General features: G+C 40.3%; 1 protein-coding gene across 10 annotated transcripts; it reads left to right on the top strand.

Annotated features, from left to right (window-relative positions):
* Window positions 1-151,228: 151,228 nt before the first annotated feature.
* On the top strand, window positions 151,229-564,212 carry ARID1B (AT-rich interaction domain 1B). Of its 10 annotated transcripts, none has more exons than XM_087425097.1 (22): window positions 151,229-152,888; window positions 200,844-201,038; window positions 275,367-275,516; window positions 304,455-304,565; window positions 395,664-395,705; window positions 443,942-444,185; window positions 471,285-471,374; window positions 491,506-491,685; window positions 505,305-505,632; window positions 507,412-507,540; window positions 523,344-523,489; window positions 530,457-530,548; window positions 531,281-531,439; window positions 537,182-537,391; window positions 540,155-540,359; window positions 546,000-546,138; window positions 546,397-546,569; window positions 551,734-551,884; window positions 554,404-554,500; window positions 555,945-556,728; window positions 558,753-558,883; window positions 561,081-564,212. In XM_087425097.1, exons 1-22 carry the CDS (start codon window positions 151,284-151,286, stop codon window positions 562,803-562,805), a joined length of 7,086 nt encoding a protein of 2,361 aa, XP_087281223.1. In that variant the 5' UTR covers window positions 151,229-151,283; the 3' UTR covers window positions 562,806-564,212. The 10 variants fall into 10 exon arrangements, with proteins under 10 accessions (XP_087281223.1, XP_087281222.1, XP_087281221.1 ...); XM_087425096.1 differs by having other exon boundaries at window positions 151,231-152,888; window positions 530,439-530,548; window positions 537,185-537,391; XM_087425095.1 differs by having other exon boundaries at window positions 151,232-152,888; window positions 530,439-530,548.
* Window positions 564,213-576,716: the final 12,504 nt, after the last annotated feature.

The following is a 576,716-nucleotide window of genomic DNA, read 5'->3' as shown; positions in this document are numbered from 1 at the left end:
ACAGACATAAAGATACACAGAGAAAAGCTTCAACTTGAACTTCTTCTGCCCTTTAAAGATTGAGTCAGATGGACAGTCATTAAAAAAAAAAAAGGTTAAAGCCAGTTGTATTTTTGTGAATGTAAGCACAATTAGTGATATCATCTCTTGGTACTCACTACATGTTCCGGCTAAAATGGAGCTAAGAACACCCTGTCCTTTCCACACAGGTCGTTAATGGTCTGGAAGAAGCGATGGACCAGGGCCTAGACTACATGTGACAGTTTATAGCCTATATTTTCCAGTGTCTTTCTTACAGTTGTTCTCTTGAACTTTCTAGAGAAGCAGAAAGTCTAAACCATGACTTATTTTCTTAGCCTTTTACCTTCTTCTTCACTTAACTTAAGGCCCATTGACATGGCTTTTTATTTGTATCCTTCCTCTCAAAAAATACTTGCCCTTTATAGTCAACAATATTGTATCATAAACTTCAGATTTGCTAAGAGACTAGATCTTAATTGTTCCCACCACAAAAAAGAAATAATAATTACATAACATGACAGAGGTGTTAGCTAACGCTACAGTGGTAATCATATTGCAATATATAAATGTAACAAATCAACATGTTGTATACCTTAAACTCACTCAATGTTATATGTCAACTATATTTCAATTTAAAAAAATACTTGTTTTCACAAAGAATCCAACACTCCCTCCCTTCAATACCAGTAACCCAAGCCACAGTTGTTCCATTCCCAAAATATCATATTGGGTGAAACATTGTGAACAAAGAGATCTAGGATGATACTGTTCATATTGCTTAACCCAGTGCTACAGAAGAAACAATGAAGACTGTCTTTCTGTTTTTCCACTCTAGCCTGTAGCTTTCATCCTCAATGTCATCTCATGGTCCAGAATGGCTGCTGGACCTCCAGCCATCATTTCTATATGGAAATGCTAAAAGGACCTCTCCCAGCTGAGTCAGCTCTCCTTAAGTAGCCTTCCTGGAAGTTCCTTACAACTTTATATATGTTTCAGATATATTTTTTGGTCAAAACTTGGCTACATGATCAGATCTTACTACAAGGGAAACCAGACAGTCTAGCATTTATTTTATGGTAGAGAAGATAGGCCCCAAGCTAACATCTGTGCTAATCTTGCTCTATTTTGTATGTGGGTCACCACCACAGCATGGCTTGATGAGCAGTGTGTGGGTCTGCACCCAGGATCTGAACCTGTGAACCCCGGGCCACTGAACTTAACCATTATGCCACCAGGACAGCCCCTAATCTGGCATTTTTAGTGAATACATTGTTACCACAAGTAAAATTAGGATTCTGCTTTTAAGAAAGAAGGGAAAATTGGATATTGGGAAATAACTCATTAAATCATTTTTTATACAGAGCTTAAATGAAATATTTTCATTTCTTCAACAAATGTTTCTTGAATATCAACTCTGTGCCAGCTCTCTTCTGCAGGGTCTGCGTCTGGGCCTCAGGGAACCCTCACATCCCGACCCTGACAGACCTGGCCATGTAGGCTATTCCCAGCTGCCCTGTGTTGGTGATATGCCTCAGGCAGTGGCAGCCACATCACACACCTCAGTCTTCTCTTGGTAGACATTCAGTTTCTATGTCCCCAAACTCCAGAGGACACGTGTCAAGCCCTCCAAGTGATTCTCCTGAAGCACTGCCCAACGGAGCTTGAGGTGTGGGGAAGTACCCTCATGGCAGGTTGGGGACGAGAGAGGACACAGCACACTGATGTTCTCCCCAGAGAATTCTTCACTATCAGCCTTTGGCCTCTGGTGGCTTTGAACTGTATTTTCCAGAATTCTCTTCCCTGTATGGTTCTGGGCTAGGATTGGCCACAGGACACAAGCTGCTCAAGATGTAGAGGGTAGAAGTGAAGCCGCAGCCTTTGTTTGTACGTCCTGGAGGTGCTCCAGCTGCTTGCACGCACCACGTGCTGATCTGCTGTCTCCCTAGTTGCCGTGGGGTGACACCCACACGTGCAGCTCCTCCAGTTCCCATGAGATCCCCATTGGCTTCTCCAAGTCCTGGGCTGAGTGGGCGTGCTGCTCCGTGGCAGAGGGTGCCAACACTTACTGCGGCCCACCCACAGCATTGAGTTGGAGCTCAACTTCAGTTTGCCTTCGCAGGTTTCAGCTGTCCTTGGGGGTCCCAGTTCAACCTCATGGTCTCATCTTCTCTTGGTTCTTGTCCGCATCCACACTCTTCCCATTGCCGGTCCAGCTGATCTTCCACAACTTCAGGCCCAACTGCAGATACAGAGCAAGAGTGAGCAGCCGCTGCTCCACCAGCTCCCACCGCTCCATAACATCCAGCCTGTAATACACCCCCACTGTACATCACGCACAGCAGCTCTGCTTCTCTGAACGAACCCTGACCAAGACACCTGCCAATGAATTTCCACTCCTTTGATGTAGCTTGAAGCAGGTGGGCAATGAGCCAATGCTGGCAGGACCTGTATTTTCACACTCCCTTTTGCAAGTCCTACCTTTGCAAGGCCATCTAGCACCTCACTCTAGATTGTGATTGCTCATAGCAACTAATGTTTCTTCTCAGGCTTGGGAGCTTCAACTGAAACTCAGAGGTGGGAAGAACTGTGTTTAACCTTCTATCATGTGATAATTGATAGATGATAGATTAGATTAGATTAGATTTAGATTGATAGATACATAGAAAGAACTTAAAAAGTAAATAGCCTGGAGCTTCTCTATCATACTGTCCTGAGAACTCAGGCCATGGGGCTATCTAAGAAATCAAAGAGAATAATGATGAGATCCTCACCACTACAAACTCCCTTGGTTCAGATTTTATCATTGGAAATATGAGACAAACACACTTTATACTAGTCTCCCCATTACATTGAGAAATATAATATTCAGTATAAAAATGTTCCAAACATGATAAAAACTAGACTATTGGTAGAGAACACGATACAGTCTATACAGAAACTGACATATAATAATACCTGAAATTTACACAATGTTATAAGCCAATATGACCTTAATAAAATAATATTTTTTAAAAAGTTCCAAACATGATTCTATTAAACTTTAAATATTATTTTTAATTTTTAAAAAATGGAATTGATGGGGCCAACTGGTGGCATAGAGGTTAAGTTCGTGCACTCTGCTTCAGCGGTCCAGGGTTCACAGGTTTGGATCCTGTGTGTGGACCTACGCAGCACTTATCAAGCCATGCTGCAGCGGGATCCCATATAAAGTAGAGGAAGACAGGTACGGATGTCAGCCCAGGGCCAATCTTCCTCAGCAAAAAGAGGAGGATTGCAACAGATGTTAGCTCAGGGCTAATCTTCCTCACAAAAAAAAAAAAAAATGGAATTCATACTTGGAATGTTGTTTCTTACCAATATGTTAGCATTTAGATATTTACCTTACTCAAAAAATCATTTGTTTAATGAACATAAGCACTTTTATAGACAACAAAATGATTGCATTTTCTTTTGGGGGGATTTTGCTGTTTAATTTTATATATCAATTTAATTTTATTTTAAATAAATAAGAGGCTCATAGTATATGAGTACATGAAATACTACTTGTTTTGGAAATTAAGTAAACATTTAAAGATTATCTTGACAAAAGCATATGCCCAATAGAGCAGCATTTCCCTAGTTGGATTTTATAGAATGGAATACCAAAAAAGTGTTACTTAAAATAATAAAGAATACTTTTTTGATCAAGTAGATTTGGAATCCACTGGGTTAAAAAATTTTTCAAATTGATTTATTTACCCAAAACTCGTCAGTGAGTTTTGTATGCTGGCATGCTTAAACTCACCAGAAAGAGGTATAAGAAGCAAGATTTTCCAAATTTATTTGCCAATGGAACTTTTTGTGGTAAAATATTTTGAGGAACTAGCATACTAAGGAACACACTTTGGGAAAATGCCACGGGAAAGTTATAAAATATCTCAAAATAACTGACAACTTTAAAATATATTTGTATATATGTTATATATACAAGTTTCAAGTTACATACTGACTATATGTCTTGACTATGTTTTATTAAAATCACTATTTTATCATGACATCTCCATATTATTACTCCAGTCATATGCAATAATGACAGTACCAAACCACATTCTAAGATCAAACATAAATAACTAATTTGGGGAATTTCACTTCTCATAACACAGTAGTTTGCACAGAGTTGACTGACAATAATATGATCTTGCACTTAATTTACTCAATTATTTCTTTCTAGCCCAAATGACATTATAAGATAGGGATTCAATGCTGACATGTAAGAAACAATAGTGATAATTCTAGTTCTAGCATAAGATGGAATAAACAACTTGAAAATCCCCTTGCTAAAAAATGTTTTCAAATTCAGATAAAGTATAGCAAATATCTTGTAAAATGCATAGCTGAACTTATAATAAAGTAAAAGAACACCCCAAGGGCTAAAAATGAACTGAGAATTAGAAATCAGAAAGTTAAGGCCACGTATGTTGGAGAAACAGTTGCTCCAACCAAACCAAGAGTCTTAAGTTATAATGTTTCACAGGCATAGACAATGAGACCTTGGCCCCAACAAGACTGGGAGTTAGAGCTGAGACCTCCGAATGAAGCCAAGACTTTCAAATGACTACATTCTCAGTAAAAGGATGAATCAGGGGGAAAAGATCCATCCACCATCCCAGAGAAACATCAAGAAAGCTTTTAATTATTGACCTGAGCTTTGGCTGGAAAAAGACTATCCTGAGAATTTGCAAGAATGGACCTGCTCTCACTCCAATTTTTGATTTAAATTTACAACCTCATGTGGTCCAGAAACCTTCATGCCAAGAAATTAAGACAAAAATGTTTCCAAAATGCTAATATCCTTAAGGATTGGCAGAAGCAAACTCAAAACTACTCAGAAGGGGTGCATCCTAAATTCCGGCCACAGAGAAACTGATGAAGATAACCCTAGTGAAGACATGTGCATAACCTAGAATTTAAAGATACACGAGGAAATAATGCACCATGAAGGGAAAAGGTCAACAAACACAAAAAGCAGCATAATTAATCCCGCAAGAACTTTAGATGATAGAACAATTAGACTCTATGAATGAGGATATTTAAAATCATTGCTCATAAAAGAGGAAAACAAAGACATAAAAACAAGAAACTATAAAAAATAACAGACATTTGAAAAACTATCCAAATGGAGCTTCTAGAAATGAAGACTATAGTCATTTTGATTTAAAACTTAATGGATAGATGAGATATCAAATTAGACACAGCTGAAGAAGGGAATTGATGAATTAGAAGATATTTCTGTGAAAATTACTCAGAATGAATCCAGACAGATAAAGAAATGGAAAATATTTTAATTTGAGAAACACTGAGGATAAAGTGAGAAGATCCAAAAAACTCCTACAAGAAGGTACAGAGAGAGAGAATACAAAAGTGAAGAGGCAATACTTTCAGAATTGAAGAAAGACAGGAATTCCATAATTCAGGAATAACTTCAAATATAAAACATGATAAATAAAAGTAAAGCCACATTTAACAAGTTGTAGAGACAAACTGCAAAATTCAAAAGACAAAGAAAAATTTGTATGAAGCATGGAGAAAACACAGATATCCCACAAAGGAACAGCAATTAAGTTGACAACAGACTTCTCAATTATAATAACAGAACCCACAAAACAATGGAAAAATTTTTCAAAGTGCTAAGAGAAAAAAGTCATCTTAGAATTCAAAACCTAGCCAAACCATAATTGAAGAATGAGGACAAATAAAGACATTTTCAGACAAACTAAGACAGACAGGTTTTTATTAGCAAAACTTCACTTAAAAAAACACAACTAAAGTATTACTTCAGTAAGGAAAAAAATTGAACATAGAAGGAAAGATTGAGATACAAGAAAGTTGAGCAAAAAAATGAGTATGTGTATATTTATAAAGAAGCTTTGACTAGTATAAAGCAATGATAATGACATATAGGAGTGAAATAAGGTAAAACTAAAATATTGAACGTAAATATCATGAAAGATGAAGGGGTAGTTAAAGTTAAAACAGTCTAATGTATTAGTCAAGTGTTAAGCTATTTGTCAGGAAGTGTGGAAATATAATGCTTAACTCAACATGAATATGAAGTATTATATTACACTTTTAGGGAAACCAGTAAAAGCATAGGAATAGGATGGATAACTTCCAAAGAAATTCACATTTAGGGAGGAAGAAAATAAAGAAAACTAAATTAACTAATAAAGAGGAAGATAGGAAAGTTAAAGCAAAGACAGAGTAAGTAAATTGTAAAAGAAAATCTGTCGTCCTCCTAGATGTAGATAAGAGAAGAAAAGCTAAAAGAAAGATTCTCAGGTCACTTTTTAAATATCAAAATCTGGCTATATGTTTTTATAGGAGATATGCTTAAAACATAGTATTACGGGGGCCAGCCCGGCGGCACAGCGGTTGAGTGCGCATGCTCCGCTGCGGCAGCCCGGGGTTCGCAGGTTCCGATCCCAGGCACACACTGATGCACTGCTTGCTAAGCCATGCTGTGGCGGTGTCCCATATAAGGTAGAGTAGGATGGGCACGGATGTTAGACCAGGGCCAATCTTCCTCAAGAAAAAAGGGGAGGATTGGCATCAGATGTTAGCTCAGGGCTGGTCCTCCTCACAAAAAAAAAAAAAAACATAGTATTACAGAAAGGTTAGAAATATAAGAATAGAGAAAAGATATACCAGAAAAACACAAACCAAATGAAAACTGATATCGCTACATAAAATGAGACAAAACAAACTTTAAGTCAAAATGCATTAGCAGGGGAAAAGATGTTCACTCTATAGTGATAAAGGAAAATTTTACCAGGAGATATTATAATTTTAAACTATACTGATTTAATAACACAGTTTCAAAATATATAGAATTATTAGAATCATAATAAGAAACAGAGCCTCAAAATATATAGAATTATTAGAATTATAAGGAGAAACAGACTAATTCACAAACATCATGGGAGATTCTAGCACACGTCTCAATGTTTGATAGATTGAGATGAATAAAAAATAGAAAGGATAGAGAAGATCTTTATAGAAGGATGGAGAAGAAGGATAGAGAACAACACAATTATGAAGAAAAAAAAATATATATATATGTATTTCTGAATCCTCAGATTAGGAATATACATTATTTCCCAATACATAAAAACCATTTTATTTAAATCATGGTAATGGGTAATTGTCATGGACTACAAATTTGTGTCCCCCCAAAATTCATACGTTGAAACCCTAGCCCCCAATGTGATGGTATGTGGATATGAGGTCTGTGCGAGGTAAATAGCTTTAGATGAGGTCATAAGGGTGGCACCCATGATGGGATTAGTGTCCTTATAAGAAGGGGAAGAGACCAGAGCCTTTTCTTTCCCTGCCATGCGTGGACACAGCAAGAAGGCAGCCATTTGCAAACCAGGAAGAGAGTTCTCACCAGACGCCGAATCTGCTGGCACCTTGATCTTGGACTGCCAGCCTCCAGAACTGTGAGAAATAACTGTTTGCTGTTTAGGTCCCCAGTCTATGGCATTTGTTATAGCAGCCGGAGCTGACTAAGACAGTCATATAACTAAGACATAAATGCATTGGGATTTTGAGGTACTCTTCTCACTCCAAACAGCATTTGTCAGACTTTTATTAGAAGCATCATGTTCTACTCAGGATACCCAATTAGAGATGAGGCATGAGAATGCTGGAGGGGCTACAGTAAAGGAATAAAGGATGCTTGAAAGTTTTAGAAAGTGACTACTCAAATTCAAACCTGTGGCCATGAGCTCATACAGACTTTTTTATTAAATGGGCTGAGATGATCATTTATTTACACTACAGAAAGAGATAACAGGATATCGTAAGGGTTTTCTCAGGAGTGATTTTCAATGAAGTAAGCTCAAATAAAGGGGAGAAGAATTTAAAGTAAGGATACAGACAGGTCTCTCAGAAGCCAAGAAAACATGTACAGTCAGAATTCACGGTGTCCTTGGGAACCAGGCCACTCTCTCCACCTCTCAGAGGCCACATGGCTTTCATCCACTTGTCTGTGTGCCTGCTCCATTCTCCTCTCCCTGCAGTCCAGCTTCGTACGTGCACCCATCGGCCTGCCAGGGCCCCAAGACAGCCCCTCCAGACGCTAAGTCTACCAGACGCTAAGTCTACGTGGCCTGCACACTAGCAGCAGTCTCTCTCATTTCCATAATTTCTAATTACAGGAAAGAGCCAAGCCATACAAGACCCAAGTCTCCAGACAGCATGGAGCCAGGGCCCTACTACCCCTGCCCAATCATCCAGGGCCAGAAGAAGTGGTGGATTCTAACGGGACGTGGCCACTTAGAGCAGAGACGTCCTCATTGAACTACCCTAGGCCTTGAGTACAGACAAGCCCTGCCATTTGCTTCTCTGGAAAATTGAAAGAGTGATCCTTCTGGAGAACTTTGAATACATTGGAGTCCAAGGCACTCAAATTATTCTTGAATGTCCTCTGGAAATGATACCTAGCCTTGGCTCGCACGATACTCTATGTGTTCGCTTTAGGTTTCCTGTTACCTCTTGGAATATCCACTTCATCTTAGGAAATCCCTGTAGAAAGGAATGAAGCACGTTTGTGTTTTGTTGTGTTTATTTTAATCAAGTTCAGGTGCCATCCAGGCAGTTTTCTCTTCCACTGTATAGAGACCCAGGATTTACCAACACACATAATCCAAAGTAGAGCTGGTGTCTTCAGCACGAGGTTGCGTTGCTCCACTGTAGCCATCTGTTCTGCAGACATAGTGCTGCCTGGTTGACACAGTAGCCCCTTGCTCTGGGCTGCTGGGAGAACATCACCAACATGTTAGTCCTACTGCAATGCTACATTTCTACAAGGAAATAAAATACCATTCCCTGGTGGGAACGTTAAAGCTCAGTAAGAGAACTTAACCCACCGCACAGAATTAGTGATGAGAGAATCCTAAGCTCCTAATTCCCAGTCTCGTGTGAGAAACAGAAAACCCACAGCCCAACGATGGGAACTCTCCAGGCGCAATCCCAGAATCACCTGTTTCTCATTATCCCTGTTTGTGTGATGAGTTACTGATTAAGGGCAGAATCAGGAGAGCAGCACCAGGAGAAAGCAGAAAGAATGAATTTTCTTTTTCTTCAAAGGGCCTGGAGGGTGCTTGGGGCCAGTCCTGCGGGGACCCCAGCGAAGGCAGTCGCAATTCATCTTGTCCCCGCTTTGCTGATAAGCGAGCCTGGCTTAGAGGTGTCTCTGTACAGCATTAGCCAGAACAGGGCTCACTTGGGCCTTGGGTTATTGGTCACGGAAATCCCTCCAAGAGGTTTTTTTGCATGTCAGGTCTCTGATGGCTGAGAAGAGTTAAGGGAGCACAGTGGGAAAAGAGAGCCGGAGGCTTAGTACAAATTCACTGGGGCTTTGGGGCATCAGTCCTCTACAGTGGGAAACCTGACCTAACACCAGCCTGTGTTGGCCCCCTTCCAGAGAGGGTTTATTACCAAAAGCAGCAGAAGGGCCACTTTCTAACACAGCTCATCTATAACCCAGCCCTGCCCGGGGACCCTGAGGTCAGTGATGTGACAATCCCTGAGCAAGGGCGTGGCTGAAGTGCCACTTGCTTTTCCATGAGAAAGACCCTCCTTAGAGTCAGCAGTTTTGACTATGACTTTGTTTCTACTGTTCTATTCCTAGAACTTGTCATTGTGAGGGTTTTTTCCTCCAAAATAAATGGATCAAACTATACGCAGCATTATATCAAGTGAAATCCATTGACCTTTCCAATTTTTTTTTCTAGGAACAGCTAGCCAGGAGGGTCAGTAAAAGCGCCCTGAGACTCTTCCATCTTGTGGTCCCACCATACCTTTTATACTTATTAGCTGTGGGACCTAGGGAAAGTTATTTAATTTATGTAAGCCTGTTTCCCCATCTGTAATACAAGGATAACATTATCCATCTCCTGGTTGTAAAGATTAAATGAGAAAATGTAACCATTTGGCAATCACCAAGGTAATAATTGTTTCAACCAAAGAGTCATCAACAGATGCTAAAATTAGTGGCTCAAAGTATAACAAACAGGATATTTACATAGTCTCAAAGAATCTACCCAGGAGATACTTATTAAATACAAAGTGAAAAACAGTAGCTTTACAGAGAAGAAACAGGCAGACACCACCCTTGTCAAGGGACCAAAGGCTATAGCATCACGGGTAATGAGATAGATGTACATCACATGCCTCCTGATAAACAGGATTGAGAAGAACACAAGAGCACAACCGCCCTGCCAAAATTACAAAATTGCATAATCTGAGTCTAATCATGTGGAAACACCAGACTCTAATCAAGAGATGGACTACAAAATAACTGTCCTGTATTCTCCAAAAATATCCAAGTTATAGAAGTAGGCAGAATAATGGCCCTTTCCCAAATAGCTGGAACCCATGAATAGGTTACCTTGCACGGAAGAAAAGTCTTTCTAGATGTGGAGGTTATCCTGGATTATCTGGATGGGTCCAACCTAATCACGTGAGACCTTAAAGCAGAAACCTGCCTATCCCAGTTGTGGTCAGAGATGTGACAATGAAAGAAGCATCAGAGAGATGCAACCATTTGAAAAGGACTCAACCCAACTGGCTGTGGCTAGCTTTAAAGAGGGAGGAAAGGGCCACACATCAAGGAATGCAAGTGGCATCTAGAAGCTGGAAAAGGCAAGAAAAGAAATTATCCCATAGAGCCTCCAGAAAGGAACACAGCCCTGCTAACACCTTGATTTTAGCCCAGTGAGACCATGTCAGATTCTGACCCACACGACTGTAAGATAATACACCTGTGTTGTTAAAGCCACTAATTTTATGGTACACTGTTATAGCAGCAGTGGAAAACTAATACAGTCATGAAAGAAAAGAAAGAATGAGGAACTGGTGCAGCTTAAAGGGAACTAAAGAGACATGACAATTACATGCAATGTGCAATCCTGGATTGGATCCGGGACCAAAAATAGGGTAGTAGTTGGCCAATTGAAAACCCTGAGTGAGAGCTGTAGTATAGATAGTATTACTGTATCAGTGTTAATTTTCTGATTTGGGTCATTGTGCTAGTCATGGAAGAGAATGATCTTGTTTTAGGAAATCCACACTGAATTATTTCGAGTTAAAATATCTGCAACTTATTATCAAGTGTTTCAGAAAAAAATATATATGTGTGTATACAGAGAGAGAAAGAGAGAAGTGTGGTAAAATGCTAGCATTTGGTGATTCTGTGTTGTGAAGAGTATACAGAATTTCTTTGTACCATTATAGCTTTTTTATACGTCTGAAATTTTTCGAAGAAATTTGAAATACTGAAAACGTGAAAAATAACATATTGCCCTGCCTGGCACTCAGCATATTTTCAGTGAATCTAGACTTTTGTTATTCTTCCTGGTTCTAGCATCAGTTCCCCCCTCGTCCATGGCAGAAGAGAATCAGGGGGTGCAGTGGTTGGGAGGAAAGACCCTGGAGCCACGCTGGGTTTGAATTCCAGCTTGCTACTTACCAGATGTGTGACTTGGGACAAGGCACTTGACCACTCTGGCCTTCAGTTTTCTCATCTATAAAAAGGGGTAACATCTACACCAAGGTTGTGAGGCTTAAATGAATGATGTATGTAAAGTACATAGAATAGTCCTAGGCAAGTAATAAGCTCTACATACATTAGGCTGCCACATAGTGGGGTCTGAGAGGGTACCAGAAAGACTGTTGTCTAAACAATCATCTAAAGACTCTCCAACCTGCTGGTGGGGTTCTACCATTAGAGTTTATCATTCCAGCTTGGGGTTTATTTATTGCCTAAAGTCACTGAGTCTTACCCATCATCTAGAGATTGGTACGTAGATAGATCTGCCAGAGCTTTTACCAGTAGCTTATCTCTGTGATAACAGAAAGGCAGCACAAAGGGACCAATCCTAAGGAGTATGTCTCACTCCAAGGAGGAGAATAACACTGAAAAGGTAAATGCCAGGACAAAAGATAAACTGATTACTATAAATCCATTCAATTTTGTTATCTGAGAGCATAACACTCAGAGAAGATGGCATACAAAGGAACCAGAATCAGAACTCACATCAGACCTCTCAACAGCAACATCAAATTCAAAAAGATGACGGAGTAACACTTAAAATATTGAAAGAAAAGAACTTTGAACCTATTATGTTATAGTCATCTGGATTGCCTTTCAATTGTAAAGCTATAAAATAAGTATTCTTAGAAATACACCACCACAAAGATTTGCCACAAAAAGATCCATATTGAAAATTTTGGGACAAAGAACTTAAATATGAAAAGAAATAAGACCAAGAGAGCCTGCAAAAAGTATGGAGAAAAGGAATAATCAAAGTTTATTGTTGTCTTAAATATTTTTAATTAAATAAAGGCTGGGGCTAAATAAAAGAAAAAAGGCAATATGTCCATAACAAAAAAAGAAAATCCTAGCCAATATTTTCATGAGTAGTCTTTTAACATAAGAATATAGACGTTGATTGATTTAAGAAACCAATAGGGACAAATAAACAGGAATATGATCTTAAACATCAGAACAAAAATAGAATGAAAAATCCTTACGGTGCAGAAGAAACTTTAACCCATCGAATGGAAAATAGGAAGAGAAAAATATAGGAAAACATATGGAAAATATAAGCTAGCAGAAATAAACCTTATTATGGTCATAATTACATTAAATCTAAATGAGTTAAAGTACTGAATAAAGAAGACAGTCTTGCCAATTTAAAAATCTAAGGTCTAACTATCTATTGCCTCCATTGACATGCTTAAAACAAAAAGTCACAGAAAGGTTGATAGTAAAATGATCTTCCCTTATGGCTTTGAGTAAACTATACATATCACGCCTATTTTAAACTTTTGGTCCATCTGTTGTAACGATTCTACTTCAGATGGTCATATGTAGCCCAGATTTATGAGGTGTTCTATTCCTCAGGTATCTAGTCATCTTGACTTGTGAGTCCACGTTTCCTGGAAATATCAGCTACTCCGTGGGGTGATTTATGGGCGTAGGGGGAGCAGGGAGTGGTAGTGGCCACAGGCAGGCCCATCTGGGTGGAAGTAGACACAGCCCAGGAGAGAGCCCCAGGCACCAAAGAAGCACATGTGTCACCTGTTTTCTGCCACTCCCTGGGCAAGTCTTCAGGTTAGGACTTCACTTGCAAACATCAAGGAAGAGCCTGGGGAGAATGTGACTTCCCTGTGTCTGTATCTCGCACCCAGCCACACAGTGGAATCATGTGGTATGCTTTTAAAAATCCTAAGGCTTTGGTCACACACCTAAAGATTCCGATTGGTTTATCAGTGTAGGAAGACTTGTGGGAGATGGGTTTGTAAAGCTCCCTGGTGGTTCCAAAGGGCAGCCAAGATTGAAAGCCATCAGCATGGGTGTAATCTACCAGTCCTGAGGGTATAGAGAAGCAACTGGCCCAAGGTGAATGCCTGAGGTCACTCCACACAGGTGTCCATCAAGTTCTCTCCCAGCAGAAGTCAAGCCCTGTCCTTCTAACACCTGCATCTACTGTCTGGACTGGTTTTCAGTTAAAGGACTGGGAATGATTGTCCCAAAGTCACATGTGTCCCAAAGTCACACTTATCATATCCTCTCCCTGATGTCTCCAGCCATGCCCCACCCCAGCCTAAGAAACACTCACACCAATAGTCTCCCTCAAGGTTTTCTCTTGTTTGGGTTTTGTTTTTATTTTCTAGTTTTTGTCATTGTTGTTGTTTAGTTCCTGGACTCCACGTTCTCCTGTAGTTTCTCCAGAGTTGACTTTGGTGAAAGGAGCCAGCAGCCCATGTTAGTTTGCCACCTGGCAAAATCCCAAAGCCTGAAGGCCAAGAGGTTGTTTGCCTGTGTGCTTTTTTTTTTTTTTTTTAAAGACAAACCCAAGGAGAGGGAAAACTGCTGGAAAGCAGAACTATGAGAAAGAACTGCCCTAGCAGACCTGAAAATACCAAATGCTAAGCTAATAGTGGGGACAGCTGAGAATCTGTGAGATTTACACTGCAGACACCTTAAAAGGCTCAGAATTTGGCAACAACAGTGACCTCTAGAACTGGGGAGGAAAGGAGAAGCGACTGAAATCCACAGGTCTGGGTGAGAGCTGTTTGAGAAGCAGTTAGAGCCCTAGATCCCCTCCCCAGAGTATACAGATGAGCAGCAGTCCCTCAGCCATTCTGGTGGCACACAGAGGCTCATTCTCCAGAGAGGAGCAAACAGAGTCTGGATTGGAGGTGGAGCAGCACCGTCGAGGACCCGGGCACTGTATCAAACCACAGGGATTAAGTGAGCATGTACAAACTCAATGTTGCAAGCCGGGAGTGCCAGCCCACTTCCCCCCCTCAACTCCCAGAAATCCAAAGCCACACCTCTATTCTCCAGGCAAGAGACTAGCAGCTTTCTCTCTGAGGAGTCTGATCAGCCCAAGCGGAATGATCTAGACTCTGATTCCAGGTTCCCTAACAAACAGCCCGCCTAGGTCATCCTACAGTGAAGCTCAAAGTTGACAAGCCTCACCCAAGCACCTTTGCAGTCCTCACTGTCAATCACGATCAGACAAGCCAGGATGACAAGACAGCCAAGGAAAGTTTCTAATACAGAAGATGGAGACCAAAGTAAACAGGAGACAGCAGCTTGAAGGAAACAAACAAACAAATGCAGAGAGAAGAAACTTTTAAAAATATAACTATCACTCATATGCTCAGAGAAATAAGAAAAGATATTGCATCCAAGGCATAATAATAGGTTTCTATTCATTTTTTAAAAGGAGGGAGAGGGAATTAAGACCAAAGAAAATTTAGGAATTAAAACCCATGACAGCAAACAATAGCTTCAAAAAGAATAAAATACTTTGGAGTTTTATTTTATTTATTATAGAATTCTTTGGAGACAGAAGATTTGTACACTGAAATCTATAAAACACTGATGAAAGAAATTTAAAAAGACATGAGTAAATGGAAACACATCCCATGTTCATGGATTGGAAGACTGAAGATTGTTAAGATGTACAGACGGTAAGATATACATCTACCTAAATTGATGTATAGATTCATCGCAATCTGTATCAAAACCCCAACAGCGTTTTTTTTAGAAATAGAAACACCTATCCTGAAATTCATATGGAATCTCAAGGGACCCAGAATGGCCAAAACAATGTTGAAAAAGAAGAACAAAGTTGGAGGAGTCACACTTCTTAATTTCAAAACTTACTACAAAGTTACAGTAATTACAACAGTGTGGTACTGGCAGCAGGACAAACACATAGACCAACGGAATAGAGGAGAGAGCCCAGAAGCAAACCCTCACATATAAAGTCAACTGATTTTCAACACGGGTGCCAAGACCATTCAACAGGGGAAGGACAGTTTTTTCAACAAATTGTGCTGGGAAAACTGGTTATCCACATGCAAAAGAACAAAGTTGAACCCTTACCTAAAATCATGCATAAAATTTATTCAAATACAGATCAAAGACCTAAAGTTAAGAGCTTTATAAAAACTGTAAAACTCTTAGAGGAAACCACAGGGAAATCCTCATGGCATTGGATTTCGCAGTGATTTCTTGGATATGACACCAAAACCATAGGCGACAAAAGAAAAAAAATCGATAAACTGGATGTCATCAAAATTAAAAACTTTTGTTCATCAAGGGATACTATTAACAGAGAAAAAAGCAACCTACAGAATAGGAGAAGATATTTGTAAATCATATATCTGGTAAGAGGTTAATATCCAGAATACATCAAGAACTCCTAAAACTCAACAACTATAAAATAACCAACTCAAAAATGGGCAAAGGATTTAATAGACATTTCTCCAAAGAAGATATACAAATGGCCAATAAGCACATGGTGTTCAACATCATTAGTCATTAGGGAAATGCAAATCAAAACCACAATGAGATACCACTTCACGCCCATTAGGATGGCTACTATTTTTTTTTTTTAATGGAAAATAACAAGTGTTGGTGAAGATGCGGAGAAATTAAAAACCTTGTGCATTGCCAGTGGGAATGTAAAATAGTTCAGCCACTGTGGAAAACAGTTTTATGCTTCCTCAAAAAGTTAAACGTAGAATTACCATACAATTCAACAATTCCAATCTTAGGTACATACCCAGAAGAATTGAAAGCAGGGACTCAAGCAGATAATTGTACAGAATGTTCACAGCAGCATTATTCACAATAGCCAACAGGTGAAAACCCAAACGTTTGTCAACAGATGAATGGATAAATGTGGTATATACATACAATGGAATATTATTCAGTCATAAAAAAGAATGAAATTAGGATACATGCTGCAACATAGATGAACCTTGAAAATGTTATGCTAAGTGAAATAAGCCAGACAACAAAAGAATACCTATACGCTAGGTATAGAGTAAGCAAACACATAGAGACAGAAAGTAGAACTGTGGTTACCAGGGGCTGGGGGGAGGGGGAAATGAGGAGTTATTGTTTAATGGGTACAGAGTTTCTGTCTGGGATGATGAAAAAGTTCTGGAAATAAATAGTGGTGATGATTGTACAACATTGTAAGTGTACTTAATGCCATTGAGTTCTACACTTGAAAATGGTTAAAATGGTAAATTTTCTGTTACATATATTTTACCACAATACAAATAAATAAATAAATAAAATCATGACAGAAACAAAAATACTCCATAGAAGACTGACAGATAAAATCAAAGAAATAACCAAGAAAACAGAGCAAAAGAACAAAGAGATAGAAAATAGGCAAGAAAAAAATAAGAAAAATGAGAATCGGTACAGAAGGTCAATATCCAAACAAAGGAATTCCAGAAAAAAGAGAATGGGAAAAATGGTGTGGAGAGGGGGTGGATTTCCAATGAAATCTTTCAAGAAAATGTCCCTAAATTGAAGGACATGAATTTCTATATTGAAAGAATCCACCAGATACCCAGTACACTGGCTATAACTAGACCACACCAAGGATTATCACTGTGAAAGTTCAAAACCGAGAGGTGAGAGGATCAAGGAAGTGAGCAAGCCGGGTACTGAATCTCCTTGGACTCACCAGAATGATGACAAGGTTGATGGAGAGGAGGAGGGGCTGCAGGATCCCATGTTCTGTTCCAGTGCCTAGCGAGTGCCTGATACAGAGGAGGCAGTCAGCAGATCTCTCTCTGCTGAATGCATGAATGGACCAATGAATGATACATGCCAGGAGGCACATCAGAGCTCATTAGCCTTCACAGAAGGAGAGATTACGAACATGAGGAGGATGGGTCATCTCGATAAACATTTTGAGTGACATCCAAAATGGTTCCTGAGTGACGGGTAGAATTTCAACAAGCACAGACTGGGCAGCAATATGAATAGAGGCAGCATGGGCCAAAACAGAAGCAATTCTGGGGGCCCTAATCAGCCCAGAATGGCTGGAGTGGAGGGAGGAGAGCAGTGGGAGACATAGCTGGACAGCTGGCTTGGAGGTGATGGAGCAGAGAGACTTCAGCCTAGGTACCTGGGCGTATGCCAGTCCCCTAGGCTGCTCTGAGCAGGAGCAAGGCAAGGATCCCCAGATCCTACCCAACTTCCTCAGATTCCAGATTTCAGTATCCTGCCTTTCCTGACCATATGTGCGTGTGCATGAACCTGTGTGTGTGTGTGTTTAATGACTAGGAATTCAGTGCCACCTTGAGCAGATTGCTGAGTCAAGCACCATGCACGGATTCCTGTGAGTAATACATGATCCTTGCCCTCAAGATAGTCTAGTGAAGAAGAGAGGCATCCTTTTCAGTAGTTGAAGACAATAAACCGGAGCTGGGAGGAGGTGGAGAGCTGAAACGGAACTCATCTGTCTCACATTCTCAAGACGAAACATGTGAGTAACAGCTCAGCATCCTTGGCACAGAAGATGTTAGGGACACTGATTCCTAGTAGCAGAAAACAAACTGGCTGCACTAGAAAAAGATCGCTTGCTTGTAAATCCCTTAGCAGTATTGGAACTGCGCAGTGTATCATTCCTGGCTTCTGTTTTAAGATATTCCCTAAACTGGAAATAAAAGCGGGGGCTCTCCCCTCACCTTCCAGCCAAGGGACTAAATATTTTGTCTTTTGCATCCCACTTTGCAGAGCTCAGCACTCCGAAAGTGTTCATTATGTGATAAACTCTGGGCGTTTCTGAAAATATGGACAGAACATAAACAATCTCAGGCCGTATATTGAGCTGAAGATACTGCAGCCTCTTCACTGTAAGAGATCAATCACAATCTATTAGTTTAACAATTCCCATCCCATCAAAACTAAAAGATAAAAAGATTTTACATGACTAATGAGTTGCTCCGCTCCACTGGGTCGTAATCTGCCTTTTAAAGTGTCTATATTCACAAGTGTAGGGTAAACTGAACTTCATTGGTGTTATTGTTACTGACTTTCTGGTAATTAATGGGAATTTTTCAAATTGTCTGAATCTCTATTTAAATGATTTATATAATGGACCTTCAGAGTTGCTGTTACAATCTATCACACTGTAATGAAGTAACTTAGGTGTGTTTATTACCAATTGATAGCGAATATGGCAGACTAGAGGTGATAAAACTTTTTTCCTCCTGGTTTCGTTACAGTTGTAACAGTCTGTGATTGGAATAAACAGGACACATCTCAACACATGAGACATTTGTAGTGTGAAGCCACAGATATTTTATTTGGGGCACTGGCCAGTCCCCCGTGATTTATGACGTGATTTCATTACAAATTGCTATAAGGACAACAATCACTCACCACGAGGTATTGTGCATTTACTCATAAATTTTCAGGAATGAGACAGCGTGTGTGCCAAGAATGATAGAATACTGTTTACTTTACCCTCCTCCAACTCTCTTAAAACAAAAAAATGTTTTAGGAAATGGGGTTTAGGAGTCCAGCCTGAGAAAAAGTGAGTAATACGGGCTAGCACGTGCGAATCTTAGGTGTAAGGAGACATCCACCACCTCTGCTTAACTTTGAATAAAAGAGGGGGAACAGTATTCATCCCGTCTCTCCATCAATATGGCAGGAAATCTACAGTAATGGAGCAGAGTTCTCGCAGAAATATAAGCTCCCCTAGGGTTAAGACCAAGACTTATTCAAATTTTTTATTCCCTAGGTCTATTGAGTTCAGTGACTGGCAAACGGTAATTGCTCAATAAACTATTTGAGTTAAGCTATATAAGAGTTTAAGTTGTGAAATATATATTTGAAAAATAAAATCAATGTCCAAGAAATCTTTATTTGAAAGGTTCATGCAAGAGGGAGGTCTTTTGCAATTACAAGATATTTGTAATATGATTTGAGGTCTTGAGCATAATACCATTTTGTGTTCATCTTTTAATTATCTTTCACGTTTCTTAAATATTGTAAATATGGAAAATGATTTTGTTTTTTTTTTAGCTGAGGAAGATTGGCCCTGAGCTAACATCTGTGCCAATCTTCCTCTATTTTGTATGTGGGTCGCTGCCACAGCATGGCCGCTGATGAGTGGTGTAGGTCCACACGCATGAACCAAACATGGGCTGCCAAAATGGAGAATGCCAAACTTAACTACTAGGCCACTGGGCTGGCCCAAAATGATAATTTTTTTATCTGACCCATTTTCACAGAACATAAAGGAAATAACCTTTTTAAATCAAAGAATGTGATGATTAACAAATACAGGTATTTCCTAATTTGGCAAGCTCAGTGTATGAAGGTAGGGATTTTTCTAGATATATGGGTGTTCTTTATACCAATATTTCTATATTTGTGCATTTGAAAGTTTTATAATAAAAAATGTTTTAAGTTAGAACAATTTAGTTTTACTAGTTGATCGTGTTACACAGAGATTCACCCAGGATTGTAAGATCCTCAAAGCATATTTTTTTCATCGAAGCATTAAATTCCTTACAATATATTCTTGCCTTTTGGGTTCATTTGTTTTCTTTCATCCAAAGTATTTTAAAAGTTCTTTTATCAAGGCTTCAGATTTAATTTCTCTTTATCTTTGTATGTCTGAAAACATCACTTTTTTTCCTTATCACATTTATTTAGGAAAAATTTGCATACAACAAACTGCATCCGTTTAGATGAGCTTCATTAGATGTAAATATTCATAACACCCCCACCACAATCAAGATACATTTACATCATTCCCAAAAACTTGTGCCCCTTTGCAGTCCATACTCCCCTCTACCCTAGCCCCAGATAACTACAGATCTGCATCATATCACTATAGATTATTTTACAGTTTATATAAATAGAAAAATACAGTACCTACTCTTTTGTATCTGACTTCTTTCATCCAGCCTGATTTAAAGATTTATCCATGTCGCTGTATGTTTCATAGTTTGTTCCTTTTTACTGCTGAGTAATATTCCACACACTGGATATACCACATATTGTTTATCTATCTACCAGTTGATGGATATTTTGGGTTATTTCCAGGTTTCGGCTATTGTGATTAAAGCTGCTATGAACATTTTTGTATAAATATTAGTACGGACATGTGTTTTCATTTCTTTGGAGTAAATACCTAAGAGTGGAATGCCTGGATCACCCAGTAACTATATGTTTAAATTTGTTAAGAAATTGCCAAACAGATTTCCAGAGTGGTTGTACCATTTTATATTCTCAATGGCAGTTCATGAGAGTTCTACTTGCTCTACATCCTTGCCAACACTTGGTATTGTCAATCTTTTTAATTCTAGCTCTTTTATGGGTAAATAGTGGTCTCCCATCAGGGTTTTTTGTTTGTTTTTTGTTTTCGCATTTCCCTGATGGCTGATCATAATAAGCATCTTTTCATGTGTTTATTGGCCATTCATTTATCTTCTTTTGAAAAGTGTTCAAATATTTTTTCTATTTTATATTGGGTTGTTTGTCTTTTTACTATTGAATTATAGGAGCTCTTTACATATTGTGGCTACAAACCCTTCGTCAGATATATATGTAGCAAATATTTTCTTCCATTCTCTAGCTTTTCTTTTTCTTAATGGTATCCTTTGGAGAGCAAAAGTTTTTAATTTTGATGAAGTTAAATATAAATTTAACTGATAACAGTTTTTTTCTTTTATGTTCATGCTTATTTGTGTCCTATTTCCGAAATTTTTGTCTTTCCTAAGGTCAAAAAGATTTTCTCCTATGTTTTCTTCTAGCTTTATAGTTTTCGTTTTTCTGTTTTGTTTTGTTTGTGTTTTAGTTTTTTTGTATTTTACACTTATTCTGAAATGATGATTTAGGCTGGTGTAGAAATCTAGCTTGGCAGTTGTTTTCTCTCAGCATTTTTAAGACATTATTCCATCATCTGGTATCTTATGTTCCTGATGAAAAATCTGCTATCAGTCTGACTGCTGTCCCTTTGTAAGTAATCTGTATTTCTCTCTGATACCATTTTTTTTTTTTTTTTTTTTTTGCTGAGGAAGATTTGCCCTGAGCTAACATCTGTGCCAGTCTTCCTCTATTTTGTATGTGGGTCACCACCACAGCATGGCCACCAAGGAGTGATTTAGGTCTGTGCCTGGGAATCAAATGCGGTCTGCTGAAGTGAAGCATGCCGAACTTAACCACTAGGCCACAGGCCAGCCCTCTCTGATAACTTTTATTAATATATTCTTGACATTCTGCAGTTTCACTATGATGTATCCAGGTGTGAGATTTTTGCTCTCCTTAACAATTAAGATGCCCTTTTCACACCAAGATTCACGTCTACCTTTAATTCTAGAAAATTCTTAGCCCTTATCTTTTTCAAATATTGTTTCTCTCCCATTCTTGCTATAGTCTTTTAAGAATATCTATTAGGAACAACTTATAATTTCCCAATTTACCCTCCATGTGCCTCATAAGTTTCCTTTCACATTTCATCTTTCTTTATCTCTCAATGCTGCATTCCAGGTAACTTGCAAAGTTCTAGCTTCCATCTCACTTTCTTCAACTATACCCAGTTCAATATTTCACTTATAGGGGTTCCATTTTTACTTCAATGACTACATTTTTCATTTCCAAGATTTCTGACTCTTCTTTATTTCATCCATCTATTCTTGAAGTAATTGCCTATTTAATTCATGTTTGACAGTTGTTGGTTTATCTCATTAAAGATTGTAAATGTATTTATTTTAAAGTAATTTTCAGATTCCTCTATTATTTATAGTTTCCCAAACTATTATTTATAGTTTCCCATTTATAGTACGGGTTCTTCCGATTTTGTTTGAGAATTTGTACTGCGTGGTAGTTGCCTACCTAACAGCCATTCCCTCCCTACCTCTTTGCTAATAAAACTCAGTTTTATCTTGAGTAGCAATGTGTCCAGCTGATAGATCTGATTGATCTAAGTCAGTTGTGACTTATTTGTTTCCCTTTGCTAGACATTCAGTCTCCCGGCCTCCCCTGGAGCCAAGAGAGGCCACATGACCCAGTTCTGCCTAACAAGATATAATGCAGATTCTGCTTTGGAGCTTCTGAGAAAACAGAAATTGTGATATCTGGAGCAGCAGCAGCCATGTGACAATCATGAGGCAACAAACAACAAACTCAGCAGAGAGGAGAAAGAGAGAGCTTGGATCCTTGATGGCATTGTTGAGCTGCTAGACTATCCCAAGAGCGCCTGCCTCCAGTTCTTGTTATTAAGAAAAGTAATAAACATCTCTATGGTTTAGGGTGCAATTACTTACTGCTAAAGTCATTCCAAACCAGCAGAGGAGGCTTTTCACCTCCCCATGGTGGTGGAATGCCTCAGCCTAGCTCCTAGGAGATCTGCAGCTCAGAAACACAGCCTCACCATGCTGAGTCTTCCTGGTTCCCCACCCCAAGCCAGGACAGAACTTGGTCCACCTCCCAGCTGTGCTAGTGCCTTCCTTCCGCCCTCTGCCAAAGGTGAGCAGCTTGCTACCTGCTGAAACTCCAGGTGAGTTGTTAGGAATTTTCCCAGCTTCCAGTCACAGCCATGGAAGCACATTCTCAGCACTGGCTTCAAGACAGGAGCCTCAAGCAAGACTCACCACCCCCCACCCCTGATCCCCTCCCACTTTGAAATCCTTGATCCCAAATTCAGTTCCTTCAGCCCCACCACCCACAGGCCTCCAGGTTCAGCCAACCTCACTGCTTTGGGACTCTGCTCCCCGCTGGTCCTGGGAGGTTTGCCTCCCTTCCTTCGGCACAGCTCTGGGGTTCTAACTTTTGTTTATAAGTCGTTCCTAATTCCTGTGTGTGTGGAACAGAAGAGAAGTTTCCAAATCTACTCACTTTGACATCTTGCCTGAAGTCCATCCCAACGCACTTGTTAATTGTTGTACTGTTGTATTTGGGATTCTGACAAATAGGCTTTCTCTTCTAAAAATATGGAAACGCAAAAAAAAATAAAAATCAACATTAACCCACTGCAACTGTTAACATTTCAATACGTTTCTTTATAGTCTTTTTTCTATGCATGTTTATAAACATATTTTTTTATAAGATTGTGGGACTAATGTAATGCACAGGGTTATAACTTGCTTTTTTTCATTTAATGTATTATATGGGCACTTTCCTATGTCTTTATATATATAATGTTTATAAAATATATAAATACATAACATTTATTAAATATATAAAATATATAAGTAATATTCTATTATGTATGTCTGTATATCATGTGTATCATAGAGAGCTATAATAATTTCCCTACTCCTCCATTAAGGATATTTTGTTGTTTTTAATTTGTAGCTACTATACATAATGTTGCATCATAAATATTTCAATATTTCCTTAGGATAAAGTCCTAGAAACAAGATTACTGAGACAAAAGATATGAACATTTTAAAAATATATATATATTGCCAAAGCTCTCTCCCAACAAATGTTCATCCTCTCAAGCTCTGAGTGTAATATTATTTAAACTTGCCAATTTGATAGATAAAAAAGTCTCAGTGTTCTCTTAATTTACATTTCTTTGATACTCATAAGTTTGAACATTTTTCATATGTTAATTAGCCATTTGTCTTTCCTTCCAGCGCATTTTAAATAAGATTGTATTTACTTACAACTTTGCAAAAACAGTTATTTCACAAATCAAATCAAAATACCTAATTATGCTCAGTAAGTGTATAAACCAGCCTCGGAAAAGTCCATGTTGATGTCTGTCTTATAATGGATATCTCTCTTATGCAGGTTGAAATGTCATCTTCATTGTACTTCAAGTCCAAATTACAATTGGGCTTGGTCTTTAGGTAATTCAAAGTCAAGGGTGTAGGAGTGGAGAGAAGTCATGTATACAAAAAACAAGTGGCCAAATTACATATATATGGAAATATATATATCAATACAGATATATTTATTATATGTGTATATTTATATACAAATAATCTTTATATATAAACCACAAGTGTAGATGATTTTTGATCTGTAAACTTCAATATAATTATATATTTCCATCATCTCTGGTCACGTGCAAACTTGTTTTGAAATCCATTAAAACTTGCAATTGATATGCCCATTTGAAAATTTCACCAGCCACCATTTTGTCTTATAAACCACAAATCAAACCTACTACTGTGTCTTATAAAGAGCTTTTAAAAACAAACGCTATGTGGTTGATTTAAAAGAGTCAGCATTTCGTACTCACGATGATAAAGCAATAGGCATTAAACAGTGTTTATAGAAACTGAAATGCTAAGTATTCAGGGAGGTTATTGGGGAAATGAGTCCAAATGTAGGTAGATTTTAGGTGGTGTTGAGGAGATGGGGCCCTCTTCTGAGGAGAGGAGCAAGAAAGGCCTTATGTCCAGAAAGACAGTAAAGGGGGACGGTTACATGTAAGGGCTTTGGAGACCCCAGGGTTCAAATCCTGGCTCTGCCAGGCACTGGGCATAACCTTGCACACAGTACTAGAACTTTCTGCAGTAACCACCTCACGCTTTTACTTCCAGGATTTAATAGCATGCATAAAGCAACTTGCCCCATGTCCAGCATATGGTAGGTGCTCAATAGTTGTAGCTCTCATTATTATTGCAATGGCAATGTATGACACACAGTAAGCTCGTGGGGAAATGTGCTGGGGATGCTGCGGAGCAGATGAGCAAGGTCCAGGGCCCCAGGAGGGCAATTGGCTGGGGGCCGTGGTGGGAAGAGCTTTAGAGTTGAGTCCCGTCAAGGTTCGCGGGGCATGACATGATAAAAACAAATCACGAGACTCTCCCATCACTGTAATGAAAACAGCCTGCCGGGAAGTGTTTTACTGCATAATGAAAAATCACCTGGCACCGAGCAGGGGACCGTGACCTCACAGGATAAACAGGACCCAGCTCCAGGTGGGAAGCCAAACTCAGCCTGCAGCAAACCACTGCAGAACCAGGGTCACTTTGCTAAGATGTGTCTTTTATGGTGACTAATCAGGTTTGAGGTAGGTTGCTGGGTAGAGACAGGAAATAATAATCATGTACCAAGCGCTCAGACCAGGGCAGTTACATTTCTGGATTTGGTCCTACGCTTATTACAAATAATTAAGCATCATTGTCTCTATATCTGATGGGGGCACTGGCTTCTCAGATGATGCATTTCTACCTGATGGCACCAGTCGATTGCTGCAGCATTTCCAAATTTCAAGACATCTTGTTTCTCTCAAATTTTGTTTAGTAGGCTTATGAGGACCACACACGAGTCTACTTAAGAAGTGCCCAGAGGAACTCTTAAAATTAAAACACCTCCAACTCTACTGGTTTTTAGAACTCTATGACACTTCCCCAGGTAAGCAGAGAAATCCCACTTGTAAACCCCCACCCAAGTCTGCTAAACAAAGATTTGCCACATTCAGGTGAAAGTGTTGTATTAACTCAGAGTTAGGGAAAATGCTGTACCAGGTTCTGTTGGCTTACTGTTTGAAATGATTTTTAATTCTCTTCCTTCTTCTTCTAATCTGCTCCTTTCTGCTTTTGCACACATCAAAATGCATAAACTTTCATATTATTGGGCCCATTTTTTTCTTTTTTTCTTGCTTGTAGGAAGATCATCCCTGAGCTAACATCCGTGCCAGTCTTCCTCTATTTTGTATGTGGGATGCTTCCGCAGCATGGCTGATGAGCAGAGTAGGTCTGTACCTGGGACCTGAACCCACAAACCCAGGCCACCAAAGTGGAGCTGAGGAACTTGAGCCATGGGGCCAGCCTGGTGGGCCCATTTCTTAACATACCTCTTCTAAAGCTGTCTTTAGTCAAAAACACATACATGCCTTCAGCCAAGGATCCAGACCCAGCCCAAACCCCAAGGTCTACCTTAGTCAGAGAACAGGTAAACCCAGAAAGTTCCAGCATGCCCGCACGTGATGGGGAAGGAAATGGCGTGGAGGGAGCTGGCCCAGAACCAGGCAGGAGAGGCTGAGTCCACAGGCACTGGGGTCAGGACAGGAACCTGGGCGCTGAGGCACCGATTGGGTCTCCGTTATCAGGCACAGGGCTGTAATTTGAGGACCAAGGACACGGCGAGACCAGGTCTCCTCAGCAGACCAAAAGGACTGATTCAGAGCTGAATGCAGGGCCGAAGCTGCAACTTCCAGGTTTAGCGAGTTGGACGCTAGAACAGACACCAGGCAGTGGCTCCATGTCCAAGTCAGGCCTGATGTCTGCAGGTTGCACGGTCCACACTGAAGTGCTCCCTCTGACGGGGCCCAGCATCCACCAGGTCGGATGAAGCACGGTCGGGGGGAGCTGAGTAAACGAGGCCCCAAAGCCTAGGAACCAGGGATTTCCTGAGGACCCTTCCTCTGCCAGAGCAGGCGTCTTTGCCAGAGGGAGAGGGTGTGGAGGGCTGGGGGGAAACCTGGGAGCGTTCATAGGGCACCAGCTGGGGCGGTGGGAGAGCAGGTCTGTCCGAGCCACAGGATTTCAGAGGTGATGGACACTCCGGACCTCCCAGACCTCTCCTGGGGCTCCGGACGAGCAAGAAACACATCAGCAGCGTGGTAGGACACAACACACGATGGGAGGTGAAGCGGAGAGTGAGTAACCCCCAAGAACATCCAGGCTTGATGGTGGACCGGACCATAAAACTCACTTGAGCGACCTGCTCTTGATTTCCTTCCTAAAGCTGTCTACACCTGGCAAGAATGGTGCTAAATCACATGTTTCCGGCGCCTGTTCCTTAGCTGGATCATAGTTGCTGTTAGCCCACCCTTAGTCATCGCATCCTCTCCGCCCTCCACAGCGGGTGAGGATACACAAACTCCTGCTCAATGCTGCTTTCTTATCTGGCTCTTCATTCTTCTCTACTCTTGACTCAACGACCATTTGCAGCTAGACTTTTTACTTAGATGGATGAGGACCACTGTTTGTTCGGATACCGAACAAACGGCTTTGACTGTACAAAACTCGCATCCAAGCTTTCAACTAAAGTTAGATTCAACTTGTATGTTGGCTCTTAAGATTTTGACAAGTTGGCCGCCTTCGCCTGAGCTTCTCTCTCTGCAAATACGAGGTCTATTGGAAGTCTGGAGTTGTCACGTTTCTCCCCTGGGCAATCAACTGTACAATCACAGTGAACTCTTGCTATTGCCATTACTCTGACTCTGGGGACACAGACACCAGATAACTCTGCCGAATGAAAAAACAGAAGAAAAAGACTCATAACTTAAGAAGTGGCCAGGGTTTCAAGTGTGGCCTTCAGGAGCCCAGGACAGCTGAGCCACTCACATCTCAAACGCTTGGGTCTGAAAAGAGACATAATGAATATTAGCGTTATCAGCAAAAGCGCTGTCGCCAACTCTGTTTTCATATTCCTCAACTAAATTCCTTTGAAAATGAAAGTAAAAATATAGCGATACTTCTCGTCATTTCCTCCAGACCTTGGAGTCTGGATTGAAGAAAATCTGCTGATTCTGCTGCTCCTCACAGAAGTGCCGTGGGGGCGAGGAGAGGGAGCTGTTGCATCTGGGGCTGGTGTGGGTCCTAATAGCCGAGCTTTCGATATTTTCTTTCAAACTTGCCTTTTTGCTGCTGCAGCTGGGCCCGTCTGTTTTCAGCACTAATGGGCTGTGATGGGGTGTCAGGGGAAGTGAACAATCAATGCTTGGAAAAAAGAAGGGTGGGGGTGGGGGGGCCCATCACTGCTGACATGGCCGGGAACGGAAGTACAATGGCCTTCTTGCCTAGAAAAATAGACAAGAAATTCTGTGCCGTGTTTTGCTTTTAAGATTAGTATAGATTTTTATCCTTTGATGACTGGGCTGTCTGCTCTTCTCCATTTTAAGCTTGCCTATCCAAAACATATATTCTTGCTTTTAAGTAACCACTTTCCAATATAGTTAGAATTGTAATTCACGGTGTGGGTTGTAGTTATTTTCTTGCAGGAAGATAAAGCAAGAGAGGGAAATGTCAGCTGAAACAGAGGCATGAAAGAAATGGTATGAAATGGCTGGGGCTACCTCGCGAAGTAGACCTCGTCTAGGAAAAACTCTTTTGGCCCCACTGTTGTGTGACATGAGAATGCCATTACAGTAACACTCAGTGTGATGATGCTAATGTGAAAAACATCAGTGGCTGACTGCAGGTCGCACCCAGGGCTAGAAATCTCATTGAAAATGCTTTTTTACTAATAATTCAGGAGAACCCTATTATGACAGTGCTGTCAGAATGCAAAAATAATATTTGCATCACAGGTTGTTTCATTCAAGTCATACATCAAGGGTAGATGTGGGAAATGATTTGATCAACAATCAAACGTAATATAATGTATAATAGCAAAGCACTTTCCAAACGAGGGTTTACTGTCCTTATCTGTGTGAATTATATTTATGCCAAGAATCCCAAAGTGGTTACCAAGTGAAAATATTCCAAGCTGACTTTTTCGACACACGAGTTCCTGAGAAGTTTTCTGTGATTCAGAGTAAAACGCAGAGTCACCTCCTGATATATTCACTTTGTAAATCCAATTCCACCTCGCTCAGGTTTTCTCAAAGCAAAGTCCGTCTGTATTTATCTTTCTTTTTAAAATTGAAAAACTGAGTTACAGGGGAAAATGTGGACAGAAAGTGTCTAAAGCTGTAGGGAAATGAAAAGAAGCTTTGCAAGTCCCATATCCCTGTCTGAACGGTGTTTTCTTCCTTCTCCACACTTCACAATCTTAGCCCAATTATTACTCTCAATTTCAGCCTTTCTGTAGTATCAGGATCTTAATAAACATATAGTATTTTAATAATCAGAGGGAAATAACACAAGTTTAATATTTAAAAAAAAAAATCATCAGGTCGGCCCCGTGGCATAGTCATCAAGTTCGTTGTGCTCCGCTTCAGTGGCCCAGGTTCACAGGTTTGGATCCCAGGTGCGGACCTACGCTGCTCGTCAGCCATGCTGTGGTGGCAACCCACATACAAAATACAGGAAGACTGGCAGAGATGTTAGCTCAGGGACAATCTTCCTCAGGAAAAAAAATAGTCCACCAGGAAGATGGAGTAAACGTACCTTTCCTGTTACTCCCACTAACTAAAGTTAAAAACCCTGGACAACAGTGTGTGTATATTTTTTTTAATTTTTATTTATATACAAATCAAACATTAGAAGACTCTGAAAAGTGAAGAGAAGGAGGCAGGCCAACTAGGGACCTTGGTACTTGAGGATCTGCATAGTGGTGAGTTCCCCGGGTTTTCCTTTGGTCTCATATCCCAGGCTTGGAACTGGAGAAGCTGGTGACCCTGAAATACCAATAGGTACAGACAAAAAAAGTCCCAATGAAAGCACAGATTCTCTAACCAAAAGACCAGGAAAGGGGCAGCTTAGCAAGACAGAAAACATTTGGACGATAAGTGCTCTACTCCAGCCAACACCACATAAAAAACTGGCCCCACCCAACCAGCAAAGGTGGAGTGGGAGCCTAGACTTCCACCCTGGTGAGGCTGTAATGAGGAACCCCAACACCCCCAAGAGGTAGTATCAGAGAAGACCAAATAAGGAGTCAAGACATTCATCCCCATCAGTTGACAATCAAGCCCACTCACCCACCCCATGTCTGTCCATTGGTGTCAGTGGAGACCATATGGGGAGCCAGAACACCCACCACCATCCAACAGCATTGAGGCAATGCCCCCCCCTTCCCCTGCCACAGCAGTGACAAAGAAAGCCAGCAAAAACAGAAGGTTTAAAGAAGATTCAGCATCTCATAGCATAATACGAAAATGTCCAGTTTCAAGCGAAAATAACTCATCATCCCAAAAGCCAGGATGATCTCAAACTGAATGAAAACAGACAATCAATAGATGCCAACGAAAGGTGACAGAGATGTCAGAATTATCTGACAATGATTTTAAAGCAGTCACAATAAAGTGCTTCAACAAGCAATTATAATCATGCTTGAAACAAATGAAAAAATAGACAGCCTTAATAAAGATAACGAAGGAATAAAGAAATAAATTTAACAGCTTAAATGAAATGGATCACTTCCTCAAAAAATACAAACTGCTACAATGCACCCAATATTAAGTGATAATTTGAATAGCCCTATAACTATGCAGGAAATTGGATTCATAATTTTTTAATTCCGCAAAAAGAAATCTCAGATGGTTTCACTGGAGAACTGCACTAAACATTTAAATAAGAATTAACACCAATTTTACGTAATCTCTTCCAGAAAATAGAAGAGGAAGGAACACTTCCCAATTTATTTTATGAAACTACTATTACCCTAAAACCAAAATGAGAAAAAGACAGTACAAAAAGAGAAAACTACAGACGAACCTCCTTCATGAATATAGATGCAAAAATCCTTAACAAAATGTTAGCAAATAGAATTCAGCAATATATAAAAAAATTTATACACCACGACCTAGTGGGGTTTATCCTAGGAATGCAAGGCTGGTTCAATGTTCAAAAATCAATCAATGTAATCCACCATATTAACAAACTAAAGAAGAAAAGTCCAGTAACCTTGTCAGTCGATGCAGAAGCAGCATTTGAAAAAACTCCACACTTGTTCATGATAAAAAAAACTTTTAGGAAACAAATCCTACTTATTCTTCTATGACCAATTCCTCTCCTCCATTTACTGGTATGATCTTGGGCAAATCTCTTAATCTCTCTAAGCTTCAGTTTCCTCATCTGAAAAAAATGGGATGATGATACCAACTCACTGGGTTGCTGGGTGAATTATTATTATATATACTAATTATTAGTAATTAGACAAAAGCATGATTGTTGAACAATGGTCTATGGAATCCCTTCTTTCCTGGTTTTGTACACTCTGAGCATCAGAACTTAGCCTGCAAAGTTGGGTAAGACCCTCTTAGTTCAAGTATCTACCTACCACAATACCTCTTTAATTCAGAAATTATAAATGGCACAAAAACATAAATTGTGGATGAATAAAGTGAAAATAAAATGAGTATCATGTACATTTTACTGTTCAGTTAATTTAGGCAATGTTATATACAACAAACTGGAGTGGTTTCTAATGATGCTCTGGTATAAACTTCTAATCACTCCTCAATAAGGGATTGTTGAAAACCTTTAACCAAGATAGGTAATATTAATAATAATAATAACAATGACAATAATAAAGGAGTCTCTTCTGGCCTGGTCCATATTTCCCTTTCCCTTGCATTTTCCAAATTCTGCTAATCTTCTAGTTCCTTTCCCATGTCAGGTTGTTTAGGGATAGGCTCTTCATTATCTCATTGCCCTTATTCCTTTTTGCAGAAAATTCTTGGTTTTTGCAGATGTGCCGGCTATAGGTATACTTAAATACTGATTAACAATGCTACCTCTGCACAGCCTGGGCTGTCCTTCAATACACATCACACAAATGCCTACCTGTTATTACTTATTGACGCAAGACGGCTTCCCTCTCGTCTGGTTTTTGGTTCTCCAGGCCTGCTCTGGACCCTCAGTGCTCAGACTTCTGGTCCACCATCTCTATGCTCTGCCCCTGGCTTCTCCACAACAGTGCAGCCTGAGGAGGAGCTGATTCTGCAGCTTTGGCAGGAAAAGAAACTTTATTTGGGGGGGTCCAAGCTAAACATGGATTCCACCGTCCTGACTGAACAGCAACATCTATATCTTTCCATTTTGTGTATTATAATTAGATGTCTTCCCTAGTTGCAGGAGTTCAGAAGATTTACTATTTAGTCATTTTGCAAACCATAGATGCTCAAAAAATATTGAATGAATAAATAAATATCTATTGGCACCACAGGCCAAGCCGACCTGAAAGGACATACACATACACACATACACAATCCAAATACATGAAAATGCCAGATAAACTATTTTTTTAATGCATAGCCAAATGCAACAGCAAGGAAAGGAAGTCCCCAGATGTCAGAAATGAAGAGCAACTCAAAGAAAAAGGAGTATGGGGGTGCTGATGCCAAACAGATGACAGGGGTATTGTAAACAGATACAGGCTAGTAGTCTGGGGACTCGAGTTTTAATGCCTGCACAGGGACAGGAGACAAAACCTTAGACCCATGCAAGGCAGGGAGCAGAAACTAACCTCCTGTATAAAACTGGGAGCCATGAGGCTCTCCCTGGACTGGGACACTGAATTTAGAAACTGAGAGCATTGGCTTAGGGATTCAACAAGGAAGATTGCCATTAGCTTAGGGCAATCAGTAGAAAAAGTCACCCATAGGAAGTTGGACCCAGGGTACCTTCTGTACAAATCTGCACTATGTGAGAGAATGGTGAGAGAATCCCAACTGAGAAATTAATACAAACACTGGTACAGTAATTCCATTTCTTGGTATTTATGCTAAAGCATTGAAAACTGGGTCTCAAAGAGATATTTGTACACCCATGCTCATGGCAGCATTATTCAAAATAGCCAAAACGTGGAAGCAACCCGAATGTCCATCAATGGATGAATAGATAAACAAAATGTGGTATATACACCCAAAGAATATTATTCAGCATTAAAAAGGAAGGAAATTCTGACACATGTTACAATAGGGATGAACTTGAAGGACATTATGCTAAGTGAAATAAACCAATCACAAAAAAACAAATACTGTATGATTCCACTTATATGAGGTCTCTAGAGTAGTCAAACTCATAGAAACAGAAAATAGAGCGGTAGTTGCCAGGGGCTGGGGGGAGGGAAAATGGGGATTGTTTAATGGGCATAGAGTTTCAGTTTTGCAAAATGAAAGAGTCCCAGAGATTGGTAGGACAACAATGTAAATATACTTAACACAACTGAACTGTACACTTAAAAATGGTTAAATTGGTAAATTTTATGTTATGTGTATCTTACCACAATTAAAAATTGGAAAAAAAAAAAAACTGGTACAGAACCACTGAAACCCTTTAGGCCCAAGCAGGGCAGTGGAAAACAAAACCATGTAGATGAGAGCACAATCGGGAACCTGTGTCACCCCAGAGAACAACCCCTTGTTGAAGATGAGCTCACACTCAGAGATGACAAACACGGGGAAACGCATCACCGCGGAATAGTGAGCAGAGGCAGCGAATGGAAAAAATTGTTCTCCAAGAGATATAGACAATAGAATAATCTGAAAGATTGAAAAGTGAATATTCCTACCAAAGATATAAAAGATTGTTGATAAACCGTAATAAAAGAACAGAAAAGTAAGGAGGTTGGGGGAGAGGAAAGGAAGAGGCAGCATTAAAACAAAAACTGAATAGGAATTCTAGAAAGAAACAAATATACTGTCATTATAATTTTCTAAAAAAAATCATTGGATGGATTAAACACTGGTCTAATTGATACTGCTACTAATTATTGTTCTAATCCAGAACAAGGAAAAACGCAACATGCTTTATTCAGACTTGAACTTTTAACCAGCCAACTGCATGATTTATGCGCCATGATACAATACTCACTCTATAGCCAGAAACAAAATAATATCTAGCATCCCTCAAGTTCATTCTCAAATAGTCAAACTTTGGGTCATGTACTGTTCTAAGCCTGACAGTTATGAATAAGACAGACAAGGTCCTTCCTCTTCTGGTTTTTGTATTCTCATCATTTGTTGTCTAGAAGACAATAAATAGGCATAAATATCATCATTTCAGATATTCGATAAGTATAATGAAAACATTAGTACAGACCAATAACAGAGACAGTAATGGGGAGTGTCAGAGTGGCCACCTTAGGCTGGGTGTTCAGAAAAGGCCTCTCTAAACAGGTGGCATTTAAGCTGAGCTTGGATGAGAAGGTACCAACCAAGCCAAGATTTGGGAGAAGAGCAATCCAAGGACAAGAAGAATCAAGGACCAAGGCTCTGAGACAAGAAAGGAGCAAAAGCCTTTGGACTATCATTAAGGATATACATAAACAGAAAGAAAGGCTAATGATGTTTCCCATCAAACACAGCAGATAAGATGCCATGGTACAGATACACCCAGTCACTTGCATTGCCAGATCGCTGTTGGTTCCCTTCAAGTTCAAGTGGTAACTGAGTTCTCAGATACAGTCTGTTTTGGAGAATCAAAGCCAGGCCCTGAGCCTCAGCCAGAATTATACTGCCAGGGGCGGACATAGAAATATATTCTCTCGGAAGTCCACAAGTGACTTTTATCCTTCATGTTGCCCCTGTCTGAGTGAGCAAATGATTTGAGTGCATCCTGTATCCTAGACAGCTGAGACCCCTCAAGCTCTATCCATTTTCTAAAGCAGAGGTGGCAACCTTTTTCTGTAAAGGGTCAGATAGTAAATAGTTCAGGCTTTGAAGTTCATACCGTCTCTCTTGCAACTGCTCAACTCTGCCATTGTAGCAAGAAAGCAGCCAAAGATAACACGTAAATGAATGAGTGTGGCTGTGTTCTAATAACACTGCATTTATAAAAATGGGCAGTACTTTGCCAATCCCCATTATAAAACAATGGTCTCCAAAGTGGGTTGAACCCAAGATGAGCCTTGTGGTGTGGAAAAAAGTATCAGGACTTTTGTTTATGTTTTTTATCACCAAAAAAAGCCAGAAAGAAATTAATCTATTCATATTTAATATACAGTTGCCCTTGTCTGATGCAATGTCAGAGCATAAGAGGTCACATGTGGTGTGGAGGGAACTGTAAGGAAAGAAGGGGTGTCCCAAAATGCAGCAGTGTTGTCACTGGATACTCACTCTTTCATTTCCTTTCAGTGTACTGTAATACATTACAGTTTGTATATAACACTCACAATACAGGCAGTGGCTCAAAATATTTCAACAGAGATACCTCAGATTGAAGACAATACCAATAACACAAGCACAAATAAATAAAACAAAAATAGCAAAACCAACACTTCTCCAACTCCTAGTATGAACATTCATTAGTCACACATAAGACAGAAACAATGAAAAGTTAATCATATCTGAAGAGTAGTGCACAAAAATATTCAAATATATATTACTCATCCATTGCCATGTAACAAATCACCCCAAAACTTGGTAACATAGAACAATAATAAAAATTTAGCATCTCACACAGTTTCTATTGGTCAGAAATTTGGGTGCAGTTTATCTGGGTGATTCTGGCTTAGGGTGTCACATGAGGTTGTAGTCAAGATGGGGCCAGGGCTAAAGTCATCTGAAGGTTTGATTGGGGCTGGAGGATCTACTTCCTAGATGGCTCACACTTGGCTGGCAAGTTAGTGCTGGCTGTTGAGAAGAGGTCTCAACCGCTCACCAAGTGGACCCCTCTATTAGGCTGTTTGAGTCTCCTCACAATATGGCAGCTGGTTCCCCCTAGACTGAGTAATCCCAGAGTACAAAGCAAAAGTGGCAAAATCCATTATGGCCTAGCCTCAAAAGTCACACACCATCACTTCCACCAAATTCTTTTGGTCACATAAACCAATGCTGATGTGCCATGGGAGGGGACTGAACAGATTTGAATCACTGAGGGCCACCTTGGATGCTGGCTACTACAGTTCACCCTCTGACCCCTAATGATTTACATCCCTCCTACATGCAAAATACACTCACTCCCTCTCAAGTGCCCCAAAAGTCTCATCTTATCACAGCCTCAACTCAAAATCTAGAATCTCATCATTTATATTGGGTCCAGGTGCAAAAGAGACTCCACAAAGGCAAACGAACTTTACCCGCATGATCTTTTTTGGTTTTGAGATATTTTAACAAGAGCAAAATTGATTTATACCGTTATATTCATTTGGGTTCTCCAGAGAAACAGAAGCATTAGGAGATACTTACCTAAAGAGATTTATTATAAGGAACTTGCTCATGTGATTACGGAGGCTGAGAAGTTCCAGCATCTGCCATCTGCAAGCTGGCGACCCAGGAAAGCCAGTGGTATAAGCTCCAGTCCAAGCCCAAAGGCCTGAGAACTAGGAGAGTCAATGGGTAAGCCCCAGTCTGAGGGCAGGAGAAGACCAATGTCACAGCTTAATCAGTCAGGGAGAGAGAGCGAATTCTCCCTTACCCCACCTTTTGCTCTATTCAGACCGCCAACTATTTTGATGAGGCCCACCCACATTGGGAAGGGCAATCTGCTTTACTTGGTCTACCAATTCAAATGTTTTTTCTTTTTTCAGCTTTGAAGTATAAGTGACAAATAAAATTGTAAGATATTTAAAGTGTACAACATGATTTGATATATTGTGAAAGGATTATACAATATATAATGTGAAAAGAAAGATACATTGTGAAAGGATTCTCTCCATTGAGTTCATTAACACATACATCATCTCACATATTTACCTTTCTTTCTTTCTCTGTTTTTTCTTCTTTTTTTTGGTGAAAACATTTAAGCTCTACTCTCTTAGCACATTTCAATTATACAATACAGTGTTATCAACTGTAGTTGCCACGTTATACATTAGATTCTCAGACCTTATTCATCTTATAACTGAAAGTTTATACCCTCTTACCAACCTCTCCCTTTTCCCCCACCCAGTTGAAATGTCAATATCATCCAGAAACACTCTCACAGACACACTGAAAATAATGTTTAACCAAATATCTGAGTACTCCATGTCCCCGTCAAGTTCAAACATAAAATTAACCAACATGACCACTAAAATAAGATAAAATAAATTTATGTTTAAAATATTATTTATTTCATGTTTCTCCTCCCTTTAGTTTGTATTTTTGTGTATGTTTCATGATATGCACAATATAATTATGAATAAGTATGTGTGTGTGTATATATGTCTATATATCACATACATGTACCTTGTGTGCTCACACATTCTTTTTAATAGAGGCATGGAATCAAAAAAAAGTTTGGAGACTACTGGTCTGAAGACCCTAAAAGTGAAAGAAAGTGCTTTCCCATTCTTAGCGTCTATTTTCAGTAATCATTTGTCGTGGTTGGTAAATAATATCAAAATATAATTACCAGCTTGACTGCCTTACGAGAAGTGGCAGAAAATGACGTGGTTTTGAGGGGAAGTAAATGTAAAAATCACACGAAGCAAGAAAAGTTGGTAGCTGTGGCAAGGATTTAGCCTGTTGTTGAATATGAACAGAATATTTAGAATCAAGGACCAATTTCCCCTTTAAAAAGCCAGTAAATAGGGGCCGGCCTGGTGGCGTAGCTGTTAAGTTTGTGCGCTCCTCCTCAGTGGCACAGGGTTCGCTGCTTCAGATCCTGGGCATGGACATAAGCACCACTTATCAAGCCATGCTGTAGCAGCCTCCCACATATAAAGTAGAGGAAGATGGGCACAGATGTTAGCCCAGGGCCAATCTTCCTCAGCAAAAAGAGGAGGATTGGCAACAGATGTTAGCTCAGGGCTGATCTTCCTCACAAAAAAAAAAAAAAAGCCAGTAAATATATGATCCATGTAAAGACTAAAGCAATGAATACTTAAGAAAAATACCTAGGGAAGATTTTAAAGGGGGAAAAGTTTGTCCTTTTCTGTAAAAATTGTGTTGTATTTTTAAAAGGGGGGGATGGTAGAGATTTGGTAGGAAGGAAGGGCGAGAGGGAAGGAGAGACATTATCAACACCTACCAATATTAGCTACTTACTCACAATATTTTACTCTCTTCTCCCTTTGGGACTGCGTGTCATTGAAATTTTCTGTTTACAGAACCGAACACCATAAGAACAAGCACACTGCAATCCTTTGCCAGTAGGGCCCTCCACTGCAGGGGCTCAACCCAACATCTAGATCTAGTCATCATAGACACACCAACAACCCTATTCTCTGGCTATAATTAATAAGACAAGAAATAACAAGTGTTGGAGAGGATGTGGAGAAAAGGGAACCCTCATACACTGCTGGTGGGAGTGCAAACTGGTGCAGCCACTATGGAAAACAGTACGGAGATTTATGATCCAGCTATTCCACTATTAGGTATTTATCCAAAGAACATGAAATCAATAATTCAAAAAAATATATGCACTCCCATGTTCACTGCAGCATTATTCACTATAGCCAAGATGTGGAAGCAACCCAAGTGTCCCTCAACTGATGATTGGATAAAGAAGATGTGGTATATATATACAATGGAATACTACTCAGCCATAAAAAAAAGACAAAGTCGTACCATTTGCAACAACATGGATGGGCCTGGAGGGTATTATGTTAAGTGAAATAAGTCAGACAGAGAAAGACAAATACTGCACGATTTCACTCATATGTGGAAGATAAACAAACAAACACATAGATAAGGAGAACAGATTGGTAGTTACCAGAGGGGGAGGGGTTGGGGGAGGGCAAAAGGGGTAAAGGGGCACTTATGTATGGTGACGGATAAAAACTAGACTATTGGTGGTGAACACGATGCAGACTATACAGAAACTGATACATAATAATGTATGGCTGAAATTTACACAATGTTATAAGCCAATATGACCTCAATAAAATAATTTTTTAAAAAAAGAACCCTCTTCTCACGAACCCATTTGTACCTACTTAGCCATTGTGGACCGATACAGAATGTCCCAACCAAATTGTTCCTCCAAGGGCCATCTAACTGTAGCCTGGACCCTTCCACACACAGCTAATTGTGTATGTATTTATAGTGTACTTGGTACAGTAAGTAATGTAAGTTACATGTGAGCACCAACATGTCTGTGTAATTAAAAGATGTCTTAGTTAAATAACTATTATTAAGAATCACAGTGTAGGCCATAAGTAACATCTACCATTTATTAAGCCTTTGTTTGGAGCCAAACACTCTGCATACATGATTTTCATACATTACGTCATTTCATGCTCACAGCAATCCTAGGAGGTAGATATGCCTACTATTCCCCATTTTACAGAAGGGAAAACCAAGGCTTGAGTAATCTGCCACAGTCCAAATCAGTGGCAGAGGCAGAGTTTGACCTCAGAGACTGCCCTCTCAAACACTAGACCAGTAGTTCTCAAATGTTGGTGAGTATAAGAATCACAGGACGGGGCCGACCTGGTGGCACAGCGGTTAAGTGCCCACACTCCACTGCGGCAGCCAGGGATTCACAGGTTCGGATCCCGGGCATGCACTGATGCACCACTTGTCAAGCCATGCTGTGGCGGCGTCCCATATAAAGTAAAGGAAGATGGGCAAGGATGTTAGCCCAGGGCGAATCTTCCTCAGCAAAAAGGAGGATTGGCATCAGATGTTAGCTCAGAGCTGATCTTCCTCACCAAAAAAAGAATCACAAGAAATATTGCTTAAAACACAGCTTCCTAGACCCTACCCCAAAGATGCTGACTCAACAGGCCGAGGTATGCCCTAAGAATCTGATTTTTCATAAAAGCCCCCAGATGATGCTAATTTGGGTAGTTGGTAGCTTTCTGGGACACACACTATACTGTATCATAAGACATCTCTTAAATCTGTGATCTACTAGTGTAACTAAACAAAAACTACCTCTTAGAGGTTGGGGATTACTTCATAAATAACTATCCTCTCCAATATTATGAATTAAGGGAGAAGCATACACACATACACACACGTTCAAACTTACAAAACTGAAAAACCATAGGTTATGATTTGCATCTCAAAATTAATTTTCAGTTTACAAAAAGACCCTCTGTAGTGAGAAATTTCCAAAACAACGTGCCACACAGCACCGCCCATAAATTGGACAAAACTGGCCACTAAAACTGAAAAAAAAAAAAAATTAATGGCAGAATGCATAGAAAAACACTTAGGCCAGTGAATATAATTTCAACCATTTTAATTTTGTCTCCCATATATTTTTCTTAAACATCTGGTGCTTGCACCACTCATCTGCTCTTGAGGGAGAGTTGACAACAAAGCAAATAAATACGTACCAAAAATTACTAAAGAAAATACTCAGAAAGAACCAATCACGTCACATTTGGTAGCCTGATCTTTTTTGAGGATTTTATGCTTGTGATTTTATATTGTAATGATGCGGCATAGTCATACCTCCTGCTGATAAAGTTGTCCCTGGCTCACATGGTATTTCAGGATACGTCTCCTTATCATGGGTTTGTTTTGGAAGAGCATCAAGACTTCCAGGTAGGCAGCCTTCTGAATAAGTTTGTGAACAACTGGCCTAGCTCTCTTTAAACATGATTTTATTTACACCATTTCAATTATATACTCTTCTGAAACACATTTATTATGTAAGATAGTAGGTGAAAGAAAGCCCTTTTCTCATTGTTAGTTAAAATTGTTGTTCTTGTAGTTATTTTCCTATTGCAGAGCAGTAGTGCTGAGACCCGGGAAGGCCGCACCCCTGAGAGAAGTGGACAGGAATCCTGAAGGAGAGCTCATGCGTTGGGCTGCTGTTCGCCATCACCTCTGCTCTGCAGAACACGGACATCTCAGCACAGAAAGGGCAGTCAGTGGGACGAGCCCAGGGGGGCATGCTGGAAACAACGCCAGACCTCTGCTCGCTGCCGTTGGCAGAGCGAATGGAATGTAAAGAGGCTCCAGGGATGACTAAATGCAGATTCTAGTTGGGAGTTAAGAAACTGAGCGTCCCTTCTGGATAGAGTCGATTTTAACCACCAACTATGAGTCAAGCAAAATAGTCAGCGCAAGGAAATGGCTCAGGAGCGAAGAGTAGACTTTGAGTGGAAGGATGCAGCTTGAAGAGGGCAAAGGAGGCGTGTGGCAGATGAGAGCAGGGCTGAAAAAAGCCCAAGATGATCTCCTCCAGGAGCCCAGAGATGGGCGGTACCCAAGAACAGCCTGCCACGCTACCCACCCAGTGGAGGTGCAATCTCTCTAAGGCCCTGTTCACCAACTCACCCTTGGTGCCACCAACCACCTTGTCCTGGGGACAGTTTCTATATGGCGATGGAGATGGCTGGTCCCTTGGAGCCATGGCGCCCACTCCACTTCCATTCTCTTGGAGCTCTTTGTGTGTGCTAAACTCTACCTTCTCCTCCCATATGGGCAAATTACAAACCTGTCCTCGTCTTTCCCACTCTGTGCACCCCAGACCAACATGTCCAGAAAGATGCTGAGTAGTTTGGATGGGCTTTCAGATGCCTTGACTCGACTAAGCCCGTAGGTCCGAGCCCACGTTCACCTCCAAGAACACCTGAAAAAGCAACCTATCTACAAATGGAAATGGCCACAGAACAAACGGAGAGCATGGGGCTGAGAGGACGCTAATGCAGGTTGGGTCAGATGCGAGTTGGTCAAACAGAGGAAGGAAGCCTTCCCAAGAAGCATCAGCTTGAACTGACAAAAGACAACAGACAAGTGTTTGAGGCAAGGTTCTGGAGGGAGAAGGGAGCTGAGAGAGGCTGTCCCACGCTCAGGCTTCCATAGATTTATGCCCTCCGCTGTTCAGCCAGGACTGCACTACCAGGTAATGAGTGAACTTTATTAAACTGTGTTGGAGCAAGTATTTGCAAAAGTCTTCAAAGTGTTCAATTTCACGTGTGCCAATTTCCTCTTTATTGTAGTATTGTGGTGGTGGTTATGATGACCGTAATTCCTCACTTAAAGTAAGAATGGCTAACATATCTTGAACACTTTCCATGTGCCACACACCGTGCTAAGATCCACATACATTATTTCACTTAATTCTCACATCAACCCAACATGGTAGGCACTGCTATCTCTCTTTTACAGATAAGGAAGCTGATGCCAAGAAAAATAAAGTAACTTGCACTAATTCAGAAGAAGTGGCAGTCTGGAGCCATCCAGCACAGCCAATTAGTCCTAGGGAGCCCAGTGGCCAGTAAGGGGCTTAGATGCAGCCCTCTTTTATAGTACAGCATAAGCAGTATATATAAAAATGCCCCTCAAATCACAGAGAGGTTTAGATCATGCTCATGGAAATTATTCAAGAAAACAGGTGATTAAAACATTTTAGAAAGATTGCTATTCAAAATGATGAAAACAGACTAAATTTGGGTGCTCAAAGAAGTGGAGTCTAGTCAGCTGGAAAATGTAGTTATGTGTAACAGCTCATCCCTGATGATGCTGGATAAATGAAGTGGTACCATATTAGTAAGAGCAGTGGAAGGAGCCGCATGAAGGCAATTAATAATATTAGTCAAGCTGCAATGGTTGGGCAGATTGTTGCAGGAGAGAAGGGAGAATTAGAGAAACATTTGGGAAGTCATCTGTCTATGAAATAGCTTCAGAGAGACTTGGCCAACGCAAGCCCATCCCACCCCTTCCCACTACCATCACCGATTGCTCAGAGCATAATGCTGTTTCCAGGTAACACACTTATTTCTTACAACAAACACTCGGCTATTCTCTTCTCATTTTGAACCCCCTGCCTCTGGGTTCTTCTGTACTTTGGTACGGGCAGCATCAGAGAATATATATGTTGCTGCAGCCCTTGTGTGCAGTACAAGGCTATCGTGAAAGCAAACGGATTCTCCTTGTCTGGTGTATTGATGCCGTGCAGCAGAAAGCCAATAAGTGCATGACCTTGTTCCACACACAAATACGTTCTTTTAACCGGCTTTTCCTCTAAGGCAGCAAGTCTGCACTGGTAGGAAGAACAGAATGAATTTTCCTTTTAAGAAACGTGCAAGACAGTACTTGCTTTTTCCAGCCTTTTTTTTTTTTTTTTTGCCTTTTATTTTCTCAGTTTCATAAAATATATTTGTAAAAGCGTACCCCTTTTTGCACATAATGATATTAGCAAAGCCATCTTGCTGAAGAGTCTTCCTCCCAGGGCTGTTCATTTGATCCTATCTGGTGCTGGAAATGGACCCCAGCCACAGAGAGTCACACCAACTCAGATTCTTATCAGTTACATCAGAAACACCGCCTGTGTTCTTATCTGACCTCTTGAATATACTAGACACGTGGATATATGGATGGACAGAAAGACAAATAATGAGATGCTACAGGTCAATAATTGCTTTCAAACCAATGCTATAATTAAGAAAGCATGGGTTTGATTTTCTTGCTCCTGCATAACTCTTGTTTGGGGCTGTGCAAAGTTAAGACTGATTTATACCACAGCACACCATGAATAAAGCTTTTGCAGTAGAGAAGTGTAGCCACAAATGTTGTGGTTCATTTACATATATATTACTAGGTACTTAGCTTACATGTGACTGCCCCTATGGAGTACGTGGGATCTAGCATCTCAATATTCTACACTTACCAGACACCCACTATGTGCCAGGCACTGTGCTAGGTGCTGGGCATTCAAAGATGGATAAAAAATGAAAAAGAAAAATCAAAAAGAGCTTGCAACTCAAGAGGCAGTGCCACACAATGAGGATTAATCAACGCCATTTTTTAAAGCTGTTTGAACACCGTTCTGTGTTTCAAACTGAAACCCACCCCTTTCTCCCTCCACCCATGAATCAGTCAAGAACAAAAGGAAATGATTCTGAATTTTTTCCTTTATTTCCAAGCACCTTGGGAAGAGCCAGGCATGGAGCCAAAAAGGAGGAGGATTTTGCTAAGGAAAAACACCACCCTGTTTGGGTCTGATGAAAAAAAAGAAAGAAGCAACTGTACCATGTATTGAGGCTCAAATGATGTATATAGGAAAAGAGTGTTTATATGGATAACTGCCATGGGCAAAACAGCAGATCTAATCAAAAGCACTACACACGTGGATGTCCCTGGCCTCTGGGAGAAGGAAACTCTTACAATGCTGGGTTTCTAAGTTTTTCTTCTTCAATTCAGCACAGGGTAGATAGCCTTACAATGCATAAAATAATCCTCACAGCCACCCTGTCCTCCAAAAAAAAAAAAAGAAAAAGAAGCTTCATCACGAAGACAAATCATTAATTCCAAATTAATTCCAAACTAATAAAATTCCCTTATCTCCATCGCACAGGTGAGTTGTGGTGTGAATATCCATGCAGTTCCATATACATGAGCTGCCAGGAATTGTCATGCTATCCTCTCTCCCTTCCTAGGAGCCCAGGAACGGAGTCTTGGCTTTGGGAGACAAGAAGGCTAAGATAAATTATCCTCCCATCTTCTTTCTACCCACCTCCGCCATGCCCCACTTTTGTTTCCCGTCCAAGAGACTGATCATACGGTGACAAACCCACTTTAGGAATAAGCAGTAACGAGGAGGCCGCTGCAGCTCTCGCCCTCTAGAGGGCGCTGTATCCTCCAGACGCAGGACGCCTAACCAAGGTCACCTGCGCGGTGCCAGTTCTCCTACATCCATTTCTTGCAAAGTCTAAACATCGAACAGGCCTGAACAGGCAGGAATGGGAGAGCGAGCTGTGCGAGGAGGCAGGGCCTGGCGCGCACACAGGCCGAGAGAGGAGAGGCGCTTTCCCAGGTCGTGCTTCTGGTGGCAGAAGATGATTGTGCTAATTGGCTCCAAGTTCTGCCCTGTGTGATGGGAAACAATAGAACAGACACCAAGGCAAAACAAGAAGGCGGGAGGGGGAGAACCTACGTTATTAAAGACAGTCCTGCCCAGGAAGAATTCTGGGTATTCGCACGGCAGATAAAAGATTCCGAATCCACCAGGAAACTTCTTTCCTAGACTCCAAATGGACGCATTTAAAAACAGATCCAGACTCAACTATTTCCCACATCTCCCTTGACTATCCCCCAAATAATCCGGCAGCAATGGCTAATAATCATTGTGCACCGTGCTAAGTGTTTACATGGATCACCTCATTCACTTCTTCCAGTGCCCCTCTGGCATAGGTGCTATTCCACCCCACTTACAGATGAGGAAACAGAGGCTTGGGGTCAAAACTTACCCAAGGTAGCCCAGCCAGCAATATCAGAGCTGGGATTTGCACCCAGCTGATCTGACTCCAGGGTCCACATCCCTAACTACTATGCTCATTGGCCACTAAATGCCTCTGGAAACAGCCAGAAAAACTTAATAGCCTTCTAAACCCAAATACTAAAATCCAACTTGGTTGAACTCCATCAGCCCTACCAAGATGGTAGCCTGATGATGTCCACAATTGTCTATTCTTTCTTATTTAGCAGATGCCAAAGGGCATGGAATATAGAAAAGAAATTAGGCTTGTGTGAAAAATTAGTGAAACCGCTATTAGAAAAATAAAATATGTAAGTTAAGGCTAGGAAATCAGTCTTCTAAAATTGTACTAAGACTCAACATTCAGGATATTCCATAGATTTTCAAACCAATTTGAGCCCACTGCAGACTATGAGAACCCACCCAGGTTGGGTCCACCTCTTCTCATGAAGGCACACTCAGCTTCCCCCTACCCCGTCTTCCCGAATCCCTCGACGACTCCAGTCTCATCTCTCTGGTCTGAATCTGGTTCACCACCCTCCCTCATGAATCTCCTTCACTCCTTCCCTCTTCAACTGGACAGTTCAATATATCCTGGACAGTTCATCTGCCCTGCTTTCAGCCTCTTCTATTCTGCTCACAAAACCTGTGCTACCCTCTCATCTTAATAAATACAATCAATTAGTGCATAAAAAATTTACGACCTTTCTTTTCCCCATGCTCCTCTTTGTAACAAGGTTTACAAAATTTGTTCAGCCGTAAGAGTCACCTGGCCCTTGTTAATTATACAGATTCCCAGGCACTTTCCCCTAGATATTGACTTAGCAGGTCCTGGACAAGGCAAAGGAATCTGTGTGATGGGGCAAATTTGGGAAACACCCCCTCAAGCTCTCCCTTCTGTGTCTGTACACAGTGAACACGTGGGCTACGATCACTGCCTGCTTCCTCATCTCCCACTCACTCTTAAGCATATTGCAAAGCTCCCACCCTAACAAACTTCTCTCCTGTGGGTATTTTGTAATGTGACAACATAGCCACATTGAACTACAAGTCCCAGAATTTCCTAACCTGTGTGGTTCCAGGTGAGGTCTGGCCACTCAGAAATCCGCATCAGATTTGTAGGGCGGAAGTGAAGCACAGGGCTTATGCTCTGATGGAGGTCGGTGGAGGGCCCAAGACCCACTGGCTCAGTGTGTTGACATGGGGTGCACTCGGGCCCACAGCTCCTCCTCCTGCAGGATCTCCTCCTTTAGCTTCTCTGATTCCTTTGCCAACCACATGTGCAGTTTCATGGCAAAGGACACTGGCTTCTGTAGGTCAACTGTGTCATCGAGGTTAGAGGTGGTAAGAGACAGACACAGGTTACAGTTTGTCCTTGTGGGTTTAGTTTGTCGTCACAGGTTCCAGTTTGTCCTCAATTCTCCCTTCTCATATCTAATCTTTCTTCCCAACTTCTGGCCCCCACTGGACACAGAGGCAACAGGCTTCCATAGACTTCTCCATGTGGTCCAATTGCTATAAGAAATCCCATGTGTGTGGCACTCACAGCGGTTCTGCCTCTCTGATGGAACCCTATTTGATGTAGACATTGGTACTGGAAGTGGTTCCAGGGGAATAGAACCTTAAGGATGGGTTCTTTGACTTGGAACTGGTTTATGTAGAATTGGTTCTCTGATCTTATTAAAGACATTAATGGCCCTGTCACCAGTGGCAAAGGGGACACTGGTAGCCTGTGGCATGCAATGGCAAAATATTCACTAAATTGTCACCTGTAACACCTGTTATCAAGTGTCTTGAATACAGGCTTTACGTGATAAAGCAGTTGCTCCTATAATAGATTTTAGTGCAAATAAAGTGTATAATGGAGTTGGTTGCTTTTAAATGTGCTAGAGAACTTAGCAAAAGAAAATGATAAATTTGGGGTCTCTAATTCCCTGTTTGAGGTCTGAAGAAAGAACCACAAAACTTCTAGGACTGCTGTAAAGGAGCTCTTGTCTTCTGTAGCCAGGAAAACCCAAGTCCAATCCTAAGGATTGCTGAATCACAAAGTAAATTGAATTCACAACCTTGAAGGATCTTATGTTACAATCATAAAATCTCTTATGTTTAATTATGCTAAAATTATTATGTATATTTTACCACAACAAAAAATTTGGAAACAAAAAACTGCTTAATCAAATGGGTGCCTCTTCAAACTATGATTCTCAAACTTTTTGAATCAGAGGAAACTTTTTTAACATTATGAATCTCACCCCTCACCTTCCTGCCAACACACATAGAAACACATGATGGCAGTTGTACTTTTAGTGTCTTTTGAAGGAGAAAAAAAATAAGGAAAGATAATATAAAAGAGAAAAGAATATCAGGGCATTGATTGGGACCCTGAAAACTTGAGATAGTTTCTGCCAAACTTATTTGTCAATGGAAGCAGCCCTTGCTCCTTGTCTGAGTTTTCTCTTTCTGAGTGCCTGAGGAGCTACAATGGTCTCCAGTGAGGCAGTTGTCTTACAGCGAATTGCTGATTCTCCCAGGACCTACCCATACACCTCTCATTGCTTCTAGACCTATGACCAGACTCAAGTCCTAAGAAAAGTGTTTAGGAATGAATCCTACAGGTTTTGGATCAGGGAAGGACATTATTGGATTGGGCCAAACTCTACTCGGTGCACTGAGTAGAGATCCTGGATTCAATGTGCTAACTCAAGCAGCTGGGAGTGGCTCTAAGAGTTGTGTCATCGGTTTCCTGAAACACAGAAGCAAAAGTGGCCTATACTGAATGAAGTTGAAATGCCAGAACTTCCTTAGTAAACTCTAAAAGAAGATATCCAGAGGCGATGGGGGATCAGAATTGTAGAGTGGACTTATTATATAAGACCTGTTCAACTCCTTCCCCATTATGCCTGTCAGGAGGGTTCAGGGGCCCTCCCTTCACTAAGGCTGTGAGAAAGGAATTAAAGAGGAGAGCCCTGGCATCTTCGAAGAGCTCTGTGGTGGCTCTTCTCTGCGAGCCAAGAATGACAATGGGAACTGCTGCCATCAAACTACCAAATTCCTTGGGGATAAGGAGGCCTGGAGTAGCAGGATGCAGAGACGAGGTTGGCCAGGTCACCATAATGGGCAGGAGAGCCAAACCAGTAATCAGAATGGTTTGAACCATCGAATATTTGGCCTTGACTAGTTGATCTTAGTATCTGTAGAACTGAACTAGATGTACTACCTACTAGATCTGGTGACAAGAAGACTGACTTGAATCATCACAATAAGAGTGGCCCCTCAACTGTTTCCTAGATTTGAGCTAGTTCACCAACCCAGAGCCCCTTGAGTGAGGGTAGGCTGGTTCTCCTTGAGAAAGGTCCCAGCTACACAGCTAATAATTGGGTGATACATCTTGCGAAAGTCTGCTGCAGCTCCTAATTGCCAAAATGCATGACTGTGGACTACAGCATTTGACACCATGGACCACCTTCCCCTGGAAACTTCCAATCCTTGGCACCTCTAGCACTGTACACTTCTGGTCTTTCTGCTGCAACTCTGACTCTTTCCCAGATTCTTCTTCCTAATGCCTAAATGTGAGCATCCCTACATTTCTATCTTGGTCCCTTTTCTCTTCTCATTTCCTAAAACACTTACTTCATTAGTACCAAATACCTATATCTCCTCCACGTAGAGACTCCAAACTTCTCTCTGCAGTCCCAACTTTTTCTCTGTGCATCATCCCTGCTTAGCGATTAGCTAAACATCAAACTCTGGATGTACTATTGCCATCTCAAAATCATTCTATATCTGCTGTGGACTGAAGACTTGTGTCCCCCCAAAACTCATATGTTGAAGCCCTAACCCCCAATACGATGGTATTAGGAGGTAGGGCCTTGGGAGATAATTAGGTCATGAGGGTGGAGCCCTCATGAATGGGGTTAGTGCCCTTATAAAAAGGACCCCAAAGAGCTCTGTTGCCCTCTTTCCACCACGTGAGGATACAATGAGAAGCTGCTAGTCTGCAACCTGGCAGAGGGTTCTCACCAGATCCCCACCATGCTGGCACCCTGATCTTGGACTTCCAGCCTCCAGAACTGTGAGACATAAATTTCTGTTGTTTGCAAGCCACCCAGTCTGTGGTATTTTGTTATAGCAGCCCAAACTGACTAAGACAATATCATTTTCCCTTCTGTTTCCCTATCAATAATACCATCATCTTCCTGTCAATCAGACTTGAAACATCAGGCCTCCTTGACTCCACCTCTCTCCTCCCCTCCCACAGCTAATCAGTCACAAAATACTAGCAATTTTATTTGCACAGTCTCATCTTTCTATTACTAGAAACACAACCCAAGCTCAAATCCGTGTTATCACTGGAGGACATATAACAGCATTTCACTTCCATTCTTTCTCCTAACCGTTCAGCCTACTCTTCTTAATGCACGTTGTGGTGTGGCGTGTGCAGTTCCACTATTCAAAAACCCTACATGATTCCTACTTGCCTACAAAATAAAGTCCCAGCTTCAGAATTTAGTGTGTTTGCCTTTTGTTAACAGGGCCTCAACCTTCATTTTTCACAGCATGACATTTTCAGGTCTTTTACGTAACCAGTATTCCGACCACACTCTACCATTCCCTGAATATGACCCACACACTCCCACTTCCACATCTTCATTCACAACATTCCCTCTGGCTGCCATGCCTTCTTCACCTCCACCTGCTCAGTTGTCCCAGAAATACTATTGAACATCTCCCTCATGTAAGGCCATGTGCCTATCAGGCATTATTCTTCCCTTGGGTAGTGTAGAATCTAGCCTGTTGAAATCCTGTGAATTCTACAAGGCTAGTCCATATGCCACCACCTCCATAGACTCCTCCTTGGTCTCCTAGCCAAGGTGACCGCCTGCCCATTTCACTGTTTACCTCGCTCATGGTATTTACCAAGCCATGCTAGTCATTCATCCCTCGGGGCCTCTGTAATTGCTGTGCCCTCTGCCCAGACTCCACGTGGCCAAATCCCTCACTTCCTTCAGTCTCTGCTCAAATGTCACATTCCTCAGAGAGTCTTCTCTAGCCACTCTACCTAAAATATCCTCCAATCTTGACCCTACTTTATTTTTCTTCCTTCAAATTCTCCACGCTTTGTGTGTGTGTGTGTGTGTGTGTGTGTGTGTAGTTTTTTGTTTGTGTAGTGTGCGTGTGTGTCTCCCCCAGTGAGCTATAAGCTCTATATCCTAGAACTGTCCTCTAGAAACAGCATTCGCCTTTCCCTAATCTTCCCTCTTAACCTCACAAAGACTACACAACTATGAAATTGTAGTTTATATGTTCTCTGAGCCAGATCAAATTTTTAGACAGGGCTTTCTCTCCCCAATAATTATATCCACAAGCAGAAAGGGAGAGAGACATGCATTTATGCTCTGCTGTCCAGCTCATTGCTTTTGAATTTTTCTTTCTGGTTTTATCTAAAACCACCACTGCCCTCTCCCCAAGCTTAGCAGAGTAAGAGCTTGATAAATGTCTCTTGAATGAATCCCTCTCCCCAAGAAACAGCCTCTTGTATATCTTGTCCACTGCTCAGTATCCTCCAGGTGGTCTGAAACATTGATGGGACTAACCACTGACCACAGTTCTCTTTTAGGCCAGCTGTCTTCAGTGGGGACCACCACAGTCCCTTCCCACAGAATAGCCAAGGGACCCAGGAGCTGCACAAGCAAGAGAGCGATAGAAGCAGGAACAAAGATGCTCAATCCCATGTCTGCCTGGCTTCAAGACAGAGCCACCCCTTGGTGTCCCATTAGCTCTAGAAGGAAAGAACACTGGGAGGGGGCTCCCGCACCTCCCTGGACTCTCCAGAGAGTTTATCCTTTCGTTTTGTGTGCCGCTTGGAGTCAGCATTTTTTAACCATCACCGACTGGATAAGAGGGCTGTTGGAGCTTCAGTTGTCCCAGGTGGCAGTGACAGTGCACTCTTCCACGATGTGTCTGTCTGAGAACAGTAGATTGGTCACAAAAGTGAATTGTCCATTCACTTTTGGCATGACTGTGAGCACCCAGCAGAAAAAGGAAGCCTTGACTTCTCTAACGCAATGGTATGGCCCTTACTGAAAGGCCAAACTCAGACAGCCCTCTGGTGAAGGGGAAAATGCACCCCAGCCTGGCACTCCTGGGACACCCACAGCAGAGCATGTCAAGACAAGGACTCTGCACTAAGGCTTTCCATGAAACAACAAAGCCAGGATAATTCCCTTTTGTGACCCTGCAGCATCAATCATTTTCAACCCCTTTATTCGTGGTCCATCAGAAGGCTCCTTGTTATGTATCTGTGGTCTCCATGACATGTGGGTCCCTATGGTACACACCTCTGTAGCTTCCTCACCAGGTTTCTCATCAGCCAGTAGATCCCTTCCACTTCTCTAATATTTGATCTGAATCTATGACTTAATTATCTAGCCTTGATTAATTTAATTCACCACACAATCAGGCCAACTGAAAATTGCCAACCCAAAGAAGTTCCTTGCAGCTCCTCTGATGTGTTTCTGAAGGGAATAACAGCCTGTCGCTTTCAAACACGTCACTTGAGTTCTCTGAACCTGGCTTCCCTCTTGAATAAAATGAGGGAGGTAGATGAGCTGGTGGCTCTAACCCTGTCTGCATATTAGAATCATCTGGGGAGCTTGTAAACCAATCATGGGGCCTGGGCCTCTCCTTCCCAGACCAATTAAGTTAGAATCTGGGGGGAGGGGTGGAGGCCAAAGCCCTATATTCTTTAAAAGCTCCCCAGGGGATCCTAATGTGCAGTCAACGTTGGGAAACAACCACCAGATTTGATGATCCTTTGGATCACTGTAGCACCAACCTCACCTCACTCTGCAAGGGCCCCACGTTGCACCATGAACAGCTGCTGTTTGAGTGACTGGGTGTTGAGAAGCATCTCGAACAATGGCCTGCTCTGGAGTGAAAAGAAGCCCCAAGCTTGTTAACCCACCCAGTGGTGTCTTATGTCCAAAGTAAAAAGTTCAGTTACGATCAAAATGGCCTCCTCAGAGGCTTAATGTGTCCATTAAGGAACACAAGATTGGAGGTCTTCAGGATTTTCCTGGACCTTCACCTCGCCAAGCAATGCCCAGGAGAGATGGTCATCGACCTATCGTGTGAGGCAGCCCTGCCTTTTACAGACCACCTCACGCCCTCACTGCAAGGGCTACCTTAATCCCACCTCTCCTTAGTGCCCTCTCTCCCTGATCTCTCTCATTCATTCATTCAACAAATATCTATTAAGAACCTACCAATTCATGGAGGCACTGTGCTAGGCCCTGACGATACATTTGTAAACAGAAACAGACAAAAAAGAAAGGAGAGCAGGTGGGAGTGATGACACAAGACAGGAGAAGTAGAGGTGGGTTAAGTTGAAATAATACAAAGAGGGTCAGGCTAGGCCTCATTGACAATGTGAAATCTGCACAAAAACTTGAATGACGTCACCTTTTCCTCTCCATGCTGTTCTGCGGCTCTGTTCCACGCTGGATTCTATACGGCCTCGTATTGATGTTATTTCATGTGTTAGTCATTTCCTCTATCAAATTTTCCAAATCTACTCAGCACAGAGCATAGTAGACACTGAGTAAAAAACTCTTCAAGGTGGAGGAAAAAAGGCAGAAATAAGGCTAGAACGAGTGTCTTGTCTTATTATCTGTAATACAATCCATTCCTGTCTCATGCACACCCTGGAGGTTTGGGGTTCCACTTTTAGATCAAATGGGCTTAATTTCATAAAATCATAGCATTTCAGAATAGAAAGAGACCTTACAAATCATCTCACCCAAATCTTTTATTTCATAGGCGAGAAGCCTCTGGCCTGAAAGTCTGGGATTCTCCCAAGTGGGCGAGTAGCAGACATTCCCCCCAAAGGTCACACTGTGGCTGAATGAGCTGTCACTGTCACTTAGGAGCACCACGGGCTGCAGCATCAGCCAGGGTCACCCCTCACCCACTCGGTGACTACTTAAAACAAACGCTGACCCACAATGCCATGGTGGACACAGGGGCAGCACAGACTTCTCCAGCACTCACGCGCCTGACTCCACCGTGCTGGCTTCAGCACCAGAGCTCCCTTCCAATTCCCTTCAAATCCAGAAATTTGGCCAAATCAATTTATAGAGCAGTTTTTCAATGTGCTGTGTTTTTCTGTAATGAACCTGCCTGTACCTTGGCTTCTGTCTCAAAGAAAATGTAGACAGGAACCATTGCTTTAAATGAGCCGTGAATTTATAATAAAACTGAAATCTACCATAGTCTTTTCAATCTTTGACAACCTATGGTCCCTCTGATAAGCACAAAATCACACACTCCTTGAGTGGTCATTAAAACTGCAAAAGAAACAACAAACCACGGCTAAACGCAAAACAGTAATTTTTTAAATGCATTTTTATCTTGAAAGATGCTTTAACTTAAAAATCATATCATATTAATATGAACACTAAGTCTGCTTGCTTACTTGCTCCCTAGCTTGTTTAGGAGGAAATAGTCAGTTTTTTTTTTCATTTTCCAAATGAAAAAAAAACATAATATTGACAGTGCTTTTCCGAAACGACACAAGGTCTTATTATTAGGTGTTAACAGGAGAAGGCAAAGCTATATTTTAAACTATGATGACCTAAGAGTTAAATGATGCCAGAAAACCTAGCAGTTTTGAAAATGAGCACACGGCTTGGAAACGGGCGTCATATTTTTAATTCAGATAATAGGGGCGCTTGGCAGGGACAGCTTTGCCAAGTCTGCATGATTTGACTCTACCATCACGAGTTCTGAAACCTCAACCTAATTCTCAAGATTAGTGAGATCTTAGGGTCTGTCCTCAGCACCACCCGTGAGCAGAGCAGAAGAAAGATGAATGGAAACCGAGTACCATGTGTATAGCCTTAAAAGAGAAAAGGTTTATGTGTCTGCAGTCTGCCAGAGGCTTATAATAGAACCTCAAATAACAGCCACGCAGGGAAATAGGCAGAGGACTATAGTTTCACCTCCTGGAGGAAGAAATCCTGATATTGTCAAGCAGTGAGAAAAATAAAAAATTGAAAATGGTACTAACAAGAATGTTGGACTGAATGGCAGACTGTATTATACTTTGTTGTCCTTTGTATTCAAAGATAATGTGCCTGACGGTGATTGTTCCCCTAAGCCTTAGAATGTGGCTTAAATACCAATGGGAAACCTAAGAATCTTTTCCATGCGCCATAAATTGTTCCATGGTTTGCTGCTGCCCTGTCACTATTTGTTGCTCTGCGGCTTAGATGCATGGTTAACCTGAAGCCTTTGGTCCAAGGGGAGTGAGCTCGTGTCTTCCTGCCCACAGTGGGATGATCGGCTCATGGCTGTGGTTTAACAGAAGTTGATGCTACAAAGAATAGCTCGAGAAGCCACTCTTACTATAGGAGGGTCATACCTTTTTTTTCCCCAATAATCCAGGGAACAGTGGAGCATGATAATGATGATAAAAGGGCATTGAGTAGAGAGCATCTAGTCCCACAGCTCTGCCCAATGAGGTGCTGAGCTTCAGAGAATAGAGTCCCCGGCCACAGCTGCCATTTGTCAAGCACTATAACAGATTTACATACATTATCTGATTTAATTCTCACAACAATCATGCCACATAAGGATTATAATCTTCACTTACAGATGAGGACACTGAGGGCCGGAACAATTAAGTTATTAGTCGAGGATCAAAAATTAATGAGGAGGGGCAGGCCCAGTGGCATAGTGGTTAAGTTTGCGTGCTCCACTTCAGTGGCCCAGGGTTCACAGGTTCGGATCCCAGCTACAGACCTACACACCGCTCATCAAGCCATGCTGTGGTGGCATCTCACATGTAAAATGGAGGAAGATTGGCACAGATGTTATCTCAGGGCCAATTTCCCTCACCAAAAAAAAAAAGAAAGAAAAAGAAAAACTAATGAGCAGGACTTCCAGTTTCCAGTCTGGCATATAAGGAGCTTACAGTCACCACCCTGTCCTAACAAGTACGAAGCTGAACAAACTGAAAAATCAACAATTCTTCTTAGACCCATCAAAGAAATGAGGTCACATGGCAAACCACTGCCCCCAAAGTTGGAGAGGCTGACAAGCAAATACAGAGAATCACAACTTACTGCAGGAGACACCGTGAGCAGAAACCACCACAGAAACCAGAGCCAGGGTAGGAAAACCTGGACTGTAATTGATGAATTGCTGGAGGCTCAAAGTGGACAAATTTCAAAGTTATAAACTCCAAGGGGACCCAATCATAAGGGGAAACCCACACTTTTGTGAGTTTTACCTCCAGGACCTCAACCATATCTTCATAGTGAGTATCAGAGAAAAATCCCCTTGTGCTTTCACCAGGAAGAGGGCGAAAGAAACCATTTTGAAATACACCAGACCATTCTGTTCTTCTTAACAAGGCTTGTCTTCAGGGGTAGCTATTTTACCAGAGCCTAACCAACTTGGGGGAAGGGAAATAGCTAACTCTATCTCACTCAAGCCTTCCAAGTGGGAGAAAGGAAATACCCAATCCAGGCTTCTCTAGCCATCCTGTCCCACTTAAGAAGGGAAAAATACTGAGACACACTGTTGAAGTTCACAGTCCAGGGGCACAGGCTCACCGAAAAAAAAAAAAATGAGATCTATAGAACACTTCCCCTCCCCCTACATCATATGAACACATTCTTAAATTCCTATTTACTGCATTCCTTTTACCCAATATATCATGTCCTGCTTTCAACAAAAAATTACAAGGCATACTAAAAGGCAAAAAACACAGTTTGAATAAATTGAACAAGCATCGGAACCAGCCAGATACGGCAGGAATGTTGAAATTATCAGACCAATAGTCTTTTTTGTTTTTTTTGTTTGTTTGTTTCTTTGTTTGTTTGTTTCTGGTGAGGAAGATTGGCCTTGAGCTAACACCTGTGCCAATCTTCCTCTATTTTATATGTGGGCCACCACCACAGCACAGCTTGATGAGGGGTGTGCAGGTCCGTGTCCAGGATTTGAACCTGCAAACCCCAGGCCACTGAAGCAGAGTGCACAAACTTAACCACTATGCCACCAGCCCGGCCCCTAGACCAACAGTTTTTTAAAGTACGATTAATATGCTAAGGGGTTTAATGGAAAATGTAGACAACATGAAAGAACAGATGGAGAATGTAAGCGGAGAAATGGAAATTCTAAGAAAGAATCAAAAAGAAATGCTAGAGATCAAAAACGCTGTAACGAAAATGAAGCATGCCTTTGGATGGGCTCATTAGTAGAGTGGACATGGCTGAGGAAAGAATTACTGAACTTGAGGATATGACAGTAGAAACTGAAAAGCAAAAAGAAAAGGCTGAATAAAGACAGAATCGAACATTCAAAAACTGTGGGACAATTACAAAAGGTGTAACATATGTATAATGAGAATATCATAAAGAGAAGAAAGAGAGAAACAGAAGCAATATTTCAAGCAACAATGACTGAAAATTTCCCCAAATTAATGTCAGATGCCAAACCACAGATCCAGGAATCTCAACAACACCAAGCAGGATAAATGCCAAAAACAAAAACAAACAAACAAACAAAAAACCACTACACCTAGGCACTTTATATTCAAAGTTCATAAAATCAAAGATAAAGAAAAACCTTGAATAAAACTCAAGGAAGCAAACATCTTACCTACAGAGGACCAAAGATAAGAATTATATCCAACTTCTCATCAGAAACCATGCAAGCCAGAAGGGAATTGGAGTGAAATATTTAAAATGTTAAGAAAAAAAATCCCACCAATCTAGAATTCCATACTCTATGAAATTATCCTTCAGAAGTGAAGAAGAAATAAAGACTTTCTCAGACAAACAAAACTGAGGAAAATTGTTGCCAGTAGACCTGCCTTGCAAGAAATGTTAAAAGAAGTTCTTCAAAGAGAAGGAAAATGATATAGGTCAGAAACTGAGATCTACATAAACAAAGGAAGAGCACTGGAGAATGAATGAGTGAAGGTAAAACAAAAACTTTGATTTTTCTTATTTTTAGTTGATCTGACAGATGCCAGTTTGCTCAAAATAATAGCAATAATGTACTAGATTATATATGCTTATGAATAAGTGAAATGAATGATAGCAATGATACATGAGATGAGAGGGAGGAATTGGGAATATTTTGTTATTATAAAGTATTTGCACTACCCATGAAGTGGTATAGTGTTATCTGAAAGTGGACTTGGCGGGGCCGGCCCAGTGGCACAAGCGGTTGAGTGTGTGCGCTCCACTGCGGCAGCCCGGGGTTCACTGGTTCGGATCCCGGGCATGCACTGACACACTGCTTGGCAAGCCAAGCTGTGGCGGTGTCCCATATAAAGTGGAGGAAAATGGGCACGGATGTTAGCACAGGGCCAGTCTTCCTCAGCAAAAAAAGAGGAAGATTGGCATGGATATTAGCTCAGGGCTGATTCTTCCTCACTCAAAATTAATAAATAAATAAACAAACTCTGAGGAATGAAATCAAAGAACTAAATAAATGGAGAGATATTCCATGTTCATGGATAGGAAGATTCAATATTTTCAAGGTGTCAGTTCTTTCAAACTTGATCTATAGATTCAATGCAATCTCAATCAAAATCCCAGCAATTTAATTTGTGGATATTGGCAATCTGATTCTAAAATTTATATGGAGAGGCAAAAGATCTAAAATAGATGGGGCCAGCCCAGTGGCACAAGCGGTTGGGTGCACGTGCTTCACTGAGGCGCCCTGGGGTTCACCGGTTCGGATCCTGGGCGTGCACCGATGCACTGCTTGTTGAGCCATGCTGTGGCGGCATCCCATATAAAGTGGAGGAAGATGGGCACGGATGTTAGCCCAGGGCCAGTCTTCCTCAGCAAAAAGAGGAGGATTGGCAGATGTTAGCACAGGGCCGATCTTCCTCACAAAAAAAAAAAAGATCTAAAATAGCCAACAGAGTATTGAAAGAGAAGAACAAAGTTGGAGGACTGACACTATCTGGCTTCAAGACATACTATAAAGCTACAGTAATCAAGACAGTGTGATATTTGTGAAAGAAGAGACAAATAGATCGATGGAAAAGAATAGAATCCAGAAATAAACCCACACAAATATAGTCAACTGATCTTTGACAAAGGAGCAAAGGCAATACAACGGCGCAAAGGTAGTCTCTTTAACAAATGGCGCTGAAACAACTCGACATCCACATGCAAAACAAAATGAATCTAGACACAGACTTTACACTCTTCACAAAAAATAATTCAAAATGGATCACAGACCTAAATTTAAAATGCAAAAACTATAAAATTATTAGAAGATAATATAGGAGAAAACTTAGATGGCCTTGGATATGGCATTGACTTTTTAGATACAACACCAAAGACAGGATCCATGAAAGAAATAATTCATAAGCTGGATTTCATTAAATTAAAAACTTCTGCTCTATAAAAGACAATGTCAAGAGAACAAGAAAACAAGCCACATTTGCAAAAGACACATCTGATAAAAGGCTGAACCAAAATATACAAAGAACACTTAAAACTCAACAATATGAAAATGAACAACCTAACTAATGAGCAAAAGATCTGAACAGACACCTCGCCAAAGAAGATATACAGATGCCAAGTAAGTATATGAAAAGAGCTCCATGTCACATGTCATCAAGGAAGTGCATATTAAAACAACAATGAGATACCACTACACACCTATTAGAATGGCCAAAATCCAAAACACTGACAACACTCAATGCTGGGGAGAGTGTGGAGCTCACGCTGGTGGGAATGCAAAATTGTATGGCCACTTTGGAAGACAGTTTGGCAGTTTCTAACAAAACTAAACATACTCTTACCATACCATCTACCAATTATGCTCCTTGCTATTTACCCAAATGCAGTGAAACACGTCCTCATAAAAACCCAAACATGGATGTTTACAGCAGCTTTATGCATAATTGCCAAAACTTGAAAGCAATTAACATATCTTTCAGTTGATGAATGGATAAACTGTGGTACATCCAGACAATGGAATATTATTCAGCACTAAAAAGAAATGAGCCCTGAAAAGAAATGCATATTACTAAGTGAAAGATGCCAATCAGAAAAGGCTATATACTGTATGATTCCAACTATATGACATTCTGGAAAAACCAAAACTATGGAGACAGTAAAAAAATTAGTGGTTGCCAGAGGAGTGGTAAGGAGGAGAGAAGGATAAACAGGCAGAGCACAGAGGATTTTTAGGGCAGTGAAACTACTCTGTATCATACTATAATGGTGGAAACATATCATTATACATTTGTCAAAGCCCGTAGAACGTACACCACCAAGAGTGAACCCCAATGTAAACTATGGACTTTGGGTGATAATGGTGTGTAAATGTAGCTTCGTCAATTGTAACAAATGTACCACTATGATGCGAGGTGTGGAGAGTGGGGGAGGTTGCGCATGTGAAGGGACAAGGAGTATATGGGAAATCTCTGTACTTTTTGCTCAGTTTTGCTGTGAACCTAAAACTGCTCTAAAAAATAAAGTTTTTTAATTTTTTAATTTAATTAAACTTAATCAATCAAATTTTAAATGGATTGATTTTAATTTAGTTAATTTTTAATTAATATATGCTAGAGCTAGGGCTGGCCCAGTGTCACAAGTGGTTGAGTGCACGCGCTCCGCTGCAGTGGCCTGGGGTTCGCCGGTTCAGATCCTGGGGGCGCACCGATGCACTGCTTGTCAAGCCATGCTGTGGTGGCGTCACATATAAAGTAGAGGAAGATGGGCATGGATGTTAGCCCAGGGCCAGTCTGCCTCAGCAAAAAAGGGGAGGATTGGCATTGGATGTTAGCTCAGGGCTGGTCCTCCTCACTAAATAAATAAATAAATAAATAAATAAATAAATAAATAAATAAATAAATAAATGCTAGAGCTAGAATTTGATTTCAGGTAAATCTAACTGTAAAACGTTTGCTTAATTTGGTAGTGCCAACAGGCCTCCAAGATTGAAGTAGCAGCTCCCGAGCAACTGAACGTGCCCTGTAGCACTCCAAGTTTCTTTGGTCCTGTCTTTTTAAGGTTTCCCAGTTTTGACTTCACCTTCAACAGCCAAGGGAATCACACTGTCACTGAAGCCACACAGTGAGGAGCTGTGCTACTACAAACAGGCAAAATCATTTAGTCACACTAATCCATACCAAATTCTAATTTATCAGTCATCTATTGCTGTCTGGCAAACCACCCTAAAATCTAGTGGCTCGAAACAACAACAATTTATTATTTCTCGTGATTCTGTGGGTTGGCCAGGCAGGTCATCTGCTGCTCTCACTTGGGCCGACTCCTACAACCATATTCATTGGTGGACCAGCTGGGGCCCGGGCTCAGCTGAGGTGGCTGAGATAGCTGAGCCTCTCTCTTTCTCTCATGGTCGTTTATGCTTGGCTTTTCCACAGGAAGGTGATCTCAGATAGCCAAGACAACAAAAGCGGAGGCTCCAAGGCTCCTTAAGCCCTTGCTTCAGAGGTTGTACCTTGTCACTGCTGCTATATTCCATTGGTCAGAGCAAGTCATAAGGCCAGCCCGTATTCACAGAGTGAGGAAATAGACCTCTTGATGGGAGGAGCAGCAAAGTCACATCACAAAAAGACATGAGGACCATTATTGTACATCTTGCTGTACCACGGTCTTCCCTTTGGCCCCAGTGATTCATGTCTCCTTCCCATGCAAAATCCCCAAAGTCTCATCCAATCCCAGCATCAGGCTCAGAGCCCATGATCTCATGCAGATAAAATCCAAACACATGATGCTACTTATGTGCAGCTCTTTGTTGTGGCTTCTCTTCATCTAGAGATCTGTGAACTAAAAAGACAATTATATACCCCAAATACCCCATATACAATGGAAAAAGAGGAATAAAATAACTGCAGTAGATACTCCCATTTAAAAAAAGGGAGGCATAGAGGCACAGAAACATCATTGGTCTATAACAATTCTGAAATCAAGCTGGGCACATGTTTCGGGGCTCCTCTTCTAGGAACAAGGAATGATCCTTTATTGGGGACCAGTTGTGCTCCCTAGCAGTGGTTCCCTCAATTACTGTTCTCCCTAGCCCTTGGCTCTGCCCCAGACTCGTGGCTTTACCTTCTGAAACACCTTTCCTTTATCACAAAAAATGGTCCATGTTTGCAGCTAAGAAGCTTTCTCCATCTTCTCTCTGCCCATAGAAAGTTGGGAGCCCAGAAGCCTCTTCTTCATTTTGAATTTCAATCCAAGCTGACAGTGCTCTCATAAATACAATACTCTCAAAAAACTTTGTGGGTTTCCTATAAATTTTAGTGTTTCTATCCATGCCCAAAAGGCACATCCATAACTCCTTTTAAGACATACCTCTCTCTGCTTTAGACATGTCGAGTTGCTATGGGATAATGCCCTTAGGATTCTTAGAAACTATTTCTTCCAGCTGAGAGGGTTATGGGTACCTCCTTAAATTTTTCTGAAGTCTTAACAAAGATCTTATGGCCACACCCTTGATTCAGTGTTTACCTTGAGGCCACTTCTTATTTTGAGAGTCTTCTGCTGACTGGAAACACTAGAAATGTGAAATAGTTTTATTTTCTAACTAAAAAGTCCTGGCTATTTCATATTCCCTGCAAATTCTAATTATAAACTAAACATTTCATTCTTTGGTTCATTTCTCTCTTCCCAAGTCAAAAAAAAAAAAAAAAAGTTACAAAATTTTGCCTTGGCCAAGTTCCCAAGTTCACGAGGCACATCTTCTACCTTTTAGCTACTGTGACATCAGCTTCCCCATCATACAACATGGGTCGCCCCTCCAGCAGCAGTTTTCTCACAGCTCCTCCCATTTGAACAAACTCCTCGCTGCCCTTTCAGCCTCCACCCACCACCCAGTCCCAAAGCCAATGCCACATGCTCCAGGCTTTTGCTGCAATTGCACCCACTGCCAGATACCAATTTCTGTATCAGTTATTGATTACTGCACAACAAAACACTCCAAAACGTAGTGGTTTCAAACAGCCACATTTTAGTATTTCTCATGATTCTGTGGATTGGCTGCGGAGTTCTCCTGCTGGTCTTTCCTGGGCTACAATCAGCTGGCAGTTTGGGTGGGCTCACCCGGGCCTCTCTCCAGAAGGTCTTTCATCCTGGGCTTATTCACAGCATGGTAGTCTCGGGATTACGAGATAGCAAAAGTGGAGGCTGCAAAGCTTCTAGAAACCTAGTCTCAGAAGACACCCAGTGTCACTTCTGGCATATTCTATTGGTCAAACCAAGTCACAAGGCCCGTCCATAGTCAAAGGATGGAAAAATGTACTCCCCATCTTGACTGAAGGAGCAGCAAAGGAACATGAATACAATGAAGGATAATTTATTAGGGGCTATTATTATAACAATCTGCCACATAATATATATTATTATGTATGGAAATATGTGAATATATGCACATGTGCATGTGTACTTTATTATATCTGAATTTGGAATCAAGATATTTGCTTTACTACTTTATTTAGATAACTGTAGTTGAGTCCTAATACTTTATGATAGCCAGCTAGTGAATGGCCTATAGTATATTTGGCAAAAGTAATGAATTCTTAGTGATCTGAGATTTGCCTAGAGCTCCTGGCAATAAAATGTTTCCTGTGAAGTAAAATGATACTGCTAAGGAATTTTTGTGGAAATTATAGGGTTTATGGATTAGCAAAGTGAGAATTAATGAGGTTCCTCTGTCTTTAATGCAGCCTAAGAACTGGAATTCCTATAAAGAAATTAGTTCTAAGAGTGAAAACCTTTTTCAAATCATTCTGGCAAAGATGACATCATACTGAAAGCAAAAAGCTGTAAATGCCTAAATTTTGCCATTATGGAGATTATTTTTATTGCAATGGATAATTTTTACTAATTAAATTTTTACATGGATAACTTGGCAATAAAATTATTTATAATCTAAGTGTGTGTCTATAATCTTACTGTATAATATACTTTTTACAAAGGTTTGGAACACTAAGCTACAGTTTCCTATCTTTATTTCTCAGAGTCACTTTTACTATTTAAATTAAGAAATTTTTATACATTAGAGTATAAAGTGTTATTTCTCACATATTTGTGAGTGAGATAAAATGTTATTTTTACTATCTTCAGAAATGTGTAAAATGAGTGATTATAAAAATACATCATAATATCAATCATCTTCTTTCATACATTAAAGGAGCTGATAAGCAACTTGTGCTGAGAAATATTGAATAAGATTGTTTTAGCTCAAGGACATTTAATTTTACATATAGAAGGAAGATCCAATCAAATTAGATGAGATAGAATCTCATGACTTAATTTGCAGTACTATTATGCCACCCTAATTGTTCAATAGTCTTTATCAAGCTAAAAGTCTTGACCCCATGGATGATAACTTGAGACACATTGATATAGCCAGCTTCAGAATATTACGCATTCATGGAAAATTAAAAATCTGTGTGCAGAACCCTTAAATGTATTAAAAATTTCAGTAATTCATCTTGTAAAATCTTTCTCCAGCACCATTTTAAGTCTGACAGTCATTCTGCCAAAAAGCTTAAAATGTAAAATGATTGTATGAGGTACCTAGAGTTAAATTCATAGAGATAAAGTAGAATAGGATTTTCCAGGGGATGGAGGAAGGAGAGAATGGGGAGTTACTGGAGACAGATGGTGGTGATGGTTGCACAACAATGTGAAATGTTCTTAATGCCACTGAACCGTACACTAAAAATGGCTAAAATGGTAAATCTTATGTTATATATATATTTCACCACAATAAAAAAAATTAAAATAATGTAACTACAAAATGAGTATGAACACCTCAGAATGTTTGTAGGTACAAAAGAAAGCCACTAATATTACAGAACATAATCAACATCAACAATGACATTAAGGTACAACAATCATAAAAGTAGAAGAAAATAATCACTTTTCGAAAATGGCAGCCACTACCGTTAATTCAGGTGCAACTCAAGAGAAGCCATTGCTGGGAAACATAAGTCAAAGTGAGCACATTTAGTCTGAAAAACAGCTCATAACTTAAAAGATGACTGAGTGATGTCTTACATTAATCACTGTTCAAAATTTTTTTTTTTTAGTGTCAAGACTAGCTTAAGCATCTCCACTTCTAGATGTCTTTACAGATTCCAGGGCAAAATTAGTAACCTCCACACAACATCTCAAATAGTTGCAATTCCAATCTGCCTTCTAAATACACTTTCCCGTGTCCCAACATTCACCTGCCTGAGTCCCAGCCATTTTTCTAGGTCAGACTCTCTGAGGCTTCCCCCTCGTCTATTCTCTGATTGCTGTCCTGGGAGTTTTCAAAATCACTCCAGTTTCTCTATGAGGGTTTATCTGATTACCTGCGGGTCTTTCCAACAAGCCTGGAAGCTGTTGGAAGGCTACGACTGTGTCTTGCTCATCTGGGTATCCCCAGCCATACGTGTCTGGCCCACAATAGATAGGTAATATATGTGCGTTGCACGAATGAATGAATGAAGAATTAAATGAATGGTTCACCCTTTATTAGCTTATGAAAAGGGCCGCATTTCAAGAGCCAGGCTCAATCCCCAAGACACTGATCTGGAGACCTGACCATCTGACGGGAATGCAGCATGATAAGCCCCCGTGGAGAGGATGCAAACCAAGCCAGAGATGGCAGCGAGGGGTGGGGTGCAACTTTGGCCAGCACCTTATGAGAAGATATTACACTTCCCAACTGGTGCGTTCCAGAAAGCAATTTCCGTTCCAGCAGGTTTTTGTAACTGTCGCACTCAGAATACAATTTTTGAAGGAGCTGTGAAGAGCCGTGAGGAGTAGTAGCTGATCCGTTTGCTCCTGAGAAATCTCTTTCACCAGGCTCATTATGTGTATGTACACACACATATATCAACCAGATCAAAAAAGCTTTGTGCGGTGTTTTTTAAATCAATTTAAAGATTTTATAGTAAATGTAAGAAAAAACACAAACATTAAGTTGTACTTTACTTATTTGTGAGCCTCAATTGATTTCCTGCCGACGCCTCCCCTTCTCTCGTACTCTTTTTGGGTAGAATTACTCGTGATGGAAGAGGAGCCTCTGGTGACTACCGTAGCCCTGGGAAGTGAAGCGCCTGGTAGATGCAGGAGGTTTCAGAGAAAAGGGGGTCATCCCCAAGCTGTATTCCTTCCACAAAAAAAAAAAAAAACTGTTTACTCTCGACCAACAACCAAGGGGCACAGACTATGTTACACAAGGGAAGATGTATATTCCCAAGTGATCATTCAGTATTATAAATACTAAAATAAATAAAATAAGATGCTAGATCTGCTCATTTTGGTGGCTCCTAAACTGGTAGAAATTTGTCCTCCTGAACTCTAATATTTTGAAAATCCCAGGAAAGGTAGAACTACACCAGAATGAAGCTGAAGAAAAAAAATTTCTCTATGAGCAAAGGCCAGCTCAAACCCTAGATAGCTTTTCCCCCTCCTAAGCACGTTATAGAAAATAAACAATATTTTTATTTAACAACAGATGGTTCAACACTCATTGCTATGCCAGGACCTAGCAGTGCATAAATGGCTTCTCCTTCTTGGAAAAAGCATCTTCTCTTCCCGGTTGGACTCTGAGCTCCCGGAGGAAAGGCCTTACAAAATTCTGCATCTTTGTGTTGCCAGCACTCAGCTTGCTAGCCATAAGGACTAAGGGGATTTGGGGTGCTGAAGAGTAACCCAGGGTCAAGAAGGGACAAGGAAGAGGCCGCCAAGTAGCTAGCTTATTTCACTTATGTTTATTCAACAAAGAGGTTTAGTATCTACTTTAAAATTAAGATATTGATAAAAAGCTAGCATTTGCTCATTTTATATATTTATTATTTATTATCTCTCACAGTTCTGTGGGTTGACCAAGCTCAGCTGGGCACTTCTTGCTTGGGGTCTTTCACACAATTACAGTTAGCTGGAGTCATCAAGGTTCAACAGAACTGGGCATCCAAGCTGGCTCATTCACTTGGCTGCCAGTTGATGTTATCTGTGGGCTGGGAGTTCATTGCTAGGAGCAATTGCACACTATCAGGCTGCACACTACAGGTATCCTGGCCTACACTTACTTCTGGAAGAATGCAGCTGGGTCCTGAAAGGGAGTGTCCCAAGAGAGAACATCCCAAGAGACCCAGCCAAAGAACATGGAAGATGACATGAGTGGAGCCATATTAAAATAGAGCCAGAGCAGTCATTTCAGAGGAATCGTCTTGCACATCTTATTTTCTTTATCTTCTAAACTGGACCAAACCACCAACATTCCAAGAATGTGAGGACAAGAATATCCTGTTTGTAAGGACTGATGAAACTGGACTTTGCTGATGACCAAATTGCTAACCAATCAATGAAGTACACGTCAAGCCTTTTGCCTGATGACCAAATCTCAGGCCAATCTATGAAGTACAACCTAGCCTTACCTCACCTAGCACCAGTGAACTCTTCTTTAATACAACTTACCTCATCTTCTTCCCTTTTACCCATAAAAACCCTGAGCCCCTCTCCTGTAATTGGGACACTATTTGGGTTTCTACCTGCATCTGTGCTCCCCGAATTGCAATTCTTTGATCCCACATAAACGCTGTGCCTCTTAAACTGGTTTCTGTTTTTGTAGGTTGGCAAGAAACACAAGATTCTTATGATATGGCCTTGAAAGTCATAAACAGTCACTTCAGATGCAGCCCAGATTCCAGGCAGAGACTACACAAGAGTGTGAATAAAGGAGGCATGGCCTCAGCTCAGGGGCCTCTTCAGAGAAGGAAAACATTTATATATATCTCCAGACACATCACAGTGTGCTTCACATATGTTATTTCATTCACAAAAGCCCTGACAGGTAGCTATAAGCATCCTTCATCTTACAGATGAAGGACCTGAAGCTCAGAGATGCAAAGTCACTTGTCTGAAGTTACCCAGCAATAATTTCTCTCTGAATGGATCTCAGAGTGTGATTTCCAGTATTAATCGGCAGCACTCTCAATCAGCTCTTTCTACTACTTCCGATATGCAAGGTTTTGTTCTCAGGAGCACCGCTGGAAATACGAATGAGAAAGGAGATAAATGCCCTTCCTCCAAGGATTTTATAATCTAGTAGAGCCAGAAAATATTGAGGTAAGAGGAGTTGTTGCTGAACAAGGAAATCTCAATTTCGACAGATGCTGCTTTATCCAAACTACCGAAATTAAATATTGGGAATATCCAAGTGAAATTACCCTGAAAAACCTCTTTGCTCCTTTCTATGTTATTCAGAGAGATTTTAAAAAGGCAAGAATAAGGAAAACTGCAGTAACGGGTGAGGACTAGAATGCAGGAGCCCATGGAGGAGCCTCTAAAAGAATATTGAAAGGAAGGTTCCATCACCATCGCTGTCTGCACTCCCTCACAATAACGAAGGAACTTTGTTAAACGTGTAAACATTGACATGCTATTGATTCTTCTCCAAGAGGCCATGCAGATGGGGTGCACACTTGTGTTTTTGTGTTAAAAAGTGGGATTAAAGGCCCTTTTCCCTTTCCCACTGTAGTAGGTAAACAGCCATATAACCCTCAACCGTTTTTATCACACGGTTGATCACCTTTTCTACCTACATGGCAATAATTTTCCACTCTGTAATCCAATCAATACGCTATCTACCACTAACTCCCCTCCCAACCCTTCTCTTCACAAACATACCAGATGTTTTTTTATATAACAACTTTTTAAAAGTTTCAGACAATTTAAGTCTGCGGTATCTTTCAAAGCTATTAGTTCAGTTTTTGATTTAAAAAAAAAAATCAAGTATATGTTCTTGCCTTCAACTGTTAAAAGCCCGAGAGTTTAGTTTTAAGAACTTCAGTCTGAGTACACCTTATTTGTCCCCTTGTGTCTCGCTACTGCAGCCCCTAGGTGTTTTGTATAATGCATGAGTGAACCCCGCTTAGAAATAGAAATGCATTTTCAATAAGTATTTATTATGTTGTTCTGCGCATACAGCTTTAAATTTGCCCGCTGTAGCTTGAAGCATTACACAAACTGTTGGTCTGCTGACTGCCTCTCTGGCAGCAACACACACAGAAAATAGATTGCTAAGGGTTTTTTCCCCTCCTCCCCCTCTCCTCTCCTCTCTCTTTTTTTTTTTTTTTAAACCAGTCGTGAACATTTTTTAATCTTGTGGCATTTTTAATCAACACGTATTTCCTTCCAGGACCTATGATCCTCTATTGATTCCCATTAAAATGGTTTTCCTTTCTGGGCCCCCTCTGCTGATCGAATTTCAGATCAGCCACAGGATATGCAACTAACCTTCCGGCACTGCTGAACCCAGCCGAGCGAGGGGGATCAAAAGGCTCCCTGCATTCATTAAACATTCCCATCGCCCGGGCCGGAGCTCTAATGGAAGCTATCTCTTGGCATGGCCTTTTTTTTTTCTCCTTCTTTTTGTCTTTCCCCCCACCTCCAAAAAATGTTTTTTGCCTTTGATCGCCGGGGAGGGAGGGGAGAGCATGAGAACAAAAGAGCCCTATCTTTTTCCCCCGGGCTGACGTCAGTTTGATTTTACTGACAACTAGTCGAGCGTGTGGAGCAGTTGGAAGCGGCCCCTGGCCCGCCCCCGCCCCCACACCTTCCACTTTGGGGAGAAAACAAGACTTTTTGCGGCTCCGGAGGCGCGCCCTGAAAATGGCCCGCGCGGTGCCCTCCCGCCCGTCGGCAAAGGGCATCCGAGGCTTATTTGTGGGGCACGGTCTTTACTGGGGCGGAAAACACGCGGCGGGGGAGGAGCGGGCGGGCGGGGAGAGCCAGGAATGTTCCTTCCCGGCCGCGGGGAGAGGACGCGGGCGGGGGAAATGTTCCCCGGCGGCGCGGGGCGCGCGGGTCCGGGGCCCGGGCGGCTCCAGGCGGGGCGGCGGCGCGAGGGTTCCGGGCGCGCGGGGCCGGGACGCAGGGCGCCGCCACCCCGCGAGCGCGCGTGCGCAGCGCTGCCCCCACGCCCCGGCCGCCGCGGCCTCGGCGGCGCCAGCTCCCTGCTCGGCGAGCGCGGCGGCGGGCGGGCCGCAAAACCCGGGCTGGAGCGGCGCGCGGACGGGGTCGCGGCGGCCGCGGGAAGCGCTGGAGCAGGGGGCAGAAGGCGGCCGGAGTGGGCGCAGCCCGTGCGAATTCCCGGTCAGGCCTCGGGGGAGATGCGTGCTATTAGGGCACAGCCCGTCCTCCAGTTGCCAGGAGCCTGAAGATCTTTAACCGACTCACACCATTTTTGGAAAAGTCATATTTTCCAGGCTTTCGTGAAGGAGTCATTACTTCTAGTCTAAATCTGGAGGGGAATGTGCATCCATTTCAGGGGAGAGAGAAAGATGTGAAAAGTAGACTGATTCCGAGAAATGTGGGGGATGGGGTTGGACCTGGGCCTGGGGTCCACCACCTGAGATATCTGTTCATTCAGGTGAGGCGTGGCGGGTGCTTACTGTCGACTAAGTACCGCGGCAGATTCGGCCGGGATCAAAAGGCGAATTGAAGAGATGGATCGCTTACTTGACTTTACTGAGGGAAAACACGCATCAGTAAGTCAACCAGTGCTGGCCGGGCCATGTTATTCCCGTGGAGCCCTGCACCTACACCCACTTTAGCATTTACCATGCTGGGTTGAAATTATGTGTCTGCCTATCTCCCCAGGGGCTGAAGATTCCTAGAGAGTGGATACCAAGGCTTCTTCCTTGTATCTGCCCAGCTCTTCAGGCGCTGAATAAATGTTTTCCTAAGTGGGTGCATATTGAAGGTAAAGGGCCGTGAAGCACAGAAGAAAGAACAATTATTTTTGGCTAGGAAGGGGGTCAGAGAAGCTTCCTGAAAGAGCAGGCTTTTGAGCTGGACTCTGAAGACCAACCACAGATGACAGCAAAGGCCATTCCAGGCTGAGAGAACAACGCGAGCAGAGGAGGGGATGTGCAGTGGGTGAGAGTGTGGTGCAGCTGAGCAGGGGGTACTTAGAAACAGGAAGCTGGGAGGCTAGAGCTTGAACAGGGTGAATGTCTTGCCATAGAGGTAACAGCCAGGAAAAACACAAAACATTTTAATGGTTCTAGAATATAGACATGCGAATATAAAATAAAATATGCAGTATGGATATACAAAAAAAAAAAACAGAAAGAAAACAAAAGGCAAAAGAAGAATAATAAGGAGAATAGTTTATAGGGGAATTTCAGAAAAATTATCTGAAACCAGAAAGAAATGTCAAGGAAAACCCCTGGCTTGATACTCTGGGAACAAAAACATTTTAATAGCATTTGAGGGGGGTCTCTATGGTTAAGGGAGAGAAAAGTGGTAACAATGGAACGAATGTTTTGAGTAAAAATCTTTGACCATTACAGTGTTTCTCATCAGTGAAGGCATGAATTGGTTAAGAAAAATTGGAAAAGCTGTTAGACATCACTATTAAGAAAGAAATGGAATTCAAAACAAAGGAACAGTGATACCTTGAAAACAAGATAAATGTTCATCAATGTTTATCACAATGTTCCAACTCAATTGTGGCACAGTCAATAGAATATTATGCAGCCATTAAAAATGAAATATATGTATTGGAAAGATGTTCATGACATATTGTTATGTGAAGAAGCAAGTTACAAGTCAGCATGTCTAGAAGGACATGTCTAAAATGTTAGCAGTAGTTCTCTGTAAATGTTTTGGTTATTACTCATTTTTTACTTCCTCCTTCAAACCTGTAAGTATCGTCTGAATTTTAATAATGAGCAATTATTACCTTTCTTAATTAGAAAATAAATAAACATGATTAAATAAAGTTTTAATCCTTTTTTTAAAAAGTGTATATGGTTCTTTTATTGTGAAACTGAAGTGACTTCTGTGGCATTGGAAATCCTTGTGGCAAATGAAAAGACAGTCTCCAGAGTCAGGCTGACTTCAGGGCTGCACGAGGCACCATCTGGCTCAAGCTATTTCAAGGCCTTTCTGGGCTCAATAACTTTATCTGTAAAATGAAAATAATAATAGTATCTACCTAACAGGTTTGCAGTGAGGATGGAAAATAATATCTGTAAAATGCTTAGCACCACACCTGGCCCTCAGGAGGTGCTCAGCAAGTGGAAGCATTCATGGGGGGATAGAACACAGGCCTGAGAGAATACCTTTCTTATCAGATCCTTCCTCTGCCGCTGTGGTAGTCATTAGAGCTGCCTAAATATTCCTCCTCTCCATCCCAGATGGTAAAATTGTACTTCCCTGGCCATCTGAAGTTAGGGGTGGCCATGGGCAGGCTCTGACCAACAAAATGAACAGAAGGAACATGTGACACCAGTGAGTACTTGGCCACATTCTCTTTTTCCATCTGCCATGACAATTCCCAGGTAGTGGCCACTCCGTCTGCCCAAATCCCAGACTGAGGAGAAGCAGGGCCTCCAGGGCCCCTCCACAGAGTTGTAACCTGAGTGAGGAATAAACCTTTGTTGTTGCAAGCCACTGAGATGTGGGGGCTGTTTGTTACAAAGCATAATTTAACTTGTGCTGACTGACACAGCCACTTACTCGTTTTGTGATCTTGGGAAAGTTACTTAACCTCTTCAGGTTTCCATTCTTCCCTTGTAAAATGTAGATGTTAATATTCCCACTCCATAGGTTGGTGGATAAAACGAGTTAATGTCTCAAGTGCTTGGCTCAGTGCCCAGCACCTGGTAAATACAAGTGAAACAATAGGGACTATTATAATCTCACCACACGGTCTGATTTTCCCCATCTATTAAATGGGAGCAGGCATCAGTGTGGAGGGGATCAGCAGCTGCTTGCACGTTCTTTCTACCATTGGATATGCTTTTGCTGCAGCCGTATAAATAAAGATACTTACACATGAATGAGAGATGGCAGAGTCAATTAGGTAAGAAAACTCACTCAAATATTATTGATAATCTCCTTTTCCTCCTTGGAAGAAATGCCAAATGATAAGTTCTAGTAGAGTCTGCAGCCACACAGCCAGTAGGATATGTCTCTACCATGACAACCAAGAGAGCCCTCTGGGGGGTTAAGAACACAGGAAGGTTCCAACCACCCTCAGGGTCATAGATAGAGGGTTACTCATGTGAATGAGTTTTGGAGAGACGACTATAAGGATAGTGACTGCCAATTTCTTTTAGTATAAAACTAGTTTCTTATCCTGTCAGAGTCTTAAAAACACAGTGGTCTATAATATGAGAAAGAGAGTTGTGTGTCTGGGTTGTTCTAATGTTCAGTGTGCCTCCCTGCTTAGACTGCAGAGTGGGGAGAGCATGTGGCCATAAAAAATCTGATTTTCAGGGCATAGGAAAGCTTTGTTTCCATTGCTACATAATCAGGAAGGCTCACAATTATGACAGAAAATGAACAGTCCTCGGAGGGTGTTTGGGCATGACGCCAGACACCTCAGGGAATCCAGAAGGAGCGTGAAGAGGGCCTCTTCTCCCCAGTGGGGCTCAGCAGGGGGTATTGACACCTTCCCAATTTGGAAAGGGATGTAAGCCCAGTGAAATTCTCTAGCAACGCACAATGGAGCCTCTATTACCTGGACTGCAGTTACTCAAGGCTAATGTGAAATGAGGCACTCAGAAAACCTCTTCACTACCTCTAAGAAAGGGCAGCGTGCAACAAGAGTAATGAGCAATGAACGGTCATATCTCTACACGTGCGGGGTACTTTGTAGTTAACCGAGTGTTTCCCACACATTTACTCATTTCGTTCTTACAATGAAAGGATCAGCCAGGCAATGGAGAAACGTTGCCCCTATTGTCCCTCTACTTGACTAACTGAAAGACGCAGAGTCTTTGTAGACTTGAAGTATTCCACCAAACAGAAGGCGGTGTCAGGAGGGGAGGAAGGGGAGGGTGTTAGCTCTGGGACTTGGCAGCCCATCTGAAATGAAGAGCATCAAGCAGTTGGTGCACAATTTAACCATAATATAGGCATGCAATTTCTCTTTCCATCACAACCAACCAGCAGCGCCCCTCCATTTCCAACGCCATTATACCAATCCACGAATTAAGGATGACACCCTTGGATTGCTTCCTGCCTCCTAGCTCTGCACACAGCCTCCCATCCTCCATATGGACGCCCAATTCATCTTCCTGCATCACTTTCATTAGGTACTTGCTCACACAAAAATCTCCAGTACCTAAGGATAAGCTCCTAGGCCCATAAACACAGGTCCTCAGTGGGCTGGTCCCACGCTACCAACTCTTTAGTTTCATCAGAAGTCCATTCCCAAGTTCTTCCACCCTGGCTGGAAGGCCTTTCCTTCTCACCACAAATCAAAATTCTACCCAGAAGGCCCGCTGATGTCATATGCTCCATGAAAATGTCATCAACACCTCCAGCTGACAAAAGTTTTTCCACATCCCTGAATTACAGTAGGTTTTCTACAGTTCAGCACAGTCATCTTCAAAGTAGATGCATTTATTCCTCGGGAGCTGACTAAGGCTTTCCAAAGGGGCCCATGACAAGGATATTTTGAGGGAAAGCAACCTGCAGATCTTCAAATTCCAGGCCTGCTTTTTGTTAAACACCCCCGCCTCCCTTTCACAAGGGCTCCTCCCCCACTTTTCAAAAGAAAGGTGCCCCTCTGACTCATTCCCAACCTTACTGGGGTGCATTGGTCTGGGGTTTAAAAAACCCTCCTGGGCACCAAATAAAGGAAAAATTGAAAATCTTGGCGTAGGTGTGGGGGAGGTGGATGGCTCTAAGGAAGGTATATTAGTTCGCTAGGGCTGCTGTAACAAAATACGACGGACAGGAGGCTTAAACCACAGAAATTTACTGCCTCACAGTTCTGGAGGTTAGAAATTCAAAGTCAAGGTCCGGGCAGTGTTGGTTCCTTCCGAGGGCTGTGAGGGAGAATCTGTTCCAGGCCTCTCTTCTTAGCTTGTAGATGGCAGGCTCCTCCCAGTGTCTTCACATCCTCTTCCCTCTGTGGGTGTCTGTCTCCGTGTCCAAATTTCCCCTTTTTATAAGGACACCAGTCATAGTGGATTAGAGTCCACCCTAATGACCTCATCTTAACTAACTATATCTGCAATGACATTATTTCCAAATAAGGTCACATTCAGACGTACTGGGGGTTAGAATTCCAACATATGAATGGGGGGTGGGGGTGGGTAGGGGCACAACTTGACCCGTAATAGACTGAGTAACAAATTCTTTGCAAGTCTGGTGGTTTCCAATACCTTGCTTTCCACAAAATTGAAGGAGGAAATAATGAATTTTCAGCTGACAGATCATTAAAACTAATATTCAATAATGGATTACCATGTGATTTGGGGAAAATAAGTCAGAAGGAGTTCCCAAAATTGAAGGACATTTTTAGAACAAAACTCTTTCCATTCTCATCTCTTTATTTATAAGAACGAGGATTTTTCATCTCTAAAAAATACAAAAATAGAAATAGAATGGATGGTAAACACTATGTCATTCTAGCAACAAGTAATATTTATCCACAATACATATAATGTTTGAAAAAGGGACAGCATCATCAGTCTTATTAAGAAATGCAAATTGCCAATAAAACTTTACTTTTTATGTTAGCATTTATCAAAATGTTCTATTCATTTAGGTTATTTTGATCAATTGTATAATACTAGTAATTTTAATGATAACTCAATCCAGGAAACACTTAGATCCTGTGGTCACAGGAATTTTAAAGTGTATACATTTTAATTTTTATACATATGTTTGATAAATAAAAGTATGATGGGATACTTAGTAAAAGATGTTCAATCATACATATATTACATTAGCATAAAATTCTGAAGGGGAAGTGAAATGGAAATAACATTTCAAAGAGAAAACAGAACAATATACAATTTTGCTTGCTAAATATGGGCTTGCTTATATATTTCTTAAATGGATGATGGTGGGTAACAGTTACAGGATTTAGATTCCATTTGGATACATTTAAAACAATGATGGAACAGTTCTATTTTAAAATGTCAATATTTACAATATGCTGGAAATTATATTCTTTGTAAATATTTCAATTCATGATAAAATTATAAACATCAATTCTTAAATGTGCAAAGAAGAGCATAGTTTTCTAAGCTATTTTAGGGTCCTTGAGCAAAACCTTTAAAGATTGATTCAGTATACGGTGCCAAATTTTGTAATGTTCTTTAGGTGTCTGGGTGTCGTAGGGGATATTCAGAATGTGGTCTGCTGTAGCTCCCTGTCAATCCAGGGAAATTACCTGAGTTTATGTCTTGACCTAGTGTTGTCAATATTTCCACCCACAAATGGAATGGTGGAATTGGATGCATGCTGCCAATCTTTGATTCTTTCTGAGAAACAGCATGGTGGCACGAAAAGTGTGTGGTCTTAAAGCCACAATGAGATACCACTTCACACCCATTAGGATGGCTATTATCCAAAAGGAGAAGAGAAGTGTTGGTGAGAATGCAGAGAAATCGGAACCCTTGTACAATGCTGGTGGGAATGTAAAATGGTGCAACCACTGTGGAAAACAGTATGGCAGTATCTCAAAAAATTAAAAATAGAATAGCCATATAATCCTGCAATTCCATTTCTGGGTATATACCCAAAAGAATTGAGAGCAGGATTCAAACTGATATTTGTACACCAATGTTCATAGCATTATTCACAATAGCCAAAAGGTGGAAGCAACCCATATGCCATCAACAGAAGACTAGATAAACAAAATGTGGTATATATATACAATGGAGTATTATTTAGCCTTAAAAAAGATGGAAATTCTGACACGTGCTACAACATGGATGAACCTTGAAAACATTATGCTAAGTGAAATAAGCCAGCCACAAAAGGACAAATACTGTATGATTCCACTTATATGAGGGACCTAGAATAGTCAAATTCATAGAAACAGAAAGTAGAAGGATGTTTTCCAGGGGCTTGAGGGACAGAAAAATGAGGAGTTATTGTTTAATACCATTCCTGTGTTTAATAATAATATTATGGTTGTATTATGTTGTTGTTTAATGGGTACAGAGCTTCAGTTTTGCAAGATGAAAAAGTTCTAGGGATGGATGGTGGTGATCGTTACACAAGCATATAAATGTACTTAATGCCACTGAACTGTACACTTAAAAATGGTTAAATTGGGGGTTCGCTTGGTGGCATAGTGGTTAAGTTCATGCGCTCCACTTCGGCGGCCAGGGGTTCTCAAGTTTGGATCCCAGGCACAGACCTACATACCACTCATCAAGCCATACTGTGGAGGGGACCCACATACAAAGTGGAAGAAGATTGGCACAGATGTTGGTTCAGGGACAATCTTTCTCAGCAAAGAAAAAAAAAGGTTAAAATGATAAATTTTATGTATATTTTACCACAATTTTTTTTAAGTACGTGGTCTTTGGACTCAGAGAGACCTAAGTTCAAATCCAACATCTGCTAGGTATGTGACCTTGAACAGATTATTAACTTCCCTGACTTTCAGAAAGGACATAAAAATGCTAACTTGGAGGATTGTTATGAGAATTAAAACAGAAACAAATCTGTAGGGGATGCTGGGATGTGCCACCCAGATGCCCCCTTCAGGACAGAGGTGTCATTGCCCGGCGGCGGGGGTGTTGACTGCTGGTGGCCCACAGCCAAGACCCTCTTCAGACATCGGCTCCCAAGAGAGCTGCCTCACCCAATTTTGTAGCCCCTCTGGGGAGACAGCAGCTGGTTGGTGCCAGCTTACAAGGTCCAGCCCTTTGCCTCAATTTGGGAAAACTCTGAAGTGTCCTCCTAACCCCATAGCCTCCAGCAGGATCAGCTGAGGTCTCTGCTGAAGTAACACACACTCTCCCTCCCACTACCCAGTCCTGCTTCTCCCACTTTCTTATAGCTGTGAGAGAGTCTTTCCTGCCTGCAGATCTCCATCTCAGAGACCGTTTCCAGGTAACTCTCCCCTGCTCAAAATTTCCTGAGAGCTTCCATTGTCCTCAAAGTGAAACCTGAAATGCTTATCATTTCCCACAAGGCCCTACGTGGCTTAGTCATTTGCCTGTCTCCTGCTTCTTCTGTCCCCTCCCCCACCTCACCCCATCCCAGCCACACGGCACCTTGAGTATGCCACGCTCATCTCACCTGGCGCCTGTACACTTGCAATTCTCTCTGCCTGGGACACTCATCCTTCCAGCTGTGCATAGTTCACTCCGTCCCTCTAGGTCATATCTTCAGAGAGGGCTGCCCTAAAATACCCACTACGTACACGGAATCCCGCTCTATCTCTTTACCCTGATTTGCTGTTCTTTATCATTTATCATTACCTGAAATGATACTATATACTCACTTGCTTATGAGCCCTAGAATGTAGGTTCCCCAAAGGCAGGGACTCCCTCCTCCTTCTGGCCTGTGGTATTCCCAGCAACTAGAATGCCTGGCACATAATAGGCATTCAAGAAACATTTGGGGAGAGAATTCATGAATTAGAGATAATGTACCCCCACCACATAACTCAGGGAATAGCATAAGTCAAGGGCGCAACAGATGGCACATATTATTATTTTATTATATTTCTTGTCCGTCCATCTCAGACAGTGAATGTCAGACAAGGTTCTTCTCTTGAATCCCTTTTTATAGTGTTAGGCACAAAGTCACTCAATAAATAAATACTTTTTAACTGGATTTGACTTGTTCTAAAGCCAATGGTGAGAGAGAGAACTGAGATTATTTTTGTCCAAGCTGGCTGGCTGTTTCTATTTCATTTGAATGGCCAAGATTCTATCACATCACATCAGGTCTCTATTAAAATTAATTATGATCAGACTCCATCCATGGCTTCCCAGGGAGAGGAGACAGAGGCTTCCCCTGAAGTCGTTCATTCTTGGACAAAGGGTTACTCTGAGGCTCTATGTGACATTTCTTCACTCTAATCATGAACTATTTTAAATATTATTCAATAATCTTTCAGAAACTACACAAAGGGAGGTAATAGATGTGATCTCTGCCCCCAAATCACTTAAAATCCCAGCTTGTCGGAGCAGAAGAGAGAAGAGAGGCCCCATTATTTTTCACCTGTTCCTACCCTGTTCCCATCACCTTCTGCAATTTCCCTTCTGCTGTGCTCTGATCCCCTCAAGGTCTGACGGGAAAGTACCGCCTGGCATTCCTATCTGTTTGACATCCCATGTTCTTGGCTGCATAATGACATGCCTTTTATGAATTAGATGGCACACAGTATCTCCTGCTGTGCTATATTCAGGAAGCGGTGAATACACATGTCCAATTTAAATGCCCTGTTTCCTTACTAGACAGTCATCATGTATCCTGTGTACCATGAAAGAAGCCTTCTGAACGCACCATAGAAGTTGGTGATGATCCTTGGCTCTTCTTCCTTTTTCTGCAGATACAAGAAAACCTAAGAAAGGGAAGCCACGTCCTCACCACTAAGAGTGCATACAAATGGAGGGAAGGACAACAACAGTGCTGTGCCAGGCACCGTGTTGGGGAAATCCACATCCATTTTGTCATTTAACCCACACCACCACACTCTGAGGTAGGTGGTGTTATTCTCAATTTATAGATGAGGAAAGAGGTTAGAGAGATTAAGTAATGTACGTTGGGTCAACCAGATGATAAGCCAGCATTTGAACTAAGCTTTATCTGATTCCAAAATCTCTTCTAAGACTATGCTACACTGCCGTGTGCACCTGGGCTGGTTACTTACTCCCTTGGGCCCAAGCTTGGTTATCCTCCTTAATAGCTCCCACTCTACCATGGATCCTATGGAAAAAAAAAACTATAAAAGCTTGCCCTAGGGCCGGCGCCATGGCGTAATGGTTAAGTTCGGCATGCTCCACTTTGTTGGCCTGGGTTCCCGGGTTCAGATCCCAGGCACGGACCTACACCACTTGTCAGCTATGCTGTGGTAGCGACCCACATACAAAATAGGGGGAGATTGGCACAGATGCTAGCTCAGAGCTAATCTTCCTCAGCAAAAAAAAAAAAAAAAAATGTTGGGGGGGGCAGCCCGGTGGCATAGCGGTTAAGTGTGCGAGCTCCGCTTTGGAACCCCAGGGTTCTCAAGTTTGGATCTCAGGCGCGCACCGAGGCACCGTTTGTCAAGCCATGCAGTGGCAGTGTCCCATATAAAGTAGAAGAAGATGGGCATGGATGTTAGCCCAGGGCCAATCTTCCTCACAAAAAAAATAAATAAAGAAAAGAGAAAGTTGCCCTCGCAGATTAAAAATATTACAAAGCTACAATAATTAAAACAGAATGGTGAGCAGTGACACAGTAGAGTTCAGAAATAAACTCAGGCACAGGATAAGGGGAGCATTTCAAATCACTTCAAATGCAAGAAAAATGGATTATTCTATAAATGATATGGGGAAACCTGGTTAGTAAAGCAGTTAGTAGGTGCCCGAGAAGTGTTTATCATTTGCACATCGTGTAATTAAATAAGATAACACATGTTGTCCTGCTCCCATGGTGACTGCTGAGAAAAGGGATTCAGGATCATTTTTTGAGTTCCAGACTTTTAAAGTCTCTGGCCTATACAGCACTCTGATCTGAATTCCTCACACAGTCTCCTACAATACTTGCAATTTACAAAGTGTTGTCACTACCTTGTTAGTGCAGGGCAGGTGGCTATTATTCCGCTGTCTATATAAGGCCACTGAGCCTTAGCGAGGTTAAGTTAGCAGCTGGCGTAATGTGTGAAACTTACACACTGGGCTTCCTGATTCCTTGTGTTGCTGTCTTATTACTATTCGACTCTATATATAGTCTCTCCCCACCCCTGCCCTGACATTCACACCCACACATTTAAACAACGGAAAACAAATAACCTCCCTATATTAACATGAGCACAATAACTATGTTAATTTCTCTGTATTCCCATTCAGTCTTTGTCCATAGCATACACATTTTACATAATTGCACTCATAGTTTAATTACAATTTAGTGGCCCATTTTTCCACTTAACATTGTATCCTAAGTCCCCAATGCTGTTTACAGGTTTGTAGCAAATGATGGATGTGTATCTTTACTGTCTCTTACACGCTTTTCTTCTTGAAAGTCATCCATGTAAATCTCCATCTCTAATCCAATGGCTCTTAAATGAATTTCTTTCACATGAGTAAGTGTGTGTGGTTGTGTTCCTCTTTGCAGACGGCCATTTATCTCACTTCCCCCAATGAGAAGTCTTGTTTCTTTTCCCAATCAATGGGTAACTTTACAGGTAGTGTTTGGTTTCCTCTGCTTTCAAAATTTCTCTCCCTTGGGTGAATATTCAGGAATCACCTTCTGCACGCTTTGGCCCCGGTGTAAAAAGCAGAAGGGGGCATCTGTTGCCTTCTCGGAGTTTATGACCACTGCATTCCTGTTAAGGATTCACTCCTACTCCTTTTTTAACCTGTGGCTTCCCAATTTAGCTTCCCCAAGACAGTCATCACTAAAACCATGATTCACCCCCATGGTTTCCTCTCTGGCCAGGGAGAAATTTCAAACTGAACATTTTCATCACCGTTAGGAATACAGTATGATTCATGGAGAACAGACTCTGCTTAGAGTATTAAATAAGTCATTGGTTTCAGTCATCCACACTGTATGTTAAAAAAGAGAAACATTTTGCATACGGAATGTTCTATTCTCCTCATCTCAGGAGATGAAAATGGCCTCATGGAAACGTACCCTGACTTGACTGATCTCTGTTTGGAAACAAGTATATAAAGAAAGACATGGGAAAGATACATTTTTAGTAGGTGCCTGTCCTAAGTGCTCCATAAGGTTGGGTTCAGTCTACTTAAATTAAGGAGTTATGAGGTCTTAACAAGGCAGTACTCACATAGGCTGTCAAACTCCTATTGAATGTCTGCACCCAACTCTATTCCAACTCTGAAGGGTGTTCCAGTCCCTGCTCTCAAGAGGTTGATTCTCTACACCATGTTGTCTGGCAGACAAATGCACTGGCAAAACCTGCCAAAAGAGGGTGATATAATTAGAGGGTTGTGATATTTTTGCAAAAGATTGGCTTTGATTAGGGTTAGAACTGTGAAGGGCTTATGCTTAATTAAAATGGAGATGATAAAGCCACAGAATAATAATAACGCTAATAAGAAGTGAGAAAGATGCTATTATGATTTGGTTTTGCTTTTAGACATCTAATTGTAAAACATTTGTGCAAGAGGACGGGTAAGAATTGGGTTTTTTCTAAGAATGTGTTTTGTCTGTCAACAAATGCAACTATTTTCTTTTTCACCATTGAGGAGCCTTTCCTGGGGAAAAAAGTCCTAAATCCGGAACAAAGAAGGAAATGTATGATTTAGTACATCCCAGATTGGTTGTAACTTTTCATGACTCAGCTAAGATGGGTTAGGAATGGCCAAACATGTTTGAATATGATGCTTTTGTGAGGCATGGGCATTGCCAATAGCTGAAAGTTATGGTAGCTGTGATTCTGTAGGGGTAGAGCAGCCTCGACCTGAGAAAAATGTGATACTATAGTAACAAGCCAAATTGCTGGCACTGTCAGTAGCTGTGATTTCGCTTTATTGATTGTCTCCTGTGAAACATGAGGCTCTTTATTTGAATCATTTGTATAGGTGTCATATTGGGTTAATTGCAAAGCAATTGGATTTAATAATAATATAATGGTGTATCCATGTACATCGATTCCCAGAATTGTGAGATGTGAATTGCACTTGATCATGAGGTTGTGCGTCCCAACGCTAGGGGATGAGAAAGTCCCAAGCTAATCGCGTAAATTTAAGCTGCCCAGGGTGAGCTTTAACTTATATGCCAGTTTGGATTGTTATTGCAAATACTTTATAGGCCTGGAACATGACTGGTTATAAACAAGATGCCCTTGAACTTGATTATTTTAAAAAGCATAGCTAAAAGTATACCTTTATGTTGAGTTAACAGCATGCCATTAAGATCAGTACCAGTGTAAACACAGAGAATGAAGGCTTTCTATTGGCCGTGCTTTCTTGCAGATTTTCGTAGTTGCTGAAATGATTTCACTCTTAGCTGAGCTGCATTGTCTTCATTAGTCCACTGAGTAAGCAACACAAAAAAGGTGAGTCCCAAAGTGGACAGAAATTCCCTAAAAAGCAAGGACACATACCAAATAAACAAGTCAATGACCAAATTCATTATTTCATAACAACTAAAGAAACAACATAGTTATATATTTGCATAATTATTTTTATATTTAAAATTGGTCCATATTTTCCACTCTTCCAGTTGAAGGATGAAGCAGGGAAAAAAACAGATTTTATGAGAAAATTTCACATCTATATGATGAAGAAAAAATTCAAGACAAATCTGAGTAGGAAAATTCAAGAGGTTTTAGAGAAAAGAAAAAAGAGGAGGAGGAGGAGGAGGAATAGAATGAGAAAAGATGAGCTAGAAAATGAGAATATTGAGTAACAGGGTAAATATTTCTGGCACTCAATAAATGTTTTGAATCAAGGACTTGATTAACCAAGCTAAAAAAAAAGTTGTAGAAAAAAGTTAGCAATACATCAAAGTGTATTGCCTAGATGGCTGTCTTTGATGCATCTGAAAAGGAGCGACACAGCCAGCACTGATGGCCCAGTGATTAAAGTTCAGCACACTCCGCTTTGGTGTCCAGGTTCACTTCCCAGGCTCGGAACCACATCACTCCTCGGTCAGTAGCCATGCTGTGGCAGCAGCTCACATAGAAGAACTAGATGGACCTATAACTAGAATATACAACTATGCACTGGGGCTTTGGGGAGGAAAAATATAAAATAAAATAGGAGCATTCTTAAAAACACAACATTCTTTGTTTAGATCAAATTTTGCTACTTGAATTTACGCTAAAATATTGTCCTCACCAGTTATATTTACTTTGTCCATCATTTTAACTAGCACAATTGCTGTAGCATTTTCTTAATATCTTCTGACTTCATGGTCAAATTGGAGAGGCCACTGGGAGAAACACTGACTTCTACAATTCATCTAAAGCCAGAATGTAAAATCATTCACCAAAACTCAGATCCTTCTCATTTTCCGTCCTCTTGGTGAAGCTGACTTTCTCCCCAACTCAAAGACAATTTGAGGGGTACTCAATCAAAACAAAACTACATATACTTAGTAAGCATATTTGTCTAAGATGTTAGCTATGTTTATTAGTTCCCTGCAGGTTGATCTTTTTATGAGCACAGACCAACAGCTGCAACTTGGTTTTTAAACGTTTTTCAGAAACGTGTTTGAATGAATGTGTTAATGGCTGAGATTGAGGCCTGGTTTAAACGCTAATGAATTATGTGACCATGTGTTCAGAGCTGCTCTGGGCCGCAGTTGACAGCTGAATCAACTGAGAGGAACAGCAGTGACAGGAGACGAGAAAAGAAGCCACTTTTATCTCTACAGATCTTTATTCGAACTTGGTACGAATGTAGTGATAATGCTGCAGATTTAGGAGGAATATAGGAACCTAGGAAATTGTAAAAGGGAGGCCTAAGTGGGATTAGACATACTACTGAGAAGAAAACTTTATATTTATGAATAATGTTAAGTGCATGGTATTTTCTAGTATAATGAGGACAACAGGACTCAGGATCCTTCTGTGGTGCAGACAGTCCCATCTCTTTGGCCTCATAATTACACGGTGTAGATGCCAGACATTGGATTTTCTTAATTAAAGCGAGACTCTTGTGAAGTGGAAATCATAAAATGAAGAGATTTAAATAAGAATCAACAAAAGAAAAACAACATTAAAACAAGGAATCTCACCTTAGTATTCAAACTTTTACATAGCTCCTCATAAACAACTCCTGTTGTATAAAAAAGTACCACGTTTCTTTAAACTATTACAATGAAATTTGGATCCAAGACCCAAGAAAAGTTAAAAATGATGAAATACTCTTCTCTTTCTAAGGAGATTCTTCCTCTGAATGGATTAATGTTATTTACATTTTATCTATTCTATAGGCATCTTTTTCTTTTTTCATAAGCATTTCACTAGTAGCCTGGAAAAACAAAATATTGGAAATCCGATTTGCTTTTAGTACCATCTACTCTGTTCGAGTCCCACCCTCCCTTTTTCTACCTTATTTCTACTGCTTCGCCATTATAATGGCAGTCTCACCAGACTGCTCTGGTCTCCAAAACCTGTGCAGGGTGCCCCAGCGGCAGACACTGGCTAAGAAATGGGGCTGGGGAGGTGCTGGGGGGAGAGAGGAGGGTTGCAAAATGTGGCTACGGTAAACGTCAAGGAAATGGTGCTCAGGCTCTCTCTTAAGCTTGAGTTTCTATCTTATAAAAGATTTGCAATTTTTATCCTGTCACAGAACAAATGGAACCACGACTATTGTTTCACAATCTATGCAGCCGATGGCACGTACTGACTGCGTGTTTCTTGTTCTATTACATTTCCAACGGTTGCAAACATTTCTCCCTCTGGGACGTCGGTATCATAGTGGTTTCCTGATGGGGGCTGGGGGTGTGGAGGACCTTAGAACGTGGAGAGAGAGCCGGCGATTGGATGGTGGAAGATGACGCATCCTTGCTGCTCCACCCACCCCGTTCCGTGCTCTGATTAAGCGCTGACCTACTTGCCTCATTGCTCAGCCGTCTCCTATTTCACTCCATGCACTTGTTCACGTCCACACTGACCATATTTCAAACCCCAAAGTGGGGCACCTGCTCAACCAATTATGACCATATTTGCAGGACTGTGGTTATATTTGAAATCAAAACTATCTCAGAAGATCTAGAACGTGAAGTGGTCATATTCACTGCATTTCTTCCTGTCCATCCATCTATAAAAATCTACCCCATTTTCTAGGGATTCATCTAAGCGCTCCTCCTTCGGCACTTGAACTATTCCAGTGTAGTGTGACTCTCCTTCTGGACTAATAGTTTGAACAATGTTGTCTTACATTTATTATAATGTGGACTTACATCTATTGAATGTATTGTAACATTGTGTTATAACCTCATCCCTGCTATTTTTTTTTATGATGTAAAATAACCCACTCATCTGTTACTTTGATAAAAACATACAAGAGGGAAGTTTGTTTTTAAGCATGCAACATGTATGCTACATATACAAAGGTATACCTTGGAGATATTGCAGGTTCAGTTCCAGACCACTGCAATCAAGTGAATATTGAAATAAAGTGTCACACAAATTTTGTGGTTTCCCAGCACATGTAAAAGTTATGTTTAGACTATACTGTAGTCTATAAAGTGTGCAGTAGCATTATGTCTAAAAAAACAATGTACAGACCTTAATTAAAAAATTACTTTATTGGGGCCGGCCTGGTGGCGTAGTGGTTGAGTTTGCACACTCCGTTTTGGTGGTCTGGGGTTCTCGGGTTCAGATCCTGGGCATGGACCTACGCACTGCTTGTCAAGCCATGCTGTGGCAGCATCCCACATATAAAGTAGAGGAAGATGGGTGTGGATGTTAGCCCAGGGCCAGTCTTCCTCAGCAAAAAGTGGAGGATTGGCAACAGATGTTAGCTCAGAGCTAATCTTCGTCACCAAAAAAACAAAAACAATTTTATTGCTAAAAAATGCTAACCATCATCTGAGACTTCAGCAAGTCGTGATCTTTTCGCTGGTAAAGAGTCTTGTAAAAAACACAATATCTGTGAAGTGCAATAAAACGAAGTATGCCTGTATACACGTATATGCTATAGCATTAGAAAATGGAATTAACATTTCTTCTTTCATGTTTTGCATAAATGTTTGCCATCATTTAAGCACTATTTAACCTGGCATGTTCTAGCGTTGAAGTTTTTTATTTTCTAAGGCTATGTTTATAAACCACTTTGCCTACTCCATTGGCCCTTCAAAGGAGACACATCTATAATCAATTTATTTAAGCAATTAAAGATGAAGGCATATGAGAGTTCCCTTCTCTCCACATCCTCTCCAACACATGTTGTTTCCTGTCTTGTTAATTATAGCCATTCTGACGGGCGTGAGGTGATATCTCATTGTAGTTTTGATTTGCATTTCCCTGATAGTTAGTGATTTTGAACATCTTTTCATGTGTCTGTTGGCCATCTGTATATCTTCTTTGGTGAAATGTCTGTTCAGGTCTTTTGCCCATTTTTTAATTGGGTTGGTAGTTTTTTTTGTTGTTGAGATGCATGAGTTCTTTATATATTTTGGAGATTAAGCCCTTATCAGAAGTATGGTTTGCAAATATCTTCTCCCAATTGTTAGGTTGTCTTTTCGTTTTGTTGATGGTTTCCTTTGCTGTGCAGAAGCTTTTTAGTTTGATGTAGTCCCATTTGTTTATTTTTTCTGTTGTTTCTCTTGCCCGGTCAGACGTGGTGTTTGAAAAGATGTTGCTAAGACCGATGTTGAAGAGCGTACTGCCTATGTTTTCTTCTAGATGTTTCATAGTTTCAGGTCTTACATTCAAGTCTTTAATCCATTTGGAGTTAATTTTTGTGTATGGTGTAAGGTAAGGGTCTACTTTCATTTTTTTGCATATGGCTATACACTGCTGGTGGGAGTGCAAACTGGTGCAGCCACTATGGAAAACAGTATGGAGATTCCTCAAAAAATCAAGCATAGAACTACCAAAGGATCCAGCTATTCCACTGTATTTATCCAAAGAACTTGAAAACACCAATTTGTAAAGGCACATGCACCCCTGTGTTCATTGCAGCGTTATTCACAATAGCCAAGACTTGGAAGCAACCTAAGTGCCCATCAAGGGACGAATGGATAAAGAAGCTGTGGTATATATACACAATGGAATACTACTCAGCCATAAGAAACGATGAAATCCAGCCATTTGTGACAACATGGATGGACATTGAGGGTATAATGCAAAGTGAAATAAGTCAGAGGGAGAAGGTCAAATACCATATGATTTCCTTCATTAAGTAGTAGATAATAACAACAATAAACAAACACATAGGGACAGAGATTGGATTGGTGGTTACCAGAGGGGAAGGGGGGAGGGAGGAGGGTGAAAGGGATAATTCGGTACATGTGTGTGGTGATGGGTTGTAATTAGTATTTTGGTGGTGAACATGATGTAATCTATGCAGAAATAGAAGTACAGTGATGTACACCTGAAATTTTTAAAATGTCATAAACCAATGTTACTGCAATAAGCAAAAAATTAAAAAAAAAAAAAAAAACGTAACCCCAGCAAAAAAATAAATAAATAAAAAATAAAGATGAAGGCATAGATTGGGGATGACCTACCTAAAGATCCTCCGTGACAAGTCTTAAAACTCTCAAGCCTAGACAGGAACATCAGTATGACACCTATAGGTGTGCCACTCTATAGACACAATTATATTGCCTTATAATTGACGTCTTGTATTTTCTTGTCCCCTTGTTTACTATCTTGCTTTCTAATAGAATTATGCCACTTTGGAATTTGAAAGGATCAAATATCGTGCCTCCTTTCCACTACTGCTGCTATCTAGAATGTCTATTGACATTTTCTACACCTACTCAACTGGTCTTTGCTTGAACAAATAAAGTGAACATAACCTTTCTAATATTGAAGCTCATGTTGTCAGAAAGTTTATTCTTATAGTGAACCAAAATTTGATTCATTTCCTCTAACTTCGAAACTTTGGTCCTAGATATGCTTTCTGAAGGAAGAAAAAATAAGTCCACTCCTGGTGCCAGCCCTGTGGCATAGTGGTTAAGTTCACGCACTCCACTTCAGCAGCCTAGGGTTCAAAGGTTCAGATCCTGGACATGGACCGACGCACCACACATCAAGCCATGCTTTGGTGGCATCCCATACACAAAATAGAGGAAGATGGGCACAGATGTCAGCTGAGAGCTAATCTTCCTCAGCAAAAGGAGGAGGATTGGCAATGGATGTTAGCTCAGAGCCAGTCTTCCTCACAAAAAAATAATAAATAAATCCACTCGCACTTTTCCATGAAAGCCCTTCATAAAAGTATAGCTTTTTAGCTTGTTCAACATGAGAACTCTCTTCTTGAAGTCAAAAATAATTCTTCCAATGGTTCTTCCCGGCATTTCAACCCCCTTCTCCTTCATTCATTTAATCAACTTTTACTGAAGATCTACTATGTTTAAAGCATCCTGCTGCATGCTGTCTATATAATGATGAGCAAAAACAGACATGGCTCTTGTTCTCATGGATCTCAGAGTTAAGACAGGGAAGAGAGACATTCATCACATAATCACTTTAATGGATTGATAAATTAAAAGCTCAGGTGAGTACCTTGAAGGAAAAGAATACCATTCTATGCAAGCATATGACAAAGGAAGCTGACCTAGTCTGGGGCTCCAGGGAGGGTTTCTCTGAGGAGGTGATGACTGAGCTGAGACATGAAGAAATCATGGAATTAAGGGCGGAAAGGAGGACAGACAAAAGAATAGATAGAGGAATCAGTATGTTCAAGGACCCTGAAAAGAGAGGGTGCATGGCATGTTCAAAGAATGAAAGAACAGTGTGGTTAGAGTAGAAACAATGAGGGGCAGAAAGTGAGAAGTAAAGATGGAGAGAGCAACAGAAAGAACATCACCAGGAGACTTGTAGGCCTGGTCAGGGTTTTGGATTTTAGCCTCAAAACAATTGGAAGTCAATGAAGGGTGTGGTAAATTGTATTCCTGGTCACCAAATACTCTGGCATCACTTCCTTCATCGTTTCTCCCTGTGGGAAGACTGTGCATCCCTCCCTTTGAACTCCAAAGAGATTCTGTGACCTGCTTTGGCCAGTGAAATGTGGGCAGCAGTGATGTGTGTCCCTTCCAGGCAGAAGCTTCAAGAGCCAGCATGTGGATCACACTTTCTCTTTGGTCCTGATCATTGCTACCGTGACCAGCAATGTTCCACATAGAGGCTGCTCTGTCAGCTTGAATTCCATAGTGAAGTTTCCAAGGAGCAAAGCCACAGATATGCTGTGCGTGAGCAATAAGCTGCTGTTGCCTAAAGCTAATGAGATTTCTGGAGTTGTTTGTTACTATGTATTACCTAACTTCTTCTGATAGATACAAAGGATTTCATGGGGCCTGAACAAACATGACCAAAATTGTGTTTCGAAAACATAAGTAACTACTACTCAGAAAGTAGATTGAAAAGAAACCAAAGTAGATTCTGGAAAACAAGTTAGGCAGTTACATGAATCCAAGTAAGGGATGATGGTAAATTCAACAACAGTGAACACAGAGATACAAAGATGTAGATATTGCCCAAAGCTATTCAGGACGTAAAATTTTCAGGGCTTGGTGATAGATTTGGATCCTTGGTGGGAGAGGGGGATGGAGAAATGGCGGTATCGGGGATAATGCCTAAGTTTCTGGCTAGGTTTCAAATGGACACTGGTGACTTATGATGAAATGGGTAAAATCAGACAATGGAAAAGATCATGAGGTTAACTTAGAACATATTGAATCTGAAGCTCCTTCAAGGCAGCCAAATGATGTTGAGTTGGCTACAGGTCTGGAACTCAAAGTAAAGGTCAGGTTAGTGATACAAATTTAGGAATCACTGTCATATAGACGGTAACCATGGGTAGCAATGAGTTTGCTAGGTGGAGATAAATAGTAAAAAAAGAGAGAGAGCGATTTTAGGACTAAATGTTAAGACGCTCCAAAATTTAACATCTGGGTGACAAACTTACTCTTATTAAGAAAGATTAGCCAGAGAAGAAGGAAGAGAATATGGTGTCTCAGAAGCCAAAAGAAAAGAGTGTTTTTCAAAACGGAGGGAGTGATTAAGTGTCAAGACTGCTCAGAACTCAAGAAAGATGAGGACCAAGAAATCTCCATTGGGTTTAGCAGCATGAAGGTCATCGGAGGCCTTTGCCAAAGCTGGTTGTGACCAGAATGAGGAGGCAGAAGTCCAGCTGGTGTGGTGCCACACACAATCCTCCACTGTCCCTGCTGACTGTCACACAGGGACAAGAGTGAGGCAAGGTCGGGCGCTCCGTGCATGGCATCCCCATGGGAGCATCAATCTCTATGTGCAAGTCCTGCTGACGGGGGCTCACAAACATTCACTAACAAGTTCCCTGTGTACACACAATAGCATGTCCTGTCCCCTTTGTCCACCCTCTGCAGAGGTTAAGCAAAAAATTATAGCTCCACATCATGATAAAACCATTATTTAACATCATTTTGTGGGTATTTAGGAAAACTGGATTAACTACAGATGCCATGATATTCACTTATAAAACCAAACAAACTCCCAAAAAGTTTATTCACGTTAATTTAATCTAATTCAAAGAAGGTACCAAAAACCACATGCAATTAAAAAAAAAAACTTTCCACTGATTTAAAGATATATATATTCTTACTTTTAAATTAGAATAGTTTTTTTGCAGGGAGGGGATTGAAGAAAGAAGCCTTTCTTATTTTCCTTAATTTCTGGTTCAGATTGCTCTTAAAAATATTGTGACTACATATTTCTAGCTTATTCATTTATGAAATAATCTGATTCCTTTTGTCTTTTTACAAAATTCTTTGTAGTTGGAATCCCTCTTTTGAACTGTCTCTCAGACGTGGCCTTTTCTTTCTCTCCCACTTCCACACCTTACGCCTCTGGTCTCTGCCCTCTGTCTAATTCTTTTTGCACAAGCACCTGCCTGCCAGAATCCTATTTCTAAAATCCTGTTTTAATCATTTCTCTGCCCTTTCAGGAACTTACAATGGCTCCCTATTCCCCATCACAGGAAATGTAAAGTTCTCTACTTAAAACACAGGACTTGCCATAATCTGTCCCCACTTGACCCATTTGATTGTTGTCACTACTCCCCAAAATATAGCTTCCACTTCCCTCAGGCAAGCACCAGAACCACCTCCCACACTCCTATCTGCCTTTCCTCTCTGCTTTGGTACCCGCCTTCCCTTTACATGAAATGCCCTCTGCTCATCCTTTCACACAACCAAATCTCACCCATCTTTTGAGGCCCTGTAGGAAAAATCTGCATGTAGAAGTTGCTTACTTTCTTTAAGAAAATTGCCAGTAAAAAACTAATTTTATGGAGATTTTACTCTGCGGAGCTCATTCCATGAATTATCTCATTAACTGCTCAGAATAGTCCTTTGAGATAGGAACCGTCTTGCAGATGATGAAACTAAGGATGAAGTCCATCTATGGAAAGCGCCTAGCACAGTGCCTACCTGTAATAAGGACTCCATAAATGTTGACTGTCATTATGCTTACTAGAGAGATCTAGCAATTCTCCCAGGTCACACAGCAGTAAATGAAAGAGCTAGAATTCAAACTCTGGCTTCAGAGCCCACTCTTTTGCCTTGATAAGAGCAGCAATGTTCTGTTGCACTGTTACTACCTTGCCAAGCTTTCTCAACTATGACAGTCAACAATGATGTCTGTGGTCCGAATGCCTTTGCAGTTGCAGTGTCTGTACTATTCTGTTTTGCACTTGATGGCTGTCTTACTTGGACTTTTACTTTTTCTTTAGTGTATGTCTTATCTCAAGTTGCCCTAGAGTGAAGACTAGTGGTGTGCTGATAAATGTTTAACAACCAGCTCTCAAAGAGGGGAGGGCCTGATCCATAGTATTTGCTGATTTCAGTCATATAAATACTCCCATCATGGTCAGTTTCAAGACACCAAAGCCAAGTCAACCAACTCATAAAATTCCTGAAATTTTAACAATCAGCTCTTGCAAGTTGGTGCAAGCTGGGTACACAGCACACCACTGGTACTAAAGATTAGATGTTATACTGTATTCTCTTGTCTTTCTTAGTGCCAAGCCTAGTGCTGAGCAAATAGGATGCTGACCACATATCTGGAGCTTCTGGTTCAAGGGTGCTAATTGCCTATAACCATTTACTTAGCCCACTTCACAAAATCCCATCAAGGCGATGATACACAAAAACTAATGCTTCCATAAGAGTGCTTAAACAAGAAAAGGTGCCTACAGCCAATTAGAAAACTTGACAAATTTATGAAAGAGCAGAAAGCAGATGGACTCCTATTGATGGATAAGCCAAAGGAAACCACAAATTTAAACCAACACCAGTGACGGCTGCTGTGGAGATGGAAGCCATTCTGCCCAGGGAGACTCTAGGCTCAGCAGGTATGGAGAGCTTAAGCAGACAGGGGAGCAAACAATCAGGGTAATTAATTAAAGGCTGAGGAATAGCTGAGCCAGTCTGCCACCTCCCTCTTCTACATATTTTGAGCATTGTGTCCCCAGCTACAGGTCTCAGAACTTCTTTCTAAACAAAGTGCAGTGTTTCTCTGGGAAGGACCCCCAGTGTGGAATTTGAGGCTGGACAAAGAGAGCAGAGCCTGCACTAACTCTGAACTTCCGAATGGACTCAGAGGGAAAAAATAGGTACAGCTTTAGCAGTCCCACTAACATCCATTCTGTTCACCACTGTAGGTGCTCAGTATCTGTTCAGTGAATGAATGAACCTTCTAGCTTGTGGACAAATGAATGACTTTTTAAGCAACATGACAGCATAACAAAATGCATAGAAATTCTGGATTATACAAAACAGTAAAAATGTGTTTTAGCAGCCACACTGGAGAGGAGAGGGAGGAAACCTCCAAGTGGCACGAATGAAGAGAAGCATCAAAGGCGAGGTGTTCAGCACAAGCAGTGCAGCCCACCTGCTTTTCAGCTGGGGGTGACCATGGGATGCAGCTCTAGCCACCAAGACGTAACCAGAAGTGGGCTAGGGATTTCTGGGAAAGTTTGGTTTGCCTGATCTGGGGCCATCCCTTCCCCCTTGTTGTTTCCTTCTCTCTTTTCCTACCTGGACCATGGCTGTGAGGCTGGAAGTGAAATAGCCAGCTTGTCACCATGAAACAAGAAGAAGGATAAAAGCCACTCCTTGAGGATGGAGGGGCAGGAAAATATAGTGAGCTTGAGGAAAAGTATTTCTTCCCTCCCCTGCCTACTTCTGACCTTCTTGTTATGTTAGAAAAAGAAAAGCCTTCCAAGTTAGGCCACTATAGTAAAGTTTGGTTGCATCCCTAAATGATATATTGTATGTCTGGGAACTTGGATGGGAGAAAAACACCTTTGAGAAATGGAAATTCCAGGCGTGAGATACATGTGTGTGTTGGGTCTGAATTTATACTACTTGCTTGACTCAAGAATCCTAAGTGGAGAAATTAAATTAAATAAAAAATCCAGCCAGGATATTTGAAAGCTCTAGAGCCCTAGCAGGAAAAATATGCACTCACTCCATGCAAACACTTTCACATCTCCTAGGAAGGAAAAAAAATTAAAGATAAGCACACAGTCAAAAATTACAAGGTTCAAGGCCAGCCCGGTGGCATAGTGGTTGGGTTCCTGTGCTCCACTTCGGCAGCCCAGAGTTCGCAGGTTCAGATCCTGGGCGTGGACATATGCACCGCTTATCAAGCCATGCTGTGGTGGGGTCCCATATAAAGTAGAGGAAGATGGGCATGGATGTTAAGCCCATGGCCAGTCTTCCTCAGCAAAAAAGAGGAGGATTGGCAACAGATGTTAGCTAAGGGCTACTCTCCCTCACACACACACAAAAAAATTACAAGGTTCATGAAGGCATAAGCTACAATGAGGTAAGTCAACAGGTACAGCAGAGGGAAGAATCAGCACTCAAAGAACTACATATAAAAGAACACTCTGAAATAACTATAACATGACGAAAGATATAAACAAAAGCATAGAAACCATAATGAAAGAAGACAATATAAAAACAGAAAAACAACTTTGAAAAAGAACCAAATTGAGTCTCTATAAATGAAAAACATAGTCACTGAAATTAAAAAGTCAATGAAGAGGGTAATGAATAGATAAAACAAAAATGAAGAAAGAATCCATAAACCAGAAGATAGATTTGAGGAAATTTCTCAGAAGGCAGGACAGAGAAACTATGAAATTGTACATAAGAGCTATGGAAAATAGATGGAGAAGTTTCAATACATATATATCAAGTAGAAATTCCAGATAGAACAAAGGGCAGAGAAAGGGAGGAAGAGACAATATTTAGGAAAATAACCTCTGAGAATTTTTCCAAACTAAAGTAAAACATAAATGAGTCAGATTTCAGAAGCGTGCAAATGCCCCAGCAGTATAATTTTTAAAATTCATGATTTGATACACTATGGTGAAACTTCAGAATGTCAATGATAAGCAGAAAAATCTTGAGTAACCAAAGCAGATGTCCTAAAAACAAAAAGTAAAAAATACCCAATTAGGCCATCATCAGATTTGTCATCAGTCACCATAGATGCCTGTGGGAAATGAATGGCACCTTTATGCTGCTCAGAAAATAATTCTGATCCTAGAATTCTATACCCAGCTAAATTTTTCTTTCAGACTGAAAGTGAAATCGACATTTCAAACCAACAGAGATTGAAGGTTTACCACTCAATGACCCTTCCTAAAAGATCTAAGCTAGGGTTTATTTCGCTAAGAAAAATAATTGAATCTGGAAGGAAGAAGTGGAGGGAAAAACATAACAGGGGGTAAAGAAATTATAAACATACTGTCAAAATTAAATAATGATTTACTGTAAATAATAAACACTGATGACTACTTTGAGAGGACTTTAAAAATGACATAACACTAAGATACCAGTCAACAATAACAGGAGACATTGCAAAGGAAGATCTGAGTTAAAGAGTCCTAAGGTCCTGTATTAGTTCAGAGGAGAACAGAGATATTGATTAAGTCTACATTCTGTTAAGAATTTCTAAGAATAAACAGTAAAGGAATAGAAATATAATTTCCAAACCAAAAGAAGAGAAAAGAAGAAAATTAAAAGAAAAAAAGAACTTGAGAGATTGACAATCCAATTGAAGGCAGGAAATGAGGGGGGATGGAAAAAACCCCAGAAATACAAAATCTAAGTAAATTTTACATAGAAAATCTAAAAACATAATGTTGAGTGGTACATATACGAATATAAATGTATATTTTAAAACATGAATCAATATAAAATATAGTTAATGGACAGATATATGAAGAAAAAAATATGAGTAGGAAAGATAGTTACTAATTTCAAAATAGTGGCTACCTCTGGAAGGGAAGAGAGGAAATTGGAATTGAAAATAGGTACAAAAGGGCTTCAACATACCTTCACATGTTTTTTTCTGTACTGTGAAACGAAAAAAAAGAAAGAAAAAAAAATAATGAGCCATTCAATCCAAGAATAATTCTGCACAAACAAGTAACACAAGAAAACTGCCCCCTCAACAAAAAAATAGTATAGACTAATGGATATAGTGTGAATGAGTAGGAAATAAGACCTTGAAGGATGATGATTCCATAACAGTTTTGTCTTCAGTTCCTAGTACTGACATTAGCATTCTAAGTGCAGAGGTTCCTGGGAGAGAAAATGGATTTAATTTGCAAAAGAAAAGATTGCTGGGGCTGTCCCCATGGCTGTAGTGCTTAAGTTTGCACACTCTGCTTTGGCGGCCCAGGTTTTCCAGTTTGGATCCTGGGCGCAGACCTACCCCACTAGTCAGCCACGCTGTAGCAGCAGCTCATGTACAAAACAGAGGAAGATTGGCACAGATGTTAGCTCAGGGTGAATCTTCCTTACCATTAAAAAAAAAGGAAGAAAGAAAGAAAAGATTGCTATTAGAGTGAAGAAAGGATTATGTGACTCTAAGGATTTTTTAACATTTCATAGAAGTTAGTATATATAGGTTAGAAGAGTCTTGTTTCTTTAAAATATTTACAAATAAGAATAACCTGATTGTCTTTCTGAAGGTAAAATGGCACATGAGATCACTGGCTCCCCAATGCGCTGGTATACAAACACCTGGGGTGGGGGGAACCTGCAAATCGGGAAAGCCCCCTCGGGAGGCTTCCAATTCGAGAAGTCTCAAGCTGACAAGCTTCCTCCACCATCTGCTGCTGGCCATAATTCTGAAGAGAAGGAGGAAAAGAAGGAAGAGGAGGAGGGGGAGGAGGAGGAAGAAGAGGAGGAGGGGGAGGAGGAGGAAGAAGAGGAGGAGGGGGAGGAGGAGGGGGAGGAGGAGGGGGAGGAGGAGAAGGGAGAGGAGGAGGAGGGGAGGGGGAGGGGGAGGAGGAGGAGGGGGAGGGGGAGGAGGAGGAGGAGGGGGAAGGGAAGGGAAGGGGAGATAAGATGTAAAACTGGGTAAACCACTCACCTACTTTTACCTACTTATTCCCTGTTTCTCACTAAGCAAAGGGTCAGATGCAAAGAGAAATGGAATAAATTTCATATGTGACAGCTTTCTACATTTCCCCTTCCCACAGTTTTCCAGGTAGTTGGCCTCCCTTACCTGGGCCAGAGTCAAGATAAAGAGGGATGTAACTACATCTCTTCCGATTCTAGCTGGCTGTGGGGACAGTATCATGGGAAAATGTGCTCATGGTTTTTATTGTGAAGTTTATGGCAGCTAAAAATGTAGCCTATGTTCTTTTGTCTTTTCTCAAAGCGATGACAAAGATTTTTACCCAGACACCAAGACCACTAAACACGATCTCCTAGGCCAGTCCAGCAGACCCTCACTGACTGCAGGAGGGTCCCATGAATACTTTGAGGACTACAAGACGACACGATCTCTGCCACTCCAGCCAGAAGGATGATTCTGAAATGTCATTTTCCCCCCAATTCTCTTTTTCACTGAGGTAAAATGTACATATTTTAAATACACAACTCTATTCATTCTGATGAAACTATACACCCATCCCAATCAAAATACAGTGTAAAGTCATTTTTAAAGGAAACATTATCTGGATAGACCCACTAGCAGTGAAACACAATAACTTCTATTTCCAAATCTTGCATTTGCAATCTTAGAAATAGCATCCAATGAGATACAGTGTAGTAAAGAGTACACATTTTACCCCATCTATAAGAATAGTTCTATTTTCCATAGTCATTTAGATAAGAAACAGAAAATGCTATAAATCACTGTAAAGTGATCTGTACTTTCAAGTACAAATCTTAACATTTGTACCCTGAAAAGTGATTAATCATACTTTATTTTCTTTTCAAATTTTCTTATACAGCCTCATGAATAAGCTGATACACCTTATCTTCTGTCCTATCTGAAAAATCTGGATTAACAGCCTAGGCTGCATTCCATTCTAGCAGCAGGGGTACATATAGCTACAAATAGCTCTCTTTAAATCAAAGGAAAATAACAACAAACACAAGAACACCTTACTCTGAAGTTCCTTTATTTTGGTTTAAACCTCTCTTAACAGGCTCTTTTCAAGTCTTTGGAGCATTATTAAATGATCCTACTATTGATTTTCCGTGCTTACACCTGGTGAAAATGGAGTGAGTTCAAGCAGTAATGACTGAAGTCCACTCACTGTGTAAGGGCAGGTACAAAGGCAGAGGAAGTACCTTGAGCTCATTCCTACAACCACCCCCATAACTTAGCTTTCAACGCCTGGAAATAGGACAGGTGGGAAATAGGACACGGAATTCAACTCATCTCTCTTGCTTAAATATAGCACTGCTGCTATTCCTGTTACTTATCTTGGGAAATTTTATAAGTCCTGGTATATTTTGCTATTCAGCATAAAGCTGTATGCTTCATTTCCACCTTTGAAATCTAAATTTCCAAGTAATCACGTTTAGGAAAGCATTCCATATTTTCAGCTTCATTCTCCATGGACCGTTTATTTGTGATCCTGTGCCATTGAGTAACTAGAGGTTACAATAAGAATTTGGCAGGCCAGTTTCCACCTTAAAAAGAAAAGCTCTTAAGACAAACAAACCAATTTTTTAAATGGGTAAAAGAAATGAACAGGCGTTTTACATAAGAGGGGGAAAAAAAGAATGGTCTCAGAAATTCAACCTCATAAATAATCAGGAAAATGCAAATTAAAACCACAATGAGACACCATTTCACACCCCATCAAATTAGCAAAAATTTGTAGTCTGACAATACCAAGTGTTGATGACAATGTAAAACCACAGAAATGCTCATACAAATTGGTGAGAGGGAGGAGGAGTCTAAATGGGTAAAGATGTTGAAAAACAATTTGTATTTAGTAAAGTTGATGTGCATACCCTACATCCTAGCTACCCTAGTCTTAAGCACTATATATATATATATATAAAATGGACTGTATGTTGGGTGATAGCAAATTAGTGTTAATTTTCTTACATGTGGTAATTATGAAGTATTTAGGAGCAAAATGTCAAAACATCTACAACTTCAAAATTGTTCGGGGAAAAAAGATACGGAGAGGCACGGCCTGGTGGTGTATGAAGAGTATCAAAAAAAATTAAAATAAATTAAAGGCTTTTATTTTATCCTTAAACATTTTAGCCGCTCCAGCAACAAGAGGACTGGTTAAGCCACTAAAACTACCACGAAGACGGCAAAGGAAAAAGTGTTTTGATTTACAACCATTTTGTACTTCGTCACAGCGCTAGTTGTAAGAGCAAGAAATTTCTAATTATCTAAATGTTTAACAGGTGAACAGCTTATATAAACCAAAGAATATTCCTAAATAAACTAATTTGCAGCCATTAAAATCATGTTTTTAAACAAATATTAGTGACATAGTGAAAATGCTCATTATACAATAATGACTTTAAATATAAATAACTTTAAATATAAATATACGTACATACACATATATTCATGTGTGTATATGTATGTATATGTATTTATATGTATACATATATAATATACATGTACTTAAATACATATATATCACAGAAGAATAAACCTGGAAAACTAAAAAACTAAAAACCAAAAAAAAATTTTTTTTAAGTTAAAAGTGGGTTTCTTTGGATGAAGAGATGGGGAATGATTTTTCCTTTTTTTTTTTTTATCTGTAATCTGTGTTTTCTTACATTTCTACAGTGAAAATGTAAACCTGGTGACTCTGGAGAGCAGTTAAGTAGCATCTAATAAAGTCACAGATTGTATATAGTATTTACAATCCTGAAACACTTCCACTCCTGGGTGAAAGCCTTCACATGTGCACAAGGAGACATACAAGAAGGTTCATAGCAACAGTGTTTATGATGGAGAAAGAGTAGCAACAGCCTACATCCACCAACAGAAGCGTGGATGTCTACACAGCGGATGTCTAGGCAGCAGTTAACAGGAAGGAAGCAGAAAATATAATCACAAAAACATAATGGAGTGTGATACACCTGAAAATTGCAGAAATGGAAATGCAGTATGATACTGTTTACATAAAGATTAAAAACATGCAAAATAAAACTATATAATGTATTGTTTTTGTGTATACACATATGTAGGAAAAAAATATTTTTAATGCATGGGAATGATAAACACCAAATGCAGGGTAAAGGTTATCTGTGGGAGGAGATTAGGAAGAGGGATGGATGCAGTGGTGGAGAGACTTTAAGAACACCTGTAATGCTTTATCTCCTGGACTGAGTAGGAGAGTACAGATGTTTGTTGCACAATTCTCCGTGGTTTTTTTGTATGCTTGAAATGTTTCACAATACCATAGTACTCATAATGAAATAAAAATTAAAAAAATAAGTGTATCTCTAGAAATGTAATAAATTGAAGGTGCCATCATGAACAAACGTTTAAAATATTTTTACATCTTGGGGGACGGCCCGTGGTTTAGAGCTTGGGTGCTGGAGGTCCGCTACTGGCGGCCAGGGTTCGGATCCCAGGCGCACACCAATGCACCGCTTGTAGGGCCATGCTGGGGCGGTGTCCCACATACAGCAACTAGAAAGGATGTGCAACTATGACATAGATCTACTGGGGCCTTGGGGAGAAAAAGGGAAAAATATATATATTTTTACATCTTTATTTTTGGCAAAAACAAGATTTCCACACCAGAAGATTTAACTTTGGCAAAAACAGAAATGATTTTTAATAAGCATACTTTATTATTATTATCCAACTTTGTTTAAAACCCAATGGTAGAAAAATGAAAACATATGCCCTCTTGCCCTAAAATACACATATTTAAAAGAACGGGGGTACAGAAAGGCATTGAAGCTGTAAAAAGTAGTAGTCACTTTATTCTTCCAGCATATTCTAAATTTAGGGGGAAATCGAAGGCTCAGTGCAGCCCCTGGGTGACCAAGCCATGCTTCCAGCCTTGATGAGGCCCATCATCCCAATCCTGGCAACTTTGTCGGGGGCAGAATTACACATTTGCACATGGTTACACAGTGTCGTCAGTGAAACAGATTTCAACTAGCTTTAAAGGAAGGAAAAGAAAACATGCGGTGCATTCCATATTTTCCCTTAAGTATATTGTACCTTCAAGTCATGCTGCATTTTGCATTCCCCAGAGCTCCAAAATGCTATTTAAGCTGTGCACATAAATCACGTCCTCCCTGGTGAAACACAGCTGTCTCCTCCAGGAGAAATAAGGGGCGACCGGTCCCAAGCGGCTACACCCTGGGGTGAGGTCCCAGCTCAGCCAGAATCAAAGGCAGGTGATCTTAAGGGACCCACATTCTGTCTCGAAGGCTGGAAAGTTTGGGGAAATTCTCATCTTTCCTGTTACCCATCCACCACAATCTTTGGGTTAAAAACTCGCATTTTAAAAACTGGGAAATTCGACCCCCTGGCCGCATGATCTCAGCAGTTCAAGCGTGTGGGAAATGTACGGTTACAAGAGCGGAAAGGATCATCAAAAGGGAGGATTGACGGAGAAACTCCAAGAGTGACGCTGGAAGAGGTTACAAACTCCAGAAATTAATAAAGATACAAATGGAAGGGGTGGTATGCTCCTAGTAAAAAGACTTTCCTTCTACCAAAGAATCCACCGTGGGTTCCTGTAACTCACAGACGCCACTTGATTGACGGCAACTTTGTTTACACACCACACACCCTAGGGGAGACGCCGGCCTGCGTTCTAGACGCTTCCTCTGGAGAGGAGCGGGCCTGCGAGGGGAGGCGGGGCGGGGCGGGGCCCTGCGCCTGGGAAGGCGGGTCCCTGTGGCTGTACCTCAGCCCTCCCCGCCCATCACCGCTCTCCAGGCCCGAGGAGGCTCAGGGAGGACTGGAACCGGTTGTGGGGTCAGCCTACCCAAGGATTTGGCAGACGAGGACCGGGCGATACTCGGGATGGGTCTGTGGAAACACCCAGCATCTGCCTGGCACGTCTGAGGGCCTCCATACAAGTGCACTATTTCTGCATTGCTAATATGGACCTCTAAGGAGCATAGGTAATTTCCGAACCCAAATCCTGTTCCCCACCCCCAACACACACACACACACACACACACACACACACACACACACGATAGGAATTGCTAAGAGATGTCCCTGCTTTTTAAGGAAAATGCTTAGTAGCCGAATCCAGCGGGAAGAAATCATCCGGAGGCAGCCCGTGCTCCAGGCCCTCCCTGGGGAGAGGGGAGAGGTCGGCCTGTGGAAAAGCCTGGAAGCTTCGACTTCCCAGGGTGAGGGAGAGAAGTCCACCTCACCTTTGGCTAGGCCCCAAATCGCTCCTTCCTTTTGGGCCTGGCTTTCCCTGTCACTAAAAGGGCTACATGTAACTCCATGGCTTTCTGTTGAATCAAAGGGAGGTCTTAGTTTCAGAATTAAATTCATCACCTTCTATGACAAGACACCATCCTAGGCACTTCCACAAAAATTAACTCCCTGCGTCTTCAGCATCTGAATGGGGTTGCTATTAATATCTGTCTAGTTAGATAAGGAAAAAGGGCTTAGCTATTTGTATCAAGTCCTACAGACTAGCTATTTAAACTCCGAGTTTCAGTACTCTGTAAATTAGAAGTGACTTCACCCTTGAGCTGTTATTTTTCTCTCCAACCGTTTCTCACAAGCCATTTTCATTTCCTGCTCCTCTCTCCCGCTTCCTTCTGCTCCCTTCTCCACACAGTCCCTTTTTTCTAGACTCTGGCAGGCTGGAGAGAAGGGAGGATTCAAAGGCTGTAAGCCGGGGAAATCCTATCCATCAAAAACGGTCCAGCTCAGAGCGGGTTCTGCTCCTCTTGCCAAATTAGTATGGTAGGAGAACCAGCTGGGTCAGGTCTGGACACGCTCTTCTGTTCTGCGGCTCACAGAATTTTTTTGTCACCTTAACTTCAGTGCTCTTTGGTGCCCCTGAAGGCAAGTAGCACACTTGAATCGTAAAGCTTCGTAGGAGTTGAGTTCAAAGTTTTATTTTCTACTTTTAAAGCCCTCGATACATTAGGGCAAAGGTGGTTTGAATCCAGCCTCCTGCCCTGGCGTTCCTCTGGGATTATTAACGTTGGCTAAGTAATCTGCTCTTGAGAAACAAGGTGTAACAGAGACCTGGGTGGAGGGATCTGGGGGTGGTTTGTGGAACTTTCTCCTCCTCTGTGGCATATGCCAGAGTCTCTCTGGAACAATCCTGCAAGCTTGCCACCAGAGCCACGAGGTGTCGACCTGCCTTTGTTATGCAAGAAACTGAACACAGTGTATTCTTGGCTAGCACACGAACGAGGAAAGGGGTCAATATGAATTCTGGGCTGCAGGTTTGGGACTCTTGTTCCCCCTGCTCCTAGCCTTATCTCCACCCCAATCATCTTTAGACGCCTAGCTAGCTAATATTCAAAGAGAAGTAATGCTTCAGAGCCCTACCGCTAACTTGAGTCCTTAGGATTAAAGTGATGTAATACAGTCAAAAGGAACAGTCTGCACAAATCTAAGTTGATCCTAAAGAAAGCAGTTAATTCTAACTGTTCTCTGTTTCCCTTATCTTTATGTGGAATCATATTTTGTCCTAGCTCTCTAGTGTTTTTACATTTCCAGCAAAATAGTTGTTTCTTTCTAAGACTCTTTTAAAAATTATGATGTCAGGGATAGTCAGCAATTCCTGGTTTTTCTCTGAGCCTGTCTACCTGCAAGTCAACTGCTGCTGTAGCAACTAACATGAGTTTGAATCCCGGCTACAGAGGTGCCATTTGGTATAATTTTCCAGGTGATGCTGACTGTGTGCCCAGGGAGAACTCAGAGACCCTGGGACGTGTATGTATGTTGAGACAGGACAGAAACTTGGAGCAGCAGAAGGAACGTGGCTGAAGGTGGCTTCGTTCCAAACCCCTGGGATGCCCTCACAATCACACCAAAGTCCTGTTTTGGAAGATCTGCCCCCCCAAATCAGGTTCCCAACAATAACAATGACAAAAGTAGGTGGGTGTGGGAACTGTGGGAGGATCAGCCCCCAATGGAATGAGCTTGTGGATTTCTAGTACCTTCCTTTTGAATAGAGTGGAACATGGGGGAAAAAACAGAGGCTGTCTTGCAGGAAGAAAACAGAAAGAGAAAGTGAACCACTTATTAGAGATGAAGGAAATCTTTCTCCCTCTGCTGTTCGGTGATCTAAACCTACTGGAAGTGAGACCCAAGAGATGTACAAGCCCAAATTGATGATTGTATCGTGCTGTCAGCTCCATGGGGTTTGAAAAAAGCTGAGAAATGACTCCATTCCTCCTGACTCTGCAGGACATTCTCCAATGACCTGCATGGTGACACCAGCTGCTTCTCCCCCTCCTGTTATTTGCTAGTGGGTGTTCTGCATAGAGGAAAGGACCCCTTTCTACTTTATTCCAATATAGTGGTCATTTTTATAGCACTTTATCTCAGTGGTCCCCAAAGCATTTTACAGAGGAATCTAAATCCATCTATTATTATAGGAAAAATACAGACTTTCAGGGAACTGAAATGAGAAAATCCTTTGGCTGAAATAATTTATCCTTTATTTCACAACGTCTCTCAGTAGCATAGAACCTTTCTGGGTGGTAAATAGATTCAAAGTCATAGGGAAAATGACCCAAAGATTGTATTTTGTTTTATCTCTTTTGTTATGCTCTCTGAGTCAATTTAGAAAGTATATTCAAAGTGGGAAAGTCTTTTACTTACACCCTTGTAGATCAACATTGACATGCGTCCTTAAAAAATACAATGAAAAACTAACTCTTAATCACTTAAATCATGGTGCAAAAAAGAATCTGTTATAATCAGCAGACCAAGGGATCATTCACAGAAGAAGAGATAGATGAATTGGACTGAAGGGGAAGTATGGGGGATTAATTTAAGTTACTGATTATTCCTTTTCTCAAAATTCTTTTGGCAAAGATTGTTACACCAAATATCTATCAGTTTTATGAAGATAAAACTATCAAACTTGTTTCGTTAAACACTCTCCCTTCTCTTACAACTGTCTAAACAGGATTTTCCCATTTAGCAGCCCATCCATCCAGAGTTATGATTATGCTGTGATTTAGGAGACCCCTTGTATCAAATATTAATATTTGTATAGTTATTAAAGTATTTGATAATTTGTACAGGGACTCTAAAATTAAATATACCATGTCATTTATAGTCTTTTGTAAGACTTTTTGTAAGACTATAAATGAAAAATTATTTTCTAACCTTGGGTTTTGCTGGAACAACTTGTAAGATGACATATTTTAAGTGGTATGTACAGTCAGCCCATGGGGTCCATATTCACAGATTCGACCAACTGTAGGTTGAAAGGCCTACAATGGTTGTGTCTATACTGAACATGTACAGACTTTTTTCTTGTCATTTTTCCCTGAACAATACAGTATAACAACTATTTACATAGCATTTACATTATACTAGGTATTATAAGTAATCTAGAGATGATTTAAGTGTACAGGAGGATGTGCGTAGGTTATATGCAAATACTGCGGCCATTTTATGTAAGCGACTTGAGCATCCACAGATTTGGGTGTCTGCAGGGGTCCTGGAACCAAACCCCCTCAGATACCCAGGGACCACTGGATAATAAGGACACACTTTTTAAAAGTGCAGCATTTAAGCAAAATCTTTTGTATTTTATGGTGCAGTGGTTTTCAGACTGCATTAATCCAAGGACTCTTTTCCAAACAGAGCATTAAATAGAAGCCAAATAAATCAAGTAGATAAAAACAGAGGTGTTGAGGGGGCAGTGGAGGAACAGATTTTAGTCCTTTCAATGCTCTCAAGGGCCACAAAAGCACCTTTGAGGAAAACCGAGGCTCTAGGAAGTGTGAAAGCTGGTGTAGTATTGTAAGATTTATTAAAAAGAAAGTAAATAAAAGGCATTGTTTGAATGACATACCTCTCCTTGCAACTGTATGTATGTATGTGTTTGAGTGTGTGTTTGTGAAATATCATTCAATTAATATCCGGTTCCTATCTTTATCATTCTTACTCTCCAGCTGCAAGTTTTATGGCATTTTATGATAATGCAAATGGGTTCTGTCTAGGAGTTTCAAATTCGAACTTTTTTTTATCTTAACAGTACAGAAAAGGCCAGAGAGCACGTTAGGCCAAAATACCTGTGATCTCAATGAAATTATTTAGATAAAAATTTCTGTTTTGTAGAATAACCGTAGCATCTCAAGACAAAATTGTCAGATTATGATCAGACCTTTAGAGACTATTTCATCCAAACTCCCTGATTTTTTTTCAGTTGAGAACACTGAGGTCCTAGAAGTTGAAGGACTTCATCAATGTTACAGGGGTGCATTCCAGACCCGAACACAATTCTCTTGCCCCCGAATCACTTGTTTTTTCTATGTATTACACAGTACAAATTAATATGAAATTTTTACCACTTGGAAGTATCAAAATTAGCTATTGACTGAAATTGGTTGACTATTTCTACATTTGTTTAGATTCATCCAGTCTGGTTCGAGTTTCAGTCATAAGCAAGAAACACAGCTTGGGGGCCAGCCCCGTGGCGCAAGCGGTTAAGTGCGCACGCTCCGCTGCGGCGGCCCGGGGTTCGCCAGTTCGGATCCCGGGCGCACACCAACACACTGCTTGGCAAGCCATGCTGTGACGGTGTCCCATATAAAGTGGAGGAAGGTGGGCACGGATGTTAGCCCAGGGCCAGTCTTCCTCAGCAAAAGAAAAAGGAGGAGGATTGGCAGATGTTAGCACAGGGCTGATCTCCTCACCAAAAAAAAAAAAAAAGAAACACAGCTTGTGTTAGATGGAAAATCATGGAAGCATCCTTAAGCGACACATGTCACCTGCAAAAGGATTTCAGGTAGAGAAATATGTGCAGGTACAGGTACACACAGCATTCATGCCTTCTTTGGAAAGCAGAGGTCGCATATAAGCATATACAGAGACTAATTAGTGAATGAGGCTGAGATGGGAAGGCTGAAACTTCAATTTAGAAGAGTCTGATCTTTTCCACCTTTGGGAACTCCTTTCATACCTGACTCCTTGAGCAGAAAGTAGGGAGAGATTTTCACAGAGACTGACTTTCTCATAGACCCAGAGCTTTTAAATCTTGGGGCTGGATGCAAAGGACTTCAGTTTTGGCCTGTCTTGTGTATATATTATCAAAATAAGGGAAGTTTGTGGGGTTTTTAACTAGCCTAAGAGTATTTGTGCATATGCCACATACATTTTCAAATTACATAATTGGACACTTTATTTATAAGTCACGTTTCTTTAAACATGTTTTTCTCTGCTTCAGGCTAAGTTGGAATTGTTTGTTTAAGTTCCTTTTGAGCTTTTAAGAGAAATACTAGAGAAGGATTTGCTATGAACCAAATTAATACACTAGTTTCCATTTTTGGATTTTTTGGCAGCTTTGTTTCTGCTGGGGAATATTAGCTCCTGTAATGTTAGTCGTTGTGTGCCTAATTGTATACACAATTATATTACATGTGTTTCAATATTTGTAAATGCGAGTGATTTTGGAGCGAACAACCACCGCAGGCTTCCGTGAGGCAGCCAGATCAGGAGGCGGGTCTGTAGTTGAGGTCGCTCAGCCAAGTTCATCGACAGCATCCTGCAGTGAGTCTCCGCTTGGGGGCTGACCTGTTGCTTAGTAGAGGTTGGCAAACAGAGGACACCCATCCTTGTAAAACCATCTGGGGTACTTGGGGCAGTGATGATGTTTGTTATCCAGTTTACTGTGATTACATTATCCAGGATGGCCTTGATTTTTATGTTATATGATCTCTGCAGCATTCAGAGTTTCCCAGGATAAAGCTAGAAGGAAAAAGAAAAAGTATTTATTATATATTACACAATACCTGCTCACCCTACCTTACAGGATTGGTGTGAAGAGCAAAGAAATTGGAAACTGGTAAGGGACATTGCAAACTGTGAAGAAATATTCGCATCTGTTGATATAGATACATGTGTGAATTACATTTCAGCACTGAGGAAAGATGAAAAGTTTAGATGACCCCTTGGACCCACTCCTGTGAAAACATATGACCCTTACTGGTTCTTTTCTTTAACAGCTTTATAGAAGTATAATTTACATACCATAAAATCCACTCATGGTAAGTATACAACTTACTGATTTTCAGTAAATGTATGCAGTTGAGCAGCCATCACTAGAATTCAGTTTTAGGACATTTCATGACCCCAGAAATTCCCTCATGCCCATTTGTAGTTAATCCCTTTTCTTACCCTCTGCGCTGAGAAATCACTGATATGCTTATTGTCTCTATAAATTTGCCTTTTCTGGACATTTTCATATAAATGGAGCCATACAAATATAGCCTTTTGCATCAGGCTTCTTTCATTTACCATATGTTTTTGAGAATCATCCATGTTGTAACATGTATCAGTACCTGGTACCTTTTTATTGCTTAATAGTGTTCCATTGTATGAGTATACCACATTTTCTTTATCCATTCATCAGCTGATGGACGTGTGGGTTCTTTCAAGTTTGGGGCTATTATACATAATACTGCTATGAATATTCACATACATATCTTTGTTTGGACATATGTTTTCATTTCTCTTAAATAGATTCCCAGGAGTGAATTGTTGGGTTTTATGGTAAGTTTATGTTTAACTTTTTAGGAAAATGCCAATCTGTTAACCAAAGCTTGTTATCCAAAGCTGTATCATTTTATATCAGCAGTGTATGAGGGTTCCAGTTTCTCTACATTCTCATGAACACCTGATATTGTCTGTCTTTTTTATTAGAGCCATCCTAATGAGTGTGTAGCAATATCTCATTGTGTTTTGGATTTGCATTTCCCTGTTGACTAATGATAAGCATCTTTTCATGTGCTTATTAGCCATTGGTATATCTTCTTTGTCGAAATGTCTATTCAAATCTTTTGCCCATTTTTAAAAACTGGGTTGATTGCCTTATTATTGAGTTGGACACTACTTGTTTTTTACCATTAATTACCACTTCACCTTACAATGACTTGTGGCTCTCGTATTCTGTTGCCTTCCACTGTTACTAAACTTCTATACTGTTATTTAACTTTTAATGTGAATACATTTTCTTTCTCCTAACTTGATTTTTAAAAATTTTTATTGAGGGCCAGCCCCGTGGCTTAGCGGTTAAGTGCTCGCGCTCCGCTGCTGGCGGCCCGGGTTCGGATCCCGGGCGCGCACCGACACACTGCTTCCCCAGTCATGCTGAGGCCGCGTCCCACATACAGCAACTAGAAGGATGGGCAGCTATGACATACAACTATCTACTGGGGCTTTGGGGGAAAATAAATAAATAAATAAAAATAAAAAAATAAAAAAAAAAGAAAATATTTAAAAAAAAATTTTTATTGAGGTATAATTGACATATAACATTATCTTAGTTTCAGATGTACAATATAATGATTATTTGTATATATTGTGGAATGATCACTACAATAAGTCTAGTGAACATCCATCACCATACCTAGTTACAAATTTTTTTCCTTATGATGAATACTTTTAAGATTTACTCTCTTAGCAACTTTCAAATATGCAATGCAGTATTATTAATTACAGTCACCATGCTGTACATTACATTATATCCCCATGACTTATTTATTTTATAACTGGAAGCTTGTACCTTTTGACCCCCTTCACCCATTTCACTCCACCCCCCTCACCCCCCATTCCCTGCCTCTGGCAACTACCACCAATCTGTTCTCTGTATTTATGAGCTTGTTTTCTTCTTTTTTTTTAGATTCCACATATAAGGGAGACCGTACAGTATTTGTCTTTCTCTTCTGACTTATTTCACTTAACATAATGCCCTCAAGGTCCATCCTTGTTGTCACAAATGACAAGATTTCCTTCTTTTTTATGGCTGAATAATATTCCATTGTGCATATATACCACATTTTTTTATCTGTTTATTCATCAATGGACACTTTCTCCAAACTTGATTTTTAAACTCTCTCAAGAAGACTTTGACTTTATTTATTTTTTTATAAATCAGGCCTAGCAAAATACTCTGAAAATAACACATCCTCAATAAACTTTTGTTACATAAATGATAAAAAGCTCATTGTCTTTATGTAAATACTGTCAACACACCTGGCATCATAATTTAGTAAGTCACATTAAATTTTGTTTATTTTATACATCAGAGGTTTCAGTTTAAAAATCATTGTCAAAAGGAAGGAGTGCTTCAGAGTATAAACTTGGACAAACAAATTTAATTATCAGAGAAAAATTAAAAGAGATTCTGAGGAAACATTAATGTTTTATGGTAATTAATATGTTTAAATAAATAAAATAATTTTATAAAATATAAAATAAAATAATTCACATTTTTAGGCATTATATTTTTTCTGCAGATGTCCCTGAGTGCCTTAACAAAAACAGCAAAAACATAATTAATTACAAATGAGCAACTCTCTCAAGTGTACCCACGAATAAGTCTAAAGCAAACCAAACACCTCACCTATTCTGAGTACTCTGGACCCCAAATAAAAGATGTCAAATTACAAATATAAACTTTGGTATGTATAAGCCTGAATGTAAAAGAAAAGCAACTTCCCCTATAACTAGTAAATAACAGGAAAAAAAAAAACTTTTGAGCCTTGCCTGGAAGGATGCCAAAGATATACACTTGAGAATATTTTAAGGTAATTAGCATTTTTGTCTCTGTGTCAGTAAAAATAGGCTTTTGCCTGCTACTAATTTTCTTTGGGTTAGTGAGACCATTGTATGAATGAAGGGCTGTTCAAGGCCATTTATATTGTGCAAACAGAGGCACAAATTAGAGAGGGCATGTTAATAAGGAGAGGGGCTTATGAGTGCTCAATTATGAGCCGGAACCTGTTTCTATTTTAGGGGGATAGAAAACACATCAATCTTGCTTTTAGAATATTTTCAATTAAAATGAACTGCACATGGCACACGAAGAACCAGCAAAGGCTTGCAGCCATGTGGATTTTGAATAATTCTTACATACCATCTTAGTATCAGAACTGATACACGGATAATGGGCTGAAATATAATTTGAGATCCCAGAAGACCGAGGTCCCTGAGCTGCATAAGAAATTCTAAAGGAAAAGAAATATAAAACTGGACCATCTGTTTCCCTTTTCAGCAGGCAATCTTTGGAGTAGAATATTTGGAGGAAGATGCTGTTTAAAACCTGAGTAGGGATGAAATATAGTACATGTACTCACAACGTATCATTAACTTCCTCTCTCCTAAGCATCAATAGCATCTGCAAGCCTAGTTCTGGATGTTAAAAACAAAACACAACGTTAGAGCACAGAGCACTCACTTCTCCCCACACAGGAGTGAGTAGATTACTTTTTGGCCCTAGCCAGTGCCTCCTGCCTAATTGGAGTGAGCAAAGAACAGCCTGCACTCTGCACAGGCAAGTGTTTGGGGAATCTAATTGTAGTTTGTATAGGCAACTATATACATAAGCCCAGTTTGCCCCTGCTTTAGCCACTACTTTCAACTGTTTCATATCGGGGTTTTTTTTTTTTTTTTTTTTAGATGACGAAGATTTGCCCTGAGCTGACATCTGTTACCAGTTTTCCTCTATTTTGTACGTGGGTCCCAGCCACAGCATGGCTGCTGATGAGTGATGTAGGTCCATGCCTGGAAATCAAACCCAGGCCGCCAAAGCGGAGTGTGCCAAACTTAACCACTAGGCCATGGGGCCAGCCCCTCATATCTGTTTTTTATGTGTGTTTATGAAAACATTTCAAGATATCGTCCCCAAAGCTACCTTTTCCCCCATGTAAAATACTTATCTTAGAATTATAGCTAACCAGGTAGCCAGTGTTCACAGAATGTTCATAGTGTGGAAAAGCACTAAACAAAACAGTGAAGGGTGACAGGAATGAACACCTTTGGTCTCAGAGAAGAGAAACCACTAGCCCCCAGTGCTATTCAATGAGCCCAATGCAGAACTTCTGCACACCGTGATTGCACTGGAGTTTTGGCCTTTCCTTTTCAGGTGATGCTAGTCCTCTCTTTGAAACCCTTGTAACTAGTAAGTCTGAAGTGCCATTTAAAGAAAAAGGAAAGCAAAGAAATGAGCTATGGGAAGCCACGGTGAGTCATTTATCAATGTATCCTTTCTTGAGCTCCTTGGGGTCATAGGCTTCAGGGTGATGGGATCATAGGCTTTATTTTGACTTTGTCTATTATAGCCGTAAAGCTTTCTTCAAGGGAGGTACATAGGGTTCGTACTTAACCATCTCATAGTGTTCTGTTAGGAGCAGGGAAACCAGGATATGGGTTTATTTTTTTCTAAAAACCCATATGTTTTATGAGATAAAACAAAACAAAAAACATATATAGCACATACTTCTGACATTAGAGAACAGTTTTAGGGGACTTTTTTACGTTGTATATATCAAGAAGTTATTCTGCCATTCAAAGATCCATAGTAGCCTCTTACCACAGAAGTTAGCACAGTAATAGTGTTATAGATGTCAGTTACTCACAGTCTATCATCTAAGCTCATCTGATACTTCCATCTCTAAATTCATTCCCGTGTTGCATTTCTCGTTTACACCTGAATATCTGCTGTTGGCTGCACAGGAGAGCTGTCCCTTTGGCATATTATCTAGTGCTCCTTTCTTGGTGAACAATTTCAACACAATAAAGTTGTACCATGAACGCTTGTTGCTCATGAGTCTTCTGTTGGAAATGGAAAGGCATAGACTGCCCTAATATTAAAGTCTTGGCTTTTCTGGAAAAATGCAACAATTGTTTAAACACAATCTAAACATTTTCAGCTTTCACATTTTTCTTTGTATCAAACATTGTAAAGCATTGGTTTATTTTTTTTAACAGTAATATATGGTATGGTGCTAACTCCGGCACTAGTAGGAAAACATGTTGGTTCAGAGCATGGATTCAAGAGTCAGACTGCTAGGGTGGGAGTCCGGAGATGCCATTTGTAGGCTGTGTGATCTTGGACAGGCTTATTGACCTCTCTGTGCCTGTCTCCGCATCAGTAACACTGGGATGATAATAGTACCTATTTCATAGAGTTGAAGTGGGGATTAAATGAGATGGTTCTGGTAAAGCACTTAGAATAGTGCCTGGCACTTAGTGGGTATGCAGTAAGTATTGGTTTATTACATTGTTGAATGTCTTTATCATCCTCCATTTTTTTTTTTTTTTATGAGGAAGATCAGCCCTGAGCTAACATCTGTGCTAATCCTCTTCTTTTTGCTGAGGAAGACCAGCTCTGAGCTAACATCTATTGCCAATCCTCCTCCTTTTTCTTTTCCCCCAAAGCCCCAGTAGATAGTTGTATGTCATAGTTGCACATCCTTCTAGTTGCTGTATGTGGGAAGCGGCCTCAGCATGGCTGGAGAAGCGGTGCGTCTGTGCATGCCGGGATCCAAACCCAGGCCGCCAGTAGCGGAGCATGTGCCCTTAACCGCTAAGCCATGGGGCCGGCCCCATCCTACAATTTTTATTCTTGCCTTTTTCCATGAATGTGCAGCCACTTCCCTTAACTCAAAAGAATTTAAAATGGTAGAATCTGGGGCAGTGTGTCACGATGTTTGATAAATATGTGGGTTTGGGGGCGCTTTCCGTGTCCCACAAATAATACTAGAATATAATTCACGCTTTCCCCATATCTGTGAGGACAACTTTGCCTTTCAGTCTGAAATAACTATGATTCTTTCTTTGCCCATTGTCCTGCTAAAAGCTCATTTTTGGTTCTAGATAAAATACATAAAAACAGTTTGTCTAGATGTGTATATGTGAAAAATGTCCTTAAAATTTCTGTTTACATCACTGCTTTATTAATAATTCTTATATGTTATTAAATGTAGAAAGAGCTTTAAAATGACTTTGATAATTTACCCCAACATATGCAAGGCTTTACCAGTTTTCCAAGTGTAATAAATGTAGGCATAGAGAAAAAGACAAAGAGCTCATTTTGTACATATCCAAACTGATGCCTGAGGTTTCAGCCCAGACCTGGAATTCATTGTCAGCATTTGGCATTTATCCACAACCAGCGGAACCACTATTAGTAGGCCTGTTTTCTTTACTCAGAACATAATTTGGTACTGTCAAGTCAGTCTGGCTACAATTGAATGGAATTTTTTGTTCTTGAAAGGTTTTTTTTTTCTTTTTCACATTTCATTTATATACTGTCTCTAGTGAGGTCAAATTCCCCTGTAAATATTATCTAATTTATTCTCATAACATCTCTAAGAGATAGGGTACATTTGTCTTTATTATTAGCATCTGGTGTTATATGAGATTCACATTTACTTTGTTGGGAATCACTGGGAATAAATCTCATGTAGACACTAATGGAAAATATAATAGGAGATAAATACAGGTATGTTTGCAAATGAAGATATTTTCCCACCTTTGAAATCTGTTGACTGAAAAGATAAAAAGTGAAACAACTTATGATGATTGAATAGTAGTAAAAAGCAGCATTTAATCTAAATCTCTCCTTCCCGTGATTACCGCATGCTAAATATTACTCAATACTAGAGAGTCTGCTGATGAGCTCTGTAAATGTTTTCCAATAAAATTAAGTAGATTAGGTTTGGAAAGAGAATGTTAATGTTTCCAAGGCTTTTAAAGAATCTTCTTTAAAAATTTTTCTCAAAATTACAATGTAAGACTATGTCACAGTGTCATCTGTCCCAGCAGAGTGAATGCCATGGTTTTCATGTGGATAGAATAGGCAGAGGCAACCATCGTGTTGGAGAAGTTCTTGTCATCTGTGGTCCTTTATTGTTGATTCTCTTCATGTATTTTGCCTGCTGCATTGTTTTGGTTGTCAAAGTTTGTTAGGGAGACAAGACTAAGATCATCCTACCTGATGGTCGCAGATTGAGTTGACATGACGTACCATGAGGTGAGTCTAATTGCTGTTAATATTGGAAGGATGAATAATCCTGTTAAAAAGAAAAACAGTTATAAAAAAATAAATAAGAAGAGGCAAGTCTAGATTACATGAAAGAAAGACAGCTTGATGAGGGGAAACCCATTAACCTGAAAGGAAACAGTTCTTTGCTTCCAATTTAGTAGTTATGAGCAAGACCGCATTTATACTAAATCAAAATGGAAACAATTTTTCTGATTTATTTATAGACTTAAATATTAGGTTTTCTTATATGTGGAAAAAGGGACCCTACTGTGATTCCTAATTGTTAATTGAATATCAAAATGCCTTGTTAAGTAGGTTTATAGGAAAACCTTCATCTTGTTCTTTAGGTATTTTTAATGAGTCAAAAAAGATAACTCTGTATTAGGTGGAAAGCACGATATTCTAAACTAGTGCTTCTCAAACTCGAATGCGCATATGCATCCCCTGGGGGTCTTGATAAATTGCAGATTCTGATTCAGTAGCTGTGGGGTGGGACCCGAGAGGCTGCACTGGAGAAGCCCCCAGGAGATGCCCATGCTGCTGATTCAGGACAGCGCTTGGAGAAGGCAGGCTCCAAACAACTCTTTTAAAAAGAAATCTGCACAAATACAGTGTAACTTGCCTTGTCATCATTTCAGGAAATTGAATGGCGTTGGGATAACAAAACCCAAGCCACTTGCTTTGCAAATGGAAATGGAGAGAATGAGCCAATTTAAAGCTTCAAGGACTCTTTGAAGGACATCTTGAACTACTGGTAAGGTTCAAGCTGTAATGGAACAGTCTGGAGAGGCAGAAAGTCTTCCGGTTCCTGTTGGAGCTTCATTCATAGCCTCCTTCAATGCTTCCCTTCTTTGTGGTCCTAGTTATTAGATGGCTGTAGGAAACATGGAAATATTCTGTCCATACAATAGACTTCACTACTTGAATTCATGATGCCTTAATAAGAGAGAGCATTATCCTTCTCCTTCCTCATCTTCCCACAAACCAAATTGTTAAATGAGAACGCTGAACACTGCAAGGATCTTACAGCGAGTGCGGTTCACCCATTCAGTCTGTGCCCAGGACACACTGTTTATTGGTGGTGACATACTGGTAAGATTATCTGACACCCCCCAGCATGAAGTCTGGTGTTGTGGGCTCTTGAATTCATTAATCTTAATCAAACCCCAGATAGCTAAATAGAGGGAGAACATCGAGTTACTTTGAATAATTGAGAGTGCATTTGAGTCAGGAGAGCTTTAAATGGAGAAAAAGGGTTTCAGAAACTTGACTGCATGTTAAATATTCTGAATTTTGGGTGATCACAAACTATCATTTATTACTTATTCAGTAAGTATGTAGGAAAAACAGATGGTAGGGAAGTGAATTATAGCTATATGGACAGTACATGCCTGTCTTAATCTACTCAGGCTGCTGTAACGAAGTACCATAGACTGGGTGGCCTAAACAACAGACATTTATTTCTCGGTTCTGGAGGCTGGGAAGTCCAAGATCAAGGCACTGGTGGATTCAGTTCATGGCGAGAGTCTTCTCCCTGGTTTACTGATGGTTGCCTTCTCCTTGTGTCCTCAAATGGCTGAGAGAAAGTGCTCTTTCTCTGTTCCTCTTCTTAAAAAGCTACCAATCCCATCATGAGGGCCCCACCCTGTGACCTCTTCTAACTCTAATCACCTCCCACAGGCCCCATCTCCAAAGACCATCACATTGGGATGGAGCTTCAACATGTGAACTTAGGGGGATGCATAGAAGTGTATTAAAGGCCAATGAAGATATCAGGGACTTTGTAATTATAGTACAAGCACAAAGGTGAAGACCTCTTTCTTGCTTTTCAACTTATAATTCTATATATTTTTTACATTTGTTGTCTCTAAAACCACAAGTCTATATGTATAGCCCACTGATATCAAGTCTGGAAATAAGGTCCCTGATGATTCTTTCATCACATTATTGAAGGTTATTTATTCTAAAATTAATTTATTCCCCTACAATATAACCTTTTAAAAAATATGATGAATTTACTGACTAATAACTTACACAATCCTCCTCTATGAAGACAAATCTAGTGTGTTGGAAAAAATATCTACACTTTCTAGTATACACAATTAGAAAGCAAACATGGTGGACAAATATGTTATGAAGACTCCCTTCCTACTACAAGTTCATGGAAGTGATGGATAAATGAAACAACAAACGAAACCAAAGCCAAAGCAGTAAATACAAGCTGATGCTGCAGGGACCTGTGGAGGTTTTGGTCCTGGATAAAGGTCTTGGGGGATGAGGGTGGGCAGGGGAGGAGGCAGAGCCAGGGACAGGAGATGAGGCCTTAGGCCCACTGGGCAGGGAAGCTGAGGCCAGTCCCCTGCAGTAAGCCTAGAGCCTCAGAAGGAGAGCTAGCAAAACTCCTCAAGGGCCTGTGGAAGGAGCAAGGAAGTTTGCTGTTATTGAGCCCAGAGTGGGCACAGGCCAGAGAAAGGACCTCATCTGAGAGAAACTGACCCCAGCTAGGGCCACATATCGAGAGGTCTGAATTTATAGCATTTGCTTAGAAAGCTAACCCTAAGTCCTTTTTCTTGGAATAGACTCTCTGAGCCAATAAATTAACATAAGAAGAGGCCCAGTGCCTTGAAACCTCTAGGAATCTGATGGAAGCAAATGCAAAAGCACTCTGTGAGGTCGCTTTCACAACCTGGGGATCAGAAGCTGTGTTAGTCTGCTAGGGCTGCTGTAGCAAAATGCCACAGACTGGGTGGCTTAAGCAATGGAATTTATTTTCTCACAGTTCTGGAGGCTGGAAGTCCAAGATCAAGGTGTTGACGGGTTTGGTTTCTCCTGAGGCCTCTCTCCTCAGCTTGTGGACAGCTGCCTTCTCACTGTGTCCTCACATGGCCTTTATTTTGTGTGTGCATCTTTGGTGTCTCTTCCACTTCTCATAAGGACACTAGTCATATGGGACTAGAGCCCCACCCTCATGACCTCATTTAATGTTAATTGTCTCTTTAAAGGCCCTATGTCCAAATACACTCACAATGGAGGTTACAGCATCAATGTATGAATTTGGGGGAGGAATGACACAATTCAGTCCATAACAGAAACCTCTCTCTGAAAAACAACTGAACACACTGAAGATGAATTCACAACAACAACAACAACATGTTATAAAGTACACAAGGAATGTTACCATAAAGGAGACTTATCAGAAGGAAAAATCAAGAGAATTAGCACCAGAAAAACTACAGATAATGAAACAAAATCAAAGGTACTCTAAAATAAATAAAATGAGTAAAGAGATTTTTAAAAAGAATTGAAAACATAATGAAACAATAGGACACCATGGAAATAAAGAATAGACAAATTTGAAAAGAAACAAGTAGAATGTCTAGAAATGGAAATTATAGTCATTAAAATCTCACTGGATAGGTTAAATAGCATATTAGACACATCTAAAGAGAAAATTAACAAATTGGAAGGTATATATGAGGAAATCACCTAGAATGAAGCACAGAGAGACAGAGATGGAACAGCTGAGTGGTTCAGAGATGTGGAAGGTAGAATGAGAAGGTCCAACATACATTTAACGTGTCTCAGGGAGACATAGGGAGAGAGTAGAAAATGGGAGAGATGCAATATTCGAAAATAAAATCAATGAGAATTTTTCTATAATGGAATACAAGAGTCTAAAAATTGAAGAACCCTGATTCCCAAGCAGGAAAAACAAAAATAAGTATATATCTAGTTTGAGAAAAATGCAACAATTCCAATGTTTCCCACAAAGAAAATCTCAATAAATAACAAAAAATTGGCTTCATATAGAATGTATTCTCTGATTATAATGCAGTAAAATTAGAAATTAAAAACAAAATAATAGCTGCTAGGAAAATGGAAATGATCATAGTATCAATGTAAAGGGTCTGAAAAACACAAACTATATTAAAACATAAATTGAGTCTTTTTAACTGTTTCATCACCTCTATATATGGAAACAAATTTTTAAGGTATTTGGTATGTATAGTTGTACCTGATTATTTATAATTCTGGTTTCATAAGCAAATATTTTTCCTTTGCCGCATGGCTATCCCTGAGACTATTTTGTTAGTTTCTGTCTGATCTTGATGCCAGAGGATTATATTTTGTTGGTACTTTACAAAATGCTTTCACATACACCCTATCCTCATCTTTCTCCCTCTTGGTGATATAAATCAGAGATGCATTTGTGACATCTTTAACTAGTATGCAAATCACTTACCAATATGTGAATGAACAAATATTGCTGAAGTCAGAAATTTCTTGCCAAGTGATTTACTTTCTTTCACAGCATATAGAGACATCATTCAAGCATGATCAGTGAGTACAGCCTTACAGTGGAAAATTACTGACATTAAGGATTGAGGAGCTTGAAGACAGCATTCTCGCACTAATATTAAATATTAGATACATGTGATAATAGATTTGTTGTTTAATTGATTTAAGAAAAGAACAGTCTGAATAGCCCTAAAATATTTGATAATAGAGCAGAGACAATGTAGATAGAAAAACTTATTTTTCCTTTAAAATCTGACTATGAAAATTAAAGACTTTTCAGAATTTATAACATTTTTTGTAAAAAGAATTTTTCTTGATTGACTTTAAAAACATGATAATTTTGACTTTAGTTTCCCTGAAGACCTAAAATTCTATTGAAGATTATGTTCATATAATTTCTTTAATGAATCACCCACAGAGGTCTGCTGTGGGAGGGTTTCATCTCTGAGTGTGTGTGTAGTGAATTCTGGTTGCCATTCCAGATAGGCAGGCTGCTGTGTCTTGAGAAATGTTGCATAGGCCCAGTAGCAACCCCAGGTGCAATCAAATGGCAAAGCATTTGACAAATAATTCTCCGGGTTATTTTGTGTTCTTGATGTATGTTGTTACTGACATACACATTGGCGTAGACAGTTACTGTCCTTTTCGCCTTTGCTGAGTTGACTGTTTCTACCTGGAGCCAACTTTGACATAAACCCTTTCTATTCACTGGCTTCCATAAGAAATCTAACCAGTCCAATATCCCCAAAGATTTACTAAAGATTTGTGGTACCATCATGAGATGTTACATCCCATACTGTGCAAACTTGCACCCCTCAACCCCACAGAATGTCTCTTACCCCATTCCTGCCCCCGGGTCCCCAGCCATCAGGACTCACCTATGAGGATACACTATCCAGCACAGCCTCGATTGGAGACTTGCTCCATCCTCCTTCCCCAGGATTTTCTTTTTTTTTTTCAGGATTTTCTTCAAGGTAAACTTGCTTGCCACCTCCCCCCAGCCCTGCCTATTAAGCAGGGTAATTCAGTCATCAAACTCAAGTTCCCTAGTTTATCCCAGAACCCAGTAAACTGATGGCCCTCCGGCTACAAGAATTTATCCTCCGAGAGCAATGAGGCTTACAGCCAAAAAGAATCCTTTTACATATAAAAGTAGATTCTTTATTAAACCAGCAGTACTTGCATTTTTTCCTAATAACTATCTTCTTCTTATGAATAAATTAAAATGTAGTATGGAGTAATTTTTAAAGAAATACAATCATCTAACAACATATTGGTTACATTCCCACAATTATTATTAGCATACTTTAACTAAAATTTGAATTTATTTTGGAGTAAACAGAAACTTATGGGTTAAAACCCCTTGGACTTGGGGCTTCTGAGCAGTTTCAAAGATCACTGAATACCTAAGGCTTTTACAGAGTCCAGATAGCCCTTGACTCAGATTTTAAATGTTTTTAATTCAGTTCTTATCCAAATTAATCTCCATTGGTGTTTCTTTGATTTAATGAATGGAAAGGTAATCTGTGGGCCGAAAGTCTGCCCGTCTTGTGATATGTCTTTTTTCTTTTTCTTCGTCAAAAACAAAATACACTGATCTCATTTGCCCAAACAACAAAAAAAAGGAAAAATAAATATTAATAAAATAGCATAATATTTTGTAATAAATATACTTTAAAATATTAAATAATGTTTCAAATAACCCTTACTTCATCTGTATTTAAAAATAAACTAAAAATGTTAACCTACCAACATATTTTCTCTACTACCCTTTAATTATATCAGATTTTTTTTTTTTTTTGGTGAGGAAACTTGTCCCTGAGCTAACATCTGTGCCAATCTTCCTCTATTTTGTATATGGGATGCCACCACAGCATGGCTTGATGAGTGGTGTGTATGTCTGCACCCAGGATCTGAACCCACGAACCCCACGCTGCTGAAATGGAGCACGGGAACTTAACCACTACACCACTGGACCAGCCCCTAATTATATCAGATTTTAATTTAGTCACTTCATTATTATGCCTGCAATTTTATAGACTTTTTTAGTCTGAAGAATAAAGTATTTCTTAAAGTTAGTTAATTTTTAAAAATAAACCATTGAGCATCTAAAATTTGGAACCTGACACAATGGTTTGTAAACATAGTTACTTACATATAAAATCCTAGAATCATAAGTTCACAGAATTTTAGGGGTTAGATCATAGAATTATATGATTCTCAGAGATTTAGGAAAATTAAAGAGTTTCATTTTACATAAATCAGCCTTTAGTATTTAGACTACTTCATCCAGCATCATTGTTCCTAATTTTTCAGAGATAAAGAGCATTAGTTAAGTCAAGTAAGGTTAAAACACAGCTGCTGATAAACTGTATGTCCAGTGATCTGAGTCTTTGACAATGGCCTTTCTTTAAAATTGTCTATGGAATCTAACAGTGATTAACTTTTAAGTCAAGCCTTATTTCCCTCAAAAAATAAAAAATTTCAGAAAATATGTGAGATAATTTGGGAAAGAGAGTATGGATTAAGAGAGGGAGTTTGGAAGAGCAAATTGTGATAGAAATGCTGAAGAAAAAATTTGGCAAAGTAATTAAAGACAAAGTTCTGAGCAAGGCTTGAAATACTCATGAATGTTCCATGCCTTATATTCTTCATTTATTTTATTCTAAAAATTTCATGAGACATGAAGATGGTTATCACCATTCTTGACTTTTCATTGTTCTTTCCTAATTTTTCCTTCTTTCCAAAACATATATCTATCTTTGAGGAAATGACTATGTATGAAAGTTACATCAAACAACTATCTTAAGATGAAATCAAATAGAAAAATGCACTTTCTTTGGAAAATTGATTAAATCAAGCTTCCCTAGTAATAGAAATAAATAATTTTAAATCAAACTCACCCTGGATAAACGGTCTACTGGTAAAAGTAGAGATATCTTTTAAAAGTAGAATGTTTGTTACATTCTTGGAAAAACATTTTTAATAGTATGACAAGGTGTTAATTTCCTTAATATCCAAATGTTCTTACATATCAGTAAAAAGGTAAGCAAGTCACTTTAAAAACAATAGATAAACAGTTTGCAGGGGAAAAAAACTGATTGATAAACATACACAAAGTTCAAGCTCGGTTATAATTAAAGATATGAAAACTTCTAAAATTGAGAAGTGAATTTTCCTCTTTCATATTGCTAGGGATGAAAATATTTGTCGTGGGCCTGGAAATCCACAGGTGCCATCAGTAGGAGTGTAAATTGATACAACCCTTTTAGAGAGCAATTTGGCAGGGTGTATTAAACTTTAACATCTAAATTTTACTTTTAAATTTAAATAACACACCTTTTGATCTTCCCATTGCATTTGAAAATTTACCCTATAGCTTTTTACAGCATGAACAAGAATAATTATTGCCACATTATTTATAAACAGCCAAAAACCAGCTTAAGTTCCATCAATAAGGATGTGGTTCTCTTACATGTTATGGCACATCTCTGCTTACAGGCTGATGTTTAAAGGAAGGAAACAGAGCTATACATGCTGCTAGAAAGAAGTCCAAGAAAAATTGTTTTGTGCAATAAAAGCAAGTTAGGGAACATATATAATATAATCCCATTTGTCTAAAATAAATAAATATTTTATGTATATGCTCTGGAAAAACCACTGGGAATTGGGAGAGTGAGAAATATCTTTCCTTTGTACGTTATTCTGTCTCATACCACTTCTTTTATTTTCTTTCCTTTTTGGTTTTGTTGTTGTTTTTCTGTTTTGTTTATTTCTTTGTTTGCTGGTTGGTTGCCAGGAGCATGCATTATTTTTATAAAAGTGTATAGCTAATGGTGGAAGTCATTTTTGCCTATATTAAATATTTTGTTTCAATGTCTCTAAATCTTCTGGGAACTACAACGTGGGCTTTTTCCAAGAACAGGAGCAGGATTGGGAATATTATCAGTCCCTATTTTTCTTTCTCCCTCCTGTCATCCCCTGGTGGAGAGACTCTTCTGTAATAGCTGACTGAAGAGATAAAGGTGCCTCCAAGGTCAGAAGAAGATGTTTAGAGATAAGCACCAGGTCTGAGGGGAAAGTGGGCTTTAAAAACAAAAGTTAAATGTGCTTTTATAAAAAACCTATACTTACATACACACTTTTTCATCTCCTCTCCTACTGTCTCATTTAGCAGCTGTTAATTACAAGTAAGAGAAAGTGGAGAGGAATTAAATGCACAAAAGGAAGCACATATTTCGAAGCTCTCTTTTGTAGGATAGATCCAATTCCAAACGACTCTTCCAACGCTAAATAGCAGCAACAATAACCCCCAAGTATTTTGCTTCACGTAGACGTTGGTTATATGTTGGAAAAAAAAAATATTCATGCCACGGGAGAGTGACTTTTGTGGACTAAAAGCAACTGAGATACACTGAGAAATGCTTATTTCAGTGAGATTTTTCTGCTATTGGACTCAATGCCCTGAGAAAAACAACCAGAAGGAGAGAAGTATGTTGTCCTAATACCTGTTTTATTTATTCCTCTTATTTTCCCAGTTGATCAAATTTTCTGGCAAACTCCTTTGTAGAATTTATCTTGGTGGGCAGTACCCTGGTTGAAGCTGCTTTTCAATAAGGAAGAGGATGGATTAATCTGCCCTCTTCCTAATTGCTTTGTGAAGCCTTCATTTCTCCCTAATCTCACTGTAGTTTCTTAAGAAATGAGGCACTTACATATCCCAAGGGGGTAAATGGAGATTTCTGCTGCAGAGAGTAATGTAGAGAGTTTGCTGCATTAATCATTGAATAACATCAATCACACATCCAACAGTTAAATTTCTGTTGAGCAAAGTACAGAAGTACCTGGGGAATGTCTCCCTCTTTGTAAGTGGTGTCATTAGACGTCTGTCGTGAAGGTCTTGTAAAAATAGATTTGGGGATGCAAAGTCCTTTTAATGCTAACACAATGCTAGGCACATAATGAGTAATATTCTATAAAAATTATTGAGAAAATTTCAAAATAATTTATTGTACCAGTTCCCTAAACAGACTGTTAATTACCTTCTTGCTCCAAACTGTGTGCACATTGCAGCAAGAGTTATCTTCCTTAAGCACCATTCTGATTTTTCAGACCCATTTTCAGAAACTATAATAGGCCCAAATTTTTGCTCATGTAAAACCCATGTTGCTGATCCATGTTGAAAGGTTTTTCTAAAAATTGGTTCCCTTCTCCTAAATTTCCCTTATAAAAAATTATTGTACATTCATATGATCTTTGCTAGCCTAGAACACATGTGAATCCGCCTCATAATTTGTTTTATCCAGTCCAAATGCTACTTCTGCCGTCTGCAATGCCTTTCACCCTCTCCTTTGCCATTCCAGATCAATCTCATTCTGCTCTCGTTGCCATTTCTCATTCCAGCCAGCTTTGCAGAATACAAGTACAGAGCAGTGTATTTACAATAATAAAGTTACAAGGAGTTCTATTTCTGTTTTACATGACTTTGTGTCAACTCAGTGCAGTCTTAATTATCTTTAGTGAAATATAAGCACATTGGAGGCAAAGGCTGGTTTTACTTCTTTCTGACTTTCACCAAAATGATTAATATTTACAAGAGACTTTATGACCTAGTTAATTTAAAGGGTCTGATAACGTCTCAGAAAAAGATCAAAGTGACTTCATTTGAAAAGAAAAAGAAATATATTGATGGGTCATATCAATATCATATTGATGAATCAATAATAAAAAAAGTCAAATATTTGCAAATTGAATTAAAACTACAAGAAATTCAAATAAAAGCCCCAACTGTGGTAGATCCATGTTTTTTGTTGTTTTGTTAGAACATTAAGAGAAAGCGTTCTAAAATTAATCTTGAGAAAGTTTTAAAAAATGTCTTAGGGAGGATATACCATATCAGTTATTATACAAGTATTTAAAAGCTAAAATAATCAAAGCTATGACACTGGTAGAGAAATAGATATAGAGATCAACAGAACATAACTGAGAGTTTTTAAATGATCCATGTACATAAGGAGAATTTAGTTCCTCCTAGAGATAGCATTTTGTATCAGCGGATAAGGATGACTTATTCAATAAAGGTTGAATTCTTTGATTAACCACTTGGAAAAATAAAAATTTGGATCCCTATCATATAAAAAAATAAATACCAGATGGATTAACAATTTCAAAGTAAGTCAAATAAAAACAAAACAGCACATAAAAGTACTGGTGGATATTATAGGCAAACATTTCTATAATTTGTAAGAAGAGAGGACTTTCTAAAAATGATACCAAAGACAGAAAACAAAAGGAAGAGAAATCCTTATAAAGTTTTAAAATCCTGTGTAAAAATACCATAAACAACGTTTAACAACAATGAACTGACTGAAGAAAATATTTATATGTTAAGATAGACAAAGGATTAAATACTCAATATATAAAGAGTCTTTTAACATCAATAAGAAAAAGAATGCCTTGATAGAAAAATGAGCAAAGAACTTAAAAAAGCATCATATAAAACAAATAAGCACAGGGGCCGGCCCGGTGGCGTAGCAGTTAAGTTCCCGCGCTCCACTTTGGCGGCCCCAGATTCGCGGGTTCGGATCCTGGGTGCGGACCGACGCGCCACTTATCAAGCCATGCTGTGGCAGCGTCCCATATAAAGTACAGGAAGATGGGCATGGATGTTAGCCCAGGGCCGATCTACCTCAGCAAGAAGAGGAGGATTGGCAACGGATGTTAGCTCAGGGTTAATCTTCCTCACACACACAAACAAAAAACACAAATAGCAAACAAATTTTTTAAAATATTTAACCATCCTAGTAATCAAAAGAAGTGCAATCATATTTTTGGCCTATCTGATTGGCAAAGATTGGAAAGAATGATACCTAGTGTTGGAATGGATATGGAAAAACGGATCCCTTTTATACATTGCTGGTGGAAGAGTAAAGTTGTACAATCTTATGGAGTAAAATTTGGCAATACTTCTCAAAAGCCTTTAAAAGGATGTATCCCATGACTTACACATTCTATTAGAAGAAGTAGGGAACTATAGGCATACAGGAATGCTTATAGCAGCTGATCCTTTCAGCAAAATATGTGGGAAAACATGTGTTATCCAGGAAAATCCCAAATAATAATAAGGTAGGCTTAAATAAGGTAGAAACTTATTTTCCTATCCTGTAAATAAAGTCCTGAGATAAGCAATCCATAACTAATATTGCATCTGCGTGATCAATAGTGACTCAGGTTCTTTCTATCTTGTGACTTCAGTCTCTTCAACATGAGAATTCTACGTTGTGGTCCAAGATAGTTATTTGATCTCCAGGCACCTCATCCATACACATAGGAAGTAGTGTATGAAGATACATTTGGAAGATATGAAGGAAGAAAGGCACAGTTCTTCTCTTTAAGGATATTTCCTGGAAGCTGAACATGACACCTCATTTTGGTCACATGGCCACACCTAACTGCAAAGGACACTGGGAAATAGGCGTTTATTCTAAACAGCACCTGCCAGCTGAAAACTAGGAGTCTTGTTACTAAGGAAGAAGGGAGGAAGGGATATCAGGGGACAACCTGCAGTCTCTGCCACATAACCAAATGTTGACTCATAAATGGTTCAACAACAAGTATATTATGGTACATTCAGATAAATACTGTATAATTGTTAAAATGGTGAGATGGATCTATAGTTTTTAACATGGAAAGAGATACACAATCTATTAGTAAATGACAAAAACAGCTCATGAAATTGTTTTCATAGTGTGATCCTATCATCTCTCACTTATCTATCTAGTTGCCTTTTCATATATTTTATTTATCATCTATCTACCTATCCATCTATCTATCTTACCTATTTATCCTGAAGTGCTTTTTAGTTTCTAGAATGATAGAATGGCTAAGTTATTTTGTTGGTTTTTAAATTTCTGACTAAATTGCCTTGTGATATGAAGTATGCTCTGCATGAAATGAATAATTTGGTATTTGTTGTGACTGGATTGTGGTCGCTCTGGTGATTATCTGTTTTCTCTAATTATTGGGGTCAGGATTCTGTATATGCCCATTAGAAGAAGCTTATTGATTGTGTTGTTCAAGTCATTGTATACTTCCTAATTATTTGTCTTCTTTCTATTTCAGTTCCTGAGAGATGTATGTTAAAAATATCCATCATGACTGTGGGATTTAACAATTCTTTTAGTATATATATATACCATTATTTGTCTTTATATATTTTTGAGGCTATGTTTTTGGGTGCATACAAGTTCAGGATTATTATATTTTCTTGGTAGCTGTTCTTTTTATCATTAAATAATGGCTCTTTTTATACCTAATATTATTGCCTTAAATTCTATTTCAGCTAGTTAATATTGCTTTTATATCTTTATTTGTTAGTATTTACATGGAATATTTTTTTCCATAGTTTTACTTCAAATTTTGGGGGTCATTGTCTTTTATGCTTGCAAAGGGCACACAGATGGAATTTGTATTTCAATTCAGATAAGCTCTGTTTTTTAACAGGTGTGTTTAATGTTTATTAGGATTGCTGATAGTTGGATTTATTTCTACCATCTTATTTTATATTCTCTATTTACCCATATTTTTTTCTTACTATTTGGTTTTTTTTCTGCTTTGTATTGGATTGATTGAGTTTATTCCATTTTCCCCCCTCCAGTGTTTTTGGAAGATACATATTCTATTTCTTTTAGAGGTTACTCTTAAATTTTGAATATGGCACACTCGACTTAAGAAAGACTAAAGTCAATCAATAGCTCTGTTCTCTTTTCTCTCATGTTATCATTGTCTAGTTTATTAGTCTCACTTGTTTTTTTAAAATCTCCCTAAATTAGCCTTTATTATTAGGGTATCCCATACATAGCACTTGTGTTCCTCTCTGGAATTTAGAACCAATACAGAGAAAGAAAAGGAGTGAGGAGAGACAGAAATAAGAGATTGAAAATCCACATATAATACTAGGTTTATTTCAGATAAAGCTGTTGGGAGAAAGTGATTTTAGATCTGCGGCCAGATGGGCTTGCTGATACTTTATTCCTGAATTAGATGGACTTAGACCCAACGGCACAGTGAGACAACAGCAAGTCTCCTTAATAAGGCTGGTTGTTCACCACCTGGACACAAGCAGACCAGAATATTCCTTCTCTGGGGGCAGGCAGATCTGAAGGAGAGAGACTAGCAAGGGCTGAGCAAGCATGATGAGGTCTTCCTCCTAAACTTTCCAATCCTTCTGCCTTTAGGTGGAATGGTTAAGGGAGCAGAGAGGAGTTAAAGGGTTCTTTATATCACTGTGGAGATTGGAGTAGAACTTCTCTCCTTTCTATGGACATCTGAGTGGGAAGTAATTGTTCCTCTAACAATTATTGTTATTATTGCTGTTCGTGTTAATGTTGTTTTCTGTAGTCCCTGTTTACTGCTGATTTACCATGAAGCTAATGTTTCAGCTTCAGGGCTCCTGACCTGATGGGCCCTCCCACAGCTCCAACACCAGGAGGAAGCAGCAGCCCCACGAGAGCTGGAGGAGTGGAGTCCTCCTAGCCTGGAGGTCTTTCTTCTCACCCTGGTGGTAGTCTTGGAGGTTCAGGAGCTGGGGGCGGGCGTTGGGCACCAGTCCCCAGTGACAACCTCCACTCCATGGACCCCGTGGAGCATCGGCATCTTCCCCGAGGAGAAGAATCTGACTGAGACACTGCCCTACTCCCAACTCAGTGAGGGCCATGTGCATGGCTTCATGGTCACCCTGGCACACCCCACTGCTCAGAACTGCCCTGGCAGGGCAGGGAGAGGGAAGGATACTGGGTGGGGTGAAACCCAGCTGACCTTGACAAGCTTGCTGTGAAATCAAAGGGCTGGAGTAATCTCAAGACGCCCCCCCATTACCAACAACGAATGTGGGGCTAAAATAAACTTTTCTAAACTATGAATGATTTTTTTTAAAAAGAACAAATTTTGACCAACTGTGTTAGAAGACTGATCTATCTTTCTCCTTCTTTATATAGGATGATATTTAAAAGTCATTATCATCTTAAGAGGTGAGTAAAAAGTAGGCAGCCAAAAAATGTAGGGAATAAAATGTATGATAGAGGAGATATATCTATTATAATAAAAATAGTTAAAGATTGTATCACATTCCTGCGTTTTGTGAGGTTCTGTAATATTTACAATTGAAATTTTTATTTGTTGTGATTTCTATTTTCATACTAAAGAAATGTAAGCTTTTGTACCTAACTTTCTATTAATAGTTTGGTATTCTTTTCTTAAAAAGGGTTCCCCAAATTATGAAAACTTTAAGTCTCACAAACCGTGGATCCATCCCTGTTTTTTCAGTTTTACGAAAATGTTTGCCAATTTCTTTGCTTACCCTTGCTCCTTGTTTCTCACATCTTTTTTCTGGGTAATTTTCCTCCTTAATCAAGTACATCTTTTAGTAGTGCTTCCAGGGAAGGTCTGTTAATGGTAAACTCTGATAGGGTCATTATTTAGCCCTCACTCTTGAATGAAACCTAACCGGGGGAAGAATTCTATTCAGGATTTTTTCCCCTTTCAGCACTGAGTTGCTATTTCACTTCTGGAGTTTGTCATTGTTGCAGAAAAATGTACTTTTCCCCTTGAGGACAATCTGTCTTTTCTCCCTCTCTCTTTTCTCTCTGTCTTTTGTGCTCTGCAGTTTCACTCTCATTTATCTAGCTTTGAATTTGTTTTTATTTAACCTGCAAGGGCCAAGGTGTACTACAATCTGAGGACTAATGCCCTTTTTCAATCCTGGAAGAGGGTCATTCTTTGGTTCTCTATCTTTTAAATTGTTTTTAATAAATCCTGAGCAGATACAAAGTAATATCTTAAAAATATATGTAAGGTATAAAGAATAATGGAAAAAAACAAAAAAGAATAATAGTACAACACTTATGTACTCACCATTGAATGTCGGAAAAGAACAAAGAGAGAAACGCCTGTACTTTTGCATTCCCCTGTGCACCAACCCCTACAACCGCACCTACTTCCTCTACTTTCAGAGGCCACTGTTATTCTAAACTTAGTATTTATCATTTCTTTGTAGTTTCACAAGGAAAATATATTGTTATGCATGTTTTTAAATGTTATGTCAGTGGACTAATGCTGTATATGTTCTTCTTCAATTTACTTTTTCTGCTCAAAATGATGTTCCTGAAATTCTATCATGTCATTGAGTATAGCTATAATTTATCCCTACTCATCACTGTATAGTATTCCGTCACTCACGTTTTATCCATTCTGCTGTCAATGGACATTGGCTTGTTCCTAGTTTTTTACTATTAGGCATAGTGCTGCTTTAAGCATTTTCATAAATGCCTTCTGGAACAGGATAGTTTCTCTAGACTTTATATCTAGGAGTAGAATTGCTAGGTCATAGAGTTTGGGTGTCTCAGTACTATATAGGAGATTGCCTTGCTCCATGTCCCTGCCAGTGTGTGATGGTTTCAGACTTTAATATTTGCCAATTTTGTGGCTATGTCATGGTACTTCATAGTAGAATTAGTTTGTTTTTTTCTGATTGGTAATGAAGTTGAGTGACATTTTATATGTTTATTGGCCATTTATGTTTTCTTTTCCATAAAATGCTTGTGTAATTCTTTTGACTCTTTTTTTAAGTTGGTTTTATTGCCTTTTTCTTATTGATGTATAAAAATTTTTTACATTTTCAGGATACTAATCCCTTGACAATTATATGTTTAGCAAATATCTTCTCCCAGTCTGTGGCTGGTCATTTCATTCTCATTATGGTGTCTTTTGTTAAATGGATATTGTTATTTTGACTGTAGCTAAATTTGTCCATTTTTCCTCTGTGGTTTTCAATTTTTGTTTCTTGTTTAAGAAAATGTTTATATTTCTGAGGTTATAAAAGTGTTCTCCTATATTGACTTCTAAAATTTTTATAGTTTTGCATTTCACATATAGCTCATTAATTCACCTAGAGTTGATTTTTGTATTTGATGTGATGAAGGGGTGTGAGTTCTTATTATCTTATGTATCTTATCAGTGTTTTTGTATGTATATATTCTTATCTACCATCTCTCTTGTTATACAAAAGATATATTGTGGCATGCAAGAAAATGGTATTCTGAGATAAATTATAGCCTTAATTCTTAAAGTCTGAAAATTAACTAGCTACGTTTCCAAATTCGAAAGTTAAAGAAATAATAGCAGAAAAACTGCAAAGGAAGCAGAAAAACACTATAAAGATAAGAGTAAAAACCAATTAAATAACCATCATATAAATAACAGATAAATTAAACAGAAATCATATTAAATAATAGAAAGGCTCAAGGTAAAATATTGTTCTTTGAAAAGTAACAAAATAGATAAACTGTGATGAGCCTACTCAAGAAAAAGAGAAAAGGCACAAATCAATATTAAATTGATAAAGGAGTCATAAGTTCAGATGCAACAGAGATTAAAAAGATAAATGCTTTTACTTAACTTTGTGCTAATAAAACTGAAAATTTAGAAGAAAACATGCAAATTTCCAGAAAAATATATATTGATTTTGCATCTAGCTAAACTCTCTTATTACTTCTAATAATTTCTCTGTGGGTAATTATAAGTTTTCTACATAAGACAACCATACAATACGTGAATTGAAACACTATTTTTCTTCCTCTGTTATCTCTTTGAACGTCTACAACCTTCTTTCTGGAATGCCTATTAGAAGTATATTGGAACTTCTCATTCCATCTTCCATGTCTCATAACTTCTCTTTCATATTTCCATTTTCTTATCTCTGTGTTGCATTATGGGTGATTTATTCAGATCTGCTTTTCAGTTGACTATTTTACATGATGATTTAACTATTCACTGAGTTTTTAATTTGAATGAATTGATCTTTTATTTCCAGGAGTCCAATTTGGTCCTATTTCAAATCTGCTTATTCTCTGCTCATATTTCCCTTTTGTTCCATTATTATTTCAGTTCTTTCTTTTATCTCTTTATTCATTTTAAACATAGTAATGTTTATAGTCACTTTCAGAGTGTCCAGTTATCTATAGTTCTTTGGTACTAATTTTGTTGATTATTGAGTTATTTGATTCATCCTCATTTCCTCATATGGCTTGTAATTTTTTATTGTGAGCTCATCTTAAGCAGTGATGGTCTTTTCTGTGGGAGTCCTGTGTATCCTAGATTATGGGTGTGCCACTATAGTGTGGATTTACATTTGCTTCTGCAAGGGTCCCAGAGTTTTCGTGGGACTTGATCAAATTTATCTTTTCTCGCCCAATTTTTTGTTAGTATATTAGCTGAGAATTCTCATGCTATAAGGCCAGTATAAAATTAAATCTTACACTCAGCCTTAGGGCTTTAATTTCTCAGAAGAGATGTTTCTTTTTCCTTCATACTCAGAGCCTTGAATATTGCAAGATTTCTTGCTGGAGTTATCTTTTGGTGTCATTTTTATGTACTAAGCAGTTTTGCATGAGCCTCTCCTTAATTCAACCTCTTAATTCCAGATATTCATCTTGAGTGGACCCAAGCCCATGTCTTTTTTTTTTTTTTTTTTTTTTGGTGGGGGAGATTGGCCATGAGCTAACATCCATTGCCCGTTGGCCCTGAGCTAACTTCTGTGCCCATCTTCCTCTACTTTATATGTGGGACGCCTGCCACAGCATGGCTTGATGAGCAGTGCAAAGGTCCGCGCCTGGAATCTGAACGTGCAAACCCTGGGCCGCTGAAGTGGAGTGCGTGAGCTTAACCACTATGCCACCAGGCCAGCCCCACTATGTCTTTTGTCTCCCTGTGAGGTTTACACCCCAATCCCCATTCTCAAGGTGCTGGTTTTATCAGCCTGACCTTAGAGCTCTAGCCACCAGTGGATTTCCCTTTCCTCCTTCTTGGCTCAATGATCTACTTTTAAAAACACAATTTATTTGTGTATTAGTAATTTATTTTATTTTACGATATTTTATCCAAAGTATCTATGTGTTTATTGCAGGAGGGTACCTGAATGAGTCTCCCATGTTGCTAGTACCAGAAGTTGTAGAAAAAGTCTTGATTTACCCAAATTTAGATCTGCATTTAAATAAATATTCCCCATTGAGTGGGATTATAGGTGATTTTAATTTTCTATTAATGCCTAACTTTTATTATTTGGACTTTATACAATGAATATGTAATATTTTTCTTATTTGTAAATATTATAAAATGATTTCAATTTTGAATAGAAAGTTTAGTGAAAACTAGATTAGGGTATCATATTATCATATAGTTCAGAAAATATTTTACTCTCAACTATCTATGTTAAGCAGGGGGAGAAGTAACACAAAGTTCTAAAATTATTTTATGTTTAACTTTAGAATGCATTACAATGAAATGTTACTAAATCAGACTAAATGAGGAAAATGAACCTAAGTCAGTCTAAAGCCTGAATATTTGTAATGCTTTTTTCTTTCTTCAAGTAAATGAAATAAATGAAGCAACAAATGGTGGCAATTAGGAAAAATTCTATATTCTATAATAAATATTTACAAATAAAAAATAAATATAATAAGCAAATATATACTTCTAAATAGAAAAATATTTCCCACCTCCCATCTCTACTCAATCCTTGTATTTATTAGTTACTATTAAGTTCAAATATCCTTGAGATTGTTGGACTGATAATTTTTTGAATGTCCATGGTTTCAATTTCCTAATGATATTTGTGTATCTTTGTTTCTGGGTATATCTGGGGATGTGGGATGTGTCTTGGGGTGTGAGCGTGTGTATGTGTGTTTGAGGAGACTGTTAGGGGTGTGGGGGGCGTCTGTGCCTAGTGATTTTTAATTCTCCTTTGCTTTTTCAGTGAATACATTTACTTTTAGCCTTGTCCCTATTCAAATGATCATTAATTCTAAATTATTGAGGATCAAATAATGTTTTTCTATAAATGATTTGCCAATATGTATGTACTGAATTTTTTTTAATTCAACAGTTTTTAAAAATCTAATTCTAAAGTGGGAAGAACATAGAAAATATTCCCCACAAATGTCACACCAAAACATCACCCAGTATATTATCTGAACATCTCCCACATGGTCCCTGCTTTCTTCAGAAAGCCTTTACAATAAATTTTATTAAAACAAATTTTGTATAGAACAAAAGATTGCCAGTGTAACAAAATGTGTAAGACAGTTTCTCACAATGAATTTTCAATGGAATATACACATCTCTTTTCTAGATGTTATAGCTTTCTAAGATCTTAGAAGAAACATTTTAGTTTTTCTTATAGAAAGAAAGAAGGGGGAGAAAAGGAAGGAGGAAAGGGAATGAGAGAAGGAAGAATAAAACCTACTAACGTCTTATCAAATATAAATATATTTCTTTATACATCTAGCATTTCCCATTCCAAATTATTGGTAGTACCGAGTTAGGAGAATGGTTCCTATATTGTGGTTTGTGTGTGCATGAAAGGGCTAACTACAGTAGACTCAAACAGCCTACCTGTGTCTGACCCTGAAATTTGACCCAACTATTGAGCTGGGCAGAAACTACAGAACCGAATTCAGCCCAGGAAATTGGGAGAGATGCAGCAGTTCAGGCTTCACCTGGGATCTGGAGAGCATGGCCCCTGGCCATGGGACTTCCCTAAAATGTGGACTAGCTGGAGACTCCTTCAGTTTAGAATCAGACATACCTGTCTCCAATCCCAGATTTTCCAGTTACTGGTTGCATGAGTTTAAGCCAGTTATTTTACTTCACATTTTTTCAGAATCCTTATCCATATACCTACCTCATGAGATCTTCGTGAAGATCAAATGAGAGGATGCGTGTCGAGCCCTCTGCACCATGCCCTGTCACACAGCAAGCACTCACCTGCTGTTAGATGTCACTGTTCTTACAGTTACTCTAGTACTTCTGGTAAGCAGTGGGCATCAGGGGGTGTTTAGGAAGGAGGAAGCTGAAATTTGCAATCCAGGCAGGCACAAAGCATCAAATGCCATTGTCAGCGGGTCCCAAGGCCACTGACTCCAGAGCCAGCCGAGGGCGGAAGACTAAAACTGCCACAGTGGTAGGAGGAAAGAAGAGCCCCAGCTCAGATGGATGGAGAAACAGGGAGGATTCAGTGGCTGAGAGCCAATCCCAGGAAACAAGACAAGGATGTGGTGAGCAAAGCTGGGCAAAATGAAGGCTAATCTCAGCTACAAGGCACAGCATAGCCTTGGAGGACCAGCAGCAAAGGGGAATGAGTGTCCAGTCTAAAGCATCTGGCTATAGCTTTGAAATCTACCTCACCCCACCCCACTGCAATTAGTTGATAACTGGTCCTTGAACCAGAGGGAGCTAAACCCACTGGAGAAGATGAATGGAATTTTTTCAGCTTTAGTTTTGTTTATTTTTGAACATGTATTTATGATTCAAAAGTCAAAACTATATAGAAAGATATACAGGAAGTCTTGCTTCCGCTGTCCTCTCCATTCCATTCTCCTCCATCCCTATAGATAACCACTCCCTACAAATAGTTATCCTTTCAGTGTTTCTTCTTACAAATATAAACAAATATGTGTACATATTCTTACTCACCCTACCTGTTACACAAAAGATAGCACACTGTATACACCTTGTTTGTTTGTTTTTGTTTGTTTTTTGGTGAGGAAGATCGGCCCTGAGCTACCATCAGTGCCAATCCTCCTCTATTTTGTATATGGGATGCTGCCACAGCATGGCTTAATGAGCAGTGCGTAGGTCCGTGCCCAGGATCCCAACCCTCAAACCCTGGGCTGCTGAAGCGGAGCATGCGAACCTAACCTATACATTGCTGGGCCGTTTTTTTTTTCCTTGACAATATATCTTGTAGATTTCTCCACATCAAGATAGAAATCTGTGTTCTATTTTATGGCTGCATAGTACTCCACTGTATGGATGTACCATAATTATTTTGAACAAAGTCTCTACTATTGCTGAACACTTGGGTTGTTTCTAATCTTTTGCTGTTACAAACAATGTCACAAGGCATGACCCTGGACATATATCATTTGTACTTTTACAAGGTATCAATAAGATAGATTCTCAGAAGTGCAGTGGTTGGGTTAAAAGGTAAGTTCATTGATAATTTTGTTCGTTATTATCAAATCTTTCAAAAGAGCTGCTGCATTTTTCACTAACACTAACAATATATGAGCACACCTGTTGCCCCACAGCCTCACCAACAGAGCATGTTGTCAGACTTTTAGATTGTTGCCAAGCTGGTGGGAAGGTTTTAATTTTGAAGTCTATTTTTTTTTTTTTTAGAAAATTATAATTTTTTGTTTATTGCAGTAACATTGGTTTATAACATTGTATAAATGTCAGGTGTACATCATTATACTTCTATTTCTGCATAGATTACATCATGTTCACCACTCAAATACTAGTTACAACCCATCACCACACACATGCCGAATTATCCCTTTCACCCTCCTCCCTCCCCCCTTCCCCTCTGGTAACCACCAATCCAATCTCTGTCTCTATGTGTTTGTTTATTGTTGTTATTATCTACTACTTAATGAAGGAAATCATACGGTATTTGACCTTCTCCTTCTGACTTATTTCACTTTGCATTATACCCTCAATGTCCATCCATGTTGTCACAAATGGCTGGATTTCATCGTTTCTTATGGCTGAGTAGTATTCCATTGTGTATATATACCACAGCTTCTTTATCCATTCGTCCCTTGATGGGCACTTAGGTTGCTAATGAAAGGTGAATTATATTTTTATAAGTATAACGAATAAAAGTGACTTTTTAGTAGCAATTAACATACATGTTAATAGTAATTAACATAATAAGTAATGTTTTATTATTTGGAATGGTCATTCTTCCTTCTTTTCTTTTGCCCTCTAAATACCATAGCCCCAAATATTTTGTGTTTAGTTACATAGACTTAGTTATGTATTCCAAACCCTGAAGCATTCTGGATATGATGAATTAGAATGGCTGGTGTAGGTAAGAAAGATGAAGAATTTAAAATCCTGACTGATGTCTTGGGTCCTGAACACTGCATGGACTTCTCCCTCCCCTTGGGTCGCCCTGGCTCCTGGTCACCCACCAGACCCTGCATACAGGCACGTGCTGGGTCCCCCATAACATCACGCTGACCTGGCCTTGACTGAACAACATCTCCCTGTCAACTCTCTCACCGCCAGCAGTCCTCTGGCTGCCACCTCACAAATATTACCTACAACAGGTGGGATGCGATGGAAGGAATTTTTAAAGACTTGCATGACGTGCAATTAGCAGACTAAGAACAAGAACACCATGAGAGTTGTCACACAGAGGCCCCAGCCAGAGTGACTGAGGTCTGAGGAGAAGTGGCTCAGGTTATTTTCAATAAATTGTGTGTGTGTGTGTGTGTGTGTGAGGAAGATTGTCCCTGAGCTAACATTTGTGCCCATCTTCCTCTATTTTGTATGTGGCTCGCCACCACAGCATGGCTTGATGAGCGGTGTGTAGGTCCCCACCCAGGATCCGAACCCACGAACCCCAGGCCGCCAAAGCAGAGTGCGCAAACTTAACTACTATGCCATTGGGCCAGCCCCTCAATAAATTTTATTTTCAATAAGTGTTAATATAGAAAGATGTGTCTTCTTCTATATCATTTGTACTCAGATCATTAAAGATGGCTTTGAGTAAACCACTGGAGGAGGCATATGGGTTTTTATGAACATAGAGGACATTCTCGGTGCTCACTGCTAGAGCAGATGACAGTGTTGAGTCCTGGGTCTGCTGAAACTCCCGCCTCTCTACCCTGGGGAGAACGCTCTCATTCTCTGCAAGGCGCCTGCTGCTGAACTTTAGCCACCTTCACTGTGAAATTTTCACATGGAGGCCACCAGAAGCCCAATGAACACTTTCCTGAGAATATTAACTATATACATATTTCCCCAAAACTTTTAAATTTAAAACTTTCAAAACAAAGAAATTAAATCAGATCCTGACAGACTAACACAATGCCAAGATGCATGTCACATAAAAGCTAGCATCTTATACTTGAATGAAAAAAAAATTAGAAGTTAAACCAAAGTGTCTAGAAGATACACCTCAACTTCGGTGTGATTAGCCTAATTGTGGATCAATCATGTTAATTTTACTTTTTTGTAGTACAAAGAAATATTGAATATCTGTACCTAATAATTTTAATAATCTTGAGCTCTTTGGAAGTATATTGAGAAAGATTTTGCAATGCTATATTTTAGTTATAGCACCTTTTAAAAACATCATAAGTCTATAGGGTGGCCACCAAGTCTTTTTCATGCTAGTTAACAGTTATATGTGTGTTCCTCTCTACAAAAATCTTATTTCCCCCATGTTGTTCCAGACATCCGAAACATCTGAAACATCCATCCAGCTGAAAATCATTGAGGCATCCATTGTAGATGTTTCTAGGTCTTTGACTCTTGCTACGTGGAGTGGAGAACTTTTCTTTCCTAATATCCCAAGGCAAAATTGCCCATTTGTTAAGTAGAGATCTTGGGGAGGTCATGCTGTGGAATGTTCTGTAGCTCCAAGAGCAGAATGTTGATGCACTGCCTTGTTGCAGGAGGGAAGTTGTCTCAGTTTCTCATTCCTGCACCAACCACCACTAGGTGTGCTCAGATGAGCAGAGTAGCTGGCACTTGTCTTGCAATAATATGGTTCTGACAGGCGATCTTCTGAAATCGCTGCCCATATCCTGACATGAGAAGAATTCTGCTCAATTTCCTTAGAATAACGGATCGATTACTAAGGACACATTCTCATGCATGGGGGCTATTCAGGAAGTGTCATAAGAGCTCAAATACATCAGTCACATTGGTATTATGCCCAGGGAAAGGGGATGTTCCCCTATTATTGCTCTGACTGGTTTCAGAGGTCATTCATTCATTCAACAAACACTAATGGGGGGGGGCGGCCAGGTGGCCTAGCGGTTAAGTGTGCGCGCTCCGCTACTGGCGGCCCAGGTTCAGATCCCGGGCACGCACCGATGCACCACTTCTCCGGCCATGCTGAGGCCGCGTCCCACATCCGTCTAGTTGCAATGGGCAACTAGAAGGATGTGCAACTATGACATACAACTATCTACTGGGGCTTTGGGGGAAAAAAAGAGGAGGATTGGCAATAGATGTTAGCTCAGAGCCAGTCTTCTTCAACAAAAATAGGTGGATTAGCACGGATGTTAGCTCAGGGCTGATCTTCCTCACACACACACGCACACACACACACACACACAAACACTAATGGAGGATGTGGTCCTACGTTAGGCTCTGGATATACAGAAATGTGGGGTGTCCTCCTGGACAACTCCGTCTAGGGGTGGAGACATAAACATTCAAAAATATTTACAACATAATATAATAAGGGCTAACATGGTGATGTCCACAAGTTGGTTTTATAGCTCAGAGGTGACTATTCCACCGTATATATGGGAACTGTGATCAAGAAGGCTTCACCAAAGGAGTGATATTTGAGCTGAATTTTGAAAGATAGTAGCTTTTAACCAGCCAGTGGGAAAGAGCACAGAAAGCAGCAAATGTTCAGGCAGAGAGGTATGAGAGAGCCTGGTGGGGCAAGGAATAAGAAATGAAATTCACCAGAGATGACATCACAGAGCCGGCGAGTGGTGAGCCAGACTTGGGAGGAAGTATCTGGACGTTCAGGGGAATGATGTGGTGGACATTCAGGGGAATGACGCACACAAAGGCGCAGGGAGAGGAACCAGTGTATCAGGGCAGAGAGGACGCCACTTTGACCAGGGCAGGGCTGTCCCCAGGGTCACCATGGCGAGCTGGCTGGCCACAGGTAAGTGGGCCCTGAAAGAAAAGGAACAGGGGCACCCTCAGGGTGGGGGTGCCGGTGGCTACGAGGAAAAGAGGTTGGTGAAGGAAAAAGAGAAAGCATAGAAGAAGCTTCAGGCTAGAATAGTCTCGGGAAATTCAGAGGAAGAGAAAAATAATTCTGCAACTTAAAGAGCCACGAGAGTAACCACCAACTGGTTGATTTGCCTCCTTTTGTAGATAAGGAAGTTGAGTCTCTGCCACTACGTGCTTCTTTCAGGTCAAAGACTCTGTCATGTGTCCTGAAACTCCCATCCCACCCACACCCCTGTCTTTTCATTCCTACTTGGTTCTTAGAAGGGCTTAGATGATCTAAGTAGACCTCCGATCCCGGCTTTAATAAGCAGAAGTAGAATGAAAATCACCGAACACCTTGATTCAGATTTCAATATATATTTCCAAAAGACTGAAGCAGAAGAAAGCCATGAAAAGACTAGGGAAAAAAAAGTGATTAGCAACCATAGATGAAAATTTTTCAGTGGCCAGGTGAGGTTACAAATCAGAATATGGCAGGGATGAAGATATAAAATAAAGGTGGGGGGATCAACTGTCCAGGGAATTTATCCATGGAAGGTCAGCAAGAAAGGTTATTCTAAAGTTTTGACCTTGAACTTAACATTTTTATGACTTCCATGAATTATTTCACACTAGTAAGATGGTCTAGCCTAGTTAATGATAAATGTATCAAAGGATAAATTGCAATTTGCAACATTGTGCTTTCCAGACCCAGTGAGGTTTCTAGTAACAATGTGTCTGGCTGTCTCCAGAAGTCTCTCTGTTAGTCTTCTCCCCTCCCTCCCTCTTCTTCTCCCCCTTCTCCTTCCCTTCCAGTTTCTTTCTTTCTTCTTTGTCTTCTTCTCCACAGCACCCAGCCTGGATGAGGCAAATTCTCAACTCTGTGCACCCAGCCATCCTTGTTGTTGCAGCCAAAGGGACCTACATGGCCCCAGACAGCACGGTGGGGGTTCGAAGGCCCAGGGCCAGCAGTTCCCTTTACTTTTCCCTTCCCTCTGATCTTAACACCAGCATTTTGTTGTGTAGATGATTCACTGTGCTTCATTAGCACCCCCAAAGTAAAAATGCCTTACATCGTCCACTGTCCTATCTAGCCACAACATCATGGAATAAACTTTGGCCTGGAAAATCGCCCCCCTACTGCATCCCCTTCCCTCCTCCTCTCCCAGGTCAGTGCCTAGCTTGATCTACCAAGGGTGAACTGTAACATGGTGGTGACAAATCCTGGGATTCCACCCTTTAAGAAATGGGTTGAGGATCCACAAGCCTGAACTGTTAGGATGGAAAGAATAACTTTTTCAGTATATAGGTATGTTTTTGTTTTGTTTTGGAGGGAAAGATTCGCCCTGAGCTAACATCTATTGCCAATCTTCCTCTTTTATTTTTCTTATTTTTTTCCTCCCCCAAGCCCCAGTGCATGGTTGTATATTCTAGTTGTAAGTCCTTTGAGTTCTTCTATGTGAGCCGCTGCCACAGCATGGCAACTGACAGACTGACAGGTGGTGTGGTTCAGAGACCAGGAACCCAACCTGGGCTGCTGACGTGGTGAGAGCACTGAACTTTAACCACTAGGCCATCAGAGCTGGCTCTCTAGGGATGTTTTCCTTTTCATACTTTGAGCCCATTCATATGTAGGACTGTTTCTGAGGAGATGTTGTGCAGTAAACAGGATTTATCCCTGGTGTCACAGCCTCCCCATTCACTGCACTCACTCCTGCATCATCCCATCTTCTCGCTCATCCTCATTTCCTCTTCTTCTGTGTCAAAGCAGGCCTTCAGGAATGGATCCAAAATATATTCATAATAAGGTGTAAATGACTGATTAAAGCTTAAGGTATTACTCATGAGAAGCATATTTGTATTTTGACAGGGCTCAAACCCTTTAGAGGAAGGACTAAATCAATAAATCTCTAATGGAGAAATTTTAATGAGGCAGCAGGAGAAATGTTTGGGGTTGAGTGGAGCATACCTGGTTTTCCTGAAGTCACACGACAGACCCCTGTTCTATTTAGAAATAAAATACAAACACACATACAACCTACTTACTTATTTAATTCCAGGCAATACGGTAAATGCTTTACATATATTCTCTCATTTAATTCTTAACAAAAAAGAAATCATATGAAGTAGATATTTAGTGTTTCACATACATCTTGCTACACAACAAGGTTAAGTAAATTGCCAAAACTTGTACAGCCCATAAATGTGGAACTAGGATGAGACTCCAACTTCTTTCTACAGAACGGGAAGCCCCCAGAGGTAATACTCTTTTCATGTGGCGGGAAGCAGTTTTCCTGTTTGCCTCCTGGGTTGCTTAGTTAAGAAACATACCGAGCTTTAAAACTCTTTTCTCATAAGTCATCTTAAAAAGCCCCCTTAATCATCTTTGTTTTTCTGTGATCTCCCCAGTTTGTGTATGTCATCCTCGTAATGATGTGCCCCAAATGAAACAGAGTGGCCTGGTCTATTTTCATTTCTCAGCCTATGCAGGATATAAAAAATAAACAGCATATGGTGAAAAGTTAATGAGATTGAAAAAAATAAGTTCACTTAAAATAATCCACAGGCTTTTCTACATGTGTTCTTGGTCTGGTTTCAAAAACCACGGGCGTTTTACTATGCTTTAGAAAAAGGTGAATATTTGCATTGTTTCTGTTGGGGTCAGTGGGAAACCAATCTCATCACATCGGCGCTAATAATCATGTTGTTTATAAACAAATGCCACTATAAACTAGGACAGACCAAGACTTACTGTGCTGTGCTCGAGCATTAAAGATATTCACAGCAACACTGCAACGCTCTCTCCAGTTACAGATCTCATGCCACACGATGCTCCTTTAGCCAAAAAGAGTGAAGAAGCCTTACCTAGAGAGGCAGATGGGAAAGCAGATAGTTTCTTAGATGAGTAGCCCTCTGAACATAGCTTAGAACTTATATTACCATAATAGGTAGACCTGACCTTTTAAGAAAAACTTTCTACACCTTCAAAGCAAATAAAAAAAGAAGTTAAGAATCCTGTCTTTATTTAAACGAGTAGCCACACAAAAAGTTATTGTTGCTTGGGGCCAGCCCGGTGGCGTAGCAGTTAAGTTCACACTCTGATTTGGTGGCCCGGGATTCGTGGGTTCGGATCCCAGGCCCCCACCGACGCACCACTTGTCAAGTCATGCTGTGGTGGTGTCCCATATAAAGTAGAGGAAGATGGGCATGGATGTTAGCCCAGGGCCAGTCTTCCTCAGCAAATAGAGGAGGATGGGCAACGAATGTTAGCTCAGGGCTAGTCCTCCTCTCACACACACACACACAAAGTTATTGTTGCTTAAGTGCCATCAGTTCTCTGCATTGAAAGAAACAATTAATTTGAAAACGCATGTAAACAATTCTATTTGCACGTTTGTGTTGTCACAAAGTTCTCGAGACAATTAAGTGCTAAGAGCCCGCTGTGGGTCCAGGATTATTCTGAGCCTTGTGGAAGATATAAGAGAAATTGAAGATAGGAACTTTGTCCTTAAGGAATTGATAATCCAGCTAGAGAGATGGAAGGTCTTTAATAAAATAAAGAACAGCATCAAATAGTTCCTTTGTGCTAGGCACTGTGCTCACAGCTTTGCAGGGATAATTTCATTTAATCCTCAGAAGCCCAGTGAAGTAGGTACTGTTATTTTCTGTGTTTTATACAGGGGTAAATCAAAGCTTGAGAGGTTTACTGAACTCTCAAAGGGTTGTTGTGAGAATTATATGAGAAATATATAATACACTATAATGCACTATATCAGTTAGGTTTAGATTTTGTTTCCCACTAAAAAAAAAAAAAAAAAAAAAAATTCAAAACAAAGCAGAGCAGGGGCCAGCCTGGTGGCGTAGTGGTTAAGTTCGCATGCTCCACTTTGGCGGCCCGGGGTTCGTGGGTTCGCGTCCCGGGCGTGGACCTACACACTGCTCATCAAGCCATGCTGTGGCGGCAAACCACATACAAAATAGAGGAAAAATGGCACAGATGTTAGCCCAGGGACAATCTTCCTCAAGCAAAAAAAGGGGAGGATTGGCAACAGATATTAGCTCAGGGCCAATCTTCCTCATACACACAGAAAAACAGGGCAAAAAAAATCAGTAGCTTAAACAGGAGTTTATTTTTCTCTCTCATAAACCTAGTCTGGAGGTGGATAGTAACAGAGCCAGCACTGCAGCTTCCCTTGAACACATGGACACACATGTCTCCAAGGGATCTGGGAAATGCAGACTTTTTTTTTTTTTTTTTTTTTTTACAGGTGATTATGTGCCCAGTTAAAAACTGGGGCTTCTATACTAAAGGTGAGGAGAACAGATGCTGGGTTAGGCAACTTGCTTCTCTGCCATATGTATGCAAAGTGCCTGGCACAGGATAAATACTATAAATGTTAAGTAATAATAGCCAAGCAGCCTAGAAGTGGCTTGGTTTATTGATTAAATACAACTAATTTCTGTCTGAGGTTTTCCCCTTTCTACACTTACACCTTATCCCTAAATAGGTAAGTGAGGAGGGACGGTGTGCTAGGTGCTCCAAACACTGCCCCCTGGGAGCATCCACTTGCAGAGATTGCCTCTCCTGTTCCTCCTCCAGACCTGCGAGGTGGTTTGCCCCAAGGTTTGCACCTGTGGAAAGGTGGCAGAAAGCCAAGTCATGACGCAAAACAAGGATACTGCCCAGGCTCGGGCATTTCCCAAGCTAGGCTTCTGCTTTCTTCTCATGTACCTTTCAGGGTCTGCAAATGATAGCTGTGGCCTCTGGCAAATGGCCAAGGAGCAGAGCAGCCACACAGTGTAACTCCAGGGGACAAGCAGTCACACTGGACAGAGGCGTCCTCTAGATCAATGACAACAAGCATGGCACCCCAATACTGTGCAAACAGGAGGTCCTGGGAAGGGGGGCTGGTTGTAATTCACGGATTGGGTGTCGACTCATTTGCTTCATTTGTTTCAAAAAGTTTTCCATGTATCGTCTCAATGTCACAAATTCCTAGATAAGAGAAGAGGCTCTCAGGCCACAAAATATTTGCACTGTATGGATTTGAGGAGTTGCCCTCAGCTTCTTAAAACTTCTAAGCTGTCTTTAGGTCTAAGATTCTATTATGAGTAGAGTTGTCTTATCAGAGCAGTGGTGGTGGGGGTAGGGGGGGGAGAGTGATATAGAGAAAACTGAGTGGGATAGATGGATAGGGTGGGGTGGACTGGATGGTAGGGATAAATGCTGGTGATTCCAGCTGCTTCCTACCTTGGTTTGGGCCAGGAAGGGGTGGGGCGGAAAAACAAGTGGGAGGTAAGACCTTTATCCTTCCATTTCCTCATCCCCATATCTAACCTATGACCAAGTCCTTCTGTGTTATCTCCTCACCATCTCTCCCATGGAGGGCCACTGCAAGCATGCACGGTACTTTGTGCAAAATAGAAAAAGACACCTCATCCTCCAGAGGACTCAATCCTGTGCCAGGACTCAACCAGGCTCTGGCTGAACTGCAGCCCCCACTCATCTCCTTGATTGGGAGCCATTGAGCAGTGAACGATCCACACATTCTTAAGTGGTGGACTCTCTGGAGTCAGTCCACTCATCTCCATCCCCATGGGCCCTCCTGCCCCCATCCAACTCTCTCATCTCTCGCTTGGACTATGCTCCATCATGACAGACAACTGGGAGAGCCATTTACAAAGAGTCTCAAACTTAGACTTTGGTGTTGTTGCCAAGTAAGGTTATACATTTAGTCCTAGAGATACAATGACTAGATGAAAAGATGCTCATTGTATTATTTGTTTTTCAACTTGTGATCTATTAACAAGGACCACACAGCCTGTAGGGCACTACGAATTAATTAAAATAAATAAATCTTAGAGTTATTCTGTGAAAAGCACACTTGTATTTTTGAGGCCAAATATGCTTTTTAAAACGTAAACATTAAAATAAACCAATTTTTATGCTCTTCTTTTATTATTTCTTAATATCATAATATACTAGGAGCCTCAACAAAGGAAGGTGCCCTGGGATCTGATCCCCATTCTAACTTGCATCTGCCCTGGCTCTACGTCTCTTCCCAGCAGCCAGAGGATTCTGTGACAACCCAGATCTGATCATGTCAGCCCCCTGCTTAAGGGCTGCGGCTACTTCACACCACTCTTGTAACACAAGCCTGAGTGAACTGGGCCGTGGGGTCCAGCATGGAGGCCCCCATCTCCGCAGCAGCTCCAGGCACACCTGCCCCAATGGCCTCCTGCTGTCTAGGATGCCCTTTCTCTTCTTTCTCTGGTTGATGTCTCCTCACTTTTCAGTTCTCAGCCCAAATCACATTTCCTCGGGGAAGCCTTCCCTCAGGCCCCAGCCTACGTCAGGCTTCCTCGTTTATTCCCCTTGTAGAACTGTGTATCTTTCCTTCAGGGCATGTTATCTCTGTGCAATTATCCACTTATCAGTGCGGTCATTGGATTAATGTCTAGCAGGTACACTCCAGGAGGAAGTTCCTTGTTTTCTTTCTGTTTCTCACTTCAGTGGTCGCAGAGCCTAGCACAGGCCCAGCAATTATTTGTGAATGAATGGATGGGGTTGAGCCACGAGGCCATCTCCCTAGCTGCTCCCGGTGGGTTATGCTTTGGGAAGGAAAACTTTCACTGAGTGGTCCTTGAGAAAGCAGGTCACCAGCAACACAGAGTTGTGCAGCTTGAAAGGGGACATCTGAGAGTCAGAGAAGATGCTGGGAATAGCCCACTGAATTTTAAGTCCTATAGGAACACGTCACAATGTGGAAATTTCCTTTAAGTTAGGGAGAGGAAAAAATTATTTATGCTTAACAACTCGGGCATTTTTAGAGAAACACATTGATAAGCAAATTCTCAATGAAATTACAATGTCACTTTGTGTAAGAAAAGCATATAACCCAGTCCTTCGGCCTTTACCAGAACAATCAGACGACTGCCAATAGTTTACCCATAAAGGACCCACTGATTCTCCTCATGAATTAGGGGCAAGGCAACTGAATATGAGCGAGGTGAAATAAAAATCATGAATGCACATCAACGCACGTGAGTTACTGTTGTTTGGGATTTATTGTGCTCGAAAGTAGTCTTATTTTAGGAGTTTGTGTGTACTAGGAAGCAATTAATCACATATGAGAAGGACCCAAAAGCCCTCAGATAAGTCACTGAAATCTTTCCAGAAAATTGAAGTGATTAGCCCTCCAAATGACTTCCCCTTGTATTCTTGATGATTATAAAATGACCTCAAAAATGCTCCCTTCCCAAGTGTTTATTTATAAGGAACTGGAGTAACCTATAAAGTGCCTTTAAGCAGCAGGTTATCAGTCATAGAAGACATATAGATGATTATATGACATGATATAATGACATGATATAATCATATAATGATTTTACATCATGATATATTCTTCTTTTCAAAGAAGGAGAGAATACTGAAATACACCAGTAGGTGCTCAATAGATGATTTGGAAGATGGCAAAATGAATCCGGATAATACTGGGAACAAAATGAAAGAAATGCCATTGAACACACATTTGTCTAAAAGTTCTAGGAAATTTCTAAACTAGGCTCTAATAAAAACATTTATCACACATCACTCAAAATGTGGACAGTCCAGCATAAGATAAAAAGTACAATGTTCTGAAATGTAATAAGGCGTTTCCTTATTTATTTCATTGGTGTTACTATGTTTCTAGGGACTTTGGAGAGAAATTGTAGCAGCCTAATGTTCAATATGGCTTAAGGTTCTGGAAGTCCAGCTCCAGCAGTGGTGGGTTCCCAGTGTCACATCAGAGCCAGGCCAGACTTGAGGATTAGGGCGAGGTGCCCGGCCAATGGCAGCCAACGGGGCACAGCTGCAGGGGATGCTGTTGGGTGGGGAAGTCAGGGCTTGTTTTTTTGTGTGTGTGAGGAAAGTCAGCCCTGAACTAACATCTGTTGCCAATCCTCCTTTTTTTGCTGAGGAAGATTGGCCCTGGGCTAACATGCGTGCCCATCTTCCTCTGCGTTATATGGGATGCTGCCACAGCATGGCTTGATAAGCGGTGCCTATGTCCATGTCCGGGATCCGAACCTGCAAACCCAGGCCACCAAAGCGGAGCTCGAACTTAACTGCTACGCCACCTGGCCAGCCCCAGAGCTTGTTTCTTTACTGGCCAAGTCCTCCGTGACATTTCAGGGCAGCCCTGAGTGTGTTTTAGGATAATTATTTCTCTCTCCTATTGAGGACAAGACCAAGCTAATATTTATCTTTTTTATTCTCAGGGCATGTCACAAAGTAGATTCTAGATAAATCTGTTGAATGAATAAGTGTAGTTTATCCCCATCCAGGTTTATTATCCCCACTATAATACTCTTAGTAAGTATAATAGTGCTACATTGGTCAGGGTTCCCAAATATATTTAAATTATTTTTTGCCCAGATTTTTTTCAATCTTATCTAATTGTTTTGCATCCTAAGCTTACGGGCCACTGTTAATTTGCATTGTTGTTTCAAATCAAATGCTATATGCCCTATCTTGCTTTTACTCAGTTATTCACTGCTAACGTCTAAATCGGAGAAGTGAAAAGGACAATTGTTTAGTGCTTTTTAAAGTCCCTGACCAAGATCAGTAGGGAAATCCCATTAGCTCCATTCATTGCATTTCTCATAAATCTAAAAGGAAAGCAAGTGTCCAAAGCGTTATTCTTTAATAGTTCTTATTTGTAAAACCTTGACAGGGCTTTATTCTAAATTGCTTCCAAATTACGGAAAGAATACTGAGAAAATATGATGGGTAGTGAATCGTGCTAGTTTCAGTTATCGAATAAATAACCAGAACAGTCAAAAGGGGACTAATCTGAAAGCAAATAGTATGATGGGCCATGATGAGGCAAAAAGAACAGAGCTGTGGCATTCTTAAACTACTATCTGGCTCAATCCTCTTTAAGTGGGCAAGTTGAAGAGGCTTTTATTCAGCACCCTAAAACTTATTCAAAAGGAGCAGTATTTGAATATTAATTTTTCATATAGTTAAAAAAAACCCACCAAAACCCTTTTGTAGCCAAAAAGGGATGTTTAACAAAATAATGGGTAATCCTCTGGCTAAACATGAGGGCGTGGGGCACCCCGTGGGTGGGAGGTTGGCTGTAGCCTAGTGCAGCCACTCGGCAGCTTTCGGGCATCCACCTGCGAAGCTGCCTTGTGGCTGGAGTAACTTACTAAAGTTGTCATTATGGTTTGAAATTTAGGCAAGAGGTGTAGAAATAAGGAATTCATTAACAAAAATGAACATGGTGGTTTCTAGTACCTTATATTATCCAAAAAACAATAGTGTAGAATTGCCATATAGGATAATCAAGGCAAGTGACACAACAGAAAGGATCATCTATAGTTCAAATTGTGCTTTTGTGAAATGTGAACCTATTTCCTCACTTTCTAAACAGACCCCTGGCCGATTGCCGTTTTGTTTATTAAGTCCTGGATTTTCAACGCGAACTCTAAGAGGCTTTTATTTTGTTTTCCTAAGAAGGTGTATTTGAAAAGTACAAGCTGAATAAATCAGATCCCACTACTTATCTTCAGCAAGATGCTTTAAAAAAGGTATTTGAGCATTCTCTGTGGTTTAAAAGACAAAACCCAGTCCTGCTGGCTTTGTGTTGTGCTTTTCTTACAGACTGCAGTGCCTTCTGTCTGTTTTAGGGTGTGGCACCTGCCATCCGGGAGGAGAAGCTGGCATGTGTCGCCTTTTATAGCAGATTGATTTCATTGTGCTGAGGGCCTCTACTTCATAGCCTCTTGGTTCCAATCTTCTAGTTGACTTGCAGAAGCAAATGGAATTAAAAGAGATTTCAACTTATATCCTTACTTTTTTTTTTTTAGTTTCATGATTTACCCACATAAAAAAATATTTTTAAGAAACGGGCCAGAGCTGAACTTGGTGACTCATTTTCCCTTTTAGGATTAACTGTGAATATAAGCCACCAAATATGGCTACACTTGTATGAATTGACTTTGATATATTTTACCAGTGAGAAAAAATATACTTTTATGATTGTATGTATATATTTAGTTTGACTATAAGTGTCTAAAAGCACAAATATGTAATTGGTTTTAGAATACATGTATATACACACATACACAAAACAGACGTATTTATATTTGCATATGAAAAACTTTAAAAATTCAACTTATGTGCTGTAATGCATATAATTAGTATGGGTTTGAATATATAAAGGGAGAAAATGTCAAAAAGGTACACTAACAAAGATGTAGTATTCTCTTGGCAAAAACTGATGAATGATTTGGCATGAATTCATCTTACAGTTCTGTTATTCTCTCTTACACATGATGCTATAACCCGTTTCTCAGTTGTTTGCATAGAATTCAATTTGTTGTTTCTACACTCTATAAGGACTCCTGGGTGATTCCCCTGATTTCTCCTTCCCCCCAGTTAGTCCCCAGTTTTTCCCATCTATCCTTTTCTATTTAGTCATGTAACATACCTGCATTTGGTCAAGCAAACAAAAATAACCACTGCAGTTGAAATCAACCAAAAGAGCCTTCCTGCAAAGCTTAAGAATGAAATTATTTTAGAAAACTACATTCTACCAAAATCATACATATTATTTCAGCTACAGTGACCTCTTGAAAGCTCTGGTTTCAAAGCCTTTCTCTGGATGAAAACTGAGTCCACACTAGTACAACTGAGCCATTGCTTAGGTTAAGAAGTCCTGCTAGTAAAGATAATTGAAAATGTTCCTAGGTGATGAATCTCCAATAATAAAAACACTTAAAACATCATAATGTGATAAAACAATAGTCTTTTGAAAAGAACAAAGTATGAAACATTTCTGCTCTAGGATTAGATTTGACTGATATTATTGAGCTTATGTTTATTAAATATAGCATGTATTTGTTTTAGTTTTGTTTCACATTGCTTAGATATGAACTCACATCAAGAGGGTTAATTGTGAGCATTAACTTCTGAAATATGATGAAAGGTGTCATACGGATTTATGAAGATATGAGATAAACCTTAGCTGTCGCTATTATGGCACCAAGAGTTCCATCTCCATGTGCAAGTGCTTGGGAGCATAACACACCGCTCTACATACTTGAGGACTTCCCTTTAGCCAGAGAACAGACATGTGCATTGTATGCTCCTTTGGGAATACTTTGAGTTTTCATTGATAAGCCTACACACACATAAAGTGCCTTTAAAAAGTTATATCAACATTATTTTTGGGGCAGGTGCAATCGTACGCATGTATTGAGTACCTGCTGTGTACAGGGCACAGCGCGCCTTGAAGGCGGCTGGCTAACCTTCTCTTAAACTCTCCCTTAATTTTGCAGTTTGAAGAAGTTGTGGGAATTACGAGGACGGCCCGCCATCAAGGCAGCGAGGCTCCCATTCCGAAAAATTACATAACTCCTGGGCGAGGCAGCGATCTTCTGCCCAGATCGCCCAAATATTTTCTTTCTCCGGCGGCTCCTCGGAACCTTCGAGGCCGACCGGCAACTTTGTTCCCCAGCCCTTCTCCCTCTTTTGTCTGCTCGTCAGACTCGTTTTCCACCTCTGCATCGTGGCTTTCCGACGTGAAAACAAACACGCGAACGCCGGGTTGGCAAGGAGACGCAGGCACGAGGGGAAGGTGCAGCCTCCCGGCGCCCCACGCCGCCGCGCCCCGGGCGCCCGCCGGGCCGGCCCGAGCCCCCGACCCGGGGCCGCCGGGGCCCGCGAGCCTGCGCCGGGGCGGGCGGCGGCGGCCCGGGCCGAGTCCAGTCCGCGTTTTGCGAGTGCACCCGAGTCATCAGAGAGAAGTGGATAATAGTTGCTCGGCTCGCTCGGCTCCCTCTCCTGCCATGCTGGGCCCGGGAGGCTCCGGCGGGCGTGTATTTCCCCAGATCCGGGGCAGAGAGGGAAAAAGTTGCATTTAAACCTGAACTCAAAACTTTCACCATGAAATCCCCCCGCGGGAACGGGCCCAGACCGTAAGGCGTGACTCCCGATCCGGCTCCGGCGGGGCCTGCGGAGGGGGAGGGGGCGCGCTCGCTTCCCGTCGGGGCGCGTGGATGCGCACAGGAGGGGCCGCCGCCTAAAAAGTGGGTTTTATTGTCTCCCCCCGCCCCCCGCCCGGCCTGGCCACGCCGCGGCGATCATGGCCGCGCGGGCAGCAGCGGCGGCGGCGGCGCGGGCGCGGGCGGGCAGCGGCGATCGGCGGGCGCCCCCGGGCCGCGGCCGGCGCCCGGGGCCCGGGACCTGGAGGCGGGGGCGCGCGGCGCGGCGGCGGCGGCGGCGGCACCGGGCCCCATGCTGGGGGGCGGCGGCGACGGCGGCGGCCTGAATAGTGTGCACCACCACCCCCTGCACCCCCGTCATGAACTGAACATGGCCCATAACGCGAGCGCGCCGGCCGCCGCCGCCAGCACCAACAGCGCCAAGAGCGGCGGCTCCGAGGCGGCTCTCAAGGAGGCTGGAAGCGCCGCCGCGCTGTCCTCCTCCTCCTCCTCCTCCGCGGCGGCGTCCTCTTCCTCCTCGGCGGGCCCGGGCTCGGCCATGGAGACGGGGCTGCTCCCCAACCACAAACTGAAAACCGTTGGCGAAGCCCCCGCCGCACAGCACCACCACCACCACCATGCCCACCACCACCACCACCATGCCCACCACCTCCACCACCACCACCACGCACTACAGCAGCAGCTAAACCAGTTCCAGCAGCAGCAGCAGCAGCAACAGCAACAGCAGCAGCAGCAGCAGCAACATCCCATTTCCAACAACAGCAGCCTCGGCGGCGCGGGCGGCGGCGCGGCTCAGCCCGGTCCCGACATGGAGCAGCCGCAACATGGAGGCGCCAAGGACAGTGCCGCGGGCAGCCAGGCCGACCCCCCGGGCCAGCCTCTGCTGAGCAAGCCGGGCGACGAGGACGACGCGCCGCCCAAGATGGGGGAGCCGGCGGGCGGCCGCTACGAGCACCCGGGCCTGGGCGCCCTGGGCGCGCAGCAGCCGCCGGTCGCCGTGCCCGGGGGCGGCGGCGGCGGCGGCCCGGCGGCCGTCCCGGAGTTTAACAATTACTATGGCAGCGCTGCCCCTGCTAGCGGCGGCCCCGGCGGCCGCGCTGGGCCTTGCTTTGATCAACATGGCGGACAACAAAGCCCCGGGATGGGGATGATGCACTCCGCCTCAGCCGCCGCCGGGGCCCCCAACAGCATGGACCCCCTGCAGAACTCCCACGAAGGGTACCCCAACAGCCAGTACAACCATTATCCGGGCTACAGCCGGCCCAGCGCGGGCAGCGGCGGCGGCGGCGGCGGCGGAGGAGGAGGAGGCAGCGGAGGAGGAGGAGGAGGAGGAGGAGGAGGAGCAGCAGGAGCGGGAGCTGTGGCGGCGGCGGCCGCGGCGGCGGCAGCAGCAGCAGCGGGAGGCGGCGGCGGCGGCGGCTATGGGGGCTCGTCCTCGGGGTACGGGGTGCTGAGCTCCCCCCGGCAGCAGGGCGGCGGCATGATGATGGGCCCCGGGGGCGGCGGGGCCGCGAGCCTCAGCAAGGCGGCCGCCGGCGCGGCGGCGGCGGCGGGGGGCTTCCAGCGCTTCGCCGGGCAGAACCAGCACCCGTCGGGGGCCACCCCGACCCTCAACCAGCTGCTCACCTCGCCCAGCCCCATGATGAGGAGCTACGGCGGCAGCTACCCCGACTACAGCAGCCCCAGCGCGCCGCCGCCGCCGCCGCCGTCGCAGCCCCAGTCCCAGGCGGCGGCGGGGGCGGCGGCGGGCGGCCAGCAGGCGGCCGCGGGCATGGGCTTGGGCAAGGACATGGGCGCCCAGTACGCCGCTGCCAGCCCGGCCTGGGCGGCCGCGCAACAAAGGAGCCACCCGGCGATGAGCCCCGGCACCCCCGGCCCGACCATGGGCAGATCGCAGGTAACCCCCGCGCCGGCCGGGCCTGCTTCCGCCGCGGCGGCCTGGGCGCGCGCCGCGAGCCCTAGTTTCTTTCTTTCCGCGTACTTTTTCCGCGTCCTCTGCCGGGGGAGGCGGGGGCGAGGCGCCCAAAGCCATCTTAACTCGCGGCTGCCTCCCTCGGAGGCCGGGGAGCGCACGATGTCCGGGCGCGCGGCCGGGGGACCCCGGGGCCTGGGAGGGGGTCTCGCCGCGGGCCGGGCCGGGCGCCGGGGTTCCCGGTGGCCGAGCAGCCGCGCCTCGCCACCCCGGCCCAGGCGCGGGGCCCGCGTGCGGGAGTCGGGGACGGCGCGGCGCTTTTGTAACCGAATAGGCGCTCCCGGCCGGTGCGGGCTGGACGGAGATATTGACCAGGTCTTCCCGGTTAGCGCCAACAATAAGCTGGAACTGGGAAAAGAAGGGGGAACTTTGTCCTCCCTCCGGCCCCACTGCGTTCCCTGTTAGCTTACAAGGTGGAGGCAGGCAAAATAGGTTAGCTTTGTGGCCTCCGAGGATGTTTTCCGTAGTTCTGCCCAGCCATGCCGAGACATTCGATGCGGGGCTTTGAGTTTGACGGTTCGGTAGCAAAAATGAGACCCGCATTTACGACGATGTGGAGGGAAAATATTCTAAAATATAGCTATTCGTTCCTAAGAAGAGCCAGGAAATCCATTATTTGGCCCAGGCTGCTTGAAAGGAGTCACCTTCAACAGAGAGGCTGTGTTCAAGGAACACATTCCGGTTAAATTGAACTTATTTTGATCATGGACGAGGCACACTTTTTATTCAGCAAGTCCAGGAAAATAGCAGAGCAGTGAAAATGGATCTTTTGGGATCGGATTTATTTGGATTTTCTTGAATTTGCTGTCACCCGAGTCCTACAGCGTTATTAGGAAGTGTCCTGCGCTCTTGCTGTTTCTTGCTCGTAGGCTGAGCCTAAAGACTGACTTGATCTCCTTTGCAAGGTTTGGAATTTGAATTGTGGAGGTAAACTGGCTGTAATAGTCTCCAGACAGCAGCCTCCGAGTTGACATCTAATCTGCCATCTGATTGGCTCCCCTCTCACCATTGGGCATTTAGCACTGCTGATGTAAATAGAAGTGCTGAGGAGTACAGTCACAAAAATTCTTGCCACAAATAATAACTGAGCTCTATTACAAGCAGATGTAAGGTTGAATATTATTTAAAGCTTAAGTTATTATGAATCATAGTTATTAATAAGAGGATTAAATACATAAAAACATTACGCTGGTGTCCAGGATTGGGCATTTAACAAAATTCAGGCCTTTGACAATCTTGAGATGGACGTTGCATATAGCACGGACTTTAACTGTAGGGTGAGGATATGGCAATTGAAAAATAATTAAACAAGAATTTTACCAATTTTTGGATTTGTAAAGCTTTTATAAAAGTACTCTTCACAGATTAAACTATGAAAAATTTTGAATTATGTTAGCGCATGTAGTTTAATATAAAATTAAAAGTTATAACATTAAGAATTTCAAGATTCTGATATGCAGCAGTGTCTTTCAGTTATATTTCATTAGCTTTATAACAAGATTGGAGCTATATTTCCAGTAATTGGTGTGTTAACAATTCGGACCGTTTTAAGATGTTTGTGGATGAAGAGCTTTAGTTAGAGTTGACATTATATTTAAAAAACGTGACATGAGGAAACTATATAATGATTTTGGCAGACAACAATTAGTTAAAAGGGAAAAAGTGGATATTCTTGTGAAATACTAAAAATCATTTTATATTTGCTTCTGATTTGGAGAATACAGAAATGCCCCAGGAATCTTTTTTTTTTTTCCTTGATTATTTTGTTAGATTAGGTAATGTGAGCCTTATTTGAGCTGCTTACACAGTGTATTAGGGAAACTTGCATGCAAGTTGTGCTGGGTGTGTGTCTTCCAAATAATTTTTCTTTCATAGGCATCTTAATGCTATGAAAGTTTTTAAAATTCTCATCTGTTACAAAGGAATAACAGTGGTTGTAATATATATTTTTACACAGCTCGTTTATTTTAGGAAGGTGTATTTTAATAAAAATCATATCTTAGAGGAGAGACTTATCAGAGTGATTGCAGGACTTAATTTAACAGATAATCATGTGAATCCCAGGCTGAGGACGTTAGTGTCCACTGCTTTCAAATCTTCAGTTAGGGGAGTTGTACTTTTAATAATAATATATTTCCTATTCTTGATAGAAAACTTGCGATTTCAATTTTTACTTTTGATTTGCACAATTAAAACATAGAAACCTTGTGTAAATAAACCCATGTAATTAATTTTAAAAAGATTTGTTTTGTCAGCTTGCTTTTAAAGGGACAGTTTAAAATTCACATCTTTGTAAGCTAGAAAGGAGGGACGACAGAGGCAGCTGTAGGTCTGTGTTACTTTAGAGTATTATTTCTTAATGGTACCAATCATTTTAAGTATTTTGTTTTCTTGGAATGAGAGTGAATCCATTATGTCCTCAGTGTGACCCTTGGGAATAGCTTTTTTATTTTTGATGGGGAAGAAAAATGACGGGCATATGACCTAGATTCACAGATTTCTTTTAGGTACCTTATCGGATAACATGTGGAATGTGTCTTTTTTATATTTTTTCTTTTTGGAAGGCTGGTGTTATTTAGTATTTGTAATGATAATTATACTAAGAAACAGTCATTTGTCCAAAATATTAAATTACTACATAAGTATAGGTCATAAAATACTATTAAATCACGTTGTTAAATGATGAAATGTTCTTGTGGCTTTTAACACGTTTAGTTTCATTTTTGATTTTAGGAATGGTTTATATTGGGTGGCAGATGTTTTTGTAATTGAGAACAAAACATATGCATATATTGTAGCGGGAGGGTCTTTTTAAAAAGTGAAATAAGCCATTTTGCGATATAGTTTGTTTTGGGTTTTTGTGAGATAAAGTATTCAGATAGAGCAGTTTCAAAAGAAATACTGAGGTCTGCTCACATTACTAAGGTTTTATGATGTCCACATTGGTGCTGAATTCCATTAATGCTGTTTTAACTTTAGTTTTATAAAATACAATATAATGTAATTTTAAAAACAGCCTTATTTACCATTAAAAGAAAAGTGATTAGCTGGCTTACAAAGCAGGAAGTTACAGTCTGATCACCTTAAAATTGGTATAAGATGCATTTTAGCTTAACATCACTCCCCACTTCCCCTCCCCATGAAATCGTACCCTATCGGAGATTTTAAATCTTGTAAAGAAATTTTTGTGTCTTAAATTGATCTATTTGCCGAGGTGTGGCTGGCTGGCTGCTCTGCCGTCAGAAGAGGTAGAGTTGGCATCTGTGGTTCACAAAAAAGGCCTATTATTTAAAAAACAAGGAAAATGTAACAGAAACATCTATCCAGTTTTCTGTTTTCCTAGGTTATCTGGGGTGAAATTATGCATGCCTGAAAACTGTTTTCATTGGGGATCCCAACTTCTGTGTACTTATTTTGACAATTTGTTTTTTGTTCATGGCACCTGCTCTTTTAAGTCAGCTATCACTTAAATTTACGTTTATAGTAACACAAAATCGATAACTATGTTCCAGGGAGCGACGTATTCTTACCTTGGGTCTATAATGATAAACCCTAGTCCCTCTTTTTTCTTTGCTTTTGTTTTTTATCTACATTTAGGAATGGATTTTTGGCAAGGGTTTTTATACTTGTTCCATTTTCCCCAGTGTCATATTGTATCAGAAGTGTGTTATGGATATGGAAATAATCCAGGTCACACTTAGACACTTTTACTAATGTACCTACCCTCTAAATATCGTGGTCCTTCATTAGGATTGAGAGAATAACATCTTCAGGCTGGTATAAAAATAGTATTAATTCCAGTTTGAGAACTGATTTTAAAAATGTAAGACAATGTAGAGAAGACTCTTAGTATAAACTCATTAGGTAGTTTTATTAGACACAGACGCATTTTGAAGAAAACAGGTGTAATAGAATGGGCAAGTTGTCAGTTCTATTTCTTATGAATGGACTTTATTACTTTATAATTTGGGGCAAAGTGTATCTAAAAAAAATGACTTCTGAAATAGGAACTCACTTATTTCCACAGGATAAATACCAATATGACAGGCAAACCGAAAAGATGATCATTTCATTTATTTAACCCTGTCCTCTCCTAGGAAGAGAGTGGTTTGATTTAAAATTTGTTGGGGTCTATGAAATTTTGCTACTTATTTTGAAGACTGATTTGGAGATGCAGATTTTGGATGTATTGGCCTGAACTGTGTTAGCTTTTTGCCTAGTGTCCTAAATCTGGAGGCTGTTCAATTACTCTGCACTAGACAGACACTGCTCAGTTAATGGACCTGTGTGCTTTGATCCATATTTGAGGAATGGAACTAATATTTCATCATGTCACTTACATTTTGGGCTGTGTGTAGATTAGTAAATTTGAGGCTTTTATTTATGTTTGAGAGAACTGTTGTGTGTTACTTAAAACAACAGATTTGTGGAGGCTCAAAATGAATATTAATAACACTCAAATTCCATTAATTATTTTTTTGCAAGGTTTAGATTTTCAAAATGGATGTTACAAAATTTTTATAATGCTGTTTATACTTTAGGGCCCATCCACGTCCGAGGCCTTTCTGGAATTGGGTAATTTTTGGTCGCATGCCTTTTTAGAGGTATTCTTTCTTTCTCAGAAGATTCACACAGATTCTCAGTGGATATGTAAAGTAGACCTGCACACTTGCTGTGTATGCATGCTTGAGGTTGAGGAATCCCAGGTCCTGGTTCCCTGTGGGGTGAAGGAGAAGTACCAGGCAAAACTGCACATCCACCAGGGATATATTTGTATATCATATATTATACAATTTTGCTTTTTGCAGTTTGGAGGACATTTATACAAGACTAAGTGGCCCTTTTGGTTTAATTGGGTGGTTGAATTAATTTTGATCTAACAACTTGGTATACTTTAGTGACTTTTTCTTTTAGAAATTTGATGAAAAGAAAATGATTTAGGTATCATTACCTATGTATTATTAAGTATCCACTTGTTTTGCCTTCTGCTACCATTGGAATGAATGGAATTATTGGTACTCATCTGTAGTTTTACCTTAACAATTCACGCTAATTGAGTGACTGAGTGAATTTATCAAAGTAAAATATGTGTTTCCAGCAAACATGTTCTATTTTCAAAGTCTTTAACTTGGAGTAATTCTAAGAAAACTATTTCCTTAGAATTACTTATTTGGATAGGATCCAATAGGCAGTTTTTAAACCCACTTCTGAATGGATCAATGCCAGGAATATTAGAAGGCTACTGAATTTGACAGATGAACTAATGATGAAATTAATTTGTTTCTTGAATGATATTTATTGCTAGGAAAGAGACTAAAGCCCTCAAATCTTAAGCATATCCGGTTTACCAACAAACACTCTTAGGTAGATGGTAGCAGAATCTGGAATAGATCTGTCACAGCAAGACAGTCCTTTTGAATTGAACTAGCTTTGGCCTCTGCTCAGCGTCTTCTGTAGGATGCACTTCTCAGTGTCTTGTTTGGGCCTCGAAGAAAGATGAAACTTGAGAACCAGACAAGAAGTCATTCCTTATTAGATGACTCTCGAAGGGAAGCCATATTTGATGAAATCCAGAAGAAAATCCTAGACCACATTTTTTTATATGAGATGCTAAAAAAATTATGTATATATTTTTTATTGTGATAAAATATACATAACCTGAAATTTATCATTTGACCCATTTTTAGGTGTACAGTTCAGTGGCATTAAGTACATTCACGTTGTTGTGCAACCATCACCCACCCCATCCATTTCCAGAACTTTTTCATCTTCCCAAATTGAAATAAAAAATATATTTTTCTTCCCTTTCTTCATGTCAGATTTTAAAATTGCTAGTTATTAATGTGTATGGTAAGCAAAATAATCTTATTTTATAACTGTTGATCTTGCCTCTTCATAGTGTATTAGTAAATTCTTCCTCAAATGTTCCATGGGAACACTAACGGTTTTTGTTTTTTAGTTTTTAATCCATCACTTCCTCCCAATTCTAGCTTTTGGGTAATCTTCCCAGGTTTTGTCTGTCTGGAAATGTGTATCGTGTAGATTAGTTGTTTCATTGTCAGTTATATCATTAAAAGTTTAAAAGAAGCTTTGTGAAGCCCTTTTGGGATACTTTGTTAGATAATAGGATATGGAAATGAACAGTTAGCATCATCATTTTCCCCTTTACTTACTTACAACATCTTTTACATAGTTTGCCTCTTTTTTAAATGATTGGTGCTATCTTTCTACTATGTGAAAATCATTTATAATGATCATTTTTTTCTATTGGTGTTTTAAGTTTTGGGGCATCCTACCCTCCCAGCCCAGAGCAAACAACCAACACACGGGATGCTGTGTCCTTTTTCATCATGTTCTTTGTCCCAAATTTGTGCTTCCTCCCTCATGTCTTTAATTTGTAGTCCTCTGCAAAACTGCAGAAATTTGTTGTATGTGGAAAATTTCCTAAATTAAGATGATAGGCCTTTTAATTAAATTTTAGAGGCAGCTGCTAAGGGATCCTTCTTAGATACCGGTAAGTCTTTGTTGTAAACAGGTTTTTTTTGGTGTACAACGTTGGAATTGTATTTTAGCTGCTATTGATGCTGATACGTAGTCGCATCTTTATATCATCAGTTATGTACTTTAACACAGGATGCCACCGAGGGCACAGAGAAAATGAACTGTGATTTAAGAGCTGGAATGGGGAACCAACAGTTAATTTCTTAAGATGTAAACATTTAGCCTTTGTGTATGCCATGAGGTGTGTGTTAGATAAATATCTTCTCCAGACCATCAATTGGCAAATATTTATTGAGCACCCATTTTCTTCATCAGCCCTGTGCCAGACACAGATGGTAGCCAGGGTCTGGGTATCGCTTCTGCTCCTGTGTGCAGTTCAGGCAGAGACCTACTGCCAGTGCCTGCCCCCACTGTACCTGGGCTTGGTATTTTTGGCATTGTGGACTTCCAACTGGCTCATTTAAACCAAGTGCAAATAGCAACCACGTGGGTCAGCTGTCTGTTGCCCTGCTTTTTTTGGGTAGGGGAGTGGATTTTGGCCAAACAAATAATTGTAGATTGTTGTGATATAGTGGATGGGAGCTGGTGACTCTTTTCCATTTCTACCAATCAATTGCTGGCTTTGTGCCAGAGCAAAATATAGATCCACTACAGAGAATAATAACCAAAAGAAGGAAAATAGAATCACTTTGAAATTTATATGGAATGGTCCTTTTTCTTTTTCTCAGTTTTCTCCATTATACTGGCTCTTGGGAAAAAAGTTAAAACAGTCTGCTCAGATTTAGGAAGATACTTAGATTGCTGGCGTATTTTTGGTAACTGTTTAGATAATGTATGCTGGCTGAGGAGTAAATTCAGCTACTGCTCCTGGGTCCTGAAATAAACCTTTCAGAAAGCGAGGCATTGATGATTAGTGGAGGCTGTTCCAGAATTCTTAGTATCTCCTGTTTCTTTTTGTGATGAGCGTCTTAGAAGTTAAACCATTCACCATAATTCAGAGCCTTATTTTGAAATGATTGGTAATTCTAAAATTCGTCTAGAATTTGACGTCTAATATCTGAAATTTTAAGAAGCAAATTTTAAGATTCAGTGACTCTCTCTCTATATATATATCAAGCTATAAACCCATTTTAATATCCTTTAAATTTTCTGCTTCCAGTTTGTATTTTTTTAATAGTAAATTTGCTTTACCCAATGAATTATAAATGACCTTGGAAATAGAAATGTAAAACATTGCTACTGCTGAGCAAGTATCTTTCTGAAGAAGCAGACATGTTTCTAAAGGAACTGGTATGCTTCTTGTATAATAGTTTATTTCTGTGATTATGAGGATTTATGAGAGAGTATGAAGGTATTGCGAGGCATCCTGATATAATGGAGAGATCGTGGGCTTGCAGTTGGGCAGACCTTGATTCATTTGTAGGCTTCAGAGCCCATTGTCCCTGAGATGCTTCAGGTGCTCAGTTTCCTTATCTGGAATGTCGCCTGCTGGGTGGGGTCACCACCGAGGTCATCACGGTAAATCCTGTGGCATCTTCTGTGGCACCTCTTCCTTCCCCACCGGTGGGGAAGGGGGCACCTGGGTTCTTGTTCTCTGCCTGGCCCTGCTGTGCTTCAGGGTGTGGTGGAGGACAAGCCCCTGCCTCCATCAATTAGGTGACCCCTAGTCTCTCCCAGCTGCAAAATTCTTTGCTGCTTTGAATTAAAAAAGAATAAAATAAAGTGCCTAATCAGCTATGCACCACTGAACATCTTATTAAACTACACTAGATCCCAGACATGTTTAGTGATTATAAACTGAGACCTGTGCAAATACACAGATTTTGCAAATTCCACTGTAATTTCCCTCACAAAATGTAGTTTTGTACCGATTGGGACTCTTGGAAACAGTTCCATGAACGGGTTTTGGTTTACCAATAGAGCCTACGGGGGACCGATGTCATTGGCTCCAAGGCGCTGCCCCATTCAGTCTCCCATCCTTAATATTCATTAGTAAATTCTGTTCTCTGGCCACGAGTCATTCCTTTCTTCTACCTCTTAGACCTTTTCACTTTCATGATCTGCAAAAATGACTGGCTTTTTAGGGGAAGTGCCTTTTGCAAAGGAACGAAGTTTCAAAAATATAAAACCAGGCTTCTTTGAGACTCTGGGTGGTGGACTTTGGTCTCTCATTAGTTAAGTAACTTCCCTATCTGCTTCGCCTTCACTAGATGTGTGATTCAGATTGGGTCCTTAGCAAGATTATAATTTACATATCATGGAGATTTAGGGCTGCTCGAATAGTCAAAATAGGGAGTGTCAAATCTGAGAATGCTCCAATATGTAGAGAAGAACAGTTTTTTTTTTTTTAATGCTGAGATTTATATAAGTATCAGGGACAAAATTTAATTCTATTATGAACAAATACTTACTGAGCACCACTTGGTGCTTAAGATACAAAGAGTAAATATAACAGGGAAAATAATTTTCCCTGGTGAATTATCCGACTCCTGGTGTTTCACAAAGTGGAAATTAAAATGAATGGCTACATTACTCTTCTGCAATTCTCTGCAGAAAGACTATATCCCTCAGAGTGCATCATCTAAGAACTATTTGAAGAGTAGTTGATAGTGTATCCAAACCCAACATTTCCTGACTAGTGTACTGTACATTTCCGATATCAGTTGCAAGGAAATCTGTTCAGTCAGGGTTTCCCTGTTTCCTGTGGAAGGTCAGTGTACTTGAAGATTGTTCTTAGGTGCTATGACATTGATGAGAAAGTGATCTGAACTTGGTTTTTGTTTTAAATATCATATAGTGATTTTCCCACTAAAGAAATGACTTTTTAGTATCATTAGCATAAGGGATTTAAAATTCTGTTCATTTACCTGCACTGTATTGAAATTCGTTCTACGTCAGGGCTTTGTGACCATAGGTTTGTGTCATTGTAGCAAGAGCCGGGGCATCAGGCAGATGTCTGTGGAGAGCCTACTGTGTGCCAAGACCTGGTCGACAGTAGAAGTTAACCAAGTGAAGAGGCGTGGGGATGGGAGCAGGGCCAAGGGCAGGGGCCAAAGGCGTGCCGGTTAGAGAACCTGCAAGATGGGACATTTACCACCTGTGTGACCTCAGGCAGGTTATTCACCTCTCTGAGGTTTGTAGTTCCCTCATTTCTAAAGAGATGGGAGAGAATACTTAACTCATGAGACTGTTGTGAGAAGTAGACTGGGTAAAGAAGTGATATACTACCTGACAAAGAAAGGGAGGGACGTTTTCATGAAGTCACAAAGAATTGTACTGTCTCATGGGTAAGGAATTAAAATGAGATACATGTGGTTCTGTATTGGTTAATTTAACAGCCTGTTAGTCTTTCTTCTCAGAACGAATAGGTTAATACTTGAAGCTTATTTCTAATCCAGACAGTTTCAGTTTTTTATTGCCTAATATATCTTTACCTTGCCAAGAGTTTAGGAAAAGTAAGTTTTGGAGCAATTGATCACATTTCTGAAATGTCTGCTGTAGTTTTCCAATTTTTTTTTTACAGTCATATATTTTTTTAACTGATAAGGAAAAATAAATTCAGAAGATTGGTCATTGGAACATTTAATTTCACCACCAACAAACGTTTAGTGACCTTGGTGTAGGGGCACTGTACCAGATAAAAAGATACCCGGAGAATGTTTGACAATTGTTAGACATTGTGTTGTTCATTGTTCAGCATAGAGGAATATCCTTAGATTAACAAGTGAATATTGGTGATTAAAATAAATAAGATAGTTTGGGGGATATTTTTATTTTCTTTACTATTCCATTAATAAGAAATATGGATTGGATAACTCTGTCCTCTTAAGCAATCTAAATTTTGAGTTGAAGGAAATTGGTGGTAGGCAGACAATTTGCAAATTGGTGAAATGGATCTTTGCTTCTAATTAATTTTCTCCATGTATTCCATAAGTAGTTGATTATTGTTAACTGTTGAAAAGTTTTAAAAATTGTAGTCAACGTTTGTTATGATTTTGCTGGGTTTGAAAATCTTCCCTTTCCCGAGTCTTGGTGCCATGTCCCTTTAATTTCGTTTGGCTGGATAGAGAAAACACTCAAGAAGGTGCTATGCTAACAGCAGGCAGAGTCGTGCTCTGGAAGTCTTGGTTCTCCCCTTGGTTTCTCACCTGGTATCTATTACACGTGGCAAGACTTCTCCTTCCTCCTCCATTAAGACGTTTGTCACAAGTATGAGCGCTTGAAAGCAGTAGTGTTTTCCTCTTATTCAACAATTAATTAGTGAAGATAGGACGTGAAAAGCAATTTTGTGTTTTGTCTTTTATTGTGCATTAAGTTCCTATAATTTTCCATATTGCTATATTATTAATGAGGAGAGAGAAGAATGGAGAAGATGAATTTTATTTAAGGCAGTTATATTCTTCGGATAACTTAAAGGAACGTGCTTTTTTAGTCTCAGTACCGTTTCCTGGTGTTTCATGGTTCTTTGAAAAACTAAGGCAAAGAAGTTGTAATCAGCTGTTAAGATATTTGAGCCAACTGGTTGTCAATATGCTGAAGTTTTATTCTTGGTTCATCTAGAAATTTCATATCGATGCATTTTAGGAAGAGGGAGGTGTACTAGCATGGCTAAGCTGGTAAGGTTGAAATCTGGATTTGATTTGCATATGTGGTATTTCTTAGGGACTCGCAAAGTCTCGCACATGAAATAAACTAGGTAGTGTGTGCGGTGTCACATGATCAAAATATTTTTCCCCTTGCTGCTGCCAGAAGCTATCTATTGCTTTTCAACAGTCTTACTTGTTGGGCATCATGCCAAGATGTTTAAGACAACCCCTTACGTGAGCTGTTCCATTCTTAACCTCTTTGACTGAAGTACCGTGACCTTCACATATGTAGATTAGCCATGTGCTCTGTGAATTGAAACTTGCTGCCTCAGGAAGAAAGGGTTTTTCTTTTTATTCCACTGGGAATTTGACAGCCATTCATCCCTGACCTGGGCAGAGGTAATGCAAGGAAATTGGATTCAAACGGAACGCGGACACATAACACAGGGCGGCAGGCGAGCTTTCTGCCTTGTCGAGGATGAAAATATTCCGTGGTGAGGATAATGTGCTGATGTGAAGGATCTGAAAAGCAACAGATACGGAGAGAGAGAGAGACGGATAAATGTCGGAGTTTTGGAACAACATCCTTTTAAAAAAGGAAATCGTCATTATGGGCATTTCTAATTAATTTTGACTCTACTCTTTCTCTTCCTTTCAAACTGAAATCTTTGAAATCTTGTTTGAATTTTTGTTTCTTAATACTACTTGAGAATTAAACAATTTTAATATTGTAGGCAAGGACGGGCTTAAATACATTTTAATTTAGACTTTCAAAAGTAGAAGTCATTAGAAAGTCGGAGAGATGGATATATCACCCGTATCTGAGACAATCAGCATGTTTCTTTGTCTTCGCACTATAAAATTTTAAAGTAAATTGATACTTATAGAGATGGCTTTACTCATGTGAGAGTTCTTACTCAGTTCTGTAATGATTAATAAAAGTAAGTAAAAAGCAGTGAAGTTTTGGATTTTTATTAGACAAAACTAGTTTTAAAGAATGTTTACCTTTGCTTTGTAGTAAACATACCTGAAATTAAAGTAAGATTCAGTGTAAATAATAGTCATGACACTAGATTAGGTTGATGTGACAGAGTATTCAGAGGAAAGTTCTCATTATAAGAATAATGGGTCTGAAGTGGTACTCCAACTAGTTTCTTAGCAAAAGGAGGGGATGGTTAGGGCAGTGTGAGATTTATGAGTGCTTTTGTGTGGCTTTCAGAGCCGAGCCTTTCCTGTGTACATTAGGGCTTATGAAATATTATGGGTCAGAGCATCCGTTATGGGCTCTGTGGGAGGCCTTGTTGATACCTAGCTCCTTCTGTGGGGTGCAGAAGAGGAAGTCTGTATGGGGAACGTGCTTAATGGATACAGTGGGCTAAGAGGGAAGCAAAATTATCCCTTGACTTGAGGAAGACTTGTTTCCTTTTCATATGAAGGTTAACAGAAAAATCAGGAAAAGTGTCTGGTCGTGATCCTGCAGAATGTGGGGCCTTTCATAGATTTCTGTTAACACGACAGACATAAGGAGTGACAGTCCGTAGGTGGCAGGACTCATGTCTTACCAGCGTCTTTATGTGCAGTTGGGGAGAAGGAACAGCCAGTATGTCCACAAAATTAGATTAATGCTGGGGTGGAGGTGGGGGGAGCGGCTTGCACCTGAGAAGACAGGGAGTCATTCTGTGATTAGAGGAGGAGCAAGGCCGGCACAGGGTTCAAGGCAGAGTGGCCCTCCTGAGAGAGCTGCCAGCTGGGCTCAGACGAGTCGGGAAAATTGTCAAGGTGGTGGTGCATCAGCAGCCAAACCTTGAATGACTTTTTTTTTAAAGGGTGGCCTGTATAAGGCTGTTATGTGGGGACACACGAAATTGGCCTTGCATTCTAGTCAGATGTGATCCGTAAAACTCTTAGGAACACGCTGCTTTCCATGTGTGGCCTCTCAAATACAGAAATACAGGTTCAGAGAAAGATTGGGCATCAAGTTCCTATAATTTTCCATATTGCTATATTATTATTATTATTTTATTTTTTGGCTGAGGAAAATTAACCCTGAGCTAACATCTTTGCCAGTCTTCCTCTATTTTGTATGTGGGTCACTGCCACAGCATGGCTGCCAACGAGTCGCGTAGGTCTGCACCTGGGAATGGAATCCAGGTGGCTGAAGCAGAGCACGCTGAACTTAACTACTAGGCCACGGGGCCAGCTCATATTGCTGTATCATTAATGAGGAGATACTCTCCTCATTCTTCTGAGGCGAAGAGAGAAGAATGGCGAAGATGAGTTTTGTTTAAGACAGTTGTATTCAGATAACTGAAAGGAATGTGCTTTTTTAGTCGAAATACCCTTTCCTGGTGTTTCACGGTTCTTTGAAAACTAATTCAAAGAAGTTGTAATCAGCTGTTAAGATAGTTGAGTCCTGGGGCCGGCCCCATGGCTTAGCGGTTAAGTGCGCACGCTCCACTGCTGGTGGCCTGGGTTCGGATCCCGGGCGCACACCAACACACTGCTTCTCTGGCCATGCTGAGGCCGTGTCCCACATAGGCAACTGGAAGGATGTGCACCTATGACATACAACTATCTACTGGGGCTTTGGGGAGAAAAAGGGAACAAAAGGAGGAGGATTGGCAATAGATGTTAGCTCAGGGCCAGTCTTCCTCAGCAAAAAGAGGAGGATTGGCATGGATGTTAGCTCAGGGCTGATATTCCTCACACACACACACACAAAAGGATAGTTGAGCCCTAAATAATAGTGATATGATAAAAGCAACAACAGTAATAATAGCTTCTGTTATTGAGCACCTACTGTGCATGCTGGGCACATTGCGTGTATTAACTGCAACTCTTTCAACAGTCTTTCAAGGCAGACTCCCTGTTTTATAGACAAGTAAACGTTGTTCAGTACCCAGGATGGGCTGATGCTAAAGCCTACGTTCTCCACCAAAGGAGTGGTTCTCAAACCTGTTGCCCATCGGAATCACCCAGGGAGGCAGACAAGGTGCCCAAGCCCCTCTGCCCAGGGATTTGGATGCTCTCCGGCTCTGGAATGGCCTGGACACCCACCTTTCTGCCTTCCACAGAGGCCATTGATGAGCTAGAGGTGAAGTTTAAATAAACAGACTTTTTTGTTACTGTTAAGACGTGTAGGATTACGTTCGTATAATTGAGAAGCGTTTAGTGTATTTTGGCTCCATGGTCATGCCAGACAAAGGAGAGGAAAGACTCTGTGCTCCAAGGGTGTGAAGGTGGCTATTGGATTTTTCTGATAGTGTCACTGAACATTAATTTACATCCGCCTGTCAGGGGAACTCTGTCCCGCGATCCGGGTCACTGCTCTGAGTTATCAAGGGATGCTGTGAAATAGTCTGTTGATGTTGAAAGAGGAGCATAGATTCTCTTCTGTCTGGAGTTATATACGTGTGGCTGTGGCTGAAGTTTCTGGGATGGGGATGCGATGGACCAGCATCTAGAACAGTGTCTACTACATAGTACATGCTTAATAAATAGTTTTGGATGAGAGAATGGATGAATGGACTGGACAGTGTCTCAAGGTCACTTGGTGTTACGAGTCCAGAAATCTCTAAGTCCAAGAGAGTATGAAGAAAGAACAAGGGAAGGGAGGGCAGGTGACAGCCAGGGACAGAAGATTGGAGAGAAGGGAGATACAGGTAGCCAGCAGAGAGAATTTTAGAGTAAAAAACCACCCAGATAAAATTTAATGCTCATTCTGTGCGTACTGTGGTCGTGAAAGTTGTAAGACAAGCCCCCAAATTAGCACATCAGTATGATCAAGATGTTAATGCGTGGTGAAAAGAACACATGTAAGGCAGGAAAATCCTCCAGTTCTTTGGTGAGGTCATTTCGTGACATAGAGTTATGATTATTTCTGTCTTTGCTGTTGCCACATGGCCATGCTGGAGCCGGATTCAGTGGTGTTGGGAAGATATTAAAGGCACTCAGTGGACCCGGTCAATGTTCCTTACCTTGCTGGGGAACTTCTAGGCTGGCCAGGGCGAAGGATATTGGGATGGGTCCTGAGACACTTTCAGCCCTTCTCTTCCTAATTACGTCTGATGGTAAGGTACAGTACTGGGAAATTTCCCCTTTATGTCGCCAACTATTCTTGTCTTTTAAAATTTGTCAATAAAACCAAATCTCACAGCTTTAAAAAAAATCAGTTTGGCTCATAACCTTGTCTTAGACAAGCGATTAAGTTAAATTCCTCTTAACCAATGCTGCAGAAGTTTGAGTGGTAGGGGAGATCACAGGACTGGCTCTGCTCATGTCTGTTTCCCAGGTTTTCACCTGGTTTCCTCACCTTTTGCTTGGTCCTAAATTGAAGGCTGAGAATATTCCCAAATGATGTACCTCCATAAGGCTGTTTTTAGCTTAGAATTAGATGAAGCTTTTCCTCTCTCTTATTTCCTATTTTCTAATGATATTTGATTTTGTTTTATTATTTATAATAATATTTCACGACTAAAATAATCATGGATTTATAGTTTTGGAAGTTAATGCTACTACACCTAACCCATCTCAAGCAAATGAATTAGTCTATTTTTGGGAACCCACAGGAAGAAAAAAATAAAACCGGTAACCTGTTTTTTAGGCTGTTGCCACGTGTCACAGGCATGTCCTTTTCTCTAAGGTGGGACCTTTAATTTTGTTTGGTTCTTCAAGCTTATGGAGGGAATGGGCATCTGCAGTGTCCTAGCAGCCACATTTTATCTTGTTCATTATGATAAAAGGTATCTTTTACCTAGAAAGCTAACACCTGTCTACCTGTGTTAGTCCTTTCAGAGAATTTCTGTAGTAATGTGTCATTCGTCCAACGCTGTGATTTTCAACAGTGCAATCTTAACATTCTGTAACAGCTGAGAAAGCCGTAAGACAATAACTGTCACGGGGCTCAGGAACTTAACTCTGGCGGGGAAGAATAAAGTCATTCCCTCCTTTTTCAGGCATAGATGATAGTTATTTGGTTCTCCGTGGTAACTTTCCTTTTTGCCATATTATAGGTACAAAGTGGAGAAGTTAGTGGGCAGCAGGATAGAAGTGCAGGGCTCGTAGAAGCAGACAGGTGAGATGTGGCAAATTCTGCCAAGCCACAGGGAGGAAGCCCGCTGTGCTGGCTAGTCCCCTGTGACCTTCTGAGGGAATCAGGTGAGAAGCAGGCCAAGCCTCACACGCCTTGGACACCAGTCTGGCAGCAGAAACACTGAATATAGTAATATGGGGACATTTTCAGGGTTACCTTCCATACCTCAAAGATGCTGGCAAAGAAGAGTGAGAAGCCAGGGTTGGGGGTGGTAGGTGTCAGAACTAAATTGATTGCCAGATACTGTGCTACTTTATGTGCACATACTTGACTCATTCAGCAAATAGCTGTTGATATCTGTTCAGATACTGATATCTGTTCAGCAGCTACTGTGTGACAGATACTTCTAGGTGCTGGGGATACTGCAGTGAATAAAACTCAGGCCCTGCTTTCATAAGGCTTACCTTTCAGGTGAAATTGAATCCCAGAGGTAGCAGAGCCACCCGTCCACATGGCAGTGGTACCCTTTATAGTAGGGATGAACAGCAGCACACTGGAAGTCAAAAGAATTGAACACTTTCAAAAATTGGTTATTTAGTAATGAGGCCATATATGAATATGTAATAAAAATCAATTTGTAAAGGAACTATCATGGTTATTTCTGTAGTCTTACAAATGCTCAGCGCGCACCTCGGTGTCACAGGACAGTGATCACACGCAGCATTGGCACTGTCACTGGTTGAAATGGCAAATGGCAGCCCCAATCCCGCCCTCATTTCCTTTAAGCTGAGAGGAAGAGGTGGTGCAGACACCGAGTTCTTGATCCGACTCCACAGGGAGGAATCATATGGTATTGTGACTTTCTGAAGGTGTTCAGTTGCTTTTGAATCATCCCGTATATTTAGTAACAGGCTGTGGTTTTGAACGTGTTGGGTTTGAGATGTGTTCCAAACAGCTAAATGGAGATGCTCGTAGGCACCTAGCAAATAGGGATGTGGAGTTGAAGAGAGTGGTTTGGGCCCAGTACATAATGTGGGTTCTCAGCGGGAAGTGTCGGCTGAGAGTGAAGTTCGTGAGGTTGCCCTTGGGAGTGTGTGTGGGGAGAAGGGAGGAGTGCTGAGGACTTTTAGGGAGCACGGACAGTTAAGGAGTGAAAAAGGAGCCAGCCAAGGAGCCGGAAAAGGAGATGGAAAACGTGGGGATATTTCTGCACAAGCCGTGGAGGACAGAGGTTTCTGGAAGAAAGACGTGCACAGCTGTGGTAAGTCCTGAAGAATGGTCAGGTAGGCGTGGGAGGTGACATCTTGGTCACTTGGTCCTTGATGACCTTTAGAAGAGCTATCAGGAGGGAGGCAAGCTGCAGTAGGCTGAGGAGTGATAGGAAATGAGAAAGACTTCGAGATGGTTGAAAGAGAAGTGGGACTTAAAAAAATTTTTTTAATTTAACTGGAAGAGGGGCTAGTGAAGTCGAGTTTGCTCTGCTCGGTGCTCCCTGAATGTCAGTTGCCCTTTTAACTCTCCCAGTGGCCCGGGCGCTGCTTGGGCAGGGACAGGAGGGGGCCTTTCTCTTCCTCGTGTGCCCAGTGCCTGATGCAGTGTCTCGCACTTGGCGGGACTCAGTGTATACTTGTTGAGGGGCCTCGTGTGTTATATGAGGTCTTGGATTTAATCCTTGCTATATTCCTGTGTGCCAGGTTTCCTATCCCCGTTTCATAGATTCTAAGGTGGCGGAGGACCAGAAGGACACCTATGCTCTGACTAAGGCCATAACTGATGGCCCCTGGAGTCAAACCTGAGTCAAGTTAACTGCAAAGCCCGCGCTGCCCTTTGTCTTTGTTAGGGGTCGAGGATCTTCCCCTAGATTTGTAGGCTGAGGGGCAGAAGCCGTATATATATATTTTTTTATTGATGTCATAATAGTTTATAACATGGTGAAATTTTAGTTGTACATTATTGTTTGTCAGTCACCATATAAATGCATCCTTGCACCCTTTGTGCCCACCCCCCCACCTCCCTTCCCCCTGGTAACCACCAAACAGTTCTCTCTGTCCGTGTGTTCGTTTATCTTCCACATGTGAGTGAAATCATGTGGTGTTTGTCTTTCTCTTTCTGGCTTACTTCACTTAACATAATACCCTACAGGCCCATCCATGTTGTTGCAAATGGGATGATTTTGTCTTTTTTTATGGCTGAGTAGTATTCCATTGTATATATATACCACATCTTTTTGATCCAGTCATTAGTTGAGGGACACTTAGATTGCTTCCGCTTCTTGGCTATAGTGAATAATGCTGTGATGAACATAGGGGTGCATAGGCCTCTTTGGATTGTTGATTTCAGGTTCTTTGGATAAAATCCCAGTAGTAGGATAGCTGGATCATAACGTATTTGTATTTTTAATTTTTTGAGGAATATCCATACTGTTTTCCATAGAGGCTGCGCCAGTTTGCATTCCCACCAGCTGTGAATGAGGGAAGAAGCTACATTTTTATAAAGGTCATTTGCAAACATTTCCAGAAAATAAGTTTTGTAATATATTGAACTACCAATATATTTTAGGTGCTTGTGATACCCTCGGTGAACTGGGCTGTGAACACGAAGTCTTGAGTCAGCTGGTCTGATGGAGTGTCTGGAGGGACTTCTTAAAACAGAGATATTGCATTCGGGGAATTAGCTTTGGTCATTGCCACCTCTGTGGCATTAATCTCAGGCTAAGGCAGTGGTCATTGGGAGTGGAAGTTGTTACACATTTTCTCATTATCCCCTCTGAAAACTCGTGTTTGAGAGCTGGCATTCAGGATCCGCCACTAAAAATTCTGAAGCAGTTTGCTGTGTGTATAAGTTACTCTTTGATGTTAAAATTGTTAATGTAAGACAAATGTGTGATTTTTACCCTGTATTTATAGTGAAACCATTCTTTAAATTACAACTCACATGCACATCCCCTTTCGAGTGATACAGATTATAGGTCACATTCCCTCATGGTACCTGGAACCTCAAAGGGAAATCACTTGTTTTTCCATTGTGCTGAAATATTAAATATTGAATAATTAGTAATATAAAATACTTTATTGAACAGTTACTAAGTGTCAAGCACTGTGCTAAGAACCATATATGCATTATCTATGAAGGGGATACTATTATTGTACCCATTTTACAAATGAGTGAACAAAGGTACAATCTAGGTAAGCCTAAGGCACATTCTAGGCGGTGGCATAGGTACAGTGTGAACCCAGGCATCCTGACTCCATTGCCTTCTCAGATGTTGTACTGTACTTTCTCTCTGTAGTGACTGGCATGAGTAGAGTTAGACGAGTCATCTGAATTTATGTTGCGGAAGTATCATCATAATAGCATTTTTTTTCTTGCTTGCCTGTATTTACATCATTTGATATTCTAGAAGGATATTGGGAAAGTTGATGAAGAAAGATACCCACTTCCCATAGATGGGATGTCATTTGGTAGAGAGATATAGAAAATAGAATCTTCTAAGAAGGCACACCGTAGGTGGTATGCCCCCTAGCCAGCAGGTGTGACTAGAGGAGAGTCATTTCCTTCTTCTCAGTGTCCGAGGAGACATGGTTCTGAGGTGCCCGCTGGGACCACCTACTTCCTCGTGGCAAACATTTTCATCATAGGTGTTCCTTCTGCCCCACCAGTCAGGAGCATGTCAAGGGGATCTTTGTACTGGGTTTAGTTTTCATTGCCGTTCCCCCTTCCTAGAGAGAAAAGTCAGCATCATACATACTGTGACTGAAGGATCTTTTTCCAGCAGAATGCCTTTTTAGCATTAAAAGTACTCTCTAGAACTGCTCTGTCCAGTATGGTAGCCACTAGCCACATGTGGCTGTTCAAATTCAAGTTAATTAATATTAAAAATTCAGTTCTGCAGTTGTACTAGCCATGTTTTAAATGCTTAAAAGCACAAATACAGCGCAGAATAGAACGTTCTCATCATTGCAGAAAGTTTTACTGGACAGTGCTGCCCTAGGGACTCCGGTTGCATCTTGTAATTTTTAGAACAGTTTAAACATACGATTACTGTGCACTGCTCTTAGTGCAAAACGTGGGCTACTTGAATTTTGGATGGCTATAAATAGGATAGATCCTGACTAATCATTATTTTTGAAACTGTTTTTGTTATCAAAAGGACAAATGTGATGATCCAGAATTAAAAAATAAATGAAAAAACCCAATAAAACAATTTTATGAGAATTTTTTCCTCTGGAGTGTTCTGTCCAGGCTTCTGCTGTGTCATCTGAGGGTTATAGGAACAGGGAGGGCATCTGCGTTGTTCATTTTTAATGGGAGAGAAGCTGCTGCTGCTGTTTGGAACCAAGCACGCGGGAGGCTGTTTCACTTGATTTTGTTTTATATGCACTGAAAATAAATGTAAGACTGGTGAAGTGTTTTTTCCCTTTGCAACGTTGGAAGGAAAATACTTGATTTCTATCTGTGTCGCAGTTTGAACTTTAACCAGTAGCCTGGTAGTTGGAATAGGTTATGCGTTTTGCTGTGGAAAAAAATCGAATTGCTTTCTCAAGGTTGGCTAAAATGTTTTAACTCTTCATAGCAAATGAGGCGTGCAGCAAATTGTCCAAAGGATGGAGACAAAATTATTGCGGTACTGAATGTTGAGGTAGCTGGGGATGTTCTCCCGAACGTGTGAGCCGAGCAGATAAATGTGTAAACGGCACCTTGCTCCTTTTCTCCTGCCCAGTTTCTCACGGCTCCTCTTCGCTGGAGGAGCTAAAGCTATGTGTCAGAAAAATCACAGCCCTTCTGAGAGTGTTAGATTATAGTGTTGCTATGAGGAATAATTAAGAAGTGCTATAGGCTATGGATTAGAAGAAATAAACTTCCTGTTTGCAAACATTTTGCTTCACATCATCATTAGATGAAGCAAAAATAAATTTTTAGTGTTTCTGAAAAGCTTGATGACGTGTCAAGTGTGTCGGTGGTTTGTTACGCTCCTATACTTCTCTCTCCATTCAGTGCGCACCATTCCACTCAGAATAATACCCTTTTTAGGATTTAGGACTTTAGGATTTAGTTGTTTGAATAATAATGCTTGAAGTGAAAGATAATGAAGTCTTTAAATCATGGACTTGTTACTTATAAAATACCAAATGTTAATTTAAGGAATGGCTAGAGGTTTAATAGGTGGCATTTTATATTTTTGGCTACTCCTCCTTCGCTTTTCATTTTGAAGCTTCTCTTTAGGTTCTTAGAATTTAGATACAGCAAATAGAAGGTTACAGCTCTCCTAGCCCACTGGGGCTTTTAGTTTCAAACATAGATCATAGAGCGGCGAAAATAGATGTGCCATACAGGGTGTGAGGCAAGAAGTAGTAAATAAATAAAGATTATGCACGGGCCTTGTTTTCCTGTGGCTAAGTTATTTTTTATATTTCTAAGTATTTCTAGCATCATATAAGCAAAGGGGTATATGAATATATCTGTACATGTACGTTCATGAGTGTGTGTCCTATGCGTATTTATGTGTGTGTGTACGTATTTCGTATAACTACAGTATGGAAAACAGAGAAAAGCATAATGCTATCACCCTCATACCTCTGGTATTACTTTTGCATCCTTCCATCTGCTTGTGACCTCTGATGGGTGTGTATGTGAGTAGAACCACTGTTTTCATCTTTTTTTTTTTTTACTTACTGCTATAGGGAGAGGTATATGTAAGGAATATAATAAATTGATTAAACAGCTTCCAAGCAACCATGTTTCCTTTTCATTGGACTGACTTATTGGACTGACTCCAGTATGCAGAGGTGATCGAGTTTTTTTGGGTATGATTTTCTGCATTTATTAAGCCTTTTGATGAAGATTTAAGAGCCAGCATTTTATTTATGGAATGTAGTCACCGTTTATAAATTTATGTAATAGAAATGCTATAGAAATAGAAATAGAATAGAAATGTATATTATGGAAATACGCTATAATAGAAATAGAAACAAGAAATGTATATTTCTTGTGAGTTTCACATATAGAGGAGTAATGGGTCTTGCAAAGATTGTAGTAGATGCTACTTGCCTTTTTAAGAGGGAACCAAAATATTTTTCTCTCCCTTCCTTTTGATTTACTCTTCATCTTTGATCTAGCTAGCTAGCTGTCTTCTATCTGTCTGTCTGTCTTCTATCATCTTCACCCACCTGTGTGCATATCTGTCTCATATCTACCTAGACTTTTCTTAGCTTTTGTTTTTGCATTTATTTATGATTCCCCACCTCCCCCCCAAGTGATTTCTCCGTTTCCTTTCACGGTATGCTCTTTTCTTGCTTTCATTTTGTCTTTTTCTTTTTTTTCCTTTTCCTTTTCTTGATCCAGCTCTTCCTGTCCCTACTCAGCTACTCACACTGAGTAGATCAGTTTATAAGCTTCAAATTCCATATCCTGCCCTGAGTGGGCATTCATAGAAAGTTTTTCCTGTGTGTCTGTTGTTACCTTTTGCCAGTGTGTGTGTATTGAACATTTGGCTCTTTTTATCTCTTCCTGTCCCTGGTTTTTTCCCTCCTAAAACTGTAAATTTTAGATTAGGCAGTCTTACTACTTGCCAGGATTTATAAAAAGACATGTAATTAGAACGCGAGTTTAACAAATGCAAACATCTTGCTCGAGTTCTGTAATTTATTCACTGGCCTCTGGCTGTTTAAATTGCTTATTATAACTATATATTTGTTTGCTTGTATTACTCAGGCTGGAACAGACCTCCCTCAACTTGCCCTGAATTTCTCTGTGTCTCAGATGCTTGATGCTTTTTCTGGGGTGTGGGCTTGGCTCCTTGGATTTGAATCCTAAGGCAGATTTAGCATAAACACTTGACTGTCACCTGCCTCTTGCTGGGCAGTATGCTTGGTGAGGAGGGAGGAGACAGAGTATTCCAGTGAGCCAGGCATTCAGTTTGAATCCCCAGCTCTGCCACTTATTATTTGTAAAATGGCGATAATTAAAGTACTGAAGTGCTGTGTTGTTTGAGGATTAAATGAGGTGGTATATGTAAAGCATATAGAAAGCGTTTTCTAAGAGTTGGCTGTTGTTGTTACCATCGCCATTATTGAGGAAACAGGTTTACACTTTATCCAAGGGCAGGGGTTGGTTTGCCTGTAGGAATATTCTCTCTGCTCTTAGAGCTCCTATCAGAAAAATTTTTTTGTACCCAAAGGCCACCTTTGCTTTTGTTTTCTTTCTTTTGCATACTTGGATGGAAGAAAAAAATAGGAAAAAGAATCACATACATTTTGCAACTTTGAAACCTGTGATGTGATTGTTTTCCAGATAGAAAGCTCATTCCTAATTTATATAATGGCCACTTTGCCTCCATCACGTTCACTAAATTAGGTTCAGTGCTGGGCCCCCAAATCTTATCTGTAAACCTTGTTGAGCCTCTGTGTCTTTATCAGTAAAATTAGGGATTAAGTGAGCTGCTGTGAGGGTCCACTGCCAAGGTCCTCAATAAATGATGAACTCACGTACAGCACATTTAAACAAACCTTTAAAGTGTTTAAAAAACAAAGGCTTACGGTCTTCCAAAAGTGCTTTTAGTTCCTGAAGTTGGGACACTGTGCCTTAATATGCCACCCAGTTGAAGAGCAGGTCTGTCGATGGCTTTCATAATTTCATCAGAGCTACTTGGTGGTATTCCTGCTCTCCACTTATCCTTTCTTCTAAAAATACATTTCACATAAAAATACCTTCCAGAGGCTTTTTTTGCGTCATATTTTCAACCAAAGTTTAAATGTGGATTGTTTCATTTCACTTAGTAATAATAACTTTGCAGGTTATTCAATAATTTCCAAAGTGCTTTTTTAAAATCTAGTTCTCACAATAATCTTGTGCAGTTTGCTTACTGTCCCTGTTTTATATACAGGAAAACTGAAACACAGTGACTTGGTTAAGGACACAGCTTGGATTCAAACCACATTTTTGTGCCCCAAATCTGAGCTTTTGCCCTGCGCACTGTTGCTGCACTGTGTTACAGTAATTCTTCAATTTATAGACGCGTGAAGCATTTAGATCAGGGGTGGGCAAACTTTTCCTGTAAAGGGCCAGATAGGAAATATTTCAGGCTTTATGGGCATGGTCTTTGTTTCAGTTTATGAACTCTGCTGATGTAGCACTAAAGTAGCCATAGCCAGTCTGTGAATGATGGGGGAGGCTGTGTGCCCATATGTCGCTATGGATGCTGACATGTGAATTTCATGTGATTTTTACATGTTGTGAAATATTCTTCTTCTTTTCATTTTTTTCCAACTATTTAAAAATGTGAAAAGCATTCTTAGCACACTGGTCCTATATGAACAGGTGCTGTACTGGATTTGGCCTATGGGCCGTGGTTTGCCAACCCCTGGTTTAGACCATAATATGGACAGGATTCACTTTTCCATTTTAGGTTCCATCCAGATCTTTCACCTTCCCCTCAATTAGCCATCTTTATTTACACAACTCTATTCTCTGGGATCTTGGCTCAAGTAGCTAGGAGGATTTCTGCTCTTTGGGACGAGACTGGGGTCCAGAGGGAGTAAATGGATTGCCCAGGATTGGAAATCCCATTAGCAATAGAGCTTGCGCATGTTAAACCAGGCTTCTTGATTCTCCATACAGTGGTCTATTTTGTTTTATTTTTTACTGACTATGATTTAATTGTGTTTCTTCATGTTCTAGGTACTCGCTCAATTCCTTAATTTTTCCCCCAAAGTTTTGAGTTTTAGTCTGAAGATTTTTCTTAATTACAGAAGCATAGTACACAAATAGATTCTTATATAAAAGACTCAAACACTGAAAAAACATGTGCATTGAATATTTAAATTCCCCTTTACTGCTTCCACTTCCCAGAAGTATACGCTCTTAAGTTAAATATATTTTTTCTAATCTGTTTTTTCTTTAAAAATACTGCATATGAACATATAAATCATATAAACATAAACATCCACATATAAGATCATACTATATATATTCTTTGGCCTTTTTCCCCAGTGAAGCCTCTCTTGGACACATCACAGTGGTCCTGTGTTTGTCCTTTGGGTAATTTTGTGTGTGGGGGTGGGGGGAGAGGTTCCCTTATTGTTGTCTGAGTGGTCACTGAACAGTTGAAATAAACATAATGTCGTTTCTGCTGTGGACCCCTGAATCATTTTGGAATGTCATTGTCTTCTGAGGCCAGGAGGATTTGCCTGGGAGGATCATGACGGGGTCCTTAGGCATGAGCCCTTTTCTGACATCCTCAGATGCAGTCCTAGGCTCCTGTGTCTCTGCGTGCCATTCGTAACACAGTTTCTTGCAAGGAGTCTGTTATAGAAGTGCAGCCTCTTCCTCGCTAAGATGCATTACCTTTGATGCCTTAACCCTGTTGTATCCCAAGACTGGGGCAGAGGGAGACATTTCAAAGTAATCGAATTCAGTAATTGAAATTTCAAAAGTAATTCAGAGAAGGTGAGAGCATTTCCTATTTGGAAAGCATCGCTGGATTTTTTTTTTCCTTAAGTTATTTTCATTGTATCTGGTTAACTTCAGAAATAAGAATGAGGAGAACAGAAAGGAGAGCATGGGGTGGTCTAATGTAGATCTTGAAATACTTGGAAGTTCTCATTCTTTTTTAGTTATGGTACTAAATAGATATCCCACTCAAATGTAGGGCATAACTTTGTAATTAAAATCTCTTGAAAGAAGGGAGCCTTCCTTGTATTCTTGGCAGCCCATCATGTGGTGTTCTTGTGAGCGTGGGCTCCAGCCAAAATCGACCGTGAACCAGAACAGCCCTGCTACGAAAGTCAGGATACTGGTCATTCTCTTACAGTCCGCATACCACAGGTTTCCTTGCAATCATCCCTTTTTCCCTTTCATTCTCTTTCATACCTACATTTTTTTCAGTTTAGCTGAAATTTTAAAAAAAAGTTTTGTTTTTTTTTATCTCCCCGAAGCCCCAGTGCGTGGTTGTATATCCTAGTTGTAAGTCCTTCTAGTTCTTCTATGTGAGCCGCTGCCACAGCATGGCTAATGACAGGCGAGTGGTGGGGTTCCACGCCCGCCCGGGCCGCCAAAGCAGTTAGTGCCGAACTTTAACACTAGGCCATCAGGGCTGGCTCCAAAAAAAAAGTTTTAAGTATGCTAAGTCTCCATATTTAAGAACTCTTTTCTAATCTCTATGCAAATATGAAAATTGAAAATAAAAACATTTGTATTGCTTTTTAATAAGGATTTATTCATTAGTCATGAAAATTGTTTATTTATTGATCTGGTTTTAAAATATAAATGAATATCCTGATCTCTTCTGCTCTTATTTTTGCTTGATGAAAGGAAAGAAACATTTTTTAAAAAAATAAACATTTAGAGGCACTAACATCTGATTAAAAACAGTGTTATGGGTTTTTATTTCATTGGACTTTGGGGAGAAATATCTTCAAGTTTGTACATAGGAGTTTGTTTTATCTGTGACTCTAAAGTTAATCAAAGTCACATGGCTGGGCAAATCTCTGAAATATTACTTTTTGGAGATTTTTATTCATTGTGTCTGGTTTATTCAATTGATTTGCTGTTATTCTTTTAAAAGTAAATCATCAGTAACCTAATCTAATGAAGCATTGGCCATCTTATTCTTGGCCTCCTATACGTTAATAAGCTTGGTGCTTATTCTGTGCATCAAGCTGTCGCATAAAGGCTCTGTGTTTGGGCTCTGGATGATGAACGGCTTCATGCCATTACTGACCTCCTGACTGTAAAGAAATCGGCACATGAGACCCACAGTGAGTCTTTTGGTCTTTGCTTCAGATGCTTTCTGAAAGATGTGGTCGTTTTGTGCACAGGATGTTATCATGGGGCATTGACATTTTCCTGATCTTGAAACCTATGTATAAATTCAGCTGCCTTTCTCTTTCAAAAGAAATTTTATAGTTGTGAAATTTTAGCCCTATTTTAATTTTGAAATCCAGATGAAACATCATCCCTGGAGTGTTCCTTCACTGTTGCAGTATAATCTTTTCATATGATACCTCATTTAGTTGGAAACAAATTCGTAACTATGCATGCTTAAAGGAAGCAATTTAATAAACAGGATTTTAGAGAAACCTAATCAGAATTGTAAAATGATACGGGCAAATCAGCTGCATTCTACAGAATTACTGGGCTGGATGTAGCTTTTAGATAAATAGATAATGTGGGCAAATCTGAGGCTTCTGTACCACTGTTGTCAAGAGCATTTAAAAATTTGCCTTTCTCATCTATGACATACAGCTATCTACTGGGGCTTTGGGGGAAAATAAATAAATAAATAAATAAAAATTTGCCTTTCTCACTTAAAAAAAAAAAAAGAGAGGAGGGGAACTCCCTTTTCTGTTAAGTTTATTGGTTCATTCAAAAATGATTCAGAAATATCTTTCTCAGATCACTTGGGCTGAGGCCAACCAGACAATGGAGCTGGCTATCGCAGTGACATGGTCTCTCAAATTAGGTTCAGCAGGCTGGGCAAGGCCAGCTGTTTGGAGAGGGTAGGGTGTATTATGTGGTCAGGTAGCATGAAAAAGGCAAAGAGACGCAGCCCGAAACTTGAGGATTTAAGCAGTCATCTGGAAAACCTTTATGGCTAGTAGCCAAGGAATAGGATTCTGGAGTGAGGTGAAGGCTGGTGGGTGACACGGGCTCTACCTCGTAGACCTTAGGCCTTTACATATGAGGGATAGGCAATGAGAAGTGAACAGCTCCTATTTTAAATCATTTATATCCCTTGTCAGCATATATGCATGACTATTAAGTAGTTGCCATTAGTTTTAACCACCAATTTTCAACTCACAATTTTGTACACATTTTCTTATGTTGGTGTCATTGCTAGTATTTCTGTTTTTTGAGTTAGACTTTTTAGGTTGACCTTTCAAGCATATTTTAATTGTCATATTTATTCAATCTGCAGACATATATTGTGCTAGGTTCTGGATATAAAAATGGGAGTACCCACTTGCAAACTATTCTGTTTCATAGATAAGGAAATTCAGGCCCAGAGAAGTTGAGTAACTTGCCTCATCTCAGGTCCTTTAGCTGGTGAACTAGAACTGGATTCCTGCTCCTGTTCTTTCTCTATGACAGTGTGAGGGATGTTTTCTTTTATCTTTGTAACCTATCTTGCTGTTTAACTTGGCCTCTGCTGTTGAGACAAGCAAACAGAAAATTGGAACCAGACCTTCTAAATATTATATTAGAGGTTTCCTCAAAGGTCTCTGAGGCCACAGAAGAGGTGTGTTTTATTCTATCTGGTGATTTCAAGACAAATGTGACAGGGAAGGTGATCCTTGAGTCAGGTTTGAAGGATGGGTAGGAGTTTGCCCAGAAGTGGGCAAACTGTACCTTCAGGGACAGGATGTTTTAAGGCTTCCTCTCAGTGAATGTGTTGAAGCGCCGGCACCTATACTTGGAGCAGCAATCTGCTTGTACGTGGGAGTGGGGAGGAGCTATGTGGAAAGCGTATTATTTTTACCAAGTTGTGAATTAGGTTTTTTTTGCTGCATAACAAATTGAGTGGCTTAAACCAACATACGTTTATTATCTCTGAGTTTCTGTGGGTCAGGAGTCCAGGCACAACTTAGCTGTGCCCTCCGTCCAGAGTCCCAGAGGCTACAACCAAGGAGTCAGCTGGGCTGCATTCTCATCTGGAGGCTGGACTAGGGAAGGCTCCCTCAGACGATTGGTGGCTGTATCATAGCAGCTTGCTTCTTCAGTGCCACCATCAAAGAGAGAGTCCCTGTTACTGGGAGTCTCTAACTTTTGGGAAGGCCTGGACCTTCTTTTAAAGGGCTCACATGATTATGTCAGGCCCATCCAGGACACTCTCTGATTTGATTAGCTCAGAGTCTACTGATTAGGAACTTTAATTACATCTGCAAAATGCATTCATCTTTGCTGTATTCTCTGGAGTAGATGCAAGTCACAGGTCCTGCCCATCCTCAAGAGGAGGGGATTGCACAAAGGAATGGATACCAGGGGGCAAGAATCCCAGGGATCCCTCTTAGAATTCAGATTATATATTACAATTCAATAAAAATAACAGTGGTGTGTCTTAGTCTTCTCCGGCTGCTGTAATAAAATACCGTAGACCAGGTGGCTTAAACAACAGAAATTTACTTCTCACAGTTCTGGAATTCTGATTTCCAAGATCAAGCTGCCAGCAAGGTAGGTTTCATTCTGAGGTCTCTTCTCTTGGCTTGCACACCTTTTTGTGTGCTCACTTGTGCTCCTCTGTGTGTGTGCAGGGAGAGAGAGAAAACGCCCTGGTCTCTCATCTTATTATAAGGACATCAGACCTATCAAATTGGGGCCCACGTTTATGACCTCATTTAACCTTTATTTAACCTGCTTAAGGGCCCTATCTCCAAATACAGTCACACTGGGGGTTAGGGCTTCAACATATGAATTGGGACACAATTCAGGTTAAGAGTCTTCTCTTCACAGCTTGTTCCTCTCAAGGGATGTTAATTGGAGTGGCTTGGAGGGGAACCCCGTGGCTATTATAGGCTTCTTGCCCAAGGAGCACCAGTCAGACCTGGGAAAATCCTGATTCTATCTTCCTGTAGTGTGCCCTTGGGCAAGTTACCTAGTCTAGGAGATGATCTCCTTCAACTAAACACAGTGGTTTGTAGTATTAACTACTCTGCAGGACTTTTGTTAGGATTGGTCGTGTCATTTGTAAAGCACTAGCACAGTGCTCGGCTCATAGTAGGCACTCATTAAATAGTGGCTGTTATTATTATATTTGTGCCTTGATAGTTCTGTGTGTCTTCACTTTTTATTATCCGTCTTAAATGCTATGAATCCTTCCGTTTCTTCCAACTAGAAGTTGTGACCTTCAGCTGAACTCTCATAGGACTTAATTCTCCTCTCTCCTGGCGTTTAACAAACTTATTTATAGCTTGTATTATTTAAATATGTCTCTTATTTCCTCTGTTATCATGTATGTTTCTTTTTTTTTTTTTTTGTGAGGAAGATTGGCCCTGCGCTAACATCTGCCAATCCTCCTCTTTTTTGCTGAGGAAGACTGGCCCTGAACTAACATCCGTGCCCATCTTCCTCCACTTTATATGGGACGCCGCCACAGCATGGCTTGCCAAGCGGTGTGTCGGTGCGCGCCTGGGATCCAAACCAGCAAACCCCGGGCCGCCGCAGTGGAGCGCGCGCACTTAGCCGCTGCGCCACCGGGCCGGCCCCTCATGGATGTTTCTTAAAGTCAAGGACCATCTTACACATCTGCTTATCCTTCATGGTGCCTTGCACATTAATATTTGTTTAGTTTACACAATGTGGGGTGAATGAATGGATATGTCCTCTGACTAACTTGTTTCCTCTTTTATCTGAATCTTTGTTTCTTAACCTTTTCTATCTTGTGCCTCCTTTTGATAAACATAGACTTCCTCACACCTCTTCCACCATTCAGATGTATCCTCCCCGAAGACCGGGCCTCCCCACCTCCCTTGAAAAGACAGAAGCTAGACTTTTCTTGCAAATCCTCAACAATTGAGATTATTTTATCAAGCTCTACTTTCATATGGTATGTTATAAATACAGTCCTTTCCCCGCTTTTCCAAATGTAAAATTATAATCCTGAATATGCATTTTCACCTGTACCCTGATGCCAGCCCCTGTTCCTGTTTACATAGCATCCCTCCTTTTTCACCTCTGAGAATTACTGCTCTGAACCATTTCTTTTTTTTTTTTTGAAAGATTTTATTTATTTATTTATTTTCCCCCCAAAGCCCCGGTAGATAGTTGTATGTTATAGCTGCACATCCTTCTAGTTGCTGTATGTGGGACAGGGCCTCAGCATGGCCGGAGAAGTGTGCGCCTGGGATCCGAACCTGGGCCGCCAGCAGCGGAGCGCACGCACTTAACCGCTAAGCCACGGGGCCGGCCCTGCTCTGAACCATTTCTGATGTGCTGTAGAATCCTGTCGTGGGTGGTAGTGATGCTAGCATTAAATGTTTAGGTGAAGTCTCCACCCCCGGTGCACATGTATAAGAGAATTCTCTGTATTCCCTTTATTCGGTTCTTTCGTAATGAAAGGTGTTCAGTTGATAGGCATTTGAATTTGTGAACGCTATTTTCCAAAACAGTTACAGTGTGTGTAGCTTAAGGAGTGATCCTAGGCATTCATTGCTTTCACAATGCCTTTCTTTCCAGAACTTAAAGCGCTTTGTAGACGTTCGCTAATCCACACTTAGGGCATCCCTGGGAGCCAAGTAAAAATTGGAGATGTTGCTCTTATTCTGCTGGCGAGTAGAATGTGCCCAAGAGGTCAAGGAGGGGCCAGGGCTTGTTCTGGAAAGACTTTGCCTTTATGTTCTCTAACCATGAATTTGTCATGTTAGCCTGCAATGTGGGCGTGGGCACAATGTCCCAATTAGCTCTCTTTACCAAGCCAGCAAACAAAACACCCTTGGTCACAAGATAATAGAGCAAATTTATGAGGTGATCTTTCTTTTTAAAGGAAATCTGTGGCTGTACATAGGAATCAAAATTCAGTGTAGTGAAAGGAAGGTAAATTACATCTGGTCTCTAGAGGAGGCCTCTTTTGCGTTCACAGTGACCCATTTAATAGAGGCTTTATTTGGAATTGGATTACATTGAATGGGGATTGTTTTAAACATGTCCCCCTCTATATATACTATGGAAATTATTTTATGCTTTTGAAAACAGCTTCATGTGGTCAGCCGTGCTTTTATGGAATGTTGAGGCTATGGGAAATGCAACTGTGTGTTGGGAGGGGGCAAGATTTAGGGGCTTTTGCAGAATTGGTCATCCTTTCTGAAAAGGCAAATTTTTTTTTAATTTTATTTATTTATTTTCCACCAAAGCCCCAGTAGATAGTTGTATGTCATAGCTGCACATCCTTCTAGTTACTGTATGTGGGACGCGGCCTCAGCATGGCCGGAGAAGCAGTGTGTCGGTGCGCGCCCGGGATCCCAACCTGGGCCGCCAGCAGCAGAGCGCGCGCACTTAACCCGCTAAGCCACGGGGCCGGCCCTGAAAAGGCAAATTAATGGTAAAGAAAAAAATAGAATCTTGGACTGGTTTGATGCTTACATGGGTCCATTTGAAAATGTGAAGATTAGGTAATGTGATCTCACTTTTAATGATGATAACTTTAAAAAATTTCCTTTCTTCCCTTCTTCTGTACTCATCCTTTTCTTTTATGCAAAAGATACTTTTTAGCCTAATTTTTGTTAATTGATTGTGATGACAGTTTTTAGGTGAAGACTCATCAGTTACCAACAGACTATTAAATGTGAAATAGTGAGCAATAAATTAAATATAAAAAGTGTGTATCTAACAATAATAGATACTAAAATATTTTTGAAAGACTGAATGAATGTAGGCTTATGTGTGTTTTGGGTGTGCTTAAAATGGATATATTTTGGTATCAGTCATAAACTCCTAAAATTGCTGGTTATGCCTCTTTTATTAGAAAGTGGAAGAAAGGAAGAGTGTGGGAAATTGAACTGGTTAGCAGTAGGCAAGTAGTCTGCCAGTCTACTACAGGGCTGCTCTTTTATCTTGAGATATCTGTCTATCTCAAGATATACATTTTGTAACGTAGGTTAAAATTTAACTCTAGTGGTGAATTCGTGCTTTTGCATTCTAGTTATTATTTTAAGACAGTAAAAATCCTTCATGCCCCGAACCCTAGATTTGAATGTTAATTGATTTAGCAGAAGGGTGTTGATAGTGTGATTCGCATGAAACGCTTCCAGCTTTCTCTCAGGCTGAAGGGTAAGATAGCTTCCTTGGTTTTTCTCCTTTATCCCTTTCACCCCTCACCCGTTTTTAAAATAGCAGTGCTCTTCAGACTGGCAGGATTTCGTGTTGTGACACCCTCCTCAGAAGTTATGACAGCAGGGTAATGACAGCCACTGCCTCCTGAGAATCAATCAGGCAATTAATTTTGTAAATGAAATGCTGATTATACAAAGCTTCACATGAGAGGCCCAGTGATTAAAATCAATTTAACAAATTGTTTCAGGTGGGACTTGATTAATAATTTGCCATAAATGCTAAGGATATATGACCAGCATACCTTGTTGTTACTCTCACTACCCAGCTATATATAAAAATGCCTTGTTGCTCTGATTACCCAACTAGATATAAAAATCGACAGGTAAGCTAAGCACTGTGTTATCTTCTCACAACTGGGAGAGAAGCCATATGCACAAGTGCACACACACACAATCCTTCACTCTCTAGTTGAGATAGATCTAGCCAACAAAGAAAACGGAATGTGTTACTACATTTTTGTATCATCCTAGTTTATATTTTCCTGTGTTTTACTTAAAAAAAAAAAAACAGCACACTTGAGGCTGGCCCAGTGGTATAGTGGTTAAGTTCTCACGCTCAGCTTCAGCGGCTGGGGGTTCGCAGGTTTGGATTCTGGGCAGACCTACACACTGCTTGTCAAGCCATGCTGTGGCAGTGTCCCACACACAAAATAGAGGAAGATTGGCACAGATGTTAGCTCAGGGACAATCTTCACCACCAAAAAAACTTGCTCAGACAGGTTTGGGTACAACCAAGTTAAACAGGTCTTTTTTTCTTTGTAGGACTTTTTAGATTTTTCTTATGCTAACATATATTATGAATCTTAGAGAGTGGCATGTGCTTTATAAACATATTCCATTCTTAATTACAGTAACAGCTTTAAACACAGTTTGGGAAATGATATTTTAAGAATATTAGAAATAGTGATATTATAGCATGGAATTAAAAAATGCCAGCGTTTGGAGCGTTTTAATTTGAATCCAGGAGAAGTTGCATGTGGAGCAGGAGACACAGCAGGATGTCTTTCTCACCTTCATACACCAGACATTTAGTAAGTGCCTGTTACAAGCCAGAGTTTGGATCAGGTTGCGTAGATTTCATGACTTATAATTGACACATCTAGGAAGGTAGCACCATATTGTTTAGGAGAGGATGGCTTGGAGAGGCAAAGGTTAAGGTACTGTGCTTGAGTTTCTTTTATTTTGGTTTTTGATTAATGAAATAATAGCAACAACGTTTGTCCACTCTCTATGAGAAGTTGGGGCTGTAAGGAGAGTTAGGATAAAAGTTGAACGTCTATTAAATAAGAGAGTCGCAGTATATGGTGGGAGCCCCGAGAAGGCAGACTGTTTTATCCATGGTACTTTGCAGGGTTAGGACGAGTTTCTTCAGTTTACAGGTAGCCAAAGGTTTGTGGGGTACAAGGGCATTCTAGAAGGGGGGTGCCTTAGGGCATCGGCATGGGGGTATGCAAAAGGGCCGCCATGTTCAGTGTGGGCTGAGACTTGACAGGTGGCAGGGGTGTCACCTGAAGGTGAGCCTTGGATATTTGGATGTTGAACTTGTGGGTTTTGAACTCTTTAGACCTTTTTATGGTCCTCTCCCTACCTGTTGACCCTCAGGACAGTTTATTGTCAAGATTTCTCGTCTTAACCAGAGGAGGAGAAATATCTCTAAGGGCCCACGTTCCGTTTGCTATTACCATGACAATTGGAAGGTCCAGCACCAAGGAGGAGGGATGGTTCTAGAATGATAGAATGCTAGAACAGGAAGGACTGTAAGAGGTCATCTCTCTACCCCTCACTGTGCGTGTGAGGAGTCGTGGGGCTCAGAGGAGTGAAATTGCCCAGGAGTAGTAACCTCCAGCGCTTAACTGAGTGCTTCCTGTGCACTGGGCCCTGTTCTGAGTATTTTGTGTGTGCTGTGTTGTTAATACTTAGAACAGTGCTGTGAGGTCGGTACTGTTATTATCCTGACTTTTCAGAGGAGGAAGCTGAAGTTCAGAGAATTTACATGATCTGCCTGAGATCGCACAGTAAGTGGCGAGCTGGGGTGCGGGCCAGGCAGCCTTAACTCCAGGGTCCGTGTACTTGACCTCGCTGCCCTGTACCGAAGCTTCCTGAGGTCGTGTGGCTGGATAGTGGGAGAGGTAGGCCCTAAGGGCCCCACGTGCCATCGCAAGCACTTAAACTGTTCATTCGCTGAGGGTATCTGAACCCTCTACTTCTCCAACCGAGGCTTTGTCAACCACAGTTTTGGGATATTTGTACTGAGATTTAAAAAATCCTGGGTATGTTTTCATTTGGGTAGTTGCTTTCCTTATTTTAAACCAGAGAACCTGACCTGCCCTCGAGGCACTGCTAGGGGCCAGGTCTGTTTACATCCTTCATAGGGAGGAGGAGGGTGCAGGGTCACACAGGAAAAGTGGCGATTATAAACAAGTCAGGGAGAGTTCTGGGCTGAAAGATGGCACATTTCACATCTTGAAGGGCTGATTTGAGATCTTTTAAAAAGCACAGTGAAAAACTCATTAGCTTCATTACATCTTGAGGGTTGAGGGTGATAACCTGAAAAGATGATTCGTGGGAAAGAGTCTCTACCAGAGCAGGGTTTTAACTCGGAAGATCTTTTTTTTTTTTAATTAAAAAAAATTTTTGTGGAATCGAAGCTTCCTAGGAATTTTTTTAAAAACGTATTTAAAAATATATATTCAATATGTGTTTTGCCAACTGCAGTACTTTTAGGAAGAAGACTGTAACCTCCACCCTCTTCCCCAGTTATGCCTTATCACGTGCACTGCTTTTTTCTGTCTCTGCTCTCTCTCCTAGTTTTTTGACTCTTCTAGTTCTTCGTGTTTCTTTTCCCCTATTTTCCTCCCCACACCACCCCCGCCCTTAGGTTTTAAGCCTGCGGGAGGCCCATGGGCCTCGTGGTCTGGGGTGGCTCTCGGTCCTGAGGAGCTGCAGACCCCCCTGCAGACGTGAGGGAGTGATTATTAGTTTTCAGTTATCCTTGTTCTGTGTTTTTGCCCTTTTTTTTAGCTTTTTTTTTTGAAATAATTTCAAATTTATAGGAAAGTCGCAAGAATAGTGCAGAGAAATCCCATATACCTTGTACTCTGATACATCAAGTTTTAACATCTTGCTGCATTTACTTTATCTGTTTATCTACTCACCTACCTACCTGTCTGTCGTGTATTTTCTCAGAATCCTACATCCTGCCCCTTTACTCCTTAGTGTTTTCCGGGAACAAGGTTACTCTTTCCCATCGCTCAGTGCATTATCACTGTCAGGATGTTTAACTTCGAGGCGGTACTTGAACCTCCAGTCTATATTCTGATTTTGTCCACTGCCCTAACAGCATCTGTATAGTGATCCTCTTTCCTTCAGCGTGGGATCGGCCTAGGCCTTATGTATTGCTTTCAGGTGCCGTGCCTTTTTCAGTCTATAAGATTTGACTGTATATTAGTCATGTTACCTTTTTTGTCTTTGAACAGTCACATTACAGTGTGCGTCGGTGTATGCTTTCACTTCATGATGGCTCTGATAAAGCAGATCTTTAATGGGGCTGTGTCTCTGAAAAGCGTCTTTCCACCAGGGCCTGAAGCCTGTGTATCAGCACAGCAGGCCCTCTATTTCCAGGGATAGGTGAGGCAAGTGGTAACGTTCATAATATTTTTACTGGCATTTTCTTGAATGCAACTTTAAACTTGTTAATTTTAAAAAATTAATAAAATAGTTTGAAAGAGGTGTGATGGCAACCATGGAGATTGCTGGGGACTTCAGTAAGTTCCCTGTTGGTCTTGAGGGTACCACTCTGATACGTCTTAGGGATTGTTATCCATGCAGATCACACACCAGCAGCTTTGGAATGAGTGTGTCTTTGAGGGAGGTATTATCTTCACTTGAAAGATGGGACAGCTGAGGCTCAGAGCACTGGAATAATTTACCCAACATTTCATGGCTGGTCAGAAGCAGGAGACCGCTATGAACCCAGGTCCACTCGATGTCAGACATTATACTCTTTCCGTTGTACTAGAGATAGCAGATTGGTTTCTGCTTGTTTGCAAAATCTGATAATTGGTAGTGGCTGCCTGCAACTCCACAAGGTGAAAGGTTCAGAGGCTCACTGGATTTCAGGAAAACGAATGCTAGGATTGATTAGCAATGTCTGTCTTCTGCACATTGGTGGAGGGATGCAGGTTTTTGTGATTATTATTAATAGTGATTATTCTGGAATATACCTCCATGTAATAATGATGATGATAAAATCTATCCCTATTAGAAGCCTGTTATGTGCCAAGAACTTGACTATATTATCTCCAATTCTATAACAACTCTAGAGTGATAGAGGTCGTGTTCTTGGTGTACAGATGAGTTACCTTAGATGCAGAGAAGTTAAGTGGTGACCCTCAGCATCACACAGCTAAAAGGTGGTGGGGCTGAAATCTGACATATTCTCACAAAAGCTTCCTTTATTGATCTAAATCTGTCTTTATATGGGAAATATACCATATTATTCCTCTTCCTTAAACAAGAGCCTGCTACTAGGTTGTCAGTAGTGACACATGAATGTGAACAATATTGCACTCTTAGAGATCTAAATTTTAGAAATTGTTTTACAGTTTTACAGTTTTTTTGGCTGGTGAGAATAACAAATCTCAGGGCACATAGAAATATATTCCATTACTATTTTGATATTCCTTTTAGATCTAATTTACTTTTGAAATAAAAAAATATATACTTGAGTTTGTTCATAAAATTATTACATTTGCTAAATTAAATTTAAAAGTACAGTTCAGTCAGACAATAATTTACTCACTGAATTGACTTACAAGCTGCTGAGCTTGGGGGATTAGGCAAATACTAGGTTTTGCCAATTTATAAAAATCAGGCAACAACTAGAGAACCAAAACAGTCTTATTTTCTGGACTTATTCTGTGGTACCTAGACGATAGCTATAAATGGATTTAATGTTTGTCTTCTCCAATTCTCCTCCTGTTCCTGTGGAACAGTCTAGGTGGGGAGACAGACATTTATCAAGTAGTCACACAAATAAATATTCTTGTAGACTTTGATGAGTGCTCTGAAGGGAAAGCACAGGGGTCCTTTTCTGAGAGGATCCTGGCTCATTCTGGTGTTCAGGGAGGGCATCTCTGAGGACAGGACAGTAGCACTGTGTTCTGCTGGAGAGCAGAGCTCCTTCTATGTGGAGGGAAAGTACGTGGTTTCTTTAGAGTCCCACGGAGGCCAGTCTGGTCCGAGGGGGAGATTTCCTGCTGGCAGCAGTGGTGGGTCCAGCTGCCCGGACTTGCTGAGGGGTAGGCTGTGGTGGAGAGGGAGAGGATGGAGTCAGGGTGCCTCCCTGGACTCTCACTTGTACATCTGGATGAGGGGTGTCTTTCACTGAGATCAGAAACAGGTGGGGAGGATCCTAGGCATCCAGGCAGGAATGTTGGGTGTCAGTTGGGTAGAGAGCCCTGGGGCTCAGAGAAACCAGCCATGGGAGACACACTGGGGGACACAGGCCTAAGGAGGTAATGGAAGCTGTGACTTCTATGAACTTGTGGAAGGTCAAGCTTTGCCTGCAATGATGCACGATTCTTTACCTCTTGTACCTATTGGCATCTAGAGGCCTGCATTCTAGTTAGAGCTCTACTGTTTAATTGGCCACGTGTTATGGAAGTCACTGCTTTTTCTATTCAACAAATGTTAATCATACCAGGCATGGTACCAAGTGCTAGGTATGCAAAGATGAGTAAGACAAAATTTCCACCTTTAACTAATGTTGGGGAGACAAGAAAAAAAATAGATTGAATTATTGAGTGATTTTGCTCTGACTTCAATTCACTAATTTATTAAGAGGAAAAGAAAAAAGATTTGGGAAGCTCTTACTGTGTGATAAATCCTGTAATACCTCATTTAATCCCCCAGCAGCACAAGAGGTGAACATGACTGCACTCTGTTAAATGTGAGCCTGAGTTTACGTAGCTAATGAGCAGTACAGGCAGGATTCACATCCAGTTTTGTCTGTGTCTAACCCCCTGGCTTTCCCTATACCCTTTTGTCTTGAATTCTAAGTGTTTTTGTAAACTTTGGACTATTTATTTTATATATTAGAAAAGATGGAGGAATTTGAAGTGGGCAAGAGGTCGTCACCCAAAGGCAGGTATGGACTTGGGCTGCATTATGAGCATAGTGAGTAAATTGGAAGAGTGCTGTGGACCAGGGGAAGGGATTGTCCTAAGGGTTCTAATGAAGACCTTCCTCCAAGAATGCTGATGCCTGGATTTATGTCAGTCCTTATGAATGGCACTAGTGGTTAGCCCAAGGCTCTGTCCTCTGCCTTGACCTCTTCAGTATTTTTATCAGTGACGTGGATGAAGACATGAATGAAATAGCTGCTGATTTAACTGGTGGTTGATGTCAAGATTGGAAATGCAGTCAGTGTGTTAGATGTCAGGCTAGAACGGTGCCTAGAAATAAGCAAAATGAAAATAAGCAGAGGTAAAGACAAACCTCTGCCACTAGAATGAACTAACCAGCTATATAATGGGAGATGGGGGAGGTGGGGTTTAATCACAGCTGATGGGAGGGGGCTGCCAAAGGAGCCCAGAGAGCTGAGGCCGCATTAGCGCCAATGAGGGACAGAAAAAAGGAAGCAAGTTCCTTCCCATAATACCTTTAGTGTTAAGAGGACTAAGATTTGGCATATTTTGATTAGAAAAGGGAAATAGATATAGCTATCATCAAATATTCTGCAAAAGGACCATGGTAAAACCCATGGATGTAAATTACAAGGAACAGATTTTTGTTACATAGGAGGAGGAAATTCATAACATTCATGGTTGTAGACACTTTCAGGGGATTCATACATCCGTCGTGTGTGGGCCAGTGAGGTTCTTTTCGGTTCTAAGATTCTGTGTTTTGTTGCTGAGTCCTTTATGAGGGTGTCTTAAGAATTGTGATCAGGGGCCGGCCTGGTGGCGTAGCGGTTAAGTTCGCATGTTCCGCTTCGGCAGCCCGGGGTTCACCGGTTCAGATCCTGTGCACCGACCTACTCACTGCTCATTGAGCCGTGCTGAGGCGGCATCCCACATAGAAGAGCTACAACTCTACAACTATGATACACAGCTATGCGCTCGGGCTTTGGGGAAAAAAAAAGAAAAAGAGGAAGATTGGCAACAGATGGTAGCATAAGGCCAATCTTGCTCAAAGAAAGGGAATTGTGATCAAATGAAAATGTATTAAAGTGCTTTGGAAATACATGGTAGATGTTGGTCATTATGGGATAATGCAGGTCCGGAGGGTCTTTGGATGGGTTTTAAGAGAATATTCCATGAACCTCTGACGCTATATGCTAAATTTGGGATTATATACGTCATGGATGTATTTTTTTTTTTGAGTATCCCTAGGAGTTAATCACAGTTTCTAATTATTTTCATTGGTAGTTTATGGAGTTACTTTATACATAGGTAATAACATTAATGTTTTATGGCTAATCTTAATAATTCTGAAAAATAAAAATCCAGCGGTATTTTAGATTTGGGAGAAAATTTAAAATGTAATCAGGAAAAAATATTTGTCTTCTTCTGTTTAATGATAATGTACATGTGGAAAACAAACACTTCTTTATTTAAAATTACATATCAAAACATTTATTTCAGATGAAAAGTACAGAAATAAAAATTACCTATAATCCCATTTTTACAAAAATCTTTTCTCATCTCCTTGCCCTCTTCCTTCAAATTTTATTCCATGGTTCCACAAAAATATATTCTCTGTATATTCTTGTAACTTGTTCTCTGTAACTTGCCTTAAGGAAACCAAAACCAATAATATTGACAATGGTTATCTTTCCAAGTCAGTATATGAGTATTTTGGTCCCCCCTGCCCCTACTGCCACACTGGGAATGGCATCATGGTTAGAGAGCACCAATAATTTGATGAGTCTTGGAGCCAGCAACGAAACAGCCTTTTCTCCCTTAATACCTTAGAATTCCACTTCTTGATCTTTCTTATACCGTTGTAGAATGTGGCAAATATTCCTGTATTGATAAAAGAAGAACTTACAGAGTGTTGATACCCAAATTTGAAGTTCCAGTGTTTTAGTTCAAGTCTTAGTAAACAGGTACTATTTTGTCATTTGTACAAGTAAAAGACAAAATGGTTTTAGATGCTGGGCAGCATCCTTTTCTACCTCAGTGTCATGGTCTTACACAGATGCGCAATGCAGTAGAAGGAACTGTGGCCCTGAGTCAGGAAATTTGTGTTCTAGTCTCAGCTCTGTACTAACTAGTAGTGCAACCCTGGGCAAGTCCCCACAACTCCCAGCCCCGTGATGTCATTTGAGGCCAGGGAGTTTCTTTGATAATTGGATTCTGTGGTAGTGATGACAGTGGTAACTGAGAATCTTGGTATTTTCTGGCTTGAAGAGGAATATGCACGCTTTATGAAATGAGGGAAGAGTCTCTAGTGTCCTGCTCCTATTTTAATGCCGTTAGGAGAACTTGACTACGAACGTCGCATCATATATTGTCATGGACTTTACCTGTGTCTTCTGTGTATGTACAGAAGCGATGCAGAAATTGGTTAGTGATTTTTCCTTTTCGTTTTCAAGAACATTTTACTGTATATGTGATCAGTCATCATTCCCAAGGAGGTACTGAGTCACAACAGTCGTCTAAGTCATTTGTGCTGGATGCTAAGTGAGACATAAAAAAGTGCAAAGCATGGGCATTGCCATTTTAGTCTACTTAGGAGGTAAGAAAAACACATGAAAAATGAAAAAATCATACAAGAGTTAAATAATAATACAAGACAGCTCAGAAGTCTGTTACTAGCAGCATAGGAGAGATTCTGGGCAGATCCCATGGATAGTCAGTGTTCCTGGGGTGCAGGGAAGGGGGGAAGCTCTGCAGTCCTTGAACCTGGACTCGAGTAAGCTTGGTTTTAGACAAACAGAGAGGGATCAGGAGCGTCCTAGGAATGAGGACTAGCAGCTCTTCCCTGCTTGTCTGTGCTGTAAATGGGAGTGTGGGTGCGGGGACGGAGGAGGACGAATGCGGGACAGCTGTGTCCCAACCACCCCCACTCCACAGAAAGCCATAGTCATGTTTGCAGCATGCCTGGGAACAAAAACAGAGGCACGTAGGGTTATATTTAGACATCATCACAGAAAAGCAGACATAGATTGCTTCACGTACAACAGCTGCTGCTTACAGGTCACGATGGCCAGCTCTGATCATCATCAGCCTGGTTTTCGCGTAGCTGTAATTCATGCACATCACTCTTAAACATTTGATGTTGTTTTGTATGTGCTTTTCCGTCTCTGTCTCTTCCGCTGTGCTGATGTGTTATGGCTCGTTCGCACATTCTATAATGGTTGAATAGTTGGGTTGTTTCAGTTTTCTTCTTTGAACAATTAGTAAGTGGCTCTGAGGTCCTTTATAGTTCTCACTAATTTGATTTTCACAATAATTGTGCTGTAGGTATTATTTCTCCCGTTGAATGAGTAAGAAAACTAAGAAATAAGCAGTGTATTCAGGGTCACACAGTGGTGGGAAGTGGTGGGATGAGGGTGTGGACCCACTCTGAACCCAGAGCCCATGCGTCCCGCTGGACCATGCTGGCTCCCTGCAGTGTTAGAAATCTTGTAGCTGCAGACCCATTTGGATCAATAGCACCCCTGCCCCATTTGAGAGAGAGTGTTCGAGTTGGAACAAGATATAATTTTCAAAGCTTTCGTTTAAAGCTTATTGTCATATTATCCTTCAGAAAGAGTTTTATCACTACTTTATACCTACTAGTTCAAATACTCATTTACTCACATTGGGTGTCATTATTTTTGCCATTTTGTAGGTGATGGAATATTACTTCAAAAGTTTTCTTTAGTTACTGGTAAAATAGAACATTTTCCCAAATAATGATTCAAAAGGGGAAGAGTTTCTTTCTTTCTCTGAACTCTTGTTTAATCCAGATATATTGATATGATTATAGATCAAGATGTGATAGTTTCTTTCTGTGGGTTTTTGCAATGCGTTTCTTCGATTTGTGGTTTAAGGAATTAGGCTGAAAAAATTGTGAAATATTATATTCCTAAAGAAACTACTAATAAACTATCTCCTTAACTTGATGCTTAGGAGTAAATACAATTACACAGATATCTTTCTTATAAATACATGTGCAGGCATACTCTGAAAGAGTGGTACTGAAGGAGTGTCTAAGTATAAAAAGCATCAAGTATATCTAAAGTGTACTAAAAGTGTAGAACCAAAAGTGTGTTGTTCTTTAACTTGGATAATCTTTAAAAAGATATTGGATTCTCAGGCCAGCCTCTGAAAACCTCTTTAACCTATAGTACAGCCTTAACTGTGCTACCAAATGTACCTAGAATCTACATTCAAATATGTGTATTTTTATTTTGGTGAGGAAGATTGGCCCTGAGCTAACATCTGTTGCCAGTCTCCCTCTTTTTGCTTGAGGAAGATTGTCCCTAAGCTAACGTCTGTGCCCATCTTCTTCTATTTTATATGTAGGATGCCACCACAGCATGGCTTGACAAGTGGTGCATAGGTCCGCACCTAGGATCCGAACCTGTGAACCCTGGGCTGCTGAAGTGGAGTGTGAACTTAACCACTATGCCATCGGGCCGGCCCCTCAAATATATATTTTAAAAATATACATTGTACTCCTTATTTAGTAGTTGTGGGGATGGGAAACCTGAGGCTTTTAGAGACGTAGGCAGGCATCAGTGGCAGCTTCCTACAAGGAGATCCGAAAGAGAGAGAGAGAGGGAGGGAGGGAGGGCGCTCGTGCATGTGTGCGTGTGTGTGATGTACAACTCATATGTACATATATATCCAAAAGCTTATATGAATCAGGGGGAGTTACAAGAAAGGGTTATCAACTAATAAAACTGCATTAGAATCTGAGTAACTACACCTAGACTAGTTATGTTGGGAGCTCTTTGAAAATGGGAGGTACATGTTGTAGCTTTCAAAGCACTTGTTAAATTTTATGGAATTGAAGCCCCAACGGCAGCAGTTGGGGAATGACATCTAGAAAGGAAAAACATGTTTGTAGTAACATGTTTAGAGAAGTATCTGAGGGCTGTTCTTAGTGTGGATCATGTCTCTGATACAGCATAAATTTTATGTGAGAAATGAAAATGGTGATACTCTGGAGTTTATCAATAGAAGGATAGATGATAAACATAAAATTGTTGCAGGTTAGATGTGAATATGAGAAGCAACTTGGCCTTGATGTCTTTTGGAAAAGTCTTAGGTTTGATTTGGTCTTTGGTCTCTTTAAGGAGATTGTAGTAAAAAGCAGGGGATGGGATTCTGCACTTGTACATATTTAGTGTTAAAAATAGCAAGAGTACACAGCGGGGTGAATTTGGATTGTGGATGAATATTTAATAAGAGGCCATAAGGAGAGAAGGTTAAAATTAAACAATTTGCACTGTATAAGTATCTGTTTTCATATCTGAAGTCTCACTGAAAGGTATTTGATGCATTTTGAGAGGTACAGATAATCTGTATTTCACGCTTTCGATTTTCAGAAATCTCAGGGTTAAGCTAACATTTTTGACATGGGTGCAAATTAACTGAATTTTAAGTAGGACTGTCAGAGTTTATGGCACTGATGAGACAGATAATAAAAAACAATTTTAGTCACTGATAAGATGAATTTGCTGCACTGTTATCTATAACATTAAAATATAGACATTCCAATCATTTTCCCATTTTAAATTTCTGCTTTAATTAAGCCAGTTTTGGTCGTGCACTATTTAAAGTGAAATAAGTAGACCTTTGCTATGCCTTGGCTAATCCAGATTGAATGTGGAGATAGGGCTGCCTCAGGGCCCCGTATTGGAAATTTACCCTGAAATCTGATTTATTCAGCCTCTCTGTGAGCCCTTAATTCGCTCTGCGGATTCTGAAATCACCAGCTCAGCCTAATTTTCACACTTCCATGGAAAGTTTTATTTTATCTTTTGAAAGAAAGTGTGGAAAATAATTACATTTTGTTTTTCTTAGGCATAAATTCTAATTTAAATCATTCTGGGAAAACAATTCTTGGTCCTCGATTTTGTATTGCAACATAGCAGCCTATATGTTTGTATGTTGAACTGTGAAGTCAGCACAGGTTGTGTAACATGGGTGTATTGTTTGAGCAATTTCTGTCATTGTAAGTGCAAAATTTTTCTTGACTGGTGAAAGTAGCACAGTTAAAATTCCATGAAATTGTGAATTCTGAGCAGAACTGTTTGGCCTACACATATTTTCATTCAGGTGAGATTGGTTCCTGGCAGATTCCTCTGAATCCCACAGGACTAGGCTTCCCTATAGGAAGGCTTTGTGAAAACCCCTCACAGACCCGATGAGATGGTCCTTCCTCACGGTGCCTTGTATGTCCGGTTAGCCTGCCTACTGCATTGCACTGTAATCTCCGTTAAGCCTGTCCCCTTCAGTGAATTGTTCATTTCTCCAGGATAGCCACTGATGCTGGTTCATTTTTCTGCCTCTAGTACCTGGCACAGTGCACACAGTAGTTACTTAGTAAATGTGGTGAATGGATTAATCAAGTCATTAAAATGAACGCCAGGGTAACCCTCAGAGGGAAGAAGAGCAAAGGCCACCTGCAGTCTTGGAGTGGGGTATAGGTGGGAGGGAGGACTGGCAGCTCTTGGAGCTTCCTCAGCTAGGGTTTTGGGGCTAAACTCTGGCTTCCCCTCACCTGCCATTCATGCCTCAGTTCCCTGTCTTCCAGTTTCTGCCCTCCCCTCTGTGATGAGACCGCCCTGGCCAAACTCAGCCGTTACCTCCTAGTCATCAAGGATAGCAGAAGCTTTTAGCCCTCACCTGTCGCACACCTGGGCTGCACTTGGCATGCCTGTTTTGTTGCTACGCATGACTCCCTTCCTTCCGTAACACGACTCCCTTCCTTCCGTAACACCATCCTCACTAGAATCTCTAACTACAGTTTCTGACCATTGTTTTGGCTTCTTTGTGTGCTCCTTCCCCCCCTTTCCCTTAAGTGGTGATATTTTCTAGAGTTTTGTCCTCTACCCGTTGTGCTCTTTTCATATATTCTTCCTGGATAAAATTCTTGAGTTTTTACATCCTTCTTATTGATTAATTCATCCAGTATTTATTGAACATTTTCTTATGTGCCAAGTGCATTATTTGACTTATGTCCTGAAGATATAATAGTGAGTAAAACAGAAAAATCGCTGCCCTCCAGGAGCATATAGTATCCTCTCCGTGCTGACGCCCCTATTTATTATTCTAGGTCAGACCTTACTCCCCGAGCTGCAAACTCGTTGTGTATCTTCCTTCTGGATAGTTTCCCCTGGATTTCCTATAGGGACCTCAAATTTAATAGAAATCTGCAGGCTCCCCCTGACTCCCCGACTCTGGGGAGAGGGTTGATCTGCTTCTGTCCCTGCACACTCATCTCAGTTGGTGTCTCATCGTCTAAGCCACCCTTGACTCCTGTCTTCCGTCAGTCACTCAGTCTCCGAGTTGCGCTGCATTTCCATCCTGTGAATTGAATCTGGGCTTTCTTTCTGCCACCGCTGCTACCAGTGGAGGACCTCAGCTCACCTGCTGCTGCGCCAGCCCCCCTGGCCCCAGTCAGCTGCCCGAGGGCCGTCCTTCCGGAGGCGGATCTGACTCAAGCTCTCTGTGAAAAGCACCCAGCAGTTCATCCCCGGGAAACAATCTGAAATCTTTACAATGACATACAAGGCGCTCGCATGTGCTGGCCTCTGCCTGCTTTAGCTTCCCTGCAAATTCCTGCTTCATGTGGCTCTAAACGACTTATGTTTCCTCATGCACACGGGCAGCTCATCTCCCTTGAGCCTGTACTTTATGCTGTCTCTTCTACTCTAGGCCCTCCCCACCTTGAGCCTGGCTTCTTCCCATTTATCCTGCTAATCATTAAGCCTACGCGAGAGTCCCCGTGTGCTTTCCTCAGTGTGAGCGTAGAGTCTGGCATACAGTAGGGGTCAGTTTAAGAAGGAAGGAAGGACGGACGGACGGATCTGTTGGATGAGTGCTGCAGGCCTTTGAAGCGCCGTGGCAAGGGACTTCCCCACTGCTGCTTTGGTCCTTTGAAGCACCCAGGGCATGAGAGCCCGGTGGAGGCCCCAGGCTGGCTCTCCCGAATGGCCTTGGCCCTGAGGCCCGTGGGCTGACTCACCAAGCCAAAAATAAGACTCAAAGTCTAGCTTTGAACTGGTTGTGTTTGGTGAGATGCTTACTTACACGGGGACGGTGGCTTGTGACTCATAGTCTGGGTGCTTATTCATGCGCACTAGCGATGTTTGAAAATTTTTACCCTAGACATTCTATATTATCTAAAATCTATCCTTTCACTTTCTAATGAGCACTCAGATGCATTAACGTTTGATCAGGACTTGCAGACTCAGGTCTAAAATAAAGTAGATGTTCTAAGAATGCTTTGAAGTCAGAAAGGGTTGCTAACCACTCAGTATACGTTGTCTTTATTACTGGTAAGTTAAAAGGAGCTGGGTGAGATTAACTATCATGCTTATTTCCTATATGCATAATAGAATTTCAGATGCAAATGTTTTTTCTCTGCTTAGGATGCAAAATCTTTCCTTATATTATTTACTCCAGACCCCTCTTGTTAAAACCTTCCTGAAAGTAAAAAATAAAATGTCTTGTATACATTTAGGTTTTTTTTTTTTTTTTTAATGTTCTGGGTTTTTATTTGCCAGGTCATTGTTTTTTTTTAATTGTGATATAATTGACAGATAACATTGTTAGTTTCAGGTGTCCATAATGATTTGCTATTTGTATATATTGCATGTTTTAATATTTTCAGAAGGATAGTTGTGTTTTTAATTTATATGGTAGCATAACAGAATTTCTGCCTGTGTAAAATATAATGATTTAATAAACCTCTCTCTCGGTTTATTTCTTCACAGAGCAGCCCAATGGATCCCATGGTGATGAAGAGACCTCAGCTGTATGGAATGGGCAGTAACCCTCATTCTCAGCCGCAGCAGAGCAGCCCTTACCCAGGAGGTGCCTACGGCCCCCCAGGCCCGCAGCGGTATCCAATCAGCATCCAGGGTCGGACCCCAGGGGCCATGGGAGGGATGCAGTACCCACAGCAGCAGGTTTGTGCTAGTTTTTACTCCTCTTTCCTCCAAATTGATGATAGTTTTGTGTTGGTGTTTTACTGTCTACCTAAGATTGGTATTGAGAGAATTAGGGGGCATTTTTCTGATATTCTGCTTTTAATTTTCATAGTTTCTTGAAGTAATCACAGGTGCAACTTCTTTCTTTTAAAAAAGGAAAAGTGATCTTAGAACAAAGTGGACAAAATACCTGTTTGGTGGAAGGCCCGTATTAGCAGCTGAATTTGAAAGATGGACCGTGTCATCATTTTGCAGCAAATTATATAGATCTAAGCCTCGAAGTGAACTTGGCTTTCTTATATTTCTGATGTCAGACTGTGTCAGATTTTGAGCTGTGAGTAGACTTCTTAAGGTGAAGTTTCAAGTTATTGAAAGATCTTTCCCATGAAGATGGCATCAACTTAAAAAAAAAAATCTAGTCTCCCAAAAAGTTACTTTGCTTGTATTTCTTAAAACATTATTTCTTCTGTACCTTTTGAAAAAGGTTTCTGTATTTCATATAAGAGGATTTGATGTGTGTCTGTTTTCTTAGATTTTGATGAGTTTTGAGTTTTTACTTAAAACAAAGAAGACTTTTCCTGCTCTTAAAAAAAGACCCAATATTTTTGTCGTTTTTCTCTAGAATCAAATAGTTGGAGTTACCTTAAATCACATCTACCTTCTAGCAGTAGTAAACCTACAGTCTCTTGGATACCGGAGAGTATATACTCGTTATGTGGGCCTGAGGAAGCATGAAATCTGGAAGTGACTAAATTAGATTCAGACTTGTTAGGGTATTTAGTTACTAGGAACACCAGAAGGCTTATTTATAAATTCCCACATCATGCCTTAACCCTGGGGGCGCATCGGCCTGATGCTGGGTGCACTTTACTGCCTCCAGATAGGTTATTTCATGTTACCAGTAACCCATTCCCGAGTTTCTCAGTACTTCCTCTCTTCCCTATATTTGGCCAAAAATCATCTGTGGAAAAAAAAATTGGATAGAACTTTTGTTATCTCTAAAGTGAATGTGGAGAATGAGACATTATACTTTACATGTACCATAGCTGTGTAGTAAAAGTTCACTAATGAGTTACATCTGAGCCTTTTCTTTTAGAGACTATTGTCTTTCCTTTTTTTTTTTAAATTTGTTTTGTTGAGGTCACACTGGTTTATAACATATAAATTTCAGGTGTACATTATTATATTTCGACTTCTGTGTAGACTGCGTCGTGTTCACCACCAAAAGTCTAGTTTCCATCCGTCACTGTACACATGCGCACCTTTACCACTTGTCTTTCCTGTTTATCTTTGTTCCTTGTTTGGCGATATTTTTATTTTAAGGTGGTTGTAAGGAAAGATAGCAGTAGCTCAGCCTTTGAATCCTAGCTGTTAGTTCCTTAAACAGCCCTTGTGATCGTTGGAAGTCCTCACCCCTTGTTTATTAAAGATTGGCCACTTCGAATTCTAGCGGTCAGTTGCATAGTTAATTGTATTATGCATAGTAATTGTTGCATAATTAATTATATTAAAATTACTCTTAATTTTTCCAACATTACTCCTTTCTTCCAGCAATATTTTGCTGCCTAGGGTAAAAATCTCTAGTTGAGGCTGCTACCTATGAGAGGGAGATAATTTGTAAATGATTGAGAAGTGAGATGAGAGTTGTGATTTTTCTCTTTTGGCTTTAAAGCTAATTTGCCCTTAGTTGAGGGGAAGAAGGCCTGGACAGCTAGCTGCTATAAAGTCCTAATTCTACCCTTTGGTGATTTCCTTTTGGGGCTGGTAGTTCTATATGATAGTCTGGCCACAGGAAGAGAGTAGAGGCAGAAAGGTAAGAAATAGCAGGACCAATGGAGAGAAATAGATGCTGACCACTCCTTGTGTCTGCACCTTGCTTTCCACGATGTTTTCTTGATGTGAAATTCTCAAGTCATTTCAAAAAGTGCTGTTCATGGCAAGCTCCTGGATGCTCCTCTGTCTTTTTCTCTGAATGAGTTAAAGTCTTATTAGAGGTTTTCAACATTGGCTTAGTTTACGATCCCAAAATGGGAATCTAACAGAGATGTGTGGAGAATGATTACGTAGGTATATGTTTTTCATTCTTTTCTTCCCCAAATGTGTAAGGCTAAAAGTAGAAGACACACACAAGTACATAGAGTAACCTCAATTTTCTTAGTTTCTTGGTGTCATTTAATCCCTGTGGCTCTTATATATTTTTGAAATCCAATAACTCTTGGATTTATTTGAAGGGACAAATTGATGAAGATTACCCACCAATTCAAATTTTTAATTAAGATTTTAGATTAGGTATTTTACTGCTAACCAAAAGAAATGCCTAATTCTAATAAAGCACAGCTCTTTCTGATAATGAGAGGAAAATAGTGTATCTGGTAAGAAACTCAGTGCCCTGGCTGTAAAGTGTCAAACTTTCATATGGAACTCATCATAATCGAGGGTTCTAAATAATCTGTATTGCTTTTTCACTCTTTCATTTAGTTATAATACAACCTTGAAATATAGTATCTTGTTTTGAAATGTAAAAGGCTAAAAATAGCTGTGAATGCATTTTTGAATGTGTGTAATATTTTAAAGGGGACACAGCTTTTATAATACCAAGTTCATGTGATCAGTTAGGTGTAGGCTAATAGCTTTGAAATGGAAAAAACATACTGAAGATTTTGAGTAAAGGTTATTAGAGCGCATTTCTTTTGTTAGCTTTCATCTATGTTCTTTGGTGAGGAATTTGCAATATAATTTTGGATAATTATAAATTTGTCCACAAACAAGGTCCTGGCACAGTGATTGGCTGCTGGTCCTGTCCATCTTCTCCTAGTAATAATGTAATTGGCCAAGCATTGTTGTAGTCATGGCTGCTAATGTTCTTCAGGGAAAAAGTTGAAAGATAATGATGGCGTTGAGTTTTTATTGAGTGGACATCATCACCTAGGCATGACTTTGCTTTGGACGGCCTCCAAAACTTTCTGTGTTTGGTTTGTGAACCTCTAATGAGCTGAATCCAGTTCATTTAATATTGCTCATATATTTCTACAAAGAATTAAAATGCAGAAATTCAGGTTTGTAAATTGAGTTGCCCACTTACCAGCTGAGTGGTAAGTTGTCTTTGGCTCAGGGGTCACAGTTGGATTCCTGGCTGGCATTCCACCCCTGTGATAGGAATTTTAAGTGAGTATTCTGTTAGAAAGAACTGCAGTGCTTGTGTGAAATGTAACATGGATAGCATCACTGCTTACTTTTTCTCTGAGAGTCAGGAGGAACTGGCCACCGAGTGTTTGATTTTAGTATTAACTTGGTGATCCTTGATTTGCATGCTGATAATTTTATTTTTGAAATATACTCATGACTGGTCTTTGAAGCATGACGTGATAATAGTACATCATTTTGGTATTAACTGGAACTAGATTTGTGGTCTTTCACTTGCTGATTCTCCTACATCATCAGGCAAATACATGGCTAAAAAGATTAGTTTTGCACGGTGCCCTAAAAACTAGTCTACTTGGGCTTTTATTGAGTTGAGAGGGGAAATGAATTTTCTATGCCTCTGTGGAGAATGTTCTGCCTCCAGGCTCCTGGAATTCAAACCTGGGGATGGTTAACAGAAGTACACTGGTTGATTTCATCTTCTGCAGAGCTACACAGAGGATGTATAATCTTTAAGGTTGCTAGAATCTGACTCTTGTAGATTTTTTTTTTTTTTTAAACGTAGACACTGAGATACCCTTTGCTGGATCAGGGATGTGGGTGAGCAAATGTTTTATTTTTCTTGTCCTTTGTGATCACAAATGTATACATAGACCTGTGCTGACTTGCTTTAAAAAAGATTTTCATATAAAAGAAATAGCACCCAGGGGAAATAGGCTACAGAAGCGAAGATATATTATTTGTGTCAAGCAGATTTCAATTCTGTAGTCTGAGATTTTTCCTGAGTTATCAAGGGTTATATTGGGTTGATATTTCAACTATCCTTATCTTGTTGCAAATGTTTGTATAATCTGATGGCTGTTGGCATTATAAAACCAGGGAAAAGAAAAGAGGGGAAAGTGAGAGATTTAAGTTCTTGAGTGCTATTATAATGGGAAAACAGGACTTTTAGTTTTACAGAAACATCTGTGTTGTGAAGACCTTTACAACAAGAGCATGGATATAATTATTTTGAAAGATATGGTGGCAAAATTAAATAGAAATTATTTTTGTTAAGGGGATTCATCTGAACTTATCGCTTTCAGTCTAAATAAAAACTAAATTAAAAACTGAGGTTCTTTTGTAAAAGACTTTAAAAATCAATAGGTATTTTAATTTGTGTCTTTAGTTTATCTTCTACACCCTTTGGATATGTCTATTTTGCTGTGTGTTTTTTGAGTAAAATATTTATTTCAGAACATAAGCATTTTATTTAGTACCATCTTAACAGCCAAAACACTTCTTCCAATGCAAATGTTTATTTTGGCAGCAGATGTTTCTAAAAGGAGACAAACATTACAATTGTTTGGCTAAAATAAATGTTTTCTTTGGGGTTATTAAGGCAGACAAGCAAGTTCTAGGATTCCCACCTGTGTTACTTTATATAGTCGGTCTATTCTGGAAAAAAAATATTTGCTTTGTAAAATATAATTAAAATTATGTTTGGATATAGTTTGAACAATGTCTCTGAAAAGTAAGGATGAATGGGGAGGGGAGGACTGGTTACAGACTTAAAAATTCCAGAATTTTTTGACTTGAAATATTGGTTTAGGCTCAGTCTCTGAATCCTAAATGTGAATCCAGTAGTCAGGGCTTAATTTTGGTTTTATCTAAAAAGAGCTTAGCCTTCTTGTTTTTAAGGAGCCTGATAGGGTGTGATGGGATGAGGAAGGGAGGCCTGGCTTAACATCATGGGGAGGAATGGGTGCCCAGTGTCCGCTTCACGTTCAGACTTGTAATGTTTTTATAGTTTATAGTCACTTGTGACACCCACCTGTACCAGTGTGTGTGGGCACACACTTGCTTGCACACATGTATGAAAAAGAACATTTGTGTGACAGTGGTATCCTCGTGTAATGAAATATGTGGTATATTAAATAATATATTGAACACATTTAGTACATGTATATATACACATAGAAACAAACAAAAAAATACATCAGTAAAATGCAGGTAAACATTTTGGTAGTAAAACAGCGAATGCTGCGAGATTTCTTTCACTATGTTATTTACGGCATTTTTATATATGCGTGTTCTATTCTGAGAGGCTTGCAGCCAAGCTGCTCTGCTTGGACACCTGAAACGTTTGGAGTCGTTTCAGCGGATTGCAGATTTGTATAAATAATGGCCTTTTGTTGGCCACGTTTTGTCTTGATTTCCTCAGTTGTTCTTCATCAGTGAACATGAAGGTATTTAAGGTTTAGCAACAAAATACACTTACACCTCGCATTTCTGCTTCCAAGGAGATAGCAGATGCTGCTGTCTTTGATGCCCAAGTTCCCTGTAGATGGAGTTTTGTACTAAGAAAATATTTTTGAAAAGATTTGTAGATATGGTAATTTTTATTTGCTCCTTAAAATTTAAATTTCTAGAACGCTTAACTGGTTTTGCTTTTTATATTGTAGTCGGATTTAAACACATTTTGAAGCATTCAGTGTGTCATTCTTCGTAGAGGTGTATTAGAAGAGATCACACTTCAAGTTAAATGTAAATTTTTAAATCTTTAGCCTTTTTCCTAAAAATGAGAAAAGACCAGGTTTTGTTGATTCTTTTTTTTTTTTTTGGCGAGGAAGATCACCCCTGAGCTAACATCCACGCTAATCCCCCTTTTTGCTGAGGAAGACCGGCTCTGAGCTACCATCTATTGCCAATCCTCCCCCCACCCCAAAGCCCCAGTAGATAGTTGTACATCATAGCTGCACATCCTTCTAGTTGCTGTATGTGGGACGCGGCCTCAGGATGGTCGGAGAAGCGGTGCGTGGGTGCCCGCCCGGGATCCGAACCCGGGCCGCCAGCATTGGAGCGCGCGGACTTAACTGCTAAGCCACGGAGCCAGCCCCAAGACCAGGTTTTATACTTGAGAGTTGAATGATAAAATGTGAGTGGTTTCTCTTGTGGTTTGGAAAGCTACTTTTATATTAGGAAGTTTATGTTGACATATTTGTTTGTTTTTAATCTGAACATTTACACTGTTCTAGATTTTCTAAAGATTATATACAGTGTACAGTGCCTGTTCTCTGCTGGTAGCTTATACCATTTTGTCACTTACATATGAATTCTATGTATTTTACATATATAGAGTTTAAACCTAAAATATCTGTTAAACTTTTCTATTGTATTTTTATTTTTGAGATGTAAATCTTAGGTATATGTTTTACGTAGCATTGGAATTACTTGAGTATATTTTAAATAAATTTGGTTTATTTGCTTTCACCAAGGAAGCAATAATATATTTATGTTAAAATTTGAGCAATTCAAATAAAGCTAACGGTTGAAATCAGTAAAATCAACCAGCCCCTTTCTTCAGTGCTCCCTGAAAAACAACAACAAAAATCCCAGAAGAGAAATTGAAAGTTAAAGTAACTAAGTGGCATGTTTTAGGCCAGTGGTTCTCAAGCTTTGCTGAGTGTTAGAATCTCTTGGGGTGCTTTAAAAACTCCGGGGATGGATGTCCATATCAGGGGCATCTGATCTAAAGACCTCCCTCCGTCGTCTTGTGAGCTCCGCAGGTGACTGTCCCGTGCAGCTGGCGTTAACCAAGTGTGGTTAACCAAGTGTCGGGGACAGACCCGGAGGTAAGGACCCCAGAGCAGGTTCCAGCCAGCAGCATTGCACCCGCTGAGAGCTTGTTCTTGGGTGTCCCCAGTGGGTCAGGAACTCACCACTGCCCTACAGGGATGAAATGTGCCCGGAACCAGGAGCTGGGACAGTTTAGTCCTTGCCATTTACTGCTTCATCTGTGCGATACTGGAAAAATCTGGACCTCACTGTGCTCCTGTGCTAAATGAGGGAGTCTGACCACAAGATCTCCCAGCTTGGATTTTCCCTTTAAAATAATAGTAAGTTAATGCCTTTTCATTTTAGTTTTAGATTTGAGTCTTGTCATTTCAAATACAGTCTTCTGAAATTTATGGGTTGATGTGTGACAGGTTGTATTAATACAACTACTAACCCAAATTCTTTCTGAAGAGGAAAGAGCAGTTTCTTCCTCAAAGATTAGCAAATTGTTGCAATCAGTAAATTATTCTCCAATTTTTAATTTTATTATTATTTGTGAGGAAGATTGGCCCTGAGCTAACATCTGTGCCCATTTTCCTCTATTTTATGTGGGATGCCTGCCACAGCATGGCTTGATAATCTGTGCGTAGGTCCATGCCCTGCATCCAAACCTGTGAACCCCGGGCCACCAAAGTGGAGTACGTGAACTTAACCACTACACCACCGGTCGGACCCCAATTTTATTTATTTATTTATTTGTGAGGAAGATCAGCCCTGAGCTAACATCCGATGCCAATCTCCTCTTTTTTGCTGAGGAAGATTGGCCCTGAGCTAACATCTGTGCTCATCTTCCTCTGCTTTATATGGGACGCCACCACAGCATGCCTTGACAAGCAGTGCCTCGGTGCGCGCCCGGGATCCAAACCTGGGAACCCTGGGCCGCCGATGCAGAGCGTGCGCACTTAACCACTGCACCAGCGGGCTGGCCCCAATTTTATTATTTTTAAGGTGAAAGTTTTCTCAGATAACCCCTTCTGAATATCTGGTGTGTGTTAGATATGTAAAACGTAGTCCTTTTTAATATGTAGAAAGTCTTAAGTTTCAGATGCTAACTTGACTTGGAGTCACAAAAGGAAGCAAAGAGAGATCCAGTAATTACTTACTCATTTTACACATTATTACTAAGTAGCTCTGAAAATAAGTATGTGCTGTAGAACATTGGGACAAACTATGTACAGTGAATTCGAATAGAAATAAGTTTTAAGACTTGTGTTCTGTGCCATTGCTTTCACTTCTCTAACTCTCTGAAGAGGGATTGGATGGCTTTGTTTTTGTATTTTAAGAGTTTTTTTCTAAGGGTAAAAGAAGTGTTTTCTTTTATGTTAGTAGCCACAAGTTAAATTCTTTATGGTAAAAAAATTTTTGTGGCCGTTTGATTATTTTTATATGCAACAAATTTATTAAGGCCATTTGCCTTTATAGTCTTGAAAAAGAACTTTAAAAGTTAAATTTGTAGCTGTGAATGAAATTAGAAACACATTTTAGCAGAGAGAGGAGAGAAAGAAGACGGGTGGGAGCGTGAAGGGAAAAAGGGAATTACAGGGGAAGAGACAGGAAGACACACAGCCCTGTTTCTCTCAGGGCGGCTGTGGGTGCCTCACTAATGCAGGGAGCTTGCTCAGTCAGGTTTCTGAGGCCTCAGGAGGAGCTCCCCACGTGGTGCCAGGTGTTAGAAATTTCCTGGAAGTTCTGAAGCTGAGACCCGAGTGTGGTTAGTGTGTATGTGTAACACAAACATCCGTTACCTACCAGCATAGCCCCAAACCCAGACTAGTAACTGTCTGCAACAGCAGGTTACCCAGTGCTGTTTCCTGCAAAGAAGTGCGTTTAATCTAGAAAACACACTGTATTCCAAAGAATTGACCGAGTTCGTCTCCCCTTATTGGTATTGAATCATTAAAAGCTTTTTTTTATTGATGTTTTAATAGTTTAACATTGTGAAATTTTTGGTTGTACATTTTTGTTTGTCCATCACCATATACATGTCTCCCTTCACCCCTTGTGCCCACCCCCTACCCCCATTGCCCCTGGTAACCACAATACAGTTTTCTCTGTCCATGTGTTGGTTTATATTCCACATATGAATGAGATCATACGGTGTTTGTCTTTCTCTTTCTGGCTTATTTCATTTAACATAATACCCTCCAGGTCCATCCATGTTGCAAATGGGACGATTTTGTCTTTTTTTTTATGGCTGAGTAGTATTCCATTGTATATATATAAGAGCTTACTTTTTTAAAAATAACTACCAAATAAAGCAGTGGAATTGGCTTTTCAGGGTTAGTCAAAGGCAAAGACCCAGGTCAGGTTCTGTCAAACATCAAACATTCAGAAGCAAAGAGGAAGACTCAATAGCAAAAATGACAGTGTTGGAATTAAAATGCAAAAATCTATCATTGCTGAGGTAAGTTTTACTTAATGGTCTTGAGACTGAGAAAAACTAGCTCCACCTGGACAGAGGTAGTGGCTGTCCAGGTGGAGCTAGTCCCAAGGAGCGCCAGGGGGAAAGGTCTGCTGGGAAGGGAACTCCACTCTGAGATGCACCAGAGAAAAGAGAGCCAAGCAGGGACGCTTGCCCAGCACTATGAGTAAGGATTACGTGTTCCTTAATAATCCATATCATCATTGCTTCCAGAGAGAACTGGGGAAAAGGAAAGGGTCAGAATAGTTGTTGGCCTACGGGCTGTATGACCTCAGAATACTTCCTTAAAAGGGTCAGCCAAAAAGGAGGCTTCCCTTTCCTTTAATTAGTATCTTACCTTGAGATTTCCAGTGAGATTTCCTGATATCCCAATAATCTAGGTCTCTTAAGCGTTTTACCATCTTTGGAGGTTCTTCTCAGTGCTCTGGGCCTCATACTGATATAAGACTTTCCTTCTCTACTTCCTGCTTGTAAGTCCTGTGCCACTTGTCAGGGGTCTTGGAGATGAGAGGAACTTATTCCCCAGTCGTTGACCAAATTTTGATAGTTGGGGAGAAGAGGAAAGACCAGGATGCCCTTCCCAGTCCCCTGGGCTGCCAGGGAGAGCTCTCTTCTTTCTCCACTGGTGTCTCTGGCTGAAGTCTTCCTGTTCTTTTTCCGTGTTGGCTTCAAAAATAAAGGTGGAAAGAGTGATAACCTGGTGATATCACTGGCCCTAAGTCTTCATGAATTACTTAGAGTAATTCCCAGAATGACAGTTAAAGGACGATTTACTACACACACGCAGCAGGTCATGAGAGTAATGAAGTACAGAATGGTGAACGAGGCAGAGGGCTCCAGGAGAGAGTCCAGTTCCAACCAGGGACTTGACCGCTGCTGCCAGCAGCCACAGAAATTGGGCAATAAGCAACATGCCACGTGCTTAGTTCCAAATCAGAGTCAGCTGTGGTCGGTCTAGCTGAAGGACTTTTAAGTAATCTGAATGCATCCCAGCTGCAAGGGAGACTATGAATTTGAGTTCTGAATTCTAGATCGTTCAGGCAGAGTTTTTTGGTTACTGAGTCTTTGTAGAGAACACAGAATTATTCTTGACAGTTCCGATGTTTCTCTTGAATAAATGTTTCCCTCTCCAACCTCTCCATCTACAGTCTTCCTGTCTCCCTAAATGGAGGCTCCATCCCTGTGCTTGCCCAGGCATAAAGCTCCCAGTCATCGTCTTTTTCTCAATCCTTCAGTCTGTTAGATGATCCCATTGCCTCTTCCTTCAAAGTATATCCAAGAACTGAGTGCTTTCCACCACCTCGACCGCTACCACCCTGGGCTGGGCCCCACCGTCTCCCATTTGGGTTAGCACAGCAGACTCCAGACTTTTGCTGCCCCGTGGTCTGTTTTCAGCAGAGCACCCAGAATGGTCCTTTTAGAGGGTATAAGTCAGGCTGTGGCTCTACTCCTGTGACTCCTCCGTCACCAGAGTCCCCGAGGCTCCACTCCTATCTCTCACCCCATGCTGCCCCTTCCTCTGTGCCTCTGTTTGCTCTTCTGCCTAGAAGGCTCTTGGCCAGGTCTTTGTAGGGCTTGCTCTCTTGCTTCTTTTGGATTTCTGTTCAAAGGTGTATTTGAGCTGCACTCTATCCCCGCCCTTTGCCCTGTCTCATTTCATCCACAGCACTTACCACCCGAGGTGCAATTGTTGACTCATTGTCTGGTGCTCCCATTAGGACATACGTTCTACATGGCAGAGACTTGATTTGCCCAGCTGTGGCCCCTCATCTAGACAGTACACGGCACTTCACAAACATTTCCAAACAAAAGATGGAAAGAATTTGTAGAATTGGAGACTCTGGCTGGTGAAATCCATGGAGCCCAGTGCCAAAAGGTCTGGGTGCATTAGCGGTGCATCTGCCACCTGTGCGTGGCTGCCGGGCGGGCTCCTTCACAGCTTTCGGGGTTTCCGGTTGAACTCCTGGTGCCGAGCTCCTCTGCTGCTCTGGTGGGAAGCCTGCTGACAGCCACGGGGCTGTACTTTTAACCCTGCTGTTAGAGTCCTAAGGAATCTCTAGTACCTGAGAGAGGGTTACAGCAGAGTGGTTTCCTGTTGTTGCTTATTTCAAGTGTGTGGTGTTAGGGGCCTGTATCTCTTCTCTCTGATAGGAACCCCATTGAATAAATTGGAGACAGCGGCTACTTTGTAACTTCATGGCGCCTAATGTTACTTGAATTCTCTTGTATTGAACGTAATACAGTAAGTGGGGGGCAGGTAAGCAAAGATTCTAGATCATAGCAGAATGGGATTTGGTGTCACTGTGATGCGAGCTCAGATCTTTGTCCTAACACCGGTTATTTGACATGCTCATTGAGGAAAACCTCCCTAATAGTTAGGATGCTGTTTATAGAAAACAGACGTTTGTCCGGTAGAGATTTCCTGCTGGGGGGAAGAGAATCTCTTCACAGGGAGGCAGAGTTCCACCATGCGTGGTAGAAGTATGGGGGCTGTGAAATGGGCTTAAAGCCCTCTGTGGGGGTGGAGTGTTTTACATCCTTGCTTATATTATACTGGCATTGTGTAAAAGTCGGTGTTTATTAATAGAAAGAAAACCTTAAATGTGACATTTTAGTTCTCCGTAAGTGAAACTGATAAGTTGAACCCACTATTCTTAGCAGACATTATTTTCACATGCTTTATGGGGCCAGAGAACTTCTATAAATAAAGCGTAACTTTTAGAAAGAGGGTGTATTATAGACAGAAATTTGGAACTGTTGCGGTTATGCCTAAACTGCGCTGTAGCTTGTTTCCGGAAGCGAAAGTCTATGGCTACACCTAGAGTAAAAGTTACACCTAGGAGCAAAGAAATGTAATTCAGATTGAATTTTAAACAATTATCCCTGTGTGCTTCATTCTGGTTGAGGATGGATGATAGATAAGTAATTTTCACTTTGAAGGAAGTACAGGAATTTAGTGCCTGAGTGTAGATGTTGCTCAGTTGTCCTCCTTGACCTCATCATCTTCCCGGGCCTGTTTCCTTATTTGTAAAATCCAAGAGATTGTCCCTAGATGACATTGTTAGATGTCACTAACAATTACGGTGCCAGGTATTATACTAAGTACTTTTACATGGATGTTCTCATTTAATCCTTGCCACACTTCTATTTATCTCCATTTTATGAACAATAATAATATTAGCTAATGTTTATTAAAGGCTTATTCTGTCAGGCACTATTTTACTTGCTTTACATGGATTAACTCACTCCGTCCTCACACCGTCTGAGGTAGCTGTCATGATCCTCAATTTATAGACGAGGAAACCGTGGCACAGAAAGTTGATCAGGTTGTTCAGATTTATATACTTACAAAGTGGCAGGGGAAAGATTTCCGATCCTTGGCACTTTCAGCCTGGACCCATGCTGCACTAAATTTTATGATTCTGGTAAAACTGGAATGCTTATCATCACTGAGGCTAGGATTCATTTGCGTTTTTGAATGATAAGACTAGTTACAATTAAGGTTGCCTCATTTTGATGCTGAATCTTAGTTCGCTGGAAAGTCCCTTGTGACCTTTACCAGGTTGAAAATTGAGTGTTCCCTACTATGTCTGTCACACTTAGAATCAGGAATTTTTTTTATTGAGGTGAAATTCATATAACATAAAAGTAAACATTTTAAAGTGTACAATTCAATGACAGTACATTCCCAGTATTGTGCAACCATCACCTTTATCAAGTTCCAAAACATTTTCATCACCCCCAAATGAGACCACTGTACCCATTAAGCACTCACTTCCTATTTCTTCCTCCCCGGAGCCTCTGGCAACCACTACTCTGTTTTCTGTCTCTATGGATTTACCTATTCTGGACGTTTCATATAAGTGGAATCATATCATATGTGACTCTTTGTGTCTGGCTGCGTTCACGCAGTGTAACGTTTTCAAGGATCATCCCTGTGGTAGCATGTGTCAATGCTTCATTCCTTTTGTTTGGCTAAATATCATTCCATTGTATGGAGATGCCATGTTTTGTTTATCCATTCATCTGTTGATGGACATTTGGGTTGTTTCCCCTTTTTAGCTATTGTGAATAGTGGTATTATCAACATTTGTGTACAAGTATTTGTTCAAATACTTGTCTTCAGTTCTTTTGAGTGTATACCTGGGAGTAGACTTGCTAAGTCATATGGTAATTCTATGTTTAACTCTTTAAGAAACTGCCAAACTCTTTTCCACAGCGGCTGTACCATTTTACATTAGAAACGTAGGATTTTAACATTGGTCTGATATTTATTGGGACTCTGCTAAGTGCCAGGGCATCTTACCAAACTCTTTACCTATATCATCTCATGTGATTCTCACCCAGTCTAGAAGGTGGGTCACACTCCTTACTTTGCCAGTGGAGAGACAGAGGGGTTAGGTAGTTGCCTGAGCACTGACCAGTGTTCTTCTATTAGCGCAGCCTTCAAGACCACCCAGCCAGTGTTTCTCCGTGTGCGCCACATGTTCCACTGGTGTCTGGCCAGATCATTGTGGGTGGCATGTAGACACAGCATTAAATAACATTTGAATCATGTAGTAAGAAAGTTATTTTCTCCGACATTTTGTTCCTCTCATGAATGGCAGTGTGCTCTGACAGCATTCTGACACTTCATCGCCCCTCCTACCCTCTGTTCATTTTCTGAAGAACAGGCCTCAGTCCGAGAGCCTTGGGTAGGCATCAGTGTCCAGTTAGAATGTAATCATATTGTGTTGTCCTCATAGTATGCATTTTTGTGATTATCTTCTGTTTATGGCAAGTAATATTGGTTTTCTATTATAGTAAATACAAAGTTTTCTTTTAAAATAAAATTAGTTGAATTAAAAAAGTGATTCACTTCAAAGGAGAATGGTTCCTACTGTAAGTTGAGTTTCCTCACGTTCAGTTTACTCAGCATGTGTCTATGGACTGTCTCCTGTGTGTTCTATACTGTCCTGGGCACTGGGGAATATAAAGATGACAATAGCCAGGTCTCGGTTCCTGAGGTGAGGTGAGGTGAGCCGTTTGTAGTGAGGGCAGGTATCCATGTTTGCCCTGGTGCTTTGGTAATGCCCACGGAGGTGGGGGTAGGAAGGGGGACGTGGAGGAGAATGTTAGACTCTATATGTGAATGTGGACTGATTCTAACTCTAACAGGTCCCCACTAAATTTTGAAATTTGATCTTTTGGGTTCAGATAAATACCATTGTCTCATACATCCATTTGATTTGCTGTTATTTTTGGTTTGTTGAATTAAGAGAATATTTTTAAGGTCTTTAATGGTTTGTTCACTTAGTTGTCACCAGACATTTACTGGTGACTGTAGCAGAACTCAGAGTACACCCATGGAAAGACATGCATGTTGTAGTCTAGATCTGTAGAACATGCTCTAAAGCTGCATGGCGGGGGGAGATGGCTTCCTGGAATAGGTGATATTAGACCTGGATCCTAGAGGAAGAGTTCACGGGGTCTGGGAGAAGAAAGTGGGGGTGCTTTTCAGTTCAATTAGGCTTTAAAGGGGTTTTGGTGAATTTTACAGAATTTTTCACATTTTAAGTTTGCACAAGCATAGAATCTAACTTTTTTTTTCTTATGCCTCCAAATTTTCCTTTCATCTTTGCCCGTTTTAGTGCTTTGATGGATCAGTTCAGAAAGCACCAGGGCTCCTGCGTGAAGGAGGCTGGATCTTATTTGATTTTTAAGAGGAGAAACTGTTTCTCCATACTTAGGCTTCCAGAATGGAGAAAATTACTAATCTCTCATCTGTCAAGAGGGGGCAGAAATGTAGTGTGTCTTAAACATTGTTTTAATAAGTAGACCTTTTAAAAATGGCCTATAATTTCTATTAACCTTTTCTTCTTCTACCTCAGAGATTAAGCAAGACTGTGCCTGCATTATACAATTATAGCACCTCTGTGCCTAAGTTTATACCTAAAGAGTGACTCCTCCCCTTTGCAGTCTGCATTGCTCATGAGTTTTGCTTTTAGAAATAGGAACCTACCAAAAATCGAAAGTAATATTCAGACAATAGAATCAATACTCTGAACTTTTATTTTGCTGTGTTTAACTAGGTGAATGAAGATATGGAAATATATAAAGAAGCTGAATTTTGAACAAAAACTTCAACACTGTTTATTTTCCCCCTTAAATGAGCTTCCTAGTTGACTCTCATGTTCCTCTCTGACTTCTGCTTTTATAAACAGGAAAGTGAAAAGCTGCACCTCTCGTCAGTTTTTCTGCTTATTGTCAGTTTTATCTGTTATTATTGCCCCGATAACATATTTTAGGGCATCTTTTCTTTTTATACAAAGTTGCATGCATTTAATACACATCTTTTCAAATAAGAAGGAAAAAGTAATAGAGTACTTGCTCATTTCTGTTAATCAGATCTATTAAATTCACTGTATGTGAATAGATGTTCTCTCCCTTCATCATGTTCTTCCCCCTTCCGTTGTTTCATTTTTGAAGCATTTTTATTAGTATTCATTACATTGTTCTTATATTAATAGCAAGATGTAAGACTGGCATTATATGATTATTAAAAATTGTTACTTGGAAATCCAGAGCCACACATAAATCAAGTCATGATTTCTTTTAAGGATAAAGAGGTGAGGGATGACTTATCTTGTTTTAAGTTGATTACCTTATCCTAATTCTAATATGAGAAGGCAAGGTTGCAAATCCTAGCGGCTCACCTGCCATTTGGAAAACTGAATATGAACTTAACGTTTGGATTGCTTTGTCAAATATGCACGCTTTAAACACCCATATATATAATGTATGGTTGCAATATACAGCAAATTAAGGATAAAGATTATATTAAAAAGGATGCCAGTGTCAGTATTCGCAAATTTTCCCTGGTTGCCCTTGCTGTTGTGCTTAGTTTGGTCCTGGTGCATGGACCATGGGGTTAGTCTGAATGGCAATGCAGCGGAACCCAACAGTCTCTTAGTGAATTGTTGTCTTATTCATTCTGAAGGATCTTTCCTCTTTCTATTTAAAAAACAGTGTGTGCTATAAAAAATAATGTCACAGATATTTAATGTTCATTGGACATTTGGCCACAGATGACCAGTGTTAAAGAGGGTCTGCACTATGCCCCTTGTTATAAAGAATTTGCTATTGAGAGGCTCTCAGTCAAGTGCAGGAGATGCATACATTGAAAAATTTAAAAAAGTTCCCTCAATAATATGTGTACTCAGTTTAAAAAACAGTATTACAAGGCTTCTTGTGAAAAATACCCATTCCTACCTCATCTCTCCTTGCCTATGAGTTCCATTCCCTAGAGGCATCCATTTTCAACTCTTAATGATTTGTTTTGGTACTTAAATCCATATTTCTAAATGACATGATTATGTTGCTATATTTTTATTTTTCAAATTTAGACTGAATCTGGTAACTCCACTATGTAAAAGTTAACTCTTTTATACTGCCCTGCCCTTCAATTCCCTTTCTTTCTCTTGTCCCCTTATATCATGAGTTGAAGTTAAATCAACATTCAGTGTTTACAGTAATAGGACTGTATAAAGTAACTGTCTATAGTTGAGACATGAGCTGTGAATATATTTCCTTAATATACAACTTTTTGTTATCCTGGAGTTTATAATTGTCTCATTGTTTTACTTTTGAAAAATGTATATATCATCATTTTATCCTCATCCTCTGATAGAACTGTACAGTTCCTCTCAGTAAGCTGGAACCCATCAGTTAATGAGATGCTAGTGAACGTTTTTCATGTCTGTGGATGCTCACCATCTTGTGACTAGCCTTTCTATGTTTGGGGAACTGCCACATTTAAAAGCTCTGCCTCCACAATTTAGAATTCAGATCTCAAATTTGTAGCCTCCTTTGCACCTGAATGCATTCAGATGACTTAAATTCTTTCAGTTAGACTGACCATAACAGATTTTGATCTGGAATGAAGTGCATTGCATTTTGCTTGTCTCCAAATTTCTGTGGCTTTCTGCAGCAGTAGCTGAATCCCTGGTCAGCCCTGGAATGCCTATGCCTCATTCTTCATTCTGTACTTTATTACTCTCATGACCTGCTGCATCTGTGTAGTCAAACTTCCCTTAACCGTCCTTCTTGGAATTACTTTGGCCTCCAGCTCAATCTTCTGAATCCGTCTTCTGTCTTTGCATACTTCCTCATTTTGGTGGGGCACATTCTCCAGTAGCTTCTTCCGAAGGGTGCTGGAGAGGTACGTTTCCCTGCACATCCGAAAGATGCTGTTTCCACTATCGCACTTAATTGATCATTTGGGTGAGTACAGAATTCTAGATTGGAAATGATTTTCCCTCAAAAGGTATCGTTCCATTGCCATCTAAGCTTCCAGTATTTCTGTTGAGAAGTCCACTGCTTCATCCTCTATATGTCACCTGTTTTTTGCTCTCTGGCAACTTTAGAAACTTTTTATTTCTCTGATTTCTAAAATATTGATGAACCTTGGAATTGCTATTTTTCTGTTCATTTTGCTGTACCCATCCAGTGTGAAACTCAATTCTGGGCATTTTTTTGGAGGGGAGGGGTATCATTTCTTTGAAAATGTCCTCATCTTGATTTTCTCTGCTCTTACAATCGGGAACTCTTATTAGTTGGATGTTAGAAATCCTAGATTAATCCTTTATTTTTTAAACCTTTTCTTCTATCCTTTTTTCTTCTCTTTGTGTTTTTTGTTCTATTTCCTGGTAGATAGTCTTAGTTTGTTTTCCAACTGTTCTGGTGAATTTTTTATTTCTGTTTTCATAGTTTCACTTTCCACGACCTTGTTGTTGTTCACCAAATTTTCTTTTCTTTTTTTTTGGCTTGAGAAAGGTTCGCCCTGAGCTAACATCTGTGCCAATCATTGTCTTTTTGCTTGAGGAAGATTCACCCTGAGCTAACATCTGTTGCCAGTCTACCTCTGTTTTGTATGTGGGTTGCCTCCACAGCATGGCCACCAACCAGCGGTGTAGGTCTGCACCCAGGAACCAAACCCAGGCTGCTGAAGTGGAGCTCACCAAACTTAACCACTAGGCCACCAGGGCTGGCCCCAAATTTTCTTTTTTTATACCATCTTATTCTTATTGCATGGATACAAAAGCTTATCTCGCTGAAGTTCATTTTAGGATCTTTGCTTTTGGAAATTTGCTCTGCAGCCTTCATTTTCTGTGTTTCCTTTGAGTCCTGACTGTCCTTACCTTCACTGTCTTTCCTATTGGAGGAGGCTTTCTTGAAACGTCTGGTGATCCTTGGCTGTTTATATGTAACAGTACATATGATCAGCAAGCTGACAATGGATGGAAAGCTCCGTGTACTTGGACCGGCGTGTGCTCTGGTGGGCCTGGACGATGGGGAGGGGATTAGGCCATTTTGTTTGAGGACCCTCAGATGTTATCTGTATCTGCCCCCGACCCTCCCCAGTAACTCATCCAGAGAGGAAATCAGGGCATCTGGAGGCTGCTTGTGTGTGTACAGATATGTATTTATTTATACTTCCAGTTAATCCTCTCTTTTGCATTGACTCCTCTCTCCTGCCACCCTCTCCAGATGGTAATCCTCTTGACTTCTGACAGTATTGGGGTGAGGGTTAGGAAGGGGGGGCTCTGAATTACTCCTTACAGATATTTCACCCAGCCCCCCGGCCACCCTCCTGAGTCTTTGGGGTTCTGAGCTTTAATTAGCTTGCCTCTTAGCCTCTCACCTAGAACAAATTAAAACTTTAATTATCACTTGTCTATCTGCTTTTCTCCTTCCAGAAATTTTTTGACCTCTCTTATCTGCTATCATCTCATCTTAAGTTTTCTTTGTCCTTTTGGGTTTATACTTTAAAAAAAATACCTTTACTGTTATTTGAATGGGGTTCTATGAGGGAGTCAAGATAAACTTGAGTATTTATTCTGACATATTTACTGGAGATCTCCACAAAGACATCTTGAATAAAGCAGTTTTGTCTTCCCAACCTGTTGTCTACTTATGAGGTTTTGCAGTGTGCTACCTGGTAATACACCAGACTTTTCAGTGGCTCAGGGAATTTGTAGACTAAGAATAAACCCATGAATAAATGAATTGAACAGCGCAACTGGAGTGTCCTCTTGTTGGCAGGGAGCCTGGCCTGAGGAGGCCATGTGAGGCGGGGTGGCCTTTGTTTAGATTCGCCAGGAAAAGCCTCCTGGAACTCAGGAAGTGCTGCTCAGGGGAAAATGATCTCCCCAGCTGTGTTTAGGACAGAGCGAAGGGAGGTCGGAAGTAGGAAGGCCAGTAAGGCTCTCTTTCCATCCAGAGGAGAGATCAGTGCCCTGTCTGGATACAAGTTCCCCAGTGAAGGGGAACTGAGGGGAAAGTCTAGTTGAGAGAGATGATAGGAAGGAGAAAAATTTTGGAGGTTAATTGCACGTGAGAACAGACATTTTAATGACATTTAGATCAGAGATGATCCTAATGTTTTAAATTTTAAGGATACACTGAAGTGGATACATTCTGTAATAAAGTTATTAATGCAAATCTGTAAGTAGGTAACATTTTTCTGGTTGCCTTTTGCTTTTAGGAGGCAAAAAAAGGGCAAGTTAAGTAAAATATTTTTAGCTTATATTTAGTTGGAAAAGAAATTTCTGACTGTAGACCTGGATCTATACAAATTCTATGTGCTCTCTACCAGTGTTTTTTCCACCTGCACCCTAGAAGTCTCCTGAGGAATCTAGGAAATAAAACAGTGAAAGAGAAGCGGCTGTAATTGAAACCCCACATACGTGCTTCCACCTTGTCCTATCACTGGACAATTCTCTTCTCAAAATTCATAGTAAGAGTCATGGCGAAGACTTTGAGGAACCTTAAGTACTCAAAGAAAGATGAAATGGTGTTCATTTGAGGCAGAAAATTTTACTGGTGTCTGTGTTTACATGTAATTTTTAACAATAAGGGATGAAACTAAGAGAACTGTCTGATTAATACTTATTTACCCAGCAAATTACATTAATCATAGTCGCATAATCCTTGAGCACTTGGGCATTCAGTTGTGATCTTGCCGTATTTGAGGTTTATCTGAGGGAACAGCTTCATGGTGTCTGTGTGTGTGGCCCGGTGCCAAGATCACTGTGAAACTAAGAACAACCGCAGCAAACTGTTAGAGTAATTATAACGAAACTCAATTCGTTAGCGTCATGTGTCAGGAATAAAAAATAAGAGTCCAATTTATTTGGCCAGTGTTCGGTGTTCACGTTGCTGTTTATGTAACTCTACATATGGTCTTTCAGAGTGTCTTGTTCTTTCACAGGGAAGTATCTGCCCACTTTTATCAGCTTTCACAAACGTTATCTCTTTATGTCTCCATCACTATTAAATCACCAACTTATAATTAGGATACCTCGGGAAAAAATCTTATATGTAGACCACCATCCTGGCTGGAGGTTGTTATTCTTCCTTGAACATTTTGGTGCCCTGGCGTTGGCCTCATCCTCGGGCCCCCTTAAGTTAAAAATACCCGGTGTGTGGTCTTGCCAGCTGGCCCGAGGCCAAGCTTTTTATAGCCTTGTCTGGCCTGGGAATGGAGCTTAGCACTAGGGGGAGGTGCCGGAGTGGCCCTGTGGGTAGGGTCTTCTCTGGTTTGGGAGGCCCTGCCGCCATCCTGTCTTAGCTCTGTCATCCCAAACAAAATACAAGAGTAATCTGATGCCAACCCCCTCTCTGATATCTTTTGGTAAGATGTTTGTTAATCTAACCAAACAAGACAACTTGAAGTAAAATTACCCATTATTTTTGAAGCCTGCTGTACCATCTGCTAGGGAGAGACTTCACTGCCTAAGTACATACACTTTAATTAATTGAGCACCAGGTTCCTAGAGAAACATGTTTATTAAATGTCAACAACTTGGGGACATTTAGTCTTCATTTTTGGTCTTCTGTGTCCAGTGGCATTTTTCCTAAATTATGTCCAGAATTTCCTTGGGATTATGCAAGCTACTTTTTATTCTAAATTGTTGCTCAGTTTCCTTTGCAAGTTTAATATATTTCCGTAGTCCTTCCCCCTCCTCCCCTAACAATACCTAGAAAACCATTTTTATCTCTTTTTCTCCCAGCTGGCTTTCCTGGATACTGTTTCATACACTAAAACCACAGGGTTAAAGTAATAAATGCCCTCGACACATTGCTTGATTTTGTTATTAAACACGGTAAGGAATTTGGTAAATTGAGGAATGATGTTACAGAATTTTTATTAAAAATAACAAGACTTAAAAATATTAACTAGCAGAATGTTAATTAGATCATAGAAGCTTCTGCATTTACAGAATTTAGAAGAGTCAAAATGTAAGCACTTTGTGTAAACTGTCTTTGTATGTTTTTCTGTCCTGAAGAGCACACAATCACATTAATTTCCTCCGTCCTCTCTTACTCACCACTTGATGGAAGGGGAGAAAGAAGAAAAAGACAAATATTTGTGTCGGTTTTGGGGAGGAGAGGAGGCGTTTGGTTTTGTTTTTTAAAGCTCTTCAGGAGCGTGGTTGGTAAGCCAATTGTAACAGTTTGTGTGGACCCGGAGCAAGGGCATCCGTGTCATCAGCCCTGACGCTGATGATTGAAGGACAATCGTTCCCTTTCTCTTGCGGATTAAAAATGCATGAGCGCACCTTTCTCACACCGGGTTTGCTGAAACATCACTGCTGTCTCTTTTGTAATATTCCTGTGGATGTTTTTACACAAAGTGGTATGTGTCAGAACTTGAAGTATCCTTGCAAGGCTGTCTTTGAACAGGTTGCGCTGGACAAGTTTTAGCACAGTTACTCGACACAGGGCCACCTATCACTGGGGGAGAATGTCTTGTTTACGTGGATCTAAGTTGATGGGCAAAGAACTATACCAGTTTACATACTGCACTGTACATAATTACCGCACTCCCATTTTGAATCATCACTTCTCCTTCTGAAAGTAGAAAAGATGGGACACAGTGGTGGGAAATCTTGAGAATGCTGGGACAATGTAGATTAGATTGGACACCCTTTTTTACTGGTCAGTATGAACTTAAAAATATATTTTTATTATTGCAGTCCTGGTGATTTGGGACTCCAGCATTCTTATTCAGGACTGAATTCTCGCAAGAAATCGCATAAATATTTTTCTTTTGGAGGAACTATTTCTAAAATATAAGTGGCTTTTGTAAATTCATATTGTGAATTCCTAATTTCGTAGGATGGGAAATCCATAAAAATGATCCTAATTTTAAAGTCTTTTTATATTCATAACTTCAAGAGGGTTAGTAGGCTGAATGAATAAGGACCGTTTCCAAATCTTGTTGTTGTGCATAGTACTGTTTTTTAATAAATGAGCTACATATAACTACAAATGGATCTGCTTTATTTCTAGGGAAATGATCAACTTCACATTTTGGGGGGAACTGGAGAATAGTTCTGTTTTTTTTTTCCCTGATTACAAAATACTAATTGTAAAAGACTTAAAAACTTTTTGTAATGCTCAATGCAGAAAGTAAAAGGCTAAAATCCTCTGAAATCTCACTCCTCAGAGATAAGTCTGGTGTATGTACTTCTAAATAAAGTTTTTAAATGATATAATATTACACATATTCTTCAACTTGCTTTCCTTGCTTAATATATATTAGTCGTTTCCTAGGTGTTTCCATTATACATATTTAGATAATGCTGCACAGTATTCCTTTGTATGGATATATCATCAATTATGTAACCAGATTTCTGATTGAGGAATATTTGGGTTGATTCCAATATTTAACCATGACAAATGATGTTGCAAAGAATGCTGCCTTACAGCTGTATCTTTGTGAAAGTATTTCTTTAAGATAAATTCCTAGAAGTAAAATTGAAGGGTCAAAGAGTCAGGGTTCTTTTCCTGTAATAGGAGGAAAACAATCAAAACCCAAGAATTCAACTTTGGCTGTTGTTCTGCTTTTTTAAAAGTATTCTTTTTACTATATCATCAAAAAATAGGACTCTAGGAAAACTAGAGTTTGAGGGGAGACTCTTTCAGAATTAATGTTTGTTTGGAAATGGAATTTTTTGTCATTTAACTTTCTCATTGAGTCTTTGATCTGCAGTTTAAAAGCCTTCCTTTACACGGAGTTTTTTTTTTTTTTTTTTTGTGGGGAATATCAACCCAGAGCTAACATCCATGCTAATCCTCCTCTTTTTGCTGAGGAAGACCAGCTCTGAGCTAACATCTATTGCCAATCCTCCTCCTTTTTCCCCCAAAGCCCCAGCAGATAGTTGTATGTCATAGTTGCACATCCTTCTAGTTGCTGTATGTGGGACGGGGCCTCAGCATGGCCGGGGAAGTGGTGCGTCGGTGCGCGCCCGGGATTCGAACCCGGGCCGCCAGTAGCGGAGCGCGCGCACTTAACTGCTAAGCCACGGGGCAGGCCCTACACGGAGTTTTAACATTTTAAAATTGTGCTTGCATTTTATAATAGATGGTTAATAAAATGATAAATCTAGTCCATTTGGTGTGCACATCACTTCCTCCTGTCCTGTGATCTGTACTGTATACCATAGTGTTAGGAGATTTCTTTGAGCGTATTCTGTGCCTTTGAGTTCTATTTGATTTTGTAGTCAAAACGATTAAAGTCTAGAAACTGGATAATGTCCACTAGTCAGTAATGTATTGAACACTGTTCTGTACAAAATGTGAGAAAGTTTCTGTCTTTAAGCAGCTGGGGATTTGATTGGAGTTAGAAGACATAAATGCCTGAAAGGGTGCGAGGAAGGAATGTGAGGTAGACTATGATAAAGGGAAACACTGTAATAATCCCTTACACCAAACTGAAAGTCTGGGCATCTTTAATAATCACAAAGTGGCTCCTCGTTGTAATTAGTACAATCCCACAGATAAATATTTAACGCACAAGAAGTTTAAGTTTTTTCTCTCTGAAAATTAAAGTTAGACCTAATATTGCAGAATTTCTTCTGTGTAGACAGAATTGTATACTTAAATTTTACCAGCATTACCCTTTCAGGGCACATGACAGATAAGTAGTTTTGTGACAGTCATTGCAACTGTTCTTTTTTTGGTTAATGGTCGGGGGCTCAACAGGTGTGTTTGAAAGCCACTGACCTGTTTGAAGATGCTGGAATTACTTATCACCCCTTATTTGAATTCAATCCCTTTCATTGAATTAAAAAATTAAAAAGGAAAATGGCTAATTTTTTTTTCTGGCAGGAGAAATGATAGGTATTTTCTGTAAAATGTCCAGATAATGTATCAAGTCATCAAGGTTCCCCCATAATCCTTCCACTCAGAGATAAAAACTGTAGTGTAACAAGGTGTCATGTGAATCTCTAGAATTTGCATATTGGTTTAACAAATATTTGTTAGCAGCCTCAGGCACTGTTTTATGCACATTCTGTGTGGTCGTGTTGTTTATTGCCATGCTGGAATGGACAAGCTCCTACTACATACAGAAAGAGGTGGTTACTTTGGGCTCCTTGTGTGTGCCAGAGCCCTCCTAGCAGTAGGGGCTGTTCCCAGGTCTTCAGAAGCCTAGAAAGGTCCAGAACTTCAGACTTCGAGGAGGAAACGTACCTTCTTTGTTCTCCAAACACCATCCAGTCATTAAGGGTTCAGCTTATTCCTTGTAATTTTGCGGCTTCTACATTCTGGTTTGCTTTTGACACTCCCATATTTAATTGTATATTTAAGAAATAACAATAAAGAGTATATTTTTTATAGAAGAGTGTTTATTGGAGGAGATTTTTTTTCCCTTCTTTTTGACAGTGAATCAGTTTCCTTCTGACGGCTCTGGATCTAGGTTATTGCAGGGTTTTCCTTCTCTAAGCTGGAACTGTCCAACTGTTATGCTATTTCAGACCTGGCCTGTCTTCCACTTTCAAGCTCCAGAAATAATTTATAGCTGTAGGGTGTCAGGAGTGGGTTTGAATTGGGCTTGCCCAATGTAACATGGAATTTTGCAAAGACTGTTAAATTTACTACTTCAGCATTCAAATGACCAAGTACAGTAAACTTCTTACTGACGTAGTTTATTTATTTGAATATTTATTGATTGCTTCATGATAGAAGACTGAAATAATGAACAAGCCCAGCACATGTTCAGAGCTGATTTGCCTTTTTCAAAAATTCTAGGCTCGAATATAACTAGCTAAATGGCCTTTAACAGAACTGACTGACAGTAAATGGATCCCTATGGGCTGGGAATCAGCCTTTTATTCTTGAAAGGTATTATAGAGGTATTGTTATCTCTTAGTATTAGGTTGGTCTAGAGAAGGGATATTCTACGTAAATAACACAGTCATGCATCACTTAAGCATGTCTTGGTCAATGATGGACCGAGTACACGGCAGCCGTCTCATAAGATTAGTACCATAGAGCCTGGATGTGTAGTAGGCTATACTATGTAGGTTGGTGTAAGTACACTCTATGATGTTTGCACAACGACAAAACCACCTAACGACGCATTTCTCTGTCATTACGCGATGCGTGACTCTATATTCTTCCTAACTGGGGAAAGTGATATTTCTACACTTTATCTCTGGCATAAGCATATAGGGACTTTTGAATCAGAATATTTTCTTTGTGCAATTTGCAGTAGCCTTCATAAATTTAGTTTTCTGTGTTTAAATCTCTTTTAACTTAGGAAAAAAAGAGCCAGTGATTGGACTTCATTAATACAATGTTTTCATAAAACTTAGTTTCCTAAGACCAGCACTCTTTTCCAACCAGAAGGATGTAATTTTTCCCCCTCTGAACCAAAAATTTGACCATTAGCAGATGTTTTCCAAAACTGACCACAAGGAAACATGTCAGGGCTAACTCAGAGGATTATACAGAGGATTAAACTATGATTTAATTACGACAATTGACTCTCTGGCTCTATTAATAGCTAATGACTTATATTTTCCTGTGCCTGTGAGCTATGCTTTACTGGTTTTAGAAGTTTCAGATATAATCATTAGTGTTCCCAGAACAAGATCTTTTCTTTTCATTTATGGTTTAGTTGTTATACTTACTGCTTCTTCCTCCGCCATTTAATTGGGGGAGCAGAAGAAGAGAGGTTTACCAAACAAATTTAGGCTTGAAGACCCAAACCCTCCTTATGCCTTCATGAGCTTGCTGTAAAATGCGGGAGAATCCTGTTATAATGCTGATAGGAGCGATAATGCCTAGAAACTTTTAATATTACCTTGAGGAATGTACTATACACATCATTTGCACATCGGTAATCTGTTTGACTGATGGAATTACCAGGACCATGGTATAGGGTGGTACTTTGTAATCTTATGGAGCTTAAGGACTGGATTAGGAGTCAGAACTTCAGAATTCCAGGCTTAGCTCTGTGCTTTAAGTCTTAATTAACGCATTGGAATTATAGCCCTTAAATCAGCCTGTATTGTAATGTGTTGTGAGACTGGATGAAAGTCTATGTGAAAGTGACTTGAAATACTTTGATATATTCCTTAAGACAGTCTTGTCGTTTCTCTTTATTCAGACTCATAGGATTGTCTTAGGATGAGCTTTATTTCCACCCTGGGCATGATAATGGGCCCTAATGGTGGATCCCCAAGTTGGTCAATTTGGGGCCCAAGCTTCCTTCCCGGGGAGACCTTGGTTTACCTCCACGTCACCCTGTGGGTTGGGGTAGGGCTCAGCTGGAGCCTGTTGGAAGCCTGCTTCTGTCTCCTTCCACTTAGGCATTTTGTGGTGGAAGAAATGCCTGATCCTTGTGTCTTCTGATTGGCCAGCACAGTTGCTCTTATCTTATATTGTGTCACCTTTATGACACAGATGCTCCTTCCTGTTTGCTTTTGAGCTCTCAAGCTCAACCTTAACCTGGAGAGAAGGTTTCTGCATCTGTAGGATGGGTCTGATAGTATTACCTGCCTCCACGTGTTTTTATGAGGGTTAAGTGGGGCGATACTTATAAAGAATTTACCAGTAGAACTCACTGAAAACCATAATTTTTGTGAAAACATTGTTACAAATGTTTTCACAAAACATATGGTTCTTAGTGAGTTGTGAATTGTGACATTAACAATTTTCTTTTACGAAGCAAAGCTAGCTAACTAGTACCCCATTCCCCCTCTCTTTTTTGGCTAAGGATTGAGCACAATTGCCATGGTGAGCTACAGTGAACTTGAAACAGCTATTTTCTTTGGGCTTGAGTGGTTATTGATTTTTATTTGTAGATTTTCTATGGAATTCAGAAAAGTAAGGATCCTCATCAGAGTTTAGGGACCCTTTGTGGGGGTGGGAGGCAGGGGTCAGGGGGTGATGGAGAGGCAGAGCATGCTAAAGATTCGAGTGTTTGGTGCATTCCTCCATGCTTATTCAGTTGCCTCTTCGGAGCCAAGGCAGGTATTGGAGGCAGATCTCAGGACTGAGAAATCTAGACTGTTCTATTCCTCGTGCTTTAGATCTTACTGATGTCAATGATTGAGGAACCTCCCATCCCCGCCGTGATCCAGTTAATGTGGATTGTTTCAGACTCTGGAAATCAACTAACGTGATGCAATCTTGTTGTGTTCGTGTTGGCCACAGATGAAGCAGTGAAAGATTTGGGAAGGTTTTATTATATTGAGAGTTCATTTCTTTTGTGAAAATGTTACAGCATGTTAACTGCTATAATTACCATAAATAATTAAAACAGAAACATGATCATCAGAATAAATGAACAAAATGTGTTAGGTGGTAATGTGGCTTCTGTTTCTCTCATTGCTTTGTCCTGTTAACTTCAGTTAACCGCTAGACAGTTTTCGTGCACGTGGGCCATTTGATAAGGCTTTTGTGATAAACTACAAACTCAGGGCGGTTGTGGGTGGGGTGGATGCTTCTCATGTGGAATGGAATATATGTTAAAAAGTAAAATCCAACCTGTAATAACGTCACCAGTGTCGGCTTCATTTAACACAAAGGTTGAATGAACATAGGTCAGAGAGATTGGGAATAATGCCCAATTTTTTTAAGAACAAGTTTGTAATATTATCTAAATTAATCTTAAGAGTTAGCAATAAATTTTCGAGGGTTATGGATGATACTTTAAAAGCAAGTTAATGAGAAAATTCCTCTTTACTTTTCAAAAGCTGGGAATTTAACCAGAATTTACACTGAGTGAATTTTAGCTACAAAAATATTATTGTATACGCGTGCATACAGGTTTACATTCTGTAGAATGTAGGCCATTTCTTTTGTGGAAGGTGTATGTTAAAATAGAAGCATGTGATTGTGGTACTCAGAGTACAGCAGGCCTGTGTCTTCATTCTTATCTGTTTCACTTGTTATCCTGGTTTAAATGGTATTTATTTCACAAATGAATAATCATTTGCTCAAACTTCATGTTTGCATTTATTTTTAGTTTCTCTGTTTTGACAAAATATCACATTTAGGCAGTGTTTCTGATGAAAGTTGTAAAATAATCATTAAATTATTTTCATCATTTAAAATAATGATTTTATTTAATGATTAATCATTAAATTAGTTTAAGATGAAATATTAATAATTAAGCCAAGCAATAAGTTAGCTATGTGAAACTGGTTAAAACAGTGAAACTTTAAGTTCCTCAAAACAGTCCTACGTTTTGAATGGAGCCTTAAGTCTGATGTGTGTGTGTATTTATCTGATTAAAATCCCCCAATTAGAGATGGGAATATATAATCCATTGATTTATATCAGAGAAATTAGCTCTGGAATATAGGAACCAGCTGGCTACTCTCTTATTCATGGAATCCTTAGAGATGCTATAGCACTTTTATGAAAAAGGCAGTGGTTGAAAATACCAAAATGAAAATAAAGACGATAGTGGTTTGTTCTCCATTATCAAATTTATAAGGAAAAATTTTGGTTATGTAACCTGCTGTTTTCATGTATTGTAATTATAACTGTGTTCGTGTAAACTGGTTGTAGATAGTGGATAGAATAGTGGGTTCTGGAGCTCTGTTTCTTTGTAAGGTTGTGATGGGGTTTAAATGTGTTCATACGTGTTGGGCTCTTAGAACAGTGCCTGGCACAGGGTAAACACTCCGTACGTGTTGCTTAATGTTAACCCGGATGAACTCATTGCAGATACCATGGGGGAAGATGTGTGCATGCTTGAACAAAGACATTCAACCGTACTAATGCATAGAACCGTATATACGTGTGTATATGATGATCATATAACCTACAGTTTTCAGGACACACTGTATGATAATAATATAAACACTTATAATCCCCCACTGTGTGCCACATGCTGTTTTTCACATGTTACATACATTAACTCATTCTACTTCATAGCAGTTCTAAGAGGTATATACTGTTATCTCATTTTACAAATGATGAAACTAAGGCGTGGAGAGAGAAAGTAACTTTCCCCGGTACCTGTAGTGGAGAAGCTGGAATTGAATCCAGTCAGCACTGTTCCAGACTCTTGAGCACTGTGCCAGGGGGCCTCCCTAGTGTTACACATTGGATCTTGTTCTTATGAGGATGCTCAGATTCGATTGACTCTTATAGCCAAATATCATAGCCCATTTATTGCATTTTGTGTGTGTGTATATATTTCTCACACAAATGAAAATAGATGATGTCAGCTTTTTAAAATGCTTAGGTCTAGTAAACCCTGTTGCTTAAAACACATTGCTTTGCTTAATTATAAAATGTGTCGATCATATTTTGTTAAAACTGTAGTGTAAAATAGAAGGGGAAGAAACTTGGGGGAAAATCTAGAAAAATGATTGATGTGATATCTAAACCAAACAGCTGAGAGATTGAGGTACTGGTGGTCCAAGGTTAGGATGGGGTCTCTGACTTCGCTGATTTACTCCAAGGTTGTGATGGCCCAGAAAGGCCTATGGTTGAATTTGCGGGTGTCCTGTAGTGGCAGCTGTGATTGAAGGAAGGGTGTATTTCCCGTGCTGGTCTTGCTTGAAGTGTCAAAACTAGAACATAAATTTAGTAAGATTCGTCTAGTTTGCTAAGTGCTTTTAAATCCGTAATCTCACTTGAACCTCATAATAGGCCTGTTAAATAGGACCGGGAGTATTACCGTTTCCCCGATGAGGAAATTGAGGGTTAGGTGAAGTAACATTCCCAAGGTTATACAGTTTTGCAGTGTCAAAAGCTGAATCTAGGTTTTCTGATGACATGTTCTCTCTTTCTGTTACCCACAATTTCAGGCGAGTGTCAGAGCCCTAGTCTCCTCCCTGTGTCGAGGCAGAATGTAGCCCCTGAGAAGTTTAAATGCCAGGCATAAGCCACTTGAAATTAAAGGACAGGTGGCCCAGTGGGTAGAAGCAGAGGCCCTGGTGTGGCCTTGGCCTGGGTCCAAACTTCTGGTGTAGGGGTTCCGCCAAGCCCTCCTACTCGGAGCGTTGTTATCTGTTTGTGTCGCTGGGCTATCGGTGTGAAGGAGGGCTTTTTCTTGAAGTTTCTATCTGACTTGGAAGTTCAGAGTGGAGGGGGGGTTGGAGACAAGCTAAAGAGCCATGACAAAGGTGCTGTCGTCACCTGTTCTGGAACTGCTTTCATTTTCATTTTTCTTTTTTAGTTTGGCTTGAAGAGAAAAAGAGGCAAGTAGCTTTCTGTTCCTTAACCAGAACAGTAGTCAGTGTTGCACTTGAAATATGAATGAATCAGAAGTGTCTAATTTATTCCTTTTCTGTTATCCTTTAAACTTTTGGCCTTGAGCGTGATGCAATATTATGCTGGAGAGCAATACTAGCATTGATGCCATTGGCATTGCCACCCATTGCCTGATTTTTTGGCCACGAAGGGATTGAAAACAAGGAGAAGTTCTCCTCCCCCTAAGAGTGTTCCTTGTTTGGTGACTTACATAATATTTAGATTTTAGATTTTTGAGTTTTTTCCTCTTAAACATTCCAGTGTTTACTGGCATGCTGTAGTGCAAATGTGAAAAGGAAACTGTTAAAAATTTATTTTATAATTTATACACCAGCATTTTATACGGAGCCATGTGTATGGCAGCTTTTCCGTTTGTGTTAACCGCTACCAAAGCTTTTTGAGATTAAAAAACTGTAGATTGCAAAACATGTGGTTTTTTCAATGTGCAGTTATTTCTTTATCACTTGGTTGTCCTTCCAAGCCTGGTCTCAGTGTGCTTGAAAATTACCATCTGCTCCCTGCAGTTTGCAGAGGGCACAGAAAGACTAAGGTGGAAAGCTGTCACTTCTAATATTTTCATTCAAACTTTCACACCCTTCTTGTCTAGTTACATAATTGTATGCAGCAGTAGTTGTTCCAGCCTTTTGGTCTTCTGATTTTTAAAGCGAAGAGGGGGCACAGGGAGAGACTGTTTAATTTTAAGAGCTGGGGCATAGTACTGATGCAAATTGGAGAATCTGGTAAACCACGAAAACGTTTAGAATTTAACCTCCCTGCTCAGTAAGTTAGTAGCTAAGTCCATTGCATAAGTGAGATAAATATGAATAAAAACACCTCCACTTATGGATCCATTTGCTTATGCAGAATTGGCTTTCTTACAAATTTTTAATGATATATTCTCAAATTTCATTTTCTGAAGTTGGTGTAGCATAGATTTAATGATTTAACAGTTCTTTACAATCTTATTTGATGTTCAGAATTTATTATAGATAGTATAGGAAGGATTTTGGATTGCTTATATAATTTATTTTTTTAATGTCCCTTTTTTTTAATCTTAAAAGTTGATCTATTTTGGTTTTGATTGGATTGAATGGCCACAATAGGATTTGGAAATGAAACATGACGGAAGCCTGTTAGTGTAAACTGCCAATAATTTCTAATAGTCAGGAACAAGAAGACCATTAAAAAAGGGGATTTATGCCAATAAAAAGGTAGTAAGATAAAATGATAGTATTACTGTAGTTTAGAGCTGTAAATTTTGATCTTCCTGCAAGTTAATTATCTAACATCCATACCAAGCTGAAGACAAGAGTTTTACCCTTTCATTTACTTGGGGATGATTGTAAGAGAAGAAAAGAATTTCAGTCTTCAGTTGACAAAATAATGGTTCTAACTTCCATTTAATGTAGTCTTGAGTAACTCCCACAAAAGATATTTAGTTAAGATGTCAATAATTGATTTTTGATGAACAACATTCTATATTTTTCATAGTTAGAACAGAGAACTTAAAACAGAAGTCTTTTTTTCTGATATTTCTTTTCTCGCTTATGACAGTCTCAGTCTCTTTAGAAAAAGCCTTGGGTCTATTTCAGCGTCCCCCTTTGTGCCGGGGTATTTGTCTTTTGTGCAACCAACATTTTATAATTTCTCTAATGTAACAAAAACGTGGTTTCAGAAAAGATATACATTCCAGGCCCTCAGAGAGCAATTGGAAATCTGGAGAGCGAGTATGTCAACAGCCTTATATAGTGTGGTAATTAGTATAGTTAGCGATATATAAAAAGAGCTGTGGGACTCAAAGATGAAGGAGGTAGTGATTCTATGAAAGCTGGGGTGGAAAGCCTTACAGAAAGGTTGATAACATTCGAACTGAGTTTTAGAGAATAACAGGAGAGTGTGTGTGTGTGTGTGTGTGTGTGTGTGTGTCATATTCTTGACAGTGGAAACGGTATATCCAATGTTTTATAATCCTAAACTTGTGTGATATGTTGATGAAGAGTAATATGATTCTCTTAGGGCTAAAGATGTTGGAGAATGTGGTAGAAGTTTGGATTGGGAAAATGGATTAAAGAAAAGTTGTGAATGTGAACGGTCGTTTTTTTTTTTTGGCTGGGTAAGAGTCGCCCTGAGCTAACATCTGTTGCCAATCTTCCTCTCTCTCTTTTTTTTTTCTCCCTCCCCAACGCCTCACTACATAGTTGTATATCCTAGTTGTAGGTCCTTACAGTTCTTCTATGTGAGCCGCTGCCACAGCATGGCAACTAACAGATGAGTGGTGTGGTTTTGTGACCAGGAAGCGAACCTAGGTTGCCGAAGTGGAGTGCAGTGAACTTTAACCATTAGGCCATCAGGGCTGGCTCGTGAATGGTCTTATATACCATTCCAAGGAATTTGAACTTTCCTTGTGTCTAAATAGGAACACTTTCTGTTTTGATAGGAAGTTTTAAGCCAGGGAGTAACTATGAAATCTGTGCTCTGGAGAGGTGATTGCTGGCGGTGTGGAGAGTAGACTGGACAGGGAGCCTGGAAGAAGGGCAAAGGATAAGGAAGTTAGCCTACTAGGGCCTGAGGGGTGGGGCCTTGCCTGAGGTGTATTTAGATGTTGACTATATGGATCTTAGTAACTGAGTATCAGGTAAGGTAAGGGAGGGCTTTTAAGATGATTCTCAAGTGTGTTGCTTGGGCACCTGCGTAGACGTCAGTATAGAGATAAAGGAATCCAGGAGGAGGAGCAGATCTGAGGGAAGAAAGTGACTGGTTTCATGGTGGAAGCCTGCAGGAAACAGAAGTGTTCAGTGGGCACATTGTGTATGGGTCAGGGGAGTTGTGGATGTTGAAGATAGAGATTTGAGGTTCATTCTAAAGTTATTGTTTGTCTCAGTGGTTCTGAGCCCTGGCATCCCTTTAGACTCAATTGAGAAGCTTTAACAAGTGTCCGTGGCGAACCCGTCCGCAGAGAGTTTATCTTAATTGGTTTAGGGTGGGTCCTGGACCCTGTGTAACCTGGGTTGAGAATCACAACTTTAGGTCCGTAGTAGAAGCCATAAGAAAGGGCATTCATTGCCTTCAGAGCAGCAAGGAGGAGGCTGGGGACAAACCTTGGAACCCAGGCTCTTAAGGAGTGAATGACAAAAGAGGAGACAGTGAGAAAGTACAAGAAAGAAGGCAGAGGGATAAGAGGAATATCAGAAAAGAATTGTGTCATGAAAGAGGTGCGTGTGGGGCCATTTCAAAGGAGCGTGGAACGGCCAGCAGAATGATATGCTGCAGACGGGTCCCCAAGAAATAAGGATTAAGAAGTGGCCAGAGAGATTTTTTTGCTGTGATTTGATAGTAAAAGCTATATTGCAATGGTTTGAGGAGTGAATGGGAATGGAAAGGAGGCAGTGAATGTAGAGTGTTCTTTGCGAGTTTTGTTGTGTAAGATCTATGAATGCTTCTGCATTATTGAATGCCCACTCTGTGCCCACCTGGGTGCTGGTTATGACTAAATCACTTTCTTACCTCGAGAATCTTGTAGTCTTGTGAAGAGAGAGAGAAAAATGATGACTTAGATTGGACGATGAGCTGAGTTTCATAAGATGAGTGAGAGTCATTTGAAAAAAGGTGGGACTTGTGTCTCAGGCAGAAACAATAGCCTGGGGGTGGTGTGTGGTGTCAGGGACCTGCACTTAGTTGCATGCAAGTAGCTCGCTTGAGGTGATCCTGGAGTTAGGGCTGGGTCCTGGAGAACTCTGATGCCAAGTTGGGAAGCTTGACTTGATCCTGTAAGCAATATGGAGCCTTTCTAGTTCTGAGGAGGAGGAGATGGCCCTCTGAAATCAGCAGTTTACATAGGTCATTTTCTGCCTGCTCCTTGGTGGGGAAGAAGGATTTAAAGGGAAAGAACCTGGAGACAGGAAACGATCTGTTCTGAGTCTAGCCACACAATGACCAGAGTAAGGTAGGACTCCAGTGGGTTAGTATAGTGGTGGTAGGGCTAACAAGGAAATGTGTGGTGCCAAAGACTGAGTGTTTGTGTCCCCCCAGAATTCCTGTGTTGAAACCTAACCCCCAGTGTGATGGTGTTAGGAGGTGGGGCCTTTGGGAGTTGATTAGGTCATGAGGGATGGGATTAGTGCCCTTATAAAAAAGACCCTGGAGAGTTCCCTTGCCCCCTTTTACTATGTGAGGACACGGGGAGAAGACAGCTGTCCATGAACCAGGAAGTGGGCTCACTAGATACCAGATCTGCTGGTGCCTTGATCTTGGACTTCCCAGCCTCCAGAACTGTGAGAAATACATTTCTGTTGTTTATAAGCCATGTGGTTTATGGTATTTCTGTTACAGCCCGAAGGGACTATGACAGGTAGCTTTAAATCTCTGTAGAAGATAAACTGGGTAGGACATGGAGGTTGATTGTGTTGGTAAGAAGGTGCAGGACGGGAGAGGAGGAGTCTTGGATGATTACAAATTCCCTGGTTTTGATGGAAGAGAAGATTTGGGATTCATTAACCAAGAGCTTGAACGTAGAAGGAGAGGCAAGTTTTGAGGAGGAGGAGGATGCTCGAGTTTGATTTTGGATATGTTGAGTTTGAGGTGGTTGTGTTAGTTGTGTATGCTTGAGGCTAGTATTTTTTTTTTTTTCTTTTAAGAATCTTGAAGAAGCTTATCCACTCTATTGTCATAAACTTTCCTGTGCAATATAGGCTAGTTGTTATCTTTATTTTACAGATGAGGAAACTGAAGCAATTAAAACATTCAGTGACTTACCAGAAGTATAAAACAGGAAATGGAACCAAGTTTGTGAATACCCCAGTTCTGTGTTCTAATTACGTACAGTAATTGCCAAAAATGTGTTTTCAGTTGATGAATGGATGATAAGTGAGTTATTCTGATCTCCACGATGCTGCACACAGCTGCTGAGCGTTTTGCTTGGGCATTGAACCTCTTTGAGCCCTGGGTTCTTCATCTGCAAAGCTGGATGCGTGGGGCATGCAGAGGGGAGAAGAGAATCTATGACCTCTTAGTTCCTTTCTGGTTTGAACATTCTGTGTTTCTAGACTTTCAGTGCCATCATCTTGAAGTTGTTCTTTGAAGTAACTAAAAAATAGCATTCAGCCTCTAAGTGATGATTTATTTTCTATCTTTTTTTTCCTTCAAGTAGAGAATGGAAAAATTATGTCTGTAGAACACAGTAGGCTAGAAATGGCTTGTTGAGAACTAGTTCTATATTTTCTTAAAATTAATCTTCTCCCTCGTAGCCAAGCCTCATGTATTTAAAGTAATTGAATGGGCTGCAGGGTATACTGGGAATTGTAGTTTTCCACTTCTTTGTGTTCTGAAGATGAATAATCTTGTGGCCCTCTGAGGGAGATAAGGAGAGGCGCTCTCTGACAAATTGCTATCTTGTCTTTCAGAAGTGCGCTCTGAGCAGTGAATATGCCCTCGAAGGCTCCCCTGGGCTTTTAGCTTCATTCTAAGTAATTGTAATATATAAAGTATGGCTTTAAATTTTTTTTGGCTTATGATACTGTACTTCTTTTCTACTCGAGTCTTTAATCTTTTCTTTCAGCCTACTTTTAAAAAACTTTTTATTTGTGTCAAAGTTATAGATGTAAATGGTTTACAAAGTCAGTGGTTCTACAAGATTTGCCATCGAAACCAGTAGTCACTGCCCTCCTTCCCCCGTTTCGCTTCCCCAGAGGCAACCACTTGGAACTTGTAGCTGATTCTTCAGGGATGCCTCTGTATGTTTGAGCACTGAACTTGTATTGCTAGTCTCAGTTTTAACCTTTATCTGTTGATTTCCCTTGGAAGATGGTGGCTTATTAATTCTCTTTTCTCACCGTGTCCTCACCACAAGCACAAATCCTTCATACCCGCTCATCCTCCCAATGTAGATTTGTTGTGATTTTGGTTTGATCACTGTTGTATTTACATTATTGAGACTTGGGAAACTCGATTCAGAAATGAGCCATGTAATAAACTGCTCTTTTCCTTTCCTACATGGTTCTTTGTTTTTCTTGGAGTTAATAATTGTTTTTTCTTTAATTTGCTACATATACTTATTTTTCACTGCATTTTTCATTCTTTATACATTTTAACTGTCCATCTTTTGTTGTAAGATGTTCGGATCCAACTGATATATTATCAGTTTTCTCTTCTGGAGGAATCTCTGCTAGAGCCTCTGGCGTGCTCTGATCTCTCGGGGTACCTCTATTTCGGATGCACACCTGTTCTCCGGGATCTCCCTTTAATGTCATCTTAGAGTTTCCCTCCACCTCTTTCCTGTGTTGGATCTTTGGTTTCCTGGATTCTGCGTCTGTCTTGTTTTGGTGCAGCCCGTCTTCCAGTAGCTTTCTCAGGAATGGTATAGGGAAGTAGAATTTGTGCATCTGAAAATGTCTTTATTTTACCCTCACATGACTTAAAGATTGACTGGGAATAAAATTCTGGAAATAGTTTTTCTTTAGAATTTTGAAGCACTTGCTCAGCTGTCATTTAGCCACCAGCTGTTATGAAGTCTGAAGCCTTCTTCTTGCTTCCTGGTCTTTGCATGTGCCCGCTCTAGATACTCTTTCCACGTTCCCTGAAGTTTGTAGGACCTTCTTTTCCCCCAGTGTCCTTAAGTGTCATCTAGGTCCCTTTTTATCCACTGCCCTGTGCACTCTTTCAATCATGGAAAAGCTCTTGAATTATTTCTTTGATTCCCCGTCTCCTCTCATTTTTACTCTTCTCCCTTTCTAGAACTTTTGCCATCTGATACTGGACTTACCGGACTTCTAACTTGCTTATCTTTTCTACTCTTTTCTATATCATTTTCTTTTTGTTCTCATTTCTGGAAGAGTTCTTCATTCTATTATATTTTAAATTTCCAAGGCTTGCTCTTCTCCTCTCAGAGTTTCTCCCTCTCTCCCTCCTTCCTTCCTCTTTTTTCCTTTTCTTAATTCTCCTTTTTAATTTTGTTCTGTTTTAATGGAAAATCATTTCTGTTTTCATGTTGAAGGCTTTCCTCAGCTACCAGTAATCTTTGGTTGTCCGAATGCCTTCGCAGAGCTTGCTGACCATAAGATCTACTCTGGGGTCCTGGGTGGGCTGTTTAGGGGTATTGGGACACCCCCACTCCTACCTCAGTATACATTTAGATCTTTGCTGTTGAGCAGGCCTCGGCTTTACTGAGGGAAGAGAGCTGTTGGCAGGTTTGTACGAGGGTATCTCAACAGTCCATAGATACTGCTGCAGTACTTCTGTAGCAGTGGTTCTCCAGAACCACTGTTTTCCCCTCTTCTGGGAGTAAATCTCTGGGCTTCTGGCCAGATTGAGAGAGGTGTTGTGCTTGGTGGGAGTGAGGCTGCTTCTTAGTCAACTTTTAACCATTCCTTCTTGTTTTGGGCACCAGCTCACTCCCCGTCTTGCCCTTCTCGTCCCCCGGTACACACACCCATCCGCCACCACTCTGTTCTCAGAGGTCTCTGGTACCACCAATTTCGGAGCCTTTCGAAGATGCTGCCTTGTCAACTGTTTGGCTAAGTTAGTTTCTACGTGTCCATCTGTTTCTAGCATTCACAATTTTGTTGCTGCTGTTGTTCCTGTTCTTGTGGGTTTGTTTTGTAAAAACAAACAAACACCCAAGCAAATGAAAAGCAAACTATACTGTCGTTTTTGTTTTTAGGAGGGGATGATACTGGGTGGAAGCATTGAATCTGCTGTGTTGATCCAAGGTCTCTCTTCAGGTTATAAATATGTACATTTACATTTATAGATCTGACCCATGTGTGCTACTTTATAAATACCTTTGTAATTTATGTGAATATGTTCATAACTTTGGGTTACTATCTGTCCAATACATAAAGAGAATTGTCACAGACATTAAAATGTAATAACAGCTACAAGAACTGTCTTCACTCTGTGGTCTCTTCTGAGTGGTTTATACTGTTTGCAAGTTGAAAATGCAGTCAGTTTTGCAAGCATCATGGAACTTGCTTCATTTAAATGTGATTTAGTGCATTTTATTTTCTGTACAGACATCTGAACATTACTTGTGACCACAGTCTTTCCCTGTACGTGAATACGCCATTCAACGTGGCCTGGCACAGTGCTGACTTGTTATAAGGGTATTTGTCTCAGAAATATTTTCCTTTAAAAACATGTATGTGCACAGGTAAGTATGGGTGTATGCACATATAAATAATCGATCCTGGCACTCTTGCTGTGCCATCCTTGCTCCGAGGGTATAGCATGCTCTCAGCCCACGAGAGGGAGTGTGTCAGCTTGCACTCTCGGCCTGCAAACCTCAGCCCACCATCCTACAGATGCTCTGAGCCACCTTGCGGTGATACGGTCTGCTGCTCGTGTTGTAGAGTCTTGGTGGCCTCTCTTTCTGACACTTATTGCACACTCTGATGGATAGCTTTGATCCTTGATGACCAACAAAAGGTGTACAAATGATAGTTCCGGACCTACCAAAGAGTATCTTGTTGGATGCTAAAATGCAACTTTTAATGTGGTCTGAAGTGCCTTCGTGGAAAAGTCTGTGGCAGTGCAGCAGGCAGGTAGGGACTGGAGGAAGTCCTGTGCTATGCCAGCAAGCCCTACGGCCTGGGGCCTGACCCGCAGATGCAGGAACGTCAGCTGGGAGCAAAGATCCTCGAGGGGAGTAGAAGAATGTTTGCTGGGGATCCATTTCCATGGGCATAGCTGGCAAGAACATAAGTTCCCTCACCTAAATGGTATGAGAAGTGTGAACATGCTGCTTCCTGTGGAAAGCCGATCTAGCTATTTTATTGGAATATTTGATTCTTTAACTGAATGTGCTAAAGCGTTACTGGATGATGTCATTTATCAGAAATACCATTATTATTTTTCTCATTTTAGTTATGTGAGAAGTATCTGAATATAATATTTTGAAGTTTTAAAATAATGCTTTGGAATACTTTTATTTTTCCTTAGGCTTTCTAAATGTCTCTCTTTTCAGATTAAGAATGAGAAAGGGAATCTGCTTTTAGCGTGACTGTAAAAAATAGCATTTCATCTTAGAAGTAGTGCAGCAGATCTCTTAACTCTTCTCACATGCCCTCCCCTACCTCTCACTCTGTTTGAGTCCAAAATACAACTGCTCTACAGATAAATAATCTTTTATAAAAAGATGGAAAAAAAAACCCCAAATGTTTGTTTCAGAGATTAATTTAATGTCGAAAATGAGTTGCTGTATTAGTAGTGATCAACTCTTCACGTTCTCGTTGAGCGCGGCTGCTGGTCAGCCAGACTGTAAAGCCACAGAGCTTTACAGTCATTAGTATTCTTCACAACAATTGAGGTTGATGGGTCATTTTAATCTGACATCTCTATATGAGAAGGTTGTTGCAGCAAGCTGCCAAATGAATGGTTGTGTCAATACCAAACCATGAATGAATATCGAATTTATTACTTTGGATCAGTTTTCCACATGGTCTTTACTGTTTATTGGGCTATTTGGATAAATTGTAACTTAAAAAAAATGTGCTCCATCATTCCTCTTCCTCCCTGGAGGAAATGGTGTATCTTTGGTCTTTATCATTGATGTACCTGGTGCTTCTATTTTATCATTATAACATTAGGGTAAATAGTAAGGATCTAACTATAACATGAGGAAGAAATGACTTTAGAAAACAGACATGCTGATAGGCTTTAAGACAAAAGAAAACAAAATAATAAATTAGATATTCATATATAAAACCATTCAGGATTATTAATGGTGTCTCTTTAGAAATAGGATTTAGATCACTTTTTAATTGTCAGTTTTTAAAGATGATATTTTCTGTTTTTCCATGTGAAATTGAAAGATTTTGAAGAAGGATCCAGCAAAATTATTATAAAAGAGGTGACAGACTAATGAATAGTGGTTATTGAGAGAGCTGATTTTAAATGGTTGAGGGAGGAGACATTTGATGGTTTATAAACTTTTCTGATTTAAAAAAGTGAATTTAGGCTTTTCTCCTCCAGTGCATTAAATTATCTGTTATCAGTTAAAACTTTCAATTTCATTTTAATTGATATACTGTATATGTAATGAATATATATTTTTTCAAGGAGAATTTGAAGATTTGGAAATCTATATTCAAATTCGTGTCAGAAGTGGTCAGATTCTCAGATTTAATAATCCTTACAAGGACAAGAAACTAAAAAATATTTTGGGTGTCTCTCTCATAGGTTGTCTTTTTTTTTTTGGTATAGTTCATTCATCTTCCATTGCCTCAGCGTCTGGCTGTAAAAAGTGAATAATAGCATTTATTTATTTGAAATTTGTACCTGCATTTTTGGATGAAAAATCTCTGTCATTTGAAGATAAACATTGAAGAGTACAACTGTCTTATAAATATTAATGAAATTTTATACTCAAATTAATGAATTTTTAAGCTGTTAGTCCGCACCAATTTGATTCATCTGAAAATAGAGAATTAAAGCAGGAAAGTGTCAGTGACAGATATTTACTACTCTATCTAAGAGATTGGTACATATAAAGACTTAATTTTATGCTACTTTTCTTCACACTAATTTAGTAGGCTTGCAGGCATGCAAGTGGAAGCCACCAAGAGTTAATACAGATGTCAGATGATATGTGAAGAGATGGATTTGTCTCAAGTGAGCTATAAAGTGAATTTCTTTATATCAAATTTTATGTGCCCATTGAGATTCCTAAAAAAAAAAAAGAGTGATGCATTCCTATGGGGGAAGATTGGTTCTAAGAACTAGTAGTAAAATCACACTTAAGAACTTTAGGCATCTGTTGAAAATACACTTTTAAATATCTTTTTCAGTAATGCCTTAATATTCATAGTAACAAGGTAGAGCAGTTGATAGTTACAGATGTTACTGATTTTCCTGGCAAAGGTTCCCTACACAGCAGGGAGCCATGGGAATGGGACAGGGGGAGGGCAGCCGGTCGGGATGTTGTCTGCCTTTTCCAGGAGTCATCATCCTGCTGGTCTGGTTGGCTCAGGACTCTGCTTCTCCTGTCACTTGTCCTGGCCGTCCTCATTCCAGGCGGTCCTAGCTCTGTAACATCGTAGATGACGATGTCTTTGAAGAAGTTGGAAAGCCAGTGGCTGAAAAGCACTCTCCTGGCCTCCCCTTGTTCTTGGAGATGATCATCCTGCATTCTGTTGGGTGACAATGGGAGAGGCTGGAGAGAGCTGTTTCACTGGGAATTTCAATAAATCTTCCCCTTTTCTCCCAGCCAGATGCATTTATAGTATGATAGCAAGGCCCAGTTCTGAGCTGCACTCCTGGCTTGTGTTAAGAGCCGGGACTCTGGCAGGGAGCCCCAGGCGTTCTGATGGCTGTTTATAGCTAGACCCTGCCTGACCCTGAACGCAATGCCTCCAGCCTGCCAGAGGCCAAGGGCATCTGGAGATGTCCGAACTCCAGGGCTTAGGGTGACATGGGGCGAATATATTTGCCGTTTAATGACTTATCTAGGTTAAATTTCCTTCATCCTCTTATATGTATCTATAGTTTGGAAAGTTTCTTATGCTTTAGTGGCTATATATTGAAGAGCTTGATTTGAATTAAGTCCTGTCAAAGACTGAATCTGTGTGGTAACTTAGAACTTCTGGTGGGAAAATGTGGATTTTGGGTTTTGCTGGAAAAAAATTTTTAAGCAGTACTGTACTTAAAATGGTAGCATATATCCCCATAAGTAGGGAAAAGAGTTACTAAGTGTATTGTATTTGAATATTATGTACATATTTAAATATTTTTAAAAATTGTGTCACATCGGACTCTAGACCCAATCAGAGTTAGAATATTTTACTAAACCTATCACTGTCTTGCAACAATGTTTAGTGATGATTCTCTATCCAAAAATTCCCTAATAGTGTCTAACGAACAACAATTATAAAGTCTGAACCTGTTTTACATTTGTGATTTTCATTCTTGTTTTGTGATATATCTAGAATCTTTGGATTTCCTAGCATTAAGCTGAAAGGGCTTCTCTCATTAAGTTTTTTTTTTTTTTTAATAATTTTATTTATTTATTTTTCCCCCCAAAGCCCCAGTAGATAGTTGCATGTCATAGCTGCACATCCTTCCAGTTGCTGTATGTGGGACGCGGCCTCAGCATAGCCGGAGAAGCGATGCCTCGGTGCGCGCCCAGGATCCGAACCCGGGCTGCCAGCAGTGGAGCGCACGCACCCAACTGCCAAGCCATGGGGCCGGCCCATCTCATTGTTTTATAACTGGAATCTAAGTGATGTTTTTCTCCCTTGTCATTAATCTGGAAAGAGAAAGACTACCCATTGATGAAGATATACAAATAGGTTTGAAACCAAGACCACTTCCATAGTTTCTTCATTGTACAGCCTGTGTTCCTTATCTGTACCCATATAAGCCACAGTCTATGGTGTAGAAAAGGGAAACTGTTGGAGAGCAGGGTTTATTCATCTCTTGTATTTACCAGCAGCTAGCTGGCATAGTGTTTCCCATTTAGGACGTGATAAATAAATGTCTGTTAAATGAAGGCAGTAATAGAATGTAGAGGGAACCCCACTGAATGGTCTTGTTTACTTATGCAACAGACAGTGTTAAAGATGGTCCCTGACAGAATGGAAATCAGATCTCTTGGACATTATATAGGGTGTATTGGAGAAGGCCTGATACAGATGGGGAACTAAGACTTTCTTACAGTGGTGAAGTTGCTCAAGGTCACATAATTAAGTGACAAAGCCAAGATTAGAATCCTGGTCTGACTCCAACACTGTCGTTCTTTATTTACTTTTGTGAATCTGTAGGTGGCACGTGGAAGGACATATTCTGGTTTGAGAATATCTTTTTCTTACATGCTCATACTTGCTTGTAGGCTTTGGGACAGTGTGTGACTGCAGGGATAGCCAGCATGAATGTGTCGTGTCACCTCTGTGCCCTGAGGTTAAGGGAGCATCGCCGTGCAGGTGTAGTGTCCTGTGTATGATGATGCCAGTACCTTCCAGGGCCACTTGGGACTGGGCTCATTAGGAGTTAGGGGAGCAGTCACTTCTTTTTTCCCTTCCTCAGGAACCACAGTCTGCTTTTTTTCTGATAGCTTCTTGGTGTTTGAATGGCTTCTATATACTTGAAGACTTAGTTTTTCTGTTTTTCTCCAGGTTCTTAGATTTAAAAAATAATACATGAATGTACGCTTATAATATGGTACGAAGACATGTAGTATCTTATCCTGAAGTTCTGTATCAGGGGGAGGGTGGAGTAGAGTCAGTGGAATAAAATAAACCTGGATTTAAGCAACAGCTGCCTCTCGAGGTGAGTGATCTTGAGCGAGCTACTTAAACGGTCTATATTACAGTTTCCTCCTTATTAAAACAGAGTTGTGATTATTAAGTGAGATTTCATGTGTAAAAGCAGGTAGCCCAGGACCTGGCACTAAATGCTTAATAAATGGTTGTTCCCCCATTTCATGCTTTCTTGAAATCATAGCTGATCTGATTAACCCATCAGTTCCTGGTCTCTCTTGTCTTATGGCTTGATAAACATTCATTGATAATTTCCATTCAGCAAGACAGAGCCTTCTAGGAGACTGGGTAAGGGGGAAATAGGTACAGTCATGTGTCGCTTAACACGGGGATACATTCTGAGAAATGGGTCCTTGGGCCATTTCGTCACTGTGTGAACATCAGAGTGTACTGAAGGGGAACAAAATTTGCCATCCCAAAATGTCTCTTTAACATGAGGAGTATTTTAGGCTGATTATTTTTAAGAAACAGAAGACTCACTAAGTTTTTCTTGTTACCTCCCCCTTAGCTGCCTAAAAGAATTCAGATTAAGAAAACCTGTCTCAGGAAGCAAGTTATTGCCTTATCATCACATGAACTAGGTGGTGGACAAGGAGAAACCTAGAAAAGCCTGTTGGTTGAGCTCCCATCTGTTCTTCTGTTTCTGTGTGGCCAAACACTTGTTTTCAAAATTTGCTCCTTTTCACCTGCCTGTAAATTGCCTTCCTTCCCTTTGAAGTCCCTGACTCTCCCTACTCCCAACATCATCTTTTGTCTTTAGCTGAGGATGGTATTTAAGGTGAGGGCTTCGGCCATTTTGGCAAATTACTCGGTTTTCCTGGGTTTCTCCCATGTACATGTTAGTAAACTTTTGTTTTTCTCATGTTAATTTGTCTCCTGTCAATTTAATTCTTAGATCAGCTAGAAGAACCCAGAAGGGTACAGGAAAATTTCTTCCTCCCTTACAGCACTTACACAAACTGAGATGGTACAGCCTCCTACACACCTAGGCTCTATGGTACTGATCTCATGGACCAGTCCCAGTGTGGACTGTCGTTTATGCGACCCGTCGTTGACTGAGACATCATTATGTGGTGCGTGACTGCATTTAGGAAATAACAAGACCACTGAAGCCCCCTCCCCAATTGCCAACGTCACGATGTTGATGTTCCATGAACCTGCGGTGTCGTTACTCTTAGACGTTCTCTTGTTCAGTGGCTCTTTGTTTTTCTACATGCTGTTTCTTGCCTGGAATTGCCACGCATCCACCCATCCGTATTGTGTGATGGATAGGTTCCTCCTTCTCCAAGACAACTCTGCTTAGTGAAGCTTTCCATGACTCTGCCTTCCTCCTTCCGCCATTCTTTCTGTAACTTTAGGCTGAACTTAGGTGTGGTGGTGATTGCGCTGGGCAGGGAGTGTTTCTTTTTTTTCTTCCCTCTATAGTACTTGATTACTTTTTCCGCCAAACTTTATTGAGGAATAGTTGACAAATAATATTGTATATATTTAAAGTGTTCTTTGTGATGATTTGATATACATATACATTGTGAAATAATTACCAAGATCAAGATAGACATGTCCATCACCTTACGTAGTTAACATTTTTTTTTGGTGATGAGAATGCTTAAGATCTACTCTCAGCAACTGTCAGCTATACAATACTGTATTAACTGTAGTCACCATGCTGTACATTACATCCTCAGAACTACGGCTACTTATAACTGAAGGTTGGTACTCGTACATTTCCTCATTCCCCGTCCCCCAACTCCTGACGACCACTATTCTATTCTCTATTTCTATGAAAATTGGATGTTTTCCCCCCTTTTACAAAGATTCCATATATAATTGACACCATATAGTATTTGTCTTTCTCTATCTTGCTTATTTCACTTCCAGGTTCATCTGAGTTGTCACAAATAGAATTTCCTTCTTTTTTAATGGCTGAATAATGTTCTGGGGGTGTGTGTATGTGTGTATCATTTTCTTTATTCATTTATCCATCAAAGGACATTTAGGCTGTTTCCATGTCTTGGCTATTGTGAGTAAAGCTGCAGTGGACATGGGGGTTCAGGTATCTTCAAGATTCTGATTTCATTTCCTTCAGATATGTACCCAAGAGTGGGATTGCTGGATCTTATGGTGGTTCTATTTTTAATTTTTTGAGGAACTGCCATACTGTTTTCCATAATAGCTGCGCCAATTATATTCCCACCAACAGTGTACAGGGTTTGCTTTTCTCACATCTTCACCAACTTTTGTTATCTCTTATATTTTTGATAATAGCTATCTTAACAAGTGTGAGATGATATTCCATTGTGGTTTTGATTTGCATTTCCCTGATAATTAGTGATGTTGAGCATCTTTTCATGTACATATTGGCCATTTGTATGTTTTCTTTGGAAAAATGTCTGTTCAGGCTCTTTACCCATTTTTAAACTGGATTATTTGCTTTTTTGCTATTGAATTATATTAGTTCATTATAATATTTTGGATATTAACCCCTTATCAGATACGTGGTTTGCAAATATTTTCTCCCATTCTGTAGGTTGTCCTTTCAGTTTATTGATTGTTTCCTTTGATGTGCAGATGCTCTTTAGTTTGATGTAGTCCCACTTATTTATTTTTTATTTTGTTGCCTTTACTTTTGGTGTCTTATCCAAGAAATCATCACCAAGTCCACTGTCAAGGAGGTTTTTCCACTGTGTTTTTTTCTACGAGTTTTACAGTATCAGATCTTACATTTTTAAGTTTTCAGTCTGTTTTGAGTTAATTTTTGTGTATATTATAAGGTACGGGTCCACTTTCATTCTTTTGCATATGGATATCCAGTTTTCCCAGCACCATTTACTGAAGAGACTGTCCTTTTCTCATTGTGTGTTCTTGGTGCCCATGTGAAAAATTAGTGGACCATATCTGTGTGGGTTTATTTCTGGGCTCTCTCTTCTGCTCCACTGGTCTGTGTGTCTGTTTTTATGCCAATACCATACTGTTTTAATTACTATAGTTTTGTAATATAGTTTAAAATCAGGAAGTGTGGTGCCTCCAGCTTGTTCTTCTCAAGATTACTTTGACTATTCAGGGTTTTTTGTGGTTCCATACAAATTTTAGGATAGTTTTTTCTATTCCTATGAAAAACGCCATTGGAATTTTCTTTCCCTATTGGACTCTAAGTACATCGGAACCCGGGGAGCGTGGCTTTTCATATCTTTGTTCCTGACACCTCACACAGTACCTGACATATAGGAGGCCCTCGGGGAACGTGTGTCGAATAAATGGGGCCTGGGCACAAATTTTGGTATCCATGTAAAACTAACCTGTAGATTAATGATCGGAGAATTCTGGGTTAGGCCACTTGTCTAGAATTTTCTTGTATACACTATAATTGTATAATAGTTCACCTCAAGATACTGATATATTTCGTAAGTTCAATGTAAGTAGTTTCTTTTCTCTTAGAAAACATCCTTCTTGTGAAGAAATTATCATACTTTGAGGAGAAGTTAACTAATACTAGTCTATTTTTATTACTTTAAACTTTAAAAAATTTAGACATGAATATTTTTGTGAACTTTGGTGTAAAAATTAAAGACCGATTTTGAAAGGGAGAAAGAGTGATTTCCAGGATAAGTGAAAATATGAATATCCATTGGTCAAGGTCCAGAACAATGCATTTAAGTCTACAAATCATCTGCTTTGGTGAAGTCTGTCTTTACAGTTGGTGTGCAGGTTAGAGCCATGGTACACAGTGCAAATTATTTAGCACGTGCAGTGGAATCTTGCATAGTGCCTTACTGTAATACTTTAAGCACTTTGAGGATTTTTCTTGACTTAATGTGTTTGCCTGATTGCATCCTGAAGGATAAGCCTGGCCTTCAGTCTTCTTGTCTGTACGGTCCCTCTGTTGACGGTCTCGGGCATTTGGTTAGCTTCGGCCACCTCCTCGATCCCGGGGGCTCCTGGATTTTGTCTCCAGCCCTCACCTGTCTCCCAGGTCCAAGCTTGCCTTTTCATCTGTCTGCTTCTCAAGTTTCCTTTCCTCCTTCTGAAGCCCCCTCAGAAACAGCTACTCCTCCATTTGATTTGCCCATTTCTCTTGACAAAACCATGGTATTGTCCCATGGGGGCAATGCCAGAGAGTCATATTTGATTTTGCCCTCGTTTCCCGTATTGGTTAACTTGTTAAGTTTAGTTCATTTTAATGCATTAGAGTAGGGCTCTGGCCTCAGGTCTTCCAGATTTCCCATCTGACTTGTTTATTCATTAGATGAGTGGTGTGGGAATTACCCCCCTGGGCAGCCTCGGTCTCCTCATCTGTAAAGTGAGGAGGTGCTCTCTGGCCTCGCCAGGTTATTGAGAGAGTGAAGCCCCAGGGCTCAAGGCCTAGTGTGTAGGTCTAGTGGCCAGCAGGCAGTAGGCCTTCAGAGTGGAGTTCTATCTCCCCTTCCTCACTTGTCAGATAATTCTTAGAGGCCTCCAGTACCCTTTTCAGTGCCACCTCTCCCTTGCAGTTCACCTCTCTGCTGGCCCACCCCCTCACCCCCTTCTATCCTTTCCCTTATTCTTCTTCTTACACAAACCCTGCCTTCTTAAATGGGCCCCACACTTTTTATTGCACTATTACTTTTGATTTGGAAATCTTGATCTCTTTACCTGTTTATCAGTGTCAGTTGAACCTTTGGTCACTCCTCAAAGCTCAACTCCATTCTGCTTTCTGGAGCTTGTCTCTGTTTCCAGAATGTGTGTTAGCATATTTCATCATGGTCATAGCATGTTGAATGTTGACGTATGGTAATTTCAGTACTGGTGCTTTGCTCCTTTAGGGTCTTTAAGAGCAGGAGCCACATTTTGACTTCATCACTGTAGCATAAAGTAGAATAGCCTGCCTGTAGTAACTGATCAATTAAATATTTGAATTTTTTTCTTTTTTCTTTTTTCTTTTCTTTTTTTTTTTTGCTGAGGAAGATTCACCCTGAGCTAACATCTGTTGCCAGTCTTCCTCCATTTTGTATGTGGGTTGCTGCCACAGCATGGCCACAGACAAGCGGTGTAGGTCCGTGCTCAGGAACTGAACCTGGTCCACCAAAGCGGAGTATGCTGGACTTAACCACTAGGCCTTGGGACCGGCCCCTAAATATTTGAATTTAATTGACATACAGCATCTCCTTTTATCTGCTAAAATGTACAGTGTACTTTAAAAGACCATCTTTAAATTGCCTATTTGAATATACAGATCAAGAGTGTATTGAGGTAAATATTTGAGACTGAGAACCATTTCTTCATTGTTGCTTCATTCCTTTATTCAATTGGCTTTGAGTTCCGTTGCATTACAGCGTGTTATGTAGCAGAAAACCCATTATGTAGAAGGAAAGAATTCTTTAGTTTCTTAAGAAATGGTTGTGAGTGCAACCACAACCAGTGAATGCACTGGATGAGCAGATTTCAGAGCTTTACAAATTGTTGATTGAGTACCATAAGCTTTCTGCATATCTGTGTATATCTTTCAGTCCAGTTAGGGACATCTATATTTCGTTCCCTAGGAAAGCATAGAACCATTTACCATTTATTCAAGATTAATTGCATTTATGGTACTCAGTGATACAAGCTGACTGAGGTCACAAAGAGATACATGACCAAATGAAATTATATTCTGGATTAATGTTTTTGTTATTTTTATTTCACACTCTGCATTTTAGTGTGAAAATAATAAAACCTTAAAATTATTATAGTCTTTCTCCTGCCAACTTCTCCTTACAAAGTAAAGATGCCAGACTCTGCCCAAATTTAAACAGTCTCATGCTTTTGCCAGTGAGCTATTGTTTAAAATGAGTTTCTTAGGGGAAAAAAGTCACAAAGAAAGCTGTACTTCTTGAGAATGTTTTCTTTTTCTTAATAGAAGGATGGCTCACTGCCACGTTTTGTTGTTGTTGAATATTATAGAGGTTTCACTGCAGCTCTGCTGGTGATTACAAGAGTGCCACATTTTGGCTAACAAATGTAGTAAATGTGATGAAAATCCCCTATGTTGTACATTTCTCTGAATAACATGTTTATGTAACATGCTAAATACTTCTGTTGAAAGAATTGCTTTCCTGAAAGGAGGTTGCAAATTCCTTTCTAGATTTTTAGTGTTACTGAAGTGTACTGTTGAGTATTCCAAATTATATGGGTGTTTTAAAAGCATCCTTAAAGATTTCTGTTTGCATACACTATGCTTTTTGAAGTTGGGCTCTGAAAAGATTGAGAATTGTAACTCCAGATAATACTGTTGATTTTCTTATTGTACCTACTAGCTACTGATCGGAGTTATTTAAAGAATTTTATCCAGGTTCTATATTTTTTAGAGTAGATGGCACTGATGTAATTATGTAGATAAACCACATGCACAGACTAACACATTTGTATTTCTGTTTATAAGATGATATTGAGGTGGTGTTTTGACTGTGAACCTGAGGCCCTGCTAGCCTCACCCCTTCTGGCCTGTGGACTTTATGTTGAGTCCTGGCTTCCGCTTTTGGCTTCTGGCCTGGCTCCTATCCTCTCGACCCTGCCACGTCAAGATGTCTCATGTAGCCTCTGCTGCTCCATGCTGGTCCGATGACTCTACCATGGACTACGGCCTGCTCAGCTTGAGACTCTCGATTTCTGATTGACAGCTGGGCATCTCCTCCCCGACATGTCCCTGGAAACTCAGTTCTGAGTATCCCATTGGCTTTTTTCCCTAGTCCGTCATTTGCCCCATAAAATCATGGCACTGCTCCATCACTTAAGTCATCCATCTGGACGTCATCCTGGGTGTTCCTCCCTCACTGCCCACATCCAGCTGATCACTGATTCCTGCAGATTGTGTCAACCCTTTTCTGTTCTCTCTCTCTTCATAGCCTTCACCTTCGTTGAGTTCTTGGCCATCAGTGCTGTGGGCAGTTGCTATAGCCTCTCAACCAGTGTCTTTGCCAATTTTCTGTCTCCTGCTTCTAGATCATTCTCACTTTGAGGTCCGTGGACCCTTGAGTGTTCACAGATGGACTTCAGGAGGCTGTGGACCCTTTAAAACTAAATATTAAGTTTTTCATGTGTGTGTGTGTATGTACATTTTTCGGTCATTATATTCTCACAGGATCTGTGAATCCCAAGTGGCTAAGAATCAATTTTTGTTTAATTATTCCTGCACATGGAGTTTTCACAGTAATCTTGCTAAAATAAAATGTAAATCTGATATGTTACTTTCCTGCCTACAGGAATTCCTGTTTAAAATAAAATCCAAACTTGTTAGCCTGATGACATGGCCCTTCTGAACTGACTCCTGTCTTCCTTTCCAACCTTGTCTCCTGCCAGCCCTCCCTTCTATGTCTCTGCAACAGTTTACTGAAATAGTTGCAGTTTGAGAATACACCACGCATTGTTTCCCTCCATTCTGTCATACTCTTCCATCTGTCTGAAATTACCCATTCCTCCTTCCCCTTCTCTGTTCGCATCAGAAGTCACTTTCTCTGTGAGATCTTCCTTGCCCACTGGCCCCCATCTACATTTAGTCAAGTTCTACTTCAATTATTTCTCTCCCTATATTAAAATTATGGGTTAATATTGAATGTATCCACTACTGAACTTGTGATCGTCATTAATACATTAGAACTGGCTGCCTCTGAAATCTTGTTACATAACCATATTTATTCTTTACTTTTTTTTTTTTTTTTTGGTGAGGAAGATTGGCCCTGAGCTACCATCTGTTGCCAATCTTCCTGTTTGAGGAAGATGGTCCCTGAGCTAACATCTGTGCCCATCTTCCTCTATTTTTTATGTGGCATGCCACCACAGCATGGCTTGATGAGTGGTGTGTAGGTCCACGCCTGGGATCCAAACCCACAAATCCGGGCCACTGAAGCAGAGCATGTGAACTTAACCACTGGCTGGCCCCTATTCTATACTTTTTTTTTTTTTTGATTTTATTTATTTATTTTTTTCCCCCCCAAAGCCCCAGTAGATAGTTGTAAGTCATAGCTACACATCTATTCTTTACTTTTTTTTTTTTTTTTTTTTTTTTTTTTTGTGGGGAGGACCAGCCCTGAGCTAACATCCAATGCCAATCCTCCTCTTTTTTGTTGAGGAAGACTGGCCCTGGGCTAACATCCGTGCCCATCTTCCTCCACTTTATATGGGACGCCGCCACAGCATGGCTTAACAAGCGGTGCGTCGGTGCACACCCGGGATCCGAACCGGCGAACCCCGGGCCGCTGCAGCGGAACGTGTGCACTTAACCGCTTGCGCCACCGGGCCGGCCCTATTCTGTCTTCTTTTTTCGCTCTGCTGTGCTGCACATTTCGAAGTGCTCCTGCAGTTTGTCTGCTTATCTTTCCTACCATTTCAGAAACTCCTTGTATCAGCAGTGTTCTTAGCTGTGAGAATGAAAACTGGGTGTGGCCAATCCAAGCAGAAAAGGCAGTATTGACAGGCTATTGGGGAGCTCACAGGATTGCCAGGAAGACTGAAGAACAGGGCCAGCAAGAAGGACAGGCACGGGGGAGACCACACTGCGAGGATGATGCCAAACCGGGTCACAAGGACAGAGGCATCCCCGCCACGGTCACTTAGTGTGCGATGCCACAGCTTGTCCTCCAGCATGCCTTCTGCTGGTGTCCTGGTAACACGCACATGTGACACACGCCTGAAATTGCGTATTGCTGCGTGTACTGCTGGGAACATTGCCTCCTGTCCTTGTTTCTTTGTGTTACCAGATGAGTCAAAGGTGCACAGGGCGTGTGCGTCTGATTGGCTGATCCTGGGTCACATGCCCACACCCTAGTTGCCAATGAGTTTGGGAAGGCAAGTGTCTGGCATTTTCAGCCTCTCTATTAGGAGGCAGAGTCTGCCTCTACAGTTCTGACACCAATTACAGTATATGGTTTTTTTCCCACCCCACCAAGCAATTCTTGGACATCATGGGGGTTCTACAATTTAACTCAGTTCTGTCACTATCTCCCTGGAGATAGCATCAGGTGCCCCAGATTTAGAGGGCTCAGTCCTACAAGACAGCTTTACCTCCCCCCTTCGGATGCCAATCACAAGTCCAGGTTGTCACCTGTGCTTCTGACCTGTAAATCCCGAGGTTCCAACGGCCCCCTCCTTGGGTTCAATTAATCTGCTAGAGTGGCTCACAGAACTCAGAGAAACATTTTACATGCTGGATTATCGGTTTATTATGAAAGGATGTAACTCAGGAAGAGCCAGATGGAAGAGACGCCTAGGGCCAGGTATGGGGAAGGGGTGAGGGGCTTCCGTGCTCTCGGAGCTTGCCACTCTTCCCGAATCTCCTCGTTCACCAGCGTGGAAGCTCTCTGAACACTGTCCCTTTGGACTTTTATGGAGGCTTCATTATATAGGCTTGACTGATTAAATCACTGGCTTTCGGCGGTTGATTCAACCTCCAGCCCCTATCCCCTCCCCAGAATTGGGTGGGACTGAAAGTTGCAATCCTCTGATCACAAGGTTGGTTCTCCTGGCAACCAGCCCCCATCCTTAGTTGAGTTCTGAACGTCACCTCGTTAACATAACAAGACACCTTTATGGCTCTCATCACTTAGGAAATTCCAAGGATTTTAGGACCTCAGTGCCAGAAACAGGGACAAAGACCAAATATATATTTCTTATTATAAATCACTGCATCACAGTTTCCTATCAGAGTCATAAGGTGAGGAATCATCCAAATACCAGAAGAGCATTCATAGCCCCGGCAGCCAAAGGGGCCGACAGGTATTCACCATACTGCTGCTTTACCACTTGGACTGGCCGTGCTTTAGGAAGTTTTTATCGGTGAGATAAGTGTTATTATCATGTGATTGTTTGCATAGTGGTTGAAGATGCATGGAGGTTTTCACATGGGCGTCTCATTCATCGAGATGGAAGGAGTGTTGCAATACCATTTTACAAGAGTGGAGATATGGAAACTGATGATTAAAGAGGTCACATAGTCTGACAGAGGACGTGTGGCTGGTAAGTGCAGAACTGGAGCTTGACCCTGCTTCTGCCTCCAGAGTCCACACAGCCTGTCCCCAGTGCACCAGCCTGCAAGACACTGAGCCCTGGTGGGGGGCCGTGAGGGGCTCAGAGGGATGTTCACAATATATACACTCGCCTGAGACCCGCTCTAGCATATCTGGTTCGGCGAGGGCTAATTTGGCATTTTGTATTCTTGTTCTGTCTACTTGTGTTGTTTAACGTTGTAACATCTCTCTGGTTGACTGAAGCCATATGTCATTCAAATGAAACCTGTACTCTGGCATTGGCCTGACAATCACTCAGCTGTGGCGTACAGCAATAAAAATTATGAAAACTGTATCTGTTCATTAGACCAGTGGAATTTACAAGCGCTTTTGTGACTGTGCCCCACCACTCTGCACAACGGCAAATGAGAGGACAGTAGTTAAGCCTTTGCACTTTTTCCCCCTCTGTGAATTGTATATGTGTTTCACACTCACTGATTTCTGTAGAAGCCACGTGGATGAGCACTTTAAAAGATTATAACAATGGGAAATGTGTTTTGGGACTGAACTACTTCAAAACTAGTATAAGCGGTGTTCTAGTTGCTTTTTTTTGATATCAAACACATCTGCAAATTCTTAAGAATTTTGAGAGTGTTAGGTAGTTTTTCTGTTATAGGGACAGAGGGTTTATATCTTACTGTTTTTATAAAATATTACATTGACTCTTGCTGTGAGTTAAGATATAAACATGACACATGCATGTATAGACGTGCAGAGGTGTGTGTGTGTTAAGCTTCGTGTTCCTGTGTTTCAGACTAGTGGTCTCTCCATCTCGGAAAACTGAGTCCACTCTTTCATGATGGTAGGAAGAAAACAAAGCAAATATAGTAACGACAAAAATTTCAAACCCCTCTCTGCAGCAGCAGATGGCAAACTGTCACCAGAGGAGCAGAACCCTTCCAACATTGCAGGGTTTTAGAAGTCTGTTCCGCTGGGGGCTGTGGGCTCCTGCGACCCCAGATTGCCCTCCACCCCATGGTGTATTTGAGCTGTGCGGTGGGGGCTAGGTGGTGAGAGGGTGCAGGTTAATGTCACCGAGAGGAGAGGACAGTGAGAACAAGGCTGGAGTTAGAAGGGAGAAAGCGAGGGCGGAAAGAGATTATATTTTCTAGGGGAGGGAGACATCCTAATGTGAAGAATGACCCTGTCTGTCATTAGTAGGGGGAGTCAGAGGGCAAGGGGGATGTGATAGGAGAGAGAAGGGAGGAGGTGGACACTGGAATACTGGTGATGGAAGGAGAGGGAGAGAGAACTCCGGAGAGTGTCTGTGATGGTCTTAGAGACACAAGCTTGCTCTGGAGCATTTGTGGGGTGGTCGATAAATCGGTGTAGGGCTTAAAGTGTCAAACATAATGCTATATTTAGATTAGGACATTTTTGTAATTATTTAAAAAATGTATTGTGTAAGATTTGCATAAGAAAAAAACATTGGCTTTTGGTGCATGGTAGTTATTAAGCTTTTATTATTTTAGAAAATACTGGTGAATTTTGCATAACAAACAAATATTAAGTTGACAGCAGTTCGTGTAGTCATTTTCTCTTATTTCTAATGTAACGAAAAAGGAGGCTAAAAGAGAAGGTTTAGAAGTGTGTCCTGGTCTTGTGGCTTGATGGAGGTTAGAATGGATTTGAAGCGCAGTAGCCTGTGTCTGTGCAGCCGCAGCGTCACAGTGTGTGGCCCTGGGCCTGCAGGCCTTTCCACAGCTCTGCCGGGTGACTTGTGACTCGGCCCGGGTCAGCCTCCACCCGCCGACCCTGGCTGTGAGGTCTGGAACAGCTTCTCTGTGGGCCACTCTTCTAACCTCAGCAGGTGGATGCTGTTCTGGAGTCCTAGGGCAACCCGCAGGTTGCTTATCTGGACCCAAATTGAGGTCTGGAACGTGGTGTTTGAAATTTTGAATGTACGTACCAGATTTGAAGTTCACGAAATGCCAGAAGAAATTGGATAATTTTTAGTAGTTTTATTTTTCAAATAAATAAATATATATGCATACATACATATACATACACATACGTATATATAATGTCACCTGTAACATATTCAGGTTCTTTTTCTTAATGTCTGCACATATGGTGTATTGTCTTCAGTTCTGTGTCACCTATTTTTCAGGCAATCTGAGGACTGTGTGGGTTGCTGTACCACGATACTTGACTAATTCCGTCCCCCATTATTGGGATTTTAGTCTAAGTGGTACACATTGGGTATGCTCAGTGTGTCTTCATGTTGATTAAAGGGGAGAATTTATAACAATAATTCCAGACAATAGGTACTCCTTAAAAATTACTGCATGGTTTTGGAATTCAGTATTTGATTTCAGAGGGCAGAAAGTTTACCTCTCTACTAATGGCTTATTTGGGTTAATGTGAAAAAGATGTGCTCTTGGCTAGTAATGTGAGGAGGCATCCAGAAGGTGTGTGTGGTAAGGGGAAAAGCCTTAATGGGCTTAAAATTTTTCCACGGACAATCCACAGTTGATATTTGAGAATTAACTATAACTCATTAATTCGAGTGGTAACTCATATGTTTGTGTTTTAAAACAATAAAATATACTGATTTATTATAGAGTCAGCCATTCATACAGCCGTTATTTGTTTTAAGCCTCTGCCATATGCATAGCGTGGCCTTGGGAATTAATCAAAATTCTTTGCTATCATTACCTCATACTGTACTGAACTATTTATTCCTCATTCTCTTAATATGTTCCTGTCTTCCCCAACTGGGTTTCTGTGACTCAGCAGAGATTCCTGTTTTTCTCTTCTCTGCCAGCTGAGAGTGGAGTCCTCCCTCCAGGCCGAGGTCCAGTACTTGTGGTCTGAACAGCACTTCCTAATGTTCCAGGACTCATGTTCCTAACTCTTCAAGTGGAATTTACCTGCTGCCTTTTCTGTTACTGCTCAAAATCTGTTTATTCTGAGTTGTAAAACATATTCTCTCTCTGTTCTGCTTGTAAGCTGCTTACGTGCAAGGATTTTGTCTTATTCACATTTGTATCTTCTAAGGGCCTAGGATGATTCTGTTGACATTTTATTGCTCAATAAAATGTTGAATCCATACACGTGATTTAATGGATAATATAGATAAGTTTGGAATCCATTTGGGTCCATAGAGCATAGATACGGATACTGTTAGGGGGCTTGCCACACCGTTCTCTGCCAACACTGTGGTCTGTGAACCAGGAGACCAGAAATAAAGCACCAATTGTCACCAATTGTCCATCTGCTCTTAGACATTTTAAAGTTCTTCTCTGTGAAAGGAGACTAATTCTGCCCCTCTTCATAGGATTGTCATGGAGTTAAATGAAATCATCTGTGTGAAAATTTAAAAAGTTTAAAAGCACCACGTAAACATGGAAGTACTGGTATTGTCATGAATGTTATTTTTGGGGGGTAGCTGGTATCAATGAAAAATTTGTATAATGAGGCGTGTGGTAGTTAGTATAGTAAGTCGTTTTGGAGAAAAGAGAGCTGATTTGCCTTATACTGTAATTTGTGGTGTGGGGGGTTTCATATTGAAGCCTTGAGGTGGAGAACAAAGTAAGGTTATGAGAGGGGGACCAGGGGAGCCTGAGGGAGGAGAGTTCAGTGGTGGAAACTCAGGGTGGAAACTCAGTGAACACACCTGCCTTCGGTCTCTTCTGTCCCGGTGCTGGTTGGTCAGGGAACATGGTGAGACACCTTCTTACAGCATCCTACCCCGTCCTCTCTACCTACAACAGTCTTTCTCCTAAGCACTCAATTTCTCAATTATATGTTAACTCTGTTTATTCTTAGTAGCACTATTGCAAATTTCAGGTAGTAGTAGTTATAATTTTTTTCCAAGTATTTCTCCCAAAGAGATTATTTGCCTGAATATTCATATAAACTTGGCAAAGAACTCACTGCTGGGGAGCCTCAGAATTACCCCAGGGCCGTGGTGGTCAGGATTCCCACAGCTCGGGTCCTCCATGCCCCCCACCCCTATGATGTTTTACTTTCCTTTGGGATCCACGTGGACCATCAAAAGAAGTCATAGCCCTTCCTCTTCACTCTTTTTTATTTTAAAATTGAATCCCATCTCGTTTTCCTTGCTTCGCCTCCTCTGGAACTCAATTCATTCCATATTTTTGGTTTCATTCCTCTTCTCCAGCTGTAAGTTTGATGTACACCGTAGCATGACCTCGTTCTCCTGATTCCCAGCTCAGGACCATCCCCTGGCTGACTCCAGCTTCCTCTCTCTTCTTCGCCTTTCAGGCGTTTACTCCGTCCTCCTTCCAGGAGTTGCTGTCTCCTTCTCTCTCAGGAGGAGGTGCTGTCACTGGGTCCTTCCCCTGCCCTGTGGGAGTGTGCCTTCTCTCCGTTGGCTGGTCGTCTCCTGTTGAACTGCTCCAGCTGTGCGGCCTGCTCAGACCAGCAGTGGTTCTGTTTCTCTGGCAGTGGCATTGTGTATCAATGGCAGTTGTAGGTCAGGGGAGAGGAACCTCAGGAACCAGTATCCATGGACGCTAATTTATTCTGATACAGTACCTGAGATTCTCTGAAAAAAAAAAATCATCCTTGAATGCAGTGTTTTTGGTTTTTTTTTTTTGTAAGGAAGATCAGCACTGAGCTAACATCTGATGCCAGTCCTCCTCTTTTTGCTGAGGAAGATTGGCTCTGAGCTAACATCCATGCCCATCTTCCTCTACTTTATATGGGACAAAGCCACAGCATGGCTTGACAAGTGGTGCGTTGGTGTGCGCGCAGGAACTGAACCTGCGAACCCCGGGCCGCTGAAGCTGAGGGCACACACTTAACCGCTGCGCCACCGGGCCGGCCTAGAATGCAGTGTTTTTTAAACTGCTCATTGTGATCCATTAGTGGGAGCTTGAAAGCAATGTATTAGGCTGCAACCGGAAATTTTTAAAAAAGGGAATGAATTTGAATATAAACAGAAAATACTAATACATCACATGTAGGAGGGTGTCGTGTGTGGGTGTCATGTCAGGGTTGTGAGATAAAACATAATTCTTTTGAAATCAGAACGTTGGAAAGCTGTTGCTCTGGTTAACCTTCAGGATTTTTCAGCTCCTTTCATTTCCCACCTCCTTTTCCTTCTAATGGAAATTTAAGGATTTTTTTTTTTTTGTAGTTGAGATAAAGTAGAATTAAAATATGGTCTGTTTGCAGGACAACCAGATGGAAAATTGAAAGCAGTTACTTGATTCAGCAGTTGCCTGGCAGGTCTCCTCTGTGCCATGTCGGGGCCACATCAGCCCCACATCATGGCGTGGCCACCTGAGCAGCACTGCTTCCCAGAAAAGCCCCAGAGGAGCCTGCAGTGAAGGCAGCGCCCCAAGGCCCCTCTGTAGATGGGGAGTTCCATTCGGGAGCATTAGAACCTGTTAAGGATGGGGTGTGCAAACCCTGATGGTTAATTTGTCCTGGATGTGTAAGGGATTGTAGTCTGCTAAGGGGGTGGCGGGGATTTGTAGGTTTATTAGGCTCCCACCAGTATGGGGTGTGGAGTACACTGGAAAGAGGTTTCAGGAACCACCAAATGACCAGATACTAGTGTTGCTCATTCTTTTCTATGGCAGTAAGAAATAGCTGTAGGTTTTAAGTGATTGTGAGTGATTATTAAATGTAGCATCTCTGGTTAGAAAATATGACCATTCTTTTTTTTTTTCTTCTTCTCCCCGAAGCCCCAGTGCATGGTTGTATATCCTAGTTGTAAGTCCTTCTAGTTCTTCTATGTGAGCCACCACCACAGCATGGCTACTGACAGATGGGTGGTGTGGTTCCATGACTGGGGACTGAACTCGGGCCGCCAAAGCGGTGACAGCACTGAACCTTAAACACTAGGCCATCAGGGCTGGCTCAAATATGACCATTCTTCACCCGTTCCTCATACCTTGTCTTGAGCCCAGGAAAGCCTTCCTGACCTCATGGTTGCCTTGTTTAATTGCTGCTCTGATGGATTTCCACTGTCCCGTAAGCAACATCCTTGAAAGGGAACTAAATATGTCGAATGAATAGTTGGGAATCCCCCCCCCCCCCCCCCCCCCCGCCCAATAACATGTACCGTGCATCTTTTAAATTTAAAGGATTTATTAAAATGAAAATCATTCTGGGATACTGTTTAAAACCTGGCTTTTTCCTTTTAATGGTAATGTAAGAAATTGATTTTTTATAGTTAAAATAAAGTAGAATTAGAGTATGGTCTAGTTAGAAATACTTTGGCCCAATTATCCTTATTTGTCATTAGATTGGACGGCTATATCCTAGGACAATTATTTTATACCCCTTCATGTTCTAGCAGAAACAGTTAAATGGCTTTTGTATTTCCCGAGGTCTACTGGCTTACCTGGGAAGGTATTTAGAATGGACAGTCTGAGATTACATCTGTGTCGAAGTGTAGTTTTGAGGGGGATAATTATGATTTTATGATTATTTATTGATTTTCAAAATGATCATGTTAGAATGTCTAATGTTAATGATTTGTTAATATAAATAGAGGAGACAGTAGAAAGAAGTGAAACATTTAATTTGTTGAAAATTCTACATTGAGTAAATCTTCCTCTGCCCGCCCCCAGGTGTCTTTCAGTTAATGATTTTAAAATGTCAACATCTTATATTTTTTCCTGACCAATCTTCTGGGAATATTTGGTACATGTTGTTCCATCTGATGAAGTAAGAAAAAAATTGCACATCTTCTTTCTCAAGGGAAATTAAATTATTTTCTCTTTTTATATAAACATTTGCTTTGAAATATATTTATATTTCAAGGGCTTTGAAATATTTGATATTATATCCAAAGCATCATTTCCTCATACTGCCTCAACCTCAAAATGGAACTCCTCTTTAAACTGTTACCCAATATCACAAGTTTATCGTATGAGTTAAATTTATGTGCTAAATGACTCAAATAGACTCCCCGCTCCTTGCTTTTGTCCTGAATATATGGTGTCTGAATTGGTAGAAATTTTTATCCTAATACTTTCTAAATTAATCTAAACCACCTAGATTTTAACATTTCAGTTTTTAAAACTTAAAAAAGTTTGTGTGCATTTCTCATTTGTAGCCACTGCCCTATTACTCACCTGTCTCCCTGGTTTTCCACCCCTTCCCACTCCTGCTGCCTCTCTTTAGTTCTTTAGGCTCCCCAGTACTCTCGCCTGTTCCTACACTACTCTCTTCTAGAACAGAGCGAGGTCACCAAAGTGTCCTTTGCTCTTCCTGCCCCAGCCTGAGTGTCCCTTTACAGCCTCTCCTCCACGCTTCACTTAACGTATTACTCCCCCGTCCTTCCATTCAGTGACTGGGTGTCGTGGGAGAGTTGAATGAGCCTGGGCGTGTGTGTGTGCAGAGAGTTCTGTCTGTGACTCTAGCTGAGTGAAATGGTGCAGGTTTCCTAACCCTCAACCCCAGCTTCTTGATCTTAATAAGGAGAGGGTTGAATCGGTGACCTCTGAATCTCTACCCGTTCTCACATTGCGTGATAAGGTAATTCACAGTAAACTGTAGTTAGGCTTAGCCTTCTGAGGGTGGGTGAATGGATGTGTATTTTCAGTTTAAAACAATAGCTTATTGGGGCTGGCCCCGTGGCATAGTGGTTAAGTTCGGCGCGCTCTGCTTTGGCAGCCCAGGTTCACGGATTCGGATCCTGGGTGCGGACCTACACCACTCGTCAGCCATGCTGTGGCAGCGACCCATGTACAAAATAGAGGAAGATTGGCACAGATGGTAGCTCAGGGCAAATCATCCTCAGCAAAACAAAAACAAAAGAAAACAAAAGCCATAATAGCTTATCGATCCAAATATATGACTGTGTGTGTTAGATATATTTTTGAACATCTCCACCCCGCCCCCCCTACTCTCCCCAGCCCACTCGGACTATGATCCAGGGAATAAAATGCAAGGAGTCAGTTTTTCAACCACCGAGGTGTGTACATATTTCCTCCAGTCTCACCTTCTCATCTGGGGTTCAGGGTAGAAATCACTGCTCTGTGAGAGAGGGTGGGTTAGGAGTAGAAACATTTTCTAATGCAAAAGGACTTCTTTATTCTCACCCCTCATCATTTGTTATGACCGCAGTCAGGGCAAAAAATAAAATGACCGGCTAGTTCTGCTCCGTTGAAGCCTGTTCTGTCCCCGGGTAGCTCAGGACAAAGCCTGCAGCCGCCTCGCTACCCTCTGAGTCTGTGTCAATGCCTCCACTCAGGGAGGATGTCAGCAAAGGGCCCCGTACTAGTTGTTCCCCTGGGACTGCCTATTCTTAGATTCTGCAGTCTACTGAATTCTCAGAGTCTCAGAGGAAGACTTGAATAGCCAGGTTTGGGTCTTGGTCATGGTGTGTGCAGAAGTCTGACCCTTTTGCGTTACCATTGCTATTATTTTTCTCCCTTCATACATTTTTCACCATGTACATCATTTACATTTACGGGTGTATAGATTAATGAGTACATGTTTCTCCGTTAAAAAATATCTTATGGAAGACTTAGACTGTATATTTTTAGAGGATCATGTTTTAACACAATATAGTTTTTGAAATTTACGTTTTTGAGGGGATTGGTGGCTTTTTATGCACATTTCATCAACTCAGTTACCAAAATCATTTTGTTTTCTTTTTTTTTTTTTCCTTTTTGGCAGGAGAGAAAAAATGATAGAGAAAGGATATAGAAGCAACTAGTCCCCTCACCCTCAAAGGGTGAGCTTTGGACTGTTAACAATAAAATCACCTTTCATAAAAAAAAAAAAAAAGGAAAAACCTCAAAGCTGTACTGAAAAATCACACTCACACACACACATAAATAAGGAATTTATATGCATGGTATAAAATTCCCAAGGTAGAAAGAGCCTGTGGAGAATGGTCTCCGTCCTGTCCTCCCACCATCAAGTTCACTGCCGTCGAAGATAGCAGTTCCTTGTCTCTCCATTGGCGGTTTTAGAATTCTAGTCTTATTCTGGTAAATCCCTGTTTTCTCTGTTTCCCCCACTCCATAGTTATCTCAAATAGAACAGTCTTTTCAATCTAGCATTCGGTGCACATGTTCCAGTCATGCGGTTACAAAGTTGACATTGCAGCCTCAGCAAAGGTTCTCTCTTTAAAATTCTCTGAAATTCCCCTTTGGCACATCCATTTTGGCAGCTGGGTTTATATAGGAAAGTGGTAAAGCGTTTGGCTTCTCTTTTTGTGCTTTATAAAAATAGAATTCTCTGGCCAGAAGGGCAGCTAGGCAAGAAGCTCCTTATAGTTCCCATCGGTTGTCCTTGCTGAATATTTTCCCTTTTCCCTGTAGTGAATGGGATCTTTACCACGTGTGTGTGGGCCAAGTGGGTGGTTTTATAAAACATGAACATACTGTAGGCTGACACTTATTTTAAAGTCTTATTAGAAGACCCTGCTGTTCTAACGTGTGTGAGGTACTGTTGTACTGTTATGACTTTTGATTTTGTATTTTTTTAAAAAATTGAAACAACTCAAAGATTATATACACTGATTCAAAACGACCTGTTGCAGTTTGGGCAGTAGTATAACAAGAAAGATGGAAATTCCCAATTGCTTTCCGGTGAGATGTATTCATCACTAAATAAATGATGTCACATGCCTGTTTTCTTGGAAAAGTGCTTTCTGGGGTAGAGACAGCTGAATCCCTGGGAGGCAGCACAGGCCTTTGCTTTCTCTTTTTTTATTTTCAAGTCGCTTTTTCTAGGAAATTGTTGCTTCTGTTAGCAGAATTGACCTATTCATTACTCTAGGTTGCCTTCAGAGCCCTTCATTTCTCTCTTTATGTACTATGACCTCCACAGAAGCAGAGCCTTGTGCAAGTCACACGGATGTATTTCCATAGTTAAGATCCTCTAATTTAAAAATGCGTATGTTTGGGTTGGAAAACACTTATTTTTCATTTTGTTTAAATGTAGGTGCTGGTACCCTAGGTGTCAAAGCTTCCACATTAGAAATGAGCATGGCTCTCTTCATTGTTAAATTCTTTTCCTGCTTATATTATATGAATAACAATTTTGCTCTTGAGCATACCCTCTCCCCTACGCCCGATTTGTATACATTGGAAATAATGCTCTTTTGCTAGCTCAGATTTTTAGAATAAGATTTATTATCTTGTGCATCACACACACACTTTTTCTCTGAAGCTGCAAATTTTTTCCTGTTATGCTTCTGTTTTATCAAAAAGCACACTGTCGACTTTATAGATCTGTGATATCGAATGCCCTCGATGGATCCTTGGGAAGAAAGTGTTTTAAAGTGCATAATTAAGGCACTTGAGCATAAAACTACAATTATACACTTGTGTATTAATTTTGTGTACAGTAAGACTTTAGTTCAACACTGGTTGTAATTGAGAGGAAGCATTTTACTGCCAGTGAATGCCTGCGTTTTATGAATCCTTAAACAAAATCTCCGCTAATTGGCTGACCTGGAAGGAAAGGTGAAGACATCTGTAGTGAGGAGGTAGGGGAGAATACAAAATGTATACTAGAGGCTTTTTTTAGACAGTAACTACAAAAGTCATCTTACTTTTGTGTGCAGCCGTGCTTCCTGTGCCTCGGAATCACGCAGGCTGTTTAGCTGCTGTTCCACAAGAAAGGCTAACAGTGACAGCAGTTTAGATGAGCCAGTGAAAATGATCAAGGGACAGAGAGGGACAGATAGCAGTTGACAAGGAATCTTTGATCTGGTAGCGTAAAGGCTTTAGCTTGCATTGGTTGACCATCCATTTGTCAGTCAAATTCTACGTCCTAGCATTGGGGGGCACTCCTTGAAACGTGGAGTTAATTTTATGAAAACTAAATGATGCACCACTTTACAAAATGGATAATAATGTTCCAGAACTTCTTACCCTCAAGAGGTAGCATGGACTAGAAATATAAACTAATTTGAGAAGGGTATAAATAAATTTCATGGAGAAGAGAATGATAATGATTATGAAGAGGAAATAAAGGCTGTTCAGGACATATCCCTGACTTTTGGAAATTGAGGTCACGAGAGCCACAACCATTTAGTTCCCACAGCCGTATAGAATAATTCATTCGGTAGAACATTGGTCTGACCTAGTATTCTCATAAGCTGTGATTTGCTAAATATAGAGCAGTTGGACTTAGAGTAAGCAGTGAAATTTTGTAGGCAATTAATAATTGTAAAGAAATCCAAGAGAGATTATATGTATGTTATGTTCACCATGTTTATGTGTATAATCTTACCTTGTGTTTACCTGTTAAGGAAGTCTTAGAAAACAGATTCGTCATGAAAAAAGACATTACTGATGGCAAATGAGAACTTTTCAACTTAACCTCACAAATCAAAAAGTAAATTTATTTTCTGATATGAATTTAAAAAAATTTTAAAGTGAAAGGAGAGGGTTAACGTAGCCCAGATATGTTGGTTATTTTTCAGTCTATAAAACAACAGCAGTATTTGTGGCCCGGAAGTTATCTGTCAGGAACAAGGGCAGAGATGAAAATGGAAGTGGGCTCCATAGCAGTCTGAGCTGTGTAACTCGGCTGTATGGTTGGTCATCAGGCCTGTCCCGGAGTTTAAGACACTGCTAGACCCTTGGATGCTTTGCCAGCTCCTTCAACCCCGTGTTTTTCTCTGTCACTCAAGGGAAGCTGGAGAAAACTTAAAGGAACTTAGCTTTAGTGTACAATGCACACAATAAGCACTCAATATACATTTGTTGCAGAAAGAGTAATTTCAGGAAATTGTAGAGCTTATTTCCCATCAGACAAGCCCAAGGACCAGTTTTGTTTTTCTTTTTAAAATAAGACAGTGAAAAACAAAAGCACCCAAATTGTTTACAAGTCTCAGTTGGGAACTTAGCTTAAGGGACTGTAGATTGTGGAGCAGTTGTAGGATCTTGACCTTGTCAACTTCATTACCTCCCAGCACATTATTTTTGACTGGACATGTTGACATAATAAAATTTCCTCATGCAGTTGGTTCAACCACACATCGGCTTAGCATCTCAATTCCTTGCTGTGGGGAATTTTCAGTCTGTCTCTTACACATTAAAAATAGCGTTTGATCTTTCTGTGAAATCGGAAGCCAGCAGAATTGGCCACAGTAATGACTAAAACGTAGCTGCTGTGAACTTAGAATTTTTCCTATGCTTTTAGCCTTCCCATTTTGTTAGAATTTACCTGGAGGGACTCAAACCTATGATGAAAAACAAACAAATAAGAATTAAGGAGCTTTCTGCTGTTAGAGATAAATTGTTATATTTTTTGATAACTCTTAGCAATAAATAATCCAAAATAAATTGTATTTTGTTCTAGATTTGTGAAAAACACTGAGTTGGTTTAAGAAATGATAGATAACATTTTGGTGTATATTCTTCTAGGCTATTAATTGTTTGCTCACATACCACACATACAGAGATTTTCATGTTCAAAAAGAGCATTAGACTATATATATTGTTTTGTGACCTGCTGCCCCTTACACCCCACCTCAATAATCCATGGACAGCCCTTCTTCCTATTAAATACATATTATCTACAATGAGATTCATTAATTTTAATGGCTCTATGATATTTTATTGGAACCCACCTCCCTTTTTTTTAGCCAATCCCTATTGATGGTCATGTAGACATTTAGGCTGTTTCCATATTTTTGAGTGGGGGTGCTATCATGGGGGTGCAGTGAGCTCCTTGCTACGTATATCTTTGAATACTTGTTTCATATTTTTTTCTTAAGATAAATTCTCAAAAGTAGAATTCTGGGTTGGAGGGATATCGTTTCTCTACATATTGTGACTTCCCGTAGATATTTGACTTTACATACCCACCATGATTATTTCAGTATGCCCAATTGCTGTGTAATATTTTGGATCATGTAAAGGGAAAATAGGAAAACTCCCTAAGCACCTAGGAACAGTCATTATTTAATTAGCAAATAGGAAATTTACGTCTAGACATAAAAAAGGCAGGAATAGTTTAACATAAATATGTCGTAAAAAGATGTGAGGTCAAGAGTTTAGCTATTTCCTTCGTTATTAAGTGTATATACATATTCCACTGCTGTAAGTGGAATATGTATAGTTTACATACAATATAATGCTCAGATCTTAAGTGTACAATTTGATGAGTTTTATAAAATATGTACATCCATAAAACCACCACCCTAATTAAGGTACAGAATATTTTCATCACTTGCGAAAGTTCCCTCATGCCTCTTTCTAGCCAGTCCCCATACCCCACAACCACTGTTATGATTTCTATCGCTATAAATTAGTTTTGCCTATTTTTGAACTTCATATAAACATATCATCAGTGTGTTGAATGTGTATACATTTAATATAGTTCTTCAGGGAAGTGTAGATCCGAAACCAAACTGTACTTCTTAGAAAAGGATCTGAAGCTGATGTGACAATGGAGTAGAGTAAGAACAGTATGTCTTTCAGAAGAATGAAGTTGGACTTTTACCTTACTCTGTATACAAAAATTAACTCAAAATGGGTCACAGCCTAAACATAGGAGTTAAAGCTGTAAAAGTCTTAGAAGAAAACATAGGGAAAGCTTCAGGACATTAGATTTGGCAGTGATTTCTTGAACATGAAACCAAATGCACAGGCAACAAAAGAAAAGATAGATAAATCGGACAACATCAAAATGAAAAACTTTTGTGCATCAAAGGACACTATCAAGAGAATGAAAAGGCAACCCACAGAACAGGAAAAAATATTTGCAAATCTTATATCACATAAGGGATTAATATCCAGAATATATAAAGTTGTATATATACACATATATGTACAACTCAATAACAAAAAACAAACAACCCAATTAAAAAATGGACAAAGGACTTGAGTACATTTTCCCAAGTAAGATAAACAAATGGCAGATAAGTATGCAAAAGATGCCGCTAATCATTAGGAAAATGAAAATCAAACCCACAATGAGATGATACCACTTCACAGCCATTAGGATGGCTATTACAAAAACAAACAAAATAGCAAGTGTTGTCAAGGATGTGGAGAAATTGGAACCCTTATGCACTGTTGGTGAGAATAGAAAATGGTATAGCTGCTGTGAAAAACAATGTGGCAGTCCCTTAAAAAATTAAACATAGAACTACCATATGATCCAGCAATTCCACTTCTGGGTGTATATCCAAAAGAAGTGAAAGTAAAGACTTGAACAGATGTTTGTATGCCTGTTTTCATAGCAGCGTTATTCACAGTAACCAAAAGGTAGAAACAACCCAAGTGTCCATGATGGATGACTAGATAAACAAAGTAGAGTATATACTTACAATGGAATATTTGTCAACCTTAAAAAGGAATGAAATTCTGATGCCTGCTATAACATGGGTGAACCTTGAAGGCCTTATGATAAGTGAAATAAGCCGAACACAAAAGGAGAAATATTGTGTGATCATACTTATATGAGGTACCTAGAATAACCAAATTTATAGAGACAGCAGAATAATGGTTACCAGGGGCTGGGATGGGGAGAAGGAATGGAGAGTTAGTGTTTAATGAGTATAGAGTCTCAGTTTGGGATGGTGAGGTTCTGGTGATGGATAGTGGTAATTGTTGCACAACAGTGTGAATTTTGTTAATGTCACTAAACTATATGCTTAAAAATAGTTAAAATGGTACATTTTATGTTATGTGTATTTTACCACAGTAAAAAAAAGAACAATAGGTCTTTAGTCTGGAAAGTTGATATGGAGAAAAGTGCTCATTCCATTCCATATCATAAAATTAGTATGTTAGAATGCAGAAGTGGGGCGTTTTCCCTATTTTAAAAATGTCCGTAATAAGTTTAGGACAAGGTAAAGTATTACTTTTGATCTTAAATTGTTTTCCTCCAAAAGGAGGGACAAATTGATAATGTAAATGGATTCAGATAATCCAGAGGTGACAGATCCATAAGAGAAACTGAGGTATATTTTAGTACCATAACTTCCAAGCTCACATCAAGGAGGGTTATAATATCTGTTCCCAATGTTTTTATGAACTGTTGTGGAGATAGAACATTGGACTGGACCATTGTGTAGCTCAAGGCAGAAGCTCTTAGATTTATATGTCAGTGGTGTGTGATTTATATACTTATTCCAGAGAGTTCAGTCAACATATCCTCACTGAGCTCTTGCTCCGGGCCCAGTGTTCTGAGTACAGGGTGAACTGAACTGCCGAGGCCCCGTCTTCTATGGAATTTACATTCCAGCGGGTGTGGTGGTGTGCTGGTGGGCAGATACATTTATAAAATCCTAGATTTGAAGGTAGATGGGTTTCTTAATTTTTTAAGGATTTCATAAATCCTTTAGTGTACCAATATATTATGTTTTATTTTTATAGTATTTTTTTTCTCAAACGTTTTTTACTGTAGAACTTATTTCTGTGAGTTAACTTGCCAGATTAGCGTCCTTTGTAGGAGCCATAGGGAAAAATGCTGGTATAAAGCCCTTCCTGTCAGAGATTTACCAATCTACAGGGAACTTGGAAAACCATAATGAAATCTTTGGCCTAGCCTTGCCCCAGGTGAAAGGCCTGCAACAGGTTAGGGCTCCTGGGTGTAGTCATCAGGGGTGGGTCTCTGGAGCAAAGCAGCAGACCAAGGTCCCCTTCTCTCAAGGCCCTCTTCTGCCTGTGCGTATGCTGGTGCCTCCCATGCCTCTTCCTTTGGAGGGGGTGGGGGTTGTGGGGTAGGGTGGAGGTGACATCTTTATGTTAGAATTTTGAATTATGAAATAATTTAGGCATACAGAAACGTACAGAAACAAATATAGTAGACACTTGTGTAATTACACCAAGATTATAGGTGTTAACATTTTACTACATTTGGTTCATATCTCCCTTTTTCTTTTTCTCTGCAAAGTCCCAGTGCACGGTTGTATATCCTAGTTGTAAGTCCTTCTAGTTCTTCTGTGTGAGCCGCTGCCACAGCATGGCGACTGACAGACAAGTGGTGTGGTTCTGCAACCGAGAGCTGAACCCTGGCCGCCGAAGCGGTGAGAGTGCCAAACTTGAACCACTAGACCATCAAGGCTGTGTCTCTCCTTTTTTAAAGGGAAAAATGCAAGGCTGAAGCTCTACCCCGTCTTTTCCCGTCTCCCTTCCCCAGAGAGTGTTGTATATTTCCCTTTCAATGAATGTTTTTGTACTTTTACTATATTAAGTATTTTCATAAACAATATATACTACTATTTTTTGTATTAAAAATTTATAGAAATGGTATCACACTCCATTAACCTTTTGTTGCTTTCTTTTTAAATTCAGCATTTTATTTTTTAGATTTGAACGATTTTGATATCTTACTACTTCCTTTTTTTTTTTTTAACTACTGTATAGAATTCCACTGTTGACTATAGCAAAATCTGTTTTTTCCATTTGCCTACTGTGTTAGGGTTAGACTGTGTCCTCTTTCATGGGTATATATTTACAAGGAGAATTGCTAGATCGTAGAGTCAATGCACTTTTCAACTTAGTGGGGAAACTGCTTTCTAAAACTTCTTTAGAAAGAAAAAGGGGGAGAAGATAAACCTTGATCATTTCTTCAATTGTGAAGTATGAGCATAGAGTTTAGGGTAAGGTAAAATGAAAAATGGGGCCTGGAATTCTGCACATATAACACGATACAGAGATGTGAAAGTTAATTCTCATGTCCTTTATCAAAGTAGTTTCCTAAAATAAATACTTAAAAGTAAATGAATCATTTTTAGTTATACTTTCCCTCTCCAATAATGTTTGAAAGTGTTCATACGGCTTTGAAAATTGGAATAAATTTTTTGTTGTTGTGTGTGCTCACACTGCATTTTAAGATCCTCTTTTAGAAATGAGTGAAATAAATTCTTGTTTTTCTTATTTTTAAATAACAAACAGAAAAGCTCTTATCCCAGGCGTTTTCTGGAGATTTCCATTTAGTTGAGTGATTCTTTTTATTCAAACCGTGATAAAGGTCCAGGGCATTTGCTGGGCCATAATGACTTAGAAGGTTCACAGTTAGTAGCCAGGGCCCTGTGCTGCTGTTCAGTGTTTTCGGCTACTGGATGAAGCTAAACAGATTTCAATTTTATAATGTGTTTCTTCATTCGTTTAAAATTTTATATAATTTTTTATAAGTTGATTAGGAATCCATTGAACAACATTCATTCATTCAACAAATATTTGTTGACTGGTCGGCCTTCTTCCGGGAGTGTGGGAGCTTATATTCTAGCGATGAGGACATTCAGTAAACACATGAAGGCATAATCAAGGGGTTCACTAACTAACTAAATCGGATTATCTCCTCTGTGGAACTGGCGTGAGAACGATGGCGGTGGGGCTGGGCTTAGGCTGGTTAGGGAAGAGACAGCATCTGAGCTGGAAGTGCTTTGTGTCCTCACCTCTGAGTGGTGCCTGGTGCTCAGCACCTTGGTTAAATTTCACTGGCATCCAGCAGTCTGCTAATCTCATTTACCCTGAATACGCTTGAGAACTGAGAGGTAAACAAAGAGACTCTGAGTAGTCAAAATGGATTTCACAAAACTCAAGGCAATAAATAAAAGCTCATGAGCTTGCCTCATGGCCTAGTCCCCTGGGCCTTCACAATTTTACCCATGTAGTGGGTGTCTCGGTCCTCAGCAGAGTCCGCTGAGGATGGAGGTCAGAGGGCCGAGCAGTGGCTGAGTGCCTTGATGGCGTGTGAGAAGACGCAGAGCGAGACGAGGGTTACACTCTGGGTCTGTGCAGACGGCTTCAGCAGTGGGCTCTGGGGCGGTCAGTGTACTATGGCTCAGCCTGTCGATTTATGCTCCATCGTAATGATTGTTTGGGTTTGGTTTAAGATGTCAGGAAAACATATAGTAGATCTTTGAAAGCCCTGCATCTAAATTGATTAAGTCAAAAACAAGATTGAACCTCCATGAATTAGACTTTAGGACCAGACAACTGAGGTATTATATTTAGACATTGATTTTTAAAATAACATTTAGGAACTATTTTAGAGAAAGCACTACAACTTGTAGTTTAATAAGTAATAATAGCATCTGTGTAGAATTCCAGGTTGGATTAGTATATTGCTGCTTATAATGTTGTATGTTTTGATAGATCTTACAGATGGAGATGAAAGACAAATGTTGTTATGTGATTGACCATCTTCCCACAACTGAGGGACAGTCGGACTTGGATTTAGATTCCATACATTTCTAACCCAGAGCGTCTTGAGCTAAACTACAGTTGAGTAATCCCTGCTCTGTCGTCGCTCCCGTGTGACCAGAGGCAGCTGATGGGCACTAGGCCCCAGGTCTAACTCACAGCCCGGTTGTACTGTGTTGTAAGTGACCTCATCCCAGGCTCTCAGAGGGTGAGGTGCCGGTTAGGTTAGTACCCAGTGAATCAGACCATGCATCTGAAAGGATAGCAAATAGGTTTTTAATTGTGGAAGACAGTCATAAAATCTCCCAAGCAGATGTTTTTGATGGCTTCCCCTCTGAAGTTTGCCGTGTTCTGTAGTCATTGCTGTGGTTCCATTGAAGATTTGCTCACGCTCCCTCCCACCCGACCTGCCTCCCCTGCACCCCGACTTGTCGCCAAACTTTTCAGAGCTGGAATAATAGATAGCAACAGTTCTAATGAGTTCATGGCTGCTCTCGTGTTAGTAGACTCCTGCAGTATGTCCTGTTGTTGTCTTGCTGAGAAAATAGAGCCCCCCTCTGCAAACAACACTTCCATGTTGTGTGTACGGGTTTCTGTAAACCAGAAAGTCAACATATTAAAGTGCAATTCATAGGGGAGTTGCTGGCTGTGTTCACTGAGCTTCGCAGTCGTTTTAGCACTGGCAAAAGTGTTACCCTAACTGCTTCAAATCCAACTGCAAAGATGCTTGTGTGAAATCTAGTATTAGATATCAAATCCAACATATGGGTGTTGAACGGAAGGATATGTGTTGTGGTAGTATATGGTATTCTAGCATGTGGAGCTGTATTTTATGGAAATTCTTTGGCTTGGCTTATGGCGGAGACATACATTCATTATGAGATATCAAGCTGTAAAATACATAAAAGCTAAGAATTCAACTGTGCTGTTAAATGATTTCAATACAGACTTGTCTGCTCTATTAACTTAGGGTTTGTGTGATGAGAGGCATTTACGAGCCATTCTGGCCAAATGTTTTGTGATCATTGCTGACAAATCTTAAAAATAATCTAGATCAGGTCAAAAGGAATGTGAACTTTAGCTTTTTGCATCTTTTCCTTTTACTTCATTGTATGTGTTATGAATTACTGTGCTAACTGGTCTTAGAGACAAATTGTTTAAAATGTTCCTCCTTTTACCATTCCTTCTTTTTCCTCGTTCAATATTCTATAGTGAATTAGTTTTTTAAGTGGGTATCTGGAGCTGATCACTGAATTCTTAAGTGTGTGGGCTTAAGGGGCTCAAGTTCTTGGAGTTCTCAAATGGACCATATTGTGGTATTAACAGAGTGACTTCATCATTCTCGTCTCTGGAGTGCTTTTTGCCATCCTGATATCTTGCTTTTCTTTTCCTCTCCTGCTCTGTCTCCCAATTAGAAGAAGAAGTCAATAGATTTCTCGTTTGAAAAAAACATTAAAAAAAAATCATCAATGGTGTATTTATTACACGAGGAAGGACTTTCCTTTGAGCAATGATTTCAAGGACTTTCAGGCTCATGTAAATTAGAGATGGAGAAGACTCATTTGGGGCCATTTTTGTCTGTATTTCTGGAATTTGCAGTGCAGTACACTTTGGTTTACATCGTTACCTGTTTTATCAACTAGGAAAGTACTATCCTTGTATTAGAGATGAATATCTTTCCTTCAGGAACTCACTGATGGTTATGTTTTTGATACACCTAGGATTGCTTTCTAAAGGGATTTATTTGTTTGTAGAACAATGTAGTTTCTTTTTAGCAAAAATAGTAAATGGAATTGCTAATGTAACTGGTACGGTATCTGCTACAAATGTAATTGGGATGTTCTGACCTTAGGTGAAACAAACATGCACCCAAACCACAAACATCCTACAAAATACCAGGAAGTGGACTTGGACTGGTGGAGTTCATTTTCATTTCGAGTGTTGCATGTGAATGGATGAACTTAATGCTTCTTTGACTTTCTTAGCAGAGACGATTTTTTAATGTCAGTATGAGGAGCTTTTTTCGCCCCCGCTGGATTTTTATGATGTTATCAATATTTGATAGCTGATAAAATATTATTTTTTAAAGCAAAGTCAAATTGTCTTTTGACTTCATTGACAATATGTGAATAGAAGGCAGTATGCCGATTTATCTAATGGAGAGAATATTAAAAATATTGAATTGCTTAGCAAAGAACCCACTTCATGTTGCTGACTTGAAACCATCTTTGATTTCATTGAATTGCACATTTTGACTTTCTCGCTTGCTTTGCTTGATTCCTTGACAGATGCCACCTCAGTATGGACAGCAAGGTGTGAGTGGTTACTGCCAGCAGGGCCAGCAGCCTTATTACAACCAGCAGCCGCAGCCTCCGCACCTCCCTCCGCAGGCGCAGTACCTGCCATCCCAGTCCCAGCAGAGGTACCAGCCGCAGCAGGTGAGCACAGCTCCTGGTCCCCAGGCCTCTGTTCTGTCCCCGCGGTCTGGGTTCAAAGGCCAGACTGGGATCTGAGACGTCTTCCTGTCCCATTTAAAAAATTCTGTTCTCAGTGGGAAAAAATGTAGTTTTGAGAAAATGCAAAACCATAACCTTAATCTAGACTGTTGGTTTGTTTCTGGATGGATGTTTGGGATTGAAGGGTGGGAAGAATGACTAGTTTAATAGCTTTTTACATGACTGGTTAGTGACAGCAGAAAATGCCAGTCATTTCATGTTCTTTGTCATTTGTGTTCTGAATCTCTCAAGGAAGTGCTCTGCCACTTTGTTGAGGCTTACTCAGGAAAATGGTTTTATCGATGATTTAATTTTGCTAGTTGGCACATACGTGGTATTTTCATCTTGAGCTTTTCGGGGTTTGTTTTTGTTTTAATGGTAAGTGCTACTATATCTAAACATCGTTGCCTTTGGCAGTGTAATTTTTCTTAAACTGGCTTATAAACAGATAATCACTTCAATTACAATATATTAAAATACTAAAGGGAATCATGTACTTGAAGTATATTAAGCAGTTTCTAGTTTAAATTAGCCTCGTTAAATACTCGTTTAGGTTATTGGGCTATATATTTCAGCTTACATGATTTGCAGAAAAATAGTACCTATGCATTTGGTAAAATGATGGTTTCATCTTGTTTTAGAGACTATTGTTGAGTGATATTAAAAGACATCATGAGCTAGGGACTCGTACTCTGAATCCAAATAAAACTTCCATAGCGCTTCCAATTAGAAGCATCAAAATGTAACTTTCCATTTTATATTGTTGTCTCTTCTTTCTCTCTTGGGGGGTGGGGGTGGTGAAGAGAGGGGAAGATAATGACATGGACTCTTAAGTTTTTTAAAATGCTTCTTACACATCTTGAAGAGATTGTTGATGCTAAGCAAAATAGATAAATATATGAAGCTTAATTTTAATCAGTTGATCTGATTTCTTAGGTATTTTCTTGAGTTCATTGGAGTCTTTTCCCATGTGGCTTTTGTTGAAGAGTTCTAAAGAGATTTTATGACTTTACTCAAAACATTTTGAAATAGCAGCTGAGATTGAAGATCCTATAGAATCTTCTTTTTTGCATATGTCTTTTCAAAATTTTGGTATTTTATAAAGGGATTTATAGAGGTAGGAATGTCCATTATTTCAGAGTTATTTGGTCTGGTCTTTTATTAAAATGTGGGAAAATTAAATAACCTTTCAATCTCATTGCTTTTTACGTGAGAGAGACCAGTATCTGGGTTTATGATATATAAAGTTATAGGCTTTTTCAAGGGCTTTCAGAGTCTTATTGAACTTCTCTGTAGACATATAATGTTTTCTCGTGTCATCAAAATTTAAGAAGGACTCAGTAGAGAGATTATTCATTTTACTTTAGTGTACTAAGATGAATCTCTGATTGTAAAACTGGTTTGATTAAGGATTCTGAGTGCCTGTCATTTCCTTCAAGATCAAGCTCAAAATTTACTTCCTTTATGAAGCATTCACGATGACTTCTACCACATGGCAATTAGTTACTTAATATCCTTCCCATTTAAATATTTAAAGCATACTACAGGTAGAGCCTTATTTTAATGAATACTATTTTAATGTGCTTAGTTTAGCTCTATTTTATGCTTTGATTAATACTATCATTATTTTATTGACTTGAATACAATAAATTATATGGCAGGAAATACTATATAACCATGGCTCTTTAACATAAATATTGTCATTTTTTTTTGTATTCCAGGGTAAGCTAAACATTCCTCAGAGTATGTGGGAATTTTTTTATTGTTTTCATGCTCTCTAACTGTAAAATGTCTAAGTATTTTTTAAGTTTCATTAAACTCATGATGGGACAAAGAGGTGAAAGTTGGAGACATTTAGGTAGCATAGTCAGACGGTCTGGTTTGATAGGATCAGTTCTGGTTTTTTGGGAGTTAGATGTTCAGATAGATTCGGAAGACTTCTCTAGGAAATGAGATGTAGCATTTTAGACATAGTTAGCATCTCCAAAAACAGAATAATCCCACCAAATCGATCTTAAAATAAAGTAAAAATGGGGCCGGCCCAGTGGTGTAGTGGTTAAGTTTGCACGCTCTGCTTTGGTGGCCCCAGCTTCTCAGGTTTGGATCCTGGGCACAGACCTTCACACCACTCATCAAGCTGTGCTGTGGTGGCGACCCACATACAAAAAGAAGGAGGAAGATGGGCTCAGATGTTAGCTCAGGGACAATCTTCCTCAAGCGAAAAGAGGAAGATTGGCAACAGATGTTAGCTCAGGGCCAATCTTCCTCACCAAAAACAAACAAACAAAAAAAACAAAGTAAAAATAACCAATAGAATATTTTCAAAATCAAGCCAAATTTTAATATGAATTTGTAATACTGAATTCACATACACTTAGAAACAAAAGAAGCTCAACTATATTTAATGGAATAAGCCACTGTTTCATAACAAACAAGACGTTCATTTCTGCAGACTTTTCTTTTGTTTCCAAACATAGCATACATAGTCTGTTGATTTTTATTTTAGGGAGTCAATCCTCAAATAATACTTTCTGTCTTTTGTTAATGTGATTGATACAAAAGGTAATTTTAAGGTTCCAGTAAGATACCTCACTTTGTGTCTTTAACATTTTTTATAGTGTAATGTTTTGAATAATCAATACCTTTATATGTTTCAAAAATTAAAAAGTATAAGGAAAGGCTACAGAGAAAATTATCCCACCACAGTTTCTCCTGCCTAATTCACCACCCGCCTCACCCTTTGACAGATAACCACCTGATTAGTTTATTGTATGTCTTTCTGGTTTCTTTATACAAAGAAGCAAAATACCGTATTTTAATTTTTACACAAATGGTGGCATACCGTAACCTACTGTACATACTCTTCTGTTCTTTATTGCCCCTCTCTCCCACCCATTTCAATATATTTTCTGTAGATCTTTCCAAAGGTGTACATAAAGCAATCTTTCATTCTTTTTTTATAGCTTTATTCTATTTTATGGACATACCATAATATATTTAACTAGTTCTCTTTTGATGAGCATTTACATTATTTTTAGTTAGCAGTTCAAACAATACTGCTGTGATAAACTTTGTGTATGTGTCATTTCATAAATGTGCAAGTGTATGAATAGGATAAATTCCTGGAAGTGATGTGCTGTGTCAATGGGTATTTGCAGTTATAATTTTGGTGACTATTGCTAGATTGTTCCTCTTAGAGGTTGTACCAATTTGTACTCCCACCATTGATGTGGGAGAGTACGTTTCCCTACACATGTGCCAGTAGCATGGTTTCACAAAGCTTCTGGAGTTTTGCCAACCTGATAATATAGTTCTAATTTGCATTTATCTTGTTAAGAATGATGTTGAGTCTCTCATATATTTAAAAGCATTTGAGTTGCCTTTTTTTTCTGGACTTAAATTCATATCTTTTTATCTTGAATTTTTCTATTCAGTTGGTGGTCTTCTAAAAGTTCATTTATAGAAACTCGGTATATATTAGAGAGACTGGACCTTTGTCTGTGATATAACTTTCTAACCACCCTCCCTCATCTTGTCGTCTGTCTTTTGACATTAATTATAGCACCTTTTTTTTGTCGTGCAAAGGGGCTTTTTAAATTTTTGTATAGTCAAAATTATCAATCTTTTATGATCTCTGGGTTTTATTTTTAGTGGAGGTACAAGCCTTGCTTATTCCGAAGTTACAAAGGAACTCTCCCATGTGATTTTCTAGTATTTTTATAGATTCATTTTTACATTTTAGTTATCCCAATCTATGGAGTGAGGTATGATACAACTTATTTTTTTTTCTAGGTGGCTACTTGGTTAAGTACCTTATCTTGTGTAGGTTATTGTATTGGGGCTCTCTAGAGAAACAGAATGTGTATATGTGTACATATACACATCCTACTGGTTAGGATAAAGAGATTTATTATAAGGAATTGGCTCACACAGTTATGGAGGCTGGCAAGTCCAAAATCCACAGTTTGGGCCAGCAGGCTGGAGACCTGGGACAGCCGATGTTCCAGTTCTAGTCCAAAGGCTGGTAGGCTGGAGACTCAAGAAGGCTGATGGTGAAGATGAAGTCTGAAGGCAGTCTGCTGGAAAATTCCCTCTTGCTTGGGGAGTCCGATCTTTTTGTTCTATTCAGGCCTTCAACTGATTGGATGAGGCCCACTCACATTGTGGAGGGCAGTCTACTTTATTCAAAGTCACTGATTTAAATGTTAATTTCATCTGGAAACACTCTTCAAGTTGTCCTGTAAAGTTAACCATTACATTTATCTTTCCCCAACTGATTGGAGATGCTACTTTTATTATTTGCTGAATTCTGTTAGATACAGTATTCGGGATTATTCTGGGATTTTCATTCCTTTCCATTGGTCCTTCTATTAATGCACCAGTACTGTACTGTTTTTATTATTTTTTAGTATCTGGTAGGGTTAGTATATCTTCATTCTTCTTTGTTGGAGTTTTCTTAGCTATTTGTGTTCGCTTAATTTTTTCTTATAAACTTTTCATTTCTTGCCATGCTTTTTAAAAGAATTTTGTCTTTTTTGTTGTTATAATGGGGTCTTTTTTTTGTTATATATTTTTCATTTTCAGTGAAACAGATGATACTTATAAAAGAATAACAGTAAAACAAAAAGAAGTACCTCCTTTGAACAATTTTTGCCTTGTCGTAGCCCACTGACCACAGACCAGGAACACTCTTGTCCTAAAACAAGTTGGGTTTATTTAGGTTGGGTTGCTGCAGGCCAGGAAGAACTTAGTCCTGAGGAGCCTCAGGAGCATCATGAAAAGACGTGGGAGTTAAGGGAGTTTATACGGTGGTGTGTGTGCTGGCTGATTCTAAGAGGGATTAGAGAAGTGGGGCGTCAGTCCTGGATTGGCTGCTCTCAGAAAGCTGGGGGTATTTGGTGATTAGCTGTCTCAATTTTTTTCCCTGAGGCAGGAGGATTGAAGTGGGGCTGGTCGTCATTGGCCAAGAAGCACTAGCCATGTAGAGAAAAACGTGTCCGTTAGAAGAGGCAAATGTTGAGTCATTTTTGTGGCTGGAAAGTGACCTTGTCCAAATCTCCTTTCAGCCCCGGTTATGTGCAGTGGGGACACTTCAGTCAGCTTGTTCTCATGGCCAGTTTTCCTTTTCTTCCACGTTCCCGCTCCACCATCCCTCCTCTTCTTGAATGACTTCTCTTTTTCTTTCTTCTTTGTTTAGGTGGGTTTTGTGTGTGTGTGTGTGTGTGTGTGTGTGTGTGTGTGTGAGGAAGATTGGCCCTGAGCTAAAATCCATTGCCAATCTTCATCTTTTTGCTTGAAGAAGATTGTCCCTGAGCTAACGTCTGTGCCCACCTTCCTCTATTTTGTATGTGGGAGGCCACCACAGTGTGGCTTAATGAGCGATGTGTAGGTCCGCACCCGAGATCGGAACCTGTGAACCTTGGGGCGCCAAAGTGGAGTGGGCGAACTTAACCACTACGCTGCTGGGCTGACCCCTTCATTTGTTTAGGTAATTTTTAATTTCTTTTAAAACATTCATCAAAAAAGAGCTGTTGTACTTTTTTTGTTAGAATTATTCCCATATACTTTACATTTTGTTGCTGTTGTAAATTGTATCCTTCTAAAAATTATATTTTCTCATTGTTACTGGTATACACAAATATAATGAACTTTGTATATTAAATCTTTTTGTCTGGTAACCCTTTAAGTTCTTGTTGATTCTACTAACTCTAATCATTTGTAGATTCTCTTAGGTTTTCTCAATTTTTTAAAAAATTGCTTTTTAAAAATTCACTCCCTTCCCCCTTTTTTTGTCTTTCTATAGTCTAGCTTCTCCAATGCATTGTTTGAAAGGACTGTCTGTTCTTGTGCTATCTCTGACTTAAAAGAAGTCTTTCAGCATTTCATCATTAAATATGATGTCTACTCTTTTTTTTTTTTTTGTGGCTGTCCACTATTGGGTAAGGAAGTTCCCTTCTTGTTCTCGTTTGCTAAGAGATTTTAGCATGAATGGATGCTGAATTTTAACTTATGTGTCTTTTTATATCTATTGAGATGATCACTTTATTTTTCTCTTATAATCTGTTATTGGAGTATATTATTTGTTTTTGTTAAGTATTAAACCAAACATGCATTTGGAATAAACCTAGCCTAATGATGTATTATCTTTTTATACATCATTGAATTCAGTTTGCTGACATTTATTTAGGTTTCTTGAATCAGTGTTCATGAATGACATTGAGTTGTAATTATCCTTGTGAGGTTTGGTCTCTATATTATGGAGTTTTGTAAAATGAATTAGAGACTAGTCCCTTTTTAAATTTACTGGAAGAGTTTATGTTAAAACTTAGAATGATCTGTTTCTTGAATGTTGGGTAGAAGTGTCTATAAAGCCATAAAGGATTGCATAGGCCTTGATGTTTAACTTTTCTCCCATTCCTGATTTTTTTGACTTTTAATCTTACTTCTTTTGTGACTATAGGCATATTCAAGTTATCAGTTTGTTCTTCAGTCAGCTTTTTGCTTGTATAGCTTCCTATATGTTAGGAATTTATCCATTTCATCCAGTTTTTCAAGTTTATTAACATAAAGTTGTTCATAATAGTTTTTATTACTTTAATTTCTATAGCATCCAAAGTTAAAGGCATTTTAATTCATAAAGTTCTTCCTTCTTTCTTTTATTCGTGATTAATCTTGCCCGGGATTTGCCTTTCCGTGGCAACTTTGGTCGTTGTCCTATTACATATTCTTTTTTAAAAGTTTAATTAAATTCTGTTTTTACTTTATGTCTTGCTTCATGTTTTATTGATGTTTATTTTGCTGTTCTTTTGTTTCAATTAAGGGAATGCTTAGCTCGTTTGAAACGTTTTTGTCTGATGAAACCAAGTATAAGACTAAAAAATTTCCTCTTAAGTACTGCTTTGGCTGAATCTCTCAAATTTTGATATGCATTATATATTTTCTCTTTCAGTCCTAAGAATTTTCTGTTTCTCTTCATTCTTTGTTTTTTGAAGACAGCTGTATTGAGGCCTGGGTTTACGTTCTCTTCCCTCAGAAGGATTAGCGTATGCTTTTGCCAGTTGCCAGTGGGCACTAGTCACCTGGAACCATATTTTGTGTTTTATTTTATAAAGTTTTATTATTAAAAAATCTTAATATGCTGATAAAAAGAATGATATACTGAGCACTCAAATGCCACCGTAATTCCTCTCATTTACTAACCTAGCCACATTTGGGTGTTTCTAGGGGTCCTCACGATGCCTTTATAGTTGGATTGTTTCAAGCAGAATTCAAACAAGGTTAATACATGATCGAGTTCTTAAGTCTTTTTACCTGGAACAGTTCTCTCTTATGCCTCTTCCATTCGTGCCTTTGGCACGTTGCAAAAACTGAATCCATTGTCCTGTGAAATGGCTTTCTGTGATTGTTTTCTCTTGATGTGGCTTAACTTGTTTATCTAGCCCCTCTATTTCCTGTAAATTGCAAATTAGATCCAAAGGCTTGAAGGTAAACATTTTTGTTTGTGGTGGTTGTAAATCATGTCCCTAACATTTAGGGCACTGCTCCTGTCCAGTGGAGGGGTCTGTGACTGCCCCTTTGAGTGAAGAAGCCTCCAAATGGGTCTAGCCCAGCCTGTCGGGTGGCCATCAGCTGTCTTCTGGCCGAGGCTTTGGAGACATCATGATGAAGACAAGCCTTCCCCTTTGTGCTCTGCCCAAATTCCACCACAGAATCTCTAAGCCTAACACATGCCAGTGGCTTTAGGCCTCTAAGTTTGGGGTGGTTTGTTACACGTCATTACTGACTGACACGGTTGGAACACTGCATAGGTGATGCTCTGAGTGTATTATATCAGGATAAACATAATGTTTCGTTGTCCCACAAAAGTGGTGTTAAGATTGATCAGTGGGTTCAGGTGGTGTTGGCCTCAGGGACCACTTTAAATAGAATTCTCTTCTTGAGGTTTTGCAGACCACACCATTCAGTGTTAATTTTGACTAGAAGCCCTGGTGATGGTTAGCCTGTGGTTGCTAATTCTCAAAGGGGCCATTTTTTAATTCCTCCTACCTTTGAGTGTCAAGTTTAAGACAGGTATTTCTCTTGTCTAGTTAGTGGGTTTTCATGCCCTAAACTGATGGGTATGGCCCTTCTTAGTCCCTGATTTATTTGAGAGGTATTGTCTCATATTTTACTCCCTTTTGGCAGGCCCTAGACTTCTCCTCTTGCCTGTTCCCTGTCTAGTCCTCAAACAGAAGGTTAAAATCTGTAGCAAAAATCAGCCTTGATTGCTCTCCCTTTCCATGTTCTTGGTTTACTTTCTCTGTGTTCTTGGTTTCACTCACATTCATGGCAAGTCTGTGATCTGTCTAAAAAGGCATTGTATCCAGTATTTTAGATATTTCAATCAGTGAACATTTAGAGTTTCTAGTCTGCCATACTGCTGGAACTGGAGCTCTCTTATATTTTCTAGTTGTTTATTTGATACCCTTTACATGGTTTAAAACTATAAACATGTGCCAGCCTGGTGGCGTAGTGGTTAAGTTCATACGCTCCACTTTGGCGGACTGGGGTTCATGGGTTTGGATCCCGGGTGTCGACCTACACACGGCTCATCAAGCCGTGCTGTGGCGGCGTCCCATGTACAAATTAGAGGGAGATGGGCACAGTTGTTAGCACAGGGCCAATCTTCCTCAGCAAAAAAAAAGAGGACGATTGGCAACGGATGTTAGCTCATGGCCTATCTTACACACACACACACACACACACACACACACACAAACTATAAACATGTGATATAATAGATAACTTAGAACTTATAGACAATACATTCACATTTTATAATGAGACTTTTCTAATGCCTCCTTTATTCTTTTGAAATAAAATTCATAAATAATATATTGCCTACACAAAATTCATAGATAATGTAAGTTGCCTACACAAAATTTCAAACAAGTCAGAATAATGCACTAACTGTATATGGGAAAGTGAAAGGAAGAAGTATACAGTAAAATATCATATATTAATTAAATGCTCAGGCAGGACTGACTTAGAAGACTCATGAAGTAGATGCTTGCGTGTATTATGTGGGATCACTGTGAACTTGACAGCTACAAAATGAGACTGATACATGAGTGTGTTGTATTAGCAACTCAGATGTCTTAAGCAGGATTGTCAGTGGTGATGTCATTTTTTAAGATGGTGAGCAGCTCTTGGTCAAAGTCTGAACAGGACAAAGTATATTCTTCCCTTAATATACATGGTAGTTTTATTCCTGGAAAATTAAGTATAAAATAAAATTATTTTAGGAATACTTTGTTCCTATATGCAAAATGGGGCTGGGTTCTAGGCTTAAATAATTAACTTTTTGTGTTGTTTTGTGTTTAAATCTAAATGAACGTTGGGACTTGTGAAAGTAGTGTGGGACGGGTTATGATTACCTGTCGGATCAGTCTCTCTCATACATTGTAGGACAATCTAGCTTTCCTACCCTACACTCATGAAGTTTCATTGCATTTTCTTATCCTGTGACAACTAACTGCCCCCTTGAAATCTTGTCAATATGCATAATTTACATGCTTCCTTATTTTTTCTGAAATAAAATTCATACATGTTACCTATATACAAAATTTCAAACATCAGTATAATGCCGTAAGTGTAACAGAGAGTAGTTTATAATAAGTAAATGCTCAGACATGTCTGCATTAGAGGACTTGTGAAATAGTCAGAGGCTTGCACCTGTGTGTGTAAAACTGTGATCTCCACTGGTACAAATGAGTGATACAGCTATGTTACATAAACAACTCAAAATCGTGAGCAGGGTTTGAGTCCATGGGATTTATTACTATACAACAGTAATTATATTAAATGAAAATATAGAACATTTTTAATAACACTCTCACGGAGTTAACAGAAAAGCCAAGTTACCCCAAAGATTTGTAAATAAAGTACACACACATGGTAAAAATGAGTAAGAATGTGATCTATACTATTAAAGCTTTCCCCTTTTTTGGCCTCATCTGCATCTTTTAAATAACAATAAACATGCAATGTATATAATATTTTAAAATATTGTGTAAAGGATGTCACATTAATTATAAAATACAAGGAATTACCAGTTCCAGCAGTGTAGCAGATTAGAGACTCTAAATGTTTCTATTGATGGAAATAATCTAAAATGGTGGCTCAATTCTTCACACTAAGTGAAACATACAGTCAATTGATCTCTCTTGTTTTTGCTGTTTCTCACAGCCTTCATGTCATCCCTTTCCTCCTTACTCAGCTAAAATTCCTAATCCGTTGCTGTAATTCCTCTTTTGCGTGTACTCTTAAATGCATTGTGCCTCCCCCACTCCTCCCAATCTTATAAACCTACTTAAGCAACCCTGATGACATCCATCTCCCCGCCTACTTCAGAGGAGTGGTGGGTGGGGAAGGAGAGAGGAAGACTCTGTTGTTCCTTTAAATTCATGACCACTAACGCCCCACAACTCCCCTTTCCCTAGGGCTATTTCACATTCCCCTCTGTCTTCACGCTCCCCACTCTTCACCCTCAGCTAGTGATGTTGCTTCCTATTTCATTGAAGAAATACAAGCAGCCAGGAGAGCTTACACACACCAACTTGTGTCTGCGCATGTTCTCTGCCTTCTGGTAGACTGGTTGAAATCTCAGGGTCCTGTGTAAGGCGTTCCCTCCCCTCAAGTACATAGCTTTCCTTTGTCCCTTCTCTGACCGCACCATCAATTTCCCTTTCTATCATTCCCATTAGAATTCAAAGATGCCATCATTTCTCTCACCTGAAAATACAAGACAAAAAAACCCTTTCTTGGCCAAAACCACCGGCCTATTTCTCTCTTTACTCGAAGTCCCCATTTACTGTTGTCCCTCGAGTTTATTCCTGTAGGCTTTTATCTTGACCGCTCTACTGAAACAGCTCTTTTCAGAGCCACCAACGTTCTCCCTGTTTTTCAGTCCAATGGGCAGTTGTCGTTCCTCCCATATTTCCCATCAGGAGCGTTTGATGCTGGTGATGGTATCTTCCTCCTTGAAGTACCTTCCTTGCTTATTTCCCGGGGCACCTCTTTCCACCTTGCTGGCCACTCCTTGCTCTCTTTTGCTGTTTTTTTTGTCTCTGTGACCTTTAAATGTTGGTCTGTGGTCAGGGCTCAGTGTTGGACTCTCTTCTCTTTCGTCTTTACACACCTTACCTGTGTGATCTCATTCAGTCTCATGGCTTTGAATATCACCTACAGGCTTATGACTTTCAACTGTATTTCTGCAGCTTGGCCCTCTCTCCTCCATTCTGTAACTGTGTGCCCAGCTCCTTCCAGCATCTCTAAATGAATGTCTTAAGAGACTTCTGAAACTCGGTATATCCAGACCAAAACTCTCGGCCTCACTCCTTCCTCCACAAACCTGCTCTTCTGTATTTTCCTCCATCTCAAGAAAGCTTCCTAACACGTTGGTCAGAAACTTTGATGTCTTCCTTGACTCTTTTTCTTTCAAACCTTTTCTACCTCCAAAATCTATTCAGAATCTAAACATATCTCACGAGTTCTATTGCCACCACCACGGGCCAAGGCATCCTGGTCTCGTGCGTGAACGGTAGCTCCTAACTGGTGCCCATCTTTCACACAGGTGTACCACAGCCAGATGCTTTACAGTGGCTATGTGCTCTCCCTTCCCTTCTTCTTTCGCACTGGCCTTCTAGACTTTTCTCAGACATCATGTGCTCATCTCAGGGCACTTGTACTTATTGTTCCCCTGCCTGCAATGCTCTTCTCCCAGGTATCTGCAGGGCTTTTCCTTGGAAGTCTTCCAAGGAAGACTGACTTCCTTGAGGTCTTGACTCACATGGTACCTCATCAGGCAAGCGTTCCCTTACCACTCCATCTAGAGCATAGCAACCCCTTCTCCCTGTGCCCCTTTTCCCTTTACTGTGCTTTCGTTTGCTCCATAGCCCATCACTGTGTGACCCTTACATTCTTCTTTTGTTTTTTGTTGTCTATGGCTTCCCTTATTAGAATATAAGCTTTATGAGAGGAAGGACTTGGTTTTGTCATCGCTGTGTCCCCAGTACCTAGGTCAGTGCCTGGTACAAGGTAGAAACACAGTAAATATGTTGAATATTGTTGTTGACTTAATTATTGAAAAATCTTTTTTATTTGCTAGCGCATAGTAAGCAGACTTGACAATGTTGAAGAAGGTAAACATTTACCACCAAGTATTTAGATTTTGTAATTTCTTTTGTTACTGCAAACAGTGTTTTGTTGAACATTTTTATAGCTAACTCTTTTGTGCTTTGTGTGTACATGTGTGCGTGTGGCCACATGCAGTTTCCACCTTCTGTAAACTCGCCCAATGGAATTCCTGGGTGAAGAACAGGCACATTTTAAAGACTTGGTGTATTTTACCGAATTGCTTTCCAGAAGGTTTTAACAAATGATACCCTGACCAGCTCACTTATATACGTTTTAACATTTATTTTCCAATGGTTCTTATTTTAAGTTATTTTATTTCTAGTGAGGGTTCTACATAGTTGTTTTTTGAGCCCCAACAATGTTAAAGAGATCTCACAGAATTCTGAATTAGATATAGAATCTGCCTAATGTGTTACTGTGGTCATAGACTGAATAGATATTAGAAATTTGATTTCATCAGGAGGAAGTACACAGTTGGACGTTTATAATTTTTTGATTTACTGTTGACTCAGAGACTCCTTAAATATCACAAATTCTTATTGTTTGCTTTCATTACTATTTGTTTCTCTTCTCTGCTGCTCATTTTGGGGGGCAGAAATAGAAATTCAGTGTGGAATAGGCCTGGGTTATTCTTCCTGTTGTAGACTAAGAGAGGAATCAGCACAGCTGTGAACGCACAGTCCGTTCACCAAACATTTTATCTACTCGACATGCTCATACTTCCTTCTTTAAGAAGTATTAATTTTTAAGGTTTAAAAAAAAAAAAGAATAGGGGCTGGCTCCATGGCCTAGTGGTTGGTTAAGTTTGGTCGGCTGGGCTCTGCTTCAGCAGCCCGGATTTGGTTCTTGGGTGTGGACCTACACCACTTGTCAGCAGCCATGCTGTGGCAGTGACCCACATACAAAATAGAGGAAGATTGGAGCAGATGTTAGCTCAGGGCGAATCTTCCTCAAGCAAAAAGAGGAAGATTGGCAACAGATGTTAGCTCAGGGCGAATCTTCCTCACTAAAAACAAGAATAGCTGTTTGAAGAAGTTGCTTCCATTTTAAAGTGTTTTTACATCCTAGCTTACTTTGTCAAACTGCTTTACCCAAGATTTAATATTTATGTACAGTAGGGAAAACTTCCTTTAATGCCATAAGTTTTCATTTTTTGTGTTTTTTGTTATGTTTTAAAGTTTCCACTTGCCTTCCATTTCATCATTTTGGGGTCCTAAAGTATTATGTGCAGGTTCGTTTCCAGGTTCGCTGTCCCCTCTTAGCAAACTCTCATTCCCTTCCTCTCTCCTCTTTGCGCCTGTAGACTCCTAATCTTTTTCCTTTTCCCTCTAATTCCTGTTCCACCTCAGATCCACTCTTGTCAGATGCTGGAGGAGAGATCCTGTTTGCTCTTGTGGCATATGTTTCTCCTGGACCTTCTACCCACTGCCTCCTACCGGATGCAGCTATTAGGTGTCAGGGGCAGTGTTCCAAGAATCAGTAACCTGAAGGGAGTCGCCTGGTGTAGAAACCAGACTGGCTGTCAATACCCTTTCCTCTGAACAGTGGTCTTCTGCTGGTTCAGCACCACTTCAGGACTGTGACAGTTGGCAGCCTGGCAAAACCTTCTCTCTATTTTCATGGCTTTAAACTCCACTGTTGTTTTCATAGCCAGAAAAATCTTTTTGTCCTTAGAGAAGATTTGTAGGAGGAAGCTCCATTCAAACAAGTCCCAGTTTATTTAAAAAGGCTATATCAGGATGGATCTTTTTAAAAACTCTAGTGTAAATGGGCAAGAGAATTTCAAACTTTGCCTTTTTAGGTATAGTTTTTCTTCCAGCTGATAGGATTGTATCAGCTTCTTGAGAGAAATATTGGATATTATAAAGTGCATACTTCTCAAGGTACAACTTCATCTTTTTAATATTTTTTTTAACTTCAGGTGTATTGGAAAAATTGTAGAAGACAGAATGGTTGGGAAAAGCAAAACATAAACTGTTTATTCAACATCCTTGTGCTTGAGAATGTTTTATATGGTGGGTATCCATTCATGGATCAATGGATATCCATATCCATTCATCATCCAGTGATGAATAAGACATTGTGTTGGACCTGAAGGAGCTCCCAGTTGAATAGAAGAGTCGACATGGGTGGATAATGACAGTACAGTGGGAGAGAGTTGTGTTTTCTAGCTGCAGTAAAAGGGTCTCAGAGGAGGTCTTGAAGAATGAGTAAGAGTTTGCTGGTGAGAGAAGAAGAGATGATCTTGGGGTAGGACCAGTTCTTTGTTAGTAAGAATAGGGCTGATACCCAACCCTGAATGATACTGAACTAGACTCCAAGATTGGTTAAATAGTCAGGGTCGTGTAGAAGGAACATATTGATTATGCCTGGAACTGGTGACTTACGTTGCTTTTCTTCAATGATTAAAAATGAAATAAAAGGTTATTGTTGAGTAATTTTTTTAAACAAAATAGTACTAGCTCGACAGATTTCTTGTGACAATGGATCACTCAATGGTTGAAGCCAGTGAAAGTCTACGTCTACTTATATGTAAGTCGGTAGACACAAGTGTTTAAATTATATTTTCTAAAATACCACTTTATTTAGACATCTTCGTGGTCAGCGTTTTTCAAAAGGAGATGCAGTAAACTGAAAGTGGCAAATGAGCATCACTTTGAAAAGGAGATAGCATTGGAACATGAGGGTAAAATACTTTAGAATTAATAACTTGCCGCTCAAATAAGTCACTAAAGGAGGTCAGAAGTTGCATTATGCGTATTGGCATTGGTCCATTGTGGCATAAACATTTCTTTATTGCTATTGTTCTTTAATTATTTATTCTAATCTATGTTTCTTATTATTTATATGATAGAATGTTAATGTTAATTTATAAGCTGCCGCTTATTGTGAATTCTCTAGAATTTCTCTAATTCTAATTAACCGTAGAAGGCCTGTGTTAAGTCACTGAAAGGCTCATATCGTTTATTTTATAGATTTTGTTATAACAGCAAAGACAAGTACATTTATAGTTTGTTGCCATTAATTGCTCAGCATTTAGGTATTAACACAGGAGTCATTAATTAACTTGATAATAAAAACTATTGGAATGTAGGTTGATAAAAATTCTTCTTTGTTTTAAAGGAGATTTACTAGGGAAGCCTTGGGTCATGTTTGAATTTTGAATCTCCCCCTTTCTTCTTGCCTACCCTATTTGCACTTGGGCTTTGAACCATTGCTAGGGGGAATTTCCTTTTAAGTTTAAAGAGCTTGTGAGCATCTAAGGAGAAAACTTTTAAGTTACTTTCAGGTCTGAGCAAGGCCCACTGCTGGACTGATGTCTGACTGTTGACTTGGGTAAACACTTCACAGCTTCTAGGAGTCGGGTTGGAGCCGCTCCTGGGAGCTCCGAGGTGGAGCCGGGGTCTGCTGGAGCCAGCGGCCTGCATGGCTGCTCTTGGCTGGGGTGGCTGGAGGTTGGGAGGATGGGACTGAGCAAGTGACAACTTTCCTTTCTCTGCTACTTTTTTCTCCCTTGGGAGACGGAGCAGTGTGTGAAAAGCTCAGCACTAATTTTGAAAACAGATATAATTTGCTGCCTTAAAGGTTTCAGTTCACATAGAATGGTCAGTTTTGTGTGTGTTTTTCCTGTTATTCCCGCAAGCTTCTTAAATAAGTAAATAGAAAAAACTACTGCAGAATGAAGAAAAACGTTTTGAGAATGTTAGAATGTCATTTGACATAAGTGTTTTGTTGTTGTTTTTGGTTGCTATGGAAATCAAGGTGATCTTATAGTCAGTTGCAACTGTGTCTGCCTGGGCCTTTGCTTTTATTTATTTATGTATTTATTTTTTATTGAAGTATAGTTGACATACGATATTAGTTTTAGATGTACAATTTAGTGATTTGACATTTATAAACATTATGAAATGATCACCATGATAAGTCTAGTAACCATCTGTCACCATATAAAGTTATTACAGTATTATTGACTGTATTATTGACTATGTTTCTAACACGACTGTAATAGTAGATGAGCTTTTAAAAGTTCTTTTTCTCTCCCTCCTCTCTTCTCCCTTCTCTCCTCCGTCTCCATCACCATCTCTAATCGAGATGGAGCTGTGGGATTGAACCAGATGCCCTGACACTTGGATGCACTTAGGACCTGGTCTCTGGGTCTTCGTCCTGGTTGCCCAGACTCAAGCTGGTGGAGGAGGGCGCCTCTCCCTTTGTAGACTGGGATAGTGTGTGGAACTGGCCCTGTCACCTTAGTGTGGTTCTCTTTGTCCCCTTCAACTTCCTCTCTTCTCTGATATCCCCTCCCCTGTTGGTTTTGAGGGATGAAGTTGAGGATAGAACAGTTATGCAAGTAAAAGTGTCATCGAGGCTCATACTTATTCATACAATCATCTTTCCTTAATATTGAAATTCTGATACAGGGAGATTGGGGGATTTTTTTTTTTCCTGAATTTTTCTTTTGCTGCTCTCAGCTGTCTTCATTTGTCTCTAAATGCCCATTTCAATTTGTTAAGAGTATGGAAAATAAAGTAAAACATAACATATATAGCATTAAAGTTCTTCCTTCACTAATTTCTTTGATTTTAAAAGTTCTTAGAGTAACAAGCTCTCTATATATTGTATTCCGCAAGAAGATTATCTGCAGATGTTTGAAACATAGGGTTACTTTTAGAATTTGCTAGTATGGCAGCAACCACCTTTTTTTTTCCTGAAAGTATAACAGATCCAGCCCCAGTTCACTGACTGATTTTCCTCCAAGTGCTAGGCTTTGGGGAGAGGAATGGATTCATGTATCTTTGCATTAGCCTTGGGGGGTGAAAAGCTAGAGATCAAGAAGTAGGGTAAGGCGGGGCCACTGGGTAGATGTACAGCTGTGGTTTTCTAAAAAGAAAAAAAGCGGGGGTTCTGTGCATCAGAATCTCCTGGGGTGTTTGCTCAAGCTCTCTTACTCCAAAACTGTTCTCTTCTAGGGAACCTGGGAATCTGCATTTAACTCTATAGGCAATTCTGATTTGTTCCAAAGTTTGCGAGCCACTGGAGTGCGGAAATACTAACCACTGCTTTCCAATCGTTTACTCTAGCGTGGCCTCTGGATATTGTCTCCTGTGTTATTAATAACCCTGAGAGGTCGTACAGCAAATTATGCTTGAATGCGGTGGGGCTTGGGTTTGACCCCAACTCTGTTTTAATCTAGAGGGATTGCTGTCTTCTTTATTGCTGTTTACAACAGAGATGTCTTTTGCTCCAGAGATAGGCTGATATTCAAGCCCTAAGGCCACTGGTACGGGCCTTTCCACTTGTTAACCCAGTGTTTTTCAGACTTTAGTGTGCATTAGAATCACAAGGAAGGCTTGTTAAAACACAGATCGTTGAACCCTACTCCTGGAGTTTCTGGTTCTGTAGTTTGGAGTATGGCCTGATAATTTTCATTTCTAACAAGCTCCTGGATGCTGATGTTGCTGCTGGTCCAGGGATGCCCTTGAAGAACCGCTGTGTAAACTTGCCTGCTAGTTCAGAGTTGTTGGGTAAGCCCCTGGCCCAGCATACCCAGAGGGCACTCCCTCTCTCTCCTGGGACCCAGGGATTCTACAGCTAAAAGGTTAATGTCCTGCACAGCAGGGGACTCCAGGAACCTGGACCCCACTGTTGCACCAGTTGTCAAGTATTTGGCATATCATCCTTGCTTTAGAGCAGTGGTTCTCAAGCTTCACTTCCCCTACAGAAAAGTGATAGGAGGAGTATCCTCAGAATATCCTTGAAAGGTTTGAGGTATTTCTTTTAATGTAAAATGACTAAAGAAATACATTTTACTTTAATAAATAAATTTTACTTTAATTTTGATGTAATTGATGGTAACCCTCAAATTTCTGGTCTTCCTTTTCTTCTTTTTTCCCAAATAGAAATTTAATTGACTCTTGAAAGGTAAAAATTTTCCTATAGTCATAGCAACACTTAACTGGAATATATATTTTTTAAAAACTATAAGGGAACCTCTGAAAAATTCAGATTTTCTGTTATTTCTTAGAGAAGGAACGTCTATAGCCTGTCTATTCCCATTGAAAATTGGTAAAGATGATAGTAATTGGATGCTGACTTCTCTTAAGTGTACTTTTTTCTCATAGTCTGTACTCTGAAAATGAAAACTGGAATGGGGAAAGAGAATTAATTTCATAGATCAAATGATCTATTTTAACATTTTTTAGAGAGTTACAAAAGGAATATATGCTCATGGTAAAAAATATTCAACAGAATCTTTTTTACTTCTGCATTTTGGAAGGATTGTTGGTACAGTGCAAAACAACAACAAAATTTCCTGTAGCTAGCTATCTTTTATTGTCTTCTTTTGTTAAGTTTTTTTCTGTTACTTTTTACTGTTACTCTGTTAAATTAAAAAGTAACAGAAAAAACTTGTTTCCTTCTTTCTTTCAGTTCTTTTAGCTTTCATTCCGAAGGCATTTCTGGAGAATTGTCTGGAGAAGTCAGACAATTTTGTAAAAGTGATTCCCTGTACAGCTTTAGGGGTGAGTTGACAAGACAGGCTTGGGGGGGCATCTTTCTGGTACCTTACTTCTCTCTCTTTGGCCAAAACAAACTCTCTGCCTGTGTATACAACATGTGGGTTTCATAAATTCTGTTCCAGCAGGTTGCTGTCATGCCACTTGTGTCCTTCATGCTGTTCCTTTAATGAAAGTGTGTGTATAGTGATGCAAGGTGTCCTGTGTAGATAACTTTTTAGACTAGAGTTACTTAGGCAACCTGAGCTTTCAGTGCATATATGATTCGGACACTAACTGAATTTGGAAGTTCTTTAGTCGTTATGTTTTTATTTCAGTTATTTGGATAAAGATTATAGTGTTGAATGTAGCTATTTGTAGCTGATCTGGTTTTAAAATCGCTGAAATTATTAAATTCTCAGTTCTGGTGAATCTCATTTTTGATATCATTATCCCTGTTAGTTCTTAACCTTTAGCTTTTTGGGGGTCGTTGAGAATCTGGTAAAAGCTAAGGATCCTCTTCCCAGAAAAATATATGCATCACACAAAATTTGCTTTAATGTCATGGGAGTTTTCAAATCCTTTCACTCTAGGTTAAGAATTCACGCCCTAAATGTGAGTTACAGTCCCAGAATGGTAGGGAGAGTCGTTGGTCGGTTTCCTCCAGGTCTCTGGCTCCTGTGCCTGGAGTGGTCATTTCCCTGGTCCGGGAAGGAAGGGATTTGAGTTTTGGCAGTAAGAGTCACCCCTCAGAGTGTGAGATGCCAGTGCCAGTATTATTTCATTTCAGAGCCAATGATAACCTTTTTGAACTGCTGGTGTACCCCAACAGTAAAACAAATAGGGCCATTCCTGACCTCAGTCGGATAGGTAAGAGGTGCGTAGGCTCATGTCTACCTATTTTTCAACCATAAAGACCTAGTAAACTAGCCCTTGTTAATGATACAGCAAAATTTCATATGATAGATACTAGGTAATGGCAAAATATCTAAAACCCCACATTGTAGCAATCTCTTAATTAGCAAACTTTTATGAAAATACTACACTATCTTTAGTCAATAATTCTCAAACTTTATAAGCAAATCTGGGAAGTTTATTAACAATTTAGATTCCTGGGCCCCAGCTTGAGGTTGAGATTGATCAGCTGTGGGGTAAAGTCCAGAAATTAGTCCTTGTCCAGTGGGAGGCACAGTGGGAAGGTAGACTCTGGAGAAAGAATATACTGGTTCCCATCCCACCTCCACCACTTGCCAACTGAGTGACCTTGGGCAAGTTACTGACCTCGCTGCTTCAGTGTCTTTATTTGTAAAATGGTCCTTATTTCGTGGAGTTGATGTCAAGACCAAAAGAGTTTATTCAGTGAGTAAAGCACTTGGAGGGGTGCCCGGCAGGTGGTAAATGCTGTGTGATGTTAGCTGCCACTGCTGTCATCATCGCCAGCGTCAGCATCATGGCTACAGGGTAGAGTCCCAGTGGTTCAATGAAAATTTTGATTCTCATTCTTAAATGTAGTTTTAAGTAATATAAATGACAATACCTGACATTTATTGAAAATTTAATGTGCCAGGCACAGTGCTAATTGCTGGAAGGCAGTCTCCTTTAATCATTTATACATTTAATCATTAATACAACTTTCCTTTAATCACCTTTAATCATTAATACAACTTTTGGAGGTAAGTTCCTATATCTTGGTTTTATGGATGAGGAGGTAACTCTTTAGGTAATAAGTTATAGAGCTGGGATTCTTTTTTACTGTGTGTGTTTGTGTGTGTACATATATTTTTGTGTATATATGTTTTTATTACTGTTACATACACTATTTTTCCCTACAAAGAGCATAGCTGAACATTTACTGTGGCTCATTTGTCTTTGTGAGTTTATTAAAATAAATTAATCTATTAAACATCTTAATTACTTTAGTCCTTAGCTGTTGAGTATCTTTGTATTTCTCTTTGGTATTTTAGGAAATGTGATTTTAGGCAGCCATGTGGCTTCCCTTCTCACTCTGGGCCCCCTGTTAGTTTAGGAAGAAGTTCTTACGAAAACTGAAAGAAAACAAAAAGCTTTTTTAAGTCTTGAATGCCAGGCTAGTGGCCTCCAGGGTCCTGACTTAGGGTAGGGGAGGCGATCGTGGTGGTCCTCTCTATTCGCCAGTCCTCTCAGGGTTCATCTTTCCTGCAAGTACAGGGGCTGCGGCAGCCTCGTGTATACTGGTAAGTCCTGTGCCGTAGCGACATTCGTGTTGATGGCAGGCTACAACTGTAGTGAGAGATCTGCTATTAATATTAATGAGACTCATCAGTAAGAAAATATCAAAGTAGCTTGTACAAGCCTGTCCTTTTTCTAGAGTGGTTTTTAAAAATATGGAAATACTTGTTCCTTTGAATTGGTAGAAAATAAGCAATATTCTGAATCTAGCCTTTGGACTCATCAGTGTATATAGTGTATTAGAGGGAATGTGTCTTTAGTATAAGCTTAGAATCTGCCCATGGAATCGGCAGCAGTAAAAAACCATTCGAGCTTGGGCCATGTGATTTTTTTAAAATCTCATATAAAAGATTTTTGGAGCAAGGGTAAAGGAGGATGCAGGGGAAGTATCAGTATGGACTTAGAAGAATTAAAATGATTTACTATTCTCCTAACCAGATACTAAACATGAAACATATATAAAACACCCATTCAAGCCCTACTCTTGGAGCACCGTGTGCCCGTGACACGCGAGCAGGAAGTAAAGGAGGCGCACTGTTCCCAGAGCCTTCCCAGGTTAGCGCAATCCAGTATGGTTTCCAGAGTAGGAAGCTGAACTCAGAAAAATTTGTTCAGGCACGCATAGCTAGTGAATAGTCTAGAAGTTGGAATTTGAGCTTGGGTTTGTTTGACTCAGAGGTTCATGGTCTTTGGAGAGATCTGTGTCTGGCAAAGGCTTCTTGGAATCAGTGAAATAGGAGACTGGGCCTTGAAGAGGCTGGACCAAGATAAGGGTGAGTGTGTCAGATTTAGGGCAGGAGGGCAGCTGGAGCTGAGATCAGGACAGATGGATCAAGAGATGAGACTGAGCAAGGATCGCTGAGTCCGCAGTGAGGGCAGGTTTTACCTCGGGGAGCTGGGGAAAAATGAAACTGGCGAGACTGATTTGGTTGATTACAGAGGGATTTTTTTTTAAGCCATCTGAGTGTTCGGATTAAATAGTACAGCAAACATGTTAAAGATAAAATGGGGAGGGGAGTGAAGAAACTGTGGAAGGTGAAATGATCTACGCTGAGTGGGTTTTCTTGGGAGAGAGGGCATTGAAGGCAAGGGGACCCGTTGGCCTTTCAGCTGGAAGCTGGGGTCAGCACCACAGCCTCAGCCGGCCTCTGGATTCCTGAATTCATCTTTCATACTATTAACTCCATTTTCATTTAAACGGAAATTTTCAAACATAAGCAGAAGTAGAGAGAAGTATACGGAGCCTGTGCACCCATCACTCAGCAGGTGTGTGGCCAGTCTTGTCGCATCCACGCTCTCTTCCCTCACCCCCAATTCCCACCCGCAGTATTATTTTGAAGTAAATCCCAGACATCGTATCATTTAATCTATAAATATTTGAGTATATATCCCTAAAAGATAAAGGGCTTTAAAAAAGAAACATAAACATGAAAATATATTTTCACATTTAAAATATAACTTTTTCATACCAATTATCCAGTGCTCACATTTCCAGTAATCTCATAAATGGATAAATGTTTTTGCTTAATTTACATTGTGGGGTAGTTTGAATCAAGATCCAAATGTGGTCCAGTCTTACATTTGGTTGATACCGTTTCATTTCTAGGGATTTCCTCGGTCTGCATCGCTCCTTCTCTACTGCTTTCCTTTTCTTTTTTCTATTACAGTTTATTTGTTGAAGAAACTAGGTCATTTGTCTAGTAGAGACTCTCACATTCCGGGATTTGCTGGTTGATTCGCTGTGGTTTAACATGTTCCTTGGTCTTTTTCGTTTCCTATAAATTGATAGTTGGATACACAGGCTTTATTAAACTCATTATCAATTTTTGGGGGCAAGAATATTTTATTGCTGGTTTGTTCATTAAGAAGTATATAGAATGTCTTGATTTTTCTTTTTTGATGGCACTACTGATACTCGCCATAGTCTTTTCCCTCCCCCTTAATTTCCAGTGTATTTTTTTTGCTATTTTCTTTTGCAGTCATCTTTTTGCCTTGAGACTGTCAGTAACAAACAGCAAAATGTGTTCTGTAGCACATTGCTACCAGGCAGCGTAGCTGTTAACATGATAAATATTCTTGGACACGAGCCCAAGTTTTGTTCAGTTTTATGTGTTTGTCCTCGTACATTTATTTCTGTATTGCTGTGTCTAATTCTAAGTGTAGGCTCTTAGAAGCCATTCACTCAGTCATTCGCCAGCTCTTATTGAGTACCTGTCAGTGCTCTGCGCTGGGACCCCAAGAGGAAGTAAGAGTCCGGTTTAGTAGATACGTAAACAAATAGGAAAATATAGTATTGCAAATTCTTTAAGACGAGTACAGCTGAAGTCGGTGCGAGGTGGTTGTTTTGGGGGATAGTGGAGTTCATTTCTAGCAGGATCTTGAGGACAGCAGATGCTATGCAGACACAGGAAGGAAGGGCATCCACTCGAGACCAAGACTTGAGAGCGAGAGAGCTGCACGTGCAGACGCACGGCCCTGCGGGAGCCTGTGAGCAGTCAAGTGGGTGAAACCGAGGACTTGCAGGGGGCCCTGGGGAGGCCACGATGAAGCTGGAGTGGCAGCTGGAGGATCTTTGATGAGCTCTTCTGTGCCAGACCGAGGACTGTGGGCTTCACTCTGTAGGGACGAAGGAGGAGGCATTTTCCAAACAATAGTGCTCCATGGCCATTTGTGTGTTAGCAAGTCTGCCCTGGTGGCACGGTGGGCAAGAGGCTATAGTGTAAAGGGACTGGCAGTCAGGAGAAACAGGAAGGGGATGGACTTGACAGTGATTTCTGGTTTGATGATACATCAGGTGTGTGTGGATGGTGAGAGAGATAAAAATGTGTATGGGATGGCTCTGAGAAGTCCCATGGGGATGGTGTGGCCTTGGACCAGGTGGGGACCTGAAGGAGAAGGATCAGGTGTGAGGAGGACAGTTACGAGTCATTTTTTGACATGAGGAGTGCAAGGGACTCTACCTACAGGTAGAGATGTTCATAATGCAGTTAAAACACGTGGGACTTGAAGTGGAGATTCGGGAATCATCACCATTTGGGGGTCAATGTGGAGGCCTTGGGGTGAAGATCTGAGGGACACCAGCTTTCAAGGGGCAGGCAGAGAGAGCAACCAGCAGAGGAGCCTTAACTGAACGTGAGCCAAGAAGGCTGGATGGGTCTCCACCTCGCTTTCCATCAGCCTCTGGACTTTAAATAACTATTTGATGACAACAGATGGTATGGAGAGTGGCCTTGTGTTCAAATTTGTGGCAGTTTTTAATTTTAATATTTCTTATTTATTCATAATATTATAATTGAATATCCTGGAAGTATTCCACATATAAAATACTTGATTCGTAAATTTTGAAAGGAGAATTTAGGAGAATATATGGAAACCCAGAATAATACCTTCAAAAAGCTAAAATTATGCTAAATCTTTATTACTATTTTATAGTAATATATTATAAATATTATTTGTAATATAATGTTAGACATAATATATAAAATATAAGCAATATCTATTTTATATATAAATATATAACATATATGAATAATATACAAAATTATTTACAATATAGTATAAATAATAATATAAAATATTATATTGTTGTTATTCCCATTGTCTCTACAGTAGAGTTAGGGTAGCAGTGAAGATGTGTCCATCACGCTGAGATACTGGCACAGTGCTTAGACACTAGCTAGGCACTTCCTTTAGGTTTTGTTTCCTCATGGTTAAAACAAGATGAGAATAGGGCCTCTCTCATGGGGTTGTGGTAAAGACGGACTGGGCACAGTATCTGTCACAGAGCCCTGCCTGCGAATGTCAGCTGTCCTTGTTAGTAATATTTCCATTAGGGTGTTCCTGAGATGGCCAGGGGGTGGTTGTGCTAGTCTTGAAGTGGACGTTTATAGACTTATATTTCTTTCCTTTTGGAAAGGATATTGTAAATTTCTTCATCTACAGACTGAGTGGAGAGGTCGGTAGCACGCTAAGTTTCTTGAGCGGAGTGATGGCTTCCCGGGGCCACCATGGGCATTTTCTCTGTGGAGGCGATCCCATCCTCCTCCTGCCCCCTGCAGCTTTGTACATGCCTGCGCCGCTCTGTTCCCCGTTAGTGGTTGGAATTGACGATAGGAGTTTCCAAAACAGGGAGAGAAAAGGAGCAAGACATTATTCTGACCTAGATAACGCAGGGTGTTATGAGGCTACTCAAATCCTCGTCACCTTACTCTGGATTATCACCATAGTAATAAGTGGCCGTCTTCCTTCTCTTTCTAGCACGTCTATACTTCATGTGATTATTGGAAAAACCTTTCTTAAGTAACACGACAGTCATCACGTGTTCTAGATCCAGAAGCCATGGTGGCTTCATGTTGCTTTTTGTTTCAGATCTGAAGCTCTTCACAGGACTATAAAGACAACCAGCTTTTGCTAGCTGCTGGACTCATCCTCCATTTGTTTGTCTAAATTCTTGTTTTCTTTCGTTATTATTGCCGGTCCTCCCACCTCTCCCTGCTCTGGGTTTGCTGCTTTTTATGTGGTTAGGTGTATTGTGATGCTAAGGTAAACATCTCTAGTACAGCTTTGTTCTGTTCCAAGATGACAGACTGTGAGTGTAAATTGACGCTTCCTTTGTTAAGAGCACTTTACCAGTCTCTATCAAAATTTTAAATGTACCAACCCTTTGGCAGGAATTGCTCTTGTGGAGATTTATGCTACAGGAATATTTCACATGAAGATGTATGCACGAGGGGGTTTATTATAGTGTTGTGTGAAGTAGGGAACAACCTGTATGTCCACCAGTAGGGGACTGGCTAAATAAGTCACAGCGCTGACAAAGACTGCAATACTGTGTAGCATTAAAAAAAGAATAAAGCTGATATTTAGGTGCAGATGAGCTCTACAGTATATTGTTAAGGGACCAAAAAATATGCTGTGTACAGAAAATATGCCCTAGTTGTATTTAAAGGAAAAAGGGTTTAAAATCACATTTATACTTAGTAATGTACTGAACAATTATGGAAAGATAAATCACAAGCTTTTAGCAGTAACCTTTGTGGAGGGGGTCCTGAGCAGGAGGAGCCCACATTTCTTTTCATTGTTTAATCTTTGTATCTTTTGAACTCATACCATGGGAATATTTTCCCCTTTTAATTTTTTTTAAGTGTCCTTGACATTTTATTCTACATTTTCTTCCAAGTCTCGTGTTGCCATTAGTACTTAATTCATTTCATTATAAGAGAAAACAGAGGTTCTCCTGATCTTGCCTTTCCTTTAGACCCTGCCTTCGTATGTGTATGGCAGATGAGTGCAGTAATAATTTGGGTGTGTAAACTAGTGTACTAGCTAGTGTGCACGAGTGTAAACTTGTGAATAACCAAAGATGGCAATGACGTTTTAAAAATGTAAGGCTGTGCTTCCTTGTTGTTTGTTTATAAAATGTGATGCTGAACATATTCTTTATTTTCTGATACTAACGTTGCCCTCTTACCGTCTATTAAATTACTTATTCCTTTTATTCTTCTTGAGATGAAAATAAGTACATACCAGAAAATAAATATAGCTCTGAAGCGGGAAAAAGCTCAGGTTTGTTATGAGATATATCTTTTAGATCTTTATTAAAGCTGCCACATGGAGACTTTATAGTCCCAGTGTAAGTTATATATAGATGATGATTGTTTTAGGTTAAAACTTGGTACCTTTTCTGGAGGTTCTCTCAGTTAAATTAATCCTTATGTTCAAACATAAATTGAGGCAGAACAAGTTCCATTCAGCGATTCTTACTAAATTTTGTTTTGGTTTTATTTCCAACTGTATTTAATAATTGAAAGCCTCTTGTGGTTAGGAATAATGTTTGAGACTTCGGTGGTGTCTAATTATTTTGAACTTTTAAAGCCCTAAAAAGTGTAATGTAAAGTCCTAGTAAAATTTTCTGAGAGCTTTCACAGTCTATTAGTTCAGTGTTGCTTATTTTAGAGGGGACAATATCTAAATTGAAATGTGTATTCACTATAGTTATAATGGTCTTTTTCAACCCTTTTAAAAATCAGTTCATTTAGCTACAAAGAGAAAATAAAAAGAAATTTAAAAGGCTAATAAGCATAGGGCCTGTGAGCCTGTTCCTGTTTCTTAACCAAAGTTTACTAAAAAAAGTGCCTGAGCGCTGCCGGTAAACTGTGTGTGTGCACACGCGTGTGTTAAAGGAACAAGCGGGGCCTGCTCATTTGTTTGCCCATTGTGAGGCTGTCCTGCACCTTTGTGGGTTTTTTGTAACAGGGTGAGGGCCCCTGAATGGAGGCCTTGTGGCCTTCTCAATTTGAAATCCTCGCTGTTAATCTAAAGGAACCTGCAGGGCCCCCAGCGGGGCGTCTGTGTGACAAGTGGAAGGTCTGGGATCCGGAAGGAACATGTTGGGGGAGGGCGTGGCGGGAGTGGTACTAATCTTTCAGCCTTGGCTTCTGTCCCCCACAGCCTAATTATTACCCTCTGTTGGCAGCCAGATTGAAGCTATGTTTTAAGTATCCTTGGATCGCATGTGCTCACTGAGACCTCCCATTACTGTTATCAGATGAAAACCTGGACAATGGGATTTAATTCTCTTACAGAAGTATGGTGCCGACTGGGCATTATGCCTTACTCTTAGAAGTTAGATATCTTGATTAATTGTGTATGGGGGGTGGTTTATTTAAAGGGCAGAAGGTTGCTTGGGAAATGCTGGATCGTTGGCCCGCCCTGCACTTCAGAGCCTGTTTAAAGGCAGGTCGCACCAGAGCTTAGCTAGTTACATCTAGTTTGTAGGGCTTGTGTACTTTGTAGTGCCAGCAATTGGTCCAAAGTTTCTTGGCTTAGGAAGCCGTGTAATTTTCAGTGTGTGCTGGGTGAGAAAGAGGTGGGGCAGCAGAAGCTTTTTATAGGGTTTCAACTAATAAACATTAATTTTTAAGTAATATTCTGAGGGTTTAACAGGAGAAGTAGAACTTGCATATAATGTTTCTTGACTTCTGACGCATATTTCAACTGATAGGGAAAGGGAGAGAATTTTATTTTTGAGTGCGATTTTTCATTCTTTTTTTTTTCTCTCCACTCAGAAACTGGTTCTTCCACTTTCAGTGCCAATTAAGACATGCTGTAATCAGTATTTCACATTCTGTCCTGCTGTTTGACTTCGAGTGTAAATGGTAGACTGTTTAGTAGCTGCGTGTGCATAGTTAAACAGCTAGAGAGCTGGTATACAGTAAGCTTGGTGTGGTATTTGGTTTATATAATAATATTTCATCACAATACTGAAACCATGCAGACTATACCTCCTGGAAAAATGTTCAACAGGATGCCAGAAAGGCCGTGTTAATGATAAGTTTCTCATACCTCAGCAGGTTTTTTGGGTGTGTTTTGTTCCCCACTGCTGTTTTATTCTTTATTGTGGTTTTCTGGAAACTATGCCACATGAACATATGGAATTCTATACATGAGTGTTTATTGGTTTTGTAGAAACCCCGGGATACTGTGAGCCTAATAACTAAGTTGTTTTGTGGGTTACTGAGAGGGCGTATTAAAAGTCAGTTGATAATAAAGTTTTCATTAATTATTTTAACATTCTCAAGGTAATATTTAAAGGCACTTTAGCCAAAATCAGAATTAAACAGTACAATCAAAATCAGAATTAAACAATAAAGTGAGCTTTTGGTTTGCTCTGGTTTAAAAGAGAGTTTGGTTATAGCTGACCTCCCCCCCATCTTTCAGTGACTAGTCATCTTCCTGCAAAACTCAAATACGATCTTGAGTTTGTATGGTCTCAGGATAAATGTAGTTGTTCATTATATATGTTTTTGCTCTTGATGATTCACTGTTTTTTTTGTTTTTGCTTTCAATAAAGTGTTAAAGAAATGATAGCTATAATGTATTTATATGTCTGCTTAAATGGAATGAATCAATAGTTTGTGATAAGCCTTTGATGCATTTTGGTGGCCGAAGAAGCTTATAACTCACTGAGATATTTATGAAGTGCTTCATGTTTGTGTTTGTTTAGGACATGTCTCAGGAAGGCTATGGAACTAGGTCTCAACCTCCTCTGGCTCCCGGAAAACCTAACCACGAAGACTTGAACTTAATACAGCAAGAAAGACCATCAAGTTTACCAGTAAGACATTCATGTGCTGATTGAGAAATGTAATGAGTTAAAGATTTTTAAAAAGAGATCTTGTTTTTGTTGGTTCTAGTTGATATTAAGACTTGGGGTAGAAATTTCCAGATTTCAGATATATTTGTGATTTATTCATTTGTTTTAGGGCTTCATTCTTAGGAGCTGTGTAGTCCTGGATAAGTGTTTCATTTGTAGATATCTCCGAGTCCAGTTGGCAGGTTTGATTCGGCTGATGGGTTTTGTGGCAGAAAGGTGTTTCCCTGGTACAGCTGTGTTTTGTTTAGCTTGTTGCTTTCTGGTGGTGATACAGAACAGAGGTGTCTGGGTAAGAGTTAAACGTAAAGAAATTCCGACTCAGCAAAGGATATAAAAGATGCGATAAAGCATCCGGTAGTAGTTTGAATCTCTCCTGGGACTTTATGTAACGAGAAATCACCCAATCTTTTTTTGCCCAAAAGAAAGTATTTTAGTTTAAAATTGGAAAAAGTAGCTTAGAAGTATTTCCGCCAGCAAATACTGCGTGGTGATCGGAGTATATATTGACCAGAGTAGTGGCTATATTATAGGGTATCATGTTGTTGCCCATAAATAGTTCATCTGTGCCTAATTTGCTTTGTTTACAGGCAACCTAGTTTAAATGAGGTTTTCCTTATAAACTAAAAGAATACATCTGTGCAAACAAATTTTATATTTATCTTCCTGTTAAGATATTTTGATTTGAAGAATTATTGTTATTGCTTAATCTCTATTAAGAAGTTTTATTTAAGATGGGAGCTCAGGCTAGCCATGATTTTAATTTGAATTTCAAATATGTTTACATTAAGTAAGATTTATTATATTACTTCTAAACACCTGAGAACAAACATTTGTGATGAATGTTATACACGACATTTGGCGTGTGTATCTTACCCATTTGTAAGTTTCTTGTGGCCCTAGAGAAGAAGGTAAGTGATGGCCACAGGTTGTACAGTATCTTTGAACCTGCTGCACATATTTTTGAAACCCCAATTTTTACAGCTTTTCTTTCTATGGTGGGAGGTACGTGATATTTATTGTGGTCGTTTTTTAGTAACATTGGAGTATTTCTTGTCTAGTTATTTGGTTTTTGAAGGAATGAAAAAGGTGATAGAGTCTATGTTTTATGCTGTAAGCTTTCTTCTTCAGCAGATAATTCACAGCTTGGTGAGCATGTAGTGTGTGTGTGTGCGTGCACGTGCACACGTGTGTGCATGCACGTGAACACTTGATAAATGCAACATTTGCTGACTATTTGGAAATTGGCTTGTGGTTTTAGGAAATTTAAATTGACTCATGGGAAGCAAGCAGACGGTGAATTCTTCTTTTTTTCACCAGACTTTTAGTGTTTTTAGAGAAGCCCAACTTGGTAGGTTTGTCATTGGCTGGTGAAGTGTACTGTTATACAGGTTGCAAAATTTGTTATAAATTAATACAGATTTCCTGTGTAACTGTAGAAGAGTTTGCAGTGTACTGCTTTCTCCGTTTCCACTTGAACTGGGGCGTCACTCACTAGCCTATGCTTCTTTTTATGGCTCTGGGTGGAGTGGATGGTGGACATTCAGCTAACCCTACAGCATAACTGGGGAGGGAATGGAGTGGGGCAGTCCCAGAAAACTCACTGAAGAGTTCTGCTCTGGGATGGTGCTCTTTAAGTCGATTACTGGAGAAGGGGCTCAAAGTATTTGAGGAAGTGAACCAATATATTCATCAATAGTTGAAATTTTTCTGAATTGTTCTATTTGTATACATATATAATGGCTATCTTTCTTTCTTAATCTTTACCTTGCCTACTTCCCAAGAGGATTTCAGGTTGCCCCTAATAAAAATTTTCTTATGAAGCTATTGAAAAAAAAATGCCCTCATTGGTATTTTCTTTCTGTTTTTGTAACTCATGGATAAATAAGATGCTGACTGACTCAATAACATTTCAATAATCTTTTTTTAGAGAGCAAAGTTTCCAGGTTTTATGGTGAGTATATAGAAATGTCAGTTACTGAATAAAGGGCAAAGCATAGATCAGCTGGGGGACCTAAACCCCCTGCTCCCAGTCTGTTAAGATGAAAATTGGCTTTATTTAAATGAATTTTAGAGCAGTACTTTTCTTTCACCAGGCTTCATTTGTGTAGAAAGTGTCTGTACGAGGTTTACAAATGTATTTTTCTTTATGTGTATGCTGCATCTCAGTATGTTGTTGTATACAAATAAGGTAATTACAATTTGGGGGAAAGATTTGTTGGTGTTCTGTATGGCTCTAATATTGTGTATTTTTAGTGTAACTTTTTAAAAATGTTTTAGTTCTCTAACTTGGCTAAGTAGATACTATAGGTACCTTGAAACTATATTTGTTATCACATCTGAATTTGGTATTGGGTCTTTTGTAGATTTATACTACATATTTCCTTTTCGAGTGTCAGTGAGATAAATTTTGTCTTTTTAAAGACAATTTATCATATTTGTAATCTCTTTTGTAATTTCGAACTAAGGAAATTGTGGGTCTTATCTGTACATTTAAAACAATGTGGCATAGTGATTCTAATGTATAATTATTATCTTTATCCATTATATATGTGACTGTAAGAAGAAAACTTCTCAAGTAGTTCTTAATTTTTTGCTCATATTGAGATAGATTTTGTAATATTTTTCTGCATGTGTGATTTTTTTCTTTAGCATATGTTTGTTACACGGTTAACTTTCCATTACAAGAAATCAAGACATTTCCAGTATCCTTATACTAGATCTATAATTTGACCCCTCACTAAGCTAGCCTCTCACCATTGTTTGAACTGGTATTTCTCTATATTTCCATGTCATTAAATTCTTGGTGGTCTTCTTCAGAAGCTAAGGCAGATATGTTTTCCAGCTGACTTAGATCTTCAGATCATCCACATAAAGCAAATGACTGATAAATTAATACTTGTCCTCTTGTCTTGGGGCCATGACCAGTAATATTTACTTTTTCACTTAATGCACTCAGACCTAAGCTCAGAACAAATCTTCCTTAATCATGTCCACTTATTTCTGTACCACTTAGTCATACAGCTTTCTGCCTGTTGAGATGCATTAGCTTATAAACGCTTGGTATTGCCATTATTAACAAATCTTAGCATATAGCATGTGATATAAAAAATAGCTTGAAGAACTCTATCTCCTTGGAATATTATCCCTTAAATCTTGAGCACATTCTGTAGTTTTTTCTGCCTCTACTATTGATGTGAAATGAAGGCAGCATTTAAGCAAAATGCACAGTGGAAGCTCTTCAAAAAATGCCATAACTTATTAATATATTGAGTATATCTCAATATACGTTTTAAGATAACCCCCAAAATAGGATTTAATACACTTTCTGTTGAGTCTCTTGTTCCATTGCCATCTCTTGTGGCATTTACTGTTCATCTTTTTATTACAGTTATTTTTATAGTTGTCCTGGTCCCCCATTAGACTAGGATCTTTTCAGAGTGTTTATTATGTTTTATTCAGTAAGTACTTTCCTAATAGAATTTATGTAAAAACTTTTAAATACATTCTTGCCCCATTTTCAGAATTTTCTTTTAATTGCTTAAGGGATGTGTTCCAAGGTATTGAATTGACCTCAGAAGAGCCTGTGTTCTCCACATGCTAGTGATACAAAGGATTATATTAGTGTGATATCTGTATTACAGCATGGTTTTGTTCTTAAAATGATTTTATTTTATTACAAAATGGCATTTGAATTTTACCTTTGTCACCTTAAGCTTCAAGAGAAGTGGGCACTTTGGATAATTAAGCTAAAAGTAGCATGAAAACATTCTATTCTTAGTAATATATATTTTTTAATTGTAAAAATAAATAAATTGACAGAAACGGTAATCATAATTTCAGTAAATATAGTATAAATATGTTGCTAATAAAATATTTATAAACTTGTATAAGAGGAAATTTAAAAAAGGTTTGATTTTCTTCCTCATTCTAAGCAAATAGTGTTTTCTCCTCCAGGGATCTGAAGAGTTGTTAATATTCCTCAGTTTAGAAATAACTGATTTGTTTTACTCTTCAGAGAGGGCTGCCACCAGTTGGTATTTCAGATAGCAAGTCCATTATTTTGTTTATCTAAGATACAGAATACAATCAGTCATATTCTAATAGCCTTTGAGAAGGCCCATCAGGTCATTAAAAACCTCTTTCTGACCCTTTCTTCCTTAAATAGGAAATACCTAAAGAGGCTGACATGCAAAGGGTTTGATCTTTCTGAATTTAGTGAAAACTCTAGATGTGTGGAATAGTGTTTATGACACTTTTGTTGAGTTTGCAATTAGAAGGAAATATTGAGGTTTGGGTAAAACATGTTTTTTGGCCCTTTGTGAAAGGAAGGAGGTAGTAAATGCTGGTTGTTCTTTAAAATAGAGGGTGTTAAACAGGATATTAGAAGCCTGAAAGAGAATGGTTGGAAAACTCATATTACCAAGAGTATTTTTGGGGGTTAGGTATTAGCAACAGAGCATAAAATGATCTGTCTTTCCTGAAAAAGAATACTCTGTGTGTGTGTGTGTGTGTGTGTGTGTGTGTGTTTTGTGAGGAGATCAGCCCTGTGCTAACAGCTGCCAATCCTCCTCTTTTTCCGCTGAGGAAGACTGGCCTTGGGCTAACATCCGTGCCCATCTTCCTCCACTTTATATGGGATACCGCCACAGCATGGCTCACCAAGCAGTGGGTCGGTGTGCGCCTGGGATCCGAACCAGCGAACCCCGGGCCGCACGCACTTAACGACTTGCGCCACCAGGCCAGCCCCAGTGTTTTTGTTTTTTTAATCTTTAATGACTTATTTTGGGTAGGGGTGAAAGGTCATGAACTTTGGAAGCATATATGAATATTGATGATATGTTAATAGGGACATTTTAAGTGTGTAGATTTGATAATATAGTTCCTGTGAACGATTGGAAACTACTGGAAAAAGCTAGGTGAAGCATTTTTTAACTGAGTTTTGCTTTTTACCACGTCCTCAACCCAACTAGAAATACACATTGTTAAGATGATCTTAACCTGTTAGTCGGCAAATTTTTGCAAAAGTTAAGATCTGCCAGGTAAGAATTAGATGTATGGCTGCTAAATGAACTCTTTCCAAACTTTTTTATTTGTATCTTGAACTTGATTTACATGGTTGTCATTAAAAGGTTGAGTGTAGCTGTCTTCCATTGATTGATCCTTCTCATTTCATTCTGAACATTTAAAAAATTATAAGTTAATAAAAGAGAAATCTAATCTGTTGTCACCTTATCTCAGTGTTCAAGCATTGATGATCCCTGTGTGCAACTGAAGACATAAGCTGTTTGTTATCAGTGCGCTCTCAATGTTATTAGAGTGTGTTGAGTTTTGGAGTTATGGAAGTCGTAAAAAGTGAGCAGCCCGTGAAGGGAGCAGGAAGTTCTCTGAAGGATGTGCCTTGTCAGGCAGAGTGTCTGCAGATACAGTTACTCACTGGCGTGGTTTCGAAACTGAAGGTATAGACACATTTTGCTATCTTGGAGGAGTTTTAAACAGAACTCGCAATACTTCCGTTTCTTACCTAGGATTTACCATATTCTCAAATGTAATTTTAGTCACTGGTCTATTCTATATGGAGATGTCAATTCATTTTGGATTAAGGTTGAGAGAAACATGTGAAGACCTTTCTTGAAAGTCCTAAATAGGAAAACTGATAGTGACTCTGACAAATGTTTATTTCCCAACATGGATTATTTCTTTAAGATGTGATGTTGTATAATTGTATCCCCCAGAGTACTTTTGTGATATTGGTAGTCATTTTGAAAGTAGAGGATAATACTTGAACAAGGTAAGAAGTAGTAAGAAATGAGAAGGTATGTTTTCTCCCTCTTTCAAAACAATCTTCCACTTAAATATTTGTTCTGTAAATGAATATTCAATAAAAACACACCAGTTTGGATTTGTTCCAGGTAAAAGCAGGTTAAATATATGGAAAGTTTGAATAAATTAATATTTAAAAAGAACTGTAGTTTGCTTTTAAATAACTCAAATGTTTGCATGCAGGGTGTTTCTAAATTCAGTCTCGTTGAAATAAATGGATAATTCTAAATTTATTGTAGCTGAGATATTTGCTTATTGGCAATGTGTTATTTTAAAAAATTCATTTACTTTTTAAAAACACATTTTTAACTAAGCATACCCCCCTGCAGACTTTTTCACATCATATTCTGAAGATTTCCATTTAAAATGTGGGGGAAATGAATTTCAACCCATTTTATGGGACTGTCAATTCCAAAAAAAATTAATGAAGGAGTACTATAAAAAATAGACACTAGATAAAATTGGAGAAGAAGAGAGGCTGAAACATAACTGATTTGCAGGATATTAGTTTTGATAATAGAAGGATAACTATGATCTGTAGTTGATAAATGAGGCTCATTAAGTAAGGGATGATAAATGCAGATATTCCTGGCTAATAGAAAAGTCAGCATACAAATTTCACCATAACAAATGGAGGACTGGAAGGTTTTGACCAGCCTGCAGGCTTTTCAGATGACCTATGTGAGACCACGGAGCCTTCTCTGTGGCCGCACAGGCTGGGCTGCACGCACCTCCCAGTCTGTCTGCGGATAGCCACAGAACCACACCTGGACATAAGCATTCTGACCAGCGGGGCTTTCTCTGCACACGAGGGGGAAAGTAGTAGTGTTGGGCTTTTGGTATAAACCACAAAAAGCAGTATGTGTGAGCCTGTGGGCATGGGGGCTCCACCCGGAGAGTTTGTCAGCAGTGTAGCTCCTTCAAGTTTTTATTTTAATATTTTATGCTAGAACGAAAAAACAACTGATGTTCAGAGGTACCTTTCCTCATTCTGACCTGCTGTTTCTGTTGCTACCAATGGCAGTTCTTGGCATTTTGAACTGGAAAGCCTCATTCCTCCTTTCTTCAGAGTGCCCCTCCTATTCCCTGGTATCTAGAGGGGCTGGTGGGCTTCCTCCAGATTATGCAGCCATGGCCAGTGTAAGGCGTTGAATGCATTTACTTTTTAGTATCCAAGTTAGGTGGGAAATAAAGTTTAATGTACAGATTTCCATTTTGTAGGTAGCTGAAGACACACATCTCTTTTATATAACAGGAGAGATATAACCAGCAGGAGCTCATAGTAGCATTTGTGGACTGGTTAATTGCTTTAATTTTGTTTGGACTAGAAGTAACTATTTTTAATATCAGCTGTCAGTTTAGGAGAGGAAATAAATATATGTAGAGAAGGTTCTTACCTGAGAGCACAGTTTACTGTTCTTCCCTCACGATGTGGGATTTTAGAGGTGTCTCCCTCTTTCTCATCTTTTTCTTTTGCCTTCTCTAAATTGTTGTAAAATAACTGAATGGTCTTGTTTTCCTTTGTTTGGGTCAAGAAATTTTAGCTGAAAATTGTTACTGTGTGAAAGAAGATTATTGACTCAACAAGCCTTCAATTTTCCGTGAATAACACTCTCACCCCCTAGCTTCAGGAACATGCCGTGCATGCATTCTATTTTAAAATACAGACTGTAATTTAAAACAGGCAGTTTGATGCCCCACTGAACTTTGTTTAAGCCTGGAATAAAAGAGGGAAAAAAAGCTTTAAGCCACAAAAAAGTGACTAAGCTTTCTCAACCACTTTTCTTCTTAATGCACTCTATTTAAAAAAAAAAAAAAAAAGCTTCCAGGTACTATTGTTGTCTCTTTCCACAGGACCTAAATTTTATCCAATGTTAGGTTGTGGTGTGTGCGTCTTTTCAGTTTATTATCGGGATATCATCTGAATTTTTTTTAAGTGTTCATAGTGGTATTCGTTTGCAGTAAAATCTGCATGTATGCGTTAGTGCCCATTGTCCATGTTCAATGCATGTGAGAACATTAACTCTAAAATTAAATATATAATTTTTACTATTCACCTATTGATTGCTAATTTTCTGGAGTTCTCTTGATTTAAATAGTACCTGATTTTTAGACTCGAATAATATAAATATTTAACTGTGATAGTATTTGCTATCAGAGCATTATAAAAATGAGTAGTTGGAAGTAGTTTACATTGCCTTTTTTTTCCTCCTCACAAAAATGAAAATGAACAGCTTATAATGACTTGTATGGAAGGAACGATGACTTTGTTTTGATAAAATAATATATTTTGACCTGGAGACCTGTCCTAATGATGATGCTGAATGACAGACAAGGGTTAAGTGTCAGCTTGAGGTTCTGGTCTTGAGCAATTCATGTGACTCTCAGGACCTTCCTGTCCTTCTCTGAAAAATGAGTGTTAGAGCTGCAATCTCGGAGCATGTTCCAACTCCTAAACTTTTCGTTCAAGTCCTTCTTGGTTAGTATATACGAAAAAGCACTGATAAAATGAGCTCTCTGCTTTCCGGAAGAAGTTGAGAGAGAGAAGGGCAGCCAGCTTGAAATCTTCAGTATTGGCTCATGGGTGCCCTTGGTGGTTTCCCTCCCATTCTTGGGTGCCATTTGCTTTTGAACATATTTAGGGGTTTGGGGTTGCCTAATTGAGTACATGGCCTTAGTACGCAGACCACGGGAGAGCCATGGGCCTTCTTGTGGACTCTGTCTCTATCTCTAACGTCTCAGAGATTGCAGAGTTTCTTCCCCACCTCACCCCCATGTGATCAGTTTGGGAGTCTGATGTATTTGAGTATAGGGAAGGCTAGGGAGAAGGAGAAAAGTTCAGTGAAAGGTGGAGAAACACATATCCCAGGTGTATTTATGACCACCTGGTAACGTGGGAGGTAGAAAAGACAGATAAACAGATGAGAAAGCTGCAGGACAAGGAAGTCTTGCCCTTGTAATGTGAAGTCTAATGCCTTTCCCACTGGACCAATGGACCCCGGTGCAGACAGTTTTCTGAACCAAGACGATCATGCAGCAGTCGATTTTAATCTCATGGTGATGGAAGGAAGGCCCCGATGGTCAATACTTGAGGTCTCCATTCACTTCCTACACTTCAGGTTTGTTTTTGTATACTATGGAGTAACTCTGCTTTTTAAACTGAGATTTACCACGGGTGGAAATATTAGCAACCCAGGGACGTGAAAACCACCACTTGTTTTTAATGAACCCAAGCCAGTTTCATGAATAACGTCTCCTGTGTTTCTACACTGGGGGGTGTGTGTGTGTGTTTAAAGTCTTTGGAGCTCACTGGTTGATTTGGGTAGAGTGGTATGTTACAAGTCTTATTATTTTACTCCTCTTTCTGTCAAAGCACAAAATGGTGTGCATTGTGGCCATGGCATTAGCTACACCTGATCCACAGGTATCTTCTCTCAAAGTAGGCCAGAATGAGTGAGCCTGGTGACCACCGGGTGACCGGACAGCACAGCAGTATCCTGCCGCCATCTGAAACTTTTGCCCCGATACTGATACTATTTCTTCTTTTTCAGAATTTTCTGATGTAAGTAGGGATCTTCATTAGTCTGTATTTTTCCCATCAGTATGGGTGATCCAGTTAACACCTTCTGAAGACCCTAAAAATATGTGGTTGGTCTTTTGTAATTATTTGTATCTGGAGAAAATTTGGATTCAAAATAATAATATATTTACTATATATATAACAATTTATTGGGAACCATTTTATAAAGTCTTCTTTTATATAAATGAAAATTTCAGTTAATTAACACTGGAAACTACTGGTGAAAGAAGAGTAAATATACCCAGAGTAAGGGTCTCAGTGAATATTCCAGGTGTCAGGTGCGTGAACTTTAAAGACAGGCCTTCCTGACATCTGTTTTGCCTGCTCAAAGCCAGATCCAGCCCATTCTCCTATTTTTGAAAATCTGGGACTTTCAGGTTACCAAGATGAGTGAATTGTACTGTGTCTTTTATTTACGCAAAGCCTTCATTTTCAAAATGCCTTTATTACCACTGGAGGCAGGAGACGACTTTAGAGGCTATTGTATTATCTCACAAATGAGGTTGAGTCAGATTATTAAAAAGTGATGGCAGTGAGAATGCAGAGGAAGCAAATTGTGGAAATAAAGGGAAGGATGAATGATAGATGCTTTTAAGGGTTTTAGGCTGAGTGACCAGGAGGTAGGGTGGTGTTAGTAATAAACCCAGGGAAATGGTGATGAGGAGTTGGTTTAGGGAGAAAAGAAACCCAGAGATTTTATGAGATTACAACTCAAGTCCTGAATAACTTCGCTTGAATTCTAAAACTCCTATGAGAAAGCAATGCATCTGTGCTACTAAAGCCTTATTATTTGTATAGTGGTACAACATTGTCATAAATAGGAATTGATGTTGAAAGAATGATAGCATTGGCTATAACTTTACATTTCATTTAAATTCCTGGAGATGATGTCAAGACTATCGTAGCAGAGTTTGTATAAACAACTCAACAGATTGTACCAGAGTGTTTCTGACTCTGACTTGCAGTAAGACAAGAGTGCAGTCTCAAGAAATAAGTGAAACTATATATAGTTCAGTTGGGATTCATGGCTGGTCTCATTGTCTTTGCTTTTAGGATAGTACAGTAAGTTCATATCCTAATATGTTCCTTTCCTTGGGTAGGGGCAGGTTATTTTATGTTGCTTTCTTTGGTTTACTTTTGAATGAGTTAGACTTTGTTCTTGTACCAATTCGTTTTGGAGGAACATTCCTTAGTTTAATTTATCTCATTTAATTTCTCCTTCTCTGAAACTTATTTTGGGTATACGTGTTCGTGAGCCTAGTGTGCAGATTTAATGCCTTTACTTGTTTGCTTTTTTTCATTTTTGGAGGTTTGTGACTGTGGGAGGGGGCGGGGAACCTGGTTTTAACATGCTGTTTTTGAAAGATTTCTCTTTTATTTTGGAGAAATGGTTTACCCCTTTGAGCACCATGAGTTTCTGTGATACATTTGAATCCGGTCAGAGTAAATGGGGCCTCAAGGGATTACCATGAATTCTGAATGGATAGTCTCTCTTGGTTTTTTAATCAAGCCCCTCCCCACTTTTTCCTTCGATTTTTTTTTTTTTTTTTTTTTTGGTGAGGAAGATTAGCCTTGAGCTAACATCTGTGCCCATCTTCCTCTACTTTATATGGGACATCACCACAGCATGGCTTGATAAGCGATGCATAGGTCTGCGCCGGGATCCGAACCTGTGAACCTCAGACCTCGAAAGTGGAGCACACGCACTTAACCACTATGCCTCTGGGCCGGCCCCCGATTCTTTTTTTAAGCACTGTCATTTCACTTCCTACATAAAGAGCAAAACTTTAGTATTAAATGAGTTCTTAAAATGTGTATATTTTTATATATTTAATATGGTTTGATGTTTTTAAGGTCTAATTCCCAGATGTGAAAATAGAGACTCAAATATGGCAGGATGCTGCCCTCAGAGTGCAACAGTGGCGTTAGTCTGCAGCCCAGTCCATCGCAGTGGCAGCTGCATGGGCCTCTCCTGGGCGTGCCTCAGTGTCCTCGCAGACATCAGCTGTCGAACCTCAGACCGGCTCTCCCTTCAGATAAAACTGTTTTGCCAATTTTGATTAAAATCACGAGTGTCCTTGAATAAGTACGAATGTGTTCAAATTTCCCCACGTTTTAGCTTTTCATAGTTACTGCATTTATGCTTTTCCTTAGCTAGCATGCCTAAATGTTGGCATCCTTGATTAAGGCTCGAGATTTCACTGTACACAGAAAAATGAAATTACGTTTAACAGTCACTTATTGATTGCCTCCTATGTTTAGGATTTTATATTAGATGTAGGAATAAAATAAAAATTTGAATTATTTCACTAACTGATTGGTGTTTATTCTTTCCTATAACACATTCAGCAATAAGAAACCAATAAGAAACCATACCTATATTCAGGATGCCTGTTATTTAGAATACTTTAACATATTTTCTCATTTTTTTCTTCAGAGAACCATCTATAGAGTCTGCAGAATTCGTACTTTCAGCATATGTAACTTCACAGAAATGTTTTGCCATTTTGTGGAAGTCTTGGATATTTGAAAGTATAAGAGCAGTGATGGCTACATGAAACTGATGTTAGTCTTTTATACAAGACATTCTGCTGGCATTTAATCTGTATTATCAGTGCTAGTCGTTTTAGGGGAAGGAGAACACGGCTTCCCAACACTTTTGTGAACACTTGGTGTGGTAGAGCAACAATTAGGCTGGCTTTCTTGAGTGACTTCATGAGGGATTTTATTGTTTTCACTACTTTTTTCATGGCTTATTTGTACTTTTTATTTTTATGGAGGTGAATGAAAACAAGAAAGTTCTAACCATCTTTGATATATTTCTGGCCCTTTTTGGGGGTATCAGATTTTGAAAAGTATAGCTAAATACTCACGTTATGGTTGGCAAAGCACATTCACACGTACTGTGAGTTTAGTTTACTGCCCAGATACTTCACCTCTACCTTTTGTGTTACGAGATAGAACATGTATAAAACCTCTTGTGTAGTACTGGCCACATACAAAAGTGCTCATAAATGTCAATTTCTTACCCTTTGTTTTCCCTTCCTCTCTTTTGAAATTGCGTTTAGTTGCCAGGGCCATCTTAGGGTTGCTCGTCCACCGAACTTCCCTGGGATTCAGTATTCCTTACTCTGGATGAGGAGAACTGGAGCAGAGACACTGTCGAGTCAGGCAGATTGTGGCAGCTGGCTCTTGGCTGAAAACTTGATCTCGTTGACTCCTCTCCTGTTGCTCCGTGGTGGAACCCCACCCAGTACTGTGGACTTCTTCAGGCAGAGTATGTTGGTGTGAATACCACTGGGATTCTTCTGTATTCATTTTGATTGCGTACTGTTCATTTTTATTTACCACATAGCAGAAGAACACAAATATGAGAAAACTACATTAACATACATTGTAATTTAAAACAGTTTTCCCAACATTGTGCTGCAATTTTTGGTATAAATATCACAGATGAAATTATTGGGGGAGGGGTGGGGGGTATGAAGAGGCAAAATCCTCTAGGGTTCATCTCATGGGTAACTAGTTATGAAAAATTACGGATGTGTAATTTGGACAATTGAGATATATTGATAATTCAAAAATGTAATGTTGGTCACTGGTTTTATACTAATCTGCACAGCCAATGTTATAGTCAGAGCTGTGTAGTTAACTAATGGCAGCAGAGATTCGAGCTTATGTTTCCCTTGCTCTTTCCAACTTGCGGTGTTATCAGTAAATAGTAAAATCACCTGAAAGAAGACGGAGACAGGGAAAAGGAAGCTTAAGCAAAGGCATGGATAGAAATCTGCTTTGATTGCAGTCAAGTCTGCTTTGGATAAACTCCTGATTTTGCAGAGTTTTCAGATTTCTGAGACAGATAACCATGTGAACCATAGTGGTTGTCCAGGAAAAACCAGCTGCGACTGATAACACATCCTTAGTGGGAGACTGAAGGTGGTGAATCAGGTAAAATAACTGAGATATCCTTTTAAGTCAAATACATACACACACGCACACAATATAGAGCGGGAGCAAGGGGGAGTGATGCCTAAATAATTATATTTATGTGGGAAGTACACCTTTTTGAATTCTGCCTTTGTTCACCGCAATTGATTAGCCGACATTAAGTAAATATGTGGTGAGTCAGGTGGTATTTTGTGGGGGAGACACCTCGGAAGTATCTTGTCCTGGTTTTTAGTGTTGCTCCTTTAGACAGGTGTACTTATTGATGTTTAAACTGTACACCCCAAATAGGGAACTTTGCAAGTCGTTATTTAATAAATCAGCTATATTTAGCCAGCCGTGGTAGCTAGTGAGAGGGGACCTGCACAAATTACAGAGGACATGAATACGACTTGACAGTTGTAAATAGGTTAAGACATTTTACTTTTCCCAACATTTTTATTGCCTCTCCTATCATACCCTTCGTGTATTATATCCACAATCACCAGTTTTACTTTTGAATTAACTGACAGACCTAGATTTTCATTAAAACAATAAATATATATACAGTTCAGTGTCATTAATGCATTTTTTAGCCTCCCTGACTGATTTTTTTTATACTGTGGCATTCTGGTATAAAGTATGACCCAGATACTGTAGAACTTAATGGTCAACATTGAAGAACATATATTTCTTCATCTACAAAAGTGTTTAAAAAACAGCTTGGCTGAGGTATTCTTTCAACTTATGTCTCTATGAATTATAAATGAATTTGTGTATTTTTAAATATACTAGTGGCCACTTTTAACTGAAAGAGTCCTGTTGTGACAGAACGTTTTCATTTCCTATGATGTTTTTATATAGAATTTATAACTCGTGTGCTTCTAAAAAGGGTTTGAGCTGACCTACAGTAAAACATTTGTATAAACTGAAACTACTGAAAGTGGGATACAGATCTGTAAAAACACCTTAAAAAGGGAGAAGCGAACAAACCGTGATAATACAGTACCATGAAGAACTATTAAATTTAAGGCTGCATTCCTGACTGCCAAGGTAGAAAGAGAAAATCGAGGTTACGTAATTATTAACATAAAGCAAAAACCATCATTTCTTAAGGAAGGAATATCACTTTTCTTCTATTATTCTGTAAAAGGAAATATTCTGTAAAAGAACATATAAAATACTCCTGTGGAAATAATGAATAATGATGCCAAAATATGGGGTTTGGGGTTTTTTATAGTGCTGAAGACGTCTTTTCATGTTATTTGGGATGATTATCCAGGGCCTAAATTAGGTATCCCATCACATAAATGAATGAATGATTGGCTGTTTTTTCTGTTACTTGGTTAACTCTCAAAATTATAAATCCAGCAATTCTGTCCCAAGGCGTAGCTTATCAAGCCCGTTTTCATTTCACAGTAATTTTTTACAATAATTATTTTGTAAGCATAATATATGTAGCAGGATGGGAAGTCATTTAGTAAGGAAATAGTTCAATTGTAAAGAGAGTGTCTTTCATAAACTTATTTTTCTTTGTTTTGAGGGGTAGGTGACATTTTGTAATTTGGCATTTTTCTGTTGTATGTTTTTATGAGAGAAGGTTGCTGATCTTTGGGTTATAAGATTTGGGCTCAAGATTAATTGATGAGACTGGTGATGGCCTAAATTTTACACTGCAAACATGCCCCACTAATGACTTAATAGTTATAACCATGCCAATTTATATCTTGTGGCAAAATTTATGTGATTTATTTTTCTTGTACCTCTTGAGTACATTATAAAATTGGTGATGTCTGTCTCAAGAGAAAAAGGATAAATCATAATCCATCCAGCTCCTTCAGAGTTTTAGTGAGGAGAGATGCTGCAGCTGGTGTGATTTCCCCCACCTCTGCCCTCCCTCTAAGGACCAGCCGTGGAAGAAACTTCAACCACAGCTGTGCTTTTGGTTGCTGTGCCTTGGGCTTTAGTGAGTGTGGGCAGCAGGCCAACGACCCAGTAGGGGCCAAGGATCTTGACACCAATCCTGATTAGAATCCACAACTGTCTTTCTCTTTTGGCCATCCATCAACCTTTGGGGGCCACAACTGTCTTTCTCTTTTGGCCATCCATCAACCTTTGGGGGTGAGGGGAACAGGTTGTGTCCTTCAGATTTGTTGAAAAGGAGCACCTGTATCGTGCTTCTGTTATCATAAGTGAACGGGACTTTTCTGAGCCCCAAACCATACACCAAAATTCAACAGAAAGAGAATTTAACATATATCTATTCTTATAAAACAGAAACATTATGGTAAAACTACCTCTGTTCATTCGTTGGCTAGTCTAGTCATTTATAACTTCCTTCAAGTAAAAGCAAATCCTAGTAGTCTGGTAGTTTCTCCTTGGGGAGAATCTTCAAAAAGAGTTTAACTCCAACGTTTTGTATTTCATTACCTCTAGGAAAATTATTTGCTCAGGATTTTGTGGCTCTCTCAACTATAGGGCTTGTGCTTTTAAAAACCATTCAGCTACAAAATCATGAAATAGCACTGTGTCAGCATTATTCATTTATGTTGTTGGGGTTTTTTAAGGCACACAAACTTGTAAATTGGCAAATTGTTTTCCAGTATTTTCCCTGCAGAGGGCGTAAAAAATATCTGGAGTTTGTTGGGATTAGATTGGGTGGTCGGAAAAAAGCTGCAAGAGAGGGTAGCTGCTCTCCTCTACCTGAAGCGCACAAATCGATTTTGCTCCCTTAGCTGGCTGCTGGTGCTGAAGACAATTTTTGACAAATGCCGGAGTTTCACAAATGTAGAAGTAGCACTTACAGAGGTGGTTTTGCACGTCCCTTGGAACAGCCATGCACATCTTCAGTCACTCTTAATTTGAATGAGAAAGGGGATGGTGGAAGCTATTTTTATTTTCTCCTGGGAGCAAGAGAAAAGGAAGGCGGAACTCTGTACCATGTAATTTGAAAAAAGAAGAAAAAAAAACGGATTCTACTGAGATTCTGTCTTGTTTACTTTTTGTTTTACTCTTGCTGTCTCCCAGGGTGTTTGACTAATGTAAGTCTTCCCCCAGGAATATGAGAATCTGTGGTACAGTCCGCCTCATAACCTTCCTGGATATTTTTATAATTTATCATCAGCTGACACCGCCTGGGTAGAATATTCTTACCACTCCCTCTGGCTGCTGGAAGTCTGAAATTACATCTTTGTCTTTGAAGTCAGGCACACTGTTAGCGTTGCTATGGCAACAGGGTGGGTAATGGCGTCCACAGACAGGAGATTGGTATTTAGCGTTAAACGCTGCTGTACATAAGGCCTTGATTTCTAGAGTGGTTACCGAACCGTCCCCCTTTAGTAAATGTTTAAAAATTACATTTTTACATGGTCTTACTAGATTAATAGTCATGGTTTATTTCATTTTAACTGCAAGGATAAAAGCATTATTCCATTAAATGGGTAGCTTTTTTTCCCTTTTGGTTTATGCATTATTAACACAGGCTTTCCTGTTTTGCTTGTAACATTTTATAGGCTTTTTCAAACAGGCAGTCAGATTTGCTCTGTTGCTCCTTTATTTTTTGGACTTAACCCATTATCTGCTTGATCTTGCACAATTTCAGAGGAAACAAAGTTCTAAGGAATTAAGCTTTTAAAATATTAAAAATGAAGTGTGTGTGTGTGTTTTACTATGTATATGATAATGATAATTGATCAGTCTTATGTCCATGAATTGCTGCAGTAACTTTATTTTAAAATGTGTCTTTTGTTTCAAGTTTCTATTTATCCCCTCTCCTGTACTATATAACTTCACCTGGGCTATTAAAGGAAAGACTGTTTACAGTTGTGGGGGACTGTGGGACATTTTGAAAAGGTTTTAGTTAATGTAACTTTTGAATTAATATTCTCTCACTTATTAAATCTGTTTGGTCTGAGACCAGTTACTTATATATACATATGATTTGTTGGTTCTTGATTATTTTGTCATTAGAATAATGGTGAATCTCAAAAGTTCATATAAGGGGCTGGCCTCATGGCCTAGTGGTTAAGTTCGGTGTGTTCCTCTTTGGCGGCCCAGGTTCGAAGGTTAGGTTCCTGGGCATGGACCTACACCACTCGTCAGCAGCCATGCTGTGGTGGCAACCCACATACAAAATAGAAGGAAGATAGGTGCAAATGTTAGCTCTGGGCGAATCTTCCTCAAGCAAAAAGAAAAAATTTTAAAAGTTCATATAATATATACATGTCCCTCCTAACCTGATATATGAATTGCTTCCCTGTGATATGGACTTACCACTTCATGAAGTATTTTCTTTCTGGCAATTTAAATTGTTAGGAAATTCTTCCTTATATTAACTTGAACTGTTTTCTTCTATTCGTGTTCTCCTTCTGCCTCTTAAACTGCACAAGATAAATCTAAACCCCTCTTTTATATGACGGCTGTTCAGATATTTGAAGATCGTTTTCATCTTATCTGGGTTTTCACAGGCTAACTAGTTCCTTTAACTCTTTTCCCCATTACGTGGTTTTGAGTCCCTCTACCACTCTATTCTTAATTCTTTGATAAACTTCATTTTTGTATAAGCACCTCTAAATATGAATCCACAGCTAAACTGAATACTCCAAAGGGATGGCTGGTATAGAGCCAGACTACCACCCACGTTGTTCTGACTGTCATGATGCTAGCAGCTAGGTTTTATGGCACCTGCGTCCCACTCCAGCACTCTGATGGGAACTGCTGCTAAGGCACTGGTCTCGTCCATCCTGCACCTGAACCCCAGGTTCAGGTTTCCACTTTCACATTTGCCTTCACTGAATGCAGTCTTTCTTGTTTCAGGTCGTTGTTCAAGTCGGCTAACGTACATTTGGATCCTGAATCTAGCATTCATTGTATTTCGTGTAATTCCTACCTTTGTGTCATCTGTAAATTCATATCTCATAATAGCTCTTAATATAAAAATTAAATAGACTAAATGCAGAACTTTTTGATATTCTGGTTTTTGCCATTCATCCAGATATAATAGATCTAGAGCTGCTCTATGTGCCAGGCCATGTTTTACGTATTAACCACAACACTATCCTAAGAGACTTGGTCAGAGGCTGGGTGGGTATCCAGAATAATTAAGACTATAGTCCTGTTATATATGCTATAGTGCTGTTTTTTAAAATTATTCATTGTGGATTATACATTACTTTTCAAATGAAATAATATATGTAAAGGCTCTATAATATTGAAAGTTATACATAATTTGTTACTGAGATAATTTTGTCTTCAACAACCCTAAGTCTTCTGTATGAGGGAAGGAAATCTACTTTGTAAGCCAGTCCATATTGCTGCATCGGTGATATGCATTACCTTCTTTCCTGTATCCCAGAGGAACAGCCAAGATAGACATAAAGAAAAGGTAGTAGACCCTGTGCCCATCCCTGTAAGAGCCCTAAAAATAGAGCCTGAATGTCATGGGTCCAAGGCAGAAGATTCCCCCCCTGGTCTTGGGATCTTAGAAATGAAGTGATCCCATTTGTGGGGCCTAAGATTTCAGGGAATGGGACTGTTGGTCACAGAAGCCCATGGCCTGTCCCTTCAGGCTGCTTACTGGAGACAGCAGGTAGTGGATGCAGGGGCCTCCTCCACTTCTTCCATATTTCTCTGTATTCTTCTATTTATCTGATGCCCTATGCTTTACTTTCTATCACCAGCTGTCCAGGACTGAGGGGGTACTGGGTACTAGGGAAGTTAAAACTAGTGTAGTCTTTTCTAAGGATCCAAACCTTGGGGAAGGCATGTCCTGGGGAATAGAGCAGGGTGTCTGCTTCTGCAGTACAAGGGGGCTTTGCCTCTGTGCTCACCACTGCCTGTGGGAGGGGAGGGAAGGATCAGCCTAGAGGGTCACTCAGGAAAAAGACGTTCTTTTTTGAATGGGTCCCAGGTCCTTTCATGTATTTGTGAGGGTAGGCCCACAATTTCTGCTCGGACTTTAATAAACCATCTCCCCCTCCCCACACCCACACCTTCTCTCTCTCTGCAGAAGCCAGAGCTCAAATTCTGGAGATAGGTACCTGGGAGGCAGAGTACTTACAAATTAAAAATTTGACAATAAGTTTTATAGGTTGGCAAAAAAAATTATTTCAGACCAGTGCGGGTTCATGGAGTGGCAGGTGGGAAATCATCCTCCAGAGATGGTCTCTGGGGACAGTATTCCTTTCCTTCGTGATTCCGTAGGCCCTGTGTGACTGGTGACCATTTAAGCTTCTCTAACTGACCAGCAGTTTTGCCTTGAATTTGGGGTGAGAGATGGGCAGGTTCTCACTCCACTGAAACTCCTCATGAGATTTTCATTAAGTGAACTTTTCATCTCCCCCCGAAAGGAAAAATATGTAAGTGAATTTTGGGTGCTGAATATTGGTTTACAGCATATGTAGCACCAAGTATGTTGCGGGGACTTTTGGATATTCTAGATCAGCACTGTCCAATAGAACTTTCTGGAGTACAAGGGGGCTTACTCCCTAACGGAATACAGAAACTTTATTTTCATAAATTCCATATCTGTGAAAATAGTCCATATCTGTGTTGTCCAATATGTTAGCCACTTGCCGTATGTTGCTATATAGCACTTGAAATATGGCTGGTGTGAGCAATTTAATTTTAAATTTTAATTAAATTTAAATAGCCACACGTGGCTAATAGCTACCATATTGGACAGTGCAGTTCTAGATTATGGATCCTATGTAGTCATGTTTTTACTGCAAACATCCAAAATCCACTACAAAGTGGATTTTGGTGAAAGTAACAACGTGCTTACGTTAAGGCTTTCAAGTTCTTGGCACCTAAGTTATTGATTTGCAATACATTCTTAACTAGCATTTAAACTTGACTCATTCATACGTGTGTACAGGAGATTGCAGGTGCAAGTATATTTTAGGCGTAGAGTTTATCTGTTGCAAGGTGTTGGTGTATAGGTTGAGAACCAAGATTTCAGGAGTAAGGATAAGCGTACATTTAGTGAATGAATGCTGTGCACTCGAGTACTGCTTTAGAAATGAGAAAGCTGGAGTGCTTAACGTGTTTTTTTACTTGCCTATTTATCTGAGCTTTTGATTATCTATATTTACTGGAAATGGTTATTACAGAAGTGCCCCCACCTTCCTGCCACATACACACCCACATCAAGGTCAGCTTCAGCTGTGAGGAGTCCGGGCCCCTGGGCACAGACTCCAGGTCAAGCAGCGTTGTGACCCACGGGGAGTTCCAGGATTCTGGTTGCCCACACCACTGTGCAGGTTTAGGCTGGAGCTTTAGGGTATGGGGCTGTAAAATGTCTTCAGGCCTATCACTGGGCGTCTTGCTCATAACTTAGGTGTCATATCTGAGAAATAGCTTAGAATTAAGCCTATGGTGTTGTAAATAATTTCCCTTGAATGTGTACAGATTAGTGTCTATGATATTTTAGCATATTTTTCTTCTGCTTGATTGTAAAGGTCATCAAAAGGTGTTTTCTCTCATGAGTCTCAGATAATTTCATATTAGAGCATGAGGGTAGGGGGCAATTTCAGGGCAGTATGGGAATTTTCAGACTTTTGACTTTTTTTTTTTTTTTGCGAGGAGGAAGATCAGCCCTGAGCTAACATGCGTGCTAATCCTCCTCTTTTTTTTTTTTACTGAGGAAGACCGGCTCTGAGCTAACATCTATTGCCAATCCTCCTCCTTTTTTCTCCCCAAAGCCCCAGTAGATAGTTGTATGTCATAGCTGCACATCCTTCTAGTTGCTGTATGTGGGACGCGGCCTCAGCATGGCCGGAGAAACGGTGCGTCGGTGCGCGCCCGGGATACGAACCTGGGCTGCCAGCAGCAGAGCGCCCGCACTTAATTGCTAAGCCACGGGGCCGGCCCAGACTTTTGACTTTTAAGGCTGATTTCCTCATTTGCCAGGTGTTGATGCAGATAATGATGCCAATGAGACCCCGGCATTGAGTCCATATTGCTGCCCCTCCTAGGTTCCCCAACAAGTAAATGTCTGTATTCCGTTAGGGATTTGTATGTGGCACTGCCTTCTCCTTATATTTAAGAGCAGCCACTTCATTCACTTGTTTAGTGCTCTGCATGTTTGGAGTTTTCATAAAAACTATATTTTACATTCAAAATACTGTAGTTGGGTAGTTTGAATACTATGTTCCAGGATTTCCAATTCGCTCGTCACCACCTTCAAAACTCAACTTTTGCTTGTTGTCTACATTTATTTCACTACACACTAGATTTCAACAGTCATAGTGCAGTCAATGTGTTATGTCTGTTTCCTGATATGAAAAGGTTAAATACTGACTCACCTTTTTCATAGTCATTTTCCCACACCCGGGAACATCTTTTTATTTTTAAACTGTTTACTCCCCTCTCCTTTAAAGAGGAGGAAAAAACACTAGGAATGAGTAATAATAATTTCTCAATATTCTTTTGATTCTGTGGCATACTGTACACTTCAGCATCAAAAGTAGATGGATGGGTTTTTATTGCTACTTGTTCTTACTCATTCAGTCTATAAACCTAATTTGTTTTATTTATGATGGGAGAAGGGGAATTTATGAATTCATTTCCCTAAGCAGTTCTTGAGTCTTTGTAGTATGCTATTATGATGGATACATTCCTAGTTTGGAGAAAGATGAAGAAATACAGAGTCCCTGAGATGATGAAGCACTTTTGGGCAAATGTATTTTGTTGCAGTGTCCGTTTACCCATCTTGTTGTGGGATATTTAAGTGTTCTCCGAATGTCTTCAGTATTTCTTTTTGAGGAAGATCAGCCCTGAGCTAACATCTGTGCTAATCCTCCTCTTTGTTTTTTTTTTTTTTTTTTTGCTGAGGAAGACTGGCTCTGAGCTAACATCTATTGCCAATCCTCCTCCTTTTTTTTTTTCCCCAAAGCCCCAGTAGATAGTTGTATGTGATAGTTGCACGTCCTTCTAGTTGCTGTATGTGGGACGCGGCCTCAGCATGGCTGGAGAAGCAGTGCGTCGGTGCACACCCGGGATCCGAACCTGGGCCACCAGTAGCAGAGCGCACGCACTTAACCGCTAAGCCACGGGGCCGGCCCCTTCAGTATTTCTTTTGAATAATCATTATTTTTAATTACAGTCTGAATTTCTCTTTCCTTTTTTGAGAAATAATAGTCTCTCCTCCTTGCCACCCTTTTTGGAAAAGTCAGTAATCTGGGTAATTTCTATTAAAAATGCTCTATTAAAACCAAAGAGTGATTGTGGTCCAGTTAATGAAGCAAAGCACAAAAGATGATGAAGACAGGAGCTTCATGTTTGTTACAGTATATAGGGTTGTGTTCTTAAAGCCTCTTAAAAGGATGGATGTAATGTCTTATTATCAACATATTTTCAGTGCAATTTTAGCAGTTTACTAAAATTTTATGAGAAGTCTTTAGAAAGGTGTAACAGTTGTAGAGTGAGTTGTTGACTGTGTTGTCTGAGTCAGTCCTTTGTAAATATACCATCAGCTTTAAAATATGGATCCTTCCTCACCTGCTGCCAGTAAATAAATACACGCCATTTAAAGCTTTAGATTCTCCTGCTGTAGTTTTCTCGTGTATAGTTTAGTGGGGTGAAAGCTGTAAGGACGCTGTTCAAAGTGGGAAGTGATTTCACAGATACATCTGAGGCATTTGGCCATGAAGGTTCTTTCTTTCTGCTGAGAACGCAGTGAGGTATGAGCTTAGAATGAGGGTGACGGTACGGTGTGGTGGCGGAGAGTGAATAATGCCTTCTGCTTGGGATAGCTCTTTGTTGATCTGAAAGGGCACTTAAAGAGTTAGGTCACTTTGGGTTGTTACGAAGAGCATTTCATTTTCTCAAATCAGGATGGAAACAGTCTACTGTTTGAATGAGTTGAGTTGAAATGACTTTCTTGCTCCCCGACCCCATGCCCTTCGTTAATCCGTTACTGATGGATGAGGAGTGTGCACTCCACGCATCTTTTCTAGTTTGCTCTGTGGTTGCCCCTGTTTTCTGGTTAGATTTTCATTCAGAATTGTCTTTGAAGATCATCCACTTCTTGATTTAACCAAGAACATTATCTTCCTCCTAAACTACTGTTGAATTTTTTTAAAGCAGTATTTCATTTTCCTTTACACTTCCTAAATTTCTTTGCCTAAAAGTAAAATAGACATTTCTGTTTTCTGATGGGGAATTGGGCTTTGTACATGTGTGATGTGGCATCTGTTTGTGTGACCAAGGTCCTTTATTGACTCGTAGTAAGTTCCCCTGTGCATTGATGTAATAGAATTATTGTTCTTAAAATAATTTACCCTAATTTATAGCAAACTAAAATTATATTTTCGTTTGGTAATTATATTAGTGCAACCAGCAAGAAATAATGGGCATAAATTTTGTTTTATTGACAAAGTATTGCCCTTAAAGGTACTGTTTTTGTTTATGAGCGAATATGTTTAGTTTATATTCGTTTGAACGTGTATTTTTTTTTGTCGGATTCCATAGTGCAGCTGTTTACTAAAGCCTTAAAAGTAAAACAACAATTTCACTGCTAGGTTTTGCATTTATTTTTTTATGTACTTAAAGGGCAGCTGTCAAATGGGGGAGAACCCTAAATTATTCTTTGAAAAAAAAAAAGGGAAACTAGAATGGGAGTTGGACTTAGAATTTAGGGTTTTAGAATTGTGGGCACACAACACTTGCCTTTACTTTTAAGGCTTGAATTTAGAAAGGTGATTTGTTCAGTGAAGAAGCAGAATGATTCCCTGAACGTTTTATGAAACAGAGCACCAGGCAGTGTGGAGTGCAGAGCTCACCGTATTTTCCTGAATAGTTCAGGGTGCCATTTTGAGAAACCATTGCAAAGTGGGCCACCTTTTTACTTTGTTAAAAAGGAATAAATAGGGGCCGGCCCCGTGGCTTAGCGGTTAAGCACGTGCACTCCGATGCTGGCAGCCCGGGTTCGGATCCCGGGCGCCCACCGACGCACCGCTTCTCCGGCCATGCTGAGGCCGCGTCCCACATACAGCAACTGGAAGGATGTGCAACTATGACATACAACTATCTACTGGGGCTTTGGGGGGAAAATAAATAAATAAAATTATATAAAAAAAAAAAGGAATAAATAGTTGTAACATGGAACATTGATTTTTAAATTTGAAGTTGTATGTGTTCTCAGAGTAAAGGAAGGAAATCACCCTTCTAGAAAGCAAAGAAAGAAAGAAACCCCTAACGCCTCAGCTTTTGTGGAGACATCTATTGCTCAGTACATAGGAGGTCAGAGCCCAGGGTACTTAAACATGCAGAATGTGCTCGCTCTGTGGCTGAGTGCCCGCTAGTTGGGGCTACTTAATGGAAAGCAAGCACTAAACTAGTTTTTATGTTTCTTTCACTGTCAGATTCCAAGCCAAACTCCATGTTTAAAATGTGATGCTATTCCACACAGCCTAAGGTGTGTGTTTTGGAGAGTGAAATGAAAGAAATCAGCAGTAAGGACATTTGGGAGGTGGTGAAAGGCTGACTTGGAGGATGTGACTTCGGCTCTTGCATGTGGAGCTGGGGTGACTTCCTGTGTCCAGCACCAGGTCCAGCCCTTCAGCTGCTCGCTGGCTGGTGCCCGTTGGCAAGGATTGCACCTCCGAGCCTCTGTCCTCAACTGGATCCCCTGGGATCACACGGGCATGGTGCTGTTCCAGGGGCTCATGCGCCTGGCCCTTCACCTGCATGTCTCAGGGTCACCACTTGAGTGACGTCTTGATGGAAGCCTGGTGATCAGCACTGTTACTGGGATGCTTGAAATCAGGCGTGAAGGGCAAGATCGCCGCATGCATAGCTTTATCTCCTGTGGAATGTGAAATCGATATACTAGTGGTACTTGGTTGTTTCCTGAACTAGAAATAAATAAATGGGCACATGAGGCTAAGGAACAACTCTGTCTGGTCTTACGTGACTGAGCTTTTGTTTCCTGAGGACTATATATTTAAAAAGAAAATTCATATTATTTCTCTGTATTCTAAAAAAAAGTAAGAAACATCATGTGGAGGGAGCAGCCTGCCAATTCTTCCTTTCTTCAAAAAGTAAGTCAACTCCTCTATACCATCCACTCCTTTTTTACTAGAAAGCTGTTTATGATTTACGTCATAGAATAATTTTATGTTTTTAATAATTTGTTATGATTTATGTCATAGAATAATTTTATATATACATATATATTCTCTTAAAAATACTATAAAAGCGTAAATAATTCAACAGTAAATTTAAATTTCCGTTTTTTGCCTTAATTATCTTTAAACAGTTATTTCTAAAATTTGAAAAAAACCCAGGGTAAAATGCACCTTAGTGTTTCTTAATTTAGCTTTTATTTCTTAGTTTTAGAAAGTAGTTTTTCAGAAATCTGTGCCTGTGTCAGTTTCTCTAGAAATATTGTATAGTTGACATAAGTTATTTTGATAGGTTCTATTTGTTTTAGAGGGTTTAAAAATCACTCTGTTTTACTTACACTTTATCTAACTGCGTTGCATTCTTGCATCGAATAAGGGATATAGAGTTAGATTAGGAAATAAGAAAGAAACCTGCTCCTCAGTGATAAGTTTTCTCTCTTTAAGAATAGTTTTACTGATTATTCTAATCACACAGGTAATGTATATTCATGATAAAGTTGACATTACTATTTTCTGTATCTTAGATTGTTTTGTCTGCATATTTATGGGTAATTTATTTCTTTTGGAAAAACAGGGTCATATCATCTATGTGCTGCTTTATAACCTGCTTATTAGAAAATTTGATATAATTTCTTGTCAAGTATAGTTATATACCATCATTTAAATGATTCCATAGCAGCCATGTGGAATAAGCACATTTAAGAAAATATTAAATCTAAATATATTGTATAATTAAGCATTGCATTTTTGAGTTGTCTTCTTTGTTATATTGGTGTTTAGTGTTCAAAATGATACTTAGACATTTAAAAAAATTCTTAGTATTTACTAAGAATGATCAAATGCTACTTTAAATTAAATCAAAACTATGGAAGAGTTTGTTTTATGAAAAACAAGACTCCTCAGAACAAAACAAACTTTTCCTCTTGGTATGTTTGAGATTCTCCTTGTTTACAGAAATTGTATCATGTTTCTCTTGGAAATAGAAATTTTTCATGTGCTTATGATGTAGAGGTCGGAGAGGGATGACAGATGATCTGTAGCATGAACTAGGCATGGCGTGAGTCGGTTCTGAAATGGTTTTCTGGCTCTTTTTCTTTAGAACACACACATGCTTGCCAAGGATGGAAAGAAGCTGGTTAATAACATTCGAATGAGAAATTCTTGCACACCACTCTTTTCTTTCAATTTCAGAATCTCTCTGTCTCTCTTGGAAGCAGTCGCAAAGGTTCTGCATTTTGGCTTGAGTTGTGGGGAGTATTGTCCTCGGCCCCCCGCACCCCTTCAGCGCCCCAGCCCCTCAGCCTGGCCTCGTCATGGACTCAGCTGCATGCCTTATTAACTCATCTCGAGACCTCAGTCAAGACTCTGAGCTGTCAAGGCTCCCTGTGACATCAGTAGTACGTGACTTGAATGGATATACTGCATTCGCTGAATCAGCTTTTTCCATTCCCTTCCACATGAGAAAAGCAGGCACGAAGTCTCATTTTGAGAATTTATTGCTATCTGTTGGTGACACTTTAGAGACCACTCTGCTTATTTGAGTAATAGCCAAATGGAAGCTAATAGTCTGTTTTGGCCATTGAAGCTTAGAATCCTACTAATTTCTTCCCCTGACAAAAAAGTCTCTTTATGCTTATGTGCTGAGACTACAGGCAGGCTAATTTGATATTTTGTGTAGGGAAAATTAGGATAGGATTATTGGAGAGATTTGTGGTTTTAAATTCCTTTATGATAACATGATCTTATGTGTATTCTCAGGCCACAGAATGTTTTATGTGTGTATGTTTGTATGTCTTTGTGTGTATAAAAATCCGTAAGTGTGGAATTATTGATTTTACAAGAAAGAGGATGCATTTTTAAACCATCTCCTTTTTAATACAGCTTATCCTCAAATGAAGTATGGATTCTCTTACTTGAAAAGGTTTATTTTTCGTAAATATTTTAGGAAAATTTACTAAGGACGTATTTATGTCTTGTGTATGTGGTCTGTGAAGGTTTTGTTTTAAATATATGGGGAGGATCATTCTTTGGTTCTTCTTTATTTTAGCTTGTAGGAAATGAAGAATATATGAACAATCTAAGTATAAGCCTGGATGAAGTACTAAGTAAATTATAATAAGCACCGGAGGACGTAAGAACGTGTTAATCTCAAAGCTGCGTGATGATTTTTGTGTTGTGAAAGGTTAGCTTTTCAGTTGCAAGACTTAATTACTTTTCAAATGAATATTTCATAACAGTTATTTTTTCATTGAATATACATCTATATACATAATCTATTCCCCATGTGGTACACATCGGTTATCAGCAATTTGAAATTGAGTTATTTCCCCTGCTTTTTTTTTTTTTCACAGAGCAACTGTGATCAAGAGTTTATTTTTATTCTTAAAATATGTTTTTAAGGTTCGAAGTAATAACATAGTTCAGCAGTGCTTTCCTTGCTGTTTCTTTGTGGGTTCTTATATTGAATGTGGCTGCACAGTTGATTTACTGAATGTTATCTAGGCTTGCCCCTGTTCAGAATGTGAGACTGATGTTTCCCCACCTCACAGAGGCACTTCTGGTAATCTAGGTGAGGCTTGTTTTCCTGAAGCTGCTATCTCTCTTGCTCAGTCTCCCTCTGTTTTATCTTAACAGTGTGGAAAGTGTTTGTTATTTAATAAGAATTACTGTTGGTTATTCTGTGGCTGTTTTGCCCAGTTTAGCAGGGGTTAGTGAAATCAACTAAATTTGTACTTCAATTCACGAATATGTATTAATAGTTGCAGAAAGCTTAGAATAAACTTATATTAAATTTAAAATAAAAACTTAATGGTTTCAATTTGGCGAAAAAGTTATTGTAATACAAATATAGATAACGCTTAATAGCATCTTTTTCCAGCGCTTTTATATTAAATTCAGTTTTGAAATTTTGGAACCAAATGTAGAATTACAGGTTGCTGATTATCTTTGGGGGGAGTTTGTGAACAGGAAAATTTTTTTGTTGTTAGCTTGATTATTCAGTCATTTTAAAATGTGCATTTGGAGTTTATTGCAGATTGTGCATAAAAATTCTGTAATCTTTACTAAGTTCTGAGAATTTTCAGATTAGATTTATTTAATTTTGCCTTTAAGATGTAGGCAGTTTGTACTTTTTCTGTTTTAATTACTGGGATGTATTCTTTGTATATTTACATGCTTTGCTTTTATTTTATTTACTGTTGATCCTCTTCAAGAGGACATCTCTGGCCTCATAGTCTGTCTAGATAGTTAGGATATGCTACTCATTTTCTTTCCAGCAAAAGGGCCGAGTCTCCCTTTGTATGTGCCATTAATTTATCGTTCAACAAGAGAGACCTACAGCCAAACAAATTGTAGTTAACCATTTCTTGCTTAACTTGAAATTTACATTAAGACTTTAGAGTGGGCTCTTCACAGTATACCAAGATTTAAGAAGGCACAGTTTAAAATCTTGTTAATCTTCTTATTTTGATAGTGTAAATGCTTAGAAGGAGTGGTTTCAATTTGGGGAATAAGTTATTACGATACAAACACAGATAACTGTTACTAGCCTCTTTTCCTAACTTAATCTGTCTTTGCTCTTTGTTAGTGTTGATAATGTTGTCCAATTTTTTGATTGCCTCCATTAGAGATTTTGTCTCAACCCTCATTAGAGATATATAAACCTGGTGTTTTTTGAAGGGATCATATAGTATTACTGTGTTTCAAAATATACCTCACATTTGAACATTTGGAGATAAGTGGTACTAAATACAGATTAGTTTTATACATATATATACACGTACGTGTACATGCATACACAGACATTATGCTATTTAGATAAGATAATTCACAGTATTAAGACAGGAATCACCATAGGAAATGTCATTAAATAGGTATGAAAAAGTCAGGAAGATAAATCAGCTCTCACTCATCAGGTTAATGATTAATTTGGAAATGAGATTACTTTTTCTCCTGATGCTTCCCTCTTTTGACTGATTTTCAGTGCACTCTAAATGATAAGTAAGAAAAAGAAAGAGAGAGGGAACAAGGAGAAAATGTGTCTATATTTGTGCATTTGGTACATAAAAATGTATTTCAGTGCTTTAAAAATATAGTAATATTAATTTACCTTGTATATTTCATTTGAAGTAAAAATTGCCAATTTGCTGTTAGGGGTTAAAGCATATGTCATATTCATTATTATTATCATAGTGAAAATTTAAGTTTTAGACTTTTCTGAATGTATTTAATATTGTTTGAATTGATCAGTGAGTTGAAATTATCCTTTCATATCACATTCACTGATAATTTTATTTGAAACATAAATACTGTATGAACCTCCTTTTTGGGGCTTGTGATTTTGAAAGTGGTGGAAATAAGATTCACAAAGAACTTTTATTCATCCAATAGGGAGCTCAGTTTCAAAATTTATTTTTCTTTCAGTTAAGTAAATCTTTGCAGTAGACGTATGCAAAGTTCAGATCTGTGTAGATTTTGGGCACTGAATTTGTTTCCTGTTCGTTATGTCCTGGGAAAGGGCTGTCCTTTTTTTCACCTTAGGTCACCAGCGACCTCGCCCAGTCCCTGTCTGTTCTCTGTGCCCGCTGGGTCAGAGTGCAGGAAGACTGTGCCACAGAGCCACACGTTTGTACACTGTTAGCCGCACACTCTTAAACACCTTGTCTGGGCCGTTGCCCATCAGCTGGAAATGATCTTAAACTATTATTTGGTAATGCTGCTTGGTAGCCAGTATTTAATTTTCGTACTGACTATTGTAAGTTGATACAAATATTTGAGTATTTTACAAAAATGAAGGCAAAATGGGAAATTGAGAATGACATATTAGTGATGAGAAGTCTGAAAAATACAATACAACGATGGGAAACATTTGGAGAGGATGAATGTAGAAAATTTGTCTTAATTGATTATTCATTGCCCCTTTGTAAGAAAGCAAAGCCTCTTTGGAGATGATGTTTTAGAGAGCAGAGAGTAAATTAAGCGTTTCTTCTCCTCCTCCTTCATCAGTCCCATCCTCACCCTCATCTTCATCACTCTGTGTGGTGTAGAACCCCCCACCCCTACCCCCATGGTGTTTGCTTTTGCTCTTTGGTTTTGTACATGTTTTTAGAAATGCGCTGTGTGAATGTAGAACTACCTATAACCTCAAAATTCATATCACCTCCAGTAGTTATAAGATTCGAGTCTGCTGGGGTGCATTGGGTGTGAGTTAGAATCTCGGCATCACCACTTCTAACTCTGTGACCTGAGCAACTTATTTGACTTTTCTTTTCACCTGTTTTGCTGAAAATGGGAATAAAAGTTTCTTCTTCACAGGATTATTATCAGGATTACTTGAGATCATGCACGTACAGTGCCTCAGTAGATGGTAGCTCATTTTTGTTGCCAGTGGTTTTCTGGCTTGAGGTTTTGTGCTGGCAGCTTGGAACGAAGGAACAGGAGCCCCTGGGATCAGATCTCTTATTGCTTATGAGTGGAGTCCAGACAGATAGGGGTGAGCACTCAGGGCGAGGCTGGGTGACTTTTGCTCCAGAGGGAAGCTCTGTTGTAAAGGATAGTTTAGCTTTTTGTAACATTGGTTCTGTTTATAGGCTGAGAAATTTAACTTCAACCTAATATATTTTCTGGAAAATGGATTCCGGGTTCCAAACAACCTGACTTAGAGATGAACTTGAGTAGTGTAACTTATTTGTAAATCATTTCAAGAACAGACACTGAGGAAAACCATACTCACTGCTATAAATATCTCAGTTGATTTTATTTGTGTTTGTGTGTGTCAAGAAAATTATCCAGAAAATATTCAATATGAATGCAAATCTCTATTCAAAATAAGTTTGGTTCTAGGCTGCAATTGTATCCTTTTCCATCTTGAGGGTGGATGGTGATGAGATTTGTGCTGTAATGTTGGGTTTGTGCTGTAGCTTCTCCCTCTGAGCGCTGGTATATGTTTTAAGACAACTAGCTGGAGAAAGGAGTGTAGTCTGAATTAACTTTGTTTAAGCTACTGAACTCACATGGTAGGCATGGTGAACCAGAATTTTCTGCATTTCTGAAGAGAGATGTCAGGAAAAAATTGAAAGCCTCATAATAATACAACAATTGCTTTACATATAGTGGTAACCCAAAGGCCAAGTTAATTAAACTTATTCCGCTTTATTCTAATGGCACTAGTTTTCTAACTATCAATCTATAACTATAGATGTGTGACTTAATATATATGAGCTTTATGTGGCCAGGGCAACTTAGACTCTGGAACATTTATTAAAATAGAAGTTAAGAGCATACTTCAGTATTATATCCTGATTTTCTAAAGAAAAGACATTGTCTAATAACGTAGAAGGCTCAATAATTTCAATTTAGTTTCCTCCTGTCTTGCTTATATTTTATTCTGTAATGTCTTTCTGTATTGATTAGTACCAGACAAACCAATTCGAGGTTAAAGCAGTTCAGACTTGGTAAAGAAAATTAATGTTTACCTTTTTGGCATCAATTAGCAAAGTAATGAATGTAGACATTACGTAGAATTTTGTGTTTAAAACTAAGAATAAAAACTTTGAATTTTTAGAACAGTACTCTTGATTTTTGTATTAAAAAACGTTTGACATTTTGTTCTATAACATTTGAAATTAACTGTTTTAATCAAGATTGTTTAGTAAGTGTGCTATGATGTTTTAAATTTTGGAATATTAACAACAGTTTGTTCTAAACTATTTTAATCCGATTTCGTTAATACTGCCAAAGTTTTGTGATTAGTAAACAACGTTGAAAAGAGATAGCCTTTTAGGTTATAGAACAGCTGTTTGTAGCTAAAGGTAGAACATTAGTTAACGTCCAGCGTTCCTTCTGTGTTGCTGTAGGTCTCTCGTATGCCCTCTCTGCGCTCACTGACATGATGAAACATTTGGGGTGCCGTTCAGCTGCCTCAGTGGATTTTCCCCCGTCACCCGTGTGTTTATGTCTTGCTCAAGCTGAATTACAGCAGTTGGTGTTTGTGACCTGAGAGAGTGCCCATCCTGTGCTGGACCTGGTTCTCTCTCAGCCTTGCTTTGACCTGCCCTCTTACTCCTGGGTCTCAAGCAGAGAAACATAATTTTCCCCCAGTTTGTATTTTGTGTGAAAGGTAGATCTCTCACTTTCTCTGGGTCCTAATTTTTCTCCCTGCCTCTGGTCTCCTTAGCGCGTGGAGCCCTGGTGCTGGTCATTCTCGTGCACGACAGAGTTGACTGCTGCATCCTCAGGCGTCTTCATGCATCCTGAAACTCACTGTTGATGACATTTTCAGAAATTTATTTCTAAGTAAGAGTAATTATCGGAGAGTAGAAACTGAAACATTGTTGGGAGTTTTGGGCTTTCGATTCAGATAGACTTGAATCCAAAGAAACAGGAATGTTTCTGCTTTTACTTGCTTTGTGATCTAGGAAAAATTGACCTCTTTGAAATTGCAATGTCATCAGTAAAATGAGCCTCCTGTCCTTACTGACAAGATAACATAAGGCCTTATGACAGTAGGACTTAGTGTATTCCCATGTCATCTAGCCTCAGGTTCCGTGTCTTTAAAATGGGGATAATAACACATAGCGTAATGTAACAGAGTTGTTGAGAGGTGTGTGTGTGTGTATCCAGAGAAATTTCTGAACGAGAGCTATCAAACGGTAAACAGTGGATGTGCTTAGAAATGTATTAGTTTTCTCTTGCTATGTAATAAATTACCATGAACTTAGAGGCTTAGAAAAACACCCATTTATGGTTTCATAGGGTCTGTGGGTCAGGAATCCAGCACGGTGTAGCTTAGTCCTCGGCTCAGCATCTCCTAGAGCTGATAACAGGGTGTCAGATGGGGCTGGGGTCTCATCTGAGTCCTAGGGTCCTCCTCCAAGCTCGTGTGGTTGTTGGCGGAATTCGTTTCCTTGCAGCTGTAGAACTCCTGGCGGCGGCTTCTTCAAGGCCAGCTGAGACAGTCTCCCCGACCCTATTTAAAGAGCTCTCCTGATTAGGTCAGGCCCAGCCGGGATAATCTCCCTTTTGATTAACTCAAAGTCAACCGATTAGGGACCTTAATTTCATCTTCAAAGTCCCTGACCTTTGCCGTATAATGTAACTTAATTGTGGGTGTAATATCCCTACATGTTCACAGGCCCTGTGTGCACTCACGGGGAGAGGATTATACAGGGTATGTATGTACACCAGGAGCCAGGAATCTGGGGGCCCATCGTAGAATTCTGCCTACCGCCGAGTGGGAGTGGACTAGGAAGAGCTCACATTCCATATTCGCTTGACAGGAGATTTGCTCCAGAATTCCTAAATGAAAATTATAAAGATCAAAACTCTAGAAGGAATTTTAGCTGATATCTATGTAGTCAACAACAGCAGTTCTCAAATGGTTATTGAACACTTACAATGTCTGTGGACTGACAATCAGAAATGAGGAGTCAGTGGTCTCGGCTCGTAACTTTATTTTGTAGCTGGGGGAAGGGGGTGGGGGCAGCCAGAGGCCCAGGGGAGCCCAGTGCTTTGCTAGTGTCACGGTGCCAGTGGCGAGGGCTGGCAGTGAGCTGCCCACTCCATCTGGTGCCCTCACTTTTGCCTCTCTTACTATAAAATTGTGCAATGTACGTTATTAGGAATATTTATTTTATTGAGCTCCTGTAACCTTGATGAAGAACTTTTCCTTAGTTACCAGTGGAAGGTTAACATGTTTAGTAAGCATGTAAACATAAACTTGGGTACTATAGTTTGAGATCAGTGCCCTAAGCTGAGATGCTCTCTTCCCTGTTACTGTTAATGGTTAGGAGGGAGGCTGTTTTACCTGTTCAGTTAGACTCTTGCTCTCTCCTTGGTAATCTTTTGGGATTCAGGTGAGCACTTGAGTTCAATTGGATCTAGCTAGAGGAACGTATAGAAATGAGAAATGGGATTGGTTACAAATCAGAGATACTTCTTTTGAAAACAAATAATTTTCTAACAAAGGAACCTCCTAAACGCTTAGCCTAGGAATTCTGGTAAAAAAATTTCCAGGGGCCGGCCCCATGGCGTGGTGGTTAAAGTTCGGCATGCTGCTCTTTGGCGGCCCGGGTTCAAGGGTTCAGATTCCGGGCACAGACCTACATCATTTGTCAGCCATGCTGTGGCGGCAACCCACATATAAAATAGGGGAAGACTGGCACGGATGTTAGCTCAGGGTCACTCTTCCTCAAGCAGAAAGAGGAAGAGTGGCAACAGGTGATAGCTCAGGGCCAATCCGCCACACCAAAAAAAAAAAAAAAGGGGCATTTAAAATTTTTTAGGAATTTGCATTTTGATTCTTTTGAAGGAATTGCGTAGAAAAATCAGAGAAGTAAGTGAGACTTTCTTTGATGGCATCCATTAGTATCGCGTGTTGTCACAGTCTCACATTATGTTGTAGGAGGGAGCCGTGTTAGACTGTGTTGTGCAGTATAGTGGCCATCAGTCCCTGTGGCGTTTGAGTACTCGATATGCGGCTAGTGCAACTGAGGAACTGAATTTTGAATTTTACTTAATTTTGATGAATTTAAATGTAAATAGCTACATGTAGTTAGTGGCTGTCATATTGGACAGTGCAGAATATGGAACATTTCTCTTGTCACGGCAAGTTCTTTTGAATAGTGCTAGTGTAAGTGAATGCAGTTTATAAGTTTGTGTAATAAAGAGCCAACTAAATGATCTTTAATATACCTTCTGGTTCTCAAATTCTATGCTTTATTGTTTCCTATAAATTACTTTAAATTGCATTTTAATAAGATATTTGGGTTTATTTTATTAGTGAGTTTCTAAGTCGCTCATCTTCCTGCATATATATTTTTACTTTTATGCAGTGAAACCAATTTTTTTTATTGTTGCTTTAAAAGGAACTTAGTTTTTTAAGCATCACAGAACTCTCACTATTAAATAGAGGCTAGAGGCACATGAAATTAATAAAGAATATTCCATTTAGTTTATATTTTTAACTCTCCAAAACCCTTCTACTGGTTTCATTGTCTTGAATGAGGCCACTCCCCCAGACCCAAAAACATTTATTTTTGGTTCAGTTTGATTTACTAATTTATCTCAATAGTATAACATCAGATTCATTTAAAAATTCCTTCATAGTCATTTAGTGACGTATTTTACTCTGATTATGAATGAAAAACAGAGGAAATATTGAGATGTATGTTTGTGGTTATGATGAAAAAGTGTCTTGTGGTCTGTGTCTTTCTGTTGTTTTTCCAAACCCCAAACTTCTTGACTGTTCGAGTTAGCTTTTATATGACCTGAACAGAGGTTCTCTCTGTATCTGAGAAGTTTTTCCTTAGGGAACATTTTTCTACAACATTTTGCTAGGCTAATTTAGATGTGATTTCCCAAAGGACACCTGACTTGAAAAAATTATTTTATGCAATCAGGGACTCACAATGCCCAGAATTTTAGGAGAACAAAAACCAGAGAATATTGGGAGGAGTAGAATGAAACTGTAAGGTGGTTTTGAATTTTGAGTTTTTACTGTGGGTATATTTCAATGATATCTATGTACATTTTATTTTTTAATAATCTGAATAAAGACCTGCAATCGAAACAAGTTCAGATCGACTACAGTTCAGGATTTGAAAACATAGAAACTCTTCCGGGAGTGTTTGCTTTCATAAACCTTGTAATAACAGAGCCGTGTGAGTCCTGGAATCATTATTCCTACTTCTTAGTGTCTCGCAAGGGAAGCATTATTGACTCTTCTTTGTGCAGCGTACCAAATTTTAAGACACACTGAATTATGGCCACCAAATAGTTTTATGGTAAATAACCTTGTTTGGTTAATGTACATGAAAGGTTAATTGTGTAGAGATAGAGAGGAAAGTGTTGCAATTTTGCCTAAGATTGGAGAGGATAAAGGTTAAATTGTTCCTTTGAAAACATAACAACACAGAACAGAAAACAACCTCAAATACTATTCTCTGCCATCTTCTTCACACAAGACATATTATTATGTCATTGACATTCAGATAACTAAAAGGGCAAGTGAAAGCACGTATAAAAATCTCCCATCTTTTAGCTCACCTTTGGTTAGATGTTGGCAGACTTGTTTTAACTCAGTGGGTAACATCACCCGGAACAATAGAATTTATTAGCTGTTAATTCGTCGTGTTGTTTTAGCTGTTGCTTTAGGGTTTCAAATATACATTTTTACTTATCCCAGCCTGCCTTCAACTTTTCTTATACCACTTCACACACAGCGTAAGAACCCCCCAGCAGTATCCTTGCATTTCTCCCCTCTGGGCCTTTTTGCTATTGTCGTTATAGGTTTAGTTACCCACTCGACATTTCGTTTATCCACCATTTGATGGGCATTTGGGTGGTTTCAGTTTTTGGTTGTTATGAATAGTTGTGCCAGGAGCAGTCATTTCTGTAGACATCATGTTTTCATTTCTCTTGAGTAGTTATCTACTAGTGGAATTTTGCTAGGACATGTGGTAAATTTCTGTGTACCAATTTATGAAACTGCTAGGCCGGTTTCCAGAGTGGCTGTACCATGTTACATTTCTACCAGCAGTGTTCCTGTCCATATCCTCACCAACATTTATCCTCTGTCTCTTTCATTATAGCCAGTCTTGTGGATGTGACTGGGGTTTTAATTTGCATTTCCCTAATAACTAATAATGCCGAGCATCTTTTCAATGAATTGGCCGTTTGTATACCTTCTTTGATGAAATGTCTATTCAGATCTTTTGCTCATTTTTTAATTGGATTATTTTGTCATCATCTTATTGAGTTTTAAGAGTTCTTTGTATGTACTGGATACAAGCCCTTTATCAGATATATGACTGGCAGATAGTTTTTACAGTCTGTGTTTTATCTTTTCATTTTCTTAAAGATGTCTTTGCAGCAAAAAAAACACTTTAATTATGGTGAAGTCTAGTTTATCATTTTACAAATCACTTGTGCTTTTTGCATAAAATGTATGATCACTTTATTTTTGAAAGATTTTCACTGAATATAGAATTTTAGTTTGTCAGTATTTTTCTTTCAAGACGTTTCCCCACTGTCTTCTGGTTTTCATTGTTTCTGACAAGAAGTCTTTCTTATTTTTGTTGCTCTCTAAATAATTTTTTTTTTCCTGGCTTCTCTTGAGATTTTCTCTGTCATTGGTTTTAGGCAGTTGATTATGATATGACTATTGTCATGTGTATGGTTGTATGGCTGTAGCTTTCTTGGTGTCTTTTGCTTGGAGTTCATTGACTGTTTTGGATCTGTGGATTTATAGTTCATCAAATTTGGAAAATTTTCAGCCATTTTTCCTCAAATATTTTTTTCTGTCTCATCCCCTTCCTTTGGCATCATTAATTACATATATATTAGACCTCCTGAAGTCTTTTTTCTCTGTGTTTTTTCTTTCTGTATCATGTTTTCAATTTCAGGTTTACTAGTCTTTTCTTCTGTATTGTTTTAATCTGCCGTTAAATACATCCAGGGTATTTTTTATATCAGACGTTGTAGTTTTTGTCTCTAGAAGTTCAGTTTGGATTATTTCATATAATTTTCATAATGTCTACTCAAGGTGTGCATTTTTTTCCTCTACCTTTTTGAACAGTTGGAATACAGTTAGAACTATTGGAAGATTCTTGACTACCAGTTCCATCATCTTTGTTGTTTTTGTGTGGGTTTCAACTTATTGATTTTTCTCTTTGTTTGAGGCCATATTTTCCTGCTTCTTTGCATGCCTGGTAATTTTTGATTGAGTGCCAGACATTGTGAACTTTACCTTGCTCAGTGCTGGATGGGTGTGTGAGTGTGTGTGGGTGTGTATGTATGTATGCATGTATTTGTATAAACATCCATGAGCTTAGTTGTGGGACCCAGTTATGTTACTTGGAAACAGCTTGATCTTTTTTGGGCCTCACTTTTAAGCTTTGGTCACTGGGACCAGAGTGGTGTTTAGCACAAATTTTGTGCCCCTTTTGAGGCAAATTCCTTCCAAGTGTTCTGTGCAGTTTCCCTCTCTGACTGGAAGGAACAAGAACTCTTCTGAGTGAGCCCTGAGGATTATTCTTTCCAATCCTTTGGGTGGTCCTTTCCCCATCCTCAGATTGTTTCTTCACACACATGGGCAGGACATTACCCTCCTGAGTACTGGAGGGGAGGCTGCTAGTATCCGGGGCCCGCTCTCTGTGTAGGTTTCTCCTTGTCTTTTCTCTTCCCTGAGAACACTAGCCCTCTTGGCCTCCTTGGGCTCCCCGCTCCATTTCCTCAATTTAGAGAAAGATCTCCAGACTCTGCCTGCACTGTGGCCTGGAAACTCACTCTAGGCAGTAAGCTGGGCAGTCCTAGGCTCCTCCTGGTTTTTTCCTGTCTCTCAGGGACCACTGCCCTTGCTACCTCATGTTCAATATCATGAAATTGTTGTATTACGTACTTTGTCCACTTTTTTTTTTTAAGGGGGAAAGTAAATATAGTCCCTGTGACAGAAATGAACTTTGGAACAATAGAATTCAAAGATGGGAAAAAGTTTCAATTTCTTCATAACTGATATTAAGAGGATATGATTTCTTCCATAAGTTCTGTTAATGCCTCTGAGTTTTACCGTATGAACATGGTGCTAGACATCATTTTAGTGTAGTTTTTTAATACGGAAGTATGTAGAAGCCAATATATGGTGTAGAACCCATCTCATCACCATGAAAAACTGTATTCTTGTGTAATACAAATTATTGGAGACTGTCGTGTGTCACTATGTAAATTATTTTCACCATGCTGGTTTGTTAGGTGTATCTTTACTTAAAATCCTATTTAATTACATGGTAGGAGTCTCTTCATTAATGTAATTCAAAACAGAATTTAATTTTTAGGTTTTCTTAATGTAGAAAGAACCATTTCCTTTGGAGAATCATAACTTTTACTTACTTCCCAATAGGATATATTTAAATGTGATATATTACCTTTACTAACTACGTATTTTTTCAGGCTTCCTTATGATAGCAAAATCGAACTGTTATTCTGTTTATTCCAAATTTCTCTCCATTTTCTCTCCAGATGGCAGCTGATTCAAGTGTCCACGATAATACATTTACATTTTTGCAGTAATAAACCCAGGGGCCAGCCTAGTGGTGTAGTAGTCAAGTTTGCGTGCTCCGCTTTGGCGGCCCAGAGTTCATGGGATTGGATCCCAGGCACAGACCTACACCAGTCATCAAGCCGTGCTGTGGCAGGTGTCCCACGTACAAAATAGAGGAATATGGGCACAGATGTTCGCTCAGGGCCAGTCTTCCTCACATAAAAAAAAAAAGTAATAAACCCATTTTTAAAGCTGTTGAATTGTGTAATGAATGAAAGAAGATTTAAATGTCTTCAGTGCTTATGGCTCAGTTTGTAAAACAAATAATTCTGAGAGTATTAGTTGTGTTGGTAATGTTACCTGATTGTGATTTAAGAATTGTTCTTTTCTGTTTTGTAGTCTGTCCTGACTGTTTTAATATTCATCTGGTTACAGAATCTTTGAAAATTCTCAATTTTGGGGCAGGAATCCCAACTTTGCAAAGACAATCATATATTGTAGCACATCATAATAAAATCCCCATCCTACCTAACTGCTGAAATGCCTCATTGGAAACTTCTGTTCTTTCTAGGTCAGGTTCCCGTGGATCCTGTTCCCCTTATACAGAATATGCTGTCAGGCAGACTGACTCAGCTGTAAACTCTGCACATCCCGCCACGGGGAGAAATTACCCACCCCAGTGACAGGTGTGGGAGGCTGGGAGGACAGGACAGCGCTGCTCATTTTCTTTGCTGCTGAGGGTATTGGAAATTAGTACTTGCTCTACCTGAATTTGGGCTTGGCAGTGGTCCAGGAATATAAGAGATTTGCATGAAATACAAACATGGATTATTTTTAGTCAGTTGGTTCTTCCTTTTCAATGTTGATTGCAGGGCGGCCTTTCTTTTTTACCACCCAAGTTAAAAGGCTCTAAAGAAAGTATCTGTAAAAGTTTAATATTTCTCTAAACGTTCATCAAAATTTCTTGTAATGCTTAGGTCCATAATCATAGTGTTGTTATAATTTGATCAGTATATCTGGATAAGAATTATTGAGTTCCTTTCTATGTGCCAGGCAGGGTGCTAATTATTGGGGCTGCAGAGATCAAGTTCATGGTGCTGCCCCTTGAGGAGGTGTGTGGTTGAGTGGCAAAGGCGCTTCAAGACATAGTGCCATGTCATAAACCCTGTGCTGTCAGCTGAGGCCCTGGAGGAGACCCAGCGAGGGTCGCTGGGCAGCAGAGGGAAGGACAGTGTCCCCACTTCCAGACAGTGGAGAGGGCCTGTCCTGTGCAGCAGCCTAAAGGCTGCACATCGCAGGAGGGGCGGTAGTTTTCAGTGTACCGGGAGCTGAGATTTTAGCTGGCATCAGTGAAGAGCCCTTGACTTATAGAGAAATACATAGATCTTGGCTAATGAAAGTGGTTTAGAGAAAACCCCTTTTATTATTTTAGGGAGGATCTCAGAATTTAAATCATTTTCATTCACTGGAAGAAACAATTTCGTAGTAAATCTCTTCAGTATTTATTTTGATACTTAGATTTCAGTATAGATCTCTGTCATCCTGGCAGTTGAGTGAAACCACTGTTTTTGTTTGTTTAGTTCATGACTTAGCAAAAAACTGAAAGATAGCTGATTTCTTGAGACTTCTAGCAAGCATCCTCCCTTGTCTGCTCCTGTGTGTGTGGTCAGTGCTGTCCTGACTATTCTGAAGCACTGTTAGTCCCTTTCTAATGATTGCCCACACCTTCACATTACCTGTGGATGGACAGGATGGGCAAGTTTTTGTTCTTTTGAGGGGTGGTAGTAAAGTGGGGAAGGAAGGTAATGAATGGCCTACTTTAACTAAAATCATAAAATGGAGCGTCTCTGCCTTTGTTCATGTCCAGTATATAGAATCAAGCATTAGAAAACAAAAATGAGTTAAAGGCATGTATGTCCCTTTCTCCTAGGATAAATTATAACCCAGGTAATCTAAGTTTTCAAAAATAGACCACATTTAGCAATGTGTAATTAATTTATAGGTGATGTTAAAAAATCAAATGGAACTCTTTTTATATCTATGTATATTTTTAAAAGTACATGCACCAGTCATACAATTATTAATATATATTATCTTTTAAATTGTTCAACTTGGCACTATTGCATGACTTTGTAGTAGATGAGGATTATAGCTGGCTTTATATACCTTCTCTTTCCCACTTTTCACCATCCTCCCCATATAATCATATCTCAACTTTTGGTTAAGACCATATTACTGTTTTCATTATATCTTTTTAAGTTTTGTTCACTACCAAGATAAGTATTGTACTATATTATAATTACATCTCCTTTCTTGGATAACTTTTAGTTTTCCCTGGAATTACAGTTGTTCATACTGTCAGGTAATTTTTTTCAGTTCCATTTTTTTTTTCTTATGGGTTTCCAGACTCTCCTACTCCAGTTTGCAGTGGTTGTTACCTCTAGATGTATCCAGCTCTCTCCTGGGATGCCCCACCTCTTACGTATGGATCCTCTGTATCCTACATCACGTCATCTGATTGTGCACATCCTTCAGTAGCTTCATGAGAAAGTGTGCTTGGAGGTCAATTTTTTAGACCTTGTGTTTTTTAAAATACCTTTGCTATACCCTCACATTCAGTTTGGCGAGGCTAGATAGAGTAATCTAGGATGAAATAATCTTCTCTAAGACTTAAAAAGATAAAGCCTCTGACTTCTGATATTCCTGCCTTCAAACATTTTGTGTTGTATTGAGAAATTCGATGCCATTTTGGTAAGTGGCCCTTTCTTTCTATGTGACCTGCTCCCCCATCCACACTGGGAGCTATTAGGATTTTCACCCATGTTCTAAAACAAGGCTGCATGTTTCTGTGGGTGTGTGTGTGTGTGTAAGATCAGCCCTGAGCTAACATCCAGGCCAATCCTCCTCTTTTTGCTGAGGAAGACCGGCCCTGAGCTAACATCCATGCCGATCTTCCTCCACTTTATGTGGGACGCCGCCACAGCATGGCGTGACAAGCAGTGCCTCGGTACATGCCCGGGATCCGAACCCGGGCCCCCAGCAGCAGAGCGCGCACACTTAACTGCTGCGCCACAGGGCCAGCCCCATCTTTTTTAGTTCTTCATTGTACTGGGCATGAAGTTTGTCCTGTTCCTCATTTCTGGGCAATTATCTTGTAATAGTTATTTGATAATTTCTTTCTCTCCCTTTTTTTACTCTAATTCTGAAACTCCTTGGTTGGATTTGGATACTGGATTGATCAATTTTTTTCTTTACTAATTTTTCCATTCTTTTATTGTATTCTGTCCAAGTGATAACTTTGACTTTATCTTCCAGCCTGATTATTTTATTTTTCTCTGTATTTTTTATTTCAAAGTGTTTTTGTATTTTGTTCCTTTTTAAAGCATTCTTTATTTGTTTCCTGGATATAATATCTTTTTTTTCTCTCTGAAACAGAATGTTATTAATTTTTTAATGTTTCATCTATTCTTTGCATTGTGTCTGTTTCTTCTTTTTTTTTTAAAAAAAAATTTTTTTTTCTTTATTATTTATTTCCTCCAAAGCCCCAGTAGATAGTTGTATGTCATAGCTGCACATCCTTCTAGTTGCTGCATGTGGGACGCCGCCTCAGCATGGCCGGAGAAGCGGTGCGTCGGTGCGCGCCCGGGATCCGAACTTGGGCCGCCAACAGCGGAGCGCGCTCATTTAACCACTAAGCCGCGGGGCCGGCCCTATGTCTGTTTCTTCTGAATTACTCTTTTTACTTTTTATAATCTCTCTTATGCTAGAGGCTTTGCTCCGAAGTGCTCGTATTTAAGGGTGAAGCACTAAAGCGCTGATTGTAAGCTCTCCGTGCGAGCCAGGCTTGTGGACTGTAGGCATCTCTTTCGGGTCACGTTAGCAGCCAGCTTTCTCACTGGAGACTTCCTCAGGTTCATATGTGAAAATGTTTTCTCTGGAGTGGTTTATTTTTTCCAAAGAAGGTACCTGTAGTCTTCTGCTTGGAGAGATGGTGGGTGATGTTTAAGGCTGGCTGCTGAAATTCTGGAGCTGGACTAGGGCAGGGGGGTTAAGGTCTCAGTGTTCAGTACTTACTCTCATTATGGCATGTCGCCATGCCACAGGCCATCCCCAGCCTGTGAGTCCTGAGCATGTCTACAGAGAATGTGAGTCCTGGTTCCGTGTCTATAGAGAATCCCTTACCTAATGGAATAGGGATGGTGGTGATCTGATGCTTTGGTTATACAGACTTTGAGTTAATTCTCTTGATTTTAGTCTGGTGATCCCCAGTTCTTGAGCTTTCCAGGTTAAACAGGCTATCTTGGTTTGCTCCTTATCAATATCCTCTTTCCTGTGCCCCTCAGACATTTAGGGTTGGCCTTCCTTCTCTTTGCTTAGTTGTTCTCATCCCTCATTTGCTTTTCCAGTTGCATATAGTGTTAGTAACGTTGTTTCAGTTAACAAATCACATCAAAACGTCATTTTATTAAAACAATCATTTTATTATCTCTCACCATTTCTTTGGGTCGGGATTATCTCTCACCATTTCTTCCTGGGATTTCAGGAAGGGCGAGGTTTCGGCTGGGCATCTCTCGTGTGGTTGCTGACAAGACACTGGCTGGAGTCGGGAGAAGGGCGGTGGGCAGCTGAGGACTGGCTGGTCATCTCTTCACCGTGTATCGGGGCAAGAGCTTCGAGACAGGACAGTGAGCATGGTTATGCTACACCAGTAGTGTGGCCTCACTCCAGGAACAGGAGTAAGCCGTGCGAGATGGGCCCATTAGCGTAATAATCATTGGAACTCATTGTCTTTTCAACTTCCCCATGAGTGTTTTTCAAATTTCTACTTAAATCTCCTCAAAATGCAATTTTCACATCCTTATTTCTGTCCCAGAGTGCTCTCATTCCTGCTCTTTTAAGGTACCTGAACGTCACTATGGAAGAAAGGACATTCTGGGTAAATGAGAAATGCCCAAAGCAGTTATTTGCCAAATTGGGATTTGGATCTCCTTGGACCTGTTTGGTGTCGACTGGCTTTTTAGGAATTTTTGAGGGATGTCTTGTAATGACTCGATGTTACTGGAAAACAGAAGTAAAGTGAGGAAAGGCAGCTTTCTGTGAATGCTCAGGAGGAAGTCACCAGGTGTGAGGCGGTGGGTGGTGCGGGTGCCAGGCAGAAGCAGGTAGGAGCGTGGGAGGAGCCTCCATGTAGAACTGGAAAGAAATCAGGAAACTTAGCTCAGGCTGAACGGAGTGTATTTCAGAAAGAGACTGGTTTTTTTGTGAGTGAAGAATTCTCATTTCCAAATAAATACAGTAGGTTATTATTCATTACTGCTTTAATTTTTTTTTTAGAAGTTCTTATGGAAAGAAAGCGTCCATATATTTTGAACATTTTGAGATTAAGGCTGTGGCTCTTAAGAGCAGCCCGTAACATATATTTTATTGATAGCAGTCCTTGAAGAAAAGAGAAGCAAAGAGTAGTGAGAATAGAGTGTTGTGGTTCTGTAAAAAATTACTCAAGTAATTTGAAATTGATAATAGTTTTTGGATGGTCACTTTCTAAAATCAATGTAATAATATCCCCTGCTTTAATAAACTTCACTGGCAAAATCTTCTTATTTAGTGTTTGTGTATAGAGTGTAGAGGAAGGTTTTTTGTTTTTTTAAATTTATTTATTTAGTGTGTTGGTGTGTGTCTGAGGAAGGACAGCCCTGAGCTAACATCCATGCCAATCCTCCTCTTTTTGCTGAGGAAAATCCGGCCCTGAGCTAACATCCATGCCCATCTTCCTCCACTTTATGTGGGACTCCGCCACAGCATGGCCTGACAAGTAGTGCGTCGGTGCACGCCCGGGATTTGAACCCAGGCCGCCAACAGCGGAGTGCGTGCACCTAACCGCTCCGCCACAGGGCTGGCCCGCTAAAGGAAGGTTTTTAATTCAGAGAAAATTTTCATGTTCAAAAGACAATATATGAATCTGGAAGAAGTAAATCTTTAAGCTCAAGTTGCAAGGCTGTCTGCTCCTATTTAATTGACACATGTTTAAACACTGGTTGTAATGGATCATTTGCTATTTAACTGACATTAACAACCTCAGTTAACTCATGTTTTTATATTACATTGGCTGTTTATTTTTTGTTAATTTACTTTAGTATTCAGCTTCCTATACACTAGAAGTTTTTATTTTTATGGATATAAACAACTACAGTGTCATGTACCTCTCTCTTTTTAGTATTAAAACTTTTATGCACATATTGGCTTTAATTGCATATACTTTTTATAGCCTGAAAACATGAGCCATATTGATAATAAAACTTAAACATCTGCACATTGTTGCAAAACTTAATTCTGAAAGAGAACTCATCCCTAAGTGTCATGAAACTGTCCAAATCCTTAGAAATTTGCTTGTGCCCTGCCTAGTTCACCTTGGATCAGCCTGCAGGAGCTGATACGCTTACTAAAGCAAAGTCAAAACACAACCTTTACCCCTTCCATTTTGAGATGAGATGTCCCATTGCCTGGGCAATTTTCAGTATTAGTATTCTTACCTCCTGCTATTTTTCTGTCAATTTTTATCAGTTTCTGTCAGATTTCCTTTACCTGGAGTGCTTTTGTCTTTGATGCGTCAAGATTCACACTGGTGGGGAGGGATCTAGAAGGCTCTCTTGCCTTTCCTTTCAGAGTTATGTAATTTTCACTTGAATTACTCCTCTACCCTCAGGGGTCATGGTTTCAGGGCTGGTTTTGTCAGCCACCCTGACTCTCCTCTCATCCCCTTCACTAGTTAAGGTAACACCTGTTTGGGATGGTATTGCATTTCTAACCATTAGAGGGGATACTTCCTCTCTATCAAATAGGCTCATGACTAATTTTTATTAAATACAGAATTTTATTTCAGTTCTAATTTCTGTGTTTAACAAAAAGATTTTTAAGTTTCCAAAGTTTGGTTGACTAATTATTTCTAAGCATTATTCGAAGTATAGACCTCCTGCAGACTAACATCGTTAACAGAAGAGACAGCCAGGACTGGCACTTGGGCTCCTGGGTTGGAATGTGGCTCTGCCACTCACTTGTGCAAATTGTCTCATTTCTTTGTGCTTCCATTTCCTTGCCTGTCAGGTGGGACAGTAATACCCATATCTTAGGTTGAGATTAACATGCAATGCACTAGAACATTGCTTAGCACATAGTGATTACTCAGTAAATGCTAGCTGTTGCTATCGCCATTATTAAAGACCCTTAGTCAGATCCTTTTACACAGACTACAGTCAACTTTAAGGCCACTGCTACCATTTTTGAAGGAAAACAACTCTCAGCATAACGGTAGTAAAAGTGTTTAAACATGATAATACACGAACTGGCTACTCACTTCAGGTAATTTGTAAAGCACTAGAAAATATGAAGCGGGGTTGGAGAGGGGGGATACTTGCTTTTCTTCCATTCCAGAGACAATTACAGCTTATATTTTTATCTATTTCTTTCTTGCCCACTCTAAGAAAATCTGATACGTGGAAAATTTGAATTTTAGAACACGGTTGGGGCTGAAGGTGGAGGGATTATTGCCCAAGGATTTAGCTCTCGATTCACTAGTTACAGACTGGGGACTTGAAGAATGAGAAGGGAGCTTAACGGAATAGAACAAAAAACTAACCAATAATGTGCTAAATAATGTAAACTGTTGGGCCAGTGACTTGATTTACATGTGCCCTATTTGCACAGTGTCAAAGGGGCGCGTGTGTGGCATTGAGAGGGATTTGTGTTTTGTACTGCCTTCATCCTTGCATGTGTGGCACTTGTGACATCCTTACTGTTTGCTCCGCGCTCCACTTACCTCGGGCCTCCATGCACACAGCAGTGGGGGGAGGGGAAGAATGGCAGGAGCACCCATGGAGTCCTTTCATGGCTGTCTCCTGGCCACTCATCCCCTGGTTTAAATGGGGGCAGCACATCTTCTTGTCTCCACCAGAAAGTGAATGGTTGCACCAGCAAGTGGTTAGGGAGTCCTAGAGGAGCTCTCCTACTCGCCACTTCTGGTCGCTTCATTTCCTGTGTGTGTGAATGCATTTGCAAGCTTAGTGGCTTGTCAATTACTGCATCCAACATACTGATCTGTCTTTGTTTCAGTAGAACGCTGAAGCGTGCTTTAGTCATTTTAAACACACGGAGATCTGATAGGGAGGGAGATCGGCGTTTCACTACTTTATTGCTTTGCATCTGGAGCTGGTTTATCCTTGATTGGCCAGTCCCAGAGCCAAAGCCCCCAACAACCACCTCCATCAGACAATAGCAGCCAATATTAATATCAATGAGACATGTGTGTTCTTACAGTCAAGAGAAATATGCCACAAATGTGGGCAGAATTTCTCCTCTTTTGCTCATGTGTATTCTGCTCCAGTAGCTTGGACCCGTGACCACATAAGGGCCGTGTTGTCACCAGGATCTGACGTGCCTCTGTTGGCTTTTATTGTTCTCTTGCTCTCCCTGCTATTATGACATGGAGACCTCAGCCTTATTGGAATTTCTCCTAATTCTTTCAGCTCCCTTATGGATTTACCTTCTTGGCTTTTGTTTATCATATTTTATCATCATTACTCTGGATTCTTTTACCCCTTATCAGTCTATCCCATTTGCTCTGCAAAACTCTCCAAGTCAGGTCTGCCATGCTGTTTCTCTGCCCCTACATGTCTTCTTAGCACTGCTGGGAGCAAAATTTCACAATTATGGCCATTGGTATTTCTGCTGCAGAGGATCGTCCCATATCCTGGAGGTCAAGGTGAAGTGAAGAGAATGTCTTCTCATGGTTATGAAGATCCCTAGCAAGAGAAAAGATGATGATGTATTTTGACAGTCACAAGATAATGCATGTTAATCTTCAGCGACTGAAAGTTGTGGAAAGCTAGCATAGCTGTACTACCCAAAGCCAGTGCGTTAATTTGGAGAAATTCTCAAGTTTTACTCATAGTCGATTGTCATTTAGTAAGGACTCTGAGGTCATACACATTTGACTTTTAATCCCAATTGGCCTGCCTGATAGCTGCGTGACTGTGGCCAATTTACTTAATATCCCTAAACCTCTGTTTCCTCATCTGTAAAGTGGAGATGAGAACCCACGTCACGGGGCTCCTCTGGGAAGTCAGTGAAATAATGTTCTCTGTTCACTTATTAGAGTGCACACGGGAAAATGCTCAGTCGAGGGAGGTGATGGTCATGGCTGTGGAAGTAATGGTGTTTGTTGTTGTTATTTCCCATATGATGGGAACCCTCTCTCTTGCTGCCATGTGGGGAGAAACAGCAATCTAATATTTAATCAGAGACAACTAAGCTTGTAGTTTATCCCTTTGGTGTAAATCCTGCCAATTAATTTGATTTTTAACTTTACTGTGAGTAGTGTAAAATTTCTTTATACAAAAAGTATTTATTTAACTCTGATTCAGCGAACACTTTAGGAGCACATGCTGTTTTGCAGGCACTGGGCTTACTGTTCCGGGAGCACAAACATGAACAGGATGTGGCCTCGGTCCTTTGAGAACTTAGAGTCCAGTGAATTGTAGAGTCAGTGGACTGGTTAACTTTTTGCTTTATTTTATGTTTTTGGTCTATTGCACTTACTAACCGTAATTGTGTATCACAAATGGCTTTTCATGGCTAATCATATTTCACAGCCAAGATGATTAATAATTATAACTATAATAGTAACAACTAACATTGATTGAGGGTTTCCTTATGAGCCTGACACTTTTGCAAGCATTTTACATGTATTAACTCATTTAATTTTCACAACATTCCCATGAGGACTGTTATTGGTCCTGTTTTGTGTTCAGGCTCTGAGGAGCAGTAACTTGGCCATGCTCACATGACTGGCATCAGTGGCAGGGACAGAATTTGAACCCTGGCAGTATGGCCCCACAGAACCTACCATGCTGGCCTGTCTCTCACGATATTCTTTAGAAACCAGGATTGTCAATGATATTGCACCAATTTAGAATTAGATAACTATTTTAGGGAAAAAGTTTAATCTTGTATATTTCTTATATCCATCTTGGATTTCAAAAATTTAACAGACATTTTCATGAATATATTGTCAGGATACTGACTTTTATTTTAATCAGGAATAATTGGAACTTAACGTTTTCATAAACAGTAATTTATTCTAAATGTCCTGATTTTTTTCCCCCCAAACATTTTTGGTACTTCAGAAGTTTTTTTTTTTTTTGGTGAGGAAGATTTGCCCTGAGCTAACATCTGTGCCAGTCTTCCTCTATTTTGTGTGTGGGATACTGCCTCAGCATGGCTGATGAGTGGTCAGTCTGCGCCCGGGATCTGAACCCGCGAACCCAGGCCGCCGAAGCAGAGTGCATGAACTTAACCACTACTCCATGGGGCAGGCCCAGTACTTCAAAAGTTCTGTTGGAATTGGGTACAGTATAGTCATGCATCAGCATAGCGACAGGAATATGTTCTGAGGACTGCATAGTTAAGCGATTTAGTGGTTGTGTGAACATCAGAGAGTGCACTTACACAAACCTAGGTGGTACAGCCTACCACACACCCAGGGTCTATGGTACTAATCTTATGGGACCACCATCGTGTATGCAGCCCATTGTTCACCAAAATGTCATTATGTGGTGCATGCCTATATTTGTAAACTGCTCTTTATTTTGTACCTTAATTTGCTTGTCAAGGGCATGTTTGTTCAAGAATAGATTTTTAAATTCGCAATATTGAAAAATTGTCCAAAGATATGCAACAAAGTTGTAATCCTAATAACAAAACAATATTTTAAAACAGTCGACACGGTTACAAAGATCTGTCTCTTGTTATGAACAGTAACTTTGAACATAGATATCTAGCTTAATTTTAGGTTTTTCTTTCCACAATAGAAATATTTCATGTGTAATATGTAGTCTATATACTATAAATATAATAATGTATATATCATATAATAACAACTATACAAGGTAGTATATAAAATGTACATTGCACTAAGCTTACATTTCAGTTTTTAGATTTCTGATTTTTCATTGTAAATAGTTAAATAGTTATAGATACAGACACAAGCGGTGGCTGTGGGTGCAGGTAATCCTTCTTTTGGGAAAGCTGTTTGGTACAATGGCAAGTCCTCTTGCTCCTTTCTGGTGTTTTTTTGTGTGTGTGTGTGGGGGGAAGATTGGCACTGAGCTAACATCCGTGCCCATCCTTTTTTTTTTTTTTTCGTATGTAGGATGCCACCATAGCATGGCTTGATGAGCGGTATGTGGGTGTATGCCCAGGATTCAAACCTGGGGAGCACGCAAACTTAACCACTGCGCCACTGGGCCAGCCCCTCCTGTTGCTTGCAGGTTTAGGGGGAGAAACCCATTCAGAACAGAAGTGTTATATATTAACATCTCATCATGATTTAAATGCCCCTTCCATCTTGTCCATGATCATTAAAAAAATCATAATAAAAAATGAAAAGCCAATTACTTTTGTATTATTTTCACAGCCTTTGAATATAAAAGATGGTTTGTTTTCAGTGATTCTCCAGCTTTGTCCTAAATGTGTGTTTTCAGTTTTGCTGTGTCTCTCTGTGAGTTCTCTGTTTATTTTCCTTATCAGTTAAAGGAGCTCAGTGAACAGAAGGACAGAAGGCTAGCACCAGGGCCTTGCCTTCTGGAGCGAGAGGTTTTCAGAATGGGCTCCCATCTGTTGGGCCTGTGCACTGATAAAACGTGCAGCAGCCGTCACGGCTCTCCAGACCAGACGTGGGCTGTTTCTGCTCAGAGGCCACTGGGCCTTGGAGAGTTGGCCTAGCTGTAGAGGAGTCCCGTTAGGCTTATGGACACCACAAAGATGCAGTAGCACAAAGGTGAGCAACCGGGTATGGGACTCGAGTGAGCCCCCAGCTACAGAAAGGATTGTGGAGAGCAGCAACTAAGTGTCATTTTTATCATGGCCAAGTTCATGTTTGGGATTTTTTTAAAAATTAACCATAATTAAGAAAACGGTATTCAGTGAATTAAACGACACATCATTCTAAAATTCAAACGCCTCCCCATAGAGAGGGTTGAATCTTTATTGTTTAAGTTTAACCATTTGAGGCCATAGGGTAGTGTTATGAGATCCACTCACTGCTGGGAATTCTTATTATACCAAAGGATAGGGGAAATTTCCTTTTATCCTCAGGTTTTTAGCAAAGTATTCTGTTAGACACACCGTGTAGTAATTCTGGCACACAAACGTTTATTTCCTATTTTGTGATATGTTTGTGTTACTTCATTTTATATTAGTTTGCAGATAGGCATGATGCTTGGATATAAAATATTTTAGACTTTTAAGGCCCTAATATTATATTTTTTAAATTCTCTAAAATACTGATTCTTCAGAGTGGCCATGATGAGGTCAAAAACCTAAGGACAATGCCAAAGCTGCTTTAGTAAACTGTTCCCAAGTTTCAAAATTTTATGAATGCAGTAGAAATAATATTTGTTCTGTTGACAAGCATAGCTTGGAACCATTGCTCTTTCCTAAAGGCCAGAAACAAAATAATCTTATTTCTTTATGAAACAGTCTATTAACTTGTGATGATTAACTTTTACATTTCTATTGATAAACATATGGACAATACGTTCTAAAGTTTATAAAATCAAATGCAGGTTCCAAATGTTATCTCTTCGTAAAACATATACTGTATCAAATATTTACTGAATAGCTAATATAATTATTTAACAACACTTATTCAAATTATAAAATCTATATTTATTGAATGTCCAAGGCTGACAAGAGGCCATTGTACCCTGACCACAAGGATTGTGTAGAAACACGAGGTTTGTCTGGTGTGTAGAAATTCAGATGCACATTTTCACTTTTGGGGATTTTTTAATTCATGGATTTCTGTGTTTGCTGTTTCCGAAAGTATTATTTGAGAATATTTGACACAGTGACAGTAGAAGTAGTAACTTACTCAAATTATTTTTTTCCTTTATGAGTCAGTTGACTTGAAGGAATTGAACGGCTCACTTGTTTATAGTAACGTCGGTGCTGGAACTCTGCTCATCGTGTGTGTTGGTCCACGTTCTCTTTTAATAACAGATCTGACTGTATACAGAGGTGGTAGGTAGTCTTAACACACAACACATCAATGAGTTTTAAACCTTAAAACATACGATATCAGCAGTTTTGACTGCAAAGAATGCCATTTGATTGTTTATAGATCTGCGCAGAAGAGTTTATGAGGTAGCATTATTGATTAACTCCCTCCAAAGGAAGAAACGGTATTAAAACAAACACACACACAAACAAAATACATTCACAAAATGCTTTTCCCAAGTAAAAACCCAGTCCTCAGACTTGGATCATCAGAAGTTGCTTTTTTTTTAATTTTCAAAAAGTGACTGAGTAGGATAGCTACATCCCGTTCTTTCTGGCAACTACTGGCAGCGTTACCTGTTTGGGTCACCTTATGTGCTCTCTCTCTGGTCCTCAGACCAGTCCCCCAGACTCCAGGCCACGGCTGCCTGGGATTTGTCATCCACCATTTCCTCTTGTTAGAACAAGACATTGTCCTCTCATCTCTGTGCCCTGGTTTTCCTCTCTCCCTGGAGTGCTTGGAGAGGCTCTCTTACTCTGAGCCCTGAGCCCCCGCCTTGCCCAGCAGTGCTTGGGTGAACCAAGGGGCAGAGAAGTCAGGGTGGAGGGACTTTGCAGTGAGCCCTCCCTGGGACGCCCGTCCGCTGTGCAGGATTGTGAGCAGAGGGGGTCCCTGAACTTCTCCACAGAGAACTCAAGAAGCATGGGAGGCGGCGGCTGTGCCCTGTTCTCCTGGGCCTAGGAGTTCCGGCTGCACCTGGTGACTAATGAGGCAGCAGGAGGCCCCAGGGTCTCCCCGGATGGGCTGAGATCATTTACAGACAGGTCTCTGAAAAACTAATGTCATTTTCCTTTCTCGCTTGCTTTTTTCTTACCAAAAAAGAACTCTGGTTGCCTCTAAAGTATGAAAAGGGCCAAGAAAAAGGAAGAGATTGTAAATAGCTGGCCTGTACCCTATTTTACAAATTGACCTATGCCGTGTGCTGGCTTAGGAACCAGCTGATTAGATGCTTTATGGACAGAGATTGTCCTAAACGAGGAGCAGGGTTTTGGTGACTGTTGGAGCAGGCTGCGTTACAGCAGGATTCAGTATTTGCTGGTGAATAATATCTGGTCATATAGTGCAGTGTGTCTGCTTTGTGCCAAGCCCAGGGCACTCCATGTGGAAGAAGAATTCACTGAGGCAGTGAGAACAGGCCTCCCTCCTATGAAGTAAGCTGCTGAAAACCTCAGGGCGCCATATTAGTTGGAAGTCTTAATTTTTACCTCCTCTAAATCTTTAAGCTCCTCCAAAGTCAGGACCTGAATCTAACCCTGCAGTAAACTCAAGTACTGTGTGAATATTAGGAGTATCTTCTTTCTATCCACAGAATTCTTAATTTTCATTAATTTTGTCCAGAAGCTTGGATGATGGGAAGTAGTCTAAACCACTGTCTGGGTGCTGGTGCTGTTCTCTGCAAGTGTACAAAGCCTGTAAGGAGTATCTGCAGGGCTGAGCTCTTACCCGGGGGCCAACTTCTTTTCCTGCAGTGAGCGGGGTGTCTTGATGAGACTCCAGGGCTGAGTGTTCTCAGATTTCCCCCAAGTCCCAGAAAGGGGATCTTACAAACCCATTCCCTACAGCCCATCCCCTTCATGGTACCTGGTTGGAGATAGGTGATAAACTGGAAAGAAAGGGCTGAACTTCAGGAGCCAAAGCTTGAGTCCAACTCTGCCCCTCTTCCCGTGAGGGCTGGACTTCACTCTGGGCCTCAGTTTGTTCTCCAGAAAATGGGGATAATCTCTGCCCCCAAAGGATTGTTTTGGGAATTAAAATAAATAATCAAATCAAAATAAAGTATTAAAAGTGTTTTGTAAATTGTGGTGTATTTTAGAGGGTATTAAGGCTATGAAGATTACTGTTATGCTGCATTCTGGTTTTTTGGACATTTCATCAGGGTTTTTTGTGTGTGTGTGTGTGAGGAAGATGGGCCCTGAGCCCATTTGCCAATCTTCCTCATTTTTTTTGCTGAGGAAGACTGGCCCTGGGCTAACATCCATGCCCATCTTCCTCTACTTTATATGGGACGCTGCCACAGCATGGCCTGACAAGCGGTGCATTGGTGCGCGCCTGGAATTCGAACCAGCGAACCCTGGGCCGCCCCAGCGGAGCGTGAGCACTTAACTGCTTGCGCCACTGGGCTGGCCCCCTATCAGGGGTTTTTGTTTTTTAGCAACTGAATTTTAAGCCTTATCAATGCCTCGTATTGAATTAGATTTTTGCTGCATACTTGTTAATAAATTTTGTGAATTGGAATTATAGTTTCACAACGACATTCTTGTCCAAATCAAGTCAGCCTCCTGATGGGTTCTTGTTGTTGTTTTTTTAATCCACACTTTCGCCTGAAGTGGCCATATTAGTAGATAACCCTGGTAATTTATTACAGTGACTTAAAAATCACAGTGAGGTCCAGCCCCGTGGCTTAGCAGTTAAGTGCACGTGCTCCGCTACTGGCGGCCCAGGTTGGGATCCCAGGCGCGCACCGATGCACCGCTTCTCCAGCCATGCTGAGGCCGCGTCCCACATACAGCAACTAAAAGGATGTGCAACTATGACATACAACTATCTACTGGGGCTTTGGGGGGAAAAAAAAATCTTAAAAATCACAGTGAAAATATGATGACATACGATGTTGAGAGGGTAAGAAAAGAAACATTAAATACAGTAGTGTTGGCCCAGTAGAGTTGATTATTAGTATTACTTAAGACAGAGAAATTTTCAATAATCTCAGTCTCTTGGAATTATTTTTGAATCTGTTGTTTTCACAAGCACATGTGAATTGGTGTAGTCTATGGAAACACCAAATAGGTGTAATATTGATGTGCTTAAAAGTTGTGATTTACTATGCATATTACCTTAGTCATTTGTATAAACATTTTTCCCGTTTTGACAAAATTTAGGGGTTGACTATGAGGCGCACCTCAAAACCATGGAAGTTTATGTTTATTAAAAATTCCTCGTGCTCTGAGTAAGAACCCTGTAATCTGTGTTAGAACACTTTATTTCCTATTCTGTAAATGTCTGGGGATTGTAATTATACATTTTACTTTCGTATCAAGATACAATTCGTTATCCTTGTCACCATCACTAATTCTTAGCTTTGTATGGCATTTTATGGCTTTCAGAATGTTTTGCCTTATTGCATTATTAAATATTTACAGTTACCAAGAGGTAAACATGGCAGGCATTTTTATCCTTATTGTATATAAGAGATAACAGATGTAGAAAAATCATTATTTACAAAGTTCAGAGGGCAAGTAGTAGAGGGAGATTTAAACACACATATTTTAACTTCTTTTTTACTCTTATTTCCACTGTAGCACACTGTTCCCCACAAGAGCCCTCCTCCATCACTTCTATAACTTTACATTTAAGTTAACATTAACATAAAGGAATGCATTTTAATATCTAAAAATTCTCTTATCGAAAATTGGTATTAAGTTATTTGACCCTAAATATACTATTTCTGAAAGATTTAGAAGATTGAAATTACACAAAATAAACTGTAAGCATAAAGACGTCATTATCCCAGGAAATCGTTTATCTGAAAATGTGAATATTAGCAAAGTCTCCAGAAATTTTAGTATAGTGAGTGTGAATAAATTCATATGGGAAAATTTGGGTGGGGTACTCCTACTTTTTTTTGATGTTTAAAGCAACCATGTCATCTTGGAGATTGTCACTTTAGTAACTCTGTTGATCACAGAATACTAGAGACTATGTATTATAAGTCCAGTGCAGTGTGGTAGTTCTTACAACCTGTTTCTGGGGATGGATAGAAAGCAGCTCTGAATATGCTTGTGACGTGAACATGCGGTTACCTGGATCCAACTTTTCTGTGTTGACTCCCTCTCCCAGTCTCTTTCACTTTTGAAAGAGGTTGAGGAAAGCCCAGAGGCTGGAGGATAAGAAATGATAGGGGCTCAAAGCCTTCCAGCCCACAGTCAGTACTGACACCCAATCTTACCTCACCCTGGGATGGGGGCTGCTTTCTGCTTCTCAGTCCGTGAGTCAGGAAACATGATGGAAGCAACACTGCCCTGCAAATTTGGTCTGTTTAACAGTGTGGCTGGGTGAAAACTCAACCACTGCATTTTCCCGGGTCTTGTCTTCTGTGATAAAATAGGAACTCCAAGCTGTATTCAGAAAAGATTGTGGGCTGTCTCAGCAGGCTTAAGTGGGGTGAGGATATGTTCCAAGTTATTCAGCGGAGCAGCTGGAAGAAATTTGGGGTGGGAAAAGGCAACATTTTTCCATGCTCCTCTTCAGTGATGCCATCAGCCTCACGTGGCATGTCCACCAAGTTCCTGGGCCGGTGACTTCCAACCCAGGAGGGCTGGGAGGCTGTGCAAAGGGCCCAAAAGTCTGGAAACAGAATGCATGTGAAGTCTGTGCTTACCTGCTCTGTGTGCTGTTCAAATGTGGGTGGCTACTGTAATCATCAGGACGTTAGGATTCAAAAGTTTCACATTAGCCGTTTGTCCTTGGGATGTAGTAGTTAAGAGTATGTCGTTTGTAGTCAGGTAAAACCCAACCATGCAACCAACTAGTTGTGTGACATTGGAGGGGATTCGTGATTTCTCTGAATTATAATTTCCTCATCTGTAAAATCAAGGTAATCATACCCATCTAATAGTGTCAGAGGAGCCTGTGTCTGAGCCAGACATGAGAGCACAATAAAGTTGTTACACTGTCATCATCCCAGTGATTATTGTCTCAGTCAACAAAACTAAAGATGGTCACTCATGTAGGGGTTCAAGACACTGTCATTCTGTCTTTTATTTCTGCCATTGGTTTCACACACTCATGCTGGAAGCAAAAAGCTGAAGGAATGCACAGGCACCAGGATCTCTGGTTGTGATTTTTTGTTTGTTTGTTTTGTTTTGTTTTTTGTGAGGAAGATCAGCCCTGAGCTAACATCCATGCTAATCCTCCTCTTTTTGCTGAGGAAGACCGGCTCTGAGCTAACATCTATTGCCAATCCTTCTCCTTTTTTTTCCCCAAAGCCCCAGTAGATAGTTGTCTGTCATAGCTGCACATCCTTCTAGTTGCTGTATGTGGGACGCGGCCTCAGCATGGTTGGAGAAGCGGTGCGTCGGTGCGCGCCCGGGATCCGAACCCGGGCCGCCAGTAGTGGAGCACGCGCACTTAACCACCAAGCCACGGGGCTGGCCCCTGGTTGTAATGTTTGTGTGTTTGCATGCTTGTGTTGTCTAGGTTTGTGAGCACACAGGTGCCACTGAGCCACGTCAGAGGCCTGTCTTTTCAGCAAATGTTTCCGGCTCTTTTTTTTTTTTCAATGAGGAAGATTAGCCCTGAGCTAACATCCGTGTCCAGCTTCCTCTACTTTATATATGGGTCACCGCCATAGCATGGCTTGCTGAGCAGTGCGTAGGTCCACACCAGGGATCTGAATCCACGAACCACAGGCTGCCAAAGTGGCACGTGCGAACTTAACCACTGCGCCACCCAGCTGGCCCCATTTCAGGCTTTCTTTTAAGTGCAGCACGAGGAACACAGTCGGGAAATGACAAGCACTGTTGCTGCTCTCAGGGGGCTTGTGTTCTGGTAGAGGAGGCAATCAGTACACAAATAGATATACAAGAAAATGAAAGTGATGATTGCTGTGCATAGAGTTAGATATGAACATGTGGAAGTGAGTGAGCAGGTGGCTAATTTATGTTGCATGGTTAGGGAAAGACCTCTAAGAGGAAATAAATCTTTAAGCTAAAAATCCGAAGGACAAGGAGCCAGCTCTGCAAAGGTCCAAGGTCACAGCATTCCAAGAAGAGGGACGAGCTAAGGAAAAGGCCTTGACACTGGAATGGGTGGGACAGAACTGGAGATGGGTCCTAGGGGGCTGGAGAGAGAGGCAGGGCCTGGGTCTTGTTCTTTAACTAGTGCTTCTAGCATAAGTCGCAGTTTGAGAGTTTCTATGTTATGTTTCTTAATAGGACTTCAAAAAAATCACGGTGAACCTGATGGAAAGGTTGGGCTGCTTTGCCTCTGGAAACTTTCCTTAGTTATCAAATGAAGATATGTGTTGTGTGTATTTGTGATGGGGATATGAGGACAGTAAAGTATATGAAGAATATTCTGCATACCATGAACCAAAGACACATTGAAAATAAATATTGTACAGTGTCATATTTTAGGGTAATAAAATAACTTGAGACTTTTTTGTCCTAATTTTGCTTTTGCATGTAATTATTTGCTTGGTATTTAGCTCTCCATGTAGATGTGGAATGATGGTCTTAAGTTTTCCCACCATTGTAAAGCATATTTTTGGGGGGTGGTTTCTCCAGTAATGATGATGGGTTTGCATACTTTCCTTCTTTCCAAACACCTGTTTCTAATAAGGCACGCCCAGGTGAGGAATGAGTGTTCCTGGAAAGGAGTATCAATTTCAGTTCTGATTAGACACTTATCCTTCGGATATGCCTAGGAGAACATTTTTAGTAACTAAGCTAGCTACCAATAAACAGAAAGTTTTTATTTATTTCAGTTATTAACCATTAGGAAACTTCTTCAAGTTTTTTAACATTGGAAAGATATCAGCAAGAAATGTGTAATCAGAATGAAAAATATTTTACTTTGTTCAAAATACTCAGAGCAGCATATCATATTTTTAATAAACAGGAGCCTGTGCTGTTACCTCTGCCACAAAGAGGCTTTTAGCATACAGCTGCCGTTTCTAGACTGAATGTTCTTATTTCAGAATGGAAAAAGAAGACTTGATTCACAAGGAAGTCCACTGACCAGAAATGTTTTTTCTTTTTTCATGTTTAAATAATCCTAAATTATTATTGAATAAAAGGAAATGTTGAGCCAGCCCTGATGGCCTAGCTGTTCAAGTTCAGCATGCTCTGCTTCAGCGGCCTGGGTTTGGTTCCTGGTCACGGAACCACACCACTCGTGTGTCAGTTGCCATGCTGTGGCGGCGGCTCACATAGAAGAACTACAAGGACTTACAACTAGGATATATAACTAGCTACTGGGACTTTGGAGAGGAGGGGGAAAAAAAGGGTGGGGGGAGAGGGAGGAAGATTGGCAACAGATGTTAGCTCAGGGCGAATCTTTCCCAGCAAAAAAAAAAAAAAAGAATATAATTTAGTTATAGACTGTCTCAAAGAAGGTCAGTAATTCACTAAATAGCATAACAGTGAAATAAGGTTTATCTGGCTTTAAGGCTTATTTGTGAATACCAGTCGCTCTTCTTCACTTTGCCTTAAAGTCAGTCTTTGTACAGCATTTGTGAGAGGAAAGGCCTGCCTGTCACAGAACCGAAGAGGCTGTCACGTGCAGAGGCAGTAGTGTTGAGAGGTGTTGGTTGTTGATAGGAAACTGTGCAAGATTTCGTTGGAAAACGAGTGGTTCTGTTTTGACTAAAATAAGGGGTTGGTCAAGGGGAGTAAGATGCAGGTAAAGGAATGGGTCAGGTAGGTAGTGGGGTGCCATTGAGTGTTAGAGCAGAGAAGTGGACATCATGGGACTGTTAGGTATTAGGAACCCTTGTAATATCCAATGAGATGACCTGGAATGAGATGACCAGAGGCAGGGAGGCCAGTGAGGAAACCGATGCAATAGTTGAAAAATTGGCCCTAAACCAGGTGCTAGCACGGAGTATGGAAAGTGGGTTTCTCTTAGGTGAAAGGACTGATTAGAGACACTGGAGTGTCTGGAGTGGGTTCTGCCTATATAGTTTCATTCAACAAGTATTTATTGTATGTCACTACCTTAGATATAGAAGCTTTATCTGAGTCAGCACCAAAAGATCTCATAAGCTTCATTGTTGTTAATAATGAAGTAAAATGCTCATCACTGCAGACATTTAATTAATGTTTACTTGCTAATGATATTAATATTAGTTAACATATTTTTTCTAAGTGCTTCACGTGTATTAATTTGTTTAATCCCTCAAAATAGCCCTGGGATGTAGTTACTTCTTCCTATGATACCTATTGGCAGAGGTGGAAGATAAGGCACAGAGAGGTTAAATAATAGCTCGGTCCCTGTGCTGCCAGGATTTGAAAACAGGCCATCAGCCTGCATAGCCTGTGTTTTGATCCACCTCTTGAGCAAAGAATGTGACGGAAAGTAGCCAACCTTTTTACCATCATGCTACAGAAGATTGTGAGGGGCTGTTCTTTGGTCATTTATGAAGCAATCTTTTAGTAATTCTTATCCCTTCTCGTATAAACGGTGTTACAGAATCCTGGAATAAGCGAATTTCTTAAATGAAGTATAGTGAACTGTTCAGACCTAAAGTGATCACACTCACATCGCTAATTCACTGGTTTCAACTCACAGATTTTCATTCCCAACCCGTCCACCCCCCCCCCCCATCTTTGGGTACCTTTGAACAGGGCAGAGCTATTCTTGACTACCAATCAGTGTAGATTCTAGCCTGCTAATTTTGTAAACATTTATGTGTTTCAGCCTCATTGCCTGTAAAAATAACTGTATTCTAATGCAGCAAGGCTTCCTATCGGTTTATACAAAGTAACTTGTATAAATTTATCTAAATCGAGATTGTGCATGTGTGGAAGTGAAAAATCTTCCTTGAGAATGGAAGGAAGTAGGTGCAGCCTCTTTTGTTTTTAGCTATGAAATTGCTTTTCCCTCTTTCTGGTTCTGCAGGAAATTTGTAGATCATGATCAGTAATACCATCCTCCTAGAGAATTCAGTGGTTTCATTTTTTAACAAAGAGAAGAAGGGAAGAGCCAATGTGTTTAATCGCACCTGTTTAGCAACAGCCTGAAGAAGATCCAAAGGCCAGAATACCTCTCAGAGTTTCCATGTTTTTTTCATGATGTGTATTTTTGGGTTTTTTCAATTTTGCATTTGAGCAGAGAGGTGTGGAATGGGCGAAAGGGAATAGGGAAACCATCCTCCACTTCATTTGTTCTACTTTCTCATTTCCTTTTGTTTTTAGTGCAGGTGCCTTAGCATGGTTTTTGTATTCTTATCATTGAGCTTGTATATATTATTGATATTTAAAGAATTGGAAAAAGTTAACATAATTATAAGATAATGAGATTGATATTTGAGCATTTTGCAATTCCGTTGAGCTCTAATTAATTGTGGGAAAAGTATTATAGATCTATCATAAATTCCCTTCCATGTGAATTCTACACCCTTAGTCAGTAGAGCCAAGAACAAATTACGTAGTGGTTGTGATTTGATTAGTTAAGATGAACTAAGTGGAAAAATTGAAAAGAAAGCTTAACAGGTGTGAAGCATTGCAGTATTTTATGCTGTGGGAACTTTTATCATGAAGTATAAAACGAAAATGTAATATAAATTCATTTTGAAGTCTTCGAGGGAAGAATCCTCTCATCAGAAGTTGTTGTTGATGAACAACCATATCACAATAGACATAGTGGTCTACAGTTTAATTATAGGTATGTTTTATTTATTTTAGTCAAATGTTAATATGAATGTTATCAGAGGATTTGTCTTTTGTTACAAAAGAATTGAAATGCATAAGTACCATCAAATTTATTACCATTGTCTTTCTACCCTACCCTGTCTTGGTTGATACCTGTGTTGCATATTTCAAAAGGTATAGAGTTATTTCTCAGAATTTATGAGAATAAGGAACCCAGAGATCCAGGAAGCACAGTGCATTCTAAGTTTAAATAAGAAATATATGCCTAGACTTAACTGTAGAACATCAAAGACAAAGAGAAAGTCTTGAAAGCAGCCAGAGAAAAAGAGCAGGTCACCTATAAAGAACTAGTTAGGATGATAGCAAATTTCTGTAGTACTGTGGAATCCAGAAGAAGCGGGAAAAATGTCTATAAAGTGTGAATTTAGCAAAATTAGTTTAAGTATTATTCAAGAATTATGATTACATGAAAGCATTTAGAGGTAAATAACAACTGAGGGAGTTTATCACTGAGAGACCTCTACAGTTCCTCCAGAGGGACTCCTGCAGGATGTAATTCAATAACAAGAAAAATTATCCCAGAAGGAATACCAGAGATGTAAGATGGAATAGTAAACAGAAGGCACAAATAGAGGTAAAGCCAAACAAACATGATACAAAGTAATAATTGTGTCTAACTTGTGGAATTAAAAGTACAAGAACTGAAATGTATTCAGCAAGAGAATGTAAACTGGAAAGAGGGAGATTACAACTAAAGTCCAGAAAGGGAGATTTTGTTTAGTTAAATCTATATGGTAAAATTTCAACGGAAACCACTGAAAGAATAAAAAGAGTAAAAATTTTACAAAACAGTAAACAGAGTCTCCTACTGGTCTAATGGTAATCTTAACAAAAACAGAACAAACTCTTGTCAATTAGAGCATCTCAGGGCTTTTTGTTTCTTTTGGTGAGGAAGATCAGCCCTGAGCTAACACCTTTGCCAATCCTCTTTTTGCTTGAGGAAGATTGCCCCTGAGCTAACATCTGTGCCAGTCTTCCCCTGTTTTGTATGTGGGTCACCGCCACAGCATGGCTTGATGAGTGATGTAGGTCTGCTCCCGGGATCCAAACCCGTGAACCTGGGCTACCGAAGCAGAATGCGCCAAACTTAACCACTACGCCTGGGTTTTTTTAAAAAACATCCTTAGACCTATTCCTGATTATGAAAATCTATAAACAATGCAGTCAAGTTTTTAATCTTAAGTAGCTTAAATTCTCTCAATTTGTTTACAGTATTGATCAACTTAAGAAACCTTTATACCCAAGCTTATTCCAAATTAATGGAGACTGAAGTTCCTGGAGTTTGACTATTCTATATGAGATTTATGAGTCCTAAAGGGATTACTGAGATTCACGGGATTGCTAGGTGCTTATCTTACAAAATAGGTATTTTAGATGAAAATAGGAATGCAGGTAGCTTATAAATTATGGTTGTGTTCAGCAATAATTGTCACTGTGGATGCTGCTTATGTTTTCTTGTTTGTTTAATCCCTTTCTGTCCCCTACTTTGAAAACTTATTAATCATTCTCATTTATTGCACACTGCTTAGGTCTAGGCATTTTGCTAGCTGTTTTACTTATTTATTATTTATAGTTCTCACAACAGCTCTGCAAACAAAGGTGTTATTTTGCCCATTTCACACATTAGAAACTAGATGTTGCAAGAGCTTATGCTGTCCCAGGCTCCACAGCTGGCCAGTGGCAGAGGCAGAACCCAGACCCCTGTTTGCTTCACCGTAAAGTTCCAGACTCTTCCTAAAACAGGTTCCCTCTCAGCTCTTCAAGTAGTCTTTGAAATCTGACACCAGTAATACTCTCTTTTTGTTAATCTGTGGGCTTTCTGAGAGGCAATTCCTTTGTTAAAAAGAAAATAGGGGAAGACTGTATGGAGAGATGTTTCGAGTCCCCTCATGTGTGCTTATGGTAAAGCCAGATTCCTAGATCTTGTATTTTGTGGCAGAACAGCCAGAGAACTGGAGAGCTCTGCTCCTGAGATTTAGAAGCCCTGGCTGCAGACCAGGGAGAGGTTATATTCCCCCGCCATAGACTCAGGTATCTTTCAATCACCATCACTTGTGTTCAGACCTGAAACACTTCTGAGATGCACTTCACTTCTGTATATAGAAAGAAAAGAGCCTTTAAGCTGGACCATCAGTGCCCATGTGGGATGCCACCAATTGGTTCCCCATCTAGGAGACAAAATCATTGGGTATGTATAGCCACTGTGTTACGTTACTTGAAGGATAACTGTTCATTAGGGTACTGGTTCTCAAAGAGCTGGAATTTGGGGTTGGTGGGGGAGGTGGTGGCAGCATCGGGAATATCAAAATTCCTATAATCCAAATCTGCTAATTCTGAGGACACTGCAGTATAAGATCCCACAGCCGCAGGAGACTTGGTTGCCCTTGGAGCCAGTCAGTCCCACACGCGGAACGTGTTACTTTCTGTGCCCAAATGTTTTTCTTGACTGCTTTGCACACAAGTGGAAACGTTTAATTTTGTAAAAGCTCCCAGTAATCATATGTCTGGTGATACCACATTGGTATGAAAAAATGAATGTAAAATATCTCATTAATATATTGTTTACGTGTTGAAAAGATATTATGTATATATTGAGTTAAGCAAAATATATTATTAAAGTTAATTTAACTTCTTTTTTTGATGCTTCTTAATATGGCTTCTAGAAAATCTGTAATTATCTATGTGAATATTTGTGGGTTACATGACTATTGGAAGTGCAGGTCTAGAACATTTTCCAACCGAATTTCTTTACCTTTGGTAGTGATTCTCAACCTTAGTTGAAAATTAGCATGACCTGGGAGCTTTAAAAACTCTTCATACCTAGGTCACACTCCAGATCAGTTACAGCACAATCTCTGGAAATGAGATCCAGACATCAGTTAAGTACATCATGTGACTTTTTAAGGCTCCTATAAATCTATGATTCCCCCCATTTTTAGCTTTTTTAGTTAAATTCATTTATTGAACAACCCTTGCTGTTCTTGTCATAGTTTCCTTGTGCTATAATTTAACCTCATTTCTTCTTGTTGCATTCTATAGAGTAAGAATTAATATATTAATATATTTGAAAGAGATGAAGTGTTTAAAAAGTGAAAGCTGAGAAAGATACAGGGTTTCAAATTATTCTGCATAAAGTAGGTTCCAGGGGGAAAGAGTCACAGGCTGGGCCGTAAAGAGGCTGGTTAGTTTAGAGTTGGACTCGAAGAAATGTGTCCAGAAGTAAAATTTTCAAGAAGTAAAGGTTTTCAAGAATATGGGGATTCCTTGTTGGGTACCAGCACCATCCAGGCAGTAGTTTTCCTTGTCATTAGCTGGTGATCATATCTTGATTCCCAGAGGGAGTTGGTCCAGGTTGAAGAACTCCAAATAAGTAGTTCTGGGAATATTGGAGTGTCAGGGTAAAGCAGATTATGAGGGCTCCATTCTCAACAGACAAGTGGAGTAGAAACCAGGAACCAAGTCACTTAGATTGAGAATACATGATAGGGTTGCGGGCTACACTTTCGTGCATAGAAAGGTATATTAGAGGCTAACTTATGGCCCCCTATATGGACAGCCTGCTGATACACAGTTGGCCTTGGTGGTCATTGGTTGACTCTAATCTAAAGATTCTTCAGTTTGTAGCTAGGTCTCATCAAATGTAATGGTATAGTATAGTACAAAGAGCACTGACCTACAGACAGGAGAAAGAGTTTTAGTGTGATTTTCTCAAATAACTATGTTTGTGGCCTTAGACAAGTCATTTAACCTAATGGGCTTCCATTTTTCTGCTTTTCAGGTCTATGAATATCTCTGCAAAATACCAATGAAAGCAATAAATGTGCCCAAGTAATATGTACAGTGGAAAATCTTAAAAGATTGTGTTTTTAAATAGGGTGTAAAGTTTTTGAGCTAGTCATCTTATTGTTCTAACATTGCCTGAGGCATGCTGTAATCTTGTAGAGGCAGTCAGTGCCTTCAAAGCTTGATCTCAGCCTAAGTTCCTTGTCTTCTCAGATGATCCCTGGAGCCAGCAACTGTTACCTAATATTTAGATCCAGTACTTTCTGAAGTATATTGACTCAGCATTATTCATTTCATATAGAATGATGGCAGGAAAAGAATTCAATATCAGAACTGTTGCACCTGGAATTGAGGTCTCAGTTGAGCCTAATGATAAAAAATAGATGCGGGGAGCACTATCACTGCTTTACATCTACTTCATTTGGTTGGTCAAAAGGCAGTTACCAGATTATGTAACTCACTGAAGACAGGGTCTGTCATGAGCCAAGAATTTCAGTGTGTTTCTTGCTCAAAGAGGGCCTGACAGCCAACACTCACATGAAATACCATACGAAGGTTTGGTTGAGTGCGTCTTCAAGGTTACGGGGTACTTACACACAGTCTCATGAACTTATTTTTTTCTGTACTGACTTAAAAACTGATTGCACCGCAGCCAAATTAGATGTCAGCACAAAGGGAATTCAGTGGCATACCTGAGCAGAACAGAAGTGACAAGCAAAAATCAATTAAAGGAGCCAGCCACATGGGTATATTCAGTAACACAGGCCAGCATTATAGGAATCTTATACTCTCTGCCTTGCTTCAGATCAATGCTTTGACTTTGTGCATTGATAACACACACAAAAACCTTTGGGCATCATGATATTTTTGATGATAGTACTGAATATTTGAATATTTTCTGGATTTCTTTGTTGGTTTTTGATGGCTCAGCATATAAACCTGCTTTCTTTTAGGGGCAGTCCCCCAAGGATGAGACTTGGTGGAAAACAGCAGAGTATTTTCCACTACTGAATCCAGAGGAGACTGGATTTTAGAAGCTATTGAGGGAGCATGTGACTAAGGCTTGGCCAGTCGTAAGCTCTTGCTTCATTAAACCACACAGAAGTCAGAGTCTAGCAATATTGGAAGCATTGTATGTCCATTATTTGGAAATGCTGGTGGTGACATTCTGGGCAAATTATTTCTGTTGACTCCTTTCCGTTGTTTCTTCCCTCTTTTCCAATCCTGGTCCTCCACAACCAATTCTGTGAACTAACCCAGTATTCTTTTGTGAAATTCCCTCCCAGAATATGTTAGCTAAACTCAATTTCAGTTCTTTCTAAGAACTCTGATTGATATAGTTAGTAAATTAGCTCCCATATGAGTTGTAAACTAAGGGGAGATATGCTGTGAATCACTGGTAACTTGGGTCTTGCTAGATTAAGTGATAAGAGATGGTCTTTCTATACTTACATGGGTTAAAACTTATTTGTAATTATATTGCTATGGAATATAGCATTTTCTCCATCTTACCCAGCACAGCTTGCAGGCTTTTTAGATGTAAAACTTTACATGCGAGTTTCTAGATTTCTGACAGCTACCTTGGGCAACACAGTGTGGGATGATGTTATCAACTCCACTGAACTAAATAGCTTCTTGATAGAAGGGTGATCATCTGAATTCCAAATTCGAGGAAAAGATGAGTTTTTAGTTAAATATGAACCTTTAGATGGTATCACAAGTGGAACAGTTAAGTCTACTTTGTAAACTAAAGGAGATAAGCCAAATGTACATTTTATTTATTCAACAGAATTTATCGATTATCTTCTGTATACTAAATACTGTGCTGTCTCTGTATTATGCCAGGAATGAAAAGATAAAGAGCAAAATATGTCATTCTGTATCTTCCAGGAACTTGCAGGCCAAAGTAGAAAACAAATAATCAGATCATTATAATTCAGTATTTTGAGGAGGAGCTGGCTAACCTGAGATGTCAGATGTCAGATGCCGAAAGAAGAGGTGACATTTGATACTATATGAATCTTTTTTATCCAGCATATTTCACACAATGCTTGGTGCATGGTAGGGACTTAGAAAATGTTTGTGGAATTAAGTTTTAACTGTGCCTTGAAGAATAAAGAGTTGAGAGCCTGAATTAAAGCAGAAATGATGGAGAGAGAGAGAAAGAAAGCGGTATGATTTCTGATTGGAACAATATCAGGAGACATGGATAGATTCCAAAATTTCGAGCTCAGGCAGATTGGTAGTTTGTCATTAACTGAACAACGAGAATACAGAAGTTAGTTTGAGATCATTGGGGTGATAAGAGAAATCAGTTTAGCTTCTGACTTGCTAAATGTAAGGTTTTTGAGGGACATCCTCATCATGAGACTGTTTTGTATGCCGCGGGAGAGGTCTGGTCCATCCTGGAGCTCAAGTGGAGGACATGAAGATAAAGATTTAGAATTCATCAAAATATTTGATATCTGAAGCCATAGGAGTGAGTGAGCTTGCTCAAGGAAAGTAATAAAGAATGTCTGTGATAGATCTATGAAGAAGATGGTATTTTCAAATTGACACTTTTGGAGCTGATTAGATTATTCTAAAGGAGACCCACCCTCGATAGAACCAAGCACCTCCACAGCCTGTTTCTCTTGGAAGCAGTTGGTTCTCCTGATTTAGAGTGTAGCACGAGCTGACTCTCTGACACCGAATTTGCTGTCATTTTGCCTTCCCTTCCCTGCTTTCGTGCTGGGCATGATAGCAAAGTTGTCGGTCATGCTCTACTCTTCTTACCGTGCCAGCCCTACCATTGCTACATCCCACCCTCAGAAAGAAAGGCAGAGGTGCCATGGGGTTCCTGCATCTTCCTTGCCTTTAGGACAGCAAAAATGACTTCAGACTGACAGATTACCTCTTGATACAGCTGGAAGAGACCGTCCCTGGCTGGAAACATCTCACAAATGGAAACATTTTCCAGTTGGGTCCAGGGATGGGTGGATAGAAATGATTCTTCCACCTCTCTCTCAGAAGACATTTGACTAATTTATGTGCTTGAGCCGTTGGCTACTATTTTTCATTATTAGAAACATTTCAGTGTTAATCTTTATAGATCCTCTTGTAATACTTTGTACTTTATTTCCATGTCAATAAAGTAATCACTGATACCTTTTATGCAGTGATACCTTTAGTTTAAAAAAAAAAGTCCAGGGGCCGGCCTGGTGGTGTAGTGGTTAAGTTCGCACGCTCCACTTAGGCAGCACAGGCTTCGCAGGTTCAGGTCCTGGGCGCGGACCTACACACTGCTTGTCAAGCCATGCTGTGGCAGGTGTTCCACATATAAAGTAGAGGGAGGCGGGCACTGATGTTAGCCCAGGGCTAATCTTCCTCAGCAAAAAAAAAAAAAAAAAAAGTCCACTTCAGTATAAATTTAAACTACATCTTTTCTTGTTAGTGCCATGGAGTCGATCTCGACTCCTAGCGACGCTGTGTCCAGCAGAGTAGAACCTTCCCAGTCTTTCTGCACCATCCTCTCACCTTCCAGGGCTACATCAGACAATGCTCTGCTGCTATTCATAGGGTTTTCATGGCCAATTTTTCAGAAGTGGGTGGCCAAGTTCTTCTTCCTAGTCTGTCTAGTCTGGAAGCTCTGCTGAAACCTGTCCACCATGGGCAGCCCTGCTGGTACGTGAAATCCCAGTGGCATAGCTTTCAGCATCACAGCAACACGCAGCTGCTATAGGATGACAACTGACAGATTAGCGGTGTGGTTCCCTGACTGGGAAACAGACCTGAGCCAGGCAGTGAAAGTGCTGAACCGAACCACTAGTCCACCAGGCTGGCTTTAAACTGTATCACCCAATCCTAAATAGTTGGAGGTTTTTCTGTTCATCCCCCCTCTATATCTAGACATATCCAGCATGGCAGTTGAGCACGTGAAGTGTGGCTAGTCCAAACAGAGATGTGTGCAACTATAAAATACATATCAGATTTTGAAGACTTAGCATTAAAAAAGTAAAATATTAATTTTTATATTTAATACATGTTGAAAGAATATTTGGGATATACTGGGTCAAATAAAATAGATTAGTAAATTAATTTCACCTTTTTTCTTTTACTTTCCTTAATGTAGCTCCTAGAAAAAAATTTTTTTTAATTTTATTTATTTATTTTTCCCCCAAAACCCCAGTAGATAGTTGTATGTCATAGCTGCACATCCTTCTAGTTGCTGTATGTGGGACGTGGCCTCAGCATGGCTGGAGAAGCGGTGCGTCGGTGCGCGCCCGGGATCTGAACCCGGGCCGCCAGCAGTGAGCACGTGCATTTAACCGCTAAGCCATGGGGCCAGCCCTAGAAAATTTTACATTAGTATGTAGTTGCATTGTATTTCTTTTGGACAGCATTGTTCTAGACTAATCTACACCAAATACAGCCCCCTCCCCCACATACCCCAGTGAGTTGCCCCTGCTTGTGGATTTCTTGGTGATTGATTGCTCTTGTTTCTAATGTCACTGCCCAGTGTCAAAGCCTATGGTAATACAGCAACAATTCTGATGATTTTTAAAATCACCTTAGTTGATTACAGAGAATTTTGCAAAGGGCAGATTGGGGAAATAATTCACATTGATGGAGCTACTCAAAAGTAATACTTGCAACCAGTAAAAACATCTATTGGAGACCACAGGAAGATCTTCTTTGTTTTGGCTATAATTTCTACAAAAATGACTATTGGATTTTATGAAATATGTTTTTACTTTCTACCGTGTTCCAAAAGAGATTTAAAGTAGTCAGTTTTATAATGTAAGTAATTGGTTAGGGCTTTTTTAGGAACCCATCAGTAGAACGATGGTATCTGTTATTTTAGGAAATGAGTGGTGCTAGTCGAAATTCCAGTAAGATGAAAATTCATTTTCCTCTAGTTGATTGCTTCTTATCCTTTTTTTGGTCTCTCTCCTGAGACTAGACCTCATTCATCTGGAAACAAAGCTCTATCAGTCTGACAGAGGACAATCCATTAGTAAAGAGGACCTCACATCTAGGATGCCTCACCTTCTCAGAGTATGATTTGAAGCTGAAAGGAAACACAGCCCCAACTCCATCTTTGTGGTGTAAATACCTAGAGCCTAAACATCGTCTACAATGGAAACTTACCTGTTTAGTAGTGAAAAAATGTTCAAAAATAAATTTTAAATTTTAAAAATAACTGCCCCCTTTTTATGATGATAAAGAAAACTCCACTTCCTGGAGATACTTAAACCAAATACAGCCATTTAATGATTGCCTGTCTACTAATGAGAACGAAGACCTCAGGTCTTAACCCTAATCCTGTTTACTAATCTGAGGATTTGTATTGCTGGAGGATGAGAATGTCTGATTTCCAGCATTTCTCTCTTTTTAAAAATTTATGCTTAATTTAGTACCTACTTTCTGTAGCATACTTTCTAGGAATTTTATGAGTGGGAGAATATACGTAAATACACAATGAATGGACCTTGCCTTCAGAGATCAAAGAGGATAATAGACATGTATGTGGTTACATACAAAAGAATAAAATTATATCAGTGCAATCCAGTAGTGTACACAGTGCAGTACGTTCTAATGAAGGAGATCAAGAAAGTCTTGTGGGAAAGAAATATGGGGATTTCAAAAGGGCAAAACTATAGAGGAAGTGAAGGGCTCAGTATGAATAAAGGCCTGGAAAAAAAAATATGGTAGGTTTCAGCACACAAGTCACCAAAGAGGGTGATTAAAGGAATGGGTGCAGGGACATGAACCCGTATGGCAGGTTAGAAACAGATTCCCCAGGGCGCTTGTCCCAAGGTAAGGAGGCTGCACCCAATTCTCTTCATATTCTGAAGGATTTTGAGCAGAGTGCCGTATTCAGATCTGTGTTTCCTGAAGACAACACTGGGGAGGGGGCACTGTGAAAGATAAAGGGTGGGAAAGCCTGGTGTCAAGGGATCCAGTTTCACGGTACTCTAGGTTCCAAAAGGAGAGATTAGGCCCTCAACTAGGGCAGTGGTAATAGGAACAGAGGCTAGGATGGATTTGAAAAACCAGATTTGGGGAGTGATTAGATGATGATCAAAGCGAACTTTTCGTTAAGTGCTATTTGATTCTCATAACATCCATCTGCTCTCATTATTACAGTCACTTGATCCAGGAGGAAGCTGAGGCACAGAGAGGCTAAGACACTGGCCTAAGCATCCACAGCCAGTACGTGGGGGACTTAAATTCAGCCTTGGTAGTCTTGCCCAAGTCCAGGTTCTTAGTTTCTCTTTCTCCCCGGATATGGAGGAAAAAGCAATCCAGGAGTCCTAACATTTCTAGCCTAGTGGCAGTTGCTCCCATCAAAGGATGGAGGAACTTGTTCTTTCTATGTTTGTGCTCCCGAAGGTTCTGTTTTATGCTCTATTCTCATCTCATTCTGCATGCTTTACTATGATAAGCTCAGTCACCCACTCCCACAAACTCAACTCGCATCTAATCGCCCACGACTCCACGTTCTTCAGTCTTGAGGACAGGTACCCTGACCTGAACTTCCCGATGCCAGCTGGCTGTCTCCTCCTGGGTGTACCACAAGCATATCAAAGTAAACAGCCCCAAACCAAACTCATTAGTTGCTAGTTCATGACATAACCCATGCTATTCTTCAGCCTACCAACCTGAAAACTGAGGTGTCATCTTGACCACTCTCACATACGGCCATTATCTTCTTAGAACTAGAACCATATGAAAATCTCATTAGGTCCCTTAAGTGTTTTCTTCCCCCCCCCCCCCCCCCGCCTTTTTCTTCTGGCATGCATGCATGCATGAAGAAATACATACAGTAGTCCCCCCTTATCCACAGGGGATGGCTGAAACCACGGATACGAACCCTATATATACTATGTTTTTTTCCTATATATACATACCTATGATAATGTTTAATTTATAAATTAGGCACAATAAGATACGAACAATATAAAATAGAACAATTATAATATATTGTAATAAAAGTTACCGTAGATCTTAGCAACCTCAGCATACAATTTTTTTTTCTTTCCTTAAGTCAAGAACTTGCACCTTTGCACTTAAAGGAAGCACTTTATGGCTTCTCTTTGGCATATCTGAATTGCCAGCATCACTACTCTTGTACTTTGGGGCCATTATTAAGTAAAATAAGGGTTACTTGAACATAAGCACTGCGATACTGCGACAGTCGATCTGATAAGCACATGGGCTACTAAGGGACTAACAGGTGACTAACAGGCGGATAGTGTATACAGTGTGGATCCCCTGGACAAAGGGACGATTCATACTGGGGGAGGGGAGACAGAGCAGGAAGGTATGCAATTTCATCATGCTACTCAGAATGGCACCCAATTTAAAACTTATGAATTGTTTATTTCTGGAATTTTCCATTTAGTATTTTTGAACTGTGGATAAGAGGGGACTACTGTACATACATAAATACCTACCTACCTATCAACCAACTGGCAATATTTGGAGGACTAAAAAGCAGCAAAAAGACCAAAAAGTAGCTTGAGAGGGACAGGAGGAGAAAGAAGGTAGAGAATTTCAGGAGGGAGGGAATCGTGATATATAATAAGAAATTTGCTCTTAAGGTAATGTCAAGTATTTGTGATTTTAAAAAACTTTTAAATAAAATTGAAAACCATTCAGCAAAGTATGTTTTTAGGAAAATTAGTAATAGTCAGAAAATAAATGGGTTGAATATAATTTTTTTTTTTTTTTTTTTGGTGAGGAAGTTTAGCCCTGAGCTAACATCTGTTGCCAATCCTCCTCTTTTTGCTGAGGAAGATTGGCCCTGGGCTAACATCTGTGCCCATCTTCCTCTACTTTATATGGGACGCCTGCCACAGCATGGCCTGACAAGCGACGAGTTGGTCTGCGCCCAGGATCCGAACCTGCGAACCCCGGGCCACAAAGCTGAGCACGTGAACTTAACCACTATCCCACCAGGCCGGCCCCTGAATATAAAGTTTGAACTTCTCCTCGCTGATGAAGAATTGACGTAAAGTGGATTTGAATGGTTCTCTTTATTTTTTCTATTTAACCTTTTGTAGATAGCATCATTTTATATGTTACTCTTTTACACCCCAATACAACTTCAGTGCTTCATAAGAGATACAATTTAAAATTAAAAAATAAAAGGTACGTGGGGAAATCTTTTCATTGGAAAAGTGTTGTATAACCACATAATTGTAAATTGGGACCTAAATAGATAATTAATCTAAAATAAATTTAATAAGCATCATCTTTTTTTATCAACCCAAACTTTAAAATTTGAATAAGCGTTTGTAAATGTTTGAATTCTTAGTGTATATGCCACCATGCATGTTTTTCTGTTATTGATATTGTTGGTACTATAAATAGTAGGTAAAGTTGAATGAAAAATGGTATCATATAAACAACAATGAAGCCTAATTTTAGCCATTTCTCTTACTCAGAGAGTCAAAATATTACATAGTGATGATTTAAAACTCTTAACAGTTTCCTCAAAATTATGTTTGTTTCTGTGATTTTTTCCGTGTCTTTTTCCTCAAAGCATTGTTACCTCCCTCCACATAACTCGTTTATAATTCAAAAAATTCGTTTTTTAAATTGGTGTTATGTGAGTTTATGCTGTATTTTCTTTTGCTGATCTATTTGATGCCTTAATTTTCTTCCAAAAAAGAAATAATCTGGCATTTGTAGCTATAAACTATGTATAACCTTAATGGGTGACAAAAATGTTGCTTATTTGTAGAATTTGATAATGAAATTAGATACATATTTTGGAAAGCTAAAACTTTAAACTTTTGCCCTAAAAGACGTGCTAAGGATGATCTTTTAGAGGCAGCAGATGGCTGTTGAGTGCTGAGCTGGGGTCCCTTCCCTGCTGGTCCCTCCTTGCCCCTGGGACCATCTCCTTGTCTTTCTCTGGCTCGGATCTAGCTTGCTCATCCTACTTCTCCTTCCTTGCTGGCCGGCCTGCCTGCCAGCTTCTGAGTTAATCATTCATCACCTTAAACAGTATCTATTTTTATTCCTTGCCAGAGACTGGCCTTGGGAGAGTATTGAGTATTTGAAGGAGAGATGACCCCCTTCTACCCACCAGCCCTGATATTACTGTTTTCATTTTTTGGTACAGTAAAAACAACTCTGCATTTGTTTCTTTCGTTTTCATAACCAAGATGTGTTTTGACACATCCAGTGATCTGCTTTGGCCCTCAATTAGGAAGAAACAGACAAATGTTTAGGAAGAAAGTATAAAAAAGAAACCTGAAAGGGTGGGGGGGGGTGAATGGATAAATGATTAAGCGAGCCCCGGGAATCACGGAGTCGCTGCTGGCAGCCGGCGTGGACGAGGCTCCGCGGAGGAGCGGGCAGGGCGGCCGGGGCGAGGTTGTGCAACAAAGCTCCGGGAGGCGAGCTCCCAGCAGGCCGTGCGCCGTGGCCCCGCCCCTCCCTCCCCTCCCCCGCACGTAGGCTGCGTGTGGCCTGAGCGGGGAGTCCTCCAGCCTGACTAGCGAGCCGGGCCCGGCCCTCCGTGGCCATTTTCCCCGGGAGGGGGCGGCCCCTGGGCCGTTTCTCTCCGGCCGCCTCCCTGGAGCTTTCCGCCAGCCTGAAAATCCGCACCTGGGCAGGAGGTGCCAAGTGCGCTGTCAGACGGGGTTTCGAAAAGTTTCTGCTGATACAGCTTAATAGCTTCATAAAGCACCCCGGCTGGACTGACGGAGGCCAAGAGCCTCTTTCCTGTGCCAGTTCTAGCCACAGTTCACCCGAAATTGCTTCGTTTGCCCCCTAACCTGCTCCTCCTCCCGTGTGGCGTGCCAAAATCCGAGTTTGCTCCTCCTTCCTTTGGTGCGTCTCTTTTCTCCCCTTCTCCTCCCCCCCCAAAGAAACACTACCCCCAACTTCCAGGGCTGGATGAGTTGCAACTCGTTTTGCGTAATTAAAACGAGTGCCTGATGGTGGAAAAGCACAGAAAGAGCAGGGGAGGAAGGACGCGGGGTCGGGGCCGAGCCCAGGCCTCCAAACACCGGGCGGGGCCCCCGGCAGGGCCAGGCCGGGAGCAGGGCGGGGGCGGGGCTCTGGGCCTGGCTGCCAAGGATGGGGTGGCGCCGGCGGGCGGGGGGCGTGGTCAGAGATCAACGTCGTTACAGAAGCTGGGCGGGGCCAGCAGGCGGGGGCGGGGCCAGCAGGCGGGGGCGGGGTCAGAGCTCTAATCAGCCCCGTTGACAAAAATAGGGCAGGGCCAGTGAGCGAGGGGCGGGGTTGCAGAGCCGGGGCGGGGTCAGAGCTCAGCGCCTAGTCCGCCAAACACAAGGCCTGAAGCCCAGCCTGCCAGAGCTCAGCAGGACTGGCTGGTGAGGGGCGGGGCGGGGCGGCCGCCGCATTGGCTGCTTCCTGGGCTGGGAGCTGCCAGGAGCCTGACCAGCCGAGGCTGGGGTATCAGACAGGCACTTGGTTTCCGTTTGTGTAATAACTCCTTCTTGGAACCAAATACATGCTCGTCAACCTTCCTTGGCGGGAAAACCAACTCACAACATTTTTAAAGAGCCTGAGAAAAGTCTAAGCTTGTAAAATTTCATCTCCTCCTGTTTGTGCTCTTCTCTTCTTCATTAATGCTAAGAGTCTTTCGGAACATTGCCTTTCTGCTTTTCAGCCTCTCTCTGTCATGAAGACTTCGAAATCACTGGGTATTCTCCTTGGTCACCTTCTGTAGGAGTTTTAAGTAGAATGTTGCAAGCCAGACACCTGACATTTTCAAGTAAGCTAAACGACACATAAAACCATAGTAGATTAATTAAAACGTGCATTTAGTGCAACTAATAGTAATCCACTATAGCCACTTGGTTTTTCAACTTCTTTTATTCCACTCTATGGACCATATAATTTCTGAAGTCTGTTTACTCTGTTGTTGATACTGCTTACAGTAAATAGCTTACTACTTGGTACATGGGAGTTCTGTTTCTTCTCTGTCACACTCAGATCAACTTGATTTTAGAATTCTGGAAATTTAATTGATGATCTATTATGAGATAGTTTTAAGTTAGTATATCAATATTGATGTAAAGGCAGAATCTAAGAAATGAGTGTTTTGAAGAATATGAAAGAAGTGGTCTTGAATGAGTTCTGAATATAACGTTCCTCTGTTTGCTTTTATGCCTTATAATGTTATAATGGGTGCAGTGCAGATGAATATGCATAGTATTTTCACTCTTGACGTGTATACAACGAGATTTTATAAAAATAATAGATTATAGCAAGGACATTTCTAACCTTGATCATTGTTGCTTGCTTATGACACTTGCCAGTTCCATTTGAAATTTAGTTATAGCCAAAATTATTTCAGTGTTTTGTTAAAAGGGGTGAGTCATATACCAGGATATACTATTGTCCTCCCACCCCTCCTCATGTTATAGTGAGTATGAAGAGCAAATGCAGTGTTAGTGTAAACCCTCATTGGTGACCATCAGTGGGCCAAGATTAGCAGCTCTTTTTAGGTTTTGAGCTACAATCTTGTACAATAGTGGTTCAGTTGATTCAGGTCAGTGAGTTTGGGGTTGACAACCTTTTAACTCCCTAGCTTTGTGAATATTGAATTAATGGAAAGGCTTAATTTTCTGTTTCTCGCAGAAATATGTATAATTGGAAAAGAAAACAGTACAAACTCTTGCACACAAGCTCATGGTATTTGAAAACGGTATAACATAAATAAAAAACACTTTCACCTCTTATCCTTCCAGCAGATTCTGTGGTTACATGGACACTCCCCAACCTCATTGATGAAAATGCATCTGAAATTATAGGTACATCAAGCTTTGCTTAGGAGTGACCGTTCGAATGTTATCTGGAAATGAGATCTCATGATATGAGGTTCCTACACTCTCCCAGGGTTTTCAAAGGGAATCTTGAAGTAAATAATAGATTTAAGTGAGATCTTAAGCAAATCTCTGATTTGTCTAATTTTGCATTTAAATTGTAGGTAGGGCCAAGATACACACACATATGTGAACAGGCATTAGTGATCTCAGAGGTCATTTTGACTTTCAACTTTTACCCATTTCCCCATTTTTTTAAATAGTGAATTTGTATTAATTATTGGTAACCACTCTCCCATTTTTATTTTTAATAAAGTATGACATTGAGCTCATGTTTCATATGAGTACATTTATCTGCCTGTGCACTGAACTTGAGAACTTCTTTCTGGAGGAAAAATTTGTTTTACAACATTTTACTTAAACAGTTCTAAAGTACTGCTCTGTGGACCCTTGGTGTGGTTCTTTCCACCATGAACACAGTGATCTGCAGTTTAACTGTTTCAGCAACCGAGGTAACTTTCATCCCAAACACTGTTTGTATTCCTGTCAATAAAATGATTTGAAGCAAGATCTTCATGTGCTTAAGCTTTTGAATATCAGTGGCTGAGATTTCCCATGTCTGGACCAGGATTTCTCAACCATCGGAACCATTGGTACCATTGACATTTCTCAACCATTGGTACCACTGACATTCTGGCCCCGGTAATTCATTGTTGTAAAGAGGCCGTCGTGTGTATTGTAGTACTTACCCACTAGATACCAGGAGCAAACCCCATCCTATTCCCCAATTGTGATGACCAAAAACGTGTCTAGACATTGCCACATGTCCCCTGGACTGGGGAGGGAGGGACAGGTGCAAAATTGTTCCTAGTTGAGAACCACTGGTCTAGACAAAAATTAAATCCATTGGAAATCCTTGACCAAAGTTGTTTATAAACTCTTGGTAAAATGTGACATAAATGAATGTTTCTGCTAAGTAGCTAGTTTCTTTTTGAGTTTGGTTGTACGTTGTTTATTTCAGAAACTTCATTTTTGGTTAAATAGCTGTAAAGAATTTGTATAAACAAAACTGAGTCTACTTAATATAAAAATGTTGAAAGGGCCTAGTGGGAGTAGATGTTTCAGACATTAAAAATCAAGCTTTTCAACCTTGAGACTGTATTTTAAACTTTTTGCTGCTTTCTAAATAGAAAGTAGTTTCATGGTATAAGTTCAGTAACTCTGAATTTTCTCCTACGTCTCCTGGACTTCTTGGGGCTGACTTACCAAACAAATATATAAATATGTAGTCCTTTAATAAGAGGGTTTTTTTTTTTTTAAGATTTGAATTTTAAAAATTGAACTTTAAAATTTCTGAGATGTATTTGAAGGTACTATTGTGAAGAGGTAAGTGTCATGCTTCAGATCTGAAGGTTGTATAATACTTCCTTGTCTGAACTTGTACGTATTACTTTAACTTCAGTGTTGGCTGTAGTTTTCATCTGAAACTTGTATAATGTTTTCGTGTCTGAACCTGTACATACTACTTTAACTTTAGTGTTGGCTGTAGTTTTAATTTTAAGTTGATTTGCTGGTTTTCATGTTGAAGTTCAAATTTATGTGCAATTGTGTTAAATAACAAAGATTTTCATTTGACACATGATCCTTTTCTAGCTTCAAAAAATAACCTATAGTAGTTTCTTCCTGACCAAAAAATTTCAGAAACCTCAAACCCCTCCTAGAAGAAAAATCTAGCAATTCTCAAATCATGCGGAAATCTCTGGAAATTATCAACTGAAAATTTCAACTCTGTGATTGAGGTCACTTTATCAAAACAAAAAAAAGGATGTACTATACGATGAAAATCAAAGACATTTTGAGGATAAGAAACCATGGAGTTTTTTAAAATTCTTGTCTATATATTTGGAAAAGGTAACATTTTCTGAGTACTGTGGGTTACTATGTTGTTAAATGCAAGACACGATAATATGTAAACAATCGTATTCTAACAGAATCTTAGAACATTTCTAACAGAACATCTCCAGCACCCCAAAAAGTTTCCCTTTGCCCCTTCATAGTCACCCCCTCCCTCCACACCCAGCTCCTGGCAACCACTCATCTGTTTTCTTTCCCTGTAGTTTTGCCTTTGCCAGAATGTCATAGAAATGGAACCCTACAGTAGGTAACCTTTTGAGTCTAGCTTCTTTTACTTACCATAATACATCTGAGAGTCATCCATGTCATTGCCTGTAGTATCCATAGTTAACTCCTCTTGTATTGGTGAGTAGTCTTCCATTGTACGCATGTCCATAGTTTTGTTTATCCATTCACCAATTGATAGACAGTTGGCTTGGTTGCGGTTTCTGACAATTATGAATAAAACCTCTATAAACATTCTCATACAGGGGGTCACGTGAACGTATTTTCATTTCTCTTGAGTAAATACGTAGATACGGGATTTCTGGATCATGTGGTAAGACTACTTTCACCTTATCAGAACTTGGCAAACTCCTTCCCAAAGTGGTTGTATTATTTTGCTGCAATAGATCATTTAAAAAAATCAGTCGTCATATTTGAATCCCATGTGTTTATACAAATTACATTTTTCTTTTGTCACATAACACTGCTGTCTATGGTGGAGCCAGAGGATTCCTCCTTGGTAATTGATTCATCAGGGGAGCACTGCCATCATATGTCACTGGTATTTTAGAAAGTGACTTTATTATTTCATGTCAAGACCTGCCCCTTGATATGAAGGAGTTTTTCTTACTGAAGCAGTTACAAACGAGTGTCACTAACCAGCTGTGCCTTCTTCCTCCTTTGGGTCAGTCTTTGTTCCATCGCTGTGCCGTGTCGGGTTTCTGTTTGTCGCTTCCACGTGTCTTCAGACACCGCGCTCTTAAATGAGCACATGAGTGTTTGCAATTATCTCCCTGACTTTTTTTGGTACTAAAGTGCCCCTCTCTTGAATTATCAACATTTTTCAACTGTTCAAGACTAGAGATTCTTCATAGATGAGGCCTTTATGGCCCTTTATTCTAGAAGATGAATATTGAACACTCTGGAACTCAAATTGACGTTAAAATAAATTCAGTAACAACGCTTTTTCACACAACTAATACCTATTTTTGAAGGCTTCCTTTTTTTCTTGTACAGTTTTTTTTAGAAGATATGCTTATTTTGGAGAGAGGGAGAGGGGCAGAGTGAAATAGTGGTGTGCTGACAGTGAGCTGCCTTGAAAACGTCAACTCTTTTTTCTGAAATTGCCTCTTCCAGAACTTCCTGTGCTCGCCTCTAGTTTCCTTCACACCCTCACACTCTTGGTTTCACATTTTGGTTATTGTTGCCTTGGCAGATATGGCTGTCTTCACAGTTTCTGTGAGAGAACAGAGTGGGTGACAGCATTGGTGTGGGGCCGGCTTGGTTTACGTTCTTTGGACCCGTAGCTCTTGAGGGAGCTATGAAAAGAATTAAAAAGTGGTTGTCTTCCCTAGAGACTTCTTTCTTTGTTTCGCTATTATTAGTTTACCTGATTAAATAGATAGATTCTTCAAAGTAAGTCCCAACTAAAACAAGAATCAGTTTTAAGGTAAAAGGTAAAGTTTTGTGGTTAAATTTAAGTGTAACTGACTTTACATTCTTTTTCTCTCTTTTATTGAGTTGTCTTTCCATTCCCATTTGATAATCAAGATAGTTCTAAACAATTTAAACTTTGAAAGGACTTAAAGATACATTGTGATAAAAGTCTGACGGTAACCGCCTTGCTAACATTTTTTTGTGTGTGAGGAAGGTCGGCCCTGAGCTAACATCCATGCTAATCCTCCTCTTTTTGCTGAGGAAGACCGGCTCTGAGCTAACATCTATTACCAATCCTCCTCCTTTTCTTTCCCCAAAGCCCCAGTACATAGTTGTATGTCATACTTGCACAGCCTTCTAGTTGCTGTATGTGGGACGTGGCCTCAGCATGGCTGGAGAAGCGGTGCGTCGGTGCGTGCCCGGGATCCCAACCCGGGCCGCCAGCAGCGGAGCACGAACACTTAACCGCTAAGCCACAGGGCCGGCCCCTTGCTAGCATTTTTAAAACCAATCTATTTTGGTAGAAGTATTTTAGGGTAAAACAGAAATTTTTTTCATCTGTCATTTTTCTTACATGCAGACCCTGCTGACAGAGTTGGGGGGACTGGGACGTGTGGACAGGGGAGAGGGCAGCAGGAAAAAAGCCAATGACACGTAATCAAATTAATAACGTACAAAGGACATTTTTCAGCAGTAATAGAAGTTTAACTCGTTGAATTAAAAACATTAAAAATGTATTTGTTTTTAAAACACCTTTTTATTCTCATCTGGTCAGCTAAAATCATCTTTGTGGCACTTCCCACCCTTTGACACAGTGATTAACTTTTACATGGCCTTTATCCGTGGATCTCCACACCCTGTCTGTCTACTACTGTACCTCTTCTGTCTAATGATTTGATAACAACTTTCAACTGGCTTTTTTGAGCTGACGTTAATGGTGTGTGGGACTCGGGGAGGGATTTAAGTATGGTCAAATAGTACTTTAGCTAAATTTTCAACTTGTAGTACCTTAGGAGATTTATTCAGTTATTTTTAAAATACAGTTTTCTTCTTTATGAAATGTAATTAAAATTAGAAAAAAGAGTTTATATTATTGGCTTACGTTTTTAGAGCATTTGGATTTATCAAGCTGTAGTATAATAAATTTGTAAATATAGTGTAGTAGATTTGATAAGGTTTTTATATCAATTTGTATATGAATGAGTAGATATTTGGGTAAACAGGGAAGTATTGCTTAAAATAGCATTGAATTATAACAATTCACAATGAGTATGACACAGTGGAAGATGAGATAGTATGTAGTATTATCTCAGTTTTTGTAAAGTTTACTACCACCTACTTGGTATTCAGAAATTTTTAAAAGTCCCTCACTGCCTGGACATCCGTAGCTTTTATATTTTCCTTCATGAAACCTCCTAGAACTTACAAATAAGTATAGAAAATCTTAGTAAGAACTAGATGTTAACTTGAAGTATACGGAAAAAGCAATCACTTAGAAAGGATAATGTGATGAATAAATATTAGTGTTTTCCTATACATACATTTCCTACTTTAATAATATATGATTTAGAGAAAGATCTAAAGTAAATATGATAGAATTACTTTCTTTTATTGAAAGTATGATCTGTTTTCAAAAGTTTTGTTTACAAATTTACATTATTTGTATACACGTGTTGCGTTAGAAAAGCCAGATGAAATCATGAATAGATACATGTATTTTGGTCTATATTTTTCATGATTCCTTAGCCAAATTTCTTGATAACACTGGAAGTATAGAAATGAGTAACTTTTGTACATGTGATTTCTTTAGGTATAGGGTTCTGAATGCCCCCACTTCTATGAACATGTCAGTGATGTCACCGATGGAGTTACACTGGGGCTCCTGTTCCCTTGTGCCTCAGGGAGAGACCATCTATGGAGTAGGCCTGGTACTGTGACCACATGAGCCGTCTGAGAGCCAGAATTTTTCTGTAGCGTTTGGGCCCGTCAGTATCCTTCACAGTGATGGCCTGCAAAATGGGCTGGGCTTCCTTACCATCTGCTGTGCTGTAGTCAAGAAGCCTAAATACAAAGCTCAAATTTTCCTGAAATTTATTTAAAAAAATTAAGTCTGGAAGGATTGTGGGCTGTATGTGTTCTTTATAAAATATTTACTGTGGTTATTTCTTGGTATAATACAATTCTAAAAGAATCATTGCATTTCAATTCAGAAATAGGGAGAAAAGATCTATCTTTGAGCAACATACTTCCTTCATTGCCATCAATTTAAAAAACCTAATCTTTTTAAAGGAGTTTAAGGTTTATTTTTGGCTAGAGAGAGAAGTGCATCAAATGCATATATATCATCATGAAATACAGTAAAACTGGTTTTTGGTTTGGTTTTGGGTTTGTTTTTTAATAACACTAGTATGTAATGCAAGTGTGTATACCATCAGCTAAATGGTACATAAGACTTATTAGGTAGAGCATGTTTTAAATCTTATTATATCTACACCTGTGACGTAATGAGCTGTGTCAAATTTGGGTTCATAAACATGTATTTATGTTTTTATTGTTGGTGTTATAGTCCTCAGTGCATTCGTTCACATGCACTGATTTGTTCCCTCAACAGTTATTTATTGAGCTCCTGCTCTGTGTCAGGCACCCTTCTAGGTAAGAAGCCTTCAACAGTGAATCAAACAGGCAAGGGCCCTGCTCCTGTGAAGTTTACATTTAAGTGAAGGGATAAACAAGCAAATATCTGGTGGTAATACGGGAGAGGGAGGGGGTTCTCTGAGGAGGCGACTTTTAAACTGAGGTATAAGTGATATGAAGGGAGCAGTAATAGGAAAATCTGGTGGCAGGTGTTCCAAGCAGCAGGAACAGCAGTGCAAAGGCACTGAGGTGAGAAAGGGCCATTTTGAGGAAGAGAGAGGAAGCCAGTGTGGCTGAAGCATTGCTCATGGAGGGAGAGTGGTAGGACTGGGTGTTAGTGGGGCAAGCAGGAGCCATGCTGTTGAGCTTCTTGTGGACCACAGTAAAGAACTGTGATAGAATTTTATGGTCTTGGAGTTGCAAATAGGGAGTGGAGCTGGAGGAGGGACTTGGCTGTGTGGATACTATAAGTGCTCTCGGGATGGCTTTAGTATCATAGTGTTCTTGCCTGGAACTCTGCCGGTAGGTGTATGACACCTAGGTTGTTTTATTTGGAGTTGTACGATGCATCAGTTAGCTTTTGCTATGCAATAGACCGACCCATAACGTGGTGCCCAGAACAACCGCCATTTATTTAGCTCACCGTCCTCCCTTGTGACAATTTGGCCTGGGCCTGGGTGGTTCTGGTTTCTGCTGGGCTCATTCTCCCTTCTTCAGTCAGCTACTGATCAGCTAAGCGGCTCTGCCTCTTGGAGTTGACTGGCTCTTGGCTAGGGTGATGTGGTAACAGAACCATATGTCTCTTATCCTCCAACAAACTAGTCCGGGCTTGTTCACATGGTGGCTGGTTCACTTTCAAGAGGATGATTGGAAGTGGTGCAGTATGATTTCTGTGGCTGCATTCTGTTGATCCCAGAGCACACGTCCAACCCAGATTAAAGGAGTAGAGAAGAAGACTCCACCTTCTGATGGAAAGGGCTATAAAGTCACATTGCATAGTGGTGGCTATTTTTGCACACTCTGTTCTGCACTTAAGGTCTCTTTTCTCTGAGCCATAGCATGAGTTCATGATTACTCTGTGAACCTTAAATAAAAGTATCCTCACTCAGTTAGAGAACATAATTAGAAAGAGGGGTGTGACCACAGTGCTGACAACCTTTGTTTTAAATTTAACAGCCTAAGATGTGGAGACACAGCTAACATCCTAGTATAGAAGGTAACGTGAGCATAACACTTGCACTGAATCAATGGTCATAACATATCCATTGTTTGTCTTGAAATCATATTACATCGTATTAAGTATAACAGAAATGCTTTTTGGTTGCATACATAAAATTTATCATTATTATTTATTGGTTCCTTATGTAGGGACAAGTTTTTAGTTAATTTTAAATACATTCAGAGAATGGTGGTTCTACTCAGCAGCATTTAACGGTAGAAGGCATCATTGTGTGTTCTATTACCAGCTAATCAGACACAGAGCGGTTTCAGCAAGCTGCGTCCTTGAGCTGTCATGTGGCCTGTACATGCTAATAAGGAGAATGAGGAGAATTAATAAGTAAGAGACGAATGCTGGCAAGCTTTTACGTGTTTTTTTTCAGCATTCATTTTTTTAATGGATTATAGAAAAGTTAATACTGATAATAGAAATAATAAAAAAGAAAAAGACAAAACAACTTCATTGCTGGCTAAAATTAAAACTTGGCAACCCAGGGTGAGCTATCTGTGTGTGGGTGTGGGTGTGGGTGTGGGTGTGTGCGCGCGCGAGGGGGTGGGGCGTGGAGGGGCTTGTCCTGCAGTTTAAATTGTCATAAATCCCAGGGCATGGTTTTGGAGAGCAATTTATTTATTAATGTCTGCTTCTCCTTAATGTAGGTAAAAGTATGCTTAATGGAATAGGTTCTAGTTGGTATATTGATCTTTTTGGACCAACCAAAGCAGACACAGCAATCTTTGTAAGTAGAATAGTCTTTTTATCCCTTGGACACCAATCTAGGCAAAAATTATTTTTTCCAAGAGCATCTGAATCCTTCACAATTTACTTGTGGACAAATGTTGTAACTGCAAATTCAGTCAGGTTCTTGTTGATTATTATCAATCCCCTCCTCTCACGCCCATTTCCCTTTGGGTTGAATACCTCATTGGTCATTTTGCTTTTCCCATCCCTACCTAGAATTGGAGGCAAAATTTATATCATTTTAATTTTTCATTATGGTAAAGATATGGTATCTCTGATCACTGGAGAAAATAATGGATTATTCTGCATCACAGTTATTCAAATGGAAAATTAAAACTGAATCACCTCTCCTTGTTATTTCAAAAACGAATTACAGATGGATCAAATATTTAAATGTAAAAACAAAATAAAGTCAAATGTATTAAAAGAAAACATGAATGAATATTTTAAATATCCTGGAGTGAGGAACACATTTTCCAGCATGGCACATATTCTAGAAGGCATGGAGGAAACAAATGGATGGATTTGAATATTTATAATGTCAAATTTCTGTTTTTAATCCTACTTTTGAAATTTAACATGTTATAAGCATTTTCCTGTGTTATCAAATATTTCTTGAAAACTGAGTTTTTCGTGATTATGTAATGGTCTGTCCTATGAATATACCATACCTTATTTAACCATTTTTGTACATTTTTTTCTAATTGGTTGATGTTTCAAATAATGATGTAGTACACATACTTAATATATAAATAGTTGATCACAAATTAGATCACAGAGATAGGTTTCTCGAGCAAATAGATTGCTGGGTAAATGGGCGTGAATATGTTTGAGGCTATTGATGTATGGTGGAAAATTGCTTCTTGGAGGGCTGTTTTTACTGACATACTCATCACAAGTGTTGGGGGATCTGGTTGTACACACAAGCATTGACTACTATATTTGTAATCTTTGCTAACTTGAAAGATAAGACCTTTACTTACATTTCTACGATTATTATGAACAGTGAACAAATTTTTATGTTATTATTGGCTTATTTTGTTAACTAATTACTTTCAATTGAATAAGAAACACATGTACTTGGTGAAAAAATTTCTTCTGTTGTAAGACAAAATACAATGAAAAATAAGTTTCTCTCCCTTGAGGCAATTGCTGATGTTTCTTGCATATCTTTCCAGAAATGGTCTGAGTATATCAAGCATATAACCCACCCCCTCTTTTTTTTAAGCACAGATATTAGTTTACTGTGCACACTGTCCTGATTCTGTTCACTTAATGTGATAGAATAGAAATCTTTCCTTCTCTGCACACATAAATTCTTTTTAACAGCAGGATGGCATTCTATTGCTTGGCTGTGTGATAATTTACTAAACAGTCCCTTGTTGATGGACGTTTGGTTGATGGTTGTTTTCAGTGCTTTATTGCTACAAACAACTCTGGTAAACAACTTTGTAAATCAATATTTTTGCACTTGAGTATCAGTGGAATTGTTGCGTTAACACTTAATCAAGCGCATATAGGCTTTGACGGATACTGCCAAATTGCACTTTATTCCACTATATGTTCTCGTCATCAATGCAGGGCTGTGATTGGAGTGTCAATATAGTAATTATCAAAATTTTTAATCTTTGGTAAAATGTTTTGAGAAAAATAGAATAATGTTGGGAGTTTTGATTTGCGTTCTTTTAATTAGGAGTAAGATTCTTTATATATGATTATAAATCCTTATTTGTCACTATTTCTTTTTGTGACAGCATGATCCTGATTTTAGAAATTTTTTAAGTTAAAATGGGACATAGTTTTGGCATTGTTTTGTTTTAATGAAAGTGCTGCTGGATGTTAGTATTCTCTGCTTTAGAGGTGAAAGTAACAAGGACTTTGAAAATGTTTCCAGAAAGAGAAAATTACAACCACTTGTACTTCCAAATTCATGAATTCACATTTTCCCGATTTTCATAATGGAATGATTGGAAATTAAAGTGGTTTATTTTAATTTTGGCGGAAGTAGGGCTTATTAGGTTAATTGGGAGAGGGAGGCCAATTGAAGGTTTTGTGCTGGAGTAGAGCGCAAGATCTGTAAATGGCCTAGCTGCTGCTGAACCTTGCGGACTTGCACAGCGATTCTAGAAGTTCCCTACACATGGAATCCTTTTAGGCACTCGAGTTATCGAGTGTTGATTGTAGCATCATTTGAAATAAACGTGGTTTAATGGAAAGGGCCTTACCCTGGACTTAGGATGTCTCTGCTTTGTTAGCCTGCATTTATCCTTGACACAGTGTGCTTAGGCCCCCTTGGCAGGTCCTCTCTCCCAGGGATGCCAGGTCTGCTCCTCATCAGGGTGTTCAGAGTTATCTTTGCATTGGTTACGGCATCTGTGTGGAGAAGGAGAACATTGGGTATTATGTCCTAATTTTACATCTGACAAAACCTGCGACCTTTTTTCTTGATGATTTTGTATTACGGCCAGTTTTAAATCTCCCCAAATTAAAGTTTAAAAAGAAAAATGACACCGGGAATAATCTCTTCTGGTCGTTTCTGAATTTGAATTTATTTTTTTAATGAACATTTAGATACATTTCACCCATTGATGTTAAATACGTTAATACTCAGGTATTAATACCTAAGTGAAACTCATCACTTTTTCTCTCTTACGGCACTAATAATTATGCACACTGCCTTACATGTGGTGAGTCTTTGTTATTGAGTCAGGTAAATGCAGATTATCAGCATGCTATCCTCCCACTACATTATTACATCTTTCCACGAGAATGTACTAACTTTTTCCAGTTGTACATTCTTGTTTTAACTTAAAATTGTGACTACTTTATAGCCAATTTAAATTGGATGATGATTGTTTGCTAATAACTAAAATCCCATCAGATAAATACAAATCTACTTCTAGTTTAAATTTAGGAATTATAGGAGTTTTTTGGCTTGTGAAATATAAAATATTTATATTGTTTTCTTTTTTAAAAGATTCAAATTTCAGACAAAAGGAACAAAAATACTTAGCTGATTTCCGTTGATAGTTAAGTTTAATGACTACCACCTGAAAATTGTGTGTGACAGTTGAAGTACTCCCTCACTCCCACTAGAGGGGGATTCCTTCCAACTTAGGTAAAAATGCTTTTAGAGCCAGCGTGGAAACCTTTGTATGACATTGATCTTTCTTTTTTATTAAATTGAGTTTCATCTCACGTGTTTAAAATCAGCTGTTTTTCTGTAACTATTGAAATTAAAATCTTACAGAAACAGAAAATAATAAAGGATACTGAACTAGAGGGCATATGTATTTAAACCATAGTGCTTTTGTACAAAACATAAATATTGTTTTAAGTTGCTTTAATTAAATTGGTTAATACTTAGGAATTTCAAAACACCTCTTTGAGCCCTCCTGGAGATAGAATCTGGGTGGGAGGAGGATGAGGCTGACCCTTTGAGGTCCATCTCCTTCCTCTAACCCCCAAGTTCTGTCTTTATCTCCATCTACTGACATAGTTACATGGAGAGTTCCTAAATTCCACTTGAAAGTTTTGGTTTGCGATCATCTCAACTTGTCAAATATATTAAGGCCATATCTTTAAATAGATTTCTTTTGCAGTTGAATTTTCTTGCTACTTTGACTTTGTATAATATGTTAAGCAAATGCAGACTCACACTGGGGGTGATTTTTGCAGATTTAAACTTATAATGTATTTTAAAAATAATTGTTCATATGTTAAAATATCACATCAAGGGTGACTGTACCTAACACTGAGGTATGCAGATAGGATCTGTGTGTGTAATTCAAGAGCAATGTGACACAGTGTTTACAGTAGTTAAGATTCAGCGAATTTGTTGTTTGTGCTTTCCCCTTAACTAAAGTCTTCAATGTTGATTGGAGATGGTAATGTAAAAATATTTGAGGTTAGTAACCTAGTGTTGTGAAAGGCAGGACATAAGAAATTCAAACATACGTGAACTGCAAATAACTGTTGTGTTATTTTCCTCTTAAACTAAAACTCTATAATAAGATCATGTTTCTGAATCTAACAATTAGCTTTGGAAACCGAAGTGTAAACAGAAATGCTATCAGTGAATCTTATCGTGATTTTGTGCTATAGTTGAGCCAACATTTCAGTCCTTAGCCTAAAATCACATTTGGTATCAGTAACATATGGTTTTCATCAGAACGAGGCTGCTCGTCTTCTCCAGACCCAATTGTGCGTTTCTCTGGCTTTGTGCTCCGGTGTGGGCAGGTTCCAGGTGCTGGGTGAGCCTCACTTCCAGTAGAGCAGTTGGAGAATACAGTTTGTTTCTTCATTTCTTTTTGACCCCCTTCCTTTCATACTGGATGACAATCTCATTGAAATGATCTTCCTTTCTGCATTCCCTTCCCCCAAGGGAAGAATCTGATTTTGTTTTATAGCAAGGTACGTTGGATAGACCTATGTGCCTTCTGCTTAAACACCTACCACAAACACCTAATTTTAAAAGGTTTCAAACAAGGAAGCCAGCTAGTCTGAGACTATTGTCCTACCCCCACCCGCTTCCCCAGACACTTCAAAAATATCTATATTTGTTCTGTTGCCTTCTTTCCTTGCTCTTTTCCATCATATTTTGGTACTTTGTAGTAGTCAGAGTTAAAAGCTTTATGCACCAGACTGAATAATTATGTTTAAAAAACAGTAATTATCAATACACGTCTTGTTCCACGCAGCTTTTAAAATTCATGTTAATGAGCCCTGTCTTCTGATGCGTAAGACTGACAGGCAATTTTGAAGTTTTGCCATCATTTCACAACTTGTTGCTTAGACTCTGCCTGCCTTTTCCTGAGTGTTGCTTTCAGGAACTCTTGCTCTGCAACATTCCAGAGATTCAGGACTACCCACTCCAATGTGAGCAGGACAAGAAATTACTAGCAGCTTCACGAGCACAACGAAATTGCTTTACGAAGCATAACTTTCCTCTCACTGCCTGTCAGGAAGAGATCAAAAAGGATATGCAACACCTTGTGATTTAAGTGAGAAGGATGATTTTCATAACTTCTAGATCATTCTGAGGAACTTATACCACCACTTCAACATGATGGCAAATATATTAATTGGATAGCAGCTCGCCCTGTTATAAAAGTGGAACCTGGGGCAGTGACCTGGATTTACACCCAACTCTTGAAGACACCCACAGATCTCTTTCTTGACACCTGACATAAATCGAACACCAGTTTTCCAGAACTCTTAGTTCCAGGCCATGCCTGTGGTCTGGTGTCTGTGGCTAGACTCAAAGAAGGTTTTTGATAGTGCCTAAATTATTTTTTTCCTTGTGATTTCAGGTTGAAGTCTTGACCTCAGAAGATACCGCCTTTGGACTCAAGGTGTGTCGTCTGACGTAGCTTACTGTGCAGGTTTCATCAGCTCCCCTAGGTGGACTGGAAGGGTCAGCAGAGAGGACTTGCTTTTCTTATGAAATGCGGAGGTTCTAAAATCCTCAGAAGTTTAAGATTTCCCTTGTCTTGTGATAAAGATTAGACTGTGCTGGTGTTTTGTTTACCCTCTTTCTTTGTTGTAGAGATTATGAAAAATTGTACAGAAAACCAGGAGTTTCATTGAGTAGTAATTGACTTTTAAATTTGAATTAGCCATGGAACAGGATTTACTGAAATTTCCCTCCAGTTTGAGGGTACCAAAATATGACAGCTGAATGTTAGCAGAGTGCTGCTTTTGGTTCATAACTCGAGCTTCATTGATTTGTTATCCCTGCTTCAAATATTTATTGAATCCCTATATTCCAGTCACAACTAAATTAAATCCCAGCTGCTGCCCTTAAGTTGCTCACCATCAGTTGGTAGGTAGAGGCCTAAACAGATCAATTATCCCGAAGTGCCGTGCCTGGTCTCCATGCTGGAAATATGCAAAGGATTGTGGGGATCGAGTGGGAGGGCATTCCAGGAGGTTGATCTCTGGGCGGAGCTTGTGGTGTGGATTATATTTAGATAAGAGGAGGACAGGAGAAATGAGAGCTATTTTCAGGTGGGAGGACAACCATGAAAAAGATCAAAGGGAACTAAAAGTAAACTCTGCCTGCGTGGCAAGATCCGAGGTTGAAGAGGTTAAAGATCTGAATTTTATCCTATAGAAAATGCTAAGCTCTTAAAAGATTTTAAGCAAAGTAGTGGTTAGACTTGAAACTTAGATGATTTTGACCACTTTGTGGAGGATGTTTGCCAGAGACCAGTGAAGGGCAGTTGAGTAGATCGAGTGAGAGGTGATGTAGGCCTGAGCCAGCACAGTGGAAGAGGAAAGAAATCCTTAAGACGTAAGTCTGTAGGACCTGGTGATCCGTGATCACTGGGATATTCAGCGGGGGGAAGGCAGAGGACTGAGGATGAGACCAAGGAATAGATGATGTGTCACGCTGAGATAGAGAACACGGGGAAGAGTCACAGATTTTTCAGAATTACAATCTTCCAGACCTGTAGTTTTTATCAGATTTACTTGCTCTTTGTACATATTTGCTGGTAATTCTTAAGCTGTGAAGTGAATTGGCAAGAGGCAGTTATTAGGGGAGTCTGACTTTATTTTCACGTAGAGGTAGAGAAGTATAGTGTAGGTGCCCCCAATTACTTTCAAAGTCAGAAGTCTGGGAGAATAGTTGATGGAAACTTTAGAGCACAAGGTGTGGGTGATGACTCTGACTCCTGTATGTGCTACATCTTAGCTTAAAACTAAAAATTAGTTATTTATATTTTTTCCATCTTTTTTTTCCTGCTTTCCATTCTAGATGCTTGGCCTTTCTTAGTACGGTCTAGCAGTTGTGCTGCAGTTACAAGTGGATGACATGATAGTACCAAAATCAAATCTGTTCTGAAGTTATAAGCTTAGCAAGGTTTTACATCATAAATAAATAAAAATTAAAAGTAAAAAGATAAATTAACACTTTATTTAAATATTTGGTAAACTAATTCGAGTTTTTACCCTTAATATGTTTTACGTTTCTATGTCTGCTGAAAATTTTAATTATAAATAGAGCTAATTCAGGGTTATTTGCAATATTTCACATATGGTCATCTTCTGATTTTTCTCTTTTTACTTAATGCCCAGCATGCATGCGGAATATTCATTGCATAGTTAATAAACCTGTAGGGTCAGCTCTTGTGAACTCGTCTCCATAATCCTTCATACTGAGGATGCAGCAGGGTTGTGTAAGATTATTGTCCCAGTAGCTCTCATGGTCTGCCCTACTGTGTAAAGACTTTTTTGCATTTGTTTTATGGCTAAACTAGCAGATTGCTTTTGTAGCCTTCAATTCAATTTGCAGAAACAACTGTTTGAAATTTTTTCCCAATACTTCAGTGATTTTCAAACAATTCAATGCATTTCACTTTTGCAGATCTATACCAAAGAATTTACACATATAACTAAAAGTGAGAAATTTGAAAGTTTTTACTGCTTCGTTTTATCTGCAAGACAGCAAATATATTTTCGGCTTGCTTCTTAAAAGGTCTAGGTATTCAGTATTGGTCAGGTTTTTGAACACATTTTCACAATTGACCTTTCTTCCTGTTTTTATGCACTGGGAAACATAACTCAAGTATCTGACTCACTGGTAAGACGTTAATGACGTCATCTTGGTGGATGAGTAGGACGCTAGAGCGTGTGTCTGTCCCACGGATGTCTCTGATCCATTCAGTGATGATCTTTAATGTGCCTTTGATCTTTCTTTACTTTTTTTTTTTTTTGGCACTATCTGAATTATTCACCCCTGTGTGCTTCTCCTTCTCCTAAGTCAAACTAAAATCTACAAGCTCAATATTTACTTAAGATTGAAGCATGAATTCGTCAGTCTCACTAGAAAATGACTTAAACATGTTGGGACCCAGAGATACAAACAACCCATTTTTGTGTATGAGTGTGGTGAAACTATAACCCAGGAAAACAAGTTTGCAATCATTCACAAACATCACGACTATGATGGCTGTTTTGAGATTAATTTTTTAAACCTAATCTAATGGGAAATATCTATGCTCCTTCTACTTCACGAATCTTAATTTCACTCAAATACTGATTCATTGTTTATTAGGTATATCTCAGTCAAAGGTAACTTAGAATTCGAAATGCTAATAACTATTTCACAGTATATTAAACACTTCAACTGTTTTCCGGTGGTTCTAGTTTTTTCCTCTGAATGTAGGTAACTGATTTTCTTGAGTTTGTTTCTGTTTGGGTTTAGTGAGATGCTTAATTAATTTAAAATTCTGTGTACTTATAAAAACAAGAACTGTCGGTCAGCCCCATGGCTTAGCGGTTAAGTGCTCGGGTTCGGCCTGAGTACTGGCGGCCCAGGTTCGGATCCCGGGCGCGCACCGACACACCACTTCTCCGGCCATGCTGAGGCCACGTCCCACATACAGCAACTACAAGGATGTGCAACTATGACATACAACTATCTACTGGGGCTTTGGGGGGGGGGAAAAAAGGGAAGAGGATTGGCAATAGATGTTAGCTCAGAGCCGGTCTTTCTCAGCAAAGAGAGGAGGATTAGCATGGATGTTAGCTCAGGGCTGATCTTCCTCATAAATAAATAAATAAATAAATGAATGAATGAATGAATGAACTGCAGTGAATAAAGAGGTGCTTCAGAATAAAAAATGAACAAATATATTAGGAAAGGAAAATTCTGCAAACTGTAGAGCACTGCTCTTTGACTTCACTTCTGATCAAGACTTGAATGCATTAAAAAGTTGATAAATTCTATAGGATAATAAATCAGGAGTCCCAGGGGCAGCCAACGTGGAGTGGTTCTTTCTACAAGATAAGTGTGGCTTCTACATCATTAATGTACTAGGTAAAGCTGCCATTCATAAGGAGATAATAAAATCAGCTAAGCAAATATATATACAATTATACTGTCAAACATAGAAAAAGGCTAAAAATTTGACTTTGTGGCTTATGAGTTCTACAAAAAAAATTATAGTGGGGAAGTAAAAAAGAGGAGTGAATAAACTATCCCTGGGTCATTAAAAAAGAAAGACTATATAAACATAACTTTTCCATTAATTTCTTGAGATCTTATCAAAATCTAAAAAAATTACTAAGGCATTTCATGACCACGAATATCTTTTGCCTTCTCATTTGTTGTAGGTAGCTAGCTAAGTCAAGAATCATAAAGAAGCAAGATTTTTATTTAATCCACTCCCTATGAGTTAGGCAGTGTTGCTATTCCCCAGTATGGGGTGAAGGAATAGGAGGTCACACAGCTAATCAATAACAGAAGTGGGATACGAATCAGGAAGGTCAGCCCCAAAGCCTTTTCTCTTTTCTGAAGGTCCTAAGAACCCTCAAGGTCTGCACTGCTACCTGCCTCTTTCCTCACTGCCCATCTCATCTTAGCTGCCCTCCCCGCTCTCTCCACTCCACCCTCTTGCTAAGGCTCCAGATGACTTCCTACATCCTCACGAAGAACCATGCAGTCCTTGCATTTTACTTGCCTCTTTGCAGCATCTGCCTTAATTGGCCTCTCTTTGCTCTCTGCCTTTGGCTTCCCCAGCAGCACGCTGTGGATCCTCCTCCTGTGGGTGTGGCCTTGGTGTCTCAGACTCCTTTTCCTCTCCACGCATGTAGTGTTGCATTTCCCACCATTTCTCCTCTCTTGTATGTGCCGGGGACACCTCTTCCTCCTACTCCAGGGCCTGTTCTTAAATATCTTGCTGAATGAATGAATATGCATAAAGCCAAGACAAAGATTTAAAAGCATGTCTCTTGTTCAATATAACATATTTCCTGGGGTAAATTCTTAGTGTGCTTACTAGTTTGGCAGTAGTATAATTTGGTTACCAAAATAATTTTTAAAGACTTTTCGTTTTGAAGGGTAGGTGGACAGAAATATACGTTCTATATTACCAGTTCATTTGTTCTCCAATTCTAAATGGGCATTAGAATTCCACAAATCTAAAAATATCAGAGAAAAATGTATATGTGAGAGGTCATTTAAAATGAATGATGAGGAAAAGCAAGGGTGAGCATATGTGTTGTTCTAAAAAAGAATGAGAAGAAGAAAAATGATAAAATATAGGTCATCATAGGGGCCCACAGGTGACAAGCCTCCCCGGCCCCCAGAGGTTACCAGCCCCTGGTGGGGAGAAGACTGCCAACCTGTGCCCTCTGCCCCCACCTTTTAAACCAGACCCTAGGAGAGCATATTAATCTTAGTAAGGCCTTTTCTCCAAAACCCTATTGCAGGACCCACTCCTCATTTTGTCTCTTCCTACAGTTTCCCTCTTTCCATCTTTTCTTGAAACCATACTTGCCTAGTGTCCTAAAATTTTATCCCTGCAAGACATCTCCAAGGTCCTCTGGTCTAGCCTTCCTCCGTGTTAGGGATGAGGGAGCTGGCGGCCAAAGGATTGCTTGTTCCCAAGGTCATAGCTCATTACCGGCAAAGGAGGGACTATATAATTAAGGACTTCAGTAGTCTCATTAATTTTCCTCTTACTATTTAAATAAAAATATCTAATATTTCCTCATAATATTTAACATTACTCACCTTTTTATCCTCTTTTGGCAGAGATTTTTAGTATTCATTTTAGGCACCTAAAATTGTTATTTTAGAGAAAAGTGTAAGTTTAAAATATCTAAAAAGAAGATTTTAAAGTAAATACTAAATTTGTTTACTCTTATGTATTACTTTTTATCCATGTCTAGGTTGATTAAATATCTTAGAGAAGAGTAACATCAGAGTTCAAACTGGTCTTCTAACCCCCAACCAACTAACATGGCCTTCTAACTATCCTGAGTGAGCCCTTAACCTCCCTCTGGGCCTAACCTCGGACCTTGCCTTCCCTCGAAGGCTTGCCCCATCTCTTGCTACATTTCAGGTTCGTCCTACCCTCCAGACTCAGTCCATCCCCCTCCTCTTCTGTGGCGTCTTCCCACAGGATTGCAGACTTCCGAGCTCTCATCCTCTGAGCTTAGACAGCACTCACTGCCTTTGCTACTTATTTGGAATTTCTTTTCTGCCAACATGTTTCTGTTTTCTTTTGTGTATGGGAGACAGCATGGTATGGCCTGGCCCAGCTCCATTGTGTGGCATCTTTTTCCAGCAAGATTGTACGCTTGTAGATTCCATTTTGTTTGTCTTTTCATGTCCATATTGACTTGCACTTGGTTCAAAGTAAATAAGTGTTGCTCTTTTGATGGTGCAACAATTGTGATTGCTAAGAGCAAAAACCCTGTGATAGTAACATATTACTACTACTTTTTTCTGTTCTGGGATTTTCTCACTGATCCTCCCATTATCTGGGTTAATGTATTAGCTTTGCATTTTATGTTGAAGCTCTGTAGAGCCCGGCCTAAGGAAGACACGTTCATGGTTAATGCTTGTTGAAGCTGTTGAGCAGTTCTGGTCGACACTGAAAACCGGTTGGTTCCAATTTATCTCACTGTTAACTTAAATATCTTTGTTAATCCAAGTTCTGCAGTTAACTCATTGATTTCATTATATTTCATTCCACTGAATTCCATTTAAACAAATATCTGTGGAATATATGTGCTGTATGCTGGGAATGCAGTGGTAATAATAATAAACCCTTGCTTCCCTAGACCTTACATGTTTGATACAAATTCTGGAATGATCTTGTGCCAGAAAGAAGTTTTAGAAGAGATACCAATTTATGTTCTCCTTTTGAATATAACCGTGTGCTACTCTGATATAATTGCTTTTAATTGACTCTATTTGTTATATTCTACAAAACGGAATAGGATTCCAGTTTGACTTATCAAATTTGTAAGTGGAATATTCATCTATAGACATAATTTCAAATAAAATAAAAGTGAGATTTATTTTGTCCGTGTAAAAACAAGATAGAAAAGTACCTTGGAAATTTACCTGTGGAAAATTGTATAGCTGGGGGATCATATTTGACAGTGATTTAAGTCACATTTGGGCTTATTCCCGTAGTTTGACATCTGTTATGAAAATTTTCTATATTTCTTTCCTTTCCTCCTCCATATAAAAGTATAACGTTATGATGCAATCTGTAACTATTTGTCATAACTGCTTGTCATAATGGCTAAGGAAGAAATAAAACAAAACGTTAGTAGCCCGTCTCTGAATGGGCTTCCTTGGCTAAATAATCAAAAAAAAGGGACCTTGGAGAAAAGTTGGGAGGAGATTCACTTGCTGTTTTTCTCTTGTGACCAGTCCGCCTTACAGGACTCCATCTTGATCAGATCTCACTGCGTCTTTTGTTCATCTAGAACTGTGCTGTCCAATATGGTAGTTACTAGTCATGTGTAGCTAATTTAAATAAATTAAAAATTCATTTCTTCACTTGCATTAGCCATATTTCAGTAGCTACATGTTGCTGGTGGCTGCCATATTGACCCAGTGCATATACAGAACCATTTCCATCTTCGAAGAAAGTTCTGTTGGCCACAGCTGGTCTAGAAAATAAAGGTTCCAGGTATTCATATGACACAAGACATTTTAACATAACACAGTTCACAATTAGAACAACTAATTTTTTAACTGATTTAAAAAAAAAAAAACCTGAGGATTAGAGCAGTTAAGTAGAGAACAGGAGGAATTTGCTGTTCTAGTTAAAGTAACATAAAGCAGAGGGGACGTTCTGTTACAGTAAAAAAATATATAAAATATAATAAAATTAGCAAGTCCCATTGGATTTTGAGAGTAGAAAGGTTTTAAACAGGGTCGTGAAATCAGGCGTTCTTCTGGTGGTGACTCTTGTAATGAATGGGCCATTCATTCAGTGATTTACCTGGGGTTATGCCTGGGGGCTGTCAATGTAGAATTTCAGATTTAGAATATTTAGCTTCACATAATAAGAGATTCTACCTGTTAAAATATCTTTCCTTTTATTAATGTAACCCCATGAAAGCCTACATTAATCTTCTATTTAAAAACATATGTTTTTCTTTTAAAGCTACATTAACTCTGGTGCTTCTCAACTTATCTTCTTACCGGGGTGTGTTTTCCAGTGAATTCACGTGGCTAACTTTCTAAAGTGCGTGTGAATGTAATTTAGGTGAAAGTGTATTTAAGGTAACAGTGTCCTTGAAATGAAACCAGGAAACATTTTCTTTTTTAAGTTCATAATATTATCAACTCATATTACTTGTCATAATATAAAGGATTTATTTTTGCATTTTGAATTTTTTATTTATGAAAGTCTACTAGAAATCCTTAGAGAAGTAGAGGGCCAAGTTTATTCTTTACTGTTTCAGTCATTGAATCTAAATTAAAAGTATAGCATATATATTGGTAAAGCAAAAGAATTTTCTTTCTCCGTAAAAGAAAGACTCGAAGAGGAGAAAAAAACCTATAGCAGCTCTCCAGTCGTGATTTGGGAATCCATGTTGAGTTGTTCCCTTCTTTTGTTAGCAAATTTCCCAGCCTCTCCTTCTGCCATCTGCTGGTGGATCAAACACTTACATGTTTCATTTTGAAACAAATCTGCTTTATTGTTATTTAGGACAGATTTGGGGGAAATGTTCTATTTGCATTCACCTGTAATATTTTGATGCCGTTTTGCTTATCATGTTTAATTATCTTTTTAAAGGCTATTTTAGCTTATTTTTCAACTTTGTCCTTAGAGAGATACATGAATGTAAAATTTGGAAAAGACAGAAGGCTATGAAGGCCAAAGCCTATGCCATTAAGAGATTAAGAGGCGCAGACTTATTGATGAAGGTCTTACATGCCATGAGGAGGAGTTACTTGGGAATTGTTGGGGTCTTCCCTAATTTCTGAATTTGGATTAAATATGGAACAGCTATTCTGTCCTGCTCCTTTGTACTTTTGTACTTGACTTGGAGTGACTCGCTGTATTTTCCTTGAAGTCCTAGTATAAGGTTAAAAAATGGATTTCTTTGATATCACTGAGGTTCTTTTCAGCCTTAAAATGCTACAGGTCCTCCTCTATTCATTAGTTCAGACCTGCAACTCGATCCTCATTTATTCTTCTGATTTCTTCCTGCTAGTGTTTATTAGTCTAAGCTACTCTTCATTGTCTTGGGAAAAATATAAATATTTTATGTCCACAAACATTCTCCCATGAAATCAAGTGAGGAAAAATTTTCTTAAAGAGAGAGAAAGTGCAGGAATTTTATTTTCTGCCACCTTTAATCTCCTTTCCTAATTTCCTTTAGAGCTGCCTTGACTAATTCTACAGCCTTAGATTCACAGGTCGGTTATTTGTTCATTCTCAAAGAGGAAAAGTAACCCAAAATATTAATCTGAATTTTTTTTCCACAGTGAATAAGGCTGAGGGAGGTAAAATGACTTATTTTAGGCCCTATTTAGTAGCAAAGTAGAACAAAAATCCAAGTTTCTGCCTCCCAAGCCAGTGCCCTTTATCTAAAATTACCACAATGCTTATTAGTCCTCCTAGTACTGGAACTATATATTAGACTGAATCTTACAGAATTGTCATTTTTACAGCTCAGAAATGGTCTAATGTTGGCAATTTCATATGGTTCGATTCAATACATTAGGGCTCTCCTGTATCATTTTAGATCTGCATTCAATAGTGAAAACACTACTTTTCTTTAAAAACCGTTTATCCCAGTTGGGATGTGTACATGCACACTGTTGGAAGTATCAGGTGATCACAAGATGTTCGTGGAGTTAACTGGCTTGAAAGTACCCACTAAGCCACGTAGCCCAATAAAGAATGTGCAGTGTTTCTAGAATATGCTGTGATGTTATATAAAAAATCAGAAATATTTTATCATGACCAAGTGGGTTGTTAGTGTGATGGGAGCTCCATCTCTTCTAGACCAAATGCTCTGTCAGAGAGTGGACTGTAGATGGATTCCTGACTTCGTGGGTGGGTCGCTAGATCTCTAGTAAGTACGTCTGTGCAGAAATGTTTGCCCTGGGGCCGGCCCCGTGGCTTAGCGGTTAAGTGCACGCGCTCCGCTACTGGTGACCAGGGTTCGGATCCCGGGCGCGCACCGACACACTGCTTCTCCGGTCATGCTGAGGCCACGTCCCACATACAGCAACTAGAAGGATGTGCAGCTGTGACATACAACTATCTACTGGGGCTTTGGGGGAAAAAAGGAGGAGGATTGGCAATAGATGTTAGCTCAGAGCCGGTCTTCCTTAGCAAAAAGAGGAGGATTAGCATGGATGTTAGCTCAGGGCTGATCTTCCTCACAAAAAAAAAAAAAAAAGAAGAAATGTTTGCCCTAATGGTGGTGAATATAGGAAAGTGAGGGGCGGGGAGCATAATTCTGTGTAATTCATTCCTGCTTTTGTCAGACTTACATTAGTTTTTTAAGAAAGATGTTAGGAATGAAACATGGCCCCATGTGCTGTGGATCTCAAAAGTGATCTCTTTCAGGGAGGGAGGAATTATGCTGAAAGAAAGCTTATTTACTTGTATATTCTGGAGTTTGATTGACTCCATTTTTCTCTGGGGACATTATTTTGGCACTGTTTTTTGAGGACTTAATTTTCTAGTAATAATAAAAATGCGTATATTCTCCTTATCCCCATCCTGAAACACCTGTGCAATTAAGATGTGCACAAATAATTAGAGACATATTTCTGGGCTCGCCTATAAAATTCCTTAGCATAGTTACTGTGGCCATATTAATAATCATCAAGCTGCTTAAGATTTTGTTGGGAAGAAGAAAAGAAATTATTCCAGGGGAGATGAGGGATGATTTTGATTGCGTGTGTTTTAGGTTCTCTCCAATGCCAAATTTTAAAGCCAGTTTTGTTTCTTCAGTTGCTGAAAACCTCCTCCTCCCCTCCTCCTGCCTTAAATCTGGCTTTCACCCAAGCCATGTCAATTTTTGCAAGTCAGTTGAGAATGTCAAAGTGACTGGTGTTGAAAGAGCCAATATGTTGGAAGATGCTGACAGCCAAGTAGAACATTTGTATGAATTAAAGAATATATTAGGGGATGATTTTTAAAAATCAGGTTTGAAAAAGAAAAACCTGTTGAATTAATACTTGCATACCAGATGTATCACTGATAAATACCTGTAACAGATACTCCCCAATAAGCAATAAAATTACCATTTTACAACCGAAGTAATGTATCCTGTGGGTCCATTTGCAAAGATACGCCAACAAAAATACGTGCAGAGTTCTCGAAGTAATAATGCAAATAAAACATTTCATATTATAATTTTAAAATAACAGGATTGGGAAGCAAGAAAAAGTCTGGGAGACTATTTGTTGTGTCTAAATTCTGCTTATAGTCTGGTCTTTTCACAGTTGGCTTTTTGATATCGTATAATTGCCGTAGTGTCTTTGTGTGTATCGAAGGACCCACTTGTCTGACAGAGTTGTGCTTGAAAATCTCACAAATCCTAAATAATAAAAGTAATAAATATCATACCTTGTTTGCTTTGTTGCAATAATGGCCTATTTTCATACTTTGCTGAATTACTGTTGGTGTTGTGGCTACTATTGAATCTCTAAGCAGAGGGTGTGGCTGTGTATAATTTATTCATATGTGCACAGCCAACGCGTCCATGCAGCGTGCAGTGATGGTGTGTCCCGGTGTGCCAGGTCACCCAGACGTGCTGCTGTGATGTGCTGCCCACGTTGCCCAGAGAGGCCACTCCGCTGTGTGGCACTGGCCTCTGGCTGAGCAGGGGAAGCGTTCCCTCCAGGCGGAGCTCACCTCCGGTGTGGGTTTCCTTTGGTCTTGGATGGATGTGTGGAAAAGAGTGATGAAAGTGAGGAAGGAGAAGGAAGAACAGGGAACAATAGGACTCTTGCTCGACGTGATCCAGAGAGAGTAAATTAAATCCTACCGAAAATTTCATTTTCTTCTAGCCACACATGACAGTTTAAAGCACTTAATTGGCTGCTTCCTAAGAAGCCACGTACATTTTTATAAGAAGTTCCTCTTAACATCCTTCCACTCTTCCCCAAATTAAATTTTCATTTCAGAATGACTTTTTTGTGTTTCATTGAGGGGGAGAGGAGGTGACGAATGGAGTAGCAAATTATGTAAAATGAGAATTGGATATAGGCCTAGATTGGCTATTACACATTAAATATCATGGCAAAATCAATTAACCTATAAAAAGTATTCTAAAAATAATTTCAAATTTCTCGAATATTTCCCAGAATTTTTAAAAAAATAATTTATTATCACTTAAGTTTGTAATTATCTTCTAAGTTTCTCACATTATATTCTTATTTTTCTCATTTAATTTTTTAATTATAAACTTATTATGTATAAACTTATTTTTTTCAATCATCTTAATATGTTAACCTGTACTTAGTAATGGCATAATTTTTAAAAAATTATTGTATGTGACTGCACTACAAGAATCACAACAGATAGTCAATTAAAAACTATTTCCTGTGATAAATGAGTAATTTGGAAAGAAGCTAGGAAATTCTGATTTTTTAATATACAGAAGATATCCTCACCATGTAGACATTTGAAGTGCCTCGATTTTGGTAGTAAGTGAGTAACCTTAATAAAAAATTTAATATTTTGTTTTACTGCAATATGAGCCATGAAATAGAACCTCTAATGACATAATACTGACAGTGGAATGTTTTCCTTATGTGCTATTTAATAGTATGTGCAAACATTTAGAAGCACAAGTATTAATAAACACAGGTATGTGCGTGTTGTAAGTAGTTCCCCCTCGTGCACATGTATGTCTACAGTCTTTTCTTTTACGTCAGACGTATGGAGACGTTCACCTCCCTAAAGAATAAGTTTGAAAGGGCAGGAAATGGAGACCTGCCAGGCTTGTTGGCTAGAGTCATGGACAAGAGCAAGGCCTGTCTGAACTGCCACTCAGTTTTTATTCTGCGAGTTTGCAGGGTTGGTGATTAGAGTGGCTTTCGCCCAATTATGCTGTGATTATTCTGCTGCACTGTAATTGACTGGGGAGATATGCTAATACCTGTCATTTGGGATGATAAAAGATGAGCGGGGGGCGCAATGCATTATTTAGCTGGCTGTGTGATAGATGAGGGATGCGCAGAGTGCTTTAATTGCTGAGAAGAGAGGTTAAGCTGAACGAACGGATGAATTAGAAATGAGTTTTTTTATGGCTTGTGGAAAAGTGAAATAAAGGAAAATGTGCCTTAAACTAAAGCAGCAGAGAGAAATGAGCACAACGAAACTAAATCCAGGCAGCTTGCTTTATCAATTTAAATATTAACGAAAAATGTAGTTTAGAGTTCAGTAAATAATAATCGGAAGGAGAATAAGCACTAGATTCTCATATTAAGCCAAAAAAATTGTTAAAAGAGTTGGTTTTATTTGAGATGGCAATATTTGTGATTTGTAACCTCTTAAATTCATACTGTATTTTAGGTTATACTGAAATGTAATATGCAACAATTGTGAATTTCATGCTTTGTATCTTTTGAATGTTACCTTAGAGGTATCTAGATTTCTTGTGCCTGTGTATCTTTCAATAAATGCAGGCAGAGGAAGGCAAGAAAAAAAATGAATATTTATAATTCTAGGAGAGTATAATAATAAATTTAGTGAGAGAGTGTACAGATAATTCTTGAGTGACAGGATCGGATCTAGGACAGTCTGGTATACTCCTCATATGCCACACACTTTGGTATTGGTGTTTTTTTGGAAAAAAAAATTAAGGAAAGAGTGCTATTTTCCTTTTCTTATTGTTTCTTTTTGTCACACCCATATAGAATCTTGTATCTGTGTTTCACAAAAGTATTTTAAAATACTCCATTGTAATCTGCCTGGTTATTTATATGATTTGATATTAGTGTTTTGCTTTATTTTAGTTTTGTGCGTTTAATAGGTAATTATTTTGAAACTGCAGTCAGAATGGCAGTTTGCAGAAACGGTCTGTTAAAAACTGAAGGTTGAGGCCTTGCACACGTTTTCAGCTCTGAGGCACATCATACTTTACCAGATAATGATGTAGGAAAGTGTTGTCCCCAACTGTGCTCTTTTGTCTTGTAGATGAAGCCATGGGAATAGAGGTTGAATAGCAGAAGTTGTATTTTTTGTAAAATGAATAAAATGACCCTCATATATTGTTGAACTATCTCCAGGCAGTCCAGCTTCTCAGAGCCTGTGCAACTCGTCTAGTCTAGCAGAATTTATCGGGGAATAGCTTTCAACCAGGTTATTGAATGGTAATGGATCTGTCTAGAACAAAGCATGCCTATTGGAATGGATGTCAACGGTAGACAGATGTTCCCTCTGCTACTCAAATAAGTTGTGTGGGAGCCAATCGCTTCCCCCAGTGTAACCGGCACCTCTTCTGCACATTCCTTCTGAAACAGTGTGAAGTTTCCTTATGGATGATGTTTTTAATCAGTATCTTCTTGGAATTCCAAAGTAGACTCTTGTGGCTCCCTGACTCTCTGAGTCAGATATGATATGAAGGGCTGCTTGTATAGAACATCTTGTAAGGCAGAGTAGAAATTATAAAAGAAAAGATGCAGTTAGCTTCAAAGAACGTAAAATTAAATGTAGGCAGGACAAAGGTAGGACAAACACAGCAACTTATAAACCAACAACAGCACCTAAGAAGAGCTTTTGAAGCTTTAGTTAACGCCAATTTAAAATATCGTGTTTTGGGTGGTGAACATGATGCAGTCTACACAGAAATTGAAATATAATGATATACACCTGAAATTTATATAATGTTATAAACCAGTATTACCGCAATTAAAAAAAAGAAAAAGAGCAGCCGCTGTTTTCTGGCTGGCCTAGTGGTGGTTAAGTTCTTGCACTCTGCTTTGATGGCCCAAGGTTTGCGGGCTCAGATCCCGGGTGCAGACCTACATGCCACTCATCAAGCCATGCTGTGGTGGCATCCCATATAAAAAGTAGAGGAAGACTGGTACAGATGTTAGCTCAGGGACTGTCTTCCTCTAGCAAAAAAGAGGAAGATTGGCAACAGATGTTAGCTCAGGGCCAACCTTCCTCACTAAAATAATATATATATATATCATGTTTTAGAATGTCAGCTAAATCCATAATGAAAGATGGCAGCAGCACTTTGGAGACATGGTATCTTGATAGTTTTTCTTAGCAATAGTATAAAGAGTAGTATACAAACTGATTTAATTTTGTACACTTTTTTGTAGGTCTAGCAGTTTATTATTTTTCCTTCCTTCTAGGCAATTATTCAATCTTGAGACTTTGTGCCTGAATCTTGGCTATAATTATCATCATTTGAATGTGAAAATGATTCTTTCTTTAAGGTCTTTAGTTTGAAAGGTTTATTTTGTTTAATATAGTCAGGGAAAAAATCACGTTTGTAGCTTTTTATTGTTTCCTTGATGTAATAGGTCTCACTGTAAATTTGATTTATGGTAGCATGAAATTATTCTTTTACACATAGGATGGCCAAGCGTGTGATGTCACCATTCTTTACCTTAGATTAAGTTCTTCCCCTTGGAAATGCTCTATCTTAAAGCAGATCTGTAACACGAGTGCAAAACTAACTTTCTTAGATTCCCTTGGTATCTTTTAATAGCCCTACTGCCCAACTGAAGGCAATGAGTTGTAGTGTGTTTTTCATAATATGGTTATATTATTTTATAATAAAATTTTAAATGTTATTGCAGAATTATTACCAAAGGGGACGTGAGAAATTAAGTAGTCCATTTCCCTCATGTTATAAAGGTGGGAAGTGAGGCTTATAAGAGGACAGCTAACCCACTAGACCCTGCATCTCCTTGCTCTTGATCTGGGGCTTTTCCTCCTGTGCCTGTGGAGTGGGTCTTACCTAATGAGCAAGGTGTGTGGAAAAGAGTTGTATGTGGTGAGCTGTGCAAGGGAAAAGGACCACAGTGTACGCCTACTTACTAGATGTCGCTAGTACAGGTGTGGGTGGTCAAGTTGGTTAAAATAGAAATCATTAAAAAATGATTCAGGGGCCGGCCCTGTGGCGTAATGGTTGGGTTCAGCGCACTCTGCTTTGGTGGCCCAGGTTCACGGGTTTGGATCCCGGGTGCAGACCTACACCACTTGTCAGCCATGCTGTGGCAGTGACCCACATACTAAATAGAGGAAGACCGGCACAGATGTTAGCTCAGGGCTAATCTTCCTCAAGCAAAAAAGAGGAGTTTTGGCAACAGATGTTAGCTCAGGGCCAATCTTCCTCAGCAAAAAAAAAATGTTGCATACATTATACATTTTATTTTAACACAAAGCATATTAATGTACATTTCGACGTACCTCCCTCTCCAGCCATCCCTCATAGTTGTCTCAGCCATACCTAATCCTACAGCAACTTTTTAGTAGTTACTTCATCTTTAGTAGAGGAGGGTTTTTTCAACACCCCTCTTTTCACATTCGTACCTCACCTGGTCTATATTTTATTAGGTTTTATAACTGGAGGACCGTGTAGCATAAAGGTGCTTAGGAGGAAACACAGCTTACCATTGGGAAGAGTGCAGCTCCACTGGCGTGAGTAGAGAAGCAGCCTCCACTCCGGCCGCGAGAGGTGTTGGGAGGCGATGGAGGGCTGGCTTCCTTAGTACCTGCAGCAAGCACATCAAGTGCGGGTCAGAGAGTGGAGAGTTCCTGCTGTGTGGACATGGAGGCCACTTAGGCTGCTTTCCCCTTTGCTGTCTTCTTTACAACTAGTTCAGTTCCTTAAGAAATAACAAGTATTTACCTTTCCTTCTGTATAAAGCCAGGTCTTCAGTAATGTGCCGCTAGAAAAGGTACAGGTCATTAATCAATTTATTAGAGAATAACCATTAGCATACCTATTTTATTTTATGGTTTGGTTTTCTTCTTGCCTGTAAGGTACTGTTTTTTGTTTGTCTTTGTCATGTAAATTAACCTGTAGAACTTGCAGAAAGTACCCTTGGGAATAGCTGCTCAAAATTTTGGCTTTAAAAAGAAAACATAAATGTAAGTAATTGCCTTAAATTTCAAGCTTTTAGTGCTCACTGTAATATCCGCTTGTAATCTTTTGTCTTCCTTAAATTTAATTATAATACTCCTGATAAAGATAGAAAACTAACTTTAGAAAAGAAGAAAATTAAAAAATCCTGCAGGTGCCCTCTGGTTAGATTTGCAAGGAAAGGGAAGTTGCTAACGTATTAGTTTTCTACTGTTGAGTATAACAAATTACCACAAATTTAGCAGCTTAATATCATGCATCCATTATTCTCTCAGTTTCCATGGGCCAGCAGTCCAATAACTCGGTCCCCTGCTCGGGGTCTCACGAGGTCATGATTGAAGTATTGTCCGGGCTTTGGTCGCATTTGAGGTTTGGGTCCTCTTCCAGGCTCACTGGTTGTTGGCAGAATTCACTTCCTTGTGGCTCTAGTTCTCAGGTCTCCACTTCCTTGCTAGATGTCAACCATGGGCCATTCCCTACCACGTGGCCCTCTCCACAACATTGTGCGTGGCCCTCTCCACAACAAAGAGGTGGGAGATGGCTTCAAATCTCTCCCACCTCTTTGAAGGGATCACCTGACTAGGTCAGGCCCACCCAGAATAATCTCCTCTTATAAGTCAAAGTCAACTGCTTAGGGACCTTAATTACATCTGCAAAATCCCTTCTGCCCTATAAGTAACATAATTACAGGGGTGTTGTTTGTCATATTCACAGTCTCACACTCAAGGGGAAGGAATTACACAGAGTATGTCCACCAAGGGCTGGGAATCTTGGGGGCAGTCTTAGAATTCTGCCTGCCACAGGTACCGATTCACATCTGCTGTCAGATTTTAGGGCTGGAGAGGTTTTTTTCTACGTGTACTCAGTGTCCTTAACTTGTATTTGTTTTAAATGCAGATTTGGAAAAATGAAAGCGTGATATAATGGATCATATTTGACTGACAACATTGAAAATAAAGGATAAGCACCTTTAGCAGAGCTATCCATCATAACAGCAGTTTTGTTTCTCGTATTGTTACCTCCTGAGGCTTTGCTCAAGAGCAGAAGTCATTTCTGACTGTGTAGTTGATGTACTTCTGGGGGAAGTGGAGAATGCTCTGTATTTCTGTTCCCAGGGCTTCTGTTGAAAGGTTTTGATGATCTCAATTTCTTCTTCCAGTAGATAAGTTTGGTTATGATCTCAGGAATCTTCACAGGCGTGCCAATTATAGAACATACAGTCTCTGGAAATTCTGGTTAGTATTATAGACTTCAAATGCTAAGAGGAAAAGTTTCTCTTAACAATATTTTAAAAAATCATCATTTTGACATTCAGATTTGACTAGTCATTTTTGGAGCATATAAGGTGAAATGGCTTATGAACTTGAGGGTTTTTTTTTTTTTAATTTTTAAAGAATTATTTATTTTTTTTTGCAAATTCTGTACATCAGTCCCAGATATAATATGTTTTTTAAAAATCCAAACTTCTTTTGTCTTTTTTTAAAATCAATCTTACCCTCTTAAAATGATGTAGTCACATGAAGATATTTTGTATTTATCTTTGCCAATACCTGATTCCTTTCAAAATTATTTTAGAGAAAAGTAATATATTTTAAATAGAATTTCTGTGTACTTGATTTGAGTCCTTTTGGTGGAGAAATCCCACTGAGCCAAAAATTTAAACAGGCAGATGTGAAGCAAATCTAATGATGATTTAAAGTTACCCAGATTTTGAAAATGTGTTAAATACTTTAAAAAATTAGTAAATATTTACTACACTTGATTCTAGAATCAAATAAAAGTTGAGAAGCATTAATTTTTGATAGGGCTGATGTTGCCAACGACATACTTTATAAGTTAGAATGAGATGGTTTTCTAATATTGTAGAGGAATCACTAATGTTGGCATGAAAGTTGCTAATTAATTTTGTTTCTTTGGCAGAACTTTTTAAATTGTAATGATTTTATGGAGTCATACTTTTTTGGGAATATGTCTGACTAGAAGGTGAATTATATACAACATTTAAGGAAAGTGGTGGTGGTCCCAGCCTGGAGGCATAATGGTTAAGTTCGTGCACTCCACCTCAGCAGCCCAGGGTTTGTGGGTTCGGATCCCAGGCACAGACCTATGCACCACTCATCAAGCCATGCTGTGGTGGCATCCCATATACAAAGTGGAGGAAAACTGGCACAGATGTTAGCTCAGGGCCAATCTTCCTCACCAAAAAAGAAAAGAAAAAGAAAGAAAAGCAGTGACATAGTGTGGCACAACAAACACCTACCTACCTGTATGCAGGCTTAAGTGGTGAAGTCATCGTCCCGTTTGATCTCTTCCTCTCCACCAGCCCCTTCATCTCACCTCCATAGGGTTAGAAAAGTAAGATGCCCTCAGATGCCCACCTGAATGACACCAGGCTTTTCTCTAAAGTGTTACCAGCAACTATTTCTTGAACTGCGTTATCCTGATCCCTGTGCTAGGCTGTATGTTTCTCGCCACTCTGAAGGCCACTCTTTCTGATGGCATGATATTAGGTAGGAGCAGCCTTGTGATCAGAGAGCAGACAGCTGTTGCAGCCAGATTCTGGTCCCATTCACCCTTTGCTCTGCACGGAGGACACCAGGCTGAGTGAGACGTGGTTCCGGCTCTCACTGAGTTTACTGGTATAGTTGGAGACACGGGGCCACGTAGCACATGACGAGTGCTCACTGGTTACTGTGACACAACAGGGCTCCATAAGGGGAAAGGACAGTGTGATCTGAAGTGATAAGACTTTGAAGCGCATTGGACTTGGTGCCATTGGCAAGTGGCATCCCAAACAGGCCGGAGTGAATAGACAGATTCGGCCGGGGCCAGTGACCTTCGTAGGAAAGAGGTTGGAGGGCCCTGAACGACTTGCCTGGATGTTACAACATGAGACATACCCAAAGGCGCTACAGCTTGGAAATGGACTTTTGTTTAAAAACAAAAAAGATTCATTTGTCAGTACTATCTCTTGGCGTAAGAAAGACTGGATTTGGGGAAGATATATTGATTAGTTGTATATCTTTAGCTTTTAGTCAAATGAGAAAATGTGAAAGTGTTTGGAAAATAGCAAATGGTTGTATAAATGATAAAGTTTTACATTATCATTTATAGCAGCTTGTTATATAATAGATTATGTGGTGTCAGGACTAAAGGAAACTGGTGAAATTACTCTATTAGCTAGAAGATGGGTTAGATAAGATAAAGAATCAGCCAAACTAAGTCACTGCTTTTTAAAGAGATAGTTTAAAAGTTACACGTTTGTTTTTTGCTTTACTGCCTGAAACCTTCGCTGCATAGTGAATTTGTTTGTAAATATTCAGTAGTATACTGTAAAATACGAGATTTGTTGGAGTTAGAGTCTGATTAATTTAATGGCAATTAGTCATTATTAATTGCTTTCAATAGGCTAGGCCCTGTGAAAGGCCTGGGGGTACAATGATTAGCAAGATACAAGTGACCCTGAATTTCCTTCCCACCCCGACTCTGCTGCTTGGCTGGACCTGGTGGCCTCCAAGTCCCCCTCCTGTCTTGGAAAGATTTTGTGAGAGAGAGAGCAACTTTTTTGAGTGTTAGTGATTCTGCTTCTGCCTGCGTGTTTCCGAATTCACAGGAGGCCCTGTAGGAGTTTAAATGAGATAAATGCATTTGGATTTAGGGAGAACAATGAGGGGAGAAATGTATTTCAATGCTGGTCGCTTAATCGACATCTACACTGCCACGTCACATCAGCGTCTGTCCCTTCCAAGTGAATTAGGTCTTGTGGGCAGCAAGTCAAGAGGATGTGTATTGTTCCTGGCAGGGCACTTGAATTTCTAATTACCAGATTCCTGACTTAATTGCAATTACCTGGACACCCAGGCAGGGTGAACTTTTGGAAAAGAATGTAATTAGTGAAACAGGAACTTTGCTGCCAACTCCTTGTCTAGTAACTAACACTAAACAGAACACTGATAAGTTCACTTCTGTAAAGATAACCCATCAGTTGATAAAAACAGTTCTTAAAGTCAGTTGTGTATAGTACTTCTCAGATTTGGATTCAGAAACAAATGTGAGGTTAAGGCAGAGAATATTCAATTTTTGTTCTATAATCGTGTATAGTATGCATGTGTATATCTTTTAAGGTTGGTAATGGTTGGGAGTAAAAAGAATTATTTACCAAATACTCTGTTTCTGTGTGAACACATGCCTTACATACTTTGATTACATGTAAAATCAAGGTCTGTGGTCATTGGAAGAAAAAAATCATTTTCCAAGATTCTGTTGCTTTCAATCGTAATTTTTCTTAAACAATACTTCTCATTAAAAGCAAAGTCGCACACAACAAAAAAGTTTCAACCTGGTTACAAATACCGATTTAAGCTTCTTTTAAAAGCATTTTAATATCTTTAAGGCAAAATCTGAAATATTTGTTTTTCCATTTCTCTCATTTTTTCACCACATTCAGTAGCCCCCCCATGCTGCCTTAGCCCGGATCCACAATCCTGAGGTGGTAATAAATATCTGCTTATGGCTTATTGTACACATTTTTGATTCAGTCCTCAACCCCCTGCTAATTTGCTCTTCTCGGCTTCTCTGAGCTCTGCCCTTCCTTTCCATCTCAACAGATCCCTCATCCACACCAAGGTTAATTTTGTCCATCTATGGTTAGTTAACTCATAAATGATCTTTTACAGCTTCTTCCCCATGGAGCTGCTGGTCTTGTTCATTTCTAGCCCTCTTAAAAATGTCACCGGGTGGAGTCCCTGCTCCCCCAGGGCTGCAGAAGCCTCTGGACAGCAGAGGGTGGGCTGCGTCTCCTCTGTTCCTGTCACTCTTTACTCAGGCTGTCCCTCAACTGAGATAATCTTATTTATTTTTACCGAGTCTAATTCCTTCTAATTCTTTAATAGCAGTAAGAACATCTCCTATTCGTGTATCTTTTTGCATACATCTTATCATATTTTTATTTTTACAGCATAGACTCTGGAGCCTGGCTGCATTTGAATTTATACTGTTAGCTGTTTGAATAATGAAAATGTATAATAGTAAAATTTTAAATGAGAGCAGTAATAGTAAATACCTCAAAAAGTTGTGACGATTGAGTGAATTAGTCACGTAAAGCACTTAGAATAGTAGCTAGCATCTATAAGTGCTGTTTTTTGCTGCTGCCATGTTATTGGTACTGCAGTCTCACGTCAGCCCTGCGAGGTGGCTGTGGCAGATGTCGTCCTGGTTTCAGAGAGTAGCACAGAAGCGCCAAGGGGTTAAGGCACCTGCTTAACATCACACAGCTGGTGGTGGATCTGGGCAGTGGCCTCATTTTTTATCTCCTAGTTATTATGACTTTTTCCAGCCATCTATCCAAGGATTTCCAGATTCAGGAAAAGAAATACAGATCACCCACTTAAATTTGAATTTCAAAGAAACAATAAAATTTTAGTATAAGTATGTCCCAAATATTGCATGGCATGTTATTCTTAGTATTCTTAATACTAAGAAATTTTATTGCTTATCTGAAATGCTGATTGAACTGGATTCCCCTGGTACCCCTAATCCATCCTGTCTACTCTGTGCCGGGCCTTAGATGATAGTCCAAAAATGAAAAAGATAGCTGCTTAAACCAGTTCTGCACATTTTCAGAACATGTAAAATCTCTTTTTGTTTGTCAGACAATCCAATTAAGGGCGATTAAACTGAAGTGTCTGTGCTCTCGTCTTCCTAAACCAGCAGTGTGTTGTAGGTGGAAAAATATTTTTCTGAGACACCACAGTAAATTTTTCCAGCAGCTAATAAACACTGAGTTTGCAGTGGGGAAAATGAGCCAGTAAATATGAAAGGAGCTAAAGATAGCCCATGTGTGCTGTCACTTTTTGAGATATCCAAATGTTTGACTGAGCCGTCCTGATAAGCGACTTCTCCTTTCCCACGTACATCACGGCAGCATTAGGTACTTCTCCTTTCTGCCACTTCTGTGCTTTCCTCCATTTCTGTTTCTCCTCATCTTAATTACTGTGGACATGAGTTTGGTTTTAAAGATTTCTCTGGTATATTCATAGAAAGTATGTGAACAGGCACTGAGAAACAGTGGTCTCATCAGGACCAGATTGTCCCTGAGCTAACATATGTGCCAGTCATCCTCTATTTTGTATGTGGGTCACTGCCATAGCATGGCTGATGAGTGGTATAGGTCCACACCCAGGATCCGAACCCTCAAACCCGGGCCGCCGAAGCGGAGCGTGCTGAACTCAACCACTATGCTATGGGGCCAGCCCCTTAAAACATATTTTAAAGAAATGTTTCATTTCAGAATGAGGATGGTTGGGGCCAACCAGACCATCCTCACTCTGGGGTTTGAAGAATATAGAGAATATTTCATATGGCGGTGCTTCCTTTTTTTATGTTGTTGAATCTGAACAGATTACACTCAAGTGCCCCAAGACAGAATATCTACTGGGACAGGTGAATGAGCCATCAGTCTTTTTGTTCATGCCAGCATGAAATATTGGGTAAAGGTGGAAAGGGGGAGAGAACTAACATTTACTGAGCAACCGGTAAATACCAGATGCTTTGCAAAGTACTTTACATGTACTTTTTCTTTGAACAGACTACCTTAAGAGGCAGGTGGTGTAACAGCGCTTTTACAAATGAAGACAGAGGCTCAGAGGTTAGCTAGCTGATGCTGGAGGACATGTGGCTAGTAAGAAAAAGCCGGTGCTTTTTCTGTGCCTCCAAGATGCTATCTTAGGGTCATTTTGTTCTCTGTTAGAGGTGTTTTTAGATGGTTGTGCTGTTAGTGATTAGTGATTAAAGTGAATTTAATTCTGTATTACTGTGAGAATTGAGTCTATGAAGAAACAATATCTTATCAAAACACTTATCAGGTGTTTGTGAGTTAACAAAATAAAATGTGTGTACAATGTAAAACTCTTTGTGTGTGTGTGTGTGTGTGTGTGAAGAGATCAGCCCTGAGCTAACATCTGTTGCCAATCCTCCTCTTTTTGCTGAGGAAGACTGGCCCTGGGTTAACATCTGTGCCCATCTTCCTCCACTTTATATGGGACGCCGCCACAGCATGGCTTGCCAAGCAGTGCGTCGGTGCGTGCCCAGGATCCGAACCGGCGAACCCCGGGCCGCCACAGTGGAGCACACGCACTTAGCCGCTTGAGCCACCGGGCTGGTGCCCAATGTAAAACTCTGACTTTTAGATGTACTTCTAATAAGTCAAACTTCCTAATTTTGTTTATAATGGTTGCTTATGTGTGGAATTAATGCCAATGGGTGGTACTAACAATTTGTTCCTTATTGAACTTCTAAATGGCCAGGACGTTACTGGGGAGATTTTTAGTGCTTCGTGATTCATCACAAGGTGACACTGCTTTAGCAAATGTGTTCAACTCCCAGGTCTGATTCTCTATTCTGAAGGCTCAGAGAGCAATTTTACTAGGAGGATTACCAAGAGATGGATGAACCATCTCTCTGGAGAACACTCTCTCACCACCCTAGTTGGCGAGGCAGTAGTCTTCCTGGTGTCAGACCTACACAGGAAGAGGTTGCTTTGTGAGTGTGGCATCAGCATGTAGTATGGTTAAATAATTTGAATGTTTTGTAGTATTAGACTAGGATAGCCAGACACCTCATTTCCATAGTAGGCATTCCATGCTATTTCCATGCTTCATTATTATGCAATAATCTTTGATATCTGTTGGCCTTGATTCCTTCTCCCATTGTTAATTTTATTTTGTAGAACTTCTATGATTCTTCTTTTTCTGTGCTTCTAATGCTGATCAACCCCTCATTTGATTGATAAAATTTTTTCCTGAGATAGATCATACAACTGGTATGATGTTATAGGAAGGTATCACTGGGCTAGGGGTTGACCTTGTTGTTTAAGGTAACTTTACATAAATCTTTAGAGCAGTAATATTGTTTTTCTTGTATTTATAAACATTGAGAATCTAAAGCCCATTTCTCAAACAAGAAAGCTTGTTTAGCTGTGTCCATTTGTAATACTAAAGACCAAAATAAAACACTTAGAGGCAATATTCTGTTTTTCTAATGATGTTGATATACATACATCCTTTGTAGCATTTCTTCTGTGTTTTGAATGTATTGTTGCCCACAGTGAAGGCTTTTATTTGTTTTAATTTTCCACTCTTCCAAACCTTCTCATTCACGAGTATTTGTAACCCAATCCAAAGTTAGTCAAGTGGAAAACGTACACTACTGGCTGGATTCATAGAAAAGACTTGCAAATGCTTCCTTAGCTACTGTTAGCCTGAAGAGCATCATGGCCCACGTCTCCACATCCTCACCTAACTAGTCAGGATGACGTGCACTTTAGAGATGGGACCGTGCCCAGTGCCGTCTCTCATGTGACGTGTCTGCCTCCTTTTCTATAACCTCGTCTTGCTCCTCTCCCCTCTCCTCTTCAGCTCTCACTCTCCTTCCCTCTCTTCTTGTTCCTTTTTTTTTTTTTTTGGTGTTTTCTCCCTTTTCTTCCTCTTCTGTACAAATAAACACAGGAAGGAATTACATGACTTTGGTTTTTTATTAAGAACTGAATTCAGTTCTAAAAAATTACTCCACCTTCAAGTTCAAGAACAGCTTTGGCACCAACTTCAACCTATACTCTACTGAGGGAGTTTGTTTAACAAAGACATTATTATTTGCAGGTAGTTCTTTTTATGTGTGTGAAAGGAATAAAGTAGTGTTGAAGCAAAAAGATTACTAAAGCAGCGTTTTATCATATTGGGGGAAATTTACCTCTCTAAGTCCCTATCCACCCCATTGTAACTATACTGGTTAAAGTCACGAGGAATATCAGTTAAAAGAAGTTCAAATTAATGAAAACTTAAAGGAAAATCTGAGACAAACAGAAAATGCTCTCAAATACAATACTACTATAGGTAATAAAGTAAAATTGTTTGGTTTTTTTTTAAGCTAGAACTACTTTGGCTTTGGATATTATCGGTTCTGTACCTTAACCGGGGTATATCATTCCATACATGTATGCCTGTGAATTTGTTAATGTAAATGATGACAGTATTGTGGTTTATTAGATTCAGAAACCATCTCTAATTGATGAAATGTGCCTTTATCGCACAGTTATTTTCAAATACATCAAGCACTGCTTGTGTCGACCCTTGACTTCATGGGCATGTTGGTCTTTGACCCAGAACTGGTAAATGAAGCCTGCAGGGAAATCATTAGAGAATTGGAACAATTGTGGTAGTGGGATCAGGGGTCAAACCATTACCTACCCATAGGAACTTCCGTTTAAATTGGACTCTTGCTTTTCTGAAAGCAGGTCATCATTCAGGGAGAATATTGAGGAAGAATTTAGCACGTTAGTGCTAACCTAGCAGGATGAGATGGGGCTGTAAGGATTCCAGACATGGCTGGTTTGTGTTCTTTTGTTTGCTTTTTCCTCCTATGTCGTGACAAGTGACTATGCGCTCGGTGTCTAGAAATCAGTTTTTCCAGTGTAAGTATTGTGGAAGTGTAACATAAATACAGGGAAGTGCACAGATTATAAGTGTGCACCTTGATACATTTCCTCAAGTGAACACACTCGTATAATCAGCACCCAGTTCAAGAAACACCACTGGAACCCTGGACTCTCTCGTGTCACTTTTGCATCATTATTCCATCCACCCCTCAACCCCCACCAAGGGTAAGTACTGGCCTGAATAAAAGTCAGTGATATTTCAAAGAGTTGATGGGCAATAATGGAAAGCCATTCTTTATTTATTCCTGCTACAGAAAACAATGTTATTTCTCCAGTTTAAAATGTTAAAGTTTTTGTGCAAAGACAAAATCGTCCCATTTGCAATAACATGGATGGACCTGGAGGGTATTATGTTAAGTGAAATAAGCCAGAGAGAGAAAGGCAAACACTGTATGACTTCACTCATATGTGGAATATAAACCAACACACGGACAGAGAGAACAGTTTGCTGGTTACCAGGGGCAAGGGGGTGGAAGGGTGGGCACAAGGGGGAAGGGATGCATTTATATGGTGACTGACAGACAATAATGTACAACTGAAATTTCACGATTGTCATTGACATCAATAAAAAATTGTTTTGTGCAAAGAAGACATAAGTCTTATTCAAGGAGTTTATATCAACATGAGTTTTACTCTTTCATATAGTATTAAAAGAAATTTCAGAAATGGTAGATGTCATGGAAGAGAGTATTCTTTCCTTTGCATTGAAAATCAGTTACTCAAGAGTTACCCTTTAAGGATTACAGAAAGAAAGGGAAATGATAGTTCGATTTTTTTTCAATTTTGTTTTTACTATTCTTCCTTACAGATTTATTATTTTCTGAGGACTGTATATAATCTCAGAATTTTAGATTGTCTCCTGACAAATAATGCATATTAGTTTTAAAATATCTTCCATTAAATATCGAAATGAAGGAAATCTTAATTCTAATAACATTTTTAGGCCAAAACACCATCCTGCTTACGTGACATTATTATGGTCTTGAACAGGTAGCTTATATCTGGATTCAGGATTATCTTTCATTCCAAAGAATGAATCACATTTAGTCCTCTTGTTAGAACATTGGTGGTGGTGTTTTGCCACTTTCTGTTCCAATGGAGGATCTGGGAACTAATTGGAGTGGGGAAGATTTTCATTTTCCATCAAAACAAAACTAAGAAATTTTTGCTAGGAGAGGAAGAAGATGCACTTGCATTATTAAATGATTTTCATCCTAGAAAAACAATCAACCTTCTGGAAACACTGGTAAAGTACCACTTTTTCTTTTACTCTAGCGTTTTTCTTTTCCTTTGGCACGGAAGTAGGAATAGTAACAAGGAGAAAAACATGGATTAGAGTTGTGGATGCAGCATTTGAAGTCAGAGAGCTGGACCGGAATCATGGCCCAGCCCCCTCGCCCTTTAAGTCTATTTCCTTATATATAAAAAGCACTTGGTGATCTGTACCTAATTTGACTGCTGTCAGGATTAAATGACAAAAGCTGTAATAATAGTAGCTATCATTTATTGTACTCTCACTATTTGCCAAGCACTATTGCAGGTGCTTTCTTTTATATTGTTATAAACATAAATTTAACAACACTTTTTATCAGTGAAGAAATTGAGGCCTCAGAGAGTCTAATGTGGATAAGGCTGAATGGCTGTAATTAGCAGAAATAAAAAGTGGACCAAGGTCAGACCACAAAGCCCACACTCCTGACCGCGGGCTCTGCCCAGCTCCTCGTTTTCCAGATAAGGAGTGGCCGTCAGTGGTGCCAGGAGGGCTCATGACGGTGCAGCCAGTGCTCACCTCTGGAGGGAACAAATGGGGTTGAAACGGGCCTGGTGCACTCCACTCAGGCAGAGTCTCCCTGCTTCCCCATTCCTCAGGGGGGTGCAGTTTTCTTCCACAGAGGGACCATGGTTCCGTGGGACTGCATCTGTCCAGAAGGCCGCTTTTTCCTGCTGTTCACAAAGGTGCTTCCTGCCCAAGTGTATGTGTAGAGGTTTCCATACTGTTTAGCTTAGCAGTGATAGGTTAAAATCTTAAATACTATTTATTATTTGCCGGATCTGCCCAAAGCTTTGTCTACTTTTCTTGCTTTATTTCCCACATGTAGTTATTGATGTATTCATTCATTCATCCAGAAACTGCTAAACACTTACTATGCGGGTTTCACCATGCTTGTCTTTTCCTGTATTTGTTCCTTTCTCCCATTTTCTTTCTCTCTCCTTATTCTTCCTGTGTTTGTGTGCCACTACAGTCACATGTCACTTAACGATGGGGACACATTCTGAGAAATGCGTCATTAGGCAATTTCGTCATTGTGTGAACATCATAGAGTGTACTTACACAAATCGAGATGGTACAGCCTGCTACAGACTAGGCTCTATGGTGCTGATCTTATGAGACCACTGTCATTTATGTGATCCGTCGTTGACTGAAACGTCGTTATGCGGTGCATGACGGTCTGTGTAATTGTATGTTACACATAGTCAGCTTTTCCATAGGTACAGTTAATTCCACTGTTCTCGGGAATTTAAATTCAGTTTATGCTGTTCCCTGTACGTTTAAGACCTAAAACAATTATAGATACTTCAGAACTCTATAAAATAAGCTATTTCTCATATCAAATTGCACTAGGGATCCATTGTAGGTTGAGAACTTTGCTAGATCGCAGATGGTCTACTTCATGGATTATGATTTCACAAAACAGTCTGTCTTCACAATTTGCTTCTCTTATATTTCACTCTTGTGAATCCTGTGGGTAGACAGTAGACAGAAGGAAAAAATCGGATGCTTTCTCAGTTTAAGGGATAAAATACATTTACCTTATTGTTGTTGGATTCCTGCTGAGTTGATCACGAATTCCTTTGCTGTGTTGGAAGTGGGCATCCTGCCCAGATCAGGTCACACGATAAGAGGACAAGCGTATTCTCTCTGTGGCTGTGGGAGTTAGCCCTCCTCTGGTGTGCCACTTTATGGTCTCTTGGTTTATGGGCCTGCGCACAACAGCTGTTGTGACTCACCCACAAGGAGACGGAGTGAACACATTTGTAAGTTCAAGAAATCAGAGTACTAGAGAAAACATTGTGTGGGACACACCAAAGGGTAGAAATTAGAAAACAGATCTGTTTTAAATCACCAAAGGAGCTATTAAACTGTATCCTGCTGTTGTACATACTGGCCATCTCTGCACATGGTTTTGCATGTTCTTCCTTTTATCACTTACAAAGTCATATCCTTATTTACTAAATGAAACAATCGATTTTGAGATAGTCATGTACCTGGATACATAGTGGGAAATAATAATAACTATTAGAAAATGCACTTACGTAGACGTGTGCTCTCATGAGCAGTGCACACACGTGCACATGTACACACACCTGCACGCACACACACTTTGTCCTTTGAACTCTCGAATGAGGCTATCACTGTCAGTTGTAATGTTGTTAATGAATATACCTAGAAAACGGCATTCTAATGTAGTCTGGGTTCACAGAACCTGTGCATAGTTTTGATATAAATAATTTAGCCTCTCTGGACCTCAGTTCCACATTTTAAAAACACAGCATAAGAGCAGATATTTACTATGGCTTTGTTTTAGTTCTGAAAATTCTATACAGTTCCTAACAGTCCATCCTGTTTTTCTTCCAAGGGAGTCAAACTTTGCTCCCCCCATGTTGTAGTATTTATCTTCTAGCATGTTTCTCCCTGAAATGCTGAATTTGAGCCCTGGTAACATCTGCTAAAACAGCTCTACAAATTGGTGAAGTCTGTTTTGGTTAGTACTGGAATGGGTTAGCCGTTGAAGTCTAAAAGTAGCTCATTTTATTTTTTATGTGCTATTCATGTCCTGAGTGTGTCAGATTTGGGAGTGTTGTTTTTACTATTTGTTACTGTTGACAGAATATTCAGTAGTAGCTTCCTGAGGACGCTTTATGGCCTAAAATCATCAACCCTGGGCCACCTGGTTATAAAGCTAGTAGCTAACAAATGTAATATGATGTTTGCAGCCTGTTGCAAGTTTAACACCATGGACTTCTTGTGTAGTTAATGCAGTTACTCAGCTGCTTCAGAAATGTTCTCTGGAAGTTTCCCCACCAGTGTAAAGTGAGGCCTGTCTCGGTGTCTCGCACTCTGGGACACTTAAACCCCCCTCTGTCCAGCGTTTATTCATGTTCCTTGTACCAGTAATATTATGTTACTCAAGGGCAATCCTGTTTGAATGCTGAGAACTTAGACCAATTGCCAGTATCTAAAGCAAACGTGTAGAATTTTCTCTGTGAAGAATTCCACATCAGCTTGACACTAATAATCATGAGTGGTAGGTAATGAGAGGCTGCAAGGCAGTGAAAAGTAATTCTGCAAACATACCTTTCTTTGTAACACGCCAGCACTCAATAGCCCAGCTTCTGTGACTAAGTAACTACACAGACGGGATTCCAGCATCCCGGCCCATGAGAACAACATTGTTCTCTCAGAAACTTTAATTGTTCTCTTAAAGGGGATGATGTGGAACACTTATTACAATTTTCTAAATTTACAATTACATAAAAAAAGACACCTGAGTTATAAAACTGAAAATCATCTGGGAAACAAAATGTTCATTTTCTTGACAGAGAATGGCAAGTAGGTCAGTTGGTGCCTTATTTATTTTTGCACACGTATTAAGCTTCAAGATATACTGTTTTGCTCTACTTAAGAAAAAAAGACTAGAAGGAAATATGGCAAAATGTTAGAATTTGATTAGCTCTGTATAGTGGCACTACTGAGGATTTTTACTTTCTTTTCTGTTTTCTGATGTGATTCTCATTTGTTTTTTAAGAATAATGAGCTATACTACTTGAAAATATTCACTTTGTTTTTCTTTTTAAAGAAAGTAGATGACATTATTAAATATATTTTTATTGTTCCTAAAGAAAAGTATATTTTTATTTTGAGTAATTAGGAAATGAAATTAAGTTTGTCAGATCGTTTCTCCTTTGAACTAATATCTGTATTGGGATAATTGGGAGTTTGATATTCTCTACTCTTCTTAGAATACAAGGACATAAAATTGAGAAAGAATTGAGATTTGCGTCTAATTTTTTAAATATTACAAAACTAAATCTTCCGTTCTATTAAGAGACCTTGATAACAGCTCAAAGATGCAGATTTGTCTTACACAAAAGGTAATATCCATCTTTAAAGACCCAGTAATATATTCCTATTTTTTAATTGCTGAAAATCAACATCCCTTCCTATCATTAATAGACTTGTACCTCCTTTTTTTGTTACTAGTTTAAACTCTTGCGTAAAATAAAGTTAACACTCGATGTCCCTTTGTAATTGCAGTAATGATCACACAGCTGTGGTTTCCTCCGTTTGTAACACATGTCAGCGTCAGTTTAGGAGCCCAGCTTCATTTCCTGCCCGGATAGGATTCTGCAGGCTGTTACTGTGGTGAGAGAGCAGAGCATCCTTGGTCACTGCTGGGGTGCTAAGGCCGGGAGTTAAGGTATTCCGGTTCTCAGAAATGCCAGGCTAAGCCATTTGCCGTATTTCTGTCCTTTATATGTATTTACTTGCTTACTTATTTTATTACTTACTTTTCAAGTGTTTTTCTTTGCCAGTTTAAGAACCATTTTATTTATGAGGATGTGAATTTTCGAGGAGGAACTCTTAGACTTAAATGAACCTGTAAGAAGCCCATAGAAAAGCAAGCGCCCGCAGCGCTAATAATGAGAACTGACACGGCAATCCTGCTGGGTTTATTTATGACCTTCTGCCTTTGTTAGCCCTTGTGAGAAATTCCTTTCTAACCATAACAATATTGTTGGAGTTTGGCACTGTACAGAGAAATCCTACCGAGCCCCGAGGCCCACAAACTGGCACTCATTCAGCTCGTAACAGATTGCTATGCTTGTAGTTCTACATTTCTCCTTCGCTCCTCTTATTTAATTCATGAGTAGTTTTCACCAATCTTTATATACACACTTAAAAAAATGTATTGCTTTTATTCTCAGAGCCAAAATCCATTTTTTCCTAATTACAATGTCTTATCTACTTAGCAGTGTTGAGGAAAATTCAGAAGAGGACAGCGTACAGAAAGGCAGGAAGAGACAGTATATTCTATACAAGGACAGGTCATGGAAATTAATGGCACGTTCTACCAACCGGTGGACCATCATGGCACCCCCAAGCAGTCTTACATGGTCACTCCTTCTAAGCGTTACCGTGAGCTCAGGAGAACAAATTTACCTCAGGTTATGATTTTATAGTCCTCTGGTTATTATTTAAACTCCATTTTGAGACTTTAAGACCCTGTTTATGCTAGCTTGTTTGCTTTCTTCTACAATTTCCAAATGAAACAGGAAATTTAAAAGCATCAGTTCACAAAGAGAATTGTGTTAAAAATTGTAATTTCTTTGAAAGTAAAAGAAAATCAATAACGTTGAACCTGTAACTCTTAGAACATGACCCTTGACAGGAGTGTTCCATATGGAGTTATTTAGGGCATAGGAAGGAGGTACATAAACCCGAAGCAGTAGTATTTAGTATTTCCTAATAATTGAACTTGTTTCTTCAGTGTTGCCAACAATGACAGAATAATGATTTGTGTTCGATTCTGTTTAAAGTATTGGTAGGCATGTGACTTCTGGTTTTTCTGAGAATCTTCAAGATCAAGATGGCAGTTTTAGGGGGACAAGCTCTGCAGGACCCATTTAACTAGAAGTACCTGTGTCTGTATTTGCTGTGTGCTCATCTCTTTGAGGGGGTTGGGTTGTTAGGCTGGGGCCTGCTATATCCAAAGGCCATACTATTAAAATCAGTATTTATATTTTTGCTCTGTTCTACTTACCTAATATCTGATTTCTTAAGTTTTTCTCAGCCACCTTACTAGAGTACGTACAAACGTGCTAATGGAGACCATGATGGAAACTTTATTAAAAAATCTTAGCCTGATAAAATTGAAAACTATGCATAGGAGCATAATTTTTAACCTGTCCAACTTTGTCTTGTCATTTTATTACCCTATACTTTTGCATTGTTCTAACATCTATTCTGAAAATACTAATATGATTTCAAGCTACTGCTATTCAGCTGTTTCCCATCTTTGGATGGGCTTTTTTTAAAAGTTCATTTGTTGTTTGCCTTAGTGTGGACATAAATTAATATTCTGTTTATTAAGTTGTACTGTGACTGTGTGTTAAAGACTGGTGAAATCTCCAAGGTCCTCTTTTGTTTTATTTCTTCTACAAAAAAGCTTCAGCATTTATTAAAATGATAATTGCTCAAGTACAAAGAAGAAAGAGGAAATCCTCCTAGATCCAGTCACCTACAATAACCACTGTTAACATTTTATTGAACATCAGTCGATACCTCTTAGGCGTTAAAAGATGTACACACACATATATTTTATTTGTACACGTAAATATATGTATTCATATAATATTTTATACTATTTGACATCAGTTAGAGTGTGATGTTTGTTTTCTGCTGTTACCTGATTTTCACTCAGCAATCTTTTTAATTAAAATTACATTTTTAATATCTATTTTTAATTATTATATATTTTTAAATAGCCCACTACTAAATTGACATTTAAGTGGTTTCTAACTTTTTTGCCATTTTAACACCTAGTCTTTTTGTTACTTCTTGTTTTACATTTACCTCCAGACTATGTGATATAATGAAAATCAAAATCATGACGGCTAATATTTTATTAAATGGATTCTTTATTAAACTCATTTAGTTCTCTAGGCATCTTTGAGACAGAGATCCATTTTATAGGTGAAGAAACTGAGGCTTAGGGCTATGAATTCATTTGCCTAATTCCCATCACTAGGAAGGGGTGAAGCAAAGATTTGGACCAAGACTTCACAACCTGGGCTGATCACCTTTTCCGATCGATGCCTTCCTTGGCATGCAGTGTTTGTAATTGGCAACACTCCGTTGTAAAGAAGTACCAAAGGCTATTTACTTAGTGTAATATTGATTGTTAACACAGCTGTTTGCCTGACACATAATCACCTGGTAAATATTTGTTAAAGAATAGAAGGATGCATTCATGCCACTACTATTTACTCATCCTATCTTATGAGTGAGATGATTTTCTAGAAGTCATTTGCAAATTCTTTATCTTGTACTCAAAATGTATTTTACATTACGGTGTTAAAAAAAACCGTGTGTCTGAAATGTGTGTATGTTTATATGGGCATATGCATTTATATACATAGCAACTGTTTATTGAGTATGTCTTTAATACTTCGCATTCATAATTACATTTAGTCCTCACCATGACGTAAGTAATATTTTCCCCTTTTTTTGGATGATGAATCTGAGGCTCAGTGAAGTAAAGTAACATGCCCAAGATTGGGTGAAGAAATGATGCAACCAGGACTTGATTTCAGACTGCTCTCACTCCAGAATTCGTGTTTTTTTTTTTTCCTGAGGAAGATTCACCCTGAGCTAACATCTGTTGCCAATCCTCCTCTTTTTTAGCTTGAGGCAGATTAGCCCTGAGCTGACATCTGTGCCAATCTTCCTCTACTTTGAATGTTGGTCACGGCCACAGCATGGCCACTGACAAGTGGTGTGGGTCTGTGCCCGGGAACCGAACCCGCAAACCCCGGGCTGCCAAGCGGAGTGCGCCAAACTTAACCACCACACCATGGGGCCGGTCCCCTAGAATTCATGCTTTTAACTGCTATTATTACTATAAACCTACAGTACAGTAAATATTCAGCTCATTTAATTCTCCCAACACCACTGTGAGGTCGTTACTTTTATTGTCCCCATCCTACGTGCAGATGAGAGCTGGAGGCTTATGGGACTCAGTCATTGCGAGTCCTTGGAGTTTGTGAAGGAGGAGCTAGGCTTAGGGTCAGCTGTGTGGTTCCAGAGCCCAGATTCTTTGTAACCACCCCCCCACCCCCATACAAAAAGAACACTGTTATGATAAAGTACAAATGTTAAAAAGAACACTAACATCGAATGAGGGCTTTTCAAAAGCAGGTTTCCTTAGAGGAGGGAAATAAGATGTAGAGATTCAGAAGGAGGGTCTGCGGCACTTTCCAGGGATTTACAGACATGACCAGAGTTGAAGTCCAATTTTATTTCAAATTTTCTGATTTACTGGGATTAAGAGGAATTTGGAAATGTGATGGGCTTGAAAATCAGAATACATAGATCTCTTCCTTGTTGAAAGGTTTTAGAAGGCAAAAGAAGTGTGAATTTTACCCTTCCACTTTTCGGAATCTTCTATCTTCATTTGATTGTGCTGTCTTTGAAGCTGCTTCTAGTGGACTCAAGTGATCGTCAGAGAAAACTCTTTATTCTACTCATGGGCCTGGGAACATGTTCCGAGCAACAGGATAATTACTAGGAAGTGTGAGGTACAGTAATATCATTGCACGGCCTACAAATGGCTCTGGTGAGAGGTATGAAACATACTGGCCTTCCAGACCTCACTCACAACCTTATTGATATTATTATCATCATCATCATTATTATTATTGGTATCGGAAGTTTCTGTCTGAAACCCTGAATAGGTTTATGACCACCTCCTTTTGAGAAGTAGTTTTTGAAGTAACATGTTATAAAATGGTTATATGCTCTTAGGAAAAATTACTATGTAAAATTACACTTGAGTGCTAGCACTCGAGGTGTTAAGTGACCGGCTGCCCCTGTACAAAGATGAAAAGTGACTCATTTTGGAAACCTCTTACCTAAGCGAGTCTGTGAATCATAACTGAAAATAAAATGCATGTTTTTAAGTTTGACTTTTGGGGGAGTATTGCGTGTATTAATTTTCATTTTAAAATATAAAAATAGTCTTCACCAAACATTTCCATCTGTAATGTAGTCTAAGTAATGTTGGCTAATCAGGTGAAAAACATTCTGGATTCTCTACTTTTTTCTATAGAACTCAGAAGTCTTAAAAATAATTTCTATGAAAATATAAAACTTGCAGCTTTCTGTTATTGAAGCCATTAGACTATTTCTTTCTATTTTTAATGAGATAATTTAAAACTGTCTTCAAATCTTTAAATACTGAAGAAATGAAATAACTCTTGTTTGTAGATTTGGAGGCATTATTATTATAAAGGGAGATAGGCATTTAAAGAAGGAAATTGGGATTTGAATTGATGTAGCCTTAGTATTTATTTCATTGTTATTCTATTTCGTACTTATTCTTTAAAACAGCACTGATTTGAATCTTATGTCTAATATATAACTTAGCATCAGGAAGTAATATCTTCTTATATTTTGAAGTGATATCCTTCACAATTTGCTTATCCAACGCTTTATTCTTTATATTTACCCATTGACAAAATAAGCATTATAATTCCCATTTATAACTGAATAAAAGATTAGATTGTCTTGCCCACAGCTGATCAATGATGACACCAAGCTTCAAACCCTTTTTACATCCAGCACTCTTTCTACCACAGCCTAGTAATCTCTCTGTGGTAACAGTTTGCTATTTGTGATTTTTAAATAGTGAATCCTTATGGATGTTTTTCTTATCATTCTACTATTAGCCAGTTTCCAGTACTAGAATATTTGTTACAACTTCATTGATAGAAATATTATTGAAAATCTGTGTTCATAAACGGAGTGCAGGGGGTCCTCGTCTTACTCCTTAAGGAGCTTATGAACGATTGATCCAGTGAAGTCACCTGAAAAAGGAAAAGAAATGCCCTTCACGCAGAATTTCTCTCCTCTTTTGGTTGCTACTATCTGGGGTTCCGTTTTAAACCCAATTCTTACCTCTTGCTTGGTTTGGTTCCAACGGTGCCTACAGAGTTTTTGTCAGTGCCCCCTGGGTTTAGGAAGACAGGAGGGAGGACAGATTTCCCTTCCTCCTCTTCACTCTTGCAGCCTCTCACTGCTTTCTTGCACCCTATCCCCAGTTACACACAATTCAGGCTCTCCCCCAGCCTCTCCCTTATGGTTAATATTAATAATAGCTCACACTTGCTGAGATCTTACTGCACTAATCCTTTCCCTTATAATTTCTCATTTAATTGTTACAACAACAGTTTTCGGCCAGTAGTAGTATTTTCCCCATTTTATAGATGGGGAAAGTGAAGGACAGAAAGGTTAAGTATGTCGTCCACGGTCAGCTAATATGTGGCAAAGCTGGGGTTTGAATTTAAGTCATCTTACTCCAGAGTTTGCACTGTGGCAGGTGCTAACAATTCATTAAAACTCACTATGAGATGGGGCTGGCCCAGTGGCGTAGTGGTTAAGTTTGCGCCCTCTGCTTTGGTGGCCCGGGGTTCTCGGGCTCGGATCCCAGGCACGGACTTACGTACTCTTCATCAAGCCATGCTGAGATGGCGTCCCACAAACAAAATAGAAGAAGATTGGCACAGATGTTAGCTCAGGGACAATCTTCCTCAAGCAAAAAGAGGAAGATTGGCAACAGGTGTTAGCTCAGGGACAGTCTTCCTCACCAAAACAAAAAAACACCATGAGAAGTCTCTAGTAGATGAATATGACATGGGATCATAGAGGAAGGAGCTTTTACACCTCATTCTGGTGGTGCAGATGTCAGGGAAGGCCTTACCCCAAGATGTTAATGGATGGCTCTTGGAGGGAAGTAGGGCTTCATTGAGTGACCATTGCAGAGGTTCGTTGCAGGTTAGACTAGGTTGCCAAGGCTCTAGGTGCCATGGTAGTGTGTTGGCTGTCGTGAAGATGGTGAGGACCATGAAGTTATTCCACCTTCTTTCTTCCTTTCCCGTCTCCCTTCTCATCCACAGTGCTTCACCCGCCTCTCACTGTCTCTTCTCATCTTTGCTTACTGCTACTGCTCTGGACTCTTTGAATTTACACTACTGTCTTTATGTTCCACTGCTGTGTTTTTCCTTCTCACCTGTGTTAGTTAGATTTTGCTGCATTGGTTTTTCTGTTTTCTATCAACATTGTTGGTGAGGTTCCTAGTAATATTTTTAGTTCTAGTTCATTCAATTTCACTGCTGTATGGTATCCCATATTCTGACTACATCTCTATTTGATATTGCTGGAAAGTTATATTATCTTCAATTCTTTTGCTATTACAATACTGAAAGAAGGCCTGTGTGCTTCTATGTGTCTCCACGTACACGTGCCAGCATATAAACCCAGGAGTGGACTTTCTGGGTCATAAGATAAATTCATCTTGAGCTTTACAGTATGCTTACAAATCGCTGTCTGAAGCGGTTATATTAATTTCTATTCCCCCTAGCTGTGTCTGGAAAAGCATCAAGTGCATATTTTTCTCCAAAGTTTTATAATCATTAAATCTCAGTTGGACATGTTACTCTCATATAGTGTTGATAAGAGTATCAGCTAGTTATCTTGTAAAGGAACCTAAGTTGTACCAAAAAACATATATTGGAGAAACAATTGTCTTCACTATGTAAATATTAATAGAGACAGGACGGCTCTTCCTTACAGAAGAATTCCAAATAATAAATGTAGAAGGAGTGAAGGAAGTAGAAAATCAACATCAGCATACCAGAGTAATGGTGCGGGCAAGATCCACCAATAAATACTAAAATTAGCAGGCATAACTTTAAGGAGAAACGGGATGCTTGCATAGCTTCAAATATATCCCCCAAAATATTTACTAATGACTGTATGGTTTTAACGTACATCCTCAAATTCTTTGAAACTCCTCCTCCAGGAGATGGAGCTTTAAAATTCCCCTCCCTTGGATGTGAGCTGGACTTAGTGACTCCCTTCTCATGAATAGAGAACAGAGAGGGAAAAAGAGTAAGTTGACGGTGGAGAAACCTAGGGGACACCACCTTAACCATGTGATCCAAGTCAACAGCCCCTGTAATAATTATGTTGATATCATACCCTCAATAGGATGCTACGTAAAGGACACTTCACTTCTGGGGTATTCTTCCCAAAAACCTATAATGCCAGTCTAATGGTAAGAAAACACCAAACACAAATTGAAAGACATTCTACAAAATACCTGATGAGTGTATCCATTGTGACACAATACCTAAGCTAACATGTCAAAGTTGTGAAAAAACAAAGAAAGATTTGAGAAATGGTAACAGATTGGAAGAGACTAAGGAGACATGGTGAATAGATGTAACATGAGCTCCTGGATTGGATCCTGGAACAGAAAAACAACATTACTGGAAAAGCTGGTGAAATATTGATTAAGTCTGTATTTTCATTAATGGTATTGTACCAATGTCAATTTCACAGTTTTGATAAATGTGCCATGGTTATGTAAAATGTTGTTGTTAAGGGAAGCTGGGTGAAAAGTGTATAGGAACACTCAGGACTGCCTTTGCCACTTTTGTGTAAGTCTAAAGTCATTTCCAAATAAAAAGTTTTTAAAAATCCAGTGGAGGATGTAGAAGTATGTATGTTCATATGGTTCATGTGAAGGGGGACAATGTCAAAATAATTAAGTTTTAGTATTATTCTACAAATAAAACTTTCCTTTATTCCATGTGGACTCAGTACAATTTGTGAGTTGTGTGTTTTTCTGCTTTTGTTTTTTGAAGTCGCTAATTTATTTGCAGTTCCTTTAGGTCTTACTTTTTTGAAGTATTTCACTGCTATATACTGAAGAAATAAATGTCTCCTGAGGGTTCATGCCTTTTCATTTTTAAGTTTTATTTTCAGACTTTCTACGTGCTAAGCATTGTACTTCTAAGGTAAACAGTATTTTTTTTTTTACCACGCGAGATGCAAAAGGTGGTGTTGATTGCTTTTCTGTTATAAAGATTTATGATATGCTTGCAGCAATAAAAACTGGTATCGGCAGACAAACCCTAAATCTTACATATTTACAGATCTCATAAGTTTATCAATTTGCTTTCAAAGCACATGGGTCATTCTTACTTAAGAGTTTCATACTTGGCGTTGATGTTTGTAAAGCACCAACCCATCAACCCACATCCCTCCTCCTGCGCATCATTAGCTGATTTTCCCTCTTTAATACTAAATGTCTCGGGATTGTCACTAGTGGTTTTGGAGTAGAATACAGAGTTAAAGAATATGATCTGTTAAAGGAAAATGTTACTCATAATTAGTTTTTAGACACTGTTGTGCTTATTTAAGGGTAAGGGATATATCCTTCAACTCATCTTATCCATTGATTCTTACATATGACTGAAATGAGTAGGAAGGCTGTGTAGACTCATGAAATTATTACAATCTGGAAAGCACACTGCTGTCTTACCTGGACTGTAGTTATTTAGGCACTCTTTGTTGTCGTTGTTGTTCATTTATTTGTTAAATTTTATATAATGCTAAAATATATAGATTTTTTTACAAATTTACAAATTTATTAAGTTGACCCTGTAATTTTAATCATGGTTAAAGCATTCTTTGTTCATAAACACTTGAAAATATTTTTTTTCTTTAAAATGTGTAACATTTCTTATTTGGCACCCCACTGCCTTTTTTTTCCTTCTCTGATAGTATTAAAACTCGCCTTTTAGACCCCTGTTGGCTCCCTAGTTCCTAAAAAGGTAAGCCCATGTTCCTTGGCACGGGCACATGAGGGCGTTCACAGCTGCGCTCAGGTGGCCTCTTCAGCCCCCTCTCTCCCTCAGCCTTTGTCTGCCTTCCCTGGTCTCCTCACTGTTCCCGAGTAGCTGCCCTCCCACGGTTCTTCTTGCATTTACACATGATGCTCTCGGCTGCTGTCTCCTGCCCACCACTTGTCCAAAGGGCATGCCTTCCCTCCTAGTCTGGACCTGTCTCAGACAGCAGCCCCTGGGCCCATGTGCACTGGCTGAAGATATACCATTCTGTATTCCACCACACTTATTAATTCACCCCTCCATCATAGAATTTCTGCTTTTTATTAGAATTTATCTGTGTAGCTTTGTCTCTCTCCATTAAGACTTCATGAAAGAGGGGCATTTAAGTGTACAAGATCACATAGTAGAGGCCAACTTAAATATAAAATGTCATCCACATGTAAAAACTGCCTTCTACCCTTTTTTCCACCTCCTCGCACCCCTCAACCCCACAGCTCCATCTGCAAACTCAGATAGAGCATGCCTGCCAATCGTGACACTCAGTCCAAATGCCTCTCCCAGATTATTCAGTATTCTCACTTGATTATACAGCTTTAATTTCACCAGTAGTCTATTTGTATTAATAAGGATATTCTTTAAATTGCCATTTGTTCTTGGAATAAGACAGGGCCAGCAGTTATTCACCATGAGTCTTTTTTAGTGTTGGGCCTTGACTTGAGGAAGAGTCTTGGCTATGTTGGACAATGAAATCAGTTAAAAAAACATTTTGACTGGTAGGAACAATGGACCGGAGCAACAAGTTCCTATAGTTTCCTCATGTAAGAAAATGTGCATAGTCTCTCTGATACTTAGAAGGCGCTAAGCCAGTGGTAGTCACAGCTGTTGTTGCTAAAAATCATCATGTTCATGGTCGTCGTCGTCATCATTTGTGAGCGTAGTCCTGGGTTGTAACCGAGAAGGATAATGTGTTTTCCAGATGAAAGTTAATCCCAAATGCCATACAACCTAACAATTACTATAAATAAATTTTCTTACCAAATTATTTTCAAGTTCAGCACTGCCCATACTATGTTAAAGGGTCAGTTTGTTGTTCTTCCTAGCCTACGTAATGTCTCGAGACAGCTGTCCATAGTGAAGAGCCGAGAATCTCCCTGGGCAGAGTTCAGAAACAGGATAATTTAGGAGCCCTCTGAGGCCTGTGCAATGGGGAAAAACTCCCTTACATAATGCATATTTCATACGTATATTGTTTACCACTTCTAACTTTAGAATGGTGGCACATTTCATATCAGGACTTTTAACCCATGGACCTTTGCGGCTAGCTTTTATTTTAGGTGCTGATTTTCAAAAATCAAAAGAAATATAACCATTATAACGATTTTTGTTTATGATAGTACACTTAACTCTGAATCTGGCTTTTGTGAAGTAACAGTTTACTTTAGCTGATTATCCTATAAATGTACCCTTAAAATGAGAGTTACCCATAATGGAATATTTGCTTGAGAAAGACTGCAAATGAATCAGGTGCAAGTCATTTCCCCAAAAAGTGGTTCTTGGCTACCTCTCCTAAAATGAATTGCGACTCATTAATTTTCCCTGTGTTATCCCTGGCCTCGGATATGGGTTTGTCATTGTGGAGCTTGTGACGTTTTTTAAATTAACATCAACATTTTCTTTTCCAGCTGACCTCGTACATCTGAAGGCTATGCGTTGTATATATTGTCACGTGTAATGAAGAGAGAAATATTTGTTATTTGGACATGTTTAAATACAAAGTAAGATATATGTAAGACTTGGAAAGAAGATGCTTTTAAGGCCTAAAAATTAGTGCTTTGAAGAATTTTCTTCATGGATTCTGTCTTTCCGTTCCTTTGTATTTCTTAATTCATTTAGACAGGAAGTCGAAGCTTTTAACTCATTTGCTGTCTAGACAATGAAAGCAGCAGGGACTTTGGTGGGTGTCTTGAAAGGCACTATTACACACAAGTTTATGCTGAAAAGAAGCCTGCAAACATCATAGAAATTAAACAGAGTCACTGTGAGGTTTTTCCTTTTGTGTATATGTCAGTCAAATTATTGGCTCAATTCTAATATCAATTTCAAAGTGTGTTTGTGTCACATGTCCAAAACAATGGTTCTAAAATAAGGTTGGAAGGTATGAAGCTATTCTACAGTGTGTTTCCAAAGAGCTAAGCATCTAATGAGGCTGGATGCTTGGCCTCTGGGATGTTAATTGGAAACAGAGGGCTGAGAATTCATTGCTAAATTTTAATAGCAAAGTCAATAGTTTTCAGTAGAGCGTTTATGGTAAATATTTAGAAATATTTGCATGTGCTGGCTTACTTTGTATAGTGTTTGCAGCTGTATTTTACCGTAGAGCTTATAAATCCAGTGACATTCACCAGTGACCAGTCAAATCCATCCTCACTTTAGCACCAGACCTGGCATAAGGAGTCACTGCCCTTAAGAAAATTAGGGTCTAGTTGGAGAGAGAAAGAGAAAACCACATGCCTGAATTTCATACTTAATCTAAAAAAGAGACACACTTTCTGCTTTTGAAGACGATGGAGACACTTTTTTAAAGATGACTGAACTGGCATTTTAACCTGTGCTTCAAACCCACTGGGAAGTCACAGTGAGAAATCATTAACTGTATCCTATTAAAATCCTTAAACAAGAGACCTGAACTAGTCTCATTGATTGAAATATCTTCTCTGTTTCTAATTCAGTGTTTATCCTTGTGCTCTGTTGGGACACTTCTGAGCAAGAGATGCCCAAATGTATATGATGCATTGCCATTCTCTATCAGTGATCTGATACCATCAACTAATTGTATTGAGAACCACAGCTCAGAGTATTTTGAAGTTGATTTGCTTTTTTAAAAACCCCACTTATTTAATTAAGCAAGGGAGTAAAATTTTCTACCTTATTCTCAGTTCTTTAAGACAGTAAGATATCACCAGCATTGACTGCATTTATCTTTTAGTAAGCTAAATCGAATAACATCAAAAGCAAAGACGTCTTTTGATGTAGTATGTCATAATATATTAATGTAAAATATTTTTAGAGAGGATCATATACAATGTGTAGACATGAGAGAATATACTTAATGTTGTGTGTCTATTTTTTATATATATGTAGGTCTCTAAAAACTTCTTCCTGTGATCCTTCTTCATGGCATGTTCCCGTACACATTCCTCTGTCACTGCCCTCCCTCAGCTTGTCCCATCATACTGAATCAGAAACATATTTGTGCTCTATGCTAATTCATAAGTGTTTCTTGTCAGAGTCTGATAGGATTGTTATTGCTCCCCAGTGGCATTTCATTCTAAGTGCAGTGAAATCTCTTGTACTTGTCACTTGGGTTAGAATGAAAATTTTACATGGGCAGAGGGTGGAGGGATGACGGCTACAGAGGGAAAGTCTTTGCAGGGAACTTTCATTTAAATTAAGGTTTAAAGTAAAACAAGCTTTTTTTTTTTTATAAGGTATTGATTTTCTAAAAATAAATGAACCATTGATAGTAGGAGTTATATTATTTTTGGTGTGCTGGAAAGTATTCAGTATCCTGAGTGATGTCAGATATTGAAAGCCCAACTTGATAGCAAGATTTTGCCAGATCAAATTGTCATAGCAAAATACTGAATTTATTATGCATGAGCCCGTGAAGTCAATGCCTTAACGCATCACTCCATCAATAAAGAGGAAGGATGTAAAGAATGCTGTGGGGCAGGGGGACTCCAGCCCCTTAAAAGAGTCCTCCCTGCAATTACCTTACCTGCCAGCTTTCCAGCAAGATAAATGGAAGCACTGTAGCTTGAAGGTGCCTTGGTTAGAATGAGATGCAGTAAGGTCTCTCTGTTCTTTCCAGGCATCATAGATCTGATAGGACTTATAAAAGAATAGAGTTGGTGCCCTGCTGACTAAATTGCCCTCTAGAGGCGTATTAGTTACAGAGCTTCTTTGTTAACTAGGCTGAATGTTTAAACCACTGTTGAACTTCTTTTATTAACATGTTTTAAGATCGCTACACATATGGATACCCTAAGTATCTGCAGGGCGGGAATATTTCTCTGTAATTTACATATAAAAGTTACGTGTGTGTATAACAGTAATATAGAAATTATATCTTTTTATTACTCTTCTGTTACTCTGAGGTCTAGTCAGCACTGAAATTCTGATGACATGTGAACACTAAGAAAGCCACCGTTTTTATATGTTTCTCTTGATATTTCCTTGATCAGCTTGTTGAATAACAGAAATGTTTTTCGTGCCTTTGCAGCTTGAACGAAGCTCTCTGAACACTCATCCGCGTCACTTTTTCAACCGTAACGTGGAATTTTAAGGGAGGACAGGGAAGGAATTTATAGGTCTTGCAGAGAATTTAAAAAATTTCAAAGTAACAATTTGTTTTTTATGAAGAAAGGTTTACATAAAATTATTTCAAATAATGATTTTTTAAAAACTGAGTCTACGTTAAGTCTTTTCTAAGTTTAATTCCATATGTAGTGTAGTAGAAGATAATGGTTTTATATCTGATTATCTACCAATTTTTTTTTCTCTAAGGAAGCATGAAAAGTATGTTTCCTCCCAGCTGATTCTGGTCTGATTGACCCTTTGTTTAGCAGTGATAGACGTCTGTTAGATATTAGAGAGGGCATCCGTACATGGAGCCCACCGCCGATCCTTACAGGGGGCTCCCTGGGTTCTTGTGATACCTTCAGAGAGAGTAGAGTTCTGCCTGGCTCCCACTCAGCGTTTTCCAGGTGGAGGTAGGAGTGGAGTGAGCCCGGTTCTTGGTGAAGCCTGTCAATTCCTGGTGCACAGTAGGTCGCCATGCAGCTCAGCCGGGGCCTGTCTGAGTCATGTGCCCCATGGAAGAGGTTAAGGCAGTAGAGGCCTGGAGTGCCGCGACTCTCCAAATCAGAGGTCGTCACACTGCCCAGTAACGGTCTCTGTCACAACTGCTCTCCGTTGTGGCCCAAAAGCAGCCACAGACAACCGAAAGGGATGGCTGTGGCTGTGTTCCTGTAAAACGTTATGGGCTCTGAAATTCGAATTTCAGGTATTTTTAGTATATCACCAAATATTACTCTCTTGATTTTTTTTCAGTCTTTAAAAATGTTTGGGGGGCCAGCCCCGGTGGCCTAGTGGTTAAGTTCGGTGCGCTCTGCTTCGGTGGCCCAGTTTCGGTTCCCGGGTGTGGACCTACACCACTCCTCTGTCAGTGGCCATGCTGTGGAGGCGGCTCACATACAAAATAGAGGAAGACTGGCAACAGATGTTAGCTCAGGGCGAATCTTCCTCAGCAAAAAAAATATATGTTTGGTTTGTGGGTAGAGCAAAAACAGATAGGGTCCAATTTTAGCCCTCACACCATAGCTTGCAATGCCCTGCTTTAAAGAACCCCGCAGGTGTCCCTTCGCACTTTATGAATTGGTTCCATGGGGTTAGGAAGGGAATGCCTTGGGGACAGGTACTTAAAGAATCATCCAGGACCCCAAACCATTGTTCCGCACCCCACAGCCACCCCAGCTCTGAGGCTGCATGTGGTGAGGAGCCAGCATTCAGCCTGGGGTGGGGACGAGTGGGTGGACTCTTGTCCTGTGTTCTGATTTAGCACATGATACGTGTGCGTGTGTACACATCTGTGAGCTTGTTTTGTTTTGAGGACCTCAGATAATTGCCTTGATTGCTGAAGTGTAAACGCTTTCTACCTTGTATGTAGCATGTTACTTGCTTAATAACCTTCCTCTGTTTCTACCTGGCTTCGCAAAAGTTGTGTTCAGTTCCAGAAGTCTGACTCGAACTATTCCAGTAATCAAGTTAAGGAACAATGTTTTACCAGCTGAATATGTGCAAAATCATGCATCTCATGTGCCCTGAGTAGAAATGTTTATATGTTTTTTTCTCTGAATTCTGAAAATATGACTCAATTCGTTCCATTTTATTTTGGAGATTTAATGATACTTTTTCTATGGTGGTGTTTTCAATCTACACTGTTCATGTTACATTTGTTATTCATAAGCAGAGTTATATGACATTGAAGATTGTTCTCAATTTTACTTAGAAAGATGTTATTCTTCTTGGCACAAGAGTTTTTTGTTTTTCTATAACATTCATCTTTTTGTGAGGTTTTCGTCAACTATTCTTTAGAATGTATTTTGTTTGTTTGTGTGCTGGGGAAGATTTGCCCTGAGCTAACATCTGTTGCCAGTCTTCCTCTTTTTTTTTCTAACGTGAGCCGCTGCCACAGCGTGGCCACTGACAGGCAAATGGTGTGGTTCCACACCCAGGAACTGAACCTGGGCCACCTAAGTGGTGTACACCGAATTTTTACCACTAGACCAATGGGGCTGGCCCTAGAATGTATTTTTTAATCATTGGCAATTTGCTGCTAAAAAAAGAGAAGTTAATTAAGTATATTATATGATGTAAGAGATGATTAACAGGTAAACTTTCCAGGAGACTAGGATCCTAATCTTGTTTGCTTTGTGACATTTTGGGGTACCCTGAAGAGCTATAACCAGGCTCTGCTTTACCTGGCCCCATTTGTACTTCCTAGTCTAAATTCATTCTTCAAATCCTGAGCATCTTCATCCAACAGTTTTCAAAGCCCTAGTTTTAGAAATCCCAGTAGTAAGCAGTGATGTAAAATTAAACATTAATAAAATTGAATGAGTGGAAGGTATCAAGTAGGATGGGATATGCTTTGTAGATAGTAGCATAACCAGGTATTTCTGATCCCACTCTGCAGTAGTTAGTCCTAGATTATCAAGACAAATATCTTATACTGCAGCTCAGCCTTTGGAACTCATTCAGCACCGAGCTCTCGGCCTGCACTGGATTTGCAGACTTAGTGTCCAGTCGTTGTGGCAGGCCTGTGCAGACTTACTGAGCACCCGCTGGTGGTGGCCCCAGTCTAGGCCCTGGGGCCACAGCAGTGAGGAAGGCCAGAAGAAAGTCTCTGTCCTCCTCTCATTCTGATGAAGGTGCGAAAGACGGTTTCCTCCTTGCTCTTCTCTCATCCTCCCTTCATCATCTTCAGCAGATGCATTCAACAATAACTGATTCTCTGAGCTTCCATTTCTGTGTCTATCAAATGGGGAGTTTAATAACTGCCTTAGAGTTGTGATCAAATTAGATGGCATTAAAACTGTTATAAAAAGTAAGGGATAACATTTCTGCCAAAGGAACTGTCAAAGGGACTTATTTTCACAATATCATATAAAAGTACACATATCAATATTTTATTTTAATGGCACTTTTGCAAAAGTAAAGTGTAAGAATTTCTCGCCACAAGGTTTGGTTAAAATTTTGACTGCTATTACCTAAGAATGTCCTAGTTTGAAATTAAAACAGTCCTCCAGTGTTGACGTCTATATAGGAGGACCCACAGCCTGTAGTTTTCAGGTTATTGAAGTGATCGATTAGGACTCAGACATGAATGGTAAGTCACCACCTAAAGAGCTGTTTCCTGTGACTCTTTGAACAGCCTGGGTGGACTGGGTGCTGACAGCTTAAAGGAAAGCTGTAGGATGGTTTTATGAAAGAGAGGTACAACTGTTCTCACTTTTTAGGGATAGACCAGATCTTATGGGTTCAACTTATGAGAGACCTTATTCAAGTCTTCTAATTACAAGTGGCCATGCTCTGAATTTTGGGTGTTATCCAGAAAACCTTTGTCTCTGCAGGGGGCGTTGTTATGATTTTCAAATAGTCTTTTGAGCAGATATTGGTCCAAATATGTGTTACTCTATAAATACATGCTGTTTCTTTCTTTCTCAGGACCTGTCCGGCTCCATCGATGACCTCCCCACGGGAACGGAAGCCACTTTGAGCTCAGCAGTCAGTGCATCCGGGTCCACGAGCAGCCAAGGGGATCAGAGCAACCCAGCTCAGTCGCCTTTCTCTCCGCACGCATCCCCCCATCTCTCCAGCATCCCTGGGGGCCCCTCACCTTCTCCTGTCGGCTCTCCTGTCGGCAGCAACCAGTCACGATCTGGCCCAATTTCTCCTGCAAGTATTCCAGGTATTCATTACTTAATAATTATTATTTTACTCTCTAGGAAAGACAGACCTAGTGTTCATCAATAGCAACATACATTCCATTACTTTTTTTTTGACTGTTTGAAAACCTAGTGATGGGACCACGTATTAGGAGCATAAGTTTGTGAATTATCGTCAAAGCATACAAGAGTCTCAATTCCAAAAGACTCTCAACTAATGAATGTAAACCCCCAATTAATAAAATCACCAATTACTTTGATATTTTCGGTTTGCGTATTTACCTTAAATTATGCCAGAAAATTATTTATTCTTGTAACATATGTTTTGTCATGATTCTGTTAAATAAGATCCTCTGGTAAGTGCCACTGAGGTGAGATTGGTGACTAGTATTGGCCTTGGTGTTTTATGGTTCTATTTAATTTATACCATGGCTGTTATTTTCTAAAATATTTTTAGTGTTTATACTCATCAGTGTCTTAATTTGCCAGCATACCTTCAAGGCCTTGTTACTGATATAAACTCTTGCCTTCTAATTTTCATATAAGGAGTTCGTGTTCCAATTAACTCTTGGATTCAGCCATTTCACTAGTCATACCACTTGTGTATCTTCTGCTTCCTTTACTGTGTACTTGGGGTTATTTATTTGTTTATTTATTTGTCAGTTGCCTCATCCTCATGCGGCATTCTTATATCAAACTTCATCCATTCAAACTCACCAAGCAACTAGCTTTCCTTTGTCTGCAAACTAGATGTAAGTTTCTTCTGTGTAGCTTTTGCTAACATGATATAGGTGGCTGTCAGAAAGCACTTTTTACTAGCCTATCAGAATTGATATTGAATTGCTGATAAATTTTCTGATAGTTTATTCTATTATCTTCAAAGCATGGATGGTAGTTTTACCCCTTTTAACATTTTACTCATTTTATATTTAAAAGAAAAGTTTATTGTGAGATGTCATATGTATGTGAATATATATAAACATACATATAAACATTTGTAACATGCTAATTATGAAACATAACTATCAAGTGACTACTCACAGACCCCCACCCAGTTGGGAACTGGAGTATTACTGGTGTTACTGTATCTACCTGTGTGTCCCTTCCTTATCCTCAGCCCTATACCTCTCCCCTGCCTAAGATGCTCTCTTAATATTTTTTTTAATCATTCTTTTTGTTTTGGGGGGTTTTTTAAAGAATTTTATTGCAAACATTCATAGAGTATATATCGTTAGTTTTATTTAGTTTTGAGCTTTATAGGAATGTATCCTATTTAGAATAACTATATAATTTATCATCCAAGCTGAGACACTTTTGAGCATGTAAGGTTTGCCGTTAATAATTACAGTAGGACAACAGGCATAAACCAGGAAGATTCTAGGCCAATCAGGAAATAAGTTCACCCCAATCATACTGTATGTGGTCTTCTACAGTTTGCTTTTTGGCTAAATGTTATGTTTCTAAGATTCATCCATATTTTGGATATAGCTATAATTTTAATGCATTTTGATTAAGGCGTTTTGATGTTTGTTTTTTCAAAAATATTTGCCCTCATAATTTTGTAATAAAACCTGGATTTACCTGCTTTTAACATTTTTAAAGCTAGAGTACTCCATATTCCAGAATTCCTCAGGTGGTTTTTGGTATTGAGATGGCTTTTGAGGCATCACCTACCTAAACATCGGAAAGTTGTATGTAAAATATCATGTGTCAAAGAAGAAATCACTCCTTTTTCTGAATTGGGTCAAAAGGACTTAATAACCTAAATGAAAACTTTTCTGAGGTATAAAGATAATGTGGGTTTTCATTTCAAATCCCTAACCAGGTGGTTCACTCTCTGATGATTTTCATACACATTTATCATTCCAGATGGGGATTTTGATACCTTATTTCACTGTGTGGATTTTGTTGTGGCATAGAACACATAACCCCACAAAAGAGCTCCCTGTGACACGTGACTCACGTCTTGTGGAGTGGGTAGCTCAGCAGGTGTGGTTGGTCTCCGAGTCCGGTGCTGAGGTGTGTTTTGCACAGAATGAAAGTTGGTCGGTGGGTTACGCTTCTGATGCCCTATGAGCACAGTCACCAGTGAGGCCTCCGCCTCACAGTTGCTGTGGGGAAGACCAGAATGTGATTTCTCTCGGCTAACTTCTTGGGAAAGTGAATTTTTAAATAGAAAGCTTTCAACTTTCTCGGCAACGTCGTTTAAAGCGTATAGTTTATGTTTTAAACTTGTGTCAGAAATGCTAACTGCTTGGGGCCGGCCCCGTGGCTTAGCGGTTAAGTGCGTGCGCTCCGCTGCCGGCGGCCCGGGTTCGGATCCCGGGTGCGCACCGAGGCACCACTCCTCCAGCCATGCTGAGGCCGCGTCCCACATACAGCAACTAGAAGGATGTGCAGCTATGACAGACAACTATGTACTGGGGCTTTGGGGGAAAAATAAATAAATAAAATCTTTAAAAAAAAAAAAAAGAAATGCTAACTGCTTGGGCCTACATTTCCGTTTCACTGTCCCAAGTGGGCTCCCCTGCAGCCTGCGTCTACGTGGGGCCTGATGACATTCTTCGGTGATATTTAGTACAGGAGAAGAAATTACGCAGAAAAAGTTCTACCTTTTGGGGGGGCATGCTATTCAAGTAAATCCATAATTATCTTTGCTGAATGTGAAGCTGTATAGAAATAGAATTATATAAAACATGGCAAATGGGACATTTCCTGATGTTAGTGTTATTCTGAGAGGAATAACCTCTTAGAAAATCTGATGAGCAGTGTTGGTATTTGTTCACCTTCCTCCCAAGTAGAATTACAAATGACACTTGACTCGGATGGACTTGCATAATCACCTGATCCTACCTCCTCATTTTATAGCCACTTTACTAGCTGCGTGACCTTGGGCAGGCCTCTCAGCCTCTCTGTGCCTCAGTTTCTGCGTCTGTAAAGAAACTAACCACATCTCACAGGGTTGCTGTAAAGATCAAGTGTGTTAATACGCTACAGCAGGCCATGGTAAGCATTCATTGCATGTTAGTCATTGCTCTGATTACGGTTGTTGTTATTCAAGCTGAGGCCTAGAGACTTGTCCACGGTCCTTACTGTCCAGAACAGCTCAGTTGGTTTTGGCAGCAGGTCTTCTGATTCTTGATCCAGTGGTGGTCTTGTACATTTCAGAAGACATGAATATAAAGTTTCCAGTGATGAGTTCCGGGGTTTACTGAGGTTATTCAGTAGGACGGCTAGATCTAGCCCTAAAGGCATAATATGTTTCCACAAAGTTGAACCCATTTTTCTTCTAACTTGATAAAAAAGATAGGTCAGTGGTTGCTCTTCTTGGGGTTGGGTCTGAGAAGGTTAAGAGGAAACCAGAAGAATAAGGAGAAGACAAGAATCTAAACCCCTGCTTCACTCAGATCATAGGCAGACTGATTTCTGTGTGATGTGGTGGGCAGGCCGTCTAGCATCAAATTGAACAAGAGATTTAGTTCAAGATCCTGAGTTATTTCTCACACTTTTTGCGTGTATCAAGACAACATCAGCTAACTGAGGTCAGTACCACCCTAGCCAGGGCTGCCACGTACAGTTGAGCAGGTTGCTCGTTGGACAGGGACGTGGGCCCGAGGGGTGAATGGGAGTGAAGTTCAGGCTGCTCTCCTAGGGGAAGGGGCACCCTTTTTAAATTCATACAAAGAAGCCACAGGGCTATCAGCACCCTTGTCCTGGACCTCATGGTAGTCGTCGTCCATGACTTGAGTCCAGACGCTGCCTGTTTCTCCCTTCTGTTCCCCCAGCGAAGCCCAGGGACGTTCAGACATACATTTTTGATAGATGCTCATCAAAAATTTTGTATGGTGTTATTTTAAGGGGATTTGTTAAAATATCGTGCAGGTTTTTAGCAAAAAACAATTTTGTCTTGTATTTCCCTCTACCTAGCCTATATGCCCTTTTTTTCTTCTTTTAATGCATTTGTGTGAACTTGGTCATAGGTAATAAAATCACACTTTAGAGATGATCATAAAGTTGATTTTTTTTGTTTTTTGTTTAAATGCAAAGACACCTTCCCTTAGAGAATAAATACACCCATATTTTAGTAATCTTACCTCCTCCTTTTCCCATCTCTAGTTTTTATGTTTAAATTTTTTTAATCTGTACATTAGATCCTAATATAATTTAAAGTTTACCTTCCTTTGCTTCCAAGTCTATACCAATGAAAGAAAAATATCAGGCAGAGTTTGCATGGTTTCCTACCCAGGGCACAATACTCAGACTGCTGCTCTGGGAACATCTGTTTGGAATTTCCCTTTATTTTCTGTATGTAGCCTTTGCTTTCTTTTCTCCCCCTTCCTCTCACTCCCAGCACTGACTTGTTTTTTCTGACCTCACTTCTCTCTCATTACCTCCCGCCCTATCTTGCTCCTGCCTCTCCACGTGTCACAGATTGGCTCTTTCCATCATTGTCTCTCCATCAAGTCATTGTTAAAACGCGCAGCTGTTGTGTCGCTGATAGCCGGGATGTGGGAAAGCCAAAATGTGGTGGGAGATTCTTCCTAGTGGCACTTTCCCAGGGTTTGTTGAAAGGAGCAATCATTTTTCTCCATCTCTGCCCTGGTGAACGAAATTGACAGCTAATGAGCAGTATCACGGAGGTAGATAAACAAAGCCCAGGAAAGCATCTCGAATGGCTGAATCTGTTTCTTGCCTGTTAAACTGTTTCTCCACCCGCTGCAAATGTGCCCTCCTGTCATGCCGCCTCGCAAACATTGTGAGTGTCATGGGAACAACTACTGTGATACATTGGCACTGCGTCAGCCCTGGCACGTCCCTCACTCAGTGGGGCTTTTCCTTCCTGCCTTCTTGGAAAAGCAGGGTGGAGATTTTCTGTGGTAAGTAGCCACATGGATTCTCTCCCTTTGTTTGCACATCACTGGGCTCTGGCATAGCAGCTATCTATAGTTAGGAGGTACAGAATTCAGCACTGGTTGTTGAACAAGCACTTGAGAACAGAAATGTCTACGTGTTACATTCCCCCAGTGCCATTATAAATTTTCTTGTTTTTCACTTATTGTTTTCGTTTCTCTCTCCTCTTCATATTGATGTATTTATACTTAGAGGCAAATGAAATATCTCCATCTTTCTAATTGGTAGTGTGCGTGTATACCCCCATTTAAATCAAGCAAATCTAATGTCAAGTGCAGTTGATCCTGAAATGTATGATATTAAACATTTTGTTTCCCTCCTAATAAATGATCCCATAACATTGTACTTTTGCTGCCTCCTGGGTTACACCCTAGAGTTATTTACTGTGGTTTAGGGAGAATAAACCACTGGGTCCTGAATGTACTGTGTAGGTCTACACTGGGCCTAATTTGTCCTAACACGTCGTGGAAGCTGGCACAGCAGAACATCAGAATGCACTGCTGTTGCCAGAAGATTTAGTGGATGTTAATGTCACTTGTCTTGCCTCAAGAGCCAGTCATTCTAGTTTACTAACAAAGCAAAAATGTAAATAAGCCGAACATTGTTTTTATTTTTATTTTATTGGCCAAAGGCTTTTGTCAGCTTTTTCCTCCATATGCTGTAAGCAGCAACAGTGTTTAAATATTAAGAAGGGTGAACATACTGTGGGGGATGGTGATGGGCAGGCACATATTAACTGTTCGAAGCCTGATAAATGTTTTTGTTTATAAAAACTAAATGTTCAGACTGCTCAGGATAGTCCATTGGTTTTGTTAACAAAGACCTAAGGATAGTAACTAAATTTCCTGAACAGATTTTCCCACATTCTTTTTTTTAGCATTTCGAGTTTGTGCCACATTCCGTTTTAGGTGGAGTCAAGTCACTTTCATCTGACTGCAGAAGGGCCTATTGATTATAACAGATAAGGACCAAAGATACAAAATTAGGTGTTCACGTTAGTGTCACGATGAATAAACACTTGTTTTGTGGCCATTCTTTTTTTTTCTTTTTTTTGCTGAGGAAGATTATCCCTGAGCTAACATCTGTGCCCATCTTCCTCTATTTTATACGTGGGACACCGCCACAGCATGGCTTGATGAGCAGTGTGTAGGTTCTAGCCTGGGATCCAAAGCTGCAAACCCCTGCCACTGAAGTAGATGGGTTGCACTTAACCACTATGCCACCCAGCCAGCCCCTCATGGCCATTCTTATGCTTGCACAGTACTAGGTGTTTATTAAACATCTTCCTAGCCATCATAGACGGAAATAAAATAAAGTTTCGTCAAATATGAAAGTACAACTCCCTCTTTTTAAGTTTGATGTGCCTTGCTGTTTGAGGTAGCTCACCTCCCCCCCTCCCCTCCCCAGATTGACCGGTAGTTGAAGGAGAGGAAGAGGCCAGGGGTCGGGCGGCTTGAGAGCTGGGGGGTTGTGGAGGAGGAAGGAGGGCGAGGTAGAGAGAAGTCTTTCCTTCGTCTTTGAAGAGCTGCCCGCGTTGCTCCGATCTCTTTCTATTCATGCCTCCCTCCTCCAGAAGCCCTCCTTTCCTCCCTCTCCAGCCAGCAGAAGTGTTTTCCCCCATGAGCACCTCTGCGCACACGCCTCCAGGACCAAGCTGCTTCCGGGAGCGTCCCCACAGTCCATGCACAGCATCCCAGTGCTGCGCCCCTTCACTTACCCAGACACACACCTGGCAAATAACTTAAGTTGCTGTCCTTTGAAAAGGATCACAGGTTTTAACGGCCCATAGAAATGGCTTTACCAGAGATAGCCCTTCCACTCTCATAAAGCACTGGTTACTTTATAGTTAAGCCTGATTCTCTGAAGCTTTATCATGTCAGTTCCTGGATGGCGAGCGACGCATCCAGCATACCAAGCAGCCGTGATGAATTTGTACCCCTCAGGAACATCTTAGACACAAAAAGAATGCATTCCAAAAAGGGTGGCACATATCAGATGAAATATGGAAAGTAAGTCTTTGGGCAGCATGATGGTCTATTTAGAGCTCTTCTGTGTAAGTGTTCACCCCATTCTACCCTTGACTTAGCAGGTGAGAGCTAAGTAGGTTCCTATAGGTGCTGATATGGCTGTAGATACAAAGAAGAAGATATTCTGGTCAAAAAACTCATTTTCTTGCTTAATTTGACATTCAGACAAGCAGATTCTAGAAGGATGCTATAATGGGAAAGAGAAAAATGAACTGTAGTTGGGAGTTGGTCGTAGGCTGGAGTGAACAGGAAGGATTTTAGCAAGAGGAAATGATAGTTTCTGGTCTAATTTGTCAAGATTAGTACCTACAAAATGAACACAGGAGGGTGCAAACCAGTGTCTTTCTCTCTTTTTTAATCCAGTCCCCTTGGATTTTTAGAACTCTTAGGGCTCAAGCCTACTTCATTCTAAATAAGTAAATTTTCCACTGTTTACTTCATCCTTGCTTAATAAAACTCTGGGTAAAATTATGAGTTTATTTCTATATGTAAGTGGTTCTAAACAGTTTCCTTCATGATAACATTAGTAGAATCTCTAAAACGGCGTTGCATGTAATGACAAATTTTTTATTCGAAGGTCGGCACAGTCACCCTACCTGGTAATTTTATTTTAAAATATCTATCAAGTGTTCCTTTTTGGCTTCTCTCAAAGTAGAAATCCTGCAACAGCTTGTTGCAAGCAGGATGCTTGCTGCTTATTGGCAAGCTGAGCTGGAAAAAAAGTTCTTAAACACAAAATGCCATTGATATATCCATGTTTTTAATCTGTGGCAGCCCAGAAAACATCAATTTAGCAGTTCCACAACCAAAGAGAACTTCAGCCAGTATTTTTTTTCCCCCTTACAAAGTAAAATATTTGTATGTTATACAAAACAGTGATTTCAGATCCTTTCCAAATGATGATGAGCAACACTTAAGAAAGCAACAATATATTTTGTCTTTTAGAGAGATGTGATGGCAGCTCTGTATGGCTTAGTTATTAGTTATTAGAGCCTCCCCCTTTAAGATACCAATTTAAAATTCAGGCAGGATCCTGGTTATAGAAATTCAGTCCTTTGGTCATGGGTGTTCTGTTTCTAGAGGGCAGGTGCCCCGTTGCTGATCTGCAGCCAGGTCCTTGCATTTGAAGCAGCTGCCCCAGGGTCCTGAGCCACTCTTCCCTTAGAGATCCCTCCTCACCCAAGTCAGGTATTCTGATAATTGGGCGATGAGTATTTCTTCTTTCTTTCAAAAGCAGAAATCTTTTCAGTTCTTGCATTCCAACAAATTTCAGATGAAGCCTTTTCCACTTCTCCTCCCACATTCAGCAATAAGAGAACATTAGAATTTTCCCAAAATATACATTCCCAGTTGGTTTCGCTCCCCCTCTTAGTTAAAATTAAGTTATGCAGTTCAGTTTCAACTCGCCTCTCATTTTGCATTCCCTGTCTTTGGTCTTCTGCATGTGAAAATATAGGAAAGCCTGTGTCACCAAGGCAGTATTTGTGCCTTGCTCTTCTCTAAGATTAGCGGTGACTAATGTGTTTACGCGGTGGCTCCTCCAGTCCTCTCCCACTTCTCCATGATTTTTTTACATTGTTCACTGAAGAAGCACTTCAAACGCCTTCTTTACTGTTTGTTTTCATTTCTTGTGCTGAGTAGATTGTCACCGCTCTAAACTCGCGCTTGACTGACAATTGTTGCTTGAATCAGAGGTGTGCTGCCACTGTTGAAACGCCATTGGCGTTGACCTGCTGTATTTTCTGTCTTCCCTGGGAATGGGGAATCGGAACGGAGGAGTACGAAAGCTTTTATGAACTAATTTCAGCCTAGAAGTTTCAAAAATCATTTGACTACATTTGGAAAACGGTGATAAAATGAATAGTCCTTATAGTCAAGATGTTCCTAAAGTTGATTTCACAAATTTCTGATGTGAGTTACTGTATTTTCTAAAAGGAATAAGGAGCAGTTGTGAAAGGAACAAAACCATTTTACAGAGAGTGTTATGTTTATTTCCCTATCTCCTGATAACCCTGGAGCCAGGATTATGATGATGTGTTGATTGATTATAGCCGTTAAGTCTATTCCTAATCAGTTTCATCACTTATTCTCAATTCACACACTTGCACCTTTGATTTCTCTTCCATAACAGGGTGATGTGGGTTGTCATTGACTAATGAAGAACAGAATTGGTTTCGGCATGAGACAAACGGAATGCCGACACCAATCCTAAAATGCATTAATCTTTAATAATCCGCATCTGCATATTTATAAATGATATAACCAGGGATTGTTAATGTTGATATTCTCCCTTCCAAACAGAAAGTGACATAGGAGTTTGTACTTGCAAACGACATTAAATGCATATAGCTGAATGCCAAGAATGTGACCTTGAGGAGGATGCCAAATGTATTAATTCATTGGATTTTTTTTTTTTTTTTTTTTTAAGTAGCATGTTGCGCTTTTGTTACTGGATAAATTGGGTGATTTCCCAAGGAAGGCCAACTAGCCCAATTGCTCATTTTCCTTCCTTTCTTAATTTATCCTTCTCTTCTTTTATTCATTAGTTCAACAAAGTACTGAATGCATATTATGCCGCAGGCATGTTTCTAGGAACTGGGGAAAAGTACTGAACATAAATGACAAAGGGCCCTGTCCTCGTGACACTTGAATTCTAGTGGGAAAGACAGGAAATAAGCAAATAAGTATATAACTTACTGTTAGAAAAAAAATCAGGTTGCTTCTTTACATAGCAGTGGTTAGGGAAGGCGTCTCTTAGAAATTATTGTTTAAACCAGAGACTCAGTGAAGGAGGGGCAAAAGCATGTGAATGTCTGGGAGAGAGGGATCCAGGCAGAGCAAAGAGCAAGGACAGAGGCCCTGAATCAGTAATGTGCTTGGTGTACTGGGCAGGGGACAGACAAGGCAGTCATGGGGAGATGGGGACAGAATGGGTAGGCAGTTAGATTAGGGGGTAACCAAAGGCTATCTTATATAAGGCTTCATAGGTTATGATTAGGATTTAGGAATTTATTTTTAAGTGTGGTGGGAAGCCACTGGAAGGTAGAGAAGGCAGGGAATGGTGGATCCAATATAGGCTTTGAAAGGAACATTCTGGCTACTGAGTGGAGAGTGTACTTTGGGGGCCGGGGTGGAAGCAGGGGGACTGGATAGGAGGCTACTGCAGTGACCCGGGGTGGATTGGTCATGGATGTGTGGTAGCAGTAGTAGGGGCAGAAGGTTTTTTTTTTTAAATAAATGCTCTATTTTGTGTGTGTGTGTGTGTGTGTGTGTGTGTGTGTGTGTGTGTGTGTGTGAGGAAGATCGGCCCTGAGCTAACATCTGCCAATCATCCTCTTTTTGCTGAGGAAGACTGGCCCTGGGCTAACATCCGTGCCCATCTTCCTCTACTTTATATGGGACGCCGTCACAGCATGGCTTGCCAAGTGGTGCGTCGGTGTGCGCCCGGATCCGAACTGGCGAACCCCAGGCCGCCGCAGCGGAGCGCACGCACTTAACCGCTTGCGTCACCAGGCCGGCCCCTTTTTTTTTTTGAGGAAGATTGACCCTGCACTAACATCTGTTGCCAGTCTTCCTCTTTTTTCTTTTTTCTCCCCTAATCCCCAGTACATAGTTGTGTATCATAGTTGTGGAGTTGTAGCTCTTCTGTGTGGGACACCACCTCAGCATGGCTTCATGAGTGGTGTATAGGTCTGCACCCAGGATCCGAACCAGCGAACCCCGGGCCGCCGAAGCAGAACGCATGAATTTAACCGCTATGCCACCGAGCCAGCCCCGGGCAGAAGGTTTTTAGCCCAAGAAATTGGAGGTTCTGTACAGTGGAAGACAAAGGAAGGAGCAAGTTTTTAAAGGGACAATCAAGAGTTTGGTTTGGAACATGTTACATTTGAGATAGCTATTAGGCATCCAAAGGGAGATTTTGAGTAGGCAGCTGGTTATAAGAAGAATCTGGAATCAGAGTAGAGATCTAGGGTGGAGAAGTAAGTTTGTGAGTCCTTAGGGTTCTATTTGAGACCCCGTCAGGCACCTAGCCTGCATTGTGACCACCTGGAGGGCTTGTGAAAGCATAGGAGGCTGGGCCCTACACCCAATTCCTGGAGTACCTTTGGAGTAGAGCTGGAGAGTTGGCATTCTAGCAAGTTCCTGGTTGACGCTGAAGCTGCTGGACTGGGAACTGCTGACCTAGGGAATGAGTGAAGGTCAGTGGTTCTCAACAGCAGCTACACAAAACATCCTGGGAAAGGACTGGTGCTAGACCCAGCCCACAGAGATGCCGACTCCGTCGGTCTGACTGGAATACTCCACCAGTATGTCTTTAAAGCTCTCCTGTGGTTATTATGGTAGCCAAGGTTGAGAAATACTCGGAGAATTCTGAGGATTGAGCCCTAGGGCACTCAATAATCTAGAAACCACGAACAGGAAAAGGAACAGCCAGTGGCGTAGGTGAAAAACCAGGGAGAGTGTAGTGTGGTAGAAGCCACGCAAAGAAAGTGTTTCTAGAATATGGAAGAGACCACCTGTGTCCAGTACAGCTGAACACTTCCCTCAAAGTGTTCCAAGGGCGTGTTTTAGAGGGAAGCTAATATTCCCGGTTATCAGCATGTATCTGTAGGTCGTAGAAAAGTTTAGGCATGAATGCTCATTTTTTTAAGGCAGCACGTTGCCATTTTTTCTGATTTTCCTATAAATAGCTTGTGGTTCAATTGAAATTGTAATGTCACAGGAAAAAAATTCCTGTGGTTAAATAACTGGTCTATTCTCATACTAATTCAGTTAGTAGTAGAATCCCTTATTTTCGTAGTTGTTCTTTCAGGTCTGTTTCAGACAAAATCTAAGAATCATGTCATTTAAATTCTACTTGAAAAAAAGTAAAAACATACTTTTAGAGAGCTGAACCTGTATAGTATTTTTATGTTGTATCATTGGTTTTTATTAGAAGTGGACAGAGGAAACTAGTTCTGTAGTCCCCATTTCAGTACTACTGGTCACGACTTTGTGTCAGATCTTTGCTCCTAGAGCTGAATTCCTTTTGCCTGGAAATTCCATCCTGCCCTTTACCAGCCTGGCAAACTCCTACTTATCCTTCAAGACCCAACTCCAGTGTCTTTCGCTTTGCCAAGTCAGACTGATCTCTCCATGCCAAAGAGGGTCCGACTGTCCCTCATGGTCCTCCAACTCCCCCAGGAGCCTCTTCAGGGCAATGAGCATTGCTTCCTTTTTATCCCCAATGCCAAGAACAATGCCTGGCAAGTAAGAGGCACTCAATAAATGCTGGCCAAATTAAAGAGCTCACAGTTGTCTTGGAATAAACAGGAATTCAGGTAAAGAAAATTCTAAAATGGATTCTTTATATAACCTTTCCTCCTACAGGCTGGGAGCCATCTTTCTGCCTTGGTGTTTCACAATTTATGGCATCATTCTATTCTCCTTTCTCTTGAAAGAGATTCCACTATGACAGACTATTTTACTTTCTTTCACCTTAAAAACAGAACCTGAAATACTGGTCCTAAGATTTGTCCATCTAAACTAGACGTCTACCTATGTTGACCCTGTCTGATTCTAATCCATCATACGCAGAAATTGTGCCACATATATATTGTGCAGAATTCTGGAATTGTCTAATATCCCATTTTTCATCTCATTTTTAATAAATATCTATTATTAATAACTAACCCTGTCTTCAAAGAAAATGACCAATTAAGAACAGATTGGCTATGGAGAGAGTTTTGTCATTACCCAGATAATATTCCCATTTTCCAAATAGCCAGTGTCAGCATTGGCTATATAAACATAGAGTGGTGAAATATTAGCTAGTGACTGGAATTTGGGCTTCAGCAACACGTGAATAATATACTCCAGATATTTGAAGTGATAAGTAGAAGATAAAAATGTCTTTGTGAAAAAGATATATTTCGAAAGCATACTTGCTGAACGTTTACTTAAAATATGAAATAAAAGAACTGATACAAAATACATGAGTCTGTGGTCCAGAACGCCTTCCGTCCTCTCCACGTTGCCATGGTCTGTACCCTGCCACTCCCAGAATGATCCCATATCAGACGCTCCGTGTGACCTGGGCTCAGCCCACCAGGCCCCTCTGCAGTTGGCTCCCAGAGTATTGCTTTACTCGTGGCTAGGCCCTGGCCCTGGCCTTTCCATCCTTTGCTCCTAAGAGGCACACCCCTGAGAGCATCGCTGCTGCCTCCCCACCTTGGCCGCCCCTAGTACCTTTAAATAAAAATAGTAAAGTGATGTAAAGTGTTGGCTATCCTCTTAGAACATAGAGACTCAGTCAGAAGCCTTGGGTTTCTTTAAGTTTTTCAGCATCATGCAATGCCTTAGCTATTTGTCTTGCTGCTTTTAAAAGTAGTTTTATACCAAGGATTTAGAATTCTTAAGTTTTATCACAAAAATAAGCTCTCATTCTTTAGCATAATTACAAATGGAGTGAGTTTTTTAAAGTGTTTGAGAAAATAGTATATTATTTTAGTACATAAATTGACAATTCCGTATCTAAGTAGAAAATGTGTAGAAACCATGTTGCCTATAATGCCAGTATTATATCTGTTGGTCCCAAATTTATATATCTTGTGCTATTTTCATCAAATTCCAGTATTTAATTCCCAAACTAGATATCTTTTCCTACCTTATCTCGCATCCAGAAGCAGCATAAAAGGGCCCGGGGACTGAACACGTGGACCACCTTTCGGTCTGGAAAGCTTGGCCCCTCGTCCCTGCAGGGCATCCGAGCACACCTCTGTGTGTTTCTATTGTAGATGCAAAAGACCCCATGTGAGCTACCATCAGTGTGTGGGGCTTTTCAGAGCTACCCGGGCTTACAGTTGAGAGTTGTCATGACATGTTGGGACCCAGAATGAGGAATTTGTGACGAGAGAGACAGGATGGAGGCGAGTGAAACTTTTATTAAAGAAAGTGCCTTGGCTTTAAAAAGGCCTGTCTCTCTCAGGCGGTGTAGAGCAGCGATCAAGTGGAAAAAGGGAGCAGGCAGGCGCCTCATCTAATCTTTCTCCTGGGGGCCCAGGTGGACAAATTGGCAACCCTGTTCACAGCTTTTTTTTTCCTCTCCCCTTTGTACCATAAGAAGTGCTAATCGGATCCATGCTGCTGCAACTGTGGTTAGTTATTAACGGAATAAAAGCAGATTTCTTCAAAAGAACGGGTGGGGGAAACGACTCTACAAAATTGCAAGGTTGTTAGAATCTTAAATGCACAGCAGTCGGTTTTTTCCCCTTATTCTGAATTATACGATGAATACAAGTCTTTCATCTGTCACTATACCCATTTCTTCAGAAGGCAGCCAAATATTAAGCTTCTCAAACAAAAAAGGAATCTTAGAAAGAGGAAAAATATTGAGGGGAATAAGAATGGGTAAGAGTGGAGAGAAATTAGGTTTTGTTTTTATTAATTTGTCCTAGTGAGAGAAATATAAACTGCCTGCTCTGCTCAATTCTCCCTGCCCTGCCTCTTCCCTTACATCAAAGCAAGAATTAGAACAGATTTAGCTGGTGGCTGTTCCGCATTTTCTGTCTGGTGTTCTGCATGAGTCAGGATCAGAACCGACCACTTTCTTACAGATGACACAGTGCTATGTATCTCGACTTGCCGGTGGAGGGCAGGTAAGCTATGTGACATCCAAACACACAGATGCTTCCCCCACCCCAAGGGCATTTTTCTCTACCCAAAAGACCTCTGGATTGTATACTTGTGCTCTAAAGCTATTGAAAAGGGTGTATTTTTATGAGAACGCTGAATATAGACAGCAGATTTTTACTTTGGGGTTTTATGTATTTCAGTGCATCTCAGGTGTTCCTAAGGGAGACCTCCTGAGACCCTGAAGATTCCCAAAGATGGAAGTGGCTCCTGCTTTCAATCAAATCACATCTTTGGTCATATTATCTATTTGCTATTCATGTCTTCACACCTAAAGTTAACTGAAGTTGATAAGGTTTCCCTAAAGTTTTTTCTTTTATTTATTGACTATTTTTTTTTTTTGCAGAGAAACACAGTTTTTATTCACTTCACCAGTTATTGGGGGAGTAAAGAACATCTGAACTGAAGGGAGCCTGGGAGAGAGTGGTCAGCCAGGGTGAGCCTCCTTGCTCAGGCCTGTGAGCACCTCTAGGGCAGGACTGCAAGAAACTACACCTTCCCCACACCTTCCAGGTCACTTGGGAATGGTCTGGACTCAGAACGTTATATTTTGAAGCTGAGAGCCTCCTGTATATAAATGTTTTAGGACTCTGGTTTTTCCTTAATCAAAGCTTTTAGTGACCTGAATCGTGAAGTCTAGAAATCTGTTCTGCCTTGTAACCCCTGACGTGACTTGTCGCACACTGCAGGAGCCTTTTTAGGTTCTTGCCACAAGTTCTCTGTAAAAAAGTGTCTACCCAAAAGGCCTTGAATGAGTTTCAGGTAGTCAGACTATTAGACTGACTTCCATGTGAAAGACATTAGGGAACTTTAGTGTATTTAATCACAAAAGAGGGTGACTGGAAAAATTCTGGTTTGAATCCAGTGGGCTAGATGATATAATGGTGTATTATAACAAGTTGGTCTTCGTGATAAAAACAAACAAACAAAACCCCAAAACATTTGTAGTCCAACCCCAGTGAGGACGTAATTCTTACGTAGAATGCACCATATTCGCTTTTGTTTTTCACTTGTCAACCATTGCAGGTCCTCTATCCGGCACTCCAGCCGTGAGGTTAATAAAGAGACTCAAAACCCCCAGACTGCAGGAAGGGGATAGTTGGAATGTGTAATCCAGCAGGTGGCTGACTGTCTAGAATGAAGATATGTGGCTCTTGTAAGGGTTCTGTCACGTTCAGGGCATCTTGGGGTTTCCTCATCCCTCCGTGGCTCAGAAGTACACAAGTCAGATCCGCCTCTGCAGTACTGATTTGTCTATGTTTTTAGGACCCAATGGCACAGCAACAGTTTGCATTACCTTGTGTAAGGATTTAGGAAAATCTACCCCTGTTTTGAATGAACGTTTGAGCCGTAGGACATGGAAGGGCTGATCTTCCAAGGCTCAGGCTCACTCTTGAAGGTTGGGGGACCAGGTTGCTGTGGTTCTTTGTTCCCATTGGCGGGTACAGGTCGGGGAGAGCATTACTTTCTGCTTTATACTGTTCTAATTTGAGGTATGGTTAGCTCACGATAAAGAATTGTGTTGCCAGCCTGTTTACAGCTGCCTCTGCCACCTTCCATACCCCAATACAGCACCTTCTGCTGAGAATGAGATCCTGTTTCAAACACACCCAGTGATAAGAAGTACTGTGAGTCCACATTCAAGCACTTCAGATAAACTGTTACCTCCAACCGCTATGCTGGAACCTGAGCAGATTCTGTATTTTAAATGTCTGCTTTGGAGCATATTAAAATTTCCTTTCTTGAAGCAAATGAAATAGAAGACACTGACAGGAAGATGCTATCCTCAAAATAATTTATGGGTTTTTTAACTCATCTAAATAAATTTTCTAACTCGTCCTAAGACTGGGACATTCGATGAATTTATGGATTCTTGAAAACTGATTCTTTGCCCACACCATTGCCATTAGGCATTATGCAGGTATTTAAAGTTCACTAAAGAAAATGACCAGTGAAATCCTTGCTGCTTGAAGCGCGGAGCTATATTCTCTTACCACACTCTGGTTTGGGTATTAAGATAAAATGTTCAAAGATTTCCACAGATAAGGAGTCCATCATGCAACGCACCAATGCTATCTCTTAACAAAATCATATTTGTCCTTTTTCATCGTGGAAGAAAAGATCCTAACCAGTACTTCATGATTCAGAAATTAAAGGAATAACTTCTACTATGAATATAGCCCATAGTAAGAAGTAAATTATATTGCTCTTACCAGCAGGATTGGCAGAATATAAGAAATATATCCTCCAGAGGATCTGTAAAGTCAGACTGTGGCAGCTAAAACCCATATTCTGCTTTGAAGATTTAAGAGAGAGCTGCTGTCCATAACATGAAGATAGTATGAGAATATATTAGAGTAAAGCAACCCAATGTCTTAGTTTTGGACATGGGAGAATTGAATAATAGCCAGAGGGATGTACAAGAAGAAAGTTGATCTTGGTCATGATGTATTGGTAGTTGGTAGCAGTAATTTCTAAACGTTTTTTTTTTGTTTTTGTTTTTTACTGACTAAAGTTAGTGACACTACCAAGAATTCTTGAAGACTAGAATAATAATTCAATTGCTAATTGCTAAAAACTATGAAATATGTATTGATTTTGTAGCAGCATTCTAGGGAAAGAACTTGATCATAGTAGAGTTGGCAGCAAAGTAGCTGGAAGTATTCCTCGTTTCTTCTCAAAATTCGACAACAGCCACAGCTAGCAATGTAATTCATAGTAGAAGTTATTCCTTTAATTTCTGAATCATGAAGTACCGGTTAGGATCTTTTCTTCCACGATGAAAAAGGACAAATATGATTTTGTTAAGAGAATTCACATGAATTCACAGACTCTACTTTTTCTAACAATAAGCCTATTTTACGCTTGTTAATTTCAAGGAATTTATGAATAGGACCCAAGTGTTTGTCACTAAACACCTCATGATCCCCATGTACCCCAAGGATCCTTATTGAGGAAGATTAGCCAACAAAATTGTCCAGGTTTCTATGGTTTAACATGTCATTTCATGTTACTTTTAAGAAGCCAAACCTCTTAAATTACTAATTGAAAAATATCATCTAGGACATTGCCTTGTACATAGTAAGTACTCAGTGGTTTTTACTTCATTTTTTATATTCAAGTAAAACCATCTTCAATTTATATGAGAACTTGTAAGACAAAAAAATATGCATTCCAGCTGTTGCTTTCTCTTTATCCACTTTTGCCCAAAGTCAGCTAATGTAGTGAAATTGGTGGGGGAGAGTGGGTTCTTGGCAGTAAAACTGACGTCAAGTATTAGTGTCTGTCATTCAAACTCTAGATTGCCATGTTGGTTAATTACATCTATATCACTATTCCATCTTGGATAACTAAATCTATCCTAGGTTAGTTGATTTTTTAGCTGCAACAGTATAAAGTGAAGAAATGCTTTTTTCTCTGACCACTGCAACTTTTGAAAAATGGAATTTCTGGGTATTTCTTTGTCTATTAGTGTTATACAAAGATAGCACAGTATTACTTAAAAGGGATGAATGATTTGTTTGCCAGAGGCTGTTGTCATTCAGAGTCAGTATTTTTGTTCTTATTGAGTTCCTGTAGTTGTATGCTATAGTAATTTAGAAAGGAGTTAACTCAGGGAAGTTTTAGCCTCAATAAAGGATTAATGCGGCAATTCTATTCATCTCCTGTTTATTCTCTGCTACCCCAACACAACAGTGGTAGAGTAGATCTTACATCATTGCATCTGATCAGTAGTTTTGATTTGTTTGTTTGTTTTGGTCTGGCCAGAGAAAGTTGGACAATAAAACTGCAAGTAATCACTTATCTAAGAATTTACCTGCTAAATGCACTTGCATTTAGGTCTTAGAACTGCACTTGCAGTAAGTGCATCCTGCAGTAGATCTGATCTGAAAAGGACATAAACCAAATTCCATTACTGACATTTATTTATGTAGGCCTTTTTATTAGATAGGGGGGAGGGTTTCAGGTTCATGTCATTGCTGTTGTTAATAAATACCATTTGATGTTTATTGACTTTTTGAGCAAGTGTCCCTGAATGTTTCTTTACTGATATTGTCATTTAGGATAGGGGTCAGCAAACTCGACCACCTTTGAGCCAAATCCAGCTTACCACCTGTCTTTGTAAATAAAGGTTTATTTATGCTATTTTGTTTATGTATTGTCTATGGCTGCTTTTGCGCTATGGCAGCTGAGTTGAATAGTTGTGACAGGGAACATATGGCCTGCAAAGCCTAAAAGATTTACTATCTGGCAATTTACAGAAAAGGTTTGACTATATCTGATCTAGAATAATAAAACTACATGATTACTAATAACTTATAAAGGTTTAATTAACTATTAGTCTGAGCTTGGTTTCTGGAGTAATCAGGAGTTTGTTTATTCAACAAGTATTTATTGAGTGCTTACTGTATATCTGGTTTGGGGGATATAGCAGGGAACAAAACAGACAATTCTCTGTACTTGTGGAACTTACATTCTCATGAGAAGAGATAAACAGTAAACAGAAGAGTAAAATAAAAACTATGAGGAGTGTTAAGACTGTGTTGCCTGTAAGAAACATAGAACTTAGCACTTGTTAGTACTGACTGCCCCACCATCTTGCTGTGTGAAGTATATTCAGCTGTAATCGTGTCTCAGTCCATTCACTAAGTTATACATTACTGGATGTATGCTAATTTGCCAAATATGTATATATTAGCCTGTTTTCTTCCAATTGTATTATATACTAAAATTCCAATGTTTCGTTACAAAAAATGTCTAATTTGATGATTATCTTGATCCAGTTCTTAAAAGTTATTTTTAATTAGAAAAATTTCCCTCAAACCCTATCCTAGTGTAAAAATTCTAAAGAAAATAATAGCAAACAAAATCCAATGGTACGTTAAGAAAATAATGCATCGTGACTAAGTGAGATTTATTCCAGGAATGCAAGATTGGTTCATATTAACAACTCCATTGATATCATATACCATATAAATAAATTTAAGGAAAAATATCATGTCCTTTAATAAAATTCAGTACCCAATCATGATAAAAACACTCAAGGAAATAGCAAGTAAGGGATACTTCCTCAGCATTGTAGAATTTTTATGCCTTAGCTTTAAAGCCAGTACCTTATGTAGTGGGGAATCAGTAGAGACAATTCCACTAAGAGATGAAGAAGGCAAGGATGACCACTATCTCTACTACTGTTCAACAGTGTTCTAGAGATGTCAGCCAGTGCAGTTAGACAAGCGAACTCAAAGGTGTAAGAATGGGCATAGAAGAAATAAAACTCTCCATTTACAGATGATGTAATAGTAAACCTGGAAACCCCCAGAATCAATGATAAATTAACTCAGACTGTAAAAGAATTCAGTTCAGTGGCAGGATATAAAATCAACATACAAAAAGCAATATCCTTCTTCTACACAAACGATAAACAGTTAAAAGACATAGTGGTAGAGAAAATCACATTTGCAATAACAACAAAAAAGATTAAATGCTTAGGAATTAATTTAACATAAAATGTGCAAAACTTCTATGTACCTGAAAGAAACTGAAGAAGACTAGAACAAATGAAAGATATTTCTGGGCTGGCCCCATGGCTTGGCCGTTAAGTGCACACGCTCCGCTACTGGCGGCCCGGGTTTGGATCCCGGGCGCGCACCGACGCACCACTTCTCCCGCCATGCTGAGGCCAGGTCCCACGTACAGCAACTAGAAGGATGTGCAACTATGACATACAACTATCTACTGGGGCTTTGGGGGAACAAGAAAAGGAGGAGGACTGGCAATAGATGTTAGCTCAGAGCCGGTCTTCCTCAGCAAAAAGAGGAGGATTAGCACGGATGTTAGCTCAGGGCTGATCTTCCTCACAAAAAAAAAAAAAAAAGATATTTCCTATTCTTGAATAGGATGAACTCAACAGCTGTCAGTTCTCCTTAAGTTAATTTATATCAATGTAATCCCAGTAAAAATACCAAAAATCCATTTTATATAGTCAGACAAGTTGATACTAAAGTTCATATAGAAAAAACAAACGTACTAGAAAACTCTGAAAAAGAAAAACAGGGTAAGGTGTTGGGGGCTAGCATTAAACATACTAGATATTAAAACATGCTGAAAGAGTAGATCTTAAAAGTTCTCATCACAAAAGATAAAATTAGATCCCTCTCTCATACCACACACAAAAATAAACTCCCAGTAGATTAAGGTGAAACCATGCATGTACTTGAAGAAGACGGGAGTGAATTCCTCTTGAACCTTGGTGCAGAGAAAAGCTTTCTGGCTAGGACTCAAGATCTAGTGGCAATAAAAATAAAGATTGATAAATTTGACTACTTTTTAAAAAATCCCATTACAAAATATACCCTAAACAAAATCTAAAGACAACTGACAAACGAGGAGAAAATATTCACAACTTATACTACAAAGGGCTAACATCCCTAATATATAAAGAATTTTTAAACATTTCAGGACAAAAGACTAAAAACCCAGATAGAAAAAATGGGGGAAAGAGATGAACAAACAGTTCACCAGAAGAGATATAAACATAGCCCTCAAACATGAAAAAGTGGTCAGACTCACTCAAAATTAGAGGAACGCAAGTTCAAAAATCTCAGATACCATCTCTCATATATAAGACTGGCTGGCAAGCATTTCTGAATGACAACATATTCTGTTAGTGAGGTTATGTAGAGCCAGGCCCTTCAAACATTGCTGGTGAGAATGTAAATTGGTTCAGAGCTTCATGGAAGGAAATTTGGAAATGCATAACCTTTTGAGCCACCAATGCCGCTTCAAGGAATTTACACTAAACATAGACATCAGACAGTATAGAAATACGTATGCAAAAGATTGGAAACAATGTAAAATGTCCATACATAGGAGAGTGGTGGAATAAACTATGGAACACTCACACAAAGGAGTACTATTACCTATTTTAAAAATGAGGAAAATGTTATAAATTGATAGGAAGTACTTTCTAGGACATGCTGTTAAGTGAAAAAAGCAAAACCCAAAAGATAATCTAGGACATCCTACCCTTCATGTAAGGAAGAAGATAGTAAAAAGGAATATACAGGTATCTTCTCATTTATGCAAAAAATATATATATAGGAAAGATAAATCAAAAACTAAAGAGATTGGTTATTTATAGAGGGTGGTGGGGAATGGGGTGCAAAGAAGGAAAAATGGGAATAGGGTAGCAGGGATGAGGAGGGAGTGACTCTTCTGGGTATGTCTTTTTGTATAACTCTGACTTTTCGATCCATAGAAGTATTTCACGTAACCCCCAAGTATCAAAACAGTTAAGACCAATCAGGATGTGGAGGAAACTCAAATGGAATACAGCCCTAACAAATGGCTGTGTTTCTCCATGAGGATATAGCTTAGTAATTCTGAAGTTACTTTGTGTATATAATAGAATTGAGTGAATAAGTAAGTTGCTTTAAATAATGAGAATTGGGTGTCTTACCGTTGGAGAAGGAAGTTGTAAATAAGGAAAAGGAGAGGGCTAAAATGTACCCTCTAATTTTGGACTGGAAGTAGAGGTAGTTGCATAAACTCACGTACACAGACACAAAAATATCAAAATATAGATATGTGTATATTTCCTACCTCTGTTCACTGAGAGGGCTTAGAAGTAATCACACCCCAGGAATAATGAGCAGACCTAGTGCCTAGATCTTAGTCTCTGAAAACCTTTTTGTAATAAAAGGACCAGGGCTCCTAGAAGTGGTTGATTATGGGGCTGAGGCAGGACAAATACAAGATGATCCTGGAGTATCTTATGGTTCCAAAAAATAAGGATTTGAAAGAGCTTCTAATGGCCAAATTTGAACAACAAAATGATGTCAATGTTGGATTTTTAACCCATAGAATAAAATGAATATCCACGAGTGTATTCGTTTTCTGTTCTTGTAACAAATTACCACCAATTTAGCAGCTTAAAACAACACACGTTTATTATCTCACAGTTTTCACAGCCAGGAGTCCAGGCACAGCTTAGCTGGGTCCTCTGCTAGAGGTCTCTCAAGGCTGCAGTCAAAAGTGTGGGATGGTCCACATTCTCCTCTGGAGGCTCAACGAGGGAAGAATCAGCTTCCAGTCTCCTTCAGATTGTTGGGAGCAGTGAGGCCCGCAGGTTCTGGAGGCTGCCTGAGCCGCACCACGGAATCTTACTTCTTCAAGGCCATCAGGAGTGTCTGTCAGCTCAGAGAAGTCCTAAGTCCTCTTTTCAAGTCAGGCCTATACAGGATCATCTCCCTTTTGATTATTTCAAAGTCAACGGATTAGGGACTTGAATTACATCTGCAAAATCCCTTTAACTTTGCCATGAAACATAATTTTAGGAGTGATATTCCATCCTTTTGTTATATTCTTTGGTTAGAAGCCAAGTCACACGTTCTGCCCTCAGTCAAGAGGTGGGAATTGCACAGGGTGTGACTCATTGGAGGTCATCCTTTAGTGTGTCTGCCACAGTGAGTCCATATGGATAGAAATAGTCCAATAAATACATAAACAAATGTATCTCTTGGACTAAGAAGATATAGAAGAACTATCTCTTCTTCCCCACAATAGATTTCCGTTAGGAAATGTGGAAGGAAAGAGAAAAAGAATCATCATTGGCAAACACCACTGTAATATTGCAGACAAGATTCTCTAATGGATGCTAAAATTAATGGGTGCAGGTTTAAGGATAAACAGGATTTGCATAGTGTCAAATATTTCCCCTAAGATACTTATCAACTAAAAGGGGCAAAATAGTAACTTTATTTTGGAGGAACTCCGTAGGCACCAACTTTACCAAGTAATCAAGGTCAACATCACCAGAAACGAAACATCAATATCGTGAACCCCTTGATAGGATGAATTGAGAAGCGCATGACATTTTTGTGGTACACTTCCCAAAACCCATAACCTCATCTAAACCATAAAAAAAGAGCAAACTAAACCAAACTGAGGAACGTTCTACAAAGCAACTGATCAGTATTCTTCAAAAGCATCAAGGTCATAAATATAAGGAAAAACTGAGGGTCTTTTATAGGCTGGAGGAGACAAAGGAGAAATAACAATTAAATGCAACGTGCGATCCTAGACCAGAAACAAGACAGTAAGTGGAAAAAATGGTGAAATTCAAATAAGATCTTAAGTTAATGATACTGTACCATGTTAAATTCCTCTTGATAATTATATTATGGTTATGTGAACATTAGGGGAAGTGGGCTAAGGGATATAAGGGAGTGCCTTGTACTAGTTTTATAACTTTTCCGTAAGTCTAAAATTAATTAAAAATACAAGTTTTTCATAAAAGATCGTAGTGCTTGTGCTGAGAGTTTTAAGTCAGCAAAAGTAGAAATTCACATGACTTATTGATGCTTCATTTTTGGCTTGTTGCATCAAAATTCACACAATTTTTTGTACCCAGTCATTGGAGAAGAAGTACATAGGTGTCAAGTGGTGGAATTTATTCCAGCTCACAGCATAGTTTTTTCCAGTTGTAATTTTTTTCCATCGTGCTTACGTCATTATAGACATAGATGAAGGAAAACATGGGACTTTCTTTAAAAACTCAATTTTAATCTTAAAGCCTACTCATAAAGTTGGTTTGTTCATTGTGCGTGGCAACATTCTCTTAAAATAATTACCAAACTTTGTTTAAAAGGTTTTTCTTATAACAAACATACGTCATATAAAAATCTATGGGTTTGAGGGTATTTACTTAATTCGGTTGGTTCAAAGGCTCTGAATTGACTTCTTTATATGGACCAAGGACACAAATGAGTCTTCTGTATTATATTTCTCAAACATATTTTCTGATTCATCATCTGCCATGACTATGCCCATACCTGTGCTTATGGAGATGAAGTTATTTCTTAGTAACTATGAAACTGTTAATGGAAAGATGGTAATAAAAGCAAATGGAGAATTTAAAACAGTTTGGGCAAATCTGTCTTTACCATGAAAAGGCTCTTGTTTGTTTCTTTAAAGGATGGATTTACTAAATGAATTTTCTTGTTGCTTAAGAGAGATCTGTTTTAGAATTGCAGTCGACAGCCAGTAGTGCTGCTTGGCTGTGGCAGTATTTTGTGAATTCATGAGATGAGTTTCCTACCGCCTTTTTTATTTTTACTTGAAATATAGTATATAAGAGCAGTGCCTTGGGCGTGCATAGTGTAAGTAGTGGTGTCCTGTATTAACATAGATTCGCTGTTTGTTTTTGCTGTCACGAGTCGATGAATCCAGCCTGTCATGCAGAAACAATCACTATAATGTAAGCACTTACTGTCTTAGTGCAGCCGATTCCCCAGTGACATTTTAAAAAGTCAGGATTTGGCTGCAGAGTGCTTTAAATTTCTAAATGGACTGCAGATTGGGGCCTTAGGGTATTTCATAGGAGCACGTGACCCTGAGTGGACACACAGCAACTTTATATATCTGCAGCCAAGTTGATGACCAGCGTTTACCCTTGAAGTTGTTTTCATCCAGAATGTTGTGTTTTTTACTGTACATTTAATTATTTGGTGCTAATACTAATTCGTTACAAATGTCTAAGAGTAAATGAATGGTTAAACAAAGCCTGTACTGTTTGTCTTAAGTCTTTTGTCCCACTGGTTGTGGCTCTAACTTAAGGGCAACTCCTACTGGTTTCACAGCACAACATTTCTCAGTGGCTATAAATTCAGGTTGTTTTGTTTGTTTGTTTGCTTGCTTGAGGAAGATTTGCCCTAAGCTAACATCTGTGCCAATCTTCCTCTATTTTGTATGTTGGTCACCCCCACAGCATGGCCACCAACGACTGGTGAAGGTCTGTGCCCGGGAAATGAACCCAGGCCTCCAAAGCGGAGCCCACTGAACTTAACTACTAGGCCATGGGGCCGGCCCCTATAAATTCAGTTTTTTATCTGAAATGAGAGTGGCTGTTGAACCCAGGAACACTCAGAAATACATTTTCATTAAGTTTTACATTCTTTTCTAACGGTAAGAAGCCTAAACTCCCAAAAACAATTTGAGAATTTTTTATAGTTATATTTGAACAACTATTTATACCTATTATCCAAATGGATATAAAATCACCTTCCTGCCTCCCTGGCTGTCACAGATACAACCGTTGTTAGAATGAGTAAGGAGTGACAGTCCGGACTTTGGGGACTATGCTCTTCCTGGTCTGTTCTCGGCTGCCTGGCCTAACAGAGATGCCATCGAGTGGGAACACCAGAGGGTTGTTGTTCAGTGTAAAACCCCAGGCTCTGCATCATGACCTTCCCTGGCTTGAATTGATGGTCAGTACATTAACTTCCTTCTCTATTCAGTTGTGGTTCTTTTTAGCAATATTCAAAACTATGGAAGAGTAGGTCCCATGGTGTCAACACAGTTAGCTTGATCTAGCATGATCACAGACTGCCACACCAGAGGGCTATGCAGGGAGAGAGAGAGATATATGCATGCATGTATGTATGTTTCTATCTTTGTAATTTATTTTAGCAAAGGGGAGGTTAGGAGATAAAATAGGATGGTCCTCATGCCATGAGAGCTAATGCCTTGAGGGCTTTGCTAAGTTCAACTGCCTTTTTTATTCTATAATATTTTTAGTCTTAGACATGCATCTAAACTTCTGAGCCAGAAAGTGAGTTGAGATCGTCAGGTACCTCTGAAGATTCTTAAATTTCAAAATCCTATCTCCTGCCTTCACATAATTCATTGTCTCTCTTTAATAAAATAATAAGTATTTTTTCCTTTAATTTATATTCTCAGATTAAGGGCCATTAAATAACAAAGAGTTATTAAATATTTTTTATGCTAATGGGGGGATTAAAGGAGTAAGACTTGATTCCTGTCTCAAGGAGCTTACATCATAGTTTGAAAAGGCAAAGTGAGCATGAGCACACATTAAATAAATGGAAATCAAATAGATGCTAAGCTGATGCTATTGCTTTATTAGCAGTTAAGATCAAGAGAGAGGCAAAATATTTACTTCTTTAGTGATAATATACACTACATTTTATAGCAGTATGTTGTATGTTTTTTAATGGAGGTCTTCTCCTAAGTTTATGTTCAATTTCTGATTAATTATAAAGAATTTTTTAGAAATGAATTGCTATTACTACATTGAATAAATATTACCAATGAAAAATCGTTGGCCACTCTGCATGCCTGCCCACTTGGAGACTAGTTTAAACTCAGAGGATGAGTTTGGTTCATCAGTCGTGGATTTTATTAAATGCATTGAAAAAGTGTGTGGCAGGAGATTTCAGCTGCTAATTGATTTGTCTGTGAGTTTGGGAATTCATTCAATAAGAAATTGAACTTTTCAGGAGGTCATTTGCCAAATATGTTTATGCATGTTGTTTCTTCATTTGACACAAAAACGGGTGAAATATCATGCTTTTGAGCTATGTCTTTTCTGTGTGGGGCCACACCTTTTGTGATGGTAAAGATTAAGTAAATGTAACCATGTCTTGATTTTGCACAATTGCAGTATTAATGCAAAGGGTTCCCCATCCCCATCTCCCTTCCTGTGTTTTACAGGCAGTCAGATGCCTCCCCAGCCACCTGGGAGCCAGTCAGAATCCAGCTCCCATCCTGCCTTGAGCCAGTCACCAATGCCGCAGGAAAGAGGTCAGTCCTCAGTTCATGTCTTACATATCTTCGTGTTTTGAGTATATACAGTGTAAATGCATTTGCTTACCTATGGTCTCCTTATAAATAATTTTTTAAAGGATGTTATGTTTCCTTATCAGATGAAAGAAATAAACAAGAACCTACATGTAACAACAAATATGGAAAAGAAGGATACTCTCTTGCAGATTGGGTGAAGTTTTACCAAAGCACAGTTCCAGACCCAAAGAATAAATATGCCCACATAGCACCATGAAGCATAGTTCATACACGACTATAGTCTGATATTTGATCTAGCTGGGCAAAAATGACTATTAATGATTCGATTTGAATATTGGTCCCAAAGAAGTAAAATGTTAAGTGTGTGTGCATGTTTAGCTGTTTTCATCAATTACTTGTCCCATGATATTTAATTGTAAAAATTTATCGTATTGTAAATTGTATTATAAAATTGTAGGATTTTAGAACTGGAGCCGTAACATCTTGTATTATAAAACTGTAGGATCTTAGGACTGGAGCCAACCTGAAAGATCGTAGAGTCCAGTCACCTCAATTTACAAATAAAGAAACAGGACTGTGTAGGTTCTATACCTCATTCTCAGAGGCTAGTTAGTGCCAAAGCCAGAAAAAAGAACGTAGGCCTTTCCTGAAGCCCTTGAACATTCAGGTTGTCCCACATCTGCAGGCTCTTTGACCTTCACCTCAGCTCTGCACGTTGACCCCCATATGTTGTTATTGCCTTGGTTGAGGCCTTCACCTTTCATTTGTTTACTTCTGTCTTCTTTTCCCCTTCAGCAGTAAAGCTACTTCTGTTGGTGGTGGTGATTTTAATCCAGATTAGTGTAGATTGGGGTTTACAAGCCTACTGCACCATCTGGGGCTGTGCCAAGTCACTTCCCACTGCCTGTGGGTCAAGGCCTTCCCATCCTTCCCCATGGAACATGCCCCTTTCCTTCCCTGACCTTCCTCTCTCACACTCGCCCAGAAGTCGGAAGCTGCTAGCTTGGTAGCTGATATTTAAAAGTTCCTTGCCCCTAATATTTATAATTATTTCCGTATGATTGTACAGATGATAATTTGCTTCTAACTAGAATTATAAGGTTTCAGTTATTTTACATGTTAAAAACTCAGTAGCATGTTATTTAGAAAGTAATACCAATGAAAAGATGGATTTGCCTTATCTACACATCGTTTGTGTTGAAATGAGTGTTTAGTGGAATAAAGTGACATTTTCATTTTCTCTTACCTTTTCATATTTAAATTTTTATTATAATTTAATCTATAGTTAATACTTTAATTCTCTTATAGATACTATAATATGTTTTAATAATGGAATAGTTAATGGTTTTCAAACTTTAGGGTTCACGAAAATCATCTGGAGAACTTGTTAAAAAAGATTGCTAGGCCACCCCCAGATTTTTGATTCAGTGGGTCTGAAGTGGGGCACTTAAAATCGACATTTCTGACAAGTTTCCAAGTATTCCCAATGCTGCTAATCTGGGGACCATACTTTGAGAACCACTGCCTTATAAGGATACTATTATATGTTTTAATAATTGTGTAATGTGTGCATTGGTTTCTCTAAACTTTCCACTGTGACCTTCTATAAACCAATCTTGTATCTCTCATCCTTTCTGTAAATTGCTTGTTCTGTGTTAACTGCTCACATGGCTCAGGTCGTCTGGAAGACATTACAGAGCTCATGGAGAATGCACTAAGACCAAGCAAGGGGGAATTCTCCCCAAACTCCTTTTATTGGTCATGGGTTGTACCTACATTGTGGTGCTGGGTCAAGGAAGTAGAGAAAAAGAGATAAAAGAAATTCTCCTGCACTGGAAGCCTGCTCAGGCCAGACCCAGAGCAAAGATGAAGATATTTGCTATTTCCTTTAACCCTCGCCATAACCCCTGTAACATCGTTCCCCTGGGAGAATTCTCCTTCTTTTGCTAGCATTAAAGGATAAGAGGTCCCTTCTTTGGAAGTCCTATAATTCTAACCTTTATTACTAAGAACTGAAAAACAGAAACTCCTCCCAGATCCTCCAACAACGTCTCACGCAACCCCTTCCAACTGATATGTGTTTAAGAAGTTTGAAAATGTAGAAAACTGAATGTGAAGGATGAGATGACAATGAGGAAACACAGTTAAATTAAACTTTTAACCTAAACGAATACATTTGCAAGGCAAAATCTAGAGTTTTCCTCTATTGTCACTATATGGAAACTACTATGTAGATGTACTTGTTATTTTTTTCCTCTGATTATCTTTATTATATGTAGCATGGTTTTGGTTATTGATAATGGACATATAACAATCTGGATAGTTATAATGACCATTTCCTTCAAGTAGCATATATAAATTTTATAATTTGCTAAATCTGAATGGATTTTTATGAACATGTTCCCCAACTTCCTCTGAAAGACTGTGCTGGAGACATTATGTGCATCCTTTGTGTACCTTCTGTTGGTTGGATGACCGCCTGAAAAGGAAAACTTCGTATTTCAAAATGACTGTTAGATGATGCTTTGTCATGCGTGAGTTAAATTTCCTCTAAAATTGGGTAGCAAGGATTTTAAAAATGGCTTGGTTATTTGTTAAAATCTAGGAAGAAATGTTAGCTCCTAATAACATGTGACCAGGTGTTTTAATGGCAAATGACACAGTCATTTTAATGCTTTGGTACAATAATAAAAACATTTTTCTTGTTTGTTTTACCATCGCTTGGCATGTACCAACAGTATATACAGTGCAAAGTAGATCTAAGAAAACACTTACTAGAAAATTCCCCAATGTTGACTCCCATGTATTGAAAAGTAATTTATCTTTATTTATACCTTTACAATTGATATATTTCCCCCCTTATTTAGGGAAGTGATCAGAGAAGCAGAGAGGAAAAAAAATATATTGGAGAGGTAGCATCTTATTAAAAAAATGTATTCTTTCTCAGAAACCATGGGCCATGGTAGACAAGATAAGAAAATAGTTTCTCTACTGCTGAGTGCTAAAATAACCAAGCTGAACAGTTCCTTTTACACTTACTTTGTTTTAATAAGATTAAGATAAGAGAGTAGGAGTCCACAATTATACACAGTTTCTTTAAAGTATCCACAGGAGATAGATTTTCTTTAACGGCAAAGAATCTGGAAACACACTTGCCCAGAGACAACTGCACAAAGCGAGAGGTGCAGCCTCCTCCTGTTTGGAGGTGCAGTTTTCGGGGTCCTCCCCAAAGTCCTCATGGGGACAGCAATGCTGACATACTGCCCTGGAGCCTAGGTCCCTCCAGGCTCAAGAAGCTGAGCTCTTGCTCCACTGTCCTTCCTTCCTACTTGGTCCTTGTATCCCCATTCAGGAAGAACATTTATTAATGAACTATATAATGTATTTAAGAGAATCTTGCAAACCTGAGGCTGTCCTGGGATCTGAACCACACTGGCAACCACAAGGCCATATGCTTTTCCCGAGGTTGAGTGCAGAGTCAGTGCTCTGCCCAGACATCAGGAACAGTAGCCCTCCTGACCCTGCAGTGCCCTGCCCCCATCTCTAGTTCAATACCCTCTTTATCTGGTGGTTCTGGTGTCAAGTTTGTCAAAGGGCATCAGTCGTAAATTCATTTCCCCACATTGTATGTAGGCAAAAATAACTGAGTTTCTATAGTTTTGTATTTTGCTTCTATAAAAGGTGTAAGTACAAGTAAATGTGGACGTGGCCATCATAGGTTAAAAAAAAGAGGGAAAAGACTTTAGATATTTATTGGCCTCTTTATTCTTGTGTAGTATTATCTCCTGTACATTTTCACCTACTTTTCAATATAAAGCTTGATTTAGTACTCTCCTGTTTACATATTTTGTGGTGCTGGAACTTCTTACTAACTGAATAAAGAAAATTAGTTCAAATTCTTTGGTCTTAACTTCTTCGTTACTGATACAAGTTTAAAAGAAAAAAGGTCAAAACTTCAGTTTAGTATTCTATAACGTATCTGCCATTGGTTTTTATTTGAAACCAAATCTTCTCTCTCTAGATCTCACATAATGACATACAGAATTGCTATTAAAGCATTTCACCGAAAAAGTAAAGTAGAATAAATTATTGGCATTGGAGGAACAGTTAATATAACCCTAAAATAGTTAAATATATTTTATAAGAAAATTGTAGCTAACAAGTTGAGATTAGTTTCATTCTTATTTTTTAATCTTTAACATATGTATCTTAAATTTGAAAAGAGCAGTAGGAAACAGCTTATTAACATGTTGTCCTGTTTTCCAAGAGGGCTTGGAGGGAATATGGAATAGTCATCTGAGTAGATAAATAAGTATAATTATTATTAACATCAAAATGATCGCATTTTTAACCCCTGTAAAATGTTAAGCTTAATGAAACTAGCAAATGCCCTTCTAGTTTATTGGATTAGCAATTAGGTGAAAACGTTTCAAGAAGGCTTATTTATTTGGAACGATGTAGAGAGGTCAGAATTAATTTTTTGAAAACCTTTTAATTGAATTCCCTTTGAATTTTCACAGTGGTGTCTAGTTAAATATTCATGTTAATGCTGGTGATTTTCTGAAGGTCTGAACTCGATCTGGATTCTCAAAATCAACATAGCTTATTTAACCCTTTTCATCTAGCAGGCCAGCAGGGATTTCCTCAGTGTAATCCCATAGCATTTGAATAATTAGAAGGTAGTAATGAGGATTTAATTAGTCCTTGAGATATGCCGAAAGCAGAACCACTAAGAACCTTCCCTTTTGGACATGGATTGCAAGCAGAATTGATGCCGCTACAGGACTGTGATGTGCTAGAAAATGTATTCTGTTGCTGGAGGCAGTTCCTTGGCACCATTCTGTGACCGTCAGATCTGTACGGAAGGTACCCTGGGTGGAATCTTCCAGAATTATTGAACAGCATCACCCCCCCCACCCTTCATTCTTGTCCACTGACACGATGACCTTTTTTTCCACTTTCTCTCTCTCTACTGTTTAAACAGTTGTTGTCAAAGTATACAGGCTTACTGTACCTGATTGAGAATTGGCTTTTTACTGTATCAGTGGTACCCAGATTAGACGAGCTAAATGAGCCATGTATTTACTCTATAGTTGCAGGACAGGGAGAAAATAACAAAATTTTGCAGTTTTATACATCCCGAGTATTTAATCCAGCTAAACTTAGAGTTCTTAACAGCTTGTATGTCAAAAGAATCAGAATTCTTATATTTGGAATCTGATCTTGACGGTGATATTTATCAGTAGCTCCATTTTTATAAACATAAATAGTGCCATTATCCAAAAAAAGTGTGCAACTGATGAGGTGGGCTCAGGCATTTAGATGTTCTTTTTGTGTGCTACCATGAAGAGGTGAATCAGAATTTCTATACTTCAAAGGTATGAGGTTTCAAACTTACATATTTTATGTAGATTGAATAGAATATGTCTTCATTATTCTTACATTTTTTTTCTTCTGTTATTAATCTCAAATGTTAACCGCCTTGGTATAATTTTATTCCCGCTCTTTAATGGTGTATTTTAGCTTCTTTTCAAAGTCTGAATAGAATCGCTCGACAGATTTCTAGGCACATTCTATTTGCTTAGGGCAAATCTTTCTTTCTCTTACTTTTTAATGCCAAGGGCGAGACAAGAGATCTCTTAACATAAATCCAGTGTCTTACTATAAATTAGACTGAGCTCTTGAGGCCAGAACTGAATCTTGTTGATGCTCTGCATCCCCATGTCTTCAGCAGAGCCTCGCGTATAAGAGATGTTCAACAAAGATTGAGCTGGACAACAGAAAATAATGCAGCCTTCACTCCCAGTCAGAGGTTTCATATCTCTTCAGAGCACAGAACAACCAAAGAATAAAATATTTCTTGTTCTTAAATTAAGAAAGCTTACCCTATTAATAAGTCCTCTTTCACTTTTACCATTACAGGTCATTTGCTGTAGTGTAGAGTGTCTCTCTCTCTTAAAACACTGTAGGCATTTTGATCTTACACCAGATTAAACCTACTACTTCTGCCCTCCATTCTTCCCAGACATATTTCTACACCCATATGGACACGATGTCATTCTGAGCCAGAGTCCTCACACCTGGAGCCTGGCACTAACTGAATTTTCCAGAGGCCACCCCCCCAACCCCCACCCCAACCATGCTCTTTATAACCCAGGATTATTTAGATGGAAATAAATAAAAATTTTGAAATGCATTTAATGCTACTAGCTGGTTTCATAGTCATATTTATACCAAAAATTAATTTTGAAATTATAAAAATTATTTTTGAATATCTTGCTTGACCTACCTCCTTAATTGTCAAGAACAGATTAACAAGTTAGTGCAGAAATGAAGGAAACCACCAAGATAGTTGTTAGGGAGTTGGAAATAGGATTTAAGATTTTTTTCCTGTTTTTGCAAACTACAGAAACTATTTTCTTCCTCTTTCTATTGGATTCTTAGTTTTAAGTGTGACAATTAATCTGCAGCTGCCGAAATGTTTCATGGGGTACACTGGTTGTCAGAAAATGTTCTCTTAATCTACCTTTCTACTTATTACCCTTGTGTATAAAGGTACTTACTTATATTGGAGCATTCTAAATATAAAATGATGCTGCTTTTTACCATGAAAGTATTGTCAAAAAGAGGAAATAGATCACTTTCCTCCTGTATTGCTGTGTAAGTATAATGGATCAATGAGTTAAGGCGTTAGTGATGGTCTGCCCCCACCCCCAGATGCAATTAATTTAGCCTCTGCTCTTAATTGAGAATCCCTTTTTTATAATCCATGACAGATGAAAATAAACTCAAATGGGAGGTTATATGCAAGAGAGACTATCTAGAAAGCTGTTTCTAATTTCTTCAGCCTCGGAACTCTGCCTCTGGGCTGGATCATGGACCAAGCCAAAGCTAGTCAGTAATGAAGGAAATAACAGTACAGGACTTGTACGTATTAGGGTTGTCATTAAATTCCAATTAAGTCTACTATCCAGAGATCTGTTCACCAAAAACTCGGAAAACAAATATCACAGACAGTAAGGGTTGATTTATATTCATTGAGTAATCATCAGTCTGAATTTTAGAGTATTTTCAAGAAGGATAGTTCTGTTACTTTTGTTATACGCAGTAATTTCTTTTGAATTGCCAATTAAAGCTTGCTTTTAATAGTTAACACTCATTTATAATTGGCTCACTATTCTTCAGTGAAAGTATTTGAGAACATCTGATCTTGGGTAAATTCAACATTGTATATTGCATGCACTTATTTATAACAACATATTTTCTCCTGTGCCTTGTGGGTTCCGTACCTCAGTGCAAGACCATTGTCTGCCTAGTTTCCCAAGCCAGAGAGCTAGAAGGCATCCTTGGTACCTTTTTCTCACGCATCAGCTCCCCACTAGTCCTCACCTTCTGTCACCTTCACCTCTGCGGTATTTTCCGCACATCCTCCCTTCTTGATATCCACTGTCACTCCTCTAGTCCAGGCCACCTAGGTACCTTCACAGCCTCCCAGTTATTCTCCTTGTCTCTGCTTTGTTCCCTTCCAGTCCACTTTCCATGCCGCATCCAGAATGGTCTGGTTAGATTATGTCGTTCCTTTCATAAAAGCCTTCAAGAGCATCCCTTTGCCTTTGGAGAAAGGTTGCTGATTTGCTTGGTTAGGAGGCCTGTTCTTATCCTGCGCCAGCCTCCCTTTCCAGTCTGACCTCTCATCGCACCACTGTCTCACACAGTCTCCTGCCACACTGAACCTCTTTTGGGATCTTTAGATAAACTCTTCTCTCCAACCCTTTTGCCACGCGCACCTCAACCCCACTCCCACCTTGATGTAGGGTCCCCTTGCCCATCTTTACTAATCCTTCAGGTCCTCCATAGCCTGGCACCTGGTAGGTCCTTGAGTCCATGTTTGCTGAGTGATCAAATGAATGAAGCGTTCCCTGTCCCGGCGCTGCCCCCACGAGTCAGGCACCCTCCCAGTGCAGTCGGGTAGTACTCAGGCCTCCTTGCTGGGAGTAACAGCTGAACTCGCTGCCTACCTAGAGCTCTGGGAGGGCAGGGACCATGTGGCCTTGTTCAGTTTCATAACTCCAGTGCCTCCTATGGAACATGGTTTTTTTCACTTTAATCTTCACGGAGCTTGGAACCCAAAAATCTGGGTTTCAGTGCAGGCTTTACCACTAACTAGTTTTGTGACCTTGACCAATTAATTAAATCACTGCTTGCTCATATGTAAAATGAGGATCAGAGTGTCCCAGGATTTGTTGCCCAGATCACGTGCAACTTTGTATCTGAAAGGTATACATTGCAAAGCACTCTGCAAGTATTAGTAACAAGCATAAGTTCAGGCACAGATGACTCAGTGAGACCCAGGGTGAAAGCCTTAGCAGGTAGTTTCTTTGCTTCTTCCAGCACATGGTAACATACTTGCGATTGTCTTTGCTCTCAGCACTGAAGCGGACTTTTGCAGCTAAAACTCAAAAGATGTGTGTAAGGAAATGCTGGATGACTTGCCCCCATCTACCATCTGGGTCATCAGTCTGATCCCTCCCCTGACTCTAATTTTTCCAGTGATAGATGATGTCAGTGGCTGAGAGGGTTTTGTGGGGTGGATGGGGACAACTTAGATGCTGTCGTCTGTGCCCCTGAATACAGGGCATGAGTACAGGGCAGGGTGGCGGCAGGGGAGGAAGAGGAGGAAGAGCTTGTGCCAGTTGACCTGCTGGCACAGCTGGGAGAGCACCGGGGGGCCTGGGTTACAGCCCTGAACCGGTCGTTAGTTTCTGTCTTCCTCAAAGCAGTTCCTGTTGTGAAGAGAAGCAGGCAGGCAAATAAACACTGAAAATATTAACATGTAACAAGAATATTCTTAAAAATCTATTTTTCTCTCCAAATGGAAATGTGACACCTATTTGCTATGAGAAATCGCTCTGTCTGTATCGTCAGAGGCTCTGCTAAGGTGGTACAGCGTGTGACCATTATTTCACACGTGGGGAAACATCTTTTATTGAACCAGCTTGAAGAAACAAGGCAGTTCTTCTGTGAATTTTTAACAGATGCCAACGTGAAAATAAATTGTCCATGTGCCAGAGGAAGAACGTGCGTTGCTTTTTGGTGGCTTATGGAACCTTGGGAGTTTGGTTGGTGTCCTGACAGTGCTGAAGCTGTCTGCCCACTGGGGAGGCACCTCTGATGAAGAAACCACGTTTTGTGTCGCCGGTCCTGTGCTCTCTTGCTCCCGCATTAGCCTGAGCCCTCTCGCTCTTTCTTTCCTGTGTTCTCTTTCGTGGGTGGGATGAACCATGATCTGAGCTCTGTGCTTATCTTTGTTTTTCCCAACAGGAGTTAAAGTCTCTGATGCTTCTGTCGCCGAGTTTGGTCTTGTGTGAAGAGGAAAAGGATATATAGTCGGAGGCTAAGATTCATGTTAAAATGCCTTCCAGTTTAATTTTCTGAAATTTCCTGTTTTTGCTTCATTATGTATTTGACTTTCATTCTAAGGCAGTTTTTGTAACATCCGTCAACTTAGGGATGCAATTTCATCGGATGGTCCTTTAACCCATCAGTGACTGCTTTGGAGTTGTGACAGCCAGTCATTGCCTCTTCGGACTCATGAAGGCTTCCTCTCTATTTTCCTATATATCATCTCCCCCAAATAGGCCTTAAGGCCCAAGTTCACTTTTTAAATTAAATATAATATCATTCTATTTTTGAGAAATTTTTTTCTTTTGTTGTTGTTGAGGAAGATTCGCCTTGAGCTAACATCTGTTACCAATCTTCCTCTGTTTTATATGTGAGTCGCCACCACAGCATAGCCGACGAGTGGTGTAAGTCTACGCCCAGGATCCGAATCCGTGAACTCGGGCGGCTGAAGTGGAGTGCGCTGAACTTAACCACTACACCACGAGGCTGGCCCCTGTTTTTGAGAATTTTTCAAGTATTTCTAAAGATAAGCTATATCTCTGTCTTGTCCAGTAAAGAGTTTTTCCTCATTCCTACTGCATAAAAATATTCTGTCTTCATTTCATCTCTTATATGGAAAATGTGAGTTGTTTATAATGACTACATAAATCAGTTGCTTTAAAGTTTTTTTTCGTCTGCTAAGGTTTAGACAGTAACACTGGATCTTTCTTTTCTGTAAGAATTTTCTTCCATACAAGTAAGAGAATCATGCAGCATGTTTTTTTAAACCAGGAAAAATATCCACTTAATAAACCATAAGTAGTACAGTGCTGAAGAAAATATTTGAAAGATCCTGAAAACTCACTTATCTGATAATGATGTAGATAAACATTTGAGAAATGCTAATTCTCTGTCAGGCCAGTTTTCCAAGGCAGCAATGAAGGGATTAAAAAAAAATTAAGAAAAGAAAAATGTCTCTTTGGCTTAGTCTTTAATACTAGTCTCTACGATAGAGATTGAAGTAGCATTTTCTCTATACTTGACTTAACATGACTTATACTGCCATGTAATGAATAGATTGCCCAGAAATTTTCCATTGATACTAATATAAATACCCATAGGAGAATGGCCCTAAAGAAAACAATCCTTAACGTGCAGACTGAATGACTCCAGACGGGGTCCTGGCAACCCCACTGCCAATCTTGCCTTTAGTTATTGGATACATAGACTATGGCATTCAAAAAATTATCAAATTGTAATTAAATATGTAAATTAACACTCTCTGCCTTTGGAATAAATTTTAGGGCGAGTTGTTAGCATCTTAACTAGATGGTGAAAACAAGCCTGGCCAAGATGGGGCTTTTGTCACATGGGCTCCAGAGTGCAGTGACGAGCCCTCAGCAGAAGAGCAGTCCTCCCCTATCCTGGGCCACCCTTGGGTGTTTCTCTTTATAGCTAAAAAGAGAATGGTCGTCTTATTTCAGACTCTGATCTCCTTGTAAAGCCCACAGAAAAACCTAATGGATTGGTTCATCCATTGCAGAAATGTTTCTCAAGCTAGTCATTGTCGTAGGTGCTTGTAGTCCAGTGGTGAACAAAAGTCTAGATCCTTGCTCTTTACACTGAGAGTCCATTCAGGCACTTGACGGGAATCGTGATTTCTCTCACTCGCTCACTCTCTCTCACTCGCTCTCAGTAGGCAGGCTCTGGGGAATCTGCCAGATCAGGAAGGATGTACAGTGTGTCTCGTGCCCCTCAGAGCTAATCAGTACTGTAGTTGTTGGCTGAGTGGCCTGAAACTGACAAGCTGATCTCTTCTGAGCCAAATAACATGGCTGGCCAGTTCTTTCTGGAACTAGCTATCTGGAAAAGGGCACTGGCTTCTGGAGAGTCAACTGAGTGAGGAAAGCCACCCATAAGCTATAACTGGCTCTGGTGGAGGAGGTGTAGAGCAGGTAGGCCACACAGCGACACAGAGCTGCATGCTACCTGGGCAAGGGCATCAGGCTGTCAGCCAGGAGGCTCACCGGGTGTGGCATTCGTCACCTCGGTGAATTAAACACGATCCAGAGACTTGCAGCTTCTGGCTTCACTGTGGGGAATGGTTTGCAGGGGAGCGGCAAGAAGAGGCCAGTTCGGAAACTTGGGGCCATTCAGACAGGAAATAAACGGCAGGTTGTATTAAAAAATATATGAATAATCGTAGCTATAATTTATTGAGCCTCTTGTCTATGAGCAGACACTGAGCTGTATGCTTTCCATACATTTTCTCCTTTAATCTTATGAGGTAGTCTCAGTTGTCATCCACAGTTTTCAGAAAGGAAATGGAAGTTTGGCTATTAACTAACTAACTAAACTAACTAACTAGCCTGAAGTCACCTAACTGTAAGTGGTGAAGCCAGAATGGGAATTTGCAGTGACAGTGGAGGTGGACAGAGCGGATGCTTTGGCAGATCTTTAGGTGATAGAAGTAACTGTGCTTTCTGGCCTGTTGGGCTGTCAGCTGTCAGGGTTCCTTCCTTGAGTAGCTGTCTTCCTTTCCCTGGAAATGATTCCTCCAACATACTGTGAAATGAGGAGCCAGACCATCACATTTATTACACTGTTTTTGTAAAGTAAAAATAAATGAGTTCTGAATGAAGATGTTTTCTTGTTCATTAAAAACATGTATTTGGTTCCAGTTCTGTGCCAGACACCTTGCTTGGTCCCGAGGAGACAGAGGTGAAGAAAGTGTGCTTTTTAAAGCCCCACTGCTCACAGTTGGGAGAGAGACAGACACACCGGCAAAAAACGAGAGCAGTGTGATAACTGTTCTACCTCAGCTAACATACGTGGTGCTTTGCAAGCATATGATGAAAGTGTCTGCTTGTCTGGACAGCCACGGAATGCCATGAAGGTAGCAGGAGGGGGAGCTAGGAAAGACAGGAGCGGGTCAGCTACATGGAGGAGAATGGTCTTCTGGGCACACTGTGAAAATGGCATGTTCAGTAGAGGACACAATCTAGCACTTTGTTTTCAAACTGTGCCTCCTATTAGAGGGTTTTTTAATTGAAAAAATTGTAGGGGCCGGCCCTGTGGCCTAGTGGTTAAGTTTGGCATGCTCTGCTTTGGAGGCCCGGGTTCAGTTCCCAGGCACGGACCTACACCATTCGTTGGCAGCCATGCTGTGGTGGTGTCCCACATACAAAATAGAGGGAGATTGGCACAGATGTTAGCTCAGGGCCAATCTCCCTCACCAAAAAAAAAGGAAAAAAAGTAAACTCTCATAGTGCATTGCACATGATAAGGATAGAAATTGTTTTTGTGAAACATACAGCATGTGTGTGAATACCACGTATGAATATATAAGCATACATATACTCACAAATATACGTTGAATCATAATATGAAATATATTTCTTAACTGTGGATTGTGGTAAAAAATGTTTGAAAGTGGCCTCAGGAAATTAACCTCTGTGAACCTCAGTGTCTTCACAGTTGTTTTGAAGTTTAAATAAGCTAATAATGAACAAATCTATTAGCACATAATGTCTGCTCATTAAATGTCAGCTGTTATTAGACCAGTGAATAGAATGTTGCCTGGAACATGAGAGGGAGTCGATAAATTGTGTTAAGTGAATCAATGTGCAAAGACTTTCAGGTCTAAAGTGACCTGGTGCCTGCAGGGAGGTGGAAAAGGCAGAGTGGATATGCCACGATGACCATGTAGCCATGGTAGAGCTGGAGAAATAGTCTTGCCAAATTTTGAAAAGATTTGTGTGCTGGGCTAATAAGTTTGAACTTCATTCTGTTAAGCAGTCAAGAGTCAGTGACTAGGGCCGGCCCCGTGGCTTAGCGGTTAAGTGCATGTGCTCCGCTGCTGGTGGCCCAGGTTCGGATCCCGGGCGCGCACCAATGCACCGCTTCTCCGGCCATGCTGAGGTCGTGTCCCATGTACAGCAACTAGAAGGAGATGCAGCTATGACATACAACTATCTACTGGGGCTTTGGGGGGAAAAATAAATAAATAAAATTAAAAAAAAAAAAAGAGTCAGTGACTAGTTTTTGAACAAACACTGTTGACAGATCGTGGAGAGATGAGAAGGACAGGATTCAGAGCATAAGTGAAGGGCCCAGCCTTGCATACGAGCAAAAGATTTCCTTCTTCTGAGATGGATTGGGCATGGATATGGACGTTGGTGGGCAACAGGACAAGGTGTTGTAAGAGGTGATACTGCCTTTCCTGTGGTGTGGATGATCATTTGGTGACAGTTAGTAGCTGGGCTAGGGGAGGGCTTCGAGAAAGTGGTAAAATTTTAAACGAACCATTGAAAAGAACTGAACAAATGAAAGAGTGCCACAGTGACCGCCAGGATTCAGCTGAATGCAGGAACTTTAGCTTTCAGGAGGATACATGTGGTGTCCACTTTGCTAGTCAGACAGATTTTTGTCTTAGATCTCAGAAGCGGTCTCGGTCTTGTTAGATTTGCCTGGGTCATTCCTACACATCGGTGAGGTCTCAGCTTAAACAGGACTTCTTCTGGGAAACCTTCCTCGTCCCCAGTCTGAGCTGAGTCCTCGTATGCCCTCATAGCCCCAGAACTTTTTTCTTATTCTCATCACATACCTACTTTTAGTCACTCCTTAGATGTCTGTCTCTCCTACTGGAATATAAGCTCCTTGAGGGCAGACGCTGTGTCTGTTTCACTCATTGTTTATATCCCCACCTGGTGCAGTTGCTTTGTAATTTCGGTTTATCATTGTTCCCTGTGGATAGGTTTTATTTTCTACTCAACTAAATTTTAAGTTCTCAAGGACAAGGGTCACATCTTTTACTTCTTTTTTAATGCTCTCTTATTCTTACCACAATTCCGTGAACACCGCAGTAAAATTGGGGCATGCTGGTAGAAGATTTGTGTGACATTACAGTATGTGGATTGAGTTACCCGTGTGATCGCTTAGATCAGAACTCACGCAGTGAATGAGGGGCTCGGAGCATCTCTAAAAAGGCAATAGTAATAATGCCTTTGTATGGCATTTTCATGGTGTTTTTCAGTTTAGAAAAGCACTTGCGCATGTGTCTTTCTTATTTGACTCTCAGAACAATCTTGTAAGGCAAAGCAAGAAGTGCATTTACTGTTTCAGACAAGAGAGCCTCTGGGCCCACAGGGTGATGGTAGAGGCAGCCTCTAAGCTACATCTGACTCCAAACAGATGCAACGTGTGTGTGTTTCCTATTACAGTGATTACCTTTTTTCTGAGAGTAGAGCTTTTGCACTCTCTTTTTTTTTGCTAAAGGGCAGTTGTGATTTCTCATATCAGAATATTAGGCCCTCCCCGTGGCCTCATGATTAAGTGTGCCTCTCTCTGTTTGGAATGTGGTAGCCCAAACATTTGTGACTGTATACACATGTAATGAAGGACTCAATTCAATTTATTAATTTATATAAACCTTCTATGTAAAGTAAACTAATTTATATAAACCTTCCCGGGATTTATGTTATGAATGAAATCTATAAATCATATTTTCATATGGAGTTTCTATGATTTTTTGGTAAGTCCTTTTATATAATGTAAACAATAATTATCTAATTTAATGTTTTTCCAAAGTTTGAATTTTCCCATGTTAGATATTATTTGGGGCATATGGTTCCATAACACATCTAGTAATCCAATATCCTTTTATAATATATAGGAATTCATTTAATACTTTCTAAATTTCCCTTACTAGAAAATTTGGTTTTCTAAACTCCAATGGCTCGTAACTAGACGTAGTTCACACCTTTTTCAAAAAGCAGCTTCATTCTGTCAGCTGTCAGTTTTTCTTTTTTTTTTTTTAGATTTTATTTATTCAGTTTTTTCCCCCCAAAGCCCCAGTAGATAGTTGTATGTCATAGGTTCACATCCTTCTAGTTGCTGTACGTGGGACTCGGCCTCGCGTTGGACGGAGAAGTGGTGCCTCGGGGCGCTCCTGGGATCCGAACCCGGGCCGCCAGTATCAGAGCGCGCGCACTTAACCGCTAAGCCACGGAGCCGGCCCAGCTGTCAGTTTTTCTATTCACAATGTTACAAGCTGCCATTTTATAATAACTTTCTAAAAGAAGCAAAATACAATCAAATAAATATGTCACCATAAATAGGTAGAAAATTCTTGGTTGAAATTTGATTTTTGGAAACATTTTAACATTTATTTCATTCAAAATAAAGGTTGAAACAAATCATAACAAAATAAGGAATACCCCAAATAAATATAGATGGGAATTACAGACCTGAATTAAATTTTTTCTGGAAAAAAATGTTTAAGCCAGAATCCTAGAGAACTAGAGCTAAAAGTGCCCCTATAAGTACTGCATGTCCTCCCCATCCCCATTTAACAAGTGAGAAAACTGAGACCAGCAAGGTTAGATTAGTTGCTGTATTCTGCACAGCAAAGATGGAAGGCTAGGACTAACATCCTAGCTCAGGGCCCTCTCTGTCACACCATACTGCCTCTCTCGCTTCCCCTTCTTGACTATGTAATAATAGTAGTAGCTAATAATTTTTGAAAGCTTACTGTGTGCCTGGTACTGTTGTAAGTGTTTTGCATGTATTATCTCATTTAATTCCCACAACAATCCAGTGAGGTAGATAACAATTGTTTCCATTTTACAGATGAAGAAACAAATAATAGACGTGCAGAGTTTCTATCTTTAGGATGAAAAGTAGAAATTCTCCTTTTTTAGTTGTCTCCTAATTTTTCATCAGTTTGTTTAGATTATGACGATATTCAATAACGTTTTAAAAATATGGTTATATCCATAGTGGAAGCCTCTTTGAGTAGGATTACTGCTGGCATTTAATTGTGATTGTATATGATGTTCCACTTTGCCTACCTCCTGACTGGTCTTCTGACTTGTAGCCTGACTCTGTTTCAGTCCTTTCTTCATGCCACACGTTACTGTAGAATTCACTTTCAGAAATGCAACTAGATCATATCGCTTTCTTGCTCAGCCAGTCTGGCCTATGCTGGTGTTAATCAGACTGAAAGACCAGTTTCCACAGGATTGCAAATACAAGAGCTTCAGTGAGCCATACAACTGTTGGGTGATAGGAGCTGTGTCTACAAGATGAAATACTTCATAGTCAAGGTGTAGAGTAACCAATAGAAAAATGGGCAAATGATATAAACAGTTCCAGAAAAGGAAATAAAAACAGCTGTTAAACAAAACGTTGGACTTTACTCATGATAAGAGAAATACAGAATCAAACAAATTATAAACTATCTCTGAAACGACACATTAAGAACCATTGCCTTTGGCCAGGGGATTTCGGTGGTAGGAGATAGGGACATATATACCCTTTTTAACCTTTTGGAATTTGTACACAGTTACACAAGTACTGGAGTAACATGGATTCCACATATTTAAATAAAAAAACAAATGTAGAAATAAAAACTGGCTTGTTATCCTAGCTGGAAACTACATCTGAATGTGTGGGGTATTCAAGAGTTAAAAGATACTCATGGCGCTGTATAAACCAGGAAATTAGCATCATCATCTTCTGTACATCACATTACAGATCACAGAACACTTGCACTTGTTATCTCAGTTGATCTTACAGCATCCTCACCTTCATTTTAAGATGAGGAAACTGAGGCTCAGATAAATTATGATTTGCCTGAGGTCACACAGCCAGTTGGATCAATTCTGTACACACTGCAATATATTTATGTACACGTCTGTCTCCCCTACTAGATTCTGAGCTAGTGACACAAATGAAACTATAATCTAGGCCTTCTCCTCTCCGTTGATTGCTGTTAGCTGATGATAGCTCAGAAGGGAGTCAGGGAAATTATGTCACCTTCTCCTGTCATCGTTTTAGGGATACATGGAAGGGGGTGAGTCTCACCAAAATTAGAAAACAAGATTTCAGGAAGCCCTTCTAAGTGGTGCCGTTGCAAAAGCACACCGAGGAAAAAAGTAGCTTTCTGATTCTAATTTCTATGGAGAGAGGTGGATTCCATACCCCATAGAACCATGTCCCTAAATAGTAGAATTTGATGCTGTGACACATTCTGTTTGAATTAGCTTTAACATTCTACCTCTTTTGGAGCCTTTTCACAAACTTAATTTTCTGCAAAACGCCAGTGATGAGTGAGATAGTTCAAGTGGAACATGGCATATATATTTTTAAGTAAGTAAACAGTCAGAAATAAAGAAATAACTTGCCCAGGTAAGAATTCTTAGAACTCATGTGAACAAACCTTAAGCCTGTAGTAAGGGTCCCAGAAGCAACAATGACTTAAGGATGTACCATACGTATTATCAGAGGTTCTAATCCTTCCACATGGACACTTTTGTGGTTGAAATGACATTTAATGCTAATTAAAGGACCTGTATTATTTTCCCTAACGAAAGAAGAAGAAAACAGTCCTTCTCCGAAACAAAGAAAAACCCACACAATCTGTGCGGAATTGAAACACATTTTTATTAAACAGGCCTCTATGAAACTCTTGAGAATTTTGTAGTAAAGCTTAGATAAATATTTCATGTAACATCTTAAGATGCAATCATTTATAGTAATTTTAGTGCTCTGATTTCTGTTTGTTTTCAGATTTGAAAAAGCAAACATTTTCTATGATGATTTATATCTGGGAGCTGCCAATTGAGCCCAATTTCATAAGGCTTATCTTTATAAATAAATGAAATAGGATAATAAGGAACAGCTCTACTTACTTTTATTTTATGTCTGTCTCTTTAGACAGAAGCAATGTTAAAAGATCTTTTTCTTTTTCTTCCTGAAGTATAAACCGTGGCTTTGTAAATGCCCTGCCCCACTTAACCCCCGAAGTTTAAGCTGACCTTGCACCCCGGCATCCTCCTACCCTCGGGCTGCCTCAGTAGACTCTCTGGAAGCCACTGCTCTACGTTCTCCTCTGGAATAGGCAGCAACCTCCCCTCCCTGCATCTCCAGCATAATAGGACCTTCACCTGTCACCTGTGCACTCGCACCAACCCAACTCCTGGGTTCTGAGAGTTATTTTCTACGCTGCTGTTTGTTAGTATGCTAGTTTGATGATATTAGTGTTTTCTTAGATACGTCCTGATTTGGGGTACTCTTTGTCCAAATGAATATTTCATACCTGGTTCTCCATACTCACTTATTTGCCTGAACTGCTGTTATATGGATGTACCTTGACATTATAGTTGTGCATAATTTAAAGATGGATTCTCTTTATCCATTTGGAATAACTAGCCGCCAAGCAGCTACTGTGTTGTGCCCAGCACTCTGTTGAGTGTATGAGGAATTTAATGTCCATTCATTCAAAAACGAGTTCTTGATACCTACCATGTGCCAGATGCTCTGCTGGGAGCTTACGAAGCAATAGTGAGCACAGACATGACCCTGGTCCCCTGGAGCCTATGTTAGCAGAGAAGAGAGATAAGTGAGCCAAAAATTTTAAAAAAGATGATTACCGGTTATGAAAAGTGCTGTGAAGAAAGACAGGTGAAAAATAGCAAGGGATGGTGCCCATTCAGGTTGAGCGGTCAGGGAGGCGGACCTAGAGGATGAGAAGAACCAGCGGGCAGAAGAAAGAGGGAGCAAGAGAGAGAAACTTTGTTGAGGGAAGGAGCTTGACGGTACCTTCTAGGAACTGTCAGAAGCCAGTGGACTTACAGGGTGATGAGAAGGAGAGAACTGTGGGAAATGGCTAAAGCAAGAAAGGCAACAGCAGACAACAGATCTCACTGGCCAGAGTCAGATGTTGGCATTTCGTTCCCAGGTCCGGTGGGAAGCCTTGAAGGGTTTTATGCAGGAAAGATATGCACTGATTTCCTTTTTTATTCCTGAAAGATAATTCTGGCACCTTTGTGAAAAGCAAACCGAAAGGAGCAAAATGGGAGGTGATGCTGAGAGAGAGAGTTAGAGGCTGAGTTAGACCGTGGCAGCGTGTGGGGAGAGAAGAGGTAGATGGGGCGACGCTTTGGTGGACGTGGAAGTGGAGAAGAGGAGTAGCTCGAGAGGCATTTCGGAAGCAGAGGCAACAGGATGTGCTGATGGATCGATCATTCATGCGGGAAAGAAGGGAGGGAGGAAGGACTCGTGGGTGTCAGGAGTTTCTGACGTGGGCATCTGGGGGAGTGGTGGTGCCATGGGCGGGGATGGGGAGACCACGGGAGAACAGGTTTGCGGGAGGAAGTCAATATCAATAGCAGAATACACCTCAAACCCTCCAGTTGTTTACAGTTTTATGCAGCGCTGTTTAGGAGTCAAGGTAAACCATTGCTCTTGGAGATCAGAGGGGAGAAAACCAGTTATGTGCAGGAGAGATCTGGGTGTTGGCCTGGGGTCAAGAGAGGGGTGAGATGTTCAAGTGGCCGGAGACATGCGTCTCTGAGATCAGGAAGTGAGCCAAGGCTCTATGGGGGCGTGTACAACGAGTCCAGCCAGGCAAGAATGGAGGGCTTGCAATAAAGGGGCCCTAGCTCTTACTGTTGCTTTTTGTAGAGCCCTCGTATATACAAGAGGTCAAGGTTACTTGCCTTTTCTCCCTCTTCTCCTTTCCCTGGTTCAAGTCCACCATCCACTGGGCTCCTGGGAAGTGTAATGAGAGTTCAGTGTTAGGACCAGGGTAGCCCCCGGGGCCCCTCCCAAATCCTCCACACTAAGTTTGAGGTGTCTTTAGGTGTTTCTTTAGGAGAATCTCACAGCACCAACCTTCTCCTTCCCCACAATGCCATGTCCATTTTTGTCACCTGCGTTTATATATTTCCATTTATTTCCCACTTAGGTTTTATGGCAGGCACACAAAGAAACCCTCAGATGTCTCAGTATGGACCTCAACAGACAGGACCATCCATGTCGCCTCATCCTTCTCCTGGAGGCCAGATGCATCCTGGAATCAGTAGCTTTCAGCAGAGTAACTCAAGTGGGACTTACGGTCCACAGATGAGCCAGTATGGACCACAAGGTAAAAAAAAAAAAAAGTTTCTCCAAAATGCATTGCAGTAGGTTGCAGAAATTTTGTTAATAAATTAGTCCTTCAAGGTCTAATATTATAAACATCTTTTAAGATCCTATTATTTGTTACCTGATAGATTTGTGAGGTTAATGCAAACCCACAGTCCTTCAGTTGCCCATAGTGATGGGAAGAATAATTATAGCAACTGTTCATTAAGCATTCATGCATCAGACACTGTGGTAAGTTCTCTTCATACACGTGTTATTAATAAAGGAGTAAATCTTGGTTTCTATGAGTAGTTGAGGAAAAGACCCAAGCCTTCTCCTCAAAAAGTTTCTGTTTTAGAACTTAGGTTTCATTATGCTGAATTCTGATTTTGGCCCCTCCCTCTCCTTAGTTATCTTTATAACAATGTGCTCACTACTCAGAAAGATGTCGTCCCCTTACATCTTCTCCTGGTTTGTCTCCAAAGTGCTGCATCAGGTAAATAGTAGTTCTGTTTTCCCAATCATCTCCAGTCTTACTCTTAGAAACAGGACAAAGCCTGAAATAGACACATCTTTTAAAAAGGAAGATAAGGGAAGCATAGAAAAATGAGTGGAACCATGCACAAAATGCACTGTGTTCTGCCTTCCTGGAAGTTGGTGTATGTTTTGTCTTATACATGTAGAAGCCTTTTATCAAGGTTTTTAACCTGATATATATATTTTTTTCTAAGTCACTTTTGGCAATAAGGCATTTGAATTTAGCATCTTCTTTATATTTTGTTTATTTGAATTAGACATTAATGGATAATTTAGAGAGAATGAGATAATCTGGCACAATTCCCAGAGTTTCCTCACTTCTGAAAATACCAAGAATATTCCAAGTGAAGATGATGCCCACTAGGAAATTGTAGTAAAATGTTTACCACCTCCACAGCAAAGTCAGGTCTCCTTACGTTAAATAAAGCCGTATGATGTTCTAGAGGCGTTTGCATCTGATTAGCAAACTGTGCTATGTTGATCCTCTCCAGCCACTGAGTAAATGCCTACAAGGCCAGACAGTTCTATGAGGAGCCCCAAGCACCGTCTCGGCCTTTTGCCTAGTGTTTCTCAGAAGTTTTCCTTTCTGTTTATAGGACTTCACAGTTTGAAAACTGAGTTATATTATCTTGTTTTTTGAAGATCTCTTCCTGAAGGATGTTAAGCACTTTCAGTACTACCAATGTAGCGTCATTGCCTTGCCTTATATTGCTTTGTTAGTTTATATTCCGACTATTTCTGTTGTTAGGAAGACTGTTAGAACACCTAAAACATAGAGCTTTTTCCATGGCCCTTTCTGCCTTTGTCCGTATGCATGTAGTCAGAGTGGTTGCAGACTTCGTGTTTTGCTTGATTCCCTTTACACCATGTCATGAAAGGTTTTCCATGTTATTGATTCCAGTAAGCCCTCGAAGTTAAGTCCCAATTGACAGTAACTGTCTGCCCCGTTCCCCATCAGCCCCAGGCAGTTGTGACATGTAGCAGGTTATCGCTGAGCTGAGGCAGGATGGTGAGTCACTCAGCTGTGAGAAAGCCCCCTGCCCCTGAACCCCACTGTGCATGGTGGATGTCTTCAGAACTGGGTTTCTTTGGCTATCGTGAAAAGAAGAAAACTTCAGTGAAAGTTGGAAAAGCAATTTATAAGTTGTGATAGGCACAGAAAATGTGGACTTTTGCTCCGAATGTAATTGGAGACAAGGTCAGAGCCTCATTCTCAGAACTGGGGGTGGCCAAAGGTCTGGGACTTCACCATTAAAACTCACAAGGGCTTCGTGTAATTTTCGAAATTGGTGTCTGTACTCTTAAGTCGTTCACTTTGCAACCTCATCCTCTACTGCTCTCATAATAAGGGAAAATGGAGCCCGGGACCATCTCTCTGATGAGTCTTTTGTGAATGACTAAGAAAGCGCTTACACTATAAGATTTAATAGCAAGAAAGGTAATTTCTACAGAATGGATTTCTTTTCCAAATAAAACCCTCAGTTTTCCAGAATTGTTGAACATTAAGATTCTTAAGAGCACTATGAGGGTTCTCATCCAAATGGCTGTGTGTCCTTGGAAAATTGCTCACTCTCTAGGAATTACTTTTCCTCTAGAAAATGAGAAAATTAGATTATGTTACCCTGGAAGTTGCTTCTAATTCTAATGTTCTATGAGTCTAAATTTTGCTTCACCTCCAGAGCCTTTGATGTTAATGCTGCCCATGGATCCACTGCATAATGTTTCCGTTATATAGTCAAGAAGGTTTTGTGTTTGGGGTTTTTCTAAGGCATAAATACTGAGTTTAGGTTGGTATTAGAAACAATTTAAAATAAGGACGGTAATTTCCTTACTCAGCGCTTTCTACCCTTGGGAAAAAACGTGCCTGCAATATCGTGCCCTCTGCGGTTTTCTTCTTCTCCCACGAGACGTCTCCAGCACATTCCACTCTGAGGCGTGTACCCGCCTGGGTTCCTTGACTGGCTCCAAGTGCTGTATGCCTAAAATCAGGGTCCTGGTTCTCTCTATGTTCAAATCAAAATTGTTTGCCGTTCCTGCTTGTATCTTCCTCTCCTCAGCAGACACTAAATGACAGGAAATTACACTAGTAATATGTATCGTTCGAGTCAATAAATGTTCTTACCTGGGCATTTCTCTCTTTGTTGATCCTTTTAAACAGGGACCCAAATGAAGTATTTTTTTCTTCCTTCTTTTAATTAACTGCTAGAATTATTAGTACAATATCCAGCTTGTGTCCTCGTGTTACACGCTTTAATGTCTCTGGAAAGAGTCGCTTGTGCAGTGACCCACAGAGGTCGTCAGTCTCATCTTCCGTTTCTCTTACTAACTAGATGACTTTCTTCTGGGTTTATTTTGTCTTTAAGAGCTCTCAGGGGAAAGTATTTTATAACTCTTTGTGCCAACCATGTTACTGTCAGGAGCAGCTTCTCCAAATTATTAGTAATAACAACCAACATGTATTATATGTTACTATGTCGTGAGTCCTGTTCTAAGTGTTTTTTAATATATTAACTCATTTAATCCTTACAACGTGCGATATGATAGGTACTCTTAGTATTCCACTTGACAGAGGAAGAAACTGAGGCAAACATCAGGTAAACAACTTTGCCAGGATACACAGTGTCAAGCCAGGGTTCAAATTCAGGCAGGCTTGCCCATTTTCTTAATGGGAAACCTGTGACATTATCCCCATATTGCAGATGAGCAGGTAAAGTCATTTGCCCAGCTCCCCACAACTGGTAAGTGGCAGAGCCAGGGTTCAAACCGAGGGAGGCTTCAGAGGCCACTGACATAGTCACGGGTGTGTTGTTTCCCATGCCTTAGATGTGCCCCCTCCTCTCTGGTTCATTCGTTCAGTGAGCTGCTAGGGGAACAAGAGACAAACCACTTGCCTTCAAGGAGCAGGAATATTTTAGGAATAGAGACTTGGAAATACATCAAAAATGCTAAAAAGATTAAGAAAAAAAAAGTCTTGTGAAGCTAAAAAGGGGAATTTTTTAGAAATGTATGTTAATACTGTAAAATCTAAATTATTAAATATACAAATGGGATGAAGCCAATCTAAATGTGTAAAAATGTTTAATTGCAGTATATTTTATGAAATAGTACTTTTCTACCTTCAAGCAAACACATGTAATAACTCCCCTTGCAAGTAGAGAGGGCCATAGGGGCTTGCTTTAATAAAATGAAAGAAATTATGTAATTAACATGTTAATTATCAATAAATGAATTTGTATGGGAAAAAGAGAACTGAAATCAATTTTATCTTCATAGCCTTTATATTTCTTAAGGACAAAGACTATCTTATTTGCTTTTGTGTTCTCTAGAACAGTCTGTCACCCTGACTGTCCACAAGTATTTTTTTGCATATTGTCACTAATTGCAAAAAATGAGGATCTAGCCTTAGTTTTGCTATGAATAAGTGGTATTACTCTTGGGCAACTAACAATAATTCTGAGCCTAGATTCCACTTGGTTGTCACTCACTTGTATGGTAGTGTCTGGGCCACCACATACAGCTGCTCAGGTTGTACACTGACGCAGCCCTGGTATTATACCTTAATTTGTACAGTGTGTGTCTTAGGAAGCAGGGGACTTATAAGTAGGTGAGTCTGATGAGCCTTTTACTTCTAAATTACTTGGTAAAAGGTGTTTTTGAGAAGGGTTTAAGGTTTTTTGCTCTAAAATAAATTAGATGCCATCTGAAATCTCCCTTCTCCCTTCATTCATTAAAATATGTTTCTTCTAAATTCAGCAAACTTTAAATGATATCTAGTTGAAATGAGTGCACTTCCAAAGTAGTGAATGACACATGAATAATCTTACAACTATTTCAGTTCAAGAGGAACGACGTATAAATGTCACTAGTTGGCGGCCCACTAGCTATTGGAGAGTACCTTACAGGCCCATGACAACCTTGGTGTCACCATGACCCAGGATTTCAGTCTCCGCTCTTGTAAGTCCAGAACCTCATCTTATTATCGAATTAAGCTAAATTCAGCCTCTCTTCTACAGAGGTGAGTGTGTCTGCCATGTGGATTCATTTTTCTTCCCCGGCCAGTGCTGCAGATTGACAAGATCTTGTGCTTTGGCTTTCCAAAGGCGGATTTCTGTGCAGGTCATTCCCTCTCCAGTTTACTCATTTTATTCTTGAAATGGGTTGTAATACACTTGATGTGATTACAGCTTCCTGTTCCTTTAACTGTATTTTGTGGTTAAATGAAGAGGGCTAGGCAAAAGTATTAATTCCATATTCTATGCTGCTTTGTTATTAAAGAAATATTCTAAATCTCTACCTTGCTAACCTTAGAAAAAACAGAAATTGAAGTAGATCATTTTATAGCAAAAGATAGTTACTGCAGTCTTCTTTTGATGCTCAAATTTAGCCTTCGAGTTACAAGATTTAAGCGTGAATTTTTCTTAACAGACTGATAAGCATCGTGATTTTATCAAAACCTGGGAAGTGGGAAAGAAGTAAGGAAAATTTAAAGCACAAATCAACTTAAAATTAAAAAAAGGAAATACATAAAGCAACTTTTATTTTGACTAGTATGAAGCTAATTATTTTACCTTGCTAATCAAAATCAACCCCACTCAAGAATGCCGACATGCACTCCCCTCACCGATGACTAAGCGCATCATTGCAACTTTGTCATCCGGTGGACTTGACTGCAGGTCTTGATCATGACAATCGTGGACAGCAGTGCAGAAGCGCAGGATGTGGACACGCAACTTTACATCTTAGCAAGGTGCCTTTTCCTGGGCTCATAGCTCTGCCATTTTTTCAAATGTTTGTTTGGAAAGAAATGACCTGTTAAATCACAACTTACAAAGCTGTAAGAGTGGTAGGTACCAAGCGTCCTTTCAGAAGGGTTCCTCCAACTGCTGTTGGTCCCTCTGCCATCTGGTGAAGCAGATCAGAGCTCCGCCTCCAGGGGGCACCGTTCCCATGCAGTCTGTGTGGGCGTGCGCGGAGCCCAGCAACTCTGAGCCCAGGGAGCACGCAGGTGCTCATGCAGCGTGTGGCATCGGTGACTTGGAGATGCCTTCCTTTCTTACTGTAGAGACTTTACCGTTTAGTACTAAATTTGGCTATTGAGTTAATACCTTTTTTCATTTTTTTGTTCAGTGCTTACTTTTTCTTATACTTTACTTGAGAAATAAATTTGAATATCTGTGCATCATGAAAGTAAAATTAGGCATATGATGCAATTATATAATTGATAATTTCATAGACATTTATGAAAAAGATAATTTCATTGATTAAAAAGGTATCTTATTAATGTTGGAACAGTTTCTGTCTATTCCTTGACAGATCCTGTCTGTTCATTTCAATGTCCAACAACAGTTACTGTTAATTATCTTTTTTTCCCCACAGCAACCATATGAGATAGGTAATCTGGTATGATACCCTTTTTACAGATGAAGAAACTAAACTTTGGAGTGACAAGTAGCTTTCTGAAGGTCCCACACACAGCAGACGGTTATACGCCTGCTCCTTGAGGGCCTGTGCTCTGTTCACTCACTACCCTGAAGTCAGATCCTGGCGTCTGACTGTGCCCCGGTGTCCACTGGGCCTGTGTGTGGTGTCAGCCTCGCTGGTGGTTATTTCTCTCAAGATTCCCTTCCACCACCGAGAGGCAGCCGCCATGCACACAGCTCCCTTCCCTAGAGCGGCTCTCCTCGGTCACCTTCTCAGGGACGCCCTCCCTCACCACTCTGTATACGTTCTCCCTGCTTTATTTTTCTTCATCGTCCTTAGCACCACGTGGCAGCATCGGGATCTATTTCTTTGCCTGTGTCCTGCCACCAGAAGCTCTCTGCCCTTGTTCACTGCCGAATCCCCAGCCGTTAGCACAGAACTGGCATAAGAGGCTGTAAGGAACTATTTCTTAAACGAATGAAGACAGAGAGTCTTCCAGAGACACTGGTGTACCTTCTTGACCCTGCCTCCATGCTTGATGGGTATTGGGTTGACTATTCACTGCTTAAGAATTATCTTTGGGAGGTGATGCTGAGGACCGTTTTTGTCTATTTCTCCCTCTGTTTCTATGTTTTCTGCACTGAGCTTGCATTATGGTATAATTTAATTTTTAAAGGAGTTAGTTTTTATAACATATGTGGGAAAAAAACTACCAAAAGTGAAATGCTGGAGTCATACTGTTAGGTAATAGGTCTTTCCTCTTCTTTTACAAGCTTTGTGTAATATTGTTATTACTTTTACATTTTAAGACTTTTTAAAATGCATGTTGACCTAGGAAAAATACGGTGCCTTATATATCAAGTCAAAAAACAAATTATCTCTATTCCAACAAATAGTAGCTTTAATGCAACTTGGGATAAGTCCACTTTCGTTTTGAACCTGCATTTGTGGTCTTCTTAATGACTCAATCAATTTCCCTCCTAAAGCAATGCCTAAAAGAGCAGCGTTGTGTGATCGGCCTGAGTAGAAAGGTAGACTTGGAAGAAGGTTTCTGAAATATAACTTTTTTTTTTTTAACACAGAAAGGATCTTACTTAAATATGGTAACCAGCAAATAAGCACATGAAAAATGCTCAAATCATTCGTCATTAGGGAAATGAAAATTAAAGCCACAATAACATCCACTACACACCTACTGGAATAGCTAGTATTTTTTTTAAATTGACAATATCAAGGACATAGAGCAATTAGAACTCTCATACATTTTTTGGTGGAGTTTCTTATAAAGTTAAACATGCCCTTACCATACAACCCAGCACTTTCATTTCTAGGGTTTTACTGAGAGAAATGAGGCATATGTCCACACAAAGACCTGTGTGCAAATGTTAGCAGCTTTATTCATAATTGCCACAAACTGTAAACAACCCAGATGTCCACAGAATGGAATATTACTCAGCAACAAAATGGAACAAACTACTGATATGTGCAACAATGTGGATGAATTTCAAAAGCATGATGCTAAGTGCAAGGAGCCAGACACAAAAGGCTACATACTGTGTGACGACGTGACACGATGAGAAAGGCAAAACTGTAGGCAGAAATCAAGTCAGTGGTTGCCAGGGGTGGGGATGAGATTGATAATAAAACGGCAACTCGTTGTCATGGTAGAAATATCCCATATTAACTGTGCTGGTGGTTACAAGTCTGTATATGGTTGTTATTGTATGTCAACTCTATCTCAATAAACACGACTTAAAATAATATTATCTAGTAGATGGCTGTTAAAAGTGGTGAACATCTGGGGCCGGCCCCGTGGCTTAGCAGTTAAGTGTGCGCACTCTGCTACTGGCAGCCCGGGTTCAGATCCCGGGCGCACACGGATGCACCACTTCTCCAACCATGCTGAGGCCAAGTCCCACATACAGCAACTAGAAGGATGTGCAACTATGACATACAACTATCTGCTGGGGCTTTGGTGGGGGCAGAAAGGGAGGAGGATTGGCAATAGATGTTAGCTCAGGGCTGGTCTTCCTCAGCAAAAAGAGGAGGATTGGCATGGATGTTAGCTCAGGGCTGATCTTCCTCAAAAAAAAAAAAAAGTGGTGAACATCATTTGTTAAACAACAAGATAAATGCATATTTAGCCCTAATTCACAAATATATGTATCATAATATATAGCTAATTATCCATTTATTTTTTTTTTCTCACCCAGGATAAAGTGTCTGTTCTATGGTTTGTGCACCATTTTACCCTCCACAGCATAGGGGAATAATACAGAACCTTGCATGTAGTAGTTGCTCATAAGTAAGTGTTGAACGATTAAAACTAAGAAGCAAAATTTCTTATGTGAGTGGAAACACTTAATAGTTTACGAAAAGCAGTAAGCTTTGAATATTGATGTAACTAGCAAATTTAAATATTCTAGAATCAGGAACAGATTTGTGATCGTCCTAAAATAATAATGGTGACTAGAATAGAGTCTGGCTCCTGCTTCCTCTATCTGGTGCTTGAATATAACTCCTGGTGGGTTGAAATCTGAATTCATTTGGTGACCAATTTTCCAAAGCTGGTGTGCCAAGATGAACCCACTAGAAAACTGTGGGCTCTTGGACTTGGCTGCAAGACCCGTCCAGCTGAGGTGGGCTGGCCCAGCATCTGCTGCCTTCATTGTGCTTAATGCTGGATCCATCTGTTTTCTGTCAAAGCTGGTGCCAACAAATTACTAATCTATTAGAGAAACATGGAAATAAGATTGCACTCCTCATTCCTGGCTCTTCCTCTCATATTTTGCTTGGCTTACATGTTTGATTTTTATTTATTTTGGGGAGAAAGATATGTTATCGCGTAGGCAAAGGGGGCGGGGGGCATGAATCATTTTTTACTCCTTCCACACGTTTTTAAAAGATTATGGGGAAAGATCATATCAATGGTTACTGATAATTTTGTGATTGTTTTTGATGACGATGGTGATAGCAGCTGTCATGTTTTAGGTGACTGTGCTTGTCGCTGTACTGGTCACTTTCTACCTCTTCCCCATTATCATCATTACAAATGGCAAAACTGATGTTCAGAGAGATTAAATAACTTGCCAAGGCTGAGCCTCTGGGAAGTGTCAGAACCAGTATTCAAACCCGGATTCTAGAGCCTGTGCTTTATCCGTTGCTGCCTCTCAAGCCACTTAAAGCCTTTAGAGACCATTTTTATCCAGGCATGTGAGCTTAATGAGGAAAGTCTTTAAAGTTTCAAGGAGAAGAAAAGGGGACTTTGCATTTCTTCTACCAAATAGAGACCTCTATAATTAGAACGTATTCCCTTGACATGTGCTTTTGAGTGCCAATTCATGGAATCAACCCAACTGATTGAGGAAAAAGAGATTGGGAGGCCAGTACTCAATGGGCCTTTCTAAGTACAAGTGCATGCATGCGTGCATGAGTGTGCATGGTGGTTGTGCTCCAGTGCATACTCCCCCCAGCTACAGAATGCTTCCGGCTGTAAGACGAAGACCAGCTGCTGAATTGAGCAAAGCTATTGAAATGCAGCTCTACTCTTTTTAGTACATAACATGAATGAGAAAGATGGAAGTAGGCTACCAGCTAACTGACCATCTCAGTCATGTCTTTCCTTTGTGTTCATTAAGATAGAGCCCCTGGCTGCCAGTTAAACCCAAGGTGCAGGAACCCAGAATGACAGCATTTCTCTGTTCCAACTAGAAGCCAAGTTCACCAAAATCAGGAACGTTCTTCTCTGATAAAGCTGCGTTGTGGGCATAGTCTGCAATAACCGTGTCTAAATGCTGTTTTCTAAAACAAGATTAAAGTGTTATTTCATTTCCTTCGAAAGCAAAGGTACATATGTTTTCACTGAATAGTTTCCTACCAAATGAGCCACTTATCAAGTGTTGGGGGAGGGTGGAAACGAGCTACGGAGTAATAGCATGAATATGTGAATTAATTTTATTTGCATTCAAATTGTGAATGAGTTTATTTATTTTTAATAAAAGCAAGAGCCAAAAAGGAGCGCTATATTTCACTGATGTTATCAGAGAATCTGGAAGTGAGAGTGAGAGCATGTGAGGTCAGTGAGGTGGAGCGGGAGAGAAGTCTTAATTCTGCTCACGCAAGAGTGCTGACGACTGGTGCTCTGAGAAACGTGGGAAGAGGCGGGACTCGGCAGCCTGCCCATGGCTCTGTGTCCCTCCCAACCAGAGTAAGCAGAACGTGCCCTTTCCACCAAGATGGTGTGGTGGGGAAACAGACCGGGGACCTTCTGTGTGGTCCCGTGGGATGGGAGATGCAGAAGCAACTTAAGAACTTTTTATAAAGAACTTTGAAATTCTGTGAATAACTGTGATAAACAGTGAATGTTTTACCTTGACTTGAAAACTATATAAGTTTGATTAGTTCTGCAAAGGCAGAGTATCTTCATGAAAAGGCAGTTTAATTTGAGGAGCTGGCCATAAAAGACTGGCTCATGCAACTTGGTGGCACCTGAGGTAACTCGTGTCAAATCCTTCCTTCTGTTCCCTTTTGTTTTCCAGTTCCTTAGGTTGCCATTGCCTCACTTTGTTATTCTTCAGCCTTTCTTGAGCCTTCTGGAGGATATTCAGGGACAAAGAAGCTGCTGGCTTTAACGAGTCCCTCTGTGTGATGGTGGAGCACTTTATTAGCTTGTCCCAAGATTGGTCTGTAGCAGGGTCAGCAGATTATGGCCCACTTTGGCCCGTCACCTGGGTTTGTAAATAAAGTTTTATTGGAACATAGTACTGCCATTTGTGTGTGTACCACCTCTGGCTGCGTTGGCACCACAGTGGCAGTTTAGTTGTGACAGAGACCAATCTGGCCCACAAAGCCTAGAATATTTATTATCTGGCCCTTTACAGAAAGTTTGCCAGCCCATGGTCTGTGTGAAAAGTGACCTTCACACCATCTGCAATGAGTAATACGCTTCATGGGCAACCAAATAGGAGAGCTCACGGGATGCACCTAGCAGAGAGCAAGCACCCAGTCACAGTTGAAAAGTCTGGATTTCTTGCATATTTGGGGGTAATGCAGCTTTAGATGTGTGGACTTAAGAAAACCTGGTTTTGCGGTTATGATGACATTGTTACGTCAGTGGGTTTTTCTGAAGCATTTGAGAGGCCATGCAGTATGGCTGCGTGTGCGGACTCTGAACCACACTCAGACCGCCTGGGTGCAGACCTGGCTTCTCTGCTCATTAGCCACGTGATCTTGGGAGAAGCTACCCAACATCCTGTGCCTCACCTCTGAAATGAGCATTGTAATGATAGGGACCTCTTGGGCTTGATGGAAGGATTGAATAAGTTAGTGCAGAGCACTTGGAACTGGGCTTATAGCACATAGTAAGTTTCAAGTATTTGCTTTTATTGTTGTCACCAATCAAATCCAGTTTCTGCTGGAAACTGAGAGAAGCTCCTCCTTATCTTCAGAATAAACCCCAAGCTTAGAAGCCTGGTACGCGAGCCCTGCTGACTCTGGCCTCTTCCCCTGTGCCTACCTCATGGCCCCACGAAGATCGTCAGTGACTTTGTCTTGAGTTTGTCAGTCTCTTGCCGTCTGTGCCATCGTCCATGGCCTCTTCTACCCGTGCTCTCCGTCTCCCCCCTTCTGCCTTATTCACATCCAACAGTGAAACCCCTACTGTCTGTACGCCCAAGTTTGAGATACTTTACATATAGTCTATCTTTAACACTAACAGCAGCTCTTCAAGTAGACAGTATTAGACAGGATTATCTGTCTTACAGAGAAAAGAATGAAACAGAGATGAGAACAACTTACCTGAGATCGTGTAGGCACTAAATGCCCAGCTTACACTCAGCTCCTGCTCCCCCAGATCCCAGAGCCTGCCCTGCACGGTCACTGAGGTTGCAGCCCAACAGCGCCTCTATCCAAAGAAATCTTTGCTGACCTCCCCCTACCACAGGTGACCCCTGCATCCCCCACCCCACGCAGGCTGACTTTTAATTCTCATACTTTTCAAGGTGTGTTATCTTTTTTTTTTTTTTTTTGGGTGAGGGAGATCAGCCCTGAGCTAACATCCATGCTAATCCTCCTCTTTTTGCTGAGGAAGACCGGCTCTGAGCTAACATCTATTGCCAATCCTCCTCCTTTTTTTCTTCCCCAAAGCCCCAGTAGATAGTTGTATGTCATAGTTGCACATCCTTTTAGTTGCTGCATATGGGACGTGGCCTCAGCATGGCCGGAGAAGTGGTGCATCGGTGCGCGCCCGGGATCCGAACCCGGGTCGCCAGCAGTGGAGTGCGCGCACTTAACCGCCACGCCACGGGGCCGGCCCTGCGTTATCTTTTTGTTTTTGTATTTTTTCTTGTCTTACCCCTGCTCCTCCACCTCATAAACACACACACCACACACAGATTGTGAACTTGAGTGCAAGAATTAGATTATATTTAACTTTATACCCCCTATGCCTAGAATGGTGATGTTATATGAAAAAGGAGATTTTTCCAGAGAGTAGTAAGGACTGATGAAGAAATGTCAATCCAAATTCTGTAACCACTTGTCTTTTTGCGTGCATTTATTTCAATAGTCATTTCTTGGAAGACAGCAGATTTTCTTGGTTAATTATGTGGGTTCCATATCAGTTTGCTTGAGTTTCGATCCTAACCTGCTAGTATTGATTTTCTTCATTTGTGAATGGAGTCGTGGGTGTATCTGTATTTCATGTGGTTATTGGAGAAATGAATGAACTCGTTGACACAGAGCACTTAACCCAGTGTCTTGTTCGTCGTATGGCTCAGCAATTATTATCTGCAGTTATTGTTTTGGAGTGGCGTTGTATATGCCTTCAGTTTACTCGAATTTAATTTATGTACACTCAGTCAAAATACAAGATGTGGAAGGAGCAAAAACGAAACTATTGAAATAGTTCGGGCCGTTACAGCTGCCATCCTACTCTGAGAACGTGTGCCCCACTGTGAGCAGGGGGTGGTGCAATTGGGGCTCCTCACCTCCATCTCAGGCCCTTCCTGCTCCCCTAGTGCCACCATCTCCCGTGTGGAGTGTCATGCTGGTGCTTGAAACTATGTTTCCTAAGACGTGGCACCAAACACAAGCCAGCCACTGTATCTGGTGCTCAAGCGAAAAAAAACCAGTGTTCCCAACACCGGAGTAAAACTCACTCTGCTAGACTAATGTCGAGTTCCACATGACACCTCCTTTTGAAGGATGATTTTGACCACGTGTGCACTGTGTCTTACACGTTGTCTTTCTGAACCCTTTATCGTAACTGTCAAATGTGGTAGTGATGTAGTAGTGCAGTCTCAGAGTGGCACTCACCTAAGGACTGGGGGTAGAAATAATTATTTTGGTTAAAATGTAAGAATGGGAGGGTTGGATACATTGAAGCAACACTCCATGCCAGCATCGCTGTTCTATCCCTGTTCATGGAGTTAATGTTGTAATGGCCAGCCTGGATTCCCCTCTCCTCTGCAGTGGTCCTGTGTGGCTCTTTGCCTTTGGAATGTGCAGAGACAGCATATTTTGAGAGTGCCAGCCTCACCAGCGCCAACAGGGGAAGGGTTAATAAGGATAATGACTGATATTCTGTGTTGATCCCATTGTTGGACAAAAAGTATTTCCAGTGAATGCTTTCACAAGTCCAGAGATTAAGTAAAAGGCTTTAATTTGTGTTTGCTTTTTGTTTAGGTAACTACTCCAGACCCCCAACGTATAGTGGGGTGCCCGGTGCAAGCTACAGCGGCCCAGGGCCCGGCATGGGCATCAATGCCAACAACCAGATGCATGGACAAGGGCCAAGCCAGCCATGTGGTGCTATGCCCCTGGGACGAATGCCATCAGCAGGGATGCAGAACAGACCATTTCCTGGAAATATGAGCAGCATGACCCCCAGTTCTCCTGGCATGTCTCAGCAGGGGGGGCCAGGAATGGGGCCACCAATGCCAACCGTGAACCGTAAGGCTCAGGAGGCAGCTGCCGCAGTGATGCAGGCCGCTGCAAACTCAGCGCAAAGCAGGTATGCCGTCGGGGCGGGCGGTCTGGGTGTGGATGTGTGAGCACGTGCTGGGCACAGAGCTGCATCCCGGGTCACACGGGGGTGGCGAGAGTAGCGTGGCATTTCGCTTGGCCGTTCCTTTTGTGTTAAATACGTTCTGTACTGTAACGGTCAGAGAAGGAAATGACAGACTATGTTCTATGAGACGTGGAGGAAGGAATCTGAGTGGTAGGCAGGTCAGTTGCGGGAGGTGATTTGAAACGGCTGTGACCCGTCATGGCAGCCAGCATCCCAGAGCCTGTGGCATTGGGAGTGTCTCTGTGGTTCCGTTTAAAACAGCGAGGTTTAGGCAGGAAATTCTAACGCCTGAAAACTAAAGTCTAAAACATTGAAAAAGAACCTCCCTCGTTTTTACCCCACCACAAAAATCCTTATAAAATAGAAACTTTGTATATGCACATATATGTGTTGTGTGTGTTTGTCTAAATGTACATGTGTGAGATTTATACTCTTCATATTCTCATGTTATATTTTATTTTTCTGGGCACACCTGTCTATCTGTCCAAACAAAAATGCGGTTAGTAAAGCAAAGATAATATTTCAGACAGTTTAAGTTGATAGAGCAAAGCGTGAGCTTCAATTACTGACTTGTTTTTAATCCTGATTTTTAAAATTGATTCTTGAAGTAAATACTTGAGCTGTATAAAAATAATATACTTATTTAAAAATTTGAGGCAAAAGTGAATATGTTTTAAAGAGGCACATGTAAATATATTTTAAATGACGTTTAACATGTTAAAATATATTTTAAAACAAAGCACATTGAAAGATATGGTATCTTCAGAAGAAAAGAGAAGATTCTGATTTTTGTCAAAGGGAAATAAAAGCTACTCTGTGTGTGTGTACCTGTGTGTGTATGTGTATGTGTGTGTATTTAAATGTGTCCCTTTGTTACTTTTCCTCTGAAGCTGCTATTTGGAAAATGTTAGGGACCCCTCCAGTCTTACCGTTTGCTCCAAATAATAATAAATTTCCCTTGAGGAATCAAAATGAAAACCAGCCATTATCTCTCTCTCCCATCCACATTACGGTTACTTAAAATCTTCTGAACCCCAGCACTATACCTCTGAACCAAACCTACACAGGCTTTAGGGACTGTTTTAATAAACCTGTCTGTGAAGACTGGTTTGGCTGTCCAATTGAAGGTCTAATTTTGGTTTAAATGGGTTGTCTGTTGCTGCAACTCATAAAGCACAAGTTATTTTCTTTTCAAGTAGAAAGTACTTGATTGCATTTGACACGAAGCCTTGGATAATGATCTGGGAAGAAGATAACCGTAGAGATTAAGGCATAATTGTTTGATTAAAAAGTCTTGCTATGCTTCCTTTCTGAATCAGTTTATATCTCATTTTATATCAATTAATAGGTAAATACACATCCATGCGTTTTCAAATCAGTAGACTGTTTCAAAGCCTCGCCTTCGCGTCCTGCCCATTTTAGCTCTCCAGGAGTTTAAACGGGGCCTGGACATTTGTTGGCTTTTACCGAAGTCACAGCTGTGAACTGAGATTAGATCTGAGAATCTTATTTTCTCTTTCCTTTGCCCTGTCCCCACCCTTTCTGTTGTGTTTTTTTTTTAAGGAACGTTATCCAGTCCCTCCCAGGCAGCTGCATGGTACAGAGTCTGTGCCCCATTCTGTAACCCTCCACACCTGCGTGTGGGGATAACATAATGGACAGGGGGATTCATACTTGTCTACAGAACAAATCCAAAGAAGTTGTTCTTCTGTTCTGCTTTAGGCCACCATACATTAGGTCGCCTGCTTATCCCAGCCAGTCTGGGGCTGGCGGACGCCCCATGTTTTCTTCCCAGCACCCCAACTATGGCAACTCTCAGGCTCCCGTGCTGCACCAGCCTGACCAGTACGGGTAGGTAGCTGACATCCCCTGACTTGCTGCGGGACCTGGGCCTTTTTTTAAACTGTTAATGAACGTGCCACCTGGCTGCAAAAGGAACACCCAAAACGAGAAAGGGAAGGACCTGGAAGGAACTCCATCTCAGAGGGGGTTGTCTTTTTGTTTATTTTTGTTTGTTTTGGGTTTTCTGTTTGTTTCGTTCTGTTTCGTTTCTCACTCTTAGTAACGGAACTGTGGTAGTTTGGTGGGGGCCTGCATGCGTCCCTCAGACCCTGTCTTTGCATGGCTTCTGGCACGCCTTCTCTCCTTCATGCCTGAGTGGGAAATACAAGCTTCTATCTACGTAAAAGTAAAGAAATCACCTACTCTGGGGCCATTTCCCCCATTGTTGTTGTTGTGTTGTCTAGGAACTTGTGTTGTGTAGCACCGTTATTATGACTGTGTTATTGTCATTCCTGCCACGAGAATGACCTGCTCCCACACGCACCCCCAAATTCAGAGTGTAGTAACCTTGTTTAACAAGGGACTCCCTGTAGGAGACATGACTTAGGTTATTAGTAGGACTTATGAGAGGTTTCATTATATCATCACTGAGCAAACATCTGTGCCATACATTTCTGTTATTTCCTCCTCCCAAGGAGTTTTAGAATACTGAAGTCACTAGGAAAATACAACCAAATAATCCAACACAGAATTTTCTTTCTAAACACAGTGTTGCCATATGGTTAATTTCAACACAGGAATTACATACAGCAACAAAAAGTATCTCTGTTCTTTCCGACGACAAAACTGTATAATATCAGCCTGTCACCATTTTGAGGTTAGAAAAGGCTCTTAAAGTATATTATTATTGAGTGACTTACCAAGCCAAAATATTACTGGTATCATTTTGTGTATAGGAACGATAAGATCATCCTACATAGATTGAATCATGTTCAGTAGTTAGTTTCAGTAGAAACTTACCATATTTTTGGTTAAAATAAAACAGGGAACAGTAAACTCGCTTTGTTTAAAGACTAAACTTAGAGAACTGTGCTTTCCTTACTTGTTATGAATGCAGGACACAGAGAGCTTTTCAGTCGTTTTATATTCAGTATACATTTACTTAGACAGCAAGAGCCAACGATAATTTTGCAATTGAGAGTTCTAAATCCTGTAAACATGGTCCTAACGGTGGACTAACAAATACAGAATGCTGGAAACATAATCCTAAAAGTGAAATAGCAAATAAAGAATTAGGTAAACACTTATTTAGGGGAAATTATCTTTCCTTTTTTTGCCTTTCTTGTGGTAACTTCAAGGTCACTTCATGAGTCGGTAGGAAGATAACTGTGGGGGGAGAAAAGCATTTATCATCAGCTGCTAATCCATAGGATCTGTCCTTTACCAACTCAGGAGTCCTATTTAGACCCACAAGCTAGTTGGGCTGTGCCTGGCCAAGCCACATTAAGCAGCTGTGTAAAATGAATGTAAATGGCACGCATCAGCGTACAGTCTCTCCCACTGGGGCAGAAAATCAATGTTAGCTAAGCAGCACGGGAAGATCAAATCTGCCTTTCAGCCAGCAGCATCCAGATAGCTTCCTTAGCATATAACACCTCCTCCTTAATTAAAAATAAGAAAAAAGAAAGATGGTGGAGTTATTCTACCTAATCTTATAAAGCACACTCTGCAAAGGCTCGTCTTTGCAGCCCTCTCCCTATTAGCTCTGGATTTTGCCTTTCAGGTCTATAGTATTCTTTCCAAAAAGGAAAGAAAAGAAAGTTTTGTTTCTATTTTAAATCTTCCTTCCTTTGCACTTTGCAGTGCACATAACCTGTTGTGCCTTTTTTTTTTTTTTAAGCAGAAGCTTGACAGTGAGAAAACATGTATAGTACATGTTGTAGTGCTATGGGTTCAGAAATTTGATTTTCAACATGCTTTTGCTTTACTTAGCAGCTCAGTGCAGCAAACTCGTGTTTTTGTTTTCTTCCCCCATTGAAAAGCCAATTCACTAAAGGTCACTTTCTCTTTCGGAGAAGTGGCTCAAGCCTTTCAGGAACACGGTATTCACAGAGTTTTGATATAATGACTTCTTTCTCAAGTCAGAACCCCAAAGGGCCTAGAGCCTATGAAAGAATCTGAAAAAGACAAATTAATGACGAAGGTAGTGAGCGAGTCTGTGCGTGTGTGTGCAGGCACGTGTGTGTGCAATTAGACAGAAACAGAAGGCTCACTGTAAAAATGAAGAATTATGACAATTATGCTTCAGGCTTTCTCAGCTAGTTGAATATAAAATAGTATAGAGAAAAAACACACAGGTTTAACTAGTTGAAGCCGTTTTACTAATTCCTTTTTTCAGAGTGGTACCACTGGGGTAAAACCCACCAGCTGCGTTGAATAAGTTAAGGAACAGACAGAATTATTTTTACTTTTTCACCTTCTGAGTAAGGGAATCCCTCCTTTTGTATCAGAAGACTTAAATAGAATGTGGTAAATCTTATTGTTCAGGTACTAGAATAGCTGAGTAATAATATCCAATCATTTGAAATTAACAATTTATACATCATATCCATCCAGGACCCCCATACACACTGATGTGCTCTTTACTCATAAAATGCATTGCTGTGTTCAGTTTTAAAGCATTTCTAGTTCATGTAGGGTTCTTTTGAAGTAATGAGAAACAGAGAGTTGGAAGTATTAGTTGATCTTACTAAAAGCCTAGATCAGGGATGGCAATGACTTTCATCTTCCGTCCAGTTCTGATGTGTCTGTAGGATCATGTTGGAAGGATTCTGAGACATTGTCTGAGTGTAGGAGAGCCAAAGTTGGCCAGAAGTTTAGGAAAGACTTTGGCCTGCTGCTTCCTAAGGAAGCCTTGCCACGAATCTTGGCTACAGCATAGTCTTTGTTTTTTCTTTTTTGCTGAGGAAGATTAGCCATGAGCTAACATCTGTTGCCAATCCTCCTCTTTTTGCTGAGGAAGATTAGCCCTGGCTAACATCCGTGCCCATCTGCCTCTACTTTATATATGGGACACTGCCACAGCATGGCTTGACAAGCAGTGCATAGGTCCACGCCCAGGATCCGAACCCACAAACCCTGGGCCGCCAAAGTGGAGTGCACAAACTTAACCACTACACCACCGGGCTGGCCCCTAATATTTTTTGAATGACTGAATCTATTATCAGTATCCTTTATGCTTAAAACACACACATCAGTAAAATAAATTTCCCTGTCATTAGTGTGTTTTGCAGTCATTGATTCATTCTAGGTGCTTCTGGTAGTGTCCAACAATTGACATCTCTGCCAAATACAAGTGATTTGTGGGTTTGGGTATTTCAGAGTTATCCAGACGTTTTTCTTGGAAGTGAGCTCCAGAGGTGATGCGTGACCTCAGGGAACTTACAGGAGGTCTGACAAGCCCTCGATCTTTAGGCCAGGGTCGACTTTGAGTCCCTGAAGTCTGCCACCCCCAGCACCTCCTGTATGTCAACTTTAATCAAGTCTTTGGTGACTTGAGATGGTTTATGTCAAAGTTCTGGCCCAGATCTTTAAGATAATAGTTTTGTAAGAATAGGTTCCAAGAGGATGCAGAGTTTCTATTGTAGAATAATAGGATTTTAGAGCTAGAAGGATTTAGACGTCGTCCATCCCTACCCCTTGATTTTGTGGTGGAGGAAATGAAGACCGACGATGTTACCTACTCGGGATCACTTAGGCACAGGCGGGGCAAAGCAGACCCGGGGCCGTGCCTCCTCGTTCTGTTGCTCCTCCTCCTACGTGGTGCCATCTGTATAGATTTTCCCTTTAAAAACAAACTCTTATTTAATTTTAGTTCTCCCTCATGTCTAAAGGCAATTCTACTATTAGAAACCAAATATTCATCAGGGTCTTAGTGGAGATCCTACTTCTTACGTTGAGGTCTGGATTCTTTTCATCAGCTTGGCCTTTGGTGCGCCTGGGAGGGAAGGAGGGCTTTGACACTCCCACTCAGGCTCCGTGTGCAGCATGAGTGGTTTGTTTCTGGAACCACATGCCTTGTGAGATGGAGTAACAGTTGACTGGACAGCGCACAGATGGGGTTGAATTTCTGTGCTTTTCACCTTTCAGTTGCCCACCAGTAATGCATGTCCCAGTCTTGGACTGGAGTGCGGCTGTTAAAGTAAGGATTCTGAGTCGTACAAGAATAGAAACAGAAGTCGGCACTTCTGCCTGGGTAAATGCACACACCTACATGATGATGATACACGCGATGTCTGTCCTCTTGCTGTCCCCAAAGACTCCCCAGTGGACTACCTGAATACCAGAAGGAGAAAAACGCTCAGACTTCTTAGTTTTGAAAACAATGAGTCAATATGAAAAGTCTTATTACTCTTGCCTGGAAGGGAATCTTTATAGTGAACATCACAATCATAAGTCTGGAGACCCACATTTTAGTCCTTACATCATACCAAAAACCAGAATAACTGAAACTACTTTTAAAATATTCTTGTTTTTAGTAAAAAGAGGAGGTTGGGAATTTTAATTACCATTATTTTTGAATCTTAGCTGTTCTTTAACAGGGTAAATAAATTCCATGAATCTTAGCCGTAAAGTAGATTGATCAGTAGCAGGCTGACCATATTGATGTTGAAGTGGCTGAGTGTTTGGTGAGCAGTGGTCTTCCTCTGCTTGGGAACAGCTGGGTCTGCTTACAGCGCCAATGGATTGATCTGTCCTCTTGGGTATACACAGCGCTTATACCCGTGTCTCAGGTGTACCCCACATACATACACGCCTTCCAGCAACTATTCTTTAGTGAAGTGTCATTATAATTCATTTCCCCTGTTGCTATTTGCCAGCAAGGCACTTTTTTCTGTCATTTTCCTCTGAAGCCAGTGTGACGCAATTCTGCCAACGGGCTAGGAGCCACTGAAGTGGAAATGCATTAATGGAGATAGTGCATTAAAATGGCAAAGAGAGGGGGCAAAAACTTCTAAATGTGTCAAGCCCCAGCCCTAGTGGCGTCTATGGGCCTGAAGGGCTGCGAGTGATTTGTATTAACTAAGAATTTAGCCCCTTGGACTTTCGACAATTAGGTTTTAAAATAATAGCTATGATTTGAAAAGTCATGTTATTGAAAGACAGAGAAAAGATCTCAAATGCTTAAACAGAGTTTTTATTTCTACAATTAAAGGTAAGCCTTTGCATTATCGTCTGAACACTGTGCTTTGATTTTAGCTCCTTTTTTCCCTTCAAAATTTAGACTTTGAATGAATATTGTTATATTGTATTTTAAGATTATGATTTCAATCAAATCTTTCAGAGTTACAGGACTATTATGGCAGCCATAAAGTACATTTATTAGTCTTCAAATCAAAAAGTAGTAAAGCACTAATTTTTAGAAGACCAAGAGAGACTTTTTTTTTTCTTTCATGAGGTCCAAGGAATCAAAGTATGAAATGTACAGCAACCCTTTAATATACTAGAGTCTGTGAAGTTCCCTAAACAACTGATTATTATCTAGAGAGATTTTTAAACATACACACACCCTCACCTCAACCAAGGGAGGGGCGAGGCTCATGAACCTGTTTTTTTAAAAACCCCCTGGGTGATTCTGGTGTAGAGCCAGCACGTATCTGGGGATTGGCATTTGGAATTCCTGCTACTGAAGAATACTAATGAAAAACACAGAGAGAAGAGGCAGGAAAGTGGACACTCAGATATCCAGTTTTTTATACCTTCTCCCTGATGGACACTGAATGAGGAAAATACTGGGCTAGGGCTGAAGATGCTGGGTAGAATGAGGAGGAACGAATATTGGTACAGACCTGATACCGTAACCCAAGCTTTGGTGATCTCTTGACTCATGGCAAAGTTTGTCCCTGAAATCCCTCTCACTTTCTGCCTTTTAGCATCCTCTCAGACATCAGTGTCCTCCTCATACTCTGAAATATTCAAGTTCCCCACCATACCTAGCCCAGCCTTCTTAATTCAGAATGTCTTCTATCTGTGTCCCAGTCTGAACCTCACGGCAGGATGCTGTCCTTACCATCTAAGATTACTCACCACGATATGTGTATAGGGTCGGGGCTCTTATTAACTGGATGAGTCTCCCCTCAGTGGAGTGTGGGCCCTTTTAACTTGTCTAGGCCACTTGTCCTCACATCTCATCTCTTGACCCTACCAACATCTCTGCCCCACATACCCATACACTCACACCAGACAAACTGAGATGATCGTATCTAGAATCAGCATTGTAGTCCACCCATCATCAGAAAAAAATCAGCAACACAGCCCAGCCAATCCCAGCTATTGAAAGTTATCAAAAGATAGGATTGTTGAAATCACATCTGTCTCACGCAGTAGCGTTGGCCCCCAACCCGCCAGGCTTTACCAGGCTGATACCAGGAAGTGTCGAGTCGTTGTCTGCCTGAAATCTCATAACCTCAGCAGTGTTTTGGGCTGAAGGCAGCAGGAACAGTTGATGAGTCCTGAAGAGGATATGATCTGTGTCTTGGTCTCTCCCAGTCTGGGGTTGGGAAGTATTGCGGGTGACCATGTGAAGATAATAGGTGAGGGCTGGATTCTCGGACTGCTCACAGAAACTCTTAGCTGGTGGTGTTAAGGCCTGTGGGAGCCACTCCCTAAGGCTCCTCTTAATCTTGACCTTCATTTTTAAGTCCACTTGCGTTTACATAGATTAAAAAATCCAACCAAACAAAAACCCATAGCTACAAAACCCGTAAGGTTTTGCCCCTTGCTTTGAAAGTTAACTGCTACTGGATTGCCTCTGATTATTAAATTCCTACCAAGTAAGAACTTTCTGGATCCTGCCCTCTCCTACTCCTCTGGCCAGAGCAACTGGTGAGGACAGAAAGAACTGTAGTTTCCTCAGCTTCAGGACTTTCCTGCAACAGTTTTTACCCTAATTTTGAAGAGTGTTTTGCTTAAATTAAGTAATTTGTGACCCAGGCTACCTTTAGCTCAAGAAATCTATAAGAATTTTAGGAGGGCTTTCTTTAATTATAAATAACTATATTGATATATTTCTGTGGCAAGTATGTGGGATGGAAATCTCGGGACCCAAATTCTCTTTTTTCAGCCGACAGACTGGTCCATTAAGGTACAAGAAGTCTATGAACGCATGTGAGATCTATGCATTTTTAATTATCTCACTCCTAAAACATCACCCAGATGAGTTTGTGGCTGTTGCTACTCAATGTTTGTCAAGCTGATGTCTCCTGTGCCTGAGGTGCCCCCCCCCAAGGAGACCCATATTTACATTTATTCCCTTATCAGTTCACTCTCCAGTATACCTTCTACCCAGGAAGGGGATGTCCTGGTATAAATAGTGGGTATTTCTGTCGCCAAAAAGGAATAGCCCTCCTTATCAATTAACCTAGATCTTTTCTTAATGGTATTGTGATCTCAAGATAAACTTTTTGAAGTAAAGATCTTTAAGGTAATGCAGTTAGAAAGGGGCACTTCTTTCTTTTTGTGGGGACATCAATGGCAACTGGTTTTACGTTCGCAAGTTATAATGGATCTCGTTTTTACCAGACCAGGAAACTGTGCCCTTTGTGTCTTGTCAGAGGCCAGTGGGAGCTACGTGTCCCAGAACCCACAGAGTTCTGGGGTCTTCTCCTGCAGAGAAAGGACAGATTTTGGAACTCCCTGCTGCTCCCTGCAGCTTTCTTCCCGCCCTGCACTCAGGGCCGCGAGGGTGCTGGGAATTACAGAGAAGTGCTGACGTCAAAATCTCTGAATGAAGCATCTTCGAAAGGGAGACTTTTAGGTCATTTTTGCATGATTGCCAGTAAACAGTTCATAATAAAAGAACAATGGGGTTAACAAGCCAAGATCAACTTGGAGATGAAGAGAACATTCTTAGTCATGAATTACCAAAATTCAAGCAGCCAGACACTGTTTTTGCGTTTTCTTCACACCCTGACAAGGAAGTCTCTCGCTTCAGAACCCTCGAGCTCTGCTTGTTCTCTGGTTGCTTTGAGGGAGAAGGTGAGGCCCAGTCAGCTGCTTTAGGAACAACTAAAACCCATTACCTGCTTTGAGGCGAAAAGGAAGAACTGAATCTTGAAATTGCACAATAGGAGCTGTTTGAGCAGTGAGCCGGGAGCAGAACTAATAACAGGCTGGAACCCTCTGACAAGTCTGCGTGAAGTAGTTAACAAAAAGGGGAAAATGTGTCTGTGTTATAGGCTTCTAGGAAGTGCAAGATGGAATGTGCCCTATTCCTCGGTGCTTGGTGGAAACAGCTTCACCAGGATGCATGGGTGAGAATACAGCTCTCTGGAGAAAGGTGGAGGAGACCAGAGAACTGCTTTAGACACAGAAAGGCCCTGTGGGCAATGCCACATTATACAGGCCCATGGCAAGGACATGGCAAGGAGAAGAAGGTCTACTCTGCACTTGATCTTAGCCAAAAGGCCGAGAAGCGATAGAAGAAGGTCTACTCTGAAGAGTTATCCACTACGTGCATATTCACTCAAAAGACCATTCTCAAGAATATGCTAACCAAGTTACCTCTGCCCTTCTATGGAAACGGTCTTTTTCATAGAGCTGTTGAAAAATAACATTCCTCTTTGCCTTTTTTTCCCCCAAAGCCCCCCAGTGCATGGTTGTGTGTCCTAGTTGTAAATCCTTCTAGTTCTTCTATGTGAGCCACTGCCACAGCATGGCAACCGACAGATGGGTGGTGTGGTTCCACACCAAACTTTAACCGCTAGACCATCAGGGCAGGCCCACTTTGCCCATTTGTAAAGGAAAAGATAAAACTTAAATGTATCAGTTACCAAAGGGTTTGGGGAGTTAGTAATTTATAGCTAATAAATGACTGATAATTGTTGCTCCAGCTTTGTTGCTGGTGTTATACACATTTCAGCTCTCTTTAAGGGAGCAGGCTGCCTTGAAAAGAGATTGCATTCACAACAAGGGAAGATCCTAGAAAAAAGACTCAAGAAGTATCGTAAAGGGCATTCCTGCATAGAGAGGAAAGGTGCATTAAAGGCCTCACCCTCTGCTTTCCCGACTTGAGTCTCCAGCTTCTTCTTTTTTTTTTTTTTTTTAAATTTTATTTATTTTATTTTTTGCCCCCAAAGCCCCAGTAGATAGTTGTATGTCATAGCTGCACACCCTTCTAGTTGCTGTATGTGGGACTCGGCCCCAGGATGGACAGAGAAGTGGTGCCTCAATGCGCACCCGGGATCCGAACCCGGGCTGCCAGCATCGCAGCGCGCGCACTTAACCACCAAGCCACAGGGCCGGCCCTCCAGCTTCTTCTTGTCGTTGCCTGTTGGGAGCTCAGAGGATGTCAGACGCAGCATGTCCACGGCCAAACCTATGGTCTCTCTAGTGCTTTCTCTCTCAGAGACTGCCCCATTATCCATTCTCTTGTGCAAGCCAGACACCTGCGAGACTTCTTGGTGCACCTTTTCTTTCTCCACAGTATCTAATTCATCACCAAGTCCTGTCAGGTTTACCTCCAAGGTACTGCTCAGCTGTTTATTGCTCCCCAGCCCCCAGTCGTCTCTTCCCTGGACTGTTGTAATAGCTGCACACCTGTTGGCCCTACCATCATTCTTCCTGCCTCCAGGATGTCCTCCCTTCCCCAGTCAGAGAATGATGCCTTTGACATACACGTCTTTTTATGCCATTTCTCCTGCATGAAAACCCCTAGTCTCTTCCCATTTCTCTTAGGATCCAGACCTAACCTTACAGACCGTAAGCCTGGAGTGATCCATCCCTCTCCACTCTCATTGCTTACTCCTTCTCTCCACCAGCCCTCCCCTGCTCCTGGATGCCCTCTCCTCTCTTCCTCACCTGACTGGTTCCCATTCAATCCCTCAGATCTCACCTGAGGGAAGGGGAAGGAGGGGCCGGCATCCCTCCCTCAGGGAGCTTACTCTGACCTCCCTTTCTATAAGCTGCCCCAGCGCACGCCCCTCTCCTTCATCCACGTGGTGTGGTGCAGGTTGACACTCACTCTTCTGGTCATTGGACTTCTGTGTGCTTTGGTTTTGGCCCACTGCTGTGCTCCTCCTGCCCCCCTCCCCTCTGCCTGTCTTAAAACACCCATCTGGAGCAAGTGATTGTGACTATCAACTAAACAGAAGGTATTTCTAATTCATTTTAGTTATTTCCAGCATGTCTCCCTGAGTGAAAAGGCTGCAATATTTTTTTGAAAAATAGCATGTGGCTGTGTATTTTTACAGGAATCTACTGTTTTTAAATCACCGGCACTTCTGTTTGTCTTTGGTTTAATGATATAAAGGCCACTTTATCTTCATGGGATTGATTACTAGCTGGACAACTGGCTTGTTGAAATTACAGCATTATTTTGCCACCAGGATTGCTGATGCATTGTTGGAAGAGACCGATGGATTAGCCACACCAAACATGGCCTCAGGCTTGCTTTTCTGTTTTGGTTGTGTTGTTTGGGGGACATCGGTAGTGTTTTTCCCTCTTCAGATATTAGATTTAAAATAATCTCGACGGAATTTGTCCTTCTTGGTACTGCTTTGGAAGAGTCGCTGTGTAATTGAGGTTGAAAGTCTGTCTTAGCAGTGACGCTGGACACACCTGTGAAAATAGTTTGTATTCAGAAAACATTTAAAATAGGACATCCTGTGTAATGTTATCAGTACGGTTGGAACTCTCCAAGAATAAACTGTTGGAATTGGGCTTTTCAAAGTTTCAAGTTCTTGGTTCTGGTAACTATTGGGTTTAAGTGAAAAAGTGCCCCAAATTTTAGTGTTAGCCAAATTTATTTTGTCAGTAAGCCATCTTTTCTGGCTTCACAACTCAAACATCTATAGTGACAGTCCATATAGAGGAAGATATGTGTATATTTGGCCGTCATACACATTTTCCAATAAAGCATGCTTTGCCTCATATTCATTTTGAACGTAACTCAAGAATGTATCAGTGAATGTGCTAGAACTCTTCAGAGTGGAGCTTCTCTCCGTGTGTCTCTGCCACTGGGACTTTAATATAAAGTGACTTCACTCTCGTGGTGTCTGTTTCCAAAGTATTTCTTCTGTCTGTCCCTCCCTTTCTCCAAAGAGCTGTATCAGAAATCCATTCGTTTTCAGGATATATATTTCACACTTCCCCGTCTGTCACTGTTGAGAAAAAAATAGTGGTGGTTGCTAAAACGATCTGGCCTAAATATTCTTTTAGAGCACCAAAATCATATGCAGATTTTATTTTATTTTAAACTTTATTGTAGTTGACTTAAAAACAAGATACTTAGAAATGTGTGGTTGCTCTTTGTAGGATTTCATACTAATATTTTTAACTGCTAAATTCAAACTGTAGTGGGAAGCTATATTCCCCTTTCTGCCTTCCCAGTGAACCATTGGAAATGGTCATTTTTAAATTGGTATTTGCTTTTGTTTTTTTTTCCCCAAAGCCAGCTCTTTGTTGGCAGATGAATGTGTAATGTTTGAGAAGGCTGCAAAGTGAATAAAAAGAAAATCTATAAAAAATGACGTGTGTGTGTGTGTAGACTGAGAAGCAGGAATGAGGAGAGCTTTAGGGAAATGAATTTGCAGGCTCTGCTTCTGAAATATTCTCATAATAAGAACCTGGTTTTTGTCATAAAATGACAGATCTTAAACACTTAACATCTAGTCCCAACCGAAGACCGATTTAAATGAAGTTCTGCTGGTTGTTCTGTAGGACCAAGAGTTTAAATAACAACCCTCCACGTCATACTGCGACATGAAAAGGTAGGGGAATAGTGCGGGGCTGTAGGGCTGGCACAGGGCAGGGCAGGGCCGGATGGATGCTTAGCACGCAGTGAATCGTGAGCTCCGCCTCACACAGTCATCGTCACGAGGCCAGTCCAGGGGCCCCTCAGCAGCATGACAGCAATGAAATGTTATTTTTAATGTTTATTAAATTCCCCCCGAGACGTTATTGGGCGTTCATTGCCACCAGCATCGCAGGTTGGGAATCTGTGGCATCAGGACAGCAGTCATTTGTAACAAAAATGACCTGAGCCTGTAGCCCCACTGGAAGCAATAGCCCAGTAATTCACAAATCCAGAGGTCACGGTCGGACGCTTGGCTCTTCCAGGTGCCATTTACGTTTTGTTAAGTTTTACCTTGAAAATGTTCCCCTCGTTCCAGTTTGTGCCTGTTTTTTGTTTTGTTGCTCTTGTTTCCTTTTGGAAAAAGAAAGTGTGTGGTGATTTACTTCCTTGCTCTCCTGATTCCATCTGGAGCATCCCGAATGTTGCTGTGGGCAGAGAGGGACTTAGCAGTTGGCAAGTGCTGCCTCTGGAAAGGGCTCCACCTCTTCTGAGGTTGCTGGGGTCCCAGTAATGGTAGCCGGCCCAACCCCGTGAGCTTTTTGTCCTGGGCCACAGAAATCCTCTTCTACTAGCAACACAGTGAGAAGTCAGAGAGGCGGCCATGTTATGTTTCCATCCACAAAACAAGTTGTCTCAATTTACAAAATTCAGCAGAGTGCACTGAAAGCTCTTTTTTAGTGTTAAGCCCATCTCGCTTGTTCAAAATTACCAATAGTCTTGGCAGTGGTTTCCAAAGCACTAATGAATAGGATCTCTTCTGCGATGATGAAAACCTGGCTGTCTCCCACATTTAGACAGGTGTCCAGGTACGGTACTCATGGCCACATGCCCTGCATTCCTGGGAAGGCATACTTCCCTCTCTGCTGCTTCCCTCCTTGAATACCCAAGAGGCTTGCAGCACACAGGATAAACTCTTTCCTGGATGCAAGTGTCCAGGGCGCTGTTCTGTTCACTTCCACCACCTCTAACTCTCCCTGTGTCCCCCTTGCTGAAGTGCACACTCCAGAAAGCTCAGAGAAAGGCGTCATTCTGATTTGTCAACTTTCTGCAACTAAAGATGAGTATGGTAGACAAATAGAAAGGGATACAAGTAGGCCATTCTACTTTGTCTCGTCGTGTCTTAGCAGTGTTAGAGGGCCCTTGGAGAGAGAGGTGTAGTATACTGGACTGGAGCAGGCTTGGGGAATTGTTATGCTATTTACGCCACTTACTAGCTGTGTGTCTTTAGGCAAGCTATTTAATCTCTCTGATCCTTATTTTCTTTCTTTGTATGTGAGCATAATTCTCCCAACCTTCCTCCAGAAATTTAAAATATTCAGTGTGTAAAGTGCCTAGAAATCGTGCTAGGCATATTTGTAAGTACTTGGTAAGTTGTTAGTGTTATTACCATTATCAGTCCCTCCATGTTCCTATGGAAAAATTGAGGCCCAGAGAGCCAAAGTGATTTGCTCCCAGATCTCAGTGACAGTGGCAAGTGTGGCTAGTGACAGAGTGAAGACCCCTGGCTTTTTAACCAGACTTTTAAAACAATAGGCGTGATTTAATTGAGGACCATTGTGACCAGCCACTGACATCCAACACACAGACCTTTAAATCTTTAATTTTTTGTTATTTTAAGGGTATTTTTTAAGATCTCTATAACGTGTGTCTTCATCGTCTTATGGTGATTGATGATGGACAGTGCAGACTTGGGGGAGAAATCATAGATTAGGGTTTGATGAGACCTTAGAGGTTACTTCATTTAACATCTGCCTGGTGGGTTTTATATTCTGATTCTCTTTTCCACCTTAGTTATAAACAAGTATGCTTGAGGAACTGTTAGTTTCATACACGTTAGTTACACCGCAAGTGAAAATGAATTTGGTGGAAGCTTGAGAAGGTCGCCATCTTTCATAATGCCTGTTTACAATGATAAAAGTGTTCTCTTTCAATTCATTCATTTAAGAAATATTTTTTAGTAGTGTCATGTGCTCAGTTGCTCCTCTCAGGAGGCATACACTCCTAGAAGAGTCAAGACATGCTCATAAATTGTTTTAATATACAAAAGAAAGTGCAGAGCTTGCAAGTGGGGGAATAAGGACGGCCTTCACAGAGAAGGTAGCCTAGAAACTGGATCTTGAAGGACAGGTCAGAGCTGGTTGAGACTTGGAAGCAATCATTGACTTGGAAGTTGTCTCCAGAAGACGAAGCGTCTTCAAAAGTTACGGATGCTCTTCACGTGACTTATCTGCAGGCACCGTTGTTTTCTTTTGGAACAGTTACATCAGAGCTAAATTGTCTTTTGTTTGAATGAAAACACCTCAGCAGGGACCCTAACCCATATTTGAGTTAATGCCAACAATCTACATGCTGATGTGAAGACCCGAATCATATAGGGATATGTTTTTATAGCTGCTGGGCAATGTATTTATAGGTATTTGACGACCTGGAGGTTAATCAGAAGCCATTGGATGATCTCAGATCCATTCTTAATGAACTGCAGTGGGTATTCTAATACTGATTCAGCAGTCTTAGAATTCAAGGCTAAATAACCCTCCTTTCTCCAGAGCCGCACTCACACCGGTACTCTTTCAGCCTTCTAGAATGTTCTTTCCAAGCCATCATCAAGTGTTAGTTTGTACAGAATTTCCCTGAATGGTTTGTATAATGTTTAAAAGAAGTAAAACCACTCAAACATTTGATAGATACTTTGAATTTTCAAATAGACCATGTTTGAACTTTTTCTGTAAGGCAGAAAGTTGAATCCAATGAAAATAGCAACACAGAAAGAATAGTATATATATTTTTAGAGACTTATGTTAATGTTTTAAAGAGCCTCTTTAAAATTTTTTTACTACTTTAATACTTTAAGAGCCACCAAATGACAGTTTAATGGAGGCGGAGGGGGTTATAATCATAATTAATCATAATTAATTTGGAACAAAGAAGTAAAGTGTCTGGATTTTTACCAACCCCCACCCATTAGCTTTACTCCTAAATGTAAACATTAATGGCAAAAACTTTGAAAAGTTTTTTAAAGGGATACTATTTACATTAAAAAAGCTTGACTACCATGGTGGAGTCTTTTAAAGATTTTGCCACATTGCCATCATCTTTCTTTTTGCATTAATTTTCCTGGGAGAATTAAACCACTGTGCTGTTTAGATCTCTCCCCAGTCTCATTACCAGCAGTTAGAAAAATGACATTGTGTGACAGTTGTCTCCTTCAGATCAAAGAATACCCTTTTCCTCTTTCAAGAGAAGTTTGTCATTCACAGGGCAGAGACACAAAACTAAGTCACCAAAAAGATGAGTTCCTGATTCTGCATGGCATTGGGGAAGAGGTGACAGGGCCTATGAAAGACACTCACAGCCAGTCAGTTTAGGCTCCCTCCTGGCACAGAAAATCCTACAAACAGAAGTGGAAGTCCAATGTTTACTGTGTAATTTTAGTATAGGGAAATTGGTGTGTTTTTAATAGTACCTAATTTCAGAATGTTAAAATACAGGGTTGAAGGGAGTTTGGGAAATGCTTTCTTCCATATTTATTATATCAGAAAATTTAGGTCAAAGAAAAAAAATTTTTTTTAAATAACATTCTCACACTGCCCCTTTGTTTTTCATTTCTGGACTTCTATTTTTTGATTCGAGGATACTAGGTAATGTTAATTGAGAGTCAGATCTTTTTAAGCATTAGAAGTTAATTTTGCTTGCTTTTGTAATTCCTGTTCTTATTTCAAGTTCCCCCTTTCTTGCTATATTTCTCTATATAAATTATAACCTGGAACACTTGACATGATTAGAAACATGTAATTTATTTGTGGAATTTATATTATTTGGAATTTTTACATAATGAATGAAATAATTGCCTAGCAATAGAGTTCAGCCTCTCTCTCCAGGAAATAAATTATTTTAAGCAAACATGAAAACTAACAGCCCCACCCCTTGCATCAATGCATTATTAGAAATGACTTCCAGGATAAACGGCTGGTAAGATGCACGGTCAGTGTATGTATGCATGTGCTTTCTCTTCATATAGGCAAGGAAGTTTTCCTGGCGTGAATCAAAGTGGACTTATGGCTTCCAGCTCTCCCTACAGCCAGCCCATGAACAACAGCTCTGGGCTCATGAACACCCAGGCGCCCCCCTACAGCATGACGCCTAATATGGTGAACAGCTCAACAGGTAACGTGGCAGCCCCGTGCTCCCGAGGGCTGCCCTCCCTTGTCCCTCTTCTCCTCTTAGGCTTGCACCACTGAAAGTCCGGAAAGACCTCGAGCCATCGGATCATTTGGTGAAAAGGGGAAAAATACTTCTCTTCTGCTGCTTGGAAACTCGCTCAATCTATTTAACTATTTTAAGACTTGAGGATCACATTACATTTTATGTAAATTATTTTTATTCCTTCTGTGTTTGTATAATATGTGGACATATTTCAAGTGTCATTGAGAATGCTTGCTAAATACACACACTAAGTTCTTTTTATCTTTGGGCATTATTAGGAGTGTTGGAAGAGCCCATGACAAAATCTGTACTCTCCATGTCATAGTGGTGGAGATAAACAATTAAAATTCGTATTTCAGAAGAAGCGATTGAAGGGAAGGGCAGAACAAGACAGGGTTTGAAGTCCTTTTTTTATTTAGGGAAACTCACCTTTAAGTATATGCATGGAAATAGTTGTCCCATAAGAGTTGTTTGCAGATTGTCTCTATTGAGAAATTATATATTATTTTTTTTTAAAGAACTGTGTTAAATTTTTCATTATGCTTAATTTTTTCAACCCACTTTATGATCTCAACCATTGCATTCTTACCAAACCCCATCTGATTAGTGCAGTAAGGGTATTGTGTCAAGTCTGTGGAAATACCAAGAGTGTCTACAGCTGTGCACATCTTCCCTGTTCTCAGGCCCTGGACCACCTCCTCCAGCCACCACACTACCTAGCAATGATGAGTGCCACCCTTTACATGAGGAAACGCTGTGTGTTTCAATTGACCTGTTACTCTCTAGTGCCTGTTAGAGTTATCTAGTGTAGATACCATTTGGGGTAGGATTCTCTCATTTAGTTAAAGCAGAGCTTTGCGTAACCAGTTGTGTGTCCTGCACCACTTTATGATGTGTTAGGAAAACATCGTGGAGTTAGAGGCTTAAGCTCCCTCTTCTTATCTCTTTTCATTTCCTCTGCCTTCCTGACCTCGCCATCTTTGAAAGGCTGCCCCCCGAGCTGTTGTTTCTTTGTCAGGCAGAACAGACAGCGAGAGGCTGGGCTTGCGTCCTCTCTGAGCTTCTGAGTTGTTGGTTTCTAGGGCCTGATTGAATAGTGCCATTCCTTGGTTACTTCTCTTTAAAGATTCGTGGAAGAGGGAAAAACAGAACCGACTGGTGAAAATAAATAAAATAGCCCTTCCTGATGTTAAGCAGGCAGTCATTCATCCCAGTGAGGCAGATGTTTTTACATTTGAGATGAAAAGTGAAAAGCTCTTGAACAGTCTGTTAGCTAGAAGTTTCCCCTTCCCTTCCCAGCTCTGTCCCACGTAATGGTGTATTTGGGTTGTGACATTGTGTTTTGTCTGGCTGGCTGAAATAAAATGACTTCAGAGCATTGAAACGACACAATAAATTTTCACCTACTATTAGCAGTACTCATTTTTCCCTTTTTCCTTTGGACCCCGGAGCCACAAAAATAACCAACAACAAATAGACGGCACCAGGCCCTGCCTAAGAAGATTTATGTATTCCTAAGGAGTAACCAATTTAATGGAGATTCACAGAGAGGGTTTCTTTTTATGACTATTATTCAGATAATTCAGCTATTCATTATTTCATACAGAGGAAATCTGTTCAAGGAAGGGCCATTTATCCTCACAGTCTTTTGTATGGGCTAGTAGTGTATTTTTTTATTGCATTATGCATTTTAAAATATTGAATTTTTAATAATTTAATCATTTATCAAATTTTCCTCTACATACTTAGAAGATTTTATTTTAGCTTTATTAAGTCAAATGCTACCTGATAGAAAGTAATCAGCCGGCACATCCAAGGCATATTGACAATGGCGTGTTGACTGTGTATCTATTGATAGGTACATGTGAATCTGCTCTGTCTTAGAATCTCTGAGGGAAACAGGAATGACAAAGGAACCCAAAACGTTCCACTGTAGCTCCTGATGAGAGTTTTGGGCTGAAGGTGTACACTTGACTTTTCTAGAGATGGGCCAGAAATGGCTTGGACCATCATCTCATCAGTCTACTTGGTTTGGGCCCATGGAGATGAATTATCAGTGATAACAGCAAAGCATTTTCTCCATCAAAGGACACTTTGGCGAAAGTGAAGATAATACAAATGATAGCCAGGGCTGGCAGTGGGATTTTCTGAACCTCAGTTAGCAGCTTATGCAACTGGCATTCCAGCATCCTCTTTGCTGAGTTCAAACAGTTGTGCTGTAGATGGTGCACAGGGCCAAAAGAAGTCATCCTGTGTAGTGACAAATTGTTACAGGCTTCAGTGAGCGAGTAATTATTTAAATGGAGTCAGTGTGAGTATGAATGTGACAACTATTTCTTCACTTAAAATGCAGGGGATGTGGGATGGGAAGCAGTGGGGATTTTTTTCTCTCTAAAGGAGCTTTTTTTTTAATTATTTGGATTAAAAGATTAGAATTATATATTACTATGGCAAAATTATGTCGTGTATAACCTTGTTAAATACACCCTTATGTAATACTTGTGTTGTTAGTTACATTGTACTTCTTTGTTTCATAATATTCATTAGTCATATACTTGTCTGCATATAAACCATCATCTTAAAGATGTCTAAATTCCAGAAAATATATCTACTGTCTGTGGTTCTAAGTCACTCTACAAAGCGTAGGGCATTTCCATCGGTATAACCCACAGATAGTAAATGAGCAGTCATACTCCGCTGTAGCCAGGCCTTCCTCCCATGCAGAGCCCTGTCAAATTCCAGTGGTGTGAATCTTTCTGCCGCCCCAGCACTGCTCCGTCCAAAGGCAGGGTTCTATTAATGTCCTACCAGTAGGAGGCATACTAGCTCCAATAGCTCTTACGAAGAAAAAAAGGCAGTCACACGACTCAGTATCCACTCCTTCCTTCGGTGTTCTCAAGACTTGAGAACCACCTCTCAGAGTCGCCTGGAATGCTTGTTAAAACTACAGATTCCTGGGCCCCCATCATAGTTTCTGAGGGTGGGTCCAGGAATCTGCATTCCTAACAGACTCCTCGGGTAATTTTTATCTGTGCATGCTAACGCTTGAGAACCACCGATTTAGGGGTATTTTGTTCAACAGTCTCCTGGCAGAACCACTGCCAGCTTTGTGTGGCATTAGCTGTTTACCAGATCATTTGCTGTTCTGAAATTGAAAAAAAAAAAAAAGATTTACGGAACTATGCCTAGAATATAAATCTACCAGATGGATAGCCGTTTTCCATCTTGAGACTTGAGGGTCTTGCGCAAAGGAAGTTCTGGGTCTTTAGCACCATTGCTAGTGGTTGTCTCAGTAGTTTATAAAGATTGTTAGGTTTTTGTTTGCTCATTGCTTTAAGTTAATGATTTTGGGTGAATTGCTGCCCTCCTCTGCCGCCCAAAATACAAAAGACTTGATAAATTAGGAAAATCATGTCAAACTGGGAAAAATGTATAGAGATTACGCCAGGTACATTGGTAGCTCCAGGCTTGGTATGTAGCTGGGGCTTTCTCGGAAGCATCAGTCCAGTTAGCAGGAGAGATTGGCTGCTTTCCTTGAAGCAGTGATGCATAGCAAGTGTACTGGTTTGCTCGGCTGGCATGTTTCCTTGGGATGGAAATTATGGGGTCATGCATCTCACTCCCACTGCCCCTGTGGAGGTACATCAGCAGAGGGAAGTGACGGGAGATTCTTTCAAGGCCTTGCTGATCCAGTCCAAGAGAAGTGTTTCTCCTGAGCGTTTCTCATAAACTGTCTGAGTTATGTTAACGGGGTTCTTTATATATTTGCCACATATAAAAATAGTCATGAATATCTACAGATGTATACACATGGATAGGCCCTTTTGTGTTTTCAAAAAACAAGGAATAAAATATTTTGCAGAGTATGGTGTATTATTTACCATGAAAAGAAAAGAACTGTTTGTGTGTTTCTGGTCCTATTTTACCATCTTCTGGGAACGATTTGGCAGCCTTGTAGGGAGACTAAGTGAAGGAAGCTGGGGGAGTAGGAATGAATGGTTAAGTTCAGTTTCACTCGCCCCATATGTTCTTTATGTTCTTTCTGAATATATGAAATCCAGGGTGGAATAGCTGCTTTAGGACTTTGACCCACACTTACTTGAGGCAGTCATTCTAGCTCTTAAATTTCAATGGTGAAGCCAGAGGCTGGTGTTGGAAATGTATTTACAGTCCCCACTGCAGTCGCAGGTTCTTCATTGCCCCTTTTTATGTCTGAACTTTACATACTGGATTACTGATGTCAGTAGGAGAAGGAACAGTGCTTGATTTAACACATCCTTATAATAGTGGTGGTCTTCCTCTTCTGGGAAAGGAGAAAAAAATAGTGCCCCTGGAGTACCATTGCCCTGGGAGGCGTATGGCTCTTTGCAGTGATTCATTGAGAATTCTGGTAAGAAGTCAAAAATAAGCATTTCAACAAAAGCAGTAGTAAAAGCCACAATAAGGAAAGACCTTATGATCCATTTAGTAAAATAAAATGTACATGCTAAGGCAGGAGTACTAAATAAAACTACTACTCTAAACCCCATCCTTATTTATCTCTCAAAATAATAAAGCAATGCAACTTTTGACAGTTTTTATATTTGTATACCCCAAATGCCCATTTTAAAGTACTTAATAGAGAGTGAAGAAGTTTGGTGAATTTCAAACCAACAGATATGCTTATATTCATCTAAGTCTGATTTTTAAATCAGTGTAAATTGTTATCGTTAATTATCATAATACACATTGGCCTAGTTCTTTATGCTTAAAAATTGCTTTTGTGTACATTAACACATTTAATGAATGAAGAAGGATATTATTTCCTATTTTTCAAAAATAATATATAGGCATAATTTATTGTAAAGACTGACAACAATGTTCATCATCACCTTTGGAGAAGCGGGACTTGACAGAAGCCCTATGTCCATTACTTTGCCCCTTTCTCTGGTATCATGTGGTCTTCATTCCTTTGAACCCACTCTGCAAATAACTAGCAAGGACATGGGGACTTTCATAAATAAGCCCCTCTTTCCACACTCACCTTACTTTTTTTGCCTTCTATTCTTCTAAAAAGGGTGTTTCTTAATGTACAGATTTACTAATTCGTATCTTGCTAGACGCGCGAGAGAAAACCGCAGGAAAGCAATCCACCGCTTTGAACCAGGCGGTCTTCTTGGTGTAATCTCTCTCAGCTGCTTTCCTGAGGTTTCACACGTTCACAAAAATAACAGCATTTTTAGCTGATCCCAATAGATTTTTCTCTGCAGCTGCATCACTTGAAAAAGCTTTTTGTTCCAGTTCTTAAAGTCTAAGTATTGAAAGTAATTTGGAAAAAAGAAAAACATCCCAATTATGATTTGTGTGTGTGGCGATGACTTCAAGGGCTGATGGGGCTGCAAATGGGCTTTGAAAAACAAGCCAATAAGCCCGTGGAAAATACAGGCGTTTCAGAGTGCACCATTGAGCGCGCTGGTGTAAACTCACGGGCACGTGGCGGGGTGGGCTCTTCTCGCAGGACCTCTGGTCTCAACCTGCAGTGATGCTAACGATATTAGCAAATTAGCACCACAACGCTTGCCAGCTAATTCGCCAGAGCCCTGCTCACTCTCTCACTGCTGTAATTAAAACTAATTATTTTCTAAAACATAGTAATACATGAATATGTGCAATAATCATTTTGTAGTGGGCAATCTGTAGAGCCTTTTTTAAAGCTTCTTTTTTTTTTTTGGCACGTGTGCACTGCCTGGGTTGAGCCAGCACTTTGTTTTGCAGAATATAAAATGGATCCTGTTCCTAAAACCTCAGGTTTATTTTGAAATAGGAATGTTTTCCAGGTTTCACTCATTTATAAGGCTCATCCTTCTCTCTCCTCTCCCTTTTCTCTTCCATCTCTCCTCACTGAGTCCTCGCACATCTGTGTGGTGTCGCGCTCACAGCCCAGTGTTGTGCAGATGGTTTTCACAGTGGGGTTCTGTCGAAATTCAGCTGTTATTCCCTGGATAGCTACACGAATTCCCTACTGTAGCCTTGTTCTTCCTTTAAAAAAAAAAATCTAAACCATATTTTTAACTTGAAAACTTCTGTTAGTATTTGCAATAAATGTGTACAAATCCGTTGTTCTTTGGTGAAGAACATTCTTTCATTCTAAAGCCTGGATGATCGTGATTGAATTTCTGAGCCGAGAGAGAGAAAATGAGTTTTGCCTGGGATTGTAGGGTTGACTCTTGAGCTGGTGTGGGTGTCTGACCTGGGCATTTGAGCGGCTGCTGAAGATTGATAAATGTACACACTGCCCCAGACTGAAGGGAAACCAGCCCCATTGCAAAAGAATTAGAAATCCTTTCTTTCAAAAATTACTTTTGATTATTGTTTTTGAAGTCATCTGATATGATTGTCTTTTGTTATTGTACACTAGGCCACAGGCAATAGATAAGATTTTCAAATGAAACAATGGAAAATGTCAGATGGTTTTGCAAACCGTAGATTATGTGAATTTAGGAAATTAAGAAAGCACTAAATCCTCTAGTCACCAGGTAAAAACTATACACATCCAGCCTTTGCTTTCAACACCTGGTGAGCAATTTAAACATTGGGCTTATTTCCACTTGTCACCTACTCTATTAAAGCTGTAATAATTTTGAAAAAATAGTATTGCTATAAGTTGACTTTCAGTGGTTTGGGTCTTGAGTAAAATGATTGCCTTTTTCGTTTTTTTTTTTTTAAAGATAAAAAAGGATTGCCAGAATGTCAGGCTATTTAGATTCCAGAAATTAGTACGCTCTGAGTTACGATTTCTTTTTCCCTGTTTCTTCTCTTCCTTCAAGGAAAATTCAGGTGCCCCATGCATCTCTCAGTAACTTGTGTTAGCAGGAGCACAGCCTGAGAATCATATGTATAATCCTAAACTCTTTCTCCTATTTTCGCTTAGCATCTATGGGTCTTGCAGATATGATGTCTCCTGGTGAATCCAAATTGCCCATGCCTCTCAAAGCAGATGGTAAAGAAGAAGGCACTCCGCAGCCTGAGAGCAAGTCGAAGGTATTTCCTTTCTCCTCTGCACGCGGTGTGGGGTCTGCCTCGCTGAAGCTGCCATGTTGTTCTCTCTTCACTGGTGTTGGCCTACACTTTTTTTTTTCCTTTGGTTTCTTCCCTTCTGCATGCCTTCATTTTGTGCAACATGTCCGTAGTCTTCTTTTCTTTCCCCACCCCCTTCATGGTGTGGATCTGAAAGTTACTAGTTCTTACGGCATTTAACTCATGGTTGTGGGAGAGGGGTGGAGGGACGAGACCCACCTTCGAGAAATGCTTTGGGGGTGGGGAGAAGTAAGGGACCTTGCCTGGTTTTGATCCTTGCAGCCATTTTCTCTGCCTTCAGTTTATAGCTTCCTGTTTTGGCCACCTCAGCAACAACAACATACTTAATATTTTGCTTTCCTGCCTTATTTGATAAATAAGGTGAACAGCTTTTTTTTTTCCTTTCTTTCTCTCATAAGGGGTAACCCATGCTTAGCATTCCATGTAAGCTTGACATAAGCATGGTGCCTTAGTGGCCTTATCCAGCATCCAGCAAACTTACCAAATTATACTAATTAAGAATGTTGTTTTAATACCTTTATATGTGTGTTTTTGTGTGTGTGTTTGTACATGTCTTTATATATATCTATTATATATAAAAATTAGTCTGTTAAACTGGATGTGCTTTTTGTTATTTTAAATAAAGTTTGCCCTACCTTTGTCATTTTTTTTTTTTTTTTTATTCCTCTACCACAGGATAGCTACAGCTCTCAGGGTATTTCTCAGCCCCCAACCCCCGGCAACCTGCCAGTCCCTTCCCCAATGTCCCCCAGCTCTGCTAGCATCTCCTCCTTTCATGGAGATGAGAGTGATAGCATTAGCAGCCCAGGCTGGCCAAAGACTCCATCAAGCCCTGTAAGTGGCTCTGGTTTTTTGTTTTTTTGGTTTTTTGGGGTTTTTTAATAATGAATGAATTCTACTTGAATGCTTGCTTATTTATTTGTTTTATAAGACTTTTTCTTCATAATTGATCCATGAAAGGGTTTTCTTTATAATTATGTTAGTAACAAAATGAGTAAAGTTTGTGTGCATCATAGAAGTTGATTTCTGGTAATGAAACCGCTGTTATAAGAAGCATCTCTTATACGAAGCATGCGATGGTGATACTGGGTCCAAACTCCTTTACACAGTGGCTTTGCTTAAATGTCTAATCCATTGTGCACTTATAGAAGATCTTTCAAACGAGTTACTTCTCCATTTATATGGGAACTAATAGCAGCCATGGACTAAATGACAAGTTTGGCTTTTGGCCTAAATCTTTCACGGGCTGTTGTATCTGAAACATCTTATTTCAAAACTGCCCACCTGAAAATATAAATATTACACTCTGGGCACAGTTTCGCCTAATATCAGCCTGCTTTGTTTCAATCCACTTGTCAAAAATTAACAGAAAAGTTGTAGAAATGTTAGTGCATGTGAATATTTGGAATGCTGCTTTTAGATTAATAATGTGTGCCTTCATAAGCATCAGTTGAGATAGAAAAATTATATGCACAAGACTGCTGATAATCTTGAAATTGTGTTGATTTCCATGTAATATATAAAAACAAATATGGTAATGTACATATAAGGGAATTGTTTTTAGCCTTAATGTTCTTCTGTCCGTAGAGCTAGGCCTTTATTTTCCTGCTAAAGAAATTAATTCTGTGCCGTTAAAAAAAAAAAAAGAAGAATGGCGCTGTAGTAACCTTTATTTTACATTCATATAGGGAATCAAAAGATCTTAAAAAAAAAAAAAAAAAAACCTTACCATGCAATTACTTGCCAAGAAGGCTTAATTAACACGCTAATTTTTGTAAGACGATGTATTGAAGAGCACAGCTCAGGAAAAACATGTTGAAGGGAAGAAGATTCTAACTGCAGAATCTGGCAATCTAGTCAAAACCCCAAAAGAAGGCTGCTATTAATTATCATTCGCTGGTTTAAACAGATAGAGCTGAAGGTTTGAAGAGTTGGTGGTTCCAGTAAATGTTTGTAAGATTCATGTGGAGCTCTAAGATAACCAGCATTTTCCTTTTCAAGGAAGAAAGGTCGATATTCGCTGTTACCTTCTGTGTAGACATATGTTTCACTTTTTCAACAACCAAGATGAAATGAAAAATGCTCCTAGGATGGGTTAAGCAGAACTAGCAGGAAGGGAGAGTGCAACTCCTTAATTTTGATATCTTTGTCTTATTTGCTTTGAGTCTCAGAAGGCAGCCAACATCGTGGGGGGTTTCCCCATAATCTACCCTGGTGTTTTGTTTGGTTTTGTTTTAATCATAAGAAAAGCATTTCTGAATCACTAATACTCTCAAAGTTAGCAGGTAGAACTCAAATTATAACTTTTCAAAAACGTTTGTATATTGGCTCAGAGGGAAAATTTTCAGAGGTTGAAAATATTAAATCTTTAAAACCTTAAGCTGAGAATAATAATTTATTAAAAACAAAGACTACTAATAGACCATATTGTATGTTTTAAAATTCCACCTTGCTGATTTTTGAATTATAAAGAATGGTTGGGATATTTATTGTTTTAACTTACTCGTCACATTATCTCCATCCAGTGAGTCCTGTATCAAAACCTATTTGATAATAGTCCTATTATCAAAACCTCCCTTTCTACTTAAATATAAGAAAAAAGCAAACTGAATTGTTGACTTCATTTTCTGATTATAACACAACTATACTTAAAATTGCATATTACTTTTCTCTTTTTTCTAAATATTTCCACATACATTATCTCTTCCTGAACCATGACCGTTTTATGTTTAAGAATGTCCCAGCAAACTTCTGGCGCCAGTGGTAGATGAGGACAGAGAAGCTGTGGTTCGAGGTAGTGGGAGATGGTAGACAATTGCTCTGTGTTGAGAAAGCAGTCACCCTCTTGATGAGATGCTAATTCAGGAAGGGAACCAAAAGAGATTGTAGTGAAGGACCTCACATTATCTCTGCTAGCAAATCACTGCAGATATATACATTTTAGGAATATTTAACTGCTCTTTCTGAGCTATAACTTCAATTTGTACTTAAAATTGCTCTTAGTGTCCCTAATAAGCCTAACAGCAGGCCTGAAATGGACTAAATGATAAAGATGTTTTATGCTTTGACAGTGTGCTATGGACCAACGTTGTTTTGTTAGAAAACATTCTAAAATAAAAATAAACATTTGCACACACACACGCACATACACATATTACCAGGCATATGGTAAAGACTGCTGCAATGTAAATCTGCCTAAAAGACTTGAGGAAAAATGTACTTATAGACTTAATTAAATTATATGCAAGGCAAACATTTGTGGCACCATAATAATGTCTCGCTGTAACTTTTCCACAATCTCCATTCCTTTTTCTTGCCTCCACGACAGTTCCGTGCAGTAGGATACAATTTTTACAGCTCTGGAGCCATGTGAAGTGGTCCTAGTGACCTGGTAAAGTTAAGCCATCCTCCCGCAGGACTAGTTTGTTTGCCTGTTGTCAGTGGGTCAAGTGTATAATGACGTTTATCCAAAAGTCACATCCTAGTTAATGTCTATGAACAAGAAAGGTGTGTGTTGAGCCAGATCAGTGATAAAGTATGTACTCTTTATTTCCTAAGGCTTTTGTTTCTCCTAATGAACTTTTTTTCTGTTCAGACACCCATATACTAACTTGAGTAACTGGCCAGTAAGCAGCCCTTGAGCTGGGCGTGGAGGTGTTAGATGCTGACTGTGGGCACAGTCTCGCCTCAGCTTTCAGTCTCATCAGATCGAGTCCACGTTTACTTAGCCCCTTGCTCACTGAAATCCTGGTTATAGGATATTTTAATCAGCTGTTAATTCTTATTTGGTTGATGCCAGACTTTTTAGACCTTTTTCTTCCATTTGAGTGTTCGTTCAGAACAAATATCTACCAAGTACCTTCAGTGTGCAGTCACTGTTGGTAATCCAAAATCAGCAGGAACCCAGTCCCATGGAACTTAAAGTCTAGTCAGAAGAGTGGAGGGCAGACAGATAATCCCATGCAAAACATGCTTTTATGAGCTGTGTAACCAGGTGCCGCCGAGGACTGTTAGAGCCCACAGTGATGATTCAGACGAGGGCGTGGGCGTCAGCAAGGCCTCACCTAGGACTCAACACATAACTGAGGCCTGATGGCTTTCTTTTCATACAGGTGCATTTTCCTACATTACGGTGCCATGTAAAACTGCTTTTCTGAAGATCTAAAAACTATGAAAAATAAAACCAGTCTATTAAAAACTATTTTTTATGAAGTTTTTCTAATTTTATGAGAAAAATTGAGATGTTTAAGTTCATTTAACAAAGAAAGGTAAAAAAAAGTTAAAATATGTGTAGTCAGACTAAATAAAGCATTGTTTTAGGCCTGTTTCAGGCTACGAGAATCCCCCGCTTTCCTAAGTAGGAACAAACACTTTGGAACCTCATTGCTCGGGTCATGATGAACTCTTCTTCTGGAATCCTTCCCAGGTTGGGTTTAGAGAGGACCAGGCCAGAAATGGCAGTTGGATCTTATATTCAGGATGTTGGTAGAGCTACTCAGAGCAATTTTAAATTGAAATGATTGCTTTTATTTGTCTTATCCTTAAATTGACTCTCAAACTCTTATGTCTCAATTTTTCACAAATGAAATGCAAGAAGGAGGTTGGTCTCGGTTTTTTTTAATGATATTAGGTGATAATGCTTTTTTCCTCATGTTCTTATTTTAAATTTTCATTTTTTAAAAAGCATTGGACCCATTTTTTTTAGTGTATTTCCCCAAAAGAAAAAAATTGCAATACTAGGATTTAATCCTGGTAATAACTACCCCATTAATGATGACAAAGCTTCTGAAATGTTATCAGGATGAGAAAGGGGTATAAAATGGGTTAGAACAGTTTCTTTTCCTAGTCAAATATGCCTTGGGTGTAAGAATATGGAAAATAAATTTTAAAGACATCATTTTAATACAGAGTGTGTTCCATATTCTGGTATGTAAATGGGTATATAGACATACATAGGAATATATATATATATTTTTTAAGCTGTGATCTAAAGTAGTTTTAAGTGACTTTTGCCTCAGTTTAGTCTCAACATCAATGTAAATTCTAAAATGTCACACTATTTTTTATCCTACCACTTTACATTTTTTATTTATATCAACTGTATCACCCATTTTTATATATTTGATGTAAAGATTTTATCCCTCAATAATTCTAATGCTGAAAGCTTAAAATTTCAGTGAAAATAGCTGGGGAGAATTACATGTTAGTTGGAGGGAAAGCTGCCACTCACCAGCTTTGTTAGTTTCATTCTCAGGCCCAACTTCCATTGGGGATCGTTTGCTAAACAAGTAGCATCAAACCTCAATGGCAATCATTCATTTAATCTCCCAAATTCCAGCAATATGTTTAAAATTATGTTAAGCTAAGTATAATGGAAGAGCTAAGAAAAACTCCATCCAAAATAATGGCTGTACATTGCAAATGATGACTTAGTAAATAAACATGAGTAAATGAGGTAAATTTTTGTTCCAAGGAAATCTTTATTGAGAATTTAGAAGTGATTTTGCACAATAACCCAGGAGTTGCAAATATTTACAAGTGCACGGATATTGTTACAGATACAGAGGTTTTTTTTTTTATTTTTAGGAAAAAATACAGGTGGGCTATGTAGGACTAAAAGCGTTCCCTTCCCAGATCACATAATCCAGAGGGTGGGCTTTAGGCATGCAGAAGCTGCAACTTTTGACATTTTAGTATCAAGTATAGTGAGAAAAAGAAAAGACCAAGAATTAAAGCATCTGTATAAACCACATGACACATAAACACATGTGCATAAAAGTAAATGTATATATTTACGCATAGATACGCTGGGAGTATGAAATAGCATGTTTCCCTGATTAAAGCATAGTTGCCTAAGAAATCTATTAAAATATTTATCTAAGAGCCTCTTACCTAGGCAGAGAAGTTCCAGAAATCTGAAGGAGGGAAAGCTGGTCCTCGTGAGTAAATGCCACAGCTGTAGCTGGCCGTTTGTTTATAAAGCCCTTGAATGAGCACAGAATCCACACCACTGGTGCCTATGATTGGTGAACAACCTTCCATTTTTCAGCAAGTCCCATGTGTTTGCTCTTCTCCATATGATTTAGAGTTTTAACGAAGACACACATTTAGCCATTCTTATTTTGACAAGGAGAAGTAGAGTTGTTTGGGCTCTCTAATATTACCTGAAAAATTGTAAATTCACTGTAATGTTCTGTAATTCACTGTAAATTTCTATGATCTAGCACCCGTTTATTTTTAAAAATGATGTGAGGCATCATTAGAATCTTGCCTTCTGGGATTCAACGCTTATATCAATAAAGTCAAAGAGGTTTTTTGTTTTTGTTTTTATTTTTTAAGTATATATAAGGGGGAGTTTGGGCCCATTATTTAAAGTCAAAGTAAATTCTTAATTAAGAAAATGTATAGTTTGTGCCTGAACTAGTAGCCTTCATTCCTAATTGTTGTGTGATAGCGGTAGTTTTTGAATTTCTTCTCTTCTTGTATTTGCTAGCTCATTACTGTTTTCTCACCTTCTTCCCTTTCCCTCTGCCCACCCGTGCCCCATCTCCAAATGCTCCTCCTCCTGGGCACTAGAAGTCCAGCTCCTCCACCACCACGGGGGAAAAGATCACAAAGGTGTATGAGTTGGGGAATGAGCCAGAGAGAAAGCTGTGGGTCGACCGATACCTTACCTTCATGGAGGAGAGGGGCTCCCCTGTCTCAAGTCTGCCTGCAGTGGGCAAGAAGCCTCTGGACCTGTTCCGACTCTATGTCTGCGTCAAAGAGATTGGAGGTTTGGCCCAGGTAAGAGTGAATGAGTGAGTGACTAAGGGGACGCTGGAGATAAGCTCTTACCGCAGCTGTCTTGGACTCAGATTTTTTCTCACAGAGGAAAAGCTAAGCCTGTGGGAAAGTCACCGTTACTGGATCTATGTTTGTGGGCTGCAGGGGGAGAGCATTGGGGCTGGCGACCCCGGCTCTACCATCAACTCTCAGTGTGACCATGGCAGGTCATTTATATGGACCTCAATTTCCTCACCTGTAAAATGAGACATTTGGGCCAGATTTTTCTTTAGGTTTCCTGGCAGCTCTAGAATTCTGTGGAATCTGCCAAAATTTCCTAGTAAATACTCCAGAAATGTTTTGCAAATGACTGAATTAATTGTCTCAATCAGATATAAATCATATTCACTGTTGTCCTCCATCCAGAGCAATGTATCAAGAAAACTAAGTCGTACTTCTAGAACCATGTCCTCGAGACCTGTGCAATAAGAGGGTCAGTGGTCTCATTTTTCTGCAGGGCTGGGACTGGGGGGCAGGAGCGGCACCAGGGGTGCAGAATTTCAGGACGCTCATTTTCAAGGTTGTACAGGTGGCTTGACTTGGCTCTCAGAGTGAGTACCCCTTGAGTTTTGTACGTGGGCGCCATGCTTTCCTCACCCTCGCCCCGCCCTGTTTTAGTGTAGAGTCTAGTTTGTATGTACGTGTCCTGCATTAGACACAGGGAAAAGGTACTAACGTGTGAGTGCTCACTGGGTGCTGGGCTCCCCATTTGTTGTTGCCTTTGTTTTTCCAAATACTCATAAAATGCAGGGCTTGTCAGCCCCAAAGAAGACACGAGGAAACTGTAACAAAATGAAGTACAGTCATGTTGTGGTCCAGGGACTCTCAGGGTAGGTGACAGGGCCAGGTCTGTCTGATTTCCAGGACGCGTGCTCCTCCCATCTACCGTCGTTCTCAGGCCTGGCTATCCGTTAGAATCACCTGGGGAGCTTTTAAAAACCCGGCAGTACCTGGGCTCCTATCCAGATCAGTGGAAGGAGATGGGCCCCAGGTGGTCTCATATGCAGTGTGGCACCCTGCACTCGAGGGTCACTAACCATCCAAGGGTGAGGCATCTAATCCTCAAGTGTCCCTGAGGGCCCCCTTGGTCTTGGTGCTTTGCAGCTCTGGGGGATGCAGGAGAAGCCTTTGTTCTCAGCCCTCCTGAGGTGCCCCATCCCACCAGGGGCCTGAGATCTACCACTGAGACAATTAGAGCTTGATTCAAGGCTTTGAGTAATCAGGTGGTAAATCATATGGTACAGACCAGTGTGAATGGTGGTCAGCGGAGGGAGAGATCGAGATGCACACCTTTCCCCTGACCTTTCCCCGCTGCACCTAGACCCCCTGACATAGGTTTTTTAGAGTCCCTGGGACACTGGAACAGTTGGGTCTCGCCCATCTTGGAAGTGGAGAGACTGCACTCTCTCCTTTGACTCTCAGCAGAGTGTGTTACCAAGTTGGGTCTGCCAGCCAGGCGCTTTGCTGGCCTCACTAACAGGGTCACTTGAACGTAGCTGTGATTGACAGTGGTGAGTCCCCTGGCGACATCGTTGCCCGCACCCCGTCTTGATCTCTACCTGGAGGCCATCGGATGCGCTGGGGCAGGTGCTGCAGCCATGCATAGAGCAGCTGGAAGCCCTGCTCTTCAGGGCGTCCCGGGCAGCGCTCTGCTTACCTTCTCTGAAGCAGCTCACAGGCCCGCTTGTTGCAGCTGGGCGTTAAGTGCCGAAGGGGGCATTAAGCATTTCCGGGAGCATTCCGTGGTTTGTCTGTCATGCCCCCTTTAGTCCCAAGTAAATGGACTTAAAGAGCTTTGTGAGAAAGTCTGAATCCAGAAACTGAACATTTCCTTAAAAACCACTGTCCCCTTAATTCTTATACTCCTGAACACAGGAACAACGTGCTCCCCCTGTATTTGCAGGTCTTCTCGTTTCCTTCGTGTGTTCACCCTTGGGTAACTCTGTTCCCAAGTGGGAATCAAAAAGTTAAATTAATGCCTCAAATCCCTATGTAACGTTTCAGGATTTCTTTCCTTTTTTCTCTTCTCCTTTTGCAGTTGTGTTCCCTCCAGCCTGACTGTAAGTGGGAATACTGGACAGTCCCTTGTGCCCCTGCCCCTTTGCAAGCCCACGGGTGCCTCCGCAGGCCGGGCTCTTAAGTTGGGGTCATTTGGTCAGAGGCCTCATTCGCATAGGCAACGAGTTTCGCCTTTGCCCAACACCACGAGAAAGCCTCCTCCGAGAGGATGGACGTGGGCCGGAATTACGGCTCATCGTTCTGCAAGCTTGCGGCTCTTGGAAGAAAACATGGTGTTTCATATCAAGGCTCAAACACTTAAATTGCAAAATAGTTCTGTTATTGCTTTTTAAATTAGTTTTTAGACGCCCTTTTTTTAAATTAGAGGTGGGACGGGGAGGAGTGTGAGCGAGAGTGTACATTTGCTCAGAGAGAAATCGCTGGCTCCGGAGCAGCACCAGCTCTGGAAGAGTGGAGGCATTAAGAGATGCACCAGGCAGAAGAATCTCAACGAGCGGGCTTTTTATGTAGCTATCAGCAGGTTCCTTAATGGTTTTATAACTGTAAATGCTGTCTGTGCACTACGGAGTGGGGGTAATGAGCATTAGTTAAAAGAGGCGAATGAAAAAAATAAAAGTAAACCAGGGCATTAAGTGCTTTCTTTGTCTCCCGGCTTTAAACAAGCCACTTTGCTGCAAACCAACGATCCTGCCATTTTTTTGCTAGGTTAATAAAAACAAGAAGTGGCGTGAGCTGGCAACCAACCTCAATGTTGGCACTTCCAGCAGTGCGGCGAGCTCCCTGAAAAAGCAGTATATTCAGTACCTGTTCGCCTTTGAGTGCAAGATCGAGCGCGGGGAGGAGCCCCCGCCGGAAGTCTTCAGCAGCGGGGAGACCAAGAAACAGCCCAAGCTCCAGCCGCCCTCTCCTGGTAAGTGGCAGCGCTGCAGTTGCTGTCCTGGAAAAGCCCAGGCGCCCGCACGGCCGCCCGGAGGCTCTGAGGAGGCCACTTGGCAGTAAAGCTATCGGAGAACGTGGGATCTTGGAGAGGAAGGGGCGTTTGGTTGTGCTCTGTATCGCTGGACGCCCGTTGGCAGTGCTTAAGAGAGAATAAAATCTGGGATGTTGAAGGCACCATTCTTTTACTTTACCTTATTTAGTCAAAATAGACTTTGGAATTCTGAGCTATGTACCTTTCTTCCTTATACAAGTATTTTATAATGTTCCATCTAACTCTGTCAAAATAAGCATCCCCATTAAGCTGTGCTCACACTTTTGCACTACTGGAAAACGCCGCCTGCAGCTCTAACAGCTAGCTCCTGCCAGCTCTCCTTTGTCAAGGACACTCAGATTTGTATGTTAGCAAAATGGCACTTGGACTTTGTTTTTACTGTCCCCTGCCCAGCAAGTTCTCACTTTTAGGGAATTCAGCAAACTGTCACGGTAAAAGTCTACGCGGCCCTGCTTCTGAGACAGGGTGGTCCAGTTAGCTTTGACCCAGAGGTCAGAAGTCTTAGGAATACTACTTAGGGGTCATGGGGTTCACCTAAATTCTCATAAGCAAAACCAGTTAATGATGCCTGCCTTCTCTCCTCTCTCTCCGCTCAACTGTGGAGACCCTGCCGTTCCTTCGGCTCTCCTGCTAGCCTTCATTCTACCTGGAGTGTTTCACATTTGAAATTACTAAATCATTATATTCTGATAAATACGATATTAGAGATGGGAAGAAACTTGTGTCAGCCTTAGTTCTGGGTGGTGACCTCACTCAGGTGACCTCACTCAACCCTTCTCCTGTCTGTTTCTGGCCACTTCCAAGCCCTGTGATGGTCAGCAGTTACCCGTGCTGTCCCGTGTACGAGGTGGGGCTGGTCGTACCTGCCGCCTTGCATCGCCCAGGCTTCTTCTGGGATCAGATGATCATAGCTAATTGCCAGTATGTCCTGAGCACTTACAGTGAGCTGGGCGCTTTTCTAAGTGCTTTATCATTTAAGCTTCATATCAGGCCTGTGATACAGGTGCTGTTTAAAATCCATGAGAAAACTAAAGCACGTGAATTCTAAATAACTGGCCCAAAGTCACATCGATAGTGAGTGGAGGAGCGAGCTGGGTTCTCACTGGGGCATCTGGCTCTAGGCTTTCACCTGTGCCCACCATACTCTTCTGCTTGTGTTTGACGTACCTTTGTAATAGGTCAAAGGTTTATACAAAGGTTTGGTATCTATGAGCCAAACAAAGAAGTCGTTTCCCTTTTAATTATTTCCTCTGGCTGCCATCTGGATGGCAGTGCTAATACCTGAGGTCGCTCATCAAGGGATCGCACATAAATATTATTTAGGTCCAACGTGCACTGGTAGTGAATACACCTAGAGTTATATCTGCCAGTTCTAAGTACAAGTGGAAATCCTCCTCTCTAACCCCACCCTTCCAGATTCAGAGCCTTTGCCAGTTACGGTGCACCTTAAAAACTGTGAAATCTAATTTTAAAAATCTCACAACACTACATTCAGTTCACAGAGTAACACAAGCTGCCTATGAACAGCTCAGAAACTATTTTTCCTAAATAAAAACCCAGTGGGGTGTAGGGACCAAAGTGGCGATGTCTGCAAAGATCTGAAGGTATGTTTTATTTGCCAGGAAAGCACTCGTGTCACTGAATGGTCCGCACTTCTGTATGGAGAATAGCTCTCCCAGTGTGCGTCAGCTTCAGTACAAGAAATCCCGCTGATGTGTAGATCCTTCGGAAGTCTAGGACCTGTTCTCTTAACAGTCAGCTCTTTCCTTTTTCCCTTTTTTTCAAACTGCCATTTTTATGGCAACATTATCTTTTTAACTGCACAAAAGAGCTCAGATTGCAAATGCACTTCTGTTAACACAGTCTTCCCTGTGGTCCAGATGAAGCCCGAGTCCTGTGAAACAGGAAGCAATGGAAGGAGAGCTTCCTGAGCGTAGCCGCTTAGTCGGGGCGCGGCCCAGAGGGCAGCTCGAGGAGGGCACGAGGGCCGATCTGCTTGCCTTCCGCGTTCTCTGCACTGCTCAGACACACTGCTCAGCCAGACAGACTCACGGATGGTCAGTGGGGCCGTAACATTGGCCCATAACCAAAAGCCAGGCATCCCTAGCATCCATGAATCAGTGGCCTCTCTGATTCCAGAACTATCACTAAGGAAAGTGTCTCGGAAACATTTTTATTGTCAACGAAGGGAAAAAAATTATTCCCAACAATTTGCCATGTCAAGGTCTCGTCTACTACAAAATTTTTTAAAACTAATTTTCAGCCAAAATTTGTGTTCTTTGAAGTCAATTTTTCTCGTAAGAACATAATTATAGTTTATTTCTTACCAGCACATCCAAGCAAATTAAACTAAAAGATTCCTAAGGAACATTCAAGATTGGTTTTTTACATGGCCAACTCTGAACCAACTTAAACCTAGATCATTTGCCTATATTCTGAGAGCATTCTAAGCCATCCATCTGTACCCCAGTTTTGATTTGATGTGGCTGATATGGATCTGAAATTCAATTCTGTCAACCTGGGAGGTGTAACCCCCTAGCCCTTGGGGATACATCCCCATCTTCGCTGTTGGGTGGCTGTGTGGTTCTCATGCAGAGACCCAGGTCTGTCCTCCAGTGACTAGAGCAAGTCAGCCAAAGAAGGTTCGTGAATGAAACCTGGGCAAGGCCTGGGGCCACGGTTGCATCTTGAAGGTGCCAGTGGGGATCTCGTTATAATAAAGCTGTGAAAGTTTGTGGAGGTCTAATGAACAGCCACAGGAGTCGCCTCCCCAGGTGGCCTGGGCAGCCTGTAAACCCGAGTGGGGGCAGGGGAGGGGTCCCGGCTGGGAGGAGGGCGGCAGGGGAGGGGCAAGGAAGCCCCACATTCAATTAATAGGTCTGTAACCAAAAACCCACCCGTCTTTGCTGGCAGGTGGCTGACTGCATTTCTATTATTAGCTGACAGGTGATGTCACAAAACCTGTCATGGATCCAACCAGGGAATCCTCAGTGGAAGATAAATGAGAAAGGGGCTCGGGTTATAAACAAAGGTGCCCTCTGGGTGACCCCTAGTCACTGTAGACCTGGGACCTATCAGCCACTCTTCTTCCTCCCCACTCTGCCTCCCGCCACCCCAGCCAGAACTAGGGCACCAGGTTCTTGCTGTGTAAATTATCTTCCCAGCTAGGAGTCTGGCTGTACCGTCTGAAGTGTGTGAATGTACTTAACCTTCAGTAACCTTTCCATTGTTTACTTTCGAGTATACATTTGTAGCTTCTGGCAAAAGGTAGGGATATCCTAGAGAGCGTGCCAGCCTCCTCTATTAATGGAGCTTCAAGAGGTTGCATTCATTTTTTTTCCTGAAAGGAAAGGAAAAAACACTGGCAAGAGGGAAGAATTTTTCCTTTTTTTTTTTTATTAGCTGTAAATGTGAATACTTGTAAATAAGGGTCATTCTGAAATCCCAGCTTTGCGCGCTATGTTTTCGAGGAGCCATACATGCTGCTGTGTGGTCTGGGCCTCGATTTAAGAAGCCAGTTATTTCTCCTGCCAGCTCTATAGGGTAGTCATGTCTGTAGGAGTATCCTTACATATTTATGAAAGACTCTACTTTTTTCTTTGATTACATTTACTTTTTTAATATGCATTTCTAGGGACTCACCAAAATAAGCGTGAGTTTGTAAGTTTTCCTTTTAAGATATTTACGTCTGAAAAGATATCTCCATTAAAAGTAAGTCTTCCCTTGGGGCTGGCCTGGTGGCATAGTGGTTAAGTTCGCTCACTCCCCTTCGGCGGCCCACGTTCATGGGTTCAGATCCCAGGCGCAGACCTACACACCGCTCATCAAGCCATACTGTGGCAGCATCCCACATACAAAATAGAGGAAGATTGGCACAGATGTTAGTTAGCTCAGGGACAAACTTCTTCAAGCAAAAAGAGGAAGATTGGCAACAGATGTTAGCTCAGGGCCAGTCTTCCTCACCAAAAAAAAAAAAAAGTAAATCTTCTCTATGTCTCTGAGAATTTCCCCGAGTCACTCTAGTCCTGGGTACCCAGGGGAGGTGATATACAGAATGCACAGCACTGTTGGCCAGTCATCAGTATTCATTTCGGACCAGGTCAGGACCTGGCCGACCTGATCTTGCTAGAGATATCTTTGTTCAGCTGAGAGTTTCTGAGAAGAAGTGATGGGCTCTTTTCCATTTCTGACTCCTTCATAGCACCTCTCTAACCTCTAGGGATTTAACTGTTTCCTCTAAAATAAACTGTGGGTGGTGATCATTGTAGTAAGCCTTGGGAACTTCATAGGAAAAGAACTATAGATAATAACAGAGGTGATATTATTATTTACCAAGCAGCCAGTAGATCTGTCGTTTGTTGCAGTTGTGAAAGTATTTATTGTAAACTGCATGAGGGCAAGGAATTTTGTCTTTTTTGCCGATGTAGCACACTGGGGTATCCAGGTGCAGAAAAGAGTCCACACTATAGTAAACACATTATTTATTCAATAAGTGATTAATAAATGAAACCAATATCTGTTGAACACCTAACATGCTAAGGACTTGGGTCAATGATGAAGCAGGAGCCCTTAAAATATTATGTTTTTCCTATACGGTGAGGTTAATTTTTTTAATTAAAAATTAAGAATCCTACTTAAGTTTTGAAAAAACCTGCTCAATTCTGAGCTCTGTTATTATAATATAATTATAGTTAAAGCCAAATCTTAGAACTCTGATAATGACATTACAGAACTCCAAACCAGTATGACTTATGTTTTGTAATAATAAATCTGATTTCATAGCTCCAAAAATGGCTGTTAACAACAGAGCATAGACACATCCAGACATTGCGAAGGTATTGAAATGATATAAGGCTCATTATTAATTTGTGTCATTGCTTTTCAACTTAAACATTTCTCATTGCCTAAGACTCAGAACTAATTTTTCTAATTTTTTTCTAAAACAGCACAGTAGTCTAGTAAATTGATATACCAAAGTTATCACCCCATTTTTCCTTATTCTCAAGACATTTAGATTATCTGCAATATAAACAATACTGAAATAAATGTTTTTCTGCCTAAAACCTTTTTTATATTAGATAATTTTTTTTTTGGAATAAATACCCAGGAAAGCAAGTACCCAGTCAAAAGGTATAAATATGTTTTAGGGCTCACAAATGAAGTATGTTGCCAAAGTTTACTAAAAAAAACCTTTAGTAATTTTCACTGTAAACAATGTAAGAATAGTTTTCGACACAAGAAAAAAAAGTGTAACTACTATGGTGATGGATGTTAACTAGAATTATTGTGGTCATCACTTTGCAGTATATACAAATATTGAATTATTACATTGTACACTTGAAACGAATATAATGTTATATGTCAACTATACCTCAATTAAAATAAACATAAGAGCAACTAATATTACTACACTGTTACCAGCAGTGGATACTGTTACTATTTCTAATAAGATGGTGTCTTATTTTCTTTCCTTTTCTTTTTGTTATTGCTAGCAAAGATGACCTTATTTTGATAATCTCTGTTTTTTCCCCATTTTCTCTTGGTACTTACTACTGTCAGCTAACTCAGGATCCTTGCAAGGTCCACAGACCCCTCAGTCAACTGGCAGTAATTCAATGGCAGAGGTTCCAGGTGACCTGAAGCCACCTACTCCAGCCTCCACCCCTCATGGACAGATGACCCCAATGCAAGGTGGAAGGTATGTGGAAAGAACTGTGTGAGCCATTCTAAAACATCAGATTTGTCTGCCTTTTAACTTTCTGGAGCAAACTTGATAGAGAGAAGAAATGGTATTCCCCAGTGAGTTTTTCAATGTTGATTACTACCAGTTTTATTCGTGTAATTTATTTTGGATGGTCTTTGCATTTACAGATTGCAGGATTGGCTTGTTTTCTAAGTAAGTGTTGGGAAGTAACTCCTGCCGTATCATGAAGCTCTCATTTTTCTCGTCCTTTAGAAGCAGCACAGTCAGTGTGCACGACCCATTCTCAGACGCCAGTGATGCATCGTTCCCCAAACGGAACTCCATGACTCCGAGCGCCCCGTACCAGCAGGGCATAAGCATGCCAGATGTGATGGGCAGGATGCCCTATGAGCCCAACAAGGACCCCTTTGGTGGAATGAGGAAAGGTAAATGCAGAGGCACCTCTGTGCAGGCTTGGTCCAGACGGCATTCTTCTCTGCCATCCCACAGCCGATTCACTTATGCATTCTGGACACATTTTAGTCCCACTCCCCAACCTATGAAATTTCTGGCCTTGGGGACAGTACTTAGCATCTCTGTGCCTCAGTTTCCTCATCTAGAAATGGGATAATAATAGGATCTGCCTAGAGGGTATTGTGAGGATTAATTGAGTTAATGCACATAAAGCCCATAGAAGAGTGACTGGTACATATAGTAAGGTGCATGGCCTCGGCATGGGGGTGATTATACAGCATGGCTGGGCGCCAGGCTAGTGCTGGGTAGTCTTAATGGCAAATCAGACATAGTCCTTCATGGAGTTGACAGTCTCTTGGGAGGAAGAAAGAGAAAGTAAGCTAAACCACAAATATTTAACTAAAGATGGTGGTGGATGGAAGAAAGAAACCAATGGAAAGGAAACAAAAAAGACGAAAGCACGCAAAGAGCAATGATGTTGGGGGGCCAGTGGGCGAAAGGGGCATCTCCTTAGCGAGGATGGTTGGGAGGGGAGGGCTCTGAGGAGATGTCACTTCTCTGCTGAGACCCAAGAACGAGGAGTCCGTCAGAGAAGAGCTGGGAGTGGGGGAGGCCCCGAGCGAGCTTGGCGTATTTGAGGAGGTGGGAGGCTTCTGGAGCATAATGAGTGGGGGGCGGGCATGCTGAGGCCATTGGGGCTCTTGGGGCCAGAGCCTTTCAGCCGTCAGAGGCACATGATGAGTTTAGGTTTTACCCTCGCCCCCTAAAAGATGTTACACAGGACGTCACGTGAGTAGGTGTTTTGTTAAAAATAAATAGGTAAGTAACTGGCTATGTGTGGAGAATGTGTCGGAGAGAGGCGAGAGTAGATTTGGAGAGACCGCTGTGTCGGTCCAGGGGAGAGATGGGTGTGGACTCAGTTACCAGCAGTGGAGAGAGAGGTGGAACTGCTCATGTGTTTTGGAGGTAGAAGCAATGGGGTGTGCTGATGGTTCGAACGTGGGGGTTAAAGGGAATAACCAAGGGATGGTGACCGGAGGGTGAGGATGTCTCTACCTTGGATGTGGACGTGGGGAAAGGACCATCTCAGAGAGGAAAATAAAGGTTCACTGGTTATTACCTGCGGTGTGGACAGCTGGGAAGTGAGCAGGATAAAGGAGGAAATCCAGAGCTGACTTTTGGGTGTGTTCAGTGGTAGCTGGTAGAACGTACGTCTGGAGCTGGGCAGAGCGTGGGAATTAGGAACAATTTTGGAGAGCTAAGCAGAGAAATGGTCCTGACAACTGTGGGATAATGAGATCTCCAGGAGAGTGTAGGAGGGTTATGATGGACGTGAGCGAACACCCAGGGTGGATTTTCCTTTATGCTTATCAGTCCCCAGCATTCACTCAGCCCTGAGATTGTAGCCATCTGACTTCTGCCCCACGCTCCCCCCGTGGCATATGAGCGCCACGTGCTTTTTGACACTCTTCCAAATGCATGAAATTGAGACATGATGTGAATATTATTGCGAAAAATATAGAAAAATAGTGAGTAACATTTTTATGGAAGTACTTATTCTGGGATCCCTTAAATAATCGTACTTCTGTTGTACTTAGATGTTTGGGGCACGTAAATTTCATGATATACTGTCTTGAATAGTGAGAAGCATAAAGCCCGAAGCCTTGGTTTTCACAAATATTACGGACCAATGAAAAAGAATCATCGCAAAATTTTAAATATTGGGCATATAGCATTTAATTAACAAACAAGATTATATTTCATATGTATTTCAGATATATTTCAGATATCTGTTACGTAAAGCAAGATATAGTTTTTCCTTTCAAAAGTTTCAGAGCTGGTTATTCCAGGTAAAGATTTTGCAGAACATATAATAAATCCATAAGCTCAGAAATTCGAAAAAGCTTTGTGAACGTTGGAAGTGGCTATTTTTTTAGTGGTATGAGATGCTAGAAAGAACATTTTATTAGTGCCGTTGGTTGTATCACATTTTTAGACTCTGAAAACATGGCAATAACATAGAAAAATCATTAGTAGTGTTTGGAATCTGGCTTCAAGAGTTACTGTGAACCATTCCAGTATCCTACCTATATGCCATATTAGACAGCAAGAGTTGTGTTTCTTTTCTTTCCCTGTGCCCAGAATTTTTCTTATTGTGAAAATAAATTTGGAAGGGAGGGGCTGGGGGATGATTGTGGATTATCTGGCTCAGCGCTAGGCAGCTGTATAATAGGTTTTCATCAACCATGTGAATGATACAGTGGCTCAGAAGGGAGCTCTGTCTCACGTTTCCCCAGTTAGTTCAGCTCACCTGCTACCTGACAATAAACGTGTATTTAGTGCCAAATTCGAGCAGTTAAATAGAAAACCCACAGGAAACAGCCGTATCTCTGTTATAATGAAGTTTTCCATTCCTCGGTTCACCTTCCTCTGTCAGTGAACTTGGTGGTGCCCTGATTTTGTGTTTAATGACGACGAACATCGGTAGAAACCATGCTCTTTATTCTTGTTGCCGCTCTGCTGTTGACCTGTAGTGTGGTGGTGGAGTGGACAAAAGAGCCTGACCTCCATAGCCCTGAGCGGCCTGGGCCCTGCCTGTCCGCCTGCCTCCCTTCCCCATCTGCTTACTTAATCACTGATTGAGGAACTGATTGATTAGTTATAAGTGAACAATAAGTGAATATTTATGTATTGTTTAACTTAACAGTATATTTTGAATATCTATTAATATCTGCACACATAATCCTACTTACTATTTTTAATGCTCTAGAAATGGATGGGTTGTTTCATAATATTTTGCTATTATAAACAATGATGCAGTGATTATTGAAGTACAGCTGTTTTTTCACACTTGCAAAAGTGTTTCTGTGAAATAGATTCCTAGAGGTAGAATAACTGAATCAAAGGATATGAACTTTTTTTTTGCAGTTTACTGAGTGTCTTTTACTATGTAACAAACTACCCCAAAACTTAGTGGCTTTAAACAACACGCTTCACTGTATCTCACAGTTCTGTGGTGGGCTGGTGGTTCTTCGTTCCCTGTGTTGTCAGCTGGGGCTCTGAGGCGGCCCTCCTCTGGAGGCCTGAGCGAGACCCCTACTGGAGCTGGGATGGGCTGAGTGGCTGGGGTCATCTGGAGGCTGTCCTGGGAACTCAGGGGGAGCTGTTGGCTGGGGGCCTTTCCATAGAGCTTCCGGGGCGCCCCATGCCATGGTGGATGGGCCCGGGAGGGAGCACTCCAGGAGGACAGGCGCCTGCAGGCCTCTGCTGCGGTGCGTTTGCCAGTGCCCCATTGGTCACAGCGGGTCACATGCAGGCCCAAACTCACTGTGGGAGGGGACCTCACAGCCTACGAATACCCAGAGATGTGCTTCTTTGGGGGTCGCCAAAGTATAGCCTACCATAGCAGGTATTGGCAAAAGTTATACCAATTTAATACTCTTAACGTGAGTGTGTAAGAGTAAGGGTCCTCATTCCCATACTAAGAATGATTAGTATCAGTCATTTTAATATTTGCCAATCAGATTGGGGGAAAAAGCTTCATAATTGTTTTAACTTGGATTTCTTTAATTATTAGTGAGGTCACCCATCTTTTCATATATTGACTATCATTCTTTTTTTGTGAATGTTCATTTATATGTTTGCCCATTTTTTAATTTGTCTTTTTTCTTATTGATTTTTAAGAACTCTTTATGTATTAGGGAATTAAGCTATTTAACTTTAATTATCCCCCTTAATGTCTATCTGTCTCTGTTTTTATGTCTGTAAAATGGAAAGTAACATGAAAACTAGTTCTACCCCAGGTTGATGTGAGGTCCAATAAGATAAAGTATGTGAAAGCATGTTGCAAAGCAGAATACATTCCACCCGTACTGGGCTCCATCGTGGACACCTCTCTGCCAGCCTAACCAGTGTTATCAGCTCACAAAATTTTAGTCAGCTTTTGCCTCACATAATATAAAAGTAACCTTCACAGGATGAAGAAAGATAGTGGTGCTGTATATCAATTAAGATTTGCATTAAAATGTTTAATTTGCCCACCAGCTAGTTTCTGGGCTTGACCCAATTTCCTTCAGGCTCTGAGATGATGCTAATTTGCATATTTGACCTAATCGCCACTCTCCCTTCGAAAGAAATAGTTGTATCTCATCCATTCTTGAGCTATTCTGAACTCCCTAGTGATTTTCTTTATCCTGATTTTGGAGTGAGTCAGTGGGGGGGTGTTTATGTTAAGGTTTTCACTTTTTTTTCCCATAAGGGAAAGGAACTGCATTTATATATGTATTTCATCTCTTCCTCACAACCACTCCATGAGATGGTATTACCAACCTCATTTTATAGACAAGGAATTAAACTCACAAGTTTAGTAATTTACCCAAGTAAGTATGGATCTGTGCCTGTGTTCATTTCTGTATTATTGTATAACAATTTACCACAAACTTAGCAGCTTAAAACAACATAAATTTATGATCTCATGTTCCTGTGGGTTCTCAGCCCAGGGTCTCACACAGCAGACGTCAAGGTGTTAGCAGAGACTCGATCTCATCCAAGGCTCAGAGTCCTCTTCTAAGCTCGTTCAGGTTGTTGGCAGAATTCGGTTCCTTGCAGTTGTAGGACTGAGGTCTTGTTGTCTTGTTGACTGTCATCTGGGGCCTTTGCAGCTCCTAGAGGCTACCACCCCTCCTAACACTTGGCCCTCTCCACCGCATGGTGGCTGCTTCTTCAAGCCCAGCGGGAGAGTGTCTCTGACCTTCAGACATGGATGTAAAGGGCACACCTGGATCATCTCCCTTTTGGTAACTCACAGTCAGCTGATTAGTAACAGTAGTGACATCTGTGAAATCCCTTTTGCCGAGTGGTGTAGCGTAATCATGGGAGCAATATCCCATCATGTTCCTGGCTTCTACCCTCACTCAAAGGGAGGGGCTCATACAAGGCATTTCCATGGGGTGGGGGGATCTTGGGGTCCATCTTGACCCCAGGCTTTAGGCTCTTTCTTCTGTTGTTGTCAGCCCTATTAAGGATAAGATGTTTGTCTGCCATATTAAGGAGAACTGAAATGACTGGAAAGTGATGTTTGGGCCCTTTGGCTTTTGAAAATGCTTAATTTTTTGTCTGTTATTGAAAACATTGCAGTGCCTGGAAGCAGTGAGCCCTTCATGACGCAAGGACAGATGCCCACTGGCAGCATGCAGGACATGTATAACCAAAGCCCCTCTGGAGCCATGTCCGGTCTAGGCCTGGGGCAGCGGCAGCAGTTTCCCTACGGAGCCGGCTACGATCGAAGGTGAGTGTCTTCTGAGAGGAAGATGAGGTGCTTTACTAGAAACTGGGCTTTCCTCCCACACACTTGAGCCCTGGTAGCCGGTGATAACTTACGGTGTCGACTTTCCTGCTGGAGTTGATAAGGGAACTGGTGTCAGATGGCTGCCTCCGTCGACAGCTGTAACCGGACCGGGGAGAAGGACCTTGTCCCCAGGCAGCCAAGTGCAGCTGTGTTTTTATAAGCAAATGCCCAAAAGCATAAATTAGAAATGTGCTGGGGCTGGGCTGGCCATGGCAGGCATCTCCCTGAGCACTCCAAGTGCCAGCCGTCCTCTCAGCACCAGATGCCCTCTGGAGGCAGCCACTGTCACCACGCTGAGTCTGACATCAGCTTCCACGGGTGGCCTGTCTTGGGAAGTCCCCAGAACTCGTGGGTTTTCCAGCCCCTTCCTTCCTCCCTCCCACCGGCGTTTCTTCCCTGGGAAACGTCTGTGCAGTGGTCGCCACACCAGGCTTTCCGCAGACGTGGGGCTGTTGTGGGTTCTTGGAAAGGTCTTCCAGGCGTTGCTTTTTCTGGTGTTTCCTCTCCTCCCTGTGAACGTTTTAAATAGAGAGAGGATACTCTGCTCCGTGGTGAACGTCTCCAGGAAAAGCCACCGCACAGGCTTCCCTGGAGCTGCTTTTCAGGACGGCATCTTGACGTTAAAATGGCGAGTTAGGTTGCAGTACTGATCAGATTTATTTTTAATAAAATAGAAAGAAAGTCATTGAGATGTCTCTGAGAGGTAACAGAAAACTGCCTCCTAAAACAGTGGCTTAGGGCAGACTTCTCTGTGTGAGGAAGGCCCCAGACTTTACTACTTACTACAGAAGCCCCTTCTCTTGGTTGGTGTGTTCTTTACCTGCTTAATAGAGAAGTGCTCAGAAACGAAGTCTTTAATATAATACTGGTGATTTTTAAAGGAAAAAAAATGGAGGCACGATGGACAATTCTTTCTCTAACTGTAGCCACGTTGGCATGCCTCAGGATGGGGATGGCTTTGAACCATTTTCTTCAGAATCCGGGTGGGTGGTGCTCCTCAGAGACTGCCCAGGCCAGAGCCGCCCCTTCATCAGTCCACGTGCTGGGCTCATAGGAACGGTTACGTCATGAAAAGGCTTCCCTGGTTTGATACAAAGGGAGAAAACGTTTGAAAAATTACTGTTTTACCAAATAAGGTTTCTTTCTGGCATTTTCTATGAGCCTGGTTCCTGAGATTACATAGCTGTCACATGCTCAAAGTGATGTGGAACTTTCTGGAAGTGACTTAAAAATCTAGGCTCCTAATTCTTACCCTGGTTATAAGTGGTGAATGTTCATTTATGATGTCTGCATTAATCAACCACTGTGTAATGTTGAATGTACTGAATCAAGGATTTGACTTAGATTTGGTTTGTTTTTGAGGGTCCAGGAAAAGCTATTGATTTTTTTTTTTTTTTTTTGGTTGATGAGATTAGAAGGAGAACAGTTGTCCTGGGACATATATTTTTAAAGGAACCCAAGCAAATGTGCTTTTCTATTTCTTCTAGAATGCTTTCTAGAACATTGCATGGCCTAGGTTTAAAAGTCCTTTTGGCTCTACCACATTGCTCAGTTTTCTCTTCTGAAAAGTGTACTTGTTCAACGTAAATTTTATCCATGTCCATTATATTTCTTTCCTCCTAACTATAAGCTTCCTTCTAGATGTCAGTGTCATTAGCAAAAGCTTACCATGTCTGTTTCACATGTGATATTATAAAAATTTGTTTATTTTCTTTCTTATTCTCATTCCTTGATCAGTTTAGGAGTATATTCAGTCCAAGTATTCTTTCTTACAAGATTCAATATACTAACTAAACCAGGGTATTTTTTATGGTATTTATAACTTTACAATATAGTAGCAATTGAAAAATAAATGTATCGCTCATTCCCATTTATACATTTAAATCATCCCTCTTATTCTTTTCTGTAGCCTTTTAGGGTCATAGCACTTTGAAAATTTGAATACTTATATCTATACAACTATTAGCTAACTCAGTATCATTTGGATTAATTTCAAAGTATACCTTTAGAAATTTGAACATTTTATATTCATAATGAGAAAGTGAGAAGTAGAAACATTTTCCGAGATTATATGTCCATGTTCTGGTACTCTTAGAAATGCTGCTTTGCTTCTGAGATTCTTTCTGTTGTTTCTTGTTTTCATGAAGACCTCACATCCCAGTGCGGCCTGACATCCCGGGAACTCCAGTGGGGGGCAGGCCCTCACTCAGAGGCGGGGCCGGCGGCCTCCGCTCACACCTACCAGCCAGGAGGTTGGCAGCGTTCCCAACATGGGTGTTCCCTCCCTTTTGCTAAAAGTTCCAGGGCTGCTGCTGCTCAGAGTGCCTGTTGGGAGATGCGTGTGGTGAAGAAAAGACAAGGCTGTTGAGGGGTGTAGACTTTCCAGAAATGGGCTGTTGGTTTCTCTCTTGGCCTGAGGTCCTTTGTAGATGAAGTTTTCTTTGAATGCCTCATTCTAGGCATGAACCGTATGGGCAGCAGTACCCAGGCCAAGGCCCTCCCTCAGGACAGCCGCCATATGGAGGACACCAGCCTGGCCTGTATCCACAACAGCCGGTGAGTTGGCGAGCAGGCGTGCGTCTCTGTGCTATCTGTTTAACACTCAAACTCGTGTCGCTTCTGAAGAGTTTTAGGAAGTATAACAAAAACGATTCAGTTTATTCAACAGTCACAATATATTTGTTTATGCTAGAAAATATTCTTAGGATTTTGATGTCAGCACATTAAAAATAGCTCTTGATAGATGGTATCCTGAAACAAATATAACATGTTATGAGAAGTTCAGGACATTCATCCTTGTAAATAAGTCCAAGGTAAGTACATTTTAAACGTGTGTCTGTTGTGTGTACTATCATATCCAATACCATTTTAGAATAGAAATTTGTCAATATGTTTTAAAGAGGACATGTAGGAAAAAACTACTTAAAATATTATCTTCTAATAGTGAAAGTTAATTGGCTTTTTAAAAATAAGATATTCACCACCACATATCTTGACTACGTAGGATAGGCTTATCCTACGTAGTGGTTCACGCAGCCACTGCAGCTCAGAGATGATGGGTTGTGCAAAATGCTCACCTTGCAGTTATCACTGTGATGCAGAGAATTGCACATCATGCTGGGGCTTTTGAGACACAGGAATTTGCTATGTCTAAACAACTTTTTAGGTCTAAGACGTCCTGTAAAATAGAGAGGATTTTAAACGTTTATTTAATTTCACTAGAACATGTATGTACAGTGGATTGTATTATTAAACCAGCTAATCTTAAACAATTTTCAAGTAAAGTGAAAGAACACTAACACATCAGCATCTTACTCGCTCACTGCCATCAGGAGACTCCCACCCTGATCAGGTGCTGGTCCCCCTTGTGGCCCCAGGAGGAGAGCTCAGTAACGGGGGCCCTGTGTTCAGAGACTGGGCCCAGGAGGCTTTCATGGGAGAGCCTGACCTGGACAAGCTGGAAGTCGGGGCAGCGGCCGTAGAATATCGGGTGTCAGGGTAGTGTGGGCAGTCTGAGGAGCGAGATCCTGTACCGTGCTTTTCTGTAAAGTTAGCCCAAGAAATCTGGGTAATCCAGGCACCTTTCAGGCTGGCCCTCAGAATGCTCAGTCCATTCTGGTGAGATTTATCCTTCTACCTACTGAGGTCATCTTAGTGGAGCTCCAAGCCCCAGTCCAGCACTGCTCGTGTGGTGTCACCAACACCATACTCCCCCAACATTGCAGCCCTGGAAATACCAGGAGAGGAGGCCTTTTTTTCTCCCACAGAACATTTCAAGCACATGAAAACAAACTTTGGAAGCCCTCTTGGAGTACGTGACATGGTGTTATATAAAACTGAAATACAGTACATGAATTGTTAATCCTTAGTTGTTATAAGAGCTTCGCATGTTCCTTTTGAAATGAACGTTCCACCAGGTAATAACTATTTTGCATAATTTAAGTGTGTGATTGTACCTGGAAAAGCACATCAGTATGATTTGTCTTTGTGTGAATTTCAGAATTACAAACGCCATATGGACGGCATGTATGGGCCTCCGGCCAAACGCCATGAGGGAGACATGTACAACATGCAGTACGGCAACCAGCAGCAGGACGTCTATAACCAGTACGGGAGTTCCTACTCCGGCCCGGACAGGAGGCCCCTCCAGGGGCAGTATCCGTACCCCTACAGCAGAGAGAGGGTGCAGGGCCCGGGGCAGATCCAGCCGCATGGGATCCCGCCTCAGATGATGGGCGGCCCGATGCAGTCGTCCTCCGGCGAAGGGCCTCAGCAGAGTCTGTGGGCGACACGCAATGATATGCCTTACCCCTACCAGAACAGGCAAGGCCCGGGTGGCCCTGCACAGGCACCTCCTTATCCAGGCATGAACCGCACGGATGATATGATGGTACCTGATCAGAGGATCAATCACGAGAGCCAGTGGCCTTCCCACGTCAGCCAACGTCAGCCTTATATGTCCTCTTCAGCCTCCATGCAGCCCATCACGCGCCCGCCTCAGTCCTCCTACCAGACGCCGCCGTCACTGCCAAACCACATCTCCAGAGCGCCCAGCCCCGCCTCCTTCCAGCGCTCGCTGGAGAGCCGCATGTCTCCCAGCAAGTCTCCCTTTCTGCCCTCCATGAAGATGCAGAAGGTCATGCCCACCGTCCCCACGTCCCAGGTCACGGGGCCACCCCCCCAGCCACCCCCCATCAGACGGGAGATTACCTTCCCTCCTGGCTCCGTAGAAGCATCACAGCCAGTGCTGAAACAAAGGCGCAAGATTACCTCAAAAGATATCGGTGAGCATTCCCAAGCCTTTGTCCCTGACATGCATTCCAGTTGTGATCTAGAACGTTAATTTTAGTTAGATGTAGTTCCTGTTAGTCTCCAAGGGATGAAATTCTTAGGACTCCAAGCCATCAGGACAGGTTTTTGTACAGGAGCTATAGTTGGAAGCTGCTAATCTGAATCAAGCAAGAGTGCCAGAGAAGAGCGTGAATTAAAATGGTATTTTTACACGTGAGTGTTATTGTGTGAGAGGGTAGAGCTCCAGCTGAGAGACCAGGGAATCCTCAGTAACTGTGTACTACATCTGGGGCTTAAAGATTTGACCTTAACCAAGCACTCAAATCTCTGCAGTGCGTGCACTAAGGTGGCCTGGGAAAATGTGAATGCGAGCCACTCTGTGATTTTGGTGACAACACAGAGAGAGTTTCCTTGGGAAAAAGTAGAAGCCTGAATATACTATGTAGATAGATATATGATGTGTACATGGAATTTGATATGATATGTAGAATTGATGTAACGCACACGGCGCTGGTAGATATGAGCCAAGACACTTTTTCAGTGGAATGCTGATGGTGCTGTTCATCCTATTTGGGGTGTTCTGAATACTAATTAGAGATCTGGACTATCTGGGAGTACACACAGTTTTCCTGCGTTATTTTTGAAGTACTTTTAATACAGCAAAGGAAATTATAGATCTTGGTTATATAAAAAAAGTTTTTTCAAAATCACTTGACTTGAAATCATTTGCAGTGATTAGAAAGATTAAAGATACCAAATTAAAGATATTAAAGATGTTTTCAATCATTGGACATTAAGGAGATATATAGAGAGAAAAGGGGAGAAAAGTAAAGAGTTTTATATCGGGAGAGGGATGCTGGAGGTGAGAAAGAAATACAGAGAGACCCGGTACTGTTTTATATGTGGAAATATGTATGTAAAACTATGCACATGTGTCTGTGTACATATATATGTTTAAATAAATAGATATATTTAAATTCTTATAAAATTTCTTAGTGCATGTTATACCAGTATTTGTCTTTAGCCTAGGGAAATTTATGTTCCTTATTTTAAAAAGAAAATTTGCTTTTTCTGTTATAAAAGTATTATGTGCCTATCTTAGAAAATTGGAAAAGTAGATGAGAGTAAAATACAGGTGGAAACCCACGGTGCCCTCCCGCACATGCGCTTACTGTTGGTGTCCCGTGTTGGCTGTTGCTGCGGTGAGTTCTGCTTGCACGGGTCTACTGGCACCGTGTGGTCTGCTGGCTTCCTGAGACAGATTCCGTGGAACTTTCAGACACATGACGGGCCTCCTCTTCTCACTCCATCTTACGGCACTTCTTGCAAACATTTTATCTAGCACTGTGTCTTCTTCAGTAACAGAAACGGGGAAAACAAAAGTACAACCTTCTATCTCCCATCCCCTGGCTCAGGCCAAGCTCTTGAAAAATCTGAACCGTCAAAGTGCTATCATATTTGTCAACAGCACGTTCTGAGGGCAGGAGCTCAGAAATAGAAGAAGACAGCGTGGGAAAAATCCAGACCTTTACATTAGAGAATGGGCTGTTTGGGAATTAAATTTTGCTTATATCGTACATATTTGCTGGCCTTCTGAAGGTGCCACCTTGAGACATTTGTGAATGGAGCAGGGCAAAGAAGACAAATACCGTTTTGGGGTTTGACTCCATTATTAAAACTCTGGTGCATCGTTACAGATTCTGTTAGGGGCTAAGAGAAAGAAGCCAGAGATGAGAAAGGACCATTTGTGCTTAACCACTCCCACCTCTAGAAGCACTTTGGCTCACGTTTAACCCACAAAGCAAAAAGATCTTAGACAACAAAAGCGTCTTAATACAGCTATCCCCTCCGTTTAAAATCTGAAAGTGATCATGTTTAGCTATGCCTCAGAACATTTGTTTAAAATCAATATTTAACTGAACGCTCCACTTCTTTTCTCTTATCCTTTTCTTATTTTTTATTCTTTTGTGCATAGAGTTAATATTAATCATATCCTCGTTCTTTCCCCTGTTTTTAGTTACTCCTGAGGCCTGGCGTGTGATGATGTCCCTTAAGTCAGGTCTTTTGGCTGAAAGTACGTGGGCTTTGGACACTATTAATATACTTCTCTATGATGACAGCACTGTCGCTACTTTCAATCTCTCCCAGGTAAGCCAGCGCCAGTCCAACTAAGGACCAGAGTAGAGTAAGAAGATTGAGTCGTACCTAATGCCCCAATGAATGCCCCCATGATGAGCACCCACTGGCTAACCATTTTTATCATGGCAGTTGTTATAAACCAACACCAGTCAATGTATAGGTGTCTGAAAGTTTAGTCTAGAATCATAATTCATTTCAATCTTTAGGGTCAATACACATATACCTATATTTCTCCTAAGAAAACAGCGACCTTGTTCGTGCGTGTGCACGCATATGCGTGTGTGCGCATATGCATGTGTGGCATAGATGATAATAGTAAAATTAAATTGTTGTTTAGAATGAATATTAGCAGGCCGATGGGAATTAATCCACATGTAACATAAAGTTACAACTGTATAGTGTTGGATATGCAGTACCTTACAATGGGACACTACCCTACTTTCCAGGGGGACATAGCATCTTTCTTTTAATTAAAAAAATTATATTATAGAAAATGTATAATATATGTAGAAGTAGAGAGACAGTTTAATGAATCCCATGTGCCCATCGTTCAGCCAAAACATGTATGTATGAACGCATGGCCAGACTTGTTTCTTGGTCTGTTCCCTCTGTTTCTGCCTCTCTCCAGGTTATTTTGAAGCCGTCACTTGGAAGCTACTACTTGTACTGAGCTTAAAACGCCCCTTTATTCAGTGCTAGGCTGCTAGTCGATTCCAGCGTAATCGCTTTAGAAGAGAGAAGGGGAATTGAGAGTTAGGAAAAATGCCCAAGAGTCAACTGAGCTACAAACTTTTAAAGAAATACTTAGAAACAAAAATGAGAAAAGGTTATTTTCCCTACTATGTGTGAACAACTCTCTGCTTTGGGTGAAAAAAGCCAAAACATCTGATTCCCTTGCTTCTATCAAATAGGACCAGAAGCTTCTACTTGCTCTTTCTTCTCTCAGTTAAGTCCTCATTACAGCCCTGAAAGGCGAGGTTTCACTAGATAGGAAGTGTATTAATAAGGCCATAAACATTGCATGAAGTCTGTTTTAACAGAAAATAAGTATTTAAAAAACTTATACTGCCTTTGCTAGAGTAATGAACTTCATCCTCACGTCAGGTGAACTGCTGTTGATCACACGTTTTCATAACCAGAGTTGCTCTAGCAACTTCTCTTTCCCACACCTTGGGAAAAAAGTAAACTCTAAGTGGGGGGTAAAAGAACCCAACCCTCCGCTTGAAAAATTGTGCCTTCGTACTCTAAAAGCAAGTACTTTATGGTTAGTACTTGGGTTTCCCCTTACTTCTTAGTTATTGTTTCAAACCCACTTTCAGGAATTGACAGCAGACGATGAAAGTATGGTTGATTTCCGTAACACCCATCATTAAAGAATCCTTTCTTTACCTAATCCTTTATCCTCCCTGAATGTCGTGGTGTGGGTGTTGAGGGGGGGAGCTGGGCAGTTGCTAATCGTGGAATATATTGGTTTTCTTGACACAAACATTTGCTTAAAGGAAACAAAACTAGTTCTCATAGTGGCTTTCATCTTTCAGCTAGAGTTGTGATAACTGAAATGTAGAATTGCATTCTACAAAACATTTTAATTCATTTATCAGGGACTGAATTGATTTGTTTTTAATTTTCTGTGTTTATGAGCTCTACTACATTGCTGAAATTATCTTCTCCCAAAGATATATGGAGAACGTAAATTAGAGTAACCTATGGTACCTGAGGCAAAAATAACCATAAAATCCTAAGAATAATAACCATAAAAACCCAGGCTAGCAAGTCTCAGATAAATAATAGAAGAGAGCAGACTCACTGTGGGTGAATGCGTCTATAAAATCCACGTCCCCACTCTTCTAGTAAGGAGTGCATTGTATCTAAAGCAGAAAACAGGAGACAGAACAGCAAAGCACTCCCTCGTTGATAACATTAGGAATATGAAAATAACAAGAAAGTTTTGATGTTGATTGTACAGGAAAGTAAGCAGCAAGTAAGAAACATGATAAATGTTGTTTTGGTTAATAACATAAAATTCAGAAAGGTGGTTCTAACTGATACGTAGTTTCTCTTTCTTGGCCCAGCCTAAAAGGAATTAAAACGTGAAAATCATTGTAAAAATGTATTGATAGCTATCAGGATGTTTACCCTTCCCAGTCCGATCTGATGTTATAACATTGTTCCTATTCTTTTCTTGTTCTCTTCCCCTCCTCTCTAGTTGTCCGGATTTCTCGAACTTTTAGTAGAGTACTTTAGAAAATGCCTGATTGACATTTTTGGAATTCTTATGGAATATGAAGTGGGAGACCCCAGCCAAAAAGCACTTGATCACAGTACAGTGAAGAGAGATGATAGCCAGTCCTTGGCAGACGATTCGGGGAAAGAGGACGAAGATGCTGAATGTATTGATGACGAGGAGGACGAGGAGGAGGATGAGGAGGAAGACAGTGGAAAGACGGAGGCCGAGGATAAGAGCAGCCCGCCTCTGACCTCTCCCGATGCCTCTGCAGATCCAAAGGAGAAGCCCAGGCAAGCCAGTAAGTTCGACAAGCTGCCCATCAAGATAGTCAAAAAGAACAACCTGTTTGTGGTGGACCGATCTGACAAGCTGGGCCGTGTTCAGGAGTTCAACAGCGGACTCCTGCACTGGCAGCTTGGTGGCGGGGATACCACGGAGCACATCCAGACTCACTTTGAGAGCAAGATGGAAATCCCTCCTCGCAGGCGTCCCCCTCCCCCTCTCAGCTCCACAGGTAGAAAGAAAGAGCAGGAAGGCAAAGGGGATTCCGAAGAGCAGCAGGAGAAAAGCATCATTGCAACCATTGATGATGTCCTGTCCGCTCGACCAGGGGCTCTGCCCGAAGAGGCGAACCCTGGTGCCCAGACCGAGAGCAGTAAGTTTCCCTTTGGTATACATCAAGCCAAAAGTCACCGGAACATCAAGCTGCTGGAGGACGAGCCCAGGAGCCGAGACGAGACTCCTCTCTGCACCATTGCACACTGGCAGGATTCTCTGGCTAAGCGCTGTATCTGTGTGTCAAATATTGTCCGTAGCTTGTCTTTTGTGCCTGGGAACGACGCCGAGATGTCCAAACATCCAGGCTTGGTGCTGATCCTGGGGAAGCTGATTCTCCTTCACCACGAGCATCCAGAGAGAAAACGAGCGCCGCAAACCTACGAGAAAGAGGAAGACGAGGACAAAGGGGTGGCCTGCAGCAAAGATGAGTGGTGGTGGGACTGCCTCGAGGTCTTACGGGATAACACGTTGGTCACGTTAGCCAACATTTCTGGGCAGCTAGACTTGTCTGCTTACACGGAAAGCATCTGCTTGCCAATTTTGGATGGCTTGCTGCACTGGATGGTGTGCCCATCTGCAGAGGCGCAAGACCCCTTTCCAACGGTGGGACCCAACTCTGTCCTGTCGCCTCAGAGACTTGTGCTGGAGACCCTCTGTAAACTCAGCATCCAGGACAATAATGTGGACCTGATCTTGGCCACGCCTCCATTTAGTCGTCAGGAGAAATTCTATGCTACGTTAGTTAGGTACGTTGGGGATCGCAAAAACCCAGTCTGTCGAGAAATGTCCATGGCGCTTTTATCGAACCTTGCCCAAGGGGACGCGCTGGCAGCAAGGGCAATAGCTGTGCAGAAGGGAAGTATTGGAAACTTGATAAGCTTCCTAGAGGATGGGGTCACGATGGCGCAGTATCAGCAGAGCCAGCATAACCTCATGCACATGCAGCCCCCGCCTCTAGAACCACCTAGCGTGGACATGATGTGTAGGGCGGCCAAGGCTCTGCTGGCCATGGCCAGAGTGGACGAGAACCGCTCGGAATTCCTTCTGCACGAGGGCCGATTGCTGGATATCTCGATATCAGCCGTCCTGAACTCTCTGGTCGCGTCTGTCATCTGTGATGTACTGTTTCAGATTGGGCAGTTATGACATCAGTGAGAAGGCAGCACTGTGTGAGTGAAGACTAGAGGCTCCCGTATAACTGGCTGTTTCTGTTGTTTATCCAGCGTAGGAAGAAGGAAAAGAAAATCTTTGCTCCTCTGCCCCATTCACTATTTACCAATTGGGAATTAAAGAAATAATTAATTCGAACAGTTATGAAATTAATATTTGCTGTCTGTGTGTATAAGTACATCCTTTTGGGTTTTTTTTTTTTATTTTGTGTTTTTTTTTTAACCAAAGTTGCTGTCTAGTGCATTCAAAGGTCACTTTTTGTTTTTCACAGATTTTCTTTTTAATGTTCTTTTCCATGTTGTATTGCATTTTTTGGGAAGCGAATTGACTTTAAAGAAAAAAGTTGTGGCAAAAGATGCTAAGATGGGAAAATTTCACCACACTGAGGCAAAAAGGTGAAAAATTATCAATTTCCTAGGTGTGTTATTCTTCAGATTATGAAAAAATAAAAACTGTATCCCATCGCCCAAAGCTCTGTGCAATAGAAACTTCTAGAAAAGTAGGTTTAGGGGCTCAAGGAGGTGTGTCAGTCAGTAGTCAAACTATGAAATTATACTGGTTTCTCCACAGGAAAATGGTTACATTAGGCTAGGAGCAAAAACAATGTTTTTTTAAGTTAAGATTGAAAATACATACCTGACAACGATCAACGGAAATCGCTTCCTCACCACTACCGTCGTCCTGTCTGCTGTCTGTCGTTTGACTTTCCACATGACAGTTCTTCACAATTCCTTTAATCATTTTTTAAATATTTTTTTTACTGCCTATGGGCTGTGATGTATATAGAAGTTGTACATTAAACATACCCTCATTTTTTCTTTTCTTTTTTCTTTCTTTTTTTTTTTTTTTTAGTACAAAGTTTTTAGTTTCTTTTTCATGATGTGGTAACTACGAAGTGATGGTAGATTTAAATAATTTTTTATTTTTATTTTATATATTTTTTCATTAGGGCCATATCTCAGAAAAAAAGAAAAAATACAAAAAACAAAAACAAACAAAAAAAACAAAAAAAAAGAGGGTAATGTACAAGTTTCTGTATGTATAAAGTCATGCTCTATTTCGGGAGAGCAGCTGATCACAATTTGCTTCATGAATCAAGGTGTGGAAATGGTTGCATATGGATTGATTTAGAAAATGGTTACCAGTACAGACAAAAAAGAAAAAAATACAACTAAAAGGAAGAAACACAACTTCAAAGATTTTTCAGTGACGAGAATCCACATTTGTATTTCAAGATAATGTAGTTTAAAAAAAAAAGAAAAAAACTTGATGTAAATTCCTCCTTTTCCTCTGGCTTAATGAATATCATTTATTCAGTATAAAATCTTTATATGTTCCACATGTTAAGAATAAATGTACATTAAATCTTGTTAAGCACTGTGATGGGTGTTCTTGCATACTGTTCTAGTTTCATTAAAGTGGTTTGCTAGTAACCAAGTTATTTACAAGAAATAGAAGAATACAGCTGTGTCCCAACATAGTCCCTCCTTACGGAAACCCTGAGGTCGGGAGGGACCTTCAGGGGTTACCTACTTGAGAGTGGGGAGCAAAAGTTTGATTTTCTCAAATCATTTAGCTAATTAGCCTTCGTTTGAAGCAATCAACTCTAACGACATTGAGGTATGAGAATTTTCAGTATATACGGGAGGTGGCTGCCCGCCCACGTGGTGAGACCTCAAAGCTCACTGGCCTGACAATGTAACACTCTGCCTTTTACTAACCCCATCTTAATTTTAATCAGAGTTCAAGCTATTCCCACGTCTCTTCTGTGTGCCTCCAAGTTATTTTGCATTTAGTTTACTCCGCCGTGTATAATATTTATATTGTGCAATGTTAAAAAGAATATGTTATATTGTATGTGGTGTACATAGTGCAAAGTGATTATTTCTATTTCAGGGCATATGAATATTCTCATATTCCTTCCTGGTGCGCAGTAGCGTTTCGATACTGGTCACTTCTAATTTCAACTTTCTCTTCCTGGGTCATCGACTGTTATTGTGTAACAATCAATTTCTTTGAAACTGCTGCAGAATTAAACTGTTAGTGGACACCCTTCTGACTCTACCTCTGCACAGGACCCTGCCAATCACAGCATACACACAAATTGCGAGTCCTCTCGCCAGACCTGTTCCCCGGGTGCACCGTGCACCCGCTAATACATGGAAGAGGGAGACAAGAGCGTGCACTTACGATCAGAGTGTGAAACATTTCTCTCTAGTGTTACAAGAAAAAAAATGGTTTTCTGCAAGTAGTCTCATCATTTATCAGCTCCCACATTACTTAGTCTCCTTACATAACAATGCAGCCAAATATATGTTGAATTAAAAACCCATTTATAATCCCTCTTTAAATACATCTGCTTGCCAAGAACAGATTTGAGTGCTCCACGCTTCAAATATGGAGATTTGTAAGAGGGAATTCAATATTATTCTAATTTCTCCCTTACAGAGTGTGAATAAAAGATGTACACAAACTTTGAAATTATCTAATATCCCAATTCTTTTGTCGATCAAAAGAGTAAAATTATTACAAAAGACTGTTATTGTCCTGGTTTGAGTTGTAACCGATACCTAGAGTCTGACCATTGAGCAACAAGTTTTTACACACTGATACGCAATGTTATCTCTAGAACAATGCAGGAGACTCTAGCATCCTTTGTGTATTCTCACCCCAGAATCAAGACCACAGAAGACCATGAAGAACGTACAGCCTGCCTGAGGTCATCTTGCCTACAAACTGAGTTATTGCTTTGTCCTAAAATAGTTGTGTTTTTTTCCTATGAGGCTTTTCAGAAATTTACAGGATGCCCATACTTTAAATGTGTACAAAAAAAGATAAAAATAAAGGTGCAAAGAAAGTTTAGTATTTTGGAATGGTGCTATAAAGTTGAATCTGTTGGTATTTGAGTGAGTTTTTTTAATGTCACATAAGAGAGATTATTGGGTGGCATCTCTTCAGAAATAACTATTCAAATGTTTGAGGTTGAGAATGATATAGAATCAGTTTTTCCTGGTGAGTGTGGCCTATTCAATAACTAGTTAAGCTGTTTTTTAAAAGTTATAATAGAGAATGACTTTTTTAAATGGGTATGGGCGCTTTGATGATACAATGTAAGCTATTAACTACCTCTTTTATGAAAAGAAGATGGCCTTTGTCCTGAAATCCGTTTAAAAACAGTTGGAAATCTTTGATTTCCTATCAAACCCCACGTACCAATTGCCATATCTGTCCACCTGCAAGGAAGCAGAGAAAGTATTATAAATGAGGCAAAAATGACAATGCAGACAGCCCATTTTCTTCCTGCTGGGTTTTGTGTTACTTATGTATCTGGAGAGCCAAAGCCCAGCTGCCTGATAATTCCTGTCCTCCACCCCCCTGGCAGCATCCTCGGAGAACCTCCTGGTCAGACAAGCTTTTAAAGATGCCAATAAATATTTTGGGTGACACTATATAAACTGCTAAGATGTCACATTATTCGTTAATTCAGCGGGGAGGTATTGAGCACACACCGTGTGCCAGGCTCTGTTCTAGGCGCTGAGGAGACATTCATAAACAACACCCTGTTTCAGGTACGTTCTCGTCTTTCCCGTCAGACGATTATAGAAAATAACTAGTCTTCCAAATGCAGTGTTGATGCGTTGAGAACGCTGCATTTTGTGACTAGGACATCAAGTAAGGCTCTAGCTTTGCGAATCGGGGTGTGGTGGGAAGAGCTCTGGACCAAACATCAAGAAAACGTAGTCAGGTCTCGGTTGGGCCTGACCACGAGCTTCTCTGTGTGTCCTACAAACGTACCGGGGCGAATGGTCTCGGAGGTCCCTCCCAGCTCTGCAGTGGGATTCTAACTCACCTGCTTCCTGTCCTGCTCATGTTCACCTGAGGGTGCTTGTGGTTCTGAAGTGGAGGGAAGAAGGCAAAGATAGTAGCCTGGTCCCAGTGACTGCAGGTTACATGATAAACCCTTGGAAACTCGGGAGTTGGTGACACTGTACAAGCAGACTTTATTCAAGGCCTTTTTTTTCCTAAGTCCCACACACCCTCACACGTGCCCACGCCTGTCTCCAGTCACTGCGTTTCATGCTCTGTCCCCGGATTGCCAGTCCTGTGCTTGTTTTATGATGATCCAAGTCATGCAGTCCCCTCATGGCAAAGTGAATTTACCAAATCATTTCACTTTGGGATTTAAATATGTGAAGCCCTGAGGGGAGGTTGGGGAAGACCATCAAATGTGTCCCAAAAGGATGAGACTCATTTTTCTTCTTCCTGAATCTGCTTTCAGGAACTTGAAGTTTTACTCAGTTTTTTCCAAAGTATATTCCAAGAAACAGAAGAGATCTTAAAAAAAAAAAAAAAGCCTTACATATTCTCTTGGCCATCGATAATCCATATTATCTTATTAAAGACTCAGAAATCCTGCAGAAAAGAAGCCTGTTTATCTCAAGCATTTCCTCAATAAACCTTGGAACCTTTTTTTAAATAATTTCTATAAACAGCCTGCAAAGCTTTGAGAAATACCTGCATTAGGCAAAGATCATGCCTGACTTCTAAACATCCACAATTCTTGCCTATCCGCAGTGTATTCTTATTCCTTAAACTGAAATTGAGATGTCCTCATTGAAAAAGGCATCATGGAATCCTCTCTTGCAATCTCCGTGACCTTGAGCAAGGTACTTCAGTTTTTTGAACCTCAGTTTCCTCAACTGTAATATGAGGGTAAAAACCTACCTCAGGATTGGGAGGGATTAAATTAGATAATGTATATACAGGCCTTGTAACCTAAGTGATCACTGTATATTAATCCTAAACATACATTTACATACACACTTTTCCTTTGGTGAGTGCCCTAAAGCATATTTCACATAAGTTAAAAATCTGGTCTAAGAGAATATCTTACTATTTTCGTAACCAATCACACAGTTTGTGTGACTTTGTTGTTGTTTTTGGTTTCCTAGTAAGATCCATAAAGGCCTAGTCTACTGATTGCCTGTGTTGAGTGCCAAAGGTGATTCTGCATAGTTTCTCTGTTGGAGGTCAGTTTGGGATGTTGGACATCAGAGGTGGTGGAAGACCTCACCTTTAATTTCGCAGGCCTGGGGGAAGCACATCTCTGGAATATAGTCATGCAATAAGCTTGCCCTGTCCTGCCCTTCTGAAAACAAGCGGGTAATATCTTCCAGGGGTCAAGTATGGCAGGTGGCCAATCACAGTGTTTTTTTAATTTGCTGTTGCTTGTCATCTGATGCACACAGCAGAGAGCTTCCCTGGAGAAAAGGGACTACAGTCTTCACCCTTAGCTGGAGATGGGCCGTGTTTCTGCGGGCTATAGAAGTGGAATTCAGGATGCTCTTTATTTCCGTGTAAGCGTAAGATCAGGTAGATAAAAGAAGCTTGAACTTTCGTCTTCTGCATACACTGCTGTTTAGCTGGCCCAGGATGTTGTATCCTACAAACTAGATTTTCCTGAGGTCTTAAGGAGCCTAAACTTGGGTGCAGCTCCTTGAAGACATCCTTGTCCAAACCAAAGCAGTTCCCTGAGGCGAGAACCAGCAGCATTTATAACACTGCTTTCTGGTAAGTGGGGATTACTTCACATTTGGATGTTTTTTGCACTTGAAAGAATTTCATAGCTATTAGTTGTTCGTGGAAGCCTTGGTATAGAACATTACAGCATCCATTCTCCAGAAAGGGAAGCACAGGCTGACACGCAAAGTGGTTGGAACCAAACTGAGAACTCCCCTTTCCAAGAATGTATTTGCCTAAGAAATGTTTCCAGCTTTACGAAAATCCAGAGGAGACAGGAACTCTTAAAACAGAAGCCATAAGGGGCCGGCCCAGTGGCATAGCGGTTAAGTTGGCAAGCTCTGCTTTGGCGGCCCAGGGTTCACCAGTTCGGATCCTGGGCGCAGACCTACTCACCACTCATCAATCCATGCTGAGGTGGCATCCCACATAGAAGAGCTAGAAGGACCTACAACTAGGATATACAACTATGTACTGGGGCTTTGGGGAGAAAAAAGAGGAAGATTGGCAACAGATGTTAGCTCAGGGCCAATCTTCAAAAAAAAAAAAAAAACAGAAGCCGTAATGTACATTGGCCCCAGATTAGAAGGAGGAGGGAGTCTTTTGTAAAATGTCATCCTTGAGAGGTAATGTCATATGCTCACTATATCTGTGCCTCTGTTAACCCAAACTTAAACCAAAATCAGGAAAGTGGGCAATGCTCTGTCCTTGTATGACAAGTTCCTCCAAGAGTCTCTCCTTACTGAATATCATCTTCGTAATCCTCAAGAGCTTCATCTGTATGTTTTGTGTTGAGATACAAATGTAATTATCAGACACTCCCTGGTGTAAGAGCCCGTGTTACACGTCTCAGTGCTCCAAGCCTTCCTTGGGGCTCCTTTCTCATGCTCACGCCCAAGGGTCGTGTTAATTCCTATGAGCCAGTCATGATTGAGTCGCTACTGGACACAAGACACTATAAAGGACAGATTCCCAAGACATGGCAGACAGGTGTTCTGCCCTCCAGGACCATCAATTACACCACAAAGCTTGTATTGGAATTTAAATTTCTTGAAAAAGTACTGTTGGGCCCATGGGCTTTCATAGATGATACTTGATAAGAAATTCAAATCAGCCGTTCATTCAAGGAATGGGTCTGTCCCGGGGGGAATTGACATGACATTCTGCCCTGTGTTTTCTTAGGTTTTCGTGGAAGCTTTGCCGGCTTGGGGGCTGTTGTAATGTTCTACCTAATAAGTGACCTCTTGGGTCACAGACAACATTTAGGGTTTTGATTTCATAATATTTTCTTTTCTTTCCTGTTTCACTTTTCAGTCACCCACTGTGACTCAAAAGAAGGCACCTGAGGAATGAAAAGTGACAAGGAACATATGGGGAGGACACCAGTTGCTTATGTTTGGATCATGGCTCTAAAAATGCTAGTCTAATACGAGAGGCTATTTGTTCCTGTGGGGAGGAAAACTGACTGATATCTTCTACACATTTAAGATGAATACACTTTTAGTATGATAAAAAAATATGTACCCATAAGTGCAATGCTTGTTTTGTTGGTTCAGTGTATTTTTCACCAAATGGTGTGAACATATGGCCAGTACTCTCTTGGCCATAAGATCTGAAGGGAGAAGGCTCCTGATGGCGAAGAGCCATAGTGATTTATCAAGATGAGTTTCAATTGCAAAGGGGAGCTTAGAGTGAAGGGCTCTCTCAGCCAACTTTTTATGTGCAGTCCCCTCTCCCCACATTTAACATTTGATGTCTGCTTTGGTGGGTGATAGGATATTGGAATGCATCTGAAAAAAAAAATCAGGTTTTTTTAATTAGTGGAATTTCATCTTGGTGGGTCTTGTTTTCAAAAATTAAATTCAATATTAGTTTGGGGGCGCAGAATACTGAGCAATTAAATCTTGATATGAACTGTCATCTCTTCCCACCCACCCAGAATCTGTCTTTAAGGGCCGTTGTTAAATGGTGAGGTTCATAAATGTCCATAAAACATGTTCGCCATCTCATGCTTGTTCAAGTTGAGTCCTCCTGGGGGATTTCACAGGGCTCCCATTGTCCTCGGGGGAGGCCTGCATTCCCAATTCAGCAGCAGAAGAGCTTCCAGCGTCCACTCACCGGCCCTCCTCACCTCCAGGATGGAGAGCTGCTGACCCAAGGGCATGGAGGTGGGCATGACTCCCCCGTACCTGCCATGGGGAGCAAGAGCTAGCAGGGTGCTGCCTCAGAGCCAGCTCCGTCTTCCAGGTGAGCAGGGTCCTTTGTGTTCTCCTACGACCCAGTGGAACAACCCCTATTCTGAACTTGCTCGCCTCCGTGCCTCTCTCTTTGTCATTCCCATTAGCATAACAGTGGGCAAAGCCTGAGCATGCCCTCTAGGCATTTAATAAACTATAGCACTTTCTCATTCTGAAAACAAATACTGAACACCATCACGTGCCTACTGGGGGCCACACACATCAGCCGGTAAGAACCATTCAGTGGGATGCGTGTTGCAGGGACGCGGGCAGAGGATGCAGGAGAGGAACCCAGCCCAGCTTGGAGGGGGCAACCTGGGAAGGCTTCCTGTAGGAGACTGCCTGAGCTGGAGTGGGACAAAGAAAAGGAGAAAGCATTCTTTCCTAAGCAGAGGGCTCATTGTATGGGAGAGAGTTATGAAAGACCTCTGAGCCTTCTGGGATCTTTTTTAAAAGAAATCCACAGTTGTCCAATTGCAGGTTTTGAAGTGGTCTGAGGGAGAAGTGGGATGGGGGTACCAAAGATGAGACTGGATAAATAAGCAAGGACAAGACCACAAGAGCCCTGCATCCCTCCCGAGAAAGTTGGCGTTGGTGGGCTACTGAAAGATTGAAATGTGGGAACGGTGTAATTAGACCCTCAGTTTAGAAAGATATGGGAATCTGAGGAATGAGACTGCAGGTTGAAGACCACTAGAGGTTTTGCAGTATTCAAGCAAGGAGTGCTGAGGGCTAGGTGAGAGCAGAGACTATTGGCTCAAGGATTAGCAGCCTTTAAAAGATGGGTCAGATGCCAGAGGTATTAGGGAGGTGGAATTAGTGGTTGGGTGGACATAGGAGATGAAAGGGAAAGTCAGATCCTGGCGTGGGTCACTCAGGATGGTGTTGCCAGTCACTGAGCAGGTGAATCTGAGGAAGAGACAGGTCTGGGCGACCAGCTGTAAGCCTCGGGTGGGCTCCCTGGTCAGGAGAACAACAGCCCCCAAAGATGTCCAGAACCTCTAGGTATATTGGGCTGCTGGCAAAGGGAAATGAAGGTTGCTACCAGCTGGCCTTAGGGTGAGGAGATTGTCCTGAATCACCCAGGTGGGCCCAATGTGAGCACAGGGTCCCTAAAATCAGAAGAGGGAGGCAGAAGAGGGGTCTGGGGAGATGTGACACAGGGATGGTCCGAGAGATGCGACGACGCTGGCCTTGAAGATGGAGGAAAGGCCATGAGCCAAGGATGTGGGCTCCTCTACGAGCTGGACAAGGCCAGCACACACGCTCCCCTAGAGCCTCCAGAAGGGACGCAGCCCTGCCCACACCTGGGTTTCAGCCCCGGAAGACCCATGCGAGACTTCCAGTCTATAAAACTGCGAGATGATACATTTGTGTTGTTTTAAGCCACTGAGTTTGTGATGACTTGTTACGGCAGCTGCAGGAAACCAAGGCAGGAGCTGTCTGAGTTTGTGGTGCTTATGGATCATCCCAAGGGAGCTAGATAGAGCGCAGTTGAACACGGGGCAGGAAGGCTGGGGTGAAGATGGCAGTGTCACCTGCACAGAAGTGGTCAGCGTGGGTCCCCTGAGGAAACAGTGTGCTGCCTGAGAAGATGGGAGGGCTGGGCTCAGAATTCAGAACAGGAGCACTGAAGGGAAAGGCTGGAGAGAACACTGGGAGAAGCAAAATCCAGAGTTGGGGGTTACCCGGGAGGGACGTGTGGGGAGAGCCAAGGGCAGAGAGCACTTCAGGGACACGGAAGTTGCCGTGTCCACAGCTGTGGGCCAGGCCTGTCATCAGGAGATGACACTGTGCCCACGCGCCTTGGTGAGGAGGAGGTCAAGGGCATGGAGGGGGCACTGTGTGGGGGAGGACGATGTCCTTCACCACCTTCAGACCCGCTGTGAAAGACACCCCCAAGGCTGTGCCCAGAACCTTCCCTTTTAGATGCTCCTCAGAAAAAAATGTTAGGGCCAAATTTCCAGCTTGGGGATTCCTAAAGCACATAGCTTATTAGCAGTCCAGGGAAGTCCTGTATGACCAGCAGGCAAAAATAATTCTGCTTTGCTCTTCAAAAATCATTGGATCAAGGGCCGGCCCAGTGGCATAGTGGTTAGGTTCACACACTCTGCTTTGGCAGCCCAGGATTCGCAGGTTCGGATCCCGGGCACAGACCTACACACCGCTTATCAAGCCATGCTGTGGCGGCATCCCACATACAAAATAGAGGAGGATGGGCATGGAAGTCATCTCAGGGACAATCCTCCTCAAGCAAAAAGAGGTAGATTGGCAACAGATGTTAGCTCAGGGCCAATCTTCCTCAAAAAAAAAAAAATCATTGGATCAAAGAAATGACATTCGCCAATGTTCACGGTGTTTTCACCATGGGAGTTGTTCTCTGGCACCGTGTTTGCGTCCGCATCCTGGGCAGTGACGTTAGCTGCCATGAATTCGGAAGCGTGGGGAGCTGGCTGGGACTCTGAGGGGGACAGTGAGGAGAGCACGAGGGTCTCCGAGGCGCCCTGGCTATTGGGAGAAGAATAGGGAGTGTGGACCCCGCTCTGCACTCTGTCAGGTGTCCAACCTGGAGAGGGAAACCGGACCTTAAACCACAGGTCTTAAGACCATGTTGGTCTCAATTCAGTGCGATAAACCTAGAAATTGGGGCACTTTAGACAGACCCACAGTGGCCTGTATCCCCTTGCCCAGCACCTCAGGCCCCAGGATTCTGGGGTACAGATCTCGTCTCAAGCTGCAGAGGCAGGTGGCCGGTTCTTCACGCGGACGGGCTCCTAACTAAGGCCAGAATCCCAAGATGAGCCCAGTGCCACGCTGGGCATCCCCTTGCAGGGCCAGCCTCCTCTTCTGTTGGCCCTATGTTTCTCTCCACATCTCTTCTCCTGGCCACCAGCCTTTCCGAGCTACTGGAACATTCCAAGGTGAGCACTTAGGTTTACAGTGCCCCTCACTTGCTCCATATACAACACAGCCACACTAGGGAGAGGGGCTCGTGAATGGCCTGCAGACAACCCACAAATGGGCCCAGGCAGGGGTGCTGCCTGGTGTCCCTTGCAAGCCTCTCTGCGCCGGCCCAGCAAGACCACCACGGCCATCACCCACAATGGCCATTCGCTCAGGGCCTAGTGGTCTGGGGTTTGTCTCACCGAGAGTTCATATGAAGACGGACAAAACCGACTTCCTTTTCTGAAGCTGCTCCCAGTACAAAAATATGGAGCTGATGTGCGGTCCTATTAAACCAGAGCCCCTGCCCACAGGGCCACACCTTTCTGGTCCCTCCCAGATCTACTCACAGGAGCTCTCACCACCTCCTCCCTCCCTCTGGCCCCCTTGTCTACACTCCTCCCCTTCCCATCACCTGTGCTGGCAGTGGTAGGCTCTCTTCCTTGATCCGCCGCCTGGCCACAGCTTTGTCTCAGAACCTGCTTCCAGCATCACTCACTCAGCTCGTCGCTCAGTCATGAATTTCTGAGCGTAGCCGTCCTCCTTCTTCCCTCCAGGTTATTTTGTTCTTTATTTTCCTACTTCTTCACTGGAATATTTATTTTCATTTCTGTTTAATTTTGTAAAGCACATTGAGGTCATCCATTTTCTGGTCACAACATTCCTTCAGCTCTGAGGGCTGTGTTGTCCCCGTTGTTGTTTCATGAAGACCCTGCATGGCTGATGGCATTATTTTCTTCTTCCCCAGGGATGATGGGGGCTCTCCTTTAGTTTGACAGTGTTTCATTTTTAGCCCCCTGCTCTCCCCTTGGCTACTGAGCCTTAGTTTTATTGAATTATTGTCGTGGAAGATGGCTTCAATCATTTCTAGACTTAATCGTTTTCCTTCTATTATTTCTTCTCTGCTCCACTATGTCCTTCTGGAATCCCTGTCGTGCAGATCTATCTCCTCAACAGATTCTCTGTGTTCTTGCCTTCTTCTTACCTTCCTTGTTTGTCATAACTTTCCCCTCCTTATACTTTCTCCTGAGTGCTCAGAGAATTTCTTGAGGTATTCGTTGGGCTGTCTGTAATATCCCATATGCTGTTCACTGCCTCTGTGCAGCTAAGAAACAATGGGTAATTAATGTTTTACTTCTAAAAACAATATTTTAAGAATTTCACATGGTTCTCTCTTCATAGATGCAATTTCTTCGCTAGGCTCTTTGAGAATATAAAGTTTTCTTCTGTTTCTTGGAGAAAGTCAATTTCACAGGAAAATTCTTGTTCACCTAAGCCCCTTTATTTTAGTTTCTGAATCTTTTGTATGTCCAATTATTTTTCTCCATAATCTCTTGGATTTAAGACGGATTTTGTTGGAAATTGTATTAAAATACTCCAGTCTCATACAAAAGAGCAGAGAGGACACGTTACATTTTCTGTGTTTTGATTTTGTTTCACTGGAGGCTCCTTGAGCCATAAAGTAGAAGGTTGGAGTTGCTGCGGAAACAACAAAGCAACAGAAATCTCCTCTCTCTCTGTGCGGCACTCTGGGCGTGTTTCTTCAGGTCATTCATGGAGATTTGCTTTTTGCCAATAACTCCAGGGCCTGCCCTGCCCCCCTGCACTGGAGGGACTTGGGGCATCCACAAGAAATAAGAGGGGAGCTCCCTGGAGGTGGCCGAACAGCATGGTGTGTGCGTGTGTGTGTGTGTGTCTGAGTGTGGGTGAGTCTCTGTGAGTCTGTGTGGGTGTGTGTGGGTGTGTGTTGGCTAGAGCGCTGTAACCCTTCTCTAACTGTTACTGCCAACTCCACTGGGGCCTTTATGGAAATGTCCCCATTTTACTAATCACAGTGTCCTTTTCAAATCAGCTCTGGGGGACGAATGCCAGAGCAGCAGGAGCGCATTTCCTAGAGCCCTTCCGTCCACCCCTGGCCAGTTCCTGGGCGACCAGCAGCTCCATTCCAGCAGCCAGGGGTAGAAAATGATGCCTGACTCTTATTTTTCCCTTTTGGAATTTGTGGGAGCTTACCCTTGTGACCTAGGACACGGCCAGGTTTCCATTATGAAGAACTTTATCTCATATCTTTTTTTTTTTTTTTTTTTTTGCTGAGGAAGATTCCCCCTGAGCTAACATCCATTGTCAATCTTCCTCTTTTTGTATGTGAGCTGTCGCCACCGCATGGCCACTGACAGACCAGTAGTATGGTTCTGTACCTGGGAACTGAACCCCAGGGCCACCAAAGCAGAGCGCGCCGAACTTTAACCACTAGGCCATCAGGGCTGCCCCCAGTATCTTTTATAATGACTTTATTCTTCAGTAATTATAGATTCACAGGAAGTTGCATCAATGTATAGAGAGATCCTGTGTATCCTTCACCATGTTCCCCAGTGGTTACATCTCAGATAACCGCATTCAGTATCAAAACCGGGAACCCGATGTTGGTACAGTGTGTGTATATGCCATACTTTTAAATACTCAAAGGTAATGAAAGTATCCGTTTTTCCCCCAGGTCCCTCTCCCTTGGTCAGTCTGCAGGGCCCTCCAGCCTCCATCCCTGAGGCTAGAGGACGCCTCCTGTATTCCTAGACGATGAGTATTGACGCCAAGGCCCAGCTTCCTGTCATCATGGCCTTGACCTGCCCTTCACCACACACACTCACCCCGGGCCAAGCTTGGTGACCGGAGCCCCCAGGTCCCTGGCCAGCCCAGGGCACCAGTCCTCTCTCCTCCCTCCCTCCCACGTGGCCAGTCTCAGGAGGCCCCCAAGGTCCTTCCTCACGAGTGACCTCAGTCCATTAGAGGTGTTTCAGTGACAGGAAACCTAAACAGGCCCCATTCCGAGTGTTGGCCTCTTCTCAGGGGGCCCAAGCTCAGGGCACTGTGGCTGGGGGAAAGGAGCAACTTGGTCAGACTTAGGGGGACGGCTGAGTCCCTGGAGACTTTTCCACCCAGAGAGGGTGGCCAACTAGTCCCGGCTTGCCCAGCCTCCCTTGATGTTAGCACTGAAAACCCCGAGTCCCAGGCAAACCGGGACGGTTGGTCACCCTACCCCAGAACCAAGGGCACCTACTTGCCTTATTTCTGCATGACTGAAAGGGGCTGCCCTGTAGGCTCTCCCCGGGACAAAGGGCCCTGCTCCAGGTGATCGGTACCGCCACCCTACTAGAAGCATATTGTTTTGGTAACTTTAAATGGTAGCTGC

This window comes from Ceratotherium simum, chromosome 38, assembly GCF_057802395.1.
Source record: "Ceratotherium simum simum isolate JZ-2026a chromosome 38, ASM5780239v1, whole genome shotgun sequence".
Lineage (NCBI taxonomy): Eukaryota > Metazoa > Chordata > Mammalia > Perissodactyla > Rhinocerotidae > Ceratotherium > Ceratotherium simum.
Note: the sequence above shows the minus strand (reverse complement) of the source record. Positions and strands in the feature narration are given on the sequence as shown.

Coding starts and splice junctions, on each gene's coding strand:
- ARID1B (XM_087425095.1), top strand. CDS start 151,284: ATGCTGGGGGGCGGCGGCGACGGCGGCGGCCTGAATAGTGTGCACCAC. Junction 505,633..507,411: donor GCAAACTCAGCGCAAAGCAG/GTATGCCGTCGG, acceptor GTTCTGCTTTAG/GCCACCATACATTAGGTCGC. Junction 546,570..551,733: donor CTTTGGTGGAATGAGGAAAG/GTAAATGCAGAG, acceptor AAAACATTGCAG/TGCCTGGAAGCAGTGAGCCC.